This window comes from Astatotilapia calliptera, chromosome 19, assembly GCF_964374335.1.
Source record: "Astatotilapia calliptera chromosome 19, fAstCal68.1, whole genome shotgun sequence".
NCBI lineage: Eukaryota > Metazoa > Chordata > Actinopteri > Cichliformes > Cichlidae > Astatotilapia > Astatotilapia calliptera.
Genome location: NC_137440.1, coordinates 20348688 through 20891122, shown reverse-complemented (window position 1 = coordinate 20891122; position 542435 = coordinate 20348688). Strand labels below are relative to the sequence as shown.

General features: G+C 40.3%; 38 protein-coding genes, 4 long non-coding RNA genes and 1 other non-coding gene across 91 annotated transcripts in view; 21 read left to right on the top strand and 22 right to left on the bottom strand.

Annotated features, from left to right (window-relative positions):
* Nucleotides 1-5855, bottom strand: part of LOC113011934 (MFS-type transporter SLC18B1) — a 6908-nt gene extending 1053 nt beyond the window's left edge. The window contains exons 1-13 of one of the 2 annotated variants that reach the window (XM_026151808.2): nt 5637-5855; nt 5283-5434; nt 4651-4746; nt 4474-4547; nt 3368-3515; nt 3043-3199; nt 2784-2920; nt 2590-2691; nt 2411-2502; nt 1220-1315; nt 1028-1102; nt 852-945; nt 732-781 (exon numbers count right to left, since the gene is read on the bottom strand). In XM_026151808.2, the coding sequence (XP_026007593.2) occupies nt 732-781; nt 852-945; nt 1028-1102; nt 1220-1315; nt 2411-2502; nt 2590-2691; nt 2784-2920; nt 3043-3199; nt 3368-3515; nt 4474-4547; nt 4651-4746; nt 5283-5434; nt 5637-5667 (1304 nt within the window). In that variant the 5' untranslated portion in view covers nt 5668-5855. The remainder of the gene's footprint in view (nt 1-731; nt 782-851; nt 946-1027; nt 1103-1219; nt 1316-2410; nt 2503-2589; nt 2692-2783; nt 2921-3042; nt 3200-3367; nt 3516-4473; nt 4548-4650; nt 4747-5282; nt 5435-5636) is intronic. The other variant, XM_026151809.2, reaches the window with a different exon arrangement.
* LOC145422642 (uncharacterized) lies at nt 3474-6158 on the top strand. Its single transcript, XR_013903931.1, has 3 exons — nt 3474-3604; nt 5619-5754; nt 6041-6158. It is a non-coding gene; the product is annotated as an uncharacterized LOC145422642 (long non-coding RNA).
* A 3528-nt stretch (nt 6159-9686) lies between these two features.
* LOC113011935 (ubiquitin carboxyl-terminal hydrolase 29-like) lies at nt 9687-18569 on the top strand. 2 transcript variants are annotated; one of them, XM_080294201.1, is made up of 16 exons: nt 9687-10432; nt 10532-10709; nt 10804-10888; nt 13535-13615; nt 13814-13869; nt 14167-14239; nt 14350-14433; nt 14937-14992; nt 15237-15293; nt 15394-15525; nt 15617-15740; nt 15826-15977; nt 16083-16687; nt 17273-17330; nt 17500-17657; nt 17744-18569. In XM_080294201.1, exons 3-13 carry the CDS (start codon nt 10853-10855, stop codon nt 16225-16227), a joined length of 996 nt encoding a protein of 331 aa, XP_080150327.1. In that variant the 5' UTR covers nt 9687-10432; nt 10532-10709; nt 10804-10852; the 3' UTR covers nt 16228-16687; nt 17273-17330; nt 17500-17657; nt 17744-18569. The 2 variants fall into 2 exon arrangements, with proteins under 2 accessions (XP_080150327.1, XP_080150326.1); XM_080294200.1 differs by having other exon boundaries at nt 9687-10709.
* A 5116-nt stretch (nt 18570-23685) lies between these two features.
* Nucleotides 23686-30428, bottom strand: LOC113012577 (MFS-type transporter SLC18B1-like). 2 transcript variants are annotated; one of them, XM_026152862.2, is made up of 14 exons: nt 30216-30425; nt 29857-30017; nt 28942-29037; nt 28765-28838; nt 27638-27785; nt 27309-27465; nt 27056-27192; nt 26861-26962; nt 26690-26781; nt 25294-25389; nt 25099-25173; nt 24923-25016; nt 24803-24852; nt 23686-24674 (listed from the first exon to the last, which is right to left on the bottom strand). In XM_026152862.2, exons 1-14 carry the CDS (start codon nt 30382-30384, stop codon nt 24626-24628), a joined length of 1500 nt encoding a protein of 499 aa, XP_026008647.1. In that variant the 5' UTR covers nt 30385-30425; the 3' UTR covers nt 23686-24625. The 2 variants fall into 2 exon arrangements, with proteins under 2 accessions (XP_026008647.1, XP_026008648.1); XM_026152863.2 differs by lacking the exons at nt 23686-24674; nt 24803-24852; nt 25099-25173 and having other exon boundaries at nt 30216-30428.
* Nucleotides 30429-32972: 2544 nt separating this feature from the next.
* Nucleotides 32973-44379, bottom strand: tulp4b (TUB like protein 4b). Its single transcript, XM_026152575.2, has 15 exons — nt 44221-44379; nt 42135-42404; nt 41519-41647; nt 41195-41356; nt 40843-41023; nt 40642-40749; nt 40380-40546; nt 39796-40020; nt 39301-39535; nt 38730-38853; nt 38462-38606; nt 37234-37327; nt 36999-37142; nt 33464-36894; nt 32973-33237 (listed from the first exon to the last, which is right to left on the bottom strand). The coding sequence occupies exons 1-15, from the start codon at nt 44236-44238 to the stop codon at nt 33121-33123; spliced, it is 5550 nt and encodes a 1849-aa protein (XP_026008360.2). The 5' UTR covers nt 44239-44379; the 3' UTR covers nt 32973-33120.
* A 1259-nt stretch (nt 44380-45638) lies between these two features.
* On the bottom strand, nt 45639-47794 carry myct1b (myc target 1b). Its single transcript, XM_026152393.2, has 2 exons — nt 47602-47794; nt 45639-46741 (listed from the first exon to the last, which is right to left on the bottom strand). Exons 1-2 carry the CDS (start codon nt 47654-47656, stop codon nt 46245-46247), a joined length of 552 nt encoding a protein of 183 aa, XP_026008178.1. The 5' UTR covers nt 47657-47794; the 3' UTR covers nt 45639-46244.
* A 17524-nt stretch (nt 47795-65318) lies between these two features.
* syne1b (spectrin repeat containing, nuclear envelope 1b) lies at nt 65319-131173 on the top strand. The gene is made up of 145 exons (XM_080294180.1): nt 65319-65327; nt 67080-67163; nt 68066-68158; nt 68425-68603; nt 68706-68902; nt 69506-69615; nt 69998-70048; nt 70199-70231; nt 70502-70609; nt 70688-70825; nt 71275-71439; nt 71531-71643; nt 71744-71912; nt 71991-72087; nt 72202-72222; nt 72515-72717; nt 72872-73036; nt 73166-73318; nt 73402-73545; nt 73964-74131; nt 74253-74411; nt 74496-74660; nt 74821-74955; nt 75150-75308; nt 75494-75702; nt 76170-76278; nt 76448-76612; nt 77159-77326; nt 77442-77618; nt 79416-79556; nt 79704-79864; nt 80057-80207; nt 81109-81336; nt 81439-81537; nt 81652-81839; nt 82018-82141; nt 82235-82401; nt 82496-82649; nt 83556-84181; nt 84284-84463; nt 84610-84760; nt 84886-85044; nt 85312-85494; nt 85609-85710; nt 85816-86019; nt 86151-86358; nt 86513-86625; nt 87004-87209; nt 87292-87441; nt 87556-87847; nt 87965-88137; nt 88219-88528; nt 88687-88851; nt 89519-89875; nt 89958-90094; nt 90302-90479; nt 90565-90747; nt 90861-91004; nt 91498-91653; nt 91982-92146; nt 92244-92416; nt 92610-92763; nt 92894-93037; nt 93244-93408; nt 93515-93832; nt 94078-94233; nt 94412-94582; nt 94751-95077; nt 95196-95348; nt 95564-95731; nt 95857-96033; nt 96156-96302; nt 96382-96507; nt 96819-96995; nt 97273-97538; nt 97774-99934; nt 100049-100386; nt 100491-100635; nt 100722-100940; nt 101038-101306; nt 101420-101585; nt 101783-101938; nt 102047-102199; nt 102327-102509; nt 102606-102743; nt 102952-103137; nt 103297-103419; nt 103540-103722; nt 103972-104115; nt 104309-104497; nt 104739-104879; nt 105043-105156; nt 105365-105526; nt 105735-105929; nt 106056-106232; nt 107171-107362; nt 107598-107729; nt 108094-108194; nt 108340-108493; nt 108585-108713; nt 108826-108981; nt 109252-109461; nt 109681-109782; nt 109900-110019; nt 110148-110348; nt 110469-110642; nt 111080-111211; nt 111420-111616; nt 111715-111847; nt 112083-112265; nt 112415-112564; nt 112855-113031; nt 113146-113301; nt 113379-113534; nt 113688-113858; nt 114026-114159; nt 114266-114470; nt 114680-114862; nt 114949-115095; nt 115199-115353; nt 115563-115710; nt 115801-115895; nt 115990-116224; nt 116445-116639; nt 116864-116989; nt 117142-117297; nt 117891-118049; nt 118192-118358; nt 118447-118609; nt 118959-119146; nt 119246-119396; nt 119575-119757; nt 119973-120110; nt 120330-120521; nt 120609-120936; nt 121281-121349; nt 122032-122159; nt 122431-122557; nt 122709-122920; nt 123112-123312; nt 125258-125386; nt 125498-125710; nt 126379-126471; nt 127359-127417; nt 130065-131173. Exons 1-145 carry the CDS (start codon nt 65319-65321, stop codon nt 130306-130308), a joined length of 26214 nt encoding a protein of 8737 aa, XP_080150306.1. The 3' UTR covers nt 130309-131173.
* ccdc170 (coiled-coil domain containing 170) lies at nt 130825-134329 on the bottom strand. Its single transcript, XM_026152614.2, has 7 exons — nt 134096-134329; nt 133612-133893; nt 132913-133113; nt 132649-132822; nt 132255-132497; nt 131802-132005; nt 130825-131619 (listed from the first exon to the last, which is right to left on the bottom strand). The coding sequence occupies exons 1-7, from the start codon at nt 134243-134245 to the stop codon at nt 131368-131370; spliced, it is 1506 nt and encodes a 501-aa protein (XP_026008399.2). The 5' UTR covers nt 134246-134329; the 3' UTR covers nt 130825-131367.
* A 268-nt stretch (nt 134330-134597) lies between these two features.
* On the top strand, nt 134598-139583 carry rmnd1 (required for meiotic nuclear division 1 homolog). Of its 4 annotated transcripts, none has more exons than XM_026152617.2 (12): nt 134598-135069; nt 135411-135834; nt 135922-136027; nt 136106-136181; nt 137518-137557; nt 137656-137756; nt 137838-137944; nt 138035-138099; nt 138240-138316; nt 138491-138611; nt 138701-138817; nt 138941-139583. In XM_026152617.2, exons 2-12 carry the CDS (start codon nt 135439-135441, stop codon nt 138971-138973), a joined length of 1239 nt encoding a protein of 412 aa, XP_026008402.1. In that variant the 5' UTR covers nt 134598-135069; nt 135411-135438; the 3' UTR covers nt 138974-139583. The 4 variants fall into 4 exon arrangements, with proteins under 4 accessions (XP_026008402.1, XP_026008400.1, XP_026008403.1 ...); XM_026152615.2 differs by having other exon boundaries at nt 135408-135834; XM_026152618.2 differs by having other exon boundaries at nt 134598-135122.
* akap12a (A kinase (PRKA) anchor protein 12a) lies at nt 138854-151161 on the bottom strand. Its single transcript, XM_026152613.2, has 4 exons — nt 149909-151161; nt 148091-148190; nt 141040-147933; nt 138854-140960 (listed from the first exon to the last, which is right to left on the bottom strand). Exons 1-3 carry the CDS (start codon nt 150014-150016, stop codon nt 141068-141070), a joined length of 7074 nt encoding a protein of 2357 aa, XP_026008398.2. The 5' UTR covers nt 150017-151161; the 3' UTR covers nt 138854-140960; nt 141040-141067.
* A 5372-nt stretch (nt 151162-156533) lies between these two features.
* LOC113012597 (syntaxin-11-like) lies at nt 156534-162066 on the top strand. The gene is made up of 2 exons (XM_026152891.2): nt 156534-159004; nt 160571-162066. Exon 2 carries the CDS (start codon nt 160573-160575, stop codon nt 161422-161424), a length of 852 nt encoding a protein of 283 aa, XP_026008676.1. The 5' UTR covers nt 156534-159004; nt 160571-160572; the 3' UTR covers nt 161425-162066.
* Nucleotides 162067-162753: 687 nt separating this feature from the next.
* Nucleotides 162754-165450, top strand: stx11a (syntaxin 11a). Its single transcript, XM_026152643.2, has 2 exons — nt 162754-163029; nt 164184-165450. Exon 2 carries the CDS (start codon nt 164189-164191, stop codon nt 165068-165070), a length of 882 nt encoding a protein of 293 aa, XP_026008428.1. The 5' UTR covers nt 162754-163029; nt 164184-164188; the 3' UTR covers nt 165071-165450.
* An 842-nt stretch (nt 165451-166292) lies between these two features.
* On the top strand, nt 166293-166375 carry trnal-uaa (transfer RNA leucine (anticodon UAA)). The gene has a single exon. It is a non-coding gene; the product is annotated as a tRNA-Leu (tRNA).
* A 2616-nt stretch (nt 166376-168991) lies between these two features.
* On the bottom strand, nt 168992-173055 carry fbxo30a (F-box protein 30a). Its single transcript, XM_026152642.2, has 3 exons — nt 172889-173055; nt 169998-172047; nt 168992-169893 (listed from the first exon to the last, which is right to left on the bottom strand). The coding sequence occupies exons 2-3, from the start codon at nt 172008-172010 to the stop codon at nt 169690-169692; spliced, it is 2217 nt and encodes a 738-aa protein (XP_026008427.1). The 5' UTR covers nt 172011-172047; nt 172889-173055; the 3' UTR covers nt 168992-169689.
* A 3324-nt stretch (nt 173056-176379) lies between these two features.
* On the bottom strand, nt 176380-181612 carry LOC113011730 (pancreatic secretory granule membrane major glycoprotein GP2). The gene is made up of 9 exons (XM_026151423.2): nt 181283-181612; nt 180666-180754; nt 180457-180561; nt 178658-178818; nt 178429-178564; nt 177844-177938; nt 177152-177320; nt 176817-176931; nt 176380-176712 (listed from the first exon to the last, which is right to left on the bottom strand). The coding sequence occupies exons 1-9, from the start codon at nt 181368-181370 to the stop codon at nt 176537-176539; spliced, it is 1134 nt and encodes a 377-aa protein (XP_026007208.2). The 5' UTR covers nt 181371-181612; the 3' UTR covers nt 176380-176536.
* A 285-nt stretch (nt 181613-181897) lies between these two features.
* shprh (SNF2 histone linker PHD RING helicase) lies at nt 181898-196961 on the bottom strand. 2 transcript variants are annotated; one of them, XM_026151418.2, is made up of 30 exons: nt 196819-196961; nt 193414-194004; nt 193064-193193; nt 192753-192971; nt 192523-192601; nt 191951-192101; nt 191725-191827; nt 191382-191641; nt 190635-191288; nt 189904-190155; nt 189739-189817; nt 189312-189475; nt 188890-189146; nt 188551-188672; nt 188198-188286; nt 187962-188054; nt 187739-187846; nt 187196-187338; nt 186914-187087; nt 186680-186742; nt 186372-186597; nt 186047-186184; nt 185624-185725; nt 185453-185524; nt 184908-185096; nt 184734-184826; nt 184555-184641; nt 183670-183848; nt 182953-183033; nt 181898-182846 (listed from the first exon to the last, which is right to left on the bottom strand). In XM_026151418.2, exons 2-30 carry the CDS (start codon nt 193993-193995, stop codon nt 182750-182752), a joined length of 4986 nt encoding a protein of 1661 aa, XP_026007203.2. In that variant the 5' UTR covers nt 193996-194004; nt 196819-196961; the 3' UTR covers nt 181898-182749. The 2 variants fall into 2 exon arrangements, with proteins under 2 accessions (XP_026007203.2, XP_080150160.1); XM_080294034.1 differs by lacking the exons at nt 191725-191827; nt 192523-192601; nt 192753-192971; ... (1 more) ...; nt 193414-194004; nt 196819-196961 and having other exon boundaries at nt 191951-192067.
* A 1685-nt stretch (nt 196962-198646) lies between these two features.
* Nucleotides 198647-227940, top strand: grm1b (glutamate receptor, metabotropic 1b). 2 transcript variants are annotated; one of them, XM_080294035.1, is made up of 9 exons: nt 198647-199176; nt 200706-201529; nt 203589-203838; nt 210424-210659; nt 221117-221363; nt 222385-222553; nt 223160-223286; nt 224771-225698; nt 226204-226458. In XM_080294035.1, exons 2-9 carry the CDS (start codon nt 200815-200817, stop codon nt 226310-226312), a joined length of 2781 nt encoding a protein of 926 aa, XP_080150161.1. In that variant the 5' UTR covers nt 198647-199176; nt 200706-200814; the 3' UTR covers nt 226313-226458. The 2 variants fall into 2 exon arrangements, with proteins under 2 accessions (XP_080150161.1, XP_026007205.2); XM_026151420.2 differs by having other exon boundaries at nt 198657-199176; nt 226169-227940.
* A 388-nt stretch (nt 227941-228328) lies between these two features.
* rab32b (RAB32b, member RAS oncogene family) lies at nt 228329-231452 on the top strand. Its single transcript, XM_026151424.2, has 3 exons — nt 228329-228688; nt 230299-230576; nt 230948-231452. The coding sequence occupies exons 1-3, from the start codon at nt 228475-228477 to the stop codon at nt 231110-231112; spliced, it is 657 nt and encodes a 218-aa protein (XP_026007209.1). The 5' UTR covers nt 228329-228474; the 3' UTR covers nt 231113-231452.
* A 4467-nt stretch (nt 231453-235919) lies between these two features.
* Nucleotides 235920-264387, top strand: stxbp5b (syntaxin binding protein 5b (tomosyn)). 8 transcript variants are annotated; one of them, XM_026151707.2, is made up of 30 exons: nt 235920-236427; nt 237713-237810; nt 242463-242544; nt 242914-243014; nt 244217-244351; nt 247436-247499; nt 248731-248814; nt 249209-249332; nt 249583-249661; nt 250202-250356; nt 250449-250521; nt 250809-250956; nt 251053-251120; nt 251251-251291; nt 251923-252143; nt 252290-252474; nt 252706-252831; nt 253079-253227; nt 253995-254078; nt 254515-254577; nt 254658-254714; nt 254807-254854; nt 257025-257075; nt 257340-257468; nt 258297-258536; nt 259018-259375; nt 259499-259664; nt 260266-260377; nt 260748-260968; nt 261071-264387. In XM_026151707.2, exons 1-30 carry the CDS (start codon nt 236284-236286, stop codon nt 261110-261112), a joined length of 3648 nt encoding a protein of 1215 aa, XP_026007492.1. In that variant the 5' UTR covers nt 235920-236283; the 3' UTR covers nt 261113-264387. The 8 variants fall into 8 exon arrangements, with proteins under 8 accessions (XP_026007492.1, XP_026007494.1, XP_026007493.1 ...); XM_026151709.2 differs by lacking the exon at nt 257340-257468 and having other exon boundaries at nt 235921-236427; XM_026151708.2 differs by lacking the exons at nt 254658-254714; nt 254807-254854 and having other exon boundaries at nt 235921-236427.
* On the bottom strand, nt 252255-258373 carry LOC145422517 (uncharacterized). Its single transcript, XR_013903830.1, has 2 exons — nt 258236-258373; nt 252255-253509 (listed from the first exon to the last, which is right to left on the bottom strand). It is a non-coding gene; the product is annotated as an uncharacterized LOC145422517 (long non-coding RNA).
* Nucleotides 264388-265330: 943 nt separating the features above from the next.
* Nucleotides 265331-322211, top strand: sash1b (SAM and SH3 domain containing 1b). Of its 5 annotated transcripts, none has more exons than XM_026152353.2 (19): nt 265331-265569; nt 266309-266798; nt 309599-309727; nt 310224-310274; nt 310614-310663; nt 312994-313034; nt 313309-313395; nt 313505-313617; nt 313977-314075; nt 315089-315221; nt 315581-315972; nt 316570-316644; nt 316946-317089; nt 317194-317326; nt 317562-317731; nt 317819-318025; nt 318606-318756; nt 319266-319397; nt 320628-322211. In XM_026152353.2, the coding sequence occupies exons 2-19, from the start codon at nt 266316-266318 to the stop codon at nt 321314-321316; spliced, it is 3279 nt and encodes a 1092-aa protein (XP_026008138.2). In that variant the 5' UTR covers nt 265331-265569; nt 266309-266315; the 3' UTR covers nt 321317-322211. The 5 variants fall into 5 exon arrangements, with proteins under 5 accessions (XP_026008138.2, XP_080150111.1, XP_080150113.1 ...); XM_080293985.1 differs by having other exon boundaries at nt 265331-265587; XM_080293987.1 differs by lacking the exon at nt 320628-322211 and having other exon boundaries at nt 265331-265587; nt 319266-320423.
* Nucleotides 321842-326774, bottom strand: ddo (D-aspartate oxidase). Of its 6 annotated transcripts, none has more exons than XM_080293989.1 (5): nt 326669-326774; nt 323525-323712; nt 323300-323408; nt 323033-323209; nt 321842-322908 (listed from the first exon to the last, which is right to left on the bottom strand). In XM_080293989.1, coding segments are annotated over exons 1-5 (1035 nt in total). In that variant the 5' UTR covers nt 326671-326774; the 3' UTR covers nt 321842-322349. The 6 variants fall into 6 exon arrangements, with proteins under 6 accessions (XP_080150115.1, XP_026008134.1, XP_026008135.1 ...); XM_026152349.2 differs by lacking the exon at nt 326669-326774 and adding an exon at nt 325454-325974; XM_026152350.2 differs by lacking the exon at nt 326669-326774 and adding an exon at nt 325464-325973 and having other exon boundaries at nt 323525-323706.
* Nucleotides 326350-358311, bottom strand: ccdc162 (coiled-coil domain containing 162). The gene is given in 47 exon segments (XM_080294179.1): nt 326350-326774; nt 326893-333045; nt 333710-333866; nt 334064-334126; nt 334264-334384; nt 336313-336522; nt 336977-337129; nt 337418-337552; nt 337646-337798; nt 338406-338573; nt 338720-338767; nt 338868-339017; nt 341191-341300; nt 341403-341523; nt 341609-341747; nt 341918-342055; nt 342057-342130; nt 342236-342421; nt 342947-343042; nt 343172-343325; nt 343787-343925; nt 344423-344600; nt 344798-344903; nt 345080-345229; nt 345328-345377; nt 345461-345572; nt 345665-345780; nt 346371-346505; nt 346585-346675; nt 346920-347072; nt 349444-349649; nt 349735-349963; nt 350082-350203; nt 350320-350520; nt 350648-350980; nt 351068-351271; nt 353895-354030; nt 354167-354258; nt 354336-354494; nt 354902-355072; nt 355270-355422; nt 355502-355662; nt 355735-356092; nt 357091-357204; nt 357328-357438; nt 357580-357652; nt 358127-358311. Coding segments are annotated over 45 exon segments (6549 nt in total). The 5' UTR covers nt 358267-358311; the 3' UTR covers nt 326350-326774; nt 326893-333045; nt 333710-333729.
* zbtb24 (zinc finger and BTB domain containing 24) lies at nt 327408-333458 on the top strand. Of its 2 annotated transcripts, XR_013903829.1 has the most exons (7): nt 327408-328221; nt 328501-328668; nt 329835-329918; nt 330007-330090; nt 330184-330265; nt 330380-331357; nt 332998-333458. XR_013903829.1 is itself a non-coding variant. In XM_026152338.2 (6 exons), the coding sequence occupies exons 1-6, from the start codon at nt 327408-327410 to the stop codon at nt 331269-331271; spliced, it is 2124 nt and encodes a 707-aa protein (XP_026008123.1). In that variant the 3' UTR covers nt 331272-333458. The 2 variants fall into 2 exon arrangements, 1 of the variants encoding a protein (XP_026008123.1); XM_026152338.2 differs by having other exon boundaries at nt 330380-333458.
* A 1385-nt stretch (nt 358312-359696) lies between the features above and the next one.
* Nucleotides 359697-367227, bottom strand: foxo3a (forkhead box O3A). 2 transcript variants are annotated; one of them, XR_003270673.2, is made up of 3 exons: nt 366529-367227; nt 360807-362183; nt 360549-360735 (listed from the first exon to the last, which is right to left on the bottom strand). XR_003270673.2 is itself a non-coding variant. In XM_026152339.2 (2 exons), exons 1-2 carry the CDS (start codon nt 367081-367083, stop codon nt 360879-360881), a joined length of 1860 nt encoding a protein of 619 aa, XP_026008124.1. In that variant the 5' UTR covers nt 367084-367227; the 3' UTR covers nt 359697-360878. The 2 variants fall into 2 exon arrangements, 1 of the variants encoding a protein (XP_026008124.1); XM_026152339.2 differs by having other exon boundaries at nt 359697-362183.
* A 3913-nt stretch (nt 367228-371140) lies between these two features.
* Nucleotides 371141-381857, bottom strand: afg1la (AFG1 like ATPase a). The gene is made up of 13 exons (XM_026152340.2): nt 381684-381857; nt 381131-381336; nt 379385-379436; nt 379185-379286; nt 377817-377947; nt 377624-377723; nt 375031-375089; nt 374862-374944; nt 374690-374760; nt 374496-374596; nt 373615-373755; nt 373415-373525; nt 371141-371741 (listed from the first exon to the last, which is right to left on the bottom strand). Exons 1-13 carry the CDS (start codon nt 381808-381810, stop codon nt 371604-371606), a joined length of 1422 nt encoding a protein of 473 aa, XP_026008125.2. The 5' UTR covers nt 381811-381857; the 3' UTR covers nt 371141-371603.
* LOC113012255 (sex comb on midleg-like protein 4) lies at nt 381245-387589 on the top strand. Of its 7 annotated transcripts, XM_080293980.1 has the most exons (9): nt 381454-381526; nt 383241-383309; nt 384168-384404; nt 384770-384899; nt 385050-385274; nt 385425-385586; nt 385682-385900; nt 385998-386143; nt 386230-387589. In XM_080293980.1, the coding sequence occupies exons 2-9, from the start codon at nt 383307-383309 to the stop codon at nt 386353-386355; spliced, it is 1248 nt and encodes a 415-aa protein (XP_080150106.1). In that variant the 5' UTR covers nt 381454-381526; nt 383241-383306; the 3' UTR covers nt 386356-387589. The 7 variants fall into 7 exon arrangements, with proteins under 7 accessions (XP_026008131.1, XP_080150108.1, XP_080150106.1 ...); XM_026152346.2 differs by lacking the exon at nt 383241-383309 and having other exon boundaries at nt 381245-381526; nt 385050-385250; XM_080293982.1 differs by lacking the exon at nt 383241-383309 and having other exon boundaries at nt 381245-381526.
* Nucleotides 387590-390661: 3072 nt separating this feature from the next.
* vsnl1b (visinin-like 1b) lies at nt 390662-397241 on the top strand. Its single transcript, XM_026152693.2, has 4 exons — nt 390662-390971; nt 392647-392813; nt 392990-393205; nt 395346-397241. The coding sequence occupies exons 2-4, from the start codon at nt 392652-392654 to the stop codon at nt 395541-395543; spliced, it is 576 nt and encodes a 191-aa protein (XP_026008478.1). The 5' UTR covers nt 390662-390971; nt 392647-392651; the 3' UTR covers nt 395544-397241.
* A 5148-nt stretch (nt 397242-402389) lies between these two features.
* On the bottom strand, nt 402390-416475 carry smc6 (structural maintenance of chromosomes 6). Of its 2 annotated transcripts, none has more exons than XM_026151888.2 (27): nt 416336-416475; nt 415423-415583; nt 415212-415323; nt 413644-413749; nt 413378-413514; nt 412560-412621; nt 412368-412448; nt 412161-412262; nt 411767-411886; nt 411577-411672; nt 411204-411350; nt 411010-411098; nt 410766-410936; nt 410503-410681; nt 409222-409423; nt 409004-409118; nt 408748-408908; nt 408382-408517; nt 407539-407619; nt 407270-407440; nt 407050-407187; nt 406777-406922; nt 404016-404141; nt 403805-403910; nt 403551-403703; nt 403346-403443; nt 402390-403063 (listed from the first exon to the last, which is right to left on the bottom strand). In XM_026151888.2, the coding sequence occupies exons 2-27, from the start codon at nt 415567-415569 to the stop codon at nt 402976-402978; spliced, it is 3270 nt and encodes a 1089-aa protein (XP_026007673.1). In that variant the 5' UTR covers nt 415570-415583; nt 416336-416475; the 3' UTR covers nt 402390-402975. The 2 variants fall into 2 exon arrangements, with proteins under 2 accessions (XP_026007673.1, XP_026007676.1); XM_026151891.2 differs by having other exon boundaries at nt 416235-416368.
* Nucleotides 416476-416774: 299 nt separating this feature from the next.
* Nucleotides 416775-424671, top strand: tdrd6b (tudor domain containing 6b). The gene is made up of 4 exons (XM_026151887.2): nt 416775-416908; nt 419144-424242; nt 424331-424402; nt 424559-424671. Exons 2-3 carry the CDS (start codon nt 419169-419171, stop codon nt 424375-424377), a joined length of 5121 nt encoding a protein of 1706 aa, XP_026007672.2. The 5' UTR covers nt 416775-416908; nt 419144-419168; the 3' UTR covers nt 424378-424402; nt 424559-424671.
* Nucleotides 424672-426840: 2169 nt separating this feature from the next.
* On the top strand, nt 426841-430255 carry ankrd66 (ankyrin repeat domain 66). The gene is made up of 3 exons (XM_026153083.2): nt 426841-427058; nt 429252-429480; nt 429591-430255. The coding sequence occupies exons 1-3, from the start codon at nt 426920-426922 to the stop codon at nt 429736-429738; spliced, it is 516 nt and encodes a 171-aa protein (XP_026008868.2). The 5' UTR covers nt 426841-426919; the 3' UTR covers nt 429739-430255.
* LOC113012758 (adhesion G-protein coupled receptor F3-like) lies at nt 429499-439553 on the bottom strand. The gene is made up of 17 exons (XM_026153082.2): nt 439234-439553; nt 436748-436796; nt 436514-436643; nt 436262-436414; nt 436062-436168; nt 435894-435952; nt 435680-435804; nt 435092-435313; nt 434633-434890; nt 434399-434536; nt 432976-433084; nt 432694-432769; nt 432271-432456; nt 430627-431943; nt 430494-430535; nt 430184-430219; nt 429499-430103 (listed from the first exon to the last, which is right to left on the bottom strand). The coding sequence occupies exons 1-17, from the start codon at nt 439260-439262 to the stop codon at nt 430044-430046; spliced, it is 3096 nt and encodes a 1031-aa protein (XP_026008867.2). The 5' UTR covers nt 439263-439553; the 3' UTR covers nt 429499-430043.
* A 4952-nt stretch (nt 439554-444505) lies between these two features.
* On the bottom strand, nt 444506-445877 carry LOC145422526 (uncharacterized). Its single transcript, XR_013903838.1, has 2 exons — nt 445758-445877; nt 444506-445069 (listed from the first exon to the last, which is right to left on the bottom strand). It is a non-coding gene; the product is annotated as an uncharacterized LOC145422526 (long non-coding RNA).
* A 17636-nt stretch (nt 445878-463513) lies between these two features.
* LOC113012733 (adhesion G-protein coupled receptor F3-like) lies at nt 463514-473694 on the bottom strand. Its single transcript, XM_026153038.2, has 17 exons — nt 473584-473694; nt 472922-472970; nt 472701-472830; nt 472449-472601; nt 472216-472325; nt 472054-472112; nt 471844-471968; nt 470648-470872; nt 470031-470288; nt 469768-469905; nt 467180-467288; nt 466883-466958; nt 466489-466668; nt 464631-465947; nt 464498-464539; nt 464196-464231; nt 463514-464115 (listed from the first exon to the last, which is right to left on the bottom strand). The coding sequence occupies exons 1-17, from the start codon at nt 473610-473612 to the stop codon at nt 464056-464058; spliced, it is 3096 nt and encodes a 1031-aa protein (XP_026008823.2). The 5' UTR covers nt 473613-473694; the 3' UTR covers nt 463514-464055.
* A 4780-nt stretch (nt 473695-478474) lies between these two features.
* Nucleotides 478475-489345, bottom strand: slc5a6b (solute carrier family 5 member 6). 4 transcript variants are annotated; one of them, XM_026152100.2, is made up of 17 exons: nt 489229-489345; nt 489008-489064; nt 487204-487663; nt 487054-487119; nt 486075-486126; nt 485897-485964; nt 485465-485619; nt 484857-484997; nt 484389-484518; nt 483928-484016; nt 482445-482557; nt 482272-482342; nt 482107-482193; nt 481879-482030; nt 481694-481804; nt 481491-481612; nt 478475-479473 (listed from the first exon to the last, which is right to left on the bottom strand). In XM_026152100.2, the coding sequence occupies exons 3-16, from the start codon at nt 487549-487551 to the stop codon at nt 481537-481539; spliced, it is 1659 nt and encodes a 552-aa protein (XP_026007885.1). In that variant the 5' UTR covers nt 487552-487663; nt 489008-489064; nt 489229-489345; the 3' UTR covers nt 478475-479473; nt 481491-481536. The 4 variants fall into 4 exon arrangements, with proteins under 4 accessions (XP_026007885.1, XP_026007884.1, XP_080149758.1 ...); XM_026152099.2 differs by having other exon boundaries at nt 481698-481804; nt 489229-489339; XM_080293632.1 differs by having other exon boundaries at nt 481698-481804; nt 489008-489082; nt 489229-489272.
* cenpo (centromere protein O) lies at nt 488925-492335 on the top strand. Of its 5 annotated transcripts, none has more exons than XM_026152105.2 (7): nt 488925-488982; nt 489298-489432; nt 489612-489763; nt 490244-490394; nt 490550-490821; nt 491279-491438; nt 491849-492335. In XM_026152105.2, exons 1-7 carry the CDS (start codon nt 488940-488942, stop codon nt 491956-491958), a joined length of 1023 nt encoding a protein of 340 aa, XP_026007890.2. In that variant the 5' UTR covers nt 488925-488939; the 3' UTR covers nt 491959-492335. The 5 variants fall into 5 exon arrangements, with proteins under 5 accessions (XP_026007890.2, XP_026007889.2, XP_080149760.1 ...); XM_026152104.2 differs by having other exon boundaries at nt 488925-489036; nt 489301-489432; XM_080293634.1 differs by having other exon boundaries at nt 488925-489036.
* On the bottom strand, nt 492336-494774 carry LOC113012114 (uncharacterized). The gene is made up of 3 exons (XR_003270647.2): nt 494635-494774; nt 493326-493392; nt 492336-493254 (listed from the first exon to the last, which is right to left on the bottom strand). It is a non-coding gene; the product is annotated as an uncharacterized LOC113012114 (long non-coding RNA).
* On the top strand, nt 494643-498679 carry tp53i3 (tumor protein p53 inducible protein 3). Of its 2 annotated transcripts, none has more exons than XM_026152101.2 (7): nt 494643-494776; nt 495778-495856; nt 495985-496158; nt 496316-496583; nt 496768-496980; nt 497959-498155; nt 498351-498679. In XM_026152101.2, exons 2-7 carry the CDS (start codon nt 495803-495805, stop codon nt 498546-498548), a joined length of 1104 nt encoding a protein of 367 aa, XP_026007886.1. In that variant the 5' UTR covers nt 494643-494776; nt 495778-495802; the 3' UTR covers nt 498549-498679. The 2 variants fall into 2 exon arrangements, with proteins under 2 accessions (XP_026007886.1, XP_026007888.1); XM_026152103.2 differs by lacking the exon at nt 494643-494776 and adding an exon at nt 494790-494908.
* Nucleotides 498680-499764: 1085 nt separating this feature from the next.
* On the top strand, nt 499765-507062 carry dnajc5gb (DnaJ (Hsp40) homolog, subfamily C, member 5 gamma b). Of its 6 annotated transcripts, none has more exons than XM_080293638.1 (7): nt 499765-499951; nt 500971-501100; nt 501539-501752; nt 501915-502068; nt 503751-503804; nt 504836-504889; nt 505682-507062. In XM_080293638.1, the coding sequence occupies exons 2-7, from the start codon at nt 500988-500990 to the stop codon at nt 505744-505746; spliced, it is 654 nt and encodes a 217-aa protein (XP_080149764.1). In that variant the 5' UTR covers nt 499765-499951; nt 500971-500987; the 3' UTR covers nt 505747-507062. The 6 variants fall into 6 exon arrangements, with proteins under 6 accessions (XP_080149764.1, XP_080149763.1, XP_080149762.1 ...); XM_080293637.1 differs by having other exon boundaries at nt 504833-504889; XM_080293636.1 differs by having other exon boundaries at nt 503748-503804.
* Nucleotides 507063-507914: 852 nt separating this feature from the next.
* LOC113012312 (proton-coupled zinc antiporter SLC30A2-like) lies at nt 507915-512333 on the top strand. The gene is made up of 8 exons (XM_026152419.2): nt 507915-508073; nt 508191-508393; nt 508599-508745; nt 509300-509453; nt 509551-509749; nt 509882-509987; nt 510060-510194; nt 511913-512333. The coding sequence occupies exons 1-8, from the start codon at nt 508009-508011 to the stop codon at nt 512038-512040; spliced, it is 1137 nt and encodes a 378-aa protein (XP_026008204.2). The 5' UTR covers nt 507915-508008; the 3' UTR covers nt 512041-512333.
* A 2180-nt stretch (nt 512334-514513) lies between these two features.
* On the bottom strand, nt 514514-529427 carry coq8ab (coenzyme Q8A, genome duplicate b). The gene is made up of 15 exons (XM_026152360.2): nt 529132-529427; nt 528679-528831; nt 526875-527165; nt 526694-526760; nt 525518-525589; nt 524382-524507; nt 522713-522798; nt 522491-522631; nt 522313-522394; nt 522110-522203; nt 517853-517994; nt 517546-517653; nt 517385-517450; nt 516139-516225; nt 514514-515273 (listed from the first exon to the last, which is right to left on the bottom strand). Exons 2-15 carry the CDS (start codon nt 528811-528813, stop codon nt 514980-514982), a joined length of 1791 nt encoding a protein of 596 aa, XP_026008145.1. The 5' UTR covers nt 528814-528831; nt 529132-529427; the 3' UTR covers nt 514514-514979.
* A 2218-nt stretch (nt 529428-531645) lies between these two features.
* LOC113012488 (putative deoxyribonuclease TATDN3) lies at nt 531646-535855 on the bottom strand. 3 transcript variants are annotated; one of them, XR_013903641.1, is made up of 10 exons: nt 535586-535712; nt 535470-535502; nt 535310-535383; nt 535144-535228; nt 533485-533547; nt 533293-533402; nt 532689-532744; nt 532391-532592; nt 532194-532271; nt 531646-531938 (listed from the first exon to the last, which is right to left on the bottom strand). XR_013903641.1 is itself a non-coding variant. In XM_026152735.2 (10 exons), exons 1-10 carry the CDS (start codon nt 535637-535639, stop codon nt 531795-531797), a joined length of 810 nt encoding a protein of 269 aa, XP_026008520.1. In that variant the 5' UTR covers nt 535640-535855; the 3' UTR covers nt 531646-531794. The 3 variants fall into 3 exon arrangements, 2 of the variants coding, with proteins under 2 accessions (XP_026008520.1, XP_026008519.1); XM_026152735.2 differs by having other exon boundaries at nt 532480-532592; nt 535586-535855; XM_026152734.2 differs by having other exon boundaries at nt 532194-532274; nt 532480-532592.
* A 104-nt stretch (nt 535856-535959) lies between these two features.
* Nucleotides 535960-539816, top strand: fuca2 (alpha-L-fucosidase 2). Its single transcript, XM_026152733.2, has 7 exons — nt 535960-536150; nt 536409-536596; nt 536756-537095; nt 537179-537389; nt 538113-538303; nt 538426-538531; nt 538674-539816. The coding sequence occupies exons 1-7, from the start codon at nt 535960-535962 to the stop codon at nt 538809-538811; spliced, it is 1365 nt and encodes a 454-aa protein (XP_026008518.1). The 3' UTR covers nt 538812-539816.
* The last annotated feature ends 2619 nt before the right edge of the window (nt 539817-542435 follow it).

Sequence of the window (542435 nt, the reverse complement as noted above, 5' to 3'; positions counted from 1 at the left end):
CAGGGTTATATACATAACCTTAAGTTCTTTTTCAAAGCATTTGTTTGGTGAACAAAGAACCTGTACTGAGGACTGAATGCGCTAGGTTAGGCGCTGTCACATCTAGCTTATAAAACCTAACAAATGTGTGAGATGAGGCCCAGCATGGAGTTGCACACACCTCCTGGATAAAACTCCCTTAGAGCCTATAAGGTAGCCAGGCCCCTAGTGGAATGTGCATGGAGGCCAGCTGGTAAAAGTCAGGCAATACTATTGGGGAACATGTACTGATAACCTTTGGGATGAAGATGAGGTCAAGATGGGCTGGAAAGCAGCTAAAAAAATCTCAGCCAGTCAATGTTTCTCTTCCCAGCACAGGGCTGTCAGGAGGGCCACTGGTGGGAAAGTATAGCGGAGGGTTGAAGCCTCTAGTCTGCGTTCAGTGGGTTGCCCCTGGACAGAAAATCTGCTGCAAGGACAGTGGACAGTTTAGCTTAAACCCAACAGCACAGTTATCGACAGACTTCTGTAAGAAGTGAGAAGAGTTTTTGAATGACATCTGACACTATGTCAGTCTATTATATGGGGAGGCCCTAGCCCCTCCTGACATGAGCGTCACTTAAAAAGCCTGTAAGAGCTAACGTAATGGCATTTCAGCTTCTGATGAGGTCACATAGAAGGCGTTCCCATAGTGAGAAACGAAATGAATACTATGAAAGAACTTATTATGTTCATTTAAAGTTTAGGCCTACCTTTGTCGTTTTGTCCGTTGACAGAGAGAATACATGAAGATGAGAAATGCCTGAGGACAGAGTGATCATTAACATTGTATTGACATAAAATATCTAAACGCTGCAGCCACTGATACTTACACCCAAAAATGCCAACGCTCCTTGAACTACAGCAGCCCATTCAAAGCTGAGCTGTTGAACAATAATTCCTCCCACAATGGGGCCATAAAACGTCCTTAAAAACGAGCACAAAATTAGAGCAAAAATCACGGCACTAAAAAGCTAAATGCCAGAAAAGAGATAAATTAGGGACTCACCCAGTGCACCACACTGCTTCATATAACCCAGACACCATTCCAAGTGTACTTAGCCCCTCTTCAAATCCTATTTCACTATGAGGGAAAACTAAATTGTAGAATATTTGTTTCATCCAGCCATATTTATGAAAAAACCCCCACAAAAAACAAACTGTAGTTCATGAATGTTGAGCATTATGTGAAGCAACTCACTGTGCACATGAAATGAGCTCAGGGAATATGGGGATTACACTTATTGCCAGAGAAAGCCCAATTAGACCAAGCATGACGACCAGCAACCACAGCTGACTAAATGTAAAAAAACAAAACAAAAAAAGGATACAGAAGTTTGGCTTTTTAAGGCAAAGGGATTAATTCAGTATATGACTTGTCGAGGCAACATGTCCCACTCCCCTTGCAGCGGTGTAGATTTTAAATACCAGGGCTTAACCATCCAAAGTAACCGACCTATGTGTCAATGATAGGAAGACAGACATAATAGTGAAGTTGCCAAGAGCAGAGGCAGTGAAGGTGAATGAATTTAAATACCTGGATTCAACCATCCAAAGCAATGCACAATGAAGAAGAGAGTACAGACAGGAGGGAGTGGTGGAAAGGAGTTTTAGGGGGTGATTTGTGACAGAAGGAGAGCGGTGAGAAGCACTGACCAATACTCAGAACAATGGCAAGTCCAAGGAACTCAGTGACATCTAACAAGGAGAGTTGAAGATTTACACAAGGTGGAAAGGTCTCTTATCAAAATATGTCACCACTTTGCCAAGGTCTGGAAGAAGACCCAAACTGTCACCTTTAGTTGAGAGGAAATTGGTTAGGATGTTCATGAACAGCCCAGGAACCAAGGCTCAAACATGCCATTAACTAGAAACTCCTGAAACACCAGCATCTGCGGTGAAACAAGCTTTAAATCACCTAGAAAGAAGCTCGTGCTCCAAAATCAACGCCTTCAAAATATTGGTCAAATATGCAACTTGAAATATGCCTAAAGCTTGTTGATGGCTGCCAAAAGTGTCTGGTCGAGGTGCCAGTTACTCTGGGACATGTAACCAATATTAAACTTAAACCTGGAAATTGAGACCCTAAAGTAATTAGCACAATATTTAGTGTTATATAATAACATTTAAAGTAGAGTTTATTCCTCACAATGGGCTTTCTTTTTTGCTACCACAGGAGTCGCTCCCTGCTACCCGTGAAAAATATTAAGGGTTTAAGACACTTATTCACAGTGTGACTGTTACCTGGCAGGTGCAATTATTTCCTGGAATTAGACATTGTAAAAATGACGTTAGATATGACTCTTGGCTCAGAGGGGGATAGACATATTTCTTAAAATGTCCATCATTTTAAAATACAGAAGTGTTAGTTTTACCTGAATCCCACACTAACCTCTGGATGTGAAGAAAAGGGGCGGGACCAAGAAGACAGAAGCCAATTGTAGCAGCGATGCCGCCTGTCACCAAGAAAGTGATCCTAGTGGCCTGGTGCACAAGATCAAATTTTATTTAAAAAGAAAAGAAAAAAGATAATTATACACATTTAATGATTTTGATTTCTTGGATACATACAGGATATTTATCTGTGAAATACCCAATCAGCGGTGATGCCAGAATATACACTAAAGGCAAACCAAGCATTATTAGTCCCACGTAGCCATTTGAGAGACCAAACTAAGGATGATGGATAGGAAAAAAAGTTGTTCAAGGAATGCACAAAAACTCTAGGAAACGTAAGCTGACTTTATCATAAAGGATATCATTACCCTGTTAATAGCAAACAGTGACAAAGTGGCATCCAAAAAGCCCACACCTGCACTCAGAGTGAATACCACGTAGCAAACCAGGATTGTTTTCACGTGGGTGAGTAGTCGAAAGAATGAATCCTTCGATGGGACTGCCTCTGAGAGGAGGGAAGCACAAAATTACAGCTCAGTTATAATGTGAGAAAAATGAAAAAACACAAAATGGCAATTTTTAAATAATAAACCCAAACAATACACCTAAATCTCAAGTGTTACATACCAATGGACGGCAGGACGTAAATGTTGAAAGGAACCATAATCAACAGCAAGCATCCAAGACTTAAAAAAGGGACATTGTATCCAAAAGTCTGGTAGAGCCACCCTCCCAGTGGTGGTCCCAGGATAAGGCCGAGTCCTGCAAAAATCTCCAAAATACCCTAAAACAGTAGTGACCCAGATTACTATACTGTGGGAATTTCTTACATCATAGCCAAGAGCCAGTTGTTTTGTGAGAGATACATAACAACTTAAACCTATAGTTTCTGTTTTCTCGTGATTCTAATGTCTAAACAGCATGCCAGTCTGACAAGTTTGTCCACCCTCACCAAAACAGTTGCCACATTGTTTGGGAATATTTGTGCTGTGATGGCGAAAGCAGACATTGTAGCAGCGCCAAAGCCGACAGCATCAAGCGACCTCACAATAAAGCACAGACTGATGAATATAGGTCCTGCAGGAGCCCGATCAAGAAATCTGCAAAGAAGACAAGAGCCAGCCAAGATTAAAGGAAATGCAGATGAAATAAAGAAGCTCAGAGGAACTGCGTGTGATCTGAAACAAAGGTGATTGTGCCATGGTCTCTGGGCCTTGGCCCCAGAGGGGTTCTTTCTCGTTTTGTATTATGGGTTATGTTTGGATTAGGGTTCTGTATTCATGGAATCTAGCTTTCTATTCACATTGTGATTTCTTTGTTTTTATGTGTCCTGTTTATGTCCTGACGCTTCATATAAGTTCCTTTTTTATATACCTTCAGTTCTCCAAGTTCATTCATCTCCTTTTGATTCTGTTCCTCCAGTCTTGTCTTTCTTGTCTTATTCTTTCTGTGTTGTCGTATCATCTTTCCCCATGAACTTTGTTATATTTTCTGTCATGGTTTATCTTGAACCTTTTGTGTCCTTATGAGTGGGCAACATTAAAGCTATATTTTGAGTTTACGCCTTACTTCCCAAGTTTTGTATTTGTTTCCACAATCTGCCTGCTACACAGCTGTTTTAATTTTGTTTATTTAGCACAAAACATTATTTTTTACATGAATAAATTCATTGTTAGTTTGGTATTTTCAGGAAATTTGTGGGAGTGTGGCGGGGGTGTTGTTTGTTTTTCGGCTACTGAAGAGGGATAGAGCAGCAGGTTCAGGAGGCAGTGCCAGGGGAGGATGGCTGACAGCTGGTAACCACTGTTTAATCATGCCTCCCCTATTTAAGCAGCACGCTGTGTGGAGAGTCGGAGAGCAGAAGCAGCAGCAGCAACTCGCTGAGTCATGCTGAAAAGTGAACTCCAAAAGCACACTGAAAAGGTGTGTGTAAAACAAATAAAGTGACAGAACGTCAGCATGATCCTTGGAGTTGTTGGGTCCTTTTGTCACAATGAGATTCTGGATTTTTTCCAATTTTATCATTATCATAGTTAACACGAAACACAGATCACTTACCCAAATATAATAGTGCAGCACGATGATACAAAAAGTCCTGCAATAAGCATGAACTTTGCACCAATCTGGACAATCTGATACACAAAGAATGGGTCAGTTGCACTGTTACAGACTCTTTGGTTACACCTGTGCTCCAAATTGCCATGCATATGGCATGAAGTTAAAGTGTATACTTACATATTTTCCCAATATCAATGAACTAATTAAATTGGAGACAGCATAACACCCAAATATGAGACCAACTACAGTCTGACTGGCTCCTTTCTTCACTGCCTAAATATTAAAACAGGACAACAGATAAAGTTAGGGGATCTATATAACAACAACAAAAACAGCAAAGATAATATAATGTCTTTTTAACTAGCCAGCTTGTTGTGCCACTCTTTTCCAACATTTGCATTTCTAGCTCCTGACAGACCTTAAGTTGAACGGCTGATTACAAAAGAGCCAGTCTTCACTGGCCTTCAGGGAGGATGTCTGTTGGTAGCGCATGACTACTCATTCATTCCCTTCAGAAGACATTACTGAGTTCTTAAGGTGAACAATAGTCTAACCTGTGAACTGTACAACTACATGGGAGCACAAATACATTTTAGTAGAAGGAGATGCTTGTTCCCAGTTTCCTCTGGCTAGAAAAGATTTGTTTGCAGATATATGACTTGCATGTATGAGAGAACGTGTTTTATTTCTTCAGTCAAAAGCTGCATTCATAAGCTAAGTTTTTTAAAGTTTTTATTATCTTGAACCTTTAACCTCTTGTGCTGTAACATGTGATTTGTACCCTATGATGCTGGCTTCCTTGAGCTTACCTCGGTGGGAAAAAATGGGCCCAATATTGAGTAGCAAATCATAGAGCCAAAGTTGACAGATGCCACTGATATTAAGGTGAGAATCTCTTTTCTTGTGAACCTGTGAGGAGGATCTGTTGATTCAGCTGTGGTGTTGTTATCTGTGTTGTTATCTGAAGAGAAAACGGGAAGAGAAACATGAATAATGAGATTAGGCCACGCTGAGTTGAAAGAATATAAAGTTTGCGGTTAAACTTTTGACAGAGATAAGGAAAAAAGTCAAAAGGTCAGCTATGTTGAGCTGAGTATCTGCCAACACTTCTCAGTTTATTTTACACAGTAATTTAATTTCCACAGGGTACAAAGGTCACAAACCTCTCGTCGGAGGATCGGCATGTTGATCCATTTTCAATATTCAGGGGTCTGTATCCAGTGGCTGAGAAATACAGACGGTGACAGAACAACTGAAAGAGCAGAGGATAAATCCTGACAAGTAAATATTTTTGACAGCTTCCTCCGCTAGGTGAAAACAATCATGAGCATGGACTACCCAACACTTCCAGACTAACCCTCTTCTTCTTCTAAGTAATAACTAAGTTAGTCCCATCCCATTACTGCCCTCCGCAGTCTGGCAGATTAAAGTAAACCAGATATATGTAGAAATATGTAGTCTTTCTATGTTGACTTTAGCATGAGCAAATAATTCAATAATCTATTAAATTATTGCCATTTTGAATTATTATGCAAGTTACTTAAGTGTTGTTATATTTATTTTACAGACAGGATTAAATGCCTCACTCCCACCTCCATCTCTCCTGTCACCACTCTCCCGACTGAAGCTCACTGGTGCTCTGGCTGAGCAGCTTATCCCACAGGCTTCTCTGAGCACTCAGCCCCGTAAGTGGCTTTTTTCAGTTAATCACAGTTATTTGTATTTAACCAGTGAATGGCTTCAATGGAGCTGTGTAACTGACAGTGTTGGTCAAGTTACTTGAAAAAAGTAATCAGTAACTAATTACTGATTACTTCCCCAAAAAAGTAATCCCGTTACTTTGCTGATTACTTATAATTACTTAGTTACTTTTTAAAAACACGATTTACAACCTGAATAGGTGATAAAGCGATAGATCTTTCAGCCCAATTCTACTTTTTCTACAATCCATCATACAAAATGTAATCAAATGGAAAAGACTCTTTTTAAAACTTGTTTTATTAGTTTTAATCTTTTAACTTTATGCATCAAGCAAAAATGTAATTATATGCAACATTCTCTGACTGGAAGAAATTTGTTTTAAACCTATTTAAACCTATTTTCTGCACATTCCAGCACATAAAATATATATTTTTTGTGTGTTTACACTCAGTCTTTCAAATAAATGCAAGTAAAACACAGCAGAAAATAAATAAAGTCAAAGACTAGCGGTCCTTTTGCTCTATTTTCACCTGTAAAGCAGGAGTGGCGTAGGCGTAGGTTTACCCTGGTGCAGGTGTGCCGCAGCGGTCAGTGGAAGAATCCGCGAGTTTCTCTGTGAATTTCCCATTACGTCGTTGCGCACTCGGTGCTTGCTTGGAAGTTTAGGGGGTTTTTTCGCTGTAAAAAGAAGTTTTCTTCCCACGCACAGCGGACACTAATGTTTTTGTCACTTTTTATGGAATCAAACTTAAAGTAAGGTCAGTACTTCCAAGCTTTAAACGCTGCACGCTCATACTCTCTCCTGCAGTCCATCCATTGTTGATCTGCACACAGCTGTTGTCACGAACGTCGCACTTGCTTACGTCACTGTCATGAGACATTCTCGCAAAAAATCACGGTTTTAGTAATGTAGTAACGCAGCGTTCCTGCGGGAAGTAACGGTAATCTAATTACCGTTTTTGCAATGGTAATGCCTTACTTTACGCGTCACTTGAAAAGTAATCGGATTACAGTAACGCTTTACAAGTAACGCGTTACTGCCCATCTCTGTTTATTAGCATACCCTCTTAAACAGAAAGACAGTATGAACCATATCCCAGGCATACGACAATCAGATGGGGTTATTTTAACTTCTTTTAGACATATAAATGATGGATTCAGGGCCTTTTACAATAATCTTTATTCTACACAAGGGAGTTTAGATGAACAGAAATTCGAAGCATTCTTTACTGATTTAAACCTGCCACAGCTTTCTACTACTGACCAGCAGATTATAGATGCTCCAATTACAGTGGAGGAGATTACCCGTGCAATTAACAGTATGCCACTTAATAAAGCTCCAGGATTAGATGGGTTACCATTGGATTTCTATAGAGCATTTGAGGATATGTTAAGTCCCCTGTTGCTCGATGTTTATAATGAGGCGTTCAAAGTAGGCTCATTACCTCAGTCAATGCACTCTGGACTTATAACATTTATTCTTAAAACTGGGAAAGACCCTTTAGACCCAAGTGGTTACCGCGCCATATCTTTGCTGAATTCTGACCAAAAAATCTTGGCAAAGGTCTTAGCGGGTCGATTAAAAGTAGTAATGTGAAAATAATTCATGCAGACCAATCTGGTTTTGTTCCAAACCGCTATGGTTCAGATAATATTAGGCGGTTGGTTAATTTGCAAAATTATGTATATGATTCAGTATATCCAACAGTGGCCCTATCGCTGGATGCTGCAAAAGCTTTTGATTGTGTTGAGTGGGATTATCTGTTTAAGACATTATAAAAGTTTGGTTTTGGTGACAATTTTATTAGGTGGATAAAGATATTATATGATTCGCCTTCAACGCGAGTATTGACGAATGGGCTCATATCAGACCTATTCCTTTTACAGAGATCTACAAGACAGGGTTGTCCCCTTAGCCCCGGTCTTTTTGTAATTGCTATAGAGCCTTTGGCACAAAAACTGAGAAATAATGTAAATATATTTGAAATTTCGATGGGTAATAGTCAACATAAGCCTCTATTATATGCAGATGATATGTTGTTACTTATGACCCAGCCTGGGAAGTCAATTCCAGCCCTATTAGAATGTATAGAAAGCTTTACGCTGCTTTCAGGGTATCGCGTCAACTGGGATAAATCAGAGGCAATGCCTATGTCAGGACACTGCCCCCATACTTTATTTAAACAGTGGGAATTTCGGTGGTCCGTGAATGGTTTGAGGTATTTGGGGATAGCTCACCGCATCGTTTAAGTATTAAGAAACTTCAAGCGAGTGCAAAACAAGGAGGTTTTTCATTGCCTAATTTCCAATGGTATTATTGGGTGATGAACGCGAAACAACTTAGAGCTTGGTTACCTACTGCACCAGTTAAACCCATCTGGTCCCATATAGAGACGGAAGTTAATGGCGGTATTTCTCCTTGGAGGGAGCTGTTTGATACCAGTCATAAAACTACCCATCCTATAATTGCAAAGACATTGTGGTTTAAATTACATAGGGCAGGTCGCTGGGACTTTATTAAATCACCTTCGGCAACCTTATGGAGTAATAAAAGAATTTTAATTGGAGGGACATCGGTTGACTGGTTACAGTGGCGTAAAGCAGGCATCCTTAATGTATCAGATTTATTTGACTGTGGGACTAAATGTTTTTTAAGCTTTGATAAAATTGTAGAGTTATATAAGTTGGAGAGCCCAGTGGAGAGAGTGGACAGCTTCAAATACCTCGGAGTTCACATCACGCAGGACCTGTCATGGTCCTGTCACATCAACACTGTGGTGAAAAAGGCCCGACAGCGTCTCTACCACCTCAGACGCTTGAGAGACTTCCAACTGCCCTCCAAGGTGCTCAGGAACTTTTACTCGTGCACCATAGAGAGCATCCTGGTGGGAAACATCTTAACCTGGTTCGGGAACAGCACCATGCAGGACAGACGAGCTCTAGAGAGGGTTGTGCGGTCAGCTGAGCGCACCATCCGCTCCGAGCTCCCTGACCTGCACTCAATCTACAGCAGGCGGTGCTGGACCAAGGCCAGGAAGATCGTGAAGGACCTCAGCCATCCCAACAACAGACTGTTCTCTCTGCTGAGGTCAGGAAAGCGATTCCGCTCCCTGAAGACCAACACAGAGAGACTGAGGAGGAGCTTCTTCCCGCAGGCGATACGGTCTCTCAATCACACCACCACACAGTACTGACCCACATATACAGTTCTTACACACACACTGGACTTTCTGGACTTTGGTTTTGCACAACACTGGTCACTATATTCTTCATTTCCGGTTAATACTTGTACAGCTGCTGTTATTGTGTATATATTTATTTATATTTAGATTTCTTCATACATTCTTATATAGTTCTATATTGTGTATTTTGTTGTACAGTTATTTTATTTTCAACTTTAGGTTACTATGTATAAAGAAACAGGCAGTAGATTTATTCAACTTAAGATAATCCATAGGTGGCATCGAACACCGCAACAATTGTATAAATGGAACCTGGCCTCTACGGACGAATGTTGGAGATGTGATGGTCAAAATGCTTTGATTTTACATATCTTATGGAGCTGTTCGGCACTTCGGGATTGGTGGGAAAATATAATGGAGGTAATTTTCAGTGTTTTAAAAAGGAGATTTGGTATCTCACCAAAACTGTCCATACTTGGTATAACCACAGAACTTTCTGATGTAGATTTTTCCAGTTATACAAAAAGATGGATTATTTTGGCTCTTACTACGGCCAAATGGGTCCTGCTAAGACATTGGCGGAAAAAGAACCCCCCCTCCCTATGAAGAGTGGCTAAAGACAATGGCTAAGTTGGCGTCTTACGAAAAAGTGACTTATGGTTTATTAGACAAATTGCATCAGTATGATTGTATTTGGTCCCCCTTTACAAGCTGGCTTTCTGTAACTTGAAGAACAGAGCAGTAATGACAGAGTGGTGGTGTGGGAATTGGTGTGCGAAGAAAGAATAGGATAACTTCCCTTTGTTTTGTTTAGTTTTTTGTTGTTGTTTAGTTTTTGTTTGTTTGTTTTTAAACTATTTATTTATGTAGTTATCCTTAAGCTCTGTTATTGAAGTTTAAAATGAAATAAATAAAAATTGTTGATGATAAAAAAAAGTTTAAACTTCAAAGCTCATGCATACATGCACATCCAGTGCTCAGTGTCTAATTGTGTGTTTGTTTGTCTTTTTGCAGTAGCAACATTTGGGCGGTGGATAAATAATGGAAAATAAAATTCAGACTACAGACGGCTTCAGGTGAGTACACGTGGTGCACAAGGACCAAAGTTCACCTTCTCAACCTGGACAAAATGAATTATTTTACACTGATACTGTAAACTTTTGTTTGTGTGTTAGGTTTCCATACATCGGAAACAGCTGCTGCATCTGTAATTCTGTCCATCCCGAGGAGAGTCCACACTCTACATCAGATCCTTGGCTCACCTATAATGACGCACAGGTGCTGCACACAACTGGATCTGCAGCTTGTGAGGAAAAGCAGCACTCAGCCTACATCCTGTTTTACAAGATTAACGTAAGAAGACAGCATCTCATCCTGAAGTGAGAGAATGGCACGCCAGCTGCAGCCTAATCCAGTCTCTCTCTTTTTTTCTTTTTTCGGTGCCCAGACACCCTTCAGTTTCATCATGTCATCCCTAACAATAGCTGTAGAGTTGGATGGAGGATGAAGACAGCAGAGAGCAAAAGAAACTGGTAAGAGCAGACAGGTAGTCAGAGTTAACAAAAACTTTTAAAGCCAGTGTAGCTTCTGTTTTGAACACATTTATTGATGACAATTTTACATAAATAAGCAGTGTGTTATACTGTTATCAGATGTGGAGTCTCACTAACCACTTTAATAGTGACTTGTGTCCCAAATACTGTTTATTTGTCTTAGTTACAGATAGTGAAATAAAAATGGAAAATGATTGGTTCATAATTGTATACTCAGCTTGGTCAAGACAGTAATTCAAGAACGAGAAGCGTAGGATTTTGAATTGATACCATTGGTGCATCTACTAAAGTTCTGGGGTCAGTTTGAATATCAGTGACCTTGACCTTGAGTTCAAGTTTTCTGAAAATCTTGTGAATGCTACAACTCCGTGACGAGAAGTAAGTCTCCTAGGTCTTTAAATTTGTATATAGGTGAATCTCCTAGGAAGCTGAAGGGTTGCACTGCGGGCCATCTGTAGAGGTGTAGAGTAGGGCTGGGTATCGTCACTGATTTCTAGAATCGATTCAATTCCCATTCACAAGGTCCCAAATCGATTCGATCCACGATTCGATTTAATTCGATTCGATTCGATTTAAATCTGGGAAATTTTGACAGTCAGAAGTATAATTCAGATCAGAACATTTACATATTTTTGTATCTATAAAAAGGAAGCTGACACTCGCAAGACTTTATCCAAGGTGTGAGCATCACAGCAGATGCCTTTGTGTCAAAGTAGCTGAAGATAAAACACAAAAAAACATGAAGGTGATTTTCCTGGCCTGGGATTTTATAAAAATATTCTGCAGTACATCAAAAACGAAAGAAAACCATTAATTAATGAACATTACCTCTGACGTTACAGCGGTTTTATTAGACACACGGCTAAGCATTTTGCATTTTGAATAATATTAAAAAGTTTAAATTTGTTCAGTATTGAACAGCAGAAATGAGGTTTTCTTTTCGGAAGAATGTAAAAGGGAAAAAAACAGCGGCCGACAGCGCTGTAAACAACAGTAGACTTGTGCATAACAAGCAAGCGAATAATGAAGAAAGCGAAACTGTTCGAGAGAGAGAGAGAGGGGGGGGGGAGGGAGAGAGAGAGAGAGAGAGAGAGAGAGCTGCGCATCGCAATGGAAGCAAAACAGTAAAAGAGTGAATTCATGACGATGTTTATGTGAAGCGTTTGGATCTTCTTTTGCTGCTGGTTCGGTCAATATTGTTTGGAGAGAGATCAAACTAACAGCTTTAGAATCAGCGCATAAAGGGCGTGAACACAAAGCGCGGACCCGGATCAGCGAGCTGTCGGCTTTCAGCCCCGACTGTGAGAAAGGCGACATCTAACTGATTCTGATCCGCGGGTCGCGCTGTGTGTTTAAGTCTATGTGCAGAATCCCTGTACCTGCTCTCATTTACTGTTTGGTGGTTCTTGAAATTTTGTGAGATGTCACCAGAGATTCTGGCATTTCGGACAAAATAAATTTATATAAAAAAATCGATTCAGGATTTTAATGAATCGATTTTACGTTATCCAAGCCAGAATCGATTTTAATCGATGAATCGATTATAAAAACCCACCCCTAGTGTAGAGTCAACAACCTGTCTCTGAACGTGGACAAAACAAAAGAGATTGTTTACTTCAGCAGAGCACAGTGGGATCACTGCCCACTTAACATGAATGGATCCTCTGTGGAGGTCGTCAAGAGCACCAGATTTCTTGGTGTCCACCTGGCGGAGAACCTCTCCTGCTCCCTCAACACCAGCTCCATAACCAAGAAGGCCCAGCAGCGTCTCTACTTCAAGCAGAAGCTGAGGAAAGCCCATCTTCCACCATCCATTCTCACCACCTTTTACAGTGGGACTAACAAGAGCATCCTAAGTAGCTGCATCACTGTCTGGTATGGTAACTGCAGCGTATTAGATCGCAGTACCCTACAACGGATTGTGAGAGCAGCTGAGAAGATCATTGGAGTCCCTCTCCCCTCCTTATAACACCCGCTTGCTGGAGGACCCCACACAGCCTTCAAACACACTCTTCACCCTGCTGCCTTCTGGAAAGAGGTCCCAGAACATCCGGGCCCTCACTACCAAACTACGGAAAAGTTTCTTCCCACAAGCCATCAGACCCCTGAACACTCGTGACTGCACTGGCACACGCACACCTTCACACACGCCACTACCAAGCACTTATCTGCAGTATCTCACACTCATACACATACATACAGACACCAAGTTACTTTTGCAGCATTTTGCACATTTCCATTGTCTTGTGTCTGTATCGTCCTGTTCTGTCTAGTTTTGCTCTGTTTTGTCTTGTTTATTTTTGCAATTTATGCACACTGCACTTTATGTAGTCCTGGGTTTGTCCGTATATGTCATATATAGCACCAGGGTCTCGGAGGAACGCTGTCTCATTTCACTCTGTACAGTACCTCTGCACGTGGTTAAAATGACAATAAAAGCCACTTGACTTGACCTGTATTTTGTAGCAGTTGCTTGGAGACGAGTGCCATACAGTTCAAATGAGCATACATTCCAAAATATGCAAATTAGTCCCATACATCATAATGCTGATGTTTGCTGTTCAGGGTATGAACGTTCTATGCTGAAAGTTTATAAATATACAACCTTTGACTGCTTGTTTTCAGTTGAACTTTTGCAAAGCTGAGGAGATTTTCGCTCTGATCTCATCAAGTCCAAAGATGTTTAAACTTCTTTTTCACAGAAAGGTAAGTTTGAAGAGACTCTCAGCACATTTCTCTGAATATTTTCTTATGGTAAATAAGCATTTTTGAAACTTTTAAGGAAGCTTCTTGGATGATTTCTGTAAAAACTGAATTTTGAATCCAAATGAAGGATATTGTATTTTCTTACCATATACTTTGTTTTATGCCATTACTGATGTTGGTTTTCTTGTTTCTAAACAGAAATCGCACAAACAAAACGTGGCAGAGAAGGAAATTCCTTCTACGTCTCATCAGAGGTAAAGAAATGCGCCACTCTTTAATGCTGCTGGAGATATTTATAGCAGTGGTTTAGTTGGAGCTGTTTTATTTCCCTTTTATTGGTGTTTTGTATTTACATCTTTTTTACTACTTCTAGTCTTGTCTATAATTTATATTGATTCAGAGATTAGCGTTTGAAAATGTAGAGTGTAAATGTACAAAATACATGATTTTGTTCCATTACAGTTATTAATTTTTATCTGCAATCTCAGCATGTACTCCTTGTTAAAAATTTCCACTTTGAAAAATAACATTTACACTTTTGTCCTCATCAGCATCCCGGATGCTTGTGTTGCTGAAAATGGTCAAAAGAAGAAGAGAAAATGGAGACACCTCTGCTGTTCCTCGGTTTGCTTTTACACAAAACATATGAAATGCACATTCTCTTTAAATTGCACTTGTTAATTTAAAGTGACTTTACTGTTTTTAATAAACTTATGTTTGTTCGTCCTCTGCAGCAAACTGACAGCGATGCAGAGACAGAGAGCAACACTGTGAAGACACAAAAAAAGTGTCGCTGGTTTCTTTTTAAATTCTGGAAGGTATGTTTTATGGAAAGAGTCACTGTCATCAAGCATTTACTCATCACAGTTAAATGCGAAGAATTAAGAGCAATTTAGCACATCTATGTCCTCAAATTAAGTTCAAAGATGTTTAAACGTTTTTTTTTTTTCACAGAAAGGTAAGTTTGAAGAGACTTGCAGGATGTTTCTCTAAATATTTTTTATGGTAAATAAGCATTTTTGAATCTTTTAATGAAGCTTCATGGATGATTTCTGTAAAAACTGAATTTTGATCAGAACCAAATGAAGGATTTTGTATTTCATAGGACAAACTTTAAAACTCAATTTAAAGCATGAATAAATTGTTTTTATTTTATTTAAAGATATTCCTATATATCTGCTTCATGAGCTGACAGCTCACTAAAGTGATAAATAATATGAAATAATACCAAATTTTCTAACTGGACACTTTTCATGGAGAGACTCCCTTGGTATGTTTGTTTTATGCCATTACTGATGTTGCTTTTCTTGTTTCTAAACAGAAATTACACAAACAAAATGTGGCAGAGAAGGAAATTCCTTCTACGTCTCATCAGAGGTAAAGAAATGCGCCACTCTTTAATGCTGCTGGAGATATTTATAGCAGTGGTTTAGTTGGAGCTGTTTTATTTCCCTTTTATTGGCATTTTTCTTCCACCTTGTGTATTTACATCTTTTTTACTACTTTTGGACGTCCTCCAAAATGTTTCAACTTCAAAGCTCATGCATACATGCACATACACTGCTCAGAATCTTGACATCTTTCCTAATTTTGTGTTTGTGTTTTTACCTTTTTGGAGCAGTGTAGCACGCGGTGGGAAAAAAATAAAAAGTCAAACTGGGACTATAGACCGCTTCGGGTGAGTACACGTGGTGCACAAAGACCAAAGCTCACTTTGTCAAAGTGGAGAAAATGAATTATTTTACACTGATACTGTAAACGTTGCGCGTGTGTGTCAGGTTTCCAAACATCGGAAACACCTGCTACATGAACTCCTGCCTGCAGAGCCTCCTCAACATTGAGGAGTTCATAAGAGACATCAGACGTCAGGGGGTTTTGTGGAGCACAGATCCAGAAGCTCAGCTCTTAAGGTGTGCTACGTCAACCTTCTACTTTCTTCAAAAACCTGAAGAACAAAGAGATCTAACAGCAGAAATGTCTGTTTACCCTTCCTTTCTACAGAAGGCTTATTGATGTCAGGGACTGTCACGAGTCAACAGATTATGGCCTTAAAGATCACCACCTAAGAGCTTTTAAGAAGGCATTCAGCAGTCAAGCTCCTGAATACACCGGCAGTGCACAGAAAGTGCGTCAGCTATTTGGACATTTCGTTTTTTGCTTTACCTTCTGATTTTGATGTACTGTTTTAAATCTCTCTGCTTTTCTTTCAGGACGCTCATGAATTCCTAACATTGTTCCTCAATGAGGTCAAAAGGCTCACACCTCACCTGGAGAGGAACGCAGCTCTCCTGGGCCAAAGTTATACCTGCCCAGTAGAAGAGCATCACATTTTTAAAATGGAAAACATGAGGACATGCAAGAGGTAAGCCTGTCTTTCAGAAACGCAGAGCTGGTTGCAATATTTTCATATACCTCTTTTCCACGTACCTGATCTTTACTTTAACTACGTTACTCCTGAAATGTGTAGCTGCGGTCACCAATCAACACAGCAAGAGGAATTCACCAGCTTGTCTCTTGACCTTGTTCCAGAGGGGTCTATTATAAACATGTTAGAGACATACTTGAAGGTAAGATCACAAATTCCAATAGAGTTGTCGTATCAGCGATCTTAACACACCTTTTTTGTTAGTGTTTGTGTGTATGTGTGTGTGCATATGTTGAGATTTCTTTCTACCATAAAGCCTGTTTTCTCTGTGCTGTTGTTCAGGAACAAGAAATAGAATTTCGCTGTGATTGTGGAGGGACGGCCTCAGAACTGAAGTCGTCTTTTGATACACTGCCAAGGTGAGTAAGGTCACATCAGAATTGATCGACTGACCAGGTTTCCAAACTGTGGCGCATCAAATATCAGAGTTTTTCGAGACAATATTTGAGCAGTCGTTTTCTCCCATCTTCTGTTTGTGTTTGACACTCATTCTTCTTATTTTCTACCTTGTTTGTGTTTTTTTTTTCTTTTCTGCCAGAGTCCTGATCTTGCATCTGAAGAGGTTTGGCTTTACACAAACCTACAACATTAAGAAGGTGGATGACCCCGTCAGGCTGCAGAGGGACTTGGTGGTGTCATCCAATCAGGTAAAAACAGACTGCAGAACGTCTCAGGCTACGTCCACACTAGCCCGGATAGATTTGAAAACTCCGTGTCCACACTAGCGTTTTCAGTCATTTTCAAATAGTTGTGCGTCTGCATTGAAACGGCCGAAAACGCTTACGTTCCAGTCCTGCGCATGCGCAAAAGTGAGTGAGAATTACAGAATTTGAAGAAAAGCTATCCGGAGCATGTACAAACTGATATTAATCTTTTTTAGGGCTGTCAAAGTTGAGAGCAATCAAAACAACTGCTGTATAATGCACTCAGTTTATCTTTGTTTAATTGCTCACATGACTGCATCACATGACTAAAATGCGTCATCGTTTTAGAAAGTCTGCGTTTTCGAGTGTCCACACTGCGACGGGACAACTCCGTTTTGAAATGTATGCGTTTTCGAGAGCGTTTTCAAGATGCTGTGTTTTTCCTTGAGGAAAACGCCGTCTCAGTGTGGACGGGAGGTCAAAGTGGAGAGAAAACGAGTGTGGACATAGCCTCAGCAAATCAGCTTAATTATGGCACTGATGTGAGACTTTATGAAACTAACACTCTTTGAATTTGTTCCTTCTCAGGGTGGTGGCTGTTATAGTCTTGTCAGCAGCATCAGTCATTATGGAGGCACAGAGTCAGGTAAAACAACAGACTTGTGACAAACAGAAAATGAAAACTTGCTACTTTTCAGTGAAGGACTCACACACAAAAGCTTTTGATGTTCTAAGAAGCACTAAGTCAAAATCACTGTTTGCTTGAATCAGTTGACTTCCAGAAGTTGGATTCATTTGTCTTAATGTGATTTCAGGACACTACATCTGTAGTTCTGTCCATCCTGAGGAGAGTCAGCACTCTACATCAGATCGCTGGCTCACCTATAATGACGCACAGGTGCTCCACACAACTGGATCTGCAGTTTGTGAGGAACAGCAGCAATCGGCCTACATCCTGTTTTACAAGAGAAACGTAAGAAGACACAGTATCTCATCCTGAAGTGAGAGAATTTTTAAATGTCCTGTTACCTTGTTAACCAGTTTTGTCTTCGTTCTCAGTTCTGAAACCGGAAATGGAAGGAAGGAAGGAAGTTAAGGTCATCATCATGCTGAGAAGGAAAAGCAGTCGTCCCAGCCCACCATCGCACACTGGAGGACAAGTATAGGTAAGTATTGCCCTCAGGAGGAAGGGTCCTCCCAGAGAGCCTGGTCCTCCCAAGATTTCTTCCTCCAGGAGGGAGTTTTTTCTTGCCACCGTCGCCCCACATTCACTGGTCTCATCAGCAGGGACATTTTTAACCTCCTAAGACCTGAACTTTCATGGCATGCATTTTTAATTTCTCTGTGCCATTTGGGTTGATTGGGACCTGATGAATGTAAAAACAAAGACATCAGATTCGGACTATCTTTTTTTTGTTTCTCAAAAGAATGAGATCCACATATGAGGACATTCATTTTAAATTTCGATTGAACAGTGGCAGTGTAATGTCCTCCCTCATAAGTGGATATCAGGTTTTTGAAGAGCAAAATTTTGTATTTTGGTCTAGACAACCCAAAATGTTATGTCTACATATGTGGACACCAGGTCCTAGGAGGTTAAAACAAAATCTACTAGTAGTGCAGCACTACTAGAGATCGTCCTTTTCTGGACCAGTGTTTGGCTTGCTCTCTGGAAACAACAAATTAGTGCTGTCAGTGTTAACATCATTTTACCCAATGACGTTTACGCTGACAGCACTAATTTGTTGTTATTATTAATTTATTTGTAAAATAAATAAAATTAAAAAAAAACAAAGAAATGATTTAATTCTTTATTTTATTTTGTTTGATTAAAATCAAAATAACAACAAAAACAAAAATAACTAATAAAAAAATATTAAAAGTATTCAGCAGTGTTTTGTGAAATTTGTAATGAGCCTTAGTTAAGTTGATGTCACAGAAGTTTCTGAATCATTTAGATTGTTCAACAAACTGATTCACTCAGGTAAAGATGGTAAGCTGGAGCAATGGTACCCTTGGAGTTCAGTTTAAGTTTTCAGACAAATATTCCCTCGATCAGTTGCAGCTTCTGCTTTTAAATAAATGATTTAGCTGCAAATGTTTAGCTGCAGGTAGCAAAGTCCAAAAGTGACAACATTTCCACTGCAGTCTCTCCAGAAATGGCTTATAAAATGTTGACCAAATTAGACATTTATCCTTGGATCATTGACAACCCTGTAGAGTGAAAATCTTTAATTGTACCTTTTATAACATTTTAACAAGTTACTGTCTCCTGCTGCAAGTTTCCTGTTTTGGCTGAACTTCATCAGCTCAAAAAAACTCACCGTGCTGTGGTGTACTAAATGGCCTCATGTACAGGACACACTGAAGGTAGGTTTGCAATGTTTAATTAACAAAGTCAAGATCAGTTAACAACAGCTGAACTAAAGACTTTCTTTTTCTCATCGATAAAATGAGGTCCATGCCAAAGCGCTCAAATGGGACCTCCATTAATGGTGAGGGGCATAAAGGTGCTTTTTGAATGACCAGCTGGTTCACCAGCTGACACCACTGGACGCACACCATCGGCGCATATCCAAACATGCAAAAAATGCAAGATGGTGGTGCGCACAGATACAGCGGCTCTATGCTCTCCACTTACCCAATTTCACTGTGCAAGAAACTGCACAATGACAATAAAAAGCTCTAAGTCTTAAACAGTTTCCTGGCCAGTAAAATCAGGCAATTATTCGCTCCAGAGTTTTATCCTATTCCAGGTGACCAGCCATCGACTTGTAATGAGCCAGCTAAAACAATAATTTCTCAGTGGCTCTTCTGGCACCAACAAGTGGGTGTGTTCTTCCATCGTGCAAGTGTCACGACACACTGAACATGGTCTGAACATGGATTTTCCCTCGATATTTCTTTTCCACCAGTACTATGGGGTATTTGTGAATATCCATGACTGACCCGGCCAGGTGGCCAGCTGGTCTTTGGACAGGGTCACGGCAGTTTCAAGGTTCAACAAAATCCCTTTCACTGACAGACTGAAGGAAAGCTCCTCAAAAATAGAGGGTCTTCAAGCTCCTCAGTGGCAGGAAAAGGTTTCCCGGACCCAGTGTTGTATATTTGTTTCCCAAAAGATTGAAATAGTGGAGAGAAATCAGGTTCTGAAACCATCCAGAAGACAAAGTCTCCAACTGGTTTGTGGAAGTCCAGTTTCTCCAAATTAATCAGCAGGTGAAATGTCTCTTCATGGATGGTTTTGATTCTGTTGTTATTCACGAACAAAGCCCTCAAAGCAGCATATGAAAGAAAGTCATCTTTCATTGTTGTCTCCAGCGTGTTAAAAGAGAGATCGAGCTCAGTGATGAGTTTTGAAGCGGCTGCAGGGACTTCTCGAAGGTTTTGGCTCGAACAGTCGAAGGATGTTGTTCACAGTGGTGACACTGTTGACTGGTGATTGACAAGCACTGAGATACTAACATGACAAACACAAGAAACATCATGACTTATTCTCCTGAGTGCCTGCAAAACACAAACACAAAATCAAACTCAAAGCTTTTCTCTCAGGTGCTGGTGTGGCACAATCTAATGATAAAAAAGGTCATGCCCTCAGCTTTTGGAGCACAGCTGCACAAAATAACAGCTTTTGGAGCACAAAATGCATTACAGGTAAACCCAGTACCTAAACATGTTAACAAGGATAAAAAAAAATCTGAAACAAAAGCAGGTAGTGTGGTGATTTATGTTGTGAGGATGCTTTCACTCCCATCAAAGTCACCCAGTGTTGAGAACCCAAATGAGCCCAAAACCTCAAGTGGTTGCAACCAACAACGAACGTCAAGAAGTGGATACTTGCATGTAGAGCCAGAAACATGCAGAAAACCCAAAAGAGGCAAGACAGCATATCTTGGTCCCACTCAGGCAGTACGAACACCTGGAAAGAGGAGCCTACAGTTCAGACCCAAGGTCACTGGTAAGGACACCAGCCAGTTATAAGTCTAGTTTTCATTTTCATTTTAGTTAGTGTTATGGCCTTTCTAATATAAGGGTGATCCACCCCTGTCTGACCCCAAGCAGCACATCACACAACCAGTACAATTTTGATGGTGATTTTTTTTCACAGTGATTGAATTCTAACAAAGGAAAGGAGCGAACTATAGCTTCGGGGTGGACCCCAAAACAACAAACAAAAGGGACCGTATCTAAAGGATATACAAAACTTATTTATGAAAAGAATAAAACCAAATGACAATGTCTTATCTCCCTAACTAAGAAAAACATGAGAAAAGGGTAATCAAATAAAAAGGCAGTCCACCCCTACATGCTCCTGTATAAAGAAACAGGTAACACAAAGCCTGCCAGTCGAGGTCCATGGCGGTGTCATCTTATATGTTGTCTCCAGGTCATTAGCCAATCTGTATGGGCCGTCCCATGGATGCACCAATCACGGAAAGGCACCTGCACACTCAGATTTACATATGAGACAACATTATGACAACAGTCGTAACATTAACTAAAAATGTTTTTCACCATCTCGTTTTAACTTCTGGTTAACTAAAACTAAATGGACCTTGGAAATAATCACATCTTAATAGAGTGAACCATAGACTGTATAAAAGATAGGACCATTGCAACTTTACTGCAGCACTTCACCCTTTCGCATAGTCCCAGCTCTTCTCTGTCATGTTTTATGGTGCTGCAAATGTCTTCAGTTGGTGAAAGGTCTGGGCTGCTGGTGTCTTGTTGTGCTTGCTATGCATCCCTGACTCATTTCTTCTTTCTGCATCAAGTAAGGAATGTAGTGAAAGTTCCCAAGAGGTTAAAAACACCACTGAAAAAATGCTATCAGACCTGAGTTGGGACACTTGGATTATGGAGCTTCTGGACCAAGAGAGTGGATGGGAGCATGTGTTTAACAAGTAAGAGTATAATGTCCCCAAAATGTCCCTAACTAAGAAAAACATGAGAAAAGGGTAATCAAATAAAAAGGCAGTCCACCCCTACATGCTCCTGTATAAAGAAACAGGTAACACAAAGCCTGCTGGTTGAGGTCTATGGCGGTGTCATCTTATATGTTGTCTCCAGGTCAAGGAGACAACATATAACATGGATAGACAGACAGATTTCAAAATAGCCAGCTGTAATTTTAAGGGGTTGAATAACGGGATTAAGAGGAAGAAAATATTAACATATCTAAAGTTATCAAGAGTTGATATAGCCTTTATTCAAGTAATGCACATGTGTAAGTCAGAAGCCTTAAAACTTAAATGTTCCTGGGTAGGTAAAGTCTTTTCCAGTCCTGGAACTGGTAAAAGTAGAGGAGTGTCGGTTCTGATTCATAAAGCAGTTAGCTTTACTGAAACAAAAATAATAACAGATAAGGAAGGTAGATTTATATTGGTTTATGGACAACTACTAGACACACCAATAATTTCATGTAATATCTATGCACCTAATGCAGACATACTCGCCTTTTTTCAAAACCTGTCACAGTATCTTTTGGAATTAGAAGGTGCACAAATAGTGGTAGGAGGAGATTTTAATCAAATACTGGATCAAGACCTAGATAGATCACTTCCTAGGAGAGGCACAGAGAGTAAATCTGTAGTTGCCATAAGGCAGATGACCTCAGATTTAGGTCTGAATGATATTTGGCGGACAATGCATCCAGAAGGCAGGGAATATTCCTTTTACTCTCCGCCTCATAATGTTTATACTAGAATCGACTACTTTCTTATTTCTGAAGCCTTAGTGAATAACTCTATAGATTCAAGTATTGGTAATATAGTATTCTCGGACCATGTGCCAATTTTTCTATGTCTTGGAAATATTTGACAGATTCCTCAAAGCCGCAGATGGCATTTAAATGTGTCCTTAATTAAAGACTCTGGGTTTATTAAATTGATAAGAGATGAAATACAATTTTACAAACAGACAAATAATCGAGAGGACACTACATTGGCTACTTGGTGGGATGCTATGAAGGCATACTTAAGGGGGAGGACAATTTCTTACGCTTCCTTTAAAAAGAAGGCAGCTAACAAGAATATCATTACGTTAGAAGCCAAATTAAAGGCACTTGAGGCAGTACATTCCCATACAGAAGACGGAGTTACGTTGAATAAAATTGTTAAAGTTAAATATAAGTTGAATGTACTGTACAACAGAAAGGCAGAATACGCTTTATTTCGCATTAATCAAGCATATTGGGAAATGGGAGGAAAGCCGAGTCGTTTAATGAATGCAAAAAGTTATGAAGATTTTAACTGCGCCACGTACAACATGGGCCAAGTCCTTTCAGCACTGTGCAGCATGTATGCTATGAACAGAAACACAGATGGACTCCTGGCAATTGTAATAAAATATTACTGCAGTGTCAATTCTTGATGTTTTTTCTTATACTTTTAGGTGGTTTCAGTCCTGTCGGTTATCTTCTAAAAGGTGCTTCGTTTTTTAGGCTACAGACGGCAAGATTTTGTAATGTTTCCAATTAATTTTAATGTTGCTAAGATACGCAAGGATTGCAGTGGTGTCTGCTCTCTAAAATTGCTGCTACAAGAATTAAATAATGTCCTTTTTTCCTTGTCAGACTCTTCAGGGATCCACGTGGAAACAGATTCTGCCCCTGTTCAGCAAGTAGTAAGCATCCAGTGTAATTTAAAGCTCAGCCGCAGCCTTATTTCACACTTATTCAACGGTCCTACCTTTCTGTTCCATTCATAGGTTGTTTCTCTTTATGTCTCTGATGAATTGACCATTCACCGTGGTGCTGCTGTGATATTATTATTACTGTGATATATTTTTAGTACTGAAAAGTTAAAAAGCTGAATTGGGAAAAACAAAATTATTGTAATTATGTAAAGTTGATGAGCATATTTTTTGTAATTTAGTTTTTTTGAATAACTTATCCATGTAAGAAAACTTATGTCATATTGTAATTCTACTTGAATACCCTGTAAGAGAGCTAGAATTTATATATATATTCATTTCTCTACAACAAAAACAAAAACAATTAATTTATAGTTTTATTTCCATTTTTTATTCATAATCAGTCTTTGCAGTCCCTTAAATTGTCAGTGAGTGAAAAAAAATCTCAATATCAGTGTTAAATAAATCTATAATGCAGGCAGAAAAGAAGGCAAAACATTCAACATTTCTAACTGCAGTGAAATCTGCAATAAATTCCCTGTTTGAAGAATTAGTACAGTATGAAAGGTTCATTATGAGCAAAGATATCCTTATATCACATGGTTTTCTTCACATTTCTATGAATGAGGTAATCAGATGTTGATATTGGTTGATATTATGTTGATGTAGAAATCCTATGAATATCTCTACAAAAGGCACAATTGTGGTCGGCAATAGTTTGTGATTATTAGGTAAATTGCACTGTTTTAGTATAGTAAATAAAGTCATACTCACACACCCATATGAAACACTTACATTCAGATGCACCACCTTAAATCAGTACACTTGCACTGCTTTACAATTAAACCACTGTTTATAAAACTCACTCTTACTAACCAAGTGGCTGGTGTCATTGTGTGTGAGTCATCGTGGCAATGTTGAAGAAACTATTATCAGGCAGTTTTAAATACTTTGGCAGGAGTCTGTGTCTGTGGATTCCTACCTGCACAGGGCTCTAACTTAGATCACAATCAAGCTGGGTTCATGTAGTGAACTTCTGGTTTCATTTTTAATATCCGTGTTGCTCCCCAAATTATTTTTGGACCCACTCCATTTTACATTACACAGTGTTACTGCATTGATAAGAAGCAGGCTATAGAGTTATAAATACCTGCAAAAGTACTTAAAATACCTGTTTGGTAGTTCCTACTACAACGCATGCCCTAGAACCACATATAAATAACCAAAGGACTCACAACATTAACACAATATCAGCCTGATAACAAAAAATGGCTGATAAGATGTTTAACTTGGAGCTGGAGCACAGGATCATAGGAGAGGGGTTCTTTCATCTGCTTGTTGGCTGTTTTCTTGGACCCTTAAATTTAAACGTTAAAAAAAGAGTTACCATGTTTTTGTTGCTGCAGACAGCACAAAGGTTAAAAAAAATTTTCTATGTGGTTGAAATGACAAATATTATTATGTTAACTTAAAGTTTAGGCCTACCTTTGTCGTTTTGTCCGTTGACAGACAGAGTACATGAAGATGAGAAATGCCTGAGGACAGAGTGATCATTAACATTGTATTGACATAAAATATCTAAACGCTGCAGTCACTGATACTTACACCCAAAAATGCCAACGCTCCTTGAACTGTAGCAGCCCATTCAAAGCTGAGATGTTGAACAATAATTCCTCCCACAATGGGGCCATAAAACATCCTTAAAAACGAGCACAAAATTAGAACCAACATCAAGGCGCTAAAAAGAAAAATGCCGGGAAACAAATATATTAGGGACTCACCCAGTGCACCACACTGCACCAAATAACCCAGACACCATTCCAAGTGTACTTAGCCCCTCTTCAAATCCTATTTCACTATGAGGAAAAACAAAATTTGCAGAACATTTGTTTCATCCATCCGTATTTATGAAAAGAAGAAAAACCCCAAAACAATATACAGCTCATGAATGTTGAGCATTATGTGAAGCAACTCACTATGCACATGTGATGATCTCAGGGAACGTGGGGATTGCACTCATACCCAGAGAAAACCCAATTAGACCAAGCATGACGACCAGCAACCACAGGTGACTAAATCAAAACAGAAATACAGAAAAAGATACAGAAGTTAGACTTTTTAAGGCAAAGAGATGAAATAGTGTATAAGCTGTCAATATGTCCCACTGAATACCTCCCTAGTAGTGGTATAAAGTTTAAATATCTGGGCTTAATCATCGAAAGGAACACAGTGCACAAGAGAGGCGAAGAAAAGAATGCAGTCAGGAGGGAGTGGGTGGAGATGAGTTTCAGGGGTGATTTGTGACAGAAATAGTGAAAGGAATAGTGGATAAACTGGACAAAGGATGTTAAAAATAAAGCTGCCAGGCAGGAGGAAAGGAAGAAAACCACTGAAGAGGTTCATGGGTGTACTGCAGGAGGACTGGTGTGACAGAGGAAGATGTTACGGATAGGCTGAAATGGAAGCAGACGATTTGCTGTGGTGAACCCTAAAAGAAGCAGCCAAAAGAAGAAGAAAAAAAGAAGAAATGGTGTAAGATACTATGAAGTCTTATGAACATATAAGATTTACATTGGGATTTGACGTTTAACCACACTGAAGGGCATGAATGTCATGGCAATTTAGGGCTTTTAACTATCTTTTTCCAGGGCAGAATGATGGTACAGTATAGATATTTATATCTATAGATATATATAGTATAGATATATATTTATGACTTTGAAAAAATATAAATTGGGTGTACACGTTTGGATTTATTTAGGTTTTTTCCTCATTTACACAGAGCCAATTATGTACATATGCTATTTTAATAAGTGTGCCTCCAAATTCATTCATTAATTCAAATCAACAGCTGTATCGTTGAAACTTGGACACAATTGTGTGTTCCAGCAGGACAATGATGCTAAACTGGTTTTGGAATAGATAAAGAAGCTAACATTAAGCTTTTTTAAAGCCCTAAGCTCAACCCTATTGAACATTTGTTGACTACAACTGAAAGCCAGATCCATACCAGGAAACCAACCAGTTCAACGCTATAAACTGGTCAAGAATGCAACTAAAATGATCCCAGAAGCATGTTGATGGCAACCAGAAGTGTCTGGTTGAGGATATTTAACCACATATTATTGCTGGCCATTACAAAGAGTGCAGGTTTAAAACACCTTCAAATGGTAAGATCACATTTTTATTCAGAGTGGGACTGTTTCCTGGCAGGTGCGACTGTTTACATTACTGTAAAAATGAGATTGGGAAAATCTACTCCAATCTCTCCTCTGATATGACTCTTGGCTCAGAATGGGATACACATCTTTCTTAAAATGTCCATCATTTTTAAATACAGAAGTGTTAGTTTTACCTGAATCCCACACTAACCTCTGGATGTGAAGAAAAGGGGCGGGACCAAGAAGACAGAAGCCAATTGTAGCAGCGATTCCACCTGTCACCAAGACCGCCATCCTAGTGGCCTGGTGCACAAGATCAAATTTAATTTCAAAATCAACATATTCATTTATATTTTATCATTTTGATTGCTTGGATACATACAGGATATTTATCTGTGAAATACCCAATCAGCGGTGATGCCAGACAATATGGTAAAGATAAACCAAGCATTATTAGTCCCACGTAGCCATTTGAGAGACCGAACTAAGGATGATGGATAGGAAAAAAAGTTGTTCATGCAATCCACATAAAATTCTACCAAACGTAAGCTAATTTGATTATAAAGGATATCATTACCCTGTTAATAGCAAACAGTGACAAAGTGGCATCCAAAAAGCCCAGACCTGCACTCAGAGTGAATACCACGTAGCAAACCAGGATTGTTTTCACGTGGGTGAGTAGTCGAAAGAATGAATCCTTCGATGGGACTGCCTCTGAGAGGAGGGAAGCACAAAATACGGCTCAGTTATAATGTGAGAAAAATGAAAAAACACAAAATGGCAATTTTCAAATGGACAAATAATACACCCAAATCTTATGTTTTACATACCAATGGACGGCAGGACGTAAATGTTGAAAGGAACCATAATCAACAGCAAGCATCCAAGACTTAAAAAAGGGACTTCGTAACCAAAAGACTGGTAGAGCCACCCTCCCAGTGGTGGTCCCAGGATAAGGCCGAGTCCTGTGAAAATCTCCAAACTACCCTAAAACAGTAGTGACCCAGATTACTATGCTGTGGGAATTTCTTACATCATAGCCAAGAGCCAGTTGTTTTCTGGAGATACATAACAACTTAAACCTATAACGGTCGTTCTGTTTTCTCGTGATTCTAATGTCTAAACAGCATGCCAGTCTGACAAGTTTGTCCACCCTCACCAGAACAGTTGCCACATTGTTTGGGAATATTTTTGCAGTCATGGCGAAAGCAGATGTCATAGCAGCTCCAAAGCCGACAGCGTCAAGCGACCTCACAATAAAGCACAGACTGATGAATATAGGTCCTGCAGGAGCCCGATCAAGAAATCTGCAAAGAAGACAAGAGCCAGCCAAGATTAAAGGAAATGCAGATGAAATAAAGAAGCTCAGAGGAACTGCGTGTGATCTGAAACAAAGGTGATTGTGCCATGGTCTCTGGGTCTTAAACTCGTAGTTTTTAGTTTTTCACTTTACGGTTTTTCTCATTTTGTATTTTGGGCTATATTTGGATTAGGGTTCTGTATTCTTGCTATTTTTACTGTATTCTAGCTTTCTAGTCACATTGTTATTTTCTTTGTTTTTGTTTTTGTCCTATTTATTTCCTGATGTTCCTTATATTGTTATTATATGCCCTCGGTTCTTAGCTTAATCCACTTTTGATTCCGTTCCTCCGATCTTATTTCTGTATTTGTTTTTATTTTCTCCTGATTCAGTTATATCTCTTTCCTTGTTTTATTTTGGTGATTATTGTTGGTGATTGGTGATTAAATCTCTCTTTCCACCTGTTACTTCTCCCCTTGCTATCTTATGTCATTATCTTTCCCCTTGAACTTTGTTATATTGTCACAGTTTGTCTTAGTTTGTTATGCCTTGCTTCCTGAGTCTTAGATTTGGGTCCACAATCTGCCTGCTTGAGAGCTGCTATACTGGATTATAACTGTGTACTTTAATTATCGGTGAATTCCTGGACTCCTTCTTAAGCGGCGTGGCACAGTAGTTTTTAGAAAATTTGCCTACACAAGTTTGGATCTATTTTCTCCTGTGGATTAATAAAAACTTGTTACAGTGATGAATATTTACAGCAGCCCAACATGTATATGGGGATAACACTAAATACACAACTCTGTACTAAAACATTGTGGCTAATGTGTTTTCATTCTGTTCATTCAGCACAAAAAATATTGTTTGTTACATTAATAAACATCTGTGAGAAATAATAACGAGAAAATGTTTTTTCCAGCTTCATCTTTGTCATAGTTATTATTTTTAGCATAATATTATCATAATACGAAACACAGATCACTTACCCAAATATAATAGTGCAGCACGAAGATACAAAAAGTCCTGCAATAAGCATGAACTTTGCACCAATCTGGACAATCTGATACACAAAGAATGGGTCAGCTGCACTGTTACAGACTCTCTGGTTACACCTGTGCTCCAAATTGCCATGCATATGGCATGAAATCAAACACTATACTTACATATTTTCCCAGTACCAATGAACCAATTAGATTGGAGACAGCATAACACCCAAATATGAGGCCAACTACAGTCTGACTGGCTCCTTTCTTCACTGCCTAAATATCAAAACAGGACAACAGATAAAATTAGGGGATTTACATAACAGCAACAAAAACAACAAGGATAATGAAAAGTGAATCTCAAAAATAACGTATAAACTATAAATATATGAATAACCCTGACATGAAATTCAACTTTTTTTTAAACAATCGAGCGTTTATTGAACCTCCTGACAAATTAAATATGTTTAAATTTTTATTACATTTGCTACATCTGGTATTTTTATTTATTTAATGCATTTAATTTATTGCTTAAAACTGTATTGTGTAATTTATTTTAGATTTTTTGAGGAGGAAAAGAAAAGAAATCACACTGATGATGTATCAAATGTCCCCCCGCACATGTATCAAATATGATAAAGTAGGCATTATGATGTTAAGGTGACAAATGTCTTTTTAACTAGCCAGCTTGTTGTGCCACTCTTCAGACATTTGCATTTCTAGCTCCTGACAGACCTTAAGTTGAACGGCTGATTACAAAAGAGCCAGTCTTCACTGGCCTTCAGGGAGGATGTCTGTTGGTAGCGCATGACTACTCATTCATTCCCTTCAGAAGACATTACTGAGTTCTTAAGGTAAACAATAGCATAATCTGTGAACTGTACAACTACATGGGAGCACAAATACGTTTCCTACTGCAAGAAAAGATTTGTTTGCAGATATAGGACTTGCATGTATGAGAGAACGTGTTTTATTTCTTCAGTCAAAAGCTGCATTCATAAGCTAAGTTTTAAAACTTTTAATATCTTGAACCTTTAACCTCTTGTGCTGTAACATGTGATTTGTACCCTATGATGCTGGCTTCCTTGAGCTTACCTCGGTGGGAAAAAATGGGCCCAATATTGAGTAGCAAATCATAGAGCCAAAGTTGACAGACGCCATTGATATTAAGGTGAGAATCTCTTTCCTTGTGAACCTCTGAGGAGGATCTGTTGATTCAGCTGTGGTGTTGTTATCTGTGTTGTTATCTGACATCTCTGAAGAGAAAACGGGAGGAGAAACATGAATAATGCGATTAGGCCATGCTGAGTTGAAAGAACATAAAGTTCGTGGTTAAAATTATCGCAGTGGTAAGGGAATAAAGTCAAGAGAAGTCAGCTATATTGAGCTGAGTGACTGCCAACAGTTTTATTTTATTGATTAATTTTTTTACACAGCGTACAAAGGTCACAAACCTGTCGTCGGAAGATCGGGATTCTGGTCCATTTTTAACATCCGGTGGCTGAGAAATGCAGACGATGACAGAACAAGTGAAAAAGGATAGGGTAAATCCTGAAAGCACCAGCCGCGAAGTAAATGCCTCTGACAGCCTCCTCCGCTACAAGCGACTAGAGTCATGTGCATGGTCTACCCGGAGCATTTCCAGACTTCTTCTTCTTCTTAGTAATAACTTAGTCCCATCCCATCACTGCCCTCCGCAGTTTGACATATTAAACTGCTATTTTATTGGAAACTCGAATTGTAATAGTCGTCGCACAATTAAAGTAGAAACTCAATGAATGTTTTTTTTATGATGGCCAAACAAAGTTTTAACAAAAAATGAAAAAAAAAATCTATAAATGTAGTTTAAATATATACAAACAAACCTTTATGTTAAGCATCACTTAGGTTTATGCTAAAATCTCCGACTACAGTTGATCTCTGATGCTAATACTGATGAATCTGACAGCAAATTGCTTGTACCTTTTAACATTTTTAAAGACCCCTTTAAAACATAAATATGCGTACTTTTTTAATGCAAACTGTAGCTTAATGCTATTGCCTACAACAATGACTATAACCACAACTATAATGTATTTTAAAGGTAAGTTGTGTTTTTGTTTTAGGCTAGATCCCTATTTACTTAATTTGATGGAGCTTATCAAAGCACAACATGGAGGTTACTCCTTGGCCTCTCAGCAAGAACATCCTGGGTTTGAAGCCACTAGCCGGGAACCCTTCTGTGTGGAGTTTCCATATGCTCTATGTCTTTCTCCCTCAGTCCAGGTTTTTCCCTCAGTCCAAAGACATGCGTTTTAGATTAATTAGTGATTCTCTGCGAAATGTAATGTAAATGTAAAAGTAAATAAACAAATTTAAATGTTTTATATCTACAATTGCATTAATATTTCTCTCACATTTAATGGAAAGTGAAGAGGGGTCTTTTGCAATCACTTCCATTGCATTAGTTAGTAAAAGATCTAATATGAAAAGAAATAAAATAAAAACAACAAAAAACATTTTGGAACCATAGATTTTTATTCCATTTTGGCCAGCTTATAGGTCCCCAGAAAACCTACAGTCATATTTTTCTTTTCATCACAAAATAAGAGAAAAACAATCAGGCAGCAAACCATTCGGTTATTAGGCAGTATTGCTGATAATAACTGACACGCACTGTTGCTAAAATCTCTGAAGCTGCACTGAATAAAAAAAGCTGAAATGAAAACATCTGCACCAAATGTTCTGTAACTTTTTGCAAAATACTTTCCAGTTAAAATAAACTTCTAAAAACAAGTGACAGATTTCCAGATATGATCACATTTTTTTCTTTATACAATAGCACCAAATCTACATGAATCTGACTCCCACTAACGGGTCATCTCTAGCAACTTATGAGTATGTTGTAGTTAATAGCTCTGCATGTTTATGCTCTCATTCTTTTTTCTGTAACATCAACAAAAAAACCCAAAAAAAACCCCAACTCAAGGTGCAATGTTAAAGCAAAGGTGAAATACAAAATTATTCAAATTAGCAACATACACACATATTTTTCTAAGCACATAATAATGTTAGGTCACTAAATACACAGCGCAAGCAGCATTACATTTTCTTTTGCAGGTACGACATTAAGTTCTGTGTAGGTAGCATTATTGCACACAAGCTCTATCTAAAGCAGCACTGGTTTCCAAAATAGGCAAACTACTGTACTTCACATTCAAATGCAGAATTCAAGTAGCATCATAAACACCCAGTGGAAACAAAACAGAGCCAACCAAGTGAATTTGATTGAAAAGATCTTAATCGTTACTGTGTAGATTTATTCTGGGTGACATGAGATCTACATGACATCATTTTCTGCTAATTTTCTAGCAGGCATCCTTTCAGCCAAATGCCTTTGGCTAGATATGGCACCCATAGACTTACTGTACACGATTACTGACAACTGTATCCACAATAGTTGATTCTGAAATCAACAAGGAAATAGAGAATAATGTTTCTTCAATCGAAATGTGTTTCAATTTACAAGTGGAAAAATGAACACACCGTCAGGTGTTGAATGGGTTGAATGTACAGAGGCCAAAATAATACGATTAACTATGTTCATTGCAGCACTTCATGGAAGTAGCATGAAGAGAAAATATATAAACTATGGCAAACTGTACTCAACTTTTCATGTTGCAGCTACCAAATTTATATATCCCTCTATTGCATGTTCAGCAAATTGAACATAATGTTGAAGACATTCAACTGAAAAAAATTCCAAATGAGATTATAAATAAATGTAATTAAATACCTATAAGTGTGATATAATAAAACTGTATAATATATCTACTTATTTCTTAATACGGATTTAAAATAGTGCAGCCTTTATATAACACACGGTATGGCTTAGTGAACGTGTGTATAAATTTTGAATGCCACTTCAGACTTATATATTTGCTGTGCTTATTTCTTTATAAACACGACAAGGTTATTAATTTGCAGTTCGATAGCGAGATAATGTGTTTGATACTACAGATGGCACTAAACCTCCAGACAGCTTTTAAAAGTCACTGCAACATAAGTTAGTTAGGTTTGTTTTCTTTAATCTAATATATACCATATCATAATAATTATAATACTTTGACTACATGACTACATTTAATATATGAACTAGAAATTATGGATTCACTTAAATCTCTTTCATCAACACCAACCTGGAGTGACTTTGCCCTAAACACACTGATTGTAAATTGCCTCCATGTGCAAGACTAGCTTGTACATATATTAATCTCTTCTAAGTAAAACAGGACATTTTCTCCATCGTAGCCCCACACGTTGGAAGGTAAGACCACTCAGCTCTGTTGAGTTAGTGCACAGCAACACCAAATGACCTTTTCACTTCAGCCTCTGAGTCACATTTGCCAAGGCAACAGCAAATGCTTGCACGGCTGAGAAAGGATACTGGAAATCCAAGATATAAGCATTTCCATCTATCCGCCCAAACTGCATCACCTAAAAAATTGTAAAAGAAGAAGATATTTCAGAAAGAAAGCAGTAACCAAAACATAAGCATCGTGAAGCTGCTTTTTTTAAAGCTAAAGCCCAAAGATGTACAAGATGATGTCACACGTGTTTGGTGTTTTTGCTTTAAGGGCTGAAGCAAAAATAGAAAAATAGAAACCCCTGTGAGATGAAAAGACAAATCATTTTTAAATTCACTAATGTTGCTTATCATTACCTGTCTACCATCCAGTTCGATCTGAAAATTCTTTGCTGACTCCTGGGTGACTCGACCTCCAAAGTCAAGCTGGTACACCTGGGTGGCCTCATTCCACAGTGGCTGTTTGTTGGCCATAACGTACACAAACCCTTGGCTGCCTAAACTACGGTCCTCCCTTTCATTTGCCTTGCGACACTTTATCTCCTCCAGCTCACTTGCCATACGCATGCTGCGCTTGTTCTTCCAGCTCTTCTTACTACTCTGGTTCTGGTTCATTAGCTCATCACCGCTAATGAAGAGCTCTGGCTCACTCTCTGAGCTATCCTGAAACTCATTCGTGGTCCTGTTCATTTTCTTTGTTTTATTAAGTTGTTCTCTCTGCCCCTTTGGCTTCTTTTTCTCTCTGCTACCAAGCCTCGGGCTCGCAATGAGAGTGTTGAAATCAGACAGCGCACGCCCTTCCTTTCTGGATTTGCCCTCAGACACAGTGGGCATGTTGGCCTCCTCTGCCCGGCTGTCAAGCCTTTTGCGGCTCTTCTTGTTGAAGCGCTCTGACTCTTGTGGGACAGGGCTTTCATTTAAGGATGATGGCTCTGGAAAGTTATTGGCAGATTCTGCGAGATCTTCTGTGGCACTTTTGGATGGTGGCAACTCGGTAGGTGGGGGAGGAGGGGGAAGAGGAGGTGGGGGAGGTGGTGCAGTAGGAGGAGGCGGGGACAGTATTGGCTTCTCCAAAATCTGGTGAGTTTTGGTTGGGAGTGGAGGCGCGGGAGGATCTTGCATGGGCGGTGGGCAGGGGTAAGGGTTCCAAGGGTGGAGGCTGACCGGGTGCAGTTGGAGTCCGGCACATGAGCTTGCTCCTGGGTACAGAGGAGGGAGAGGACAGCAGGCCAAGTTGGCCAGATTTGGGGGGTAGCCCGGTGGCAAGACCAAATTGGGGTCCTGCTGAGCAAAAGGGACAGGAGCGACCACTTCATTTGGAGAACACTGTTGCGGAGGGTTTTGCAAAGTCTGAAGTGGGGGTCCACTGTGACCCACCCCTGGAGGAAAGGGTGACAGGGATATCTGGTAACCTGATGGAAAAGTAAGAGTGCTTGTGCTCGGACTGGTTGGAGGTTTAGTTGTGAGGACAAAGGGAAGCCGAGTCACATCAAGGTGCTGAGCTTGACTGATAATAAGGGGAGGCGGTTTATGAGGTGGGGGAGCTAACATTGTTTGATCCGGGGTGAGCCAGAAATCTTCTGTGGCGGAGGTGTCCCACTGGTAAGGCGGAGGGCGTTTTACTGTCAAACTGACATCACCAAGAGTCAGCTGACGTACTGATTTTTCAAGGTGACACTGCTGATTTAAAGTCTCGTCCTCAGTAAATGCAGAGTTAACATACACTGTTCTGTCCCGACTGTTGTCAACGCCACCCAGTAGACTGTAAGATGACTGAGATGCCATTGGAGAGGCATTTTTGGAGTGCACTATAATGGTACTGTGATGCGCACCTTTCCCTGATGGGAAGTCCTGCCTCACCACCGTTCCACCTGCAATACCACTACTGGTAGTTCCACCTCCACTGACACTAACACTGGTGCTGCTGCTGTTACTACTGCACTGTGTGCATGTGTATAAGGCAGTGGGCACCCTCTGCTGGTAGGAAAGGGCTAATGCACTGTTCATTTTAGCTTTAGTCGGTAGTGTCCTTGAGCTGTCCATCATCTGTGGCACTTTGAGGCCCACATCCCTTCGTTCACGACGTAGAGTGGCATGAATGAGGCTGCTATCAATTCTCTGGGGAGGAGGAAGTGTAGCTGTTACCTGATTGGCTGGATCAGGGTAAGGAGGGGGGTCTCCACTTGGTATTGTGTATCGAGGGACAGAAAGACGACTTAATGTTGCTGAACTGTATGGAAGCTGAATTTTTTTATTCTCTGAGGAAGTGACTTTGAGGGTAGCTGAGCCCCCAATGCTGTGCACAGCGTATGCATTCTGGTTGCGAATGAGGCGCCTTCGTGGCCGACACACCTCCTCCACATTGCCACTGCTGTCAAAGGTCGTGATCCTTTCATACCCAAGAGGTGTTGGGTACTGTAAGGTGACAGGATGAAGCAAAAATTCATCCTTTTTCAGGCAGGGGTCCGGTGCCAGGATACTTGGGCTGTCACAGTTTGTGATGAGAGTTTGAGGAGGAGCAGCAGCTGAAGCTGCTGCTGCAGACACTACAGTCCCAGGGTACGGAGGAGGGGGATTTATTTTCCTCATCTGAATCTCTACAGACCCATCTGTATCGTTAAAGGAGGGAGGTAATGTACGTGGCAGACTTGGCTTCAGAGTGTGTCCATGGTCTCCCCTGTCGAGCCCTGGCTCAGTGGTGGGAGGTGGCATCTGGGGAAGAAGATGAATCTGTTGCAAGGAAATGGTTGGATAGCCAGATGGAGGAGGGGGCAATGACATTTGGATCTTCAGTTGCTGCTGCATTTGTTGATGCTGCCTCTGCATTTGTTGATGCTGCTGCTGGATCTGCTGATGCTGCTGCTGGAGCTGCTGCTGCTGCTGCCTCATCTCTTGGATCTGTTGTCGGATTTGCTGCTGCTGCTGTTGCATCTGCTGCTGCTGCTGCTGCATTTGCTCGTGCTGCATCTGCATCTGCTGCTGCTGCTGTTGGATCTGCTGTTGCTGAAGCTGTTGGTTCGTCACTTGCTGTTGCGCTTGTTGCATTTGTTGATGTTGCTGAACTTGGTGTTGCTGATGTTGCTGTTGTTGATGTAGCGTCTGCTGGTGGTGCAGCTGCTGTAGTTGCTGATGCTGCTGCAGCTGCTGTGACTGGGATGGGTGATGGTGTTGCTGTTGCTGCTGTTGCCCCTGCTGGTGGTGCAGCTGCTGTAGCTGCTGGTGTTGCTGCTGCTGCAGCTGCTGGTGTTGCTGCAGCTGCTGCTGTGATTGGGACGGGTGATGGTGTTGCTGTTGCTGCAGTTGCCCTTGCTGCTGTTGATGATGGTGCATTTTCTGCTGCTGCTGTGTCTGTATTTGTTGTGACTGTTTAGATGGCTGCTGGCGAGGCTGCTGTGAATGAGAACGCTGTGAATGAGGCTGTGGTGGGAGATGGTGAGGTGGAGGTGGGGGAGGTAAAGTGCCAGGGAGAAGAGGACCCATCTCCAACCCGTTGAAGATCATCTGACCAGGGCTGGTGTATCTAGTTGGCACGGGATATGGTGACGCAACAGCATCCTGACCATGATCAGTGACAGGGACAGAGGCTGCAGCTGCTGCAGCTGCTGCTGCAGCAGTGGCGGTCGGGTTGGTCAGAACATCAAGCTGAATATTCTGATTGGCCAAAAGAGACTGAACCAGACCAATACTCTGAGTTGGGGACATGGCTTGAGCTGGGCTGTGGATGGGAGCAATGGGAATGTTGACTGTACATGGAGGATTGTCTCCAGCCACTCCAGACGGCCCCATCACTATATAAGAAGACAGAGAAGAAGAGTATAAGCGACTTAGGATGATAATAAACTGATGGGCATGCAAACTAATTTATTTGCATCTTTTTGGATTTCCTTTTTACCTGGTAAGTCATCCTCATCCTCGCTGAACACATTGGGGTTGAACACCGGCAGACTCATAAAGTCATGAGAAATCTTTCGCACTTCTGGAAGGTAGATTGTCATCTGTCTCGGTTGCAAATGAAGCAAACTGGTCTTATAGATGACTGAAAAAGAGGAAAATAGAGTTGACTCAAGAAGGAAAAAGAAAGTAACTTTTGAGTAAAGTCATGTATATGTGCTGCTTTTGTTTTTTACCTGCGCCAAGATTCGTGGGGAGGAACGAAGCAAGTCCCACAATTTTGAATTTTGTCCCCCAAATATTAGATGTCACTTGTGCAAGGTAATTGTGCTGTGAGGCAGAAAATTGAAGATAAAGGGGGAAAAGTGAATAATAAGTGTGAAAGCTTTGCTGCTAAGCACATGTGAACCTACTTCCAGCACACTATTGACTGTTATAGTCCATGATAAATAATTAAACTGATGACAGTGCCCCTTCGCTAGTTTTCCCTCCTGATTTTCCCCTGCCCTGCTGCCTGATCATGGAGCAAATGCACACCTACATGTAAGAGATAATCAAGTAAAGAGTGTAATCTGGGTTTAAAAAACTTAAATAGAAGCTAAAGCAGTTAATTATCTGCAGCTTCACAGAGTTAACTACAGCAGAGCAGAGTCCTTAAAGGCTGCACACATCTGCTCACTTGGCACATCAGCAGAAACTTAAATTTGTGTACCTTACTTTAAATGTTGCTGAAGTAGAGACAAGATTAATGTGGACCTAACAATAAATCACAGTCTGTATTTTTCTTTACCTCTGACAGGTGAGCATATATTCTACAGTCAAATCATTTGTTACACAGTGGCCATCATCCGTTTGAGTGCTGAACTTCATCATAGCAGTTGGCTGCCTAAACTAAATGCTTTTCTTCTACCCATGGATGGATGTATTGATAGTTCAGGGGGCTGGAGGCTATCCAAGCTGCCACAGGGCGAGAGGGTACACCCTGGACAGGTCACCAATCTGTTTCAGGGCTAACACAGAGAGACACACAACCATTTGTGCTCACATTCACCAGAATCACCAATTAATCTAACCCCGCTAAATGCATGTCTTTGGACTTCAGAAGGAAGCCAGAGTACCTGGAAAGAGCCCAGAGCATGCAAACACAGAAAGGCCATGGCCAGATGATGGATTTGTGCTGTAAGGCAACAGGGATAACTGGCCTATGCTGCCCTAGATAAACAAATATTTTTCTTTTTTTTAAAGCTTAAATTCAAAGTCAGTATTTCCACTATGGCAGTAACTGTGAGTTTGCCAATCATTAAAGGATCTTAAAGAAATATGGCAGCCCAGTAACAAAGAAAACATATTGTAACATAAGTTTCTGTGAATTACACAGTGATGATAATGCAGGTACTACAGTATTACTAGCTAATGAGCATGAGCTGTAATACTTGGCAGTACATATACTTGGCAGGTCATTACCTCCGTAATTCCATCCATAGAAAACTCACGCCGTGTCAGGCTGGGTGACCGAACGGGAGGCTTCTTTGTTGGTAGGCGTGGTGATCGCTGACCTTCTTGATTGGCACGTGAAAGTTTGGGAGATTTTCTTGATTCCATGTTCAACCTTTGAAACAAAGACACATTTTTACACCTCATAAAATCACTTGGAATGATGAAAAAACATTGCTGGAGAAAATGTGCAGAAAAATAAAAAACATTTATATAACTTCAGACGTGTTTTGGTGACCTGTTTCCACGAGATAACTTTGGTGACTTCTTCCCGACCCACTCATCGCTCAGCTCAATGTCACTGGAGTCAGAGCAGTTACAGCTGTCGGTGTATGAGATCATGGGATTGACGCAAACTTCCTCTGAAAGAAGCACAGCAAAGAAAAATAAGAAATAAAGTTGAGCTTGAACAAAATATCTACAATACACCAACTAACATGCCATTAGTGGGCAAGCTCTGCATGAATAACATTAAATGTAACACGAGTGCAGCCAGGTCACGATATACTCTATTCCTGTATCAGGCCCCAGACCATGTTGCATCAGAAAACAACACTCATCACCACACTCTGTACTTGTTCTTCCTCAAGGTGAATGACGAGCGCACAGCACAAATATGCACAAAAACAAGGTGCATACAGAATGACCCTGGGCAGGTCTATTTTCTGTTCCACCCCTAATGCATTTTGTGGTTACTTTGGTTCATGACCATTCCAAACTGTGCAGAGTTTTCACTGCAGCTAAAGACAAAATGAATAGTGACTTTTAAAAGATTTAGGTGAAGTGCTTTCTTTCAGGTCTAAACCCACCTGCCTTGCCATCAGTTTTTGGATCCATAATAACAAACTCGGGCCGAAGTTTACTGATGCGCCTTCCTTTGAGAATAGGCACCAGTCCTCCTAAATATTCTAGGTACAGCGTGTAGCAGGGTCCGCCTGCTTCAGGACTGTCCTCAGCTCGCTTCATGGTGCAGTGGAGCCTTTCGTTCCCTGCTGTGGGATAGCTGACAAAGTCGCGGATGTTGTTGGGGTCAGGAATTGGGGGCTAGAACAAAGAAAGGAAGGAGCTGTAAGACTGCTGGACACTCAAATGAAAACATGCCCCTGTCAGCAATTTTCCTTTACTCGCTGTGCAATAAAGTTGGTAAGAAACCTATCTCTGACAGTCACTGCACACTAATGAAACAGGGATCATTGCACCGCAACGGTGTATATGAAAAGCAGTGGTGAAAAGCATCACTAACACCTGACCATCTGCTGTACCAAAAAAGACCTGATGCAGGATTGCACATTAAACTTTAATACCTTGATGGTGGGGATAAAAGCAGTGGTGACATAAGAGCAGAGAAGCGAGGGCATGTTTAGTTTCCCGACATCTTTCTCCTCTCGCAGGGCGCTGGCAATGCCTTGCTGGCATAAAAGTTGGAGGCTGGCCACCCTGTGCTCCACACGGACCACATAGAGAGCTGGTCCACATGCGAGGAACAGACGGGAATCTCTGTGACCCCAACAAATGGTGGTGATGGGCCTCTGAAAAAGAACCACTGAGAATAAGAAACTTCCTGCAGGCGTCAATAGCAGAGCAGGTTCGCTAGTTTCTGTTTTATGCTACTTCCTATTGTTGACTTAGAGCTGGAACAAAGGTTAACACCCTTTAGGTTAGATTACAAAACAAACAATCTACACCCTTGTATCTGGCAAAGTGTCAATCCTAATCTTTGTTGTAGTTTGCTTTCAAGAATGTCTGAGAATGTTTAACAATTGAAAGACAATTTCTACTAATTGGTCCTCACTTGTGTGGATTTCATGAAATATGACACAAGGTTTATGTTTATTATTATAATTTTTTTTAAGCAAGACATCTATCCCTTAATTTATGAAGGACTAACCTGCGCCGGTGTCTCCAAAGTGTAGATGTGTTCACCTTGGACATTATAAAACTTAACAAGGGCATTCCTCATGATGGATGCACAAGCTGAGTCAGAAGGGAGCCCATGTCTCTCCATGCCAGCCACAGCCAGGAGGTCTCCCTGGGAGCACCACTGGGCCTCGACGTCTTTGGTGTAAAGAAAAAAGGGTATTTACTTCACATGATTAACAGTATATATCACTAAAGTTGCAAATTAACATACTTATGTTCAGAGTTCATACCTTTAAGCCCTGAGCGAATTATACTAGGAGAGAGGTCATCATAGTTATTCATCAAACTGATATCTCCTGATAAGAAGGTGACAGTCAACAGAGGCTTAACTCGCCGCACTTGGAGGAAGAAAGAAAAGTACACATGTGAGTCTTCCTCAGGCAACACTTTTAACTAAGTTACATGAGCCGAAGGGCAAACCGGTTTAGTACCTAAAGGCAGAATATTGTCATCGGAGTCTGTGTCGCTCTCCGTGCTGTCCTCGACTAGGAAATCGGGGCAATTCCAAGACATGCTCACAATCCCATCAGACTCGTGTAACAGAACATGGGCAAGCATCCTTCCGTGACAGTCCATCACAATTACCTGACCATCTGCTGTTCCAAACAACACCTGAGGGGACATTGCACATTAAACTTTAATAGTTGATTAGATAAACAAACAAACCCATTTCACTCACTCACTTCAAGATTATGACATTATTCCACAACACCTTTACATTTTTGAATTATACGTAATTGTAATTATCTTTTATGTAGTACAAATTCAGCCAAACATAGGTACCTGCTGATCGTCAGGGGTCCAGATGCCACAGGTGATCTGGCTCTCCAGATTAATCTCAGAGGACCAGTGTCTTTGACCGCTGACCGAGCCGACTAACACAAACCCATCTCTGTATGCAATGAGGGCTTGAGTGCCATCATGGGACCAAGTGAAGTCACTCACCTAATTTAAAGATTTGTATCATTAGTGTAATTACACAAGAGGTCAGCGCCAAGAAGATAGAGCCTTTCTGTTGCATCAGTTGGAGTACAAGCGTGTTAAATACCATAAAGATGGAAAACAAAGCAATTTTAGCTCATATTTGCAAAAAAAATTCATGTCTACCTGGGCTCCTCTGTCATTCACTAACTCCACAGACCATCTTCCTTCATACTGAATCCACACAAATATGCCTCCTTCCATATCGCAAGTGGCCAGCTTCTGGAAGGGTTCATTCCAGCGCACCAAGACAACCTGCAAATACCCCAAACACCATCAGCTTTTTTTCACTAGCAGAGGAACATTCATCGATATAAAAGCTAATGTAGTTCAAAGAAAAATCAACTTACAGAGAGGAAAAAAATAATGTAAATGTGTCTAAATATTAATGGCACACAATATTGAAAATGCACTCTGTTCATATAGCATTTTAATTTATTTAAATGTAATAAAAATTAGCATTTCAGCGAGATGAATCATTTTACAAAGTATGCTAATGCATAGTCTCTGTAAATATAGTGTGCATTTAACCCAATTTAGTTCTGTAATATGCAGGATTGTTTTGTTTTAATTTATTTATTCAAACAGTAATTTCTTGATTTTACTCTGCTGTTGCAAAAGTTCCTTTACGAGTGGGCTGGATCAGTAATAAGATCATTGTTTTAGTTGTGTAAAATGAAAGAGCAGAGGTCAAATTCTTATTTATACATTCAACTCATTGCAAAAAAAGAGAAAATCCCACCTCGCTGTTGTGTCCTCGCAGGTTAAAATTGATTCTCTGAGGTGTACTTCTATCCCTCCTGCAGTGACTCGATGTAAACGTCACCCCAACGACTCCTCTCCCATTCCCTGTGGCGAGCCAACCCTCCTCATAGTACCGTCTCCGGCACACTGGCTTGTCCTTCTCACTCTTGGGGACCCGGCCTTTCCACGAGAGGCAGAGGATGTTGGAGTCGCTGCAGAGGATGGGACCATGTTCCACGGCGGCCAACATCCCTACTGATTGACCAGGCTGGCAAGCGAAACAAAGAAAGAGAGTTTCAAATAACACCATGCTTTCAATTGTAATAAAGCTAGATAATGAACGTTTTCAGTTTATGTCAGTGTGTGACTCTGCATTTACTTAAAACTGCCTTTTCAGTGAAGCTCAGGGCATTCTGGTATGAACACTGTCATGGTCAACAGGAAGCTCGGCTGTGGTTACTAATGTAAAATATGAAATAGTTTAGATTAAAAGCTTATTGACCTTTGAAACACAAGATGACAGAACAATCTCAATACAAGATCCAAGCTTTCCTGATGCTTCCAGTCATATCATACAATCTTAATGGGCAGTTGCTGTTTGCCCGGTACAAATTTCCTTCTTTTCTGAGCACTTCTGGACCTTGGCAGTTCATTCAAAGGCCTTTTTAGGGTGGAGTTTAATCAAAGCAGCTACAAAGATTGAACTTTCAACATCAGCTTTAAGGGTGATTTTGGAAAGAAGTCTTTAATGTAAAGAGAGAAAAAACGGATTTTCAATATATACAAAGATAAACAAGGGGCTAGTGCAGGGGTGGGCAATCTCAGTCCACGAGGGCCGGTGTCCCTGCAGGTTTTAGATCTCACCTGAATCACATGATTAGTTCGTTACCAGGCCTCTGGGGAACTTCAGGACATGTTGAGGGGCTAATTTAGCCATTTAAATCAGCTGTGTTGGTTCGAGGACACATCTAAAACCTGCAGGGACACCGGCCCTCGTGGACTGAGATTGCCCACCCCTGGGCTAGTGATATAATCACAAATATGGTGAGACTTTTCTGTATAAAAATAAAAACACAGCTTTGTGTATGTTCCTTTTACACAGAGATCATCAAGATGAGTCACCTATGTTATCAAGTTATGAGCAGAGAGTTGGTTCAGCTTTAAAATGTTGCCTCCCAGAGGCGTAAATTTGCACGTTAAGAGAAAACCCCTGAAAAAACACCCAATTAACGAATTCATGGATATCAGTGGGCATCATCTTCCTGAGCTTATGTGCAGGTACCAGACTGGCGAGTGAAACCAGGCACTTACATCATTTACAGGTTCTTTGATAAATTCCATCCTAATGATTTTCATTTGTGAACAGACTTTACGCAAGTACACAAGTGAATCACCAAATGTGCTCTGACACCAGTAAAATCACGATGTCTGCTGCTCATAGTGTTCTAGCTGTTAATCTATTATTCACTGTCCGTGGAGTGGCTCCAGGATTTGTCTCTAGATTACATCATCACGACAGTCTGTGTTTTATTTCTTCATATTCACAAACTGAAAATGAGAGGAGGACTAGACGAAACATGTGAATTGCAATTTAGGGCACAAATATGTAAACCACAGTGTATTTTTAAATCCTGTCTCCACAACGTAGGTTAGACACATTTCATTTTTGGGTGCATTCATTTTGCAACCTTCCTACTCATTTGGATTTACATGAAAATGTCTGAAAGAGCTCACTCACATAGATATCGTAAAGATTTCCCACATTAGCCCTGGAGGACCTTTAAAATGCTATTTTAACTCTTTTAGGTCCCCGTAGTAGCTTTTAAACAATGCTATTCTATAATACTAATTTCACTGAACACAATGTTTTACAAGTACGACAGAAACAAATCTAGTCTGGTTTGCTTTTAGTTTTTGGGTGTCTCTTCTGCAATTTAAAATCAAGATCTGTTTATGAACGGTTTAGATCCTACGTGGTATTGTCTAGCACACTACATAATAGGTAATAGCATTTTATAATGTGGCTAATTAAAGTGAAAAATGACATTCAAGTTAGTCTGGCAGCACATAAATATAAAAAATACCTCATAGTTCCTGGACATGTTGAGTCAAAATTCCTCCATTGAAGGTGTCCATATTTCCATTCAGATGGTGCACTGGAGGGTAGTGGCTGCTCTGCTCTTGATACTTACAATAAAATCTACGGGGAAGTAAAATGCATCATACAGCCAAATGGTGTCCAGCTCTACATTCACCCAAATCAAGCAGCTCTACGCTCCAGAGTTTGCCATTAAATGACTTGAGGCTTCTGTGCCAGTAGCCCATCCCATGTCTTCCTGATGTGGCTCCAGAGAGTTGTGCAATCCTGTTGCAGTGAAGATGAAAAAAAGAGGAAAAGAGGAATTTTGTTATTCAACAAGTAAGGTAATCAGAGAGAGAAAGAGAGAGAGAGAGGTGGTTTTTGCTTTAAATAGCATCCTTGTCATTCAGTGCATCAACCTTGAAATTCACAGTGTTTCTCAGTCTCTATGCAACAGCAACACTGCATTGGAGACCAAGGCACTCGCAGTCTCCATGGGTACTGATACTGTCTGTTCCTTTCCACCACAGCAGCAGCAGCAGCAGCCAGGCAAGCATAAGAACTAAAATGCCCAATATTTTACACGAAGCAGACCCAAAACATATCATAGTGTAGCTAACAATAATATAATTGCATCTTATGACTCAAACTCAGGTTTGAGACTTTAGCACCCGATTACAGTCGAAATAAATTACCCATCCTTTCCTTTATAAAGGTCTCCCACTACATGACACATTACATCAAATGATTTTCCCATTCAAAGGCGTCTCACCGCATGCAGTAGTCTGAATGATTAAGCGCTTACGAGACAAAAACAAACTGCGGTGGTAAATGAATGTATTCATTTATAAAAGCGACTGTGGGGAGAAAAATATATCCTATATGTTGTACGTACCTGACACCGCTGTAATCACGTACTAATCCAGATGTAGTCGGCGCACAGTGCGGTAGTGTTGCCAGGCACTTTTCCGCTGGCGCACTTTGGGGTTGTGGCTTTAACGCGGGTTGCCATGAGGCAGGTAGCACGTAAAATAGACCAATGTTTTCAAGTTAGTACAAAATAAAAGCGTCAACACCCATGATAATCGTCTTAACAAGCGCTGGAGGTGACTATGTGCAGTTCATTTAGGTATCTTATGACATGGAGGCTCGTCCACCGGCTGTTAGCATATAATAAACATTAGATTCAACACTGCACTTCAAAAGCGTGTATCCTTCATGATGGCAACCCCACAAGGCGCACCCGATATTTGCGACGTAAGTTGAGGCGACATTCTTGACACAACACCTTGATTTTATGCGTGCGCTGGTAACCCACTGTCCCACCTTTCTGCCTCATGATCAGCATCACAAACAAGAGACACGAATTTCATTAAATTCACATGCGTGTGAATTCTATAACAACAGATTCAGACATTTAAAAATAATTATTTTTGTTCTTTATTGGCTCTCATGGACACACAATCAGGGGCAGAATCTGCTCTCAGACCCTTTAAAAACAAACAACAACAACAACAACAAAAAGAAAACAAACACAATTGGTAGTTTACAGGTTATGAGAGGTCATGTTACAATTAACCAGTTTAAAGAAAATCACCCACTGACTGTTTTTGATAATTAACTAATCAGTGAACCACTTCCAAGCTAAAGCGAAAACAGCTCCCCCAATCTTCCTCGGTGTGCAAATGTGCCTCTTGTGTCCGTTTATAGGTCATCACAAATGGATATGTAACATTTAGAGAAGACAAAATAAGATGGCCATTATTATTTTGTCATTTGCTGATATTTTATGAAAAAAAAGTGAATTACAGGGAAAATAATGTGCAAATGTATCAATTATGGAAACTGCAACACTTATTCGTGTCTTTAAACAAAAGCTGAGCTAACACTTCATGTCTCTAACCCCTTCACACTGCGTCAAAGTGAATCGTGCACAGACAGCTGTCCCTTTAAAAACAACGTAAAGCCAGAAAGTCTATTGTTATCCACCGAACTGCTTCAGTTCTTGTTGTATTTATGTGGAGTTTTTCAGGTGCAAGTCTCTTCAAAGGCATGGATAACAGTGTCATATGCAGGAGGGGGCGTCTGCGAGGGTAGAAAACCTTTAAGCCCATTGTTGCCCAGCCAGAAGGAATGCCTCTTGTTTGACACAAGCGATGCTGAATCAGATGAGTTTGAAGGCGCTGCATCCTCAGACACCTGGGTGTCATCTCCCATATCTAGGGCAGGCCTGCTCTTCTTGGGCAGTGGGCGAAACGTGGATGTCTCTGCACCTGGCTTACTCCCCAGGGGGCCAACTGGCTCGAGAGAGGGCTGTCTGTAGACGCTCAAAAAAGTGCTTCGGTACAGGCCCAGCTGGCTGCTCGTGGCATCGTTTGTTTGTGAAGCGCCAGATTTCTTTTTGGAGTGCCTGGTGATCCTGGCTGTAGCCCGGCGCCTGGATGCCCAGGTCAGCAGAACGTAGATCAAAGCACCCAGCAGCAGGCCCACAAGCACAGATAAACAGAAGGCTAGAATCATATCGCCTGGAAACAGAGAAATCATGCAAAGTCTCAGAAAAGGGACTGCAGAGGGATAAAAAAAAATGGCTGGAAATATTTAGTTTAGAGGGAGATAGGATGGATTGTGTTGTTCTCATAATGGGTAAATTATATATCCAAATGGTAGTTTCAGGAGAGGAACAGCTAAGATCTTAGAGTTGTTTTGAAATATTCCTCCGGTGTATTGATTTATTGTTTCTGGAAAACGCTATACTGGGCTACAATGTTACATAAAACCTTACATCATACCTGGTGTGTGGGTTTTTTAGTCTGTGTAGTGTCAGTGTGATGAAGTGCAAACAGACCATTTCATTTATGTCAAATGTATAAAAGATTTACTCAACATTTCCATCGTCATTCTTGTCCAGAAACAATGGAAACTTTTAAAATCACGTACTAAAATTGGACAGCCGCATAGAAAGCAATTCATATGTTATGTAAGACATCAAGACAGCTATGGCAAACAAAGCCTATCACAGATAAAAACATGTTCTACTATAGAAGAAAATATAAGAAACTCAAAGGGGGTATTTTAAGTGCTGTATACTTGCTGTTCTGACTCTGTCTGCAGTAAAGAATTGCATCCAAGATACTTGAATAGTACTGAAGTAGCAGCAGGACTCTATTTTGGCCCCAGACCATTCAGTACTTGTTTGACTGATCCAAAAATAATGTGCATTTTAGTATTTTCTAGTGATCTAATTTTGGATTGCAGGTTTTTTACTGTGAGACTGTATGTGTTGAATCAAGTGAAGAACTATCACATCTATATTTTAAAATACAAAACTTTGTACTTTTACACAGTGTAGGCTACAGCTTTGGGAAAGAAATGCAGATACACTCACCCAGATTGAATGATTTGTCTATTTCCAAAGAGGGATCCGTTTTATTTTGTGCCATTATTCCACTATGAGCCCAGTTCTAGATTCCACACAGACGGAGAAACACTGAGCTTTTTCCAAGACAGACTTTTTGCTTTTTCCCCCCTACAGTGTTTGCTGTGGCGGAAACTTTGCTGTCATGCTTCCTTCCCTCTCTGTCTTTAAAATTAGCAAATGCATTGCTTATCTGTGTGGGACATAACACAGGGAAACAAGCTCATTTCCTTTTACATCATTTCCTTACGATCAATACTTTTTAACGAGCCATTATTGACACTTTTTTTTACATTTAAAAAGCAGGCCATGTTTAAGAGATCTATTACTTATGTAACAATTTTATTCAGATCATTCAGTATCATATAGAAAGTTTTTCATGGATTTTCAGGCAAGTCAGAATAAATAGTCTTTCCTCATATGCCTGAGAAAGTTTTCAAGTGTCTTGACAAGGTTCTGGATAATGAAAACCTAACCATCCGCTTAAGAGTCTGCAGGGTATCAAGCTCTGAGTCTCTGTGGGGATTTCCTTCAATTGTTGCTGTGTTCCCACTTCATTCCTGCCCTAAGAGCTTTCAGGACAACAGCACAGCCTGAACCACAGCTCTCTGGAGCTCAGCACGTCTTTGTATTTTTGTGTTCCTCTGTTTTGTTTTCTAAGGTTTCGTTTCAAGCTTTCATTTAGTTAAAACGTGTTGTTTCTAGGTAAATGAGCTGATGCTCGTTTGTAAGACTGTCATGTCACAGAAAATTCCAGTAGGTGACGCCAGAGTAGTTGTAATGAGTTTTATTTCGAGCACTTGGTTTGCACATAGGGTTTGAAACATATTAAGGTATGATAGTGTACAGACTTGCTTTCCTTTAGGGGACAAACAACTTTGGCAAGCAATGGTTCGTGCAAGTCTCTAGAGAATAAAGATAAATTTAAATTTAGCACAAATGTGTGTTTGGTCGATTATTTCTTTGTAGTGACAATGATTCTTGGCTGTAGTGGGTGTCTGCTCTAAGCATGCCACGTTTAGGAAAACTTCAAGGTGGTGTTCCGCAAAATTTAGACATAAACACAAATTAATTTCTTTACTTTGATTGCTAAGTTTAAGTAATGAGCTCTGTGTGTGTTTGTATCATGAATTAAATGTAATACATGTAAACCAATACATGCTCATGCTTTAAGCTTGTAAATGTTAATAAGCAGCCCTTTTGTAGAGCAGAAGTGATTAAACAGTCTACTGAGGTCCCTCTAAAGGTTCACGCTGGAGGAGGATTTTTTTTAACAATCTGGCAACCTGAAAATAGCTCTAGTAGCATATAAAGCAAAGCACATTAAATATTAATAAAGTAATTAATTACAGATTACAGATGATCTTTAATAGCCTTGTTTATTGATGTGCATGCACTGTATTAAACCACCACAGTGTGTTTCTTTCATTTATGCCATTTACCATTTACCATATTTGCTAAACATTTTAAAATGTTATCACTTTGCCATCAAAAGTAATTTATATTTAAAGGGCTATATACCCGGGAATCATCTGTGTTCTGCAGAAAAACAAACCCATTGTTCCTATTAATTAACAAACAAACAAATAGATTAGAATAGAATAGGAATGACAGGAGCTTGACCACACTTTCCCGAACCCTCCTCCTGCAGCGTGTGGTGCAGCTTGTTGCCAGCAGTTTGCCGCTCAGCTTCTTGCGGTCGCGAACTTATTGGCGGCTGCAGCGCTTCACGCCACCATGTTTCATTTTCAGAGTTACCAATGGCAACTATGGAACGCCAGGACTGCCATAATGAATTAATTAAATACACCATTAAATAATTAATTAAATGTGGCAATAATTAATTAAAATTGGAATTAATTAATTAAATAAATAGTTATGATATATGTAATTAATTAATTATTGACACATTTAATTAATTATTTATGTATTTCACATTTTAATTAATTATTGACACATTTAATTAATTAATTATTGACATATTTAATTAATTATTTATGTATTTCACATTTTAATTAATTATTGACACATTTAATTAATTATTGACACATTTAATTAATTATTTAATGATATATTTATTTATTTCATTTTGGCAGTCCTGACGCCTGGCTCTCATCATGAAATAATTTTATCTGTCAGCCTCACCCATCAAACTCAGGGGGCGGGGTTAACGCTGATCGAGTCAAAACCATTGCTTTGGCCTGGTGGCCATTGTTTCTAGCACACAACAACCGGCATGTGGAAGCTAACAGAACTGAGCTTTGAAAAACCCTGTTTGTGTGTTACCAAATACCGTTTTAATATTTTTTTAGCCGAGAATGTAGTGGTTTAATCTTCATGTGTCTGGTCGGTTTGTCAAGATACAGCCTCTTTGCAAAAGTGTTTCGATGATTTCGGAGATGTCGTCCCAGTCTCACGGCAAAGCGTGGGATAGACCCGCTCGCCTCGCAAGCAATCCCACCGACAAAGCGCAGGCCCCGGTACACAGCTGTAGTAACCCCCGCTGACTTCTTTTACTGAGGTTATATTTATCGGTGTTTTATTTCCTGATGTTCTTATGTGTCCTACGTGTTTCAGTCGCCAATTCTGAATTATAACTAACATTAAAAACATGTTGTGGTGGGGCGTGGTCTGCGGGGCCGTGCGGACGCACCTGCACGGCATCCGCAATCACGCCCGCCGTGTTAAAACACGGGGACTCAGGGGTTGGTGGTGGTGTGGTGTGATGTGAATCAAATAAAGTTGGCTCTGAACGTCGCTCTGTGGTCCCGCCGTGCCTTATTCATGCCACATTGGTGCCGAAACCCAGGAGGCGGCATGGCGGGTACCTACCAGAGCCAGGAAAGGAAAGAGCTGGCCGAGATGGTGGCCGAAATAGCGGCCACCCAGCGGAAGCAGGCGGCGGAGGTGCGTCGCCAACAGGAGGAGCTGCGGCAGGAGAGCGAACGCCACCTGGGGAAGATGGCAGAGCTGGCAGCGCTGCTCTGGGCCTGGGCGCCACCCCCACAAGTGTGTCTCGAGGACAGTGGAGGAGCCGTGTGGGTCACCTCGGCAGCCGGAGGTGGTGGACGAGCCACGCGGGGGTCCGAGCCTGCCGGAGGAGGAGGAGCAGCAGCCGGGTGAAGGGCTGCTCCTGCCGGGAGCGGTGGAGGAGCCGCTCCAATCGGAGGCCGAGGACGAGGCGGGCGAGGGTCTACACCTGCCGGAGGCAGAGGAGTCGCTCCACCCGGAGGGGGGCGAGGGGCGGTGCCTGCTGGGGGCGGAGGCGCAGTGCGGGGAGCCGCTCCAAACGGGAGTGGCGGAGGCGGTGGCGGAGCAGCTGTGCGGGGAGACGGAGGTCCCTGCTCCAGGGCAGCCTGTGCAGCCGGAGTTGGAGGCAGAGGAGCGGGACAGCCCCGCTAGGCCGGGGATCGGCGGGCTGGCTAGTCCAGCCTCGCTGCCACCAGTCGATTCTGCGCGCCTGGCGTCTGCCCAGCCGCCTGTGTGCAGGAGCACACGGCCATGCCGGTGGGGCCGTGTCCGCTTGCTACGCGGCCGACCTCCGGACCAGCTTCGTCGTTGCCGCTGGATGCGCGGGCGGCCACCAGAACGGACGCTTCCCCGTCGCTTGGTCGGGGGCTGGGGCGCCGATGTGTAGGGGCCGAGTCTCGCCCCAGGTCGCGGGGGGGAGTAGGTTTGGCCGGATCACTCCCCGGCCTCAATCGGGCGATGGGGGTATGTGGTGGGGCGTGGTCTGCGGGGCCGTGCGGACGCACCTGCATGGCATCCGCAATCACGCCCGCCGTGTTAAAACACGGGGACTCAGGGGTTGGTGGTGGTGTGGTGTGATGTGAATCAAATAAAGTTGGCTCTGAACGTCGCTCTGTGGTCCCGCCGTGCCTTATTCATGCCACAATGTTTAAGGAGGAGAGAGAGCAAATCTGTTTAACATCTGATCTTTGGGTTTTTGTTCAGTAATCAGCGTGACCTGTGTATAAACACATAAAAGAGATAACGTTGGTGTTTCCGTCATGTAGTAACTGCTGGCTTTAACTGTACAAAGGTTGTTCGACACTATGAAACACATACAGACTTCATGATGTTCGGCTAATATTTTTATTGTGAATATTAATCATGCTGACCTCGCTCTGTACACCACGCAGCGAGGTCAGCATATCCACGATATCCTCAGCTCCATGAGTTTCCCAGCTGACTATCTAACTGCCAACTATTCCAGAGACGTGAAAATATACAGCATAAAGAAAAGTGTAAGAGACTCAGCAGCAGATTAGAATTACAGTTATACATTTAATAAATCACCAAATGAATCCAAGAAACGAGCAAACCTGTTCCGACAATTTGAATTTGTATTCCCTCAGCTGCAGACTCGCTGCTGTTTAAATGTTTGAAAAGGAAGATTAGATATAAACAAACGTCAAACATAGACTCAGTCTGCCTTCACATTTGATATGAGGCCAGCACGTATAGTGGCCTCAGCAGGCTATTACTGAAATACACGTGCTATATCATAAACTATGATATAAACAGGGAGGTCCTATTAACATGTTTAGTTTTAAAGGACACCTTCCTGCCTTTAGTCTCATTCATGAGCAGTATTCGTTTTTTTCTAACATCCAGAAGTCTGCACCATGTGTTTCATAGTTTGTAACAAGCCTTTGACAGGTAAACATAACATGACCGAAAAAGCAAAAAAAAAAAGAGAGAGAGAGAGAGAGAGTGTTGATATAAGAAGAGAAAATTCTCTCAATTATGGAGACAGGCAAATGGTTCATTTATGTTTGATGTGTGTTTATTCCTCCTTAAATATCGTCGGTGAAGTTCGCCATGCACGTCAGATTTTCCTGCGCATTTTTATACCTCTGCCAACAGAGAGAGAAAAAAAATCACATTCTAACAGACAGCTGGTGCTTAGAATACAGTTGAATAACTATTAAAAAACAGATGATATTTAGATGATAGTTCAGTCTAACACATGTGCCAGTGAACCATTAAACGTCTGTGAAACTATGCAGTTATGAAACGTAACTTTAACCTCAGCCAAACCGATTTGCTCAGTTGTAAATAAAACAGCGAAGTAAACGTGACCCGACAGACAGAACCTGAGTGAATGAAGTCCACTGAGAGCTAAAACTCAGCTGAGGTTTGAAAGCTGTGTGCCGGTGATTGGACATCAGCCGCTGATGAAGCTGTTCGCCTATAAAGTGCTCTGTAAGGAAACGAGCTCCAGCAGCTCTGCGCTCGGGGAAAACACTATATTTACTTATCTTGTGCAGAAAAATGCGCTGACATTGCTTTATATCGAGCACCGGCTGCCCAGTTAAACTGTGACTATCACCAGGTAACTAGGCTGTTTCTTGAATTAGCAGCAGGTGTTAAACAGCTGACATATGAGGAGGAGGATGCATGCAGGTAAACTGAGGGTCTGCTGAGCTGATCGCTGGTTTCGTGAGAAAAATGTCAGCTCGTTCTTTATGTTACAGAAGCACAGAGACACAAGACCAGGCGGAAAGAGACGATCGTTCGGTGAAAATGAGAATCTGCGAATGCAACATGTGGAACACGGAGAGTGGAATATGTAAACAAACCGGTTAATGTACCCCCTCGGTGCGCTCTGCATGCTAACTGTTAGCAGAGCTAGTGAAATCTCTGAAAACATCTGAGCACTTTTGCAAGCATGTTCTATGTTGACAACCTGACCAGACATACGGCGCGACATTCGCGGCTAAAACACTGTTAAAAGTGTAGCTGGTGACAGAAAAACGGGGTATTTTAAAACTACACCACCACCATTGCTGCCTGTGATTTGATCTGCATTCTGGGATAACTGGCTGCCCCAAGTCTACACAAGCAATCGATTATCTAGGATCGACCTGTTTTGACTTACTTTGCACGGCAACCAATCAAATGTTAGAGAAGCTGCATGGGCAGCGTTAACCCCGCCCCCTGAGTTTGATGGGTGAGGCTGACAGATAAAATTATTTCATGACGAGAGCCAGGCGCCGGGACTGCCAAAATGAAATAAATAAATATATCATTAAATAATTAATTAAATGTGTCAATAATTAATTAAATGTGTCAATAATTAATTAAAATGTGAAATACATAAATAATTAATTAAATGTGTCAATAATTAATTAATTAAATGTGTCAATAATTAATTAAAATGTGAAATACATAAATAATTAATTAAATGTGTCAATAATTAATTAATTACATGTGTCATAACTATTTATTTAATTAATTAATTCCAATTTTAATTAATTATTGACACATTTAATTAATTATTTAATGGTGTATTTAATTAATTCATTATGGCAGTCCTGGCGTTCCATAGGCAACGAGGCAACACACGCGCAGCACACAGGCACTTCCCCTGTGAAGTTACTGTGCTCTTCAGTGCTCAATGCGGTAAGATGAAATGTCAAGAAGCTGCTGCAGATTTCTTGATTGTTTTTGTTTCATTCATTTATCCTCCTGTTTAATTACCTGTATTTTGTGCGCTCGGGCGTTTTCGTGCTCGGTCTTGTGTGTGTTGCTTCTGTAATGTTAGTAACTTCCTCTCTTGTCGAACTCGCACATGCACATACATCAGATAGCTCTACAGCTCTGCTACTTTGATAGACACTAGTTAAGAGTAAAGTAACTTGCCTGTAGGATTAGTAACGCATGGGAGCTTTGGATCCAAAGCTTGGTGTCCAGCTAAATTCAGAATTTACTTGAGCTAATCTTAATTTACATTTCCTCAGTCGACAGTTTAACTTCCTTTTTTGTTTTAAAAAAACCTTTGCTTTAGATAAATGAAAGCATCAGCCAAGGAGAAACCGTTTTTAGCCGTTATATCTAAATCTGTATCTATGACTTCCTGCCAGTTTCTAAGTGCAGTCAAATTCAGTCAAATGTCTTCATAGTCTGTAGCTTACCTATCATGTAAGCAAATATTTGACTGTTAGACTGTGTCATCATCCCCCCCCCCCCCCCCCCCCCCATTTGTAACACCTGTAGTCTTATAGGATCCTATATATGCATTTTCTTGAGAGTCAGAAAAGCACAAGTGTCACTAATACCATAAACCATGGCTCTCTTGTCCTTATACGTGTGCCCTCCTGGCTGTGATGCAATAATATGTTTAGTTATCTGTGAAAACATAGGAAACTAAATGCAATCAAGTATTATTTTGAATGAATTTGCCTGTCTCAAAGGATACTTGAATGATATTAAGGAGTAAATAGCACTTAGAGATGAGTTACTGTTGATCACAATCATTTACTGACTGATCTGTTGCAAATATCTATCTTATTAAGACCACTAAGAACTTAAAAGTAACTAACTAACAGGCTCTTGTGAAAGAAATCTTTGGAGACGTTTCATCTTTTAGGTTTTAAGTAGAACAATACAGCAAAATAATTCTGTTCAGTCTCAAGTGATATACCTTTCTGTCCAAGGCGGTGAATGGAAGAAGTGCCTCTATTGGACAGTAGACCTGCTTGTCCCTTCATGAAACCTGAGATTCAATTGGGCCTTCTCCTGCAGTGAAATTAGAAAGAAGCAGAGAGGAGGAGGGAGGAGCAGAGGGGATGTCCCACACGGGACAGTTGTGAAGGATCTTTTGCTCTCAGCATCAGTGACACCACCTTGTCATTACAGCTGCAAGGAGACAACATGGCTTCTCCGAGGCAGCCAGGTCGATCGTCTGTGGACATAGCTAATGTGATGCAGAGACTGCAGGGTAAGTGGCACTCTTTTGCTCAGCTGGTTTACGGACACAACATCCTCTGCTCCTGCACTGCTGCACTGTAATATTGTGCTGATTCAAAGTCTGGCTGCACGCCCATCTGAAGTTTGCCAACATTTGCAATCCAGGATGCTCACACATGCAGGCTTACATTTATACATGCTCACACACTTACAAAGTAGTATGTGAGCATGTGTGCTTACAGTTAGTAAACCTACTCTTAAAATAAATTTCTTGGCACTCTGCAAACTGTGTTGCCGGTTGATTTAAATAGTTTTAAAATGCCCAAAGTTTGCACTATAACATATGTGTTTCAGTACAAAGTTACACTACACTGCAGCTGACTTGTTCTCAAGCATTTGTAGGTTTTGAAAGCATAACAGAATCACACATTTGGCTAATTTGATATAGTGTGCACATGGTCCCTTTTGTCCAAGGCTTTTTTTCCAGGTAGTACGTAATCACATTTAGAGCATCAAGAAAAAATAATGTTGATTCCTGCAAATCTTGTGACCACACTACAAGAAGACATAGTGCGTTGTTTGGTGACCCAGACTGGGTAATTAAGAAGTTATTTGGAGGAACACAATTTGATTTATTTTGTGAATACGGTGAAATAAAGCACATGATTCATTTTCTTTTATCAGTTTGTCTTCACATCTTCACGTTAGATTTCATGTGAGTATTAGTAGGTCAAACTCTTAGTAAAGAGGCACACATTTTGACATCATGTCATGTCAAGTAGCATCAAGTCTTGTCACCAGTGCAGAGAACGCTGTGCTTCTTAAGTGCTAGAATGCTATTTAGTCAGAAAAGTTCTTTCAGTGAACTGATTTTTGCTCTTTAGTTGTAGGTTATTTTGGTTGTTGTTTATTTTTTGAGACAAGATAATGATTGCAAGAAACATTTAATCTCCCTCGAGTCTTGATAGGAGATACTGAATCGTAACAACAGTGCCTACACAAGTGCACAGACAATGCACTGAACAAGACTAAAACCTGACACCCTTTCTGTCCTTGGTAAGAGAATAGGTCGATAACGCGAGTCTCTTTTTGTTGGCGTCCCCCTTTTGTTACAAGGGCATTAGGCCACAACCATCATTTCACAAGTCTGGTCAAGTCTGGCACAGGTTTAGTTGTATTTCAGATATACAGTATACTAGGAAATTTCACACCTTATGGCGTGTCGCCATAGATACTGTTATGAAAGGTTTGTCTGTGGTTGTGCCAGTGCTGCCCAGTTCCTGCTGCAGAGAAACCTCATTTCCTGTGCATTGCACAGCTATTTCACTTTGCTTAATGGTAAAGTATGTTAACTAAAAGAAGGTTATAAATGTGTGACAAAGAACACTTTTGTGTGGCTGTTTTGATATCTTCATATTGGCTGAGCTGTACCCTGATGAGGGACTACCAGCTCACCCAGAGTTAATTGAAGCATGCTTGGATTGTTTCTTCACATTGCAGTATTGCCGAGTGATAAATATATGCCAAATCTCTTAGGTCTTACAAAGAAAATGATAAAAATCCTGTTAAAGTTCACATGATCAGTGCACAGATGGCACGATCTGCACTGCAAAGTGCCAGCCGCTGTTGTGTTTCATGCCAGGAAGTGTATATTAGTCACATCTGGAAGACATTAGCGAGCCGGTGATTTTAGATGGCAATCGGCAAGGTGCTCTTGGTTTTTCCACTGGAAATCATATGCAGCTTCCTGTCAATTAAAGTATCCTACAGAGACAATTATTGCACACTCACTTTGAATGGAGCAACAGATGCATTATTGACAGCAAAGCCATTATGTAAAAAGGTAGATTAAGAACGTGTTGCTTCTATCATGGTTTCCCGCTGTTTGTCGCTTTCATTCAAAATCTTTATGATGGTTCACCTTGCAACCTTAAATGCCCTCGGGGTATAATTGATGCCTGTTAGTTGCCAGGTGGAGCATTCGTGACAGGCGTGTTCCTTTCATAATACGCTCACTGACTTCTTGTGGGTTTCACTCTAGTTGAGACCGTGTGTCAAACAGGATATGCGGAAACACAGCTGGTAAATTGTGTGCAGTGAATTGCGTGCGTAGGTTTCGGCCTTTCTGTGTAGTTTGCATGTACTGTGGGATTTCACAGGGTATTCTAGCTTCATCACAGTCTGAAGACATGCAGAAGAAGATGAAAATGGGTGGATGGATAAATGATCATTTAAAAAATGAAGAGCAAACACCGTTCAATCATGTTGTGGATATTGATGTTGCAAAGTTTGTTTACCAAGGAGCATTTTGCAACTTGGCATACATGTGTTTGTTGGCAACACATGTATGCCACAAACACAAATATCAAGAGTGGAAACAAAAACTTGTAACAAGCACGATCTGCATCACCATAATTATGTTGGTCCAGTATCGTCTTTGCAACTGACCAATCATGTTGTCTCAGCATTCTGTTAGCATTAGCCAATACGTTAGCTAATACTATTAGAACTGTCGCCAGCAAACCAACATGAGTAACTAATTTTGACTAACAGTAACACTAACTTGATAACATATTTGTTACATTCCAATAATCAATAAACAACATACTTGAAATGCCTGTTATTTGTTCCAGAAGAGAGTTTTACATTAAAAAAAAAAGGAAAATATTTCTTTTTTACTCCAAATTTCAAAGCTATGACATCACAACAGGGTGACTGGTCAGTTGCGATGTTGATCCTGGACCAACATTATGATGATTATGCAGGAACAACACCAACACATGTCTTCAAATTATTTTTCAGTCAGATCAGCAGCCCAAAATGTAGAGATATCCAGATTAAAAGATATAATTAGATATAAATGCTCACATGTAAAGGACTGCAACCAGTGAGTAACATTAGAGCAATAAATGTTTAGCGTGTGTCGCGTTCTTTGAGCTCTGAAAATCATACTTTTTGCTAAAACATATTCACAGCTTACATGTTGCCAGTGGTCACACTTTGATGTAAGAGTGCACCCGTTGTGTGCACCACAGTGGATTGTCGTTACATCATCAACAGAGTGACGGCAAGTAAATGAAAAAGAAAGAAAGAGAAGCATGCATGTCATCAGCCGTAAGAGATGCTTTTACTCTGCTGCGTCACTGACAGCTGGTGCAAACAGACAGCCATCAAACTCATTTTACCTCATGAACAAGGAGCCTAATTACTCTCCGCATCAGGCTGTTTTAGATTCCTAACATTGTAGAAGCTAGTTATTTCTCTGCAACAGCTTGTATTATGCTTATATGTCTTTGTTTTTGAAAATTAGATTACACCGTTGCCATATTACTATGAAGATAAGTAAGCCATTCTAAGTAACACATTCTCACTCATGCATTTCATATGGGGCTGGCTGGCTTGAGTCCAACTGCACATCATTTCTTGGCCTACTTGATTGTTGTTGGCCTGTTGGAGCTCAATTAGGGCTGCTGCCGACTAAATGGAACAAAAGTAAGCTTTTACAGTGCTCCCAGGTGACCACCGTTAGCCAGTGAAGCTGAGCACCGACTCTACAGTATTTCCAGTGGTATCATCTCTCCTAAGATCACCTTAAGTACCTCATTACTCACATGAATTGCAGGTGTTTTAGTGGTTTGATGTGTTGTGTGCTATTTCCAGTTGAGTGTATGCACTTTATTTGCCACTTATCTATTAGTATTATGTCATTGATGATTAAGTATGACACAAACATAACGACTCATGATTGCATGCTGTTTTAAATAGTCCTAGGCAGAGCTTTTAAATCCAGATAGTAAGGTGTGAGCTACCCGCTACCTGCATCTTTTTACAGGAAATGAGCCTTTTAAACAATTCAATTCAGTTCAATTCAATTTTATTTATATAGTGCCTAATCACAACAAAAATTGCCTCAAGGCGCTTCATAGGTACAGAGAAAAACCCAACAATCATATGACCCCCTATGAGCAAGCACTTTGGCGACAGTGGGAAGAAAAAACTCCCTTTTAACAGGAAGAAACCTCCGGCAGAACCAGGCTCAGGGAGGGGCGGCCATCTGCTGCGACCGGTTGGGGTGAGAGTTCAGGACTCTGGACAGCTCCTTAATACCATGCTGAGCATTGCACCAAACAGCTGGAACATCAGGAAAAGTTCAATAAGTCTTAAGTTTATTGTTTTGTTCATTTTGATGTTCTCATTGTTTTTTGGGGTGGGATATCGAACATCAGTACTTTTGTTTCCTTGCATAGAATAACAAGAACTTGCTACTGATTGCCAGATTTTTATTGTTTTAACTCACTGAAGATAATTTATCTGAATTTCTCCCAGGCTCCGCATCTGGTTATATGTTTTCGCAAACCTTCCTGCCCCACATGCCGGTTTGTTCACCTTCTCCGGTTGGTACTAGGGGTCTGCCCTTCCTGCGAGCTGCTGCCAGTCTCACTGATGCCTTTCCCAAACCCCAGTCTCAGGCCCAAGTCTTTTTCCACTCCATATGGCATTTTCTTTCCACAAATAATCATAATAATATTGGTCACACATGATTGGCTTCTTAACATGATACAGTTATTGTTTGACTCATACCTAAGCAGGAGTTTATCGAAAACAGTGCCTTTCATTTAAACAACACTTATAATTTGAGCGGCTTTAGACTGAAGAAAAAAGCAGAAAAAACATCTTTATATGTTAAGTTGTTCAACCACACCCATATTGGCACTAGTATCCAATATTTTTTTTACATGATTCCTGCCCTAGTTGCCTCTGATAGGAACAAAAACAGATCACTTCCTTTGCAGTTGAGATCTTTTCCTGGGTTGGACCTGTCTGATATGGAGAGTTTGGTATTTAGCTGAGCTGAGTAATAGTTTTAGTACCTCTAAAAGCTTATTGTTCTCAGTATGGGCAGCTTTACGCGTCATTTTAAGAGTACCGATAACCTTTTGATGTTTAGATAAAAAACAGAAAAACATTTTCACCCAAATAGCTTTTCTGGGCCAGTTTCACCAGCAGTCTATAGAGCGATAATAATAGAACGGCAACCTCAGGCCTATTTTTAACATATCAGAGAGGCTTTTAGCATGCTGGTGGTCTTGAAAGAATAAAGGGATTTTTCTGCAGGAGCTGAGAAGGTATCATGTGCCATACTTAGTAACTGTTGTATGTTATATACAGGAGAGTTGAGTGGTAGTCAGACTGGTCAGAGCTGAGGGGGTTCTTCGAGGTCTTAATAGAACAATACGGGCACGCTTGAGAGCTTTAACATGCTTCTTTTTGTACAAAGGGGATCCCGGCGTGGGTGTGTCTGCTTTGACGTCACAATAGCATTGACACTGAGAGAGCAGGTGGTAGACATCACTCACTAGACTGCATTAATTATTAAGATTAGTTGTAGCATAGAGAGCTTTGTGAAGAAGTCTAATTTTGCTCTTTAATAAATAAACCTAAATGTAATTTATTTATTTGTGCTGTGAAGAAAGTAACTTGTTGAAGTTTTAGTTTTAGTTTGTCTTGGCTTTTTAATGCTTTTAAATGTGTCAGTCTCATAGAGGATTAGGCAAATCTAAGAGGCAAATACAGCCAAACGCGCACACACACACACACACACACACACACACACACACACACACACACACACACACACACACACACACACACACACACAAACCAAGCTTAAATCGGGATAATGCATCCAGGGCTGTGACATCACCGCCTCCCGCATGCTGATTGGTGGAGCCATGCTTCAAGCTGAGCTCCCTCCAGCCTCAGATGGTACGATGATACAGCGAGGCAGTAGAGCGGGGGCTGTGCACATCCACACAGGCATGGCTCCTCTGGATGGGAAAAACACAGGAAGAAGGAAGGATGGGATTGTAAATCACCCTTTCTGTTAGGGTTTTCTGCTTTGCCGTTTGTGTGCGCGTGTGTATGTGTGTGTGCTTGTGTGAGTGTGTGTGTGTGTCAGGTTGAGGGTGTCAGGGAGGAGGGGACGTATTCATCACAGCCTCCAGCAGCTCTTTTGCTTTCACTGGGAAACCAGACAGCCAGATCTGTTTTGCTTCCTGCTGGAAAAAGGGTGCAAGGACATCTGGGTGTTTTTGTGTCAGTTTTTCCACTCTGGATTTTATTTTCTCGCGCACACATATATGCACACTGGAACTCATGAAATGCACAGGGCGAGAGCCGGAGAGTGGGGTGTAGAATGGCTCACTATAAGGATGTATCTGTCAGGAAGACTTCTTTAAATCTGGTGACTGGATTTTTTCAGTATCTTCGTGGTAAGTAGGGCATCATCTCTTGTCTGTGTGGTCGTATGTGGCTAATATGGGGCATAATATATCCTAATGCTTTGTAGGTGAATCCCTGCTTTGAGAACTAGTTAGCCTGCTGCCCAAACACAGCTCAGTGTTGCATCCTTGCATGTTCACATCTGTATGTACTTGCTATGCTTCAGTGGGCATCCCTAGTGCATCAGTGATGAAGCATTTGCCTGTGGGTTAACTTGATATCTTTGCTCCCTCTATAGTGTTCGCAATGCCTCCTTAAACACGTGACCACTGTCTATATCTCCAAGGGTGGATATTTGAAAATGGCCACTCTGTGTGGCATGCAGCATTAGCCAACTGGTATGTTTGACAGAGTGTTAGAAATCACTTCTCACCGTGTCAACAGCCAAAGCAAAGAAATGTGTTGTTTTTATTACACATCCTGAATAATGCATGAGGGATTTGGAATGAATATATTAATAGGCCACAAGAGAGGCTGAGGGTGACCTAAACAATCACACATGTTAACGCTGGACATGCAGGGTTTGCGGGGTGAGAAACTGCCTCTCTACTCATCCTCTAATCTCCTGGTGTGACCTCCTTTGGAGCGCACTTCCCAGGAGGATCCTTTATACTAGACCTGGTAATCAACCGCACACATCTAAATAGTCCACAAATTATGCATGCGGACATACACGGTGCAGGAGTGCTCCAATGCTACCAGACATTATATAGTGTAAGTTATGACAAAATATTATTCTGACCGTGGAAGTCCAAAAATGGTTTCAAGTCACAAAAGTTTAAACGAGATTATTATTTTATGTGTTTTATGATTTTTTTTTTAGTAGTTTACTATGTGTGTTCGTTTCATCTGGTGGTTTGTTCACTATAAATATCACCAGTTCTTCTGGTGAGCCTAACGTTGGAGCATAATGTATCGGAGCATGCGATTTAGCGATCATGTGTTGACATGGACTATGTTCCTTTAATTTCCAGATGAGCAAGAGGCAGTGCAGAAGAGAACCTTCACAAAATGGATCAATTCTCATTTAGCCAAGGTAAGTGTGAGTTTCCATCCATGCAGTTCACTGCTTTCTTTACTTAACTAACCTAAATCACTTATAAACTATCGGAAATGTAATTTACAGGCTGATCAAACTCACTTAAAGCAACCTGTCAAACTTGTCATATTTATGTAGCTTCTATTTTCAAGCTGCTGACCTGTCAGATCTGTAAAAGGAAATGATTTTTGCCACGTGACAACACCAGCCTTTATAACACTGCACAAGACAAATGAATTTATCCAGTTAGCTGTAAATAATGACATCGTTTACCAAGATGCTTAAGCACTCAAAACAAAATCCTGTTTAATGAGACTGGGCTGTTGTTTTACAATTGGTCTAATGAAGGGGAAGGGACAAACTCCACATACATACAAACCTGTGATTCTTCAGGTTAGATCAGACAAAGATCAGTTCAGTTTTAAAGAATCAAACTTGGAATATTTATAGTCAAAGTGAAATGGATTTAAGGATTAACTAAAAACTGGCGTTTGAGCTATGTGTTTGTAGTTTTTTTAGCGTTTGTGTGTCTTCTGTTTAAGAGTGCGTAAGTATGTGTGTTGGTGTTCGGCTATTCATGTACTCTGTGTGTGCGTCGGCGTGTGTGTGTGTTTGCGGAGAGGATTGGCAGGGACAGTGATGCAGTGTGCAGATGGAGAGCAAGAGGGTGAGGACTGTTCCCTGCAGGCCGTCGTCTGCTTATAAGGTTCATGCATGTAAATTACAAGGGCCTAATGCACAACAATAACACATGCCCACATGCTGTATTGCATCACAGTGGGACTGGAATGCGTCAGGAGCTAAATTAGATTGCGTCCGTTGATGTACTGCATACCAGAAATTACTCAAAATATAAATAACTAGCTGGGAATCTTTATGTAACTGCAGATGACACAGCAAAATGTGTAGCATGGGGCAACGCTGCTTGTTTTCAGTCTGGGATCTGGCAAAGGATTTGGTTTAGAGGGGGCCTTTTGTTGAGCCTGATCTGCCCACGATAGTTCAAAGCTTGGCTTCTAAAACTTTAGAAGAATCTGAGTAATGTGGTGGGCCAGAGTTGGGACGCGCTGTTGGTCTATTCATCATTATTCATGCACTGCGCTCAAGCTCACACACTGCGCATACCAATAGGACTAATGTAGCATAAGCCACATCATGAAAGCCATTTCACACAGTCAGGTTTGCACTGCAAGCAGCTCCTGAGCAACCGCCTGATTTACCAGAAGAATTAACAGTGGCGACTTTTCTTCTCAATTTTTTTTTTTGCTGTCATGAAAAAATTCTACATAAAGATTTGGTGCACTCGTGTATAAATATTTAAGAATCGCTTTGAATTAAATTAGCTTTTTATAGATGAGTGTTGAACAAAGTTTATCAAAGTTTGAACTTCCTCGAGTTGTCACACTTCCGTTCAGCCTTTGTGCCCATTTCCTCTGATATTGTGTTACTAAGCAACTTTCCAGTGATTCTCACTGTTTTTCCACTGCTAAGCGTTTGCTGATAGCGCAGTAATTTTTAAGTTTCCAGGGTACGTGCGATTTTCCAAACTACAAAGGCTGCTTTATGCTGAAGGGCTGCTTTTTCTTTTTATCTAACAGAAATAGAATAGATCACGACATATAGATAAAACTCTTTAAACTTACATTCCTAAAATTGGGTCTCATACTTCAATGTGGATATTAAGCTGCAGTGTTGAAGGAACAATGTGCATTTTAATTAGGTTGTATAAAGAGGTGAAAAATCACAGGAAAAACCCAAATGGTGATCCCACGCAGTGTTATACTGTCTGGGCATTTACTGAGATTTTTCATTTAGATCATACAGAGCTGAGCACAATAAGAGATTATCTAATGTTGTTTTGTGACAAAAAGACAAAACAGTACATGCAACCAGTAACAAGACAGTAGCTTGCTTCTTCATGCTGCTTTGCCCCAAATAGGCAGCCAACAGCATCCTGTCATGGAATATGTTGAGTTGTGAAATGGCCCGTATACAGTGCCAAATAAAGAATTCCCATGGTGAGCTTTGCTTTTAATTACAGCTTCACTGTGCTGAATAAATAAACATGTGTTCTGGTTATTTATTCTGTGCTGAACGTGTAAAACAGTACGTCATAACGCTGTCATTCATGTTGGAGAATCTGCAGTTCTGTAAAAGTGTGGATATGTTATCAGGAGACAGTAACCGGTTAGGGTTAAATGAGTACCATCGCCTCAGGACTGGGCACCAAGCCACTGCTGAGGAAAAGGCACCATCTTTTCAGCTGCAGGGAGGCTGTGTAGTTGTTGCTAACAAGCTTGTTTCTCACAAACAGCCTTTGGTTTCTCCTCTTTGCTGTAATGTGCTGGTATCCTTCGATATGCCAGACTTCATAGTGTAATGGTTTAGCTTCTAATTACTGCAGATTTTCATGACATTTTTGCTTCTGCACATTAAAACCGTCTTCTCTCCTCCAGCATAAACCACCACTGGAGGTAAATGACCTGTTTGAGGACATCAAAGATGGGGTGAAGCTCTTGGCACTGCTTGAGGTCCTGTCTGGCCAAAGACTTGTAAGTATTTATTTTTTTTCAGGATCTAGGCATAAATTATATGAATTTACATTCATGTGAAAAAGAAAGATTGCACAGGACTTTCAATTTACAGTCCTGTGAAAAGCTAATTACGCTCCATGATGCAGGTGCCTTGTAACACCTTTAGAAGCAATAACTTTGATTGCTTTCTCTATGATTTTATCATCTCTCACTTTGTTGTGAGAACATTTTGGCCCATTCTTTTAATCCTGCTTCAGTTCAGTGAGGGTTGCAGACATTCTGTCTGAAGGTACCACCACAGCATTTTAGTCACCTTGAGGTCAGGACCAGTGCAACACCTTGATGCTTTTATTTTTAAGCCCTTCAAGTTGTAGATTCGCAGATATGCTTGAGATCATTGTCCTATGATGGAACCCATTTTCGGTAAAGCTATAGCTGTTGGACAGATGGTTTCACATTTGACTCTAAAATACAGAGGAGTTCATGGCCACTGTACTTCAAAATTAAATACTGTGTTTGTTTTTATGTGATTGTGGGCAGAACTCTTCACTTTGGTCTTGTTTGTGTAAAGAACATTATTCTAAAAGTCTTTTAGGTTGTTCAGATCCAACTTTTCAAACCTAACCTGTGCTGCCATGTTCTCGTCTGACAACCATTCTGAACAAGCCTTATTTGTTTAGTCTTTCTTGAATTGGGCCTGTAGATTCTGAGTTGTAGCTCTTGGATGTTCTGGGATTTCTCAGAGGATTGCATGGTTTGACCTTGGGCTGAATTTGCAGGGAAGTCCACTTCTGGGAAGTTCTGCATGTTTTCCACTTGCAAAAAAACTTTCTCATTGTGTAATGATGGACTTCAAATTGCTTCAAAATAGCCTTATAACCCTTCTCAGACTAATGTTCAGCAACAATTGCTTCTCTTATGTAGTTATTAATGTTTTCCTCCTTGACATTGTATTAACACGCATCTGAATGCTCCAGACCTGCAACCTGCCAAAATATGTGCTTTTACTGGGGTGGTCACACTTGCTGATAATCAGTTAATAAAGTGGATTTGATTAGCAGCAATTGACTGCTACTTACCTTGTAATTAATATGGAACCACTAAGCGTGTACTTAGGATTTTACAGGACCATACAGTATGTGGGGTTTTAATGTTAATGTTCTATTCTGTTAAATGAAGATGCTAGCAAAACCTACGTAATGATTTATTTTGTCCTGTGTTTAAAGCAACAAGCAAATCTAGTAGTATATACTATACTGTAAACTTAGACAACTAAGTTTCATTGAAAAGGTAAACATTTAGTCGTGGATTACTGTACAAGGACTTAATTTTGATCTCAGCCTCCCCGCTGTGAGGAGCTGTTAGTACTACAGTGCCGCTATTTCACTCTCTCCTGACACAGAAATACAGAAACACACACACACGCGCTGACCCAGATTCTGTTTTGCAAGTTCTGATTAGACCTGTCTTGATACAGACTTCCATGTCATCTGTAAAGCTGTTGGTTGGCAAATGAGTCATTCACTCTTTTCATGGTGAACAGTGTTTGAGGATTTCACTTACCGCTTTGGTCGTATTAGATCAGCCAAGATTTTAATATAGACAGATATGATTGGTTCTAACTCATGCTTTAAAGCTTGGGATTGTACTTTTTTTTCTCAAAGCAACTTTGGCACTCTGCTGTTAATTTATATACGAAAAGTCCTGCTAATTCTCACAGACCACTCCCTGTGTGTTACAGTGAGTCAAGGGTAGCTGCAAACAAACACAGCTTTTGTGGGATTAATAAAGTTATCTGAATCTGAATTTTACAAATTAGATGGCAGATGGTTGGATGAAGATATCCTTAACTTTAATGAGCTAGCTAAATTTTGACTTTCTGTCCTTTCTGTCTTAAGCCTCGTGAGCAAGGCCGCCAGCTGAAGAGGATCCACTGGGTTTCCAACATCGGCACTGCACTCAAATTCCTCGAAGGCAGGAAGGTAAGCATGCAGTCATAATGACAATTTGACCTTTCACAGTAAATTTTGTCAAGTATTTTTCTTCCACAACTGAATATAATACTTGAAATATGTGACATGTCTTCAAGAAGTCAAGGTATGGCTAATAACCCCCGAGAAAAAGCTTTTGATTGGCTATTTGGTTAGTATGCATGAGGTAGCTGCCGGTAGAAAATGCACTACGTTTAGAGAAGCAGGAAACGGGACTTCTTGATTACATAAGCCATCTCTAAATCTCTTGGCTCTGTTGAAGCCTGTGTCCCACTTTCATTGGAGTTCCCTCAGGACTGAGACTTCTATTGTTGTGATCTCTCTCCCATCACGTGTGGCTTCAGTCTGTGTATCGAGGATCACCGGTCAGTCGCCAGTAAACGCCCTGTGTGATCATATGCTGTATGCATCCTTTTCTTTTGATGCACGATGTAGACTATGCAATGCTTGGATACAATCATTTGTTTTCTATAAATGTAGCCATTAAGCTTTTCTACTGATGTGTGTTTAAAGCATTTTGACTACACCACTGATTACTGGTATGTTTGGCTCCCTAAATTCCAAAAGCAGAGATGCGAACATGACAAATTGTAGCAGTTCTTCAATGCAGGGTTTGAAACGCTGTGTTGCATCTGCTTTCGCTTTAACCTTTAGTTGAATACTTTTCTTTTGTTCATCTGGTTGACTCTTCATTGTGGCTGTTTGTGCCTTCTGCCAGTGACAATACTTAACTGCATCAAAGACGTGGCTTTGATGACTTTGAACAAAAAAAGCTTGCAGATTTCTTTGGACTGTGTAACTGAAAGGGTTCCTTTGGGTTGAACGTCTCACTTCTAGACTGCCTAAATATGACTTAACTCTCATAATAACCTTTCGCTTGGCTTTTGTTTCAGATCAAACTTGTTAACATTCATGCAACTGACATCGCAGATGGCCGACCATCAATTGTCCTTGGGTTGATATGGACTATTATCCTCTACTTCCAGGTAATACTTAATCTCTCTTTAAATCCCAAAAGTTTTATTACATTGTCTCTCTCCAAGGTGAGTTGCTCTCCTGCAAGTAACACCCTCTGATCATTTTTTATGGTCAACATTTAATGTATTGCTAATCTTTATGCTGTCTAACCTTTACAAAGGACAAAGTATGTAAGTCAAGCAGCTTAAAGGTGATGTTAAAAATTACAGATGCAGGGAAATCTCAAGACATGCTGCCATGTTCTCCTTGTTTTCTCTTCTTTTCTCTCAACTAGATTGAAGAGCTAACCAGTAACCTGCCAGCCCTTCAGGCTCTATCCAACAGCAACTCTTCTGTGGAGAGTATTACCAGCTCTGGAACAGGAAGCCCTCCAATGAAGAGAAAGGTGGTCAACAAATTTAAGGGCAATGCCAAGAAGGCACTGCTCCAATGGGTGCAGTGTACAGCAGCCAAGTATGTCACTTTAAAAATCATCATCATGATATATATCATATCGGAAAGGTTCGTGTATGCAAAGTCTGCAAAATGAACATTTTCACATTTTTCTTTTTTAAGGAATTTTGGAATTGAGGTGAAGGACTTTGGTCCCAGTTGGCGTGATGGCGTTGCATTCCAGTCAGTGGTGCACGCCATCAGACCTGACCTGGTGGACATGGAGGTGGTACGGCGAAGAAGCAACAGGGAGAATTTGGAGGAGGCCTTTTCACTCGCAGAAAACGAGTTGGGCATTCCCCGTCTGCTGGATCCAGAAGGTGTCCTTGACCTTTTCAACAGCTCGCATTAATTATTCCAGAGTTGCAGGCTATTCTTGCAAAGTGGTATTGAGCATGCATGCTTAACTGTTGAGTGTATGTTTGCTAGTGTTTTAGCACAGGAAATTGTGCTGCTAAGTTGTGTGGTGGAAAATACCACCTTACAGAGGATTAATATTCTGTGCTATCTGTAGCTCTGAGTTTCAGTCTGTGTAGAAGCAGTCTGCAGCAGCTCTGCAGTCCTGTCTTCTGTAGCAGAGTCGTGATGCTTTATTGCAGCTACACATTGAAATGCCTTTGCTTTTACAGGAGCTTGACCCCGTTTTCTAGAAACATCAGGTCAAGGATGGAAATGAAAAAGACATGTATAATTAGCCGGCAGGCCTTGGGAGAGTTATCCTAAGGACACAAAGTATTTATGTGCCATACTGACTTAATACCAAAAGTAATGACTATGTCAGATATCCTCCTCATCAGAGCACATTTTACCTTTAATACTGACAGGATTATTAAACGTCTCAATATATTTGCATCCATTTTTAATATGATTCTTTTTGTATTCTTTCAACAAGTGCAGTGGACAATGTTTATGTTAATCTGCAGATGTGGACGTAGACAAGCCAGACGAGAAATCCATCATGACATACGTGGCGCAGTTTCTGAAGCACTATCCGAACCCCCATCATTCTGAGACTGACGGTCAGCAAGATGAGGTAGCTAACCCTAAATTTATCATTTATTTTTCAAGTGTATGTAGGCAGTGATAGTTTGGGGTAAAATGGGGATTAGAATGAATGTGTAACTACATACGTTACTACATTTAAATTTGTACTTAGTGCCTACAGTTTTTCCAAAAACTGCCGACATACAGAGAACAGTCCATACTTAATGAAAGTTGCTTCATCTGCTGCTGAGCAAAAGTTTTGAATAGCTGTGTCTGCTTATATGTGATTCTTGTCATTTTATCACATAAAGCTTAAGTGAGATAAAGCAATCATTGCATGATCACAGCATAAATATAATCATCAATATAGTTTTCCATCAACATGGGCTCATTTAATTTCGTTCTTTAATTTATTTTTTGTGCACATTAAGCTGCTTCTTGGCTCAATTCCAACTTTTGCACTGTCAGTGCCAGTGCTCCAGGTGAGCGTTCAGGTCACGGCGCTGCATGCTTCCTGTTTGGAGTGAATGTCCACTTCGATCTTGTTCCATTTTCTATCCACTTTATTTCTTTTTCCCTTGCTGTTCTAATGCTTTTATCACATATTTGCATCTCTCCGCTTTCCTGGATAGTTTGGTCCCCAAGATATAGAGCAAATGCTTGAGGTATGTTCAACTTAAAAGACTAAATCAGAGTTTCTAACAAGATACTGTCTGTACACCCTTTTCTTCTACCTTAACTTTTAAAACTATTTAGTCCTTAAATGTAGAGGTTGTGTTTGCGTGTGGGTCTCTTTGCAAGTTGAGTCTTGAGTCTAATCTTTAACTGTGTGTGTTCGGCATGTCATTTTTACTTGAGATTCCCATTGGCCTGCTTATAATGAAAGAGATTAGGTCTGTTCCCAATCTAAGCTGTATGTGTGCTGATTGTGACAGAGAGAGGAGCGGAAGATGCTGAGAGAACTAAAGGTGTTTTTAGATCAGCTGGAGAGAGATGTGCTCCGGGCCCAAGGAACAGAGGGAAGCCTTGCTGACAAGTACCAGGTTAGTGAGGTGTGGCAAATGGACTGTAGCATTCTTCTTTGGAAAACTCATTTAGCAATGTGTGTCTCCTTTTTTTAGGCATTTAAGAACTTCCGTGTCCAGTATGAAATGAAGAAAAAGCAGACAGATCCACTCTTACAGCCAGTCCAAAAGGATGGCAAGCTCTCTGTGGATCAAGCTCTGGTCAAGCAGGCCTGGGACCGTGTGTCTACCAGGGTAATTGTACTGCATGAATAATTCATTATGGGCCACATAGACAGCAGGAAAATTTGTGATAATTAACCACACATGAATTAAATAAAACCTGATGATTAGCAATAATCATTCTTTTTTAGTTGTTGTCCTTTTCTTGGCTAAAAAGATTGGATTGATGCACTGGAGGCTCTGAGAAACACCAGTCAGGGTTCATCTATTTACTCGTTGCCAATGAAAGTTCAGTGGGGTGCAAGCGGTTTGTTCAGAGGGGGAGGAGATGGGAACAGAGGCGATTTTGTTCACGGGGTGGTCTACTCCTCGAGACCTCCACAGCTTGTCTAGACTTGCATAACACTCTTTTGTGGCCTGATTGCTTGTGACCATGTGGAAATGTTATGCCCAGCATAGCCTCCTGTACGGTGGGATCTTGCTTTGGTAGAGTGGTTTTGTTTAATGAGTGTCAATTGCAGCTGCTCGACTGGCACATCCATCTGGACAAGTCCCTGCCTGGGCCTCTGGGAGTGATTGGCGCCTGGCTGCACAGAGCCGAGATGGCTCTGAGAGAGGACATTCCCATCCAACATGCTCATGAGGAGACAGCCAATGTTCTTCACAGAAAACTAGAGCAGCATAAGGTAGCATAGCTTACCTTTTAGCCTTTACGTGTTGTGGGGTTAACTTTGTTTTGGACGGTATGAAGAAACAGGCGCTTGTTTAATTTTGCAGGAGGTATTGAAAAGCTTGGAGTCCCACAGGCAAACCTTTCAGCAGATCCACAGGGACAGATCGGTGAATGGGGTACCTGTCCCACCTGAGCAGCTCCAGGATATGGCAGAACGGTAAGATCTTTGTCAGGATAAGTGCATTTTTCTTTACCGTTTCATGATTTCTTTTTTTGCACTTTTCAAAATAATAACAGACCATTTGTTTAATTTGCAGGTTCAACTTTGTGTCTACATCATCACACGCTCACTTGATTAAGCTGGAATTCTGGGAAATGAAGTATCGACTGATGGCATTTCTTATGTTGGCTGAATCAAAACTCAAGTCGTGGATCATTAAATACGGCCGACGGGATTCAGTTGAACTCCTCTTGCAAAGCTACCTTGTAAGTTGAAATCATAGGAATTGTAATCTGGGTTTTTAAAAGACATCAAACCAACGAGCGTTTCTCTTTCTGTTTCAGACATTCGTTGAAGGCCACAGATTTTTTGAGCAGTATGAGACAATCTTCACAGGTCTCAAGCAAGCTGCAGAGGTTTATGTTAAATCTGACAGTTCAAGTAAGTCTCTTTGCATTTTTATTTCTAAGCTGCTTTTTTATTTGTGCATACTATATGCAAGTGTTTTAATTTGGGCTTCTAGTAAACAGACTTACTGTTGATTTCACGTTACAGGGTCTAAGACCTGTAACAGAGGTAAGTCCAAAAACAGTCCAAACTTTGCCTGATCCTGAGCCATTTCTGTCTGCAAATAGGGGGCTGCACTTCTCGTTTCTCTCTCTTTAAAATCCCCAAACTATGAAATCATGCATAATGCATGCAGTAACAATAATTTGAATGCTTTTTTAGCATGATTTTTCTGACCTAACACACCAGCATCAACCATGAGGCCAAATCATCAGCGGACATAATCAAATGCTTTGTATACAGGTGGCAACCATGTAGATTTTGGTTTAACTGAACTACTGTTTCTATTCTCTGTTTTAAGTTGATGAAGCAGAGGGGGTGAGTAAATTCCTCAGTGATACCACAGCTCAGTGGAAGAACCTGGCTTTGGAGGTGCGCAGTGTACGGAGCATGCTGGAGGAGGTGATCGCTAACTGGGAGAAGTACAGCAGCACAGTGGCAGCTCTGCAGGCTTGGCTAGAGGATGCAGAGCAGATGCTCAGCCAGTCAGAGAATGCCAAACGTGTAAGTGCATTCAGATAATAGAAAAAACAATATTTTCTGTACAATTTATGTTGATTTTTTAAAAACATGAATAGAAAGAAAAGCATATTTTTCTCTTTGGCCAAGGAGTGTACAGTTAAAGTTGTGTTGCCTTTTGTATTTTTCTTTGTTACAGGACTTTTTCAGAAACTTCTCCCACTGGATCCAGCAGCACATGGACATGAACGATGCCGGGAACTTTCTCATTGAGACGTGTGACGATACGGTCTCACGGGATCTAAAGCAGCAACTTCTGCTGCTGAACGGGAGATGGAGGGAACTGTTTGTTAAAGTCAAACATGTAAATGCAACACACTTTGGAACAACACATTCACCACCAAAAAATATCGAATTGTACTTATTATCCAAACAGCTGCAAGTTTTAACGATTTGGACAAAAATATTGTGGTATCTTTTATTTCACTTGCAGTATGCAAGAGCGGATGAGGTGGATAAATTGAGGCAAGACTACCAAGACGGGATTAATACACTGAAGATGTTCATGGATGCAACCAATGAGAAGATGACAGCTCCTATCCAAGTATCTTTTCTAAATTGCAGAGCCTTTGTCCAAGATGTTGAGGTAAATCTGCTTTCTCAACTTAGATAAATCCTTATGTATTCTCTATTATATGATATATCATAATTTTTTTCAACTTCCTCTAGGAAATTAAGCACAAATTGCCAGCTATGGAAGCAGCTTGTAAGGCAGCAAGCCGCACAGCTCAGCTGTTAACCAAAGACACTCCACAAGAGGAAGTTTCACAGATGATGACTGTGATGGCTTCAATCAAAGAGCAGCTGAGTAACGTGTGTACAAGTCTATATAGATTACATGGCCTTACTTTAATGTGTGATTAAAATAGAAATCCTGCTGCTTAACACCACTGCATCTTACTTACTTTATTAGCTTTTTTGCACTACTTTGTATTCCTGAGCAAAGGAGGTCTTTAAATGAAATCCAAGCTGTGAGATTTAACCTCTTAGATTTTCTAGCCAATGGTTTATTAAAATTAAATCAAGAACTGCCACTTCCTACAACATCAAATGTACCATTTTTATTAAGAAAATAAAAGCTAAACTGCTTTTTTACTCTAATAGAACATTTTGTTTTTACATACTGACATTTTTTTAAAAAAATCATAATGGATGGATAACCTGTATTGAACTTAAGGATAATGAAGTTTCTTATGATGAAATATTATTACCATTTCTCTCCTCCAATCAGATACGGGAGAGATGTTTGCCTCTGCTTCGGGAGTCTCAATCGCTTTTACCTCCACTGGAGGAAATGGAGAAGAATATCACAGGCTTCTACCAAGCTCTGGAGAAGGCTAGTCATATCACCAGCACCACCGACTCGGAGGGACCAGTAGACTTTAAACAGAAATGCCAGGTGAGTAACTGTGAAATACACTGAGGCATTTTAGTAGTTCGGATTTCGAGCAGATTTATGTATGTTTTAGCCTAAACTAACTAACCTAAGCTAACACCCTACCTGTCATTTAATTCTACAGGAACTGGCAACCTTCACACATAGCTGTAAGAAGTGTCTGACAGTAATAGAGAAAGACCACCAGACCATCCAGAAAATAATGAACAGTAGTAAAACCCTCGAGCATATGGATATGGGTCTACTGCAGAAACGGGTAGCAGACCTGCAGACCTCATCACAGGTAAACATCAAGACCTGCTGTCTTCTCCACCGTAATCAGTGACTGAATTATTTTAGCACTAAAAATGATTTGTTTTGTGCCTAGAACTTGATTAAAGAGTCCACAGAGTGGAGAAAACATGTGGAGGCCAACAGCAGTCTAATGAAGAGATTTGATGAGTCACGGATAGAGCTGGAGAAGGTTCTTAAAATGGCACAGAACTTTCTGACAGAAAGAGGCAACCCAGAAGAGCTGCTGAAGAAACACACTGTGAGTGTACTTTGCCAGATTCAGATGTTTTAGATCGTTCATATCAGTTTATGACAGTATACACGGTATTGAATCCCAGTGCAGTAACATGTACAACAATGAAACAAAGTATAGTCTGTGCAAAGTGTTAAACATGATGAGCAGTTATGGGTTTTTTCAGGAGTTCTTTGGACAGCTCGACCAGCGGGTCTTGAACACTTTCCTGAAAGCTTGTGATGAGCTGACAGACATTTTGCCGGAGCAGGAGCAGCAGTCACTGCAGGAAACAGTTAGAAAGCTGCATAAACACTGGAAGGTTGGTGTCAAGGATGTTTAATCCATTAATTTAAAATGTTTTCAATCTCAATATGACTTTTATAAGATAGTAGGAAATTCTTAAAATGTACTGGAATGACTGAAACTCTCTCTGCAGCTTTTCAAAAAGTTGGTGCAAACAAACTGTGCTGCTCAGAGTCTGACAGCTTTGCTGTTGTCTTTCTCCTTTTTCAGGATATACAGACAGATGCTCCCTTTCATCTCCTGCATCTGAAGGTGGAGGTGGAAAGAAGCAAGCTGATGTTGTCACTGCAAGAGTGCCAGGCAGAGCTGACCAGGGAAAACCGCCACCTGGCTAGCATGGGGAGCGAAAGGCTCATTAAGGAGCACAGGGTAAGCACAGTGTAGATGGCTGGCTGGCCTGGTTACATGTATTGATTAACTCAGTGTGAATCAATTCACTGCCTCGCACAGTAAGTGTGTCAAGAGCTGAAGCTCTTTCCTGTCACCCAGCTTAGCAGCATTTTGTTTTGCCTTGGATTTACATGCATTTTCTGCTTTATATAAATGGCCTTCAGGCCTTCTTTAGGGAAAAGGGTCCACAGTCTATATGTGAGAAAAGGCTGCAGCTGATGGAGGAACTTTGTCAAAAACTCCCCGAGGGTGACCTGGCTCACCAGACCTTGGAGACGGCAAGAAAGGACTTTGCTGAGGTCCGGGAGGAGATTGAGAACACTCACCAGAAGCTAATGCAGCACCAAGATAAATGGAAGGAGTACAACAAAAGGTGCAATAATGTTATAAAATTAGTCATTATGATTCATTTCTTTCAGTGTAAACACTTTCTGTAAATGTCACATACGCACATACTTTAGAATTTAACCTCGTGTTTTGTGGCGCTGCAGCAATAAAACTGTGTGTTTGTCATTGCCGTGCAGTGCCACACATTCCTGGCATACCCGATGTAATCATGTTAACATTTTTTCATTCACTTGAGAAAAAGAACAGTAGTTGTAGCAGTTACGAGTGTATTCAGTTTTTGGTGCAAAGATCACAGATTCCAAATTATGTCCATCCATCCATTCTCCTCCACTTATCTTTATCAGGGTCACGGGGGGCTGGAGTCTATCCCAGCTTCCATAGTGCATCTGATATTTAATTATATATATATTTTTTTAGAGAAGTACTCATTTTCTGTATGAATTTAAAGTGCTGTTCAAGGTTTTCATGAGATTTGTTTTTGGTGTCAAACAGATACGCTGAACTTTCCTGTTGGCTTATATCTAAAGAAAGCCAACTAAGGATGCTGAGAAATCGAGCTAATGACCCCAATAAATATGGCACGGTGAAGGCTACCATAACGGTGAGTTAGTCCTCTTCCTAAAGTCCAAACTGTTTACTTCCTTTCCCACTTTCTTCTGTGGTGTGTCACATCTTCTCAGTGTCGTGTCTGAAGCTGTTACTGTATAAACACTCCGGGTCAGGTGACTCTTGTCCACACGGGTCGTATCACACTCTGTTGTTGTGTGCAGGAGCTGAGGAATGATGCAGAGCTACAGGAGGGGAATCTTGGCTGGCTGAAAAGCCGTATGGCTGTACTGATTGAAATCTGTGCTGACAGCGATGCCCAGAGGCAAGGAAGTGCACTGAGCAAGCTCTCCACTGATTTTAAGGGTCTTCTCGCTTCTCTGTTAGAGGTAAGTGATGTTCTCACATGTTTTTATCTTAAGGTGCCAAAAACAATTAAAATACCATACAGTAAAAATAAACTGTGAATACAGATATAGTATGAAGAGTGTGAAACTCATTTTAGTTAACTTGCCACATGCAACCCAGTTTGAGTTGGACCTACTAGTCTTTAACAAACCAGTAATTTATTCAAAAATTAGGCACAAATACTTCATATGTAGATCTAAATCACAGTCATATTTTACTTTTTAACAGAAAAACAGTTAAAATTGGGATTATAAATGATTTCCCTCCAATTTTAAGATATAAATTTTCATGCTGTGCAGTCATCCTCTTGACAGGATGGCTCTGGCCTGTGGACCATATAAGTGAGACCACTGAATTTTATCAAAATATCTCTCATCAGCTACAGTCTAAGATATGAGTTATTAAATATTGTTACAGTTGACATCATGAAACTGACATTTTCCAGCCAACAGAAGCAGACAATAGCAATATCCAAGCGTAAGTATTGTTTGTGACAGCGTTGCGTTTTCTCTGATGTCTTTAATCAGGCTGAGAAGATGGTGCTGGCTGTTGGGGATTGTGTACAATTCAGAGAAGAGGTACAAACTACACTGGAAGACCTGCTTCAGGGGCAGAAAGAGGCTCAGGCTGAGGTTACTAAAATACTGGACTGCTCAACTGCTAGAGAAGCCCAACAGATGCTGCTTGTTCATCAGGTATCCTTAGACCAAACAAATAATTCCACATTACCGTGCTTTGGATTTTGTTTTTGCTTGATTTTCTTATTGAATTTGACTCTGATAACCAAACAATTTTAATGTTTCCCAATAGCAACTATTAAAACGCCTGAAACTAAAGAGGAAGGATGTTCAGCACCTTTTCACCAGAGGCCAGCAACTCCAGGCTGAGGAAGGATTGGGGGAGACTCTGCAGCAGGACCTGCAGAGTTTAGAGAACACACTTAGCAAAATGGAACAGAATATGGATTCACAGGAGCAAAGCCTTGAGGTGAGCAGTGTTTAAGACTGATCTGAAAGCAACGAAAGCTATTGATACACTGATACACTGGCTAAAGTGATGAAACAGTGTTTTTGATGCATGCTTCTTCACCCACTAAAGTCATAAAGTTCTTTTTGTGACACTGTGCTCTGAATAATTCTGGTGAAATGAGCATATGGTGTGAAAAGTTATTCCCAGGATCTGAGCTTAATCCTGGTGTAGTGATCAATTTAGCAATTGTATTATTCAATTCAATTTAATTCAATTTAATTCGATTCAATTTGTATAACCTAGTATAAGTATAAGTAAGGGTTTTACGCCCATAAAACCATATTAAGAAATATTTGGGGGAGGAGAAGGAGGAAGTAAAAAAATGGATTTTATATGCAAGTAAGAGTATTTTAAAATTAACTCTGTAAGAAACTGGAAGCCAATGTAGCCCTGCTAAAACTGGAATGATTTGTTTTTGTTCATTACCTTCATATTTCATATAGTTCTAGATAAGTTGCAGTCTACTGAGAAGGTGTTTTTCAGAGTCATGGCAGGAAACTTCGTACTTTGGCGATAATCCTAAGATGGAAGAATGGTGGAACCAATAATGGTTCAAACCAGAATCTAAAATAAAGCCCAAGACTTTTAATTTGTGGCTGTACTACGTCAGGTGATGTCCCCAACTCATGAAAAGGCAGATCATGTTTGGTTTTAGGGCCAATTTAAAAAAGAAAATTCCAGTTTGTTTCTATTAAGTTTTAAGGCGTTTATAGTCATCAATTTGTTAATGTCAAGTGCTAATGAGATGAGTAGATCAAACATATATCTGTGTATCATCTGCGTAACTACGGTAATGAATGTTATCATATCACGTAAGGTTGCCAAGTGGAAGCACGCATTATCGCTCCACTGCTTTGCTCTCATATTATTTTGTTAAAGTGTGAGTCAAAGTCAAAGTAAACTTTATTGCGTAAGAAGTTTTTTCTGATGATAGTCAAATTGTTCATTTTCTCTCTGCTCTAACTGACTCTCTACTCTTGCGTAGTCCTCAGTATTGCTCAGTTCAGCATCTGTTGTTGTGAAGTTTGAGGCCTTTTTTATTTCTAAGCTTACTTTTATTCACAGTGCTTCCCCTTTATGTGTTTTTATATTGTTTTGCATGTTTACTCTCTCCAGGACTCTGACACAGTTACATTATACTATATATTATATAAGCTAATGTGTGTTGCTGCGTATAAATAAATGAATGAAGTAAGTAAAGGAAAATGTTATGTATAGAGGATTGAAAGGTCTGACTGATATTTTCTAATGGAGTACTGTTCTTTGAGAAGCATTACAGCTCTAAGGATGCCTCGCTGCAGTGAGTCAGATATGTTATTCTTAATGGTGCTGCTATTTGTGAGATGAGGGGTTAGTGTTGAAATGGAAATTTAAGTTCAGCCTTTTTTATGCTAGCGGTTATACTGATAATCAGTAATGTAAACACTGATGAATTTAATGTTTGTGCAGTTGCTGCCTTGTATGGTGTGGTTTTTGTCAAGTGTTAACAGTGCTGACTCATCACCCCTGCTAATAGGTGCAGACGCTATGGTGTCATTTGCATACATAATAGTCATACCGAGCAGGTTTGGTATAGTGCCGTGTCATTGTGTTCTGTTAGTGTGATCTTTACGTGTTTTTTCTGCCACTGGGGGATGATTATTATCTTGCAACAACATTTAAATATGAAGGTTTGATAACAGCACTAAACACAATGAATGGATCTAAAAATAATGCTGATCTGACCTTAATGAGTTTGACGATTGTCATTCCCAGGTCACACTGGCAGCCTGGCAGGAGTTTGACAGCCAACAGGAAGCAGTTCATGAGTTTGTTAACAAAGCACGCTCAACAATGGAGAGAGACCTGAACTTCAGCAGTCCAGAAAGTCTGGCAGTTGAACTTGATCAGGCCAGAGTAAGTCTTCTTTTTTAAGTTAAAAAACCAAACAAATAAACAAAACCAAAAAATATCTTTTGGTTGACTCTTAACATTTAAACTGAAAGGTATGGGTTAGATAAATACTGTAGAAAACTATACTAAATGTTGCCATTTTGTGAGCAGGTGCTGCTGAAGCAATGTGAAGCAAAGGCCTTACATATGAACACATTGCTGAAGAGATCAGCAGAAATCCAGCTGGGCCCCAAAAACAAGACTCTGCTTTTACAGCAAGCCCGCTCTCTCAGCGAACAAGTGGATAAAGTAGAGTCTGGGCTGAAAAAAGAGTAAGAAAATAGATTCATTGATTAAAGCTTTTATTTTGTTCGGAAACACACATACGCATACACACATTGGTGCATTTGAGAATGTGCTGACTGACATGTGCAGTAGTAAATTTAGCTGTCTTACACCTAACATGAATATCAGGCATTGCTTGCAGCTAAAAGTTATATAATTTATCATTTTTACTCCCCCAGTGTCAAAAATCTGGAAGAAATGAAAGACCAGTGGGATCAGTTTGGAGCTGGATTTGAAGCCTTTTCCTTATGGATATCTGAAAAGGAAAAACAGCTGGATGCAATGAAGTCTTCTACTTTGCCTCTGGAGGAACAGATCGACACAGTCAAGGTACAGTAGTGTGTATTATAACGCTCCAACCCATTAAAACCATAAAACCAAGTAATATTAGCCAGCAAACAATAACCACAAAGCCAAGACATTAAAGTTAAAATCGATAAGGTGTCTGAAGAGGCCATTGGAAGCAACAGTGCAATATTGCTTTGCCCATCAAGACTGTCTCTCTCGTTGACACCCACAGCAACCCCCTGTCTTTAATAAGATGAGAAAAAGAGCTACTCATGAAGTCTGTGGTTTGTATCTGACTTCCTCAAGCTGTCACAGTTTTGACAAATTTGCCTTGAGGGTGAAACTTATATTTCCTGAAAAACTGGAAGATGGCATTTAAGGCACAAAACCCCAGAGAAAATATTGGCCGTTAGGATATATTGGGCAACACTTGAACAGTTTAGTAATGGCAGAGGTTAAGTATCCTAACAACTTTAACAAGGGGCCAAATTGTGATGGCAAGATGGTGTCAGAAATCTTTATAAACTGTATGCTGGCTATCATATATGTGCATCAAATACACATTAGATAGAAGATTACTACATTTGAGGATACACACATCAGATCTGAATGATGAGACATTAGAAATAGATTGTGATCTGATGACTCACATTCGAGCATGTATCGCCATTAATTAGTCACTTATTACTTTTAATAAAAGGCACACATCGTCTATTTATTATTAATTTGGGATTATAAAAATGAATGCCTTATTCTGTCTGACTATGTTTAACAGCTACTAGCCCAACAAAGAGCTTCCTTGCTAATTAGTCCTTACTGAAAAAAACAGTAACTACTGGTGATTTAATTGTGGGCAGGACCTCTTTTTAGATGGAGGAACACTGATTGAGTCATAAAGATCTTATTTGGACTTTATTACAGTTTAATTGTCTTGCTTTTTCAGGCTGTTGCGGCAGGACTTCAGTCTCGAGCGGAGGTTCTTTCTCAGCTGGAGACAGACTCCCAAGCCCTGGCTCAGTTTGTGTCTTCGGGGGAGGCGGCTCGCATCAAGGCTCGTTTGACCCAAATCGGCAGGTACTGGGAGGAGCTGAAGGAGAGCGTTCAGCAGCTTGATGGACAGCTGGAGGAAAGCTCTTCTCACCAGCAGAAGTTCAAAATGAGCCTAGAGGAGGTATATATTCACTGACTGATACTGCTGCAGTAACAGTGGTATATAGAAAAGATTAGAGACATAATAATTAATGGAGTTAACCGGGTCTTAATTTTCTGTCAGGTACAAGCATCTCTTAGTGAACTGTATACAAACCTGGAGCATCCTATCAAATCCTGCACCTCCTCATCAGAGACCTACAAAGCCCTTCAAAACCACATGGTATTATTTCTTTCTACAATTGCTCATTTTGCGAGTTAACTTTAAATACCAGTAATGGTACTAGAGTGCAGGTTGAGGCTTTGTTGGTCACTGCCATGTGTTATTATTCTCCAGGATGCCTGTCAGTGTCTGGAACGGCTGAGAGGAACCTTGCTGTCGCTGTCGGCTGGCGCCCGTCGACTGAGTGACAAAGAGCAAGCAGAGCGGACTGTGACAGAGCTAAACACCACCTATGACCAGCATGTACAGGAAGCAAAGGACAAACAGAGCACTTTGGAAAACCTGCTCTCCCTTTGGCAAAAGTATGGATTACTGTATGTAGCATAGTAATTTTAAAAGCTTTAGGATAAAATTAAGAAATGCTGATAGTTACATTTGATATGGACAATAGACAAAACAGAGCCGTGTCTCCCTTTGAAGCAAAGTGCACCCAACTCTGTAAATAAATCTTACAATTCCAATGTTTCTGATGTCCTTCAGGTATGAGAAGCAGCATTCAAACTTTGTTTCCTGCTTGGAGAGAAGTGAATCTGCGTCCAAACCAGAAAGTCCGTTCCTGTCAGCAGATAAAGCCAAGCTCCACGGCGAGATACAGGATTTGCAGGTACAATTTATACAGACACAGTTTAACTATGAAACAGAATTCAATTAATAATATATTATTGTAACAACATGGATGAATACTTTTTCCTTGCAGGTCTTGCACTCTGAGGTTCAATCCCTTGAGAGGGCTCATGCTGAACTGGCATCTTTGGGGACATCATTGTATCCCACTGCAGAGGGAGAGAGAGTTAGTCAGCTGAAAGATGAGCTTGAAACCCTGCAGAGGAGATTGCATGTCCAAAATGAAGTTCTCCCTCGAAGGTACAATGAAATAGTCTGACTGCAAATTAAATTTTAAAGCTTGTCTTGCACTAACTAAATTGTGGAGTTACCATGGAGCCTTTTTCTACTCCAGAATCTCAGAGCTTCAGAGCCACCTTTCACTGGTAGAGCAGTTTGACCAGGCCTTGCTTAAATTCTGCCAATGGAGTGAGAACATGCTCTCAAATCTTCACTCATCTCCTCAAATCAATATCGGCAAACTGCAACCTGCTGCAACACAAGTAAAGGTAAGAACTGAAATGTTTTTCTTACATTTGCATCCCTAATACACCCGTGGCAAAGACATGCTGAAAAGACAGGTTTACCTAAACATTGTTAAGCCACCCTTTAAGACACAAAAATACATCACTTTATCTCTTAACTCTGGTTAATCAAAAGAAAAGGACTCAAGCTGTTCTTGCTGTGAGGCAACACTGCTGACCATTTTACCACCATGCCAACTTTTCCATTTACTGAATATCTATTGATGCTGCTATCTGTCTTTATTGAAGTATAAGATGCATACCTTTTCTGTGTAGCGCAGGGTGACATTGTATGTCTATTTGATCTTAAAGTCACAACCACACATACATATTAAAAAAAAAGGAAATCAAATCAGTCAAATATTTAAAAAAAAATACAAGGTGTAATCTTGAACACTATTAAAATTTTTCTTTTGAACCAAATTTAACCTGATTTTTTTTTCCCTTAATTTACTATTTAGATGTACTTCAGACATATTATGGAAAAAGTTGAATTCAAGTCTCTAAAATACCCAAATTTTGCTAAATTTAGATGTAAACCCCCAACCCCGAAACAGATGGCCACCCCTCCTTGAGCCTGGTTCTTCTGGAGGTTTCTTCCTGTTAAAAAGGGAGTTTTGCTTTCCCACTGTCGCCAAACAGTTTTCTCTGTTTTCTCTGTATTATTGTAGGGTCTTTACCATACAATATAAAGCACATTGAGGCGACTGTTGTTGTGATTTGGTGCTATTTAAATTAAATATGAATTGAACTGAATGTAACATTCAATGGCCTTTTTTTAAAGGCTATGACTGACAAAACCAACATGTTTTTCTCCAAGATAAAAGGAAATAGGCAGAGGAATTGAGCTTTCAGAGCAACAGCTGATTCTCTAAAACTTGCATCTTACAGGAGATGCAGGGGGCCCTGCAGAAGCAGTCCAGTGTGAGAGAGAGTTTGGAGCAGCAAACCGAGAAGCTCTGTCAGTTCTGTGAGCCTGGTGATGCACAGCTCCTACGTAGCAGAGCAGACAGCTGTCTGCAGCCCTACATGGAGGCCCACAATATAGCCGAGCTCCAGTTGGAGTGCCTGGAGAGGCTCGAGGCTTTTTTGCAGACCCACAGTGTGGTGACTGGAGTTTTGCGGGGTCTGAGACAGACTGTTGAAAGTGCTGGGAGCTGGGACCGTGGAAGAGTGGAGGAGCTGCAGCAAGAGCTGACAACTATTGTCCCAGACATTAGTCAGCTCGAGACTCTAGCCATCAGTCTGGACAGCAGTCTATGCAAAAGTCATCTTCACATTGGTGCTGATGAGGGTTCTCCTAAGTCATGTCGCATGCTGGCGGATTCACTTAGTGTTGAGCTGGATGCAGTGAGGAACTTGCTTGGTACTAAGCAGAGTGAAGCAGAAGCCCTGGGGGCTCTGTGGACTTCATTTAGACAGCGGAAAGAGCAGCTTCTGAAAGCCGTGGAAGATATTGAAGAAAAAGCAGACCGTCAGAGCCTTAAAGAGCCCAGCCTGCATGGCTTACAGCAACGGTAAAGTATTCCAGCAATATCTGATGTAATTCAAATGTGAAGTGGTGAAATTGACAACTGAACATAGTCAATAACTATACATATTATCCCCCTGTGTGTCAGACTTCGGTTCTTTAATCAGCTAGAGGATGAGCTCCAGTCACACCAGCATGAGGAGCAGTGGCTGAGGGACAAAGGCAACCAGCTGGCTCAGAGGGATGCAGAGTTGGCTGGAGAGGTACTGAGGGAAATCAGCTTGCTAGAGACTACATGGGAAGACACCAAGAGGCTCATTGCAGAGAGGTACAGAAGTAAAAGCAATGGGGATTCCTTCATTCTAACATGTTTTTAAGTGTGTTTGAGTGTCTTTAAACACATTTTTCTTCAATTTACTGTATTTTCCAGTTAATTTACAGTTAAAATGAAACGAACTCATTTCCGTTTGACAGACAGGAGCAGTGCAGTGTCCTTACTGAGCTTATGAGAGAATACCAAATCCTGAAAGCCTCCCTCAGCAGCACTATTGAGAGTGCTGAACCTTTGCTTGAGATAAGCTCTGTTCTGAAGGACCACGAGGAAACTAGGAGGTCACTAACCAAGGTTGGAACAAAATATATATATTTTATATCGCTTTTAGGAATTATGCTTCTATTCTTTTTCTTATATTGAGGTTCAAGACTACATTGTGTTACTTAAGTACTTTGCTGTCTTTACTTCATTTGTAGCATGAAGCAGTGAAGGTGGATCTGGCTGCCAAGCAGCATGAACTAGATCAGTTTTCCAGCAAAGGAAAACAGCTGGTGACTGAACTAAAGAAGGTCCCCGAGTGTGACTCTCAAATGATGAAAAAGGATATGGAGACACTTGTTGACCAGTGGTTGGATGTAAGCCTGACTTTAAGAGTTCATTTCTGAAGCATCAATGTTATGCCTTGTTGTTAACAATAAAGTTCTCTACTTGGGTTTTTTTTTTTTTAAATCGGAGAAAAAGACTGGACTTCTATCTGTGTTGTGTCTATGTGTTAACAGAGAGCTTTGCAAGCTATACTCTGTGTAAGATGTACAACAGAGCATAAATTTAATCTACTGTGGATTAAGGTTTACTGTCCACCCAGTTTAATCAACAATGGTAAAGTGTATTCCATTTCCCAGGTGTCTGAGAGGGTAGATGACAACATTGATCGACTAAACCAGTGTTTGGGCCTGTGGGATGATGTGCGTAAAATCAATGATGATATTGAGAGCTGGACTGGCACAAGTGTGATTGAGCTAAATGAAAGCCTGAACAACCTAAACAACAGCCAGAAGATATCAGCAAGGCTTACAGAGTTGAAGGTACAGTAAGATATATGATGTCTTGGAAAACTGGCAAGGATTTGTTTTACCTGGGTTTGGTTGTTGTAGGTGAGCTTGTGCGTGACATGCTTTTCTCATTCGACAACGCCACAGGTGGAACTTGGCGAGAAGGAGCAGAGACTTGAAGCCCTGCAAAGTAAAGTGGCAGAGTTGAAGAAGTGCAGTCAAAACCAAGAGACTCCAGCTAAACTACAGGTACTAAATACAACTCTGGTTTATGGTGGGTCTGAACAAACAAATATTAGCTCAAGCGCTGCAGATGAACTGGTCTTTCTTCAGTAAATACTGTGATTGTATTAGGTGTTGGAGAATGACCTGCGCAAAAAGATCTGCACTGTCCAGAAGCTACATGAGCAGGCTAAGGGAAATCTAATGGACTTCAGTTCCCAACGGAAACAGCTTGAAGACTACATCTCACAGATGTCTGCATGGCTAAAAAGTATGGAAGATTCTCTAGTTTCTTCTCCAACTGGATCAGATCCTGAGGACATATGCAGAGTGAAGGTACAGTCTAAATAATAAGCAATTTAAAATTATAGCCCTTACAAAAAATATTGATGGTGAATGCAATGTGTTTCTATAAATTTGAGAAGTTACAGTGATAATCAAAACTACATTTTTAACATGTTTTTTAGGATCTCCAGAAGGAGCTGCAAAATCAGCAAGGGAGTATTGACTCCACCAGAGAAAGCCTCAACACGTTGTGCAGAAAATATCCATCTGAGGAGCTGGCTGGTTTGGGTTCAGCTCTCACTGATCTTATCAAGACTTATGAGTCTGCAAACCAGCTTTCTGCAAGGACACTTGCCTCACTGCAGAACGGTCTTCAGCAGCAGTTCAATGGTAAGAAGGCTGGCTGGATAAAAATGTACAGGTATACTGCGTTTTAATGGGAATCCATGCTCGGTGTAAACTTTTATTATTTTATTAATTGTTTAGATTTCATTCTGTCTAAGTCTACACCTGATGTTAATTCTCTTTACCCCCAATTCCTCAGACCTAGTTCAGGAGTTTCATCGCTGGCTTTCAGAGCAGAGGGAGATAGTGAAAGAATGCTCTGACCGATCAGGAGACACTCAAATTGTGGAACGCAAACTGCAGAAACTGAAGGTACAGTGACTACTACCACTACAGTAAATAATCTTTAATCTTTCAATATATAGTAATAGTGAAGACTTTAAAGGTTTTGAATAGGTAAAAATCATAAGTAGGTGTCACTGATTCAAGATGTGATCAAATACAAAATTGCCACTTGTATTCATAAGTTTTGGCATTGACTAACAGCCAAAGAAGTGTTTTTAGAGGATGTTACAATGATGTTTTACTTGATCATTTAAATGATGTAGCATCCACAGGAAGGGGTTGTATGTGCAGTATCTGTGGTTAAAAGCATAATGTCTTTCCTCTGGCTCTGGATGCTGCTTGTGTAATGGTATGATTCACATGTGAAGGAGTTCGAAACTAAAAGTGATGTGGATTATCTATCAGGGTGCCATGGATCGTGTGGAGGAGGGTGAGGTACGTCTGACTCAGGTCTGTGAGGAAGGAGAGAAGCTCCTACTTCATCTTCCCAAAGCCAGCGCTGGGCAGGTCCAGCAGCATCTTTCATCCATCCAGCAGGACTGGGACAGCTTTGTGGAGCAGTGCAGACAGAACCAACAGATCCTGGTAGACAGTGCATCTCTTATGAAAGGGTGAGCACCTCTGCTGAACTGCATCTGTAAAGCCCTTTGTAAGCCCACTATTTATAAGCGAGGCATTTTGATTTCCTTGTAGATTTGAGGGTCGCCTTAAGAAGCTCAGATGGTGGTTGGAACACATGGAAAAGAAAATGACCACCGATCTGCTTGAAGCCCAGCAACGTGGTCCTGAAAAGGCTGTCCTGGAACAAGTGGAGGAATACCAGCAGGAAGTGCTCAAAGAAAGGTGCTAACTATACACGTTTATTTGCCAAGGAAAGACTGCTTAGTGCATTATCATTGTTTCTGAATGTGCCCAAAAGATTCAAAGCAATTAAACATCCTACCTTCCTACATGCAGGGATTCATTTGAGCGTCTCTGTCAAGAGGGGCAGGCACTTAATGAAGGTGGGCGAGGTGATGGAAGTGAGACAAGAGTTTCTGCTCAGCTTCAATCACAACACCAGGCCTTGCTGAGGCGTGTGAGAGAGAGGCTGCGCAGTTGCCAGCTCACTTTGCAAGAGCAACAGGCCTTTGAAGAGACACTGCAGGCTACCTGGACCTGGCTCAATGGTGTCCAGGAGCGCCTGGCTTCACTCAACAGCACAGTAGGAAATAAAGAGACTCTGGAAAAAAGACTAGGCCTTGTACAGGTCAGTAAATAATGTGTACCAGAAATGCAGTTATTTGGTTCACAGTGTTGTCTGGACACATTTTGAAGTGCATAAGCGATCTCATAGATCTTCCTTACTGTTTTCTCATATGTTCAGGATATCCTGCTAATGAAGGGTGAAGGTGAGGTGAAGCTCAACATGACAGTAGGAAAAGGTGAACAGGTTCTAAAGCACAACAGAATGGAAGGGCAAGAAGCTATTTGTCTGCAGCTCCAGAGCCTGAAGGATGCCTGGGCTAATATGTTAATGACATCTATGAGTTGTCACAGGTAGGAAACATGTCCTCTACACGGCATCTGATAAAAGTTACATTATCTACATTATGATGAAATTTTGTCATTTTTCTATAGTCGTCTGGAGTGGACAGTGGCTCAGTGGACCAGCTATCAGGAAAATAAAAGCCAGCTGCAGCAGTGGATGGAGTCAGTGGAGCAAGAGGTGGGGATGACTCTGCCTCAGCAGCCAGGCCTCAAAGAGAAGTCGGCTTTACTTGAGCGCCTCAGAGCCATCCAGGCTGACGTGGACACTCATGCAGCAGTCCTGTCACGCCTAACAGACAAAGCGGTGGAGTTGCATGAAAAAACTGGTGATCAGATTTTTGGACCAGAGTCAAGGGCAGAGCTCAATGCACACTTTGCTGATATCTCGGCTGTTGTCAAGGTGATTTAACTTCAGGCATAGGCTAAATGGTGCTTACAAATAATTACTGAATCGTTGATCATCAGTACAGGAAAACGGGACAGCTAAACAGAGTCTGGATCCAGGAAGCTGACTCATTCATAACTGACAGTGTTTTCATTGTCTTTTTTCCCCCAAAGGGTAAAGTACAGTCCATGCAAAACATCGTGTCTGAGCATGAGCAATATCTTGATGCTGTGAGAGACTTCAACGACTGGCTAATTTCAGCAAAAGAGGAACTCCAGCGCTGGTCTGACCTGTCAGGAGACTCAGTTTGCATTAAAAGAAAGCTCTCCAAAGTGCAGGTGAGGAAGCTTAATAACCATAATTGCTTATATTCAAGGCAAAAAGTATTTGAGGTTATTTAGTTTTTCCACTGTGATGCACGTCTCATATTCCAGCCTGAAAACTTCCCCAAGTAAGCACTAGGGAGACAACCATAAGGAATCAAGATGTTCTTCCTCCATGCTTCTTAGCATCAAATAAGGGCTGGACATGAATCCCAGTTTTTTGTGCCAGAGGTAGCAATAATTTTATGATTTTGGCCACAGTCAAGAGCTCAGTATAATTAAGTTACCCAGTCAGCTGTGCCATTTAAAACCTAAGAAATTGTTATTTTATATTTATTTATAAAAGTGTCTAAAATATGGAGTGGGATTGTCAACCTGATAAAAAGGTCCTACAGGCAGAAAAAAAATATTTAAAATTAGAATCAGATGGAAGGAATTAATACACTGTTTAATTTGTCAGACCATGAGTGTGACTGAGCAAACAACTGGTTCACTGAGCGCATGGATTTATCCCGAAAACAAATATTAAAAGCGGGCTACATTAACTACTGAGTTTACAGGTTTCTCAGTTGACAGATATCTTCTCGTTATATCCAGCGGGGGCACAGTTTGCTGCTGTTTACAGATTTAATTAGTAGAAATTTGCATTTAATTTGTTTGCCATTCCTTTGGATCTTTCCAGGAGTTGCTTGACTCTAAGCAGCGAGGCAGAGAGAGGCTGAACCGGGTTCAAAGATGCGGAGCAGTGGCAAGAGACTACACCGGATCGGGGGGATATGAGACTATAGAGCGAGAGGAAGCAGCCCTGTTGTCATCATGGGAACAGTGGGAGCGGGCAGCACTACAGACACGTGCAAGTCTAGAGACCACACTCTCACAGATAGCAAGCTCTGAACAAGAGTTCAACAGCCTGTCAGCACAGTTGGAGCAGGACCTGCAGGACTTCAACCGACAGCTGCAGGACTGGCGACTAAGGCTGACCCAAGCAGAGAGAAAAAATGATGGAGAAGAAGCTGTTAAGGGCTGGCAGATAGCAAAGGCAAGTCTTGGCTTTAGTTTGGTTCCAATGATAAGTTAATATTAATTGACGGTCCATAACTTCATATTTGTTTTCCATTTAGGACACTTTGGAGGAACTTGTCAAAGCTGAGCCCATGTCTGATAGTCTGAAGACTAAACTAAACGATCTGTGCCGATTCTCCAGAGAAATGGGAACACAGTCGGAGAGAGTGTCTGCTCTCATCAAGGAATACAATAGGTAAGTAAAAGTAATGATGTTTTATTCCAATGTAGACCATTATTTTATACACTATACTGTGTGATACATTTTTTCATGTATTTAAAAATGATTGATCAAGAAAGTTATAACAAAAAATAAGAAAATACAATCAACAATTTCAGATTTGACTGGAAATAATGACATTGACAGAAAGAAATTCTTAAATTCGTCATGATTTGTTTCTAGTCTGAGTCTCCAAGCCTCCAGGGAGTGCCAGGGCAAAGAGAAGCTGCTGGAACAAGGTTTCCGCTCCGCCTTCAGAGAGTTCCAACAGTGGTTGGTTAATGCTAAGATCAACACGGCGAAGTGCTTTGATGCACCTCAAAATCTCAGTGAGGCCTCGTCTAGCTTTCAGAAAATTCAGGTATAGAACTAACTAAAGACCTAGCATCTATATCAAATATTTCAGCCTAATAATTGATCTTCTCATCTCCTTTTTTCCTTAACAGGAGTTTCTAAGTGATAGGGAGCAAGGTCAGTCAAAGCTGAATGCTGTGGTTGTGAACGGTGAGCTTGTCTCTAGTGTCACAGCTAAAGATAAAGTTGATGCAGTTCGGGCTAAAATGAACACTGCCAGAGAGGACTGGAAAAACATGATGTCCAGTCTGCACAACAGAGAGACATGTCTGCAAGTGAGCATTCAAACACCCCTTGTCAGTAACTGGGGGCATCTTATTCCCTAAAACCATCAGTGTAGAAATCAGATTTATGCCAAGTGATGCATCAGTCTACCTGTGTGTTTCAGAATCTTGTGTCACAGATGAAGGACTTTGAGGCGAGTGCAGAACCTGTTCAGGACTTCCTAAACGCCACAGAGCTGGCTGTACAGGAGAGCAGCACAAGACTTCATGATCTCACAGCCAAGAAGTTGGAGCTTCACAAGCTACAGGTACTAATGTTCAAAATCAACCAGACTTGGAACACACATAAAGGCCAATTATGCCACTCAGTTTAAGTGTGAACCTAACTTCCATTGACAGAAGCTCTCCATTCCAGCTAAGTTACAGAGTTAAAGCATTGCTGCTCTTCACTTTAGATGCACTGCCAAGAGCTTATGCTAACTGCAAATACTTTCTGCTCCTTTGCTACTCATATGTCTTTTTAACAGTGTCCTTAATATGAGTTAATATATTTAACCTATGAAAAGACCTTTTATAACATTTTTCATTATTTAAACTTGTCCACTGACTATTTTCTGAGGGCTCGACTGCATGTCATGACCAAGAGCTTTATTGAGACTAGCGCTGGCACGATATCTCTTTCGCTTTCCTTTTTGTCATGTTCCCATCTCTAACTCCTTGTTGTTTGTCTGAATTTAACTGTCTTATATATCTGTGCGCCAGCTTGCATGTGTCTTTGATAACCTGCTTGTGCTTTTCCAGTCTGTGCTTGAGGAGTTAGCCTCTCAAGAGGTTCAGCTGAGCAGGCTGAAAGAGAAGGCCAAGCTGTTGTGGGACGAACATGCTGCCGGCAAGGGTTTTGTGCACCGTGTGTCACAGCTCTCTGCTCAGTACCTAGCTTTAACCAACCTGACAAAGGTAAAGTAATGCTTACCAAACTGCTTGAGCACTGGGGTATTTCTGGGGTAGGCGTGGAGAGAAGACAGAGGAACTAGACTGGACAGAGCTCTGACTTAATAATGTTTTACAGATCATAACTGTGATGGTACTAACTTACCTAACTAAACACTGATTCCTTTGTTTTGTTATTGCAGCTCTTTTAAATGAGGTTATACAAACTAATTTAAATGTATCTTTGCAAGATATCTAAATCTGCATGTGCACTTTGAAGTTTGAAAGTGTGAAGCGGCTGTGGATTCCATCTGTCTGGTAACTTGCTGGTTGTGTCTGCCTTATGGTTCTGCAGGAGAAGGCATCACGAATTGATCGGATAGTCACTGAGCACCAGCTTTTCTCCCAAGGTTTAAAAGAGCTGCAGAACTGGGTGGTTGACACCAGCCATATGTTGCAGACTTACTGTGCTCCCACAGCTGACAAAAATGTTCTTGACAGCAGGATGATCAAGCTGGAGGTATACCAAGTCACTATTGTTTTTCAAAAGTAAAACATACCATGTTTAATACCAGTATAGGATCTTAATAAATGCACATGGGTGGATTTTGCACCAGGCTTTGCTAACTGCACGTCAGGAGAAGGAAATTCAGCTGAAGATGCTGATCACAAGAGGAGAATCAGTTCAGAGGAACACCTCAGCTGAGGGAGTGCCTGCGGTTCAAAAACAAATACAGGAGCTAAAAGATTCTTGGGATGCTCTGCTCTCTGCTTCTATTCAATGCAAAAGGTTTGTGCATTACCAAAAGTAACAGCAAGTACTGTTTGGTTGCTTTATAGTGCATTCTTTAGTAAATGTATTTCCATGGAGAGTGTAAATGATTTACTTTGAGGCTGCATCTGTATTTTCAGTTTTTTCATGTCGTATTACCGCTGTTGCATCAAACACTGTCTCACGGTATATTAATCTTTAAATTTGATAGTCAATTGGAGGGCTCCCTGTCTCAGTGGACCAGTTACCAGGAAGATGTACGCCAGTTTGTTGCTTGGATTGAGCATGTTGAGGAGAGTCTCGATCCTGCTGATAAACAATGCCCAGAGATGAGAGATAAAACTGCAAATCTGAGCAAAGCTAAGGCACTGAAATCTTTTACTATTACAACTACTACATACTGTGTGCTAAATATACAATTTATTGTGTTAACCTTATGCTCTAATAGTCTTACAAGCATATTTTTTCAGTGGATTGTTAATTTTGGGGTTTCAGTTACTGTATGAGGAAGTGCTCACCCATAACACCCTACTGGACACCATAACAGCAAAGAGTGCCAGCATCACTGAGAACTATGTCACTCAGCTGGAACTCCAAGATCTGCAGGAGCGCTATAACACTGTCAAAGACAATGCAATGGTAATAACTCAACACATTTGACCAGTGCTAGAATCGTATGCAGAATTTCAGTTTCAGTGTTACAGCTTGATACAAAAAAATCAACCTAAAGATGTCTGCAAAAGAATGCTTTTTTAAATAAAAAACTACAAGTGAGACTCATCTGTGGGTTAATTTAAGAAAAATAATAGCTCACGCTGAATTTTTATCGCTCTCCACTTCTTCAGAGGGCTGTTGGCAAAGCTGAGGAGCTGGTGAAAGCCCACCAAGAGTATCAACGGGGCCTTCATGCATTTGAAGAGTGGCTAGAACAGGAACAAGAGAAGCTTGGCTGCTACACCCAGCTGGAGGGTGATGTTGATATGCTGGAAGAGACTCTCCAAAAGCTACAGGTCCAGCAATTATTGCTGTGGAAATTATCACTCAATAAGGATTGAATGGTTAGAAAACACTAGCATGGAGTATATTATGTGAAAGCAAGCGTTTATACAATTACAGGAACTACAGCTTCACTGCACAGAGGGCCAGGCTTTACTAAACACTCTACTGGTGAGTCGAGAGCTGGTCATTCCCTGGGGCTTGCCTCAGCTAGAAGACAGAGCTCTAGAGACCCTTCAGCAAGAGTGGCGGCTTTACCAGGCCCGGCTATCAGACACCCGAGCCCAGCTCAACAGTGCTCTAGCCAAACTTCGGCAGATGGAGCAGAAGTTCCAGCGTCTTGACAGCTGGCTAAAGGGCATGGAGACCAAAGCACAACTGCGTAGTCATCGGCGATCTGACCGTGCCACTAAAGATGCTCAGCTTCAGCTCATAAAGGTTAGTGTAGTATACACAAAAGGTAGACTTGTGACAATCTTACAGATCTGCAGTGTTATTTGTAAATAATTAGTTGCTCATATTATTGTGTCACTCATTGTCTCCTCTATCAGGTCATTTAGGTTTTCTAGTTTTCATGGCTGAATGTTGAAGAAATTAATTTGCTCTGCAGTCAAGTAATGAATATAATAAAATCGAATTATCCAAGTCTGGTCCTGACATTAATAGCATGCTTCTTTAATTAGAGCTGGCAGGAGGAAGTGCTGGTTTATCAAGAAGAAATGGAGGGCCTGAGTCTTTTGGCTCAGCAGGTTCTTGATGAGACACATATTAGCAGCAGGATCAGTACCAGAGCCACCCAGATCACAGCCCGCTACCACGCCCTGCTTCTGCATTTACTGGTAACGTGATTTTGAACACAACGTCACTGGAACTGCAAATATTACTATGCCTTTATTGACATTGTGAATTTATATTTAGACTGATAATCATAAGATTTGATTAGTTTAAGTTACCCTAAGCTTTTGCCTCCTCTTTAACTTTTTCTTTGTTATGTTTACTTCTTTTTTTACTTTGCAGGAGACTATCAAACAGCTCCAGGAAGAGGTGTCTTGCATCGAAGACGCACAGTGTGTTTTCACGACCTTCTCAGACTGGCTCAGCACAGCTCAGAATAACTTCAGCACTGTGGCTATAAGTGTTGATATAGTGGACCGCTTTGCCATGGAGAGAAAGATGAAGAAACTAGAGGTATAGTTTATTAAATAGCATCTCTTCTGCTTATACTATCTATAAAGACGTTCACAGGATTAGACCTAATACAGAAATGAATTTGTTTTTTTCTAAAGCCTGTTTACGCTGGAAGTATTATGTCACAATAGAGACATCGATCACTCATGCTAGCCCATGTCATTTCAGGCTCTTCAGGCTGACATGGAGCAGGGTCACATTTACTTAAAGGCAATGAGGGAGAAGACAGAGCGAGCAATGGCATTCTTGGAAGAGCCTGAAGCTGAGCAGCTCAAAGAGGAGGTGGGCACACGACTCTTCCAGCTTGAGGAACTTATGGCAGCTCTGCGCACAGAGCATAGCTCCCTTGAGAAGTGCATCTCCCTCTCCAAAGACTTTATGGATAAGTACAAGGCCCAGGCCCAGTGGGTGATGGAGACCAAGAACCTTTTAGCATCAAATGTAGAGCCTAAAGCTGAACTTTACCAGAAGAAGGCTCAGCTGGCAAAGTACAAGGTAACTTCATACCGCTAAATCCTTTTTAGCTTTGCACCAGTGAGAGAATGAACTTGAAAGAGAAAGAGACAACTGCTTGATTTACATGCAATATGTTTCTTCCTTGTTATGCACACAGACCATCCAGCAGACAGTCCAGTCTCATGAGTCAGCAGTGAAATCTGTCACTGAGAAAGGAGAGGCGCTGCTTGATACAGTAAACGATCCAACTATCAGCGAAAACATGAGAAGGTTGCAGGCTGATTATCAGGATCTGTGCCTGGCTGCTAAGGTATTTTTAACTGTTTCCTACTTAGATATAACTAATATAACTTGGAATGAAGGGTGTGAAATAGGTCCAATATCCTACATTTTAATCATTGCTTGTGCTATTTTTATTATAATATATGAGCAAACATTAAAAAAGTCAAACTTTGGTCCAAAGCCTATACTTTTTCAGGCGTAATTTAAAAAAAATACACAGAAATGGGTTTTTTTGTGTTTCAGGCTCAGGTCCAGAACCTTGTGGAGTGGGTGAAAGAACATGAGGATTACAACAGTGAGCTGCAGGAAGCTGAGAAGTGGCTTCTGCAGATGTCCAGTAGGCTGGTGACCTCAGACTCCATGCAGACCAGCAGTATGGAGATGGCCACTCAACAGCTTGCCAGACACAAAGTAATCAACTTCGTATTTCTTGTTCAAAGTTTCAAAGCATTGATGTTACAGTTTAAAGTAGTAGTCCAAAGTTAGCTCTGCTTTTCCTTAATTCAACAGCTTTGCTCTTGTGTCATCATTTTTAGGCTATAATGGAGGAAATAGCCAGTTTTGAGGAGCGTCTTGCCAGCTTGAAGCAGAAGGGAGAAGGTCTTGTTGCCAGTTGTACAGACCAAGTTCAAACCAAGATCAGTCAGCAGGTCCAGGCTCACATACAGGGAACCAGTGATAGCTACTCTGCAATCTGCAGTACTGCCCAACGTGTGAGTAATTGAAGACGAAGACCATACTCTTTTGTTTCTCGAGTGTTTTGTTTAAAAAAAAAAAAAAGGAAAGCAAATCAAAACTGAAGGATAAAGTATGTAATGCAAAACATATTCCACAGGTCTACCAGAGTCTGGATCGGGAACTGCAGAAACATGTTAATCACCAGGACACATTGCAGCAGTGTCAAACGTGGCTCTCTACTGTACAAGAGGAGCTTCAGCTCAATGATCAGGGACCATCTGGTCTGCAGGAAGCACTGAAGCAGGTATTTAGCACTGCACAGTTTTTCAGTCTTTCAGTTATTTTTCTATAACTTATTTTGATTATTACTTTTGCAAACACAGGTGAAGCACTACAGAGCACTTCAGGAGCAGGCCAGCACTTACCTAGACCTGGTTTGCTCTGTGTGTGACCTGTCCGATGACGCCGTAAGAGTGACAGCTGCGGAGGTCCAGCAAGTCAAACTCACGGTCGGTATCTTTTTTACCTCCTGTTGCAACATAAAAGTGGATATAAAGTGTGGATATATAATCATAATATAGGTAATAGTCACTCTATTTTGCAATAAGATCGACCAATTTTTTTGGTATGTTGAAGAACTTCAGACCAAGTGCAAAATATTGTAGCATACTAAAGCAACTTGGCTGTTAATTAAGCAATTACTCAGTATATGCTTTAATAAGGCATGCAGTGTGCTAGTGCAGACACATATACACTTTAAAATGAATCATCTTGCAAGTATTGTACTGACCATAGAAAGATTTACCATGTGTTTGTGCAGATAGAGGAACGGATGTCCAGTGCTCAAGAGCTTTCAGAGGGCTGGAGAGAGATCAAGGAACAGAAGCAAGACCTAACCAGCCTGTTCCAGGACATGGAGCAGCAGCTTCTCAGCCTCTCCAGAAGGCCAGCAGAGCTGGAGACCAAGATAGCACAAAACATGCTGTCACAAGCCAAGGTAGGATACACTATCATAATCATCAGTCCTTCATTAATGCACAGATAGGTTTACTCTTTTTCAATAATAACTATCAAGTATCCCTTGCTTCTGTACTTATATTTCTAAATTAGGTTTTACTGTATGTTTTCACTTGCTTTTTAACCATACAGCACAGTGAATCTTGATCTGTTCCCTTGTGATTGCAACATTTGTGGCCTGGGTTTTGATGGGATTAAAGTGAGATCTGCTTGGTATTTGGAAGTATTTCCGGTGACCATTCCCTATACTCACTCAGGAATGCAGCCAGCAACTTCAGTCTAAGCAGAGTATCCTGACCAAGATGACTGAAACCGTGAGCAGATTAACAGGCGCCCAAGAGTCTCCAGAGCATGCAGAGCTTGACCGTCTGAGCCATTCCTGGCTCGAGCTCTGTCACCAGGCCAACAAGCTCCAGAGCCAGAGAGAGGAAGATCTGCAGAGGTCTAAAGAATACCATGAGTGTATCGCTGCAGTGGAGGTGCTGTTTGAACAGGTGTCCAAAGAGTGGGACAATTTGGCCAGGTGTGTTTTTATATGAACTATACTTCAATTCAGGAATAACACAGCTTTTGAAAATTAAATTTACATTTAACTTGGGAGGTAAATATTGTCTTCTGGGCAGAAACTGTCGAGAATAATTGTTCATCAAAAATAGAGTTTTTTTCCTAGAGTTGAATTTCAGCTCCGTAATCAAGAAAATGTAATCTTTATGTGTCCACAAATTTAAGGAAATGTTTTTTTGTGTGTGTGTTCACAGAACGGATGCCGAAAGTTCATCTCAGCATTTGGAGGCCTTGAGGAAGCTTGCAATAACTCTTGAAGAGCAAAAAGGCACTCTTGAGGACCTCAAGGATCAGAAACAGAAAGTCATCCAGCATTTGAACTTGGATGACAAAGAGCTGGTTAAAGAGCAGATCAGCCACTTTGAGCAGCGGTGGTCTCAGATGCAAAACCTAATTGAAAGAAAAATCCAAGACTCAGTCGTGACCCTAGAGGATATGCATCAAGTGGAGGCCCGTCTGAAAGAGGCTCGAGATTGGGCTGAAGAGCAGCAGCCTGCCCTGTCTGAGGCCATGAAAATGAGTCCTCCTCCTGAGCTAGCTCAGAGCTTTCTCTTTGATCACCTGAGCATCTGCAGTGAGTTGGAGGTGAAGCAGCTCCTCCTGGCTCAGGCCATGGCCGACGCTGACAGGGTGTTAGCGCGGCTGGGCCTCAGTGAACGACAGCATCTGCAGCAGCTGATTTCCGACACACAATCTGAGGTAGAATCTTTGAGTGTGAAGGTGACGCAGCGCAGAAAACACCTCAGCAAAGCTTTTACTGAGAGGACACAGTTCCTGATGGCTGTAAGTCAGTCCATCTCCTGGGTCCAACAGAATGAGAAGAAGGCTCAGGCAGAAGAGTACATTGCTTTGTTACCTGATGACCTAGCCAAGCAGGTCAGAACCTGTCGCAACATCCAGAGCAGTCTGAAGGCCTATCAGAGCGAGCTGACATCCCTCTGGTCTCAGGGGAGAGACCTGATGAGGGATGCGAGTGAGGAAGAAAGGAATGAGATTCTCACAAAGCTGCAGGAGCTGCAAAGTATCTTTGACAAAACCCTTCATAGATGTGGCCAGAAACTTCAAGAACTTGAAAAAGTGCTTATCTCTAGGAAGTATTTCAAGGCTGATTTAGAGAAAATATGCCAGTGGTTGAAGCAAGCTGATATAGTCACCTTTCCTGAAATAAACTTGATGGTTGGAGATGCTGAACTGGAAGCACAGTTGCTGAAGTATCAACAAATAGTTGAGCAGGCAATTGAGTATGAGAACCTCCTCCTAATTGTCCAAAGAGCTGGCCAGGAAATATTGCCGACTCTGAATGAAGTTGACCACTGCTATTTAGATGAAAAACTTAACACCCTTCCTCAGCAGTATAACAGCATATTAGCACTAGCCAAAGAGAAACAGGAGAAAATCCAGCAGGCCATTATTACAAGGAACGAGTACAAGTCTTTCATAGATATCACTCACAAAGCACTGAAAGAACTTGAGGAACAGTATAATAATCTGGGGACTCAGCCGGTAGGCTTGCAAACAGAAGAAGTTGTCAGCCTGCAGAGTGATTACAAAGCAATTCAGAAAGATCTGAGCAACCTGGGTCTAGCAGTGAGTGAACTGAACCAGAAGAAAGAGGGATTTCGTAGCACTGGCCAGCCGTGGCGCCCGGAGGAAATGACCCAGCTCGTGAGCCTGTACAATGGACTGAAGAGGTTGGTGGAACAGAAAGTGGAGCATCTGGACGAAACCTTGGAGTCGTTTGAGGACCACAAGGCGATGGCTATGCAGGTTGACTCTGAGTTAAAGGCCACAAAAGAGCAGCTGGTTAAAGTGAATGCAGAAACGCAGTCTGCTGAGGAGAGGCTAAAGAACTACCATGCTCTGGCAGGGAGTCTCCAGAGCGCCAACTCTCATTTGTCAAGACTCATGGAGCAGATGGACACTCTTGCTCCTCGTGTGGACCAAGCAGCCCATGATGCCTCGAAAGAGCAAGTGGTGCTCTGGCAAGAGGAGCTGCAATCCTTACAAGCTGCAGTAGGGGAGCTGATCGAAGAATGTGAGAACAGGTTTATCCAAAGCAAAGACTTTGAGACGGAGATGAAAAGGACCCTGGACTGGCTGCAGCTAGTCAGGGATGATCTTGACTGTGCTGTGATTGTGGATGTCAGGGTGGAGAAGGTCCAGGAGGAGATCAGGAAGCAGCAAATCATGCAAGAAGAAGTGCAGTCCAGGCTGAGAATTGTGGCTGCTCTCAGCAGCAGGGAAAAGCAGGAGTTTATCAGTGCCAATGAGCTTGTCCCAGCCCACGTAGATACAAGTCTTGAAGAAATGGCAAAGCTACAGGCAGATGTTCAGAAGGCACTGACTGCCAAACAGGTGGGAACATCTTTAGTGAATGTAAATGTTTCATTTTTGAAGTTGTTAGCTGTTCAGTGAATTAGATCGACGTTTCCTTTTCATATTTTTCTCATTTGATTTTTTTTGATTAAGATTACTCTGGAGGAAGCCTTGGTGTTGTGTCAGAAATACCACTTCAGGATGCAAGCAGCGTGCGAGTGGCTCGAAGATGCCGTATCTTTCCTGCAGCAAGCTAGCTTGGGTGTGGATGTGGAGAACTATGAAGAGTGTCTGAGGCAGCAGGCAGATATCATGGCCACAGAACAGGAGTTTCTCAGCCACCTAGAGGAACTGCAAACCCTCCTTCCTCAGCTGGAGAAACTGGTCAACCCTACTGCTAAAGAGCAGCTACGGGTGAGTGTGGAGTCGGCAAAGCAGAGAGGCGTGGAGGTTCGAGATCAGCTCCAGTGTCACCAGGAAGTCCTTCACAGGTAATAAGAAAAGAGTCCGATCATGCAATCTGCCCTTTATCTGCAGTTTATTGTTGGTCTTTTATAGTGGTACTTTATACTTGAATATATTCTGTTTTTCTCAGCTGTGTGGCCCAGTGGAAGTCATACCAGGAAGCAAGGCAGACTGTCATTGAGCTTATGAATGAGGCTGAGAAGAAACTGACTGAATTTTCTACTGCAAAGGCAGCCACAAGCCAAGAGGCTGAAGACAAGCTAGGCAGTCACAGAGTATGATAGCCTATAATATTATTTTATTCAATAGGTGGTGCTTCTGTGAATGCTTCATGCTACTGACATTCTTTCAATTTTTTCAGTCCCTTGTATCTCTGGTGAATGGCTTCCAAGAGAAGCTGAGTGGTTTAGAGGAACAGGCAGCTCAGCTGGAGCTGGTGGGGAGTGACGCCAGCAAGGCCACCATCAGTCGCTCCATGACCACTGTGTGGCAGCGGTGGACACGATTACGCAGTGTAGCACGGGGACGGGAGAGAGTACTTGAGGACACCGCACAGGAATGGAGGACTTTCAGAGAGAAGGTACACTGCAGCCAATGGGGAGAAATAATATTTTGCTAAGTATGGAAAAATAAAGATTTGCAGTAGAAAACATCTATACTTATGTTTCTTTATATAGATGGTGAAGGTTAAAGCGGTCTGCGATGAGCTCCAAAGTCGTTTCCCTGACAGTGCTGTGGAGAAGGCTTCCAAAGCCACTCTGCAGTCTCTGTTAGACCAGCATGACTTGTTGAGCCAAGACTTGGAGCGGGAACTGTCATCCCTGATGCTGCTGCGCCAGTACGCACTCAGTCTGCTGCATGATGTGGAAGTGCCTTCACCAACAAATGGACAAGATGAGCTGCCCAGCCTGAAGGAGATCAGAGCTGTACAAGACCGAATGGAAAGGTAGGAGGATGAGAAACTTTAAACAAGTCCATCTGTAGCGATCAGAGATGAATAAGTGCGATCTATGTTGCTGTTCAGAATATAAGATGAATTAATTATCTATTTGTCTTCAGCCTTTTGACACAGTCCAGGACCAAAAGAGCTCAGGCAGCTCAGGAGCTGAGGGACAGAGAGGAAGTGGAGAAGGAACTTAGTGTTGTAAAAGCCTGGATACAGGAGACCAGGGAACTTCTTCTCAATCCCACTCCAGACATTGATTCTCTGTTGCAGGAGCTTGAGGTATATCTGCCATCTAAAATCTGTCGTCTACACAGAGAAATGTCCAATTTGTGAATTAAATATGTCTGAAAAGAACACTGTTGCTCACACTATACCTCGACTAAGTCTCCAAAATATTCTGTTCTCTAATGGCCAATATCAGTGAAAGTGTTTGATGCCAAAAAAGGCTAAATAGGTCTTCTCTTTATTGCGCATAGGTTGTGCATGGAGATGTGATCACTTATCGTCAGAATGTGGATAAATTAGCAGAGCAACAACAGAGCAAGTACCTGGACCTCTACACTATACTCCCTTCAGAAATCTCCATGCAACTAGCAGAGGTCTCACTTGCTCTGGGTGCTATTGAGGATCAGGTACTCTACAACACACACAGCCCTGAATATAAACTAGACATCAATGGGCATCGGTCATATTTGTAGCATTTGTCACTTCTGTCACTTCTTTTCTCATCTATTTTCCAGGTTCTTTCCAAGGAGAGAGAAAATCAGAAAACCAGAGAAATAAAGGAGGACTTCAGCTCCAGAATCCATGACATGTCAGAGAAACTCAAAGCCATCTCCACTAAATTTAAGGAAAAATCTCCTGATGTTGACCATGCCAAAGAAGAGGTCAAGGTAGAATGCTTACTTTGTGTTTGATCGTATTTTATGTGTTGTTGATAAAGGAAACTCTAAAATTACACTTTTTTTCATTGAGAACAATGATTGATATAAACTTTTATGCACCGATTTTTTTTCTCAGAGTCTTTTTGAAGACTTGGATACCTGCGGTCGCACTCTTGCAGAGCTCGATGCAGCTGTACAAGAGTTTGGCCGCAGAAACCCCCTGCTGGCCAAACAGCTAAGTGATGCCATCAGCAAGCTGTCAGAAATGCATCATCACACATCAAGACTAGCAGACTGTAGAAACAACTGGCTCAAAAAGGTTTGTTTGTAAACCTTTATATAACAATAAGTTATATAAGTCCAACATAGTAATAAAGGTAAAGAGAGTTTACATTTTCTTATTGTGGCTTTTCAGGCTGTCTGTTATTTAGATGAGTATAATGAGATGCTGGACTTCATTGTGAGGTGGTCAGAAAAAGCCAAAAGCCTGGTGAGGGCAAACATCATCTGGAACTCCTCTGTTCATCTGCAGGAACAGATACGGATGTACCAGGTGAGTTGGCGTGTTTTTTAAAGTGTTATTAGTCTCTCTAAAAAAGCAAAATCTAAATGGGTGGACATGGCTTGAGCTGGATTGATGCATATACACGTAAACGTGGTCACATTTAGTCATAAATGGGTTCTGTTTTTTTGTCTATGGCAAAGTTAGCTGTTGTACGAAACAATGCTGTGACCACTAACCTTTCTCTTTCTGTACTCAGGCTGTCCTGCGTGAGTCTCGAGAGCTCCACGGGGACCTTGAATCCATGGCAGAGAAAGTAGAGCTTCTATCTGAGGTGCTGCAGGTCGAGTCTATGAGCCAGCAGGTTTGTGAGCTCAGTCGACACACCGAGGAGCTTCAGCAAAGCATCAAGACACGACTGCAGAGTCTGCAGGATGCAGACAAGGTACAGAAAAATAAAAGATTTTGTTTTTGTTTCACTTGTTAAGATTTTTGATAATCTCTATTTTAGTTTAAAATCATGTTTTACTAGTAGAATTTACCCAAAGGAGCATTAATACTCGTAGCACTTTGTGAAAATTATCTTATGGACGTCTGTCTTCAGAGTATGGAAGCCCTGGAGTATGAAGTGAAGGCCCTCCATGTTGCTCTGGAGCAGGTCCAAGCTACACTGACTTCACCAGAGTTGGCACGCCAGAGCCTCAAAGAACAGCTGGCTCAGAGACAGGTAACCAACAAATATGAATGCCTTTTATTTATTTATTGTTAATAAAGAGCCTCAAATGTTCACTTTTCATCTTGTGTATTTTAAACATTTTCATACAATATTAACTTTACATTTTTACAGCGTCTGCTGGCGGATATGGAGAGCTTCAAGCAGCAGGTTCAGGCCGTGCAGCTGTGTCAGAGTGCACTGCAGGTCCCAGAGGAGGTGATGCCTAACCTTGCTATCTGTCGCACAGCTCTGCGCCTGCAGCAAGAAGCCAGTCACTTGCAGCATGTAGCCATTCAGCAGTGCAACATCTTACAGGTACAGGGGGACGCTGCTGCTGCAGCACAATAACGTCAACACTGTATTCACAGAAAATATGCAACAATGCTGGGTACTGATAGAAAGTTACTTGACACCTTTAAGGTGTGTTTTGAGTCCTTTCAAAGTTGTAACCAAAGTTTCTTTCAATTTTTAATACGCACTGGATTTGAAAAGTTTACTCTTTTTACATTCTGAGATTTAACGAATTATGTAATATTAAAACTTATTTCACTTCACTTTTTTCAGGAGGCAGTGGTGCAGTACGAGCAGTATGAACAGGAAGTCAGAGATCTACAGGGGCTGATAGAGGAAGCGCACCGGGTCATTCAGGACAGACCAATCCCCACCAACAACATCCAGGAACTGCAAGCCCAGATCCTACACCATGAAGTACAGTACTTTAACTCTTTCACTTTGCCCGTCTTTCTTCTTAAGAAAAACAGGAGCCTACTGTGTGAACATGTGCTGTATTCACTGCTGTATTTGTTATTTTGATTAAAAAAATCCTGATATCTGCTTGTCTTTCATACTGAGCTTTATATGTAACCCATAACTGCTGTGTGTATTTTGTATTTTTGACTAGGAACTTGCCCAAAAGATCAAAGGTTACCAGGAGCAAATCGCCTCACTCAACTCAAAATGCAAAATGCTGGCAGTGAAGGCCAAGCACGCCACCATGCTCCTGACAGTGACTGATGTAGAGGGTCTGCCTGAGGATCTCCAGGAGATGGATGGGGAGAAATCAAAGAAATCTGCAGCTCAAGCTGTCGTGGTAAGAGAACATCATGCACAACATAATGTGCTGATGGCTATAAAGTTTGTGCTGGATAATAAACAAATATGTTGACCTATTCTACTGTTTAAAGCTTTAGCATAGCCCGGATATTTTTCTTTAATTCGCTCCTGACAGGTCTATTGTGGAGCTTTTACTTTTATCTACGCCTTTCCTATGCATCATCTTTTCCGATTTACCTTGCATGTCTGCTCTTCTGTTTTCCTGCATGGTGTGCCAGATGACAGCTGGACGCTGTCACACCCTGCTGTCACCTGTAACTGAGGAGTCTGGTGAGGAGGGCACTAACAGCGAGATCTCTTCTCCTCCTGTGTGCCGTTCTCCTTCTCCCATAACTCACACTGAAGCAACTGTAACCAAGGTTTCAGCCTTCTCTCTTCTTTTTGTTCGAAGTTGCTGAGTAAAAAGATTCTCTTGTGTAGTGTAGATGACATTAGATTTGCATCTTCGTGCAAGTATTTCTGTCTGGTTACTATCCATTTAATAACATAACTTCTGATGACACCCTTTAAATTTCCCTTTAGATGGGACGAGGGACACTCACAAGAGCTCCCATTCAAGAACTGTATGACCCAACCTTTGAGTCTGTGGCCAACTTAGATGACCTGCAGCGCTCCTGGGAGAGTTTAAAGAATGTGGTATGTGAAAGTCTTCATCTTCATGCTTTTTTAATAAAAAATGTCGATTACGAGCACGTAGATTTGAACATTTTTTAATAAAACACTATTTTCAGCAACTAGAAACAATGTTATGAATTTGGTATTTGATTATTCCTTGTTAATGGTTATCATTACTAGTGTATGAATGGTATTTCAGACCTTTTTTATACTCTGTTTTGTCTTACAGATCAGTGAGAAGCAAAGATCTTTGTATGAAGCTCTCGAGAAGCAGCAGCATTACCAGGGTTCACTCCAATCAATCTCTTCCAAGATGGAGGCGTTAGAAGCCAAACTCAGTGAGCCTCTGGAGGGAGATAAAAGTCCGGATAGCCACATAAAGGCACATAAGGTTTGTCACATACAGAAAGGGCTTGCATATTGTGAAGATTAGAGAGCTGAGTTGAGGAAAGTCAGACTTGTCGAAGATGTATTTATCACCTTGTTTTGAATCTTTAATATTATTTTTATAGGATTATGGTATTTTGTGTAAACATTACATCACTATCTCAGTTCTTGCTCGTAAACTGAGTAGGCTAACTTTTGGTTGTTTTGTAAAGGGTCTGATAGAAGAGATTCAGAGTGCGCAGGAAGAAATAGACCGGCTGCAGACAAGCTTCACGGAAGATTTGGCCACTCATGCTGTGGACTCAGACATGGCTGACCAGCTGGCCATGCAGTCCTCCCTTGCTGTGTTAGCTGAGAGGATGGCCACCATCCACATGAAAGCCTCAGGGAAACAACAATTATTAGAGGTATTTTTTGCAAAAATCATATCAAATAGTAGAAATAGTTGTTTTATTAATTAATCAAACGTTATTTCTCGAATACCAACTTAGAAAGTTGTTATAATAACTCAAATTGGATGTGGCATCCTTCAGGAGCGTGTCAGTGACCGCCTGGAGGGTCAGCTTCAGGAACAGGCCGTACAGCTCTATCACACCCAGGCAGATGAACTGGACCAGTGGTTGGGCAAAATGCGCAGTGCTGTATTGTCCCTCCTTGAACCTAAACTTCCAGAGGAGACAGATATGGAGAATCAACTGGCTGAATGTCAAGTAAGAGTTCCCCCTGCTGTTCACCTGCAGTAATGCAGCCTCAAACACTGCTGTACTTGAGAATATTAATGGATTTGTGAATATAAATGTGGGGTTAATTAATAATGCATGTCACAGGAAATTTTCAGAAATGACAGGTGGATGTCTGGGATTACTTTTTAGATGCTCAGGGATTTTTTTCTGAGCACACTAGTGCAAATCAGATTTGTCAGTGGATTTTTACCTACGTCTCATCTTTCAGTATTTTGTCCTTATTACACATGGATCATTTCAGGGGGTCAGGGGCCTTTCAGTGAGTAAACAAGCGTATTAGAGGAGTAATAGGGACCTTCACATGGCTGGACCTAAGTGACTGTAGCACTAGTCTTAAGCAGATTATGCAGATTTCTCTGTGCGACAGGGGCATGTTAGAAGCCTAGGGCTGTGTAGTCAGAGCTCGCTACCTGGATTGGTGCTCGGGACAAAGCTGCTAGAATATCCAAGTAGGGGAATCCTAGAGTACAGGGAGTGTAGGATAGCAGGGTGGGAAGCGATTCTCTGCTGTAGAATAACATGCAGACTCTAACGATTGCAAAGGAATGTCAGTAATATCAAAAAACAAATGTTTCTTTAAACATCTGGATAGTCTTTACTGATGGGCACTGACAGCTGGTCTGGAATTAGAATGGTGTTCTACACAGACAAACTGGTTTGTAAGTTGAGGGGGAGCATGTATGCTGAAGAGCACGGAGCCTGAAGGATTAGCGGTAATATGTTGCACAGGAGGCAAGGCCGAAGAGGTGGGCCAAGGATGAGAGCCGTCCCTGTCCTTTGGACAGGGAAAGCTGCTGGTGAAGGGGGTTCATCCATAGCTGGAGAGTCTGTCGTGTAGATGGAGGAGCTCCTGTAGGCGGTGAAACACGATGTTTGATCTGGCGTCTCTCCTCCTACTGCTGCAGAACATGATGCTGGAGATTGAAGAGAAGGTGCTGGCCCTCTCAGAGCTGTCAGTTCACAGTGAGAACTTGCTGCGGGGAGGCCGCACAGACACTAGAGAGGAAGCTGAACATTTGGCGAGGAAGTTACGCACACTGAAGGGTGGTTTGTTGGAGCTGCAGAGGATGCTACAGGACAAACAGAGTAACATCCAGGTGAGGTTGCTGCATGGGCTAAATGTTGTCATCTGCTAATGTGTGTGCATGTAGTGCAGAATATTTGACTCTGTGTTTGGTCCTCACTGTGACTACCATATTTGCAAAGTTTGCACTGGTGTATTTATCAGCAATGGGTCTACAACAAATGCACATGTAAATTTTGAATTGTTGTATTTGATAATACTACTTTTTCTGAAGCATTTGTCTTATATCTAACTTTCTGATCCGACAGGGTTCTCTGCAGGAGCAGGAAGACAGTGAATCAGACTCCAGCCTCTCTCAGAGTCCCAGTGTACAAGATTGGCTGGCCCAGGCCCGAACCACACGAACCCAACAGCACCAAGACAGTCTTCAGAGACAGAAGGTGATTTTCTTTTTTTAACCTTCATTAAGTTCAGTATAGACTTAAATACACGTTCTTACATAGTTTGTCATTGGATTTCTTTGACTATTACCCAGGAATGCACAATAAATGTTCTTATCTTAATGTTGATGACAAACTTTAATTTGTCTTTTGGGTCAGTCCTCATCTGTGAGTTGAATGTAAAAAGGAGTGAGTGTGCAATAAATGACATGTCCCCACAGGAGCCAAAAATATGTGCTTCTCACCAAAACATGTGTATCCCTAAGGGTCTAACAAGCATTTGTATAAATAACTTCATAAATGTTTCTTTGTGATGCCACATACAGTCTAACACTGTTGTTTTGTTGCTTGTTTTCTACTGTAGGAACTGGAAGAGCAGCTTGCAGAGCAGAAAAAGCTTCTTCAGTCAGTTGCCAGCAGAGGAGAGGAGATCCTCATCCTGCAGGCTTCACCCAGCAGTGCCAGGTCTCTTAATAACAGTTATATTATACATGAATAATAATTAACTGAATAATAAAATATGAAGTATATGTATGAGGTTCATTCTTATGGCAGAATATAAATGTAAGTAATGTAACAGAGCACTAATTTATTCTCTGTCATCCTGCAGTATGACAGAACCATTTTCACCGGCAGCCTTGGCTGAAAGGGAAACGCAGGCTGGGCGGGAGCAGATGAGGCAGAGATGGGAGAGTCTGAGACTGGAGCTCAAAACTAAACTCCAGCTCCTGCAGAAAACCCTGGAGCAGGACCACAAGCAGCCAGTACATATCCCTGTGTTTTTAATTCCTGTTAGCATACACTCAATAGAAAAAAAAAAATCAGAGTGTTTAATATGTATTTTTTGTCCTTTAGGTTTTTTCGAGAGCTTCCCGTGTGTCCACATCTGGGCCGGTGTTTAAAGGAGACACCCAGGCTGACAGGTCCTCTCTGAAGACTCTGTACGATAGCTTCAGGCAAACAGTAGAAGACGTCACCCCGCAGGTTTAGCATATCTGTTATTATATTGTAATGCAATGTTGGAAATGCAACTTTTTATTTCAAGCATGTGGTCTCAATGAAAACGTACATTCTTCCCATGTACATGTGTATGTAGCCTGGTGGTGGTGAGACACAGGTGGCGCAGATGGAACAACAGCTCTACACAGCTGTGTCATCCACCTCCTCCTGGCTGGATAATGTGGAGAACAACGTCTTCTCTGGCTCAGTGCTGCTGGCTGAAAATGCAGAGACCCAGCTACAAAAGCAGGAGGTACAATTGGCCTTATTTGTGGAGCTTCAGTAAATATTGCAGGAAATCTGAAATGAATAAATCACATGATCAGAAGGGTTAAATGGTAACGTCTACACCAGCATGCGGCTAAAGTTCTGGGTGGGAAGCATGGTGCTGGTGCATAAAAATAAAGCTATGTCATTTTAACTGCAGTGTTACACCGTCAATCAAAATGCTTTCCCATATTACAGATTTCACCTTGTAATTATTTAGTATAAATCAAGCTGATGATTCTGACCTCTTCTGCAGACCTTGGAGAACGATGTGAGGCATATGACGGAGGAGGTGAAGCTCAGCCAAACTCTGCTCACTTCATCTTCAGCGTTAAGGCACGAAGAACGAGTACTTTTGGAAGACAACCTTAACTGCCTCAAAGAGAGATTAGGAGCTCTGGGTTGTGCTCTGGGACAACGCTGTGACCAAATGAGGAGCAGAGCACATGAACTCACATCCTATCAGGTTTGCCTCATATTGTGCTTTTTGTTTTTCAAGCCCTTTAATGTTTGACGATTTAAAGAGACAGCCGCTGGGGAAATGCTTCTTTTTATTAAGTTAAGCCACTGTTGCAGAAGACAAAGACAAGCCTATAGGAAACAACATTTATATCTTTATATTATGAAACCAGACATGCTTGCATTTTGTCTTAATTTCCTATAAATGACCTCGTGTCTTACACAGACTGAATTGCAGCTTCTTCAAACTGCTTTAATTGAGACCAAATGCCAGATACTGCAAGCCCTAGCTGGAGCAATGGATAGACCAGCGTCAAAACAACTGGAGGTAATGCAAGAGTTGACTAATATTCCTCCTGAAGCTTTAACCATCTTCCATTAAAGCTTGCAGAAAACAAGAACATTACTGTGAATGTCTTTAATACATCTAATCGGTTTCTCTCAGGTCATTGCCAGTGCAGAGGAGAGCCTGAAAGACTTTGAACAAAGAATCACAGAACTTAAAACCAGAGGATCAGCACTGCACGCGGATCAGATCTCAACAAACAAACTGCTCAAACTACAGGTAACATACATGATTGATGGCTCATGGAGAAATCATCAATTTGGTTTTACTTCTGAATGTACAGTGAAGAAATTACCGTCAAATTCAAAAGATGCACAACCGGAAACTGATTTTTTGTGTTTTTCCAGGATTCTTATGAGGAGCTGGTGATGACAGTGGGTTCCCGGCGCAGTGGGCTGAACCAGAACATGGCACTGAAGGAGCAGTATGAACGTGCTCTGCAGGACCTGAAAGACCTGGTGGACACAGCTAAAGACAAGATGGCTGCCGATCAGAGAATTATTGCCAGCTCTGTGGAGGAAGTCCAGAATCACCTGGACAAACATAAAGTATAGTCACCTGCTAAATCCTTTAGGCTTAAAGAATCAACAAGGTTACGTGTTGAACCCAATTTGTTGTGATGCAGGAGACAAATAGAGCTGATCGTCTTTGTTTCTGGCCTCTTTTAGGAGTTCTTCCAGGGTCTAGAGTCCCATATGATTCTAACGGAAACATACTTCAGGAAGATCAGTGGCCTGATGCTTCCCAAAGAAAACCAAGCCTTGGAAGAGACACTAGCTGAGGCTCAGAGAGTCCTCAAAGAGGCACACAGTAAAGGAGTTGAACTGGAGTGTATCCTAGAGGTAGGTGAAGGAGTATATATGCCATATTTGTGTAAAAGGAAGGTTAACATAGTCACAAAAATTCTGATAACGGATAATTTTGTGACCAGTTCCAAGTGTGGTTGGTTTAACTGTATCTTATTACATGTAGATATAATAGATATGACATGTTTAATGAAAGACATTTACTTAGTTTTTAAATGTTATATATTAGAACATCACTAGCTATATAAACACATTTTTAAAAGCCTTTTAATTACCTTGAAAAAAATTACATATTAAAGTTGGTAGCTATGAGAGTTGGAGTTGTACTGTAGGACAAAAAATCAAATTAATGGTAAAGTTAAAAAAATATTATTATAGTTACATAGTAACAAGTGTGCTGATTAAAAGAGCAAAGATGTACTTGTCAGACTACTGAATTTTAAATATTTATTTATAATAATGTTTATTTTCAGACTTGGTGCCGTTTGGTGCAGGACTACCAGAGTCTGAACCAACATCTGGAGGCTGTTGAAGAAAGTATTCCTTCTGTTGGTCTGGTTGAAGAAACTGAAGAAAGGCTTATTGACAGAATATCATTATACCAGGTACAATGTCACATGAGCTCAGGTGTAAATTTACTACATCGGGCTAATTGTTTAGCTGTGACAAAGGAAGAAGCCACTTAAATTCTCTTACATGCTGATTAAGCTTTAAAGAAAGGTTCAAGTCAAAATGGGCTTCCTGTCTTTGCTGCAAAGTAGAAAAATATATTTATCTAGCTGGAAACACATTTTCTTCTTCTTCTTTGCAAAGGGTCTGAAGGGGAGACTAGCGGAGCACCAGCACAAGCTCTACCAGGTGTTGGATGAAGGTAAACATCTGTTACTGTCAGTGTGCTGCCCCTCGCTGGAGAATCAGCTCGCACTCTTGGGGGAACACTGGCTCAACAACGCTGCCAAGGTCAACAAGGAGTTACAACGCCTCGAGGCTATTCTGAAACACTGGACCAGGTCAGAAAGACTTCAAAAATAAGGACTGTTTCTTAGGCTTTGGATATAAATATCCGGTAAATGAGTGCACGGTCTAATTTCAATTGTTTTTTCTTTAGGTATCAAAGGGAGTGTGGAGAGATGAGCGAATGGCTGCAGTCTGCTCTGGAGCGTCTGGAGTTTTGGAACACGCAGGCGGTGTTAGTGCCACAGGAGCTGGAAACAGTCAGAGATCATCTCTCTGCTTTCCTTGTGAGGCCAAAGACAATCAATTTGGTTGATTTGTTTTGTTTTTGCTGGCCAACCAGCTGCCTCACTTAATGGCAGTTGTAGGCATGAACATAACACCTCAGTTCAACTGTAGCATATACTACAAATTTACTTGTATTTGTTTAATATTGTTATTATCTTCTGCAGTAGCACTGTTTTGCTGCAGTCTGGTCCACATAGTTTTGATTGGATGATTTTCCACTTCTCTCTTTTTTAGGAATTTTCAAAAGAAGTTGAGGGAAAGTCTAGCCTTAAGAGCTCAGTGGTTAATGAGGGCAACCAGCTGCTGCGGCTGAAGAAAGTGGACACGGTGGTATTGCGCTCTGACCTGGCACGGATTGACACTCAGTGGGCTGAGCTACTCACACGCATCCCAGTGGTCCAGGAGAAGCTGCATCAGGTATCGTCACATGCAGCCAGACTAAAAAGGCTTACCTGCTTCAGGACAAATAGGATTACCTCTTTCTGCTTCTCCAGTTTGCATGCAAAAGTTTTCATTGCAGTTTGTTTTTAAACTACCAACATATCGGTTTCTTTTTTTTTTTCTAGATCCAAATGGAAAAACTGGCCTCCCGTCATGCCATTTGTGAGCTGTTTAACTGGATATCGCTGATGGAGAGTGTCATTGACGAGGATGAAGAAAACCTCAAGAGTTCTGTGGGATCAAGTGTGATTCAAGACTATTTGCAAAAATATAAGGTAGTGGAGCATTTTTTATTGATTCATGACAGTTTTTGTTTACATGTATGGTCTGAACTCTTATTAAATCAAAAATATAACTTTTGGTTTGAATGGTTTTGGTTTTTTTGTGGTTTGCCATTGCAAGTAAGGTTTTTTTCTAGATAAAATTCTTCTTCTTCTTGTGTTGAGAGCTAAAATTTTGATTTTTAAACATGGAGTTTTCCTAACCTGATCATAATGGTGATGCAACTACTGGTTCTAACTGTAGATCTTTTATTATAAAATCTCCTGTTGTTTCCTCACTTTAGGGATTCAGAGTAGATTTAAGCTGTAAGCAGCTGACTGTGGACTTTGTCAACCAGTCAGTGCTGCAGCTCAGTGGTCAGGATGTGGAGAGCAAGCGCAGTGATAAAACAGATTTTGCTGAGCGTCTGGGAGCGATGAACAGGCGCTGGCAGATCCTACAAGGCCGCATCAATGAGAGGGTGAGGACGTAATCATTGATAATGTTACAATAAAACCAACAGCATATTCACCCAATGTCCTTTATCAATGCAACATCCAAAGTTAACTTTTTTTTTTGCATGAAATTCTTAAAGATCCAGTTCCTTGAGAGCCTCTTGGAGATGTGGTTAGATTATGAGAGCAGCATTCAGGCCCTGAAGTCTTGGATGGCAACTCAAGAAGAAAGGCTGAAAAGGAAACACCGGATAGAGGATCTGACATCTGTGCAGAATGCTCTAAAAGACTGCCAGGTACTGTAGATCTGATTAAGATATTCTTGCCCTTCATCTTGTGTTTGTATTTGCTAAATAAAAACAATTTTTTAAAGGAAATGGAGGAACTGGTAAAAGAAAAAGAGAAAGAGCTGGAGCGAGTCGAAGAGCAAGGCTGTGCCCTTGTTCAAAATAAGACTGATGAGGCCTGTGCTATCGTCATGGAGACACTCCAAGGTGTCAATCACACCTGGGCTAACCTGGACCACTTGGTAATCTCCTTGTTCTTTTTTGTTTATTTTTTATTACCCGGGTTAGACCCATTTATTCTATGCTCGCTTGTCCATCCCTCTCGTGCTCTGACTTTGGCCTGATTTTGCAATTTACTGGATGTAGATGCATGTTTTTGATTTCACCTTCTACAGATTGGGCAGCTAAAGATCAGCTTGAAGTCAGTGCTGGACCAGTGGACTCTATACAAACACGCTTCAGAGGAGATCAATGGCTACCTGATGGAGGGAAGGTACTCTGTGTCTCGTTTCCGCCTCCTCACAGGCTCACTGGAGGCTGTTCATCTGCAAGTGCAAAGTCTGCAGGTATATTAAGATAAAGGGGCATTCAGTGTATTTTACATGTTTACTGACTAAAGCCTTTAACTGTATAGATATGAGTTTCTGAAATCTTGTAGCAATGTTAGGGGTATGTTTCTTAATGTGATCATTTAACTGCTGGTGAATTAACCACTGTATCTGTCACTGTGAAGGATTTGCAAGGGGAACTGGAAAAACAGGAGAGCAGTCTCAGAAAATTTGGTGCTGTTACCCACCAACTGCTGAGGGAGTGTCACCCTTCAGTGTCAGATTCTCTTAACAATGCCCTGAAAGATGTCAACGCAAGGTGAACCTAATTAGCATGGTGCTATGCTTATTACTATCATTACTACTGGTGTTTCTTTAACGAATTTAAGACATTTATTAGCGTATTACCATGTCATTGCACTTAGATGGACTGGCTTACTGGAGGAGATTGGAGAGCGTCTCAGAAGCAGCAAGGCACTGCTTCAGCTGTGGCAGCGCTACAATGAGCTTTATGAGCAGAGCTGCAACAGCATCCAGCTGCAGGAGGAAAAAGCAGATCAGCTCCTCAAGACCACCTGCAACAAGGACATTGCTGACGATGAGGTGTCTGATTGGATTCAAGAATGCAGCGTGAGTCAAGCCACAGCTTTGCAACTTGCAACAACAGAAAAACTCCTCAGTATTTTACTTCTAAAGCCTCATTGTGAAACCCACATGGATATGAAGGAAAAGTTTAATATATTAAACATCCCCTCACGTGTTTGGTGCAGTTGGATGTTATGATTAAGTTTTGATAATGAAGACATATTGCCCTGAATGTTATGGGTGTTTTATTTCAGGAGTTGCTCAGGTCCCAAGCTCCAGTCCAGGCCTCACTTCAAGTTCTCCAAGAACTGGGAGAGCAGCTGAAACAGCAGGTGGATACATCAGCAGCGTCTGCTATCCAGTCCGATCACCTTTCTCTCACCCAGCGGCTAGCTGCGGTGGAACAGGCTCTTACTAGACAGCTCACCGCTCTACAGGTAAAAAAAAAGATTTATGAAACATACTTTTTTTTTGTATAGGCAATCAGTTACCAAGCCAGTATTTTGGCATTCTTCTATACTAGACTGGAGTTCAAGACTATGAAACCTTTAACCATCAACTGGGATCACTGGGGTCCTGGGTAGTTGAAGCTGAAGAGGCTCTGAAAGCACAAGATCCTAATGGCTCTACTGACCTAACGGTCATCCAGGACCGCATGGAGGACCTCAAGGTTTGTTTTACTGTTTTCTTTTTTGAGTTTGGTGAACAAAATTACAGAATATCACGTACTGGTTCGACAGCTGAAATGTTTCTGTAATTTCTGGGCTTTACAGAGGCTCATGTTGAAATTCAGCAGTATGGCACCTGAGTTAGAGCGTCTTAATGAGCTTGGTTACCGGCTCCCTCTTAACGATTCTGAGATTAAGCGCGTGCAGAACCTCAACAGAAGCTGGTCCACCGCCTCAGCACAGACCACAGAGAGATTCAGGTAAGACAAGAAAATTACAAGCCAGTCTGAAAAGGTTTAAAGCCATCCTAATTCAAGATACTCTGTTAAATAACAAGGTTAGATAAATACAATAATGAATGAATGAAGGACTGGCACAAATACCATAAAAAACAGTACAAATGTTCGGTAAAGGCCACTCTCCCCATCTAACTGAGATATAAGATCACCTTTTGTTTGTTTCCTTGCAGCAAGCTTCAGTCATGCCTGCTGCAGCAGCAGACCTTCCTTGAAAAGTGTGAAACATGGATGGAGTTCTTGGTCCAAACAGAAGAGAATCTGGCTGTAGAAATTTCAGGGAACTACCAGAGTTTAATGGAACAGCAGAAAACCCATGAGGTTAGGGCCCATTTGAAGAAAAGGATCCTCAAGCAGTATATTTTAATTTTGTTAACACATATAACAAATTTAATATTTTTTATCTTACAGTTATTCCAAGCTGAGATGTTCAGTCGGCAGCAGATCCTCCACTCCATCATCAGTGATGGGCAGAGAATGTTAGAGCAGGGTCAGGTAGATGACAGGTAAACCTATTCGACTACTCTGTAGATCTTTGTTTACCACCATACTCCACTGCAAGCCTTTCTTTGTCTCCTGTCTTTCTGAAATCACCTACAGAGATGAGTTCAATCTGAAGTTGGCTCTGCTGAGTAACCAGTGGCAGGGCGTAGTGCGACGTGCTCAGCAAAGGCGCGGGATCATTGATGGTCTCATCCGCCAGTGGCAGCGGTATAGAGAAATGGTGGACAAGCTGCGCAAATGGCTCTTGGAAGTGTCCCATCGTACAGAGACCCTTCAGGCAGGGAATACAGTTCCTCTGCAACAAGCGCGTACTATGCTGGACGCGGTCCAGGTACATAGTGACAAACCTGACTGTAATACACATTAATACAGCAGTGACAGCAAAGGCTAGCTAACATTAAGAAGCTGTTGCAATGTGATGTTCTTCATGTAATAAACCAAAAATATAATATCTGATAACCTTAAACATGTAACTGCAATTGTGGGTTGGGTGTTACCTGTGTAAATTAACAGGCTTGTAGCTTGATAAGAATCCTTTCTTCCTTTTTCAGATGAAGGAAAAGGTGCTGCAGCATCAGCAGGGCAGCTATATCTTGACGGTGGAGGCTGGCAGGCAATTGCTTTTATCAGCTGATAGCCGAGCAGAGGCGACCCTGCAGGCAGAGCTCACTGATGTCCAGGAGCGATGGAAACAAACCAGCATACGGCTGGAACAACAGAAGAAAGAGCTTTCCACTCTGTTAAAGGTAAAAACGACAATACGCTAGCATGTTCTGAATTCCAGGCCACTTCAGAATACCTTGATGGCTCCTATAATTCTTGCATTTGTATGGACAATCTCCATTGTATGTATAAAGTTTTACATTGATTTCCTTATAATACACCAATCTCTTCTATTTGTAGTTTCAGTGAGGACAGCTTTCTAGAGCAACTCGTAATTTTGCCTGTGTTTGTAATCTGTTGAACGCAGGACTGGGAGAGGAGTGAAAAAGGGATTTGTGGATCACTGGAAAAGCTTCGAGCCTTCAAAAAGCAGCTTTCTCAACCTATTCCCGATCACAATGAGGATCTGCAAGCTGAACAGATCCGCTGCAAGGTAACAACTTGAACATTTTCAAAATTGACTTTTCTTTGTGCATCTAGGTGTAAGACATATATGTAGAGTTATTTAAGTGTATGTTGAGCTGATGTTTTACATTGTTCAGGTGCTTGTTTAGTGTTTTTATAGTGGCACTGTTGTTTTTCCAGGATTTGGAAAATACATTTGACGGCTGGACAGGCGATCTGGCCCATCTGACCTTACTGAGAGAGTCACTTTCTTGTTACATCAGTGCTGAGGACCTTTCTGTCCTACAAGAGCGTATTGAGCTGCTGCATAGACAGTGGGATGAAATCTGCCACCAGGTACAACTCTTGGCACAGTCGCTTACTATTTTGGATTCTCTGAATATACTGTGTGCTAAAAGTCTGATTCTCAAAAATTAGTTTATAGCTACATTCTACATATTACACAATATTTACTGTGTAACAGTTAAAAGTCCCAGGAGACAATGTTACTAATGTCAATCTTCACTATACGATACAAAGCATATATTTGTATATGTAGATGTTGCTCAGCATTTTTTTAAATGGTTGGAGCAGTAGTTCGATTTTGCTGAATGTGCCATTGTGCAACAATTTTGAGAAAGGAATACACTGAGAGGAACAGTTAGCGTGACAAGTTAATGTAATCAGTCAGTCAGTTAAGAAAAGCTGAAACCTCAAGGTGATTTCGTTTTTTCACAGTGGCATCCTGTGTGCAGCGGATAAACTGCACACACAGGAAATACAGCACTCGCTCACTGCGTGATGCAAATGAAAGCGTCTGAACGGCTTCCTTTTGAGCCTTCTTGATCTTTATTAGCTTTTGTTTTAAATTGCCATGCATTCGTTGGCACTTTTTATGTGCTTTGCAGAGAGGTGCAGTTAACTTGTCATGTATTGCTGTTCTTCCACAGCTGTCACTGCGGAGGCAGCAGGTAAGCGAGAAGCTAAATGAGTGGACTGTCTTCAACGAGAAGTATAAGGAGCTCTGCGAGTGGCTCACTAACATGGAGAACAAGGTGTCCCAGAATGGAGACGTCAGCATTGAGGAGATGATCGAGAAGCTTCGCAAGGTTTGCACACACCTCAGATATTTACAAAGTTTGACAGTGTTATTTAATTGTTGTATTTCAGTTACGTTGTGTTTTTCCTACTCTGCTTCTTTTACAAGTGCAGTTTTTTCAAATTTCCTGTTTGCATTGCGTTGTATGCCAGGACTACCAGGAGGAGATCACAGTAGCAGAGGAGAACAAGCTACATTTGCACCAGCTAGGAGAGCGCCTGGCCAGGGCCAGTCACCAGAGCAAAGCCACCGAAATCGAACAAAAACTCAACAAAGTCAGTGACCGCTGGCAGCATCTCCTCAATCTCATTGGAGCGCGGTGAGCAGACGTGCAGTCACAGCTGTGCAGCTGTGTTTTTATCCCATGCTGGGTTGTTTGTAACTAATCTGTTAAATTCTTTTAACAGAGTAAAGAAACTGAGAGAAACTCTAGTGGCTGTGCAGCAGCTAGATAAAAACATGAGCAGCCTGCGCTCTTGGCTCGCCCACATCGAAACAGAGCTGTCCAAACCTATCGCCTATGACTCCTGTGATGCCCAAGAGATTCAGAGGAAGCTCGATCTGCAGCAGGTGACATAATATACTAAACAGGACCTAAAATACATATGTGCAGCTTGCCAGGAATCATTCAGTCTGTGTCAAATGCAAGCTCTTTAATAGCAGACAGGCAACAGGGCTTTGTAATCATTTAGCTGAAATTTCTAAAAACATTCACATTTTTGTAATCATATAATGAAAATGTAACTATTAGTATCAATTCTATGCAAACAGGTTTTGTGATATAATACACTAGTAAAAGTTATTGTTGTACAGTTTGTAACCACTTTCAAAAAGTCATTCTCTAACTTTCTATCAAGCTTCTTCCTTCTTCTGTCTCTCATCTTATTACTTACTGTGTCACTCTTTTCTTGCCCGTCAGGAGCTTCAGCGTGACATAGAGAAGCACAGTACAGGAGTGGCGTCTGTGCTGAATCTATGTGAGGTGCTTCTGCATGACTGTGACGCCTGCGCCACCGATGCAGAGTGCGACTCCATCCAGCAGGCAACGCGGAGCCTTGATCGCCGCTGGAGGAGTATCTGTGCCTTGTCTATGGAGAGGAGATTAAAGTAAGACGTTACACACTAGATGAAAGCATCAAATGCATACGTTATTATGGATAACAGGTAACTGTTATAACTGTTTCCTGAAATTATTCCCTCTGTTAGGATTGAGGAGACATGGCGTTTATGGCAAAAGTTCCTGGACGACTTTGCACGTTTTGAGGAGTGGCTGGCCACTTCAGAAAATACAGCTGCTCTACCCAACTCCTCTGGTGTGCTGTATACTGTAGCCAAGGAGGAACTAAAGAAATTTGAGGTATTGCAGAATTATTTTGTGTACTCTGTACAAATGATCAAACTACCTACTGTTTTCACCTAGTAGGACAGCATTAAATAAGAAAATTCTATCTCTCAAATGCAAACATGTAAACGAAACACGAAGCTAAAACACAAAAGCAAATTTCTTGAGAAAATGTATGAATGTGTTTTTGTAGGCCTTCCAGAGACAAGTTCACGAGAGTCTGACTCAGTTGGAGTTAATCAATAAGCAATACCGCCGCCTGGCCAGAGAAAACCGCACTGACTCTTCCTGCCGGCTGAAGGAGATGGCACATGATGCCAACCAGCGATGGGACAACCTGCAGAAGAGGGTGGCATCCATCCTCCGCAGGCTTAAGGTACAATTGTTCTACTAGTACTTATATATTATTTCCATTTCATTTTTGTACATTTTAATTTAAATTTCTGTCATGCATTTCTGGATTCATTTCTTTTCATCTAACTTTTCTGTGACTGCTTATTATTCACTAATAAAGCCCGAACAAAGGTTTGTTCCATTTGCATGATGTGAAAGCATAGACTCTAACACCAGTGTCCCTCTTTACACGTGCAGCACTTTATTAGTCAGAGAGAGGAGTTTGAGACAGCCAGAGATGGCATTTTGGTTTGGCTGACAGAGATGGACCTTCAGCTGACCAACATCGAGCACTTCTCTGAATGTGACATTCAGGCCAAGATCAAACAACTCAGGGTAAGCCTGTCATGATATTTCAGACCAAGAAAATCCACTGTGCATTTTTCAAACACTGCTTTCTACTGACTCTTGCATATGTTCATTTTATCTTCATTTCTAGAGTCAGTTTGCACTTGTGAAGAGCAGCTAAATGGATATTTCATAATTAATGTGAGATACACATCACACACAACTTTGTGTTTAGTTTTAACAGCTTGTCTCTCTCCGGCTTCACAGTCATTCCAGCAGGAGATTTCTCTAACAACAGCCAAGATCGAGCACATCTTCCACCAGGGGGAAGCGCTGATAGAGAAGAGTGAGCCTCTGGATGCTGCTGTCATCGAGGAAGAGCTGGAGGAGCTGCAGCGCTACTGTCAGGAGGTGTTTGGTCGAGTGGAGCGCTACTACAAGAAACTCATTCGCCTTCCTGTAAGACCTCAAAATTGAGAGAATCTGACAGATCTGTGGCTTGGGTCCAAATGTAATCTTTCCCATACTAAAGTCCTTTATCTTTAGCTTGCAGATGACGACACTGAAGTGTCATTGTCCGATCGTGAGCTGGAGCTAGATGAGCATTGTGATTTGTCCAGTCTGCCGTGGAGTGAACGTTTGGGGGATGGCTTCCTGTCGCCTCTGCCGTCCTCCGGTCGCTCAGCTTCCTTGGCTGCCCAGCTCCGGACTGAGCGCTCGGGCAGAGACACCCCAGCAAGCGTGGACTCCATTCCCCTGGAATGGGACCACGACTACGACCTGAGCCGTGGGCTTGAGAGTGCAAGCAGGGCTCTCAGAGAGCAGCAGAGTGAAGAGGGAGACTTCCTTCAGCGTCCTGCCTCAGGCTTGTCAGGTAGGTTCCCATACCAGTGCAAAACTATGCTTGAAATTTAAGAGATTTTTCAGAATAATAACTTTTCTTTATCACTGTTAGCTGTTAAAAAAACGTTAGAAGAGCGATATCTTAAACGACTGTGCTTCTGCATCTTTTGAGAAGTCCAAAAAATGACATCAAAAGTTCCCATAGGGGACAGAAAAACACATAAGGAACACAAGAAAGTTAGTGAAGGGTTTATCTGTGACTGATTACATTATGGCGAGGATTTTCTTGGTGCCGTTGAATACCAGGATAATCAGTTCACTGAGTCATTCTGAAGCCCACTGCTAAATGTGTGTACTGTATAATGTTTCTTCCAGATGTAGTGATCCCAGAGAGCCCTGAGGCCTTTGTTAAACTAACAGAACAAACACTGAGGTCTTCCACTGGTAGGCAACAGCAGACCCCAGCATGCCACATGTGTTTGGGGCCAGAAATAACAGACACACTCTGAGTGATGAAACACTAGTAGTCTGTTCACCAGCTTGGAATTTGATTTGTGTTCATTTCTTCTCTTAAACACACTTTGGGCACAAATGGCAACACTTTCTAACCCTGGGGAATAGGGTCAATTCCATTTTTATTCCTTCTATTCACTTGTTCTGCTTTGGGCTCTAATTCAGCAGAACAGAAATGGAATTCAGCCTAACCCTTCTTTCTAACTAGCTTTATTCATTTTTTTAACTTGACTTGTTCTTTGTAGCTAACCTGTTTGGATTTGTTGATTTGCATGTTTTTTTTCTTTCTTTGAAAGAAATGTATTGATTCTTATAGAAGGGACTGCAGATTTGTTTAGACGTCTCACGAAAAGGCAAATCACATAAAAAACACGGGGTTTAAATGTATTATTTCAAATCAGGGATGCAGCTCCCGATGCAAAGGGCCACAAAGGGAGTGCTGTGATTTGTGACAAAAGGCCAGAACAAACAATCTGCATTCCTGTCTACTTCTCATTTTTCGCTCTCCACATTTTATTTTTCTTAAATCAGGGGGGCTTACCTTCTTTTCTGATGTTAAACATGTTTCATAAATATATTATGGAAATATAATCAGCTAATATTGTGTTAACAGGGGAGGTTGCTGCTGCAGACTCTCATATACACCCTCTGGATGTCAGCCGTTTCCACCTGCAACAAACGGACAGCAGCCGCAGCCGCACTTCTGCAAGCACAGAAACGGACTCTTCATACATGGGATATGTATGTGTTACTCATATTACGCTTAGAGCTCAGAACAATCTATTCTTTAAAGCTTTTCTGCTCTGGACTGTACATTTAACTGCAATTAATTCTGCTTTGTCTATTTGAATGCTGCTGTTGTTTATTTTTGCTCACATTTTTTTAATAATCTATTTTCTCCTCACAGAACTCACTTGGTTCTTCAGTTTAACAATATTTTTTCCAATTTTGAAATAGTCAGTATAATCCTGTTACACTGCCTGCAATAACCAGTCTTTTAACTGCTCTGTAGCTGCGACTGATGGGCGAGTGTCGTGGAAGTATTGACACAGTGAGGAGGATGGGCTCTGAGCTGAAGGAGGAAGAGGATACGGTGTCTGGACTGGCAGATCCCAGCAGCTCAGAGTCCCAGACTTCAGGTAATACCTATAACTATCCCCCATCTTAAATAAGCATTTAATTTATGTTAATTTATGCTTGTTAAAGAAAAAAATATGAATTATCCATTGGGCTACAGTGCTGGTAAATTCAGTTAACATAATCTTTTTGGTCTCACATCCATCAATCTAGGAGTGATTGAGCGCTGGGAGCTCCTGCAGGCTCAGGACCTCAGCAAGGAGATGAGAACAAAGCAGAACGAGCAGCAGTGGCAGCAGCTGAACTCTGACCTGAACAAAATCTTGACTTGGCTGGGAGAGACAGAGGAAGAGCTGGAGCAGCAGCGTAGACTGGAGCTTGGCACGGACATCCAGACGATTGAGCTGCGTATCAAAAAGCTCAAGGTACAGGTTTTTTTTAGTAGTAAATTCCCTATTTTTTACTTTTTTATTACTCTGCTTGTTATTTTCTTACTTGAATACTTATAAATATATACCTTATAGTCTTTATTCCTGCTGTTTCCTTGTTTTGTCATCAAATTGGGAATTTTTTGCATTTCTTGTACGTCACCATGGACATGCGTGTTTGTCTACAGGAGCTGCAGAAGGCGTATGACAAGCGCAAAGCTATAGTGCTTTCCATCAACTTGTGCAGTGCAGAGTTTCTGCATTCGGAGACAGACGAGTCCCGAGAGCTACAAGGCAAACTGAAAGACATGAACAACCACTGGGATAAACTCGGCAGCGCGCTGGAGGAATGGAGGTCTTCGTTACAGGAAGCTCTGATGCAGTGTCAAGTGAGTGCTGATCAAGTCGGACTGTTTGGACAGATCGACTTGCTCATGAGTATGAATATCCTTCTATGATATGCTAGTTGGGTCTTCACCTTCCCAAATTTCATCTGTTTTATTCCTAAACTATTTTTCAGATAAAACTATAGCACTAAGATCCACATATCTACCCATTGAGGACACATCTTTAACATCCGAACCCTCGTCGGTACTAGAACAGTTTGAATTTGTTTCCTTTCCGACCCTTAAGGAAATAATAGCTCAAACGAAAAATTCCAATTCCCGTCATGATGTGCTCCCTTCTCGCATTATCAAAAACGCCCTGAATATTGTAGGACCCTGGATTTTACTTATAATGAATTCATCACTACTATCAGGATGCGTCCCTGCTGTGTTCAAACATGCAGTTATCCAACCTGTAATCAAGAAAAGTAATCTTGATCCTAATGTCCTCTCAAACTATAGGCCGGTATCGAAACTCCCTTTTATGGCTAAAGTCTTAGAGAAAATTGTTCTCAAGCAATTGCAATCTTTCTTAGAGGCAAATGGAATCAATGAAAAATTCCAATCTGGTTTTAAACCTCACCACAGTACCGAGACAGCTTTACTGAGAGTTTTTAACGATCTCCTCGTAACTGTTGATACAGGGCGCCCTGTGGTTTTAGTTCTTTTAGACTTGTCCTCTGCTTTTGATACGGTCGACCATGATATTCTCCTTTCAAGACTTGAACATGTAGTTGGCCTTAAAGGCAAAGTACTCTCATGGTTTAAATCATACCTATCCGAGCGGTTTTTCTCTGTCTCTATGGGAAATCACTCCTCTTCCCCCGCACCCCTTCGCTGCGGTGTTCCCCAGGGGTCTGTGTTAAGTCCCACGTTGTTCTCTCTCTATCTGTTACCCCTGGGAAAAATCTTTAGAAATCACAATATCTCTTTTCACTGCTATGCGGATGATATCCAAATCTATTTCCCTTTGGATTTGGATCTTCAATCCCCGCTATTGCCGTTGCTTAATTGCCTGTGTGACGTCAGAGACTGGCTACTGCATAATTCGCTCACCCTCAATGAAAACAAAACAGAAATTATCGTCTTTGGTAGCCACATGCCGTTGAAACAGCTTTCGGAGACTTTAGGTTCCTATGCCAGCCACTTATCGCCCACTGTCAGAAATCTCGGAGTAATGCTGGACAGCTCCCTCAAATTAGATAAGCAAGTGGCTGCAGTGGTAAAAACCAGCTTCTACCAACTACGCCAAATTTCGAAGGCAATGCCTTACCTACGACATAAAGACCTTGAAAGGCTCATTCATGCTTTTATAACCTCTAGACTGGACTACTGTAATTCTCTTTACTTAGGCCTCCAACTCTCTCTTATTCAACGCCTACAATTAGTCCAGAATGCCGCAGCACGCCTTTTAAGCGGCGCTAGAAGACAGGATCATATTACTCCCATTCTAGCTGACCTCCACTGGCTTCCTGTCAAATACCGTATTGTTTTTAAAATTCTTTTATATACTTTTAAAATCTTAAATAACTTGGCACCCAGTTATTTGATTGACCTTCTTAATCTATATATCCCTACAAGGGCACTCAGATCCTCTAATCAGGGGCTTCTAATGCAACCAATGTCTCGATTAAAGACGAAGGGGGATCGGGCCTTTGCTTTCGCTGCACCAAAACTCTGGAACAGCCTACCGGTTGATGTCCGTGTGTCGGAAACTATCCAATCTTTTAAATCTCGGTTAAAAACCCATCTGTTTAAGCTCGCTTTTCAAACTACTTAGCTTAATTTTCCCTGATTCATGTCTGTTCTTATATTATTTTATAATTTTATTCTTTGTTAACTGTTTTCTCCTGTTGTAAATTGCAAGTATGGTTCGTTTGTGAAGCACTTTGTTGTACTTGTGACTTTTAAATGTGCTATAGAAATAAAATTGAAATCTGATCAATAGGAATTTCATGAGATGAGTCACGGTCTGCTGCTCTGGCTGGAAAACATCGATCGCAGGAGGAATGAGGTGGTTCCCATTGATCCCATCCAGGACAGTGATACTCTCCATGAGCATCACAAAACACTCACGGTACCAAACTGTCACACTCTTAAACTTAAGTGCGTCTTTCCGTGTTACTTCCATAAATCCACTCTGTAAAAGGTTTCTTTTTTGAATGTATCGCTTAAATTTTCTCTCCAGCAAATCCGCCAGGAGCTGCTAGACTCACAGCTTAAAGTTGCTTCACTACAAGACATGTCCCTCCAGTTGCTGGTCAACTCGCAGGGCAGTGATTGCTTGGAGGCTAAGGAGAAGGTTCACGTCATAGGAAACCGCCTAAAACTCCTGCTAAAGGAAGTAACCCGAGACCTCAGAGAGCTGGCCAAGATTCTGGACATCACAAGCAGTCAACAGGTAGAGCCTCAGTCACTTGTGTACCTGTCATGTGTTACCTGAACACCTTTCTTTTATATTCACCTGCATTTAAAAAGTCAAAAAGCATTTGACAGAAACATTTTCAATTTCTTCCATCGTCAGATTTTTTTAAAAACAGAATTTTCAAGTTTAAAGTGGTTTTTGTAAAAATAAAATAAAATAAAATGAATACATTTGGCTATAATCTAAAAAAAAAAGCTCAAAAAAGAAAGAACTGTGAAACGCAGACAGGCTGAAAATTCACAGGTTCATATTCAGTGATATTTCATTAGTCACAAATGTGTTACTCACACCGCTAATGTACAATATTAGCAAAGGTGGGGAGCAAACTTGTGATGGTGCAATTTGCCAGAATCTTGTAAGTGTGTAATCGTTTTACATTTTTAGCTCTCATGTGGAGGATATTTTTGCACTGAATAAAAAATATCATATTTGCAAATAAACGATTGTTTCAGCACAGGATACACTTAATTTTACTTGAGTGTATTATATTGTTTGGCTGTGTCCTTCAGTTAGATTTTTTTAAGTACTAATCACCTGCCAACCACTCTGTGTAGTCTGTGGCCACATTTAGAAAAGGGGTCACTATTTGCTTAACTCTCACCTGCTTTGTCTCTCTTTGTATCTGCGATTGTTTCCAACATCAGGATCTTTCCTCTTGGTCGTCTGCTGATGAGCTGGACACGTCTGGCTCCCTCAGTCCTGTATCAGGAAGGAGTACTCCCAGTCACAGACGATCGGTAATGTTTATCTCTACCTGTACATGCTGCTATATGAGAACCAGGTGTTTGGAAACCCCTAAGACACATAGAGTAAATGCCCCAAATGCCCCAGTGAAGGCCAGATTCACCCCTGTCATCCCAAGATCTCTCCTCACGCTCTTCAAATCTTTCTCCACCTCCACAACCAGCGTTACGCTCCCTCCCTCTGGATTTTGAACTTTTTTCCAGCCTTTTGCTCTTCTTGCATGTTGTCAATCTCCAGACAGTCTCCTGAGATGTCCTCCTTTCTAACTTTTCTACTTCTTCCTTCCTTTTCTTGGCAGGCTTTTTAGCTCTGCCCAGTTTGTTTCTTTTTCTCTTCCAGTATTTCTGAAACCCTTTTCTTTTTCTCAGACTTCCCTTAAATTTCTTCTCACTGTAGATACGTTTCGATCCTCGTAGTATTATAGCTAGGATTACTGGCTATTGTGCAGCTGCTTAATTTCAAGTGTAGCATAGAACTTGTTGCTGGTTTAATGAGCAAGCATGGCATCAACAACAGCAATGAGAAAGCATTATTTTCTCATTATTCAACTGTACATCAGTCCAAATAAGCATGTCCCTGCTTATACTATGTGTATGTTACTAAATGTCCTTGTTCCAAAGAGATTCATGCATCACATTGCATAATTGTAGCAGTCCCTTTATTGCACTCCCAAGCTGAAGCAATTCAAAGTAGTTGTGCTCTGTGAAGAGCCAGATTCCTTATTATAACAGGTTACAAAATCAGTCACTTTCACGTATGATTTTGTTGCTGCTCTTCTTTCATTTTGGGTTTTCTTTTCATCAATAGCTTTGTCTTGATTTGCCTGGACTTAAACATACTTTCTTTCTTTTACCTCCCCCCCCCTGTTCATTGCAAACAGCAACGGGGCAAATGTAGTCTGTCACAGCCTGGACCCTCTGTGAGCAGTCCACACCACAGGTACCTTTCTGTTGGTTTCTAGCACACCCAGAAGATAATGGAACTCAGCAGCCCATGATGCATTTGGAGATCAGTTGATTTCAGCTTTGAAATGAAACACTTAAGGAACAAATATTCAGAATTTCAGCTTTTAACGCTCGTGCCAGAATAGCAGCTCATGATAATGAATTCCATCATCTTCTGTAAGTCTAGATGCTCTGTGTAGGCTAGGCGATCAGGTGAGTGGTAGCCCACGCATCCGAGACAGGAGTTTCACAAGGAAAGGTGCAAGGCCTCCTCTCTGCCAATGTCCTTGGCTGCTTAATATTGCTAACCAGAGGGCGTTTCTTATGAATAACACAAATATTTCTCTATATCTAACTTCCTCGCTGATACTGAGCGCACACACACACCCTTTTGCTCTCAAATTGCCGAGCCAGTAAATGTCTGCAATGAACAATGCAAAGGCCGCTCTCTTCCTCTCTTGCGCTGATTCTCTCTCTTGTGTGTTACATTTCTTCTCCCTCTGCTGCTGCTATCTCACTGAGTATCCACCATCTCCCCCCCCTCAGTCTGTCATCTGTGAGTCTTGCCTCTCAGGTCTCCATTTGGGAAATGGTAAAGGGGCACTTTCGGTAAAAACACAGGGCAGCTCGAGTCACTTTGTTCATGCATTCTGGGATTGAGGGAAAAATACATTTAGAGAGCAAAGCAGCCTTGATTTTTCTTAATTGAAATACATTCTGAATACTTTATTTTTTACAATACATACATATGTAAACCCCTATATTACTGCTTTCAACTGACCGTGTCTTCTAACTTTTTGAGGCTATAAGAAGACAGTATTACTGAGGGTGATGGTGACAGAAAAATGACACATTACTACTCATAGTATGACATTTTGTGAATTTGCTTATTTCCTTATGTTTCTTTTTTGGACGTGGAAGCAGTTGGAAACAGCCAGCGTGTCTGGCTCTTTCCTCCTCCTCCCAGTGTCCATGCTAAACTAGGCTCTCTCCCAGCTTCATCTTAACATCTTAATTCACAAAGGGATTTCAGTCATCTCATCTAACTCTAAATCTAGAAAGTGAACTGGATTTCCCAAACTGTTGATTTAAGAAAACGCAGCTAACTACCAGGGTCAAAGATGCTGTTTCTAATTGCCGTGCTCTTCCCGCCTCCGTTTGCTTTGCATTTTTTAACAGGACACAAACTTTCAAAGACTCCATTGTTATATGAATAAAAAGAGTATTCTCAAATTCAGCTGTTACTTGCAGCATGCCGTTTGCCTTTTACTCTAACGCCTTTTGCAAAGAAATGCAAGCTCTCGTATTAAATGTCTTTGTCTGGCACAGGATTGCAGAATGTATGCCGTGAAAACTGTTTTGTGACCGTATTCGTACTTGTGTTGATCCACCCCAGTCTCAGTCAGCATGTAGATCACAATGTTAAACATTGTCTAACATTGCTTTACACTGTGTTGGCAATGTCTTTCAAACACAGCATGGTGCTTACATCCACTGTCGCTGGACTGAGATCTTATTTGGATTGAAACTATGCAGACAACATTAAAACAGTTAAGAGTGGGGAGAGAAGGATATTAAATTAGGATAATTTTTAAAGGGAAGTTTGTTTATTGGATTAGACTAATTTGATTTGTTTGTAATTTTTACTATTTCTGTAGCAAAGAGAAGCAGTTTTGTACATGTAAGATTGGTTTATTATATTGCCGTGGAAGTACAACAGTGTTTCCAACAAAGACGGGAGTATGTGCAAAATGTAAATAAAATAAAAATGCAATGATCATTTAAACTCAATTATATTTAATATAAAGAAATCAAATGATGAAATGCATGTAAATTGATTTTTAAAATTCGGTTCTATGTTTTTATATATGTTCAGTCAATTTTGAAAGCAGCCCCATGTTTCAAATTGGTGGTGCAGGGCATGTTTATAATTGTGATCAAGAGTTTTTAGTGAGTATCACCCAAACTGTCTCTACTACAGAGACTGTGGTTTTGCTAAAATAAACAAGGCTAGCTGATATCTAGATGGCAGCATGTGTTGCTTCAAAACCTGCATTTATCTTTTTTCATTTATCCTGTATCTTTCTTCACAGATGGTCAAGTTATAAAAGCTACATCTACTGTTATTATCATATAATAGATGTTGGCTCATGTTCTCTTTATGCCAAAGGACCAACTATCCATCATTTCCATGAAGAAATTCAGACTTTGATTGGTTAGACTATAGTATAAGTTACAATTTAAAGAACTCTGTTCCAGCATGTTACATGTTTTGGATGGAAGCTTGTTTCTGTCACTGAAAAAAATCATTTCAGAGTCAAAAGCTCGAGTTATTGTCTGAAACTTCGACTGATTAACGCAAGCTTGAAATTAAGAAAAGTAACTGGAAATTTAGACATAGGTCTGCCAATTCTTTTAATTAATAAAAAAAAAAACCTTTAATTGATAATTAATTTAGGTTGGGTTTAAATGATTTAAAATCCATTGCATTCTGCTTTTATATACATTCAGGCCACAGTCTTTTTGGAAACACATTTGCAGTAGTGCAGATGAGAAGGAGATTTTAAAAGTCTATAATCCATAGTTGTGTTTGACTAATCCTGTTTTTGCTGGGCTGTGAATGTTTGTGTTTGTGTGAGCAGGCCTCACAGCGACGCTGGATCCGCTTCCTTCCCTTCTGACTCGGAGACACGATCATCTCGTAGGTCCTCGTTTCTGTGGCGCGTCTTCTGGGTCGCACTGCCTCTCCAGCTCTTCCTGCTCCTGTTAGTGGTTTTTGCCTTTCTGCTGCCAATGTCTGAGGAGGACTACTGTGCTCAGTCCAACAACTTTGCTCATTCCTTCTACCCGATGCTGAGCTACACCAACGGACCGCCTCCAGTGTAGATGGACGTAAAAACCACTGATGTTTAGTATTCTTGAGCCAGAATGACCTTAGTGGGATTCATGTTGATATCCTTGAAACGGTTAATCACGTTGGGAGCAAAAACAAATCCTGCTCGTCCATTTTTACTGCAGAATAACAGCTGCCATCTACAGTTAATATCTTTGTGTGTAGCACATAGGATCAAGCATCTCACTATGTTACTCTGTGTAATGCTGTGTCAGTTAATTTGCATTTTTGGTGTAACGGATCTGGAGGTTTCTGCCCACAGTGGACATCTGCTGGATAAACGACGTGTCGACTCAGTGGTGTAAACATGACGTAACTTCTCTCAAGCCGATAGCACCAAAGTTAAACGCTGAAATATAGCCTGTGAATTTGCTTGTAACTAAAAGTTTGTAAACAGCAAAAACATTTAATATATCTTACATTGCAATTATTTTTTTACCTGTATTTTGGCATGCAGTTTTAATCTTTGCTTTTACTTACTTACATCCATCGTTGTGTCTGTGGTAATCGGTCCATTTTTAACTTGAACCACATGGATTCATGCAAGAGTCATTTAAGCCAAGTCAAGTGAATTTAATATCCAAGTCAGACGCAACGCAGGAGTTTAACCTTTAACAGTCATCCATGGTCTTTATACATTCTGCTGTTTTATTTTTTCAGGATATGAAATATGTCTTTAAGATTGAGAAATATGACCAATAGAATTATTGCATATTTTATAAGACTGTGAGTTCAGTATCAAATGTATAACAGTCGAGAGTTATTTAACATATGTATATAATGCAAAAAGAAATAATATGAGAAATGTATGTATATGCGACTCTCAAAAACAATGAATGCCAAACCTTCATTCTAAAAGTTGTCATTTTATTTGTGAGTTAGCATTTTTAATATTTCACCCTTTGTGCATCATACTTATATTGATCTTCCCATGAAAACACAAATATAAAAGAAAACTTTTAAATTGTTATTTTATGTTTCAAAAGTAATTAATATCTCTACTATTTCTCAACATTTCAACTTATTTTTGGTATGAATGGAGTGAATACATTTTAAGTTTCGTGAGATCTGCAGGTGGTAACATCCAGGTTGGAGCCATCGGATAGTTCTTGGACTTGTTGCAGGTGAGGTCTCTGGTGAGTCGAGTAGTGCCGAGGTATGTTAGCATGATGATGAAGGTGGTGACGGTGACAGTGGCCATGAAGAAGGGTTTCAAGTAATTTGATGATTTCATAATTTGGAAGAGCCAACGCTGTGGCATCCAGGCCCAACGTTTGAGAAACCAGCATGCGGAAATCCACCAACTGAAAAAAGAAACTTACCTGGTTCAAAAGTTTTCAGAAATCTTGTGACCTTTCCTTTATTTATATTAACAAACAACATTAAATGAGCTCTATGACCGCTAACAAACATCTGCTGTGCAAGGTCATGAGATGTGGATGAAAGCATGGTAAACAAGTTTTCCTATTTGTCGTTTGACTCTTACCTCTCTCTGCCTCTCAGACAGCTGAGCAAGGCTCTGTCTGAGGGTGAGGAGTTCCTGTAGGTCGTCTCTTGTCTTCTTCTCTTGGCTTTGCAGGTCTGAGCTAACTGCGCTCAGCTTTTTCTCCACCTTTGCCTTCTCATCCGCCACCAGATTCAGCTTCTTTTTCTGCTCCTGCATGGTCTGAGTCTGTTGCGCGACTTTCAGCTTGGCATTTTAGGCACAGCAGAGACTCGAGTGAGCGTCGGGTTTTAGTAAAACAAGAGTGACTTTATTTAATTATGTCAAATTATTAATCTAAGATACTCTGATACTTTGAAAGCATGCATTGATTGCATATGCATATGATTCAATGACCCACCAACCCATGCCCCAAAATTAACACAAATACACAAAACATTATGAAGTGAAAATCCCTCTGGAGTGAATTTGGGCCCAAACCCTTCTCCCCTCTACCTTGAGCTCGCTGGTATGGGAGAGCTGGGCCTTGAGCTCAGTGTTGGAAAGTTTGGTTGCTTTCAGTTCACTTTGAAGACACTCCAGTTTTTTCTGCAGCCTCGCAGCCTGCAGTTGTGCATCATTTTGTTCCGCAGCCAATGCTGATCGGGTCTTCTTCTCCTCCTCCAGCTCTGAAACCTTTTTCCTCAGTAGTTGGATGTGGAGTCCTTTGCTCTCTATTTGTTCCTTCTGTGATTTCAACTACAGGGAATGGGAATATTTTAAATCAACTGTATACATTTTTTTAAGCTGCATTTGTGCATTTAGAGGTAAATTATCTGCTTGTTCAGCACCACTCTCCACTTGTATAAACTTGTGAATGATAAAAACAAAAAACAAACAAAAAAACTACCTTCCGTTGTAAGCTGTAAGTCAGACTTTTGCTCTCAACTAAAGCAGTTCCCTCTTGTCTAACAAGTTGTTCGGCACGTGACAGAATGAATTTTAGCTTCATTTCGAAGTCAAGATCAATGTCAAAGTCCTCAACCTTCATCGTCTTGGACAGCTGCTCCAAGAATTCCTCATACTGTTAAAAAAAAGAGACAAATCATAGGAATGTGTCGCTATACCAACCTGTATCTGTAACTTATATGCTTAGTCACATGACTTTACTCACATCCTGTTTGCTGTGTTGCAATCGGTCACAATGCATGTCTGCTGTCAGCAGTTCGGCCTCCAGACATTGCAGTCTTCCCCTCAGGTCTTGGACTTGCTGCTCTGCAAGCTGAGCCCTCTGTTGTGCAATGTGATGAAGCTCTGTCTGCTCATTCAGCTTTTCAGAAACACAACACAGCCTCATTTCCACCTCTGGCAAGCTCTGAAAGACCAGCATAGTGAAAATGTGTGGTAACATAAACTATTGTGTGCACACTCCTTTTTATCTTACAGCTGGACTAAGTCCTTGACAGATGGAACAGGAAGAGTTAACATAAAGATACAAGTAACTGCATCAATTGCTGTGCTTTGGGACGTATTCTTCTACTTTACAGAGTTATCCAGTCGATGTAGTTATTAGTCTGCAAATTAAAATAAAAAAAATATTTAGCTGTATTGCAAGTATTGAGATTAAAGTGCTACCTGCATGCTTATTGGTAAAAAAAAAAATCAACCAGTATGTTTCATTTTACACAAGTAACTGATCATTCATGACATATAGCGATTAACAAAAAGTAATCCTAATAGCTAAAATACAATGTGATTTATAATTGTCAGCAAATGTGTTGTTTGGCTGGAGCCACATTTGCACCTTGGAGAACAAATTTAGCTTTAAAGCAGCTTTTAAGCATTTTTTGTTGGAAATCCCAACGTTCCTCACCTTATTGCAGAGGTTATCCAGTGTCTGTAGAACATCTCTCTCCGTGGGCAGGATGACGTCCTCACACCTCTTCTCCAGGAGGCCGACCAACGTTTCCAAGAATGCCTGCAGCTTGCTCTCAGCTTCTTGGATCCTTCTTTCAAGCTCCTCCACCTGGTTCTCCAGACAGTGTGACTCTCGCCTGGCTGCCTCTATTACTCTCTTACTGGCCTCAAGTCTTTCAGTTAGGGTCTGCTTCTCCATCTCGACACTTCTTCTCCCAACAGCCAGACCATCAAGCTCCTAAATGACATACAAACACCACAACAATAGGGCAATTTTAGCAGTTACTCCTAAAGTAATAAAATCTTTAAATTAACAATTTCGTACAGAAGTCAGTAGTTTTTACACAACGCTACTAAATCCTTTAGTTCGTGGGTTAAGCCGTCCAGACATGTGAAATCTTGTACTGTAAAGTAACTACTCTTTTAAGTTGTGTATATACCACTTTGAGTGAATCAAGTGCTGCTACACTGCTTGCAGCCTTCCTCCTCTCTTGGTCCAGCTCTGCCACCAGCCTCAGCACCGTCTCTCTGCTGGCTTTGCACTCCACCTCACTGGACTTCACACTCTCTTCTAAAACAGCAACCCTCATCTTCAGCCTCTCCTTCTCATTGCACTGTTAATTACAGAGGTTGAATAAAGGTACTAAATAGTTATTAAATGTTTTTTTTAAATCTATTTTTAAAAGTTGCCAACATAGGAATCAATTTAGTTTTTTCCTCCGCTATGACTGAATTCAGTAGACATTTAAAATATTTTAAGGCCTACCTCGTTAGAGTTTTCCATAACTCCAAATAAGAGAGGTGAGAAGTGAACTTTAAGTAGATGTTGCCTCTGTTTTAAGAAGTCTCCTGGCAACAGCAAACACAGGCTCAGTCAGAAGGGGGCGATGTAGCTGAGCCTGTCAGGCATCAACTCGTTTATCAAGTTGGTGGAATTTTATTTTATTTTATTTTATTTTATTTTATTTTATTTTATTTTATTTTATTTTAGTTTAGTTTAGTTTAGTAAAATTGATTTCTTAATTTATATAGTAACATAAAAAAAATCCAAAGTCACGCTGAACGTGCAACAATGTGAAGGTCATTCCATGAGCACCACGTTAGCCCTGAGTTTAGACTGTCAGGTAGCCCTTCTGCTCAATCCCAGTATTAGCTTCACTTACCGGACATTTTCCACTCATAAACTGATCGAGTTTGTCTAAATATAAACGACTGAGTATTTTTAAGGTACTTCCTGCTGTGTTTTGAAGTTTTAGTAAGTAATATAGTTCAGCTTAAAATGGAAACGCTCTACCTTCAAGTCAGAGCTGAGAGCTTAATGTGACTACTTGTATTGCGTCACTTCGAGCAGGAAACAAGCGACGAGGAACAAACACGCCGCCTTTGAATGTATGCAAGACTGTAAACACTGAAGGTAGCTGGAATTTGTGAATTAATTTAACACCGTATTTTGTTTTTTCTAACCTGGTAAGCGAAGAAACGGACGTTTTCTACTCACTGAATTGTCTGCGGCTGGCATGTATACAGAAGTTAGCTCCAGGCATGGAGCCGCAGTACTGCTGAATGTATTATCCTAATTAGTTTGCAGGATATACGAGTGTTTTGCTTGCTGATGCACTTTTGATTCCTGTTGTTGTCTATACTTTAGATTTAACGTGTAACAATATAACTATACGTCCATTAGCTAAGTTGATCTGTTTGTTTAACATAGTTCTGTGCTTCCAGTCACCTAAAGGCACTTTCCTTTGGCAGCAGGTTATTTGTAGGTGAGTGTGAATGGAAGATGCTTCTCCGGACGTTGTGGTCCAGACTGGGAGCCCAGCTGCATGCAGGGAGCAGATCAGGCTGCGTTTTAACTTCGGCCAGGACTCACTGTGCTCCGTGGAGCTTTTCCAGGACCTGCCATTTAAACTATATTCATCAGCAGCACGAGCAGAAAAGACATGTTTCTTTGCCTGCTTTGAGTGGATGTAAAAGTCTTAGCAGTGGGTTTTTGACTGACCCTGGGAGACTTTCAAACTGTGCAAGAGGACAAACAAGTTTGTATTCAACCAACCTCGTAAAGTCAGTGTTGAAACCAGGTTTGAAACCAGCCACAGTGCCTGGGAAGAGGGCACCCAAGGGACCACGGACGAAGCAGCCGTCCAGAGCCAACCAGCCTTCCCTCAGTGAAGACAAGGTGATTTACCCTTTAGTGTAGTGAAATGTTTTATTTAGCTGCGCCTGGTATTGTTTTATGTGTTGATTCAATTGTTTGTCTCCATAGGATATGATGCAGTGCATTGCTTTTGCAACAGCAGATCAGTATCATTTGCCAACACTTTCTCACGACTTGATAAACCACGGCTTCCATGAGATAGATTTGCCCAGAGGTATGAGTGAAAAGGTCATACAGCTGTGCATTAGATTATTAGTGATGGCTTTCATGATCGTCGTGTTTTTATTTTCAGATGCCTCGAATGTTCTGGTGATAAGCACAGACATGGCTGCAAAACCAGATGATAATGCACAAATCTTCTTCTTCAGGTAATGCTGATGCGCTTTGGTTTAGACTTTGTCTCCAATGGTATTATTTTGTTGTAGAAAGGTCAGTTCTGTTCAAACATTGTCAAAAATATGGCTTAATTTGAGGATTATTGATATTTGGTTTGGTCAGTACTCGGTGATACAGGCGTACCTTGGTTTGCCTGTATGCCTATATCAGTGATCTATTTCTCAGCATCAGATGCACACACAAATCTAAACATGCAATTGCTGAGATTGTCGATTGGATTACACAAGGCTAATCAGTGGTGCCTTTTAAAATTGTTGATGCTCTTGCCACGTGAGGCCAGGCCCCACTGCATTGTGTCTAAGCAGTCAGGGAGGGCTGTGAAGGTCTATGTAATCCTCCAAGGATATGCCTCCTCAGACAATCACTGACCTCCTGCTAAACCATTCATGCTGGATGTTGCATGCAGCATAACGTTCGCCACAGCATCTCCAGACTCTTACCTGCCACATATGCTCAGTGTGAATTTGCTCTCATCTGTAAAGAGAATGCAGCCCCACTGATGGACCTTTTGGTTTTGTTGATCACTAGTGAATGCTATTCGATCTGCATGTTGCTGGTATGTGAACACAGGTCCCACTGATGGATGTCAGCCCCTCATGCCGCCCTCATGGAGTCTGTTTCTGACAGTTTGATCTAAAACATGCACATGAGGTTTTGTAGGCCACCTCCCGTTCTTCCTCTCACAAAGGAGCAGATACTGGTCCTGCTGCTGTGGTATCTCCCTGTGGTATCTCCACCACACTCTTGAGATTGTGCTGAGAGGCACAAACTTTGTTGCCATGGCACGTGTGGATTTTCCATCCTGGAGGAGTTGGACTATTTGTGCAACCTGGCTGAGATGGTGATAGTGTCTCATGTTACTAGTGGTAGCAAGGACAAGGAGATAGAAACGGTCTGTGGCAACCATTCCCTTTTTGGGGGGTTGTCTTGTTGTTGTCTTCCCCTGCACCTGTTGTCCCTTTGATTTGCACCAGAGCAGGTGAAACTGAGTCTTAATAGTTTATGCTTTCTAACTTACAGGTTGCTATCCCTGAAGTTTAGCTGACTTTTTTGTTATACGCTGACAATCAAGCATTCCTTTAGCATTTTTCAGCAGTGTAGTTACTAATACTTCTTTAGTACAGCTGCTTTTTTCTTTGGCCCCATAATGCCTGATCTCAGTCTAAAGTTTCTAAGTTTAAAAGTTGTTTTGTTCAGCTAGAGTTTTTGTTTGACTGCTTGCCTCATGATTACCTTGAACTGATAGTTTGTTTTGTAACATGAGAGGAAGGGCTAAACACTGACTTGTTCCACTTTCTAAATTTTTAGAGAAGGCTCAGTAGTTTTCTGGAATGTCGAGGAGAAAACGGTAAGCAAACATCACCATTAATGCAGTTAATCTAATTTCCAGTTCACTTTTCTACTATACTATTGTTAAACTCTGTAATTTCCCCTCGGTCTTTACAGATGAAAAACATTTTGAGAATCCTGGAACACCATGAGATCCAGCCTTATGAAGTAGCGTTAGTCCACTGGGAAAATGAGGAGATTAACTACACTGTGGGAGAGTACGATGAGCCTCAAGCTTTGTTTTGTTAGTACTTTCAGACTCTGTAACGTTTCTAAACAGACACTTTTTTCCACCTCAGGGGAAATACAAAGCTTGAGCGTGGCAACTTTATTCTGAGTGACGATATGGATCAAGAGGAAGCTGTTTTGGAGAAATTTGCATTTTCAAATGCACTTTGTTTGTCTGGTGAGAAGCTGTATTTCCAGTCTGAATCATAAAAAATGTATTTGTTTCCTGTGAACACTGCTAACCTTTTCTCTTTGCTTTCTTTTCCAGTGAAGTTGGCAATATGGGAGGTAGCATTAGACAACTTTGTAGAGTCCATTCAATCAATTCCAGAGGTACAGTGGACAATTAACAGCAAGAATGAATAATTGATTATTTATAATGGTTGTTTGTGTGTTAGGAGATGCACGTGGCATTAGCATTTTTCTAAAATGCTAATGCCAGCATGCTAATTTTTTTTTCCTTTCCCACCCAGACACTCAAGTCTGGGAAAAGAGTCAAGTTGTCCTCTGCAGAGGTTATGCAGAAGATAGGAGAGCTTTTCACATTAAGGTAAATTCAGGAAAGTACATCCTTTCTATTTTTGTATTCACTATTTATGAGCAAGTAATACACCTTGAGTTTTGTGTAATTATACATGTTATTTCTAAATGCAAAAACTGCTGTTTGTTTGCTTTTCTAGTATTACCGTACTTTAGTATTTTTATTTACACTCTGCTTTGACAGACACTGTATAAACCTGAGATCTGACCTTCTCCTCACGCCTGATTTCTACTGGGACAGAGAAAACCTAGAAAAACTCTACGATAAGACGTGCCAGTTCCTCAGCATCAACCGCAGAGTCAATGTAAAGGATAAACTATCGCTGCTGGGTCTTTGTGTTAACGCTCAATCATTTTTTTTGCCCATGTAGCTTCATAATCTATCTCATTTTAGGTTGTGAATGAGAAGCTGGAACATTGCACGCAGCTGACAGACTTGATGAGGAGCCACCTGAGTGAGAAGCACAGCTTGAGGTTGGAGTGGATGATAGTCATCCTGATTACGATTGAGGTAAAAGAGGTCAAGCAAGAAGCCTCAAAGAATGCAGCATTTTTAAAACAAACCTTTATTCATGCTTTAAAAAAAACAGGGAGATGTTTAATAATGAGTGCATCTCATTTGTTTCTCTTGTAGGTTATGTTTGAACTCGCAAAAATGATCTTCTAAATTGCTGCTCTGAAGCTACAACAACTCTAAAAAGGGCACAAGCAGCTATGAAAGAAGAATGCTGCACTGTGCGAAGGCACTGAGTCATGAAGGGGACCTAGATCACGCTGAATGTATTTACTCTTCATGTGTTACATCAGCAACTTTCTGAAAACCATGAATTATTTTTAAATCAAGAATTTCACAAATTGTTACTGAGGATCTTGGCTGCGGGCGGGAGCAGTATTTTACACACATTTGTTCTTTATTACTGTGAAAAAAAACAAACAAAGAAAAATCAAAGTAGGCAAAAAAAGATTTTTAATCTTTTGTGATGATCTGACCTTTATGTTTTGGGACTTTTTTTGTCTTTATGTTCTTAATTTTCTTTTTACGTCATGAGAAAGCATCTATGTTTTCTTGTCAGTGTCAAAGATGCATTTTTAAAAGGTCTTATTTGCATGGGAAGGCAGGGACTCCCACACCTTGACACTGATCTTGCAGCTGATTTAAAAAAAAGGGGGGGTGGGGGGTGGGGGAGAGATGTAGAAATGCATCCAGATTTACTGAGTCCCAAACACCAACTGTAACTCTGTTATAAAAGATGGGAATAAAGTATTTATATACAATATTTCTGTGTTTGGATGTTAAACATTATTAACAGATTTCTTTTCTTTTGCAGTAAACAAATAATTACTGAAGTACTTTTAATTTATATGTATTAATTTATTCAAATAAAATAGTTTTTATTAATTAAACACTGGTAAATATATCAGAAAACATATAAATACACATAAATCAATATTAGTGACATCAGACAAGCAAGGATTGTCCATAACAGACAGTAATGGAAATGAGATTTCAAAGTAAAAGCATACAGCTAACATAAATACCTTTTCACAAGCTTATTTCTCTCACTGTTGCAGTTTGATTACTGAGCCTCAGGCATCAAGCTTAGTGAGGAGGCTTGTTTCTGGCACTTAGATTTTTTTTTTTCCTGTCTCTAAGTCTAAATTCAGGGTTAGTATCTCAAATTCTCAGCTTAACTTGAAATTTTGAGACAATCAAAATTTCCACTTTTTATTTTTTTCAGTGGTAGAAACAGCCTGTTAAAGAACAGGAGAACAGAAAAGTTTGAGTAAACATGGTTGCTTAAGGCACTGCTGATTAAAATTGGATTAACTGCGTATTTAATTAAGTTGAGCTTTAAATTAAACACTGTCGCACCTTGCTTCATGCCATGCTCTCACCATGCTTATATTTTCGAACTGCTCACAGTAAAAATTCTAATCACTAAAATATTCATTATGTACAAGATCACATATAATAATAATAATAATAATATATGTATATATATATATATATATATCCTCAGTATGTTCAGGTCTGACTTTTTAAATCATGTGGCATAAGTGAAATACTAATTGCAAATAAATGTGTTGTGGAAATATCTACATTTTGCTAATTTTTATAAAAAGGTGTTTCTATGTGCTGTAACTGGTAACATACATCATGATTTAATGTGGTCTGTGAATAACACCTGAACGTTTTTTAAGGTTTTTACCATAAAAGGTGAAAAGATTCAACAAATATATTATGATATTCTTATTGACTTACTGACATATACATTCTATTCAAAAACTTAGGCATAATAATGTATGAATTATGAGTGGAGAGACCTGACAAAATTAGCAATGAAGTTGCATTACATGACAAACAGGTAGTTAAATTTACTGAGGCCCCTGCGTGGTAAAATAGCTCATTGTCACACTTCTAAAATCATTCAAAAATCACAATTCAAGCCCCCTGAGAAGATTAACCTTTTTTTTCAATGCACACTTTCCAAAACACTCTCTTAAGTCATATACTGTATAATAATAAGATAATCTTAGCAATTAAGGCTAGTTTCGCTAATAAATATCAGAATATTTTGGTGCAACATAATGTGAAATAAAAGGCTTTGATGGCTTTATGAAGCTTTCTTCCTTTTACTTTTTGATTGTTCCACCTACAAAAAGAAATACAAAAAAGGGCATACGTTTAATTGAAATTGATTGTGGAAATATTTAGAATAAGATGTGGCTTACCACTTAGTAACACTTGAGCTGGGTTAGGTTAATCCCATTCTGCCTGAGTGACACATGTTGTGATTACTGGGTACTCCAGGGCAACAGCAAAATCTTCACCTTCACTCTCAATTTCACCTATTCCTCCTGTTTCATGCAATCTCTGATGATATTCCTCATCCTCACTCTTGGTATCAGGTGCCATTTCAAACTCAGATTCAGGATCTTCTTCCCTCCTTCTTCCCTCATGTGCACTTCCAGCTTGAGGCTCCGTGGGTTCTTCCACTTTGATGTGGGATGCCCCCTTTTCCTCTTGGGTGTAAATGTCTTCCTCAGCATCCAGCCACACGTCATCATTTTCCTCCTCTATTTGTTTAATGGGCTCCTCTGCTGTTTTTTCTTTGCTACGAGCCTTGAAGACTGCAGGATGACTGATCAACAGGCCTCGTTTCTCTTTTTGCATCACAGGTTCTGTCGTTTGTGTGGCCTGAATGTCTGGTATTATCGATTGCTTTGACTGAATTTGTTCCACTGGTTCTATTGTTTCTATTGTGTGGATGCTAACAGCCTGTAGTACTGGCTGTTTTGATATCTTAGCTCTTTCAGTTAAATCTAATTTTTCTGCTTGCTCTGTGATTTGCTTCAGCGGTTTGGTGGTTTCTGCTGCCTGGATTTTGGAGATTATTGGTTCCTCTGATTCAGCTTGTTCTGCTGGTTGTGTTGTTTCCATTTCTTGAACAGCAACGTCCTGAAGTTTAGGCTGATGGGAGACCACAGCTTCTGATTCAGTGATTTCTGTTGTCTGAATAGCGACTTCCATTAGCTCCATTTGTTTCTCGCTCTCAGCTCTTTGCATTGCATTTATCAGGTTTGTAGGTTCCACTGCTTCTACTGCCTGAACAGCAACTTCGGACACATTAAGCTGTTTCACAGGTTCTGCAGAAGGTGGTGGGGATGCTGGTGCCTTTAGCTGCCCAAACTGTATGTTAAGTTTGAATTCTAAGGACAGGCTTGAAGGAGACTCTACATTACCTATTGACGAGATCATACCTGTGTTCTGGGGGGCTACTAATCCTGTGTTATTTGGTGTAACAATCTGGCTTTGTGTACTTTGTAGTTTTTGTGCTTCTGTGGTGGTATCGCCATCTTTCTTCTTAGCTAATTCTTCAGATGTTGCATCCTCCGCTGTCACACATACCTCTGATTTTTGCTGCTCAGCTTGAGTTTCTTCCAGATCCTCTGTGTGATCATGGGTAGAGATATCTAAACCTAAATCAGAAATTCGCAATTGATCCTCAGACTCTTTCTGCTCAGCTGGGATCCCATGTCCTTCATCCTCTTCTTCTATGAGCTCCCCAGAACTGTCCATCATTTTTTCATCCTCTGGTTCACTTGGTGCACTTTGAACTGTCTCGCTAATATCTGGTTGTTTTATAACTTCTTGTTCCAACTTATCTGGCACAGATTCAGGAGTGGGCTCTGGTAAATTCCCCTTTACATATTGAATAACTTCTTGAACAGTTCGATTGTTTTCCTCGTTATTCACTTCCTCTTCGATTGCAGTAGAGGCAGATAGATTTTCTACTTTTTCAAGAGTTTCATGACAAACATCAATAACTTCTTTGGCTTCTGTAACCCCTACCTCAATCATTGTGTTGACGATATTCTCTGCTGAATTGATATCAACATCCACCACTTGCACTTGGAATCTGTGATTGTCGTCAAACTCTAGTGATGGAACATGCATCATAACAACCACACTGCCTTCTTCTGCTGTGTTAATGACATTGTTCTTCTCTAATGGTGTTGTGCTCTCAAAAGTGTCCTTTACCTCCATCACACTTGCTTTTCTTTCTATCAAGTGTTCTCGAATCTCAGTTGTTTCCTCAATCAAAACATCAGGTATTACTGCTGAAACATCTTTTAGATTACATGTTATTACTTGCATCACTACAGCGTGCTCAGTGGCAGCAGTGATTACCTCAGTGCCTTGAAGTTCACCAGCTTTTTCTCCATCAACACTTACTTGGGCTGTACTAACATCCTCGTCATATTTGGGTTCTTCTGAAGCTTCAGCACTGTCAACACAAGTCTCACAATGCACCTGATCATTACTTGCTTGTTCTTCTTCTTGTTCTGCAGAAGGCACATAAGCAGCTGGTACCATTTCTTCCAAAGCTTCACCTTTTCTATCTTCGTGTTCAGCTTGATCATTTTGTGGAATGCTTTCGGTTTTCTGATCTTTGTTTATTTCTAAATCCTGGCCTGGTTGTTTTTTCTCAGTTTCATCTGTAATGCGGTCAGTGTCTGGTTTCGGAACATCTTCTAGCAATGCTTCAGTTTCAAGCTCCTGAGTGCTAAACACCTCAACACTTGATGCAACTGCATTTGCAGACTTGGATGCTTCACGGTCAGTTGCAGGAACATTGTTTTCTGCATCAGGCAGTGATGCTTCTGGTTCCATTAGGTCAACTGCTTTCTGCTTGGGTTCACCTGTAACTGTTTCCATTGCCCCCATATCCTTGGATATCACCTCATCTTCAGTTCCTTGAGGTTGACCTTCCTCTGAATCTAATGTGACGACTTGTACCACTTGTAACACTGCTGGTTCTTGAACATCCTTGGTTATGGAATCATCCAGTGCTTCACCTTTATCTTCAGTGATTGGTAACATTTTAGCCTCTTGGGGCTGATCTTTTTCTGCATGTGGAACATCCTCTGATATTACTTCTTTCTCCCATGACTGACCACTCCCCTCTTCTAAATCTAATATGGCTGCTTGTACAGCTTCTACCTTTTCTGGAACTTCAGGCTGTGATTCTTTGTTTTGAATCTCATCGGCCACTTCAGTGTGATGTTGTGTTGTCTGTTTGTTTTCATCTGTTACTGGTTCAGAAGACTGAATGTCCTCTGAAGGTTGTATTTCTGTTTGAACACTATCTTCTTTTGAATGCAGTGATGTGGCTTGAAGAAGTTTTGGTACCTCTGGAACTTTGGAAACTTCAGGCTGTGGTTCTTTTTTTTTAATCTCATCAGTCACTTCAATGAGATTCTCTGCTAACTCTTTACATTCACCCGTTATTAGTTCAGCAGACCGAATGTCCTCTGAAGGTTGTATTTCTGTTCGAACACTGTCCTCTTTTGATTCCAATGTTGTGGCTTGAACGCTTTCTGACACCTCTGTAACTTCGGAAACCTCAGACTGTGGCTCTTTAGTTTCTGGCTCATTAGAAACTTCACCTTCAGTGAGATGCTCTGATGTCTGTTTGTTTTCATCTGTTACTGGTTCAGCAGGCTGAATGTCCTGTGAGGGTTGTATTTCTTCTTGAATGTTGTCCTCTTTTGATTCAAATGTTATGGCTTCAACATCTTCTGGCACCTCTGTAACTTCAGAAACTTCAGACTGTCGCTCTTTAGTTTCTGGCTCATCGGTCACTTCAATGAGATGTTCCCCTGTATGTTTGGATTCATCTGTTACTGGTTCAGCAGACTGAATGTCCTGTGAGCGCTGTATTTCTTCTTGAATACTATCCTCTTCTGATTGTAATGCTGTGGCTTGAATACCTTCTGGCACTTCTGTAACTTCAAAAATTTCAGACTGTGTCTCTTTAGTTTCTGGCTCAATGGAAACTTCATCTTCAGTGAGATGCTCTCCTATCGGTTTGGATTCAAATATACTTTCTGCTGGTGGAACATCTTCTGAGGCCGGTGCTTCTTCTTCAGGTGATTGAACTTTGTCCTCTTCTGCAGTTGCTGTGGCTTTTTGCTCAACTTCCACTACATCTTTCACTTCATCATCCTCTGTTTTTGGAGCTTCAGTCTGTTTGTGTCTATCTTCTGGCTCAACAGTCACTTCAGCAAGATGCTCTGTCTGCTTGGAATCGTCTGTAACTATTTCTGTTGCTGGTATGTCATCTAAGTGTGGTGCTTCGTCTTCAAGTGACTGAACAGTATCCTCTTCTGAAGCTTTTACATCTTTTTCTACATTTTCCAGTGCTTCCAACTCATCCACCACCACAGAAGGTTCAGCTTCAATTTGACTTTGCTCAGTAATATTTTGATTGATCTGATCCCCCATGGAGAACAAACTTTGGGCTTCTTGCTCGATGCTTCCATCTTTAGTTTCATCAGCCACAAAAAGAGCTGACTCTGCTTCTTGAGCCTCAGTTTTTGAGGCATCTTCTTCTACTTGATCTGCCACAACTAGAGAACCTTTATCTGGAGCAACTTCATCACTTTCAGGTAATGTCTCCTGAGGTAACTCTTCCTTTTCTTCAGAAATGCATTCTGGCACATGTTGGCTGTCATCAGTAACTTCTAATTCTTTCATGCTTTCTTGCACCTGTGTAACACTGACCTCATGAACTTCATCTTCAGTGACTTCTGCATTGTCAATCTCCTCAGATACAATCTCAGATACAATCTCTGTTGAAACAGCTTTGTTAACATCAGGTATGCTCTCTGTTTGGGCTGTTGCCTCAACTTCATTAATTGCATCAATTGGTTCAGCATTTAGCTCTGCGTTTACCACTGTTTCATCTGATCCTTTGTGTATTTCCAGGATTTTCGGCTGTTCTTTTTCAAATGTTTCAAGTAATTGAGGCGAGACAGAACTAACTATTCTTTCTGAACTTGGCTCCTCTAAAGTCACTGGGACTACATGTGTGCTTACAGAGATGGTTTCAGCAACTTGTTCTAGCAACAACTCTGTGTTGTTGACACTGTATTCAGCTGGGACAGGTGTTGCATTACCAGATGTTTTTGAAGAGTCTGATAACTGGGAAACTGCAGAGATCATCTCAGTTTCATCTGTCACAGTAACATCAGCAGCCTCTGGAGCTGTTATGGCTTCAGATGTGATCTCTACCAGGTCCTCTGCTATAGTGTCATCTCTTGCTGCTTCCTCAATGCCTGAAGCCGGAGTGGCCATGGTCTCTGTAAGTACTCCCTCCTCTGGAATATCACTGAGTTGTTGGTGTTTACTGATTGATTCTGTAAGGTCATCTGGTTCTTCAACTGGAGCAGGTGTAGCCAGTGTTTTAGGAACCTCATTTTCTAAAGCTTCCTCATTGTCTTGGGACGTTTGTGTTTCGAGTGGAAGACTATCACAAGGTGGAGTGGAGTCCTGCTGGACTTCATTGTCTGTTACTTCTGGTATGTAACTTTCTACATCTGCCTTGGTTTCTCCCATTTCATCTGCAAACTCTGACAGTGGAATCACAGCTGGAGTCTCAGAGTCTTCATCACCTGAAGCTTCCTTGTCAGCTTCATCTAAAGATACTTGTTCTAGCGTTTCAGCAGGCTTTCTCTTTTTTCTTCCAGGTAGGAGATTCTTAATAGAAAATGTGGACTCAGCTTGAGTAACATCATTGTCAGAAGGAATGATATCTTTGCTTTCATCCAGATCCTTGGCTTTTGTTTTGGGGGTGACAAGTTTTTTAAATGATTTCCATGTTGACTCCCCATCACTCTCTGGAGGACTTCCTTCTTTAATTTCTTGGGCCTCGTTAGATCTTTCTAGTGGTGATTCTGCACCTTGTTTAAGTCCACTGTCTTGCTTGCTATTTGGGGGTGTTTCTTCTTCTGAGTCTGATGATTTTCGGCTTTTTCTCCTTCCAGATCCACACAAAACAGCTTCCCATGACACAGATGAGTCTTTCCTTTTTTTCCCTTCTTCTGTGCTGTGATCTGATATTTCCCCCCCTTCACTTGGTTTAGCCTCATCTACTGAACCTGAGATTTGTGCCTGTTCATTGCTCAATGAAGGCGTCTTGTTACGTTTTTTTGGAGTCAGAAGTTTTTTGAAGGTTGCCCATGCACTGTCCTCTTCTTCTGCTGCCGGGGCAGAGGGCTGTGCAGGACTTTCGTCTTTCTGATTTTCAGCTGACTCTGTTGAAGACAGCAGCTGATCAGAGACTTGTTCTTGAGAGTCAGTGATCTTTGTGTCACTTGATTTCTTTGTTTTCTGTTTTTTGGAAAGACTCCTGAAACTAGAGCCTGACATTAGCTTCTTCAGTGGACTCGCCTGAACTTTTTCTTTTTCTTGAGAGTTTAGTATTTCACCCTCACCATCTGATCTCTTCATGGAAGGTGGTTTAACATCATCCTGAGTGGTTACTGCAGGCACGATCTTAGCTTCTCCAAGTCCTTTCTCAGTTGTAGCTGCCTCAGTATCAAGAGTAATCTCCTCCTTATCCTGTTCTTCCACTGCTTGCTCTGCTATTTCAGCAATCTCGTTTTCCCCCATATCCACCAGTTCTTTCTCGGTCACCTCATCTTCTGCAAGTTTCTTTTTCTTCCGTAGACTAGAAAAGATTCCTGTGGTAAAAAACCTTTTTAATGGAGATTCAACCACCTTTTCTTCAGTAATCATTGGTGATGCTGGATGCAGTTCCTGTGTGGTATCCTGGTGTCCATCTTCATTTACAGCAGGTGAAGTTGTTCTTGCATCATCATTATCACGCTCAGCTTCCTCTTTGATTTCTGTTTTCTTTATGTCTGCATTTTCTGCAATATTCTCTGATGTTCCATCTGTCAGACTGGGACATGTTGTTGAATCATATTCATTTGCTTCCTGTGCTGTGTTTACATCCACACTCTGTTCCTCATTTTCACTTTTGACCTCTTGTGCATTATCTTTGACCTCCTCTGGTATGTTTGGTAGTTCCTCGGGCACATCTGTTTCAGCCTCTTCACCAGAGCCTTTTTTAACTGTCAATTTCAAACCAATGTTGCTGAAAAAATTTCTAAAACTTTCATTGATGTCATTTTGCTTCTCTTCCATTTCGATAATTTCTACTTTTTCAACTTCATTTGCATCAGCTTCATCTGGTGATGTCTTTGCATTGATGTCAACACTTTCCACTGGAGTTTTTTCTTCTTTAGGGGACTTTTCTGTCTTTGCAACATCTTTGTCTGAGGAAAGGATAGTTAAATCAACAATTAAATTAATCATTAAAATACTTTTGAAAAATCGGCTTAGTGTGCTAACAGATTCTTTCACTTAGAACCCAACAACTTGCGCTTTTATTGAAACCATGCTGGCAGAAATACACAAATTATGAATACCCACCCTCTGCAGAAATCTCGTCTTTGCAGTGACCATTGAGTGCTGCTATAGAGCTGTCTGCTTTTCCATTTATCTCAGAGATCTGCCCATTGGTTTTGAGAGGCTGAAAAAAAGCACAAAACTGAATGTACAATAAATCTCTGCTCATGTGTGCATGGCACGAAAAAAATTTAACAAGTCTAGTTTGAACCTCTGAAGAATTTCCATCTGTAATTAACAGGGATGCCAAAGACCTATAGAAACAGTATAGACCAGTTACTATTGGCTAGGTTTTGTGGCAGCCTTAGAGTCAACGCTCCTGATTTTTCCAATCCTAAATCCATGAGTCAGATTAGTTGGGAATGTCTGAGCAGGGTTTAGGGAATAAGAAACTTAACTGCACCCAATAGTGTGCCGAAGAAACCTAAATAAACAACTGTAAATACATCAGACGGTAATATTATTTCCAAGTTAAGCTTATTTTTCAACTTTTTAAACCAATTTATTAGATGTACAGAGTTTTGCTTATCTTTTTACTCATGTTATAATGTTACCTTATTTTAAGTGCTTTATCTAATTTAAACTGAATTTAAACTGACTATCCGAGCTCTCCAAGAGCCCGAAAATAATAACAACTGAAGGCAAAACAACCTAGTTTTAGATAGTTAAAGGCCATAATCATCATCAACTCCCATTATCACAATTTAAATACAACTTATTGGGATTAGTGTTTTTTCTTTCTTTTTAACACCCCACTTCCAAGCTTAAGCACATGATTTCTTCCAGCAGTGTCATGTCTCCACCTTAATAACAATCAGCATGCTCGAATATAGCATCAAATCAACACAACATCGCCAAGAAAAAGCATCAATTTCTCTACTGATTCTTACAGGACAGTGCTAATTGACATCCTCATCGGCATGAGCTGTTATAATGTTGTACACTAATAATCAATGTTGTTTTCTGCTTAGTCCAGCAGGGGAGAAATTCCATCTCTCCCATGGGCTTTATTTGGTTCACTCCAAGAATGAAAGGTCATCATTCCTCCATGCTGTTTCCTCTTTCATCTACAGTAAATGAAAACCTCTGCGCCATCAATGAAATAGTGAAAAACGACTATTCAGAAGAGTAATACTATGTAAGTTATCAGGTAGCCTCAAGAGCCAAAAGCCAGCAGTCAAGGGCCATTAAATTTACTCACAATTGCAACATGAGGCACTGCACACAATCCATTTAACAACAACAACAACTTTTACAGTAAATGGTTTAAGTTTTGTGTTGTAAGACTCAGGCTATGATTTACAATTATTATTCTTTTTCCAATTTTGCAAATCTTGCTGTATAAGGAAAATGGGGCCAAAAAGAGTTTCAGTCAATGTGGGACATATATACATATGAAATGCATCACATATAAGACTTTTTCCCCTTTTATTTTCTTTGTCTTTATGTCTAAGGAGAAATGACACTAGGCTGTTGTGCACCCAGCACAATATATAAAGCAATCAATAATGCTTCCTGTTACAGAAAAGCTTAAAAATAATCACATTGCTCGTCAGTGTCCCAGTATTGCTGGATGCACTCATCCGCTTTGAAGGGACAAGGACTTTCCTTTTATTCTGACGTTAATTGATGTGTTGGCATGCAGCGTGTGCACCGTCCTGACAACAACAACAAAATCCAGCCTCAGCATTTTTTTAATCTTTCAAAGCGCCTACTGTTTGTTCTCTGTCACCATAATGAATCAAATGAAAACCACTGATTGGAAAAGAGGACAGGCTAAATCCTTGTTGCAAAGTTAATACAGCCATAAAGGAAGAATTTGGGGCTCTTGGGATATGTTACCTTGTCTTCAGTATCCTGCACAGTTTGAACATCATTCACTTTTGCGCTCTCCTCCTCCTCCTCTGCATCCTTCTTGCCCGCACGTTGCGCAGACTGAGTGTCTCCCATTATCTGAACTGCAGCGCGTCGCTATCCGGAATGAGCCACACGAGTGAAACGGATATCCCACAAGAAAAACAGGCCGGTAGCTCAGCTGAGCCACGGAAGGCGGTCAGCTCTCAAATGGTGTAGTCTGGATGCTGGAAAAACTCTTTCCTCTTAGATTAACACCTCCCTGCAGAATCACATGAAGCCATATGAGCCAGCTGACCCGGCCCGGCTCGGCCCGCCTCTCTCTGCATTGAAAAAAAGAACTGCAGAGAAAACAGCCTGCTCTCAGATTACTGAAGAGAATGTCCCAGCAACAAGCATAAACCTGCACTGGTGAGGATGCACTAGCCCGCAGATGCACTGAACGACGAGTGGCTATGTTAAAGATTTAAAGGATATTTTCATCGGAAACAGATGCTGCAAATGCATGCCGCATTAAATAAGAAAGTCTGTTGCTGTTTAACACTTTGGTTATTCGGAAAGTGGATTTTATAACTAGTTTTATTATTAAAAAAAAACAACAACAACAAAAAACCCCCCAAAACCTAAGAATTTTGAAACCAGGAATGTTCTTTAAAAAAAACAACTATTTAAATCTTTATAGAAATGGTTAACAGTTCAAAATAGTTAAAATTAACTACTGGCTGGCTATTATATATATAATAGTTATAGTATTCCTCCAATTACTCAATTGCTCATTGATTGGTTAATTACTGTTCACTCCACAAACCACTTTATTAGGAACACATGTTAATTGCTTGTAAAATGAAATATTTATCAGCCAAACAATGTAGGCCTGATCAAGATGACCTGCTGAAGCATCAAAATGGGGGAAGAAAGGTATTTAAAGCATATCTGACTGTGGCATGTTTCTTGGTACTAATTGGCTAGTCTGAATATTTCAGAAACTGCTGATCTGCTCAGATTTTCCTGTATAACTATCTTGAGGGTTTAAAGAGAATGGTCTAAAAATAGAAAATATCCAGTGAATGTCAGTTCTCTGAGTGAAAATGCCTTGTTGATGCTATAGGTCAGAGAAGGACTGATAGGGAGACAAATAACCACTCATTACAACTATAGTATGCATAAGAGCATCTCTGAATGCACAACATGTCATTCTGAGGGTTTCTTTTTTGGTATTTAGTGTTGATCAGCTGATCTGTTACCAGTCCAACACAAACAATATTTCATAACAGCATAGAGCGTATGGAAATGATCAAATATTTCAAAGCTGGCAAAAAAGTTTTCTTGAAAATGAAAATCAGCTGACTGGTCAAATGTACCTCTTGAGCAAAACAGACTTAATTCGATTTGGTGTTTAAACTGAGGCGTGTGGGCAGAATATCATGAGCAGGGCAGACAAACACAAAACAGTCTGCCTAAAATACAAGATTCGTTTTAGAAAAGGCTGCTTCAAAAGCTTGACCCCTTGCAGTCTGACTTCTGACTGTGAAAAAATAAAAGATAAACTAATAATGTGTTTATCTGTTAAGCTGCATTTCTTTCATTAAAGCGTTTTGCTGAAACTTCTTTTATGAGCACTAGCACTGCAGTGTTTGGGCTTACATGATAATGCCAGTTTAGGCAAGATAATGTGGTAGATGATTTTTTTGTTTGTTTAGTTTAGTTTTTGTTTTGTTTTTGGCCGGCGGGGGGGGGGGGGGGGGGGGGGGTGTCTTTGTTCCATAGCTTTTTTTTTTTCTTCAGTATTACACATATGCTTTATGCTGGTCATGGCAATTTTTTACTTAGATGCCAAAGTAATGAGTAAGGCCAAACTCAGAATTTTAGGCAACTATAAATAAAACACACCCTAATCACTGCTCACTTTCTTAGGAACACCTGTAAGTATCTAAGCAGCCAATCACATAGCCAACACCAACTCCGTGTATTTAGGCATGTAGACATGGTCACGATGACCTGCTGTAGTTCAAACTGGGCATCAGAAAAAGGACAAATGTGATTTAAATGACTGTGCTTGATGGTGCCAGACAGACTGGTCTGAGTATTTCAGAAACTGAAATAATCTTCTGCTTTCCCACAAAAGCAGAATGGGTCCAAAAAAGAGAAACTATCCAACGAGCAGCAGTTCTCTTGGAGAAAATGTCATGTTGATAGCAGATGTCAGAGAAGACTGAACAGACTGCTAGAAAGGCAACCGTAACTCAAATAACCAGTCGTAACACCCAAGGTATCCAGAAGAGCATCTCGGAATCACAACAAACCCTGAAGCAGATGGTCTACAGCAGCAGAAGACCACACCAGGTGCCACTCTTGTCACCCTAGAACAGGATAGATTCATCCTATTTTGTGTCAACATTTCAGACTATAATGATGTGGGGTTCATTTTCTGGGCACACTTTGAGCCCCTTAGTACCAAATGAGGACTGTTTAAACATCACAGTCTACCTAAATATTGTTGCAGATTATGTCCATCCCTTAATGACCACATCTTCAGAGAGCTGATTCCTGCTGGATAACACACCATGTCACAACACTCAGATCACCAAAAGCTGCTTTTTTGAATGTGACACTGAGTTCAGTGCAGTTAAGTGGCCTCCACAGTCACCAGATCGCAATCCAATAGAGCAGTTTTGCAATGTTGTAAGATTGCATGAAGGATGTAAGACTGTGTGATGCTATCATCTTGTTGATTTTGTGCCACAAAGACTTAAGGCCTTTCTGAAGGCAAAAGCAAGTCTAACCTAATGTTAGCAAGCTGTGCCTAATAAAGTGTCTGGTCAACATATATAGGAAGGTCTTCAGAAAAGCTGTAGTAGCCTTTGTTATATACTGTTATACACTCCACTCATTCAGGATTTCAATTTATTTCCTCACCAACCTGTAGCGTATGTGTTTGCTGAGCAGCTCTTGTTGGAGATGCAGCATTGTTCACTCAAAACAAAACATGTTTGTAAGTGCAATATAGCATAGGTATAATTGTTTCTGCCAGAAACTGCAGACATAAAACAAGATGAAAATCATTAGCTAATGCAAAAATAGATTTCAAGACACAGAGCATGCTAAAGGGGAATGAGGCCTTAAAGGAACCAGCTGAGTCACTTACACCTATAACAAGTGCATGAAATAATATATTCCAGCTCTAAACGGTTTGCTTATTTTGACTGAGGTGAGGTTTTATTGTTGTGGGACTTTAAACAGATTAGTCTCAGCCAATGCTGGAGATAGGAAGAAAAAAAACCCTGCCTTGTTTACCCCACATTTTAACTTTCATAAAAAGATTAAACTTGTTAATGCTCTTCTGAAAAAGAATTAGGACCAGACTGATTGGTCTGATTGGCCTACTGGACACTGAATCTCTCTGCTATTATTTGTTGTGGACTGACCTTTGTTACTGCCCGTGCTGGACAGACGGTTTAACACTGCTGCTGGCAAACAGTCCCGGCTGCATAGTTGTCCATCAGTTTTAAGATTTCAGCAAAACAATCCATCTTCAGTATTTACAGTTTATAATTGGTTCTCTAATGTTTTTACATTTTATTTAGAACTTTCCTTTCATAATTTCTTATTATGATGTGGTATCATAAATCCTTGTTTTTGTCTCTAGCTGATTATTTTAGGAAAATCCTATCATTTGTGTCTGTGGTTTTTTTGATCAGATCCAATTTTATTTTTATTAAATTTGTATCAATTTAAAAAGAAAACATCTTCATTCACAACAATGAAGTGAGATTTTTCCTCTTGCAAAGCTTTTTGATTATTAAACATATGCTCTAAATCTTCCTTTAAACTTCTAAACCTAAAAGGCATTAAATATGTGCACTAATTTTGCTTCATATTGTAATAGAAGCAGTGACGTCCTCTCTTCACCTCAGTGAAAAAGCAGTATGATATGTCACCAAGGTGGATAAAATGAGACCTAGGGAAAGCTTAGAGCAGAGAAACTTCTGCAAACCCATGACAGGCATTCATGTTGATTTGATCAAACTCTTTGAGACACTGGTGCTGTTATGTGAACCTTAGTACAAAGTTAATAAGCTCACTTAATTAGAGTCACAACTTTGGATAAGTGAAAACAGCTGATGTTTTCTCCACTGATTACAGCAGCCTAGCTGTTGAGGCCTAATGCTACATAATGTAATAAAAGTGCAGGGGGTCTCCGTGAGTCAGCTTGCATGTGTGTACATGTCCTCTTCATCTACCTGTGCATTTTGTGCTATCATGAAGGACTATGTATAAAATTCAGACCTAACAGATGACTCAAGTTTTATGTCTGAACGGAATTTATTGCACTGTATAAAATTTTTTTTTTTAACACAGCTATTTTTTTTAAATCTTTGCACTGCACAGTTGCACCGTATATGTTACAGAACTGCAGAAAATGTGATTAACTGTAAATCAGTATACTATAAACATGGCTGCAGCTTGCTTTTGGGGAAAACACACAGAGACAGCAACTGTAATATATCGCATTAAGCATGTTGTTCTACAGAGGTAATCATCTTATCACAATTAGTAAATATTTGATTAATTTGACACCAATTTTGTACTTTAAATAGGAATTTCAGATATATTTTAAGACGGTTATAGTTACTGGATCTTATCAGTAAAACCTAGAATTTAGAAGGCACTTTTTTATGCTCTGACCCATTACATTGCGATCCTGTTATGTAACAAAACGTTCTGTAGGTAAAACTCACATTTCCATTTAAAAAAAGGGAAATTTGCAGAGGAACGTGGCAAAGTGTTACAGTGTTATGGTTTGTTCAACTGTCCAAGTGCACAAAGTAGACCTTTGTCATTGAGTTTAGCAGATTTGCAGCTTTTCATTAAGAATAAGAAGTCTTGGCTAGTTCACAATGAACAGTTTCCCAGTGTTTCTTTAACTGAGCCTGGTAGGTCTGGACCTTTGAGAAACAGTGCAGAGAGTGTCAAAGTTAGAGTCTGATGTTAAGAGTTAGTTTGCTGATCACATGCCCAGATCACAACTTGTGACCAGGGAAATGTACATATGAATCTCATGCAACATGGTTTATTGATTAGTAGCTGCTTAAATTAGAACCAGCTGACTGAAAAAAACAGATTACATGAATTTAACTGGAACTTTCAATTTGTATTTTCTCTTTTTTCCCCCTTTTTTTTTGTTTATTAGCTGCATCTGGTGCTGGAAATAAGTTAAACACTGCAATCTATAAAAAGCCTGAACATCTTTGGGAAAATATCTAAAAATAAAAACTGTCCACAAAAATAAAGATCCATAAGTATAATGCACATGCTTTTTAATCTTATGTGATGTTTCTTAATATCACCATCTGTCTCAAAAGGTAATAACAGAAATTTGTTAAAACAATAATGTAAGCTGCATATGTTTACATATGACTTGGAGAAGTATAAAGCTTAGTCTTTAGTTAGTTGCTCGTTTTGTGCTGGTTGTGTGTATGTGTTTGTTTGTTTTTGTTTTTGTGTTTTTTGGAAACTTAATGAGCTTTGCTGGAGCAGATTAGTACTGTTGTATCTGTGGCCCTGAGACCTGATTGTTTTATCACTGACATCTGCTGGATATAATAAATACTTCAACATATTGCATAGACTTTGAGGCATGTTGCACAGACAATGTGGCAAAAGTGAATCTCTGGCAGAAGTTCACCTCTAATTGATATGTTTTTCCTTTGGTGTACATCATTCTTTCTACGTACTTGAACCAAAAGAAACGTGCAGCTCAGCCATCACTGTTTATACCACAGCGTTAGCAACACTAGCCTGTCCTCAGGCGCAGGGGGAAGAGTTCAATAGAAATAAAAGTAGTTCCTTCATGAAACTGCCCTCAAGGTTTCTAGAAAGAGATATTGCAGCTGGGGCTTTCAGAGCTTTTTTTTGTTTTTTGTTTTTTTTAGCTTTGAGCACCACCAAGTTAAGTGCCATTAGTATCACATTCAGTATTAGACTTCTCTCAAGGTTAGAGATCCAAAACAGAAAAATGTGTAAGAAGAAATGTGTTTCATGGGTGAAGTCGCCTTTTAAGTACAAACACAAGATATATAAAAAAGAACTTATTGTTATGCAGAAAAAACACATTTAAAAAAGTCAATACTTTTAATATTCCTTTTCCAGAGGGTTCCCAAGGTATTCCCAAGCTAGACAAGATTCTCTTCCCAGGTGGGCTTGCCTGGAGCACCTGCAAAGGAAGGCCTCCAGGAGGCATCCAAACCACCTCAAAGTGGCTCGTTTTAAGATGCAAGATGTCTGAGCAGCCAGTGGGTCTCAGGATTTATTCCAGGGGTTCTGTGATGGTTAAAGGGTGAGTAAAGCGGGCCAGAAAAATGTCACAAAAAAGCATAGGTCTCCAAGTCTCCGTATCACTGCTGAAGAGACTGTTATTCTTACGATAAATAATACAATTTCAGAAAAAAATTTCATAATAATAATACATTTTATTTAAAAGCACCTTTCAAGACACCCAAGGACACTTAACAATAGAATAAAACACATAATAGAACAATTACAATGAAGAACAATAAAAGCAAAAAGCACAAGATAAAATAAACAAACAATAAATTCACAGTGAATATGCAGATTTGAACAGATGGGTTTTGAGTTGATTTAAACTGGGGGAGAGAACCAGTGCTTCTAATATCTGGGGGGTGAGAGTTCCACAGCCTGGGAGCAGAGCAGCTGAAAGCTCTGCTTCCCGTGAGGGTGTGGCAGAAAGAAGGCACAGCAAGCTGGATAGAAGAAGAAGATTGAAGTGAGTGAGCAGAAGAGGTAGTGCTTAAAAGATCATCCCTTCCCTCTAACTGGACAAACTGAGCATAACCATGTCAGCAAAACCACTAGTAGAACCACTAAATCCTAAGCATTCTGGGGCTTTTTCATTAAAGTTGTGTTTAATCTTTGTTTTACTTGTTTTTTTATGTGTTTTTTTTTTTTTTTTTTACTTTCTTGGCTCTTCATGAAATATCGGATCATTTTACACTTATTGACTGTGAATTTTTGTCAAGTAAAAAACATTTGATCTGGTATATTGAAAATAGCTCTCTGCACCACCCAGATAGATGTTGCATGGCTCTCTAACTCTGTTTCCTGAGCCATCCCTCTGATGCACTCCTTTCTAATCCTGTCCATCCTGGTCTGTCTTCAGCTCTGCTCCTCCACCTCCAGCTCCACCTTCTGTCTTTTTGTTGGTGCCACCGTCACAAACCATACATCACAGCAGGTCTCACTAGCATCTTGTAAAACTTCCCTTTCACTCTTGTATAGAGATAACTGAAATAAAGTGGTCAATATTTCCGTTGCTCAAAGTTGTAGGTGACAGTTAAACTATAAAAACAAAGTTCAGGTTCTAATTTGAGATGTTCTGACTGAACGATTTATTTTTGTTGCCATCTAGGGGTCGATCCTTTGGTCTTTTGCTTTGTTGTGATTTGAACAGACAATTGAACAACAAATGCATGTGTTAGAATTTGCTTCTTGTCATCGACCACAAAAAATGAACCAGGTTTCTTAGTCTTTAAGGATTTTCTAGGATTTTGTGTGAAGGTTTAATTCTGGAATCCTGTTTTGGCATCTTCTTCTAACGATGTTGAGCTTTAGCTTCTTTTCTTTTATTTGAGTTCTGTTTCCTGTGTGGTTTTTGGAAGTTCTTCTTTTGGGGTTTTTAGTTCCCACAGTGTTTCCTTTGTCTATGTTTCCCCTCCATATTCTTCCACCTTCTGTGTTATCATGTTTAGTGTCTAGTATCAGCTGTCTTCTACTTAAATTTAACAGTTTGCTTTTTAATTTTCCTTCCCCCTTTGTGAAGTAAAGGATGTTGTGATTGTGTTTCACTTGTGTCTTTTTCCTCTTCTGTCTGTTATTCCCCATTTAGTCCACAGTCTATATATAGTCCAGTCTTCCTCTTTCTCCTTGTCTTTCTTTAATTGTCCTTCCTGTGCTGTGTTAGGGTAATCTTTTTGCCCTTTGTTTAGCTTTCTTTTATTCCTTTTTTAGTCAATACCCAGTTTCTCTTTATGTACTACATTTGTGTCCTCTCTCCATTAGCCCATGACACCAGGTCTTAAGAAGGCGAGTGAGAAATGTGCTAAAAACAGAAACGGTGAAAGAGAACACTACTGCTGGTTGTGGTTTAGTGGGGAATTTTTAACTTCACATGGTTTCATTTATGCTTTTGTCTTAAGAGTAAAGTGTCAGTTATGCTTATACAGCTATAGGGCACACGTTGGCCTTCAAAAAAAATCCCCCGTGAGAAACAATCCCAGTGACTCAGAAACTCAGTAGGCCGATGGAAATTACTGCTCATGCACATGCAGCCTATGCACCGAATGATCTATTCAGCTTGAGTTTCTTTTTCTGGCTGCATGACTGAAAATCACTTGATGGTTGGTGGCTTCACACTTAGATTGTGTTTCATGAAACAGGAAAGGATGTAGAAGTATTAACTAAAGAAGGCAGTGTTTCATGTCTTCTTCTTTTTCTTTTTTTTTAGACTTGAGTTTTTATCATATAAGAACATTTTGGTCCCACCCCTCTGGAAGATAAGCTATCTCAAATACTTCCTCTTTATTTTTTTTAACATGTCGTGTGTCCAAAGTCAGTGACCTCTATCCCTGATGTTATCTTATATGTGCTTTGTCAAGGCCTCAGCACAGCCATTTACCCCCTTCATTGCCATTTCTGTTGATAGAAAACAACCGCACTGCTTTTTTAAAAAAAAAGCAGTGCGGTAAAGGTGATGATAACAGAGGTGAAATGTAAGCACGAGTGTTTCATCTTTATGTTAAATCGTTAACAAGCATGGCTTTGTCCTACTGTACGTCACCTCACGTCTCCACGTGACACGAGAGGAATGCAGAAAGTTTTGTTTTTAAAAACCTTTCCTCATAAGCAGGTCTATCAGAGACGATGGTTAACAGTTTTAAAAAATCACTTGCTCTTAAAGCAGCCGTCGCTCTACTAACTGGACTGAACTCCCATTTTCATGATCGCCTTTAACTACAGAGGACAAGGAAGTATCTGAAACTCATCTACGGCTAACTAAGAACAATACAAGTAAGATATAATAATTCTATAATCATAGCTTCATAGGTTTTATATTCTTTAGGTTTGCTCAGGGGACCTTTTTAGTGCAAATGTTGTCAGCACAGCATCATGATACAAGACATTAAACTGTTAGTGAGTTTATACTGCATCTGATAGAAAGGGCGAATTTGTCTTGATGAATCATATGATGCGTGATTTACTACTGATTTAAAGAAAAGGGCCAGTACTGGCAAAATCATACAGCTATGTCCATGTACTTTACACTGTTAATGTTTACAGAAAGTATTCACATCCCAATAAGGCTTTTTCAGTGCTCAGAATAATAGATTATATGTTTCAATAATGTAAAATTTGTATTATCTATTGTAAAAATCATTTAAATCCAACCAGACTTCCTTGTGACTGAGTTCATGTCTGCTTTGTATGATGGTGATCAGTAACATGATTTGCTTTTCTTCTGTTGTTTTTGTTGAGTTAAGCTTAAAATAATTTTAATATTATTATTTTTGTTTTTGGGGGGTGGGGCTTTTCAGGAAAGTAGGAAATGAGAGTGTTAAAGTTCCTCAAGTCCAAATCAAACCTGGGCTGCTGCATTCAGCCTTGAGGCTCATGTTTACCTGATCTGCTTGGGAGCTAAACCGTCACCAAAGCTTAAAACACTTTAATTCAAAGTATTGCAACAAAGAAAAAATCCAACAGCTTCTCTGTTTGAGAACTTGTTTGGCAAGTCTTTGACAGACTACACGTCCTAGTGGATCAGGAGAATTCATCTAAGATTACTCGATACTGGAGATGTAGAAAATGTGCCACAGTGCTATGCACTGATTACAAGACCTTTGTGTTTTATTTTGTAAGATGAGCTTAACAGAATAAAAGCTTTACAGTCATTAGCTGGGAAACAGCTTTCTCTTGATGTTTTTCTGTTTTAGCTTGTAAAACAGAAAGCATTTATGTCTTCAGCAGGGATGTTACAGCCAATTCAGGGTAAAAAGGTCAGGCGGTGGCGGTCGGTTCAGCAGTAAGATGTTTAGTTGTAATCAATTAAACCAAGTTTGAGGAGTAAATATTTCTTTTAATTTCAATTTGAAATGTTTTTATTCATTTACTTTGGAAAAATAAAAACTAAAAGCAGCTGCAAAGCTTACTGTTTATTTATTTTAATTTACACAACGCACTGCACGTACTCACGAACCCACAGATGATAATAATCTCCTCAGCTTCATAACGCTGAGGGTTTTTTTTTTTTTCACTTTAAGACACTCACTTCTCCCATCGTCATCATTTTGAACTGCTGCAGACTGCTTTTTTCTGAAAAAGCAGTCTGCTCACACACACAGACACACACCTAGCTGTTCAACATAGTTTAATTTCAACTTTAGCAGCCAAAGAGCCAAATACCTCCCTTAGAAGCTGAAGACTGGCCTCAAACATGACTACAAATGAAGAATAAGGTTGCTCATTGCCTCTAAAAGTTGCTAAACACTAAATATATTGGATGTGATGCTTTTTTTTCAAGTCACGGATGAACCTTTTCTCCCAGATGAGTAAATCTACCTTTTTTCTGTTTCCTTCCAGCCATGAGAGACAGACTGGGACACCTGCATCAGGTACAGACTGACACGGAGGGTTTTAGTACAGTGCAGCTAGATAACCTATCAGATCATGAAGCAACAGCTGGAGATAATGAGCTGGATGATGTCCTGAAGGAGGCCCAGCTGATACGTCTGGAAATCCAGCAGATCCAAAATGACATCAGAGATCTGAAGGACGTAAACTATCAGGCTTTGAATAAGACTTCAGACTCCATTGTGATAAAACGGGACTCCAACGCAATTGGGGCAGATATTAAACGCAGAGGTGAAGCTGTGTTGCAGAGGCTGCATATGCTAAATAACCTCAGAGGTGAACTGGAGGTCCAACGCGGCAGTTTGGACCCCACAGTGCGCATTGCTCGAACACAGTACCACTGCCTGAGCAACGCTCTGCGGGAGGTGATGTTCAGCTACAATGACACAGAGATGAACCACAGGGAAGCCTGTAAAAAGCAGATCCAGAGACAGATGGAGATAGTGGGTAAGGAGGTTAGCATGGAGGAGCTGGAGGAGATGATGGAGGGTGAAGAATTGACTGTGTTCAGCATCCAGATACAAGGGAAATCTACCCGGTCTGCACTAATGCAGATAGAGAGCCGGCACCGTGAGTTGCAGGAGCTGGAGAAGAGAATCGCGGGGATCCAGGAACTGTTCCTAGATGTGGCTGTCCTCATGGAGGAGCAGGGAACAGGAGTGGAAAATATCCAGAAAAATGTTCAAAATGTTGGTGTGATCATTCTGGAAAGCAGGGTCTATTTGGATAATGCCATTAAATCTGATAAAAACAACCCCTTCAAGAAGCTGTTTTGCGCCTGCTTTCCATGTTATCACAATTAGGTCTTATGAAGCTTTTATTGATTCTGAAATATGGTGAAACTTTTAATGAATCGCACTGGCTTCCAGGATACACCCACAGATGGGAGCACAGTAGATGGCGCCACTAATAGAAAGGTTTGAACACTGATGGTGATGAAGCCAAGTTGCGCTGGTCATCATAAAACAAGACCCATCAATTGGCTGACTCTCCGTTTCTCTGGGAAGAGCTCCACTTCCTGCAAGCCTGAATTGTATAGGTGCTTAAAAATAGATCTATAGTAAAATATTTATTTAAGGCATTTATCTGTAAAAGCAAAGGGCAATTGCTAATGTAAAGACTCATAGAACTGTTAATATTTAACCTTAAATACTTAAGTTAGGTGATTTTAGATTGTTATTTTAGGTATATTTAGACTTTATGTGATTTTATGTGAAGTTGTAATGCGGCCTTTATTGATGGAAGTATAAAAGTTTAGCCATTAACAGGCTGGTATGACTGTAACAATTAATGATTTCTGTTCAAATGTTGATAAAGCCTTTGCTCCTGTAACTGTATGATACCAGCCAAAGGACAGTGTCAGCAGTCTGGATATCAGCCTATACTAAGTCTGTGTGACTTGTCCCCCTTAAGTAAAATAATAATTAAAAAAAACCCTTGTGTAACTATCGCTTCTTCATTTCAGCTTGATCTTTATCATCTGTAATTTGACATTGCGAGAACTTCAGCTTTTTAAATACTCTGATACATTTTCACTTTTTCAACACAGGACTGTTGCAGCTGACTAAATGGAGCAAATGGCCATAGCACTTTTTCTGTTCCTACATATAAAGCAATTATGAAGGCTTTTCCTTGCCCAACTACCAAAGAAAATTGCTTATTACAGGTTACAAGACTCCCAGTGTTGTAACGCCCCCCTCCCCCCTTCCCCTTTCTCTCAGAAATGTAAATTTTAATACTCGTTGTATATTTTTAGACCTGATCATTAAAACCACATGTAAAAATATTGGGGTTGCACTTTCCACTTGTGTCAAACACTTGTTCCTGAACACTAAATGTGTTTTATGTCGAGGCTTTCCTTCCGTTTTCAAGGTTAGTGTTGAACTTCTAATCGCGTTTTTATGTTAGTATAATAAGATGAATTTCTTTTTTCGTGCTTCTTGTATTCTTTTCTATCTTCACAGCGAAGAATTTAAACTAAAATGAAAATGACTGAGATTCGTGGTCGACTCGTGAATCTAAAAGGTTTTTACAACACAAAACCTTTATTGCGCAAATTCCAAATGCGCAGGATTTGACATAAAAACCACCATATATAATGACTGTGACTGACCTACACCTCCTTCCTGGAATCAAACCCGAGAAGCCGTGAAATGTGTAAAGGGGAAAAGGCGTTATCTTCCGCATTAATACCCGCTGCAGGGTATATGGGCAGTGTAATGTCAGCGTGTCACTTGTAATGTATAGGACGTGATGCAAGACCTCCTTCAAAAATACCAAGTTGACTCTGGTACATGTTGAAATTTGCATTTATAACCGAGACAAAAAAGAGGAAATGAGTCTTTCCGTACTCGCCCCTTCTGCTTTTGGGACTTTGATTCTCTAGTATCGGTGGAGGACACAAAAAGGTAGGCTGTTTGCGCCTTCTGTTGTACTCTCTATATAGATATAGGCTCAGTAATCGATACATAGGTGTATTGTATCATACAGGTCGATTTCTGTATCAAAAGATTGCTTTCGAGCTATTCTGTTTCCTCCCGATCTCACCTTATCACGGGAGAGGATGCTTTGCGCTTCTCTGATGTGGTTTTTTCCACTTTAGTGAGGATTTTTAACATTATCTACATCACAGTGCACCTCAGGAATGGATTGGTTTAGCAGGAAATAACCGCTTCCTGAAGGACAGGAACTTTTAAAATAACTTCTATCTCATGATGATGAGAGTGATACAGCTGAGGAAGTAACTCACCAGTTTGCTTTTGAGGACTTTTCACTGACCTACAGCCACCTTGGATTGTACATCAAAAGCTGTTATCGTTATCTAAAAGTGAGACTTAACATTTATTCCTTAATGTTAATAATAACATATCAAAAGAAGAACTCAGTGTGATACCAGCCCCTCCTTCTCTCTGTTAACAGGAGGTTTCAGTGCAACATTGAAAGGAAATGACCAAAGAACATGACCCATCTTATTTGCTATCCAATATCCAGTTTCATTCTGTAAGGGACCGGAGGTTTTCCACACATTAAAAAAAACTGTAACTTAACTTGTGTAGCTTTGCATGATTCACATTTCAGAATAATCTCAAACATTTAAGTTAACGTGTCAAATAAGTCATTGTAAGTCCTCTCTCTTTATGGCCACCGACCTTTACTCCAATTTTCTTCTGATTAGCTGAAAACAAAGGGCTTGAATACAGATGGGTGGGGCTTCTGTGCTCAAGGCCAGAGAGCTGTGTGCCTGAGATGACTATGTTAAGGATATATGTAAAAAGTAAATGTAAAAAGTGACATCATATAGAGCTGAAAGTAGAAACAACAGTCCAAAGCCTGGTTGTTTTCTTGCATGTGCTGACCTCACTATTTGAAACTTCTGCTATGTTTAATATGAACAGTATACATGTGACAGGAAATAAGATGAAGAGGAGCAAAGCCAGCAAAATAAAGTTGTGCCATTAGAATTTTTGATATTAGTTTTTTATCTAGTTCTTCACCACAGAGTAAAGAGTGCGTTTCCCACAATTCCATTAGCGAGGTGAATAAATGTCTATGACTCTTGCAGGTAAGATGAAGGACCGACTGACTGAGCTGCAGGCCTTCACGCCTGCAGAGCAGGAGTACAAGCCCACAGAGAACGAGAGACTCGCCGGTGAGGATGAGGAGCCTCTCGAGCAACACGCCATTGTGTTTGAGGGTGAGGACATGATGGATGGCATCTACAAGGATGCCCAAGCGATGAGGAAGGAGATCCAGTTGCTCAGAATGGATGTGAAACGTCTGGGGAAGCAGAACACCAGGTTCCTCACATCAGTCAGGAGGATCAGCAGCATCAAGCGGGACTCCAACGCACTGGGACGAGACATCAAGGCCAGAGGGGAGTCCATTTATAAAAAGCTGGAAAAAATGGGGAAGCTGAGCAAGGAGCTGGAGGAAGTCCACGGAGTTACATCAGCTTTGGCTCGCATGGTGCGCTCGCAGTATGTGTCTTTGACCAGTGCCTTCCACAGTGCCATGTCTGAATACAATGAGGCTGAAATGGCGCAAAGGGAGAATTGCAAAACCCGCATCCAGAGGCAAGCAGAGATCATGGGCAAGGAGGTAACCAGGGAGCAGATAGACGAGATGACTGAGACGGGCAAGTGGAACGTCTTCTCGGATAATCTCCTGCTGGAAGGGAGGACTGCCAGATCTGCTCTCAACGAGATTGAGAACAGGCACAAGGAGCTGCTGGAGCTGGAGGGCCGCATTAGGGACATTCATGACCTTTTTTTCCAGATGGCGATGCTGGTGGAGCAGCAGGGCTGCATGCTGGACAACATAGAAGCAAATGTAGGGGCAACAGAGGACTATGTAGCCAAAGCTTCAGCGCAGATCAAGCAGGCTAAGATATACAAGAAAAGCAATCCATGCAAGAAGCTGTTTTGTTGTTGTTTCCCATGCTGTAAATGAGGCGCCACCAGTTCCCGCCCCCTACCAGAACATTTGATTCAAATCCGCTTTCTCTGCAAATGTTTCCACATGAAAGCTTTTTGCTGCTCTAGATGTGTCCAGATATCACATTCTGGTATCATTTTCTTTATTGAGTTGATACCAACTAGTCAGAGTGATTCAAACCACATGCACATGTGCAAATATATACAGTGCGATGATGGTAGTTACATTTCCTGATTGCTACTGAGAACAGCTTGTGCATACATGACTGCTGTAAAAACATCGAAATTATTATTTCATGTGACTTGCAGCTTTGTTTAGCTTTTAGCTTTGTACAGTCTGCAATATTTAAGCCCATAAAGTATGATTTTATTTATAAATAAATGCCTTGGAGTGGCTATATTTGGACAACTTGAATGTGCATCTACAGCTAAGCTTGGAACCGGTACTTGCTATAGACGTGTTTCTTATTGCAACCATTGCTTCACAAGTGTGTAGAAACACTGATCACAGCTCAACCAGCAATTGTGGTTAGCTGGGGAGGCAAGTTAGATTTGTGAGGATTGTGCAACTATATGTTAGCCACCCCCATGTATATCATCACCAGCTACAAGCCAAGGCTGTGCTTTTCCTCCACGTGTTGCTTCACATAAAAAAACACAAACACACAAATATCTGTGTGTCAGCTCCACTTTAGAAAGTCAATGATTTTGTTTATCACTGCCAGACAACCAACGTCACCAAAGCCAGTGAAATCTCTTTAACAGGGCAGTTTGCCTGACTTAATGCGGTGTTTGCACAGGTAATGTTACAGGAGAAACAGAACAGAATGGCAAAATAAACAGGTCAGAGGACTTTCTGTTTGCACAGGAGGCCTATCTCACTGCCCTTTGTGATGGTAGTAAAATTTAAAAACCCTTATTTCCCCGTGCCTCTGGGCCAGCCCATCCCTCACTGGGGGAATCCCAGTCATCAGCTGGTAAACTGAGGGTGTTGTGACTCAGACTGCTGTGTACCTGTGGGAGTTTTCAGACTTAACTGCCTCTGCTCTGTGTTGAAATGAGTTTCAGGGCTGCAATGATTGCACTTCCTCAGCAGTGCTGTGCGGTTTCTACTGGGGGCATTTACCGACAAGAGCGCGTTTATTTGAACTGTGGCGTCACGCCTCTGGTAGCTGTGCGTGCTGGAGTCACACGGCTTTATCTGATGTGAGCCATGCGCTGATTGTGCACGTGCACTCACCAGGATGGCCGAGTGGTTAAGGCGTTGGACTTAAGATCCAATGGACAATAGTCCTCGTGGGTTCGAACCCCACTCCTGGTAAAAACGGAAGTTTTAACCGATGTTTGGAGGAAATGCGTGCAGTCTTATGCACTTCAGGACGACTTTACTCTTCATGGTCAGCCTTTCTGCGCTTAAGCTCCCACAGTAATAATTGTCACCTTCCTTTGAGATTCCTGTTGCGAAGCCATTGTTTGCCATTGCTTTGTCTGTTTTTTTCTTACCACGCATGTACTCTGGTTCAGCTAAGAAACTAAGAGAGATTTTGGATAATTACAAGGGGCACGCCTCACTGCCTCACTATAGATTTGAGACTTAACAGGTATTTGATTACACAGTGTGGTCCAAATGTAAACAAAACGGCAGTACAGTAGCAGATATTAATATTTAAATATTCAAAAGCCCCTAAAAAGCAGTAGTTGATGCTTTCTAACAGATTTACAAATGCTGTAACAAAAGGAGACGTAATTGCAAAGTAACATGCACGTGAAGAAGCTTTCATCATTGCCATTCTTCAGTGACGCTTTTATTCAAATATTTGAAACGAAGTCAATGATGAGGACTTTTATACTTTATTTTCTCTTCATTCTTATCTTGAATCAAAACCCACCAACCGGGGACCAACAGCTAAATCACATCCTGGCTCATCATCGCAGTGGAAGATGTTATGTACCAAGAGGCCTATTTATATTTCCTGTGTGGACGGTTTCGCACCCCTGATGGTGAAGGTCTGTTTATGTGGTGCCATCTAGCGGTGAGGGAAATATTATTTCACAAATGCTGTATTATTGTTTTCCCAGTTTAACAGACACTGTATTAAATCTCTCAAGACTTTGCTGGCACTAAAAGAAGACAATGTGTCCTATTTATATTCTTCTGCCTTTGCAATGGGTCAAAACGAAGGAATAAAACACAAAGATATTAGAGTACAGTTTGAAATGGCTTTTGAACCAATCATATGTAGACTAAGTGGGTCTGAAGAGAACATCTGTTAGTGTACACCTGATCTAAATATACAGACATACCTCTGATAGATACTGAAAAAGATTAAAAGTCGAAACATTTAAGAACTCAAGAGTCTCTTTATTAAAATGGACCAAAAGTCAAACAAATGAAGTTGGCATACTGTGGTGAAAAAAACAAAACAAAACAAACAAAACAAAAGAAAAAAAAAACCCCATCAGCAGTGATAATTTAACCCAAAATACTGATACACTCCAGGTGCAAAGACTGCAAAACAAAAAGTGATCTGGAGACCTCTTACATGCATGAACATCCACAGAATAAAAGCCTGATTTGCATGCTCAGTTCCTCATTCAACTCACTCAGACAACTTTAACGCCAAAGAGTTAGTGCATCTCATCAGGTTTTGTTGATTTCATTCTTTCTGTCTCTCTTTCTATAATATAAGAAAGGACATAAAATGTACTAATATTAATGCGTGGTGCCTGAGAAACAAACTGTATAAATTAGCCTGTAACTGGACTGATTACATGCAGAACAGGAAGGAGTAGCATTCTTGCTGCTTCAACAAAGACAACCTGTCAAATTTAGGATTTAAATTTTACAGTACATGCCGTCATGTGCAAATCAGTAATTCAAATCCAGACCTAACAGAGGCAGACTTGCATTTCTTAAAACAAAAAAAATAATAATAATAAATGTACCAGTACAAAAAAAACGAAGAAAAAAAAAAGAAATCACACAAACTGAAAAAGACAGTTTAGTTTTGACACAGCTTGGGCTTTCCTACATCCAAAAGAAAAAGAAACACACACCATACCCATATTTCATCACTAACTAATGACATGTCTGTCATTTTAAACCAGTTTCAAAAAGTTTTTGAAGATTTCTTTCTATATATGGGAACTACAAGTTTTGTTACATCAAATTTCTTAATTCAGACAAAAATAAATAAATAAATTGTTCAACAAGCCCAATCACGAAGATTTATAAGTTTAAAAAAACCAAACAAAACCTTACTGATAAACATGAAAACCATGTTATTTCAGCACTGCAACTCACACCACTATAATACTGAAACAGTTCCCCACGGATCCTGTAATAATAAAGCAGCTGACCAGCTGTCGTGGCATTTTCAGCAATTTTCTCAAATACACTACGGTGAGATGAAGCTTCATGATACGACCCTGAGACACCAACAATACGTGAAAATAGCGGACGTGTAGTGCCAAAAAGAAAAAAACAACTTGAAAACCATGATAAATAGTGAATATGAACATAGTTAATGGTGCTTATTAAAGGAGGGAAGTGTGTGCCCGTTATTTTTCCTAGAACCTGGCCTGCAGGATTTGTTGAGGTCTGACACTGAGGGGAAGGAAACCACGCTTCCTGCTAACCAGTCACTGATGATTCACCAGGTACAGTCATTATTTGACTTCGCTACATTTAGATTTTTGAAGAAAAGAACCTCTAAATAATTGCTGGTTACTTGTCAAAATAGCTGGTAAAAAAAAAAAAAACCCACAAGCCAACCGTGGCTTAAAAAACAAACAGGAAAAAAAAAAATAGTACTGACACTCAACTGGTAAATAGTGTTGCTTCATGTCTCTGTACCCTGACTAACAAAGCCGCCTCTTAGTCAGAAGTGTGAAAAAAAGTTGAGGGTGGACCACTGTTGTGACTGCTAAAACATGCCAAAAAAAAAAGAAAAAGGTGTGAGCATGCTCATGCTGGTGCAGTTCAATAATCCTGTAAAGTGGAGCACAGACGTTTGGTCAATGTGAAAATGTAGAATTAACGCTGTGAAATCTGAGTTCTAAGCAGTACACACATGGTCACTGTAGGTATCTAAAGAAGATGTCAAAGCGTTCTAGGTAGCAGTAACTGTTCTAGCGTGAAGCAGTGGAGAAATCTCACAGATGTTCTGAACGACCTCATGGCGAGAAAAATCAAGTGTATCTCAAGTTAAGGCTCTACTCTTACCAATGAAGCACGGTACTGACTTTTTGATATAAAAATTGTTTAAAAATTCTACACCAAAAACATTCGATATTTACACAGTGTCAGAGTAGGTAAAGATACAACTTCAGTACACCAGGATTAATATCAGAGAGGAAGATACAACGCTAGAACTTCAATTTGCTTTTTTATAGTCCTGATGTGTGACTGCAGCAGGTCAGCCTCAGCTGAAGTATATGCCAGCTCACTACTGGCTTTGTCTTATTTGAGGGATTGAAGACTGTTTCCACTGTGTAGCAGAGAACCACAGGTAAAGTTCAACCAGGAGTTGTCTTTCTGAGGCCGGAAGAGTCGTAATGTCTGTAAACACTGGAGGAAAAATGTGCATTTGAGTTCTATAGGACCCAGAGGAGTCTGAAGGATGACCTCACCGTTTATGCTACTGGTTTGAGAACTGAACGTAAACACCTCCCTTCCTTTGTGAGCTCTCTGGTGAAACACATGCATGGCAGAGGGATCGCCTCCTCCCTACGAGAAATTGTGTTAAATTTGCATTTCTTGAGGTGATCAGCCATGCTGGCGATGTTTGCAAATTTCCACTCGTTCACTGTACCAAAGGCTGTGCTGAATCGCCACACCTGAACAGAAATAGGAAAATTTGTTTATTTTCATGTGCTGAGCACAAGACAGACAAGTGAAATTTGCTCTCAGCTGTCTTTAAAGAGTGTGCAAGTGGACAAACCTTGTTTGTGATCTGCCATGAGGGAGACCCATCAGCACGCCGTTTCTTCTCCCACAGCAGAACAACCATGCCACGCATCTGCAGCAGGCTGGCACACACATCTCTCATGATGCGGGACACTCTGGAGAGCTGGCACAAGCTAAAGCTGTCCAGAAAACTTGCTATGTGCTGCAAAACTTCAAATGGAAGACTGCTGAACTGGTCACACTGAGAGCTAAACTGGCAGTTCTTTCTTAGGCGCGTGTCCCCAGTTTTCAACGGCAAACCAGGCTGCACCCCGAAAGAACCCAGATGCCTGTCGTGGATGATCCGGAAGCCCTGAACAGATGGACAAAATCGTCTTTGGGAGTAGGTGCAGCCGTAGTAGGCCAAGGGGCAGCGCTGCTCCATCCAGCCATTGAGTCCAGCATGAATATCTCCATGAACATTTTTGAAATGAGATGAGAATTCATCTCGTCGGAACAGCTGCCCACACACAAATGTGAACATGGAGCGCTGTTTGGTTTGGTATCGGGCCACACATTCAAGCACTAGGTCCAGTCTGAGAGTGTGGAAGGGGCTGGGGTTGGAAAGCTGTGGACTGGCGTGATCGCAGGCTGAAGCTGAAGCAATATCCCCCACCATGGTGTTGGTTGCAAGAATGGCAGAAGGGAAGGAGAATGTTTGCGTACCAAAATCAATGTGGTAGCCATCAACAAACCTGCTGTCTGAGATTCCTCTGCCTCCTGGAGAATCGCCAAGGCAAAAAAGCAAAGCTGCAGTGATAAGGTCAATGCCATGGAGGCCCATGGGGTCATCTGCTACCTCCAGGTCAGATGTGTCAACTGCCTTGTCCTCCATCTTCGCTCGAAACAAATAAGGATCTGACAGCAGGGCCCGACGTCCATTAAATGTAAACATACTTATTCCTCTAAGCACTTCTACATTCTGTAGCTTACGCTCCAGGCACCTGTACCTGAGTTCAGTGGGTAAGTGTTGCAAGAAGTTATTTCTCACATGATCAGACAGTAGGAATGGCATTGGAGGTGCAAGTGGTTCTTGTTGAGGCACAGGAGGTTCCAGTGCTACAACAGGCATGTAATTCTGAGGCATCTCTGGCCAGACAAGGTTGGAATCATTTATCGGTTCATCAATGTCGTCTTCCTTCTCATCAAAAAGCAACTCAACAAAATCATTTTCTTCAACCCAGTTGATACCATCTTCTTCTCCATCGTCTATAGCAGCGCTCTCCACTCCGCCCACCGCTCCCAGCTCGCACTCTGAATCAGAGTCACTTTCTTGCATATCTACATTCTTCCCGCCTTCAGCAACATAAATACCATGGCTATCACCATTTTCTCCATTATGGAGTGCTCCACTCTTATCAGTCTTTTCACCATTTAAGTTTCCAACAATTACATTAATGTCCTTGGAATTAGTGAGGATGTCCAAGGCAGCAGCTAAATTTCTCCTCGTCTCCACTGAAGCCCTGTACAGCTCATTAAAGGGCTCTTCCTCCATTTCCACTGTTGCATTACCTAACACTGTCTCTGGTAAACTTGATGCTGTGGCCATTTTATCACTTTCATCTAATTCTTTATCTCCATTCTTCGACACAGTGGTCGTGACCTTAAGGGACTCTAACAGCATCCTTTGATCCTGCAGAGCCAAAGCCATGTCTAACTGCTCCACCTCATCGAAGTCTTTGCTCAAGTTTTCATAGGACTTGCGATCAGCATAGCTGACAGGCCAGCGGTTCCACTCCATAGTACAACATACTATACTTGCAGGACACGTCTCAAGGTGTTGTGCCATCCTGACCCTTGCAATAGTGAAAGGGCAGCCAAACCCACTGTTGAGGCAAGGGAGGCGTTCATAGGGACACAGCAGACGATGTTCCTCTAGTTTGCACGAGTGAAAAACTGCCCCACAGACAAGAGGACAGCCAATGAGGTCACAGGAAACACCTGTCTCTGGTCTCACCATGCATCTTCTATTGATGCATTTAAGGCAGTGGGGGTGTAGAGTCTCCATTTTTTCCCCTAATGATAGCTGGAGAAGGTGTCCAACCCTGAAACAAAATGATAAATAGATTTCTTTTGTTGAGAAATCTCACACGTCATGGTAACACCCCTGTTTTTAGGTTTAACTGGAACAAAACATGTCTAGGGTTACATTATACCATCTATGCAACCATTTAATAGCACACGTGCCTTCAAAAAGCCCTGTCACCGATTCCCTCCACATGCACTGTAAACCTTTACGCTATTCAGTAACATTTCACAACACCCATCTTAGGTTTCATGGTCACACCAGGACCTTTAGGCCCTGTAACTTGCCCTTAGTTTTTCAAGGAATTCTGGTAACAAGTAAAACAAGAACAGCGAACAATTCAACCTGCCAACCGGGTGCAACACAGCCACCAAAATACTTCTGAATTATAACGCCGGGCTTATTTGGTCATGCTGCTTGTGTAGGGGATTTGTGGGATAATGAACGCAAGCTAAGAGGACAACAATCATATTAAAGACCCACAACAATGCTGCAAGCCCTAACAATGCAGTGCAACAAAGAAGAGCTATTATTCAAGTCTTTAATGCCTTGGCCGGCGACCGCTGTCTAAATTACGCAAGCACAACTGGCTAAAAACACAAACAAAAACACAGCAACAACTCCTAACACATCAATCCATCAACAGATTACATGTTAACAACACCCAATTGCAGCTTGGCAAGTATGCATTTACGTGTCAATGTATAAAGTTAAAGAATGACAAGCTAAGTCACAAAACTTTAAAAATCTTAATAAGTAAACAAAAGAACATCAACAACATGACTAGCCGGTTAGCGTTAGCGGCTACACTTTGTTAGCCTAATTAGTTAGCTAGCTCACAGCTTCTACAAACAACTTACCCGAGTCGCTGGGCTCTCCGAGTGTGCTTTATTTATATTGTCTAACTTTTAACAGCTCCGTCGATGCCTGCAGTACGGAAACTGTGACTACACAAACACCCCGCGGTATTAAATGTGTTTAAATCTTCTTATGAATTGAACAGGCTGCAGCTGCTTCCTCGCTGCTCGGGGTCAGTCGGAGTTATGTTGATCCTGATACTGCGGCGCAGTACTACGTCATCACGTAAACCGGCCGGTGTCCCGGTCATATTTAGGTTTATGGAGGCAGACCTGAGAGCACTGAAATAAACAGAGTGGGAAAACCCCCGAGGGCAGTTTTACATCTATAATCACTATTAGGGTGCTTATGATGCAGTCTGGGAAATTTAATGGGAATAGACTCCTGAGATAATATTAATTAGCTACCCTTAATTAATATTTTCCTTCCAAGGAGACAGTTTCCTGTCATTTTTTAAGTGGTCTCCAGCAATAGTTCTTCTGGCTTTCTAAAGGTCTTTCAAAGTATTTCTTTGGACATTTGTTGCCTTTTCACTAATTTTCAGAGGAATGTTTTTATTTTTGTTAAGCTACTTAACACTGACCTATGAATCATACCAGCATGACAAGGCACTTAACTCAAGGAGTGAACCATTGTTCTGACACACTTCGTTACTAGAAGCCTGTGGCAAAAACACATAATTTGTTCCAATTTCTTTTTTGAATCTACAGAAAGTCAAAGACAACATGATATAATGGGCATAAAATACTACTGTTGAACCAACAAGGTGATTCCCAAAGAGCCATTAACTGAAAACGTAGCTCATATCATAGCTCATATCTATCTAGACAGCATGGTGTGCGGTGTGTCCTTAAAAAAACTTAAGGAAACTGGACAAATGGAGGACAACAGAAGAAGTGTCAGGTATAAAATCTGTCTGCAGCTGGCACAGAATTGGCACAGAATCGGAAAGTTATGGCTTTAAGAAAGAGGAAAAAGCTTATTAAAGACCTGAGAGATGCATCTAACTCTACTATGCACCAAATCATCATTAGACATGGTCCTAGTGGAAGGGTGGCTGTGAAGAAACCATTCTTATGGAGGTAAACTGGAATAAAAGGCTGCAAACTTTCACAACAACTTGACTGAAAATCAGTGGCAACAAGTCTGATAGTGTGGTGAATCAAAATCAGTATGTGTGGGAGGAGGGCAGGAGAGGTACACTGCATACAGAATACTTATATGCTGCATTTCTATGTGTGTTTGTGCATGATTCATAATTAGTTTAATCTATTTCCCATTTTCACAGCAAAAACATAAAGAAATGAGTGGTGGCTCTAGACTTTTGCATGGTACTGTATGTAGGCATACAAGTAAAAATCAGAGGATGCTTAAAAAACTCAGAAAGACTAATTACATTTTTATGCATAAAGATAAAAAGACTGGGGTAAAATTATAACTTATCCTATCATAAATAAGTCTTTCCCCTCTGTTCGAGAAGGTAAAGCAAGATTTGGAGAGATGGAATTCCCTACCTGTTTCTTGGCTAGGACGTATAGCTTTGATTAAGATGAATATTTTACCTCGATTGTTATATCCTGTCCAAATGATTCCGGTTATATTTTCAAATAGAGTGATGAAGGATCTGAATAGTTGGCTAAGCTCTTTTATATGGAGCAAACGTAGACCAAAACTTAAGATGGCTACACTGCAGCTCCCAGGTTCAGTAGGAGGTCTAGATTTACCAAATATTAGAACATATCAATTGAGTACTCACATGAGTTATATTCATGACTGGGTCACAAATAATTCACACTCTATCTGGTTGGGGATTGAAACCTCTCTTTCAAAGTATCCATTAAGGGACCTATTGTTTTTCAAGAACTTTAAAGATATTAGATTGAGCTGTGATAATCCAGTCACACTTAATACACTTAAGGCCTGGCGGTCAGTATGTCGAATTGAGGGAAGGTTGAAGCTAACATCTATGTTTACTCCTATTGTGAATAATCTTGACTTTCAACCGGGGATGTTTGATATAGGTTTTAAGGAATGGAAGAACAAAGGAATTCAGAGACTGAGGGACTTATTCTCCGATAATGTAGTTATGCCATTTGACCAAATGGTTGAGAAATATTCTCTCCCCAAGCATGACTTTTTCCGTTACTTACAGATAAGGCATTATATTTTGCATAGTACTAACTTTAGTGAGAGTCATGAAGTCTCTCCTGTTGAAAAATTATTATTTTTAACAGACAAAGAGGTACCTGTGAAGATATTTTATAAGGCTTTATATTCTGTACTCTCAGGGACGTCACAGAGGCTTAAAGGCAAATGGGAAAAGGAATTAGGTATAGTAATTGATGATGAGGAGTGGGAAGATGTCTAGAGTTACGCCAAATCAATATCAGTTTGTAATCGTACCAAAGCAATACAGTTAAAAATTATACATAGAATGCACATATCTATGTTTCGCAGACATCAATATAATCCTACCCTTTCACCCATGTGCCTTAAATGTAAGACAGTAATTGGTACCCTAACTCACAGCTTCTGGTCATGTTTGAAATTGCAAGAATATTGGTCTAATGTGCTATTTGAAATGGAGAAGATTTTCGGTTGTGAATTGGAGATGGATCCTCTGTCTCTCATACTGGGCCTCCCCAGCCGGCGATTAATATCCAAGAATAATAGGAGATTGTACTGTGTTCTCACCTATGCGGCAAGGAAGAATATACTACTCCAATGGATTTATGAAAAAGTACCAACTATTAAAGGTTGGAAAAGAGTAGTGTTGGATTTAGTGCCACTGGAATATCTTACATGTATATTGCATTCAAAAACAGATCAATTCTTTAAGGTGTGGGAACCATACTTGAACTATGTGGAACCTGATGTTTCTAATATTATGTTACAAGGATTCTCTTGAGTGTTTAAACTGTAATGGAACTGAGCTGTTTTTTTTTTTCATTTTTTTTTAGTTATCAGTTTGTTTGTTTTATGTTTGTTTGTCTGTTTGTTTATTTTTTGGTTTTGAATTGTACACTGTATTATGTTATGTAATTATGTACTATTTGTGAAAAAAAAAAGGAAAAAAAAAAAAAAGTCTGATTACTGTTCATGTCGTATCCAGGAACCATTAACAGCAAATTCACATCCATTTTCATTAAACGTGAAACACGATTAAACATGATTAATTTAAGAACATTGTTTTATTTACATCTGCTATTTGGGTCACGTGTTAAAACTAAAACCATGTGACCCAAAACTGAGCAGCATATTTGTGTGTCATATAACATTAAAAAGTAAAACATTAAACGTTCGGGCATGTTTTTTGTTTTGTTGCTCTGGATCATATTCAATTGAAAAGGCACTACAGTTGCTTTTTGAGTAAAAGCCACACATGCAAGAAAGAATTTACTTCAGTGAAAATACAAATGGTATACAGCAGTTGAATTAAGTAGCACAAAATAAAAATAATGACATAAAGCACAAGTATCTTAATATCAGGAATGTGTTTAAGAGAAATGTTTATTACCCACAGCTTTTTACAAATCAAACAACATTTTTTTCTAATGAGCATAATACACAAAACATATAACATTATTATAAAAACGCGTGTACGTATGTTTTCCTGTGTCCATTTACTAATTCTATAAAGTCCATACAATTCATGAGGCCACTTCTGAGATGTGATGAATGTTGGACAGGGTAAGCTGTGCTTCCCGTGCTGGGTAGAAATGTCTGGAGCGAAGCCACAACCTCCCAAAGACTCCTGTTACCAGCAGCAAGACAAGCAGCAGTCCTCCAAGGACAAAGGTCTCCACAGCTGGGACTCCTCCTGCATCTACACACAGGTGGGTCTGCATGCTTATGAACTGCTTACAGTGTCTGGAATCTTTAAACTATGAAGTTAAACTATATTAACTGCAAAGACTGAATTAAACATACCTAGACTGGGATTTTCACTGTGGTTTAATAGTCGTCTTATGGGTCCGTAAGACACTGTATGGGACAGTGGTATTTCTCTCCGTGTTCTCAGTAATCCATCTTCACCGGAACAGTTCTGTTTGGCAAATACACGAGTGAAATGTGAAATTTAAAAACCAACATAAGCAGTCAAATATACAGTCATAAGCACTGTATATTTAAAATGATGGCAGCTCATATGGCTGAAAACCACTCCTAGGCTGACGGGTCTATATTGGTGACATATAGCAGGCTACTTGTCTGAACTGGCTCCTGACTATCAGTTTGAGGAATGGGTGCAGCATGAGGTCACTCACAGGCTGACACAGACCAGGACCACTGTGACAGATCTGGACGTTGCAGTGAAGGAAGACGTTGGTATAAGAGCTGCCGACAAACTTAAACATTTGTATCCTGAACGTGGCCTCTGGGCCCTGACCGTTCTTCAGCACGCTCAGAGTCTGGTCGTTGGTCAACACTGGACAGCTAGAGGGAAGGAGACAAGTCTAAGAGGCCTGCTGATAGCAATGAAACACGATGCTGCACTTTAAATATAACAAAAGGAGAAACAGCTAATAAAAAAAAATGCAAACATAACTTGAGGTGATACAACACAGAAGTGTTTGAGTGCTTTCATCTCTTCATCTCTTTAGCTCTGAGAAATCTTGGTGCATTTCATAACTCTGCTGTTGCCAACAGTACCAAATACTGCCTGGTTGTCAAGGGCATGCACAGCTGTTGAAGTGAAATGCATGTGGCCTCTCAGCCAGGAGTCACATGACCAGCCTGTGAGATTTGTTGTCTGGACAGCTCTCTATGCAACAAACTCTCTTATTTCAGATTTCAACAGTGCACCCATAGGAGGAGGTGGAACTGTTTGCTAATGTGGTGAAACAACACAGCCACGGAGAACGCCATAAACAAGCTTCCACACCTTCAAAGTATGTGGTGTAAACATGGCAATCATGCATTTTCATCTGCATTCAGTTTAAACAGTCCAGAGGCAGACCTGTCAGCGATGAAGGTGTAATGAATATTGCTGTATGGATCACTGGTCGGCGTAGCCCAACATCTCTCCATACGCAGCTGCAGATGAGAAGGTATCTGTGACACAGACAGAGTTCGGCAACGGTCAATTAATTCCTTAAACAGGACAAACAGTTTTCCATAACGCACAACAAAATGATGACTCATAGTAAGTAAACAACAGGTGTACCAAGAGATTATAACAGCATGAAAGAGGACTCAAATGACTGTCTAGTCATGGGTGGAGTGTTAGATTTCCAGCACTGGTTGGAAAACTACCCACAAAACATATTGCTTAACCTTGTGTAAGAGCACACCCAAACTAACTCAAAAATAGCTGTGAATATTAACAACACTTTGAATGCTTAACAGTCAGAGCCAAGTATATATAATCCCTGTTAGATATTAACAGATATACTTATCCTGCCAATCAAATGCAAATACAACATATTGCTTTTGTGCATCATTCCAATTTGCAAATATATAATACAGCTTGTTAAGGTGAGAACTACATCTTTACTATTTGGAGGTGAAAAATATACTAAACTGACATTTCACTGCGATTTACCATGAAAACTTTTACAAAGATGTTATCCTCCAGAGTCAGCGATGGCACAGTGGTCCACCTGTCCTCAAAGGCTTCGTCTTTGTACAGCAGCATTGACACTGAGAAATTCCCATCCTCAGTGTTCAGAGTGATAGGTCTACAGAGGCAATGGGTTTATTAAAATAGGCCAAATGTTGAGAACAAATCATTCTCCAGTTGGAGAAAAGTCAGAAAAGAAGAAAACATTTACCTGATGTCCACTCTGATCATGTTTTCTCCGTTGGGCTGTTGGACCATGTAGTTGATGGGGTAGCGGCACGCAAATGTTATGTTGATGTAGTTTCTTGTGATAATATCTGAGTAGTTGTTGTGTATGGTGTTTATGAACACCATGTGTGTGTCATCTGAGGCCTATGGAGAGAACATAGCATGTGTGATGGTCAGTGAGGGGAAATGTAGCTTGTTTACTTTACCGTTACTTTTTAGATTTTTATAGAAATAGGAATCAATAATGCTGTTTTAGGTAAGAACAACTGCAGAAACCTGGAATAGAAATTAAGTGATGGGCTGATTAAATAGTGGAGATCTTAAGAGAATGTCTTTTATGAAAGTTTAGAAGTTTAGTTAAGTTTGATGCCTTTGTCTAACTAATGTCTGGATTGCGACATCATAAAAGACATATACACACGAGTCTAACATAATGCAGGTTGGGCGGCCTTTAGTCTGCATGTTAAAGTATCCTTGGGAAAGATACTGAACCCTGAGTTGCCACCATGCCACCATATTCATCAGGGTGCAAGTGTGTGTGAATGTTAGAAAGCACTTAGGCATAGATAAAAGCACTGTGTGGATGTTTGTGTAACTGAGTGAAAGAGACTTGTATTAGAAAGTGCCTTAAGTGTTCAACTGAGTAGAAAGGTGCTATATAAGTACCAGTCCAACTTAACATTTAACAATACATAAACTCTACTGTGGTACATATGAATACTGGCAAAGTGGATTTGCTAGCATCACCACATTCATTTTTTAATTCAATTCAGTTTCATTCATAAGGTGCCAAATCACATAACAGTTAGATCAAGGTGCTTTATACTGTAATGTAAACAACCTATAATAATACAGAGATTAAGTTAAAGTTAGGTTGAGTAGTCACTGGGATTAAATACTCTTATTCAGCTGTCACCATCCTTTTAAAATAAACCATAAAATGGGAACAGGTGAAAAGCTGGTGTGTGAAGTTTCTGCAGGTCCCTGTTGAGATGCAGGGTGGTGACCATGGTTACAAAGCAGGACAAACTGTCTTTACCTCTAACAGTTCAACATTTTTTACTACTTCTTGGTAAACACTCAATCGCTCCCCCGGGGCAGCCTCAATGAGAGGACCACTGACAGATCTCGCAGCAAACTACATAACCCCCCACTGCTACGTGCACTTATCACGAAGGCTCTGAGTCTTATACATCCAGAAATGTCAGCGAGGAAACTGTAAACGTGGCGTCTCTGATGGCAGGGTGTAAAAGGTGCTACGGTCAAGGTGAAAGCATGACTGACAGCTGTGACATTCTTCTCCTTTAGCAACAGCCCTTTTTCCTTCAGAGCATACTTACTTTCCTCAGCTTCTGTGCAAAAACCTTGTAAATCGCAGAAATTGAGTACTGAGAGAACTGCTGAAAGCCGTGTTAACCTTTTAGGTGGTTTACAAGAAAATTTTTAAAGCATTCCAAGGATTTAAAGGACACTTATGTGTTAAGCAGTGGCTGACTTTCAGTGTAGAGCAGCTGGATTAAAATAACCGTGAGCCTCATTGCCCACGTGAATGCTGATAAATAAGAAATACAAGGCCATTCAGAGTCCCATTGATGCTTTAAATGAGGCCCTGTCCTGTTATAGGCAAAAAGAACAGCTCTGTCCGTCTTTCTTGAAGAAATGCCACTCCTCCCCTTCTTTTCTCTTCCTTCCCGTCTCTCTGGGTTCAGCGTTCACTCTTAAAAGATCACCTGAAGGAGCAATCCTCTATTTTTTTTAAGGCAAATCAAAGATGGATCATACCATTATAGTGCCGCAATCTGACAGATTTGTCTTAATGCTGAAAACATAGTCCTCTCCGACTACATCACCACGGCACTCCGGATCATTTAAATGCAAATCCCAAGCCTTAAAAGAGAAGACACAAAGCAAATAGAGACAAATATGTAATAATTACTCAAAATGACACAGTGCTCTTTGGCATTATTAATGACTGGTCAGTGATGACTTACGTAAACAGGAGGAACTTTGTTGAGAAAAAAAGCGCTTGGAATAACAAGCTCCATACGGTCGTTGATGCAAATGACAGTTTCATTAAGTTCTAACAGTAAAAAAAACAAAGTTATTTTATCAGTCACATTTTACACTCGGCACCTATAAACAGGTATATTACTATTTAACCAGTCAGCACATGTAGCGGACCAACAGTGTAGCCACCAATAAGTAAATCAACCAAACCAACAATATCCAAATATTAGCTTTAGAATGATTATTTTCCTCTTTTGTTGAAAGTTATACTATGACTCAGTACTTTTGAGCATTATGTATGTATATACAGGTCATTTTCTATATATTTTTCTTAAAAATTAGCCTCAATCATTTTCAGAGAGTCAAGACCTGAATGTGGTTGAAACCCGTCACTGCATTTAATGTCAAGGCATACAGCTTTTGCCAAAGGAGGCACCAGTTATACTCCAGCTTTCACTGGACTTGGACTAAATCCTCCTCTCTTGAGTTAGAACCTTTTTACAATTATTGCAGCCAGTAAAACAAAACAAAACATGCTAATCAATAATCAGTTTGTTTTTTGTTCATCCCCAGATTTGTGAGCTGTGAAACGTGTGCTCACCCTCCGCCTCAGACTCCAGATAGACTGCCGAGGTAACCATCCTCATGGTGAGCAGTAGCCAGACAAAAACCAAACTGGCAGATGCCATCTTCCCTCTGCTTTCTGGTAGCTCAGCCACTCCACTACCTTTTGGCTCCTTCTCTGACACTCTGTGAATCTTCTGGGAGCTATTCACCACAGTCTGACACCAGAAAATGTAGTACCCTTCTCTTACTCCAGCCCCTTGAAAACTAAAGAACTGCGGCCCTCCCTCAAGCCCTAAAAAACACCAGCTTGAATGATGCCCCCAACAACAATGAGATTCCACGCATGAATAGGGGGAACCGGGGGAGTCCAAGGTAACACGCATGTCACCGCCTACTGTGGCGACGTTCTCTTAGTAAACATCTTATGACCGTTTCTTACTACACAGACTAACAAGAAGTCTGGTAACCATGTAAAAAGGAACACCAGCACGAGGCTGTCCCTCTTTGTTGTCTGGACATCTTAAAATCTTTACAAGTACGGGAATCGCAGTCAGTCAGGTGAAAAGAAAACGCATTACAAGTCAAGGGCAATTCGCTAACAATGCCAAGTACCAGTGAGTGCATGTGTGTGGCAGAAGAGACCATAAAATACAAGAGAGGAATGATTATTTTAATCAGTTTAAGACAAGTAACATTTAATTAATCCACACGATTCTTAAGCTTGACCAGACGATTTTGAGGAATAGAAAAGAATGAGACAGTTGCTGTAAAGCACAAAACATCTTCACACAATTTTTACAAGTTTGATTTACAAGATTAGTTTCCAACAATCTGCACATTGTGCTTCTTTTTGTCTTGCAAATAAGATGGGCGCCATTGTTAGACCAAACTGTGTGGCTTTGTTTCAACAGTGAAATAACTTAAGGTCGATTGCCCGGCCGAAGAAATCCCGCGACAGTCTTTCACTTCAGTTGTAAAAGAGTAAAAGTGAGTTTATGTCAGAGGTGAGCACAAATCAATGGCGTTCTTCCTGCTTCATTTTTTTAACCACACAGTAAAAGGACGGCACAAAGAAATCTGGCAATAACAGGCGGACGACCCGTCACTCACAGACTTTTATTTCCTGAATGTTGTGAGAATGCCTCAAAGTGGTTCAGTCCATCTGGAGATACAGTGAAGTTGCACATAAATGAACACACCTGACTAAATGCGATAAACAAACACAGCTGAACAAGTTGGACCAGTAAGATACAACTATGACAAGTGATGCAAATGCATCAGCTCTAAATTGAGTTAAAATTCAACAAGTAAGAAATTTGTAGTCATCATCCATCAGCGATTTCTTAAAATAGTTTTTGGAAATTCGTTTCATAACATCAGGATGCTTATATAAAAAAAGTGGAATGTGCAAAATTTGTCACCGCTGTGTAAATCGTGAACTCCCTTTTTCTCCTGTTTGCTTTACTTGGTATGTACCAAGTGAGGAGCCCAGTGCTGAGATTCACTCCAGAGGTTCAGTGTCTTCAGTGAACAGATCAGCCAAGTCAGCGACTGTCAGTACCGCAGCCTCCGAGTGCTTCATGGCTGTGCTGGTGTGACTGGAATCAAAAAGACTTTTATTGGTACTTTGACAACAGCGTATCCCCTGACCTCTTAAACTTGTATTTAAATACAAAAATAGCATCATTAAGAACTGACACGCACCTTTTTTCTGCCGTCTTCAGCATTGCTTGCATTCTCTCTTCAATTGTAGATTTGATGAGGAATCTGTGAACAAATGTTGGCCTGGTGGAGAGAGGAAACAAAAATGAGCATTTGTTTAGTTTTTTGTTCAGTAGAGGGTGGATAATTTAATATAAATATTATTTGGATAAAAGGATTAACAAATTCTCCACATTGTCATTCCTTTGTCAGACTTTAACTGCTCCTAAATGAAAAAAAAAAAAAGTACTCTTAGTTGGATTTAATTTACATGCATTTGTGCATTCTGATGCAGATCTGTAACTAGAAGCAGTGAATAATGATGTGTGTACAGCACTGACAGAGGTGTGCATGCTATATAAGTGCACTTTGGTCAAGAACTGTGTATCCCTGAGCACAGTGGTGAGTAAAAACAAAAAACTAATGAAATCAATTTCAGTGTATCCTGCTGAACTCTAAGTGCTTTATTTTCTGACATATTATAAGCTGCATAGTTGTGGATTTATAGTTTTATTAAATAACTGGAGGTTGCACTCGTATTAAACATGAATCTAAGAAAAAAAAAAAAACTGCAGCTTTGAAGTCAATTCTCACAAGATGAGAAAAATGCAGAAGCTTCGTGTAGATGCAGCAACACATCTACACAAAGCTCTAAAGGACCCACAAAGTTATGCTGAAACTTCAGAGGTTTACTGACACACTTTACTGCCTGCTCCTTACTTGGTTTGGCCAATCCGGTGCACTCTGCCTATTGCCTGGAGCTCATGAGCAGGGTTGAGGATTGGTTCAACCAGCAGCACATGTGTTGCTTCGATGATATTCAGCCCATTGGAGCCCGTGTGGAGAGGTAGAAGAAGAATGTTGATCTTCTCTTCGTACTTGAAGGAACTTAGATTCTCCTGGAAAACCACAATGAACAGTGCAATAATGAACAAATTACAGTCATATCTGTATCAAGAGATGCTTCGGTAATTGATTTATTTTAAGAAAAAAATGAGGATTCCCTGAAAATTTATACTGCAATTTAAATACTGTGTATTTTCAAATTCAAACAATTATTTAACGTGCCGATTTTATCCAGTTTCTCCTTTGTATTACACAAAAACATAGACAATGAATGTATTCATTAGTCTTTATATTGTATTTTACTACAGAAAAACCTTAATTGTTATTAAGTTTCTGCATATGAGAGGCAAGAATTCATCTCCAATTGATTAACCTCTTTGTTTGTTGGCAGTATAGCTCACACACAAAAAACAAACAAACATGCGGCCCGGGGTAAAGGAAGAAATATTGAGTTTAGGGTTGGTGTGCTCTCAAGGGAGTGATCTCAGGTAAAAACAAAAAAACAAAAACAACCTCAAATGAAGAACAAGGTGTAGCAGCAAGCCGAACAGCTGTTTTAGCTGCTGGTGGTGGAGAATACACACCAAGGAAAACCTAGTAGGTAGGTATTTAGACAGTCCTTAGACAGGGGGTTTACTGTAAATGTTTAAATCTATCATACAGTCTGTGGTATTTCAACAAAAAACAAAACAATACAAAAGTTAAAAAGCAGGGGTGTGTATTAAAAATTGTGGCGTTCATTATGTGTCAAATTCAAACCTGAAATTTGTGAATCCCGTTGATTTGAGAAAACTCCATGTTATTGTCAAACAAGGCCTTGGCGATGATATCCAGGACACTCTGCCACTGTGCACAAGAGAAAAGGCAACAAAACAGGTCAGATCCAAACTCGATATCGCCAAAGTAAGTCTTGAAGAGTGCGGATAGTTAACTGTTACCGTGGAGAAGACGAGACATTTGGCCCCGGGGTTGGTCACTTGAATCTTCTTCAGAGTTCTCACAACTGCCTCCACTTTGGTAGAGTGACTTCCCTGACAACACAGGAAGAGGAACGTTGTCATGGCTGTGTTATACATTTATTTTTTTCTTTGAAAATGGGGTCGCTGGCTGACCTTGACTGGTATGTCTTGGTCCTGACTGGATGATTGGGTGGTGAACACGTAAGAGATTTCTGTGTGGGATGTAGTCTGCCTACAAATGGCACACTTGATGGCACGCCGCCTTGAGCCCACGCTGTACTGTTCCACAATGATAGCAATACACTCGTTACAGAAGCAGTGTCCACACGTCAGCACGGCCCACTGGAAAAGAGAGAAGAGCGAGATATTATTCTAAAGTATGACTAGCAGAGTATGGATAACTATTGACATTAATTACAAACACTCGCTAACCACTTCATTAGGTACACCAGTTGAGCTGCTTATTAATACAAATATCTAATTAGGCAATCATGTGACAGCAACCTATTCCATTTAGGCAAGTAGACACGGTCAAGATGACCTGCTGAGGTTCAAACTGAGCATCAGAATGGAGAAGAAAGCAGATTGTAAGTGGTTTGTTCGAAAATGCTAGACAGGCTGGTATGAATATTTCACAAACTGATGATCTACTGAGATGTTCCCACCAACCAAGATGTATAAGAAGTAGTGACTCTCACCTCCTGTCCCAGGGGCCGAGCACAAATGGGACACGGCTCTGGGTTCAGACCTCCAGTGGACTTGTCCTGCGACTGGATCAAGAAATGTATGTTGTTCAGAGTAAGCTCACATAATACATTTAGCTGGGGTAAATTTATGAATTGTGTAATTACTATCACCTATAAAATTACCTTTTCCAGATTTGTGAGATACAAAAACTGGCCGAGCTTCTTTTGGAGCTGAGATTTTGCCACAGCTTGGTCGTTCAGAAGTTTGACTCTGTTCTGCTCCACCTGGGAGCAAAACAATCGAGAGGAGGGGTCAGCTAATGAAAAATATCAGGACACTTTAAATTGCAAATATAAAGATCTATATTATATGTAGAAACCCACTGATCCAACAATAACATGAGAAAACTCGGGGACAGTGAAGAAACCCCCCTTAAATCTCTGCAGACAGTTAGTCTATGAAGCAAAGTAACTCTGCAAAGAGCCAATCCTTTAACAGTCCTAATAACAAGTCAGTCATGTTGTCACAACTTGTATAAATTATCTTTTACCAGACTGTCATAAGCGTGCAGCTATGCTAAATGAGTGTCACTGTCTTTAACTCGCCTCGTGGGGCTCTATGATGTGCGGCAGTTTGGGCTTTGGTTCATCAGGCAGACGCACACGTAGCCTCTCGGTGGCCATACCCAGCTCATCGATGGCTGACACATGATTACGCAGCACCATCCAGTACTCGTGCAGCACCTGAGGACAAACACCAACACCAAAACAAAGACTTAAAAAAAGAATTTTTGTTAAACTGACTCCTCATAATACATATAATAATACCAAATGCCTATTGGAGCCCTACTGGAAAAATGCAGCTTTTTAAAAAATAAAAGATGCTCTTGTTGTCGTTTGTCCTTGTAATGTTGTAAGTGTGCCTACAAACCTTGTACTCCTTCTTCCAATTCTCAAACAGTTCCATAAAAGTGTTTCCTTCCTCCACCAGGTCTGGGTCCATGCGTTTAAGTTTGGCAAAAGACAAGATGGCCTTCAAAGTGCGTTCTGTCTCACTGGCTGCCCACAGACCTCGGCTAGTGGTAGGGAGACGGTCGTCGACCAGCCCCTCTTCATCCTCGATCATTTCTTCAAAGATGGCTGTCTGACCTTTGACGCTGTGGAGGAATTTTACTGATTAACCACCGCTTGGTTATGTAATCTGATTAATGATGGATCTAAAAATACTGCTCTACTTACGTGTGAGAAAACAGCTTGGACTCGTAATCTATGAAAAGTTCATCCGCTTTGCAAAAAACACAGCTAGAAAATGACAAGACAGATATTAGGTAAAATAAGTTTCAGAGTATTTACAAAGAAGTGTTATGTAACACAAGGAAAAGCTGTCATTTAACCTCCACATAACTTTATAAACTGAACATTTTAAGGTTTCTAACAGTGCTTGTACGAAGCTGCAAAATGCTGACGACATACTTGTTGAGTGGCAGTCGCATTGGCCTGAGATGACAAACTGTGGCCTCCTCTATAACTTCTTTCGAGGCCGGACCCTCAAGACTTTTCACTGCATCTTGCACGGTCTTTTGAGATTTCATCAGGTCCTGCATTTGTGTGGTGAGCAGAAACTGCAGACCATAGCCATCACGGAACCTGCAGGACACCAGACACTTGAAGCATCCTGGTCTTTTGATAAGTTCAAGGTAACGGCTTGCAACCACTATGCAACTACTCGGAACTACTTGATAAAAAAGTGCTTACTTGTCTGCCATGGAGAGCTTGTGGGCTTGTTGTTTGTAGCTGGACGTCAGCTCATTCTTGATGCGGGACACCAGGTCGTCATCAGTGGAGCAGCGAACTGCCCTCTGAATAACATCCAGCCACCAGGGAGAGTTCAGCTTCACCTTGAGAAAGATAGATAATCATAGTGATATTCAACTACTTTAACTGTTTGTGTAAGTAACGAGTAGAATGCCAATTATAGTGCCATTAGCTACATTTACTATTTTCTTTTTATTAAAATAATTTGATCAGTAAGCTCCAATTTCCTGCTATGCAGTTTTCTTTTTGCTGTGCTAATTTGTTGGAGTTCATTAACAGATCCAAATAAATGTCATTTTAAATACATTTCAAGTAAGTTCATTTTAGGAGCTGCAGAGGATGTATATAAAAAGGCAATCAATGCAGAAATTTTATGATCTTAAGATATTGGTTTTGCACTCCTAAACATCACTTATGTCTCTCTTTATATATGTAATCTTTTCATAAAATATGTAATTTCCCCGAGTGTAAAGAAGTTCTCACTTTTCGCTTCAGCTCTTTTATGTTCTGCAGCACCGGCTGCAAAGCCTGCCGAGCATCCGCAACCTCAGAGTCGTATTTGGTCATGTAGTGCTGTCGCAGCTGCTCGGCCTACAGAGACAAGGAGAATGAAAAAACTGCAGTAGTAATTCTTAAAACACAGCTTTGATTTAAAAAGAAGAAAAATAGATACATTCTGACAGTATAATATATATTTGTGAATCACCTCTTCATCTAGTTTGTCATCTCTGAGGGTAGGAGGAATCCCACGATGCTTAGCGCTTAGCAGCTCCATCAAGTTATGGGTAGCATGAAGCCTCTGTTTTACCACAATGGCAAGAGTAATAGAAAATTAATTATGTCAATACATTCTAAGAGCCAGAAACAAAGATTTTAGCTTCTGGTTTTTAAGTCATGTGTTCCCTCAGTCTTTGTAGAGATGAAATGTATGAGGCCACATACCTGTAACGAATCAGTCTTCAGTCTGCCTTTGTGCTCTTCTGATGAACGGAGCACTTCTCTATACATCTCTGCTGCCTCTGCAAACTCACCTGCAGGTGGCAAAGGAAATAGTCATCCTTAGTGCCACTTAAAATGTCCACTACATGTCAAGCAAACAAAGTTGGCTGCACAAATCACCTCAGTGCAGTAACAATAAACATATCGCTTTACTGAGACCAGCCTTAACAAAACATCCCGGTGCAAAAAGTGTCGGGAGACACAAAGATGGGATCGTGGCCTCTGTTTTGTTTAAACTAATTCCCATGGGAAACTAAGAGCAAAGGGAGCAGATGTATAGAAGTGGGGATCTATACCTCTGATGATGTGGATTCCAGCCAAACCATTGAGTGCGCACACCAATTGTCTGTGAGCTTCTTCACACTCCACTCGACATTTCTTCTGCAGGGACTTCAGGAGCTCCTCCATTGTCATGGTGCTACAGAGAGGAAGGCAAACCTGCTTAACAAATCCTCCAGTGCAGATTACACAGAATGGGTCAGCTTTAAATAAACACACCCAGCAACAAAAAGGTTGCTGGGGGGGCTTCAATCATCCTAATGTTGTGATCTAGTCCAGCTGGACTGTTAATTAACTGCTGCAGCTGCCTTTAATAAGACCTCATCTCATGCATAAGCATCTTGAGAACACAATACCTTTTCTGCAGAGGCAGGAACTCCCCCCTGACAGCCTGTGGATGGCAGCAGGCTTGGCGCAGCCTGAGCAGCGGGCACAGGATGGTATTGACGGTACGGCGGTCGAGGCTGCCGAGTTTCAGGCTCCAGTCTGAGATCTTCCTGAGGTTAACCAAAGCGTCTTGGGAGCAGACCTCGTGCTGACGGTGGTAGAAGTGACCCTCGACGGGCGAGAAGTGCAACCAGTGCACTTCCTCTGTCTGAGGCGGGATCTGAATCTGGAGAAAGATTAACAGGACCATCTAAGATGAGTACAAACATTCAAAAGAGAAAGCTTTAAGGATGTGTTTCATATGAAAAAAAATGGGTCAAACAAAATAGTTCTTCAGACAGTCTCAATGAAATCCAGGCCAACGATCAGAAAAATACTTTTAAAATCCTACCTGATCAATGACGTCTTTTTTAGCCGATCGCCATAATATCTGAGCGATCACATGGTACAGAGGTTCCGTATTTCCACGTCGATAGGGACGATAAAGAAGCTGGTGCCACCAGTGCTTCACCCAGTATGGGTCAACTCCCAGGAAAAGCACAAGGCCATACAGATCTACAGCAAAAAACAAAAGTTTTAATTATTATTTTTTTTACTGCTGAAGAGACCAAAGACTGAAATCACAACCTTGACAGATTAATTACATCTGTGCATAGACTCAAAAACACTTTGCTTTATTATATTTTGGCAGGTAAAGGCAGTAAAAACCTACACTTATTTTTATCTTTATATCTTTATATGCTACATAAAAAATTCAATTTGCATTCATACTCATAGTATTTCTTTTTTCTTCTGTGGTAACAGCTTCTTCACTTTACCTTCTAAGCCTCTCTGGACTGGAGTGCCGCTGACACACCAGCGGTTAACAGACGCAAGACGTAGAGCCATCTCCGCAGCCTGATGGGATCAACGTCAGGTGGTCGCATAAACTACGTTTAAATAACAAAACAAAGTAAGATGCAACAAGAATTGAATGATCTCACCTTCGCAGTGGGGCATTCCACCATCTGAGCCTCATCCAGACAGATTCGCCACCACTCCACAGCTACCAGAGGACTGGGTATAGCCATGTAACGCTTCTGGTTGCGGAAGCGGCGGCCGTCTTTGCTGTTACTGTGGGGAATGTCAACGTAGTTGAGCTCAGAGCGCAGCACGTCGTAGGTGGTAATGACCACGTCCTGCTCGGCGAGCATGTGAGGCTGAATGAATCCATGTTTCTTCACACCCTGATAAACCTAAAGAGGAATGTGAAAGGCAAAATAATTAGGCATGCTTAAACACAGATGAGAGAGAGAAGAGTGCGTGCTTTAACAAATTATAAAAGATGTGTAGTGCTTGCACAATGTTGTGTTGTTCCTGCTCTGCGTCATCATTGCAACTGACGACTCGCACTGTTGTGATGGTACAGTAGTGTAACATGCAATGATTTAAGTGAGTGTATCATTTTCAGAGTACCTGAAAGTTGGAAGGTAGAGGGTGTATTTTAAACCAAACCCTGGTCTTTCTTAATCTTAACAAAACAGTTTTGTTACTTACATCTAACCAATCAGTTTTGTGCCTAAACTGAACCAAACAATAACTGTAAATAATCAAAACCACCTTTTGGTTTTACTCAGGAAGCACATTTAAGATTTATTTTATTTTTATTTTAGACTTTAAGCATATTATATATGAGATACTACCAAGAGACTGATGTATGAATCTACTCTCTCACCAGCACTCGTAAGGAGGAGGACCTGATATGCTTGTTGATCTCCTCGACCCACTGGTGGCAGATGGAGCTCGGGGAAATTATGAGGGTGGCTCCTGTGGACACGGGTTTCATGGCTACCAGGCAGTGAGGGCAGTAGAAAGGTGTAGTTTCAAGGCTCTCTTCTTTATAGTTCACACAGTCTGCGTGCTGCCACAGCTGACAGTTCATACACTGGACGCGGGCCTTGTAGTCAATGATGCCGAGTTCACCACAGATGCACTCGAATCTGTAGTCAGGGGTGTTAAACGGGACGACAGACGCTCTGGTGGGGGTTTCCGTCTCCTTGTCATCATCGAGCTGTGAAGCTTCTCCTCTTTCTTCGGGGAGATCAGCTATTCTGCACATGTCTCGTGTATCTGAGTCACTTTTATCCTGAGAAACCTGTAATGGTGCCGTGGAAGAATCCAGCATGTCATCTGGCTGATCTGCTTTCTCATTCAGACTTTCATCCCACTCTGTCTTTGTTTCTGCTTCCTCTGAGACAGGACAGTCAGATGTAGGGGTGCTCGGATCTCTCTGATCGTCTGAGAGAGAGTTTTGTAGAGCTGCCTCTGCCTTTTCTTTTGCTCGTCTCTGAAACATTTTCCTGGGCGTGCGCTCCGTGCTTTTCGAAGTCTTAAGAAAGACAAATGCAGACCAAACTCAGGCAACGCAATAAAGTCATATTTGTGGCATGAAACATTCATATTAGAAGTTCTTTATTCTTACAGACTTTGATGATCCTGCAAATGTTTTCTTTGTTTCTTTGTACTTCTTTCCCAGCTTGAACGACCCCGCCAAGCCCCGACCTTTGACCCGGTCAACCATGCCGTCATCTATGAGCTTTGTCAGCGTCTTCCTGATGTGGTTGCGGTTCTTGAGGAGGTCATAGCCATAAGTGGCTCGGATGTAGGTGAAGATGGCATTGACTGAGGCTCCCTTGCCAGATCTCATCTCCTTTATAGCAGTGAGTAGCATGACACGCACAGCTGGAGAAATATAAGTATCATTCAAAAAGGTGTGAAATTTCAGTGACTTATGCGGATTGCCTAAAAAGACTTGAGTGACATACTTGGGTAGGATATTTTAATTTTAGGCTGAGCTTCAGACTTGCAGCTGATAACTTTCTTTCTTTCTAGCGGAGGAGGAGGAACAAAGTAATTCACAGATTTTCCCTGCAAAGCCATGAGATTAAAAAAAGAAATAAATCATAAACCATTGTATGATACATAAGATTTGATTACAACGTTTAGGGAAGAAAACAAATGTGGCATTCATCACAGTAGAGGTCTACTAACCACAGGGAGTGTGAGGGCCTCTTGTTCGAGGTCCTGCCGGGTATGAAACAAGATTAGAGCCAGAACTTCCACCGTCTTTCCAAGCCCCATCTCATCAGCCAGGATCCCACCAGGCCACTCAATGCCAGCTAGTGGAAATTCTCGAATTAAGCTAAAAATAAAAAAAGAAACTAAATTCTAGTAGCTGCAGAACTATATCATACCTGAGAGTCACCTTAATGTGATAACAGCAAGTTTAAAGGTCAACTCATTCAAATTACACACGTTTTTTTCCACTGATGGTGTCCCTTCAGCCTGTTTTACTGTTGTGATTTTAAGATAACAATTCTCCCATCAAGTTTTATGCTAATGGTGCTTAACAAACAAAATAATAACACACACAACTTTTGTGGTTTCAACTTAAATAGTAGTCCCCATAAAAACTGCTGACAGTGAGGCCTGTGGATTATATTGAGTTTAAGTGTAAACTGTTTGCAGAAAGATAAGATTCCCATCATCTTTATAATATTGAAAAGGCAGAAAATATTTCCAAATGATCAGAACCTTTAACATGAGAATAACTATGTTCTTACCAGCCGATAAAAGGGTTGTAAAAGAGCTTTTTGCCGCACAAAGCGATCAACTCCCGCCAGAGGAAATGCAATGATTGTTCTGCAAAGAAACAGTAAATACTGAATATGATGCTTTTTGAGACAAACCACTGAGATCAAAAATTCTTAAATTCAAAGGGATCTAACTTAATTCAATTCAATTAAAATTCCAGTTAAAGGTGCATGAGCTGTAGGGGAATGAACAGAGGCACCTTTACTTGAGTTGGTCCTGTATTTCTCTCTTCTCAGCATCCAGTTGACTGCTTGACTCTGATAGGGCCTGAGTACAGGAATAAGAGCCTTATGCTGAACGTCATAGGTCACCTTCTGGCTTTCTTCCTGGTGCATATGCCTGACATAATCGTAGAGCTCCTCAACATTTTGCCTCTCCAGGTCGGTATCACATTCTTCCTCCTCATTATCTACGACCTCTTTATGGAGAATAAGCAACAAAAACAAGTCAAGGTGAATTGGAAACCCTGTGCTGCTATAGTATGGTGTAAAGAACTTGGAGTCTGCTTACCGGGAATAATGAAATCGTAGAAATACTCCATTAACTTCTGCATCAGTTGGTTTGCTTTTTTGAGCCGAGCATTTCCCTCACTGAGGAATTCTGGCTTCCCGAGCCCAGTTTCCAGCAAGCAAATCCCCACCTGCCAGACAGAGCCAGGAAAAAGATTAAATATAAAATAATGTTTAACAAAACTTGAACTGTTTGATGATTTGACTAAAGGAGCACAATTTTACTCCAGCCAAAGACAGCTGATTTAAAAAATATATGGTATTAAAAGCCAGGTAACTTCATGACCATTTATTAACAAAATCAAGCCTAAACATGGATCTTTGTGTCCCAGTAAAAGTACCTACATATACCTTGACTGAGTCGTCTTTTGCCTGGTGACAGAGCTGCACCACCCTCCTCTTCTGTAGCCAGTCGAGGTCCTCCAATGGGATCCTACGGAGGCTGCATTCTGCCGTACAAGTGTCTTCATCAGGACTGCACTGCACCCCTGAGCTCTCATCACAGCTGCTGTAACTGATGCAGAGTTGCTCACCCATCCTGTGAAACGTGAAAGCTCTCTGATCGCAGTCAGATGGGAGCCAGGCTGGCCTGACACTGAACTCCCCAATGAGTGCTTTCCAGATGTGGCTGAGCTTCAAAAGTGGAAACACAGTGAGCGCCAGAGAGGTAGAAGCAGCGGTGATGTCGGACGACGTGTTGGGAAGTTCTTCTGTAAACAGGACAGGGGTGCAGGCAGCCTCTGTGGCGCCCTCTGGAGGGGAGAGGAGGGTGCTACTAGGAGCTGGGTCCGCTGAAAGAATGGAACAAGTCGGTATCTCTTCATCTTCCTGGACTTCCTCATTCTTGCGGTCCTCCAACATGTTCCAGTTCAACCTCTTCTTAGCTTCTTCATCCACCCTCACAGGAGGGGCCCTCTTTCTTCGGCTACTCATGGTGAAGCTCTGCAAAGAGGGCAAATATTATGAAACGCTCACCAAAAAAAATAAACACAACGTCATTTATTTATTCATAACTACATCAGTAGCATATGCCAGATACTTATATTTATATTTGGTAGGCAGAGAGAAAATATCCTTCCTGAGTTTCCCTGAACAAGGTTGATTATTGCCTAATAATAAACAATAACTTAATCATAAAAACTTTCCGTCATACAGACCATGGCTCCACAGTAAAGTGGTTTACTCATTCACCTAATAAGTGAAAGATCTATGGTTCGGTCTCCAGAGGAAACACAAATCCCTTTGGGGCATCCGGTTCAAAAAATCTGTCAAATTAAATATGCAGAGCTACAGAGTATGGCAACACCTGGTGAATAAGGGAGCAGCTGGAATATGCTTTTCTTTTACACAAACAAAATTAAGTAAAATCCAATTTTCCACTAACCAAACATTTTGTTTATTTATGTTGCCTTCTAGCCTATATCCCTCCTTAAATCATTACATTTTTACATGCACTTATGCAGGACTTAATATACTCTACTAGTACTCATGCATAATTCACATTTCAACTAAATCCATATTTATGTATTACTGTGCCCTGGTACAACCTTTTTAAGCTGACTTTATCAGATGACTTTTTCGGAAACTGTCCAGCTCCTGAGTGTGCACAGCATTAATCAACTGCTGGTAGATCCACAGCAAAAATAATGTTTCTACAAAGACTTTTATATTAATACTGTAGTATGTTTGTACATGCATGAATGCTTCTGTTCTCACAGCTAGAGCTTTGTGTCTAAGATGATCCTTTTAGAAGTAATATGTTGACATCATATAGAGTCCATCTAGCCATCCTCTTCCACTTATCCTTGTCAGGGTCGCGAGGGGCTGGAGCCTCTCCCAGCTACCATAGGGCAAGAGGCATCATACAGAGTCAAAAGTAGGAAAAACTGGAGTTTTAAAAAGTTTAACCTCTTGCATCCTTGGGATTACTTGTACATAAGCTTTCTTCATTTTTTAAAAAAACTTTTTTGTTTAAGACGAGCACCCATAATTGCAACAGTTAATTATAATAAGACCACTTCAACGACATATTGTGGATATCCCTTGTGAGCAGTTATTATGAGAGTGGCAGCACCTGTGATGTTCAAGGCTGATCTCTTATTCAGCCACGCTATTTTGTTTGGGGAGAACTTGGGTCCTGTGCAACTTCAGCATACCCAAAATACTCTGACATTAAGACACAGGAGAATCTGATGGATTAGAATTAAGTAACAAAGCTACCTTTAGCTGCTTCCCTATTCATGACAGTATAATGCCACTTTTGGCAGCTTTTATGCTGATTGCCCTTCCTGACAAAACCCAAATGTATGTGTGTCTCTGACTGAGCCAGGAATCAATATTGATCATACGTAAGTATTTCATTAAATTGACGTTTAGTCCTCTGATGTAGGGTGGCATGATGGTGTGGTGGTTAGTGACATCACCTCACAGCAAGAACGTTCTGGGTTCAAATCCAGTCTGGATTCTGTGTGGAGTTTGTATTTACTCTGGCTTCCCCCCATTGTCCAAAGATCTCCCTTACGTTACTTGGTGAATGTGAGTCTGTCTCTGTGTTAACCCTAAAATAATGTGGCAATCTGTTATACCCTGCTTCTCACCATATGAATAGTATAGACAATCATTCTGTACAATACAATAATTATAGTTCTACAATTGTTTATTAATACTCACAATTGTATATCTACAATCTGTATAGTTTCATATTTTTAACCATATTTATATCCTTTTCATAGCCTGTACATAGCTTGTAAACTCACTATAGTCTGTACATACTTATAGTTATAGCATATTCATAACATACCTTCATACCGTGTACATTGTAACATACCTATAATAGTTCCATATTCTGTAATATATCTATATTATTGCTAAAGCACTTTCTGGATGGATGCAAACTGCTTTTCATTGCCTTGTACTTGTGACATTTGCAATGACAATAAAGTTGAATTCTATTCTAATTCTATTCTATTTCATGACAGCTGGGATAATCTCCAGAACTTGATAAGTTGAAGAAAGTGGATGGACAAATTGAATTCAAGGGCTGTTCCAATAATGGTGAGGCCGTTCTCCAGAGAACAATAGGTGGTGATACCATGTATGTTGATTTCTAATCCGGAAAATGACTTTAACGTGTCCACTTATTTAGGTTGGCACCATAAGCTACTATGTTGATGTTGATCCCAGGTAGAAGTGATCTGCCTTTGTAGTACAGAAAACTGAGGGTTGACCCTGAAGTTTCCTGGTTAAGATGAAACCCTGCTTCACGGTAAAGGCCTCTTATGGGATACAACAGACTTCTTATTTACCAACAGGTCAACAAGGCTCATACTGGAAGATAGCATATCAATGGAAGCAGCATGTGAGGTACTTACTGTGCTATTAAACTATCAAAGCGAATGAGACATATCCCACAAGACAACCTGTCAGAGTTTAAGTTTGCATCCACAGCTGGAGCCTGTCACTTCACCTACATTGTATCTGTGTTTACCTATGGCTCAGGCTACATGTATTGCTAGCTGGCTAACTTATACATCTTCTACACGACGGCTTACAAATAGCAGTTTTAAAATTAGCTCCTTCCCTGCGGGGAGAGTTTATCCTCTGAGAATTCAGTCAGCAGCGAAACCATCAGCACACAACAGTCTGTGGTATAAACAGTGTTACACAATGAGAGCACTTTCGCACAGCGCGCCACATTTCATCCCCTGACTGCAAACAAGCAAATTAAAAAGGTAAAAGGAAAAAAAGCATATTTACTTGTCGAGCCTGCCTCAAACTGCTCCTGTTAATACAGCACGACGAGAAACCGATTCATGTTGAAGCAGCTCCACACAATCCGGCTGAATCGCTGTACAGTTCATCTACGGACATCAATGTTGACGTCCGCCATTTTTAAATGCAGGAAATGACGTCAAAGCAGGGGAAACTGTCAGATTAAGTTTATCTAACACAAATTTGTATGACTCAAAACTTACAACAGATTAAATGATTTGCTCCAAATGATTGTTTTTTTGTCTTTCTTTTTGCATTTCTTTACATTTTTTCATGGTTATATATATATTGCCAATATCAGACAAAAACAGACAAAAACTGAGTTTGTTCGAGTCTAATGAGTTTAAAAGTCAATATTTGTATATGACCACTTTTATTCTTCAACTCAGCCTGAACTCTTTCTTCTTTTCAGTTTTCTTGTCATCTCTTCTACTACCACTACTTCATTAACGTTGATGTCCAGGGTCTTGGGAAGGCCAGTCCATGACTGATAGGCTCTATTGCATGTTTTTTTTTTCCAGCTGTGGTTATATTGCATTGGCAGTGTGTTTAAAAATAATTATCATGCTGAAAAATTAAGCAGTTGCCAATAAGATGCTTTCCAGAAGGCAGTGCGTGTTGCATTAAAATCTGGCTGTATGTGTTTTTTTAATGTGTTTATAGTTCCAGGAAATTTGAAAACTGGCTGGCTGAAATATGGTCCCAAACCAAATTTTGCAAAAGGCTGTAAACACTCACTGTTGTACCGCTCTCCTGACCTCTTCCAAACATACTGGTGCCGGTTAGAACCAAATTTCAAATCTTGATTCATCACCCAATTAGACTTGTTTCCACTGATTTTCAGGCCAGTTCTGGTGTAATTTGCCCTTTCCTCCCCGTTTCCCTTCCTTAAGAATGGCTTCATGAAAATTTTATTTTTATTGTCAGTAAGACTATTTAAAGGATGCATAAAAATAATTTTGCTTAAACTACGGCTTGTACTTTACTTTTTCTTTCTGGCTGAAAATGACTTAATATGAATGATAAGAAACATGTTTGATTATAGGTCAACAAGCATTTCGGAACAGGTTAAATACCGGTAATCCTTTTTTGGCAGATGATCATTTAAAGCACTGGCATCTGATGAAAAGACAGGGAACTGGTATGAGGGCTGAAGAAAATCAGAAGCTCTGCCAGCGAGAACAGCAGGTCCACAACTCCACCTGAGAGAGAGGGAGAGAGAGAGCAGCAGGCAAGAGAAAGGAAAAGAAAGAAGTGGGAAAAAGACTACCTGGACCAGGACACAAATTATACCTTTTTCTAACAAGCTGCTGGTAACAAACTGCTTAAAGATAGAATTAAATTTGATTCTTTGCTAAGTTTTCTCTTACATGTAGACACAACAGTGTTTCATCCTTTGAGTTGGGTGTTTGTTTGTTTTTTGTTGTTGTTATGCTTTAATGATTAATATGTCATTTTTATGTGGCTTAGCGTTACAAAAAACAGAGATTCCTCTGACAATTCTCAGGTAAAAACACTGATTTGTAAATGAGCCGAAAAGCAGTCAATGGCCAAAACTACAAGAAAATTGGAAGCAAAATATAAAAAAAAGAGAAAAAAAAGAAAAAAGAGTCAGTCAGCATTTTTGCACAAAGCTTTAGGTTTATAGAGAGTTCATGCAATGCCAAATTCTTTGCTGTACTGGTTGCTTATTTTGTGGTCTAATCGTTAGGATTACAAAGGTTAAGGTTGAGTAAACCTTTATTCAGTGAGGTTGCAGCAGTGGCATCACCCCCTTCACCACAAGGTGGCAGCAGAGCCCGCTCTCTTTTGACAGCTGCAGTAGTGAATAACAAGTACATCACATCTGTCCGTGTCAGACACAACGCAGGAGGGGAAAATTAAATTGAAGTTTGACGAGTCTCTTTGAAGTTTGCATAAAGTAAGCGACTGCCTATAAACAGTCTCTTACGTTGCGCTGATTTGGTCCAGGGGGTTTTAATGGAAGCTTGTCAAATCGTTATCTATCCCCGACTTATTTATTTATTTTAAAATATGCTTCTCAGGAGCCTCACTCTCACCCCGATCTCTTCCAAAATGTTATCAATCGACGCATCACTGACCCTCGTGATGTGCATGAACTCTGGTTTTAAATCAGGGACACTGCAGTGAGTTTGACCCGATTTAAAAATGCAGTGAGCAAGAGGAGAAGAAGGGAGCATCTTATCACCAGTGCAGAGAGAGAGAGGGAGAAAGGGAGGGAGGAAGAGTCCCACTGTGTTTCGGAGGCAGAAGAGTCCAGACCGGCGGCTTCAGAGGAGACACGGACCCACTATGTCCCGGTTATGTCCTTACCTGGTTCAGGTAGGTGAAATCACGTCTTTAAGACTGTTAAACATGCATGTGCATGCAGCTGATGATGTTGCATGTTATGACCTGTGAATGACACCGTTTTATAGCTGCAGCTGAGGACCTGGAGACAGCTGCTAAACGATAATAAAGAGTATTTAGGCAGAGTCATTATGTGTGCTGTTTGAGATGGCTCATTTCTGGCTCAAGCCATAGTGATTTTTGATTTTTATTTTTATTTATTTTTTGTCAAAATAGTCCAATACTTATTTCCAAAGGCTTCTTTTACTCACTTAACTTCGCTCAACTGTAGAAAACAGCCACATGTATCAAAGATTTTTTTTAAAATAATTACCATGTCCACATTGATCTTCGCTCAATTCAGTTACCCAAAAAAATATAAAATCAGAATACTTTAAATTTTTTCATTACCGTTGCATAGCTTTATTCATGATGGATATTAATAGATATTAATTCATTTTTAATACTTGAAGTCTTTGCATGAAGTTGATTCCCTGAATTGACTGAACACCCCCCTTCACTGGCCCTCTACTCACATGACTTAAAGAAAAATAATATACCGTATTTTGTGCAAGGTGCAGACATGACTCTTTCATCAGCAGTTCCGTGTTCCATGTTTTCAGTTGGTATAGTGAAACACAACACGGTGACTTGTTTACAGAGTGAACTGATATTTTCTTGTAATTTAGATCATACAGTTGTTAAACATATTAAAACTCCTTTTGTAACTAGCTTGTTGTCTGTGGCATGAGTAATGACTGACTTAAACATAAAACTGCCCTTACTTGTTACTGTAAAAAGCAGTAATGGAGTGCACACACAATAGCATGCACATTGTGATAGTTTTAAATGTTCATTCACTTCTTTTTTTGCATCTAAACCCACTAAATGTCAGAAAATCCAACCAACTATTCAGAAGAAAATGTAGAACGAATGGGCTTTAAATGTTAATAAGTTCAAAATATAGCACTCATTATTTCATTTTTTGATAATCATGATGGATTTTAAAGCTGTTGAGAGCATTAAGCAAGCATTTTGTCCTGAAACTGACACTAACTTGACACTTTTAATATGAAGTAAGAGAGCAGTAAGTGTGAAAAGGATATTTCATCATCCAAATGATCGCACAGGGGTCTTTATCAATGACTGAAGAGGTCTCTAGCTGAATTACAGGATTGTAACTTCGTAAACAGGTCAGTCAAAGGTATAAATGTAGAATCAGTTGAGATCCTCAACTAGGACAGTAGCAGCTGTCCGTGGTGCTAGAATTTGAGCATTCTCAGTTTTCAAATAGCTCTGTATCTTTAGATATGTACTTATTCCCTCCCAAAAAGTATTTGCCTGGTTGGATCTCCTGTATATTTTTACATTTTTAGCTATGGTGTGATTGGATGAAAGATGATTGATCTGCAAGTATTTTTTCTCCTACAGATTTCTGAAATACATGTGTTGAATTATTTAGATTTGTCAATGTAATAAATGTATTATAAAGCAAGAATTAACACTCCATGTCTCATTTGCAGGGTGGAAACACTGAAGAAGAAGCAGATGAGTTTAATTTGCTCGTAGAGGATTGATGGCCCTGTATTATGGCCAAGTGGACATGATTCTACATTCAGCACCTCTGGCACGATGTCGAATATGATTTACCTGACTGTCGTAAGCATTTTATATTTACCTTTTTTACTGTTCGAGGCATTCGGTTTGTCCAGAGGAAAGTATGAGAGGTCGGTGGTGCCAAGTTCTGCCTCTCGCCTGGTGGCGAGGATGGACGGGGATATTATAATTGGAGCCCTTTTCTCTGTCCACCACCAACCATCAGCTGAGAAGGTGGCGGAGAGGAAATGTGGAGAGGTCCGCGAGCAGTACGGCATCCAAAGGGTGGAGGCCATGTTCCACACTTTGGATCGGATTAACTCGGACCCAAATCTGTTACCCAACATTACCCTTGGATGTGAGATCAGAGACTCCTGCTGGCATTCCTCGGTGGCTCTGGAGCAGAGCATCGAATTCATACGAGACTCTCTCATCTCCATCCGGGATGAGAGCGACGGCTCCAGGTGGTGCATTGAAGGGGCGCCTTCCAGTCAGCCACCACCGACCAAGAAGCCCATCGTTGGAGTCATTGGGCCGGGCTCCAGTTCTGTTGCCATTCAGGTGCAAAACCTTCTGCAGCTATTCAACATCCCGCAGATCGCTTATTCTGCAACTAGTATTGACCTCAGTGACAAGACACTGTTCAAGTACTTCCTCAGGGTTGTACCCTCAGATACTCTTCAAGCCAGAGCTCTGGTGGACATTGTCAAACGATACAACTGGACCTATGTGTCAGCCGTTCACACAGAGGGTAAGACACTTTTCTTTATCAGCTGGGGGCTCACAACACAGCACTCTAAACTCAAACAGTACAGTAGTCTAATAAGAACCTAGCTTATTAGACTCCTACATTACCTATAATGCCACTCATTAGCTTTTTAAAAAAGCCCCTTCATGGCTTCCTGTGTTTGAAAATACACACTGTTGAAACCCTACATCTCCAGTGTGTGATACAGACCTTCTAATACACTGTTTCGAGTGCAGTTTCATGAAATCTAGATTCATCTAGACCTACAGAAGTTCTAGATTAAATCATTTGACATCATTTTGGCAGGTTTTGCAAGCTTGAAAACTCTCCAAAAATGTTTTTACTGACTAGCTGAGTACGATTCAATTTGACAGGTAAACTGACCTTCATTTGCAAAAATGCGGTTCTATATTAATAGTGTCTGTTGTTTCTGTTGACCTAATGTATTTTATAAGAAACTCATTTCATTAGGCACACCTATTCAACTACTCCTTAACACAAATGTCAATTCAGAGATGATCATGATGACATGCTAGAGCTCAAAAGAACCATCAGAATGGGTAAGAAAGCTGATTTAAAGGTGAAATAACCACTCATTACAACCAAGGTATGCAGAAGAGCATCCCTAAACCTTAAAGCAGATGGGCTGCAGCGGAAGGTCACACTGGGTGCTATTTGTGTTGCCTTTGAACAGGGATGGCTGTAGTTCCCCTAGACTTTCCAAAATTGGGTTATAGAAGATTGGAAAAATGTTGCCTGTTCTGATAAGTATTGACATGTGCTACTACGTTCAGATGGTAGGCTCAGAATTTGGCTAAACACCACAAAATCATGGATCCATCCTGCCTTGTATTAACAGTCCAGGCTGGTGGTATGGTATGGTATGCTATGGTATGGAGACGTTTCCCCCCTTAGCACCCACTGTGCATCATTTAAACACCATGACATGGTCCTGCAGCAGGGCGATGCCACAAAGCTCAGTTCATCAGTGGTTTCTTGAACATCACAGTGATTTTACTGTACTCAGATGGCCTCCATAGTCACCAGATCTCAAACCAGTAGTGTGTCTTTGGGATGTGGTGGAACGGCTCACATCGCAGATGTGTGGTCCACAAATCTGCAGCTATTTCATGACACTCTCAAGAAAACTAAAAGCAGTTCTGAAAGGAAAAAGGGGGTTCAATGGAATACTACCAAGGTGTAACTAATGAAGTGGCTGTGCTCAGTTTAAGTATGGCTTATGTACTGCTGTTCCAACAGCAGGTGGCTGCAGACATGATTAAAGCCTGTTTTGTGTGACTAATCCATATTCGTTCAAGTGGTGGGCAATTTCAGAGGAGAAGTGAGGTCTCTTTATGGTAATTATACAATTTGTTTTCATGCCTTAAAGATCATTTGAGGCATAAACTATCATTTTTGTACAACACTTGCTCAAAACACAACAGTCATCCCAAACTCATTTTTTCCAGGCATGTTTTTATAATCAGATTCTAATTACGTTTCCTCCCACAGTTTTTATACCCGAGACACGGTTACGGAAGCTGTTGCAAATCAGTTTTAACTGATGGAATATGAAAACAAGTTTAAAACCATCTGCTAAATCCAAACAAAAACCTGGCAAGCCTTCCTTGTTTACAGAAATGAATACCTGTTTGTCATTCTGTAATGAATTAAATATGAGCAGTAGGTGTTAAATGTTACAGAGGAAGCTAGATTACAGCCTGTTTATTGGATTTATGAGTGATGCTGCAGCTGAATGACTGCGAACATCTGGACGGACAACCTAAAAATGACAAGACTTATGTGAGTGCTCATCCTCTGATGCTACTCTTGAGGTCACGGTTGGCCCATTTGCTCTAGTTGCACTGCTCTTGATTCCACAGCAAGAGGTCTGGGGACACAGTGAACTTAAAAGAAGAGTTTTTCGATAATTTTCCCTCTGGATTATTTCCTTTAAAGAACATCTTATAGAATAAAACATGACAGAATGAACTTATGAATGAGAACCCTTTACATTTTCTTGTGAATGAGCCAAACTGACAGCTCCTTTTATCTTTCTCAGGTAACTATGGGGAGAGTGGGATGGAAGTATTCAAAGAGCTTGCCTCGCAGGAAGGCCTTTGCATCGCCCATTCTGACAAGATTTACAGCAATGCTGGGGAGAAGCACTTCGACAGGCTGCTGAGAAAGCTGCGGGAGCGTCTGCCTAAAGCCAGAGTTGTTGTCTGCTTCTGTGAAGGCATGACAGTCCGAGGGCTTCTCATGGCTATGAGACGGCTCGGAGTAGCCGGAGAGTTCCTCCTAATTGGCAGGTTTGTTGGAGAATGTTTTCCCACAGGGCTTTTAGGTTTGTCAGTCGCGGTGCTCTTTGGAATAAAAGAACAACAATGACGAGAAGAAAATCTTTCTTGCTGATGCTTTTCAAAAGTAGCTGTATTTTTATATATCCACAAAAATCAGTCAGTATATCAGTTTAAATAAATAAGAAGCATATTTGTATGTCAGATAGAGTAATGGCCTTTGTGTTAATAATGCTGATTTCAATCCCAAAAATGTTAGGATGCTGGATGATTAGGAAATCTCTTTAACTCATATTTAATCCAGAATTGAGTGTAGAAAATATTAACTGTTTAAAATGACAAAAATGTGGCATTTAAAGAAAAAAATTATGTCACTTTGAATTTGATGGCTGCAACATATCTCAGACAAGATGCACTCAGAGAAAGCAAACCTCCCCCAAGGCAGCTCATGCTCTGGGCAATATTTACATTTAAGGGACTACTACTATATTTTGTATATATTTATTTTGTTTTCCTTGTTTGTTTGTTTTTAAATATACTTTAAGACATTTGTGCTGCAGTTTACTTATTCAGAAACATTGTACATGTATTCAAATTGTTATTTAATTGGTTATAACCTGCTACTGTAATATACAAAATAGCGTGATGTATCGACTCCCTATACATCACTGTTGATATGTTGCCAATATAAACAATGGCAGTAAGAAACAGTTATAAATAGCTCTATATAACTATTATAGTAATGCCTTGACCTTCAGATACATCTACTGACCGTAAAGGAGGTGGTCAAAGGTCAAATTTGACATATTATTTGAAATCTTTATATATGGGACACTTTTACGAATCATAGTTTCAAAGTTATAAGGCTTTTGTCAAATCATTAATTGCTCATGCACACACACAAATATATTGTGTTATTTAATTTAGTTTCGTAATCACATAATTTCCTCAAGGATTAATAAAGCATTCTGATTCTGATGCTCCCACATACCATCAGAGACACAGGCCCCAAACTGAGCACTGATTATAATCCAGATGGTCTCATTCCTCTTTAGTCCAGAAGAAGAACACAGCAATTTCTCCAGATCCTCTGAATCATTTGATGATATTATGTACTGTAAATGTGGAAATATTCAAAGTCTTCATAATTCTATGTTGAGGAACATTACTCTTAAACTGTTCTCCAATTTGTATACCCAGTTTTGTTGCACACAGGTGGTTCTCTGCTAATCTTTGATATTAGGAAATGCCACCTCTCTGAGATGCTCTTTTTTAAATACCTTATTTTATTACTGATCTGATGCCAATTAACCCAATTAGTTGCCTTCAGCTGTTTTTTTAATTCCCTCTTACTTTTTCAGTGTTTTGTTGCCCCCATCCCAACATTTGACAATGCCTCAGTTTAAATGTTTAATGTTCCATGTTCGACGTGAGCAAAATATGGATTTATGAGCTCTGTAGATCATTGCATTCTGTTAATTACATTTTGCACAGCATCCCAACATTTCTAGAAATGGGTTTTTAATTTATCCTCCCAACAGGCATATTGAAACTAGCTGTGTTTTATATCTCAAAACTTGACATTTTTCAATAACCTGAGGTGCTTGTGCAAAATTATTGACCAAATATTATCAAACCAAGGTATATCTGCACACATGGACCTTTACAAAAGATGCCAGTATGTTTTAGCCATCAGTTTGTGGACTTGCTTTTGAAGCCGACGTGACCCATGACCATATTTGGAGGACAGGTCTAGGGAGCTATCAGCTACCATCAGTGCTGCCTAGTTACCTTGGTTATCAAGGAGTGCCCATAACTCACTATAAAATTTATATGAATGAAATATGGTACAACAAATGGCACCCATCTTTCACTCATAGTGGTTATGTCATAAATTATGCACAACTCCAAACCCTAATGCAATTTAAACGGGTGATTTCCATCTAAAAATAACACCTGTGCAGTGTGTACAAATGGGGAAATTTGTACTGCTGTAAATGCCATCTTGCTCCAGCTCTGCTTTTTTTTGGCACTTGGGATCAATTAGTAGCTCTTCTGCAGCATTCACACGCTGTCAGTCAAGATAAGGATTAGCAGTTTCCAAATATTTAACAACTATTCTTCCACAACACATTTAAAGATTAAATTTAGTGTTAATGTTTTACCTTTTAGAGAAAAGATGTTAGGCATCTTACTAGAAGATCCTTTCAGGAGCCCTTCGTCTTCTACTAAATGCTAAACATAGAAAAATGACACTCTGCTGACTGAAATATGAATGCTGAATTCCATGTTGTGACACTCAGTTGTACTCAGAATGGATTATATACAAAAAGCTCATATGAAGCAAAATATTCTTCCTTTCCTAACGGTAGCAGAGTTCCCCTGAAAGCAAGAAGATGCTTTGAGTCTGGCTCGGTAATGAATAATGCATTCACGCTCCCTGTCAGATCACAGGAGGGATGGGCTAATATGGGACAGCACCTCCAGCATAAGCTGGGGAAAGTGGAGTAGTGAACACCAAAGCTTATATCAGCACATATACCAGGCATTCCCTTTTTGTGGAGCCTCAGTTCACCTTAAGTCCAGTTAGCAGTTGTTGTAGAACCAACGCTAAAAGCCAGCTACGGCTGATTTGCCAAGAGTGGTTTATTAATGTTTAGATTCAAAGGAGTCAGCCCGATTTACTTGCGACCCAAATGATGGAATAGGTGCATAAAGTTAAAAAAAATAGGACACATTAAAGCCTAAACTTGCTCTCACCCCTTCTACTTAAATTTGCACTGCTGTGAAAGTCTACACTGAAGATAAGGAGGGCGTGAGTTTGGTAGAGCAGTGTGCGTGTCTGTGCACACGTGTGTGTTTTCTGGGTCAAGGAGACTACTGAAAAAGGAAAATGTTTTTTAGAGCAATGCAGTAAGTGAACACACGCAGGCCTGTGCAGTGGGCAAATCGAAATGCCTGAGGTGCTGGTCATCAGCCATCCATCTTCTGCTGTGTGGAGGATGAAAGAGATGGCTGTTCTCACACTGCAGAACCCACACATCACAAACAACAAACAACTCGTTTGATCAACTCTCCAGTGAAGCCCCCATTGTGTTGGAATTCATAGAAAATATCAGTTTTATGACTTTGATTGCAATGTTTGACTAGTGATCAAATAAATGATTTCATTAAAAAAAACTGTTTGGCTCTACATTCATAGTTTTTCTAATAACGCCACTGTGCCCCAAATTAAATGATTCACAGACGTGTGAGCTCAGACTTGTGTTAGAAGTCTGTACAGTATGTGCGTGTGTTGACGTCAGAGCTGTAGGTTTTTGGCACCCAGAGTGTTGGACTGGGGGTAGTGTGATGCTGAGAAGCAGATGGCCAGGTACTGTTGATACTGTCACGCTGGACAACCATTGTCAATTTATTTTTGAAGCACCAGCCAAGCCAAAGATGCTGCTGGCTTTCGCTTCTTAAACAAAATGTGGGTTGTAGAAGTCTGGAAAGTGCTATTTTTGTCCTGTGGATGGGTTTGTGTAATATATACAATATTTTTAAATATTCTGTTTTGAAGGGTATTTAATTGTTTTGGACCACATTTAAATGTTTGTTTAAATGTTAAAGCCCTCTTCTTATTGTTTCATCTTTTAAGGCCGTGTGTACAGGCACACAACACACGCAATGGTTGTGCTCACTATTTTCACTTTTATTAACAGTTGCACAACAAGAAAACAGTCTCAGTCCAGATCTCAGTCTCTCCCGCTCATCTCTTCCTTCACTATAAAAGAAACAGAGCCTGTCATCAGTCAAACGCCATTCCCTGTCACCTCACCTGCCTCCCAGCACTTCCCCCTTGAACTCACTGCTCCACTCCTCCCCTGCAGCTGAGCCAGGGACCACACCTCCACATGGTGTTACTCTCCAAAGCTGATGAGCTGACGACCTGCTGAAGTTCAAATTAAACATCAGAATGGGGGAAACGGGATTTAGTGATTGGTTTGTGGTGTCAGATGAAGTCTTCAGAAGAGCATCTCTGAATGCAGAATATGTATCTCCTTGAAGGAGATGGATTACAGCAGCAGAAAACCACGCAAGCTGGGCTAAGAGCAGGAAACAGAGGCTACGATTCTCATCAACAACAGAAAAGTGTTGCAGATATTTATCTTTTTATAACTTGCAAGAATATTGGAAATTTGCAACTTTGAGTTAGTACCAAACATATGTAAAGGCAGGTAATACTACTACTACTACTACTACTACTACTACTACTACTACTACTACTACTACTACTAATAATAATAATAATAATAATAATAATAATAATAATAATGATAATGATAAGACACCAAAATACATTTCTTAATAAGGTGTTGGACAAAACTGGAACAGCTTTGGCACACTTTAGCAGTGAATCTCAAAATCTGTAAGCCTGCTGGAGTTCTGTCTTTCCTCATTTACTGTTTTCATGATAGTCCAAAATCTCCCACAGGTGCTCAGCTGGATTTAAATGTGTTGATAGCACATTATTATTATCAAACTATCCAGTGACCCAAGCTTTGAGCCAATAGCTAAATGAATGAGAACAATAAATATGTCACTTGTTCCATATTTCCAGTTATATTTGTTGTATTGTGAGAAAGAGCTCCTGTATCTGTCCTTGTGCAGCAGAGCTGAATCAGTCTGTTAGAGAAGGTGCTTCTCTGCCTGTCCAGTAATGAATCCAGAGGCTGGAAATGATTCTCCATGATGAGCAACTGTTTGTTAGTGACTTTCTCCCCAGCACAGCTTCAAAAGTGTCCAGTTTGCAGCCAATCCCAGACCCAGCTCCGATGCTGCTCCCCCAGCAGACCACAGCAAAGCAAACTGCCTTCGTCACAGATCTCCAGCATTTCGCTGCACATGTCTCAGCTTCCTCAGGAAATAGAGCCTGTTCATCACCTTTTTGTTCACAGCCTGTATTGGTCTTCCAATTCAGCCCGCTGTAGATGTGGACACCCGGTTACTTGTTCTTCTCCACCACATCAAAATCCTGTCACAAGTTAGACACGGGTCATCGTTTTTTGATCACCACCTCTCTGATCTTATTCACATTTAGAAGCAGATGATTCCTCCAAGACTACTTCACAAATCATCGTCTCAGTAGAAGAAGAATTGGGTTAAATGCACTTGAGAAATCAGAGAAGGTGATCTTGACCTTGCAGCTGTTTCTCTGTGTATGGGAGGAAGCTGTCTGCAGCATGTAGATGAATATATCGCCCACTCCCCGGCTTGGTCTGTATTCAACCGCAGAGCGTCAAGAGATGTATTCACCTGTGGTCTTTTAGGTGGACCATCTTCAGTGCCATCATCACATGAGGTTGCTTTCATCATCAGGATAAACATGTTTCATCATAGGATACAGGTAATCTCTTAAAATAGCTGGATTGATTTACAAGCAAGTGGACCCAAACCATGACAGCAAAATGCTCTGTGCAGCTAATGTGCCACCAGATTCCCTTTCTTTGTGGCTAAAAGGACTGAAGGGTTGAAGTTTTTCTTCAGGTTGTCACTGATCTGTAATGTTTTGTTTTCCATTCAGTGTGTCGCTGCATTTTAAGAAGCTGTTTTTCTGTCAAATCATCACTGGAATATTCAGTTTAAAGTCTCTCATATTCCCTTTTCTCAGCTTTCATTTCACCCGCTGAGACGTACAATGCCACATGAATATATCAAGGATTTGATCCTACACTGCATAATGCTGCTATAAAACACATTTGAAACTGAAATGAATGAGAAATGGGGTTTTCATTTTTATTCTAATTTAAATCTGGAGCATCCAAAAGTCTCTTTTGTCTGCATGACCTTTTGTAACAGGATCAGATGCTGAACTGACTTTCAAAGTGTTGAGTATAAAGCTATAAATACAAGTTATGACCAGCTTTGACACTTAGGGTTCTAAAGTCTGCGTGTTGGGTGGGAGTTTGTTTCTCTCCGGGGCAGATTGCAGAGCCGCAGTACTAATCTGCGAATTCTCACCAGACTTGTGATTGTGTCTGTGGACTGAGGCTTTTTTTTCCTTCTTCTTCTTTCAGCAAGTACAGCGAGCACTCCACGCCCCTCAGCGGGGAGGCTGAAAGGGAAACAAAGTCAGGAAAACAAAAGGGAGATGTTGTTTTTCTTCAGGATTTAGTGTGCGCTGACTTTTGGAGCTCGGCAGCATAAAACAGTTTGTTATTTTTGTCTTGCCAGATGCTGACTAATATTGTGTGACTTGTTATTAAATTATAAAAATGCAGTAGCTGGAGATAACCTTTAGGGTTAGGTTTGAATGCTTGAGAGGTTTTGGGTTGTGTATTGATATTTTGTTGATTGCAAAAGATATTCCTTTGATAACAGAGCTTTAGCAAATACATCAATTTAACTGTCTCTGATTAGATCCTTCTCTTTCTCTTCTCTTTCCCACAAAAGAGATATAATTTATTATTTATTTATAATATTATGGGTTTTGAAAGGTCAGTAGGAAAGATTTTGCAATGCTTTAAGCTCTGACATAATTTTTAGACATACAATGCAGCAAGTGGGTGTCTAGTTTAAGTAGAAATGATTACAATGTCCTCCTTCTCTCCGCAGTGATGGATGGGCAGACCGAGTCGAGGTGGTGGAGGGGTACGAACAGGAGGCTGTGGGAGGCATCACCGTGAAGCTGCACTCTGAAGAGGTCTCCTCATTCGACGACTACTTCCTGAGGCTCAAGCTCAGCACCAACACCCGCAACCCATGGTTTCCAGAGTTCTGGCAGTACCGGTTTCAGTGCCGCCTTCCCGGACACCCGCAAGAGAACTTGAATTATGCACGGAACTGCTCAGGTAGCTAAACAACTCGTCAAGCAATTATGATGTTTTCCTGCTGTTTTTTTGCTTTGTTTAGGTTTTTTTTATTCCTGGTTTCCGTTTTTACGCCAGCGTGCACATCTGCTTGTCTTTTTCAACTGTTCTGATGCGTTCAATGCCCAAAGGATGATGCCAAAAGGGCCCCACAAACTGGAACACGCTATTTAAATATGAATTAGACTGCCAGAGGGTAAAATTCTCTCTAAGTCAATCCAGTAACACATATTTTTTTTATATTGTTCATTTCTGTGACACTTGGCTTTACAGAGGATGATGATCTAGGTAAACTAAATCCTTTCACGTATAACAGAGCTAATGCATTATTTGTTAATTTCTCGAAACAATGCTCAACAAGCATGTTTCCAAGACATAACTGTTTTATACACCACTCATATGTTTTTCTTTTTAAAATAAAAGCCTCTATATATTTACGTTTTCAATCTTAAGCTTTATGTTTTATGGGGATTAAGATGTTTCTCAAGCTCCCCAAATTTAAAATCAGTTATTTAAAAATGAGCCTATTTGAACATGTTGATAAACGTAAATATAAAATGTTGCATGCAGCAAAAATCAAAAAAACGTTTTTTGACTTTAGGCTATAAAGATACTTTTGGGAATTTATTTTTGCCATTGCATCTTTTTTTTCCTTTGCACATTATTTTCAAGGATTTCTTTGATATATGACGCATATTTCTGCTTTTATTCATTTTTATGAGGCATCATTATTTAATAGCAGTTATTCACATAGGCATAGGTGGAGATATAGTGATTTGTCCTGTCCTGCAAACATTTGTTTTTTTGTTGTTGTTTGTTTTATTTTATTTTTATTTATATGTGTATCTATTTATTTATTTTGGTGTAGAACTCCAAGATGGTGAGTGAATACTTTTTAATGGAACCATAATGCTCCTCACTTTGGAAATATACATAGAGGTTGACTGATATTAAGGTTTTATCACACGCTGGGAAAATGTAAATGCATTGCTGATAATCTTTTTTCTTTCTATTACATTTCCAATTAATCTCAGTTGACCTCTAATATATGAAGCTATTGGGATGTTTTTCTTCCTGTGCACTGAAAGCTCAACAATTGGGTCTTGTTTGCTCACACTTTGTGCTTTCACACCTTTTCTAGCCATAAGACAGTCGCATAAAACAGCCCAATAACATTTGAGTGAGATGGGAACTCGCTTAATTGCATGTAGCCACAGAAATAGCAGTTAACATGCAGGTAATGCATATGCTGGGATCCATTTTCTTCTTATCTCTGCACAGTTTAATCCATGAAATATACAGAGAAGGTTCACTTGTCATGCAGCCGACTAATCCCGACGTGCAGCAGTAGGTCCTCTGCTTGCATGCTCGCATCATGACATCATTGCATCATGACTGAAGCTCACACAGCTCAGAGGAGTGCGGCGAGCGTCAAAGCGAAGGAGCTGTTAAACTAGGTCATCACCAGCAGATCCCATCGGACGCTCACCCAGCTGCTACCCAACTAAATTTACTGTTGATGTGTTTGTTTGCAGAGGCAGTGAGTTTCCCAGCAGTCCTTTTTAGCGATCATTACGTGATTTAACACAAGTGGCAACAAACACGTCAGCAATGGATGACACTCGCGAAAGCCACCACGCTGTTATAAATGTTGCGGGATAGGACAGAATAAATTCTGTCTCACGGACTGCATAGACTGACAGTATGGCTGAGAAAACACGCAACAAATGAATGTATAAAATGCTAAAATCAGGGCAAACACCAATCATCTGCATTCCTGCTCCTTAAGAATAATAAGTTGTTTCCAAAAACTCTGACATACCTGATTTTTAGGTTAAATGTTCTGCAAGCCAGTAAGAGATGCTCACAGCCTGATGAGCCTGACTTATAACCTATAACTAGTAGAAGTACTGACATTAGCTGACTTGACCTAACCTATTCCTTCTGAATCTGTAAAAGACCCATAGGGATTGAACAATGACATACTTTCAACCAACAGTGTAACAGTAATGCTACTACTGCTACTATTAATTAGAGATGGCACGATACCACTTTTTTATGTCCGATACCGATACCGATATCATAAATTTGGATATCTGCCGATACCGATATGAATCCGATATAGTGTTTTTTAATCAACAAAACTGTTTTTTAAATATCTTGCTGCATTTTGTATAAGTTCATACTCAAGTTTAAAACAACAACTACACTAAAGCTATTCTGTTATACCTGTATGCAAAAAAAAAATATTTCATAGTTCAGCAATACTGATCAATCTAATAAACTTAAACCTACACCATCCTCCCTATTCTGGTATTTTAAAGAGTACTTAGCATAAATATTAAGCAACCTAACTAATAGGGTTCCAACTCCCAGCAACAACAAAAATAAATAAATAAAAAATAGGGAACCACCCCTCACGCGCCACCTCATGATGCTTAATCAACGTAATCAACCTTAATTTGATGCAGTGTGAAAAAAAATGCACAGAAATCAATTATTTTTCAAGAAATATTAAATAGATTCAACATCTTTCTTCAACAAAATTGCAGACTGCACAGATGGTACCTTCCCAAAGGAAAAAGTACTATAGCTTACTAGGGTATATATATTAGACTTAATAGTTACTATATACAGTAATTGACTTCTATTCATTTTACATCAAATTGAAACTTTGGGTGTCAGATAATTATTTATTAAAAGCTAGACATTTTAAATGAGAATAAGAAAGAAAAGTATGTCTTTGTGCCCCCTTTTCCCTGTTAATGCCCTATCGGCCCCCCTGGCTAAACTTTGCTAGATCCGCCCCTGCACAGTTACCAGCGTCAGCTAGGTAGAAAAAGATCCTCGAGTAGAAAGTAATATTAAATACATTCTAACAATAGCTGATCAAGCTTAAACGTACTGCTGTTGTTCAGCCCCTGGTTTCCTCTTTCTGGTGCAAAGTGGGCCAAAAGCAAACAAGAGACACGGACTCGCGACAGAAAAGCCGATCAGCTGATCGTTAAGCAGTTTCATGATTGAAGTAGCAGCAGGAGAAGCAGTCCTTGTTAAGCTTAACGCAGGAATGCTTTACAAACATTCAGAGATGGACTTACACACTTGCTGTACTTCTCTCGGGGATAACTTTGTCAGAGATGAAATGCCGGGTTGCTAGCGAAGCTCCACATGCTATCCAGACCACCGACAGGTCCCGCATGCCACAGCCTCTCTATCACGTGATGCATACTGCTCCGACGTGCTAACGTTCTGAGGTGAGTTACGGCGTGTTGCAAGTTTTGTGAGGTGCTTTCGTGATATTTAATGGATCGGATTACATTTTTTATTTTTCTCCGATATCCGATCCAGTAATTTAGGTCAGTATCGGACCGATACCGATACGTAATATCAGATCGGTCCATCTCTACTATTAATAATAGTGGACATTGTCAATTAACATTTTTTTTAACTGTACACATAATACATATATTATAGAGTGTGTTTCCATCCGAGGAGACATGCTGTAATTTTCCACCTTAAAGTGTCATAAAAAGGCATCTGGTGGCAGATATTCAGCATGGTGTGATTATAGTGGGATCTTTTTCAATTTACAATTTTAGTATATGTTTGCATTAGTATAAATTTTAACTCAAGGAAATGGGCGAAAAACGTTCAAGTTTAGCCCAAAAGTGTCAAGTTCCTACATAGCTGCAGATTAGAGAGACTTGCTTTTAGAAGGGCATAGGTATCTGTTAATACATTATTCCTAATAGATAAAATAAATAAAGACATCTTTTTCTCTACTGTACATTTCTATTGTCTAATTATCACAATCTCAGCTTCAATTATGACATATAGATGCGAAGATTAAAGCTTTTCAAGCTTGAAATCCTAATGAAAGATTAATGGCACTTAAAAACAAAGAATTCTGCAGTGCTTAAAATAAGGTTCAATTTTAATATATCCAAAAGCAAACCTTGATTTCTTTTTAGACTTGATTTCAGACTTCTAAATTACTCATTGGTCATTCGTGCACTTTTGGAAAAATGTTATATTATAGGAGTGGCAACTTTTCTTAGGTTCTGGATGTAGTTTTAAAGTTTTGCGTGCAGCAGGTTTTGGTGGTAGTGCTTCAGCGTCTCTTGCTGTCCTTAGTGTCACCCTGCATTCCTCCGTTGCTCATTACTGCCCTCGCTGCTGAGCCAGCCCTGGCCTGAAGAGTTAGGAGATAAGACCTGTTAACACCACAACTTCCTGTGGGTGTATATATATATATATGGCTTTGTCCTGGAAAAGATGGCGACCGAGGAATGCTTTGGGCAGCTGGACAGTATGACATTGATGGTCGGTGTAAATGCTTGAAGTTGTGGCGGACCACCAGGTGGCTCCACTCACACCCAAGTTGAACGGAAGTGTTGGGGTGGAGATTTTGGCGCTCAATATATGTGAAGTTCTGAGAGTCAGTTAATAAAGTTGGAGTGAGACACAGAGACCTCTCCTGTCGTTATTACATACCTCCACATTGGTGACCCCTGTAGCGAACATGCTAAGGCTCGACGACGAAGCCAGCTCCGGCCTGGAAGCATCGGCTGCCGCTGGACTTTCACCTCCGCCGATGGCTGCGTTTGCTGTGGCGCTTAAATTGCCGGATTTTTGGCTTCACGATCCTCCTTCATGGTTCGTGCACGTAGAAGCTCAGTTTGCTCTTCGTGGAGTTTCAGCCGACGATACTAAATACCACCATGTGGTGGCCTCACTTGACCCGCTGTCAACCCGCCGCGTGATGACTCTCCTCCGGGACCCCCCAGCCCAAGGCAAGTACGCCGCCCTCAAGGCGCTGCTGCTGCGGCGTTACTCCCTCTCTGATGCTGAGCGGGCCGAGAAACTCCTTTCCCTCGCGGGCCTGGGCGACGGTACCGCTCTCGAGCTCATGGAGAGCATGCTGTCCTTGCTGGGCGCGGATGACGGAGGATTTCTCTTCACCCACCTCTTTCTCCGACAGCTGCCGGCTCCAGTGCGTGCTGGCCTTGCCAACCCCCCGCTATTGGCCACGAAGGATTACCGCTCCCTTGCGGAAGAGGCGGATCGCATCCTCCTGGCTACCAGGACTTTCGGCGTTCAGGCGATTGTTCAGGACTCACCAGCGTTTTCCCCCGCCCCCTCACCGATGCTCCAGGGGCCCTCCGACTCGTCCGCAGTGGCCGGAATCGCTGCACGGCGGCACCGCGGAAAGGGGCTTTGTTTTTATCACCAGCGTTTTGGAGCGAAGGCACGGCGCTGTCTCCCGCCTTGCAGTTCCCAGACCCAGGGAAACGGGCATGTCAGCGCTCTGTAGCAGCCGCGACCGCTGGCAACAAGGAAAGGCTGCTTTTCTTAGAGGACTCACGCTCGGGGAGGCGTTTCCTGGTAGACTCCGGCTCACAGAAGAGCCTTCTTCCCCCGGCTGGCTCGGACAGGCTAGCTGAGGGCTGCGGGCCATTGCTAACAGCGGCTAATGGCTCTCCCATCAAAACCTTCGGTGAAAGGTTGGTGACTGTTTGCTTTCACGACCGTGACTTTCAGTGGAACTTTGTTGTTGCTGCTAGCTCTGTGCCTATAATAGGCGCTGATTTTCTTTGTGCTCACGGACTGCTGGTTGATGTTGCTAACAGACGTTTAATTGATGCTGTGTCATTTTCCTCATTACCCTGTTTGACTCAGGGTGCTCAGCCCGTGGTGCATGCTAACTCAGTAGATTCGGGTGACGTTTTTCAGTGTTTGCTTTCTGAGTTTCCCTCACTCTCTGTCCCCACTTTCTCGAGCACTGTGACGAAGCATGGGGTGGAGCATTACATAACTACAGTAGGGCCCCCGGTGTTCGCGCACGCGCGCCGCCTCGACCCTGCCAAACTGGCTGTTGCTCGGGAAGAGTTTGCCACCATGGAGCGTCTGGGCATCGTGCAGCGTTCGAACAGTGCCTGGCTTCTCCGTTACACATGGTGCCTAAATCTGATGGTCGGTGGTGACCTTGTGGGGATTTCCGCCGTCTTAATAATGTCACAGAGAACGATCGTTATCCCATTCCCCACATCCAAGATTTTTCCGCCCATCTTGCGGGGACCTCGGTTTTTTCGAAGATCGATTTGGTACGGGGATATCACCAGGTTCCCGTGCGCGCGGAGGATGTCCCCAAAACCGCCGTAATTACACCTTTCGGCCTTTTCGAGTTTCTGCGCATGCCGTTTGGCCTGAAAGGTGCCGCCCAAACCTTCCAGCGGTTGATGGACTCGGTCTTGCGCGGGCTGCCCTTTGTTTTTGTATATCTTGATGATATACTGGTGGCCAGCAGCTCAAAGGAGCAGCACATGTTCCATCTGCGGCAGGTTTTTCAGCGTTTGGCGGAGCATGGACTGATTATTAATCCGTCTAAATGCCAGTTTGGGTTGCCCGTTCTCGATTTTCTTGGGCACCGTATTTCCGCCGAGGGCGCGGTTCCGTTGCCTGACAAAGTCCGAGCTGTTTCGGAATTTCCGCGTCCCACGAATGTTAAGGCACTGCAGGAATTTTTGGGGATGGTGAATTTTTACAACCGTTTTCTCCCCAGAGCGGCACATCTGCTGAAGCCCCTTTATGGGGCGTTAAAAGGTAAGAAAGCTAATGACCCCGTTGACTGATTTCCGGAAAGCATCCAAGCGTTTTCTGATGCTAAGTCAGCGTTAGCTAATGCTGCCCTTCTGGCCCACCCTTCCCCCTCAGCGCCGATTGCGTTGACCACCGATGCGTCAGACATAGCGGTGGGTGCGGTGCTGGAACAGCGAATCTCGGGTGTCTGGCAACCGCTCGCCTTTTTCAGCCGTACGCTACGTGACAGCGAACGCAATTACAGCGTTTTTGACAGGGAGCTACTGGCGCTCCACCTGGCGACTCGTCATTTCCGGTTTTTTCTCGAGGGTCGTCACTTTACCGCATACGTGGACCACAAACCCTTGACGTTTGCCATGTCCAAGGTTTCTGATCCATGGAGTGCACGCCAGCAGCGCCAGTTGGCAGCCATTTCTGAGTTTACCACGGACATTCGGCACGTGGCTGGTAAATCCAATCATGTGGCTGACTGTTTGTCCCGTGCGCTGGTTTCTCCCGTCTTTCTCGGCATAGACTACTCCGCCATGGCTGCTGATCAGAGCGGTGACCCGGACATCCTCGCGCTTAAATCCACCCAGACGGGCCTCATACTAGAGGACAGACCCGTGCAGGACGGTGGTCCCCTCCTCGTCTGTGACGTTTCCACCGGCCGCCCTCGCCCAGTGGTTCCCGCTTCCTGGCGTCGTCAAGTTTTTGACTCGGTACATGCTCTCTCTCATCCAGGGGTCCGGGCCTCTGTTAAACTGGTCAGCTCTAAATTTGTTTGGCCAGGCCTTCGCAAATCTGTTAAGGAATGGGTGTCGGCATGCATTCCCTGCCAGCGTGCGAAGGTTCATAAACACACCAAGGCGCCCCTGGAGCCGTTCTTCATACCCGGCAAACGTTTCGATCATGTGCATGTCGATCTGGTGGGTCCTCTGCCGCAGTCACAAGGTTTTACGCACCTTTTGACTGTTGTTGACCGGACCACCAGGTGGCCGGAGGCGGTTCCCCTGGCGTCCACTACCGCAGCAGTGGTGGCCAAGGCGTTTTTGTCAAGCTGGGTCTCGCGTTTCGGCCCACCCGCGGACATTACGTCAGACAGAGGCCCCCAGTTCATATCCGAGCTTTGGTCGGCCAAGGCTGATGGACTGGGGGCTAAAGTCCACCGCACAACCGCATACAACCCGCAAGCTAATGGGATGTGTGAACGGTTCCACCGGTCGCTTAAGGCTGCTTTTCGCGCCTCCTTAAAGGATGGTAATTGGGTTGACCGCCTCCCGTGGGTTTTGCTTGGGCTGCGCTCTGCGGTTAAGGAGGATCTCGGCGCTTCCCCAGCTGAGCTAGTGTTTGGTCAGCCCCTCCGCGTGCCTGGAGAATTCTTGCCCGAAACTCCTCCTCCCTGCTTCGATCCATCAGTGCTATCTCTCAACCCGCTTTTGCACTCGCTTCGGGTTCCTGGTCCGGTGCACCATTGCGTGCCTGACACCTTTGTTCCAAAGACTTTGGAGACTGCTGAGTTTGTTTTTGTCAGGCACGATGCCCACAGGACACCGCTGCGGCCGCTGTATGACGGCCCATTCAGGGTTATTGAACCGGGCCGGAAATATTTTGTTTTGGATTTTGGGGGTCGAAGGGAGACTGTGTGTGTTGACAGACTTAAACCTGCACATGTTCTTCCGGACAGTAATGTAGTGCCGGCCCAGGCCCCTCGCCGTGGCCGCCCTCCTTCGATGGGGTTGACAGACTCTGGTTTTCCCCCCAGGACTACCCCCGGACCACCGACGTTTGAGCCTCCTCCTGCCTTTCCTGCTCGCCTTCACCAGCCTCGTTCACAGGATGGACCTTCCTCTGCCTGTTCTCTCCCTCCCAGGTTCAGTCGTTCGGGTCGTTTGCTTAGACCCAGGGTCCTGGACTGAATAGGGACCTAACTCTGTGTTCAGGGGGGGTATGTGTGGCGGACCACCAGGTGGCTCCACTCACACCCAAGTTGAACGGAAGTGTTGGGGTGGAGATTTTGGCGCTCAATATATGTGAAGTTCTGAGAGTCAGTTAATAAAGTTGGAGTGAGACACAGAGACCTCTCCTGTCGTTATTACATACCTCCACAAAGTAATCTTTAGACCTTTGCTTGGCTGTACAGATCAAAATGTTCTGGTGAACTGTTTGTACCATTGATGCTATCTGTGATTAGCACAGACTCTAAACATGTTGCTTTCTTTTGCTGTTTTCTTGTGATGATTTAGGGCATTGTTTTCCTTAGTCGCAGCACTAATTTTAATTGTCTCTGCATATAAGAAATTCAGTCTGACTATTGAGCCTCAAAGAATGACATGTGAGAGACTTCTGCCTCTGCTTTTTTTATTTGTTTCTTCCTTACTGGCATTTTTCTCAGGTAGAAATTATCCAGCAATGTGTCAGCCTATTGGTATCATCCGACCCTCGTGTCAGACTTACATGGATACAAAGTTTGGACTTTGTTTTCAACGGGCACATTACCTGCATTTCCTAACAGCTGCATTTCCATGAATGCTCAGGAGCAATCACAGGATATAATATAGATGTTCTTTGTCTGTAAATGGCCTGTATTTATATAGCGCTTTACTAGTCCCTAAGGACCCCAAAGCGCTTTACATATCCAGTCATCCACCCATTCACGCACACATTCACACACTGGTGATGGCAGCTACATTGTAGCCACAGCCACCCTGGGGCGCACTGACAGAGGCGAGGCTGCCGGACACTGGCGCCACCGGGCCCTCTGACCACCACCAGTAGGCAACGGGTGAAGTGTCTTGCCCAAGGACACAACAACCGAGACTGTCCAAGCCGGGGCTCGAACCGGCAACCTTCCGATTACAAGGCGAACTCCCAACTCTTGAGCCACGATCACCCTTATCCTCATTGTGTGGTTACGCTGGTTTTGTGTACACCTATGAAGGAAATGTAGTTCAGTAAGAGAAAATGCCATCACAAAAACAACCCCCAATGAACAAACACTTGGCAACAGTGGGAAGGAAAAGCTCCCTTTTAACAGAAAGAAATATTCAACAGAACCAGTCTCAGGGAGGACCATCTTGCTTTAAAATATACAAACACACGGGAATAACAAGTGACAGGACCGTAGGTTTCACAGATGCAACAAGACAATCGGTGTTTCTTTTACCTCACCTGCCAGTGCTCTAGCTCTATGACGGGTCTGTGCCTGGCTCCCAGTTTTACCAAAACACAGTGAATGCATGGTGTAGCTTGTTATACTTTAATACAATGCAACTGATAAACTGCTACTCTGCTTCTAGCTTGCATTACACTGAACTGATAGGGTGTGTCTGAACATCACACAGTGTTTGCTTCCAAATATTTTTTGTCTCATTCATTCATCCCGTTCGTTGGAGAAAAACCCCCAATAAGAACAGAAAAGATTCAAATACGTGTTGGTTTGTTTTTCTGCTTGAGGAGACTGATTCTCAGTGGTTTCTATCGTTTTAGGCCAACTCTAATTGAATCCTGACTCATGACTGCAGAAATGAACAGTCTTGCCATGGTAACAAGGATTATTTGAAGCCATCTTCCAAGGCTTCCAGTTCTTTTAAAGCAGTATCCCACAGAGGCAAAGATACATGTGGCTTGCTGGCTGAATTTAGAGAGCAGTTATAAGAATGAATCTGTGAGCACCCTATCACTCCTTTGTAATATGTTACATCATGCTAGACAAGATATTAGGTATACCTGAAATGTAGAAATGTAAACTTTAACCACATAAGATGCTTCTGCTTGCAGCAATAAAGCACCTCGTGTAAGTCTTTCCCTGTATGTTTGTCTTGAAGCTGAATCCTTACTGTTCTCTCATGTGTGGGCAGGTTATGAAAGTCTGGAGGACAACTACGTGCAAGACAGCAAGATGGGCTTCGTCATCAATGCCATCAATGCGATGGCCCACGGGCTGCACGATATGCACTCTCACCTTTGTCCCGGCCACGTGGGGCTCTGTGATGCCATGAAGCCTGTTGATGGAAGCCACTTACTGGAATTCCTTCTGAAGACATCCTTCACAGGCGTGTCCGGGGAGGACATATGGTTCGATGAGAACGGCGATTCTCCTGGAAGGTAAACCCACTTTTCTTATTGTTTTAGGTGAAAGGAATTTTTTTAGACATTTTTAGAAAAAGTAGTTTAATTAAGACAGCATTAACTGACCTTCGGTTTCACCCAGCGGAGGGCAGTGAACCACCAGTGCTTAAAGGGAAAAAATCCAATATATTCACTATTCAGTAACAGAGAACAACTAAATTAAAATTAAAGGTGATTAAAACCGGGATAAATGTAATGTTTTAAAAACTGCTGATAAATGTAAATTGAGGCACTACGCTTCCTGGATATTTTACCCACTAGCAAGACACACCATTAACCAGGGTACTGCTTGCTAGTGGGTTGGACCAGATTTTGGTCCATGTAGACACAATATTATCACACAGTTGCTGCAGATTTTCTGTACTTCTACAATGTGAATCTCCCATTCCAACACATCCCAAAGGTGGTATAGTGGACTGTTGGACTTTTTACTCACTGGGTATTTCTCTTTTTGGACCAGTCTCTGTAAACCCTAGACATGGTTGTGTGGGAAAATCCCAGTAGATCAGCAGTTTCTGAAATACTCAGACCAGCTCATCCGGCACCACAAGCCACACTAGGTTCAAAGTCACTTAAATCACTTTATTAAAAAAAACAGCAGGTTCTCTACACGACTAAATGCACTGAGTTGCTTCCATGTGATGCGGCTGATTAGATATATGTTTTTGTGAGCAGTTGAATAGGCATCTCTAGAAAAGTGGTTGCTGATTATTGGCTGATCTAAAGCACAATCGTGATCATAACAGCACAGAACTTCCAGTAAGTAAGCCACATACAGTATTCTCATGTAAGTCCGTTCATGTCATTAAATCACAAAGTTTATGGTTAAGCCGTTGAGATAAAGTTAAATATTCTCCAAATTATATGTAATAAAAGGGTCAGTGACTTCTTTTATGCTGAGTGAGTATGATCCACCTAAGAAATACCAGTAAACATAACATCTATCAGCAATGGTGAAAGATCTTCCTCTGAGCCATTTCTTTCTTTCCACAATCAGGTATGAGATCATGAACTTTCAGCATGTGGAGACGAGTGTTTATGATTACATCAACATCGGCTCCTGGCACGAGGGCATGCTGAGTATCGATGATGACATGATCCAGATGAACCGCAGTGAGATGGTCCGCTCTGTCTGCAGTGAGCCCTGCTCCAAAGGAGAAATCAAGGTTAAGCTCGGATCTTGTACATCTTGTGATCAAACATCCCTGTTACATCTTTGTTATTCAGTCTCTACGTCACACTTGTATGAGGTATTTGTATAAAGTTTTTACAAAACACAGTAGGCCCCACATTGTTCATCTCGCACATAAATAGTTAGCTTGGCAACATTGTACCTGAATGAATTGAAGTAACATTGTAAAGAAAAGTGGGTCAAACTTCTGCCACAATGATGTGAGGGAATTATAAAGCCATGCAAAGAATGATAACTTCAAGTTATTGCTTCATAAACACGGCTCTCCACACTATTAAACCATGGGGTTTACACAGTGCTTCTGCATTTTTGCTTAGTTTTCATCAAATAAATGATGACATGGTGTGACATATCATGTGGTGTTGTTAATCTGAGGTTGTGTTTATGTTTGGTGTTTTTTCTCATGTCTTTTTCCCTATGCTGAACCTTTCTATCTTTGTTTTTACTGTGTTGAAAACAAATATTTAAATATTTATGTAGATCTGGCCTTCCTTGGACATCAAAATACATCCATGATAAATATAGTTAATTTTAGAAGAGTCTTTTTATTTTTGATTACCTTGCATGTTTTATGAACCAGGTAATAAGGAAGGGAGAGGTGAGCTGCTGCTGGATCTGCACTGCCTGCAAAGACAATGAGTACGTCCAGGATGAGTTCACGTGCAAGGCCTGTGACCTGGGCTGGTGGCCTGACAAAGAACTGGAAGGTTTGCTTGCACTCTTCACTTATCCGCTTGTGTAAATCTTTAGCTGCTTTAAATACTGTGCAGGGCCTGGCACATGACCCTACTGGATTTTTTTTAGAGATTAGTTAAATAGGAAAAAGGGAAAAGGAAATTTAATCAACCTCCCAACACCTCTAAAGGTCAGTTTTTTACATGTTATACTTGGATGTTTCAAAGGGTCCTAATATACTATGACGTGTGTAACAGTCCTCACAAAAATTATACACACTATATTAGTAAATCAGTGAACAAAGGGGTGATTTTATAGCCTATTTCACAAAGGAATCTTAGTAAACACAATTTGAAGCTTAAACAAAAAAAACCCCAAACAAACAAACACCATCTTCTGGTCTCTCAATTAAAAAGTAAATAAATGCAATAAACGCATTTTAGATAATGTCGACCAGCTTCTTGAAATCACCAATGCTCCAGTCAGTATACAAAAAAGATCCTGGACAAAGTGATTCATCTGATCCACACAGCAAATTTTGCTGCTCTGCAGTTTTGTCATTTAAATTTAGATGAATTTAGGTTGCTTCAGTGGCCACAGGGTATGTTTCTGCTGCATGACTGATGCTTGCAGAGATAAGAAGAGTTTCTTCTGGCTTATCTGAGGCAGTTTTTTTTTTAAGTTAAGTTCCTCCAAGCTTTTACTTCTCCTCCTCTTACCTGCACCCTGTACAGCCTGTCCCGCTAAGATTTTTGCAGCGCTATTTCACAAACCTGTTCTGTCCTATTTTCATTGCTTTCCCATGACACCTGAGAGCCATTCATCATCTTCACCATTTCATCCGACAGCAGCCCTAGTTCACTTACCACTCTTCTGGCCCACTTTCAAAGGTCTTCTGTGGCTTTCAAAGACACTTCCTTAATAGGATCATCCTTCCTCCATGCTGTTTCATTTTTTATTTTTACAGCCACAGATGTTTGGATACACATGAAAACAGCATAATGCGTAGCACAAAGAAGGATATAAAAATATTATTGTGCACTTTTCTAACCCTACCTCTTGGCATTGTACAATAAATAAATAACACAACATGAATTAGACATTCAAAGTGTGTTCTCAGCATGAGGCAGAGAGGCGAGCTTATTTGGATCCATGAAAAAGCAGTTAGTTATTTTGTCCTGCTGCACCAGCACCCCTCCTCTGCTGGCTGCAGCCCAGCCTTGCCATGGCTGAGTAGAAAGAGGCTTATTTATAGTTGAACTAAAAACCTACTTTGAGACTTACTGTATTTTCTCAGGCAAAGATGGATTTTATTAATTTCTAATGTGTCCATACAGTACAACGTTAATATATTAGACTTTTCATTGAAAACAACCCTTTATTTAACTACGTTTCTCTAAATAATCATGAATATATCCCCAGAGCTGGTGCTAAAGGGATAAAAAATGTATAGAGTTGGCCAGCTTTTAGTATACTGTGGCTGTGTTTTTATAACTCATGTTTTTCCCCTTTACAGGCTGTGAGCCGATCACTCTACGCTATCTGGAGTGGAGAAATCCAGAGTCCATTATCCAGGTGGTCTTCTCCTGTCTGGGCATCCTGGTAACATCATTTGTTACCTTCATCTTTGTCTTATACCGCGACACACCAGTGGTCAAATCCTCCAGCCGGGAGCTCTGTTACATCATCCTTGCAGGGATCTTCCTGGGCTATCTGTGCCCTTTCACTCTCATCGCTCGACCCACCGTGGCCTCTTGCTACCTCCAGAGACTCCTCGTCGGACTCTCAGCTGCCATGTGCTACTCAGCCCTGGTAACCAAAACCAATCGCATCGCTCGCATCCTGGCGGGCAGCAAGAAGAAGATTTGCACGAGGAAGCCGAGGTTCATGAGCGCTTGGGCTCAGGTGGTCATCGCCTTCATCCTGATAAGTGTCCAGCTCACACTGGAAATTACCCTCATCATCATGGAGCCTCCTGAACCCGTCAAATCTTACCCCAGCATCAGAGAAGTCTTCCTGATCTGCAACACCAGTAACCTTGGTGTTGTAGCTCCACTGGGCTACAACGGCCTGCTGATCATGAGCTGTACCTATTACGCCTTTAAGACCCGCAACGTCCCTGCAAATTTCAATGAGGCCAAATATATTGCCTTCACCATGTACACCACATGTATAATCTGGCTGGCGTTTGTGCCAATCTACTTTGGCAGCAACTACAAAATCATCACTACGTCCTTTTCTGTGAGCCTCAGCGTGACTGTAGCTTTGGGGTGCATGTTCACTCCAAAGATGTACATCATTATCGCCAAACCTGAGAGGAACGTGCGCAGCGCATTCACCACCTCCGATGCGGTGCGCATGCATGTCGGCGACGGTAAAATTGCTTGCCGAAGCAACAGCCTGTTGAACATGTTCAAGAGGAAAAAGAACACTGGAAATGGCAGGTAGGTTCATTAATTGAGTCTGTGAGTCCTGCTCCTGAGGCACCTCAGGGATGCTGGTTTTACTGTAATTCCCTCTCAAAGGGAACGTGATGTCTTACTGTATTCACTTTCCTAGGGACACCTGTTGTAAACTGTGACGGATATAGGTCAGTACCCAATTCACACAGCCAGTTCAGCCCTTGATCTGTTATTAAAATTAAAACAAGCATCTCTGTGTGCTAAGGGATGGCAAATTAGATCCCTAATACAGAATGCAGGGTTTCTCCAGGGCTTCAATAGCATTTAAGGTGTTTCTTTTGAGATGTTATATTCAAAACCTGTAGATACCCTGTAATACTGACAATACTTTAAAAAAAATCAAATCAAATAAAAATAATGACATTAGTTTTTTACATGAAGCAGAAATGCTCTTTCTGTCTCCACTTTTCTGGGTTCCTATGAAGTAACAGCCGTCTTTATTTTGTTCATAGTTCTAATGGAAAGTCTGTGTCATGGTCTGAACCAGGTGCAAGACATCCTCCAAAAGGGGATCACATGTGGCACAGACTGTCAGTGCATGTGAAGAGACAGGAAGCAGGTTCCAATCAGATGGCTGTCATCAAACCCTTAACTAATACCTACCATAACACGGGCCTGGAATTCTCAGACCTCAGCACTAAGACTTTGTACAATGTGGCTGAGGAGGATGAGAGTGACCCTGTCCATTATAACTCCCCTGACACTCCCCCTATGGTGGCCCACGGGCAAATGCCTGCCAGTGGGCTGAAAAAAGATGTGCACGAGGAAGTGGAGCTCTATTCCCCCGAGCCTTTGCAGCAAAATAGCATTATCCCCCCCAAACATGTCGTGATGGACCGCCTGCAAGAGGAGGGGGTGGTGAGCAAGTTCAACAGTGACATGCCTGAGATCCGTGATATGATAAGCATGCCTGAGGCTGTCAGTGGTGGGATGCCAGTGTACCATCAGGCTCACCTCATCCAGCAGGAGCCTGTCCTGCCTATGCAGCTCGACCCATTTGATGAGGAACCTGTCTTCCCTTTAGAGGAGGAAGAAGAGGAGGAAATGAATGAGCAGTTTTGCCTTCTCCACGGCTACATGTACAACAACTCCCAGATTCATGACGAGGAGGACTTTGTTGAGGTCAAATTAGCAACAGAGGACTCTCTGGCTCTGATGCCCCCCTCGCCTTTCCGTGATTGCACCGGTGCTCTAGTAAGCCCCTTTCCCAACTCGCCAGTGTCCGAGTCGATTTTGTGCACACCTCCCAATGTCACATACGCCTCCGTCATCCTCAGAGACTACAAGCAAAGCTCCTCAACTCTGTGAGGGCACGCCCTAAATGTTGACGCTTGTACTATAAGTTTTTATGTGTTGTATATGATTTTACATAAGGAAAAAGTGATCCCGTGGTCTGTCAAGTCATTTTTCACTCCTAATAGCTTTTAAATGATAAGGGTGAGACATACTGTAAATTTCTAATATAAGCTTTTAGAGACAAAAATAACTGTATATATATATATATTTATGAAATATTGTTTGATAAATGTAGATTAGGTATCAATCTGATTAGTTTTTGGACTTTAAAGGTAACTTAATGAGCATAGCTAATATAAAATTATTCACTTTAATAATAAGGAAATTTGTTTTGTGTGACACATTGCGTGTCCTGACCTTTGTCGGGCAAATGTAGAGGTTTAAAGCAAGAGTTGTTTTTTTTTTTAAAAAACTCCCTCATTGACTTTCTTGGCGAGAAATAGAAAACTAGGTCAATGTCACTCTCGTATATGTTTCTAGCTGCTCATAGTAGCTTCGTATCTAGTATACGGACATAAAAGTGGCATCCATCTTCACAGCTAAGAAGAGTTACACCCCCAGAACTATAAAACTATCTACTTAAGCTTGAAGTGCAGGGTAAAATGTTAATAAATGCCAACTTTGTTGTGAAAAAAGATATTATATTGTGAATCTCTGATGGATACAGTACTGCCAAACAATTGCACTGTACCTTGAATGTAGCAGAGGACAAGTTCAAGTGCCACGTTTGTTTTTCTTTTGTACATTTATCTTATTTATATGGTCTTGAGAGGCGATTTGAACCAGTTTTAAACTTGTATGTTTTATAAATAGACATCCGCTTTCAGAACTCTATATTATTGTATTGTGAATGTATGAATTGTGTATCTTATTTTGGTATTCTATATGAATTGTTAGTATTAAAGAAGAGAGTAGCTGTTTATGCTTATATTGTGTGTGATTGGTTGTGTACAACAATCCATTTCCTAAATATTTAGACTTTAACTTCCTATCAAAATTGTATAGTGTAATAAAGTGATACTATTTGCATTAGTTATACATCGATATAAGCTATATGAAGTTCAGTGTAAAATATATCTACAGTTTTGAAATGGTAGTTGCTGTAGACGACAATTTTGAAGGGCACTTGTTTGATTTGAGTACATTAAATATTTTTTATGCTTTTGTCTTTCATGTTTTTCAAGTTGAAACATTAGGTGGCTCTGTGCTCTTGGCGTGGTTGCTAGTGATTTATAAATCAAAGGTCAGCTTTTTATTGCTCTGGTTTGAAGGAAGAATTTCAAAACAGGGACACCGTAGGAAGTAGTGAGTGACACAGGGAATAACGCAGAGTGTTGTAACACTGTTATTTCTACAAATTGTTATTTTACTTTAAAACTCTGTGTAAATGTGACCTAGTTTTACACAATTATTAGGAAAATATTTTATCTGTCTCGATGCCTGTCAGCTCGTGGACCGCAGCATGGGAAGGATTTCGGTGACATTATCTACAGAGAAGCTTTTTAAAGTTTTAGTCATTGGGGATCTGGGGGTTGGGAAAAGCAGCATTGTCATGCGTTATGTTAATAAACGCTTTGATGAAACATACAAAGCATCCATTGGAGTTGACTTTGCCCTAAAGACAATTGAATGGGATCCTAAGACAGTGGTGAGACTACAGCTTTGGGATATTGGAGGTGAGTTTCAAAACTACAAAGCAAATTCCTGTACAAAAATACTGGATGAACAGGCTAAATCTAATTTTATGGCATCTGTTATAAACTCTGTAGAAACTGTACTGCGACACTTCTGTGAAAACACGATTTAAAAAGTTTCTCCAAAGCTTTTATCTGTAAACGTTTTAAATGTAGTAAAGTAATATCTCGATACATTTATTTATATATAATGTATATTTGAATAGAGTATACCAGAGATACACTCCCTAGCCACTGCATTAGGTATACATGTTCTACATAATGTCTAATTGGCATTGCAGCAACTCAGTGCATTTAGGCATGTGAATGGTAAAGATGAACAGCTGAAGTTCAAACTGAGCATCAGAATTGGGAAGAAAGGTGATTTAAATGACTTTTAATGTAGTACGGGTGTTGGTGCCAGACAGGCTGGTCTGAGTATTTCAGAAACTGCTGATTTACTGGGATTTTTCCCCAAAAAACATCTATAGGGTTTAGGGAGAATGGTCCAAAAAAGAGAAAATGTCCAATGAGTGGCAGTTCTCTGGGTGAAAATGCCTTGTTGAGGACAGCAGAGAGGCCAGACTCCTCTGAGCTAAGACAACAGTAACTCAAATAACCACTTATTACAACCATGATATTCAATGAATGAGCAATACATCAAACCTTGAAGCAGGTGGGCTTTAGCAGCAGAAGACCAGAAGTGTAAAAACACTGAAGTTACAGTTTGCACTGGCGCACCAAAATTGGACATATTGGAAAAACATTTCCTGGTCTGATGACTTTTGATTTTTTTCAGCAACCTTTGGAAGGTAGGTACAGAATTTGGAAATCTGGCTCCATCCTGCCTTTTCATCAACAATTCAGACTGGTTGTGGTTACTGTGGGTTATTTTTTGGCACATTTTGGGCCTCTTCGTTCCATTTTTTAAACCCCACAGCCTACAGAGGATTGTTGTTGACCATGGCCACCCCTTTATGTCCACAGCGAACCCATCTTGTTACGACTGCTTCCAGTCACAAATGTCACAAATCCAGTAGCAAGGTGTACTTAATGAAGTGGGTGCTGAGTGTACATTTACATTTAAAATGATAGAAAGTACACTTATTTGCCTAAAATATATTTTAAATAAACAAGAACTCTGGAGGAAAGCATTTTATTTGCACATAATATTCCAAAATTGCACATTTTTAAAAATTCATCCAAATCCATTTTTTCCCCTGTGGAAATTATATTTTAGTTCTTTTTTGGTGACACAACTTTTATACACATTTTTAAATTTAAGTTTAAATTTGCTGAATGCTTTAGTGCCTGGAAACTCAAGTCAAACTGCAGTGTTGTTGTTTTTTTGATCCATTCTTTACTCAGAGCTAATTTTAATCCTAGCCAGTGTCCATGGAAACATATAATTTTATTTCAGAAAATTATCAGTAGTCTCTCAGTTCTTACATAACATTTAGGTTGCAGTCAGATTTGACATGATAATTCAGACCAAAAAGAAATAATAGCTGCCTATCCATGAGAAAAAAAAGACACATTCCTACTTGCAGCCAGGTTTTATTAGAAGTTGAGCAAAAGGATCCATTACACACATAATTTTATTATCCCTCAAGGCCAAGAGAGGTTTAAGAACATGTCCAGAGTGTACTACAAAGAGGCGATGGGAGCAGTAGTGGTCTTTGACATTACAAACAGCTGCACCCTGGAGGCTGCCTCTGAGTGGAAGCAAGACCTGGATACCAAAGTGCGTCTTGACAGTGGCCAACCGATCCCTGCTGTCCTGCTGGCCAACAAATGCGACCTGACGGGGAAGGATGGAGCCTTGGTGTCCTCTCTGGACAGCTTTTGTAAAGACAACAGCTTCCTGGGCTGGTTTGAGACTTCTGCTAAGGTTTGTGCAACCATAGAAGGGGAATATGTGCCTTCAGTAACAGTCAGTGTTGGGTGTTTAGAGGTAATAACGTTAGGATATTCAGCAGATCATTAACTGATTATCTCAGGGATTGGATTCTGTTTGACTAATTTAATAGATTTTATATCTAAAAATATTCATATTGCAAGTAAGCATACTGCATGAGATCATGCATTAGACTTGCATGAGGGTATGCTCTATTGCATGTGTGAACTTTATCACTGCAGCTACTGCATATAACCTGTTCATATAAATATGTTAAAATATTAAAACACGCAGCCAAAAACTTAACCCGGCGGATGCACGCACAATGTTCTAAATCGTGTTCTTCCCTGCTTTTTTTTTTTTAGGAAGATATAAATATTGAAGAGGCAGGTGCCTTCCTTGTCAAACAAATAATGCTGTGTGACACCAGCCTGTCCGCTGAAGAGCACCACTGGGATAGGATCAAAGTGAACCTGACTCCCACGGAGAGTCAGAGTCAGTCACTGTGCTGCGGGAGATCACTGTTCTGAGACAAAGAGCCAAACTAAAGCTACTGCTGGTTAAACAGAACCTGACCTGTTTGTGGTGCTGGGACATGAATCCACAGCCGCCTCAGTGAAGCTATGACAGAAAGCCACCAAGCTTCAGTAGCTTTATATTCATATTTCTGCTTTGCTGATTTTTCTCAATAATCTATGGACTGTGTGGGCTGCCTCATAAACACCTCTGTGGAGACAATGAGCTCATTCCTCTGATAAACCACTGATCCAGTCAGGATAATAAACAGATCAGCATGATACACATCCTGCTGGGAAAAGCCTGTGACACTCACTGCACAACCAAGACGTGCTAGTGAATGACCTACTATGATGAGGAGCCACAAGCTATCTAACGTTTATTCCCATGCAGAAAAACAGCGAAAATGTATATTTCATGAAATAGTCCTCATCAAATGACACTTTATTTGATTGCAGCTTCCACTGTGCCTTCATCTGTTATGCAACCCATGCATATAATTATCTCTTAATCACTTTTGCAGTAAGATGAGCTAAGACCCAAGCATAAGCAAGGCATCTCAGATTGATATGGCAAAAAGCAGAGAAAAGCTATCAACATGACCTGATTTTGGTGGAGAAAAGAGATTTGTGAAAATGCCCAGAGAGTACACAGTGTCCTATACTGGGAGCAGAGCATTTAGCATGTATCTAACAAATATCAGAAGAGTGAGTGTATGTGACTGTATGTGTCAATGAAGTAAAATATCAGCCACTAAATTCTGGCTGAGATTGAAATAAAATCATTTGGAAGTATTTAGAAAATGACAAGCTCATCCATTCATCGCACACCCTCGACAGGTTACCAGGCTTATAAGTTCATTATTAGTTTAGTTATTGCTACACTGCCTAAAGTAACTGGTTAATTCTACGTTGATCAACTTAACAAATATATTTCTTGCCTCTTTTTCATGGACAGTTTGTTCATTTAAATCATGTCACCATGACCTTTTTAAAGGCTTGTAAATTTTATGCTTTAATCAGTTACAAGGTGTTTTAACAGAATACGTTTGAAATAATAACTTTTAATTGAGTGGTTTGTTTTAATGCTATTAATGTGAAATTAAAGTGCCTTTAAAGTCGGACATTTAAACCAGTGCAATGTACGATACCTTGTCTTGCTCATTGACATGTTTTGTGTTGCTCAGGTTATTTTTGCACACCAATCTGTTCTTTGCTGTCCTGTAGTTTTACCTTTCGGTGTCCTTGCAGTGCAGCAAGGGAACTGTTCTACATCCTGCCGCTGGTTACCTTTTCAGAGTAGCATTTGTCCAAATTCAGCCACTCTCTCCATATGTGTCATGAGAATGGATTTAACCTTGGAGTATAATCACATAATGTTTTGTTATATCAGCAGTTGTTGACGTGGCATTAATTTGCATTACCATAAATTTCCCCCAAAATAGATTAAAAAGTTAAAAATGGGCACCATAATTTCCCATATTTATCCAAACCCCATCACAAATTCATCTGATCTCTACATGCTGATCAAAGGAGTTGCAGCATAAAAGCCAGCAAGGTAGTTTACCTCATGTGGCAATTGTGCCTGAGGCAAAACGATGGAAGAAGTAACACACAACTGCTAATTTTGGATGTATGTCCCAGTTTCTGGAGACCTACATTCAGAAGTCAAAGAGGGATGCTGGCCCCAATACTTTTTCACATCGGACACAAAAGCCCCGCTCCTTAACTTGTTTATAAATATGACAGTTTGAATGGATGGGAGCCTCACTCCCAGCAACAGATCCCATCACTTGTGCATTATTGATATTGCCCTGTTTTATCAGCCCTCCGGCGTGCATTTTCTCTGGCAGCTTCGTTCATATATTCATGACTGCATGACAATTTCAATTTAGTCAAACTTGTGAATAGGTTTATAAAGCGTAAAGCTTTGTGCATAGCTTTGCTGTGCCTCTCACTGTCTCCCATTGTGCCTTGTGTGACCCATTTTATGATGTCCTGTGTGGAAAAAGTCTTTGAATAGCAGACATTTGCAGACATTCTCCTGCACCTACATTATATATGTTGATGTGCCCGAGTCCATAAATGCAAGAAAAGAAATGCTAGAATATGAATGAACCTATACCCTTTAAACTGACCACGTCCTGAACCATCAAGGGGCTCCATGATGACGGTCTGGAATCCTTACGTTGCTGTCCATGGTTCTGAATTTTTGTCACAAGGCGAGTTCTCAAACACAACAAAATACAGATTTAGAGGTTAATAGTTTTGCTAGTAGATGACGCCATCTAGTGCACAAAATATACCTGTGCAAAGACACTTTGAGAAGGGACACAAAGTGTTTTTTTCTTTTGTGTTGCTGTCCACATCAACGCTGAGACAAACTGATTCTATCTGAAAATCCTGTTTCTGATTCTAAAGGGTTATTGGCAGTACTGAACCAGTCCTGTTTCCCCCATCAACCACCAACATGTTTTGCTTCATCGCATCATGTTTCTGAATCAGATTTTTAAATTTGTAGCTACATTTGCAGCATTTAAGTGTTATCTATAGCAGTTTAAAGGATAAGCTAATCAGATGTTTTGCATGTAATGATCTGCAAAATAACCAGTGCCAATGAAGCTACTACTTTTTTAAAAGCAATATTTAAAGTAGCATAAAATGCAAATACTCAACTTCTTCCACTTTGTGATCAGTGCTGTTTGTCAAATCCACACACTGCACTGAAAATGTTTTTATTTATATTATTTGGTATGCATTCTTTTTTTTTCCCCAGCAGTATGAATAATTGAAGTTCATACAGTTATGATAAAAATAAAGTACTCACTCTTTCAATTCTAAGGTTTTACATATCAGGACATTATAAATAATAATAATAATGTGGTCCTTCAAGTCGGGCAAGTACAACCTCAGATAAACAACACATGACATATTACACCATGCCCTTATTTAACAAGAATTAAGCCAAAATGCAGAAGTAGACATACATGCGAAGCACATTCTCACAGGTTTCATAGGAATTACCTCTATAAACACAGACGATTTGACAGAGACTACCTGAAAAACATGTAACATTAACATGTACTTTGGTGTAGTATGGATGGTAGTAGGAGGTGGGGGTCTTTATCAATACCAAACGCTGAAGCAGTATAAAAAAAGAAAATACTAAAACACTGAATATAATACAGCATATTAGTACAAATACCTCATGCCAACTGTCAGACACAGTGGTAGTGGGCTGATGATGGTCACTGAGTGAACTCCTCTTCATACTAAAGCATTTTGGAGTCAAATGTGAGACCATCTATCTGAAAGTCAAAGCTTTCTGAAATTAGGTAACGTAACAGGACAATGATCCAAAGCACAGCAGCACAGATTCTGAGTTAATAAATTAAGCTTAAGAAATGAGAATACAATATGTTTTGTTTTGTTTTTGCAACAGTCAACAGGTAAGAAAGTGTCTAGAAGTCTATTATGTGTAGACAAAACACTGTAATCTTGTGTTAGATGCTTTTTTTGTGCTTGAATGATTCATGAGTCTAAAATTACATCACTCTTAAAATGGCCAGGTACAAGAACTGGACTGGAAATGGACAAAAGAGCAGCAAAGCAAAGCTTTGACATTCAGAAAGTCTGAGCCATTGTAAAAATTTACAAGAAAATCTACTTGGAAGCAAAATATAGGAGCAGTTCAAGACTTTTTGCACAGTGTTGTATGTGATATATTATTGAAAGTCAATACAAAACTTTTGACAGAATTATATCCAGAAAAGAACCAAAACTAAACAATGTCTTAAATCGAATTTACAAAAAGGCTCTGACGTTTTAAACGTGTATTGCAAAGGCCATGGCTTTAATGTCTCATTAGGTTAACTCGACAATTTTCTGTCTTTTGTGTCTTCCACGTGACTTTGTCAGGTGTACCATTTAAGGGGAATCAGTTAAAATAAAACTATATGCCCACATGTGAAGTTTTTTAATGGGCTAATTAAAAGAATGACATATCACAAAGGTGAATATTTAACCAGGTTTTCCAGCTTTGTGTCCAATTCTCTGCAGAGCCAAAATAACCTCAATCTTCTTCCTTGGGGAACATAAGGAATGAGGAAATACGGCCTATTTTTCAGAAATGCACAATAGATTGGAATAGAATACCAGAGGAGTACCCTTATATCGCGTTTCAGTGGGAAAGGGCGTTAGTAAAAGATGCTTGTGGCTACATTGTCTCCCTGCGTTATTTGTTTGCACTTTTAAACCACTCTTCAAAGGATTGACAGGTGTCACTGGGGTAAGGTTTTGCTTCCCTCCCAGCCCTCGAGCATTGAGGCTGCTCGGGACTCTTCTTTAGCCAGCAGGGGGCCGCAGGGCTATCTGAATTCCTTGTGTTGCTATGTAAAAAAAATTATAACTAAAAATTGTTTGAAGAGCTCACAGCGCCAAAAACGTTAAGATTGTGGCAAAAATAAGGACTTTGTTTTTGAGGATTTTTTAAAATTCTAATTGAATTTTGAGCCACACAAAATGACCATACATAGGTGTTTAGAAATAATAACACTCCCTCTATTAAACTTACAATAATTTAAGGATATTGATGTCTTTTAAATTGGTTTAATTTGCTATGATAGCTATCAAAATGTATACTGTATATAATGTATATGTATATAAATGTAAACCTATTTATGCTCTTCTTTTTTCTCAGCAGGTGTCAACAACACAAGCAGTTTTAAAGCGTTTTGTCAGCTCACATTCCGATCGAGGTCACCTAATCTGACGGGTCACGGAATACACCGTAACACCGGTCCTGCATCCGGGTGACGGCAGAGCGCAGACTCAATCCCCGCTGCAGTTCACTGCGTTTCCGTAGCCACTTTGCTACCCGCTGAGCCCTGGTTGGGGAAGGAGCTGGCGGAAACGACTAATCCCGGTCGACTAAACGCCAAAGCTGGCAATATAAATGGCGCATTAGGGCTGCTATCGGAAGGGACTCTCTAAACCAATGTTCGTGACTCGGGCGCTTTTGGAGAATGCGTTGGCAACACCCTCCGTAACATGTGAGATGTATACAGAAAGGTATTAACTGTGCGTTATTTCGGCTAACTAGCTAGCAGCTACCCCCTTCTCTGTATCCAATTTATGGTAGCTCGCTTGATCTGTTTTCTGAACCGTCGCTTGTGTACCGGAGGAAAATGAAGAAGTTTAATATTCGGAAGGTGCTGGACGGCTTGACAGCGGCTTCTTCCTCCTCCTCCGCAACTGCTCAGCCGGGTACTCCCAGGGAAAACGATGTTGTCCAGGAGACTTTACAGTCGGAGCATTTTCAGCTTTGCAAGGTGGGTTTCCGTTAATAACAGCTAACATTAACGAACTGACAGTCAGATGACAGCAGCGTGACACAAAAAAAGAAAAGAAAAAACGCTGACTGCTTTTATTTTTGGATATTAATTTCATTATTTAGGATGGAAACCACTTGAATGTGCACACCAGATTTAAAGTCACACACTTGAACACTACAATGTGATTTATTTATATGTAATTATTTTTTTAGTCTATTTTAGCCAGCCCTGCCTTGATGTAGTCCATAGTGGGCTGTTTGCATTGCTCTGAATCTTTGAAACTGTATATTCGTCACTGTAAAATATCATAAAATTACAACACAACACTCACCCACCCCATTTGGACATTGCTCACTTCTATTCATGCTGGAGGTGCAGGTCTAACGTGGGTTTTAATGCGAGTTGTTGAGGGCAACATCTGCAGCCTGTATTTCGTTTATCATAATAATAGTGGATCCACTGCAAATTTCCCATGTTATGTTTCAAAGGTGGTGAGAAGAACACTTTTTATTGCAAAAACTCCAACTCTAGTAAATATCCAGCACCTCTCTTACCTTCAGCTAAACTTCTACTTGGATTTTTATACTAAGCCACCACCATCCACGAGTGCAGCAATCGCTTCAGAGCATAATCTTTGTGGGTACAGTGCATAAGAGCATGTGAGTGAACAGCTTTGGCAAAATAAATAAATAAAACTGATCATTTAAATCATAACCTCACAGGTCACTACACAAGAGCTCCCCAGCCTTGTTTTTTAATCATGCACGGTTTAGTAATGCAGACTGTTAGGGCTGCCTGGAAAGGTTTCGCCCACCAGCTTCAACTCCAGCTGGGAGCAGAACAGGTCAGGTCCCCGGGTTACAGGGCCATGGCATTACCTGTTATGTAATCCTGCTGCAGGCTGCAGAGAGCTTATGGATGATTGAGCAACGTTTCCAACCTGAAACAATTGGGTTATAGATGCCTGATGATGATAATAATTTGGAGGATAAGCTACTGCAAGATTCTGACAATAAAAGTCCAGCTCAAGGTTGTCATATTGAGTTTTACTGTTGTTTTCCAAAATTAATACTTCACAGATATCAAGTAGCCATGAGAAAGATATTTCAATAATGTTTATGCTTTATCTAATTTCTTTTGATAATAGAGCACATTTTCCACATTGATGGATTGCATTTCTTGGAGACTATAATTTTTTAATGTCAGCTTGACTGTGTAGGAGATGATCGAATAGCTGGCTTAAGGTCTAATGTAAATTCTGCTTCTTCTTTTTTTCCTGCAGACTGTGCGTCATGGCTTTCCATATCAACCATCCTCAATGGCTTTTGACCCCGTACAGAAAATCTTGGCCATTGGGACTCAGACTGGAGCTTTGAGGCTGTATCCTTTTTCCCATGTGAAGAGTCATGCAAGGAAAGTAAAGGTTTACTTTTTTAAAAAACCCCCAAAAAAACACTCTCACCCACACAGTCGTGGCACACATGTGTAAGGAAAGTAAATCCGTGTCCAAGTTCCTGGAATCATTTCCAGGAACATTTTTCCACTTAAGTTGCCATTCAGCATTCCACAAAGGCACGGGAGTTCAGAGTAAATGATCCTTTCTGTCTATTGTCATCCAACGCTACAAAAAAAAGAATCTCCAAAACAAGCTAAAGGAATCTGAGTTCTTAGGCTTAGGATGTGTTTCTGTGCAACCAGCAGCCTCCTTCTCCTGGAGCACCCAGGCTCATTAGTGGTATCTCTGCAGTAGCATGAACAGCTCCTCTGCCATATGCCGAGGAGCCAACCTCATCAACTGTGCTGCCCAGTCAGTGCCAGGATGCCACTTCATATGTGCTGTAAACATAACTGGACTTGCACGACATGCACACACAATCAAGCTGCCACAGTGCTGTGTGGCCCCTCAGGCAGTTGGAAGTCAGTTTCGTATTTCTTTGTTTTGAAGGATAAAAATTTGCTTTTACAGCTAACATCCGTGACTCACAGCAGCAGAACTGCCCCTGGATTCCAGGCTATTAAACACTGCATGTGATAGTCTACTCATATCCAGGTTACGCCTTCAGGGCTGACCTATTAGTGTATCAGCTCAGGGTTTCCCTTTGTGCTGGTATCCTGCTTAAGAAGCCCACCTGCCTTGTTTAGATTTTCATTAAGTGGCTTTGTCCTCATCATTATCCACTCTCTAGATTAAGAGGGCATGCTGTTTTTTCACAGGGCTACTCCCACAGAACATACACTGCTTCCATGTTGTCCTAATGTGCAAGGTGGAGCTGATGGGATTACTGTCATTCAGGCAATTGGTCCATTTATCAAAAGATGGTCTGTATCGATCCACCTCACTGCCCCTGGAGTTTGGAAATGCTGCCACAGCTCAGTAGACATAAGTTCAATGAGGTGTCTACAAGCAATAAATGTCTGCTTTTACAAGATCTGCCTCTACTACAGAGTTTTAATCAGTGTGTAACTCTAGACATTTCCGTGCTCTTTCCAGTGCAGTTTTGGCAATTATAAAACCATCATATCTCGTGTTTAAGCACATGCAGATAATCTTTGTGTGCGGTGACCGTACACATCTTGAACTTTTTTAAAAACTAGACATCATGGTTGATCCAATAGCTGAGTACTTGGGATATATTTTGTTTGGTTGCCGATGCTATAAGCATAAGAGGTCCCTGGTTTGATACCGGCTTTTTCATTTGATGTGTGTCATTAGTGTAAAAGCACACATGTATAGACAAGCCAGCTCTCCTCTGACTGGTTGCACTTGGCAAACAGAATGTTTGAACAGCAGGTGGGTGGTTCTTCTGTGCTGTGTAGACATGGATGACTTCCTTAGATGACCACATTAGGGATATACTCACTCACTAACATTATACAGGGTGATGAGCAGGAAAAACCTAACATTTGAAGCTGTGTTTTCTCCCTGCATACTTTAATTAGTGAACCCAATATAAATATATTAATTTTAACTTTTTGCAAAATCAATATTTTATTAGGTAAAGGCTGGTCTGATCGTGGTAGAAGCCAGAATTTGTTTTTGAAGGTTTTCAGAGTAGAAATGCTGTACCTGCTTCACTACGCTGTAGTTCCTTCTTTTTTGGTATTAATATCTGCACTTGTAGAAAGACTACTAAAGACATTATCAGTCTTCTATTGGTAAACTAGCATGAAAGAGAACTTCCTGTCATGCGTATCATCTGTTGACTTTGTGAGAAAACCTGCTGATGTTGAAATGCTGCGGTGAACCACAGTGGTTTACCGAACAGGGAAGTGTTGACGTTCATAGGGTATGACTGAAGTGTGTGATGTTTTTAGGGACATGGGGGGATATCCTTAAGAAGGTTACGAGAGCAAATTATTTGGCATCTGCTGTGATATGTCAAACTTTGTGACATTAGGACTAAAGTGTGCTTTCCTTTCATACATGGGTAAAAAAAATGCATCTGCAGGGTTTTCGTCAGAAAAGTTAACCCCAGTGGCTTTGAGTGAGACACCCATAGTTTTGTTTAAATTTAATGTTTGGTGCAGTTAGCAGCAACAGTAGTCTAAAAAGACACATTAGCTACCTTAATGGGTGTAGCTTATGTATTCAAAACTATTTCTCTTTTGTAGGCCCAGTGAGGGGTCAGTTTAGGTCAAGAGTGGGCCTTTAACTTTCCCAAGGGGCCACAATTTGAGCCTCATTGGAACATCTACTCTTACTAGCAGCAGCTTATAAAGAGATAAAATTAATATTGAGCAGAATTGCGTTCAGCTCCACACCATTCCCAGTTTCTCATGTGGTCTCTTGGGAAGATGAATTTCCCACTCGTGACTTGTGCTATCCTGTGATGTGCTTACGGCGCTGCTATTGATTTCATGATTGATTACCAGATAATGGTTTTCTAAATTCTCAAAATGTATTTGATTTAATAGTATGACTGGAAATCTTAAAGTGCAGGTCAATACAGTTGCTCAGAGAGTTGATCTATTCAGTAGGACGCACAAATAGAGACTTCCAATATTACCAATATTTTCTGTATATTTGTGTTGTTTGTGTGAATGATTTCCCCACTTTTGTGCCAAGGAAGTCGAAATCTTAATTACAAAATATAATGCTATTTAATAACGGGTAAAGCATTTTATTTAATCAGACAAAGCTAATATCCAGTCAGTTCATCGCTGTGTTGTCTTGCAGTCCAAAACGTTAATTAATTCAGGACAAGAAGCAGCAGGAACTCTTCACCTCTCAAAAACTGGAACCTTGCAATCAACTAACTGATTACTCAACTTAGGAAGTTACTTAATTTAAGAGAAAAGCAAATCATATGAAAGTTACCATATGACCAACAGTGTGAGACAGGAACTAGCATTTTGAGCTTTTTTGTTTTGTGGTGTGACCCATCTTCCTGTGTCCACACTGCCAATGAAATTAAGAAATAAAGAGAAACATGTATTGTTGTATAGATGGTCTATTACTATGTAGATTATACCTGTGGCCCCTAAGCTTTTGATCATGTAGTGTGGCAGGAAGTTAGAAAAGAATGCACTCGCTCCCCGCAGTGATAACATCTTGTTGTGAGGTTCGTGTTAGTAATTTCCTGCTAGCCTAGAAAGTAGCTTTGCTCAGCAGTACTATTAACCTATATTGCAGCTGAATCAGTTTTACAATACTTACAGCGAAAAGTTGATAATCACTGGAAAACAACACATACTTCGTGTTCACTGTTGCCTGGTTGCTTAAATGACCCCCACTGGATTACAGAAATATGATGAAAACACTGTTAAATATTACCATTCTTGGTTTTTCAGCTACCTCTCTGCTCTTATGCTCTTATTTATGCATCACCAGAGGGTATGCAATGGACTTAATGACTCTTCCTCCTCCTCCTCGTTCATTGTGGACCTATGGAAACATGATAACCATTAATAATTTTGACAAATGTTGTACACAACCTGCAATGCCAGGAGCTAAAACTGGACACAAAGGTCGTGGGTGAATGTGAGGTCAGTTGCACACAGCCTTCGACTGGCGCCAGCTAAAAAAGTCTTGACTCTAATAGTCTGAGTTTACCACTGTCATATAACGACCTGATGTCCACTGTTGAGCCCATCCTGAAACGGTGTCCTGAACCCCACCTTAGTTTGTTTAAGGAACTGAGGGATTGTTTGATCACTGCTTGCTTGTTTAATCCTGTACAGAATCATACTATTTGAGCCTTAAAATGGTTTAGTCGACATAGCTGCCAGTCTTTGGAGCATTTCTTTTGCATGCTAACATTAATAGTATGAGAAACACTGCACCTTTTTTTTGTCTCTGTGGTCTGTCTGTCTGTTCATAGACTGGCTGTATGATTAGTGCTCTTGTGGTTTCCTCCTCCTTTTGTGCTTGCATGCACAACTCAGTGCACATATGTCTCTGAGAGTGATTAGAGGCTAGTTGAAAGGATTTCCCCCAATTTCTCTTGTGATTATTCAGCTGCTTGTGAAAGTATTTTGGAGGTTTTTATCTGAGGCGTTACAGCCCCAATGCTTACGTGGCAATGCGTCTGACTTTTGCACTGTTCATAATTTGTGATGCCCCGTGTCTTTTATTAGCTGAACGAGCAGCCTGATTGCTTCTGAATGGACAAATTAAGCAGGCAGAGAATCTCTAAGTTAAACTTAACAGTCCAATAGAGAGAGGTGAGTGTGAAGTTAATCATGCTGCCGTCACACTGGCTGACGCATGTGAATATATGAGGGAGACAGGGCCCACTGATTTTATTTATAACTCATCAGTTTAGTGTGTTACATGCTTTTGCCTGTGCCTTTTTAGGAATGCAAGCGGAAAATGTCAACTTCCATTTAGTTCAGAAAAAACAAACAAAGAACTTAAGAACCTTTGATTAGAAAAAATCACAGAAGGCTGGAAATAGCAATTGTCACTTTCATCTTTTTGTATGAAATTATATTAGAAAAGTTGCAGCATTTTTAAAATAGGTTTTCCTCGATTTCTGCATGAACCTTCCTGGCACCTTTCCAGTTTTCTTTGACTGAGCAAACTTTTTTAGCTTTGGCCGTGCAGGGGTGGAGTGCTACTGTCAGCACGAGAGCAACGCTGCTGTCATCCAGCTCCAGTTCCTGATCAACGAGGTTTGTTGTCATTACCTGTTCCTTGTGTCCTTGTTTGATTTTCTCTCTCCTCCTCCTCACCACCTCTTCGCTCCCAGCCTGTTCACTCCTCTCCTCACACACCCAGCCATGAATCTATTGATGAATGTGCTTTTATACATCGATTAAAAGTAATGCTAGTGGTGTAACCTGTATTCATTTCAGTTCAATTCAGTTGACTTTACTTGAATATTGTCTCTTTGAGCTAATTTTACTTCAGCACACTTTATACTGTAGAGTCTACGAGCTTTATATCACATGCTTGTGATACAGCCATATAAAGTGTCAATGCCAAGCCACATGATGTTTTCTCAACGCAAATAACTGCTCTGTTTATCACCGTCACCACAGGGGGCGCTGGTGAGTGCCTTAGCTGATGACAGCATCCACCTGTGGAACCTGAGGCAAAAAATCCCTGCTATCCTGCATTCACTCAAGTTTAACAGGGAGAGGTACAGTAATGTGTTTGTTTGTCTGCTGCTGCATTTGCTGCAACACTGCATCTGATGTGAACAAAATTTGCCTTCACAGCTGGCCACATGCTGTGGGGCTGCACCAGCTGTTTTTAGCCAATAAGGAAAATCTGTGACTAATGGTTCAGTATTAACAATGCATCAAATTACTACATTTTAGAAGGAATGTGGCACCCACAGATTTTTATCACCCAGCTTTGCAATTTTTCTCAGCTCATTATTTGGATTTTTGGCCTGCAGATTTTCTTTCCCTCTCTCTGTTCAGACCCTCTTTCAAATGTAGCAGAAATTTTATGTTGGCCAGAAGGACATTATAATAATGCTATAGGAACACCGGAAACATAAGATGATCCCACCCAGGGGAGCGGCTATCTGCTGCTGACCCGGTGTTCACCGCAGTATATAAGGGATCATTTGTGCCAAGAGCCAATCGGTATACTGAATAATGAGATGCTGTGATGTGTTTTTATTGTTGTTATGTTGAAGTTTTATATGCGTGTATGTATGAATGTGGGTTGATGTGAAGGGATTTGATTCATTTTGTTTATTGCTTAGTGAACCGAAGACAATTTTCCATTGATGTTGATAATAAAGTTATTGTATTCTATAATCCAGTGGGACATATTTGCACTGAAATGGCAAGACAAAAATGAGCAGTAAACTGACTTAAATGGCAGTATATTTTGACTGTGTGCTACTTTTCCTTTCATTTAACAGTTGCTACAGATATTTTGCAGCATCTTGATGGTTTAAACCATCAGGTCTGTTAAAAGAAACTCCACACTTTTTGTTAAGTCAGTATTTCCAAGTTCATTTAAAAATGACTCCAGATTTCCTCTGGAAAAAAAAAATCACAATTAAGGTACAGACTAATAGCAAAAGACTAAACATTTTTGCAGGTTCATTCTATTTCAGATAGTAAATGTTGTGTATGACTGGATTCTTCTTTCACCCAGTTGAGAATAGGCAACAGTATTTACTCTGCTGTTCCCCCCAACTGATCTATATATAGTCTGGCTTCATTAGTGTGACACAGTGCAAGGCCTTTGTAATTAAATCTTACTCACTTGCTTCTTCTTCCAGTTGGACCAGCGTGATTAGGGACAAGGGTAACCGTCTGATGCCAACTGAGTCATGAGATAATAAAAAGCCTGGTTGTGATGGATCTTGATCTCTTCCAGAATCACATACTGCCACCTGCCCTTCCAGAGCAAATGGCTGTACATCGGCACAGAAAGAGGAAACATCCACATTGTCAACGTGGAGTCCTTCACTCTCTCAGGCTACGTTATTATGTGGAACAAAGCCATCGAACTGTGAGTCTGTATTTCACAACTACACCCCTCCTCCCATTACTCACTCACTATTTGCATATCTGCTTTGTGCAGCTGACACTCGACCAGGAAACTCAAAATTGCAAAGGAATGCGGTTGCCGGCACTTGCAGAAACAGTTAGTCCTGTAAGCTGAGAATACTGTAGCTCTGATCGGTATGAGGGCGGTATGGAGGTGGTGATTGTGCCATGCCAGGACTTGCAGTTGAGACTTCTGGAGGTGTTCTGTTAAATCTGGCAGCAAACATCTCTGATAGGAAGTGCCCACTTCATAACCCCAGTGACCCATCCTGTGTCACCCACTCCCTCGTGTAAACACCCACTGTAAAGTTTGCAAGGAATTTTACATCTTCTGAGGGGTTCCCATTTAATGTCACATGCAGGTGTATGATCGAGGTGGATAAAATCACTATCAGTATCTTTTCTGGTTATGATAGCATTTTCGTGTATCGAATACAGGTTTTCCCAGCACACAGGAATTTAAAGTGATCATTTTTAAACAGCTTTGCTAAATGGTGGATTATTTACTTGATACATAATTTAACAAGTGATAATAAAAATAATTTCTGGTCAAACAGGGCAGCACTGGCAGGTCGACGCGCTCTTCATACTTGCAATATCTAGCAAAGTTATTTTGCTAGATAAAGTTTAGGAATTCAGTCGTTTGGGTCATCCCTCCAGCATTCCCATTAGTACAGACTGAGCCATTATAACTGTGCAACATTTAACAGTTCTGTAAAAGACATTAAGTCTGTGTCTTTCAATGCCACCTACACTGTGTAGATGAAAGTACCAGACCACCTGCACATTATACCTACTGGAGCTGCTCCACTACGAAAAACCATGCCACGAAGATCCCAGCACACATGTTTAGTGCTGATGATAATTCAAGATGATGTTTGGAGCTTTGTGAATATTGACTCGGCAATCCATTGGACAATTTTACACTCTATGCGCCTCAACGCAACGCAGTTCTGTAACTTTGTGTGGTTTGCCTCTGCGTGGCTGAGTTACTGTGGTTCCTAAACACTTCCAATTTGCAATACCACTTACAGTTGATTGTGGAATATCCAGGAGGGAAGTAATTTCACAAAGTTGTTGCAACAGCGGCATCTTATTATAGTACCACATTGGTATTCAGAGAGCTCTTTGGAATTGGCCATTATTTGACAAATATTTGTAAAGGCAGACTGTATGGATAGATGCTTGATTTAATACACCTGTGGCAGTAGGAATACACCTGAAATTAAAGATTAGGCAGTGAATTATTACTTTTGTTCATATAGTGTGTTATATAGGTACTTTGATCATTTCATGGACCTCATTCATGCACGCCTCAGTAAAATGTATTGGGGACAATTCATTACAAGCAAATGATGAAATTACTGCTGTTGTGCTGTCTGACATTTCATGCATGTTAGGAACACAGAAGACAGACTTCTAGAAATGGCTGAAACGAAAAAAAACGAACTGTTAACCTCAAATCTCATTAGCAAGCAGTGTCATAAAACTGTTTTGTGTCGGGACAACATAAAGAAGTCGCTTTGAGGCTGTGAGATTAGTTTGAGCAAAGTGAGACTAAATGCAGGTGCCAGAAGTTTTTGTTTTTTTTAATATAATGTTAATATACCGTTGATACTCTTAAAGTAACTGAATGTATTCCGAATTGGGTGGTTTGCAAAGTGATACCAAAATGTTACTGGTACAATCTAGTAAGATTGCCGTCATGACTCGCTGTGAAGTGATCAAAGTACACATTGATACATGAACTCAGGTCATTCAGATTAACAGAAAGAAGTACATGTCTTAAAAGGACTGGTTACATGTCTACCACAAAATTTGCCCATTCTGAGCCCTTGATTGGGGCTTAAAAGGGGTAGTGAAATTACTATTTTTTTCTAAATGAAAACTTTAGTCAGAAGTTTTTCCAAGCAATTTTATTTTCCATGTGCCCACCAGCGAGCTAAAAAAGATTATTTTAGAAAGTGACTGGCAGCTAAAATTGGTTGCATAAAGGTGTGCGTGTGTATGAGGCTGCTGGTGAAATCGGATAAATTGCTCTTTTAGATCCTGGAGTTGAAAGTGTCAGAGCAAAGTATGCCGTCCTCTTAGATAAATGTGTCAGATGCAGGAAGTGGAGATGGGGAAATGATTTAGCTTGTCTTGATTTTGAAGATGAAAAGAAACGATGTGGTGTGAAATCTAAAGCGAAATATTCAGTTATGTCTTTGTAGAACCTCTGATAGAATCGTCTTTTCCACGCTCTGCTTCATAGCTTGTTGCCTTTGGAAACTCGTGGACTCCCCTACAGTGGATAGAAACGCTGTGTATGGCGCTAATGATCATATCTGGTGTTATGCTGGAAATGAAACTCAGTTTTAACTAGTTAATTTAAAGTAATGTTTACCGACGATTCCGTTAGTTAACAGTCTAGGTTAAAATAATCTTTATTACAATAAAATCCAGTTCACAAACATGAGAACTGGTTATTAAGCCTGGTGTTTGTGGTGCGGGTGTATCACAATGTGGTGATTACCGGCTGGAGTTCATATTCCGCTCCATCCCTTCCTTTTATTCACTGCGACATCACTGACTGTATCGACTCATCAGCAGCAGCAATGAGATCATTAGCCGCTGGAGCCAGACCACACTCAGAGGCAGCAACACTTTCTTTAGGCCAGACCTTCACTTCCTCCATGCCCCTTGCTCTGTTGCCACGGTGATCCTGTCTTGAAACACTATAATCTCTCATAGACCCTCATGTGACCCTACTCTCCCTCTCCCTCGCTGTTTGTCTCTCTCATATGTCATGGCTATTTTTTTTTTTTTTTTTCCTCCCCTCTGGTGCGCTGATGCACATTTTCATCTTATTATCTTGTCCTTTTTTTCTCTGTGCAAGACCAAAGATTGGGGCTTACATTTTGGATGTCTTTCCTAATTGCCTCTATCTTACCGCCCTCTAAAAGCTCCACTGTATCACTATATTTATCAGATACATTTTACTCATCAGTGGCAAATATACCTAAATTGACTTGGACTGTCTCCCATTTCTTTCTTTCTCTGACAGATCCACCAAGACACACCCAGGGCCTGTTGTGCACATCAGTGATAACCCCATGGATGAGGGCAAGGTAACTGATAGCTGAACATTACATTGCCTATAGAGAAGATAAACAATTGTACGTCATCTGATGATGTTATGTGGAGAAGCAGAGCTGGAAATGATTTTTAGTTGGATCTCAGAGACTGTTCAGTTATATAATGTAAAAGTTCATGTCTTTTAAAAGAAATATAGGCTTGCTTTTAATTCAAGAAAGTTAAAGTTCCACTTAAGTGATTAAGTGAACTGGAGATAATCAGTTAGATAAAGATGGATTGCAGGGGACATTCCTGCTTTGGATCATAGGTAATGATGTTTTACCTCAACTAGCAGTTACTGTTTTCCTAGAGCTAAAGATAGGACAGTCTGCAGTGATGGCGCAGAGTAGGCTACCACTGTGACTGTAAAAAAGGCAGCGACAACAACAACTAGGAGCATTTGGGTTGACTATTATAATTTGCTACTAGTTGCTGGTAGACAATTTGGCACAGGAATTCATGTTACTGCTATCACCAGTTGGGCATTTGCTGAAATTTAAGTTTGTTGTTAGAGTAGTGCTTTTCCGGGACACTGCAAATAAATTGCACTTTTGTTAAAAGAAATAAATACACAGAGTATTATAGCTCATACCTATGAAGCATATGAATTGGATTTTTATTTCTGGAATCTCACTGTTAAGTTCTTTTGGAGTAGCTCTGCGTTATTTAGAGGTGAAAATGATCATCTTGGTGCGCCCCCTCATTTCATTCACTGTCTTGAACAAGCCTCAATTTAAGCCAGCTGTCTTTCTATTGGCCTGCCCCCTGCAAACACAGTTTGAACAGCAGACAATATTCGTCTGAGGTGACCATATTAAGGATATCCTTTCTCACATCATATAGAGCCAAAAATGCAAAAACACCTACGCTCGTATGCAGACCCTTCTATTTGCCTCTTACAGGCCATTTCAAAGGGTTTATGCGTATCTTTTAGCCTGTTCTCACAAGGAAATTCCTAACTATTGAAAAAATAGTTATAAGCTACTCTAGTGTTTACATGATTGCATAGTAAGTGAAAACTTAGTTGCTTCTTACAGTGTGTAAATGTCAGAATATTGCATCTTATGCCATCTTAAGCAATGTCATAAAAGTCTACTAGGGAATGTAAAATAAATAACTGTCATACATTCATAAAGTGAATTCATTATGAACCAGTTTTGTGCAGAATGTAGTTTAACAGCAGTCAGCTGAGCCTTACTTGCTTTGCTTCTCTTGTTATTTCAGCTTCTGATTGGATTTGAGTCTGGGATAGTAGTGCTGTGGGATTTGAAGTGCAAAAAAGCTGACTACCGCTACAATTATGATGAGGTAAGGCATTGTTTTCCTTTGTTCCAGTTCTTGTGAGGAAACTAGTTTGTCTGGTGTTCCTCACTGTTGTCTGAGAAACATGTTTGGTCTTGTTGGGTTTCTTTGTAAATCAGTTAACACATGAAGTTTTATAATGACACATGAAATGGACGTTTAGGTTTCTTTCATTTTAAGAGAATGGAAAACAGCTCAAAATAACATTATCATGTATTTTGCTAGTTACTCATGAATTTTTGAAGGGACCCAAACTATCCGTGGACAAGTATCACCTTTGTTGAGACAAACCCTGATTTCCCCAATGATGTAGAGTTACTTTGCTATTCTGAACTGTCAAACATATGTTACTTGTACATTATGTATCACACTCTGTTAAACGGCTACCGTGGTTTCTCAGGCAATCCACTCAGTCGCCTGGCACCATGAGGGCAAACAGTTTGTTTGCAGCCACTCCGATGGCACTTTGACCACGTGGAATGTACGAACCCCAGCCAAGCCCGCACAGATCATCACACCACATGGTAGGAGCTGTTGTATACACACACTTGTATTGTTTATATTCACAGAGGCATGATTAATGGAAAAACTATATAGGCCTTTAAATAAAGTGTAGTCCCGCCAGTCTTTGACATGTGTAACAGATGGATGCCGACATGTCCATATGTTCACATATGCACCATATGTACTGTATTCCTGCAATGTAAAATATAATGAGTTTTTGTTTCGGGGATTTGTTTTGTTTTGTTTTTTTGGCATCTTGAAATCCAATAGGAAAGCAGCCTAAGGATGGAAAAAAGCCAGAACCATGCAAGCCTATCCTGAAAGTGGAATACAAAACAACAAGGGCTGGGTGAGTGTGATGGTAGTTCCCACCCATCCTGTGTCTTAACGGACGCTAGTTTGAAACCATATCCTGTACTCAAAATGTCCTTTCCTGTTATTCTGAATATGTAACAGGTTAGTCTTCTTGACAGCGTCCTTATGCTGATGAAAAAGCCCTGTCTAATAAGTAATTAGACAAGGCAACAGTCTCATGATACTTGTTAAATATAATGATTTTTGACACAGCTGGCAGCATCTGAAGAGATGCTCTTATGTCAAAGCCATTAACTAAATGGCCAACATTTCATTGAAAGTGATCTAATACATTTTTCTCAGGCGTTTGAGGACGGGGATTAATATAGTTTTAATAATGATTAAAAAGTAGGCTCCTCCCAGCACAGGTTCTATCAAAATCGGGCCAAAAAGTCCCCAGAGAAAGCACCACAGTAAAATTTGGTGTCCCTCTTTACCCATTTACCGCTGAGTACACCTGGTAATTTTTCATCTGCCACAACTAATTCAATTTTATTGAAGAAGCTATTAAAATATGTGTGTTTGTTAAACCCAGGGACCCATTCATGGTGCTGTCTGGAGGTCTGTCTTACGATACAGTGGGGAGGAGAGCCTGTCTTACTGTGATGCACGGAAAGAGCACTGCTGTTCTGGAGATGGACTACCCGATTGTGGATTTCCTAACGCTGTGTGAAACTCCATATCCAAATGGTGAGCTGTGACACTAGTCAGAACAGCATATGCAGTTACCAACTGAAACGATGCCATTATCCATGTAAATTTTCTGCCGATTTGTTTTCTAGACTTTCAGGAGCCTTATGCTGTGGTGGTCCTTCTTGAGAAAGATTTAGTTGTAATAGACCTCGGACAGATTGGGTAAATATTCAACTTTCTAGCTGTGGTTGTATTAATAATTATATTGCATCAAAAAACATGGATATTTTACATTGTGCATCTAGATTCTACACCAAATGGCCACATTGCCCACTCTAAAGTGTAATAAACTTTATTAAAATTTCAAACTTTGGTGAATACATTACACAAAATCTAGCATCTTTTGTTAACATTTATTATCGCAGCTATAAGTTTGACATACAGATCAGAACATGTAGCATAATGCTGTATAATATTTAGTGTAAACATGTGACTGATTATCGTGACAGGTATCCCATATTTGAAAACCCTTATCCTCTGACTATCCACGAGTCACCGGTGACCTGCTGTGAGTATTTTGCTGACTGTCCTGCTGAACTTATTCCTGCACTTTACTCTGTCGGCTGTCGGCAAAAGAGGCAAGGTTACAGTAAGAAGGTAAATGACTCAGTTGTGTTGTCTGTGTGAATTTTACATGAGCATTTGACTTCACCGCAGACAGAAGCTTCATTTTTGTTTATTTGTTTTTAACAGGAATGGCCCATTAGTGGGGGAAACTGGGGCCAAGGCACACAGAGTTACCCTGAGATTATAATCACAGGGTCTGTATTGATTGAATAAAGTAATAATATAATGAGTCGTGCTTACTTATTTTAAGATGTGCACAGGTCTTGTTCAGTAATAAATGTTTAATTGTTTTGTTTTTATTCTGTCTATCCCCTGCTATAATAGACATGCTGATGGGTCAATCAAATTCTGGGATGCTTCTGCACGTGAGTATTTTGTTGTTAAGAGCAGTATATTACTTACTACAAAAAGTTCATCCTTGCATGTCTTTATCTTTAATTTTCCTTCCAAGGAGATGTATTCATGCACTAAATTAAAAACTTTAAAAATCAAGTGGTCCTATTGGTTGATGGTTCCCATTGGTTATATGGTTACTGTTACTACGACATACTGAAGTGTGCACATATTTTAAGACTTTTTATGGCCATAGTTACGACTGACCCTGTAGTTATAATGCTACTGAACCCAGACACTTCTATTTGGTGTTGAACTACATTATTTTGTCCTAGAAATTACTGTTTGCAATTCTCATTAGTTTGTGCAATATAACACACCAATGACAAGAAAACTTATCACTTTCTTTCTGTACTTCACACATTACAATAACCTGTGAATTCTGATGGATTTCGAGCCGGATGAGCTGCTACGTCACTGATGTTCTGGGTTTCTTTGTTCACAAACTAATTCCCATCTCTAATTCTAGTTGCTTGGATTTTGAACGTAGTGCTCCTTGAAAGAACAATATTAATCACCACCACCTCGATTCCTGTTGTAACCTGTGCTATCGAGAGTGCACTGATCGCAGTGAATCATCATGTCCTTATTTTCCTTCCACAGTAATGCTTCAAGTGCTGTACAAGCTGAAGACTGCCAAGGTGTTTGAGAGGGCTCGTGGAAAGGAGGAGAAGCCAAACACAGATATAGTAGATGAGGACCCATTTGCCATCCAGACCTTGTCCTGGTGTCCCGAGAGCCGGATGCTGTGCGTGGCTGGAGTATCTGCTCATGTTATTGTCTATAGGTTCAGCAAACAAGAAATTACCACTGAAGTTGTTCAGGTAAATTGCTTGGGGCATAATAAATGGACAGAGTGAATGGGTAAATTATTCCTAAGGTCAGGATGGATAGATAATAGGATAATAGTCGATAAACATTTACAAGAACAAGCCTTTTTTTTTTTTTTGTCTTTTTATTTCTTGTTTAGCTCTTGGAGGTGCGAATGCAGTGTGAGTTTAGCGAAGTGGACTCTCCTGACCCAGGAGGAGAGCAGACCCCCACCCTGCCAACCCCGGGAGCTTCCTCCAGCCCTCAGGAGAGTGAGCTTCCCACTCAGCCATCAACAGGGAGCAACTCCTCTGATGGCCCCCGAGACAATATACCATGTCTACAGTATGGAATTTCTTTAATTTTGCCTTGGCTTCTGTTTTTGTGAAGCAGGCTGTCACAGAAGAGATGAAAAACACAAGAAAAAAAGAATCCTCTTAATAAAATGCTTTTAAAGTAATAATAATAGTAATAGCAATAAAAATGATGATCCAGAGTGTAGCTTGCCCATAGATGATAATTTATTCCAGTGTAAACTGCAGCCTGCTGTCGTATCCTGCTGTGTGTTTGATGCAGGGTGCGGAGCTCCCCACTGAAGCAGTCTCCGGGCAACCAGGTGGAACTGGTGATCCAGCTGGTGTGGGTGAGTGGGGAGCCACCTCAGCAGATCACCAGCCTGGCAATCAATTCTTCCTATGGCCTGTAAGTCTCTTATGTTCAATACAGCTGATGCTTTTGACATGAGGTCACATCACTTTGGGCTCTCACTAGTCTTCATAGCTCGGTATCCTTTTTTGTGCTCAATTTGTGTGGGTAAAGAAATCGTAATTATATCCTGTCTCAAAGCACACTGTAACCAAGCATTTTCAACCAAGTGCAAAAGTAAATAAAGCCTGCCTAAATCATAATTTGGAGTTCCACTGCATTCTTTGACCTTTCTGTCTTTCAGTGTGGTGTTTGGAAACAGTAACGGTCTGGCTGTGGTGGACTACCTCCAGAAAACCCTGCTTTTCAATATGGGCACATCAGAGCTGTACAGCCCATCTGACCCCTATCAGAGGCAGCCTCGCTCCCCACGTAAAGCAAAGCCTTCCGGAGGTGAGCTGCACTCAACCAATTAAACACTCTTTCTGTTGATTTCTCTCTGTGTTCTGCTGAACTTGTCACCCTGGATAACATTTATCTCACTGAAATACAGTAAATAATTTGCTACGCTCCTTGTATTCCTTTATTTTTTGCTGAACACTTTTGGAGGCTGTTGGAGGTGGGTTAGGGAGGCAGAGCTGACACTTGGCAGCTGCCCTGACTTCGCACTGTGAGCACCGCCCCCTGCAGTAGCTCCTCTCCCTCAACAGGGGGCATCGCTGGCGGATTCTCCATCTGTTCAGTTGGAAGGAGCAAAGACAGTGGAGCATGCATGTTAGAATGGATGCTGTAGCTGAGCAGAGCCGCTCTGCTGTAATAGCACTGCCTTTTGATTCTGTTTACTGACAAAACAATACATAAACCTTGTTTACTTGTTTCAGCCTTGCTGTTTCTGTCATGTCTTCTATTGTGTTTTTCTCTCTTTGCCTAATCATCCTGTCAGTCACTGTTTGTCTTCATTCTTTTTAGTCTCAGTCGCTTGATGCTAGATGCAGGACTCTTATCTGCATTTTGTTTGGTTGCCTTTTAAAAGCAGTCTTTAATTTATGCAAATTGCAAGAACACTATTGGAAACATATACTGTTTTAACAGTGAATCAAATAGAAATTCAGCAGCAAGCAGCTGAGACTTCACATTTTCTTCTGTTTTGCAGTTAGATTTTCAGGCATTTTTCTGTCTCTCTGTTTTTACTGTTGATCTCTCTCTGTGATTTGGTAAAGACATTCCAACTGTGACGTCTTGCATGTCCAGACTTTCTTTCTTGTATTCTGAGTCTATGAAAAAACTACGCTCATCTCACTTCAGTAAGTCCTGTTGTGTCAGATTTTTTTCTCTCCCCTACCCACAGTGTCATTGTTCTCCTCTAAGCCTTTTCTTTTATCACATAGAGATACATTCTCTGGTTTTATTATAGCACCCCAAATCTCCAAAGCTCAGTACAGACTTTTCTTTGACATTTCCAGTGAGGATGGAGTCAAATTTCAGACTTGAGAGAGAGAGTATCTTTAAAGTATACACCTATGATTTGACTACTAGACAGCCAATACTGATGCATTTAGTGAGCTCACTTGTGGTAGATTTGTAAACTGAAGCAGAGCTTACTTGCTAAATTGAATGATTACCTCGTTGTATGATTGCCTTTGTAATACTTGAGCTGTTATTGTTACTACATGTGCAATAGGAATTAACTGCAGCGTAATCCTGTCTGACTCTTAATTACAATTTCTGTGGCTCCTGCAGCGACTTGTGATTCCAACGATGGGTCCAATGCCTCAGAGGACCGCTGCAGATCACCTACTTCAGGTAAGTCTTGGCGTGAACTACCGACTGTATCATTTTCTTTTGAAATTCGTCTTTCATATCGGCTGCCATTTGTCATGTAGGCTCTACCTCACCCTGCAATTCAGATGATGACAAAAAGCAGAATTTCATAGAGAAGGGTATTGTATTTTCAAGTGTATGACCCTTTAAAAGTTAATATTTAGACAGTGACTAAAGTTCTCTGACTTGTATTTTTGAACCTTATTTCCAGTGAAGTTGAAAAGCAGGCGCTTTTCCAAGACGGTTGCCAATGACTTTGGTACTGTATCTTTCAGATGTATTCTTTGTGATTACTCACTCTTTCTCTCTGAATGACGGCGTTCTAACCACACTGTGCCTTAATCCTACGCAAGCCTGTGCATACTGTGCCAGTTAAAGGAATAATTGCATTAAAGAAATCGGTTTTCACTAATCACATAATGTAGGGGTTTTGTAGAAAATGAATCAGGGAGGTTGATCAAGTGCATGACAGGATGACTCTTCAATTTCAGGTGCAGATTTTCTATGCAGATTTTTACCAAAATACTGTAGACTGCTGTTACACAACTTAGAATATAGTATGGAAAAATGAAATTTTACTTGAGGATTATTTTTTGTGTGTGTTTTGTTTTTCTTGTTTTATTTTTTGAAACTAAAACAAAAGCATAGAAAATCTGCTTCTCGCCTCAGTCTCTACAGCACTAACATCAAAATGATTTCTCTTGGACTGTAGATACTTGCTCTGTGTGTTTGATTCCAGGGCTTCAGTTCAGTGTTAACTGTTTGGCTGTCCACTGATTCTTTTTATTTTTTTCCCCTCCTCCTCTCTCTCCACCTACTCTCTTTGCATAACTATGTTCACTGAATTGTAATTACCTTATTTCTCAACTGCCTCTTGCTTTGTTTGACATTACAGGCTCTATCGGTTGTCTGTGATGCTTCTCTACCTCATTTGTATTCTCATGGTTTCTCTCAGGGTGGTCACTGACTGCAACAGACAACTTTTAGGAATTTGTACAGAAAAGAAACTGGCAACAACCAAAAGCACCACCTTAAAATCAGCTTTTATTATGATGAATTGTAATGTTATTTCCAAAAGAGTTTAGCGTCTTATTACAAGTAGTCATTTACAAGATATACACCAGTGAGCTATAACATTAAAACTACCTCCATAATACTCTGTAGGTCTGCCTCGTTGTTTGACCCTTTGAGACGTGGGCTCTACGACACCTCCAGAGGTGTCCTGTGGTATCAGGCAGGACGACCTTAGCAGCAGATCCTTTAAGCTCTTTACCTCGATGGGGCTTGCACGCATTTGACTTCTTTTATTTCTACCACTTCCCACAGATGTTCACTTCAAGTGAGGTCTGGGAAGTTTGGAGGGCAAAATCAACAACTTTTCATATTCCTGGAAAAAATCATTTTTTTGGGGGTGGGGGTGCAATTCGGCATTGTTCTTCTTAAAAGAGCCAACTACTATTACAGTGAAGTGCTGTATGTGGACTGTAACCATGCTTAGGTTGGTTATGTGTCAAAGTAGCATCTTCATGAATGCCATAGCAACCTCAAAGCAGAACGTTACCCAGACCGTCCCACTGCTTCCACTGGCTTGCCGTCATGCATCCTGCTGTAATTTCTGACACATGTAAACAATGCAGACGCCCCGTTTCCATGATGTAAAAACATGGTTCTTTAGACACCTTTCTCTATTGGTCTGTGTTCCAGTTATGATACACATGCGCTCACTGTAGGTTTTTTCAGCTTCTAACAGGGATCAGCATACATCTCTGCAGCTGTCCAACCTCAAACTATGCAAACAATCCATTTATATCAAACAGTACTGTTTGATAGTACTATTTGATACTGTACTATCAAACAGTGCTGAAGTTTTCAGAAATTTGTTACATTAGCCCTTCTAGTGCAATTGGAGCTAGACCCTTCCCCAGTTGTCCCTTCTCGGGCCACTTTTGGCAGGAAGTAACCTCTACCTTCCAGGAACATTTATCACATAATGATCCATGTGAGAGGACTTTGGTCCATGCACTGCTCTTTTTTCTTTTTTACATTTTTCTCCTTTTAGCCCATCAGGTTCGTTTGAACCTAGCGCTAAATAGTCCCACCTGTTTATAGGTGCCATTCTAACAAAATAATCAGTATTACTCAATTCACTTGCCAAAGTTCTTAATGTTGTAGCTGATTGGTGTATGCACTGTGACCTCAACAGTTGTCTTACAGTTGGTATCACCATGTTTAAAAATCGTACTCAAAATTGTGTTCTATTCAGTGATTGCACACTGATGTGCACATTGAAAACAAGGCCACAAAATGGTAAAAATCATACTTATTGAATCGTTTGTTGTAATTCACAATCAAAGAAGTTTAAAAAAAATCTCAATCCTTTTAGGCATTATTGTTTCACCGTAAAACAGAGGTATTTGTTTCTGTTACAGCTAAGATGTCACGGAAAATTAGCTCGTCTAGTGAGCAAAAGACTGACCTGGGTAAGCCAAAACTAATAACTTACATTTTTCTAAGAACCTTTGTATTTTCTTACAGGTGTTCATCTTGTTATTTGAATCTTCTGCTTTGTATTAGGTTCTAGCTTTTAAGTAGGTCTGCAAAACTACTTCTTACTGTCCAGCAACATGTTGTTCTGAATGTCATGTTCCTGATGTCTTGGGGGTGTGTTTGTTTGTTTGTTTGTTTGTTTGTTTTTGTTTTTTTTACTGCAAGTTCAGACAAACACTCTCTTTTTAAACTCAAAGAAAAGGGTGGGTTCCAACGAAGGCGCATTCAGACATGTAAGAAGCAGTTGTGTTGTGTGAAAAGAACGGCAACAGCCAGGATGAACCTGAAGGAGGACCTCTGTAGAACTAAGTCAGACCCCATTTTCTGTGAGTGGACCAGCCTTGGTCTGACTTGGGCTGCAGTGGGATAACTGGTACTAACTCACTCCACTACTATGGCTCTTACTCTGCAGATTTGGCAGATAACACTAATCCTCTCACAGTGAGCGTTTCCTTCTTTTTGAGGAAGTTCCAGTGGCATGACTGCACTCGGTGTTAAAAATCTTGCTTTTCCTGTTTACAGTTTTTTCTTGTGAAGATCACACGTGATGGCCGATGTTTTAAGCCTTTCCCCCATGTTAAAAGGCCTTTTGTTTATGTTGGTGTCCCTCATTAGCTTTTTAAAGGGGGTTAAAACTTGTTCTTAAGTTGCCATCAGCACAAAAATAATGCATGAATAATTCTTACTTCTAAAACACCTGTTTTTTTTTTTTTTTGCTTTTTTTTGTGATCCTATAATAGGACATTCATTTTTATTTCTTTAAATAAACAACATTAAGTTTTCAGAATCAATTCCGGAAATCCACATTTGGAAAAAAGTAAACTGCCTCCTTGAATGTAAACTGAAAGAGCATCACAATGTCAAAAGCTTTTTTTTTTTCTTTTTTTTTCTTTCTTTTGTTGGACTTTGGGTTTATTTATCATGTTACTGTGGGTGTTTTTTCTTTTCCGCTGCATTTCCATTTCTATAAAGTACATAAATACGATGGAAGGCATTCTCTGCTAAACCTCTGACATCAGAATATATGTTTCTAACCAGGGTTTTGTTTTTCTCTGAGAACTAAAATGCTAAAGTGGAGAGTTTAACTACTAACCCCTTTCACTTTTACATGCGTTGTTTCCTCATTTCCTTTTGTTTGTCCTCCTGCTGTCCAGATGCCAGGGATAACTCATTCACCCGCTCACGCAGTTCAAGTGTAGCCAGCATAGACCGAGAATCTCGAGAGGCCATCTCCTCCTTTCACTTCTGTGAGAGTTTTCCAAGGAAGACAGACAGCCTGGTCAGCCCCTGTCTGCTGGTGGGGACCACCCACGGCTCGGTGATGATGGTGGCCCTCAGCCTGCCACCAAGTGGAGACCAGAGGTTACAGCAGCCAGTTGGCATTGCGTCTTGCGGTAAAAAAATACAAAAAACAAACTTAAAATAAAATTTGCATGAGGATACATAGTGACCTTTGTTGACAAGCATTAGAATATCAAGCATTAGAACTAGGATCAAGCAGCCTTCATTGCTGAAAAGGAGCGAGGGGGAAGCAAATGTTGATCAAGGTGTGGAAATGTGTGTGCAAGGAGTTGACAAGAATATAGACTAAAGCTACACAGATGGTTTCCAATATCATTTGGTGCTACAATAGTCACATGCTATCCACATGATGGGTATATCTTGTGGTTTATTTACTGAAGCCAAAGGGTAAACAGACCTGACCTTAACGTTTTGGTTTTAGGATTAGTTTAGTTATGAAAACAAAGCTTAAAGCTAAAATTGCACAAGTTTCAGAAGACAATTAAGAACTTAACATGCCACTTATAGCTGACCTTGAATTATGCTGTGACCAATTATTTTTTTATTTTAAGCTGAAAATATCTAATTTCTTAGGCACCCTGGTCAAGCTCAAAGGAGGCATTTTAACTATGGCCCTGCTGGATGCAACTGGAACTCTGCTGCCCCCTTTCTTTGAGCAGTGGTATGACCCAAATGCTTCAGATGAAGAAAAAGAGAAGAGTCGGAAGCGCAGGCCAGCCTCTCCTCCCTCGTCACAGGAGAGCCAGGATACTCACTTTGCCATACTGTGTTCGGAGAAACAGGCCAAGGTGGTGGCCCTGCCCTCCCAAACCCGCATCTACAAACACAGCATCACAGAGACCTCCTTCGTGCTGAGGGCTGATGTTGTGCAGATGGCCGGGGCTAACTGCATCGCCTGTTTCTGTGCTAATGGGCATATAATGACTCTGAGGTATCATCATTACTAGCGTCTGCTGTTATTTATATTTTGAAATCTCTGATCAAGCAGAGATACCAAGTGAGGAAAACATAAATAGATGTTAGCAACTTGGTGTGGTGTTTTGCGTGATTACAGTTTACCCAGTCTACGGCCTCTTCTGGATGTCAACTACCTGCCGCTCACAGACATGCGAATAGCAAGAACATTCTGCTTCTCCAACCTGGGTCAGGCTTTGTACCTCACCTCCCCTACTGAGATCCAGAGGATCACCTACAGCCAGGAGACGTGTGACAACTTGCAGGTCAGATAAATGATCAGATCACCATCAGCTCCATGCCAGTAGCTTTGCAGAGAGAAAAATGCATAAATGCCTCAGAGCCCAAGAAAACTCCCCAGCAGTAAAACTGTTTCTTTAAATTTGGAGTTTAATTTTGTCCAACATAGCAGACATTTCTTATTTGTAAGCATTTCAGAAATAACAAGGAGTTTGGCAGCGATTTCTGCCAAACATAGCAACACAGACTTGCTGTGTTTACTTTACATAAATCTTCTCACATGGGCTCAGTCTAAACCAGGAAAAGTAACTGGTGTGATGTTGGCACACATGCTTATGTAGGCCAGCTGTTTGAATCAGGTCTGCGGTCATTTTAACGTTAGACAACAGTATAATTCCTCATAGTTATCTTTATAGAAAATTACAGGTCAGTAGAAAGGTGAAGTGCTTGTCTGCTTACAGATAATTCAGTAGATGATCTGAAGGTGCGGGTTAATTTCCTTTTTCATTTTTCTCTTTCAGGGAGATACAGGCCTTAATCGGGTTGATTTAAAAAGTCTGGCTGAGTCTGCATATCTTCAGAGACAATATATTGAAATACATGTACTGATGTTTCTGTCTTTCACAGGAGATGCTCAGTGAGTTATTTACTCCAGTGGAGACACCAGAGGCTCCAAACAGAGGTTTCTTCAAAGGCCTTTTTGGGGGAGGAGCTCAGTCTCTGGACAGGGAGGACCTCTGTGAGTACAGAGTGCCTTCTAGTATTGCATAAAGAGTTCTCAAAACCTCAGAGTGCAATTAAATATATGTTTGCATTTGAATACTTAATGCAGTCGTGTTTTAAATGTGTAGTTTTCAGTCATCGGGCTTCTGAATTACTCTAGCTGTTTCATATATTATTGTATTGTTATTACATATATATCTATATATAAGTATTTCACAGTTTAAACTTTATTTAGCTATCACGTCAAATATGTAAAACAATTTGAACCTTTTTAGGGCTTTTATTCCACTGTCTTTGGTAAAATGATTGGTGACCTTTCATTTAGGGGAAAAATGAAAAAAGACTTGTAAACAAACCATCTGCATATCTATTTTTGTCTCTGCTAGTTGGAGAAACAGCTGCAGGTAAGGCATCTCGTAGCCTGGCGCAGCACATCCCTGGCCCAGGCAACATGGAAGGCATGAAGGGGGCCGCATCGGGAGTTGTGGGAGAACTTGCCCGTGCCAGAATAGCTCTGGATGAGAGAGGGCAGAAGCTGGGCGAGCTGGAGGAGAGAACAGCAGCCATGATGGCCAGCGCAGAGTCCTTTTCCAAACATGCGCATGATGTACGTGAACGGCATCTGTTTGAACGCTTGTATAATTTTTTTTCTTTTTCAGGTTATCACATTAATCCTGATTCACATTTTTCCCCACTTTACTTCCTTCAGATGATGCTGAAATACAAAGATAAAAAGTGGTACCAGCTCTGATGGCAGCGTGTGGAGCATCGGACTCTGTAATTTCACACACCAGTATCTCTGAGGAGCTGCAGGTCCCTCTACTTCTCTTCTCTATTTCTCTCCACGGGGGAGTTATGCGCAAAAGAATTGTGCTTTTTTTCCCGTTTTCTTTTTCCCTCAGCGTAATATTATCCCTCTGCATTACCTCAGTCACCCGAGGACCTCTGCAGCACAGACACTGTCCAGTGCAATGCAATGAGGATGGAAAGAGGAAAGAAATGGAAGAAGAGAAGCTCTTAGGAGACTCTCATTCCATTTTCACCTGAGAGTGATGACGTTCATTTAACATCAGTCCACACAGTAGGAGAAGAGGGGACCTTTCATATATCCATCAGGCATATATAAAAAGATATAAAGTGCTGTTCTTTTAGCCTGACTGCATTTGGTCATTCTCTGCCCTTTATGGTGTCTGCTAAACACAGTGGACTTAAATGAGGAGGAAAGTCTGATGACCCCTTGTCCTTCAATTCTAATCAACTCGATGAACGTGCAAGTTTCTGTAGTAATGATTAAATCACTGAAGGACTTGTTTGTTTTTCTGTCTAAATTATTTTTGGAGTTTGTCTTTTTGCATCTGTAAGTATGGCTTATCCTTCCTTTTTTTTAATATATTGTTTTTGTCTAGAAAGGGCCTTTGAAGTGGTTAAAAGAGTAAATAAATGGGCAGGGAGATTCTGAATCTATTGCCTCTCACCAAATAAGGGCTGGTAGTACACTAGTTCATCACCGACCATACCTTTTTACAGCTTTTACCAAGCAAATGGGTTTTGGGTGAGAAAGACGAATGGTGAATTTATGGAATCACTCTGTTTTATTTTTAAATGTAATTATTTATGGGGAGCGAATAATAGTTGGGGATTAAATGAAGCTGGGCATTAAGTTTTATTTTGTTTCTTCTGTCTATTAAATGCGAAAAAGAAAGTGCTGAAAATGTTTACCCCAATGACGAGTTTACATTGACCTATAATAAAAATGAATTGATAAGAGTGGATACACTGGAAAATCCATGAAGAGCTTATTTTCTTCAGGCTTTCAAGGGGCTATAGCAAAGTCATGTATGAGAAGGATGATGTGTTGATGGGCAAGGCTAAGATTGCCCTTAATATAATTACATATATATATATATTTTGGTTACAAATTTAAGTTTTACCTGTCTTAAAGATGTATCTATATATGATCATTCAAATTTTTATTGGCATACATTTGTAGCTGAATTTTTTTTTCTTTCTTTTTTTCAGTCTTGTTTCTCAATGTGTAGGAAAAAAAGCATGTGTCTCTTACAGCACAATGGAAGTGATAACGCTGTGTTTGTATCTGTAGCTGCCAGTAGAAATGACCAAGCACACATACGTGTTCCACGCAGTGCCGTTGGTCATCTCTCTCTGAACCATTAACTTAAACTGTTTCTGCCTTTGCCTCATGACGCATATATGCTAACCTCTACCTACGTGTATATCTGTGTCTTTGTAAACATACATATATTCAGGAATATGTGTATGGGCGCCAATGTCTATATAACAATATATTGACCTATGTATTACAATAGGTCTTTTGAGGTTTTTGTTTTTGCTTGACAGTGTTTTTCAATGTGATTAACCGGAATCCTATTGTAATTAGATTAGATTTCTTTTTCATGAGGTGTGAGGATATGCTGCTAGTTGTGTCAATATAGGAGCATTATCTGTCGGGCTTTTATTTTGAAAAGAGGGGACAAGACTTTGTCAGTTCAGTTTGCTGCCAAATGTTGTATATAGCGCAACAGCTGGACACAAATCTGACAGTGCGGGTTCAGGTAATGTGACATACCGTATGCTTGCGGCCATGTTTTTTTTTTTCTGACACCAAAGAGTTTCTTAATTTCACAAAGTTGTCTTGATTCATTTTTCCCCAGGCGTTAAGAGTCAGTCAGGATAGTTTGATGACACTCTTAAGAAATCTTCTGTGTGTAAGGGGGCGGGGTTTAGGGAGGCGATTGGCTTTGCTTCGTCTTATGGGCATGAAACCTTCATTACTGCCCCAAACTGCTGGACACGTATAAAGTAAACCCGAGGAGTTTCATTCCAAAATGGGATATCCAGCAATGGAAATGGAAATTGACTGAATACTTGATCCTAGAAACTGCTAGGAGGTTTGAAACCTCCTCTTTATTTCTGTGTATTATATCACTGAAATAAAGAAAACGTACCTAGAAAACATTGGATGAGCAGTTGCAATATGGAGATATGGCATTTTCGAATAAAACCCTTCACTTTTAGATGGCTGATTTTAAATCTACTGTATACTATTGAGATAAACCCATTTGGAAGAGCAGTTGTGTGGGTTTTGCACTATTTTTTTGTACTTCAAATGATTTTGTTAGTATGATTTTTAAAGTGTTGATTCCTCTGTCCCATTTTCTTATGTTTCAAAGGACCAAAACATGACAGAACCTATGCTTATTTATGTCATTTGCCAATTATGCTGATTTCTTCACTCTCAGATTTGTTTTCCATGTCAACATTAATGTCCAAGCTATGGCTGTGCATAAATATCCATCATCCAGACATGACAATGAACGTTTTCTGGTATATATATTTAACATGCTCATCTCAGATTTAAGCTTTTCTCCTGCAGAACGAACCATCCTCCTTTGAGTGGGCCGCTGAGTCCTTTTACAAAGTGTGGCCTCAACTTTAAAGTGCTTCAGTTTGCAACATATGTCCTAAATGGTCTCTTATTGCACATTGAAGGATGCATGATATTAAGTGTTTACAAACTTGAAACAACCATGTATTATCCCCTCTTAGAGATTGTCTGTTCTAGCATTTGTATTAACCACCATGCTGAACAAAACTGAAGTTCTCTTCACACATCCGGAGTGCGTCCCATTTTCATTTGATCATGCCAATTGTACACATGCGAGAGATTATATTTATTTTTTATTGGTACATCTGTTAATGTTGCTGTTTGCTTCATGAAAACTCTTGCTCTCCCTGCGCTGTAAAAATGCATTGAAGTTGGAAGCTAGGCTCACAGCACCGTGCAGGAGAGCTCGAGGTTTTCTCACTCGCCATACTTCCATCTGTCTGTCTTCTGGGATGAATATCTGTGGAGTTGCAGTATTTTCTCATAGTAGGCAATTTTTGTACAGTTTTATTAAAATAAATTTCACATGGATGTCTGACTTTATCTGCTGCCACAATTTAGACTGTAGATACAGTATATATAGATATTATTGTGCAATGGAAAATAAATGTAAAACCAACCGTAATGAGTTATGTGTTTTCCATTTTATTTTATTTTTATATATATATATTTTTTAATACCTGAATCTTTTGGCCTCCGCAGGTCAGAGTTCAGTGGCTGTTCTGGATCATTATGTCTTGCTCAAAGACTTTTGGGGCAGCTCTGACACTGACCTGATCGTTTTAATGGACAGCTTTAGAATACGCATGTTTAAGCGTGTGAGTTAAATCTGCCAGATTTAGACATTCAGGCAAATTTCCATCTGCACTTTCAACTTTCAGAGAAGAGTCTAATTTTTCACATTTTTGCACTTGCTCTTCCACTGTGAAAGACCTCTGGAAAGTCTTTGTTTACTTACTCTCATTTAGTATTAATCAACATTTTTTTGTTTTGGAAAGTTTATACATAGCAGGGTAGAGAATTTGTATAAATAATTTATGTAATAGATATTTATAGGTACTCGTGGTGTTTTAATCATATTGGTATACTAAATGCCTATAAAAGTATACTATTATGAGTGCCAGTGATCCACTTAGTTTGAAGACTTCCTGCTAATGCTAAACAACAAAAAAACAAAGAAAAGAATTTTTCCCTATCAAAAAGTTTTTCTTTGTTTGTTTGTTTTTGTTTTTTGAATGACACAACCAAGCATCCATACAGATACAGCAGCTGCTTTGTGTAATGTTTTGGTCAAGGGTCAGACCAACATAGCATCCGGGCACTGTCCATGATATAGATTAAGCCGATTTTTTTTTTGGTTTTTTTGGGGGGTGTTATCTAGTGGGTTTCTCCACTGATTTTTTTTTTCTCGCACGCAGTCTGTTTCAAACACTTTTAATATGTGTAAGTTTTAGTGATTTTTTTGAAAATTTGTTGTTGACTTTAGTATGTTTTTATTTTACTTATTAAAAGTTAAATTCAAAATTAAAATGATTAAATTAAAGGATGGAAATAAACACTTTTGGTAGTATTTTTTTATTGTAATGTTTTTGTGTGTGGATTTTATTTTATTTTATTTTATTTTATTTTCAGCGACCGTTCCTACATTTCCCAGCAGCCCCTGCAGGTGGCGCCGCCGCTCTAAGAACTCCCGTCGTCCAGCGGGATAGAAACTACAGCGGTGAGTAAAGATCAGGAGCAGCAGCATCCTCACTGTCTGACGAACCGGCGGATGGAGCGGAGGGACGGCAAACTTGAAAACGGTAAAAGCCGGGGACAAAGTAAGCCGCAACACGTGTTCTCTGAATAGCCATAGACGATTTCTGTGATTTATTTTGTAGCATTTGTATTTCAGGTTTTATATATTGCTGTGTTTGAAACGAGATCCTTTTAAGTCTGTGCTTCGGATGAATGTTTTTGATGGACCTCCGCGTGTTGCTCAGTTGCCGCCGCGATGAATGAAACAAAGACGATGGACGCACACTGACCAACACCAACTATTTGACGTCGATCGTTGTACTTTAATTTTAAAATCTAATAGAAACACAGCGGACTCACTTAGAGAGTTTTCCCCCCGCTAACGTTAACTTTACGCTTCCCTTGACTGCTCAGACTAGCTAAACAGCCTTGCATTTAGAAGTCTCGCTGACTGCATCCAAAGGGGAAATTGTTATGTGAAACCCTTGGCCCTTTCCCAAACTTTTAGCGACGTGACAGCAACAGAGTCTGAACCGGAAAACTTGGGAAGTGCAGGTGTCTCAGCGTGGGTGGGTGAGGTCAAAGGGCAGCTGACAGTACCCTGCTGTCTCCTGATATGCGTCTGCTTTGCTGTCTAATGCTCTATCCACAAGCAATACCTGTGTTTGCTTTGGAGAAGTGAACTGAAGACTGTGTAAAGTTTTACGGCCCGCAGTGCTGGATTGCCACCGCACAGGCCCAGCGCAACAGCACCAGTGTGAATGGAGATGATGATGTGCACTTAAATTTTTTCTCTATTTCCAGTCTTAAGATGAGCCAGGGGCCAAATCTCGTCCTCCAGTGGCTGTCTAAGCTACACCTGACCCACTATGTGGAGTCATTCTTTGACAATGGGTATGATGACTTGGAAGTTTGTAAGCAGATTGGAGAACCAGACCTGGATGCTATCGGGGTCCGCATTCAGTATCACAGACACAGGCTGCTCACAGCAGTGCAAGCGTTAAAAGAGGAGGACAAAAGGAAAGCACCTGGGTACTATTTCACCTTAGAGCCTCTGGATGCTTCTGCCTGCCACCACATCTCATACTCAGACAGACTGGGTGACTTGGAGACGCCGAGGTGTCACGCACAGACTGCAGGAGTGCACCAGGCCTCCTGTCCTGGGAACCATAACCCGAGGTTCACAGACTGTAATGACTTTGTGACTTATCCCAAACTGAAGCTCAAAGTACTCATACGGGATAAACTTGCAAAAGATGGCATTAACCTGGGACAAGCACCTTACACCCACAAGGTAGGATATTTTGACTTCATCTCTTGCAGTTAAGTTGATAAGAAATGCTGGGTCTTTAAGAGCTGTCTCATTGGATTTAATATGCTTACTTTACTGCGAATGTGATGAAGAGTGTGACAAATTTCTTTGATAGTGCTGACGTCAAGTGATTCTTCTTTGAGGATGTGTTGGAGTCTCTGGCAAAGGTTCACTGAGGTTCATTGTAGTGTTAGTTTACTCAAAACATTTCCATATTAGTGTTAAACTTAACTGGAATGAATCTAATTGAATTGACTGATTGGGTACTTGGTGAAACAGTAGTAAGACTTACAATGCCTTCTGATCCTCAGTGTACATCTTTTAAATTAAGTTAAGGTGATTTTATGTGGAAAAAATCCTAATTGTGTTCTCTTTTTCTGGATTTACTGTTCCGTAAGCAGCCTAAATGTGCCTAGATCGCTATTTCACGTATCTCGCAGAATGCCATGTCAGAAAATGTTGAGTTCAAGTGTTTAGAAGACATTATCCCACTCTGCCATAATCCTTTGCTGTAGCACCCTTCACACATCCAAACTGGGGCATTGAATCCACACTGGAATTGAATTTGAGCACATAAAATGAAAAATGTGGTATTTTATAATAAAAGATTTGCTGCAGCTCCAGCTGTTTGGCTCTGTAGCCATGGATTCCTGCTTAGAATACACCACAACACCTGCAGCTGTTTTAAATCTCCAAGAATTACTATACTGGCGAACAGTGAGTTGTTTTTAAGGTAGATGAACAAACAAAATACAAAAAAAACCAAATAATGTTACAGTGATGCTACTAGACTGTATGTAAGGCAAAAGAGGCTGTGACATCCAGAATGAAATGGTACATGATGGTATGTTTTTCCATCACGCTGACCCATTTGATCATTAGTCTTTTCTTTGATAACATTAAAACAGATTGAATAACGGCCGCATTTTCTTGAAGGGAGGCAGAAACCTTTCCAAGCATTTGAATTTTCACCCATTCCTGCAAATAATGAAATTTGGTGACTACACGATTTTTACATTTAGGACAGTGTGGTGGGGTTTCTGTTCTGTACTTATTATAGCTATATGGAGAAATGTGTATACATCATGCAAAATATTATAGTGTAATTCTTTTTTTTAAATGTTACAAATAAAATTTCTCAATGGTTAAGTCTCATCCCATCATCAATGACTATTACTATTAGCCAGTTTCAACATCTCAAAATACAATTTGGATACAAAGTGTTTTTGTTGCTGATACTTTACACAGAAAAAATCTAAGAGATGTGAGTAATTTGGGATTTCTAGCAAATTCTTATACACAAGTCTTCTGATCTATAAATATTTGTAGAAGTTATATATTGCAATTTTAAACTATAATAATATTTTAAATATTTTAAATTTCCCCTTCTCCAAGCGGTTGATGATTCTAACAATACTCACTCTTTGCCAGAAAATAACATTTGCTCAGTTTCACTTGTTAAGCAACAATCGCAAGAAAAACAATGAACAAGAGTTAAAAAGCTTCCGACCTCTGTGGACAGTGGATCAGTCTGCCGTGATGACTGACTGACAGCATTTCATTTTATTTCGAGGGATTTTTTTCCCATCCTGACAAACTGCTCTTTGTGTTGACTGCAGGGGCTGTTAGTTAATGTAATTGCAGAGGATAGCTGTTCTGCTCTGGCATTAACCAAATCCATTCAGTCCATAATACACTCAGCGAGCGGTCCAAGGCCGGCCAGATGAAAAGCTCAGCGATACGTTTGGCTTATTTTCAACAGCCTGTCTCCGAGAGGAAGGTGTGACTGATGGATTTGGGATTTGATTATAGTGAAGAAAACTGATGTTTACCGTTGATTAAATGGTAAACAGTCTGTATTGTAACAGAGTGTCAGAGTGAATCCTTGCTAGAAGCACTGATGCACACTGTCCCGGCATATTTTTACACTTTCAGTCCTAAGGCACAGTTGTTTTTCACAGCAGTGGTGCTTAGGCAAGAGAGTACTCGTGTTGATTATTTGTCTTTCCAAAGCTGATACAAGTTTAAAATGCTGCTCATCAACAATGAATGAATGTGTTCTGAGGGGGTAGTGAGCCAGATGCAGCTTTCCAGTTAGATTGAGCTCATATTTGGTCAGGATCGCAGTCCTTGTATTTGTGCTTCTTTGTATCAAGTGAGCCTTATGCAGTGTTTGGTGCTTTGTTATTTGCTTTATTATTGAAACTCTAATTAGGAAAGTTTTCTTTACCCATCTGCGTTGCAATTACCCATTAAAAGTTGTACTCTGCTTTTGGAGCCAGCACACGGCTCTCTCGCCAATGTCGCAGTGCCAGGCACTGCAGGACACCCCCTGAGGTCCTGTTTCCATGCCATGATGGGTCAGAGATTTACACATTATAGGGAAGGTGGTTTTACTGTTGTGGCCAATTCCTGAACGTTAAGCTGTGGTTCTCTTGCCATCCACTGTGTGTTTAACATTTTGAATGTTCTGTCATCCTGGTGCATTTCACTAGGAAGTCGGTCAAACTTTTTGGCTCATTAAATTTGGCCCATTGGATCCGTCTCGGTACTTGCACTGCAAAGACATGCACGATTATTTCATTCACTTATAATGTGAACGATGACTCTACTTCATTCGAAGCTCATTAGTAAAGAAAACTTGAAAGTAAAACAATCAGGTAAAATTGATTGTTATGGAAACTGATTTCGGAGCAGTTTGGCCTTTCAGCTTCATCAGATGGAGTCCATTAAATGCTTGCAGGATACAGGTATGTAGGCCAGTACGGCCCATTTTCTCACCAGGAATAGCATACAGCAGCTTAAGGGTAAACCCATCTCCTCCACCAGTTCTCCTCAGCTTAAATTTTGGACCATTTAGAACTATAATATTGTATACGCCCATTTAGAGATCAGTTCAATGTTTGTATTGTATTTTCCAGGCTTTATTAACCACAAGACAGGGATGTTTTAAAACCTAGGTTTGGGCTGTGTAGTGTACCATATATTACTTTATGCTTACATGATATTTTAGTAAAGCCTCTTCACACCATATCATTTTTTGTTCTTCTATTTTTAAAAAAACTTGGTCTCCCATTTGCTTTGTTTGATTTTTAACAGTACAGTATGTCCTCAGGCCCTATTCTGTCTGGTATTCATGAACCACAGCAGTTTGCATCTGTAACCACATAATGCCTTCTGCCCTCAGTCTCTAGCTCAATCAATTCCCACTGAGCAATGTGCTTTTCTGCCGATTCTATACGCACGACTTGTTCACACAGACCCAAAGGGCCTGTTGCTGACTTTGAGAGGGGGAAAAATAGTAAAGCTGATTAAGCTGTAAATGATCTAAGTGCTGGTGACACAACAAGCCATTTTCTAAAAATGTAACATGGAAAAAAAGCTTGATATATTTGCTCATGAAATTGCAGCTGCTGGAAATGGGAATCTGTGCTGCATAGATATAGTCTGAAACAGAAGTTTTGTTTCAGACAAGATGATAGAGGGGCTTTTTTTTTTTTTTTTAAAGATATGCACCAGATTATTCATCATTTGTCAGTAAGGCATACATCACATTTCATCAAGCCCAATCCCTCTTTGGAAAAGCTCCCTTTATAGCTGTCTTAACAATGGGCCTCAACTCCCCAGAAGGCCTCGCTGCAGTGCCTCACTTGAAAACTGTCCTGGAGAAGAAATCTTTATAAGATTTTTTTTTTTTTTTTTTCTGTGTTGCTTCTCCAGAGGATCAGAGGACAAACAAAACCAGCAGGCCCCTTTTGACAGAAGAAAAGACAGTTTGAATAGAGCCTGGCAAAATACAAGATCTACAGCAGCTGACAGCTGTCTCTGCCTTTGTCACAATAAAGTGGAGATTGAATAAAATGGCTTTTGTTGAACAAAGTTGGTTTTAAAACACCAGCACGGAGTTTAAAGCGAGCACAAGTGTAACAGTATGCTGGCCACCTGCACATGGACTGGTGACTTTAGTTTTTGTTCAGTTTCCTTCAGTGCTTCCCTTGAGTCGCCTTAAAAATAGTTCAATCTCCTCTGATGGCACGGTGATGCAGTGGTTAGCACCTATTAGCACCTTACTGGGCGAAAGTCCCAGGTTTCAGTTCTGGAGTCTGCTGGGACTTTACTGTGTTCGATGTTAAGTGTTTTCCTCTGAAGGTCCAAAGACATGTTGAATTAAATAGTATTTCTTCCAGTGTGAATTGCTGTGTTTGAGTTAGATAACGTGGGATGGGGTCTACCTATCCCAAGACTAACACAAACTACAAATCACACATAATTTCCTTAGGGATTAATAAAGTATTCTGATTCTGATTTATAGCTGTAGTGTATTAATTGTTAGACTTTAAGTCTAAATTTAAAGAAGTGACCTAAAGAGTCTTGCAGTTCATCCTGTGCTTTTATTGTCATTTTTGTGCCAGTAGATGGGCGCTACAAGGGAAAAGCAAAGAGACTTACTTCATTTTAATCAATCAAGAATATTATTGTTACTGTGAGCGGATATTTCAGCTTTGTTGAATTCAACCGATTAAGCTTTTGCTGAATGTGGGGTATAGGCAAAGTTGGTCTCGCTCTTCCATCACCCAGATTTTGGAATTATGTGCCGAGTGACTTTTAATCTCTGCAGGTGTTATGGCGCAGGAAAGGAAACTTTGTTTTCCCTCCAAAGGAAAATCGCCATGGTTGTAATTTTTATTTTTTGTATTTTGAGTTTATAAAACTTCTTTTAAATAAGGTAATCTGGACCAGAAGTCCAGACCCATCATGGTTGTGTAAAAGTCCTGACTCAAAGACCTATGTTGAGCAAGGAAAAACCCTGACATGCATAAATGGTTTGGTCATGCTGCAGTGTGATGCAGTTTTATCATGTCCTCTCTCCATTATCTTTCTCTTCCTGGTCGCCCTGTAGTGTACTGTAGGGAAGACCTACTATTGACTTTACTCATGTTATGTCAGTATAGATTAGCTCAAACCGCTGGGCATTTGCAGCAATGTGCCTGGAGTATTACCCTTATGGTGCCGAGGGCTAGTTGGGGGCAGGGTGATTGAATAGCATTGTACAGATCATTCAAAACCTAAACATGTCATGCTTATAGTTTGGGATTAAGTAAATTCTTGTCCGGCTGGCTGATCATCTCACTACTTCATTGTATAATGACAGCTGTCAGTACACCAGCACATATTCAATATTATGTGACTACTGAGAAATATAACTGATCCATGCTGCTAGCACAGATACTGTTCTATGTACAATGTAAAGCAGATGCACTGACCTGTATAAGTTTAATGTTGTCCAGGGTCACATGTTCTGTATATATACATCCATCTATCCCATTAAATCTTCTCTTTAATGGCCCTCTGCCTTCATGTTGCATTCAAGTAGGAATTATTCAGTAGAGCATCTGGAGGAGCTTTGCCCAGTGGAAGCAACAAAAATGCATAACACACTTAGTTTATGCAACACCGTGCTTATTTTGGATTTGACTCAAGAAGAGGCTGCTGTATTTTGTTTTCTATGAGTGAGTATTTTTTTGAGCAGTTGTTCTGTGTACAAATTTCTCTTAAGCAACCTCACTTATTTAAATGCTCCACAAAGCTCCTCCTTTTTTATTCTTTAGTGCTTTGGCTTGTGTTTCACAAGGCTAAATAGGTCTTTTAAACTATGAGGTGCTCTCAGAATTTAAATTGCTGTGTTAGCAAGAACCTCTCTTTTCTTTGTGCCAGGCACATGTAAGAGGAAGCTGAAGTAAAGGAGGAAGTTTTATTTAAGTTTGTATCAAAGCAAGCACCAAGTCCAACACTGAACTGCTTTGATCAGGAGTTGCTTCATTTGTTTTGGATGTTTTGAATTGTTTGAATTCAAAAACTGAGTTCTAATTACTTTTTTTGTGCATGGCTTCTCTTAACAGAATAAGCACTGGCATAGTGTGAAACCTATAACCTACACCACATAAAGTATGCAGTTAGAGTAGTAGAGCAGTTGCACTCTTTATTTCTATATTAAAAATTTAGCTTTCATTTTGCTGAGTGTTTGCAGACTTTTGAGAATAAAGATTAGCCACCATATCCCATTAAGACCCATCAAACATACAGGCATCAATTGACTTGACAAATTAACAGCTTTACTTCGGATCCAGTATAGATTTAATGGTGTTCTATCAACGTAGTACAAGCCAATCAGTCTACTGGGCAGAAATTCGAGTCAATCTTTTTAGACAAAAAGTAGAACTGTTAAGTTAGCGAAGGCTCCAGCCACACAGGCCAGTTGGCAAGTGGTTGCGGGAGGTTCCTTGCTGTTGCTAGGTTAAATTGGTCCTAGGAGGTATACGATGCTGCGCTAAAAGCCTCCTTGCTGGTAGTCGAAGCCACAGCCGCATGTAGTTTATATGGGACACCAACTCGTCAGCAAACACTTGAAAACCGCTCACCAAGTGATAGTGAAAGTGACACAAACTGGAAGCATCCACCCTTAAAGTAGAAGTTGAACCATTTGAAGCTAAATCATTGTGTCCAAAGAAAAGCCACAGCTTTCTAAAGTTGTTCATCATAGTGATGATGTTGAGTTATAATATCATTTCCTCTGAGACACTCATTGCTGATTACTAAACAGCCCCACCCCCACCTGAACTGCAGTGCACTACTGGTGGAAACATGATTAGTGCTATATTTCTTCTAAAATTTAGGTCATATATGGAAGCAGCTTATTATTTGTTTACGTGCTGAAACTCTGTATATTAGTGCTAATTCCACACGGCACATATTAATAATGTGAGTTACTTCACTGCATTAAGGGCAAGCATTATAAAGAGCATTGGTACATTTTGCATGGCTTTTCATAGGAAGGTAGTGAATGAATGGCACCATTTCTTCACTTAAGCCTCTGAACTTGTATTAAAGGTTTTCATCTTTGGTGCAGAGCTGCCTTTTAATGTAGTGCACATCTGTTGGGGACTTGAATTTTCATTATCTCTTCCACTATCCTGTCCCACATTATCCTCACAGAAAGCATGGCAATGGAAGGTGAACACATTTAAGAGGGATCTGATCAGTAGTTTGAAATCTGAGAAGTCTCAGTTTTATCTTGTGTTTCAAACAGAAGTTCCCCACAGCTCATTTAAAATCAAAAGCATAAAAATGAAAAAAGATTAAACACAATAACACCGACAAATCTTCCCATGTTTGGCAGCTAATTTTAGAATTGAATTCATGCTTCTTTTGCAGATCAGGGATTCAGTTCCATTCAGTTTTGCAAAAAAATGTGCTTTGTTGTGTATCTGACGGACAAACACCAAACCAGTTCCACATCATGGAAGTTGCACCATTTTTACAAACCAATTCTGGTTCCTCAACAATCGGCCATGTGCGTATGAAAACAAAGGCACTGCGCATGCGCGTTTTACTCCCATTCTATCGCGATATTTCATTTTCCTATCGTTGCCTAACATTATACCGGTATTACCGTGAACGGTATAATATGGCCCAGCCCTAGTTGGACCTTGAAGTTCAGTGCCAGCAGTGGCCCACAGCTCATTTAAGTTTGAGACCCCTGCCCTATAGTAATATGGATAAACACCTCACCAATCAAACGACCCCATTTGAGAAAACACTTGGCTACAGTGGGAAGGAAAAACCCCCTTTTAACAGGAAGAAACCTCCTCCAAAACCTAGAAAATAACTGTTGCGCTCCTTGATTTGTCAAAACAAAAAAGATGTGTTACATACTTGAATGTGGTGGAGAAAACGAGGGAAAATGTATATTTTAAAACAAGTAATAGTTGCATTAACTTTCCACTTGTTGACTTTAATATTTTAAACATGAAGGTCCCTTTTTATTAGTGGTGTCAGTGGGACTGCAGTGGCAAATTAAACACTGCAAGCAACAAAACTGAATTAAACATTTGTAATCTTTAGTGAGACTGAGTTTCTTTCTAATCATGCTGCTGTATCTGTACTGTAGATATGCCAAATATGGTTAGAAGGGGATCTGTGTGCTATTTAGGCTTCTGTGGCCCACAGTAAATCTCAAGCTTCCAATTCATCCAGTGCTTTGACCTATTAGTAACTTAACCTCAAGGTATGAGGTATGTTCTCCCAGTGAGAAAAGCAGAAAAGCTGCACAAAAGATGTTCCTGCAAAACTGTTAAACCAAAAGTGCGTTTTGGTCTTTTTATAGCATAAATCTTGTAGGGATGACAGTGGGAATACATCAAGATGCCACATCAGTTCCTGTTTGCTTGTTTACCCAGTGACTGGCAGTGTACTGTGGCAGCTTCCCCACGGAGTCTACTGCTGCTTCCATGCACTGGTAGTCTGCAGAACAAGAGTACAATCCAGCTGTGTAGTGTTGGTTGTCAGCATAAGGTCTGCTCATACAAGTGAGTTTTACACCACTAAAAATAACACCGTACGTGACGTTTCATGAAGGCTGTGGTTACCGATCAACCACAACATTAACCCACTGACTAAAATTGTTTCCTGGCATTAATGTGGTTAATTAAAAAGCACATTATTGCCAGGAAGTGCCATCGTGGCAATGGCACTCCCTGAGGGCAGTGGCCTCTCCCAGCAGAGTTGTATCTACAGTGGAACCACACTAAGCTCCTAATCAACCACTGTCCCTGCAAACACACATCCAGAGGTCTCTGTTCCAGTGAATTAGAGATGTCGCGAGCTTAAGGTAGACCTTCACAGTATTTGGCTGGTGGATTTAGTTGTTTCTGTTCATCGTATATAGAAGAAAAGCCAAGGGTTGCGCTCTTGTAATGCAGTGAACACTGTATGTTCAGAGTATGACCCACTTTCTGCTCCTCTTCCTCCCCATAGCAGCTAAGACCCCTCCTCCCTTATTAATTTCATATGATAAGTCTGCTGACACTATGGCATAGATCCAACAGCAACATACTATATAAGCTGAGCTACTTTCCTGGTGAGCCATTTGGGCCGAGGACTTCTTGAAATAGCTGTCATGTGAAATTAAGAGGATGAAATTCTTAAATGAATTCCTATTATCCTGCCTTTGGTTTCCTGAGAATATTTGATGTGTGGAATGCCACATTGGCAGCATAAATAATATATTCACTCCAAGAAATCCAAGTAAAATGGAGCAGCTGTAGTGCGTTTGTGTTTGCTTTGCCTCAGGTCCCCCTGCATTAACTTAGGTTAGGTCATCTTTTCTCTTATGTGGAAGAGAAATTGTGTAACCACCAGATATTTTTCTATTTTTCTGAAAAGCTATTTTAAATTTATTTTATTGTTTTATCAAACTGAAGTTTAAAAAAAGGTCCTAGTTGCTTTAAGTTGCAAAAATCTTTCAGCATTATTCTTCAGATACATATAAATACATTGTGCTACATGTTATTGGTTTATGACTTCTGTTTTATTGATTGTATTTGTTGTAATTGGACTGATTTACATCAGTGTTTCACATCATAACGCATACAGTGGGGCAAAAAAGTATTTAGTCAGCCACCGATTGTGCAAGTTCCCCCACTTAAAATGATGACAGAGGTCAGTAATTTGCACCAGAGGTACACTTCAACTGTGAGAGACAGAATGTGAAAAAAAAATCCATGAATTCACATGGTAGGATTTGTAAAGAATTTATTCGTAAATTAGGGTGGAAAATAAGTATTTGGTCACCTCAAACAAGGAAAATCTCTGGCTCTCACAGACCTGTAACGTCTTCTGTAAGAAGCTTTTCTGTCCCCCACTTGTTACCTGTATGAATGGCACCTGTTTGAACTCATCTGTATAAAAGACACCTGTCCACAGCCTCAAACAGTCAGACTCCAAACTCCGCCATGGCCAAGACCAAAGAGCTTTCGAAGGACACCAGGAAAAGTATTGTAGACCTGCACCAGACTGGGAAGAGTGAATCTACAATAGGCAAGCAGCTTGGTGTGAAAAAATCAACTGTGGGAGCAATCATCAGAAAATGGAAGACATACAAGACCACTGATAATCTCCCTCGATCTGGGGCTCCACGCAAGATCTCATCCCGTGGGGTCAAAATGATCATGAGAACGGTGAGCAAAGATCCCAGAACCACACGGGGGGACCTGGTGAATGACCTGCAGAGAGCTGGGACCAAAGTAACAAAGGTCACCATCAGTAACACACTACAACGGCAGGGAATCAAATCCCGCAGTGCCAGACGTGTTCCGCTGCTGAAGCCAGTGCATGTCCAGGCCCGTCTGAAGTTTGCCAGAGAGCACATGGATGATACAGCAGAGGATTGGGAGAATGTCATGTGGTCAGATGAAACCAAAGTAGAACTTTTTGGTATAAACTCAACTCGTCGTGTTTGGAGGAAGAAGAATACTGAGTTGCATCCCAAGAACACCATACCTACTGTGAAGCATGGGGGTGGAAACATCATGCTATGGGGCTGTTTTTCTGCCAAGGGGACAGGACGCCTGATCCGTGTTAAGGACAGAATGAATGGGGCCATGTATCGTGAGATTTTGAGCCAAAACCTCCTTCCATCAGTGAGAACTTTGAAGATGAAACGAGGCTGGGTCTTCCAACATGACAATGATCCAAAACACACCGCCCGGGCAACAAAGGAGTGGCTCCGTAAGAAGCATTTGAAAGTCCTGGAGTGGCCTAGCAAGTCTCCAGACCTCAACCCCATAGAAAATCTGCGGCGGGAGTTGAAAGTCCGTGTTGCTCGGCGACAGCCCCAAAACATCACTGCTCTCGAGAAGATCTGCATGGAGGAATGGGCCAAAATACCAGCTACTGTGTGTGCTAACCTGGTAAAGACCTATAGTAAACGTTTGACCTCTGTTATTGCCAACAAAGGTTATGTTACAAAGTATTGAGTTGTATTTTTGTTATTGACCAAATAATTATTTTCCACCCTGATTTACGAATAAATTCTTTACAAATCCTACCATGTGGATTCATGGATTTTTTTTTTTTTTTTCACATTCTGTCTCTCACAGTTGAAGTGTACCTCTGGTGCAAATTACTGACCTCTGTCATCATTTTAAGTGGTGGAACCTGCACAATCGGTGGCTGACTAAATACTTTTTTGCCCCACTGTACATCATTTCAACACTTTTTCACAGAGAAGGAGAAGAAACACAAATCAAAGTGAAAGGTTAAAAAATGATGGACTGAAACAGAAAAGAGAGCTCTGAAAGCACAGTCCCTACTAAGGCCAATGCCTAAGATTCCAATTTTAAAACATGTTTTCCTGGCTCTGCATCCAAATTGATTGCATTCTTCCTCTTCCCATACTTTAACTCTCGAGTGAGTTTAATAAAACTAACTTTTCCAACGCTTGAGGAATAAAAGGCACTAAAAACAGATCAGTCATACTGCTTTTCTGTACAGTTTCAGTATGCAGTTATTCTGATCATCGCTCAGTTTCAGTTGAATACAGGAAAATTAACCTGGAACCTTCAAACCCAATGTGCTCTTTCATCTTTGGATGATATCACCAACCTCTGTGGGCAAGTGGTCTATCAGAGGCTGCGAATATTGTATATCTTTAAGGCTATTGTCTTTATTTTTATTTTTTATTTTTTATTTTAATTTAAACTTGCCACTGAACCTCACAGTACCGGTACTAATTTTTTTTTTCTTTTGTTTGTTTGTTTTGGTTTGTTTATTTTTGTATATTTCGAATGATTTTCTTATCAGAAAAGAAGTTCATATTACTGATTCTGTTTTTAAGTGTCAGCCTTAATAGTAGAAACTGCCCCAGATCTTTACAGTTCTCTGTTGTAATATTTTATGGCTCTCTTCATTTATACATAAGCACAACTCAGATATTCTTGGACAATTTCAAAAGCAGCCTATGTAGGAGCTGAATTTCTATTCATTTATTACTGACAAGCAGCGGGTGGCCCGAATCCATCTCTTCCAAGTATCTTCTTCCAAAAGTCTCAGAATCATTTCACTGTTATGCCTTTTATTTTAAGTTATACGCATGCCAGCTGGGCAGATAGATTTGTGCTAATGACAAAAAGTCACAAAAAAAACTTAAAAATGTGCACAAAAAGTTTTGTTGTAGATGTGGGTTTTTGAATTTGTGTAAAAGACATAAAAACGTTCCTTTCTCTTTACCATTCTGTTGGGGACAGAAATGAATATTATTGTGCCAGGTGTTAAAGGTGTAAACCTTTCTACTTTGTAAATTCATTCATATCTGGACAGTTTTAAAGGTTTTGGTTGTCCCATCTTTCAATGGGATGTCATTTTGTCATATGTTCTCCCTAGGGCTGTTCGATATAACGATATATCGGATGACGATATAAAAATGTCTTTGTTTCATTTTACGCTATCGTTTGTGTCGTGGTGTCGCAAAATAAACAGTTTATGGCAATATTTTTTCATAGTTTTGATGGTCACTGTAGTGGCTATATTCATTTCTTAAAGTTCTCTCTTTCTCTTATATTTAATATAACCACACTACGGACTGACAAACGCCTGTTTTTTATGCGTTGTGGTTAGCAACAACGACGGTAACAGCATTGCGTCTCCGCTTGTTTATGTTCCATATAAACCTTTCACAATAAAGCTCAAGATCCTGTTGAGACTTTTCAAAATAAACTGAATCACGTGAAAGAGCAGATTATTTACGGATGAGAATTAAAAAAGAGCCGCCAGGTGCTAAAAATAAACCTTAGACTCAAATGTTATTGAGATTTTGGTCATATCGCACAGCCCTAGTTCTCCCAGTAATCCAACAGCAGCATATCCTCATGATAGTAATTTATACGTGTATCTATTATCCATCTCTCTTCATGTAGATGAAAGAAGGAGATGCAAGTGGTAACTGTCAGACTGACTGCATTATTGTTGATGTGAGTGTCAGAGACATCTGCAGAAGGCAAGTGTCAGGCCATTGAGATGGTTTCAGATCACTTCCCTTCAGGAGTCATTCAACACAGCCTGCTTCAGTATTTTACACTTTTTAATGCCTTTTATATGAAACCGGAACACTTTTAAATGGCTCACTTTGCATCGATTGTGTAAGTCTAAAAGCTATGTTGCTGTTATGAATTTGAGTTTACTGCTTAGATCACTTTGGAATAGTTTCACTTCTGCTGTGTGTTTTACAAACATTAAGGAGTGAAAGGGTCAAGTGAAATTGAATAATTTCATGCAATTTGGAGGAAAAAAACAACAACCCACAAACAAATTATACAAACGCCACACTCTCTGGATGACATTGATCAAACTGGATGGCCTTGATATTTTGTGTCAGCTTATGATTGCTGTCTTAAGCTGACAGCTTTACAAATGCATCAGCAGTTTTCCCCGTGATAGTGGTTGCTTGTACTGAACTAGTGCCCAAGGCGTCAACTCTGAAATCAGAGAGAGACAAGATTGGAAACAGGGAAAACCTTCAGGTTCCTTGGTTCCATCATGTCAGATGAAGGCTCAAGGATAGCACAGGCAACAAATGGAAAAACTTAAGCTCATCTGGGGAGACAAGAACATCTGTCTTTGCTCCAAAATCCATCTGATGCTCAAACGTCCTGTATGGCAGAACTCCAAAGAAGAATTCTGGCAGCAGAGAAGAGATGGTACAGGAACATTTTAGGCATTTCATACACCAAACATGAAGAGGTTCATAGAAAGATCCAGTAGGTAATTGGACCTCATGAGATAGCATAGCCTTGCTTCTCGTTCATCAGGCCTTGTGAAAATCATCTTGCAAGTAACCATTCCAAGAATCCTTAGACATGAAAGACACAGATGGAAGGACAGCATCTAGGCTGGCATGAACCAGAGCGCTGTTGACGACAGAGAAGAAGAGTCTTTACTGTTACTGTCTTTATTGTTCTCCCATTTGCTTCAACAGAAGACGAGGAATAAGTGAAGTAAGTGAAAAAATGTTGAACCGTAATTTACTCCAGCTTAAAATAAATATTCTAACCTTTTGAAAAACTGTATTTCTTATATTCATGAACTACCTGAAATATTTTACTTTAAAATGTATATAATAGTTTACCTATTTTGAATCAATTTTTTTTAAAAAGAGGACATTTTTAACAATATTCGCACTATTATATTATAGAAATTCATGAAAGCGTAGTCTGTTTTCATTATTTGGAGTCCATTCAACTTACTCTGCACTTGCAGCATCCTATCTGATAAAAACTGCACCATGCACTTGTATAAGATTTTTGCAGGAAACTATATGTGAAGGTTAGGACATGCAAATGTTGCCAGATTACAGGACCAATTTGGAGACACAGTATGTATGAGATGAACATAAAAAGCCTTGGTAGTATCCCCTTTTAGGTCATGTTCCATTTTATGCTCAATTAGATTTAAGTGCTATTAGTATTATCAATAAACTGGAGCACCGCGTTGCAGCCCCACAAAGACTCATAAAAAACCACCAGATTGTTATTTTATGGTTAATGAATCTAGCTGGGAAGTACTGGGGCTTAAGGCATTAGACACTTGTTTTGTAACTTCTAAGCACTGTCAGCTGGCCTTTGGGCTTGTGTGCCTGATGTTTTATGAGTTTTGTCTGGAAGTCTGATGCTGTAATCTTATAAACACCAGCTTTGTCATCAGAAAGCTGAATATTCTTGAATACATTCAAGAATATTCAACTTTCTGATGACAAAGTTAGGCAATGTTTAGGCAGCTTTTTGGGAAAAGGCTGTCTAAACTTTGTCTCTGATCCTTGTGCTGGCTCGGCAGTGATCCTTTACCTCTCATCTGTCTTCCCGTTCATCAGTTTCACCAAAATGATTCCAAGCTGCAAATCTTTTATATCTAACATGTAAACACGTCACAGATCTCGGGATAATATTTAGCAATGTTTTTCCTGCCTCACCGACAGTGTTTCTTTAAAAAAACAGGAGCAGGCTGTTCCTCCTGGGAAAGTTGATGGCAGTGAGCAAATGCCTTGAATAAACTACTTTGCGCGTACTGTAAGATTTTGAAGTTTCCGCTAGGTTTTCCCTGGGCAACTGAAAGAAAGTGATAGTGCTGGACGAGTATGATTTGGAAACCATTAGGGTGAGTGTTGTGTTATCAACTGAAAGAATCAGGGCAAACCAAATTGCTGCACTCTGTGCAGCTATGCGTATCTGCAAAAAAAAAGTAGTGCCTGTTGTGAAATATTGATTGTCACTTTTCTGTTCAACACACAGCTGCAGTTTGGATCTGCAGCCTTTGGTCAGTTTCCTCTAGACATTTTGTGAGAACTAGAAAAGTGGAGGATGGTTTCTTTTCTCCTGTGTAACAGTGTAGTCACGGCGTGGGTGGAGGACTTTATAGGTCTCTTGTGTGCTTACATTCTAATGTCTCACTGTTTATTGTAGAGTCTTTGTTGGGAGGGCTTAGTGAAAGGGTTAGGGTTGATGTTCATATGCTTAGTCTTTAATCTTTGTGTGTGTGTGTGTGTGTGTGTGTGTGTGTGTGTGTGTGTGTGTGTGTGTGTGTGTGTGTGTGTGTGTGTGTGTGTGTGTGTGTGTGTGTGTGTGTGTGTGTGTGTGTGTGTGTGTGTGTGTGTGTGTGTGTGTGTGTGTGTGTGTGTGTGTGTGTGTGTGTGTGTTTTCTAACTGTCAGTCTATATAACAGATCCAAATGTTAAGGGCTGAGAAGAAAATCTGCCTTACATGTGATGATATACAGAAAGGATTCTTTGGCCCTGCAGATATAAGAGGACATGAGCTGCGAATAGCATATCAGGTGACACGTTTAATCATTCGGGACTTTTGGAAAAAAGTTCTTACCAATAATTATTCAGTTAAATTCCTGGAATTAACATGAAGGGACTGGAGCTTAAAATCTTGGAAAATGTTCCATGCTGAGGGTATGAGTAACCGGTGTATCATTTTCCAGTATGACAGGCTGATATGCTGCAGTCATTACAATTAAGAACAATATTTATTTAAAGCCCACTTAAACATTTGAATATAAGCATTATATTCACCCCCTTCAGTAGAGAGTTGTTTCATATCTGTCACGTAGCACCTTAACCACACTACTTTTTTTTGGTGTGTGACTAGTCAGTTGTATTCTATACTGTATTTTCTTCTAGTTGTATTTATGGTTTTGTAGGCTTGTTTTACATTTTGTAAGATCTAATCATAATCTTCTGCGTGTCTTTGTTGAATGTGTGAAGGTAAATATAAATGCACTATTCTGTAAATGCTTCAGGTGTAGTTAGTGTTCTTGTACATACATAACAAAGAAGTTTTGAAGTCTTATATATTCAAGACTAAATCAGCTGACTGCCAGTCTAGAATATGCTCTCAGAGTAGGTGTAAGGTTGGGCTAAGACAAAACATTGTATTCAAACAAAAATTATATACGTGCTAAAATCTGGACTTTGGTAAATGTTGGTGAGTCCAACTCAAAATGCACACAAACTGGAGACAAGAAAACGGAAAAATGGTTAAATATGAACAGAAATCCTCCAAACCTGAGATTGTGTTGGACTCCCGACCGAATAAAATGCATTAAGCGATGCAACAACCTTTTGAAGAACACATTTTTTTTTTCCCGCCTCAGTGTGGCTAAGTTGTGTAAATTGTTTAGATCTGAAGAGGCTCCCAAGTGCACGGAAGTGTGCATTCTCTGTCGGCACGCTGTCAGCCTGACAGCCAAAAACAGAAAGTGACCACATCATCATTAAAAACACACAATAAATAAAACTAGATTCAAAGGGACAGTTGACTCCATTATAAAATGAAGTTTTTTGTTTGTTTGTTTGCTTTTACTCCAGGCTGTGGAGTCATTTATCAGTCTAGCTGCCTTTTTTTGTGAGCTGCCCACTTTTGGAAATATCAGCTGTGAAAATTTTCGCCTTTGGTTGAATATAATAGAACTAGACGGCACTTGCCTTCTGGTTCTTAAAGCACAAAACTTAGCAGTAATGTCTCCTTCTAGAAAGCACTATAGGCCAGAGGAAAGACATGGAAATTTTGGCTATAAGATTTTTATTCTGTTTAACTCCAGGTTTCAGATTTTTACCTTAGACGCATTATAGCCATAATAATGTGTTATGACTATTGTGATAAATGGCTGAACCATGAACTGTAGTGGAACCCTAGTTATCCTCTTCGTCTCAGCTTTGTGGTTGTGTTTTCTTCAGCGTATTGCATCCACAGAGGTCGTATGCTAGAGTTGTGTTTTATTGAAGATCAAAGCTGCCAGGCTGCCCAGCAACTCACCCAAAAATAACAGGTTGAATTATAGTTGAATCAGCGCATACTGCTTAGCGGTGAAGTAGGCTAAATAATGTAGGTTTGTTAAATCCCTGTTCCTCGCTACCAACATGGTGATATGATACAGCTCATGTCTGCAGAGCTTGTGGTTTACCTTACCCCAGAACAGATCAACAACTGCTGGAAATCTATTACTAGTTGATTTGATTTCTCCTGAAATCAAATCGTTTTGTTATTTGATACAAGAGTTTCCCCCTCGACACAGTTCTCAGTCATTTTCAGTTTGTTTATGATTTTAGCTAAAACAACTGTATATGTTTTACTGAAATCAGGAAATGGAGAACAGAAATGGAGACAAAATGTTCAGTATTGTGTTAGTGAGGTGCGCAGTACAACTCGTCCTCTTCCTTCTGAAGTCAGTCACCATCTCTCTGGTCTTCTCTCAGAAGCAGGTGATTCCTCCCAGACCACTCAGCAAAATCACTCACTAGTGCTCTGCATTCCTCTTCCCTCCCATCACGAGTGCATCCCATCACTGGAGAATTGTCAAAGAAGCTGTAGGTGGCATGACCCAGAGTTGCACTAAAGTCTGAGGTGACATGAAATGGAGACAGATACATTTTACATCTAACCATTACAGGCCATTTAAGTAAAGGACAACATGACCTTTATGTTATGTTAGTATGTTGTATGTATGTTGTAGTATGTATGTATGTAGGCATGTCCCACCAGGAGGAGGCCCCGGGGCAGACCCAGGACACGCTGGAGAGATTATATCTCTCGGCTGGCCTGGGAACGCCTTGGTGTTCCCCCGGATAGGCTAGAGGAGTTGGCTGGGGAGAGGGAGGTCTGGGCTTCTGGGCTTAGGCTGCTGCCCCCGCGACCCGGCCCCGGATAAAGCGAAAGAAGATGGATGGATGGATGTTAGTATGTTTTGGTGTATAAGCCCCACTGATAGTGCTTCTTGAGACCACCAACATTTCTTGTATATAGTTGTTGCAGAAGTTTCTAAAGTGTTTCATGTTTGTTCTTAGTCTATATATAATATAATAATTTACACATTTTCAAAATAAAACTCTAGATCTTATAAATAATTAGTAACTAAAGCTTTTAAAGTCCGTGCAGTTAAATAAAGTGCAAAATTTTACACAGAAATTAAATGTGAACTGTTTCATAAGAGTCTTTGGGCCATAAGCCGTGTGTCTCTGAGCCGTGTATGTTTTTATGAATAGATAGAAGTCTCTGTTATGGCAATCAGTTGCTATGGTGCTTTTATAATAAATCAGTAAATCTAGGGTGCTTGAAAATAGTAGGACACTACTGGATTGATAAAATATAATGAATATGTATTCATAATGCTGCAGTGATACACATTTACAGCAAAGGACTCTTTCATGTTTTAATGCTTTTGCTTTTGTCATCTTCTGTCCTCTTTAGTCCATAGTGAAAAATGTTTTTACCAGCCTCACAGGAAATCCGCCAGCGACAAAAAGATAAGAACTGAGACTAACAATAGCAACATAAATCTGAATGTGTTTTAAACGTAACTTGTCAAACAGCTGTTGAATAAGAACATAAACCAGTTTTCCAGTCTCCCTCACCCCCTCACTGCATCAACATTTAATTGATTAAGTATTTAACAAATGTACGACCTAATTTCTGGTTAAACAAACGATCAGAAATAACAAAGTTGATGTAATCTTAATTCATTTAGTTTATTCGTTAATCTTAATTCAAGGTATAGAACAGCTTCATTGCCTTTACTGTAAGTGAGCAAATCATGATTAATGTTGTGCATACTCATTACCTTAAAAGCTTATCGCGAACCAGGAAAAGAAACTGATTTATTTCTGTGGCATTTTCTATCCTCGCAGTGGAGCTGTCCTAAAACAGAGCCTGCAACAAAAGTGTCCCCGTGGTGGAGGGCTGGTATATCTCCTGGTTTCAGTGTAAACTAACACCAGTGGGGAAAGGCACAATGACAGATAAACTCTGATCATATGTTGAAAAGCAAACAACCTCAGGACTTAACCTTTGGAAGCAATGTGAGATTATTATCCTGATAGTAAATATATATCTTGGAATAATACTCCAAACTGGACGCTGGAACATTAAATACTCACTCCAATTAAGATGTAATTTTATTCACATTGAATTTTGTGTCCGTCTTGTTTAGAAAAGCTTTAATCAGAAAACTGTGGCTGATTTTCCCAAGTTCAGTTGCTCATATTGTAGCAACCATATGTTGCCAGGGATGTTTGGTGCACTACTCCACTACAATACGACTGACCTTGATGTGTGATCTAAAAATGTCAAAGAACCAGGGGATGAGCAGTGTTCCTTTCTTTATGGTCTGATGGGTAGGGCATAAGGTGCCTCAGCAGCGCAGCATCATGAAGTACTGAAGAACATTGAAGTGACATTTGCTCCTTACCTAGTATTGTCTAGACATGCGGACTGGTGAGGCTAAACGCAGTACAACATAGGTGAACAATGTCACAGTTATACAGAATTATCCACAGGCCTCACTGAACAGTTTAGATTGTGAAAACGCCTTCCTCTGAGATTAGGGGGAAAAAATGGAAACCTTTCAAACATGATAGCAAAACCTGCACTCAAAGCTGGTTAAATCCATCCTAACCTCTGCCTAACCCCTTTATGGAAGGTAGGGACGGAAGGGATTTGAATAAGCCTTGTGAAAAGTGATCGAGATCATACACCTATTTGGGTCAATAACAAATATGCTCTAAATGAATATGCAAAAAGAAGACCTGAGAAGGATAAGCGGGGATGGATGGTTGGGTTCAACATAACTAATGGCCTGATGGCCCAGGGTCAGTAACAAGTCTGTTGGGCAAGTTGACTGGCCAGCCACTGGTTCATTTCGACCAGTAATGGCATTTCCATTAATTCATTCCCTGGCAAAGCAAACTGCCTGAAACGGATCCTCACGACTGAGTCACTTTTTCAGTATTTTCACTTGAATTTAAATGTGAAGAAAAGTGATCTTTTTATCCGCTTCCATCCACATTAGATTTATTTCACAAAGCGATAACTAAAATAAAACCTGTCTGTATCGTGACAAACTGTTTAGCTTTACATTTGCCAGATTGTTAAAGTTTGCCGCAGCCATCCTCTCTCTTTCGACTAGAGATAACTGCTGCTGAGTTGGAGCACAGGGTGTCCTCCATTACATTTATTCTAAGTCTTTAGTTACTAATGATTTTTCTCAAATAGGTTTGCAGTATAAAATATGAGAAATGCGATATTTGATATGTCTGTCCTTTGATTCACTGAACTTTTGCTCGGGCAGAGTTACGGGGCTGCAGTCTGAGCAGAGAACCTAGACCTCTCTCCCCGAGGTCTGGGTCCCATGGGCCCATTGGACTAATGCACCTCCACCAAGCATTCTCCCTTGAGCCCCGTCCCCATGCCTGACTATAGGGTGGCTCCCCAGTAGCCCAGTCTCAGTCAGGTTGAGCTGGCCCCTCATTAACTTTTTTCTTTCATAAGGATTTCCTGAATTTGGCTCTGATTGACGCCTCACCCAACCTTAATTTGCCTTGGGAGAGGCATAGCTCCTGGGATACACAAACCCCTCCAGTGCGATAAGATGGCCATTCTCGTGGGTGGTTATTTATCCCATATTTGTGAAATTCCTATCACAACAGTGAAAATCTTATTATATGATCATAGCACAAAAATATATGTCTGAACTTACCCCATCTCCTCCTTAATGGGTGAGCCAGTCTGACCAAAACTGTGAAGGTTCACATATTGTGAATGCAATGTTGCGGTCTCCTGTTAGGTTTTGAAAAGGGTCACAGGCCTGGAAAAATTGCCCATAGGGTGGATTTATGATTATGTCTATATATGTGATACAGGTATTTTTATATTGTAATATTATAATGTACATGCTGGGTGCCATTGTAAACCAGAGCTTCCTTCTCAGTTGATTTATCACTGATCAAACAAAGGTGCCTGTCTTTGTAAAATACACTGTATTGTCTGATTGCTATTACTACTACTACTGCTACTATCCCACCACTGTTTGAGATTTGTATTCTGGACAGTAATTTTCTCAATTACACCCTCGGGGTGGAGTGGGTGAGTGTTGGTTTGGTACCTTCTAAGTCTGATCTGGCAGACTGACAGGAAGCCTATTAACTATTGCATTCATGACTAACTCTGGCCTGTCTTCCCACGCTGCTGCAGACTCCCGCAGTTATCCTCCCAAACATGACAGCTGTAGCAGATAGTGAAGCCTGGGTTTCACCTTTGCAACAGCAGGTTTCAGAAGTTGGCTCGACTTTCACTGGAATTGGTGCAGACAAGCTAAAATAATATTCCATATGCCACAATGAGGCCAGTGTGCTACACCAGGCCCTCTAGCCCCATGTCTGGCAGAACCTGGTCAGGGTGATTCATTACTGAGAGTGGTAGTCCCCCCAGCCATGCATCCAATGAATATTAAAATCATGTATTTGTAGATGGAGAAACCTGACTCATTAATGCCTGTTTTTTTTTTTGTTTTTTTTTCTCATTTTTTTTGTCTGCTCCATACTTCTTTTTGACTATTATCCAACAAGACAGTTTACATCTAGCAGAAAGTTCTTAAATGCCACATAGTTATTATGTCACTGTTATGAACCATGCCAAGCTTTTGTTGGCATTTAAATGTTAAGTTCAGTGAAAAGGTTGTGGTGTGGATGGTGGCATGGTTTGGAGGTCCTGTACATGACAGTGAAATGTCACTTTGATTTGTGTTGAATGGTGTTACTGTATGTTCTAAAGGCAAATGATACATATAAATCATATAAGATTTGCTTCATATGGATATATAAATTGGGTAGCATAGTTCTCATTAAAAGCAAATAATAGAAAAGCAAGATAATTACATCAAAAATGAACACACCCGAAACTCTGGCTGATTGGGACCCACACCCAGTTTCACACCTTGGCTCAGGCGATTAGAGGATCATCAGGGGGTCCTTTTGTCCCTCTGTGGGGGGTTACTCCCACTAGGTTTATATCTGGGACTCCCCACCATTTGACCTTAGAACTGAAGAAGCTTCTCGGATGAGAGGTGAAACGTCTTCAAGCAACTTAAAGAAGTCCAGACGCTTTTCTTTGCAAGCTCCTTTGACTACGATGACCTGGATGACTGAGAACCTTCACAGACATACATCAAAAATGGTACATACAGATGGTAGTACAGTAGTGTGACCTTTTATGTTGCATCTGCTGACTGAATTAAAATATGTGGATGCATTCTGCTGTTTGTGTTAACCTCCTAAGACCCGAACTCTTCCACGGCATGCATTTTTAATTTCTCTTTGATATTTTGGCTAATTGTGGCCTGATGAATGTAAAAACAAAGAATTACCAGATTTTCTTTTACCTTATTTTTGTTTTTAAGAAAAATGAGAGCCACATATGAGGATATTCGTTTAAAATTTTGATAGAACAGTAGCAGTATAATGTCCTCGTATGTAGATATGGAGCAAATTTGAGTATTTTGGTCTAAATAAACCAAAATGTGATGTCCACATATGTGGACGCCAGGTCCTAGGAGGTTAAAGTTTGAAAAATCAACCACTGTATCGCTCAAATCATATTCTGTAAAGGCCCATCTCTACTAAAAGCACAGATAGACAGGATTAAACAAAATCAGTTTAAAAAGAGCTCTTAAATACAAACTGAATGGAAAAGAAGTAGTTAAAAGTGTGTGTGTGTGTGTGTGTGTGTCACACTATGCTTAACTCAGGACATGACATCGGTTTGAGATAAATTGAACTTTGAGACATGGTCAGAAGACTGAGGTCATCAAAAGATGGATGTGTTCAGCAACAAGGCTCATTTGGTACTAAAGGGCCAAAAGTATGCTATACTGCCTTGTACCAATGTCTGAATCATGGATACAAGGCAGAATTGATTGATGCTTTCATGTTGCTTACATTAAATTCTGACTCTACCATCTGAATGTTACTGGAATTGTTTTTCCAAATGTCTGCTGTCCAATTTTTGGTGTGCCCCATGCAAATTGTAGCCTCAGTTTCCTGTTCTTGGTTTACAGAGTTGCACCTGGTGTGGTCTTGTGCTGCTGTAGCTCATCTGCTTCAAGGGTCAGTGTGTTGTGTGTTCAGAGATGTTTAGAGATTTACTGTTACTGTTAGATTACCTTCCTATGAGCTCAAAACAGTTTGGTCATTCTACTATGAAAGTTGGCATCCCTCTTTTGGATCCTTCATTGTAAACCCTAGAGATGGTTGTGTGGGAAAATCCCAAGAGAATTTTCACATTTTAATATTCTTGTTCAAATGTGGTTTTAATGAAAAATTGTACACTGATAACAGTAAAAATGGGTCATTGTGCTAAAGAGTCAGATATGATATAATTATGATGATTAGGGCTCCAAAAGTCTCTACAAACCCATACAAATTTTGTTTGGTTAGTACATATATCATTAACATCTAATGAAACAAATTAATTTTTTTCATCAGTTTCTTTGGCCAGTGGATCAAAATTGTATACACTGTATTGTATTAACCATAAAAAACAAAACATCAAACTTGTTTGTTAAAGGAATATTTAGACCATTGCAATATCACTGTGATAACAGCATCATACACTGCATATAAACTGAACATCCAATGTGTTTTTAGATACAATAACTGCATCACACCAGTTTACTTTTTACACAGGCACAGACACTATACTCCCATCTCATTATAAATGGAGAACAGGTGAAATCTGTATCCACCTTCACATTTCTGGGCACCAATATCTCCGCCAAACTCATCTGGACCCACAACACCGACGCCCTTGAAAAGAAGGCCCAGCAGCAGCTGCTAATCCTCCATGTCCTGAGGTAGCATAGCCTGGACCAGCAGCTGCTGCTGGACTTTTACATCTTCTCAGTGGACAGCGTGCTCTCCTACTGCCTGGGTGTTTGGTTTGCAGGGGCCACTATTGAGAACAGGAAGGCTGTGCAGAGGGTTAAGTAACACTGCCCCAGAAAATCATTGGCTGCCCTCTGCCACCCCTGGAGGCCATCGCCGGATCTTCCGGTCTCAGGAAAACCGGGGCACTCACAGGTGACCCCTGCATCCCGCCCACCACCTGTTAGACCCTCTGCCTTCCACACGGCACCTCATGGTGACTCACTGTTTGTGAGTCAGCCCTCCATGCACAGTTGGTGTGGAGCACCCACAACTTGTTGTACATGTACACTGACAAAACAAAAGGCTATTCTTTTCTATTCTGCATTACTGGATTTTGCATGAACATCTAATCTCATGCCTCAGTTTTTCTAGTTATATTGTTTGATTCAAATGCACTGCGCGGCACGGCTTTGCAGTGGTTTCTCGAGGAAGTCTTGTTTGTGCCAGTGTTTCTGCGCCTGCAGACAGGCTTCATCTCTTTGTGGGTCAGATCCACTGAGTGAATATTTATCATGCCTTGATGTTTCTCTTTAACGTGCGTCTGAACGTATCACTCAGCTGATGTTTATCAGTCGTCTCTCACTTGACGTTTTGAACTTTCAAATATGAGACTTCAAAGTGTTTGTTAATGAAACGTGCCCAAGATAGACCCGGCGAATTAGCATGTAGAAAGCATTTGAAGTGGAGTAAACTCGATAGAGCTCAGAGCCGCTGACATTTAGCTTTCGGCTTTTTAAAGTTCCTCTCTGGAGTCAGCCTGGCAGAAAAATTGATTCAAAGTGCAAGACAATTTACATGGTTGACATGAGACACAGACAGACCCGAGCAGGTTCAATCATGGATGTAAATCCATGAAGTAAAGGATAGCTTCTTGGCTTTTGGCTTAGTTTTTATTATTACAGCTTCCCACACTGGATTTTAGACATAAAGACTGACTTACTCTGCGTCTCGACATGTTGATATTTCTTTATTGTGCATGTGTGACCGTGGTTGAGAACAAATGGCTATTTAAGGCCTCAGAAGTCCAAGTGTGGTATATAATTTTCCTTTACCCAGAGGTTGATTCCTGTTGGTGGAGTTAAGATTAAATTGTGTCTTCAGGGTATGGAGATGGATTAGTGTCTTAAGTACATACTGTGTACAAAATGTGCCACATATAGAATCTCTTTCCTTCTTTGTCCCTAATATCTTTGTCAAGGTTGCAGCCATATCTGATGCACTGCGCCCTTTATTTAAGCACTTAATCACGTAATGGCTTCCGTAGGGGCCAATAACGTCGACATGAGAAACGTGACTGTGTTCATCTATTATCTTATTAACTTTGCGAAATGACATTTATGGTTTAAACTCACTGTATGTTGGAGTGTTTTTTTTCAACTGCTAACTTTAATGATCTGCATTCCTTTCTTATTTAATAAGATTAACTGCTCATCACGTATGAATGACAGTACAGCACACAGTCTCTCTTGCAGCTCAGTGCCCATAAAGCTTCCTTGCACCTACAGTGTGAGATGCATTAGCTGGCATAAACCTGGTTAATGTTAGTGGTTTTAGGTCTAAGACATCACATCTATGCAGAGCAGAAACCATTATGTCATAACAATCAAATCAAACACATTCAGTTTGGTTTATTTTCTCTTTTTTTGACATTTTGTTTCCATCTAATTGCACTTGAAATACTTCATATATGTTCTGTTTGTCTAAACATTAAAATCTTTGACTGAGGTTGACGAGATCTGTGGCGGGCGCAAAGAAACAAAACTACAAAGAAGCTCAAGTCATGCTGAAAGGAAGAAAGGTATCTCTATAACCACAGGAGCACCACAAACGTACACTGTAAACTTGCTGAAAGTTCGATTTATCATAGGACTGCTAGTTTTTGAGTCATTTGGTACAAATGTTATCAATTTTTATCTCTCAGCATTAAACACAACATGAAACTGAGGCTGGAGGAAATGAATGAAAGAATCAAATCGCAAACAAAATAGTAGATATTTAAAGTTTAAAGTGGATGATGGTGGTAGTTGTAAAGTAGCTTAAACCCCCATGTATTCATCAAAATTTCTAGACAATTCGTCCCGGAGCTGTCAAGCTGTTTTATCCTCTAGTGAAGCTCAGACCGACTGTGCAAACATATGTCATACCTGAAAGACATATTTGAATTCAGTTCAAACAAATAAAAGGTTGGGTTTTTTTAAGATTAAATAGAGCTGAGTGTTTGTACACTGCATACTTTGATAGAAATGAAGGCTTTTACCCACATTTTGACTTGAAGGCAGACCGTTTGTTCCATAGTTTTATGTGGATTCCTACTTTGGTTACATGTGCATTGCTTCTACTATACAGCCATTGCCCCATTTACCCTGAATGGTCCCACCACAGTGTTTGGACCTTTGCCATGAATGAAATTTGATCCAGTGGATGTCCTCTTACTTCCATGCAGTGCTGCGATTGTAATTACATTTGACTTTTATTAGTACTCCCATCCATACACAATCACGTTCAAACTGTCAGTCTAACAACAGCAGTTTGGTCTCCATCCTATGCCATCTTATGTTTAGTATTGTATCAAGATTAGCTGTCTCATTAGATGTCCATTTAAATGATGTATTCATATAACCTTCATGTAATCTTGATGTTAACATTTGAACAACATCTGTGGTCCTCAGTCACTACTCTGTATGAGCTAATGATGCCCAGTGGACAAAGTCCACTGCGAAATGGAGTTATTTTCCGCTTCGCTGGTTAATCTGGCGGCTGTGTCAGTGTCGCACACGCTGGCCAGATTTTAAAGAGTGATGGAAAGCTGTTCAGAGGAGGAGCCACAGAAACTGACCATTTGCCAAATTCTTTGATGTCATCTTTTAATAAAAATGAGAGCTGTATTTGGAAGCATAGTTTCTTTGTCTGCCTGAGAGTTTATTCCAAAAAATGTGACCATGTTTACTTTAGTTGAATGTATTCATTTTCACAATGAGTAAAGTAATAAACAAAGCAAATATTGACCAAGATCTGTCATTCTGACAATTGTATTTGCAAACCAGAGCCTGCCTAGAGTGATGCTGTTCAGTTTCTACATTAATTAGAGCTTGTTATGCTGCAACACTGACAGTGTGCCATATAAACAGCTGCTCCCTTGTACCTGTACAAGCTCCAGTCAGTCGCTGCAGAGATGTTTTGGCTCATTTTTTTGGCCACTCTCTCTGTTTGGTTTGAGCTAAACCAATAGTAAGCCAACCTTTCCTCACAGCTAGATAACCATGGCGTTATTATTTTAACGTGTTCCCAGCTGTCTGCATGGAAACTGTGTGGTCTAAACAACCTCTGCATGTTTCTAACTTATACCTATTTTTAAAAAGCAAACATAGAGAAAGGATGTGGGTGTTCCAGTGATAGTGGTGATAGCAAATCTACAAAGAAACGCAAACTGTGCATATCTGTGAGAAATGACAGGAAACTGTACGACAGGTATTGTATCTGCTGGGCCTGCAGGATGGACAGAGCAAATAAAAGAATTACCCTTCTAACCTTTGGTGAAGCAGAAGTTGACAGGTGACCTTCCTGTTTGATTTAATCTGTTAAATGTTTGCATAAAAGGAAAAATATGCACATGATAATAACAGACTGTAGTTGTTTTTCTTTGCAATAGTCCAAGTCATATTGGTTTGAAACATTTGATGTTATTCATGCAACAGTCTCCTTTTCGATCAACCTGAAAACTACAGGGGAAAATAAAATGCGAGCTGGTTGTGTTTCTGCGGGGTGTTTGCTAATCTATGCTTGTATCAGCAGGATCCAAAGGCTTGCAGCCAGTGCATGGCCAATTGCAGCAGTAAACAAGCTAACTCAAAAACCAGGGTCATTTAGATCTCTCCACACATAATTACACTGCCAAATGTGGCAGAGAGGATCAGAGGTCTGCAGCTGAGTCTGCATTTTAAAAATGCTTTTGTTCAAGCTGATTTGTGGTTCAAAATATGTCACTCGAAAATGGTCTCAATATTTATTAAAGAATTAATCAGCAGCTATTATTTATTTTAAAATGGTTAAACAGTAGGGGAAATACTAATGGCTGACAATCCTTACACCTAATACACTAAACTGGAGGGGTTTTTTTGCCCATTTTTCTCATTGTGTAATTTATGCATTTATATTCACAAACTTTCCATGTTGTTCCGTCTTTCCTTTCATTCTCCTAAAAACAAACCCATCTGAAAGCATTTCTGTGCGGACTTGTTGAACGTTATTCGCATGTGAGAATAGAGTTTCGCATAAATTGATTCATGCCCTGGCTTGGGAAATTGACAAATAGGTGAGGTCATGTTTTCTTGGCTCTGCCAGAATGTGCCATGCCTCTCTTCATGGAGATTTCTGCCTTGGCCTGTTTGTGTTGGATCAATCACACCCAGTTATCTAATATGGATCAGGTTTTGCATGCTAAACGAACAACTTTTTGCACTAAAATGTGTTTACATTTCTTGTCACGTATTGCAGTGCTACATCTTTTGCCGTTCTTGTTGTTGTAGTTCAATTAAATTGAGGTCAGGAACATTCAGCATCTGACAATGACGCCTTAAAATCTTCAGATTCTTTGTGCATACACTCACCTTCTTCATGGCACAAATTCAACAAGATTGCTGTAATACACTCAGAGATTTTGGTCGATATTAATGTGGTAGTATGACACAGTTGCTGCAGATTTGTCAGCCTCACATCTGTAAAGCAAATCTCCTTTTCTACCACATCTCAAAGGTGCTTTATTGGAGTACACTGAACTCATTCTCATGTTCAAGAAACCAGTTTGAGATTAATTGAACTTTGTAACATTCTCAGTTGGTACTCAGTGTTGATACAAGGCAGAATTAATGCCTGTGTGTTGTTTGTGCCAATTTCTGACCCTCCCATGTCAGAATTCGGCATAAGTCAAGACTCCTTGCAATAACCCACATTTTCCAATCATCTGTTGTCAAATTTTGGTGAGGCTGTTAGAACGGTAATCTCAGTTTCCTGTTCCTGATGACCATCCTGTCTGTCACCAGCACCCATGCTACATCCAAAGTCACTTAAATTACCTTTCTTACCCATTTAGACTTCAGCAGATGTTCTTGACCATGTCCAAATGCCATTTGGTTGCTGCAATATGATTGGCTGATTAGATATTTGAGTTAGCAAGCAGCTGAACCTTTAAAGTGGTTGACGAGTGCATGTCTGATGGTACTAGGCTTATAAATATGCAGGTATTGTCCTGAATTAGTAGTCAGGACTTTGGTTTTCACTGCACTATATTATTTCTTTATATTTAAATGATTCTACTACCAAGTTCCCATCTGTGTATGGCTGTAGGACTTTTCTGCATTCTAAAGAAATTTCTTCCCATCTTACTCACCTTTATTTCACCTCTAGGATTAAAGGTAAGTCCAAATGTACCTCTAGAGTCCACGCATGTAATAATCTTCTGTAATAACACTGTTTAAAACCACGGTCTTACATTGGAACCTCTGAGAATAGATGACATAATAGGCTAATTCCTCTTTTAATGTATCCTCTGACTGTAGTCTGAAGTGGCAGGCAGGCTGGGTGACATTTCTAAAGAAATAATGGAGAAAATTATTCCTTTTAGAAATGTTGAGCCCGAAGGAAGAAAGATAAAGACGAACAGTGGTGAGAAAAATGGGCCAAAAGCGATGAGAATAAGCAAAGCAGGAAGGAGAAAGTCATTTAAGAAAGGGGTTGCATGTAATGACGAAAGTGCTAGAGTGAGGGGTAGAGATAGTCGTTCTGTATGTATGATTAGTAGTTATCAATTGATGTAAAATGCATTTAGGAGCCACTTAAAGTATTATGTGGATTGTAGAGTCAGCTGTGCAGGTAGAGAGCTTACAGTGCATTCATTTGATTATTGAATTTCTTTTCCTGAGTGCTTTTGCTTGTTTTTGATACGGTTTAAGCATTTTGCATTGTTAAAGTTAATATAACACTTATACAACATGGCTCCTCAGATGCTCTCATGCAGGAGCTTATTTTTATGTGACATTTTAGTTAGTTGAGAGGGGACTGATAATATTTAAAGAAAAACAGAAAGAAGTAGAAATAGTTGTAGAATGATTAACATAGTGGCAGTTGTGTTTTTATCTAATGAAAGTTGTTGTAAAACCATTTAAGTTCGAAAATACAATTTGTAAAAGGTCATTTTATCTGAATCGTATACATTAGTTATAAAAGGTAAAGTTACAACATGCCTAGAGCTGCCTCTGAGAGTCTACAGTTAACATGTTAAATGCAAAAATTCATGACGGCACAATTAGAAAAAGACTGAAGTATGGCTTGTTTGAAAGGTCGTCTCATGCATTTTCATGTAACATTTTAGAGAAGCAGACGGGGAGAAAGCTTGTTCTCTCTTAAAGGACATGACAGCATGCATTTAGGGGGGGGGAACAATCACAGCACATCGGAACAAACACTTCATACCAGCTGTCAAACACGGAGATGAAGGGGTGATAATTTGGGTTTGTTTTGCAGCTGCAGGACCTGGACACTAAACAGTCATTGAGATGGCCATGAACTCCTCTGTAGACCAAAGTATTCTAGAGTCAAATGTGAAGCCATCTGTCTGACAGCTAAAGCTTGGCTGAAACTGGATCATCTTACAGGATCTTGATCTGAAGATCATCAAACAGGGGCTGAGAAGGAAAAGATTGGATTGACTGGTTGCAATGGCTCAGTCAGTCCAAGCCCAGACCGCAATTGAGATGCCTTTGCAGGACTTTGAGCTGTGCATAAACAAATGCCTGCAAACCTCAATGAATTGGAGCGACATTATAAAGACGAGTAGGCCAGAATTCCTGCACAATGATGCGAGGGACTGATAAGGTAATACAGAAAAGGATTTCTTAGTTATTTCTAGTGAAAGTAGTTCTGCAAGCTGTTGATTCATGGGGTCTACTTAGTTTTTCAAAACACTGCAGAGAATTCAGTGAAATTCTCTTTTTCACGACTGTTTAATGAAGCCATTTAAAGTTTTATCCTCACAGTATAGCTAGTTTCATATTTACCAAGGAGGTAATTATAAGTACAAGCTTATATTAGTGTTTATGTGCATGTCATTCGGTTTACAAACAAGATCACTTGAAGAGTTTTAAATGAAATTTGATAAGATTTGTAAGGGTATAGAGTGAGGAGATGTTAAGTTTATTAAGATTTGGCTTCCATCGAAGGTCAACTCGATGATTTATTAGCCAAAAATGGACAAAAACCAATATAACTTAACAATCATGGTTCTTACAAGTGTGGTGTGGTGTATATTTTCAACATATGAAGTTAAAGCATAGAGTTAAAATACCATGTGAGATTTGACATCTGATGTCTATTTCAAGGTCAAGCTTTTAAAAACTGTTTCTTGTTTGTTTTGACAACATAGGAATAATGGGAATACAATGACTTTTAAATGTCTTCATAAATGTATGTTATGTCTGAGTAAATGTAACAAACTGTTAAAACTGGCTTTAAAAGATTCCTTTGGCTCGAACTAAACCCTCATTGGGAAACAGCAGGAGGAAAAAAAACATCATTTTCACACTGTGCAACAGCCACTGTGGCATTTTACTATTAAATAAATATTTTTAAATTACATGAAACTTTAATAGGGTATATTGATTGAAGAGTGAGGCTGAGAAAATCTCAACACTTTACCTGATGTCATCTTGGGGAAAAGGGCAGATACTGAGCAAGCAATCAATTCTGGTGAGTGACTATGTATATTTACTCACTAAGCCAGAAATGTGAAGCATTTTGTCATGCATTTTTTTCCTTTACCATAACCCCCTTTGTTTTAGACATAAAAATAAGTGTAAGGAAAGTGCACTACGTTAGAGTTAAGTATGCTTTCACTGTAATATTTTTACAGTGTTGATGTGAATGTTTGAACGTAAGAAATCAAGTTTTAAAAGCTGCATTACAAGAAGAGCATCACAAGAACAACCACTGATGGAAATACCTTTCTTGAGTGTTTGTCTTGGAGTTTTTCATGACATCAGAGCATGTTTGACTAGCTGCGGTTTGCATCCATTAATGGCTGAAAGGTGGATGTCCTTGGAATGACAGTGGAGGAGACCAATCAACCACACTGAGAGTTTGGAGGAGGCAAATCGAGTTGGACAGGAATGGTTGTCAGCAGCTCTGTATGCTTCTGTCATAAGAGGCATGTGCAATCAGTGAGAACAGTTTTCTGAACATGGGAATCTCATCATTGAGGTTTGAAGATGCAGGTCCCTGACAAAAAGATCTCCCAGAGGAGAAAGCCATCTGGCGTGTGTAGAGGAAACACTGGATCTGGCTAGACAAAGAATGTCAGGAATATCTTACTCAGGAATTTCCACAGTGAGCTTTAGTTGCTTCCCAAGAAAATGTAGTTCAAATGCACGTCACTCTCCGTGAAGCATGGCTCATTGCAAGGTAAATAGTCTTCTGTTTGTGTCTAGAGTCAGGTCAGCCAAGTATGTCAACTGCCATCTGATATTATTAGCCTATTACAGAGTGTGGAATTACATGCATCTTGTTGCGTACTGCGTTTGACCTCCTTCCTTCAGAACTGCCTTCATTCCACAAGGTATTAGAAACATTCCTCAGATTTTGGTCCATATTGACATGATGGCATCACCCAGCTGCTGCAGATTTCTCAGCTGCACATTCATAAGAAACTCACTTTCCACCACATCCCAAAGGTGCTCTGCAGGATAGAGATCTGCTGACAGTGGAGGCCATTTGAGTACAGTGAGCTCATTCTCATTTTCCACTCATTTTAAGTGATGCTCATTTGGTACTAAGGACCCCAAAGTGTGTCACAAATGTATTCCCCACATCATTACACTACCATCGTCATCAGCCGGAGCTGTTGATACAAGGCAGGGTGGCTCCATGCTTTCATGTTGTTTGCACTAAATTCTGAGCTTATCTTAATATTGCAGCAGAAATCACGACTCGCCATACCAACAGCATCTTTGCACTCTTTTCCAAGCTTTTGATGAGCCAATTGAGTGATCAACATATTAAATATTTGCATTAACAAACAGTTGAACACGTGTACCTAATAAAGTGGTTGGTGATTATATGTATATTTTTAGCGGATCCTTGGGCTAATGTGGAAATCGTACCATCATAGGTGTTATAGCACAGTGGTCCCCAATCCCCGGGCTACGGACCAGTCATTTGGTACCAGGTCACGAGAGTTGAGGCTCGGGTGTGAAATTTATGGGTTTCTTGGTCTTTTCCTGTGTTGTAGTCGTGTGTCTTATTTTGAAAGAAATATTTACGCTTTACCTTAGCAACCAGAGAGCAGAAAGGGTGCAGAAAGGAGGATGTTACTCTCAATGTTGTTGGCGCGTTTCAGGAAGCTGCTGCTAATAAAGTTAAACAATTACACAGTGAATTCATTTTTAATTTTATATTTAGAAAATACCACAGTTTTTGTCTTGGTTGTATCATTTTATTTTGTTGAATTTATCCACGATACCGTGAAAAAATTGTCTGACATTAAACCGGTCCGTGGCGCAAAAAAGGTTTGGGATCGCTGTTATAGCATACTGCTTCAGCTCTATGGTTTACCGATCGTCTGTTGCAGCTGAGCATGGAGGTGGTATTATTATGTTGCTAACTAGTTTTTTAAATTCACTGCTAACAAATTATTTTTGTTTTTCTGTATAACCCAAGAATATCAACCTGTATCAATACTGGAGTTGTGTATTGCACTGGTGGCCTTTCTGGGATGTTCCCCATCTCTTAAGCTGTGTGAGCTTGGGCAGGCTGATGGCCACTCCCAACCTCTATGGTCCCTTATCTTGGGAAGCGGATTCTTGTTTGGACATGTACAGAGTGATTGGTGTAGACAGGCAGCAACCAGTTTGCATATTCAGAAAAAGGATCTATTTGGAAACATCACTATGAACAAAAACGGTTACTGTTATAGAAGTGTATTTATGTCGACATACTGCTTCGTCTGGATTGTTTGTGCATCAGTTGTCTTCCATCAGCTTCTGCTTGTTAGTAGAGTTCGACTCAAAACTTGGAAACATACTGTGCCGGTTTTATCAATATGTAACCGTTAACTCCCAGAAACTTTTAGCTTTAATTGGATTTTTGAATGTTATGGAAGAACCTTTCCGCCACAAAAAAAAGGATCCATTACTCGAAATTTCGAGTTATTTTCTCGTAATTTTGACTTATTAACTCGAAATTTCGAGTGCTGCTAATCAGTAATCTACATGAATGACGTCATTTCCTTGTTACCCGGAAGCTGAAGCCCTCAGCTACAAATGCTACAGCTAAGCTACCAGTATTACATCCAGTCATGAATCCACAGATTGCTGAGTATTTTCAGCGTGGCTTCAAAAATGATAAAATCATTGTGTTATTAGCTGAATCACATTGCGTTACTATCCGCAAACGTACTCGCGAAAGCGCCAATTTGTTGCGATCTGGTTTTGAGTGAGCATTAGTCTGCGCATATGCTTCCGGGTAACAAGAAAGTGACCTCATTCACGTAGATTACTGATTGGCAGAGCTAACTCTAAATTTCGAGTTATGTTTCTCCAAATTTTGAGTTAATAAGTCGAAGTTTTGAGTTAATAAACCGAAATTTTGAGTTATAACATGGATACATGGTTTTGTTTTGTTTTTTTGGGGGGGGGGGGGGGGGGGGTTGTGGCAGAAACGGCCTTCCATAGAATGTTTTAAATTGGTGATTTTTAAAAAAATTAAGTACATTTTTAAAAAGTTGTTAGGTTTCTCTCTTGTTCCAAAGCATATATTGATTTCAAAACTGAGCCTTCTCATATTCTTGGTATTTCTTATGCTCTTTTATTTGACTGGCAGATTAAATGTTAAAATAACAGAATTTTACCAGTCTGTGCTTACTCACTCATCCTAGGTTGCTCTAATCTGTTCTCTGGCCATAGGTCTAGTCTGCTGCTACTCTTCATATCACTTACTGCTGTGCACTGTGCTGTAATCCTCCTTTCCGTGTTTTTTCCCATGAAATGTTTAAAAGAGAAAAGCCCACCAGAGGGTTTTTTCTCTCTCCTGCTTTTAGGCCACTTTTCTTGCTTTCACACCATTAAGAATGACCTCATTCTGAGGCTTCGCGATCTTACGTTTCGTGATTGACAGCTACCCTTGACTCCTGCGTTGCGTCTCAGGAGGATCAGCGGGTGTCGGGCTCTCGTGAGGGGTGAGCGGAGCCCCTTACCCGATGCAGCCATAGACGTTGCGAGCTGACTCTCACATCTCGAGGGAGCGCAGCGCAGCCGCACAAGGGTAATTACCCGAGCACTGGGGTGAGGGGCAGATGAAGTGATTTCAGCACTTTTGAATTAAATATGGTCCAAGGAACATGAGTAATCCACAGCTACTTCATGACAAACCCAGAACCATTCACAGAGCCTTTTACGACGTATGAATACACATGGCGTTTCTTGGTATGAACTTTGTTGAATTTTAAAGGAGCGGTATGCACAGTTTTTGTTTTGTTTTTTCTTCTTTCTTTCTTGTTCTCAGCAGCCTTGAATTAAACATGCTCGAAGGAATGGGAACAATCTACATGCCACTCAGACCACAAACGCACTGCCATCCAGCAGGGATTAAATACACAGAGGATTTCCATCCATGTAATTTAACTGAAATTTAAAGGAGATAATTCGCCATTTAAACTTTGAATTAAACATGCTCCAAGGAGCAGCGACAATCCACAAGATACTTCAAAACAAGATCCAGAACAATCTACAAGATGCTTTTATAATTATACATGATACATATTTCCAGATGTGCATTGTGTTGCAGTTCATAGCCGGGTAGTTGTTGGAGTCTGTAGTTTCCTGCACTTAAATCTATCCTGTGTGATTTCAGCTAATGTTTAAAATCCCATTGGGATTTGCAAGAGTTAGTCTTGTAGACAAAAGGTTGGTTCTGTGCCTCCTGTCTGCCCTTTTAATCTTCTTAGGCGTTTCACATGCACCCTTTTTTTTTTTAATCAGGGTCCCTGGCTGCTTTCCCTTTGTGGCATGATCTTTATATTTGTCTCCATTGCCTGAAGACAACAGGGGTGGTTTTAATCGGCTTTTTTTTTCTTTTCTTTTTTTTCTCTTCGAAAAATCTGTCCATGCACCTTCTTGCAATGTGAGAAAACCTGCTTGCAGTCAATTCTGTTTTATTGCAGAAGGACCAAAAAGTCCTATGCAGTGAAGCTAGCCTTTTGTATCTGTAAGCAGTTGCTCAGTGACTGACAGCACGAGAAGTGGGAACAGAGCTGTGTGCCTGAGACCTCGCTAATGCAGTTCAAACAAGGCCAGGTATCCTCCTTTCCTTCTGTCTGTGTGTGACTGACAGCGTGTATGTCATAGTGTGACCCTTCTCATCAAACTCCCCTTTGGGACTTGTCAAAATCCACTTAACCACTCAGACCTGAATAGTTAAGCTCTTCCACTGATCCTCTTTTTTTTTTTTTTTCTCTTCCCCCCCGCCCTCTCTCTTTAGGGGACCCTTGGGCTGTCGATCTAGACGAGGCCTTTAGGTATTCTGGAATAATTGTCACACTCCACACACTAGTGTTTTAGGTTATAATAAATATTGCTGCTGTCATCTTGAAGCTTTAAAAATGTCTTTTATTTAAGTATAGATAATGTAAATTTAGGCATCTTTTAGCTTGTCAACAACACAAAATGTACAGACTGTATAGATAAAAGCAGCCGTAGCAGTTGAACCATTGGAGCAGAATAAAGTAACATCCTCAGGATATATTTTATGTATGTAGCATTATGTGAATACAATACAGACTGATAGGAAAAGATATATGCGCTGTAAATATAATGTTAAACGTGTTTACTAACACAATAACTGTACAGAAGTGTACATTTAAATGCAATCAGTGATTCACCTACAATTCAAGGAGGAGAGCATTTGAAATCCTTATGATTCCAGTTTTAATATTTAATCTCCTGTGTGGTCTGATTAAGACCTTTCCTGTACAAACAGAACTGGATAAACTCATCATTTCTACTGCTATGGTCACATTTTAGGTGCACCGTCTCAGCTAACTAATATTATATTCTGTATTTAATTTTTATATGCAGCTGATGAACAATGATAGGTGCGATGACATGATTTGCCTTTGAAAGATACGCAGATGAATGTGTCTCTCGCACGGAGCGATCTCCTCGGGGATCAAAGCTCAGAGGAGCGCTCGGGCACACAGAGCTGGCGCGCACACAGTCAGGAGACTTGACGGTGATAGAAAAGGAGATGGCGTCAATCTCTGGCTTCTCCTGTGCTCCGAGGTGACAAGCAGCCCGCCGCTGTGTAGCCAGGCGGAAAACTGCCCTTTCTGGCATCAGTTGCCTCGGCCCTTTGGCACCGCACGCTCAACGTAGCCCTCGAACATCTCCACCATCCATCTGCAGCTCGGCATAATCTGCAGCCTCCTGCCACTGATCTGACTCTGGTATTGGTACCTCCTGCTGCTGCTGCTGGTACTTGCTGCTCTGGAGTCACTGGTCAGTCACGCAGGATGAATAATACACATCCTGCGTGTAGGGTCACGATTAGACAAAGAGAGTCTGGGTTAATCTGACTGACTAATACTGCAAGCAAATGAGGTCACCGCCTTGATACCTATATTTAATGCTCAATGCACATTAATGCACATGTCTTTTTTTATGGAGATAAACTACAGCAGTGAGCACAGAGGAAACATTACTGCTTCTATTTTTTTTATTTTTATCTTTTATGGCACTTCAAACTAGTATGTCCAGTTTACTTGGCTCTTCGTCCCACTGTCATTACCTTCACCGCCCTTTTATGTGGCGGCCCAGTAACTAATAGTTGGGGAGACAGAGCTGCTATTTGCTGCCACCTGCTGGTAAATTAGGGCAAAAACTATGCTGGCTGACATCTGAGGACCATCCGGATTATTGATCTGTCATATGGATTGTTTCTTTGTACCTTTTCATTATGGTTCATGTTATTCCCTTTTCTGTAAGGTGATCATTAAAGAGGAAAAAGACTGCTGGGCTCTTCTTCAACACTTGTAATTTTTCAAAATAACTTTTCATCTAGTCCAGCTGTGAATGTTTGGATTAATTTTTCTATTCAATCGTAGCAAATACATTCAGCTAAATGAATGTCAGTAATAGCTGTTTTTGTACTGCTGTTAAATCTATTAGTAGTATAGATAAACTTGTGCTGTCCTTTTAACCAGCTATACCAATTACTACTAATCTCTTTTGACACTTACCGATTTATTTTAATCATTTATAGATGCACTCATTTAGTTGGTTTACTAATCTTTCCATTCATCCCATGCCTACAGCAGAAGTACCCCCTGGGGTGCACATCTGCTAAGGTGTGATCTGAAGAGCCTCCATATCAGCAGAGGGAGACATTCATGACCAGCAACCACACTTGAAAAAAATCCCCTGATGTATCACTCTCCCAACTCCACTGCAGACATAAACATGCAGCCACACTTTCATACACTGAGAGGTGGTGGTTTATTTGAACATGTGAGTCAGCCAGTCCCTGTGGGCTGCAGCTGGAGAGAGTACAGTGCCCCACCCAGCAGCAGCAGCAGCAGCGTCAAATGTGGTTGTAACTCCCCCCAACCTGCCCTCCCCCTCTCCCCCTCTAATTTATGCACGCTGGACTGCCCTCCCCTTTACTTCAGGATGTATTGTCCTCCACTCTTTAAACTGAGTTAAGTATTCAAAGGGAGCCATTCACTTACAGAACTGTGGTGGAACTAAAGAGCAACTACTGGATGGCTGCTGTTGGCACACAGATGTCTGTTTGCGGTGAGTGTATTTTTATGTATGTCCCGGAATGCGGCGCTATGGTCGGAGGTGGTAGTTTTCTGTAGATTAACAAGAGGATCTCTGAATTCGTGTTGCCTTTTTTCTGCTCTTGGTTTTTGCTTTTGAATCTTTCTGTGCTTTCAAATGCTTTTGTTAGTAAGTTATTAACCAAGTCGGTGCTTGTCCTCACATGATCCTTTGAAACATCACTCAGTGTAATGTGTTGAAGGCATGTAGTGATCTTTATTAGGTCCCCTGCTGAACTGTAACCATACAGTGTCATTTGGTTTGAATTAAGCTGTTCAAATCAAACACAAGGCTTTAGTAAATAAAAGGTTGTTAAAATAGATGCAGACATGGACTTTTTCACATTGTAGATCTGGTGATCAGAGCACAGAACTTAACTCAGATTTCACTAATTCACCTAAAAGAAGATCTTATGATCTTTAGAACTATGTCGACCTTCTCATACCCGACATATTGACCTCTGACATAACGTGACCTACATTTCTGTCTCAGAGCAGGATTAAAAAAAAAAAAACATTTGCTGATACTTTGTGACCCAGGTGTGGTTAAGGCAAGCCAGAGGAACTGTAAAAACACTCATTAGACACTCTTGGTCCTGGGGGCATGTGGATCTTTTGTCTGCCCATGAGATGCTTATTGCTCGAGAAACGTGACACCACGCTCTCCTTTTCCAGCCTCTGTGGTCGATGTCTCATGCTACAGTTTTGGCGCAGACTCTGCTAATTTGGAAACAGTTGAATTTCAAGCACGCTGCAGTATTTTTGTCAGTCATCTCCGAGGAAGAATGTGCGAGATTGTTTATTCGATTTAACGTTCAGCTCACTTTTCTGACTGTATACTTAAGTTGTGTTTAGATTTGTCTATAACAGGGAAGTATACACTAGACATCCACCATGCGTAATAAGCACTTAGGGCGCCGCAGTGTCATGTGGCTGCTTTACAATGGGCTGTTTATGTGAACCAGTGGCAGTCGGAGGCAGAAGAGCGACTGCAGCCAGGCACAGTGCAGAGCTTCTCAGTCGGCCTAAGCCTTGTTCCTCCTCTATATGAAAAGCAGCCAGATTTTCAAGCCTTCTTGGACTCGGGGGCATGTCATTTACCAAATGAATGGGCCTCTCTTCTGGACAGTTGAGGCAGTTAGAGTCCATCATGACACAAGACAAGTGGGCCCACAGTATTACTTTTCACTGCAGAGGGCTGTTTTCTGCAGGCCCATTTGCATGCCTTCAGGATATGGCATGAGTGAAGCAAGATAATAAACATGCGTGAAACAGCTTATGAACATTCTGGACGGCTATTACGAACACAGTTTGACTTAAATCATGACTAGACGTCATGACCAGCTGTCTTCCTACATCTTCTGTTTTTGCAGGTTTACCATCGCTGTTGATTTCTGACATTTTCATGCACAGTTGTTAATTACATGGGGAGAAATTAGTAGACTCACTTACTTTACTCACTAAATTTAATTAGATTTTGTCCACCTCGCTTTCCTTGTATTTGTTCACACGTATATTTTTTTTCTCCATCCCTTACTTAGTCACCCCACCCCCCATATAGACCACAAACTGTGTCTCGGAATGAGCCTTTCAGGATTGCAGCTGGTTGCAATGTCAAAACCTGATAAGCACAAACGACCACAACCCCAACCCCCTGCTGGTAAACAGTTCCCTGGGTATCACAGACCCACCCTCTTTAATTCCAAATGTGGAGCCAAAGTCTCCCATTGTTATTTATTTGCCAGTGTTTTCTTCTAACTATAAAATGTCCAAGTCATGAGAAAAGAAATGCAAATCATGTTATTGGCTCAAAGAGCAGACACAACAGACTTGCTTTATTACTAGTATTTCAGGAACTGAAGCTGCAATAGATTATTTTTATTTTTGTCAGCGAGCAGTAAATGCATCAACATTTACAGCTCATTGACTGAAAGTAAAACCTGTTGTCCCTTACAACTCTTTTTCCTTAGGCACTTGAAAAAAGGTGATCCGATTTCTTTAAGTTTTCTCGCTCCTCTTCTTCTTACCTACACAAACACACTGCTTTAACCCTGGTTTCTATAACCATGCCATTGTTTTAGAGAATCACCATTTAAATAACATAAAAACTATTTTAGCTATAATTACAAATAAATATTCAGTGAGAGAGAAATTTCGGAGCCATTTTCATGCATGAGCTCAATAAGAATCTGGAGAATCATGCTGCAACATCATCTGCAGTTTCTTTCTCAAAAAAAAAACAACTCCTGCAATAATTTCACATGGGTCAAATCAGACCTTTCACATGCTTTGTACTAAATGTTACTGGCAAGTTCAGACATTTAATGTCAAAACTGGCTGATGGGGTGATGCCTAGACAAGTTCAGGGTTGCAATGCATGTGTAATGTGTCTGTAATATATATTGTGTCGTCCAGGTCGTCTGATAGATTCCCCTAATTGAATGTGCTCCCTCACCAACCTGTGAAGTATCCTGAGTTGAAAATACACCGTCTGGGGACCTGTGAGACATGAATTAACTTGTTAGAAAGAACTGTAGGCACGGTTACAGGCAAGTCCACAAACAAATATCACCTCACTCTACAGTTTTCCCGTGAGACTACAGAGAATCTTATTGTTTACTTTCACCACTCTCACACCATCACTTCCTAGACATCACAGGCAGGCAGCTGTCTTCATTGAGAAACTTCTATAAAGTTACTGGACGCTTCCTGCTTAGCACCTCGCAGACAGAGTTGGCAACAAGCTGGGAACATGGTGGAGACTAGTAACGAGTCTCCACCCAAATAAAAGACAGAAACTGAGCTTAAAGCAGAATGCATGAGGATTTACACTCCCCAGGTGGGAAGAAACACCATTTCAAATGAATGCTAATGTTGCCCCGTGTCTGCTAGACCTATGTGACTCCAACAAGCTTAAAGGGTGATATGATAATGTTGTAGTGTTTTTAGCGTGTCTCCAAATGTTAAAGGCAAACAAAAACCATCACAATTTAGTTTTTTTGTTTTGTTTTGTTGTTTTTTTTTTGGTTTAGTGATCCTCTATCACAGGTGTTATATGAATTTTTTTTGTAAAAGAGGGAAGGTTGTTTTGTGAGCAGAAAGCTTATATGGGTTGGTCATGATAACAAACATTAACAGTATTTTTTGAGAGTTACTTTAAATTCTTCTGATTTAAAACTTCCTGTTTAGATCTAGAATCATTTCCATGAAAAGAAAATTCCCACAATGTGTTAATTCCTGATCCCAAGGGTCACTGAAGCACAAAGCTCAGCACAGATTCTGTGATTTATTATCTTCCCACACAACAAGAGGCACACAGCATCCAGCTTTTACAATTGAAGGAAACCAAAAAGGGGGTTACATGCAGGAGAACGAGCTGTGTGTCAGGGCAAAGACTCACGATCCCACTGAGTGATTCTGCTTCTCCTGATTTACGGAAGACTGAACCGTGGCCTCTTAAGTCAAGTCCCGATGACTGTGAGAGCAGAGTGAGTGTTGCAGTTGCGTCACACGCTGCCTCTTCTGGCCTTGAGGTCAGGTCTAAGGAGGGCTGAGGAGGTGGGATGGGGTCACCGGGCAGGAAGATGATAAGCTGGTGCAAACAGAGTTGGTATTGCAGCCGAGTGTCTTTGATGCGTTATCTTATGCCCTGGGGCTTTATCTCAGTGGTTCCTGGCTGTCTATGTTACTGGTGTCAGTGCTAAACTTTCAAACAATGGCTTCATGTTTACAGTGGTTGCCTGCTGTTCAGTATCTTGGTCAACCCTCACCGGGTGTCGCTTTCCTCTCCTGATCTGTGCTCGTATCTGAGTGCCAGTGTGAATCCCTCTCTTGCAGGATGGCACGGTGGGGAACCTAGATGACCTGGCTCAGGAGTACTCTCAGTATTACGGCACCTCCCTCAGTGACGTATGCGAAAGGATGGAGGAGCTACGGAAACGCAAAGTAGTGCAAGATGCAGAGATGGTAAATTGTCTTTTTCTTGTCCATTAAGATCAGGGTTTAAGGTTTAGTGTGGAACTATTGAGAAATGTATATTAGTGCATTCGTATCCATTAGTCAGCTGTTTATTCACTCTGAACTTAGCCCAGCTGTTTTCAGGCCTCATGCAAGCAGAAGGGGACAAAATCCGCCTACCTGCACTTTTTAAAAGTCACGTTACCACATTGTATTTTTGCTTATGTAAGTTAGCGGCTCTACAATAAATAGATCCCTTACTGATTTTCTCATCTTGCATGAAAGTGAGTAAGCATATTTTCTCACATGCAGAGCTGTCCCTGAGGTTGGGTCTTCACTGCAACTTGTTTTTAGTTTCTGATTCTGACTTTTGGTTTTTTACCTTAGGTTAACCTTTTGACTGAGTCACCTTTTGGGTGATTCAGTCAAATGAAAATTTTGTCTGTTCTTATGTTATGATGACACTATGATTTACTCCTCCACTTCCCGTGTATGTGTGTTTCAGGGAACGATTGACTCAGTGGCCACATCAGTGCAGCTGCGCTCACAGATCCAGGTGAGTGTCCAGCTCTGAGCGTGTCAGACCCCGGGAGAAGGCAACTTCCTTTTCCGTGTGTCAGCAGACAGGCTGATAAGAGGCAGAGGAATTGGCTAGTCATGATTTATCCCGAGTCAGTGTACTAGGCCACAAAGTAACATCCGAGTGACTGCCGGGAAAAGAACTGGCCTTGACACTGTTCTTGGAAGTAGATCCTAAAACATGATGACGTATGACAAGTTATATATGGAAGTTTTTAGGTTTGGTGAATGTCTGGACTTTGATCCAGCTGAGTAGAAAAAGATTTGCCATTCCCTGTATATATGTATATTTAACATGTGTTTTTCATCTCCTTAGGAATCTCTAGGACTCAGCAGCACCATGTCGACTCCGGAGACCGAAAGAAGGTATAAAGAATATATACATATAAAAATAACCCTATACATGAGTATAGCACAGCTTCCCTGACTTTGGGAAGTATTGTGAGGAAGTATCGAGGAAAAGATGATTTAAATTTAAAGTCCATGACTTCTGGAAGCTGCACTGCTATGACTCTTCCTGTGTGATCTCCACCGCCCCGTGGACACGTGCATTTCCTCTGTTTCCTGGTGTCACATTTATGAAGTATTTCTGTGTAACCTCTAAACGTCCTTCCTTCCTTTCATTGTTTCTTTGGAAACATTTTGAAGATTAGTCACGTTTTGTCATTGGAAAGCTGAATAAGATCGAATAATTTATATGACGAGTAATGAGAAAGCGACATATTGATTTTATTAGATTTGTTTGTGCAGATGTAAAAGTTTCCTGAAAGTTGAGTAATAGCTGTTCTCGTTTTTCAGGATTTAATTATCATTGCAAAGAGGCCTGTTTTATTCAGAACCTGGACGGGGATGGAACTGTGTAATTCCTGTTAGAACGGGATTAGCAGGAATCCTACTCTGCCCCCTAGTGGGATCACTCCATAGGAATTTCATGAATGCGACTATCAGCAAAATTAGGGCTCCTTTTTGGAAACAAGCATGTTTCTTTTACACTTTTTAAAAATGATTTCAATGATATCTTTTTAAAGTTCACAATCAAGGCACGGTCCTCTCATAATGCTTTCTTTCTCACAGTGCATGAGGAGTCTTTATGCTATTTCCTGTGGTAAATGGGAGCATTTAATAACATCTGCACAAAATAGTTGGAGCTTATCTTCAATATGTAATGTGCAAAAGTATTGAGCCACCAATTATTTCTTTATGTTTTGCTTTCAACAAGACAGACTTTCCTGTAATTTTTGAAGGTGTTTTTACAGAACTTACTGAAGTCTCATTAGAAATGGTCTCAGTAGGGTGGCTGTCAAGAAGCCATTATTAAGGAATGGAATATGAGCTTTGAGCGGTGCCAAATTACACAAGGACTGAACACATAATCAGTGGCAAGTGGTGTTATGAAGTGAGACACAGTAGAGAGACTGTCACCTTTTTAATCTGCATTTCAGCCAGTGATGTTGAAGACCTTTGTTCATGATTCCTTCAACTTTGAGAAGAAGTTTCTTTTTTTTTTTTTTTTAGACTAATAATGATCACAAGCGCACTGCCAATATTGTAAAAGCATACCTGGATAGAAAAACACACAATGGAACACATATCAGGACCTCAACTACTCAACAAGCAGTGTGGGATCATCTTGAAAGGCCAGCCAACATCCAGAGAAGAGCTGTCAATGTCCTTTAAGAACCACTGAGAACTATTTCTGAAGACTAGTTAAAGAGATTACAAGAAAGCTCACCTGAGAGAGTTCAGGCTTTTGAAGAATAAAGGTGGTCATACCAAATATCAGCTTTAAAGCTGAGTGGAATTGTACATACATCCATTCGCTTCTGCTAATCCAGTTCAGGGTTGCAGAGGGCTGGAGACGACCCCAGCTACTATAGGGCGAGAAGCGGGGTTCATACTGCACAGGTTGCCAGCCTGACACAGGCCTAAATAAACTCTGTTTGCACATCGTTCAGTTGCTGCACCCATTTTCCAATTTTCCTAGCAAAATATAAAGAAAGTTGAGAAGCATAAGACTTTTGCACAGTACCTGCGTACTCTGGATACAGTAACCTTAAACCAGGCTGACACACAACTAATACAAATCAATAACAAAACAAACAAAGCAGCATTTAAAATATTACTAAGCAACTCTATAATCAGGAATAAACCCATGACTTCCGATTTAAAAGCATAAACTTGATCTGGCTTCAAAGTGAATGACCACAAACAAGCGTGAACAGAGAGAGGCTGTGAGAAAGACGGACACAAACAAACAGTCCAGAGAGATGAAGAGAGAGGCAGAAAGAGAGAGTGAACGTGTGCAGGGAATGCAGAGGCCACGTTGGTGCCGCCGCTGCTGCAAAACCCCAAACGGACAAGAACAGTGCTCCATTGTTCCAGAGATGGACGCAGAGCACTGATCGGTGTTCATCGGCCAAGAGCGAGCCAGTCTGTTTGATTTGCCTCTAATGTGATGCTAGTGTCTTGAGGCACAGTGTGTTTTTTTTGTTTGTTTGTTTTTATTTTAGTTTATTTTAATTTAATTTTTTTTTTAAATCTGAAGTTGAGTTGTTAGGGGAAATGGTGGGATAGCAGTAAAAAAGATGAAGAAAATAACTTTGGACAGCAGGTAGTGTCGTGTTCTTTAGTTTGATGTTTGTTTGTTTTTTATTCGAGCTTTTCTGATTAACTGAATATTTTTTGTTAATTTTTAGGTTTCCTGTTCACAAATCCAGCTCGGACGATGGATCAGGAGGTAAGTCCAAACTTGACTGGTGTATTTTGTTTTCATTTTTTATTCTATATTAAATAAATATGAGTTTTCACATGTTCATTTACACACTTAATCTTTCCTAATCACCACTAAGATTTGTTCATTTATTTCTTCTGGAGAAATGGAAGGAATTCTTTCCCTTACCATACTACTTTATTGTTTACCTGTTTATCAATTTGGGGTGATTATACTTTGAATCTGTTTTGTTGTTGTGTTTTTAATTTCTCCTGTGCTAAAATTGGTTTATATGTAATAGGAAAATGGGATGGAAAACGAAAGAGCAAGTCTTTTTGGCAAAGTTTCAAGAAGTCCCAGAAGGGTGTCGTTCGTCAGATCTCAAAAGGTACCTCAAATAAACATGAAAAAAATGCTTTTGGTTTTTTTGACATTAAGAATTTTTCTTAAATTTCGTCGTGTTCCTTAATGTAAGGTGTCATTGCTAATTTTTGCAGGTGATGATGTTGGGTTTGTGGCCAGTGAAGTTACGATGAGTGATGAGGAGCGAATTCAGCTGATGATGATGGTGAAGGAAAACATGATCTCCATAGAGGAAGCCCTGGCACGGGTAGGATGTTCTGCATCCCAGAGAAACTCAACCTTAGATTATCCAGCTGCTGTGTTACTTTGACCTTGTGGGGGAAAAACACACATTTTTATGGATAAACTACAAGAAAGTCTTATCATATTGTCGGAAACTTTGTATCCATGCATCACAAAAAAAAGTCCTGGCACGATTTAATCTTATGCAGATATATGGTCAAACTAGGGTTTAATCTGCACAGTGAATATCATGTAATTTTTATAATTCATCATAAAATACTACATACTACATTTTCCAGGATTACTTCCTCTTTGACTGATTGGCTCCTCATAATAGACTCTAAATCTACATCATTAACTAACAGGCTCATTCTTTTTTTGCAGCTGAAGGAGTTTGAAATACAAAACAGACAGACATACAAGGCTGATCTCACAGAGTCCACTGATCCCTCCAGTACCCCAAATGAGTCGTTCAGCTGTAACGTAAGTCTCTAAGGGCATCTTATTTGCTTTTTAATGCTGAATCGCTACTTCAGACAGTGTGTTGTGCATGAGGACCTCCGATTTACCCGTGCCAACGCTGCTGAGGCGTTGACAGTGCCGTTTTCTTTTTCGCTCTGTCCCGATGATGAACCAGGGCCCCTCTAAAGCCCTGCAGCTCAGGGTCCTTTCCCAACTGCAGGGCATTGGACGAGCTTCTATTCATTGCTGTCAAAGCCCTAACCCCCTATTGTGCTGTGGTGAGCGGGTGGATTCAGCACAGGGCTCTGTTATGCAGGCTGCAGCTCTATTATGCGTGGGTGGGGTGATTAGGGGGCTCAGGTTCAGGGCACATTTTTCACATTAGTCTGTATGGCCTGACTGTTTCTCTTTACTATATGTATCAATCTCACTCTTCTCTTTTTTTTGTATTTATGTGACCTTTGTAAAATAAAAATCCTTCCTTCTAACTCTGAACTTCTATTGTATATTTCAAGCTGCTAATCAGCTTTCATTTGGTCTCACGATGTCTGTTCTGAGAGATGCATGCCGCTGATGTTTTGGTCAGCAGATAGTGCTCAGCATGCATGACCCAAGACTGCAAATGCACCACTGACATTTTCAGATAATGGTTAAGGTGATTTCCAAGCAGATAGCTATTTAATTTTCTGTACATAGAAGGCTTTTTTTAGTCTGCTGTGACCCACTGTGTATGTGTTAGCTCTCTGCACGGGGCCCCAGTGTCATCACTGTGGTTTCCTACCACATATATTTATATTAAGCTACAAGCTTCTACAACAGATAGTTGCAAAGCATCCACAGCAAGTACGCTGATGAGTTACTAGAAATGAGAGTAATTAAGATAGCTCACAGTTTTAGGCTTGCACACTGTAGTATACAAAAAGCAAAAGTGTTGCATAATATCTCCTGACCTACTGAGAATATTAGGCCTCAGAGCCAAAGTGTTGTTACAGATGTTGTCTATTAATACAGTTCTTAATATTCTTTTCCATCAGCCCTGCGACCTGTCAGACAACGAACAAGAGGAATCTGTCACATTCAGGAGGCTCCACAAGCTGGTCAACTCAACCCGGAAAACGAAGAAGAAGCTGATCAGGATTGATGAGTCTAAGAGGCCTGGAGCAGAGGGTACTAAAACTACTCTCAGATAGTATCTAATGTGGTAGAGGAAGCAGTGTGGCACACCGCGGTGCTGAATGTGGCATTTATGTGGCATATTTATAGCATGTTTTTACTTTTCCCCTGCTTTAAATAATGCTCAAAAACCACAATCTGGCAAGTTTCCAAAGATAAAAGTATCAAATACAGTTTTATTGGCAGATTGGAAAAGCTCTCTGAAGCAGTAGATGCTGTAACAATCGTATTTCTTTAGTATTGACCATGAATGGCTCACAAATTGCAGCTATTATCAAATAATTAATAAATGCAGTTGCTGATTTTATTAGATTTGTTAATAAACTCTCTTCTGTTCTCTTTTTACCCACCAGAGAGCCTGAATGCAGATGGCCTTCCCTGTGGAGATGCCAGCATCTCTCTATATTCAGGTTTGCAGAGGAAACCTTTAGTCTGTCCAGTGGACTCCCTGGCTTCAACCCTGCAGGAGCAACTCTCCTATAACCGAGACCCGGACAGCCTGACCACCTCGCCGTCATCCAGCAGTGTGGACACCTGCAGTAGCCAAAAGACCTTCCAGACCTTGAGCAAGTCTAGTGGTAGCCCTATTCACCAGGAGACCAACATAGCAGGGGAGGTGCGGGAGCCAGGCGAAGGCTCTTCTTTTTCTGAAACAGAGGGCTGCAGTGAGGAACCCAAAATTGCACGCTCGGTGACCGATGGCGCGCTGCGTCACCCGGTCCTCAACCCACTCAGTCACCACGGGGTGAGTACACAGGCACATTTAAATAAAGACTGCAGTCTAGATTGTTTAGTAACGAATCCTTTCACCTCCATTGTTAGTGAGTTTGCACCATTGGTACCATTATTTAAGCGTCTCAATGAGGCAACAACAAACTGCCCATTTAAACTGGCCTTTTAGTTTGAAAGAGAGTCTGGCTGGCTTAAAGGCACACTCACATAAAGTTCTAAATTCCTAAACATGTCACAGTTTGTAAATAATAGCCTCATTTATTCTTATCATCTTGTTGTCTTGTATTTGTACAGAAACTCAGGATTAATGCTTAACTAAACAAGACTGGTGCCTATCAGTGGTACCATACACCATCACTGATCCTGGTTAAACGTAAACATAGTTGAAGTCTATTTAAGAATGAATAATAAGCAACCTCAGGAACTAACAAACCACTAGACGTGTACATTTTCCATAACACTGTCTTTTTATTTATTCATTTCTCTATGTCAGCCTTATGTTGTTATTCTTGTGGCTTAAAAGCATAAATGGTGGGAACAATTGCACCTGCAGCAGAAGACAGACCGTGCTCTAAAATCTCATTTCTTGCTTTCTCTTGTGTTTTCACAGAGAGCTTCTAGCTTTGGAGGATTCGACCTGACCAACCGCTCAGTGACTGCAGTCAGCCCTGAGAACGATAACACTGTATGTGGCACTAAATGTGACCTGAATCAAAGTCAACTTTATTGTCTGTAATATGTAGAGAATATATGCAGTATTGTGTAGCCCTCTGTGTGCAACAAGAATGGATCAAAAACGATGAAATTAAATAGAGAGCCATAAAAATTTGTGACACAGATATGAAAGTAAATGTGAAGTACACAAGATTTATTAAAATATATAAGCTGTGCAAGGAATCCTAAAGCTATCTAAATAAATATGAATTATAAGTTTAATCTGATTTACTTATTTCCATCCTTTTTACTTCTCTGTGTTTGTAAATTAGATCAAAACTGGAGACGGGGATTTGAGAGATGGCGTTAAATTCCCACCAACACCTCGTATCTCTCTGGGTAAAAAAGTCAAGTCTGTGAGAGAGACGATGCGCAAACACATTTCCAAGCGATACCATAGTTCTCTCTCTGAGCAGGTATGTTTTTAGAAGCATTTATGTGTGTTATCATTGTAAAGTATGGGTGTGAGGATTTTTAAGCAAGTGTAATAAATGGGTTTTTTTGTCCTTATATCTTCCAGTCAAGTCCAGATCGCTCTTCCAGCTGCCCTCACTCGCCTCAGATAGACTCTGACTCTTTGGAGAAGCCCAAACTGAAGCCAGGAGGGTCCGTGGAAAGCCTGAGGAGTTCTCTCAGCGGACAGAGTTCCATGAGTATGTCTGTGTGTCGTGTATATTTTAATAACTCTCAGTATTTGTTTAAACTTGATGTTTGATGTTTATCGCTTTTTAAGTAGTCTAAACATTCTGATCTCGCTGTATTCATCTGTGGTTAAAAAAAAAACTAACTCCTGAAGTAAAGAAGAACATTTATAATATTTTTCAGATACTAACAGACCCATGATAACTTGTGGTCTTGATGTGACATCTTCTTTTCTGATTCGTGCAGGTGGTCAGACGGTGGGCACCACCGACTCCTCCAACAGCAACAGAGAGAGTGTGAAGTCTGAGGACGGAGAGGAAGACGAGCTGCCTTACCGTGGACCCTTCTGTGGACGTGCTCTGGTTCACACAGATTTCACTCCAAGTCCCTATGACACCGACTCCCTAAAGCTGAAGGTAGGCTATGTTATATTGCTCACTACTTAGATATGAGCTCGTACTGAAAAACAAAAAAACTCAAGCTCAGCTTATCTCGATTCGCAGAGCGGAGACATCATCGAAATCATTAGTAAGCCTCCGATGGGTACGTGGATGGGGATGCTCAACGGTAAAGTCGGAACCTTCAAGTTCATTTATGTGGATGTTCTGAACGAAGAGGAGGTGAAGCCCAAGAAAACACGCAGGAGGAGAAAGGCCCGGCAACCCAAACCCACCTCTGTGGAGGAACTGCTTGATCGCATCAACCTCAAAGTAAAGAAAGGCGTACATTTGTGATTAAAAGCAGTGACTAAAATACTTGCATGTGATTGGCTTTAGCTCTATTTAAAGGAACAGTTTGACATTCAGGGGAAGTACACTTACTTGCTTTCTTTTTGAGAGTTGATAACAGCAACCACCTTCAAATCTGTACAGACTAATATTATTCCCCCACCTCCTCACTAGTAAGGTGTTACATACTGTTTGTTAAATCAATGGGGAAATAAAGTGCAAAAGCAACTAGTTATATGTAAGTATATAAGTGATAGTTATATATTAAGAGTTTTAACATGTTAGTGAGATTTGCCTTTATTTTGTATGATGCTTCCCTCTCCTCTCAGTCTTAAGCTTCACCTTACTCACAGCAGGCCAATAGGAGTATTTTCTAAAATGTCAAACTTACAACTTTTACCTGTAGCTTAAATAGATTATTTTTCATTTTCATCTGTGTTGGGAAATTTTAAAATTAAGCTAACTTCATATTTGTTTTGCAAGATGTGCATGCTCAAATGGCATCCCTCTTACATATTTTAATGGATCTGTTTGTGCACCTTTTATTATCGCCTTTCTACAGGAGCACCTGCCCACCTTTCTTTTTAACGGTTACGAGGATCTAGACACATTTAAGTTGCTAGAGGAGGAGGACCTGGACGAACTCAACATCACAGACTCGCAACACAGAGCCGTGTTGCTCACCGCTGTGGAGCTGCTGCAAGAATATGATGGTGGGTCAGACAAACAATAGAAAGTCTCGCTCTATCATAGAAACGTTCTCAATCCAAGGGCCACATTTCAAATTAGAATATTTGAGGGTTTAGATGTACAGATCGGTATCTAAATACTGTCTGCAGTAGACACACAGTCCGAGTTTGGTTTCAGCTTCTGTAGACATTTTTTCTGTTGTTGCTGCATCTCATGGTTTAATAGTTAAATTTTGAAGAATAAATGAACAAATCCTGCATAATCCTCTTTAACTCAAATAGCCACAGTAATTTGCAAAATTTTACCATTTAATTCATGTATGGCTTGAAACTAGCAACTGGGATCATAACATCGGGAAATTGTTTGAGGTCACAAAGTAAAGAGACTGAGGGGCATTTTTTCTTCTAACAAAGTCTGAGTAGTTGCCCCCTGCTGGCCATCGGAAAGAATGCATGTTTAGACTTGGAAGTCACAGTTTTGCACGACTTTCTTTTGACTGTCATGCCCCTGGTGGCGGCGTTGTGCATTGCAGGAAGCAGCGACCCAGAGCGAAGCGGTCAGTCTGAAAGCTCACAGGAGAAGCTGCTGCCGGACAGGCGTGGCCTCTTGGGAGACTCCCCGCGAGACTCTGGCTGCTACGAGAGTAGTGAGAACCTGGAGAACGGTAATGACAGCCTGACCCGCCTGTGAACACTGTACGCTTCTTCAGCCCTCCTCTGCCTCATCCCTGTCTAGAAAGACTCTCCAGCTCAAGCATTCCAATCCACCAGATTCCGTTTCCATGCTCTTCTGGAAAGACTCAGCTGTCGTCGCATTTACTTCTAGCGCTTCATGTTTGTTTGTTTTTTTCTTCCCTCAAGCATCGTCATGCTTTTTTCTGTTTCTGCATCACTGAATCAAACTGTTTTGCGGTCACGTGTCTGTTCAGTGCTTCTGAAAGTTGGCATCACTTGCCTTCTCAACATAATACAGAGGACAGGTAACAAGGGACTAGCAAATTTACTTGATGTTGAGCTGAGCAGTGACATTTTTCAGGCCTTGGAAGAAGCTGCGTGCAGAGCAGCTTGCAGATCTACAAATAGATCCGCAGTGTTGACTTGTGTGGTGGTTTTTGCGTTTGCTGAAAGTGGTGGCTGTTGTGTGATGAGTGTTTAAACAAGCTTTAGGTCTACTTACATTAAAAACAGTACATTTTTGCAGTAAGTGCTCGCTTTATTCACAGCTGTATCATGCTTACAGTGGTTTTCTCTTTAGACTTAAGTCTACAAACTGTCGAAATGCAAAGAGCTGTGCTTTCTGAATGTTACGTGATTGGACTAAGATGTCAGATCAGCCTCACCTTAAAGTGTATTTCCTTTAAGATTCTGATGTTTGTGTGTGTATTTTTTTTTTTTTTTTTTTTTTTTTAGTCCAGTAAAACCTAATGTTGCACAATATTTTATCACGTGCCTGAAGACTGCATATTGCAGCAGAATTAAAATATTTACTTAACAGTGTAAGTGTTTAAAATAAGGCATTTTGTATCATTGTAAATGCACAAAAATGCAGAGGGCTTAGGGCTACTTTAAAATGTTTAACCAACTTCTCATTGAAGTGTGGCATGTTTGGGCCCTGAAGTCTCAGCATTTTCTGAAGTGTGCTTCTGTCGTGGTTGAGTGTGAGGAATAAATCGCTCCATGCTTTACCACAACTGACTGCTTGCTGCTTTTCTTTTACCCATCGTTCATTTTAGTGCACATTTAGCTGCTTGTTTTGACTTTTTTCTCTTTGGTGTCATTTCAAAGTAGACACTTTCCAAGACTCCCTGCTCTGCTGCTGTTGTGTTTAACCCAGATACATGTCACAACTGCCTGGCAGCTGTATGATCTGCGCACACTCCACTTGTTTATTTCAGGAAGGGGCAAAAAGACACGCTCGACCATCAGCAGATCTTCATCTGGCTTTGAGTCCAGCCACCTCCCATCCCCAGAGTACCCTGTCCTCCCCCTGCCCCTCGCCTCCATCCAGTCCAGCAAGTCTTCATCCCACAGTAAACCCAGATGCTTCCCCCATGTCCATCCTAACCTCCCAAAGCGCGGTTTGAGCTCAATAAAAGGTCGTATTCAGAGCAGATCGTTTGCTAGGAGCCACAGCTGCATGGAGCTAAGAAGAAACGCAGCACAGACTCCGCTACGCCGCTGCTTCTCCCTGACGATTCTCCACAAAGATCAGAAGAGAAGACTCCTCCTCCGCCCTAAAGACCTAAATCTGTACATAAAGAGCACAAAAAACCCACTGACAGTCGTGCGTCCATCCTCCCACGCTTTATGTAGGACATCATACACTGCTGCATGTACCAGCACAGCAACACAGCAGGCACACCCAGAGCCGCCACCCACAGCTCCACCCAAAAGGTCCAGCGACCATGTAGCTGCACCTTCCTTATTAAACCCAGAGCGAGAGCCCTTACCGACAGTAATGCCCGACAGAGAGCACATCTTTCTAGGAGAAAGGAAGGGTGCTTCAGTTTCAGCCACTTCTGAAGCTTGTCGGCTGAAACGAAAAGAACTTAGAAGTAAATCTGGCGGTGGAGCCGGTTTCTAACAAGGTCTGTACAGTAAGTGCAGTACAGAAAGGTGTCTTTACAGCTGTTGATTTCTGGTTTTCAGCTAAATGGAAATTCTGAAAATCTAACCACAGGTTTTCAAAGAAAATATAACAGTGTAAACTTGACATCTAAAGTGGAAACGTGAAGGTCTGTGCTTACGCTGTTAAACCACATTCATGTAGCTACTGACCCCCTCGGTCACAGTTTCAGTGATCTCCATTCAGCTGAATCTGGTTCGTCTCTGCAGTGGAGCTGTGCAGAGTCCAACAGTTACACGAGCAGTAGCGCTCGCTCAGAGTTGTCATTTTTCAACACAAAGCATTCATGAATAATTTACTCCTTCTGGGTTCACTGTAATGGAACGTTTTCAAACTGTTAATATGAACTGAGTGGTTTGTTCTTGTTGTGTGTATGTGTGTATATATATATAAATATAGAATATAATAATCACAGCTGGCCTATACAGACAATTTGGCCCCAGATGGCAAAGTACGGGCGCAAACTAGAAAAGCAATAAGCAGTTTCTTTTTCAGGGTTTATTGACACAATGTTTATATTATATTAGGAACACCCCAATCAAAACATCTGCTGTGAAAGGAACCTAAAATTATTAACAGGCAATCAGCTTTTATGATAACAAAATGTTTCCAGACAATGCAAAAACATTATCTCCACTGAAATAGTGATACAGAAAATGTTCTTATGTATTATAAGCATAAAAATAACAGCAGTAAATGCTTTTTTTTTCTTAAATCTGATGTTTTTACAGTACTGTTACAGAAAGATGTAATGATGATAATGATGTAATATCCTGAAAACTTATTAACGATTAGTTAAATTAAAACTCCACCAGTGTTAAATTAAATTATTAAATAATTATATTTCCATAAATCATGTTTCTTATAGTCTTTTTTTTTTTTTTAATGTAAAATCTACTCTAAATCTACTAAGTGTTCTGTCTGTGCTTAGCTTTGTCATTTTATAAAAAGGTTGTGTTAGCCCTGAGTAGAAGTGGGATGTAGAATGTGTTCACAGTTTAGGCTGTGGGGCCATTTCATGAAGGGACTGTTTGACCAGCCCCAGTGTGTCCAGAGCAGTACCCCAGGCGAGGGTAACTCCCCAACCCCCGTGGCCATAGTTGTGGACCACAGGCACCAGCCGGCCCTGCAGCTCCACCACTTCCCTCTCCACCCTTGGGTTCTTCCTGCTGGGCCTCAGGCCGACCCACTCGTTAAGAATTTTGGCTTTGTTGAGTGACGGCTCCAACCTACTGCAGCGCTCCAGGATGCCCTTAGTGTCTCTGTCGTCCACCTGCAGCCGCCAGTCTCCTTCTTGCCTCGTCCCACCTATAGTGACACTGCGTATGCCGGGGTAGATGTACGTCGTCCCATCTCCATCTCTAATGAAGTGCTGCACCCAGGGGGCCTCCACTTTGAGGACCTGGCCTCTGACAGGGTACACTTGTGTGTCTCCCACCAATACTTTGGAGCCGAGACCGGAGCAGTTGACAATGATATCAAAGTTGTTACTCAATTCTTGAAGATTGTTGACTTTCCTCTGTTCCACTTGACCTCCAGCTTTTCTGAACCTTTAGAGAAGAATTTATGATGTTAACATGACAAACTTTAAATTAAGTAGAGTTCATTTGTAATTAAAAGCTTGTGGATATAATAGTATGACGTGATAAAAGAAGTTTAATGTAGGGGATGAACCTCTTCTCGAGCCATGGCAGGTAGGTGGAGCATTCGCATTTTAAGGTGGTGAAAGCCTGACCAAACTTGTGATCTGGGAAGCGTTTCCGTTCAACATCAGTCATGAGTCGAAAGCCGATCACAAACTCTGACCAGAATGGTTTTTTAACTGCTGGAACCTCTTTAAAAATTTGCCAGCTGCAAGAAATTAGTAGAGAAATCAGTTGTTCGACAATGGATCGGGCTAAGTACTCAACTTTTACAGCATTGTATACAAGTAATTGCTACCCAGAGCTCAGCATTACTCCAGCTTCTGGTGCACATTGAGACTGAGCAATGGCCAACAGGTGATCAAAGCTGTCCTTGAACCAGTGTTTTTGTCTTTGCAAGGGAATATCTGATGGAGAAAGGCATCATGTAAAGCAAATGTGCACTGCGTTTTTATTTTTATATACATTGCATAATGTGGTGCAGCTGTAGTGTAAATCTCTGAGACAGATCCTGTTTTCTTACCTGGAAATTGTGCAGCAAACAAAATCCCAGCAGCTCCGTCACTTGTTGTGTCTGGGCTGAATTTGTCAGCCATCAAAGTAACAGAGCAGAAAGGTAGAGCTTCAACAATGCACACAGCGGTGGAGAATCCAATCACGCCAGCTCCAACAACCACAACCCTGACGCTTTTCATCATGGCAGCTCTGCACCTCAAACGACAAGAGAATTTTACTAAATGCCAAATAACCTTTGTTATGACTCCCTTTTAAAAGTTACTCAACGACAAATTGTCCATTACGAAACAGTCATTGTAAGAGCAGTGTACATGCAGTTATCCATAAAACAAAGGCTACTGGTGTACCAAATGTCCAAGTCTTGCATTTGCTGTAGCTGTTTAAAATATAACAGTTCTGATTGTCCTTTTAGGGTTATATACAAGAAGAAAGCACCCTGTATGTGCAGCAATGTCCTCTGCTGAACCTGAGACTTTCACTTCTAGCGAGCCTGAACAACTTCACAAGAAGTTGCAAAATCATTTTCTTAATTTCATTATTTAGTGTTTGTTTCAAAGACTTTGTTGTTAATGTTGCCTTAGGAGACCTCAAAAACTCACGGTGCCTCAATCCTGCCTTTTACAAATAAATAAAAAGCAGCTCTTACAAAACAGAGCTCTCTTTCTCACAGGCTCTCAAACACCCTGACATTTCTTAGAGTGTATTAAGGATTAGTGATTAGTATTACTGATACTAATTATGATACATTTCTATGACTAAAGCTCTTGAAGATGAACAACCAAATAGTGAACAATATATATAATTACACAATGTTTTAATTACTGCATTGTCACATAAGAGATACATGTGTATGTGTGTGCTTTTCTGGGGTCTGAAAAGTTCCAAATTCACCATTTAAAGAACTACTTGCAGACTTGCCCTCTGCACAGACCCAGCAGGTCAGGGTGGAACAGGAAGCTGAGGATAAAGCCACAGAAATGGCTAAAGAGGGGGTTGTTCTCCCCAGAAAGGTTTGGAGGGAATTGATGAATTGATGGTGGAATGAAAAGGGGGTCCACCAGCCAAACTTCAGTTAACAGGCTCTCCTCATTAATTCCTTTTTCACAATGCATAAATGTGTATTCTAGTTATTGCTGCAGCTGAAACTGTCTTACAGATTGTGGAAGTATATTTATTAAATGAATCATCACACAATAATTCAGTTATATATCTAGCTGTAAGTTGTAGCCGGTTGTAACAGCAACCATACAAAAATCCACTCCCAACTGTTGTTGGAAAGGTACGAATACCTTAGCCATTAGTGAAATATAGCTGATATGATGTTGGAAAATATATTCTATTTTCGTTATGCATTTCAAAATAAAAACTTTCTTTTGAAATTTATTTTTTATTAGAAGAAAGTTCGCTTAATATGGAAGTATAATCTAAACTAAATACATGTTGTATGGCTCACTTTAAAAACAAAGTCCCATTGACATTAAAAAAAAAATCCCTAGACCTACCCGAGAAGAGCAGAAATCGCAACAAATATAGCAGCACAGTTCTGTCAAAGTGTGTGGATATTAAATATGAATGCGCAACTTTGAATGGCTCTCCAGAGTGCAAACTAACAACTAATGAAATAAAGCACGTGGCAGTGCGTTGTAAGGAATCGAAAATGTCTATACAGATAAATAAGCCTTATACACACCGAAAGCTCGACAATCCAAATGTATCCACCCACCTAAAATAAAACTGTCTCCTTCTTCCCCCGCACAGAAAATGTCCCCAGAGACCGACAACAGGTGCTGTGTGTTTCTGTTTTTCTCTCGGGAACGTGCACTTCCTGAATCAAATTTCATTAGCTATGCTAATTTTAGTTATTTTAAAAGTCCCACTGAGTTATTAAAATAAAATAATTTCCCATAATGCCACCTATTTAACAATTTAAACAAACCTTTATTAACCTAGAAGAAAGGGTTGATCGACGGGGAAAAGTGCGACCCTCAGGGGTCGGCGGCTCGGCGTGGATCTCGTTAGAACCTCACATCTCGCGATAGGTGGCTCATATCACGCTCTGGTCCGTCCAGCGAGCGAAGGTAAGGTCCTAAAAGCTGACTACTTCAAATTAAACCGCAGTTTATACGTCCAAGTCCTGTCACCAGACCGAAAATTATTAGTTAACTTCTTTTGAAAGCTTTATTTCGGTCGCATTCTTCGCCATTTCTGCTTCTCGTGCCCCCCCTTTCAAGACAGCGGCGGTGCATTGTTTGCTTTGAGACAATTAGCTTGCTTGCTAACATCCATTCGTCTGTAAACATTATTTAAGCTGAATGTCAGTGAACTCTGCATGAACGTGATGAACAGTGCAAAATATCTGTAAGTTAATATATGAGGTGAATGTAAATACCAGTATGGGTTCAATTTTGATTTTGAAAACATGAGGATAAACTAAACAACGACCAACATTATAGACAGTTTATTATACTTCTATTATTTATTTTATTGTAATATGAAGAATATTTTTGTTAGTTTAGACTGGTCACTACAGATTAATCAGCTCTGTAATACAAATTCATTCTAGATCTATAATACCAAATGTATGCTTACACGACAGACTCGTATTTGGACAGTCCAACCATGTCTGGTGTCCTAAATGTGACAAATTCCTGAAAAACTGTTGTTAGTAATATTTGTCCTACATTTTTACAGACTGAACATTTACTAATGGATAAACGGATCATGTAGATTCCTCTGGTCATGTATGAGTAAGTAGTAATAGCAGTGGTAATACGAAAAAGATCATATATTTATGTAGCCTGGGAAATGGTTAGCCACACAGGACACAATTACTGGGGTTCTTAATGTGCAGTTTTATTGTCAATGACGACTGAATAAACCAAAGGTCCTTTGACCTTTACTTTTGTCAAACAGCGGCCATATGGACTTGTACTGAACATCTACAGCACGAGAGGTAACGTGGCAAAGTAACAGAATAACCGATTAAACAAAGATGCGCCAATACAATACGAGGAATAAAAGAAATGAAATACAAAACACAAAAATACGGCAGTGGCCTCTGTCTGTGCAGAACAAAATACAAAGAACTAAATCACACAAGGCTCCTTTAAAAAAATGTGGAAGTGTTACATACATGTTTACAAACACTTACATTCCACAGAAATCTCAGCTCACTTGCAATACTGGAGCACACAGACGATCTCGCAACTTATCCCTTGCATGGAGAAAATGGCCGCTCCACGCTGCACATACAGGTCCTTTGCATCATACATTTAAGAAATACATCATCTTGTTAAAATACTGACGTTTTGCCACTGCACTACAATTATAACAATATGTTTCAATGAGTTATGTGCATATTTAACAATTCCTTACCAATAATTTAACTCCTTCACAACATTCCCGTTCCACATCCACAACAAAAAGAAAAGTAAACAGGAAGTCCCAAGATGCATTTCTTGTTAAGTTTTTTTTTGGGAAAACTGCAGTTAACCCTTAAGCCTATAGCACAAGGAATACCATTAAATTACCCAATAACATTCTTGTCTTACCATACATGGAAACAAAGAAACAACATTTTAAGACCCCTTTTTGAACCTTAAATGGATATTTGGTTAACTGAAATGGAAAATATTATTATTAATTTACCACTCGGCTACATTTAAAAAACGCACTGAACCTCTGATATAAGCCAAACATATATACTGCTGAGGTCAGAAGTTTACATATATTCGTATCATAATGGGCATAAATGTCTTCTTTAAAAGCCCAAAATCACATGACCTTCATGCCCATGATGAATTCATATAAACTTTTAAACTAACTGTACACTCATTTTGTTTTCATATGTTTTCATTTAAGGGACAGATGTGGTTGTTTTTGCGGCAAAGATGTCTCAAAAATCAACCAGTCCACCTTCATCGCTTATGGCTCACCTTCATTCAGAGTCACATAAACAGAGCATCCTGAACAAATTCAACAAGCTCAGGAAAAGTGACCTGCTGTGTGACATTACTCTTGTCGTGGAGGATGTGCAGTTCAAGGCCCACAAAGCCCTGCTGGCAGCAAGCAGTGAGTACTTCTCCGTCATGTTCACAGCAGAAGATCAGATCCATCGGTCCACCCACCGGCTGGACGGTATGGCACCAAACATGTTTGCAGCAGTGCTGGAGTTCATCTACAGCGCCCAGGTGTCTGTGGAGGAGAGCGCCACAGAGCAGCTCCTGGCCACAGCTCATCGAATGGAAGTCGGTGACCTTGTCAAAGTGCTCACTGACCTAACTCGCTCTGCAGCAGGGGTCAAATGCAATGATGCTCAAGCAAACAAAGCTGAAGATGCAGAGCTGGTGAAGCGCAAAAGAGGGCGGCCGAGGAAAGATGTAGGTGCACCTGTGACAGAGCTGGTGGGGAGAAGAGAACCATGTGAGAGTTCAGAGGACCGACAGGCAGAAGATAATCCAAAAACTGAGTCTCAGCCTAGAAATGAGGACCCCGAAGAACACCAAAGCCGGCAGAGCAAACGCAAAATCAACCCACCGGTAAAATATAAGGGCTACAAAGTGGGCAATAACACAGCAGGACACAAGGAGCCTGGGAAGAGGGGCAGGAAAAGGAAATACCCTGACACTGAGGCACGATGTGAGGACTGTGGAAAAGTCTTCAAAAGCCACCTGTTTTTAAAGATTCACCAGCGCACTCATACAGGTAATTACACTCTGATTTAAAGAGAGGTCAGAATGGAGGTTTAATACAAATTTGGCCTTTTTTTCTAGAGTTTTTGGACATAGTTTAAAAAAAGGACTTCATTCCCTCAACTGTAATAAAAATAAATGTTTTAACTTTTCAAATGTTGTGCTGAAAAAAAAGAAAAGAAAAGAAAAATAGAAACGCATAGAAAGTACAGATGACTACGACTGACGAGAGTTTAGCAGTCACTAATCACATCTGCACCTGTAAAAGTACAACTACTTTCTTTAACTCCAGGTGAGAAGCCTTTCCACTGCATGGTGTGCGGGAAGAGTTTTACCCAGAAGCACACTCTGCTGGCTCACCAGCGCATGCACACTGGAGAAAAGCCATTTGTTTGTACCGTCTGCTCCAAAGCGCTTTCCACCAAACACTCCCTGCAAGAGCACATGAACCTCCATGAAGGTAGGACCCAATGAACTGACTTCTCAGTTTCTCATGTTTGATAAGTAGTAACTTTGTTTACAAGTAATTTCCAGGAATCCTCATAATTTCCTGAAAGTGATCTTTCCAACAAAGTTGATCTACAGTCTGATTTGAGAAATGTAGAAAGTGTTAGTTGTTGCAGTGATTACATCAGACCTACTATTCTTAGTTTCAGCTGTATTTTTTTTTTTTTAAATTCGAACAGAGTAGCTTTCAGGATGGCATACGACCCTCCTCACCAGCTTTTTCTTCTGATTGGCTACTTCATTTAAACTTTATATAACGCCTCAAGGCGCTTTATATTGTAAGGTAAAAAGAAATGAACACATTCAGCCGGTACTGAAAGGCTATGTTTCACCAATAGAATGCAAAGCCAAAGCAAATCAGGCACTCCTTAAAGCACCGTCTGACGAGCTGTTCACTGCATTGTGCAGATTGAAGTCCTGGATGTAGCCCAAAAGATTAACACTACACGAACAAGCAGATATAGAACAGATAACAGACCATCAAACCACATTCCAGTGTCTGGACTTGATTCCTAGAAATGGATAGTTATCCATTTCCAGTTATCCACTTTCGATTCAGTGCAAGGGATGTAAACCAGGAACAAATCGTATGCAAACGGTGCTGTACAGTTGTCTTCATTGCAAAGCAACACAGCTAACATATTTAGCCCCAAAAAATGCACAGTGGCAATAACTGTGCTGTATGCAAAAGTCTCATGTGTTATTATAATATAATGAAATACTACATTTTACTTCTATTAGATACACTTGGGCCCAGTAAATACATGCCTTCTTTAACATAAATGAAGCAATGTAGGGGAAAAGCTTTTTACAACTAAGGGGTAAAAAGATGCTCTAAGAAGAATTAAGGTGTTTTGTTTCTCTGGCTAGGAAAACCGGAAGGATTTTCAGTTTACTACCTATTACAACTCTTTTAAATGTGCCCAAAAATCAAATGCCCACATTTTGTGTCTTGCCTGTGCTTTTGATTTACCTAGCTTAATTTGGTGTGAGTTGCCTAGTTTTGGATGGATATTGGCTGTAGAGATGACTTCCTTCTCTTAATGGCACTAAAGCCGAAGTGCTCTAGCATATTGCGATGTTGATCTCTCATGAGCTCTGTTTTATTTGCTTCTTTAGAAGAGAAATCCTTTGACTGTGATAAATGTGGAAAGACCTTCACTCAGAAAAGGCAACTTAAAAGCCATTACAGAGTTCACACAGGTAAGTCATGGGGAAACTGCCAGAGATCTGGTCAGTGTATTCAATCAATCTGAAGGTAAAATTATTGAATCTTTATTTTTAAATAAAGGGAAATCATTGCCAGAATGTGCTCAGTGTCATCACAAGTTTATGGATGCAGCTCAACTGAAAAAGCACGTGAGAACTCATACAGGTAAGATCAGCTCTCCAAGTCATTCTTTTGCTATTGATATCTGCTTTATGGAAGCGTGTGCTGCAGCAGCTGATGGTGTTAACGTTTACACAGGTGAGAAGCCTTTCACTTGTGAAATCTGTGGAAAATGTTTCACAGCCAAGAGCACACTGCAGACTCACATCAGAATCCACAGGTCAGCTGTTATATTTGATTTTCACTCCACTTTTAACAGTTTTTGCTCCCTGCTGTATAATATACGACCCAGGAGGAGACGTGGTCATAACTGCCTCAATATCTGGTTTTGCAGAGGTGAGAAGCCTTATAACTGCAGCATCTGCAAGAAGTCCTTTTCAGACCCCAGTGCAAGACGACGACATGTTGCCTCCCACTCGGGGAAGAAACCCTTCACCTGCTCTTTCTGCAGCCTTTCTTTTACACGCCTGGACAATCTGAAAACACACACCAAATCCCACAACAAGGAGAGAGCTGCGGGTGGAGAGGCCTCATCGGATACTGCAGCAAAAGATGGCTCTGGAGCCCCGCAGGAAGAGGTGCAAAATATCCTTCACCTGCAGCAGTACCAGCTGCCTGCCACCTCTGAACAAGAGCTCCAGGTGGTGGTGACAGAGGATGTGGACCACATTAACTTTATCCCGGGTCAGGACCACGAGATCAGCCTCATCAGCACAGAGGGAGAGATGGCTCAGTCAGCCCCCTCTAAACTCACCCTCCTCGCCCGGCCATCAGGGCACGTGCACAATGTGGCGTTGGTCACTCAGGGTGATGTGGTGGATCAGACCTCTCAGATCCACACTATAAGTATGCTGCAGGGTCAGATGATGCACCAGGCTGAGCAGATGCATGTTATCACTTTGAGTAAAGAGGCTATGGAGCAGCTGCAGGCCCATCACGGTCCTGCGCAGCCCTTTCAAATAACACAGCGTCCCATTCAACAGCTGCAGGTGATGCGTCAGCCAATCCAGCAGCTGCCTGTTGTTCAGGAGCCCTTGGAGGGGCAGGTGAGCAGGGAACAACAACAAGGCCGGGCTATTCACGTCAGCAGCCAGAGCAGCCAACCGATCTCCATCAGTCAGACTAGCGAGCAGATCTCCAACCATCACATCCAAGGACAGACATTTCAGATCCAATCAGGAACTGTGTCCTACCTGTACACCACCGGACTGCCACAGGAGAGCTGAGAGTGATCTGGACCACCGGGAACTTAAATCTGATGGTGCTACTGTGGAGATCAACTATATACAGACAAAACTGACCATAGTCAAAGGTAGCAATATTAAAAGATGAAGTTTGCAGATCCTTGTTCTTTGCCATATTGCTTAAAAACTGTGGCATGATTAATAATGTGGAACATCTGTCTTAACTCATTCACTGCCATTGACGTCTATAGCCGTCAATTGCAGTGCATGAGTCAATGGGTTTAACTCATTCACTGCCAATGGCTGGCAGTGAATGAGTTAAGTATAGTTTTCCTTTAATTGGGCTCACCTGGTTAACTAATTACGACAGGTGTCTGAGATTGATATGAGTGATCCAAAGAGCCCCCAGACACAAAGGTGTTGAACCAAAAACCTTCTGGTTATTGCTTTGGTTGCAAGCAGATTGCCATGGTTACCTGGAGTTTTTCATGTCTGATGGCAAATACTTGCCAGCTACTGGCCAACTGATAGTACATCATGATAAAGTCGGACACAAACCAGAAAAGGAGAAGGTTCGACTTCAAAGTAGAAGTTTGCTTCAGTGCTGCAGCAATCATGTGTCAAAGGGCGCCACTTTTACTGGCATGTGTCTGTAGACAAATCTGTCACTTCCATTCGAATGCAGCACTATCTTACTCGCCAAAAGCAGTCACAAAGAGCCTTTTATCATCCAGCTGGGGAATACAGCGACAGTTGATCCTACATCATCAGCATCACTGTCAAACACCCAAAATGATGCTGAAGTTAATGACATGTTGTTAGTGGCCATGTGTGAAAACCCTTGAGGCCTTTGAGGACATCAGCTGGATGCAGCACTTAGATCTCAGTCCATGACACGAAAGGCAGGAATATCAGGAGCCATAATGGAGGAACTCCCAAACAAACAAATGTGATATTTTTTGGTTTCCAGGTTTGAAAAGTGTCTTAAACCTGAATTTGTATTTATTGGTATTTAATCATTTTATTAATTACTGTAAAATTGGTGATAATAAAGCGGGTAGCTTTTGCAGGTATGGCTGGTTCCAAGATCCTCACTTCCAAAACGCTCAATTCGAGTCTTTAAAAGGTTTGTTCACAATCAAATGGTTGATATAAACATGGCTATCTCCACCTTTTATGTACAGTCTGAACAGAAGACAGTTACTATGCAACAGATGCTAAACAGTTATTATTTTAATGATTTTTTTAGAGCTTATGACAAAACAGGTTTTGTTTTTGCCCACTTAAAAACGTCATCATTTGGTTTTATTTCATAAGATGTGACCAAACTCATTCTACAACTGAAAAATGAACTTTGAGATGATTCCTTTGATAAATTTGCAATAAGCTCAAATTGGTATATATCTAATATGAGTATTAGAAACCTTAAGTAGACACGATGTAATGCTATTAATTGACAAAAGTTAAGTACGGATAAAAATAAAGGCAAATTATAGAAATATCCAGAAAGTAAAATATCAGTGATAAGGGTTTTGTTAAGAGCTTTGAAAGTATTTATTTTGAATATTTAAAAAGTTACTGAAATATGGAGAGGGGCAACATCAAGATGCTGTGCTGTAGGTTAAAGGGAAGACATGCATGTCACAGCTTTGGGAATGGAATAGATAACATTCAGTTCACACAGAGCTATAAAACACTACAGGCAAGCCTACAGCAAGCTAATCTGCTAATCAAGTTTGTGTGTGTGACTGATTGCTGCACCTCACAGATCTGGGAACAAAGCCTCGGCTATCGGGAGGCGCAGGCGACACAGATCCTGAAAGAGAAACAAAGGCGGATTCAAGCTGAACATCTAAGAGATAAAACTGGGCACCCTGCTATACCCGTCTGACGAAACAGATCCAGATTGTCTTTAATGTGAAGAGGCAGTCCCTGCTGCTCAGAATTTCACACTTAAAGACACCTGCTAAAGTATTTATACCTACACTCTATATCCATACTGGTACTCAGGTTGTTGCACTCAACTTATCGTCTTATTTTATTACTTGTTATTCTGTTTGTTAAAAAACAAAACAAAAGACCAACAACTATTATTTATTACTTTAAAAAAAATCTGTTTCTTCATTATTATTATTATTTTTTTCACTCCAGGACCGTGTGTGCATAATTTCTTTCCACCTCATGTTAACTTGTGATGCGAATGACAATAAAGCTCCTTGAATCTTTGAAGATGGGTGACCACAAAAGCATTCACACATTCTTGACCTTGAAACCAGCAATGTACTGTCTCGCTTTACGTTCACCATTTAGTAGTTGTCCTATTATTATGTAGACGTAATCTTCATTAGTTGGGACACCAGTGAATTCAATATGCTTTAAAACTCCAAAATGTACCGTGCTGTAAAAAAGTATCTCCCCACCCACCTTCTTGTTTTTTACATTAGAGATGAAACAAGTTTTTAAATGATTATTTCACTCACTGCTTTAGATCTGTCTGTGCTCATGTTTGAAAGACCTCTGGCTGTTTCTGCTCTCTGCTGTCTTGGCTCTGTTGCAAAGTCCTGAGGTGTGGTGTAGTTTGTGAGGCTGCCAGGCTGCCAGGCTGCAGGGCTGAATGCAGCCTGTTCCGGTGCAGACCTGTGCACACAGAAATAGAACAGAGTGAGAGCTATGCTGCAGTGTGAAAATAACATCTATAAAGTAATTTAAAATGTCATCACAAAAAGATATGAGTGTCTGGATAATCTGATGGCTTTCGATTTCACTCATGAACCGCATGAGCAGCTTTACATTATTGCTTCACTGCTCTGAGATGAAGGTGGTGGGCTCAGTACCTGTCGAGGGACTTCTAGTACTCAGTCTGCTGACTGACAGCGTGGAATAAGTCCTGCTTTGACCTGTGATATAACGATACCGAGAAAGTAGGAGTGAAATGTCAAGTCAAGAATGTCTGAAGCAGACAAAATCTTACAGGCAAAGCGAGCTGTTGGTCTGTCATCCTGTTGAGTATCAGCAGAGCCTGGAAGGCTTTTACCTGCTGTCAAAGCTCCTCTGGAGAGAGCTGCCTCCACATCGTTCATCTGGTTCTGCAGTTTATCCAGCTGCTGAAAGGCCTCTTGTTTAAGGCTGCACTGCTGCTGTAGCTGCCCCCTCACCTGGACCCCAACAATGTGGTTAAAAGTTGTTGTTTTTTTTATTCCTGCTTAAATTTAAAATGAAAACACCATGTGCATTGATATTGACTTGACAGATCTATCACCAGAATGAGGCCAAGACTAACTCTGTATCTGTAAGTATCTCTACAGGATTTTTGCACCAAGGCACTGCAAAAATCCTTTAACCTCTCATCCAAGAGGCTTCTTCAGTTCTGCAAACTGATGAAGAGACTCAGGTATTCAACCCCTCGTGGATTTGTCCCATTGGAGGTGGTCCTGAGAGTCGTGTCATCACGCAATCCATTAAGGTCACGTGGTCAAAGTGTGACTGTTGAATCACATGGGATCTCAAGACTGCATTATACAGTTCTGTTAAAAATTGTCCCTTTCCTGTTTTTTTCCCCCCCATTTTTTTGTCACACATGTTTCAATATTAGACACAGATAACCCGTGTAAATACAAAATGCAGTTTTAAATGATTATTTAATTAACGGGGGGGGGGGGGGGGGGGGGGATCTAAAGCTACCTGGCCCTGTGTGAAAAATATAATTACCCCCTTTTTAAATCATGAAATGACTGTGAGCAACCTTTTTTTTTTTTTATCTTGCCCAATGATACTTGGCATGCAGACTGGAGGAGCCAGGGATCAAACTGCCAACCTGCCGATCAGTAGGTGACCTGCTCTACCTCCTGAGCTACAGCCACCCCTTTAATTTGCATTATATTAATATTAGACAAAGGTAACCCCAAGTATATACAAAAATATCACTTTTTAAATGATGAATTCATCTCAATTGGATTTAGGTCTGGACTTTTATCCTACATCACTCTGTCAGATTTTTGCCAGATTTTTGGCAGTGGCTAGTGAAAAACTTTAAAAGCAAATAGCTAACCCCAAGTTGCTCTCCGATGCAGCTATCGGAGTGTGAATGTTGTTAGAAAAGCACTCAGTTTAGAGTCAGTGCTTGTGAGAATGGGTGTGATTGGGTGAATGTGGCATGTTGTATACAGCGCTTTGAGTACGCCGGGAGAGTAGAAAAGCGCTATATAAGAATCGCTCCACTTACCATTTACAGATAGGAGATCAGGAGGGAGGTATTAATTGAGGTTTCTGATAGCTGGTTTTGGAGGGCATTGTGCCTTTTCAATGAGAGTCGTTCAGAGTGGACATTGATGGCTTCTCAGGCCAAAGTATGAACATTATCATCCTGAAAACAGTCTGTCCTGATGAGTTCTTCTCTGCTGAGCCATCAGTCTGTGGAGTGGTTGTCTGGTTTTCCCGTGTAACGTTATGAGCACTCCTTGCTGCACTGAGCAGCACACACTACGTTGCTTAGATTGTGTTTGTGCCTTTGGGATGAACCAGTGCTTTTCTAAAGGTGTTGCTGGATTTGACATACACTTGCATGTTATACTGAGTTGTTCCATCATAATTTCTTAGAAATGTAATTTCTGACAAGCCTGCCCAGCGATCAAGAACCACACCTTGATTCACAGTTTGGATCATATGACCATTAATAACTCAAGTGGTTGCGGGGTGGATCAGTGACTTTCTGCATAACCTCCATGGTGGGTAAATATCTGGGACTCTACACTGGAACTGAAGAAGCTTCTTGGATGAAGCGAAAAGTCTTCATGAATTGAAAAGAAGTCCAACTAGTGCTGAAGACTACCATGACCTGAAAGACTGAGAACCTACAGATATAGTCTGTTAATTGGTTTTATTTGACTCTCAGTTAAGATGTTCAGAGGTTGATTTACTTAAAATACCACGATCTTTTTAAAAATTGTATTTCTTTGGATGATCTATTTAAAATCCACTGACCACAGGTTTTTTTTTTAGCTCATGAAAAGTGGATTTTTTTTAGGGTTTGCACAGAAGACAGCCTGCAATCAGTGGTGCATAACACATTAATTAACGTACAGACCTGCCGGATCTCTTTGGCACTGCGCTCTCTTTGTAGCCTGTTTATCCTGCTGCCTCTGTCCAGCTGCTCACCGAGGGCCCTGAGCTGTCTGTCTCTATCCTCCATGTCGGCTCTCATTTGTTCCAAGGTCTGCACTAGATGAGCGTCCAGCTCCTGTCTGCTGCGGGCTTCCCGTGCAGACCGATGCCTGAACACCTGGAGCTCCTCTGTCTGTGAGCGAGAACCAGCAAACATTCAGTGAATATATCCAGGCTTCTTCTCCTGACAGCTCTTGCCACTGTCAAAACTGAAAATGCACAGCTTTACATGAATTAGGAAGTCTATGTGAGCGAAATGTGATTTAAACACTTCAAGATGTGCAGTGAGCCTCCAAAAACCCAGATCCTGTCCTCAGAGATCCAAAAAAGCCAACAAGAGAAACCTAGAGAAGCTGCAATATAATGTAAGTGTCTGTAGGATCAGCAACGAGGCAAAAAATGTAGTTAACTTTTAAAATCCTGGCATTTTAAAATAAACCTGCACTGCTTCTGAAAGCATTCAACAGCACCTTCACCAAGCTTAAGAAATACAAACCAAACATTTCATAGTTTTAATGAATTTCAGAGTATTTGCAGTTTCAGCTGATGTTAACTGATGTAGAAGGTGTGGATAGGAGTGCATGTACCTTCCTGCTGAGCTGCTTCTTGATGCTGCTGCATTCGGCCTGAGAGCAGGTCAGCGCCTGCTGTGCAAAGTCCAGCTCCCCCTGCAGGAGAGCCACCTTATCCTCTGATAACATTTTCACTCTGAGAGCCTCGGTGCGAGTGGTAACCTCCCTCTGCAAAATGACCAGTGATGTATGAGTTCATAAATGTATAAATATGGGCTTAGAAAAATAATGCAAAGCTGACAAAATTAGTGAGGATTAACCAGGTCAAGCAAAAGAAAACATTAAACTTTTAAATTGCAGTACATGAGTACATGTAACATTGTTACATTATTTGTTTAAATCCTACAACTAAGCATATTCATGCTTTTCCCTTTTACTTGATGGCCTCATGTTCCCTCCCTGCAAGAGGTAAAGCTAATTTCTGATTGCTGAATATTTCTTCATCCTGCTGCTAACCTGCTTGATTTGGAGCAGTTGCCTGTGACGTTTCTCCTGGTCGACCACCTTCCTCCAGCATCTCAGAGCCTTCAGTTTACAGAGCAGAGCAGTCAGCCGGCTGTTCTCCAGCTTCAACTCGTGGACTTCTTCCTTCTTAAGATAACAGGTATGAAAGTGGTACAATTCACAGATCATCTTCAATACTTCTGCTCTTTTTAACTGCCTACACATAAAAACTTTCCGTACCTTTAACTGTGTGAGGGCGAGTCCATCATTGTCTTTGGTGCAGCCGTACCTCTTCTTGAGCTTGATGATCTTGTCCACTCCTTCCCCCCGTGCTCTGTTCACTATCACACTTATGTCCCGCCTCATTTGTCGGGGATATTCATCAAGTCTGGCCTGAAAGCCAAACAAAATTACCAAACAAGTCTTTAACAAATCAAAATGTGAGATATGACAAAATAACACTTGTTTATGTATTTCAGGAATAAAGAACTAAAGAATAAACAACGTTTTACCACATAGTTTAAAGTTATTGTCCAATCAATTATATTTCTATAGCATCAACAACAGTCACAACAAGGTGCATTATATTGCATGGTAAAGATCTTACAATATTATAAAGAGAACACCAACAATCAGATGTTAGCAAATTATTATGGTACAGAGAAACTTCTGAGAAAGTGTCATTCAACCACTTTCTGCTCAAATATGATATATGAAAAGGGCAAGTATATATTCTAGTTATAAAGAAACAGTACACTTACCAGCCACTTTGTCGTTTTCACCACTTCAGCTACTTGCTAACACAAAACTGGTGGAAACTACAGAGTCACACCGTGTCACTTCTGCCAGCTAAGAACTCAAAACGGAGGCTAAAATTTGCATAATCTCACAGAAGAGTGAAAAAAACTCGTCTGATGGGTCTTAATTTCTACTACAACATTTGGATGTCGAGGGTGAAAGTTTTGTTGTAGCCCTTTAACAGGGGGCCTTGTTCTTTCACCTTTAACTGGATGCAGGTAGAGAAAAGGTGTCGGACCAGAGGGTGGTAGCGTTCTTTGAATGTGAGGCCGAGCTGTTCCTCTAAATTAATTTTCTCTTCTTCCAGGTGAGCAACTTGGGCCCACAGGGCTGAGACCTCCAACATCATCCCACGGCATAAATCTGCCACCTGTGGATTAATAGAGCTCAAAAGTAGTTTTGTTTGAAAGCTCTCGATCTCAAACATGACTTACATTCCTAAAGCAGCTCAAATCTGCTTTTCTGCTACTAACTCACAAAATCATAGAGGCTACAGATGGGAATCACTGTGTGTACCTCTTTGTGAGAATTACTTGTCTGAGCGTCCTTCAGACTTTTCAAATCCTGCAGTTAAAATGGTGAAAGATAATAGATTTCATTTTTTTAAAAATATAAACTGCCAATAATATATTTACTCCGATAAAAAGATATTCCACACATGTACCTGTTCTCTCTGGTACAGAAGCTGAGTGTGCTGCTGCAGGATTTGTTCATAAAACTGTGAGTAAAGCAGAAAGCATTGGCGCTCTCGCTCCATCACTGAGGAGCCGAGGTGAGTGAGACACTGCTGCAGATGATCCCGAGAGACCTTCAGCTAAAAAAAGAAAACCAAGAGTATTATTAATGAATATCTAAAGTTTAGCAATTTGCATTAATACTCTATTCCCCCCATTCTTTGGGATATAAGTTTTAATAGTCAACAAGCTGCACTGTTATATTCTCTATGTGTTGGCATTTCTTCACACAATACATGTGAAAGAGATACAAGAGTAGTCAGAAGGAAATTAATGTCATCGTAATTTTAGGCTTTTAATGATGTCTTTCAACTGCTCTTTTTCCGGGGTAGAATTATTGTAGAGCATAAAAACAAGAAGGGGTTTCTTTATCCATACAGAGTCAAATATATACAGAGACCCCCACTGATATTTGGTTAAATGTCATTTAGCAAAGTTACACTTCAACCAGACACTTTTAGAAGCCATCGATGAGTTTCTGGTGTAATTGTTGTATTTGTGTATTTGACCACCTCTCTTGGTAGAGTTCATTTAAATTTGTTGGTTTCCTGGCATGGACCTGGCTTTTAAGCGCAGCCCATGAGTAAAAGCGCTACACAAATACAAGCCATTTACCATTTTACCATAAGTTTTCAATAGTTGAAGAATTTGGAGTTAGCCCTCTTCCTTCATTATTGCATCCACTTTGTGTGATGTAGCAGTACCACTGGAAGCAAAACAGCCCCCAGACCATGATGCTACCACCACCGTGCTGGACAGCTGGCACTGTGTTCTTAGGTTAGAAAGCATCACAATCACTCCTACAAACACATCTCTTGTCATTTAGGCCAAATATATGGTGGCCCTGAGAGGCCAAATGGACTGCAACTTAAGAAAACACCAGCAATAAGAAAAATGCTGCAAAAGCACGCAAAACACAACGGAAATAGGAAAAACAAAAACAGAAATAGGAAAAAGTGTTGCGCTGGGAGACACCTAAAAGAAGTGGGGGATCTATCACTTTTGTGAGGAAAGAAAAGATGACAGGTAAGTGTGTTAGCCTAACTATTAGCCTAAAAATCCATCATCAGTATTACATGAATCATGATAAAACACACCTAGCATGTTTTGGGTTCCTGCAACTGGTTCGTTGGGTTATTGTCTCCCCAGAAACTTCCACACTTCCTCTGTGCTTTTAGAAATCTGTTTTCTTTTTTCCTATTTCAGTTTTTCCCTATTTCTGTTGTGTTTTGTGCGCTTTTGCAGCGTTTTTCTTATTGCTGGTGTTTTCTTAAGTTGCAGTCCATTTGGCCTCTCAGGGCCACCGTACAAATAGCTCAATCATTGTCACGTCTGTCATCACTGATGAGAAGTTTACATGTTGTGAAGTTAAAAGCTATTGAAGAGCCTTCAACACCACTTATAACTGCTGTAGGAACAGTTCAAAGAAATCAATAAAAGGCCTGAATAACCATAGCATTCATTACCTCAAGTGTGAAGACATTACTGGTCACAACAGCAGCTTGTAAACATTTAGTTGCATGTAAAAATGTTGCTTTTAGAGAAAACTTCCCCTTAATTTTTAACTTTTTAAAAAGAGTTTGTACATTACTCCACATACCCTCTGTGGGAAACGTGATTGCCACCTTTATTTTGCAGACTCGAGGAAGACGAAACCTGGTGGAAATGGACTGATTACCTTCTCTTTCTAAAATAAGACATAATTTCTCAAACACCTGTCAAATAAAACGTCTACCTAAAGCTGATACCAAGCAACACCTCATGTTCCCTGTCCCACATGTTTGCATAATTAACTGAGCATGTTCCCACTCCTTTCTCCTCTTCTTATGGACAGGAAAGCAGTTAACTAAACAACTTCACTTTCTTCCTGTGCACTGGAAATGATAGGAATAAGCAGCACATTTTGCATGTTTTTCCAAATACTTTGTGTACTTGGGGCTGTTAGAAATGATAATGATAGCGCTGGAGTGCAACCAGCTTGTATAATCAGCTCAGGAGAAATGGCAGCCTTTGTAGAGCAAGCATTTAAGGTATTTAGTGTGTTTTTGAAGGCATGCCTTAGCAGAGCAGGGTTTTAAGAGCATTATAAAGCCCACATTTGAAATAACAATGAATGCAAGTAGATAAAATACACAGGTTTGAGTTTCTTTTTCAGCAGAGATCCTACACAGTAATCAGAAGCCTGTCAACAGTAGCAGCACATTATTAAAAGACTTTAGGGGAGAACAAAGCATCAGTGGGTATTTTCCCTACCTCTCCCTCCGACTGCTCAGCTCCCTGCATCAGCTGTTGGATGAATGTTTCCACCATCTGTGGCTTCTCACGGGACAAACTGTACTTCATTTGACTTCTTTTCCACAGCTCTGCTTACATGTGGAAACATTATGTAACTGCAATCATATAGTTAATAGTAAAAATATTTTGAATGGGTATTTAAAGGTAGATTCAGTGGTGTTTATGCGCACCTGTGGGGAGCCGATTATCTTGTTGAGTTTTCTCTGAAAGCACTAGTGTGAGCTCTCTGCTCATCTTTCTCTGCACTGCTCTAATCATGTCACACTCTGTGCTCTCCATCAGCAGGTGGAGCTGGAAAAAGTAGATTTTGCAGCACTGTAAGTTCTTGTTATTATGACATGATGATTTAATTGTGCAGTTTTCATTGTGCTTGTACCTGCCAGGCTTTCACATCAACCTCTGAAGCTCCAGGAGGGGGCAGAAGAGACTGGGTGCCAGAGATTAAAACCTCATAGTGATGCTCTTTATCCATTTGTTTAGCCAGAGCTCTCATACTGGGGTAAAAGATTTCATCTCTAAAAACAAAGTGAATAATTGCTGTAAAACAATGATTGAATTAGAAAGACCTAAGCATACCTTACATTATCCTAAAACAACATTAACTTTGTTGTCACAAAAACAATTATTTTCTGATATGAGTAAATAACATTATTTGAGTGTCTGATTTTTGATATTCCTTAATTACCGGTAAAGTTTTACAAACTGTTGATACAAAGCAGGTGTACTGAAGACATCGGCGCCTAAACGTCTTAGAGCCCATCTCTCCTTGAAGACCTCCAGCTGCTTTGTCAGCAGGAGAAAACCTTTCAGCACAGACTGGACTGATTGGATCTTGAAGGTTTGAGGAATTGATCTTTATCTCCTCTTCTTCATCATCTTCACTGCAGCTTTTATTTCCCTGCAATAAAAAAGGAATAGTTACCAAATCAGCAATCTTAGTAATTTACTTACAATTTTATTCACTAATGTGTGAACCCTAATGTGGAAGCGTCACTGGTATGACCTTGTTAGAAACTGTCGCTACTTCATTAGGTGTGCCACTATGCTGAAGGTCATCTTTGTTGCCATGGAGACGAACAGGCTCTGCCTCTCTTCCACCGTTCAGGACGTCCTCCATGAGCAGGGACACCCCAAGGATTGCAGCATTGGCCTGCAGTCTGCTGCGACTGCTCAGGCTGCTCAAACAGAGCTGCAAATAACCATGAAATCTTTTTAACTATCACTGGGAGAGTTTAACGATGCATTAAAAAAACCAAAACAAACAAAGCTGTGTAGTTGGTTAAGGACAATACAAGAAAGACGTCCGCACCCATATTTGTATAAATAAAGATAGGAAATACAACGACTTTCTTTTTAGCAGATGATCATGAATTTACTTGAGCATTTTTCTCTTAATGATAACAATACTGAGGTCCCATCTGTTTAGTGTCACACCACAACAGCAGTCACCTCAGTGTGCTTCATATTTTAATGTAAAGTCTCCACAATAATCCAGAGAAGATCCAAACAATCACAAAACCCATATGAGCAAGCACTTGGTGAAAGTGGGAAGGAAAAACTCCTTTTAACAGGAAGAAACTTCCAGAATTATGACATATTGATGGCAAAATATATTTTTGGTTGGAAACATGATTCATACACAAGACCAAATCTACCAAGTCTCATCAGCACCATTAACAGGTGAAAAAAAAAAAAAGCATATGAGGTGGTGAACCTGCATGCAGTGTTCAGTAGGTGGGACATCCCAAACATGAAGAGGGAGCAGTCCATGACAGGCTATGAAACTCCTCCATGGATACATCCTCTGTGCCTGCAGCAGACAAAGGCACAGAAAGATGACGTGACAGAGCACATTTCCTCTCATCCTCTCAAGTGTTTTCATGTTTTTTGAAAACATACGTTAGGATGGTTTTCTAAAATGATTATATGAGGTCACCACCTGACAGCCTTGATTCTCCAAAGGTTGAGGAACGGGCAGCGTGAGACTGAAGACGTCAGTCTGGATGCAGCCAATCATTGGAGGGAGAGCGTTCGCCATGTTGTCATTTACACTCTGGCAGGAAGTAACATCACCAGAGGAGAGGAAAGCCTCCCTAGACATGATAAACATACTTTCATTATTAAGGTTTATTAAGCTGTGATAGAAGAGTGATGGAGGGAAACTTCAGGCGAGTAACTGGAAAAAACAAAAACTGATACCGCAAAAGCTTTGAGTTGTTGAAATATTTGAATTGGCCAAACACCTCACATCACCCAGCAGTGGAAAACGCATCAACATGAACTAATCACTAAATTTAAGCCATACTTTTCTTTATGTTTTTAAAATATTATACACTATTTTTTTAAAGCATGTTTCTTTTGCAAAATTTGAAAATGTTTTCTATTAAATGCTGGTATTTTTTTTTAAATCAATGAAAACTGCATCATAACAAAGGAAACCATAAAACCAAACACAGAAAAGAAAAAAGTAAAACAGCCTTTAAATATCTTTGTCATGGAGAAAGTGTCAGTATGGTAGCAGACAGCTGAGGGAAGTGACGATTTCACCGCTGACCTGACAAAGATTCTGACAGCAGTATCAAACTGCAGCAGGAGGACCTGCCTGCGCAGCTGCAGCAGGCGGCCGACAGACTCCAGGTTGCTGGGATCAGAGAGATGATCAAACTGCTGCTGGAGCTCCTGCAACTCTGTTCCTGTACAGCACCCAGAGAGGAAAAAACAAATGTGTGAATGGCTGTCCAAATCCAGGTTTTTCTTTCCTACTATATCACCTGGTCCCTGGTTATACCTGAAATGCAAAGATGGTTAAATGAATATGAAAGTTGTATGGCCAGTTCAGTCTGAACCGATAGGAAGGCAAAAGTAACTCTCTCTCCTCTTATCTAAGAATGGAAAAATAATATTTCATGCATCCGCAGTCACCAGATCTCAGTTCTATGGAGCACTTTTGGGATGTGGTGCATTGGGAGATTCACATCATGGACGTGCAGCCAATAAATCTGCAGCAACTGTGTGATGCTGTCATGTCAGAACAAACCAAATTTTTACATTAAAAAAAGATGTATTTATTCTGTCATGTGTCAATTTTGAGTCATTCCATCCTATTCACTCTCAGCATTGCATGAGAGATCCCTAAACATTACCATTACTACAATTCTTTTGGAACGCTTCATTTATAAAATAAACCTACCGATGCTTTCAGCGCCTCCCCAGTCAGCCGCCAGAAGTGACCCTGCTGCATCATGTCCTCTCCCCCATTTTAAAGAGTCTTGTCTGTTTCCTAGTTTGGAGAAGCTGATCAGGTAATGAATGATGCCATGAAGAGCTGACACGATCTGCAGAGTGTGACAGAGAGCCTCATCACATGCCTAATGAAATTAGACCAGAAGAGAGTTAAAGGCCAGAGAAAGAAAGTGTTAACATGCGTCTCTCCTCCACCAACACGGTGAAGAACAAAAACAGATCTGCTCTAAAATTAGTTCATGGCATGAGAAACTGAAAGCTAAAGTTATCACCCTGTGACCTGCTGTAATATTAGTCTCAGTGACAAGTTTAAGTGTCTCACCGAAACATTAAGTGTTTTGAACATGCGAAGCACTTCAGTGAAGTGGGGGATGTACCAGAGGTTGAGGAGAGTTCTTCCATCTGCACACAACAACTGCTGAAAAATCCTGTTTGGGAGACAGCTTGGTTTGAAAATCTTCCCCGGACACAACTGAAGAAACATCTGTACCAAAATGCACAAACTTGGCATTTTGGCTCAAATTCTTTAAACAAGTTTCACCGTACTATAACCAGGACACAAATAAAACGTGGATAATCACTCTTTAATGCTTAGAGGTTGTACCTGGGGTCAGAACAACGATCAGCAACCGGCTGTCCAATCATGAAGTAGGACTGACGAATGTAGGGAATGTCTTCCAAGAGAAAGGTCAGATTGTGGTAATATCCAACAATCTGAGCTCTCACACAGTGCATAGACATTTGTGTGCTGAATCTGAGAAAAAACATTTTGAAGAACCTTACTATCATAGAAAAAACTCAGTAAAGCTCAGGTTGTCTGTTTTAACAAAAAAAGGATGCCAGAGAACATACTTCCTGAGAAAGTCGATTATGAGCTCCCTTTTGATCTTTGCAGCCTCCTCCTGCACAGTGAGACAAATTAATTTTACTTCATGAACAGCCAATCACATTTATCATCCTGCTCAGCCACCTGCGTGCATCTCACCGGGGTTTTTAGGAACCCCCCAACGGCCTGTTTCTTCTTCACAAATGAATTCAGCATCTCGTCACACAGACCCACTTTTTCCAGCTGGATGGACACAAATGCGCCCATCACCCTGAAGGAACAAATGAGATTTTATATCATAAAGAGCAAAAAAAAAAAAAAGTGTTAATCACTACTGGTGTAGTTTGTCCTGTAAGTCAATACCGCTTTTTTGTGGAAGTTCCTGTGGAGGGTTTGGAGTGAAAAGATTTATATTGTTCCTGCAGGCCGCCTGTGTGGCTGCCAGAGCCAGAGTTGCATGTTACATCTTTGTCTTCCCTCTGAGATTAATAAAGAAGATAAGAAAAATATTTCAACAGCTGTGTGTTTATATAAAAGCATTAAAAAAATAACACCACAGTATTCAGACTCTTTTGTTCAGTACAAAGAGTCATAAATACATGCTATTACTAATAAATCAGCATGTAAACACTATTATTCTCAGATGTTGGACCTAACTAACCCTTAGGCAGTATTCATATTATTGTTACTCAGCCTGTGTTTTCCAGCCCAATGGATCCACCGTATTGTGCCGTTTTCAAATCAACAACCATAAAAATGTATGCCAAAACAAAACAGATGTTTATTTTATCCCAATTCCATCCACATACAGAGCACACATACAGTTAATATTTCACACACACATTGAGGCTTTTCTTTTTATTGCCTCTGGATCTAGAACATAATTTCGACCAGGGAACGTCTGATCAGGATGATTTCATTTGATGTCCTGCACAACAATGCCCATTCAGTCCCATCATGTATTTGAAGTCCAGTGTGAAGTCATTAAGACTGTTATTTTGACAGGTTCTTCACAGGAAAGGCAAATACTCCAAGTTGAAATTACTTTTCATCAGAGAGCAACACAAACCTCGGCTGAAGATGAGTCACTTTCTGCCCAAAGACAAAGTCGAGCCAGTTTGACCGCACTCGTCAAGGCGTTCTTCTGTGTAACCTGACAGGCCAACGCCACCTGGAGGTTCTTGATACTCTGTCTGTTCATAAGCTAGGAAAAGCAACACATGAAAGTATTTGTGTGTATTAATTTATTTTCTGATAAGCCTTAATGTTTACTTTAATCTCACATGGATAACTGCTTCCTCTGAGCTGAAGCTAAATCTGATCTGGTTCTCGTCCAGTTCCTGGATGCTCAGAGGCAGATGGGATGGGATGAGCCTGCAGCAGAAAGTCCTCTTTAATTTTCTTTCAAACACAGTTTACTGCTTTTGTAAAGAAGCTGAAATAATAGACATTGCTAGATTGCTTAAGAGAAGTCCTAACATCTTTTGGACAGCTTCTCTCAAACATGTCTGGTTTTTAATATACAGCAGACTTTTTAGTTAAAGAGAATAAAATTCCAGCTTTCAGCTATTATGAAAATGAAGATTTATTTGGAAAATCAGATGTAGTTATGTTTTACCTGTCCACACAGCTGTCGTCCTCCAGGATTTCTGTGATACAAAAAGGCCTCTGCTGGACTCTGACTTTCTGATCAGTACACTCAAACTGCAGCGGCCTCAGATACAGGTGGAACTCCTCAAAGCCGAACTCTAAGGCCACATTTCTGTACAGCCTGAGAAAAAATGTTACGTTACATTACTCATTTAATTCAAACTGGTTAATCCTGGCTGCACAGAAATGTTAACATATCAGCAAAGAGCCAGTATAACCTAACAACAGCTGTAGTTTAATAGAAACTGGATTCTTCTTATCCTGGGAGGGTTTAAAGTTTTAAACAACTTTAAAATTGTTCCAGAAACTTTTTTTTGCTAAAAGAAAAAGGTGCAGTGGGTGAAGACAAATGTCAGTGACAGGATAGCATCAAGAGTGAAAGGGAAAATTTACAAAATTAACAAGTGATGTATAGTTTGAGGATGTTGGCACTGACAAAAAAGACAGCAGGCAGAGCTGAAAATGTCAAGATTTCCATTGGGAGAGACCAGCATGGACAAGAATAAACATGACTACATCAGAGGGACAGCACCGGTTTGGAGAAAGAGTTAAAAAACAAAAGGACGAGATGGTTTGGAAATGTGCAGAATTGGTATAGTGGATATATTGGATAAAAGGTGTTGAACTTGGAGCTGCCAGACGGAAAGAGGAAGAGGAAGAAAAGCCGTGGATGTAGTGAAGGAGGTGCGACAGAGAAGTATGAAATGTAAAAATGTAGGAAATTAAAAGTGGAAAGTTGTTTGTGTTATCATGCTATATAAAACTTAAATGTGTTAGGTTGCAGCTGGATATGTTTGGGTGTAAATATAATAACTCTTTGAAGTAACCTTTGAAGCTCATTTCTGAACTGAGCAGTTTGTTATATGTCAGGTATGTTTATAGAACAAAACAACTGGGTTTTCATCAGAACTTGATGATTGGCTGAAAAACCTGCAAACTGTTTAATATTTAGCAAACCACCTCTTTATTGATGCATAGTGAGGTGTCAAAACTTGTTACTAAGGGTACAAAGGACTTTGTCAAATGTGATCTTCATGGGGGGAAAAGGAGTTAAATAAAAGGTCCAGAACCTATTGTAAATAGAGATGGCACGATACCACTTTTTTATGTCCGATACCGATACCGATATCATAAATTTGGATATCTGCCGATACCGATATGAATCCGATATGGTGTTTTTTTAATCAAAACTGTTTTTTAAATATCTTGCTGCATTTTGTATAAGTTCATACTCAAGTTTAAAACAACAACTACACTAAAGCTATTCTGTTATACCTGTATGCAAAAAAAAAAATTTCATAGTACAGCAATACTGATCAATCTAATAAACTTAAACCTACACCATCCTCCCTATTCTGGTATTTTAAAGAGTACTTAGCATAAATATTAAGCAACCTAACTAATAGGGTTCCAACTCCCAGCAACAACAAAAATAAATAAATAAAAAATAGGGAACCACCCCTCACGCTCCACCTCATGATGCTTAATCGACGTAATCAACCTTAATTTGATGCAGTGTGGAAAAAAAATGCACAGAAATCAATTATTTTTCAAGAAATATTAAATAGATTCAACATCTTTCTTCAACAAAATTGCAGACTGCACAGATGGTACCTTCCCAAAGGAAAAAGTAGTATAGCTTACTAGGGTATATTAGACTTAATAGTTACTATATACAGTAATGGACTTCTATTCATTTTGCATCAAATTAAAACTTTGGCTGTCAGATAATTATTTATTAAAAGCTAGACATTTTAAATGAGAATAAGAAAGAAAAGTATGTCTTTGTGCCCCCTTTTCCCTGTTAATGCCCTATCGGCCCCCCTGGCTAAACTTTGCTAGATCCGCCCCTGCACAGTTACCAGCGTCAGCTATGTAGAAAAAGATCCTGGTGTAGAAATTAATATTAAATACATTCTAACAATAGCTGATCAAGCTTAAACGTGCTGCTGTTGTTCAGCCGCTGGTTTCCTCTTTCTGGTGCAAAGTGGGCCAAAAGCAAACAAGAGACACAGACTCGTGACAGAAAAGCCGATCAGCTGATCGTTAAGCAGTTTCATGATTGAAGTAGCAGCAAGAAGAGGCAGTCGTTTGTTAAGCTTAACGCAGGAATGCTTTACAAACATTCAGAGATGGACTTACACACTTGCTTTACTTCTCTCGGGATAACTTTGTCGGAGATGAAATGCCGGGTTGCTAGCGAAGCTCCAAATGCTATCCAGACCACCGACAGGTCCCGCATGCCACAGCCTCTCTATCACGTGATGCATACTGCTCCAACGTGCTAATGTTCTGAGGTGAGTTACAGCGTGTTGCAAGTTTTGTGAGGTGCTTTCGTGATATTTAATGGATCGGATTACATTTTTTATTTTTCTCCGATATCCGATCCAGTAATTTAGGTCAGTATCGGACCGATACCGATACGTAATATCGGATCAGTCCATCTCTAATTGTAAATACCCCTGCCCCTCTGCTGTGAGTGTTTTCTTAACTGTGCCAGATGTGCCGTCTCTGAGGCAGATTCCAGCAGGCGATGGCGGATGCTCATAAGCTCCAGCAGCATGGACAATGTTTCTATAGCACAGTCTGTCAGCTTGTCTGGTCCTTGCTTCATGTCCCTCTCCTCTGCAGCTTTTACTAGTGACAGGCCCAACTTCTGGACCAAAATTGGATCCTCAATAAACACGTCTGAGAACAACTGAGAGCAACAGAAACTGGGATTTAGTGAAATGGCTTATTTTTTTGTACACAGTAATCTGAACATACGCTGAACAAGAATGTACATCTCTTTGTATTTGTGAGCTGTAGGAGGCTCCTGGTGAAGTCTGGTTGTTCCAGATTTTCAGTGCCTGCTCTAAAAGGTTGTGTTCGAGGTGGAGTTTGTCAGTGATGCTCGTGGCTCGGTGCAACTGACATAGTTCAGTGTGAGCCTGAACCAATCCGTGATAGACTGCAGAGGCCAGACAGAGTGATGGGTGAACTTCTAGCAGGAATACGTTCATCAGAGCAGGCCTGCAAAAAAAAACAAAAAAAAAAACAAAAGGACGCAAGGAGGGAAAGACATGAGCATTAAAAGAAGAAAATAATTATGTTTTATAGTATAAAGTCTTCCACAGCTGTTTTAACTTGCCTCGTGCCTCCAAGTGAGACCAAATATTGGGGAACATAGTTGGGTGGACGACCATAGCTGGTTATAAAGCCTTTGTGATCATTTCTCCAGATGCGCTGAAGGTACAGTCGCTGTCTCTCTATCTGTTCAGAGGAACAACATAACCACAACATATAACTGTGGTGTGTCTCATGTACAGACCACAGTCATTGCACAGCTTCACATGTAAATACAATCCAGTGCATCATTTAGTGTTTACCTGATTGTCCAGAATGTCTCGGATCAGCCGCTGGTGGCTCTGCATGCAGCTGATCTCAGTCCTGTAGGCCTGAAAATAGTTATCCTGGTTCAGGTCCAGCTGTGGTTTCCTGTGCATGATGTCAGTGATAACTTGGGCCAATGCAAACCTCTCCTCTGTGCCCACTGCATGCTGGTAGGCTTCATAGTAACAGTTTAAAAGCTGCAGAAACACAGAAGTGCACAGTTAGTCAGTTGTAACAGTATGTCAGTCGTAGTTCTATAAAGTTCAATGCTAACAGGAAATGACTGAGCCAAAAGAAATCAAATCCTCTTTTCCATCAATCTACCTGGACTTTGCTCTCCATGAACTCAGTCTCACATGCCCACAAATTGAGAAGCAAAGCAACGCGGTCAACATCTGTCCCAGCCCAGGAGTTGAAATCTACTGTCGAGGCTGACACTCCCTCAGTTTTTCCAATTTGTTTGATTGTGTTTCTGTGGATGAAGTGCAAGCCGATGAGGAGAAGCTCATTCATCAGCTCTACAAGGTCCTGCAGAGCAGCGTCGTACATGATGTAAAACCCTCTGGGGTCCTGAGTGTGGATGTAACGACCCTCAGAGGTGTAAAAATCATGAAGATTCTCCACCTCTGCAAACTCCATGAACTCTGAGCAGTGGACCTAGACAGTTGTAAGAAGCAATGTCTGGATTCTCAGTTAAACCAATTTTTTTAAATTCACTTGAAGCAAGAGGATATATGTTTTTACCTTGTAATCGACAGGAGTGCTGTGAATATACTGGACAGAGCCGAGACCTTCTGCCTCTCCTCTTCCTCCTCTGGCTACATTCATCCAACCCATCTCCTCTGCTGTGCTGCGCAGCACCTGTCCTTCTAGCTGCAAACCTGCCAGGTCAAAGGTCAAAGTCCTTTCCACAGAGCGCAGGTAGTTCAGCATCCCAAGTGACACACGCTGCAGATGGTAAAAATTAAAACGACATTCGAGAGCTCGCATACTATAGCAACAGACAGATATACTTAATATATTTTCTTTTTTTAATCAACAAGAAAACGATCATCAGCAAAAAACAGTTTAGAGACGAGAGAAAGAACAATTCAGTATCCGCAACTGCACCAAAGAATAAAACAGTGAAGTGTGGATTATTAAACTTCAGGTCTCTCTCTCCCATTTTATTAAAAATTGATCAACAAATTGATTTACTCTGCCTTATAGAAACCTGTTTACAGCAGGATGATTATATTAGTTTAAATAAATGGCAGCAATCTTCCACTCCAGTCGTTAATTAACCAAAGACCCTGTTTTTAATCTGATTTAGTGCTCAGATAAAATAATTATCGTGGGTGATTTTAACATCAGTGTAGATACTGACAGCCTCAACAAGGCATGTAATCGATCATTAGACTCGATTGACTTCTTTCAAAATGTAAAAGAACCCACCCACCACTCACACTCTAGATCTTGTTCTCACATATGGCACAGAAACGGAACATTTCCACATAACTTTACATTTACAATGGTGGATTACACAGCAGTGGGGAATAGATTTCATCTCAGTAGATGTCTTTCTAAAAGTGCTGTAACTAAGTTTAAGGATGTAATTCATCTACTGTTCTCTTCTTCTATGCCTGGTGCCAAACAGAGCAGAGCAGCTACCTGAACGCTACTCCCATAGAGGTTGATTATCTTGTTAATAATTTCACTTCTTCACTGCGAACACCTCTGGATACTGTAGCTCTTCTGAAAAAGAAAGGCTCAAACCAGAAGTACTTGACTCCCTGGTATAACTCGCAGACCTAAAGCAGACAACCCAGTAAGGACCAGGGGAAATGGTAAATGAACTGGTTCTTATATAGCACTTTTCTACTCTGAAAACTCTAAACTCTACTCTAAAACCACTTTAAAAAAAAAAAAAAAACAACCTCATTCACCCTCATTCGGTCAAGCACTTTTTTCTACTTCTTAAGTGCTTTCTATTTAACATTCATGCGCATTCATACTCCGATGGATGCATTGGAAAGCAACTTGAGGTCAGTATCTTGCACAAGGATATTTGGCATGCAGACTGGAGCAGATAGGGATTGAAGCACCAGTCTTCTGATTAGTAGGTGATCTGCTCTACCACCTGTAGCATTCCTTTAAGCAAAAGTTAACTAGTAAGAACTTCATGAATTTCTTCACAAATAAAATTTTAAACATTAGAGAAAAAGTCACTCGTAACCATCTCACAGACGTAACATTATGTCCAGCTGACTTCAGTTATTACTTCCTCCAAAGCATCAACATGTCTTTTAGACCCCATTCAAGACTGCTGAGAGAAGTCCCACCAATAATTAATGTTTCAGTCTTAAATATGGTCAACCTCTCTCTAATAATCGGCTATGTACCACTGGCCTTCAAGCTGGCAGGAGGTAATTTTAAAAAAACGCTTTAGTGAAGGTTACAAATGATCTTCTAATTGCCTTAGAAGTGGACTCATCTCTTAGCTTTTCCTGCTAGACCTCAGTGCAGCGTTTGATCCTGTCGACCCTAAAACTTTATTACAGCGATTAGAGCATGCAGTAGCAATTAAAGGTACCGTGCTGCAGTGGTTTGAATCGTACCTAATAGACTCCAGTTTGTTCATGTAAATGGAGAGTCCTCTTCACACACTAAGGTTAATTATGGAGTTTCACAGGGTTCAGTGCTAGGACCAATTCTGTTTAGATAAAACTGAGGTTATTGCACTTGGCCCTGAAAATCTTGGACTCATTCTTGACCAGGATATGCCATTCAATGTGCATATTAAAGAAATATGTAGGACTGAGTTCTTCCAATTGTGCAATATCTCTAAAATTAGAAACACCCTGTGTTAGAGCGATGCCAAAGAACTAGGTCATAGGCATTACTTAGTATTACTTCTAGGCTGGACTACTCTAATTCATTATTATCAACCTTCAGTTGATCCGAAGTACTGACAGGAACTAGAAAGAAAGCGCATTTCTCCCACATTGGCTTCCCTTCATTGGCTCCCTGTTACATCCAGAATCGAATTTAAAATCCTGCTCTTCACATATAAAGTATTGAATAATCAGGCCCCATCTTATTTCAATGACTTTATAGTACCATATCACCCCATTAGAGCTTTTCACCCTCAGAATGCAGGCTTACTTGTTGTTCCTAGAGTATTTAAAAGTAGAAAGGGAGGCAGAGCTTTCAGCTTTCAGGCCCCTCTTCTGTGAAAGAAGCTTCCAGTTTGAATTTGGGAGAAAGACACCCTCTCTACTTTTAAGATTAGGCTTAAAACTTTCCTTTTTGCTAAAGCATATAGTTAGGACTGGATCAGGTGACCCTGAATCCTCCCTTAGTTACACTGCAATAGTTGTAGGCTGCTGGGGGATTCCCATGATGCATTTGGTGTGTCTTCTTCAGTCACCTTTTTCACTCACTATGTGTTAAAAGACCTCCCTGCATTTAACTGCATTTCTCTTGCTCCTCTCACCCCAATGCCAATGAAATGTATCTATTATACTGCATACATCAACATGCACTTACATACCTGCCACATAAATACTAGTAGAAAATACTACTACTGTACCTGGAGCTCTCTGAGTTTCAAGTGGCGCAGAAAGATGAGGGACAGGTAAGCTCCTCTGGTTACTACTGGACCCGAGAAGCCTTCAGGTAAACTGTCATCCAGGCCCAGGACCTGCAGGTTGTCCTCCAAAGACTGACTGTGCCACGATAATATGAGTGAGTGGGAAAAGAGCTGATGTTTTCCTTAGTCTTAAAAGGCTTTCAGCCTCACAAGTGACCAAAGTAATGTGATGAATAAATTCTGCAAAGCAATTTTTCTTTGAATAAACACACCTTTCATGGTAAAAGCTTGAAGTCTGACTCTTTGAAATCTCTTTGTTGCTGCCTCTGCTCCCTCTGGATGCGGATGAGTGACTGTGGGTTTCCTATTAACATAAATGTCAGTGTTATTGCACTGACTGAATTTTTACATCTCCCAAGTCGAAAACTAGACGACACACACCTGAATGAGATTGGCAGCGTTGTAAACATTTTTCCAAATCTCAGAGATCATTTGTTTTTTTGTCTTGCGGCTGCTTGAGATGAACGATGTGGATTGTGAGTCGCCAACTTGTGCAGCATGTTCTTTGAGAGCTGCAGCCACGTGGAGCAAATTGCGGACCTGCTCAGATACACAGTGAGGACAGCATAACAAAACGTGACAAAAATCATTAAAATAAATAGGCATTATATACAGTCAGGACACTTCATTAGGTACACGTTGCTAGTACTGGCTTTTCTTCAGAACTGTGTTCATTCTTTGTGGCACAGATTCAAGAAAGTTCCGAAATCATTCCGGTACCAGCACCAGTCTGAGCTGCTGGTTCAAGGCAGGATGGATCCATGCTTATATGCTTGTCTCGACTATGTCCACATGCCTAAATACTCCGAGGTCACTGGCTCATATGACATTGCAGCTGAAAAGGTGTACCTAATAAAGTGGCATTAGTGTAATGCACTGTTAGCAAATTCTCACTTATGTTCTTTTCACCAGTTATCAGTTAGTCAGTTGTAACTATATATTTATTAATCATTTGCAATAATTTCACCCATTTTGAAGGATGCGTGACACTGATTCAGAGCAGACTCGCATTTTACCTGAAGAAACTTGCACTGCATCTGGAGCAGCTCATCAACTGAATTCTTTTCCTTGAGCTTTGTGAAGAGCTTCTGCTGCCACGGATCTCGCCTGGGTTTCACCTACAGAGCGGAAACCAAACAATCAGTTTCTAGCATCCTGCAAACGTCTGAAAGACTACAGAATCCATAAAAACACAAGTGCTTACAGAAAAAAAAAAAAAAATGTTTTGCCAGATACTGATGAACTCTAAAGCACCGAGCATCACAGGAAACAGTATTTGAAGAGATTTTACTATTTTATTTGTTTCCCCTCAAACCTGGATGAAAGGAATCCAGTTAGCCTCCTTGCATACAGCCATGTTTGCACTCTTCCTCCCCCACTGACTCTCTCTGACGTCCATACCGTCGTAAGGAGGAAACGTTTTCATCTGCTCTTGTTGTCGGAAGATTGTTTTAAACTCCCTCCACACCTGGACAGACAGCAGCTGCGATTCAGACCAATAATTTAAATGCATTTTAAATTTCACCACCTTTTGAGGACAAATATACCATGCTGAATAGCTCCATCTCATCTGCAGTGGTTTTCAGATTTCCTGTGTCATACGGCAGGCAGAAGTAGGCGAGCAGGGACTCCAGCTCGGGCATGAACTGCTCCAGGTGAACTGTGTGGAGTGGTAGTACTGAAATACAGTTAAATGTAAACTTTTTTACTATTTTTTTTTTATTTCCAAAAGATTACAAAAAACATGTATGAAGGGAAAAGCTCACCATCAGCCTGTTGCCTTTCATGCAAAATTTCCCCACAATCCTTTCCTGGTGCTTCATCTTTTCTTTCACACATAGGTACATAGTGGAGCACCTGTTAAAGCAAATTTTAATGTGAAATAAAGCACCACAGGCATCAGACAGGATGAACAGTGATAAAATCTGTCTGTGGCTTTTTACCCTGAGAAAGTGGTGGATGGGCTGAACAGAGTGCAGGTGGCAGACAAGCCACTGCAGATAAATGACGACATCGTCCTGAGTGAGCAGGCTGACGGGGTTTCCTCGGCCGGTCAGCATCTTCTCTCTGCTTGCTGACAGTCTGCGAGCTCTCTGAACGGCATCCTGATACTCACGGGTCATGTAGGACACCTGATCCTGAGACAAAACAAGTCTTATACGATGATGCATTTTTCAGTGCGACATCTGTACGATTCTTCTCGTTCTTTAGAAATAAAAGATTCAGCATTCTCAAGCCGTTTACACGAGGAGAACATTTTCCAGTGACGTTCAAAATAGTGTACAAGGAACCGTATGCTTCCTGAACTGACTGCATTCTGAATAATTATTAAATCACAGATGCTGTATAAAATCTAAATAACTGGATCCCAAGTATTTGTTATCATTTAAAGCTCATATATAAGAGAAAGTAACACAAAGATGGAAAACATGACTGCAGACACGATAATTTAGCCCTCTGTCTCTTTTACTATGCTGCTGTGAAACTTTGCAGCGTGATTTGTGATCTAAGATGATGTAAACAACAGCTGCCCTGAAAAAGAAATCCAAAAACCTGTAGTTACTCACACCTGTTCAACTGCTCATTAATGCAACCAGCCATTGTCAAGAAGACCTGCTGAAGTTCAAACCGCACTTCAGAATGAAGAAGAAAGGTCATTTGGAATTTGAATTTGGCATGAATGTTGCCATTTCAGAAACTTCTGATCTACTGGGGTTTCCCCACACATGACCACCTCTAGGATTTACAGAGAATGGTCCAAAAAAAGAAACAAAATATCCACAGATATCCAAGTCGTACCGACAGGAAGGCAACAGTAACAGAACTTGTACTAGCAAGCTAATGCTAATAAAGTGTCCAGTGAGTATATACACCTTTCAGAATTAATGCTACCTTAATTGTGTACTAGTTAAACATGTTTTTAAGTCACATTCACACTCGTGTAGAGCATCCTGTGTTTTTTGGGAAATGTATTCTGTGATATTTGCCATATTTTTAAACTCAGATTAAAGGTAGATACAGAATAAAATGCAGAAAATAACCACAAACCAGTACAAAAGTACAGTGAAAAGATGTACTTTTTTTAGAGTATTGTTAAAACACTGCTAGGTCATGCTGTTCGTTTACACATGGCAACCTTATAATGGGGATAAAGCTTCTCAATAATGCTGGCATGGTGGCAAAATCTCCTCCATCTCAGCATGAGCAGATATCTGATCTGAGCCAAATGATAAGATCTGTCTGTGAAGAACTGTGGTAAAAATACAAAAAGGAAACTGGTTTAAGTTTAAAAACTTTTCAAAAAAAAAAAAATCCTAAAATAATCTGTTTCTGCTTCTTGTTTCAGGCATAAATTTTCTGTCTCTGTCCTGACCTGGTGCAGCAGAAGAGGCAGACTGTCAGGAGTGTACTCCGAACTCAAGCAGCTCTCCAGCTCTCGCTGCATGATATCAGCCTGAGACCGAGTCGGCAAAATGTCAGCCACCTGAAACCAGCAGAAAACAAACTACACCTAAAAAAAAAAACAACCTAAAAATAATGCCTTCACTTAATATTGGATATAAATCAAAGATTTTAAAGTCTAACAATGCAAGACTAATAATGAACTTTCTGTAGAAAGCATCACCTGAAGCCCTCTCCTCAGTGCATGCTCCCTCTCCACACGAAAGAAGGAAATATCTTTAGGAGGTAGTACAGAACTGGAACAAAAACTTTTACAAACATCATGGGTTTAAAATGTAAATGCCCACAAATCAGTCACAGCTTAGATCTGTCACATTTTACCTAAAGTGACTACTATGCTGCTACACTACTTAGGCTTTTTAAAAAAAAAAAAAAAAAAAAGGATAAATATACAGGGAACATAACACTAACAAAAAAGTTCAGCTGCCTGTTAATGTGAATTTATCATCACTACTGGTAATACTTGTGTTGCATACTTTACAAGCCTTATGCATCTTAAACTTGGATTTAAGGTGGAAAACCGAAAGGCGTCCTGCTTCAGAACAGAAATCTGAAATGTGCAGGGTTATTTGAGCACATAAGTACATCGGTCTGCATTGTGAAGGGCAAACATTCAAGTTAAATAACAACCGGCCATATTTTGAGTTGAGGATAGCTTTCAGGTCTACCCTTTTGGCAATCTGAGCTTAAATAATACATCACAGACAAACCTGTAGGCATTAGAAGATCCTGCTCCTCTATTCTCTTCAATCTCTGCCTTGAGTGCAGAGAGGTGACTCCACAGCTCTGCCTCCATCTGCTTCACCTTCACAGAGGAGGAAACTTTGTACACTGCACACATGTCTGACATCTTCAATGATCAACACATTCAAATGACCCAAAAAAAAAAAAAAAAAAAAAAAAAAAAAAAAAAATTATATATATATATATATATATATATATATATATATATATATATATATATATATATATATATATATATATATATATATATATATATATATATATATATATATATATATATATATATATATATATATATATATATATATATATATATATATATATATATATATATATATATATATATATATATATATATATATATATATTAATAATAATAAATATATATCTATCTCTCTCTCTCTCTCCTTTAGCCCTGCTAAATCTCTGCCTCAACGCTGACTTGTTGTGGTGTGTCCATGGAGACAAATATCCATGGGCATCTGGACTCAGTGACTCCATTCAGGCTCTAGAGGGCTCCATCGTTTCAGTGCAGTCAACCAGTCTTTGGGCTGTCATGTCAGTCTCTTCAGTCAAATTTTTTGTTTTGTCCTCTAGTTTGTAATAAAAATCTCAAATACAAGTCATTGCATCACTGTACTATTACATCTTTGAGGAGCACCTGAATTCACCAATTATAGCTCCTTGCCTTCAAAAACCCTGATTTAGGCCCAAATAGTCTATTCCTCTTGGATACAGTGTGTGATTGGTTCTTCAATGATATGATTATCCAATAGCAAGTCACCTCCACAGCTGTGGAATTCCTCTAGGGACAGATTTAAAAACAAAAGACAACATCAAACTCCAGCTTTTCAGTAGTTTATGCTTTATTTACATGCACCAGCTCTGATAAAACCAAGTGTTTGCTTTACAAGTGGAAATGTCAACTTCATGTTTTGTTTTTGTAGGAGCAATAGGAATATATGAAATGTGGAGACTGGCAGTGAAATTTAAACCTTAACACAGACTGTAAAAATCAGTCAAGAAAAAAAATAATAATAATAATAATTTAAAAAAAAAAAAAAAGTGGAAGCACAGCTGTGCAGAAATGTATTAAAAGGTTAAGCCAATGAGAATTATTTAATCTGGTTAACACACTGTTAAACATTTCTCAAAAGGACCCTTTCATTTGTTGTGCAAGTGATCACCCAGTGAACAGAGCAATGAAAACATGATTTTACACAGCCCTAACCAAATGTGCATCGAGGAACAATGGCAACAAGTATCGCAATAAATAAACCAAATTTGTTTTTTACAATGATGCAACATGAGACAAGTTTACTAAAACACTCCTGATAATTAAAAAAAAAAAAAAAAAATTAAAAATGTAAACAATTTTAAAAAGCATCCTGCTGTTCCTACAAAATTGTGCTGATGTAGATTTTTTTGCCCTTATATCACACACACACACACTTCTGATTAGCTATGCACTGTGTAGCCTCTTTCCACTTATTTAAATGCAGATAAACTTTGGCAATATTTAAGATACTGTGGTCATTTCTTTCATTACAAAGAAAAAAGAAAAAACGCCAAGATACTACACACCCTCCCAGTGTTGAAAACATGTCACCCAGCACCTGCTATAGTGCTGATAACAAAGAAGAGGCTACTGACGGTGCTTCATCTGCAGCCACTCCCTGCTATCTTTAGATTTAGAGCACCAAGAACTCCATCAAATCAACGCCAAAACTGGTGTAGTTGTCGAGCGCTGTGAGTCACTGAATGTGGTTATTTCAACCCAAGTAGTCCCAAGTGTTTGACAACTAAAAAGTGGTAACTAGAACTAAATCGTGTCCTTAACTCAGTCCTAAGGTCTGTATACAGAGCAGTACTTCCAACAGTGCAGTGAGTGGAAGAGGAGGGACCTAAAAAGGGATCTGCAGCAGAAACATCATCAATACTTCAGTAATGGACCTCTTCAGAGGGAACAGAATTCACAGTAATGTCACTTAAAAATCACAGGGTAAAATTTGCTACAAAAAATAAAAATTGAAAAAACACTGCATACAAAAAACACATCATGTAGAGCAGTTCACATCTTGATAACATTACATACTGATATTTGGTGTGAATTGGTGCATCAACGGGGAGGGAAAGCTTTTAAAAAACTGTTTGTCCATTTAGGCTACGTCTCAAAGAAATCTTTAAAAAACAAAGGAAAAAAAAAAAGAAAAAGAAAAAAAAGCAGCTTGTCAAGTATCCTCCACTGGAACGTAGTAATGTAACATTCTCTGCAGTTTTTGTAAACAGGCCATCAGTCAGGCTGACAGCTGGTTTGGCAAAAAATGTTTTGGGTATGAAAGGGTGTGAAAGAGGAGAGAAAGCAGGATGAAAACACTTCATTTTCAGTTTTATGTATTACTTTGTGATATGAGTGAATCCCTGAGACTGATACAAGTTGATCCATGTAGTTTTAACTGAAGGTACTGTAGTTTCATTCCACTCAGTACAGTTTGTTCATACTGGCCAGGCATTGATCTTTTGAAACGATTATTTTTCCTTCACTGTGAAGACACTGTTGTTTTGTCTCAGACACCTACAATACAGTACTGAAGTTAATGCCGCAAATGAAAAATAGGAAGAAAGTCTACTGAAACTCTTACATACCTTCCTTCCCTCTAGTTGCACAACGCAGGACAATTAACCCAAATTTACACCTTCTTTACTTCTGACAGCTCCTCAGCTCGGCACCCAGCTCTGAGGGCTCTGTTTCGAGCTGGAGAAGCTTCCTGAATTCTTGTTGCTGTTCTGTGTGGAGGTGAGGCGAGAGTCAAAGCTGAGGTCCAGGCAATCTGCGTCCATCAGTTCATTGCGGATGATTGAGTCCATGTCGCAGTCCAGATTGCTGCTGAACACCTCAAGGTCCAGATCAGCGGAGAAACGGTCCTGACTGGTTAAACTGGAACTGAGCTGCATAGAGGCGTTCTTACTAGGAGACTTCAGGTGTAGCTGCTTTGTTTCAGGGAAGCCGTCGTCACTGTCAGAGGTTGACAAGCCCGCTTGCCAACCAGGCACTGAAGAGCTTTGGGCCTGGCCTGCACTGGTGTGGTTAACCAGAATGTGGTCTTTGCGGAGCAGCATGGCATTTCGGCGGGAGTTCTGCAAAGCGATGGCGGTGCTGGCCTGCGACATCAGAGGGTCTGACTGGGTCATCATGACATTGCTGGGGCTGTGGGAGTCCATCCCAAGCAGATCTAGGGCCTGGTGCTCACTGTAGTGAGACATGCAGGAGAAAGTGGTCTGCTTGTTCTCTTGGATGGTCTGCATGGGTGACTGTCGCAGGCTCGTGATGGACGGAGGGCTGAAGAGTGGGTTCGTCCCATAGCTGCTAGAGGGACTACCTAAACTGCTTCCTGAGCAGCTGAAGGTAAATACTGAACTCCCCTGACTGTTGGCCCCATCTTCCTCTCCAGGAGGAGGCTGCTGGGATGCTGTGAGGCTGATATTGTCTAAAAGATCATCCATCAGGTTGTCAGAGAGCCCGTCATTGAGGTTCATAGTGCCTGCCAGATCAGACAGTCCTGTTGGTCCAGTGGACGGAGACATGCTGCTGGGGCTGGAGTACAGCATTGGCGACAGGGGTGAGTCGTCATCAGGTACCTCATCCAGCTCCAGGTTAGCCAGGATTGGGGACAGACGACCGCTGAGCGTGCTGGCGTTGGAATTTGTCCGAGAGCGGAAGTCTGTCCAGGCATCGAGCTCGTCGCTGCTGCGGGAGGTGGGACTTCCTGTCCATTTGGAGAGGCTCGAGGAGCTCTCAGAGCTCCCATCTTGAGCAACCTGCAATGAGGCTTTTTTCTTTGTGGCACGTCCTCTGGCTCCTTTGATGTACTTGCTGTTATCCATCGACACAGCCCTACGTCTGGGAGCTTTACCTCCTTTCCCACCTTCTGGGTTGACCATCCACCAGGAGCTTTTCCCAGTTCCTTCATTCTGGACTTTCACAAAACGGCTATGGAGGGAAAGATTGTGTCGGATGGAATTCTGCAAAGACAAATGATTAAGAAAACTTAAGCATTAATACAACTTTCCCAGTATGAGCAATAATTCATAAAAAAAAAAATCTTGTGTACATGATACGATTAAGTATTAAATACTTTTAGGAGCTTCAAAAGCTTTAACGAGATGTGACCTACAAAGTGGACCAAGTCAGAATGTGTGTTCCTGCTGCATCTGTTAGTGTTGTTCTCAAACTTCAGTCAAGCTTAACTACAAAAGATTACAACATGTATTACAGTAATTGCAGAGCTCTATAACGGCCCAACAAAGGAACAATGAGCCAGATAATATAAATCACTACAACAGAATACAAAACTCAGTGCTGTAAGCAGACAGTGCTGTATTCTGTGTCCCCTACAAAACTTCTTAAGGTTTTGTTGTTCATCTACAGTACTATGTTTTCAGCATGGTGTGCAGTGTTCCTAAAATTTGAGGAAACTGGACAAATTGATGACAAAATAAAACACAGGACTGAAATTATCTGAATTTTGTGTTCTAAATAGAGACACTGCTGACTTTTCAGATGATTACAAAAGACTAAAAGTCAGTGGCAAAAGTTATTATGTAGCTTGAAAGTTATGGTTCAAGTTGCTGTCAATATGTACAGTCGAGTGGTACAAGAGTGACTGTCTATAGCCATCTAGAAAACATGGTTGAGGCTCTGTCATGTTCTGGGCTGTGTTTTAGCTAGAGGTGTTGAAATCTTGCCAAATTGATGGAATCATGAATGCAATCAAGTACAGTTTGACATCACCGTGCAATACAATCTGGAAGGTGCGATTAGCAGTAGTGTTTTTGGGACAATCCCAAATAGACTTCCAATGCCCCCCACACACACACACACACACACCCCCAAAGGGGAACACCATCGGTCATAGATTGGCCTCCCCAGTGCCCAGACCTCAACATTACTGAGGCGGTGTGGGATCATCTTGACAGATAACTGAGCAAAAAGGCAGCAAACAGCCAAAGAACTTCAGTCTCCTTCAAGAAGCCTGGAGACACATTCCCAAAGACTACTGAAATTCAAATTAAAGAAATGAGTGACTCAAGGATATTGCACAGGGTTAACTGTAATTTAACCCTTTAAGGCCAAGTGTATCAAAGATGATACATCTATATCAGTGTAAATATTCTGCAAAAAAAATATAGAAAGGAAAACAAAAGCCTGATGTAGCTAATATGATACAAATTTAAACTTATGCAAATTAATATTTATCGTTATTGCAAGACTCACTAAACAATCCATTAATAATAATAATTTAAAAAAAGTTTTTGGGCTTTTATTTCATGGTTCAGGCTTTAAAGGGTTAATACAAAAGGACTAATTACCAATGCTGCAGTGTCTTCATAGACATTTCTTTGCACTGTGACCCATTTCTGGCTGCTCACAAAGGTCTACAGGATTTCCCTGGAGATGTTCCTTACCACGTACAAAATTAAACAGCTGGAGCGTGCACGCCCAGCCTGTCACACTTCAGTAACAGAGGGAGAAACTCCGCAGTGATCTCCATAACCCAGAGGCCAGCTTCACAGGGAGAGGCTTCAACTCAATTCTCTAAAGCTTAAATTAACCTGATTTAACTCAAGGTCCCATTTAAACCCATCTCTAAGACGATTAAAGTTATCCGCTAAGCAAGCTCAACACAAAACAAACTACAGCAAGAGGAGACCAGAAATTGGTCTCATTAAGGCACTTGATCTGCGCTTTAATGACTGAGGGTTCTCAAACAAGCAGGTTTTTCCTCTTAATGCTTTGAGACAGAGTAAAGACCCACCAACAAGAAGCCATTCCTAAGAGAAGCAGTAAGAAAAGGCTGAGGTATGCTAAATTACATGAGAACTGGAATGATGACAGTGGCAACAGGTTTTATGGAGTGATGAACACAATTTTTTTTTGTACAAAAGAGGCTCTGTCATACCATTTGATATGGAAGATTTGATTCAACATCTGGAAAACATCCTTTTGGCAACAGCTTCATTTTTCAGCATATCAGCGATTCCAAACATACTGCAGTAAACACATACCTGATAAGTGTTTCACTGTTTTCTGCTGAAATCTTATGCAAGTGCATCTGGTCTTTGTGTTTACACAACAGATGAGCAGCCATTAGACCTTTTATTTCTGGTTAGAAATGCACTAATCCACTCATTTCCTGTCTATATCTATCTAGACAAAGTTAGAGTCTCTGCTACTACTGAATCAGTTTACATAAAAGCTATCTCACTGACAAGAACTCATTGGGTGAACAGACCACAGCGGTACCAAAAAAAGAGAAAAAGTTTGTCCATTAAAGCTAAATTTGATCAATTTAGAATTGCTTTCTGATATCGATCTATCCAGTGGGATTTATGTATCCCTTTTCAGCTACATATTCTAACTAATCAAAATGTTTACATGTAAATTTATCACTACCATGATATCCAATACCACACTTGTCGATGGGGCAAGTCAAATATTCCAACATGTTGCTTATCCCATGAGCTACAGGCAGAGAACACAATAACACCACCTGTCCCGTTCAATCTAATGCAATCCAATACAGTGGAGTTGCAACAAATAAGCCTGGGATACAGTGCGGTGTTGACACAGGAGGTTTTTCCATTCAAGTCTGTGATCATTTATTAGGCTTTAAGATGTACCGTTGTTGTATTCAATTATTGGAGCAGGCAGATTTACAACCTCAAAATGCCCAAGGCACTGATACAACAAAATCTGATGACTCAAAGGTGGTTTACTGCAGAAGTACTGAATTTTAAACATGCTTCTTTTATTGATTTCACTTCCTGTACACAACCAGTAAAAGACTGAAGCACCTTGTTAAAGATTTAAGGTAACCACATCCATATGAATAAAACCAATAGCAAACATACAGCAGCGTAACCTACCCGTCTGCCTCCTTAAGATGAAATTTTATTGGATATATGAAGGTATCCAATAAGCTTCACAGGCACGTACAGTACAAGCTGTACTGCATTTACAAGAGAAATCACAAAGAGTGAACTCCTGCCTTCCCCTCCCCCACACGCAGTCACAGTAGTGCTGCAGCACCCTTTGAGCAAAGCCTCGTTCTGAGCAGGGACTGGAGCAATGCCAGTTTAGCCAGAGCCAGATCCAAAGACAAACACTGAGCTTCTCTCATACTGCTACACATTGACCTACATAATTTATAGTCAGCTGATTGATTCTTGTGCCCAGGCATCATGAAAAGACAACAGCGGGGCTGAACCGCAGAGGGTTTGATGGGCGTCCATACAGGGGCTGAATATTTAGTTTGACTTACAGCACTGGAGACAAAGCTCAAAACTGAAGGTGGTGTACTTTCAGTGTGCTGAATGAGATGTGTGACGGGTCTGAATTTAAAACCCATCTGTTCAACCCTGAACCTGCTGGGGACACTTTTGCCAGGCTCAACCTGAATGTCACACAGCTCCAAAGCATCTCCTAGGAAATGCTGATGTCAGCACATGTGAAACCCTGTTATTAACCCTTTCCTTTTCCAGTCAACATCTGCCAAGCTCAAATATGCATCAGGCAGCTTAAACATGAATGAAAACTGACATCTAGCAGTTTTGAGCATAAAGTAACTGATTCTGTGCAGATTAATCAGTTTCACATGTTCAGGGTGATGTTTTTATTTCCCCTTCTGTAAATGCAGCAGTTTTAACCAGCACAATTTAACCAGTGTGATTCATTCAAAGAAGCTGCTCACTGGAATCAGCTTGCATTGCATATCCAGTTGTGCAGGATTACACACACACACACACACACACACACAAAATCCTGCAAAGCTCAAAGCTTTCATCAGACTACATTCCATGACAGATGAATTGGTTTGGTCCAGGCCAAACTAATCCTGAAAATCAAACACAAGCAAGGCCCGGCTGAAGCTTTGGTGAAGTCTGTGCTGCAGTCTGAGCAGTATGTCTGAAAGTGAAATCAACTTTGCATTGCACATCTTTTGGGTTTCAACTTTCAAGCAAGCCGCTTTGTTCTCAGAGGTTCGTCTGCATCCTTAATTTTAGAGGCATAATGAAGCGTGTAATGTGATACGCATTACTACAACTACACTGGTTTACATATAGTTACACCATGTGCCGTTAGACTGCCACACATCTTCAGATCCCCTGCTGATAGGAGGAGATGTTTGATAAATAAATGTGTATAGCCAGTAACTGATGAGACTACAGGTTTGTGATTGCACCTACTGCCTCCATCTCAGAATTAAAATGAGCTTTGTGCATTGCATGTCTTACAGGACAAGTTAAAAAAAATAAAAAATAACACTGGTCTTTGTTATGATGACAGCCCCAACACATCACCGCTCACCTTCCAGCCAGCAGAGCTGTTGCTATCGCCTTTGTCCTTGAAATATGGCACGGATCTCACCATCCACTCATAGATTTGGGACAAGGTCAACCTTTTCTCAGGGGAGCTCTCGATGGCTTGGGTAATGAGGTCTGCATAGGAGTAGTTGCCCCAGGCATTCCTGCGGGCGGAGGACTTCCTCAGCTGCTGGGTGGCAGAACCGCTCGGAGCTGCTGCGGGGGTTTGCGCCGAGGACGGCGAGCCGTCGGCGGTCTCCTCTTTGGAGGGGCCCCGCTGGACCTCCACCGGCTGGGAGATGGAGCTGCTGCTGCTCTGCTCTCGGGTTTTAATAGCGCCGCCGCTGGCTTTCTGAGCAGCGCCGCTCCCCGTGCTCCCACCCTCATCATCCTCCTCTTCGGGGATTACGTCAGTGTCATTTGCCCCGGGCTTGCCCGCACCAGATTCCGGACGGGGCAGGGGCCAAGTGCAGGACCGTGGCCGCTTCTGGGGCTCGAAATCCGGATCTATCTCAACGTTTAGAGGCGGCTCGTTGCCGTTGCGCGACGCCTCAGCCATGTTGGTCGTAATTTGTCGGGGGTTGCACAAAGGGTTATAAAATCACTCGGGTCGCATTCCATCAATGTCGCGTGCAGGCTTCGTGGACAGTTTATTTACTATGCAAGTGTCCCTTCCTGCAGCTCGGTCCCAGCACGTGTCAGTCTATCAGTCCTCCTGCACGGCGTCCGTCCGCAACACACGGAGCAGCTGGAGCTCACCACAATCACCAGAACATCGCCTTTTGTCGTGCTAAGCCCACACCCTGGCCAACATGCATTGCAATTTCGCGAACTGTGGAGTGAAAAGACGTGAAGCGTACGCGGAGCCTCGGAGGAATCCAAAACTGCGTTCCTTCACAAGCGTCCGCGTCCCGCACGGCGATCCTGCATGACAAAGGGAAAAATCTTAAATGTACACGCACGCTGCATCTAATGCCACCACATCAGTTTCATCACTCCACACAGCTGCCATCTTGACCATTTCACTTCCCCAAGTTCTTAATCAGCCGTGCTGTGGAGCTGCCAGTTGAGCGCTGCAGTCCAGATACCATCAAGGCGATTAGGGGACGGTTTCTTAAGGGCCTGCACCTTCTTAAAAATGTGGCTGCTGGGAAAATGCACAGAGCCTAAAAATCCGCCCAGTTAAGAGCTGAAAAATAATGATGCTGGCTGTAGTCTAGCATCCCGGACGAAGTAGCACGGTGTCCTCCGTGTGCCCAGCTGCCTGCAAACACTTCATTCAATTTGCTGCTGCGGTTGGCGCAAACGCTCAGAGCCCAGGAGAAGAGGGTTAAAAAAGGAAAAAAGCGATCCTGCCCCCTGGACTGCACTGAAATTAAAGCGACAGTGTAGAGATGTCCGCTCGCCAATGACATCACCTCTAATGTGACCATCGGAGAGTATCCAGTGCGCAAAAATTAACGGTAAAACTGGATTTTATTCACTTGAATATTAAACGAAAAAAAAAAAAAAAAAGGGAGCAACAATGTTTACATAAAAATCAGGAATGCAGGGGAAATAACTGGATGTCAGAATATATAGGTCATCTTTAAAAAATACAACCAACCCAAACTAACCTGAAAAACTGACTGTACCGTTTAAGTTGATAAATATGTGCATTTTACCCAAATATGCCTTTAAGTTCCTCCCACACTGCCAGGAATACAGTCCTAATATACTCGACTGGCATTAAAAACATTTAAGCCAAAGCAAAAACCTATACATTTCCACCAAAAAGGTAAAAGTATAGAATAAACAAACATGCTCCTCACAATAGGCTGTTGTTTTTGTCCCCTACTCAGATATGCAGTTTCTAAACATGTCATTTTCCTATCTGAAACCAGAGCTAGATATAGTCAGGTCCTGACAGCAACCGTTTACGGAAATTTGGTGGTTATACTGACCTGAAGAATGTCAGCTGCACACCTACCCACACAGCCTCTGATGTTTTTCCAGGTCAAAGATTGTTATTTGATACCCGATCTTTGATAGCCAATACAGATTTAAATCTGAGTTAACACAAAAAAACAAAAACACCCCACAACCAACCCCACACAGATTTTGAATGGACCCACTATTTAAAACAAAAACACCCCAGCAGTGTACAGAAAATGGAACTGAAGAGGTAAAAATATTTATAAATTCCTTTTCACTGGAGTACATTTCTAGATATCGACCTTGGTATTTGTTGCAGACACTTCACAATAGCAAAACCACCAAAATTATTTTTAAAACCTGCCTAAAGGGAGAGTTTCCCCAACATCAGAAACTATTCAACTCTTAAGCCATATTGCCAAAATGAATCTAAAAGCCAATAAAGTAATCAAACACTTGTGTTTGCATAAATATCTAGTCAGCTAATCACATGGCAGCAACTCAGTACATTTACACGTGTAGATATGATTAAGAAAACCTTAGGTAGTTCAAACCAAATATCTGGATGGAGTAGAAAGGTCATTTAGGTGACTTTGAACATGATATAGTTGATGGTACCAGATGTGGTGGTACCATTTCAGAAACTGCTGATCTAGATTTTCCCACACCACCATCTCAGGAGATTACAGAATGATGGTCCAAAAAGAGAATATCTGTAGTCCACAGCAGCTCTCTGGGTGATGGGATCTTGCTGGTGCTTAGAGTTGATAAAAGGCAACAGTAACTTAAATAACCACTCAAAGGTATACAAAAGAGCATCTATTCTGCACGTTGTCCTTCAAACTTTGAAGAAGACGGGGTATAGCAGCAGAAGAGCATACTGCTTGACACTCCTGTCAGAACAGAGAACTGAGGCTACACTTCCCATGGGCTCAGTAAAAGTGGACGACAGAAGATTGGAAAAAAGTGGGCGAGTACTTGAAACACTTTCAGATTCTCCGCTTATCTCTTACATTATACTGTGACAGAGCAGTATAATACAAATATAGATGATTATGATATTTATTTTTAAAACATGTTTATTTGTTGATTTGCAATTGCTAAAGCAACAGTAGTTCACTTGCTATCTAAGCTATGTGTTAGCATTCTGTGACAGTTTAAGTAATTAATGCAGTTAAAGCAAATTCACAATGATAAATTGCTAAATTATTTTATTATGTTGCAGGTTCAGGGTTTTGCTTTTCCTTACTTACCACAGTTTTCCTCTCCTTGCCCTCCATACCGGTCAAGTGTGTTAAAATTCGCCCCGTATGTCCTGACTTTTATAGTGCAGGTGATGTCATTTTGAACCTTGCTGGGCAAAACCAAGTGGAGGGCTTTTCTTGTGTGGGAATGTTTTCTGTTGTTTGTTTAATGGATTATGGAACAAATTGTTGAAAGAATTTGTCCATATAGGAAAGAGTTTATCAATGTTAATGCACTAATGCTGGGCTAGTGAGCGGTGTGTGATCTTCATATGTTCATGTTGGTTGCCATGTTTACCCGCCTGAGGTATTGGTACTGGCCAGACCAATTAGACGCGAAAACAGCCCTATATATAATCAGTCAACATTAGCTTTAGAAGAAGATAGGTGCTATTTCCTGCTTAGATTATGTAGCTTTTGTTAGAGTTAATTTGGGGCACCAAAAATTAAATTTAGGCCCAAGTTTCACATGTGACAGAGAGCTGTAAATTACTTGCTTCAGGGAACTCAAAATGTTTGCTGGTGGTGTAATGGTTCCATTTTGGCACACTTTGGTCCCTTGTAACAAATGAGCACAATGTACCCATCTTATGATGCTCAGATTATCTCAAACTGGTTTCTTGATCATGACAGTGATGTTCACTGCACTCCCCAGTCACCAGATCTCAATCCAATAGAGCACTTTGGGATGTGATGGAATTGCATATTCATATTATGAATGTGCACCCAAGAAATCAGCAACTGTGTGATTGTATCATGTCAAAATCTCTGAGGGACGTTTCCAGCACCTTGTTTAATTAATGTCACAGGGGGTCCAACCCAGTACTAGCAAGATGCACCGAATAAAGTTGTTTCCAGTATATTTAAACAGAATAACATGACACAATGAAACTGTGTTTGAATGACTCACTGTACAATACTTTTTCATATGAGCATTAAATCTTATCAGGAGTATTGCTATTGCTAACCTCACTGTCACGTTCAAAATGAATCAGTGAAATGCTGATTAAAAAAAGGACATGAGATCTAATTTATGCAGAAAAACTGTGCTTGCATTGGTAACGCTTATGTTTGTACAGGAGATATACTCATGTAGTTTTTTTTTCTTCTCACTTTCACTTCCCACACAGTGCAGTCTTTGTTTCTGTAAGGCTGTGTGCATTATTGTATTTAAATAAACGGAGGATGAATGCAAGCAGAAAGCAGTTAAATATCAGCCTACGCCAACACTGAAACGGTTTCATTTGTGGGGACAGATGTACAAAGCTATTGTGCCATATAAGTAATATTCAGCTGACATGGTTTGCTTTTCTTTTTCCGTCTGGCGAATGAAGACACTGATGAAGAGTCAGATGGTGCCATTCATTCTCTGCAGCATCTGCAAAGCTTTCTGAGATAAACATTTCACATGCACAGGCTAAATAAATCACAACTCGAATAAACACACGGCTGCAAATCTCCAAACCAGTCTGCTGCCATTGTATTTAGATGTGTTAAGATCATATACAATTCATTTCATTTTCAAACCGTAGTGTATCTTAAAATAGATCCAATTAAAATGTCCCTTAAATCTTCATCAAAGTCCTTTTGGATTACTTTTCCAAAAGTCGTCCAGCTGATTTCCCACACATCAAAAAAAAAGTGAAGTTGGACCTCAAAAATGTCACCAAGTTAAAAGCAATAACTCAAAGTTCATCTTATAAATCCTCCTTAAAGTGCAATGTCGCAATAAAATGATTAGATAAGAATAAATACTCTGCACTACAATTGCACACACGCACAGAGATGAGGAGTTCCACTGGGTTTGTGCTGCATAAGATGATGATGATGAGGAGGAGTGTTCAGTTCTGGGCTGTTACAGGCAGCGAGGAGTGCAGGTTAAGGCGCACCAAGTTTGGTAACACTGTTTCCTTTCTAAATGTTACGCCTGTGATTTCATGCTTCTGTCCCCCTCCAGCCAATATTCTTCTGTCTGCATCTCTGTGAGTCGGGACACGGTCCTCTGGAAGGCAAATTTTTCCTCTTCGCCGCTGAAGATGGACAGACTGCTGGCTTCTTCCTGTTAGACATTGGACATGTTACAGTTTACTTACACACGACTTTGGGGCAAAAAAAGCCATTAATCAAATGGTGGCAGTCTAATAAAACGATACAACCTCCTCACTCTCAGATCTTTCATCTTTACATGTTCAGACAGATTATTCTATTTTTACACTCGTTCAGTGTTGTATTTATGGGTTTAATAGTTTCCAAATTAGATGTTCCAAAAGTAAAAATTGGATTTTCATGAAGTGGAAAATAAAATCTGTGGAACCACTAACTTGAATAGATAAATTTTAAGTTAGTATTTCTATTTTGGTAAAAATTATTTCTATGGTAACATGCTTCATCTCTCTTCTGACACAGGAAACAAAACAACCTGTAGTCTTAAATGCTTTTAATTCTTGACTAAGCTACTTAACTTTTACAAACCTAAAGTTAAGTTTGCAAATCTCATAAACCAGCATTTTATTCACAATAGAGCAAACCAACCATATCAAAGGTTTAAACAATGAAAACGTTCAGTGTGAAGAAAAAAAGAACTCATTTTGAATCTGAAGCGACGGCACCATGTTTATCACTGTGTAGCAATCTCTCTTCTTTTAACAACAGTTTGCAAACATCTGGGAACCGAGGAGTCCAGCAGGCTTTTGGGAGAGATATGTTGTCTTATATGCGATGTGAGCCTTTGGTCCTTGTGGGCAAGCATTGTGTTGCTGAAATAGCCGAGACTTTGTTTAGATGGGAGCACATGCTTTTGGGCCCTGAAGATCACAAACATCCAACATTGATACAAAACTGTACCATCAACCCCCAAACGGTCATTGCACATGGCTGCCCCTCCCTCAGCCTGGTTTTTCCTTCCCACTGTCACCAAGGGGGTTCACTTGATTGTTGGGGTTTTCTATGTATTACGGTAGGGTCTTTACTCTATAATATAAAGCGCTTGGTGGCTGCTGTTGTGATTTGGTGCTATAAAAATAAAACTGAATTGAGCTGATTTTTAGCTTCGTCTCTTACACATGGACCTTCAATTTTACATTCAAGGTCATTATTCTGAATTTTTCTACAATTTGTGGGTTTTTTTGCAGATCTCTGCCCATCTTTACTTTTGAGAAACAGCCTTTCTAACACGCACTGTTTATACTCAGTCATGTTACTGACGTGTTGCTAATAAACATAATTAGCTGCAAATGTTCCTTCCAGCGTTCTTTTTAGTATCGCTCACTTTTACAGCCTTTTGTCATCCCCGTGGCAACCTGTTTGAGACATGCTGCTGCCATAAAATTCAACATGAGGTAATAATTTTAAGGAAATAATAAAATGTGTCAGTTTAAACATTTTAAAGTTTTATGTTTTACTGTGAATACGATTTGGGTTTATGAGATTCGCAAATTCTGTTTTAAATGGCCTTTCACACAAAAATGTACACATTAATTTCCACTATTTTATGTTACTAATACACTTCAAGGATGGACTTGTATTTTTTCTAATAAAAAAATGATTTAGGAACAAACTGATACTGGTTAAAATGATTCTTACAGTTTACACAGTATGTGCTGACTTACTTTTAGCTGTGTGCTCTGGGTTTCATTTACTGTCAGCCGCAGGCCACAGAGGCCTTAATCATCTGTGTTTACCACCAAAATTACCCAAATCTGGTTTCTCTGTGGAAACAGAGTCACCGCTTACCCTTTTCAGCCCCAGGTCATCCATCAGGATGTGGCCCTCGTCGTGGCTGTGATCCCCATCTTGTACAAAAATATCCTCCAGCGGGTGATCTGCGAGGATCACCACACGTACCTGAAACGAGACAAATTTAGTGTTAAATTCCCGTGTTTGGTGTTTTAGTGCAGATTTAATGTGCATACAAACAAATGAAGGAATCGTACCTTGTGTTCATAGAGGGCATCCACAAGCGTAATGAGCCGCCTGGCTTGAGTTTTTTTGTTCACGGTCAGCAAAGGAATGTGTCGAATGAAGACTGTGTCAAACAGCCTGGATATCTCTAGGTAGTCACTCGCTCCTAAAGGCTGGAACATTTATATTCAAACATATGTATGAGGTGTCCACAAGCAAGACTTCCCGCACTGGTTTGAGTCATTTTTTCATTTCCATAAGTTTTTCACCAAACTACACTTTGCATAAAATGTTTACTAGAAACTTCAGACTCTGCTGCTTTGTATTAGTCATTTTCTTTCTCTTGAGCATAAGCAGAACCAAAAGCGAGTCAGTCGTTTAAACAGACCCCTTTCATTTCCCATCATTGTGAAGGAAACCAACTAGATTAAAATGCAGGGAGAGGTACATAAAATAAAATACATCTGAATTTATTTGATGTGACGTTAAAGCAATAAAAACTGGTGCAGTAAACATCTGATAACAAGTGTTCGAGGGCTTTGCAGCAGGACTTTGTCATCAGTATGCAGAAAACCAGTCATACTGCAACTCTGAAAACACACACATCTGCACGTTTTTACTAGCAATGGGAAACTAGTAGCTCAAGATTGTGGCGAGTGGTTTGCAAATTTGAAGGAAAAAAACAAAACAAAAAATACTGCACTCTTGTGGTTGAGCATACCATTGATTTCCCTTTTTAATAATAGACTTCTGATACAAAGTCAAAACAAGCCCAATTTGTGCCATAAAATAAAGCAAACTACTTTTTCTCCCATATTAAACCTGTCATACCACATAATCTAAAAATAAAAGATGACAAACAGTAATTATAACATATGATCCATCACACAGTGTGTCTGTAAAAGAGACTCACTCTATCACAAAGCTCCTCAAATGTACAGTCTGCGATGGTCCCGCACGCTTTGTTCAGACGGACTTTTCTGTTGTGGACGTTCAGAACTCTTGGTCGTGTTACTGCAGAAAACATTATGTTCAGCACTTTATATAATGAGCAGGTCATCAGTAAAATGCTGCAGTGACAGAGTGCTATTTTGAAAGCAGACTTACTGTCATTCTGTTTAAAAGCCAGCTCGTCAAACATTTTATCGAGGGTCGTTTCTGCATCAGGTTCACTGGAACTGCAACAGATGTAACAGGGAAACATTAAATAGGAAAAACAGTGCAAATCACACAAAGCAAAATCATCCCCCTGTCTTGTTTTACAGTGAGCATTTCTTACAGGAAGTAGAGTTTTCCAGATGAGGGTCTATTCTGTTTGCGGTAGTCAATCCCAGAGTCCAGGCGAAGAGTATGGCAATATTTCTGCAGGAGGAAAACAAACATTTTACAGATAAATACTGCGATGCCACACGTGGTAGCCTCAGCAGCAGAAGATGACTTCACTTTACCTGCAACACTGCAATAAAAGGCACAAAGTTGACTCTCTGCAGGCCGTTTTTATACAAGTCTGAGGAAACAGAAAGAAAAAAAACCATTGTCACATTTGCTGTTATCTGGCATACATCTAAATGGCTTTCAAAGTGTTATAGCAGACCGATTACGCTTTCTTGTTTTCTGTAATTTGTAGCCTCAAATCACATTTAAGCTTGTAAACGTGGTCAAGATGACCTGATCATGTTCAAACCAAGCGTCAGAATGAAGAAGAGGGGGGACTTAAGCGACTATGAATGTGGTGTGGTTGTTGGTGCCAGATAGGCTAGTCTATTTAAGAAACTGCTGGTCTCCTGGGATGTTCCCACACAATCATCTCTAGGGTTTACAGAGAATGGTCCAAAAAATGAGAAAATATGGCATGCGCAAATTCAGTGGGTGAAAATGCCTCATTGACTCAGAGCTGACTCAGGTCACAGGAAAGTGGCCAGATTGCTTTAATGTGACAGGAAACTCAAATAACCACTTGTTACAATGAAGGTATGGAGAAGAGCATTTCTGAGTGTTTCTATCGCCTCTGAGGAATATTTCCAGCACCTTGTTGGATCTCTACCACGAAGAATTAAAGCAGTTCTTTCCAACCTCATACTACCAAGGTGTACCTAATAAAGTGCCTGGTGGGTGTATACTCTATACTGTTACAATTTAATTCGGATATCGAGGTCACTGGATGTAAAATTAACCCCTGTGGGTTAAAACGCTCTAAGTTTCCAACAGTTTCTTTTTACTCTTGGCTCTCTGTGGTGTCAGTGTGAGCAGATACTCGTAACATCATCGATTCAGGCTCCTAACATTATGGATTTAGCCACAAAACAGCTCAGCCCACTTGCTGTCCAAACCTTGTGCTTGAAAGGGTCAGCCAGTAAGAAGAAAGCTGGCTTAAAAGGAGGGCGAAGTGAGGTAAAATGACTCGTTTTAAACAAATGATGAATGAGTAAGACAAATAACAGTTTGACATAGCATAACTGTTACAAATTTTAAATACAGTGGTCCCTCGTTTGTCGTGGGAGTTACATTCTAAAATTAACCCGCAATCGGTGAAATCCGCAAAGAAGCCAGCTTCATATTTTACAATTATTCTAGATGTTTTAAGGCTGTAAAACCCCTCACTACACACTTTATACACTTTTCTCAGACAGGCATGAAGATTTTCACACTTTTCTCTCTTGTTTAAACACCCTCAAAGTTCAAACCTTCATAGAAAAATAAGTCCAGTATTGTAGAATGAAACCAAAGATCAAACCCTGTTTTCAGGTTCAGAACATGGGAATAGAGCAGCTGCGAGAGAATTCAACATTAATGAATCAGTGGTACGGAAGTGGAGGAAGCAAGAAGGATGAGTTGAGAAAAGTTTGACTTATCTGACTGTTTGGTTTTGCCTAATGTGCCTTATATTCCAAAAAATACGGTAACGTCTACGATGGATAGCATCTTCCTCTGCCTTTTGGGTGCTACCGCAGGCGCCTTTGACGGTGCAAAACGTTTTATCGACATTGTTGTGTTTGTTGGGGAGAAAACTTACAAACATACAGTGCAGCACTTCAGAGTCACACTGCTAGCGATCGAAGATTTATGTAAATTTGACAAGCTGAACGCATTCTGTACTGGACAGGAGACGCAGCACGAGTTTGATTGACAATAATAATAACTTTATTTATAAAGCGCTTTCAAACAAAGTGCTGTACAATTAAAGAGATAAATAAAATAAAAGTGATACATAGCAATACAGGTAAAAGACACAATACAAGTTAAAAACAGTAAACATTTAAAAACTAAAAGCCATAGAATTAAGACATTTAGGATAGGGTGAACAAATGTGTCTTCAACTTAGTTTTAAAAACCTCCACAGAGCATGCCTGCCAAATATCTTGAGGGAGGTTGGTCCACAGAAACAGGGCACGAAAAGAAAAAGCACGCTCTCCAATTGTCTGTTTTCTGGCTCTAGGAACTTTTAAAAAGGCCAGAGTCCTGAGATTGTAGAGCACGGGATGGGACATAAAGGTGTAAAAGGTCGGAGAGGTATGAAGGTGCCAGTCCGTTTAAAGCCTTGTAGGTGAGCAGCAGGACCTTAAAATCTGCTCGAACCTGACAAGGTAGCCAAAGCAGAGATCTAAGAACAGTGGTAATGTGCTCAAATTTCCCAGTTCTTGTTAAAATGCGAGCAGCTGCATTTTGCAATGGTCTACAGCCAATCAGGACGCAGAACACAATGTGCTGTAACAACAACAAAAATAAAAAGCATGCAAAATTGCACAAACAAAAAAAATAAAATCAGTGAAATAGCGAGGCCGCGAAAGGTGAACCGCGTTATAGCGAGGGACCACTGTAACACAATATTTATTATTGCAGTTGTTTTTGTCAAATGATGTATGCACGTTTTCTTTAATATGATGAATAATTTCCTGAATGTGATTATAGCTTATACATTTCTGATTACAATCCCATAGGATTGTGCTTTAAAGGCATTATTTGTTTTTTTATGTAAACCAAAGGAGTTTTAAGCCGTGTTAAGAACACATTTATAATCATATTACACTAGACATTACTTACCTACAGGCGGACGATTAGAAGTAGCCACAACAACAACACCGTTTAGAAACAGATTCTCAAAAAGCTGCTTGAGAATCATGGCGTCTGCAATATCAGTGACCTGAAATGTGGGTAAAGCACAACAACATGATTGTTACATGAGGTTACATGTTATAGAGACTAAATGTTTTTTTACAAGATGATTTAAAAGTACCTGAAACTCATCGAAGCACAACAGACAAGCCTCCTCACTGATTTCCTCTGCAACCGGAGCAATGGGATCATAAGACTTGGCCATTTTTCCTGCTTTCCTTTTTGGCATACTCTGTTTCAGCCGATGAATCCCTGTAGATTGAAAAGATAAATGCAGTTACTGTTAATCGTAAGTCTGTAAGAAGAGACAAATACAGATCCCAGAAAAACCAAGTGGAAAATGCAAACTACCACATTCTTACAATATTATAATATTAAATATTTTATGTATAATAAGCATGCAATAGGGTTAGGGTAACATATAGGGTAACATATATTGTTTTGCACAAGACTCTTTCTCTTCTATATGGCTTTCTGCACAGGATATTGGAAAAAGTTGCCATTATTAAATAATTGTTTCTGCACAACTTTCTCTCACATCGTTGTGCAGGAATTTTGCGCCCTCCTCTTTACAACATACGTTTCGTTCATTGAGGTTTGTGGGGTTTTTTGTTCATTCCCAACCCTCTTAATGTCCCACCACAATATTTCAGTTAGCGTGAGGTCTGGATCATTACAACACTGATTCTTGTCTTCTTCAGCTGTTCTGTTGTAGGTTTCCTGGTGTTCTTGGGATCGCTTGTTCTTGGTCCAGTTTGGACCGAGCTTTAGCTGTTGGACAGATGGCCTCACATTTGACTCTAAAAGGCTTTGTTATAAAGATGAATTCACGGTCAGCTCAATGAGCACAGTGCCCAGGTCCTGTGGCTGCAAAGCAAGCCCAAATAATCACCCCTCCACCGCTGTGTTTACAGTTGTTATGAGGTGTTTGTGCTCATATGCTGAGTTAAATTTGCTACTTACCCTCTTAATTGCTATGGAAGCAGTAAGGCTGTACTTAGAGTCCTCTTAAATCTTTCGTTTCACATGACTGTATGTGAAGTACTGCTTAAACTGGAGGAAATACTACAGTATTTCAAAGGTAAATGTTTTGAATCTCCACAAATCAAATCACAGAGAAATAAATTTAAAAAACAAAACTGTGTCTCATGCTAGAGCTTTTACCATTAGTGACAAGTGGATTTTCGTAAATACACAAAAATCCTTACACAGCTACGTTTAAGTGGCAGGAGTGGCACGATATATCCAAATGGATTATGTACTGATGTAGAAAAAAATATATATTTGCAATCTTCTTTAACGGCACAGATACAAGAGACTTGATTTATCTGGAACAAAACTCCAGTATTTCTTTTTGCCAATAAAACAAACACACCTTATCTTCCCCCACATGTTCACTAGAAGCAGAGAAAGTCCAAAGTTGCATTGATAAACACAGCTCACCCCCCCTTTTTCTCTTAAATGCAGCTTAACTAACAACTGTACTCACTTTTATGCACGTCTAACATAAAACCATGGAAATGAACCCTCTTTTTGTTCTCAGTCTCCACATATGAATAAAACATGTCCATGACCATCGTTTTCCCCGTGCCTGAAACAAACGAACAAAACAAAAAGATCTTCTGAGTTTGGAAAAAATCTTAATTTCATTACATTGAGATATGCAATTCTGTGAGTTCCATGGCTTACCAACATCACCGTAGATGTAGTAACCTTTGGGAGGCTTTGGTTTTGTGAAAAACTAAAAGATGCAGAGACAAGTAAAAATGAGCAAAAATCATCATTATAAACTAATATAGACAAATAGATGGCAAATTATTTAGGAATCTTTCACTAATTCCTTTTTTTAAAGTGTGATCTGAACAAAGCATGCCCAACACAAAGGCTTTTTTTTTGAAGGAATCACACCCAGTAAGAGCGCAAGTTATGTCAACAAAGCCTACAGCTGATGAGACTGAGTGAGAAGATAAGAGAAACACTGTAGAGTCAAATTTTAAAAAGGCATGCTGCTGAAATTATCAGCAAAGAAGATAAAGCATGAAAGAGAGCCGCTCTTACGTTCCTCAGATTTATGTCACACAGTGGTAACCTAACGAATGTGAAAAACAGAGCACAGGCAGGGTGGAGTGTGTTGACAGGATGGACAAGCTGGACTAGAAAGAGTACATCAGAGGGGCAGCTCAGGTTGAGCAGTTTGGAGACAAAGTTAGAGAGGAGAGGCTGAGATATTTTGGACATTTGCAGAGGAGGGACAGTGGATATATGGGATGAAGGATGTTGAATATGGAGTTTTAAGGCAGGGGGAAAAGAGGATGACCACAGAAAAGATTCATGGATGCAGAGGGTTGGTGTGACAGAAGAAGATACTAGGAGCAGGGTGAGATTTAGGCAGATGATCTGCTCTGGCAACCTCTAACTGGAGGAGCAACAGAAGAAGATGAAGACAAAGTAGTAAACTGAAAAACCACGTTTCACAAGTCATCATTAACACTGGACTTTCTGTGTTAATGTTTTTGAATGTGAAACGGTCACATGTAGAGCAGCACAGTGGTGTAACTGTTAGCACTGTTGTACCCTGGGGCCTTTTCAGTTTAATGCATAGTTATTTATATTGCACCAAATCAAAAGAGCAGTCACCTCAAGGCACATATTACATAGTAAGACACAGTTTTCATGTGCTCAAACATGCTTCTCTCCGGGTACACCAGTGTCAAGTGGGACTGGCTCCAGTGCCTGAATTGAATAAGCAGAAAATGGATGGATGGATGGACAGGAAATAGGGAAAATATATCAAATTTATGGTAGGTAACATGGCCAAAGGGACCCCTGTATATATAATCCATCCATCCTCTTTCACTTATCCAATTCAGGGTTGTGGCCAACCCCAGCTGCCATAGTTGAGCACAGGGCTAACACATGTGAGCTACCACTCACATGCACACCTATGAACAATTTAGAATTACTGGTTAACCTAACCCCGCTAGGAAGCCGAAGTACCCAGAGAAAAGATACACAGACACGGGGAGAACATGCAAACCCCACACAGAAACGCTCTGGCAAGATGGTGGATTCAAAGCCAGGACCTTCTTGCTGTGAGGCAACAGTGCTAACCCTCCCTCCACTACAGCCACCTACCTGAGTACCTTAGGTCTGAATACCTAAGTATCCTTATGCAAGATGCCCCATTCATTGGAGTGTGAATGCTACACAATAACAGCATTTTATTACTCCAAAACCTTTGTGATACTCTGTGATGCAAAAACACTTCATAATTTGGATAATGACTAAGTTAAAGGCTGAGTAAAGTTGGACAAATGTAAAGATTAATCTCTAATATTGCCAACATTGTAAACCACGTTGCTCTGCACTAATATTCACTTAATATTATTATATTAATAATAATAACAACATAAGTTGGGGCATGCTTCTACCTACCCTGGAGAAGACAGATGTCGGGGTGTTGCTGTATCCTCTCAGAGTTTTGTGCAGCTCGTCCAGTTTCTGCATCACCGCTTTCTGGTGCTCATCCTCCCGCAGCGTCCCATCTCTGATCAGCCCGGTGTAGTGATCCAGGGGGCCGCTGAAGCCGGCGGCGCTAACACCGCTCTCCTCCTCCGCCTGCCGGACTTTCACAGAGTAGCCTTAAAAACCGTAACAACACGCACGTTACCGATAAGTTAGCTCTCCGCAAAGCTTTTAGACCACTACGACAACGATTTTTGGGTGATTCGGACAGTAACGATAACGTTGCTCTGGTGGGCGAATAGGAAGAATTAGCGGGTAACGACTCTGACAGCTCAAAGGGCAGGAAAAACCGACAAGCATAACAAGGTAAGTTTGAACAAAACCTCAAAAATATGCATTATGCCAGGTTAACGTGGAAAAGCGTACACTAACTAATTATGTTAAGTAAAAGTAGGACAAGGTTATGATTAGAGCCGCGGACGGTTACTTTAAACAGTCTAAACTGACTGAAAACAAACCTCACCTCTTCTGTGGAACTCGCTGAGAGATTTCAGCAGCTTTCCGGAGGAATGTTGCTCTTTAAAAAGAAGCCTTAAGCCCAAAGAAGCTGAGGGTGACATCTTCATAGACAGCGGTACGCGCGCCGCCATCTTGGATTCAAATTCTGTCAATCAAACTTTATTAGCAATGACATTTTCAGTCGTTTTTCGGCCAACAGGAGGCGACAATTCACCATGCCAGATTATTTAACAGCACCTAATCTATCTAATCTTATCTAATCTAATCTAATCTAATCTAAATGTGCTATTGCATCCTAAAAATACATTTTCAAAGGCTATATTATTATTGCGTGTTGCCACTTCATAATGTTATACACTTAATACATCTCTGGGGTTTCGGCTAGTAGTCAGGCAAAAGAAGACCTCTAAAAGCATCACTTTCAGCTCTGGGAAATTGTGTGTTGTTCGGTATAATTACTTAATTTAAAAATGTATTGCTAGATAATTTCTTGAATAATTAAAAAAAACTAATTTGCCTAAATCTCACGCTGCACGCACACCTGATTTGTCCTCTGTGACTGTAATATCAAGTGCAGCAGTATCATTGACTTCACTGTATGACTGTAGGGGGTAAATTAATGCCAGATATAGTCTTTCTTCGCCCACCCGGAGTAAAAAAAAAAGGGAAAAAAAGCGTTTATTCAAATTAATGAGTAATACATTTGAAACACAAAATGATAAAACATGCGATCTTCACAGCAAAAATCCACATGGAATTCTTCATATTTTCACAGTAAGATTTTAATGTTAACATGATTATTTTGGACAGCAGCTATTTATTTTATTCACTGTAACATATCACAAAAAAATTTCCTGCAGCTCCAGCAGCTCCCTGGTGTTGTTTTTACAAACAGAAAGCCCAAATATATTCAGCGTGCTCTCATGCATAACAAAGAAAAGCCCTGATTCCTCTCATCTGGAAAGCTCGAAGCAGGAATTTTTAAAACATTTTTTTATAATCTGGGTCATTTTTACTTAAGAACATGACTAAGATGATCATTTTGATAGACGTTATAGGTTGATGAATTTATCAACAATTCACCAAAGATCTAAATATAATTTAAGTATAAACCATTTAAAAGCTCACAATAACGCTGAAACAAAAACAAAAAAAGAAAAAAAGAATCGTGTTAAAAATAAATAAATAAATAACAGATATTTAATTTTTATATCAACTGACAGATGCAAATCTGTCTTGGGTCTAATTGTGCCTCCGAAGCACTGAGCCTGAGTTGCAGACAAAACATGGCAGACAACTGTCAGGGCTTACAGGCTTGTTGCCATGACAACAGAGGAGCACTTCTCCCTCTCTCTCCGTCTCTCTGTCTCTTTAATGCACACACACACTGTCACTCGCTCTCTGTCTGTCTCTGTTGTACACACACACACACACACACACACACACACACACACACACACACACACACAAACACACACACACACACACAAGCACACAGACATATATACAGTATTACAGTGGAATCCGCCTTGCTCTGAGATCTGTGCTCTGCTACTGGTAGCAGAAGAAAATATAGGAACCACAGCACGGAGCGTAGGGATACTCCACATCTTCACATCTGCTTTGGATGGTGAGTGCCTGCTAACCGGTTATTGTTTGTTTACATGCTGCATCCTTTCACAAATCTCTTCAAAATACATTTGGAGGCATTGCAAATGGCTTCTTTCCGGTTAGTTGTGCTGCTGCTGGGGGGGTGGGGGGGGGTATTTCTTTTATTTAGTAGCTGCTTCTTGTTTCCTTTCTCTTATTTTAAGAATAGGCTGGAAGCTGTCATGATAATGGTAATTCATAGCTGGGTAGCCATGGTGAAGTCAATTTCCCCCCCTCCCTCTGCCACTGCTGAATGCATTAGTCTAATGAGATGTCTGCAGCCTGTGTGCCCAGGAGCAGCAGCACAGCAGCAGCAGCAGCAGCAGCAGCAGCGGTGTGTTAACCAAAGGGAGACTAAGGGGGGCAAAAAAGCAAGATGGCTTTTCCTGCACTGCATGGGATTTAACTTTGTAGTTGCCTTTAGGCTCCTGGGACTTAAAACAAAAGGTTGTGGGCTTTCACAATAGAAGATAGCAGGTAATAGTCACCCCTCCCTCTCTCAGGTTTATTAGTGTGTTACGAGTGCAGGATGGAGGTGCTGTTTCCACCACGGCACATGCATGGCTGCCTTTGTGTGTTGTTTGATTATTATGGTGCTCAGCCGAATGCTGTTTCTCTCAGCACATTGCTCGGCTGAGTTTTCTGCAGGCTCCTAGTGTTTGGATGTTACTGTTGGTACACCTTTGCCAATTGCGTCTGCTTCCTCTGAATTCATGCTAATGCTGCACTCTAGTATGCAGCGGCTACAGAGGAGTATTGATGTGCAACTAAAGTGCATGTTTTCAATGCGTTGCCCTTGCCCTTGTTTGAGCTCACTCATTGTTTCCTTTGTGTCCAGCTACAAATGAGCGTACCTGCAGTGACGGCACAGAAATCAGACGGCAACAACGGTGAGATGCAATCAGCTGCAGTGGCTCCCTCCTTCATTCCCAGCCAGGCGGGGAAGATACCGGGCAGGAAGAGAGGGAGACCTCCGCTCCGCAATGTCGCCAAGATGGATTTTCCTAATCGCTACCCTGAATCGCTCCCTCCACTCAAAGTGCCCAAGAAGAGGGGGAGAAAGCCGGGCTTCAAGGTCAGCCAGATGGGAAAGGGGAAGGGGGGCTGGTGGATGAGTTGTAGTGTGTGTGGGTGCAGTGTGTTTAAAAATACATGTGTATACAGACAGGGAGACTCCATGCCCTTCAGATTTTGTGGGATCCCAGCATAAACAGAGTTGGAGTTAACATCTGTGAGGCTTTGTTCTGTTGTGTTATGGAATTATTTTTTAGCCTAAAGAGGACATTATTATCAGCACATTTGTTTTCTTTTCATACAGGCCAAAGCATGAAAACTACAGTGTTAAACAATCCTAACCCTCCCTGCATGATTTAGTGTGCATAAATAAATGATATTTCCAAAACAGACATAGCAATACAAAACCCCCTTCTTCCTCTCCAGCTCAAACCCAGGATGGTGATGACACCACTGGCTATTTCTCCACCCAGCAGCACCCCAGAGCCCGATATGAGCTCCATTCCTCAGGATGCTGCCACCATCCCCCACTCTGCCACGCCCCAGGTGCTCACAGGTAAAATACAATACGCTGTTAATCCCACTTAAGAAGCTTTAAAGTGCTTCTCTGTTAGCTTAAAGACAAAAAAGCATATGATCTCTTTTTTCCCCTTATGTTTTTCTGCTATTTCTCCTTTCCTTCATTTTCCTCATTTGTGTTTTCCAGTCTGTATCTACATCAACAAGCAGGCGAACACTGGGCCCAACCTGGACAGGAAGAAGATCCAACAGCTTCCCGATCACTTTGGGCCCGACAGACCCTCTGTGGTGCTTCAGCAGGCCGTTCAGGGCTGCATTGACAGTGCTTTCCAGCAGAAAACGGTGTTCACTCTCCTCACGCAAGGCTACGGAGGAGAAAAAATATCAGGTGTTGTACAAAGACCCCCTTCAGGTGTTGTTATCTGTTTGTTTAATAGCTTCTTTAGCACACTCCCTAAGGTGTTACTGGGAGAGAAAAAAATATTAAAGGTTTCATTGTCTGACTTATAAGAAACTTTTGTCTAAGCTGCATTTCAAGTGGTCTTCTGTTTTGCTCTTCCAGCCACATTTGATGGGAAGCAGCATCTTCTGAGCCTCCCCGTGGTGAACAGCATCGACTATGTGCTTCGTTTTCTGAAGAAGCTCTGTCGCAGCTTGCACTGTGAAAACCTTTTCAGTGATCAGCCCATTACACAGCACAGCGGTGGCTCCTACCAGTCAGATGGTACTTCCAAATTAAGTTCTTGAACTAATATAAACAAATACTTTGAATCTGTGGGGGATTTTTATCACTAACAGAAGTCTCCATCATTTCTTTAGCTGAAACATCAATGGCTGATGACTACCATTTAGACCAGTCAGATGGCAAACGCTACTCCGTTGACCCTGGCGATTCCGCTTTCAGCTCCATAAGTTCGTCCTACTCACCAAAGTCCACCTACGGGTTTCGCTCTTCACAGCAGTTCTCTAATGGCTCAGCCTCCATGTGCAGGCAGTCATCCACCAGCCCAAACGCGTTCCCGGAGAGCAACAGGACAGGTATGACACCATCAAGAGATAAATCAAGCATTGATGCGGCCTTTATTTTTCTGAGATACAAAAGTAACTCTCCATCTTTCATTTGTTCTTTCTTGAGGTTATAATGTGTCTTCAGAATCGCAGGAGTCCAAGGCTCCGCCCAATAAAGACCCATCCACCTGGTCTGTGGAAGATGTTGTATGGTTCATCAGGGATGCAGATCCCCAGGCTCTAGGTCCTCACGCAGATGTCTTTAGGAAACATGTAAGTGTTATGCTGCTGATTTACCTGGCTAGACTAAACCTCAGGTCCTCACTGAGTTTCACACCATCTTCCTCTGCCTTTCACAGGAGATAGATGGAAATGCTTTGTTACTCTTAAAGAGCGACATGATCATGAAGTACCTCGGACTCAAGCTGGGGCCGGCCTTGAAGCTTTGCTACCACATCGACAAGCTTAAGCAGACTAAGTTCTGAAAACTGACTACAGTTTGTTAACCTCTTAAATCCAGCAGGATATTTGAGGAAGGTCACATCTGGGGAAGGCAGGTCTGTTAGCCAATGGGAAGAAAGTAGAGTCATGAGGTGTGCCACTTCATTTAGAGTTCCCGGAAGTCAGGTGCATCTGTTCCTTATCTGCCCCAAAAGTACAAAAGCAAATCAGTTATATGAACTACTGAATAACTATATTGTTTCAGTCTTTCATTTATCTCTATCATAAAGGTATTTGTTGGTAACTTTAGCACTTTAACATTAGCAAGGTCACATCACAAGACCATATCCATCTAAATTCTGTACATGTTAGGTTAACTAGTATCACAGATTAGTTTGGTTCTTACATCGTAAAAATCTGCACATATTGATTTTTTCTTTAAAGTTTCTATATCAAACATGATAATGAGCATCATTTAATAAACTTATTATTCATTTGGAGTTATTTTTATGGTCACCATATTCAGCTCAACTTAAATCTTTTAACTCCAGTTTTGGTCTCCACCACCTCCTAAAATGCTAGATGCTCCTTTTTTGTTCACTGTTGGGCTCCTAATTCTGACTGTCAGCCCTTTAGTGCTGAGCAGATGAAGTATAAATGGGTTGTTGAGAGACTCTTCACTCAAATCTGTAGTGGCAAAAAATGACGGTATGAAAAGAAGAAGCTACTTTCAGCTACTCCCTTATTCACAAAGGGTCTCCACGTGTTTGTTTTTTTACACCAGATTCCCTTCCTGACATCCTAAGGCACCTAAGGGATTTGTGTCTCCTTCCAGGATTAAACTGGGGATCTTTAAGTTGTTAGGTGACTGCGTAAACCACTGGACTATGCTATGAGATTGACCCAAAATAGCCAGACAACTAAACAATAAGCAAACACCGTGTAACGGTAAATAAAGCCAAGAGGAGCTGACGATTCAGTCGCTGCATCCATTGTGCACTACAGCCAACCACCTCATACTGATTATAAAACACGCGGGGGCAGAGAGACTCGAACATTTTGACTTTGAACTGGTGCACCTCAGACCTGGACAGCTTACTCCCTCATTGGCTTACAGAGCAGAAATTTTGCTAAGTTTCCCAGAGCTACGATTCATCCCTTCCTCTTGTCTTGTGTCTGGCATAAAGTTTGATCTAAACCCATCATATTGTGGAATACATCCTTCATACGCATTATATAACATATTTGTAATCATTAAAATCTCTTTTGTCTCACAAACCTTCATTGGCAGAACATCTGTCTGCTGCAGATTATATATACAGTATATCCGTCATCAGACAAACAATGTATAACAGAAAACACTTTATACCTTAAGAAAGTCTCATTTTGTCAAATGTCACTATCAGATCTCGTTTTCTCGTTTACCAAGCTGAAAAAACATATCCACGAGTGTATTTAAAAAAAACGGTGCATTAAAGACTACGTCGCTTTTTGATTGAGAGATTTAGAAAATCATTTTTGATACTATTTTTTCACATTACTGTATGACGAAAAAGTAATGTTCCCATTGAATTTGCCTTTCTTTTTTAATTATAATTTTCATATTAAAAACAGTACAGCCTAACAAAAACAGAACAATAGCCTACACAGAAGGACAGCAGCTCTCTTGTACATACACATATAAAGAAAAGCGAGAGCTTTGTGAACGTGATATATTAATGTTTTAATATGCAAGATTGTTACACGCCGCCTATCTCCATAGCCTCTTTATGTACAGTCATAAGAACATTTTTTTTAAATTATATGTTTCTATGTTTTTATTGAGCATCAGTGTTAATACACAAGTTGTCAGAACACACGAAACACTTAAATGTTATACTGAGAAAACCCAAAAGGCCATGTAAATGGGTATATAAGATAATATTGCTTTTGTATACCACTTTTGGTGTACAGTATGCATCCTTTTTTAATCAATTAACCTTTGTAAGTGAATGCTGCTGTAAAGATATTCCATGTAAGCCATGCCTAGTGAGATCAAACTAAGCTGTTTTATTTTGAAAGTCACTATGAATAAGACTTTTAGAGAAAGCTGAGTGGATCAGTGCTCTATACCGGTGCTAAAAGTTATCAACGTATTCAACTGTTTGCTTTTGTGTTTGTGAGATGTAAAGGAAAACATATGTGTATGCTGTATTGTATGTGAGCATTAAATTAAGAAGTCAAATAACCGGAGGTGATGTTAGAGTTATTGTAACACAATATTCGAAGGGCCTGGTTGCCTTTGGCTTGTAGAACAACAGTTAGCACTATTTTTTTTTTTTACAGCACCCAATCATCCTGAATAGGTGGCGGTTTAAATCTGGGTCCACACATCTGAGAATTATTTTGGCTGGAAGCCTCGTCTGCTCTTCGACACACATGATTTAACAAAGGTGACCTATATCTGTGCCTCTCAAACCGGTGTACAGGGAGCTTCCAGGTTTCTCTGCAGGGCTCTCAAGGGGTCTCCGTGAATCATAAATAGGTTTACCAACTGCAGAATAGAATATTTAAAAAATATATCAGTATATAGTATATCATGTAATTCTGGTCAAATTTATACCTTATAGTTCAAAGGATTTTTCAGGTCTTTGAGACTTATATCACAGCTAATTTGGAATGAAATGACTTTTACTGTATGTAAAAGAAAATGATTTTATGGAGGGCTTTAATAATTCACTGAAGACTTTTTGACATCACAGCAGAAAAAGTAGATGTTAATAATGCAGGTAACAATGACTAAACTCCATTCAGCTGGGTCAGTTTCAAGGCCCTGGTTTTGTGCACACTGCTGGTTCTCTCTCAAGCGGTCATTACGTTCAGCGATATTATAATAAATCAAAATAAATGCTAAAAAATATTAATCCTCATTTTCTCCTCTGCTCTGTGCATTGTAGCTATTTTTCCCTGACTTATTATCTGGTCTAAAATCTTCTAAGTAAAGACACATTTGCTCTGGAACTTGCACCATGTTTATGTCACAGGCTGTTGTAATCAGGTAAGAAGGGCCTAGATATTAAAGTGGACCTCTTATGCTAATTTCCTGCTCCATTTAAAAAAATACAAATCTCGGGCTCTGGTAGAGTAGCTTTGCATTACTCACATTTGAGAATAACCCTTCTTTGCCTGGGTACACCCACTGTCTGAAACCAGCCAGCTCCTCTCCCTTTAAGGCAACTTTCCCCCGACAGAAGGTTTGTACAGCAGCTTTGTGCTCGCATCTAGAGGGATACCTCCTGTCTTTTACACGATACACATCCAAGAATAGAAAAAAAAAGTACATGGAGAACTCTGAAGCCTAAGCTTCTAGTGCACAGGGATTATTTGAACATACACTGACCCCATTATTTAAAACTTTGGCCACATTCATGGTCAACTGAATTTGTGCTGTGTGTGAGTGGATGTGTGTCTGTGTGTGTGAGGATGTGCATAATCCCCCGCAACTCTAAAAGGAAGAAATTAAATGCCAAACCTAGACTTTTTAATCACCATGGAGACGTGAAAGGTTAGATTCACACTCACTAGCTTACATGGATGGAAGCCCCCCCCCCCCCCCCCCCCCCCCCACCACCACCACCACCACCACCTTAAGAGATGGGGCAGTTTTTCACAGAAAGAGGACTGTGAGAAATTTGGAGTCGCTTCAGACTTAAAGCCACAGTCAGTATGGACAAGATGTGTTGGTTCTTTTCATACTTTTAAGACAAGCTTGACATTATTTTTGAGGAAAAGGGGAAAGAAAATGGTAATAATCGGTCTTTAATTGAATACTTCAGGATTTTGTCTCCCAAAGGTTATGAGGAAGCTTTAAAACTAAACCAAATGTCACCTTGGGGACGCATTTGAACGTACCCAAGGGAAACAGCTAGTAAGTATAGGGTAGATCGTGTGTTTAGGATCAACGTGAAGGGCTTTAAACAACAAAAGTACAAAAATATTAAAAATAATTTGTAAAAAATAATGAATTTTACACTTTAACTTGGCTTGTGGTCAAATTTTTGAAGGTGGATTTGGGGTTGGGGTGACAGGTCTTCTACAGCCTATCTATAAACTCTAAATTTTTTAATAAATGTATTTATTCTTCTCACAGATTTGTCTAAAACCATAAAAGTGAAATATTTCACAGTCGGGTTTATTTAATCCAATTTCAGATTAGTGAATAATTTCATCAGGGCCAAAAATGAATAGGCGATGAATCTTCCATTCTTGTGCCACGGAAACATCCAACATGTTAATTTCCTGATGATGAAATTTCAAGCTGACCATCCTCATCACGATGAAGATCCGGTAATAACGTGACAGGATCAGGCTGAACCCAAACCGAGCAGCAGCAGCAGCAACAGTGAACTTATGATCAGGCTGTGATGCACACGGGTGACGCCGCGCTCCTGTAGTCGCATAACCAAAGACTGGCGTGGGATCGGTGCCTGCTGCGCCTCATCTGGAATAACGTCGGGAAAATCCAGAAATTTCATTAGCGGGTGATTTTTTTTCTCTGAAAGAGGGCGAGCCTTGTTGAGAATAATCCCTTTTGGGCAAACGTTTTCATCGGCAGGGGGTTTTCTGTACTTTGCAGAAGCCAGAGCAGATTTATTCCGATAGAGAATCGCTAAATAATAAGGTAAGAAGTGCGTGCACTTTGAGCTATGTGCCATGTCTTAGATGTATCTCAGATTATACATGCAGGGATGGGTTCGTGTTGATATGTCGCGCATTATGTTTCATATTTTCCTTTGGTGTGAATGAATGGGGATTGAGGAGAGGGCTGGCTCTCTGGCACCTGCGCATCCTTTGAAATAAAGCATCTGCGTTCTGCCTGGAAAGAGCCAGAAAAACAGAAATAAGGCAGAGAGCGATTATTTGGTGAATTTACAAAATGTCACCAAAATTTCTGCACTTAATGGGCTTTTTTCTCTCTCGCTTTTCTCCCACCCCTCCAATGTGGCTCTGCGGCGGCACCGAGGAGGGCTGTGTTGTGTTTTAAAAATAGCTGTTTGCTTTTTGCATTTTGATATGTTTGCTGGCCCGATGCGCACGGAAAGATGTCATTAGGAGCAGGATGGGGGGGATCTAATCTGAAAATACTCTCACTGCGTCGTTTCCATCGGAATGCAGCAGCGTCTCCCTCTCCAGCTCTCACAGGAGGCGGTTAGCTTTAATAGCATTAACACGGATGTCATTGCCTAAAGCGTGATATAAAACAGCATCCGATGGCAGAACGAGTCGTTCATACCTGTGGCCTGTGCGCAATGTGGCTGATATTTCTATTAAACGCCGCAGTTGCAGCGCGTCGAGCCGTTTCTCTCAGCTCAACGCTCCGTGAAACAGTTTTGTCATCTTCCTGCAAAATGTTGCTCCTCAAGGTCATTCGCTGTAGCCTATTTTAGAGATAATACCCAACATCTGTTACTGTAATTACTAATCACGCTCGCCAAGCTTGGTTCTATGACATGCAGGGGATGGACGTTAAAAGCTGTGGTTTGCAGTGATTTGGGCTGTAGCGCACATTTCTGCCGTTTGTTGTGGAAGGCCCAAGCCAATGCAGTGCTGCCTGTGGTGGAGCTGTCCAGCCTGCTGTCATGCTGCAGAGATGTGGACCATATGTTGGTCTCAAGTTGTGGACACTCCCACAACGGCCTGTATTTGGAATACAAATAATATTCTGCTCTCTCATTTGTTCAATTATGCAATGGAAGTTGACGCATCCTTGGCCACTTATGTCATTCGCCACATGATGAGTAAATAATTAATGAATGTGGGGCTTCTGATGGACTGCCCTGGTGTGGTTGGCTTAAGTTGTCAAAGATAACAAACTAACCCAGGCTGATTGTTGTGCAGCTTTCCCACGGCTTCTTTAAACACTGGATTACATGCAGGCCACTCATGTGTTTTCCATTGATCCAGTGCTGTGTGCTCCTGCACGCTGCTCTTACTCGTGTCTGTGGACTTACTGCAGCAGCCTCTCTTTTACAAGCAAGCACAGCCTTTGTTGTCATTGTCAGGTTATAGGACAGCGTTTGCAGTGGAAACTTGATAGCAGCGATCGAACATTTGATGAACTGGATCTGCTCTGATGGTGTTGATCCAGGTCAGTGCTACCCAGGCCACTGGCTGGCACAAACAGGCTGAAGGGACCGAAATAGAACATAAGCACCGGGGCAATATTTGCTGCCATCCCAGAAGAAAAAGAGCACATTTTTTACACTCTGTGCTCATTTTTTCGAAGTGGGAATCTGACAAATATTTTCGAGCCGAAGCAAAAGCAAATGCATTATTCACGTGTTCTTGCACCACAGGAAACATGGGTAAGCAGAACAGCAAGCTGACTCCTGAGGTGATGGAGGATCTGGTGAAGAACACAGAGTTTAATGAACATGAGCTGAAGCAGTGGTACAAAGGCTTCCTGAAGGATTGCCCCAGTGGCAGGCTGAATCTGGAGGAGTTCCAGCAGCTTTATGTGAAGGTTTGTGTCCAGAAGCTCCCGCTCTTCTTTATCAACTGCCTCTTTTGCATCTGTTGGAGTTATTTGTTGTACAAACTAATCATGCAGCAGTAGAGGACTTATTTTCCCTTTTAAAAAGCTGTGCTTATCCTGTAACAATAAGGCACCAGTTGACCTCTCTCTACTGTTTTGTGCAGTTCTTCCCTTACGGTGATGCGTCAAAATTTGCACAACACGCCTTCAGAACCTTTGACAAAAACGGAGACGGGACCATTGATTTCCGAGAGTTCATCTGCGCTCTGTCCATCACATCCCGTGGCAGCTTTGAGCAGAAACTCAACTGGGCCTTCAACATGTATGACCTGGATGGTGATGGCAAAATAACCAGAGTGGAAATGCTGGAGATAATCGAGGTGAGGGATTATGGAGTCATTAAGCTTTTGCTCATCAGGAGAGGGGTTTTTTTCTCCATTGGTTTTTGGTGTTATCAGTCTCCCACACACCTGCAGAGCCTTGAGTACAGATACAGTTTCGTAATGGCAAAACTGCAGTTGTATTGAATTGCATTTGGCTATTTGTGGAAACACAATCTATAAAATAAATCCGATATGTGTCAGTGATATCAGAGCATATTGACAGCCCCTACTGAGACTGTCAATATGCTCTGAAGTGTGCAACAGTGCAAAAACAGTCAGACAAAACCCCATTATTTTATGACCTGAGAGTTTTTAACATTAGTAAGAAGTTATTTTTCACATAATTGACTTATGGTTTTCAAATAAATCACCTCAGAGCAAAGAGCCCAGATTTCAGCTTGTTAAATGTGGGAATTAGCTGTTTTTGTTTTTGTTTTTCCAGTAATTTTGACTTTTGGAGATTTGAGCATTGTAACTGTGTTCAAATCACAGTTTGGGTCTTTATAAAACTTTTCGTTAGCAAACCCAAAAGCAGCCAAACAGTTTGAAGAATAAACAAATACATTGGCATCATACTATTGCACTCAAAAAAGAATTATTATGCTTAAACACAGGACTACAACTGACCCATGTGGCTGTTATTATTGTTATTATAGAGCTACCCAACAATATTTAAGTATTTAACATCATGGACACCTGCGATGATCCAATGAAATGGTAAAATGGTAAATGGTCTGTATTTGTATAGCGCTTTACTAGTCCCTAAGGACCCCAAAGCACTTTACATATCCAGTCATCCACACATTCACACACTGGTGATGGCAAGCTACATTGTAGCCACAGCCACCCTGGGTCGCACTGACAGAGGCGAGGCTGCCGGACACTGGCGCCACCGGGCCCTCTGACCACCACCAGTAGGCAACGGGTGAAGTGTCTTGTCCAAGGACACAATGACCGAGACTGTCCAAGCCGGGGCTCGAACCGGCAACCTTCCGATTACATGGCGAACTCTTGAGGCACTTTGGAATATATGTTATTCCAAAAGTGGCATTCGATATATATTTGGACACACGACTTGTGCACTACTGCATAAAGGAGTATTAGGGCCACATTAAGAAAGAAAAGGCAAATATATTTTTATATTAATATTGTTCATATTGAGACTAAAGCTGAAATGTTGTTGTTTCAAGTCAGACAAATGCCATGGCTGCTTTGCCCTCTACAAAATAGCTTGCGTAGAGTTAGCGCAAGTGTATTTAAGAGTTGGTTTTAATAACAAGGAAATTATTTCTCTTTTATTACATAAACACGATGTGGTGATAAGTGCAATGATGTTGAAGAGATGGTGCAAAAAGCTGCATCTGTTCAGAAGGAAAAAACACAAACTTCGAGGGGTTGGCTTCATTTGTGCAAAATGAAATAGCTGGCAATGGATGATCACAAAACACAATCAGAACGCTGATGAAGTTGTTGTGTCAACTCATCAAGTCCACATTTCAACTTTAGCTAATATTTCGACATGATTCTCAAAAATAGCATTTCAAGTTTAATCTGAAGATTTGGGTTTATTCTTAAATTGAACAATAATAATGAAAAAATCTGTTCTTTTGGTGTTTTTTTTGGTAAAACTCTGTCACACTTATTGGGTACTCGAGTAGAATTATAACTTTTACTTAAATAAAAAGTCAAAATGATTTTCACACTTTTACAAAGGATTTTCCAACTCGACTCTTGTTTGCACTGTTGTGCAACACTGCTTTTGAAATAATTCAATAAATCAGTAAAGGCCCAGTGTTTCCTGCACATTTGATATATATTAATGAAATATTCAGAGTTCTTGGTCTTCTGTGTGCAACCAAATTTCAGCCTGCTGACAGAAAATAGCAGCATGCATACATTATTCAACCACTGGTACTATTTCCATCCACGGATTACTTTTGCTTAATAATTGTATGTAGCTTGTTGTTGTTTACTTGTAGCCATTTCAGCAATTTAATCATGAATCTCCACAAAAATGATATTATTTCAACATTTGACTTTTATCTGTTTATTCACTGCTTCATCCATCCATTCATCTTTTATTCTTGCACAGCAAACCACAGTTCTCAGCTAATTTCTCGCCACACCTCGCCCACAGGCTATCTACAAAATGGTGGGCACGGTGATCATGATGAAAATGAACGAGGACGGTTTGACACCAGAGCAGAGGGTGGACAAGATCTTCAGTAAAATGGATAAAAACAACGACGACCAGATCTCGCTGGAGGAGTTCAAAGAGGCGGCAAAGAGCGACCCGTCCATCGTGCTCCTGTTGCAGTGTGACATGCAGAAGTGAGCCGTCGCTGCTCCCTCCTCTTCCTGTCTGTATCCACACACTCTGGACAGCAGCACACGTTTTAATGTCTCATTAGGTTCTCTGCCATTTCCACAGGAAAAAAAATAACAAAAAACAATGCTTGGACTATTTTTCAATGGACTCGCTTCTTGTGGTTGTATGCATGAGAATGTCAAATGCTGAATAATTTTGAACATAGCTATAAGATATCATACATTTCTATCTGACAACATGCCAATGTGATTTGTGCACAGTAACTCCTCTACATTCTCATTCAACCTTAGCTTGTATATCAGTGGAGCACTGCATTAAATTATGTTTCTGCAGTATTTAGGATCCCCAGTGTTCACTGCTGCAACTACTGTACGCTTTACATGATAGTAACTAAATAATAATTCCTATGATAATTGTAACTGTCTCTACTGTACAGACTTATTGAGCTCTTGGAGGGTAGAAAGGCTCCTGTCTGTTCCAGATGTTTTCACACAGTGGAACCAAGAAGAGTAGGTTCTTTGCATGCATATATTATGTGTCAAAAAAAAATCTCTTACCTTTTTCATCTTTAGGTGGTTATGAAAAGAGAAACCGTCACTCTAAATTCATTTAGTATTGTTGCATGGGATGTACAGTATGTGACTCATTAGACCATTAGTTCACCTCCTGTAATGTGGGAGCATGCTTCCTTCCATTCGATACACGTGTATGTGTGACACTTTTCGAAAGGTTTTTGGGTTGCAGTTGAGGGCTAATCTCCAAGGAAGAGCTTTCACGTGAACATATTATATTTTGCTTAAGTGACTTACAGAATGAGCAGAAATATATTTATGCAACATGCGTCCCTTAATGTTATTATTGTACTGCTGCCGCTTAATCTAGAGACGAGGCCAGACTTACAGCATTAGGCGCATTATTCCCCACGGCGATCCCAGATTGGCTTCTTTTTAGGCTTCTTCTTTGATTTATGGTTTACTCGAGTTAACGTTAAAGTAACTAAACTTTACTCAGTACATATCAACTTGTTTACAGAAATGAAGAGCACTGCAAAATTAATAGTCTTGGCTTTTGACCTTATTGCTGGGAGCTCACTCTTAAAGCTAGGGCCCTCGTGAGAGGGGCTCCACTTTCCAGTGCAGCAAAAGGAGGGAAAAAGCCTTACATATATGTTTACCGAACACACTGCATTCCTTCGTATAAAACTTTTTTGTAAGGAGAAACTTTTTATCGAAAGGTCTCATCTTCTAATCTATTCCGTTCGCCGCAGTCATTAAAGATGCAGGACCCTCGAGAGAGGTGCTCGATAAAGCTTTTGAGAGAGCGTTTCAGAGCGAGACAGCAACGAGTTGGCGAAGGTTGAAACTATTGCAGAAATTCTCGTTCAGCGGTTTTGCTTCCCCATTTCCAGGCTATGCAAGCAAGGACTGAGTGTCTGCTTGTAGTCCACTTATAGTAGTGGAAGGTGCAGAAGCTTGTCATTGTTCTGTCTCAAATCAAGCATTACATTATCAGTGTCTATATAATTTATAAATTTCAGGCCAGTCACCATGTCAGATTCTTTGTCTAGTAAATGTTTATATCAAATATGAAAAAGCATAATACAAGTGACTGTATTCTTTTATACATGTGGCATGTGTTGCACCCAAAAATAATTCTGTAGTGATTAAAACAAATAAACCATGAACAGGCTTTTTTCAAAAGGCACGGGCTGCCAGGTGGACTTAATGGGCACAAAATAAAATCATCTCTGAACACAGTGCTCTGTATGGATGGACAAAGGGATGAATGGATGGACAGCCTTGTGTGCATAAATCATATGATCCGCATAAAACCTGCTCAGAATTACAGTTTTATTTGTGACAGTGCTTTCAATTATCCACAAAAATGACTATTAACAACTACCGCAAGATAATCAATGAAGACTTTTGATAAAGAAAACAGGAACAGTGACAACAAGTAGCTAAAAAAAGAGCACTAATATTGTGGCAATATTTGCAAACTGAGTAAAGAGCTGGGTTGATTGACTAAAAGTCTCAAGGTATCACATTGGTGAGGTAAATTTAAATCGTATCTTTACAAAAGGATAAAAAGAGCTTCCCACTGGACACACCACCCACTTTGGGACTTAGTAGCTCAGTATGGGTATCACCACGAGTATAATAGTACTACAACCCTTTCCAGTACTGCTTATTTATGCAGCACTTTAACACTACTCTTGTCAGCCCCGTAAAAACAGAAAAATGACATCACAATTTGATTTTTCATCAAAAACTATCCAGCAATATAGAAGAAAATCTATATCAGAATAAAAGCAAGTACCTGATACTACCTCTCTTTTACCCTAAACGTTATACTCTTTTCCAGCTCCCTATTTGTCTTCACGATTCACAGTTCAAAATAATCCACACTATAATTCATCCACTACCTGAAACAACCAGTTTTTAACCCAGGAAGTAGAGGCCTCCACCAAACAAATTCACTCAAGTGGCTTAAAACAAATGTTCACCAGGGAGGACAGCAGGATCCTTGACTGTGTTGTTGGGTTGGAAGTCCACACACATACAGACCAGTACCTACTCTCTGACTCCCACCACCCTGTGAAACACAACGTTGAGGTGATAAGGAGCCTACAACACCAGGCAGAAAATATTTCCTCTAAGGAAAAAGGGAAAGAAAAGGAACACACACTTAAAGAAAGCTCTTAATAAAACATGGTTATCGCAACTGGGCCTCCATTAAATCAGCAAATATGTACACGAAAGAAGGTCAGACACCAGCAGACCCAGCAAGACCCTCAGACAAAATTGATTCATCCATGGGACAAAACTCTAAAACACAAGCTAAACAGGACAGAGTATGCTCTGCAGTGACAAATGCTTGGACCTCCACAAAGGAGAAACCAAACAGGCACCCCATTAACCCAACACAACACAGAAGACCCACCTTTACAGGACAAGACTCAGCTATGCATCTGCACTGGAACTTTCTTGATGATGCCAGTGTTCACATTGTGGACCAAGAGCATCTAAGCCCCCTGTGAACGACCATCACTGAACAGAGGTGGTGGCTTACAACACCAGCTATCAACCACCTGCAATGCCGTCATGAGATCCCTTCCCGAGTGCTTCAATCCCAACTCACACCTGGCCTCATGTGATCCCAATAAGTCACATGATGCAGTGGGGCAAGGTTACAAGGTGGTTTCACCATTAACCCCCAGTGTTGGTAATGACCCATACTTTTTTTTTAAATACACCTTTGTTCATGTGATGACTCACATGATCGATAGTGGGTTGATGACCCTCACAACCACCTGGGAGGGGACAACCAACCACTAAGAGTAAAATATCTGGGACTCTTTTATTTTTAGAACTGAAGAAGTCTCTTGGATGAGAGGTGGAACACCCACAAATGACACATGGCTGTCCAACTGGTCTGTCATTTCACTGCCTTCATCTCAGTTTCTGCAAACAAAGACAAACTTCTTATTTCAGTCGCATAAGCCAAATTGTTTCTCCATTGTGTTGGCTTTCAAGAAAACTCAATCATCAAAATTTCTGTCTAAGGTCTTTGTGTCTGTGAAGGTTCTCAGTCATCCAGGTCATCGTAGTCAAAGGAGCTTACAAAGAAAAGCGTCTGGACTTCTTTAAGTTGCTTGAAGACGTTTCACCTCTCATCCGAGAAGCTTCTTCAGTTCTAAGGTCAAATGGTGGGGAGTCCCAGATTTAAAACCTAGTGGGAGTATCCCCCCACAGACAAAAGGACCCCCTGATGATCCTCTAATCGCCTGAGCCAAGGTGTGAAGCCAGGGTTTCGGGTGAGCTCATTGTGAAACCTGGCCCCACCTTATCATGCTAATTCCTGAGTTTTGTCAAAACTCCTAAACACAAACTTAACAACGTGGTGTATGCTGTACAGTGCAGCGAGGAATGCCCAGACCTCTACATTGGAGAGACCAAACAGCCACTTCACAAGCGCATGGCACAACACAGAAGAGTCACCTCCACGGGACAAGACTCAGCAGTCCATCTGCATCTTAAGGATAAAGGACACTCTTTCGAGGATGCCAGTGTTCACATTTTGGACAGAGAGGACAGATGGTTTGAAAGAAGAGTGAAAGAAGCCATCTATGTCCACTGTGAGCGACCATCTTTGAACAGAGGCGGTGGTTTACGACACCAACTGTCTGCCATCTATAATCAAGTTTTGAGTTCCCTCCCCAGACGCCTTAACGCCCACTCACATCCTGAGGCCATCTGATCTCAGGAAATCACATGATAGGGTGGGGCTAGGTTTCACAATGAGCCCATGCGAAACTCTGGCTGATTGGGACCCACACCCAGTTTCACACCTTGGCTCAGGCGATTAGAGGATCATCAGGGGGTCCTTTTGTCCCTCTGTGGGGGGTCACTCCCACTAGGTTTTAAATCTGGGACTCCCCACCATTTGACCTTAGAACTGAAGAAGCTTCTCGGATGAGAGGTGAAATGTCTTCAAGCAACTTAAAGAAGTCCAGACGCTTTTCTTTGCAAGCTCCTTTGACTGTCTAAGGTCTTTCACTGGACGGGATCAAAACATTTCCCTCATAAAGAATCCAAGTGGACAAGAGGGGCTCATCTCTTTCATGTATTTTTAGTCTTCTTTGATGTCTAAACATTTGTGCACAAGCATTAGACCTGAACGGTTTCTCCCCAGCGCTGACTTTCTTGGGTTTTTCTTCTATCTAAGCCGCTGTGTTTCAACTACACTGTAATCATCTGTGATGTTGTGTTTGCCCATCACTCCAGCGGATGCCACCTCTGATGTGTGTTACTGCTTGCCACATGATGTAATCAAGGGCAACCTGAAAGAAGAACAGCGACCGGATGCAGCCCTGCCAGATGTTGATGACAATTTTAAAGAAGATACCGTGGCTGGATTCCATCTTTACGTGGCAGCTTGAACACAGGCATTAGCTCTTGAAAACTGGAATAAAAGCTGCTAGAAAACGTTAATAGTGCAGGACACTTCTGGTAGATCTGTGAAATTTTTCACGTTAATGACTAAATCTGAGAACGTGTATGTAAAGTCAAATAATGAACAGAGGAAATCATCATCAGCCACTCGGTGTTTCATTAAAACATTAAAATTACACTCAGACATCTTATCTATTATGGACAAAACATTAACTTTGTACAGTGCATGATTTTTGGCACACAACCTCCTGTGTTGTTTTAAAAGCCTGCATTCATTTGCCATAAAATGATAAAAACATTACATAAAATAAAAAGTTCTCCGAAAACACACAGTAATACTGACATACAGCTGCAACTACGGCTTCATTTAGTCCTCGTTAAAAACGTGGCGTGATCTTCATCTAAGTAACGATAATAGAGAAACACAAAACTAATTATAAAAACAGCCTTTAGTGAACACACTGAGCAATCGCTCAAAGCGCTCGTAGGCTAAAAACGAGCCTTCACATGAGCAACAACAACAGCTGCTTCGACACAGCTGTAAAAATTACAGATTGTTCATAGAAATGAAAGAAAAGAAAGAAGAATCTCAAGAAAGATTGGTTTGTGTGAGCCTTCATGGAGATCAGTGCAACAAAAGAAACAAAAAACACTCCACACAAACATACTGTGGTACATTTCAAGCTTGCAAACGATCACCTGGATGTTTGTCTGTCAGTTTTAAGGTTTTATTATCAGGACACAAAGTAGTTGTGGCTTTAGCAAGTCTTTAAAATCAGGTAAATACAACCTAATCTGACCTACAAAACATGACATATTACACTTTGCCATTAATAATTAAACCAAAACGCAATCTAAGTACACCCTTAATGTTTCCAATGGAATTCAGGGGGTGGGTACGAGCCAGGTGCTGCTAATCAAATGCACTTGACTAAATGATCATCAGCAATTGTGAGCACCTCTATAAAAGCAGACGTTTTATTCGTTTGGAGGTCTGGAGCAGTTAAAACAATGCCAACGAGCACAGATATCAGCAGCTGTCTTAGAAAAGCGGTTGTTGCTGGTCATCTGGAAAAGGTTACGAGGCCATTTCCAAACAACTTGAAGGACACCGTGCTGTAACGACAAAGATTAATGTGGAAAACATTTTACACAGTGCTTAGTCTTGCTAGTAGTGGACTTCCCAGCAAATTCAATTCAATTTTATTTATGTAGTGCCAAATCGCAACAACGGTTGATCAAGGTGCTTAATTCACCCCGGAGCCAGAGCGTTGAGCGTTGCTCAGAGCAAGTGTAAAAAGGAGCTACATCTCAGACTCTACGGGCTTCAGTTAGCGTGTTAAAAGTTAAAGTTCATGACAGCACAATTAGAAAAAGCCTGAACAAGTATGGTTTGTTTCAAATTGTTGCCAGGAGAAAGCCTTTCTCTCTATAAACAACATGGCAGTACGGCTTGGGTTCAAAAAGATGGATCTGACGAAATGCCTTTGAAAGACGAAAACGGAGATGTCTGCCCATAATGCATTGCGCCACGTTTAGTGTAAAGCAAACACAGTATATCAGCACAATGTCAAACATGGCGGCGGAGGGGTGATAACCTGGGCTTGCTTTGCAGCCACAGCGTCGACCACAAACTCCTCTGTATTCCAAAGTATTCTAGAGTCAAATGTGAGGGCATCTGTCCGACAGCTTGGCCTAAACTGGGCCATAAAATAGGACAATGATCCCAAGCACAGCAGCAAATCTACATCAGATGGCTGAAAAAGAAAAAAAATATCAAGGTGTTGCAATGACTCAGTCAAAGTCCAGACCTGAAGGGTGCTGCTTCAGCTATTAGGCGAGCAGGCGCACGTAGGTCTTGCGGTTGAAATGTAGCGGCCGACCTGCGGGCGCTGCATTTTTCTTAAATGAATAATGGCACGGTGTAATATATCATATGTTGCTATTGATCTAATTTTAAAACCATGGACTGATGTTGCTTTGATACCTCAGAGCCTGGCGCCGTATCAAGCACTTCTAAGCAAGCCAACAACAGAACAGCTGATAAAGAAAACTGGGTTTTGTAATGATAAAGGCAGAGTCTCTGTCTTAATCCAAGTGAGATGTTGCGCCTTATCCATAAATGTTAATGCACTGAAACTATTTTGTAGGAAGCAGGGGTCCAAAATGCCTCATCACTCTACAAGTTTCAAGACCAGCTACAGGAAGTGTCTGATGGGAGTTGTTGCTACCCGAGGAGGATCTACAAGTCACAAAATAAATTCAAAAGCACACGTACTCTTTCCGGCTAAAGTAAACAGCTCTTGAGATAGCCTGTTTACTCTAGCCAGCATACCACTGGGGACTTAGGTGAAGCTCACACCACATTTAGAGCAATTAAATGAAGACATCCTGGTAATTCAAAAGGGTTCATAAATGTTTTTTTCTAACTGTATACAGTAATGCCCATTAACATTCATCCACTGATGTCACTGAAGCTCAGTTTAAACATCTTCATCTTCTGTTTGACCCCGGTGTCTTTCTGGAGCCCGCAGCTGGTGGATTTTGATGAGGTCCGACTTGGGTAGATTGCTGAAAAATACGAACCTTTTGATCAGTTGTCAATCATTTTTCACACAGCACAGGTCATTTTTAGAGATTAAAAGGTAAAGATGGATAGCGGGAGGTTTAAAAAGAAGAATATAGGATCTTGAAAAACAGTGAAATCAAAAATACTTACCTGACAAACTGACATAAAATGATTTCAGGAACAATAACAACAACAAAAATCTACAATTGGTCTGCTTGCGCACATCAGCCTCCACAGAGAAAACGTCAAAGGTTATCAAGGCTAACATCACACAAATACATTACCTGGTGTTCAGAGGTGTAATGAAGATAAATTGTCGAAGATGCTGCCGCTCTGACAACTCCAGAAGCAGATCCAGACAGATTCTTCGATTGTGCATATCCTGCCGCAGCAAAAGAAAGGGAACTGTTAACTCAAGTGAGTAAAAGCCAAATCCCGTAAGCATTTTCTACTGGTTACGTGCGACTAATGTGTTTTCTGTGCACTCACCATGTAGACGTCAAACTCGTCGAGGCATCTGAAGGGTGACTCGGTGATCTCCCACAGTGAGAGCATGAAACAAACAGTGGAGAAGGAGCGCTCACCACCGGACAGCGACCTCATGTCACTCACACCATCCTCCTCCCTGCCTGGAGGCTTTACCTTCAGTGCCAACAAACTTGAGTGTTACTTATATTAACTGTGCTCCTGGTTTGCTGTAATGTAACAAACTTTTCTGGCAAACTAGAGAGATAAGCACGTACCATGATAGAGAGCGTCTCGTTGTTGTGGTCAAAAATCATAGATCCACAGCAGTTCATCTTTATTAGGAAGTTATTGAAGTATAACTTACATCTGACAGACAGGGACCTTCAGGAAAAAGAGAAGAAGAAAAGTTTTAGCCAAAAGTACAATTTTTCCCACGTCAATGAATCCTTATATTATATTTTTCTACCGTGCAAGATCGTTACTTACCTACGCATTATTTTGTATCTGTTCTGCCTGTCTGACATGATGTTATCCAGACGATCGATGAACCTCCGCAAATCTCTTACTTGGTTGGTTTTCTCTCTGTAGAGAGCGAGGGCCTCGGCGTACTCCCTAATGAGGTCAGAGGGAAGAAATTGGCATAGCCTAAATTCTTCTCAATTCAGCTTTCAGTGTGCACATGTAAAATGAGGGCAGGAGATGATTTAGTGATGGCCAGCAGGCAGATCTGATTAATCCGTACAGGGGAAGAGACAGTCCGAAGGAGATGAGCTGAAACTTAGTGAGCAGGAGCACCTTTTTTATTTCTTGGGAGATGAAATCCAGGGAAAATGATAGGTTAGAATAAAGATGGAAGATGTCTTTGAAGAAGCGTTTAAGTAAATACGTTTTTGAAAAAATACAGTTGGTCTACAGCAAACTAAGTTAGCTTTTAAATCTGTATGAGTCATGTTTGCTGTGTGAGTAAATTCTACCTTTAAACACTTCAATTTTAAATGTCCAAAACATGTCAGCTTTGCCTCTCCAACTTTCCTGATCGCTCCCATTAAAGATCTTAACATCTTTCAGCTCTGCCGCCCGTCATTTGAATAGTGCAACCCCCTCCAAACTAGATCGCAGGCCTCCTGTAAACACTCCCTTTCACCATTGCTGCCATCCTTCTGTCACAAATCACCCCTGACACTCATCTCCACCCACTCCACTGTGTCTGCACTTTCCTCTTTACCTTGTTTGTGCACTAAACATTGCTTTGGATGATCTCGAGGTATTTAAACAGATCCACCTTCACTACCTTTACTCCCAGCGTCATCTCCATTTCATTCACACACACACATGTATTCTGTCTTGCTTCCTTACTTCCATTCCTCTTCTCTCCAGAGCACACCTCCACTTTTCCAGGATCTCTTCCTCCTGCTCCTTACTCTATAGATCACAGTGTCATCTGCTATCATCATAGTCCGCAGAGACTTCTGCCCGGTCTCATCTGTCAACCCCCACCTTGAATCCATCCGTTACTCCTACTTGAAGTTTATATCTCTATAGTTGCTACAGCTCTGCACATCAACTTTGCTAATGAGTCCTATAAGGGTAATACTACTATACATAATTAAATTAATATTTTTACTGATGCATAAGTGTCTGAGAAGGATTTAACTGTTGCAGCCGGTTGAGACAGAGCTTTCTAAAATATTATCTATATGATAAGGTTGATTTTGATTACAAAAAAACAATATATTCCTTTATCCAGTACAACAGCTAAGTTCCACCAGGTCTAGGTTTTCGATGCCAATAGCGTTCCACTTGTCATAGGTGTCAATAAAACAATTAACACCCATGACACATTCAGAAGTGCTTCTAACACTGCACCCTCTATAAATATGTAAATAAAGGCAAGATAGTGAATACAAAAACACTGTTCGATCTAAAGTAAGACACCACCTTTAAGTGTGGTGACAACAATTATTAGATAACAATAATTATTCAATGTAACGTTGCACCCGATTAATGCAGAGTTATTTTTGCACCATGTGTGTCACAGACGTCGATGCGTCTGTGGTGGTGCGCCTACGGTCTTTAACACCGGAGGTCGAGAGCGCATGCAGGCGACCGAGGAGTCTATTGTTTACTTCAACAACCTGACTCATATGTAGCAATCTATGATAGTCATCTTTGATTAGCAGAAGCATAAGGGCAAGGAAAACAATAGCAAATCATAACAGTTGCCTGTTTCATACGTCTGGGTTGTTTTCAGCTGTTGTTTTATGTGTAAAAAGGGGTTAAAGTGGATTTGTCAGGTGTAGCACTGCGAAGAAAAAACGCTTAAAAATAAGATAAAAACTTGTACTTTGAGCTCCAATAGATTTGTTTTCTTTGCATACGGCTGTGATCAGCTAACATGTGCCATTGCTGCTCTTTTTGGATTTATCTGAATTCAACAAGATAACAGAGCAGCTTAAATTTGATGTCTGCTACTCTGGATGTAACCGGACATTGACCATGAACAACACAGGCTGCTGTGCACTGCTCCAACATTGCTGCTTTACTGTAAACTTCACCACACTGCTGCAAACTAACCTGAAATGATGTATTAAACGTAATTAATCTTGCGTCTTCCTTACATCTTTCATCATCTCTCATTTCTATTCAGTAAAATTTTCACACGTGAATGTTTCTTTTCTCCCTGGGAGACGCAGCGTCTTTATTTCTCGTGCTGTTTGAAACATTTGAATGTCAACAGCGATAAATGCTACTCTGTTTATATCCTGAACAAATACAAGTAAGCACAGACAGAGCAGGCAGCTAAATACTCAATTGCAGTAACAACAACTTTATTGACATCTGCAGCATGAAGGCATCACACCGATGAGAAGGAAAAAAGGTGGTGCTGAGAGGATATGCTGGCTCAATTAAAGTTCCTGGACCATCGTTCTGGATGGTTCTGGTCTACTTTAACCATGCCTAAGAGTCTATTTAGGTTAGCTAATAAAACAAGTCAGCTCAGGTGAAAATCCTTGGCTGAGTGGAGTGCCAGTTTAGGTCTAGGGGGAAACTGGGATTAATATATATTATAAGTACCTTAAGTCTGTACACAGGTACAGTACCTGATTAGATTACCTACATTCCACCAGTTTTATACATACAGTTTACACATGCACTAACATGATTGATGAATTAGCTCAATAAATATTTGAGTTTTAACTGTTAAAATAATTTCTGCCTCTGTTGCTGAAAGCCTTCAGTTTCTCACCTGACCACCTGCTGCTGCTCGCCGTGGTCGCTTTCATACACTTTGATCTTCTTATTCAGTCGAGTGATTTCTGTGTCGATGCTCTTGGTGTTGCCGACCACGTGCTGCCGTTCCGGACTGATCTCTATAGCCTTTGCCACGTATTCCTGTCGTAACATCACGAGACTTCTGCTTACTTTCTTTGATTGAATTCACCGAATACCGGCTGGCGTGAATAGCTAAACTACAGCTTAACTACACCGTATCATGCTGAAAAAAAAAACAACTTCCTACCTGTAGCTCCTCTTCTCTTTGGGCAAGTTCATTTTTCATGCCTTCAATGTTGTCGTCATGAGCCTTCACTTTGTTTTCTAAGATTTTCAGGTTTCGTTCATGCTTGGCACACTCCGTCTCCAGTTTCAGCTGTTCATCCTGTAGATCAAGAGCACAAAGGTTTGGAAACCTGCACAAAACAACAAGTTGTAGACCTGAAACTGTAAAACCTCTACTGCACCTTAAGGGGCTCTATTTCCTCTAGAAGCTGATCAATCCGGTCTCTGACAGATGAGTACTTGGAATCTGAGTCTTCGGCCATTTTTCGCTGCTTGTCGAGTTCTGCCTTTGCTTCTTGAACACTTTGCTTCTCTGCCTCGATTTTCTGCTGATTCTCTTGGGCAACTTCTTCCTGCACAGTTTAAAACATTCAGAAACACTTAACCTGCATAATTCATGGCAGCATTTAGTTTATTACGCAACAGATAAAAATAAAAACTGAAGTATCACCAGTGAGCTGATGTCATTAATTTGCTCCTCACTAGCAGTCACGAGATCAGTTATTGCTGCTTTGACATGATTCACAGAAGCCTGCAACGAAGAGAAAATAAATGTTATCTAATGTTAATTAAAAATCACATTAATCACATCTTTCAGCACTGATTTGCCAGCATTAAACAGCAACTGGAACATAGACTTTACATAAAAGATGGATACATAGTAACTTATGGATTACTGTTTGCAAGACTGGTTTTTCTGTTGTCACCATCTTGAGGTTTTGTTTTTTTTATACTAAACACGCTCAATGCTAACACTGAGCAACTATCTTGGTTAGCAAGGTACATTAGTAAATCACTGTAAAACTGAAAGGGATGCTAACTTGATTTTTAGTGAGGGGAGTAAATAGCCACAATCTTTTTACCTGTTCATGCCTCCAGGGGCTTTCTGAGCTTCTTGCTCGAAAATGACATGCCCAAACTGAATATTGTATTTCTCAGCAATTACAAACTCTGTGTAAACAATCCTGGCATCAAAATAAAGCTAACACTTGTGAGATTTCATCAGAGGTGTAAATATTACAGCAGATGTTACTGTGTCAAAGCTACTGAGGCTGGAACACTAAGAAACTACTTTTTTTTTTTAGCATATAACCCCTTTAAAAATATGCTTTGGTTCACATTTGACTCCAGAAAATCAGTAATCAACATATTCAGCCCAAACACTGAATTCACTTGTCAGCTCTTTAGCTTTCTGCTTTAATTGGAAGCCAGAAACCACAAAAAGAGGAGACAGACTGCAAATGCAGAAAATGAAAGGAAACCCAAACAGCTTCAGGTGTATCTTTTTACTGACCAGTGTTGTCTTCATGGTCAGGATGGTGTTGTTAAGATTGCTCTCCATATTCACAATGTCTTCGGTGACAGAGTTTACTTGGAGCTGAAACCTGGACAGCTGAGCCTGGTAATTCTCCAGGTCTGAGTCCAGCATACTGGAACAGACAGGATACCACAAACATAACATACCACATCTATGAAGTCACATGAAATTGGGTTTGTTTTTGTTTGTTTGGTTTTTTTTTTTTTTTGGGGGGGGGACTGTACTCAGGCACAATTTATACTGCTGTCATTTCCATGTGACATAAAGATCCAGTTTGAGCATTCAACTGGGTGTAAATGTGAAAGACAGTCACTCAAACCTTGAATAGTTTCCAGTGGTTACCTTATTTCAGTCTCAATGTCCCCACCGAGATATCTTGCCATGCTGAAATCAGACGTGTAATAACGGTTTGGATACACCTGATCCCCCTCAACAGTGAAGGCTTCACGGCAGTTTTTAGGTGGACGGCAGTGCTGCATGACCCTCCTCGCTTTATCTTTTTCCTGAGATCAAACAACAACAACAAAATGCAACATCAATCCTAAAGCACCACTCTAGGCAATATCCAGGCATAAGCAGGTCTTAGTAAGACACTTACTTTGATTATAAGGATTGATTCTATCCCTCGCATATCAATCAGACAGTTGATAATCACTGGGCTTGTTGCTGTGATTATGTCCATTACCGATGGGTACTCCGGATGATATGCTTTCCTGTGAAACAGCACAGAGTGAAAACAAAACATGCTTAAAAAAAACCAAAAGTTTCAGAAAAACGTAATAAGAAAAAGAAAAGAAAATCTCACATAATGCCGACCTTCCATGAATGTTGTACGGTTTATCAGAGAAGGGGCTGACGATAATCTGTGGCCTGTTGCCCTTTGGATAAAAGCGAGTCATCAGCTCCTGGAGGACCGCCTCGTCTTTGTAGTTGTCGCAACAGAACGCCTTCACGAAGCTCCGCAGACAGCACTCCACAGCCACAGCTAACGAGGGATCCTTTAAACTGATACATGCCCCTGGGAATAAACACAGACTGTCAGCTTCAATATATCAAAAGTAGAAAGCTTTGAATTATTTAAATGTTAAAGATGTTTATAAAAAAAAAAAATTTAAAAAAAAAGGTACAGCGTTTGCTTTTTTGCGTGAAAGAAAAGAACATTAGACATATGTCTGTACAGTAAATACGCAGCTGCAGCTAGAAACTCGTTAGCTTAGTTAGCGTCAAGATGAAAACATGACAAAAACCAATGCACGATAGTGAAAAACTATGATGAAATGTATTGACGCTTTTGTCCGCCAATAAAATGAGATGAAAATGGACGGATCAATCAGAACAAACTAAGTTGTTCAGAAAGGTGGGACAAGTTGGGGAGTGATCCAATCAGAAGTAATCTCCTTGTGCAGTTAGGTCAGATTTGATCTGCCCAGGGGAAACATACAAGTTCTCGCGCTCTCAGTTTCTCATGAAAAAGCAACAAAATGTCAACACTTGTGAAGAAGAGAGAAGCAGGACTCGTTTCACATTTGATGTCAAGGAAAATAAGATGCTTCTTAAACCATGTGGGGCAACTCCCTGTCTTTGTGATGTGCTCCATTTAAAGTCTGAAGTCAGAGTTTCCAACTTGTTATCTGTACTGCCACTGTTGTGTGCTTGTGACTTGCCATACAGAGATAATCGAGCACACTATCCATGACTTTTCTTCAGTCATGCTTTCAAGCACAGAAAAACGACCCCTGCACTGTATTATGACTACTAGTGAATGGCTCTACCTCGCTACAAGTTGTCTAAGGAATGCAGGACCTCGTTGCTGTGAGGCAATGACGCTAACAGGGCATGTTTTCTTGATCAGAGAGCTTTAGATGTGATAGCTGACAGATGACTCACTTCTTCCTGTTTCCAGTTTTCAGTCTCTGTTCTAGTCAAACTGGTTATTGGCACTTGTTTTTAATTTAGTATGCAAACATTAGAGTTTTATCAATCTTCTCATCAAGAACGTTAACAAGCAGATCGTATTGAATTGAAAAGTAAAAAAAAAAACAAGTCTGAAAATATTTTTATCCAAAAAAAAAACAAAAACCTAAAAATGAGTGTTACCTATTGGACCAACAGGTCTCTTGAGGAAGCGTCCCGTGGCATAAGCCTCGCTAATTGCACTCATCATGTCAGGCACCTGGTCTCCAAAGCGCTTTAGTTTGTTCGATCGACTGGCGAGCAGCTGATTCTTCCTCTTTAGTTTGGACTCATATGAAGCCTGTACGTTCCTTTCCTCCAGTCTGGTAAATACAAAGAGAGCAAGATCATAAACTTTCACTTCCCTGACAATATGTTTACACCAGAGCTGATTTACTTTGTTATACCTCAGCTTGTCCAGTTCTTCCTTCCCTTTGAGAAGCGCCTGATGTTTGTTCTTGATGTCTTGATTCAGGTGCGTGCACTTATTCTCGAGCTCTGCAAGCTGCTCTTTCAGATTACTTAAACTCTTCTGCCGTTTCGTGTATTCCGAGTCTCCCTCACTGTTCAGACTCTTACTGAAACAGAGTAAAAAAAAAAAATTGAAAACAAATACATCAGCTGTATTAACATGAACTCTTACTCCCCTACCTTGCTTTTGCCTTGTTAAGCTTCTCCTGGAGAAGGTTTTGCTCTTGTTCCGACTGTTTCAGCTTGTTTAGAGCTCGAAAATAAACGACCTATTGGAAAAGATTGTGACATTAACATGACGTCAAATATTTCTCTATGCATACAGTAAATAAGTAAATGTGCAGATTAACACAGCGCCGTTTGTCAGCGACTACCTCCTGGTCCTTGTGTGCTTTGCTAATGATCTTCACTTGTTCTTTCAACTTAACATTGTCCTCTGATAGAGACTCTTGCTCTTCTCTCAGAGTGTCAATTTTGCTTTTGATGCATTGAAGCTTCTTCTCTAGCTGTATGATCTTCGTCTGAAGATGAGAGAGACAGAAACAGGTTTTTAAAGACAATGCCTGAAAATAATTACCAGCAGGATAGAGCCACTCCACCCCACAACCTCAGGATATCTACTGTAAACACAACCATGCATTATGTGAAGGAAGGACTTTGAGTTTATGCAGAGATGAAGGTCTGAAGTGGTCTGACATTTATAAATAGGGTTGTATATTTAACAGAAAAGAAACACTTGTGACTCACCTGACAGAGCTGAAGGTTATCCTTGGGTTTGTAATTATTTTCTTCCTTTTCAATGTCTTCCTTCAACTGCTTTAAGAGCTGCTCCTTCTCACTCACCTGAAAGAGATAAAAAAAAAAACACATTTATTAAAAATTGCAAGCTCTATCCAACCAGCAAATGTTGCGTTCAAGCCTCAAGATCAAGTCTTACCAAACACCATACCATCGCCTTCTTCAGATTCTCTAAAACAACCTTCATGTCACTGAAGGATGCAACATTTTCATATCGTTCCTTCTTCTGCAGGAACTCTTGCTTCAGGTCCTTGAGACACTGGACACAAAAGCATTTTAAAATATGTTTGATTTATGTAAAAATCAAACGCTACTCATAGATAAACATATAAGCTGCAACTGGATACAATTAGGGTTCCCAAATAAAAGGCAGAAAATCAAGAGAAACCCCAAAGAAGAAGATGCTTTTAAAACTGTCAGTGTTTAACCAAAAATAAACAATGTAAATAACATTTCTCCAACGTGTATTTGCTTTATAATCTCGCTTGATGTGCAACATCAACGTTCAGCGGTTTGTGTGAGGAATGCCATACCTCCTCTTGCCTCTCAACCTGCTCCCGCGTGACCATTTTAGTGTGTTTAATGTGGATGTAATCTCTCTTCATCTGCTCGAGCAGAGTTGCTTTCATGAAGAACTACAAACGAAAAAAAGCAGAAAAGAAAGCACTTATCAAAGTGAGCTTCATTGCAGGTGTAACCTTTAAATCTTAACGCTTTTAGCGAACGTGGCGTTACGCTACCTTATACTTGTCTGTTTCACTTTTTGAATGCAGGAACTGCTTGCTCATTTCTTGGCTGAGAATGGATACTGGGTTATCCAGCTGGAATACACAAGCAAATATCCTGTTAAGTCCTTTAATGTGTATGATTGTGCAGGAAGCAGTACAACCTCGGGGCATCTACAGGAAAAAAATTTAAAAAGTAGCAAGTACCTGGATGTTAAAGTGGTCCAAAATGCCCGTTAATTCCTCCTTTTTGTTTGAGACGAGATGTCCTAAAAGAGATAAAATGCAAGTAAAGTGGTTTGAACCTCTGTTGCCCTTTAAAAGAGGTTATAACTTACATGCCACTCATTGGAAAATAATAAGATGGTACTGTACTGTGTTCATAATTCCTTAAATTTGGACAAGATCTCCTACACCACTGGCCGATATCTAGCCCAAAACACGACGGAGCCTCCAGTGTGTTTTCCAGGCTGTAGACACTCATTGTCTACACTCACTTCACTGTGACAGGTTTTTAGCTAATAGCTCTTTGTGAATCTTGTTGGTGCATAAATACTAATTTATGCCTGTTAAACTTGGTTACTTTGGTAAATTTTTGGGTAGATTCAACAGAAGAAATGTGAATAAATTCTGTGATTTTGTGTGAGAATGTAATAATAGTGTTATAATAATGTTAGTGGCTTAACATACAGAAGAACATTCTTCTGAAAATGGTCAGGTACAAGAGTGAACATGCATACTGGCACATGCAATTTAAGTTCCTTTTATTTATAAAATGACATTTACAACATAGGAAAACCAGCGGCTGAAAGCAGTGCCATGCAAATAAAATATATACAAGTTTATAGAGAAAATTCCAGACTGAGAGTAAAGAATGTATACAGCATTAGGAGGTGACAGTGTGGCTGAAGTGTTTGGTCTCCACTCCCAACTGTGTCTGGTTAATCTAAGATTTCCAGAAGGTTTCACAAGACTTGGACCGACTCACAGAAAGTTTTCCAGTCACAGCATCTGTGGAAAGTCACCTGATTTGCTTTTCAGCCTGCAGGTCCGGCATCCATCACTCGAGAGCCGATGTTCAATGGTGATACTGTCGCCGTAAACATCCTTTTTGTAAGCATCTGGCCCTCTGTTTCTCAGCTTTACTGTTATATCTGCAGTACTAGAAACCAGAGTGTATTTTTAACATTGTTTTAGTGACGTGCTAGTAAAGAAATCTGAAGCATTTTTAACACTAAAATAAAGACACACAATTTATTACTGAGGGACGATATTAGGATCTATTACTTACTTTTCATTGGTCTTCACAAAGTCTTTCAGTGACATTCCTCTGTTCGTCACAGTGGCCTTTCCCCCGAGGCCTACAATCAAAGCGGTCAGGATAGCGCTTTTTCCACCTGAGGGATAAAGCAGTTACAAGACAACAAATTAAATCGGTGCATGTAAAGCATCTTACAGACATGCGGTGCTCGGCAGTGCTAGAAAACTATGCAAATGATTGTAAATGATGCATCAACTGAAAAAAAAGAAAAAAAAAAAGAAATCAGGGAGCCATCTTTGAATAAACAAATTTTCAGTGAGCTCAGCATTAAACAGTTCCTTACATAAGCTGATACTTCACCTAAAATGATTCAGCCAAGTGAGCAATAAATGATAATCTTGTGAATCCTGCAAAGTATTTTTTCCAGTGAAAGAAATCTAAATGTTTAAAATGTTTTACAGGGGAGTTTGTGTGGCGTTAAGTGACAAAATAACAAAGCTGGAGAGGGATGGATCAAATGTTCTTCTGTAGATAACAAAATTGGGTGTTGTTCATTCACTCTGTATTGTTGATCCACAAAGGGTGACAAGGTTTTGTTCTGGATTTAGGCCTGAAGTCTAAAGATGCCATTCCTTCCTGATATATTAGAAGTCTGTTATATCATTTTAAAAACAAACTCTCGATTTAAGTACGACTGTTCATCATTAACGCAATGCAGAGATGGTCGCGATGATCTGCTGAATTTCAAACCAAGCATCAGAGTGGGGAAGAAAGGTGATTTAAGTGCAACATGAATGTAACGTGGTTGTTGATGTGAGTATTTGAGAAGCTGTTCATCTACTGGGACTTTCCCCACACAATCATCTCTAGAGTTTACTAGAGAAATATCGAGCGAGCGGCAGTTCTCGCGTTGATGTCAGAGGTCAGAGAAGAATAACTGCACTGCTTAAGGCAACAATAACTCAAATAACCACTTGTTACAACCACGGCGTGCAGAAACACATCTCTAAATGCAGAGCATAGCAAGTCTTGTAACTTACAGTAGCAGAAGACCAGACTGGGTCAGCTGAGAACAGGAAACCAAGGCTGGATGGTAGCATCAAAATTTGAATTCAGGCTCTTGGTGGTGTAATGTTGTGGGGACTACTTTTTTTGGCACACTTTGCTTAACTGAGCATTGTTTAAACACCTCAGGCAACCCGAGTTTTGTCGCTAACCATGCCGATCCTTGTATGACCACAGTGTACTCATCTTCAAAAAGCTGCTTCCAGCAAGATAACACAGGATGACAAAAATCCCAAATCCTCTCAGTTGGGTTTCTTGAACATGACGGTGAGTTCGAGGTACTCAAATAGCTTGTACAATCCAAAAGCACCTTTGGAATGTGGTGTAATGAGAGATTCATATCATGGACCTGCAGCAACTGTGCTATCATGTCAACATGGACCAAAGGTGAGAGAAGGTCCAACCCCAAACTAGCATGCTGTAGCTAATAAAGTGGCCAGCAAGTGTTTCTATAGGGAAAAGAAAGCTATACCCAATTAAAATGTCAGACATGACAACATCCAGGTACAATCAAGTGAAGGGAAAGCTCTTACTTCCATTGTGGCCAACTATGAAATTCACGTTTGGCCCAAACTGGAACGGACCAAAAGAATGATGGCACATGAAATTCTTCACAGTGATGCTTTCAATGAGTCCAATGTCACCCTAAGAACACAAGCAGAAAACGATATTTAACCTTTAACGAGCCGGGAGGAGCAAAGACAAAACTTTGTGTGGGTTTTAATGTTGGGGCGAAATACTCACTGTAGAAAACTGAGCGAAGGCCTTGGAACAGATCCCCTGATGACTTGGGTTTGCATCATCTGGCGTATTTTCGATACTCGCAGCTGCGACTTTGCGGCTCTTGAAAGTTGTTGCTTCAGTGATCACTTTGCCTTTTCTCTTACTCATTTTGGAACAAGTCACTGTCCACAGAGTTAACATGACAAAGCAAATGAGATACCATTATTTTTAACTCCCCCTATAGCTCAGCACTGTCAGCTTAAATGAAACTTTCACTCATTTTGCAAACTGATAAGTTTTTAATTCTACTAATGCACAACCAGAACAACTTTTCTCGTTCAGTCTTAATCTATTAAACTGGGCAGATTTGAATGCTTCTATTAATAAGTGTGTCCACCTGCAAAAGCCCTAAATAAGCCATCAGTATTAGTAGTAGTTCCTTGTTTAAATTTGCAATCAGAAGTGTAAATATGTCAGCGAGACATGCAGCAGTTTGGAGACGGCACCAAAAATGTATAGGGAAGCTTACACAGTGGTGAAAACTAATTTCTCATAGAGTCAGCATGTAAAAATAAAGAAATATGCATTTTGACTTGAAGTCAGGAAGCCGCCACCTAAACTAGCAGATTCAGCGGCGATACAAATAGATGATCAGCAGTGCAACATGTAGCTAAGCGTTTTGCTTCCACATGCAACTCTACATAACTACAGGCACCAGCAAGCCGAGCTACGCTGCATCTATAGGTCACAATGAGCTGGATCTGCTATGCCAGCTGCACCAACATGTAAGAGCCTCTGAGCTCAGTGAGAAAACAGTTTCCAAAAGTCCACACCAAAGTCCAGCTCTTTGTCTCACAACCCCCCTGCAGACCTCCGCTAGAGCTCAGCTCTCGTGGATCACGAACAATATAGCACCTTGTTAGAAGTCGCCTACCATCGCTCGATCTCGTGGGAAGCCTTCAAAAATATTATGATCACGGGAAGAGTGTGCGTCGCTTTACGACTTCCTGGTCGTACGGTGTGACTGCGTGGAAAACGAGCCGCTGCCGTGACAGTTGTGGGTGTGATTTCGGTTCTAAACACGGAACACGAAGCGTGCAGCGTGATTGGCTCGGCATCATTGCTCGGCACCCACCTGTGTGCGTGCGTGGCCGTGTGTGCGCGCGCGCGCGTTCAAAACAAATGTAACAGTTTTTCCCGTTTTGTTTTTGTTTTGGCTGAAAATAGAAAAGCCGGGGGAGTGAGAGAGGAAGTGGAGGGAGGGACCGGGGCTTTAAATGGTGCTGCATGTGGAGTTAGACTCTATATTTTATTTTATTTTATTAAAAAAACGAAAAGAAAACAACAACAAAAATGCAAACACATTGATCTCCGGGAGGATTTTGTGTCATGGCTCATCGAAGCCTTTAAAAGGCGTGAGTGCACGCCCCCATGTCCTCCTCCTACCGGATCCCAGTTCAGTTTAACGACAGGAACAAGATGAGACGTGTTGCCTGCAGCAGACGTGGTGAGAAAAAAAAATTAAGTTGAAGATCCGTGTAACACATGTGAAAAAGAACGCAAACTAAACTGTGAAGCGACGGGCACTTTTGGTGACAAAAGTCTTAAACTACCCTTAATTTTATTTTGCTTGCAATACGCCAGGAAAAAAAAAACAGACCTGAGCAATTTATCTTCAGACTTTCTGAAGATTTTTCAAACGTTTTCTTTGGTCACCTCATGTTTTCTTTTCTTTTTTTCTTGATCTATGAGTCATTCAAGCATTAAAAATAGTCCCGTAACTCAAGCTTTGAATCAGTGTTGGTGACACATCATAGACAGCTTAGTAAATAACCAATACTGAATTGTATCTTTAGGCACTTGAGGCTAGTAGACTGTTTATTTTTGCACCAACAAGGTGATTCCCAAAGACCTATTCCCCGAAAACTTAGCATATCTATGCAAAGTCTGCAGTATTTGTTAAAAGATGTTTGTGGTGGCCAAAAACGTTTCAGGCCTAAAACTATCAACAGCAGACAAACAGTGAAGGTTACACATCTAAGCTTTAAGAAAAGAGTGAGGAATCCAAGTTTGACATTTTTGGTTCCAGTGGTTGTACAAAGGAGGTCCAGAGAGAGAGGTACAACAGTGAGTGTCTACAGCCATCTGTAAAACATGTTAAAGCTGCATTTCAGCCAGTGGTGCTGGTGGTCTCTTAGCATCAGATTTTGATCCACAATACAACACCATCTGCGTCTGATTGGCAGCAGCTTTATTTTTAAGCATGACAATGACCCCAAACACAGTGCCAGTGCAGGAAAAGCATACCTGGATAGACATCTTTCACCTGAATAAACTTAAAGTTATATCTTTTAAAAATGTTGGCATGTTCTGCAGATGGACAGTAGATGGCACCGAATGCCAGTGTTGTGAAATTTAAATGATCTGCTTTCTCACCTGATCCTGATTGTGTCTCTCCTCATCAGGCTGCCTGAGCTGTCTTTATGTGTAGTTTTTAATGTGCTAATAATGAGATGGGTCATTAAGTCCTGTGTATGACTGGTGGCGCCAGTGTTCGGCAGCCTCACCTCTGTCAGTGCGCCCCAGGGTGGCTGTGGCTACAATGTAGCTTGCCATCACCAGTGTGTGAATGTGTGTGCGAATGGGTGGATGACTGGTTGTTTAAAGCACTTTGGGGTCCTTAGGGACTAAGTAAAGCTCTATATAAATACAGGCCATTTACCATATAGCTTGTTTGTTTTGTAAATGAACACCACCAGTCTCACTGCAATTCTGTGGCCTGATTGAAGTTAGATTAAATTGCACATTAGTTGTTAGTAGATCACAGTAGGTCAAAAAGAACTCAAACAGCTGCTGCATTTTTTTTGAGTGGTTTAAATGGCACAAATGTGTTTCTCTCTATCATCATATTTGTTTTTGTTCATCTGCTGTTGTCAGTTAAGTGAGCGGTTAAACAGTCCAACAAGTGAATGTTTTTAAGAAACCTGAGACTCCTCTGCAGCCCAAGACATACAGACCTGAATAATAATCCTCTTCTTATAAGAATAAGCAATGAGATAAATGCATAAGTAAAATAGTTGAATGCACATGTGGCCAAATAATCATCTGGTGTGTTTAACAACTTTTCCAGTTACATTAGAAATTACTGCAAAGTCAGTTCAGATTATATACGTTTTGGTTGGTTAATGGTTAGAAAATAACAAAAATTGCTATCTCATGGAAATTATGCAAAGTGTTACTTTGTTTCTCTGCTAACAGTTCTGACATAGATGACTATAACACAAAAATGCATGCACCATCATCAAAATGTAAAAGTTGCATTTTAAAAATAAGGAACTATATCGATCCCACAGTACATGGCGTTGCAGCAGTTGTGAAGTCAGTTCAGTCTTATTTGTATAAAACTGAATATAATTCAAATCTGTATGCTGTTGAACTCACAATAGCATCGCCTTTTCAGTTATTTATATTGGAAGTTTAAGATCCTACAATAATACAGAGAAAACCCCAACAATCAGATGACCGCCTGTGAACAAGCACTTGGCAACAATGGGAAGAAGAACCTTCCACCATAACCAGGCTCGGGGAGGGGCTGCTATCATTAAATGCAGAGTGGTAGTAACCTAGGCCACACTACAGTTTAGTACAATTTAAGTGCCTTTAAAAAAAATAATGGACTGAAGTTTTTTTTTTTTTTTTTTTTTTCTTAAGTCGTAACACATTTGTCTTTACTATTTTGCAGATATATTTGATGTCTAAGCTTCACGATGTGTTCAATTCCCGGGCTTCCAGCACCAGGAACAGAAATCTCTGTTCTCATCACCAGGGTGAACCTGAAACCCAACTGTGGTCTTGTGGAATTATGGGTAAACATGGATGATGAGAAGAAACACATTTACGAGCAGATGAGAGAGGAAATTCAGACTCCTCACAGGAAGTTTTCTGGATTAGAAGGGAAACCAGGGGATCTCTGTCTGGTCTGCATCAACGAAACCTGGCACAGAGCTCGGATCGTATCGATTGAAAGTCAAACATACAGTCTTTTTCTAATTGATCAGGGGCAGCCCCACATTGCCACAAGTGCAGTTTTAGCATGGGCTCAAAATGACAGCTTTCTCCTGCCTCCTGAAATCGAATGTTGCATACTTGCAAATATCTTGTCCCTTGAGAAAAATTTCCCTCATAGAGCTACAAAGTTTTTGATGTCTCTGCCTGGGAAGAAGTTTAGGGGACTCGTTCAATATGTACTGATGCCGGATAGGACAATTCTCCTTGACATACCAGTTGTTTCGAAGCACATGTGCAAGTCTAGAGTTGCAAAGAAGATCCCAGTGGAGGAATTTAAAAATATTGTACTGAAATGTCTAAATTTGCCCAATGATGAGTCTTCTGAGGCCTTTGATGTAACACAGGAACAGAGCCTGAATGTTAGCAGCCAATTTGCTAAACATAACCAATACTTTTACCCAGAGCTGCTTACTGACATTTTGGAAACGGTTTATGTGACTGAGGTAATTGATCCAGAAAATGTTTTTTGCCAGCTTGTTATTCTTTCAAAAGCAGTGAAGATATTGTCTGAACAGATCCATCAACACTATGAAGAGAGCTCTAGTTTTGGAGAGGAACTTCCGCAGAGCTGTGGGGATCCATGTGCTGCTAAAGGGACAGATGGCAGATGGTACCGCTCATTACTAAAGCAAAACATTGAGACCTGTGATGGTGCTGTAAAAGTTTTTCATGTGGATGAAGGAAAAAATGACTTGGTGCCTGTTGAAGACATCAGGCCACTGGCTGGCAAATTCCTGAGAATGCCAGTTATCACATATCGTTGTTCTCTAAATGGAATAAAAGAAAATGGCAGAGAGTGGACTGCAGTGCAGACAGATTTGTTGAAATCACTCCTGCTGAACAAGACTGTGGTGGTAACGTTTGACCACTATGATGCGACTCAAGATGTCTATAATGTTACACTCTATGCAGCTAATGCTACCTGTGTCAACAGTTCTTTTCTGGAGAAGGCAGACTTTATTCCCCTCTCTAAGCTTGAGCAGGATTTAATTGTCCAGAATGAATCTCTTAACTCATCCATTCTCAGTTTACTTGAAGATGAACAATGCATGAATTTACAGAACAAAGTCCATGTCATTCCTGATGGTATACCGGAGGGAACTGCGCCAAGCTCCAAAAACAAAACGGTCAATGGTGGACAAGAGTGTGCATCTCCTTCTTGTAACGGTGACATTTATACGAAAGCAAGCTCTGAACCTGCAGTAGATTGCAATGGGAATACTGCATCAAGTTTCTGCTCTGAGTTGCAAAGTGCTTGTCATGACAGTGCATTCACTGTAGGAAGTAGTGTCACTGTAAAGGTGTCTTGCATTGAAAGCCTACAGAAGTTCTGGTGTCAAATAACAGAAGATGACGACTCCCTCAGATGCCTTATGCAAGATCTGCAAAATCACTATTCATCCGCCCGCTCTCAGCCACTTATTCAGTCCATCTGCGTTGCCCGTAATCCAGATGATAACATGTGGTACAGAGCAAGGATCGTTGCTAATAGCAATTCACCTGTTGTAGACGTGAGATTTATAGACTATGGTCAAATTCAAAAGGTCCCTCTGCAAGATGTGCACCCCATTGATCCAGCTTTCTTGCGGCTAAGTACTCAGGCTTTCCCATGTTGCTTATTCAGTCTGAAGAGTCCTACTTATCCCGTTACCACTACTTGGAATAGCGATGCCTTAGCAGAGTTTCACAAGTTTGTGGATTTAAGTGCGTCAACAGACAGTAGTTTGAAATGCGTTGTAAAGGCAGTGGAATCTGATGAAGAAGGTCTGCTGCTTAATATGGTAGACATTCAGACTGCATCTGGTAGTGCACGCGAGCTTCTGGATAAGAAATGTGCACAGTCTGAGGCACATCTGCAATCTCCTCCACAAGTCACATCTGATGTGTACAATTACTCCACATATAATATTGAGGTGGGTGGTAAAGAAAATGTGTGGATAACGTCTTCAGAGACTGTCAATCACTTCTACTGCCAACTGGACAGGAATGCTAAATTGTTTGACAAATTGATGGAAAGTGTTGCACAACTCCTTAGTGAGCCACAGCGCTCAGATCAGACTCTTGGACTCAGTAGCTTGTGCTTTGCAAGGTACACTGATAATGAGTGGAACAGAGGTCAAGTAGTAGAAATAACTCCAAAGCACAAAGTGCACTTTGTGGACTATGGGGATACTCTTGTAGTCAGTGAAACTGATATCTGTCCCTTTCCCACTGAAGCGAGCGTGGCCAGGTCATGTCCAGTGCAAGCTATTCCCCTCGGACTGTTTGATGTCCCTGCAGAATTACCCCAGGAGGTCAACCAGTGGTTTGCAGATCGTGCTGTTGGCCGTAGTTTCACCATTTCCGTGGCAAAAGTGGAAAATGGAAAGCTAATTGTTGAACTGTATGATGGCTCAGTGAGTGTGAATATGAAAGTCAGAGAGAGGATGGCTAAAACTAAACAAAACAAAATGACCGATGTCAATCAGCAGACTGACCAGCACCACTTTAACAGCTTGAACAAAGGCTGTTCAGCACAAGAATCAGTATTGGTGGAGACAGCAGGACAAAATGGAGTCCATGGTAACGATAGGATGTCTGCTGCAGATGATTTAAAGGGGAGTTCAAAAACCACAGCTAATGTCGCTTCACCACGGATTGAGCATGCAACGGTTTTGGATGAAGGAACAAAACCCATAATGCTTGTCACTCTTGAAGACAAAACTGTGGCAGAGACTTCTGCTCAGATTTGCCACAGTGACTCAGACACACAGCACTCCAATTCTTGCCTTGAGAAAAACTTGACCATCTGCATGTACAATTGGCCAAATATTTCTCAAAAACGGATTGAGGACGTGTACGCTTCCTGCATTGTTGGACCACATTATTTCTGGTGTCAGTACAACACTGAAGAGCTCAACATGATATCAAAGCTTGCTCAGGAAACTGGGCAAATTCAAGACGCAGTTTTTCCTGAGGTACTGGTGCCTGGAAGTCCATGCCTTGCTCTCTTTTCCAGTGACAACCAGTGGTACAGAGCTCAAGTAATTCAAAAGACTAACAGTACTCTCGATGTTCTATTTATTGACTATGGAAATGAGTCTGAAGTTAGCATTAAAGATGTGAGGTCAATACCCCAGCATCTGCTGGAGATTCCTCCTCAGGCATTTCTTTGCTTTCTAGATGGCTTTGAGTGTGAAGGCTCCTGGGACGATGACGTGTATGATGACTTCTACAATCTTGTGGTTGATAAGCCGCTCAAATTGACAGTCATTAATAAGGAAAAGTATTCAGAGATGGCGGTTCCTCAATATGCAGTGAATATTGAATGTGTTAAGATGTTCATCAGTAGCTTAGTGCAGGAAAACAGGAAATCACTGTCAGGAGAAAATTCAGAGAACCAGACTGATCAAGCAGAAAGTTTCTCCCAAGGCATTCAAACTGAGAACAACACAACTCATTTTGATGCTCCCAAAGGAAATGACAATCTTTGCATGTACAAAGAGCCACAGCTTTCCCAAATCGATGCAGAGACTGTATATGCTTCTTGCATTGGGGATCCCTTTTACTTCTGGTGCCAGTATGCCAACACAGAAGGTCTCCGTGAAGTGTCACAGCTTGTTCAGGAAGCAGGAGAGGCACAGAAGGACACGATGCTCCATGAGACTCCCCATCCAGGGAGTCCATGCCTCGCTCTATATTCCAGTGACAACCAATGGTACAGAGCCCAAGTAATTGAGAAAGCGGACAGCACACTGCATGTTTTGTTCATTGACTATGGAAGCGAGTCCGAGATTGACATCAGGAACATCAGATCATTATCCCAGCCTCTGCTGGAAAAGGCTCCTCAGGCCTTTTTGTGCTGCTTAAATGGATTTAAGGAGTCCGAGGGCTCCTGGAATGACTCAGTTTACGATGACTTTTACACTCTTTTGATTAATAAACCACTTAATCTCAGAGTAATCAGCATAGGAAACCACTCAAAGGTTGGTGTTCCTCAGTATCATGTTGAAATTGAGTGTGAAGGAGTGGCTGTGAACACACTAATGCAGAAATACTGGAATCCGGTTACAGAAGAATGTGTTGATGCTGAAAGCCATCAAACAGAAAACCTCCCACAGGGTGGTCAGACTGAACCTGATGTGAAACAAATTTGCGTTGCAGAAGAAAATGTTTTTAAATGCATGTACAAAGAGCCGCGACTTTCCCCCAACGATACAGAGATGGTATATGCATCTTGTATTGTGGGACCACATTTCTTCTGGTGTCAATATGCCAACACAGAGGACCTCTGCAAAGTGTCGCAGCTTGCTCAGGAAGCAGGAGAGGCACAGCAGAAACTGTTCCCTGAGACTCCTGGTCCAGGCAGTCCATGCCTCGCTCTGTATTCCGATGACAACCAATGGTACAGAGCCCAGGTTATTGAGAACGCTGAAACTTCACTGCATGTTGTGTTCATTGACTATGGAAATGAGTCTCAAGTTGACATCGGTGATATAAGATCACTGCCTCAGACTCTGTTGGAGAAGGCTCCTCAGGCCTTTTTGTGCTGCTTAAATGGATTTAAGGAGTCTGAGGAGTCTTGGGATGACACAGTTTATGATGACTTTTTCAACCTTGTGATTAATAAACCACTCAGACTGACAGTAATCAGCATCGGAGACCACTCGGACATCACTGTTCCTCAGTATCACGTTAAAATTGAGTGTGAGGGAGTGAATGTGAACAAACAAATGCACAAATACTGGAAAGGAGTGGCCAGAGATGGTGCCTTGGCAGAAAGTGTGGAATCAGGTTAGTAGACTGCTAGTTGGTGTTACTGAAATGACTGAAAGGTCCTTTGCTAGTTTAGTTTATCTTGACTTTTTTTTTTTTTTTTCAGTATACAAGGATGAAACCAGTGCCAAGGACGAGATTGACGAGGCTTAAAAGCTGTCAAGTGATACGGCAATCGGTACGTTTAATACATAAAGGTCTCTTTTTGATAAATGCTTCTTTTTTTTATGTATTATTAATAGCAACTCACAGATGAATTATCTATCAAAAGTAAATTTCCAGAAATGGAGAATTAATGACAGCACTAAAAAAAATCTTTCTTTGTTTCTTCCAGCTCTGGGGAGCCAAAATGTGTCTGATACGTTGTTTCAATATGAAGTAACAATTTGTCTTATTACATTTTTTATTTTTATATTTGTCCCAATAAAGTGTTTACATAGATTAAAACTGGTTTGTTTATTTATTTTCATGGTTTCTAAACATTTGAACAGATAGTTTTGCAGACTGCATTGGCTGGCAGATTTGCAGCTGCTTAGCATTTGTACTCTGATTAAAAGAACAGTAATGCAGACTTGGAATAAATCTCTACAACCAAATCATCAAGATGAATGTATAAATAAAAGGGATTTAGTCTTAGCTTTTATAGCTTTTAGATTTGTTTGGATTTATTGTTATAACAGGTTATAATATTCTTTACCAGGTCAAGTCTCTAGAAACGCGTACAGAGTCATATTTTTGTTTTTTGACAATCCTTAAAGATGGTTTGATTCCTAGAGCAGTTTTCACTTTTAATCCAAAATGACTTGCATTTGCTTATAATAAAGATTTGAGCATTAACAATTGGTGCTGTTTAATTTTAATTTTTTTTTTCTATGGATATTTATTTGGCATTTCATTTATGAAACAACGGTCACTTTAAGGCACTTTATGTCTTAACGTAGAATCTCTGAGTGGAAAACTCAAACTATCAGTGCTGGCTCATGGGGTATTATCTAAGTAATTTTTGAGATTGAAAAAAAAAAACTCCTTACAGTTTAGAAACTTCTAATGGGAAGAAACGTTGAGCAGAACCAGGCTCAGGGAGGGGGAAGCCATCTGCTGCAACTGTCTGGGGCAGAAAGGAAAGAGAAAAAGGGCACACACAGAGAGATGAGACAAAAATCGACTGTGGCATGAAAATTAACATTAATGACATGCTGCAGTGGTGTATAAACACCTGGGGAAGAAATGCTTGGTGCATTTAGGAAGCCCCTCCACAAGCCCGAGCCTTTAATGGCGAGATGTTCAGGCTGAACCAGCCCTAACTATAAGCTTTATCAGAAAGGAAAGATTTAAGCGTAATCTTAAAAGTAGAGAGCATGTCTTCAAAGTCTTGAATCTAGATGAAGGGATCAGTGTTGGTCAAGTTACTTGAAAAAAGTAATCAGTAACTAATTACTGATTACTTCCCCCCAAAAGTATTCCCGTTACTTTACTGATTACTTATTTTCAAAAGTAATTAATTACTTAGTTACTTTTTAAAAACACGATTTACAACCTGAATAGGTAATAAAGCAATAGATCTTTCAGCCCACTTTTTCTGCATAATCCATCATACAAAAGGTAATCAAATGGAAAAGTCTTTTTTTAAAACTTGTTTTATTAGTTTTAATCTTTTAACTTTATGCATCAAGCAAAAATTAAATTATATGCACCATTCTCTGACTGGAAGAAATTTGTTTAACATTTAAACCTATTTTCTGCACATTCCAGCGCATAATTAATTTTTTATTTTTTTGTGTTTACACTCAGTCTTTCAAATAGATGCAAGTAAAACACAGCAGAAAATAAATAACATCAAAGACTAGCGGTCCTGTTGCTCTATTTTCACCTGTAAAGCAGGAGTGGCGTAGGCAGAGGTTTGCCCCGGTGCAGGTGAGCCGCAGCGGTCAGTGGAAGAATCCGTGAGTTTCCCATTACGTGGTAGCGCACTCCCGGTGCTTGCTTGGAAGTTTAGGTGGTTTTTTTCACTGTAAAAAGAAGTTTTACACTTGCAAGAAAATCAGGGTTTTAGTAATGCAGTAACGCAGCGTTCCTACGGGAAAGTAACGGTAATCTAATTACCGTTTTTGCAATAGTAATCCCTTACTTTACTCGTTACTTGGAAAAAAGTAATCAGATTACAGTAACTCGTTACTGCCCATCTCTGGAAGGGATACATGTGTGGCAGGTTCAAAATGACTAAAGTCAAGAAAAAATGTACTGGGGTAATAAATGTGCTTCATGTAGGCCCATTAGATCTGGGAATTGTTTGTCAGCAGATGTGGAAAACCAGTATAGAGTCATGAATGTGAATAAAATAATGTTGTAACTAATAAAGCAATTAATTAAGAATCTGGCTATATCTGTGAAGCACAGGACACTTAAAATGTTAGCCTGATTTATTTCCACACTAAAAACAGACACAATGTGGATTGTGTTACCTTTTTTTTACTTGTTATAGCACATAAAATGAGTTTTCACTTCCTAAGACAGGCTAGCCTTACTTAAATCGCGTCCTTGCTGTTTTTGAATAATAATAATATATTTTTATTAATATATTATTATTATTGATAACGATCTAGACACGCCCTGGTTTCCTTTCCGCGTTTTTACCTTCAGGTTAGGAGCCATCTAGTGTTGATCCGTTGCTAGGATCCACTGTTGCTAGGTTAAAATGTCAGAGTTGCACCAAGCTGCAGCAGCAGGCGACTGTGATCAAGTTGAGGAGCTTCTGAGGGAAAATAAGTGCAATCCCAACCAGAAAGACATCGACTGGTACAGCAAGACACCTCTCCACTGGGCAGCGGCTAAAGGTAGTTCGTTAAATACGTGAAAATGAGGCGTATCCGTGTCCCCTGGTGACTGCGCAAGTCTTGGGCTCAAATTACCTGTTCGCATTCACTGGAAAATGAAAAATGTGATTAGACCACGTGTACGCTGTTTATGCAACATAAATGTTAGTGTCAGTACACTAAACTGCGCTTTATACCGTGCGTAAAAACGATTTAGGCACAAAGTCGGAATTCATGAATATTTGTTAGAGCTGCCTTTTCACTAAATATTTAATACAGTAGACAGCATTCATTAAAAAATACTTTGGAAACAGTTTCTCCTTTAATAGCCATAAAGATGACGATTTTTCCGTAAAAGCTTGACAAAAAAAAGCCCTTTCCTCAATTCTATTGATTCAACATTGAAATCTGACATTACATCAAATTTTTAAACTACATTAATATTGAAACAATATCAGAGTCGGATAAAATACATTTTAAAGTTCAACATTGATGTTGAACATTTATTTTATATCAATTTTTCACCCTCTGTTAAAAGTGAATCAGTGTTGAATTCTGATGTTGATTTTTCCATCACTTTTGCATGCTCCGTTAATAGTGAAGCAACAATGAAATAATCCTTTAAAAATCAACAGGACTAATACTAAACCACTGCAAATTATCATCAGCATTTAAACCTGTGCATAAGACAGTTGTGTATGATCTAAAAACAGGATAACCATTATCTGTTAAACATTATGTTACAATTTAACATGTCCATAATAATATCCCAATATTATTAAGCATTACGTTTTATCTTTGCATCAATTAAGAACAGTTTATTATATAAAAACTTTTTTTTTTGTTCAGTGTATTATTTTGAATTCATTGATTCTAATTTACTCTGGAATGGGGCTGGATATTGGGTGTCCTGCACCACCCATCTGATCTGGAGCATATAGGAGCCATTCCTGCACTTGTTGGGCAAAGGCAAATTCAGAAACTGCATTTACCCTCAGCTGCTGAGTCAGGCCATCTGAGACAAAAAACAAAATGTGAGCCAACATGGGAGCTACAGGCCAACCTTGTAGTTTGCTAAGAATCAGAGTTTTGAGTTGCTGCGTCCAGACCAGTCTCTAAATATTCAACAATGTCTTTTTTGTGCTTGTATGTTAAAACTGTGATTACACACTATAGCCAATTTTTTAGGTACACCTTTTCAACATCTCGTTTATTGTCATTTCTAATGAGCCAATCAGATTGCAGAAACGCAGTACTTTTAGGCATGTGCGGCACTGTACAAAAGCCTTGCACTACACCTCATTTCTTTATATTTTGCTTCCAAGGTGCCAGACTTGTTCGTAAATTTTTACCGAAACCACTACCTTGACCTCAGCAATAGTTTTCCAGTCTTTCAACATTATTTGGACATGCTTGGCCTGCTTTTTTACTCATTTTCAGTCCGGTCCTTGTACCTGACCATTTTTTTAGAGGAATCAAGGAAAAAACGTGACTGGACTTTTCTTGAAGATGTTTCGCCTCTCATCCGAGAAGCTTGTTCAGTTCTAAGACCAAATGGTGGAGAGTCCCAAGTGTGAGTTGTCCCTTAAGAGGGTCATTGACCCACTATTGATGAAAGGTGGCTTTTTCACACACACACAATAGACAAAGACAACATCTCCCAAGATTTCAAACATAGAGAGGTCTCTTTTCAGGTTTTCTGGCTATTTAGGGCGAGGCAAGGTCTCACAATGGTTTCACCCAAAACCTCTGCTATGGCCCACACCCTTTTTCACACCTTGAAAAAGGGTGTGGGCCATTATTAGCAAAGGTTTTGGGTGAAGCCATTGTGAGATTCTCCACACTGCTGGAGTAAATATACTTTGTTACTGTACTTAAATAGAATTTTCCGTTCTCTGCACTTTACTTGAGTATTTATGACTACCTTTTTACTTTTTCTCCCTACATTTTTAGAGAAAAATCTGTACTTCATCAGCACTACAGGAGAGGAGACGCATGAAAAGAGTGGCTTTTTGTGTGTCAGGCATGCTCCTAGCTAAAGGTCCAGCTGCTGTTTTTTACAGGGAGAGAAATGAGTGAGCCAAAACCTTAAGGAGGGTCCCTGAAAACGTTTATAAAACACTCTGCACAATATTGTTTAATTTCCCCAATAGCCCTAATTCATCAAAATAAGTATTCTTAACTTGCTCACAAACTAATTATATCTTTCCATAGGACACACAGAAATGGTGAGGATACTTATAAAGCATGGAGCCAGACCATGCCTGAGGACAGAGTATGGGTGGACCCCTGCCCATTTTGCTGCAGAGTCTGGTCGGCTGGCAGTGCTGCGGTTGCTGCACTCACTCCATGCACCTATTGATAAGGAGGACTGCTGTAGAGACAAGCCAGCGCGTATAGCCGAGATATACGGACACCAAGACTGTGTTAGATTCCTTAAAAAGTATGACATGAAGCCCGGTTCTCAAATTGTTGTAATTTTAATAACAATAAACTATATATAATATAATGCTTGTACATGATTAATATATGGTCTTGTTTTGTGTGTTACAGAGCAGAGATAGAGTGCGAGGTTTATCGCAAGCTATCAGCGCGAGAAGGGGTTTCAGTGGATGACACAGATGAGGAGTGGGCAGAACAGGACAAAGAAAACTTAAAAACTGAAGCAAGATGTGAGCCCAAATCCCATTTACAGAAATAAAATCCTCACGCAGGTTTTCTTCTATCCTTTCAGCTGAGAGTTTTCCTTCAGCTCTTCACTGCTAAGTGCTATTTAAAACATGCAATGTACAGTATTATTAAATCACATTTCATATGAATATGTATATTGAACAAAGAAAGACAGATAAGTGTAATAATTATTAAAACTTCTGATTTGTATTACTGCAAGTAAAACAAAATAAACAACAAAGAAACAGTCACATCAAAGAGTAAATGTAGCTCATGAATCGAATATATTTGATTTAAATGTAGTGTTTTGTGAGTATACATGTGTGCAGGTGTTGTTTAGGACTTTTTAGTTGTTGTTTCCAAATTTGTGGAGCTTTCGCTGATGGTTGGTGGAGCCTGCAGAACAGAGGAAACAGATGTGCGTCATTCATTATGAGTTACCACGGTTATTTACGAACAAGCTGTGGTTCACTTACTTTTTTCCTGAAAGAATTCAGCAGTGCTTCACGGGTCTGTGAAAATCAGAATAAAAACATTTGATGAAAAGATTTCCAAGGATATTTTTGATGATTGTTGATAATAATTTCATTAAAATAATTGAAATAACACAGAATAAACCTGAGAACAACTACAACAATAATGACATTGATTCAGCTGTGGATTTTACATCATGCGTTCCTGCCATTGGCTTCAAACTTTAAATATATTCAAATGTTATCACAGTGATACAGCAGCATCTAACTAAAACTAGGTAGGCCTCTTATCTCTAGAAGTAAATGACTTTACCATTCTGTCCCCCAGGCACGTGGTCAACAAAATAAACAAACCCTAGAAAAGAAAAACAAGCATTTAAAAAAAACAGTAATACTTTTAACAGAACAGATATTGAGTCTGATCAGTTTAATAATTGTGACCATACCTGGAATGCATTGAGCACAACAAAAGCGTAGTTCACAGCTAAAGTCACAGCTCCAGCTGTGAGGTCCATAATAAATGTTGCAAATCCAAAAATCCATGGCAAACCAAAGATTGGAGTCAGAAGAATAACTGATCTCAGGACAGTTTTGGCAGCCTGTATTTCTTTCTCATGAGACTTTTCTCTGCTCCTATGGTCCAGAAGCTTCATGATTACCACTATCATGGCAAACAAGTTGATGAAAACAATTATACCAACTGGGAGAATGAATGTATAGATGGTTCCTTTCAGAAGTCCAGAATAAACCAGCCAACATGTTTCCAAACTGAAATACGTGCCTGGAGCGCCGCCGTTGTTGGTGAGAAATGTGATGAAAACAATGAGAAAAGGACAAACGTAGCCCAGGATCAACGAGAACCTCAGATAGGTTTTCTTGCCCACTTTGTGAAACAGGAAAACTGCCTGATGAAGGAGCATGGTGCTCAGGCTCAACATCCAAAAGAACATGGCCAGGTAGCAGAAATGCTTCAGAAGAGCTGCAATTCTACACCAGATTTCTGAAATGATCTCTGGTTGAGAAGATGCCAGAAAACAGCAATCTGCCACCAGCAAACAAAGAGAAATGTTCACGTGGGCGGTATGGCGCAAATGTAGAGTATTTGTCTTGACTACTTTGCTCCAGACGATCAGTTCTATCAGGAGGCTGATAACGAGTGACACCACTGATGCAGAAAGTCCAGCGTACGTTATCTTGGTCATGTAAGGGATTTCAATGGGATACCGAGACATCAGAATGGCAAATGAAGTCAGATGATTGCAAGTGCACTCGTCAGGTTTAGAAGCGCCCCCCCATACACATCCTTCATCTGTCCAATTGCTCTGGTTGTAGTTCCATGAGACACATTGTAGTTTATAATGGCGAGGCCTTGGTGTGAGCAATGGGAACTTTAGTGTAATCTCAAGGTTTTCTTTTCCCCGTTGAGTGGTTGACACAACAATGCTGTTGATGTTAAATGTATGTGTTGTATTGGGCAAATAGTCCTGCAGGTATTTGAATCCAGCTGTTTTTACGATGCCATTTCCTGAGTTTTTAACAGTGACTGTGGCATTGAACACCGTATTGGTGCATTCATCTCCGCTGCATGTCTGTACATGCAAGTTAGTTAGATTTGAATCATTACTTATGTTTGATATCGCAATTAAATCCTCTACTGACTGCAGATATTTCTCAGCCAGGGTTTTGTTGCTTTCAGGATTCGGATTATTCCACGAGTTTCCAAGAGACCCATCCAGCAGATTACTAGATGAGGCCAGGAAATTCTGAAAAGAAAGACAAAGGTTTGCAGCTCATATAGCTGTGATGTTCCCATTAAAGATTAATCATAAAAAATGAGTTAGTTGTCACTCGTCAGCAGCTGTTTTATGGTATATGGTTTAAATGAGCAATGAACTTGGTGTAAAAGTTAAATAGTGATACTGTACTACTAATGTATGTAAATAGCAATAAATACATTGACCAATACTGGAGATTTTTTTTCATTGTAACTCTTAAGGTTTGTAACTTTAAATACAAGTATTTATACTTATCGATCTTAATGTTTTAAATGTTTTTAAATAGTAATAACAAAGATATTCTTTGGTGCTTACGTTACTTGTGGTTGTGTCATTTACACCATGGTTTGTCAGAATGATAGACATGGTGCTGATCACTTGAACTGATGCATTCAAATTGGGAAACGTGTTAATAGTCTGTGGATTTTGAGTGGCATTGGTAAGACTAAAAAATATTGACTCTGCATTTTTTTCTAATGCCCCAAGTCCAGTGCCAGAAATCTGTAACAAGAGCACATATGTATTAGGCAAGCTTAACTGTGTCAGATGTAACTGTGTCAGCGACTTTAACAAAAACACTAGAGTACTTTCCATTTTCCTGTCCTGTAAAAATAGCAAAACAGTTGGATAATTTGTTGCTTTATATTAATACGATTACTTTCCTTTCATGTGTAAAAAACAAAATCAAAAAATAAAAAGTGAAAAGATGATAACCTCAGTTATAAAATTTAGGCTTACCACTGCATTTTGCAGTATATTGTCGAGGTCGAAGTTCACACATTTTGATTCTTCCTTTCTCCATATCCCCTCCAAGCTGAAAATATTAATTAAAAAAATTTAATGTTACACATAAATTCTAATATATATACTGCTTAAATAATTTCCTTAATCAAAATGCAAACAATTATAGTTTTTGGACAGTAAAAGAAACAGAACTTTTAATCCAAATAAATAAATAAAAATAAATTATTATTATTATTTACATTATTACATACTACACATGATTGGTTATATTCTTACTCGCATATCCTTGTTCTTTGCCCAGCAGAGTTTTTGCATTTTAAAACTGCAGTAAAAGTAGCTTTTGTGGCTTCCCAGTCACCTTCAGCTGGACAGTACTTATCATTTACTGTTTTAGGGAAGAAAATTTCATATAGTTACAAAGACAATATTCTAAAACTGTTAAAACTGAATTTGTCACAAAAATTTTTTCCTGTAAAGCATACAAATATATAAATATTTGATCCTTCAATGAAGTAATAAGTATTTCCAGAATTTAGTCATGACTGCACAATCCTTGCCAGATTTTACCCAAATGTATTTTACAATGTAGTATAATTCAGTATGTCACAATTACTATATTATTATACACTAATATCATGCACCCTCTTTCAATTGCAAGGTTTTATATATCAGGATGTAATTTAAAAAACTTGTCTGGACTATAGAAAGTTCTGAAATTATATAATTGCAACCTCAGATAAACAAATGGCCTCACATGCAACTCTAGAAACTAATACAGTACAGATTCGTTCATGGTTGACTCAGTGACTGAAAGGTGCCCGGGTCCTGTCCCATCACAGGACCTGGACATCAACCCTTCAATGTGCTGACAGTTGGCATGAGCTGTTTGTGATGATATGCTGTGTTTGTTTTTTGCCAGAACTTCTCCCCTCTGGTCTTGACCTTTCAAAGGACATTGTTCCTGAAGTCTTGTAGTTTGTTCAGTTGCAGTTTTTCAAACCTAAGCTGTGCTGCCATGTTCATTTTTTAGAGACGAAGATCACTCCTGACAGCCTTTACAAAACAAGCCATACTTATTCTTCTTTTTCCAATTGTATTCTGATTAACTTCAACATTTAACATGCTAACTGAGGCTCATAGAGTCTAAGATTGACTTCTAAAATTGTTTGTAAATGGCCTTATCACCCAGCCCAAGATGGGGAGTAACAGTTGTTGATGTCTTTTTGCTTCTTTTTTTTTGCATTAACACATTACTGAATTCTCCAGACCAGCAAAGTGACAAAACATCTGCTTTTATTGAGGCGCTCACACTTACTGACAGCCTGTTAATCTATACAAAATACAAATATAAACAAAACCCATAATAACATATGTGTGTCTTAAAGATACATATGTGACTTCTTTTTAAACTTGTATATCTTTTATTTTTCTTGAAATGAATTAGGAATCGTTTTGGGGCATTTAAAATGATTCATTTGACTGTTGTCTTTAAGGTAAGTAATCATTTAAAAATGTTTCAGGCAGTTTATGTTAAAATATCAGAACCTGTTGTTGTGAACTGGCACAAATGAATGAAATCAGATTCATTTGTTTGTTGAAAGTTTTATAGTTACTTAGTTCTTTTTTTTTACTTCATTGTGGGATCATTTGTGGGTAATTATGCCTTCAATAATTCCCATTGCAAAATACAAAGACATACCGGAAATGATATTGAAGCGCACTGTAGCCTGTCTTACATTCCCAAGTCTGTTGGTAAATGTACACACTGTTGTATCTACACTTGTGCTATGAGCACAGATGATTATTTTACTAGTTGTATAAACTAGTATGTTGCCGCCTGCAAGAATTGAATATTCATGTCATGTATTTTCAGAACAATTTTGCATAATAAATATTTTAATTGAAATTAAATGAGACCAAATAAATTACTTACTCTGAGTTTCTAATTGGCCTTTGAGACCTCCATCCCATGTGACATTATAAGGTTCAGTACTATTGCTTATCTCACATTTGGCTTTTGCTTGGAGAATATCATTTTCGGTTTTACAGCGTGGAAATGATGGCTCCGTGAAGACGTCAATGTCCGGTAATAGTGCTACATCCAGTTGAGCACTGGCTTTGTGTAACATGTTGACTGTACAGCCTGATGTGGTGCAATTACCCGTTTGGTGATAGATACATGAGAACTGTCCTAAGAAGCAAACACAAGTGGGGTTAAAGCCAGCAGATTTTGATTCTTTTCATTCTGTTTGTTTCTGGTCCATAGAGGGGTGGTTGGGGGGGGGGGCTTTCACATGTGTGTTAAAAGTGCATTTCTTCTGTTTTGCCATCATTGTATCATCTTTAATTATTAACAGTACCAATAATAATATAATGGAACATTCATACATACCATTCCAGAGTTCTGTGACGTTACTGAGGTTGACTATACTGTTAGTTCGTGATGATGTATAAACTGTTGAAACTGTTCCAGTAGTTATGTCATATTGCCCTTTGCTATTTATTATACTCCATTGTGGGTAAATTTTCAGGTCCTCTTTGGTTGTGCATCTGATCACTTGGTTGGTGGCACCATAAGGCACAGGCATTGGTGGCATCTTTAAGTTGACAAGACCTGTGGAGGAAAAAATAATAATAATGAAATTTCAGTCCCTGAAACTTAAAAACCTATCCAGTGCTGTGAACACCGCAGATTGAAGGTACTGTTTTGGAGCAACAGAATAAATCTTAAAATTATTATAAACTAAAACTAGATGCATAAAGATCTGTGACTTTCATTTTATCTTCATCAGAGTAATGATTGCATCCATAACAAATCTGATTTCACTTTGGGTTTTTTTTTTTTTTTTTTGGTGGACAGAAAATGATGATCATGGAGAACTAAGAAGAGAACAGAATTTACAGAATTTTTAAACTCACATGTTGGAAAGAATTTCTTGCATACAGTACAATGCACCCCTCTGCAGCAAGATTACATTACCTGAAGTCTCCATAATAAGTGAGGCGGACAGACTTTGGCCAATCTTTACTGAATTACTTATCAGAGCTTGTGAATCGATGCTGGAGGCGATGATTATTTTAAAGTCTGCAATGACGCTACCAATCCTTCAAACAAACAAAAAAAAGAGTGATTTTACATTTTTATTAGATAAATGTAAAAACATAATATTTTATTTGTAATTGCACGAATATACCTGAATCTTGTAATGTTTAAAAAGTCAAATCCCCACAGAGTGCTGTACACTGTTTTCATCTAAGAGGTAACAAAGGATGGAAATAAAGTGAATAACAGTAATTTCTATTTTCAAGGTTAAAAATTATGCTGTATACACTTAAATGCATTTTGAGAAAAACATTATTACCTTTGTCAACAACCCATCACTGCATTTTGCATATTTAGGGTTTGTTATATCTTCCAAACAATCTGTATATGTAGACCCCTGCAGTCTAAGAGACCCTGTGATGGTAACTGTGAGCAAGAAAATGTCATTTTGGGGGATGCTTTTAACCTTGATGCTCACAAATAACCAGATGTGCAAAAACAGTTAAATTGACTTAATACCTGTGGTGTTTAGGACACATTTTGCATCTGCACTTTTATCCAAAGTGCATGTTGCATTGCCACAACATTTTGGATTAGACTGACAGAAAGTATCGCTCCATCTGTGGTCTGGTTTGCATTCACATTCTTTGCTGCCGGTACCATTTGTGCACACTTATGAGGACAAGAGTTATGCAGGGTTAGAGCTAGAGGTTATATAAGTATTTTCTTCATAAATCACAGCATGATGTGGAAGATTGGAAATTAGTTTACCTGTTGTCATTACAGGTGCTACAACAAATGTATTGTTACACGTAAAATTCTTCAGTATGCTCGTGATATTTGCAATTGCACTTTTGTCTATTATCAGTTTGGCATAAAGCATTTGTGTTGAATTATCAGCCTGTGAAAGAAAAGTGATTCCATTTTTTTCTTCTTTTTTTTTTTAATTTCATGATACAGTTGAACTTTAAGATCAAAATGTGTAATTGTGTGTAATCAACAAACCTGACAGAAGTTTATGCCCAAGATGTAAAGAAATAAAAAGGTCCACATCCTGTTTTGGGAAAAATAAATGATATTTTTAAAAAGCATTTGGAGTACACAGCATGCTATAATTAAAATGTTCCGCTTCAAAACAAATGAAGGTGATGCATGAAAAAGATTTTCTGTCGCTTTATCTTTCCCGTTTTGCACACATGAGAGAGGAAAAAAAACACATTTGAATATGATGCAGTACAAAGAAATCCGCTTATCTCGAAAGAACAGTTAAACTGTGCAGGTGTATCTGATAAAGTGTGTGTCTAGCTTGTATTACAGCACTAGCTCTGTAAACAAGTAAGTTCCCAAAAAATTGGATGATGTGTAAAAAGGCGGTGCAATGATTGGTAATCATTTGACTAAATATAGTTCAAGTACAACATAAACACCTTTTTTGGGGAGAAAAATATATCCGCAGCAAGCTACAAAATACTCTAAGAATGAAAAAGAAATGTAGATTCTATGTTGTATGATAGACATTAAATAGTAAAAACAAATCCACACACAAGAGACAAAGCTGAACTCTAATATAGAACGGCCATTACTGTTGAGCCTGGAATTACAAACCGTTCCATCCATCCTGCCAGGCTATCACACAGAGGAACTATTCATGCCCACATTCACACCTCCCTCCAGTTTAGAGTATGTTAACCTAACTTGGCTGTCTTTTGAATGTAGGGTGTGGCGAACCCTGTGGCAACTCACGGCATCACGGGGAACTCACGCAAACTCCAGGCAGAAAGCTCCAACAGGCTGGTGACTTAAAACCCAGGACCTTCATGCTTTTAATTAACAGAGCTAACCACTCCATCACTGTGCAATCCAATTTAAAAAGAGATGTGATATAATACTATGTATGGAAATCACTGCTTGGGCTTAAGAACACTTCTGAAAGACTCATTACAGCAAGACCATGTCAGACCATATTTTATGTGGTCGTGTACAGTATGGCTCCTAAACTGGCCTGTCCAATGTCCAAATCTTTCACACACTGCAAACATGTGGACCACAAAAGCAAAAAAGGTGATGCGGCACAGCCTTCTTTAACCCTCTCAGGCTCAAATTAAGTTTTAGTTGCTAATGGACAACCAAGTCCTGCAGTGGTACTTCTGAGTAAAAAAAAAAAATGTATGTGGGGTAATCAGGTTGTTAGTTTTTAACCGTTGCAAATCGGCAACGCCTGCCTGGAGAGGGTTAAAAATATTTTTTAAAAAGGTTTTAGATTTTTTTATGTTTTAGGTTATATCATTTATACTCAAGCAAACCAAGCGATTCAGAATCTGAAAACTTTATTAATCCCAGAGGAAGTTTTGCAGTCTCAGTTTCTCCAAGATAGTAAGGACATGATCGAAAACTGCCAATATTAATAGTGTAAAAATGCTCTAATATAAATATCCTGATATATTACACAAAAAAAATTACATTTAAAGCTGACACTGAGGCGCTTATCAGACCGACAGCCAGAAATCATACCCACAAATCAGCATCAAACTTCAAATACATTTACAAACAATTCCGGCGGAGCTCACGGGCGCGTCACTGCAACCCCCCCTGGCTTCTGCTCCGCGGCTGCTGAGTGAGCCCTCATCTGGGACTCTCCTCAGCTCTTTCTGGGACAGTGGCGCGGCTGCCCATCTGTTGGTCTTCCTTGGTCTCTTGTGTTCTGGGGGCCTCTGGATGTCTGGAGTTTTGATCTCCTCCATACCTGCTTCATGCCCTGGAGGACGGGGCTGTGGCCCCCCCCACACCCTCTAGCAGATCATTACATGAAGGAACCTTTTAAAAAAAAACAAGCGCGTCCATGCTCACAGGTGTACACACGGGTGATCACACCCACAAACTACACCCTTTTTGGCTCCTACCTCAAAGCACACTGTGTTCTGTTGATCTTATGTGCTGCACAATAATGTTTAACATTTAGTATTTACTGTCATATTCCCATATATCATTGTGATGTTGTTTATTCTATTACTCTTGTTCTCTTCTGCTTGTTTTCTTTTTTCTTTCTCAACAGGTGATCCAGGTGATCGATAGATGCATTTTCTTTTTCTTTTTCTTTGTCTGCCCATTCTGTTGGTTTTTGTTTTTTTGCCCTTTTCCCCCGTCCCTCTTCTCAGCTGTTTCTCTTTCTTTCTCCCCTTCTTTCCCCCAGTCAAGTCTGTCCCGTATTCAGCAAGTGAAAATAAAATAAACAATAAAAGGTGACACAAATGGACCATTATGGCAAGGCTGGGATGGTCAATTTGGTAAAGTAAATCTGTTGGGCATCTTTCTTTGCCTTTAGACAATAATTCTGATGGCAAAAGAGCCAAACGGGACAGGCAAAAGAAAAGAAAAAAAAACAACAACAAAAAAACAAAAAAACAATCCCAAGTTTCAAAACACTATTTTCAATTCGTTTTAAATGATACTTTACACACATATCCAAACATTTTTGTGAAAGCGTCACTAACCTGCTGTACAAGATGGTAGACGGACCCATCGGTGCTCAGAAATGATGAACTATCAACTGATGGAGCTCTCCCTACAGCAACTTACAAGGTCGGCAGAAGACTAAAACCTGGTGTCTAGTAATAGGAGTATATGATGAGTTACTGTAAGAGGTTACTGCAGATACATATGCAAATTAAAAAGACTTATGAAGGACTAATTTGACTTTCAAAAATAGAATGAATGATGTTGGTGTCCATAGTATTAGCATATATTTTCACTTCGAAATTATGCGCACAGAAAAACATGCAATGGCATGCTCACTTTAAAGTCTGTTCAAGTTTTCATCTTTGCTTTGTGCTGTTTGCTTAGCGTTCTGATAGAATGCTCTTATCTATGCATAAAATGTATAATTTACATGAATCTAATGTCTTTGATATACTGTTTGTTGATAAGGGATTGATAACGTTGACATTTTCATATATGAAATAATTTTTTATGATTTAATATATGAAAACCACTTTATTTTTTTACATCTGTCACGTTTGCCTTCAGTTGGGATTGGCATGCAATCCCTCGATAACCTGTATTATATTTATTCAACATCCAACTTGCTGCTTCACACTAGTGTAGGCGTGTGTTAATGTGATGTTTGTTTACATGCTTTTGACTGTATGTAGGAAATTCTTTTGGATTTCTTGGAGTATTTGGAGTATCCCCCACATTGGACAATCGGACCATCTCTCCCTGTTCCTCACACCTCGGTATTCACCACTCATCCAACGTGTGAAACCTGCTGTGAGGACAATTAAAGTGTGGCCAGAGGGGACAGACGCAGTGCTCCAGGACAGATTTAAAAACACAGACTGGAATATGTTCACCCACACAGACCTGGACCAGTACGCCTCATCTGTACTGGATTACATCTCCAAAACCACAGACAGTGTCACCACCCAGAAACGGATCACCATGTACCCCAACCAGAAGCCTTGGATGAACCGGGATGTTCGTCTCCTCCTGAAGGCCCGCAACACTGCCTTTAGGTCAGGAGATGCACACGCCTACAGTACAGCCAGGGCTAATCTAAAGAAGGGCATCAAAAAAGCCAAACACCATTACAAAAAGAAGGTAGAAGAACACTTCTCCAACTCCAACCCCCGACGCATGTGGCAAGGACTCCAGACCATCACAGACTACAGGACCACCAAACCCTCCCCCGCATCCTCTGATGTCTCCTTCCTCAACGAGCTCAACAACTTTTATGCTCGTTTTGAGCGAGGGAACCCCACAACCACAACCAAAGCAGACATGACGCCAGACCACCAACCTATGACTCTCTCCCCCACCGATGTAGGAGCGGTGCTGAGCAGGATCAATGTCCACAAGGCTGCAGGCCCTGATGGCATCCCCGGGCGTGTTCTCAGAGCGTGTTCTGGGGAGCTTGCAGGAGTGCTCACAGACATATTCAATCTGTCCTTGGCCCACGCTGTGGTACCGGCCTGCTTCAAATCCACCTCCATCGTCCCGATACCCAAAAACTCCAACCCATCTTGCCTCAATGATTACCGCCCGGTAGCACTCACCCCCATCATCACTAAGTGCTTAGAGCGACTGGTCCTAGCACACTTCAAATCCTGTCTCCCCCCCACCCTGGACCCCCACCAATTCGCATACCGCCGGAACAGGAGCACAGAGGATGCAGTCTCCATCGCAATGCACTCTGTCCTCTCACACCTGGACAACAACAACACCTACGCCAGAATGCTGTTTATAGACTTCAATTCAGCATTCAATACAATCCACCCCTCACAACTCATCAGGAAACTGACAGACCTGGGTATCAGTTCCCTCATCTGCAAATGGTTACTGGACTTCCTGACCAACCGCCCCCAACATGTCCGGCTGGATAACCGCTGCTCATCTACCATCACAATGAACACCGGTGTACCACAAGGCTGTGTGATGAGCCCTTTCCTCTACTCCCTCTTCACCCACGACTGCAGACCTGCTGATGGTTCCAACACCATCATTAAGTTTGCAGATGACACCACGGTGATTGGCCTCATCAGTGACAACGATGAGGCCGCCTACAGGGAGGAGGTGGATCGTCTGGCTGAGTGGTGCGACAGAAACAACCTGCTTCTTAACACCGAGAAGACCAAGGAGCTCATCGTGGACTACAGGAAGAATGCTGACCCACATCCACCCATCCACATTAAGGGGACGGCTGTGGAGCGTGTGAGCAGCTTCAAGTTCCTGGGAGTCCACATCTCCGAGGATCTCACCTGGACGACATTATAACATACCATAATAGACCCATTTCTGTAATATACTCACATATCTATATTATTGCTAATATATATTGTAATATATCTATATCACTAAAGCACTTCTGGATGGATGCAAACTGCATTTCGTTGCCCTGTACCTGTGCATGTGCAATGACAATAAAGTTGAATTCTATTCTATTCTATTCTATTTCATCGTGGACTGGGAGAATATACAAATGATAAACGGTGAATTACAAGAGTTTGTCTGAAAATTTAGCAGGAGATAAAATGTGGCCTATGGTTAGCCACACGTAGAAACTAGCCAATTTAATGTTTCACGGGGATGTACTTTTGATGTTACTTTAGTGGCAAATCAGCACACTACCAAGCATCTATATTTATTTTTACATTATTTACATTATTATATAACCTTTTTGTTGAGGACCTAGAGCTCTGTAATGCAGGGCTCCTAGTTTTTGGGTCCAATTTGCACAATCATTAGAGGCCTGAGCTTAAAACAAGGACCTTATTCACTCCAAGCATACAAATCTTCAGTCAAATTATATGTATCAGGAACTGACTGTTCATACGCTGGTAGGAATATGTGAATTGTACCCACATTACAGGAAATGTATTTGGAGAGTCAGGTATCTAACTCTTATTTTATTTTATTTTTTAAATAAAAACTTTACGCATCTCTAATTACTGAACTCCTCACCCTGTATCTAAGGGAGGTGCTGAACTCCTCCACTTGGGGCAGCAATTTGGTCCTGACCCACAGTAAGCACTCTACCATTTTCCAGCTAAGACCTCAAATTTGATTCTCATTCTCACTCACATTCGTGTTGATTCTCATTCCCTCCACTTCACACTCAGATGCAAACCACTACAGTGAGAGCCAGAGGCCACCACCCGATAAAGCCGACAGAACCACATCATCTGAAAAAAGCACAGATGAAATTCTGCACATAAAATTTATAAACAGAATCAAAGGGCAGCCCTGGTGGATGAAAACCACATTGTTCCTCCTGTATCTGAGGTTTGACTAAAGGGTCAACTCTCCTTTCCAGCACCCTGGCATAGACCTTCCTGGGGAGGCTATGGAGTGTGATCTCCCTGTAGTTGAAGCACAACCTCCAGTTGCACTTCTTAAAGATTGGACCCCGGTCTGCCAATCCAGAGGGACCGCCCCGCATAGCTGGACTGGCATACCGGGCATTTGCCCGGTGGCAAGGCTGGACTGGGACAAAAAATCGGCCCGGGCATTTTGACTAGAGACCGGCCCACCAGGATAAAGATTGAAAATGTGACGTCATTCAGGGGTAAAACCGCAAAGGATTCTGGGAACTTGTGGCAAGAGGTACTAGCGCACGCAGGCTTTCAATTGAACTCAGTTACACAGCGATAAAAAGAAACCCAAAAAATGGCAAGAAACTGTTGTATTATTAACTGCAATAGCCGGCCGCATGACAGCCACGGGAAGCCGACGGGTAAAGAGATCGTTTTTTTTTTTATCGGATTAAGTCGTTGAGGAGAAATTTTTTAAGCCATGTTTCCGAAGTAAGAGCCGACGGATGGTCTGGATATACCAAATATAACGTCTCAGAACACTCCAGCTCACAGGTTAGTCTGCTCCAAGCATTCCCACAAAGGTCAGAGTTTTGTAGTAGTTAATACGTCATTTTTCTTAACATAATTGGTGATATAGGTTACAAGCAAGTCTGGCGCCGAACAGAAATTGTTGCGCTATGCTCCTTTGTTTATTGTGTTTATTGTGCATAAATAGTGAATTGTCCTGACACAATATTGCGTTTCGCTTCTGTTATTACCATGGTACATTGACAAAAACATATACTTTTATTCACAGGATAAAACAGTTGTTTTGTATCACTAATTGTCCAGTACGATTACAGCATACAATATTATTGTCACTGCTACATTTCTGTAATGCTACCAGAAATTATTTCCACTACTAATTAATTACCATTGAGCTCAAAGGTTATTTTAATAAACGGTTAACGAATGTGTATTTATGACGACGATTTGTGAGACTGGTAAACTTACCTTTGTTCGTACGATGGTCTTTCGTTCTACACGGTGCGTTTCAAGGTCCTGTACCCATCCGTCGGTAAACTGTACCTGGGCTTGTTGCAGTGACCTGAAGTTACTAAACTTCATGAGTGTATGCACTCACTCCAAGAACCGTATAATTATAAATATGAGCGTGGTGAAAGTTGGGCAGCACGCTAACGTCTTTTGTCCACTCTGTGTACTCGTAAGGGTCTAACCCTTTCACTCCTTTGATTTTTTCCTCGTATCTTTTCTTTGTCTTTTCGTCGAATCTGTCTTTGTACGGACCGGCATTGTTCTCCTTTTGTTTTTGTACATTCCTTTTTGTGCGTCAAAGAAAAAACAAGAAGGCATTGGAACCGGAGAATGAACGTTTTGCGGTGCTGCAAATGCTTGCATTTGATGCGGTACTTGGATTGTTTTGCCACGAGTTCCCGGCATGCAATGCGCGAAAATCACGTGATTGCTAAACAAGGCAGCCACCAGCTTCCTCCCAGCTTCTATTTATAGAGTTGCTAATTATTTGGCATTATTGCAGCAAACCAGCCTATGAAATGGATGAAACATCGTGACTGGGTTCCAGCGCTACACAAGGGACCTGCTGCAAACATACCACCATGCCAATCAGATTACTTCTTCCATGTGAGGGTGAAGAGGGGACCCTTCTGGATAAGATGGTGAAGGTTTGCTGCGTTTTGGTGAACAGTGTGATAATAAAACCAGGGAAGAATGAAACCTGCTCCTGTTAAATATTCTTAAGTCTTGTGCTGTTAAAATTGCTGTATTTTTTCAAAAGATACAGTAAATAATGTTAGTAGTGGGTGATGTCATGTAAACACTCATGATTTTGTGTAAACATTTTGTCATTTGTAAACTATAAATGACATGGATTCTACATTGTAACTGATGTGATGTTCTATAAGGTGGTTTCAATAAAAAAAAAAAGAGGCAAAAATTAGTTTGTTTCTTTATTCAACTTTTGAACAGTGGTACTCAGTGAGTATATATTCAGTAAATGCAAATTATTTACACGGCAGTGCACTACAGGCATAAATCTAGACCCCTAGATAAAACATTATGGGTCATTCCCACAACCCACAGCTTTACTGTGTTCCAGCAAAGTATCCAATAGCAGTGACAACTCCTCCACAGTAGCAGGTGGGATTTTTCTGTTTTGAGGACAGCTCCTTTTACCTGTCACTACAGATGGTCTGTTTAGGTTTTGATCAAGAGCCTTTTTTTGGGCAGCTGAAGAGGAGAAGTCTATCTTATGGCCAACCTCTGGCTGTATCTTGGTCATATTACCCAGCAAAACCCAGTATGCAGGTTCATCTGTAACAGTCCTTGTGCCACGGATCAACACTGTTGCTTCTACATTAAACAGAAGAGCAGCGACATGGCTGCAGGTCTCTGCGACTCCGGCCATACAGGTGCAGTGGGCGGCTTCAACCTTCCCTGTGATGCTCACAGTGACCCATGGCTGCAATGCTGGTTCATTCAGTCTTTGAGAGTGCAGGACCTGAAACACACACAGACAAAGTTCATTTAAAGACAAGAACTAATGAGCCAAGGCCGACGTAAATGTTCAAATTCAAATTTTATTTGTCACGTACACAGTCATACACAGTACGATATGTAGTGAAATGCTTGGTGAAATGTGTTTTATCTACTTTATCATAAATGTAACAAAGTGTTTAGAAAGTTAGCACATACATGTAATTTTTCATTTCTTTATGTGTCCATCTATAGAACGCTGCATGTTATAGTGTAAATCTGCCTGCAGAAAATGAACCTAAAGTATGTACCGGTAATGCAAGGATGTCATCACTTTAGAGATGGAGAAAGCATAAAGTGACAATTATGAATCCCTTAATATGATAAGGAGATTCTGCAGGTCATTGATCAATATATAAAATTAAAATAAATTGTATTTTTAGTGACACAAGATACAAACATGGAAGCAAGATGTTTAATTAGGATTATTTATAATAAATATGAATAAATTAGTGCAATTTCTTTAACCATAAAGAATAACAATCCTTCAGGAGAATGTCACATCAATGCACTGAACTCGCTATGTTATCCACCTAACAGCCTCCACATGTTCTCACTGTAATTTCCCCTCATGAATGAATTTATGCTGCACTAATCTGAATGTTTGCAAGGAAATCAAACGCATTTCACTCGCAGTACTCGAGCTGACTTACCTTTGCTTGAATGACGACTTGTACGCGCTGACTCCACAGACAAGGTACGAAAATATGTTAGCCGTCTTTTGTGAGCCGCGGTCAAGCCAGCCGCCTCCTATCAGCCGCATAAATTTCCTTGCGCGTTTACACCAGTCTTTACGGTAGCGCCTTTTCGCTTTATATCCTGATTGAAAGCCTAGACTCGCGCACACGTGCACGCGCGTGAAAAGTCACACGCACACGCGCACACAAATTACAATGGAACAGCCCAATACAGCCATCGTGACAGTCTGGTTGCATATTCAAAAATTCATTAAATATCATTCTTAAAAGTTGATGCCAAGCTTTCAACACAATCCTCTTCTCGGACACCTACTTTACCTCTGGGCCAGGTTTTACCCAGATTTACTGTAATATTACTCAGAAATCACAGTAAACTCATATTCAGTGCAGTACAGTCAATGCACTACAATTATGTTTATTTCAAAAATTCATTAAAAGTCATCCTGAGTAGTTGAGGTCCAACTTTCAACACATCCCTCCTCTGGGACACCTACTGTACCTGTGTGCCAGGTTTCATCCAGATTTACTGTAGAATTCCTCAGAAATTAACGGGTACTTGTATCCAATGCAGTCGGCCAATACAGTAGAATTATGTCAATTTTCGAAAATTCATTAAAAATCATCCTGAGTAGTTGATGTCCAACTTTCAACACATCCCCCCTCTGGGACACCTACTGTACCTGTGTGCCAGGTTTCAGCCAGATTTACTGTAGAATTCCTCAGAAATTAAAGTGTACTTGTATTCAATGCAATACAGTCAGTACAATAGAATTATGTCAATTTTCAAAAATTCATGAAAAATCATCCTGAGTAGTTGATGTCCAACTTTCAACAGATTCCTTCTCTGGGACACCTACTGTACCTGTGTGCCAGGTTTCATCCAGATTTACTGTAGAATTCCTCAGAAATTAAAGGAAACTTGTGTTCAATGCAATACAGCCAATACACTACAATTATGGCAATTTTCAAAAATTCATTAAAAATCATCCTGAGTAGTTGATGTCCAACTTTCAACACATCCCCCCTCTGGGACACCTACTGTACCTGTGTGCCAGGTTTCATCCAGATTTACTGTAGAATTCCTCAGAAATTAATGGAAACATTTATTCAATCTAATACAGTCAGTACAATAGAATTATGTCAATTTTCGAAAATTCATTAAAAATCATCCTGAGTAGTTGATGTCCAACTTTCAACACATCCCCCCTCTGGGACACCTACTGTACCTGTGTACCAGGTTTCATCCAGATTTACTGTAGAATTCCTCAGAAATTAAAGGAAACTTGTGTTCAATGCAATACAGCCAATACACTACAATTATGTCAATTTTCAAAAATTCATTAAAAATCATCCTGAGTAGTTGATGTCCAACTTTCAACAGATTCCTTCTCTAGGACACCTACTGTACCTGTGTGCCAAGTTTCATCCAGATTTACTGTAGAATTCCTCTGAAATTAAAGGGTACTTGTATCCAATGCAGTCGGCCAATACAGTAGAATTATGTCAATTTTCGAAAATTCATTAAAAATCATCCTGAGTAGTTGATGTCCAACTTTCAACACATCCCCCCTCTGGGACACCTACTGTACCTGTGTGCCAGGTTTCATCCAGATTTACTGTAGAATTCCTCAGAAATTAAAGGAAACTTGTGTTCAATGCAATACAGCCAATACACTACAATTATGGCAATTTTCAAAAATTCATTAAAAATCATCCTGAGTAGTTGATGTCCAACTTTCAACACATCCCCCCTCTGGGACACCTACTGTACCTGTGTGCCAGGTTTCATCCAGATTTACTGTAGAATTCCTCAGAAATTAATGGAAACATTTATTCAATCTAATACAGTCAGTACAATAGAATTATGTCAATTTTCGAAAATTCATTAAAAATCATCCTGAGTAGTTGATGTCCAACTTTCAACACATCCCCCCTCTGGGACACCTACTGTACCTGTGTGCCAGGTTTCATCCAGATTTACTGTAGAATTCCTCAGAAATTAAAGGAAACTTGTGTTCAATGCAATACAGCCAATACACTACAATTATGGCAATTTTCAAAAATTCATTAAAAATCATCCTGAGTAGTTGATGTCCAACTTTCAACACATCCCCCCTCTGGGACACCTACTGTACCTGTGTGCCAAGTTTCATCCAGATTTACTGTAGAATTCCTCAGAAATTAATGGAAACATTTATTCAATCTAATACAGTCAGTACAATAGAATTATGTCAATTTTCGAAAATTCATTAAAAATCATCCTGAGTAGTTGATGTCCAACTTTCAACACATCCCCCCTCTGGGACACCTACTGTACCTGTGTGCCAGGTTTCATCCAGATTTACTGTAGAATTCCTCAGAAATTAAAGGAAACTTGTGTTCAATGCAATACAGCCAATACACTACAATTATGGCAATTTTCAAAAATTCATTAAAAATCATCCTGAGTAGTTGATGTCCAACTTTCAACACATCCCCCCTCTGGGACACCTACTGTACCTGTGTGCCAAGTTTCATCCAGATTTACTGTAGAATTCCTCAGAAATTAATGGAAACATTTATTCAATCTAATACAGTCAGTACAATAGAATTATGTCAATTTTCGAAAATTCATTAAAAATCATCCTGAGTAGTTGATGTCCAACTTTCAACACATCCCCCCTCTGGGACACCTACTGTACCTGTGTACCAGGTTTCATCCAGATTTACTGTAGAATTCCTCAGAAATTAAAGGAAACTTGTGTTCAATGCAATACAGCCAATACACTACAATTATGTCAATTTTCAAAAATTCATGAAAAATCATCCTGAGTAGTTGATGTCCAACTTTCAACAGATTCCTTCTCTAGGACACCTACTGTACCTGTGTGCCAAGTTTCATCCAGATTTACTGTAGAATTCCTCTGAAATTAAAGGGTACTTGTATCCAATGCAGTCGGCCAATACAGTAGAATTATGTCAATTTTCGAAAATTCATTAAAAATCATCCTGAGTAGTTGATGTCCAACTTTCAACACATTTCTCTTCTGGAACACCTACTGTACCTGTGGGCTAGGTTTCATCTCAATCCGATGCATCAATAATTGTTTAATATTGATGGATCAAAAGTGCTGCGGAGAGAGTCATGACAGGGACTATAAAGAGACAGCATATTTGCTTGTCTTCACTGACTAGCTTTGAAATCCAGATTTTAATTTTAGAATATTAGGTGTACTTGTGGTTTGTATAGAATTTTAATGTTGAACAGGAATCAGAGTCTTCATCTCTTAGACCTCTCTTCTGTGGATGCAGCTCACATCATTCTGTACAAAACGATAATTTTTAATTCTGCAACGGTTTATAACCTGCATAGTTCACATTTCTGTATAGCTGTATATCTCATACTTCTGTATAGTTTTTTTTTATTTCATATTCTGTATAGTTTTTCATATTTATATCCTGTTCATAGCTTGTACTCACTACAGCCTGTACATACTTATAGTTATAGCATATTCATAACTTACTTCATACTGTGTACATTGTAACATACCATAATAGACCCATTTCTGTAATATACTTACATACCTATATTATTGCTAATATATATTGTAATACATCTATTACAATATATACTTCTTGATGGATGCAAACTGCATTTCGTTGCCTTGTACCTGTGACATGTGCAATGACAATAAAGTTGAATTCTATTCTATTCTATTCTATTCTAAATTAATTCAGAAGACAAACACCCGTCTCTGCTTTTGAGATTAGCATTAAAACCCTCAGTTTTGACAAATAATACAGTTATAGTGGATCAGGTGACCCTGAATCTTCCCTTATTTGTGCTGCAATAAGCCTAGGCTCTTGCTGACTTCCCATCATGTATGAATTCTTTCCTTCTTTGCTCGTTCTGTGTTTATACACCTCTCTGCATTTAATCATTAGTTAGTATGTATCTCTTGCACAGTGTATATGTTGTCCTATGGGTGTCTCTCCTTGAGCCTGTTTCTGCCAGATGTTTCTACCTCTTCAAATGGAGTTTTTCCTTCCCACTCACACTAAATGTTAGCTCATATGGGGTACTTAAATTGTTGGGGTTTTCTTTGTATTATTGTTGCGTTTTTACCCAGCAACATAAAGTGTCTTTAGGTGACTGTTGTTGCGATTTGGTGCTGTATAAATAGAATAGAATAGAATAGAATAGAATAGAATAGAATAGAATAGAATAGAATAATGTACTTCAGACCGGGAGATTGGCAAAATGTATAAATAGGATGGCGATTAGGGGAATTGGAGACGGCTGTGTAACACAGCAGGGATACATTGGGAATAAGAAGACAGTGGAAGTAAGACTCAACACAAGAAAGAGACAAGAGGCCACCAAACTAAAACACAGACTAAGACACACGAGCTTGACACAGACAAAAGCATAAACAGACATGAAGACAAGACTGGCTTTAACACTAGAGTGTTTTCACAAGTGTTCCATCCGCTTGTGGAACGCTGAAGAAGAACTACACTTAAAAGCAACATGGAACTGAAAACAAAAGAATACATAATGTAAACATATCATCAAATAATCCAGGACTCACAAGCAATGATATGATGAACAGAACTATAAAGAACAAAACTGAGAAATGCTTGTTAAACTGACCAAGAACTATGTCATCATGTCATTTTTTAATATCATAGTTAATGTGTCCTGATTTGTAGATAGTGCCATCTTACAAATACCAGGAAATCCAACTCGGTGACAAGCCAGAGTTGTCTGCCCACACACCCACTGACTAGAAAAAGGGTCCAAGACTCTTCAAGCTGGGATACAGGCATCAAAGAAAAAGATGTAAACAGATAGAAAGTCATTAGGAAGGCATAGTCTGTTGTTGCTGCTGCTGTCAGACTTTTAAATTCATCCACTTGTGTCAGACACATACTGAACAGGAATAAACATGACTCACTGCACTATCACTTTGTATGCCACAATGTTTGCTTAGACACCTGTATGCTTATATTGTTTATTATATCCCAGAAACATTAATGTTAAAACTTGTGCTCCTATGTCTATATATAAGTTTATTTTCATATATCTATATTAATCTATTTATAGCTCCATTCCCTCACTTCATTTTATACAATTGCTTTGTTCCTGCATGAGAGCTATTTAAAGTGGTTTCACACACAGTGCCTCCAGATGAATACAGAGTAGTTTTGGACAGCAGAGGCTGGAGAATGGTATTGCTCTCTGTGTGAAAAATAACTACTTATTTGAAATGAAGATGAATGTATGTTGTCAAGGCAAAAAAAAAGTTTTTTCTTTTAAACAGTACATTGCATAATGAGAGTTGGCAATTCGTCTTGTAATTGGAAGGTTGCCGGTTTGAGCCCCGGCTCCCACAGTCTCGGTCGTTGTGTCCTTGGGCAAGACACTTCATCTAAAACCTACTGGTGTTGGCCACAGGGGCCGATGGCGCGATATGGCAGCCTCACTTCTGTCAGTCTGCCCCAGGGCAGCTGTGGCTACAACTGTAGCTACCTCCACCCGTGTGTAAATGAATAGTGGATTTGTAAAGCGCTCTGAGGGTCTCGAAAAGCACTATATAAATGGAATCCATTATTATTATTATTATTATTATTATAAGATTAGGGAAACCTGCAGTCAGCTGAGACTGCAGAAGTCACTTGGATGAGTGACAAAACTTTTCTCCCATTGAAAACGCTACGTCCAGATGAACAGAATCAACCTTTAGGGATTTAATTACCTGGATGATTGAGCATGCATCAAGACATTCTCCATGTTGTTTCTGAATTCTTTGTCACATTATGAATAATGTATATAATTTTGAATAATTTCATGTAAATTTAAGTCTTATTAATAGAAACTGAGGAAAGAATGTAATTTGTTTTTACACGTCAAGATACTTGGATATGGGGATTAATAGGTAGTTATTTATATATTTTCATTATCTTCTGTATTTCAAACTGTAAATTAAGCTTGTTTGGTTATATTTTTTTATTGCACTCTTGTAATTTTTCATGCTTATACTTTTAATACATTTTTGATAACATAAACGGGGCGATCGTGGCTCAAGAGTTGGGAGTTCGACTTGTAATTGGAAGGTTGCCGGTTCGAGCCCCGCCTCGGACAGTCTCGGTAGTTGTGTCCTTGGGCAAGACACTTCACCCGTTGCCTACTGGTGGTGGTCAGAGGGCCCGGTGGCGCCAGTGTCCGGCAGCCTCGCCTCTGTCAGTGCGCCCCAGGGTGGCTGTGGCTACAATGTAGCTGCCATCACCTGTGTGTGAATGGGTGGATGACTGGACGTGTAAAGCGCTTTGGGGTCCTTAGGGACTAGTAAAGCGCTATATAAATACAGGCCATTTACCATAAAAATAAACCTGAAAGATACCTGCATTTTTCAATACAAAATTCACAGATATTTTCAAAATTGATTTGGCATGCAGCATTACATTGGTAAAGTATAATATATTGCATTATAAACTTTCACAGGATCAGTACTGGACTATATCAAGTTCTGTATTGCAAATGTGACTGTGGACAAAAGCATTCGGGTTTTCCCAAACCAAAAACACCGGATGACCAGCGACGTCTGCACACTCCTCAAACCCCACAATGCTGACTTTACAGGGAGTGCAGAATTATTAGGCAAATGAGTATTTTGTCCACATCATCCTCTTCATGCATGGTGTCTTACTCCAAGCTGTATAGGCTCAAAAGCCTACTACCAATTAAGCATATTAGGTGATGTGCATCTCAAAAAATGAGAAGGGGTGTGGTCTAATGACATCAACACCCTATATCAGGTGTGCATAATTATTAGGCAACGTCCTTTCCTTTGGCAAAATGGGTCAAAAGAAGGACTTGACAGGCTCAGAAAAGTCAAAAATAGTGAGATATCTTGCAGAGGGATGCAGCAGTCTCAAAATTGCAAAGCTTCTGAAGCGTGATCATCGAACAATCAAGCATTTCATTCAAAATAGTCAACAGGGTTGCAAGAAGCGTGTGGAAAAACCAAGGCACAAAATAACTGCCCATGAACTGAGAAAAGTCAAGCGTGCAGCTGCCAAGATGCCACTTGCCACCAGTTTGGCCATATTTCAGAGCTGCAACATCACTGGAGTGCCCAAAAGCACAAGGTGTGCAATACTCAGAGACATGGCCAAGGTAAGAAAGGCTGAAAGACGACCACCACTGAACAAGACACACAAGCTGAAACGTCAAGACTGGGCCAAGAAATATCTCAAGACTGATTTTTCTAAGGTTTTATGGACTGATGTAATGAGAGTGAGTCTTGATGGGCCAGATGGATGGGCCCGTGGCTGGATTGGTAAAGGGCAGAGAGCTCCAGTCCCACTCAGACGCCGGAAAGGTGGAGGTGGAGTACTGGTTTGGGCTGGTATCATCAAAGATGAGCTTGTGGGGCCTTTTCGGGTTGAGGATGGAGTCAAGCTCAACTCCCAGTCCTACTGCCAGTTTCTGGAAGACACCTTCTTCAAGCAGTGGTACAGGAAGAAGTCTGCATCCTTCAAGAAAAACATGATTTTCATGCAGGACAATGCTCCATCACACACGTCCAAGTACTCCACAGCGTGGGTGGCAAGAAAGGGTATAAAAGAAGAAAAACTAATGACATGGCCTCCTTGTTCACCTGATCTGAACCCCATTGAGAACCTGTGGTCCATCATCAAATGTGAGATTTACAAGGAGACAAAACAGTACACCTCTCTGAACAGTGTCTGGGAGGCTGTGGTTGCTGCTGCACGCAATGTTGATGGTGAACAGATCAAAACACTGACAGAATCCATGGATGGCAGGCTTTTGAGTGTCCTTGCAAAGAAAGGTGGCTATATTGGTCGCTGATTTGTTTTTGAATGTCAGAAATGTATATTTGTGAATGTGGAGATGTTATATTGGTGTCACTGGTAAAAAAAATAATTGAAATGGGTATATATCTGTTTTTTGTTAAGTTGCCTAATAATTATGCACAGTAATAGTCACCTGCACACACAGATATCCCCCTAAAATAGCTAAAACTAAAAACAAACTAAAAACTACTTCCAAAAACATTCATCTTTGATATAAATGAGTTTTTTGGGTTCATTGAGAACATGGTTGTTGTTCAATAATAAAATTATTCCTCAAAAATACAACTTGCCTAATAATTCTGCACTCCCTGTAGGTCTGTTGACAGATCTCTGTACAGGTCTGCTCGAGCTGACCTGAAAAGGGGTCCCACCTGTCCAGCAACAACACACGAGAGGTGTGGCATGGAATAATAGACATCATAAACCACAGAGGCAGAACTGTGAAAACAGAAAACCTGAGTGTGCAGATAGCAGAGGAAATAAACAGCTTCTTCGCCCGCTTTGAAACACCACAACAGCAGCATTCATCTGCCTCAGCCCTGCTCCCATCCTCATCCTCACCTGGTTCCTGCACCGCTCCTTTCACTGTAACGGAGCACGATGTCAGATGTGTGTTCCTAGCAGTGAACCCCAGGAAGGCGTCCAGACGGAATACGTGGTAAAGTGCTAAGACCATGTGCCCACCAGCTCACCCTCATCTCCACCAGAATCTTCAACCTCTCACTAGATGAAGCAGCCATCCCATCCTGTCTAAAATCAGCCACAATCATCCCAGTGCCAAAGAAGTCTCCCATCACCAGCCTGAACTATTATTGCCCTGTGGCCCTCACACCGGTAATCATGAAATGCTTTGAGAGACTAGTCCTTCAGCACCACCAAGGATTACCTCCCCCCAGAATTCGACCACCACCAGTTTGCATACCGTGCAAACAGATTCACAGAAGATGCCATCACCCTCCACTCGGTGCTGAGTCACCTAGAACAGCGGCAGAGCTACGCCAGAATGCTCTTTGTGGACTACAGCTCACTTGCCCATTGAGAGCCTACTAACTTGCTGCATCACAGTAGGGTACGGCAGCTGCACTAAGTGCCTGAGTTCTGTTATTTAGTGTCACTTTGAAAGGACACACATCCAGCATTGACATATAATTGTTCTTTCAATTTTTGATAAAGATTACAGTGAATTGAGATGTAACTTGGCCCAGAGGTACGGTAGGACGCCCAGAGTAAGAAAGTGTTGAAAGTTGGACATCAACTATTATGTATGATTTTTAATGAATTTTTGAAAATTGACATAATTCTATTGTACTGACTGTATTAGATTGAATAAATGTTTCCATTAATTTCAGAGGAATTCTACAGTAAATCTGGCTGAAACTTGGCACACAGGTACAGTAGGTGTCCCAGAGGGGGGATGTGTTGAAAGTTGGACATCAACTACTCAGGATGATTTTTAATGAATTTTCGAAAATTGACATAATTCTACTGTATTGGCCGACTGCATTGGATACAAGTACCCTTTAATTTCTGAGGAATTCTACAGTAAATCTGGCTGAAACCTGGCACACAGGTACAGTAGGTGTCCCAGAGGGGGGATGTGTTGAAAGTTGGACATCAACTACTCAGGATGATTTTTAATGAATTTTCGAAAATTGACATAATTCTACTGTATTGGCCGACTGCATTGGATACAAGTACCCTTTAATTTCTGAGGAATTCTACAGTAAAGCTGGATGAAACTTGGCACACAGGTACAGTAGGTGTCCTAGAGAAGGAATCTGTTGAAAGTTGGACATCAACTACTCAGGATGATTTTTCATGAATTTTTGAAAATTGACATAATTGTAGTGTATTGGCTGTATTGCATTGAACACAAGTTTCCTTTAATTTCTGAGGAATTCTACAGTAAATCTGGATGAAACCTGGTACACAGGTACAGTAGGTGTCCCAGAGGGGGGATGTGTTGAAAGTTGCACATCAACTACTCAGGATGATTTTTAATGAATTTTCGAAAATTGACATAATTCTATTGTACTGACTGTATTAGATTGAATAAATGTTTCCATTAATTTCTGAGGAATTCTACAGTAAATCTGGATGAAACCTGGCACACAGGTACAGTAGGTGTCCCAGAGGGGGGATGTGTTGAAAGTTGCACATCAACTACTCAGGATGATTTTTAATGAATTTTTGAAAATTGACATAATTGTAGTGTATTGGCTGTATTGCATTGAACACAAGTTTCCTTTAATTTCTGAGGAATTCTACAGTAAATCTGGATGAAACCTGGCACACAGGTACAGTAGGTGTCCCAGAGAAGGAATCTGTTGAAAGTTGGACATCAACTACTCAGGATGATATTTAATGAATTTTTGAAAATTGACATAATTCTATTGTACTGACTGTATTAGATTGAATAAATGTTTCCATTAATTTCTGAGGAATTCTACAGTAAATCTGGATGAAACCTGGCACACAGGTACAGTAGGTGTCCCAGAGGGGGGATGTGTTGAAAGTTGCACATCAACTACTCAGGATGATTTTTAATGAATTTTTGAAAATTGACATAATTGTAGTGTATTGGCTGTATTGCATTGAACACAAGTTTCCTTTAATTTCTGAGGAATTCTACAGTAAATCTGGATGAAACCTGGCACACAGGTACAGTAGGTGTCCCAGAGAAGGAATCTGTTGAAAGTTGGACATCAACTACTCAGGACGATTTTTAATGAATTTTCGAAAATTGACATAATTCTATTGTACTGACTGTATTAGATTGAATAAATGTTTCCATTAATTTCAGAGGAATTCTACAGTAAATCTGGATGAAACCTGGCACACAGGTACAGTAGGTGTCCTAGAGAAGGAATCTGTTGAAAGTTGGACATCAACTACTCAGGACGATTTTTAATGAATTTTTGAAAATTGCCATAATTGTAGTGTATTGGCTGTATTGCATTGAATACAAGTTTCCTTTAATTTCTGAGGAATTCTACAGTAAATCTGGCTGAAACCTGGCACACAGGTACAGTAGGTGTCCCAGAGGAGGGATGTGTTGAAAGTTGGACATCAACTACTCAGGATGATTTTTAATGAATTTTTGAAAATTGACATAATTCTATTGTACTGACTAGAGCAGGGCGATATGGCCAAAAATATTTATCACGATATATATTTGAAAATTTGCGATAACGATATAACCGACGATATAATTGATGCGAGACAAAATACAACTCCACAACATTACTAGCGCAAAAAGACAACCTTCCATTTATTTTCACTTAAACAAGAAGCTGGTTTTTATGTACATTAAAGCTTTATAAAAATGTAACAGTGCAAATGCAAATTCCTTGCTGAAAGTTTAACCAAAAGGCATTTCCAGTAGAAATGGGCTGACATATCCTGAGCATAACCATGTATAATATCCACTGAAGTTAAAAAGAGGTGCTTTGCAACATTAAACTGCAGTGTGCAGTACGCATTTTTCGGACCATAAGGTGCACGGGATTATAAGGCACATTAAGCGAAACAAAGCAGTCAGATAAATCAAACTTTATTAAACTCATTCTTCTTGCTTCCTCCACTTCTGTACCATTGATTCATTAATGTTGAATTCTCTGGCAGCTGCTCTATTCCCATGTTGTTGCAGTATATTAATGACTAACCTCGTATTGTGGATGGATTATCTCAGTTGTTCTCCTGACTGAAGTTTGGTCCGTTTACAGCATCCTGCCATGCGATTGCATTTGTTTCTAACCATGAAGAACCTTCACGTTAACTTTTATAAGTGGAAAAGTGTTAGTGTTCGTCCTCCAGCTTCACTGTTTATGTTATGCTAACATAGCTGTGTCGCTAGCGATCACGTAGCACATCATTATATACCAGCTAGCCCAACTTCAGTAACCCTACAAACGTCACTGCTGTTTAGTTTCCTGTCTTCATTTATGTTGGAAGTGATAGCAGAGCTGTACGTTTGATTTTTTTCAGAAATCTCTCAGTCAGAACATGCTATATCATGCTTAGGTAACTAGCGAAACTAGCGAGCTAACTTCCGCTAGCTTCCTGCTAACTTCTAACTCCGTTAAATGTAATAACTTTTGTTTTCATGGATGCCTGGAAGTTAAACTTTATAGTTACACCTGGTAAAGCAGCAATGCTGATCGTTTTATTAAAGATGAAAGAAGTTAGACAGTTTTTAACTCTAAGTGATGCTACAGTGTTGTTTGACCTGAAGAATACGGAGTTTAGGACCCAGATTAGTCCCAGATTTAAGAGCATCTTAGTCCGACAAATACGACAATAACAACGGCCGCTTGCATGTTCTGCAAAAAAATGTGCTTTGTTGTGTATCTGACGGACAAACACCAAACCAGTTCCACATCACTGAAGTTGCACCATTTTTACAAACCAATTCTGGTTCATCTGTTTCACTCAACAATCGGCCATGTGCGTATGAAAACAAAGGCACTGCGCATGCGCGTTTTACTCCCATTCTATCGCGATATTTCATTTTCCTATCGTTGCCTAACATTATACCGGTATTACCGTGAACGGTATAATATGGCCCAGCCCTAGTACTGACTGTATTAGATTGAATAAATGTTTCCATTAATTTCAGAGGAATTCTATAGTAAATCTGGCTGAAACCTGGCACACAGGTACAGTAGGTGTCCCAGAGGGGGGATGTGTTGAAAGTTGGACATCAACTACTCAGGATGATTTTTAATGAATTTTTGAAAATTGACATAATTCTATTGTACTGACTGTATTAGATTGAATAAATGTTTCCATTAATTTCAGAGGAATTCTACAGTAAATCTGGCTGAAACTTGGCACACAGGTACAGTAGGTGTCCTACAGAAGGAATCTGTTGAAAGTTGGACATCAACTACTCAGGATGATTTTTCATGAATTTTTGAAAATTGCCATAATTGTAGTGTATTGGCTGTATTGCATTGAATACAAGTACACTTTAATTTCTGAGGAATTCTACAGTAAATCTGGATGAAACTTGGCACACAGGTACAGTAGGTGTCCCAGAGGGGGGATGTGTTGAAAGTTGGACCTCAACTACTCAGGATGATTTTTAATGAATTTCTGACATTTCCATAATTGTATTGACTGTATCGGGCTGTTACATTGTAATTTGTGCTCGCGCATGCGCGTGCGACTGTTGGCGCGCGTGCACGTTTGCGCGGGTATAGGCTTTCAATCGGTACGTAAAGCGAAAAGGCGCTACCGTAAAGACTGGTGTAAAAGCGCAAGGAAATTTATGCGGCGGATAGGAGGCGGCTGGCTTGACCGCGGCTCACAAATGACGGCTCACTTTACCGCGGTGTCAGTAGCGGTTGGTCTTCAGGGTTTCTACTCCACGGCCGTATTTCATACGGGTCCACATTTCCAATGCACGCTATTTTCTGCAAGTACCGCTGCTTCGCCTCTGAATGAAATCGGTCTCTATACAGTTCATTCTCTTTTGAGCTGCTTTTAAGCATCTTTCTTGTAGTCGTCGTTCCAACACAGTGTGTTTGGTTTGATTCGTAGACCCCGAAAATGGCGCTGCGCTCCCATAATGCATTGCGGCGTGACGTCAACTCCAAAGCCCTATTAAGCCTTCTATAGTCAATTGTGTTTTTCCAGGAGCTTTCGTCACATTTCTGATACAACAAATGTATCCTGTGTATTGATTTTATGTTTATTATCTTCCCTCGCTGCTTTCTTTTTCTGCCCTTAGAATGAATATTTTGGTCCAAATTTCACAATGATGCAAATGGATTTCAGTAGAAGTCAGTGAAACGCTGAGAAACTGGTTTCTGAAATTGCAAGGTAAAGAAATTAAATCAGTTTCTTAACTTCTTGACATGTTTAATCTTGGCAAGTTACTCATTGAGTTTTCTAAATCAGGACCTGCACTGAAATCGTTACTATTACCCCTTTCATTCCTCCTCTTTCTGTCTCTTAACACAAACACACACCACTTAAGCTCATTGTTTAGCCTCGACATGCTTGACCTGTTCACTCTGCTTTGCTCTGTTGGGATGTCTGGTCTTAGCTCGATGCTAGGAATTTCAAACTTGAAGAGTATGTTGTGCTTTGTGTGTGTGTGTGTGTTTGGGGAAATTATTTCAGGATCATTACTATGGTGATTAAATAAATGTTAAACCAGCCAAGTAGATGGGAATAAATCAAACTCGCAAGCAATGCTGGCCCTGGAGTATGAAAACAAGTTTCCCTGGATGTCTTGCACAAATAGTGTTACCAGGCCTCATGTGTAAATGCCAAACGGAAAAAAAACATGTTTATATAACAATTTAATTTTCATAATTCCACTCAGTTCTCACATCACTGGCTCCAGGTGTGTCAGGCCTTTTTACTGCATGTATGAATAGCCTTGTCTAGTTGTTTCAGCAGCCACCCAAGGGTGTGTGTTTTATTTGTGTGTGTGTGTGTGTGTGTGTGTGTGTGTGTGTGTGTGTGTGTGTGTGTGTGTGTGTGTGTGTGTGTGTGTGTGTGTGTGGAAAGGGACGTAGCCTAATTGTGGCAATTGTGCTGAGCAAGCTTGTTGTCCTCAGCCCTCTCATGCTTTACATTTTCCGTTGTTAAAGCCAGCAACCCTTAAACCCTAAATGCCAACATAATCATGCACAAACACTCTTGGATTGCTTAAATGCAACTTCTGCCACTTTGATTGGTGCCATGAGACCGGGCATAGCTGGACTGGCCATCGGGCATACCCGGTGGGCCGCTGGCGATTTTTTGTTTTTATGGGCTGATGGATTTTTTTTTTTTTTTAGGAAGGGTATATATAATGAAAGGTGTTGGATTGGCCAATTGGTCATGATCGACTCTGGGCTGGACTAATTACAGCCGAGGAGGCCGGATGCACCCTCTCCCTTGTTTAGCAATCACGTGATTTTCGCGCATTGCATGCCGGGAACTCGTGGCAAAACAATCCAAGTACCGCATCAAATGCAAGCATTTGCAGCACTGCAAAACGTTCATTCTCCGGTTCCAATGCCTTCTTGTTTTTTCTTTGATGCACAAAAAGGAATGTACAAAAACAAAAGGAGAACAATGCCGGTCCGTACAAAGACAGACTCGACGAAAAGACAAAGAAAAGATACGAGGAAAAAATCAAAGGAGTGAAAGGGTTAGACCCTTACGAGTACACAGAGTGGACAAAAGACGTTAGCGTGCTGCCCAACTTTCACCACGCTCATATTTATAATTATACGGTTCTTGGAGTGAGTGCATACACTCATGAAGTTTAGTAACTTCCGGTCACTGCAACAAGCCCAGGTACAGTTTACCGACGGATGGGTACAGGACCTTGAAACGCACCGTATAGAACGAAAGACCATCGTACGAACAAAGGTAAGTTTACCAGTCTCACAAATCGTCGTCATAGATACACATTCGTTAACCGTTTATTAATATAACCTTTGAGCTCAACGGTAATTAATTAGTAGTGGAAATAATTTCTGGTAGCATCACAGAAATGTAGCAGTGACAATAATATTGTATGCTGTAATCGTACTGGACAATTAGTGATACAAAACAACTGTTTTATCCTGTGAATAAAAGTATATGTTTTTGTCAATGTACCATGGTAATAACAGAAGCGAAACGCAATATTGTGTCAGGACAATTCACTATTTATGCACAATAAACACAATAAACAAAGGAGCATAGCGCAACAATTTCTGTTCGGCGCCAGACTTGCTTGTAACCTATATCACCAATTATGTTAAGAAAAATGACGTATTAACTACTACAAAACTCTGACCTTTGTGGGAATGCTTGGAGCAGACTAACCTGTGAGCTGGAGTGTTCTGAGACGTTATATTTGGTATATCCAGACCATCCGTCGGCTCTTACTTCGGAAACATGGCTTAAAAAATTTCTCCTCAACGACTTAATCCGATAAAAAAAAAAACGATCTCTTTACCCGTCGGCTTCCCGTGGCTGTCATGCGACCGGCTATTGCAGTTAATAATACAACAGCTTCTTGCCATTTTTTGGGTTTCTTTTTATCGCTGTGTAACTGAGTTCAATTGAAAGCCTGCATGCGCTAGTACCTCTTGCCACAAGTTCCCAGAATCCTTTGCGGTTTTACCCCTGAATGACGTCACATTTTCAATCTTTATCCTGGTGGGCCGGTCTCTAGTCAAAATGCCCGGGCCGATTTTTTGTCCCAGTCCAGCCTTGCCTTGAGCAGGATTCAAACCTGGCCCTTCTGTTCTAAAGGCAGTTACTCATTTCACTGAGCCAAACTGATTCCCAGCCTTGCCACCCTGTATCATCTCCACACCATGTTGCAGAGGTGTGTCAACCAAGACAGCCCACCAACATCCAGAGCCTTTAGGAACTCAGGACAAACATCCAAGGGACAAACCTGACATTATCAGTGAAGTAATAAACATACATTCTTAAAAGTCAAGGCAATATCTTCTCAAAGGACATTTTTTACAACCAAACTAGTACTAAAAAAAATCATCAAGTACAGAGAAAATATCACCATAAAATATTATTACTTTTCTTCCAATGTCAAAGCTCCTGAATATCACTTTTATATTAGCATAGTTCACCTGGAGAAACCTTCAAGGAAGGAACTAACCATTTAAATTAGGTGTTTTATAATGTTAGAATACATGTTGCTCTATTTAACATGGCCAAAGTTTAAAATAATGAGGTCAGCAAATGTGCAGGTCATTTTTATGATCCAAATGCTTAAGTGTCAGACAGCTTGAAAACAACCAGTTCATGAGTTTGTTTTTGGGAGGGTGCTTTTGTCCTTCTATTTGCTCTGTGGTGTCAAGGTGAAGGCAGATATTAATAAAATAATCACTCAAGGACTCAGCTCTAACTATATGCAGTTGACTCACTCACCTGCTGTTTGGGGGGGGGGGGGGGGGGGGGGGGTCTCCAGTCAGAAGAAAACTTGCTTAAAGCAGTAAACACCCAAACTGAGGATTAACTGAAGAGGCCTAGTAAGTAAGGTTTATTTTAAAATGTGAATCGAGTTCTATTATAATTGAATAATATAATGACATTGAGCTGGAACTGCCCATCAGTGATCATTAAATGAAGCCATCCTCCTATCTTTATCAGAGTTGCAGGGGTGCTGGGGCATAACCCTGAAGTGATAGATTTAAGAGGCAGGGTACATATACACCGAAAGAAGGACAGGCGGCTGCTCGACTTGACTGAGATGGATGCCTTCCTCAAACCATGATCCGAAGCCGTCGAGATGAAATCACATGCAGTGTTGCGAGATTTAACATTGCTATATTATTGACTTACTTCACTCGAACATGATATGAACAACTTAATATACCCTCTCTGCATATCATGTAGTTTCTACACTATATAGTTACACTTAACTTTAAAGCATGAAGCAGTTGTGTTGAATACATGCAAGATGCTTACATAAACCCAAGAGATGGCCAATCCCTTTTTTCAGTGTGCTTCTTCCACCCTGAATGTGCCCATCCTCCTCTTAGTCACAAGTTCAGTATTAGAAATCATCATTAGCTCGCAGTAGATTAATTGGATGAGTAAACAAGGTAAAAGCCTGTGTATTATTATAAAATCTCTCAAAGGGTTATTACAGGTTACTCTATCCTGGAAAAGTGAAAGATCCAGAGCCTATTTTTCAGGCTACTAAATTTTAACACAGTTAGTTACCAAGTGCACTGATTACAGTGGAGAACTGCTGCTAACGATATGGCCGAGGTTTGTATTTCATCTGCAAGGCCACACAAGCAAGGACGCCGTCAGAGGGCGCAGGATCGGCATGGCAAGGACTACAAAGCAGTTGGAGCAGTATGACATAAAGCCCAGTTCACACCTCAGATTCTTGTAATTTTATTAACAATAACCAAGAGTATAATCTTTATACATGACGAGTATACATTCTTGTTTTTGTGTGTTACAGAGAAGAGACAGGGTGACATGTTTATTGTACACAAGCAGCCCGTGAAGGGGTTTCAGTGGATGACACAGATGAGGAGTGGGCAGAACGGGACAAAGAAAACTTAAAAACTGAAGCAAGATGTGAGCCCAAATCCCATTTACAGAAATAAAATCCTCACGCAGGTTTTCTTCTATCCTTTCAGCTGAGAGTTTTTCTTCAGCTCTTTACTGCTAAGTGCTATTTAAAACATATTTAAAACATGCAATGTACAGTATTATTAAATCACATTTCATATGAATATGTATATTGAACAAAGAAACACAGATATGCATATAACAATTATGACAATTTCTGACTTGTATTACTCAAAATAAACAACAAAGAAACAGTCACATCAAAGAGTAAATGTAGCTCATGAATCGAATATATTTGATTTAAATGTAGTGTTTTGTGAGTATACATGTGTGCAGGTGTTGTTTAGGACTTTTTAGTTGTTGTTTCCAACTTTGTGGAGCTTTCGCTGATGGTTGGTGGAGCCTGCAGAACAGAGGAAACAGATGTGTGTCATTCATTATGAGTTACCACGGTTATTTACAAACAAGCTGTGGTTCACTTACTTTTTTCCTGAAAGAATTCAGCAGTGCTTCACGGGTCTGTGAAAATCAGAATAAAAACATTTGATGAAAACATTTTCAAGGATATTTTTGATGACTGTTGATAATAATTTCATTACAATAATTGAAATAACACAGAATAAACCTGAGAACAACTACAACAATAATGACATCGATTCAGCTGTGGATTTTAGATCATGCCATTGGCTTCAAACTTTAAATATATTCGAATATTATCACAGTGATACAGCAGCATCCTAACTAAACTAGGTAGGCCTCTTATCTCTAGAAGTAAATGACTTTACCATTCTGTCCCCCAGGCACGTGGTCAACAAAATAAACAAACCCTAGAAATGAAAAACAAGCATTTTTTAAAAAAAGTAATGCTTTTAGCAGAACAGATATTGAGTCTGATCAGTTTAATAATTGTGACCATACCTGGAATGCATTGAGCACAACAAAAGCGTAGTTCACAGCTAAAGTCACAGCTCCAGCTGTGAGGTCCATAATAAATGTTGCAAATCCAAAAATCCATGGCAAACCAAAGATTGGAGTCAGAAGAATAACTGATCTCAGGACAGTTTTGGCAGCCTGTATTTCTTTCTCATGAGACTTTTCTGTGATCTTATGGTCCAGAAGCTTCATGATTACCACTATCATGGCAAACAAGTTGATGAAAACAATTATACCAACTGGGAGAATGAATGTATAGATGGTTCCTTTCAGAAGTCCAGAATAAACCAGCCAACATGTTTCCAAACTGAAATACGCGTCTTGAGCGCCGCCGTTGTTGGTGAGAAATGTGATGAAAACAATGAGAAAAGGACAAACGTAGCCCAGGATCAACGAGAACCTCAGATAGGTTTTCTTGCCCACTTTGTGAAACAGGAAAACTGCCTGATGAAGGAGCATGGTGCTCAGGCTCAACATCCAAAAGAACATGGCCAGGTAGCAGAAATGCTTCAGAAGAGCTGCAATTCTACACCAGATTTCTGAAATGATCTCTGGTTGAGAAGATGCCAGAAAACAGCAATCTGCCACCAGCAAACAAAGAGAAATGTTCACGTGGGCGGTATGGCGCAAGTGTAGAGTATTTGTCTTGACTACTTTGCTCCAGACGATCAGTTCTATCAGGAGGCTGATAACGAGTGACACCACTGATGCAGAAAGTCCAGCGTACGTTATCTCGCTCATGTAAGGGATGTCAATGGGATACCGAGACATCAGAATGGCAAATGAAGTCAGATGATTGCAAATGCACTCGTCAGGTTTAGAAGCGCCCCCCCATACACATCCTCCATCTGTCCAATTGCTCTGGTTGTAGTTCCATGAGACACATTGCAGTTCAACATGGCGAGGCCTTGGTTTGAGCAATGGGAACTTTAGTGTAATCTCAAGGTCTTTTCCCCGTTGAGTGGTTGTTGACACAACAATGCTGTTGATGTTAAATGTTTGTGTTGTATTGGGCAAATAGTCCTGCAGGTATTTGAATCCAGCTGTTTTTACAGTGCCATTTCCTGAGCTTCTAACAGTGACTGTGGCATTGAACACCGTATTGGTGCATTCATCTCCGCTGCATGTGTCTATATGTATATTTTTTTGATCAGAATCATTACTTATGTTTGATTTCTTAATTAAATCCTCAACTGACTGCAGATATTTCTCAGCCAGGCTCTTGTTGCTTTCAGGATCTGGTTTGTTCCATGAGTTTTCAAGAGACCCATCCAGCAGATTACTAGATGAGGCCAGGAAATTCTGAAAAGAACAACAAAGTTTTGAGGGTGGTATAACTACGATGCTTAAAATGAATCACAAAAGACTGAACTAGTCAAAGTTTAACACATGCAGCTTCTTAACTGCTTCCCTAGTTGGTCATTAATTGACCCTCGATTTCTTTGAGTAAACCACTGTCAAAACGAATAACTTGAGGTGACTGTTGTTGTGATTTGGCGCTATATTAATATAACTGATTTGAATTGAATTGAACAATGGCTAAGGTGGTGACGTGTGGCTTCCTGTGGCTTCTTCACAATAAAAGGAACAGGGTTATTCAGCACTTGAACTCTTTTAATATGAAGTAACAGCAGCAGGAAATTCTTGATTTGCATTAGCAATGAACTAATTGTAAATAGTAAAACTGTTAATGTATTCAAAAAAGTGAATAAATAGATTGGAAATTTGTTTCCTTGTAACTCTTAAAGATTCCAACTTTACGTACAAGTATTTATACTTACTCATTTTAATATTTGTTAAAGAATTTAAATAATAATAAAAATAAAGCTTCTTTGATACTTACTTTAGTTGTGGTTACATTGTCTACTACTTTCAGTTTGTTACTCATGGTGCTGAGTACATCAACTGATGCGTTCACATTAGCAAAAGTGTTAATACGCCCTGAATTTTGAGTGACATTGTTAAGGTTAGAAAATATTGTTTCTGCATTTTTATCTAATGCCCCAAGTCCAGTGTCAGAAATCTGTAACAAGAGCACATATGAATTAGTCAAGCCTAATTGTATCAGCTACAGTGAGTTTGACAAAAAGATGAACAACTTTCCATTTTTCTGTTGCGTAAAAATCTTGTTACAGTTGGAGAATTTGTTGCTATATTAAGTTTGAGATTATTAAGTTACTTTCCCATCATATGGAAACAATTTCTTAACATCAATTATGAAACATAAGCTTACTTACTTTTGCATTTTGCAGTACGTTGTAGAGGTCTGAGTTCACACATCCTGACACCTCATCTTCCCATTGTTCATTTAAGCTGAAAATATGAATTTTAATATTGAATATCTTAATATCTTAAGTGTCACAAATAAATGTTCACTTATGAACTGGTCAAATGATGTCCCCAGTCACAAATGCAAACAATCATTGTTGGTGGACTCTTGGAGCCATTTCAATACAAATAAATAAATAAAAATAGTCAAACAAATAACTGATACATTATTACATAATAAATATGATCAGCAGTTGGATTCTTACTTGCATTTCCTTGTTCTTTGCCCAGCAGAGTTTGTGCATTTTAAGACTGAAGTGAAACCAGCTTTGGTGTCTCCCCATACACCTTGAGCCCGACAGTACAGGTCACCTTCTGTTTTGGCGAAGAAACTTTCATACATTAACTAAGACAATATCAAAAGTTAATTTAGAGAATGGTGAGTTCAAATCAATTTCTGTTGCAGAAATTATATCCTATAATGTCTCATAAAAATTTGGTCTCTCCAGAAACACTCTCTCATCTTTGAAGTAATCAATATAGCCTGCATTCATTCATGATTCTAAAACACTCTCCTATTTTTTATATAATAAGTATAAGAAGCAATTTAATACTTTACCCCATTTTATTTTACACTGTACATATCACTATTACTATATCTATTATTACAAACTACTACTGTCATGGTAAAAAGAAAGTGCACCCTCTTTCACTTCAAAGGTTTTATATATCACAACAATATAAAATAAATCCTCTGGACCTTAACAGATTCACAAACTATTTAACTACAACCTCAGATACACAACATTTTTAATACATTTATATTCTGTGTCAAGTTACATGCAGAAGCACTGTGTCCACCCTCATTAAGTACACCCCATGATTCAGTAGCTTGTAGAACAACCTTTATTGTGGACAAACCTCTCCACGTTGGTCCTGTCTTTTCAAAGGACAGTGTTCCAGAAGTCCTGTGGTTTGTTCAGATGCAACTTTGCAAACCTAAGCCATGCTGTCAATTTGTTTTTAAAGAGAAGAGTTGACTCCTGACAGCCCTTCCAAACAAGTAACACTCATTCTGCCTTTTTGTAATTATATTGTGTTTAACATTAACATTTAACATGCTAACTGCGTCTGAGATGTAGCTCTTGGGTTTTTATGTAATTTGTCTGCACAGTCTGACCTTGGGTTGCTAGGATGTGCACTCCTGAGAAGATTTACGGCTGTCTTGAACATCTTCCACTTGTGAGTAATATTTCGTATTGCTGAATGATGGACGTTCACTTGTTTGGTCTTAAAACCCCACCCAGGATGGTGAGTAACAGTTGTTCCTTTAAGATCATTGTTGGTGTCTTTCTTATGTGTTAACACACTACTGAATGCTCCAGATCAGCAAACTGATCTGCTTTTACAGAGGTGCTCAAACTTACTGACTTACTCCCAAACATACTCATGGCAGGGTACGCCGGTGATTAGGAAGTAGACCCAAAAGCAGGACACGGAGGAGGACAAAACTGTGGTAAACTATAAGCGAGCTGTTTATTGTGGCTGATGAAAACCAGGAACATACAACAAGACATTATCAACAGTGGCAAGAACTAAAACTAAACCTAAACTGGGCGAGACTGCCAACTATGAATGAACTATGACACTATGACAAAACTGTGATACCAGACCTGAACATGATAGTGAGCATGATAGAAACTGTGAGGAAAAACCAAGAGTTAAAACAATGAACATGCCCTGAACACAATCATGCAAAACACCAGAAACCCTGACATGACATGGGGGAAGTATAACAGATGACCTGACGATGACTAAACGGAAACACACGGACTAAATACACTCAACGGGTGATCAGGAGTGGAAAAATATGAGGGAACAGCTGACTAGAATGAACATAATGACGCCACAGTGGAAGTAAAACTAAAACAATGAACAAAAGTACCCTTCAAAGTAAAACAGGAAACATAATAAGACGCAGACCTGACATGAGCTAAACAACATGAAACACAAGACAGACAACGACGTGGACATGGTGGACTGACGTGGAGAATGAACACTGTAGAAACATACAGAGGGAAAAGGGATACTGGAGATGAGGCAAGGACATAAGTAAGCACCTGAAGGGCGACGAGTGACACTTAACACAGGGGTTAAAACACAAGGGGAACTTAATCAACAAAATAACTAACATGGCAACCTAAAATGAGCTTTGGACAAATAAATGACAGCCAAACATAAACAATGAATATCAAAATACCAAAAAACTCAAAACACTGAGCCACACGACCCAGGACCATGACACTGACGGTCAGTTAATCAGCAGGAAGTGTGTATTTAGTTTTTCACACACTGCTTCTGTATTTTTGCTTAGTTTTTTGTTAAATAAATAATGACACAGTGTAATATTCCATGTTTTGTAGTTTATCTGAGGCTGTATTTACCAAACCTTTAGACCTGCAAAATATTAATTAATTACATACTCTAAAGCGGGATAAAAAAAAGAAAAGTATAAACAAAACCCATAATAAAATATGTGTGTCTTACAGCTACAAATATCACTTCTTTTTATTTCTATTTTTTTTAATTTAATTGTAATTAATTATGAATACATTTTTGGGCATTTAAAATGGCAAATCTTTTGACTGTCCTTATTAAGGTAAGTAATTATTTATAAATATTTTAGTTGGTTTATCTTAAAATATCAGCAACTTCAGACAACTTTAGTGAAGTGGCACTTTTTGAATAAAACTAAATCAGATTAAAAAAAAATTCATTTATTTCTGCCAAAGACAAGTAAGATTGTTTTTTTAAGCTATGTGTTTAATTTTTATTACAAAATGCAATAACTTACCGGCAATGATGTTGAAGGGCACCGTAGCACTTTTATTTTGCTCATTTCTGTTTTGAAATATACACGATGCTGTAGTTTGATTGTTATTGTCACCACAGTTGATAATTTTTTGAGCCGAATAAATTTGTGTTTTGTCAGCTGCAAGAATGATACATTCATGTCATGGATTTTCATAACAGTTCTTGCAAAATAACTATTTTGAAATAAAATTATTTGGCAAATAAGAAAAGAAAAGAAAAGAAAAGAAAAGGAAATATCCATACCCGAAGTTTCTGAATAATCTTTGAGGCCGTCACCATTCCATGAGACAATATAAGGTTCAGTGCTATTATTTATCTCACACTGGGCTGCTACTTGGAGAACATCAGTTTTAGTTTTGCAGCGTGGAAATGATGGCACAGTGAAAACAGCAATGTCTGGCAATAGAGCTACATCCAGTACATCACTGCCTTTGTGTAATATGTTGATTGTACTGTCATTGCCAAACTTTTTGGTTTGTTGGTAGAGACACAAGTATGTTCCTAGAAAAAAAAAAACGTGGTTAAAGCTGGTACAAGTAGGAATTAGATTTAATCCAGATAGTGATACTGAGTTTTTCAGCTCATAGTGCCAAACTAGTTAACCATTTAAAGCCTGAAACATTCCCAGAAAAAAAGTGAATGAAATATTTATTTAACATTCTGACATAAAGAAAAAAAAGAAAGAAAGAAATATCAAATTGCATATACAAGTTTTAATTTGTATCACAGTCGAGATGTAAAGAAAAATCTTTATTTCTTTATTTTTTAATTGCTTAAACATGTATTGTACAATTTATTTAGTTTTTTTCTGGGTTTACACTAATTATATAAAAGTCTCACATACATACAAACAAACATACCTTTCCAGAGTTCTGTCACTTCATTAAGCTGGATTTGACTCTCTGTTTTTGATAATGTTGTGACAGTTGAAACTGTTCCATTAGTTATGTCATATTGCCCATTGATGTTTGTTATACTCCACTGTGGTGTAGTTCCAAGGTCCTCCGTTGCTATGCAAGTGATGATTTTGTCAGTGTCCCCATAAGAGACCGGCATGTAGTTTGGCATTATTAAGCGGACAACACCTACAGAGAACAAACAAATGATAATCAGTTGCCATGGAAACCACATACATCTAGATGGTATGGCATATGGAAATACTGCCACCTTGGGGCCAGTCATTGAAACTTGAAAACCTTTACAGTTCCATGAACACCATAGGTTGAATAGCACTGCAGCTGCAGATAAACCATCTGTTTTAGAGGAAGGTCCAGAGGAGGTTGGAGATAGTTACCATCACGGGCTCATCCGGCCAGGATGAGACTGAACAGTCAGTACTCACTTGCAGGTTTTTTGTTTTATTGAATAATGAGCAAAGGAAAGACACACATGGACTGCTATCTCTCAGCTGCCGCCCCATGTGGGAGTGAAGAAAGAGTGAGCTGTAGGTGAGTGCAGTCCTTATATAACGGGTGACAAGTGAGTGCAATTAATGGAAAGCGCCACACCCAATCAAAGGTGAGGAAAAGAAAAAAGGTGCATCCGGTGAAGTGAATGTGCTAAAAGAGCCTTTACAACACCACCTTTAGAGCACATTATGATAAACTAAAACAAGATGCATGAGGTTCAGAGAGATTTTTGTCTCTCACTCATATTTTCTTGATCTTTATCAGAGTAATATGACTGCATCCAAAGCATTGTTGACCTCAGGTTATCATTTTATAATAGAAACAAAGAAATAAAATTGGGATTTTAGCGGGCAGCAATTTGTCAACGATTGAAAGGTTATTTAGCTGAACTGTTCCTTTAAATAAGAGCGTTAATAACAATTTACACAGTGAAAAACGTATTTATAATATGCATAAAATTTCATGGTAGTCCCTCCAGTAGCTGTCGAGATATTTCAGTCTGATATGTTGGTGGAGAATGATACTCAAGGAGCGCTAAAATGATATCTAAAACACAATCTAACAGAATTTATATAAAATTTAAGAAAAAAAAAACCCTTCCGTCCAGGTTGGAATTAACTGCGCCCTCCACAGGTAGTTTACATTACCTGCAGTCTCCATATCAAGCGAGGCTGACAGATTTCGGCTGATGGCTTCTGAAATGTTAATCAGAGTTTGTGAATTGACAGTGGAAGCGACGCTCATTGTAAAATCTATGAAGAGGCTTCCGAGCCTTCAATAAAAAACAAAGACAGATTTTAGTCACATATCTAAAATAAATTTAATAAAACATTTAATTTGTGATTGCACGAATATACCTGAATCTTGTAATGTTTAAAAAGTCAAATCCCCTCAGAGTGCTGTACGCTGTTTTCATCTAAGAGGTAACAAAGGATGGAAAAAAGAGTTAATAATAGTATTCTTTATTTATTATTGCGGTGATAAAGACATTATATATTTTTTAAATGACTGTTTATTACCTGTTTCATCAAGTCATTTCTGCAGTCTTTATAGTCCGTGGTTTCTGTGCCTTTCAGACACTTTTCATATTTGTTTGCCTGTGCAATTTTCAAAGATCCTGTAATGGTAACTGTGAGCAAGAAAATGTCAGTATATATATATATATGTGTGTGTATATATATATGTATATATATATATATATATATATATATATATATATATATATATATATATAATAAATATATATAAATACCTGTGGTGTTTAGGACACACTTTGCGTCTGCACTTTTATCCAAAGTGCATGTTTTATTGCTGCAACATTTTCGATTAGACTGACAGAAAGTATCGCTCCATCTGTGGTCTGGTTTGCATTCACATTCTTTGCTGCCGGTACCATTTGTGCACACTTATAAGGACAAGAGTTATGCAGGGTTAGAGTTAGAGGTTATAAAAGTATTTTCTTCAGAAATCACAGCATGATGTGGAAGATTGGAAATTAGTTTACCTGTTGTCATTACAGGTGCTTCAACAAATGTATTGTTATACGTAAAATTCTTCAGTATGCTCGTGATATTTGCAATTGCACTTTTGTCTATTATCAGTTTGGCATAAAGCATTTGGGTTGAGTTATCAGCCTGTGAAAGAAAAGTGTTTCCATTTTTTATTTTATTTCATGATACAGTTGATATTTAAGATCAAAATGTTTAATTGATGTAATCAACAAACCTGGCAGAAATTTATGCCCAAGATGTAAAGAAATAAAAAGGTCCACATCCTGTTTTTGGAAAAATAAATGATATTTTTAAAAAGCATTTGGCAAACAATAGCATTTATTAATTATAAATACTATAATTAAAATGTTGCACTTCCATGCAACACCAGCAAAAAAAATCTGCCTTTGCAAAGCTTAAAATGGCGATATGATTAAAGAGATGATAGAGCTCATTAATAAAGGAAAGAGAGAGGCCATTTTTGCATGCAGAGTGAAGCAGAGTCAGAATCAGAATACTTAACTTATCCCAGAGGAAACTTTGTGGTCACAATTGCTCCAAGACAGCAAGGACAGTAGTGAAAATTACCAACATTAAAAAATACAATATATTAAAAGCTAGCTCTAATACAAATTACTCTAACATATAAAAATCCTGATGTATTACACAAAAGAAATATAAAATAAGTTGAAATTGAGGTGCCCGTCTTATACTGACTGCCAGGGTTCATACTTCCAAAATTCTAATACCTCTTGAGCCATAGCCATCCACAATTCAGGGTCAAATTTCAAATACATATTTAAGAAATTCCAAGTTTCTTAAAAACACTATTTTCAGCCAAATTATTTTTAAATGGTCACATTGAGGAAAATCATAAATACTTAAATTTTTACTAACCTGGTGTACAGGATGGTAGAAGGACCCATTAGAGCCCCAAAATGATGAAGGTGCACCAGGTATCCCTACTGCTGCTCACAAGGAAATGGTCAACAGAAGACTGAAGTATTTTTTAACGTGACAGCAGTAGATGACCTGTAGAGGTTACTGCAGATAGACATGCAAAGTAAAAAGGCTGTCATGTACCACTAATTTGACTATCAAAAACAGAGACTGAATGGTGTTTGTGTGTAATATGGTTTTCATTTTTGAAACTATGTGTACAGAAAGTGCAGTGTCACCTGAATAACTCCACACTACAGCAAAAGTGAAGTTTATTTATTAGATATGAGGCATAGTTTTTATGATGTCATATATGAAAAGGAGAGTTTTTATATCACTGATGTTTGCCTTCAAACAGTATTATATTGTTTATTCAGTGTTCAACTTGGTGCTTCAGAGTAACTTAAGCATGTGTTAATGTGAGGTTTATATACATGCTTTTGACTATAAGTGGGAATTTGTTTGGGTTTCTTGGAGTATTTCGTCTTGGACTGGGAAAATACACAAAGGATAAAAGCTGGATTTATAGGAGATAAACTGTTGCATTTACTTAGTTGCATGTAGCAACTAGCCAGTAGATAGCCATTCATTTTATTAGTGTGAATGCTTGAAAAGCATTCACAGTATTGTTCTTCTAATCTTTATTATTCCATTTTATCTATTCCGTACGTTTTTTGTACTCCTACTCCTTCAAAACCGTTCAACTTAGAAAAACCATTCAAACACCATTAGATTCCTCTTCTTTTGGACATGACTGCTTCTACTTTTCTCATTTTTAACATTTATATTTTTAATTTTATTCAACTTTATTCAACAAAAATTTCCCATGTATTTCAATGGGGAGACCCTTCAAATTCTCATTCAACTTACTTATTTTTAAACTCCTACTACTTCCACATACGTTGACATAGAGCCACCATTCAAACTTTAAAACGAAGACAAGACATTCAACTATTCAACTTGTATTTATCTTTTCAATATCTATTATACTTTTTCTTCAGTTCCAGTTTAAGTTTCATGATGTTTTTTCACCCGTTTCAGAGTTTATAATGGGTGTGTATGGGACGGAATGTTGGGGCTAGAGTGAGACAGCTCAACTGCTAGAGTGAGAGGAGCAAAAAAATGAATCTTAAAATCTTTTTTAAAACTGCTGCTGTGTCCACAGCGTTTGCTCTACAGCCATCATTTTACCCTCAAAACGTAGCCATCGTTGTCCTCTTTCATCCAATGTGTTTACTATTGTAATATGTGTTATGGTTCTTTCGTAAATGTCACCAATGCACAGCCTCCTCCCTCCAACTCTTCCATAGACTCTAATGTTAAAACGGCTCAGAAGGTTCGTTTGAAAATCAGAAGAGCATGGTGTCTTTCCACTGTCACCACGTCCATATAATAAGCTCCACAGGCATGAAAACTGAGAATTAGGTAGACTAGACATTGCTGTCGCTCACGGTGAAAGAATTTTGTCAATACGACTTTTACTTTTCATTTGGGAGCGATTTGTTTCGGCCTGACTTTTCTGTTCATTTTAAGCAGCAAAAGTGAGGCGCATGTCTGTGTACGTGTGTATGGAGCCATTGGGTGCGGTCACTATAGCAACCAGGCTCACACCTGCCTGCTTAACGAGCTCTGCCTGCCACTGTACCAAGATTCATCTTAAGCACTTCTCTTTCAACTGCTGCTGTGTCCACAGTGTTACAGCCATCATTTTACCCTCAAATTGTCGCCATTATTGTTCTCTTTCCAACACCGTGTCTTTCAAAGCTCAGGCATTTAAACTTTTTAAACTGTGTGGATCAAAGTGGAGGGATCACATTTGAGTCATTCAGTGATTCAAAGAATATGACCTTTTAATATTCATTCAGATGTTTTCTGACTCTAAATGTTCTTTTCTCATTTCTTAGGGTTTTCTAATTTACATTTAAAACATTTTCAGTTTTTTTCCAACTCCTTCTTCTGTGTAACCTTCAGCTTTTAGCAGTTCAGCACCTTTGTTTTCAGGTTAAATTCGTTTTTTTTTTTGTTTTTTTTTATCTCATTCAATATTTTTAACTCAAAATTCAGCAATTAATTCATTTCAGTGCATACATTCAGATTCAAGCATTCACACTGCAGTTTCTTCAGAAAATGCACTTTCTAGTTACACATTAATGTTTCACCCTAATGATTTTTCCCCTTAAATTCTTTTTGTTTGAACTTTGAACTCCTCCACAGGTCCTTATATGTCAATATCAGGTTGGTTGCCATCTCCTGTTTACCAGTGATATGTCCTTATTTGACACAAATCTCAACTCTCAAAGTAAAAACATCTTTGAGCGTAAACTGATGATCTTAAGTACATTTTAGTAAATTAACGGTCCAATCCCTTCTTAATGTATTATTGCATGTATTATGTGTTGAATAATTGATTGAATTGTTAATTTTCCTTCTGAATTTGTTGTACACCACCTTATCATTGAAGACCAGTGAGTACTGCATATATCTTAAAGCAAACTCTTTTCACATGACTGCAATGGCAAATCACCTCTATACCAAGTATCTATATTTACCCTTTACAGTTTTTACATAGCCTTTATGTGCTAACAGACCTTATAATACAGACCGAGTGTATAGAGAAGCTCTGTAATGCAGAACTTTTATGGGTCCCTTTTGGATAATCATTAGTGGTCTGACCTTAAAATAAAGAACTCATTTGCTCTAAGTATATTACGAATACAAATGTTTAGTCAAATGAGATTTAGGAGCAACTGACAACTCTTTCTAGGCAGGGTGAACTGATAAAGAGTTCACCGCTAAACACATATTACACAAAATCTATTTGGAGAGTTATGGTATCTAACTCTTATTATTTGTTTTTAAATAATTAGCCTCAAATTTGATTTTTAGATTAAACATATGCAGTGACTTGACATCGCATTCAATTATATTTTCACAGGTGATTTAATATAGAGGAGTTCAACTGAGTTCAATTCCACCATCAGGCCGGGGTCTTTCTGTGTGGTGTTTGAGTGGGTTCTCCGCGGTACTTCGGCTTCCTCCCAAAGACATGCAGGTGGGGTTAGTTTAATTGGAAACACTAAATTGCCCATAGGTGTGAATACAGGAGTGAATGTGAGTGAGATTGGTTGTCTCTGTCTATGTGTTAGCCCTGCAACAGACTGGCGACCTGTCCAGGGTGTACCCTGCCTCTCCCCCTAATACAGCTGGGATAGGCTGCAGTGCTCCCCACGACCCTGAAAAGTGGATGAATGTGTTACATACAAATAACTCATGTTTGATGAAAATTACTTATTAAACAGAATGAATGAAAAAAAAAATTACTTTTAGCTTTCAGTCGTTCCTATTCTGATAACACTGTAGTAGTAGTGTAATAATATATTTCTAAAATAATATTTTCATTCATCATCTTAACAATCTGGATATTATTTAAACCGATGACTTATCAGTTGGTTAAAAGAAAAAAGATAGTATTGGCAAACTTCCTTGTTTATCTTAAAAAAAAAAAAAAAAGGACATCCAGAATAAAAGCTGCTTTCTCCCAAACTTGATGTGAACATGCAAAACATTTCTTTTAGTTTGAATGTTGCAGAGAAGTCTAAATCTAACCAGCCACAACCGAAAACATGTGCATGAAGGGAGACTAAGTTGAAAAAAAAAAATAGCGCATTCAAAATGTACAAGAGTAAAAAGTGTCTAAAAGCATAAATGATAATATTTTGTGACTTGAATACATGATTGGAATGTAGATCTTTATATTAACAACATTTTAATGATGTAACTAGCTGGAAAATAGCTCATATATTTAAATCCTAATACTGTTGGTGTTTTTCTGTCCAGTTACTTATTATATACATTGTACGGTACAGGCAAGTTAAGAAAAAAATCAAATTGCTTTAAGGAAAGTACAATATTATATTAATACAACTAACTCAGTACGATGTTTGAGTAAGTTTGAAAAATGTCTAATCATTTAAACACCAAGCCTGTATTTTTAATGCAAGCTAATTATAAATAGCACTAGTTGTAAATTTGGACAGGGACTCAATTTTTGTCATTTTGCCTCTATACACCACCCCAGTGGATTTTAAATCAAACAATCAATATGCAATTGAAGTGTCGACTTCCAACTTTAATTCAGGAAGTTTAACAAAAGTAATCAACTGTTTTCGAATTAAATACAATTTAAAAACAGTCCTCCAGCTACATTATACTGATCTTCATGTGTGAAACTTGTACAGGGCCCGCTGAAATTTGCAACTGCAAAAATAAAATAAAAACTTAGGAAAACAAAACAAAACCCAAAAGGTTGATTCTGTTCATCTGGATGTCGTAGCGTTTTCAGTGGGAGAAACGTTTCGTCACTCATCCAAATGACTTCTTCAGCCTCAGCTGACTGCAGGTTTCCCCAATCTTATAAACAGTACGTTGCATAACGACTGAAACTAGCACCACTGAATGAACAGTGGGATGACATTGTTCATTCAGTGGTGCTAGTTTCAGTCATATCGACCAGTTTCACTGACTTTTTGAACATGTCAAACATAAGGAATCATTTGCGCTTCCTAACACTGAGACTGAGATGATTGTGTAGCTCTGGGTCAATTCCTTTTACAAAGTGTTGTGTTTACTTTAATATTTACTCTAAACTTCTTAAAGATGTGAAATTACCCCAGTATTAGAGGATAAAAATCAAATAAACAATTTCAATAATATAAAAAACTAAACTTTAAACATTTTCTTAAAACTTACAGAAACAAATCTATTCAAAACTACAGACAAAAAAAATGAATAAAAAAGTCAAAACATAAAACTACAAAAACTAATGAAAACAACACAAAAGACAACAACGTAACTATAAAATCTTTAATTCTCTTTAGAAAGTTTTGTACTTTTTCGGTCAAGTAATAATCAAACATTCTTAACAGACAAGGCTGTATCTTTTCACAGGACCATTTTTAAAGCAGCCACAGTAATGCTAAACAGTCATCAAGTACAAAGAAAATATCACCATAAAATATGTTTACTTCTTTTCCTCTTATGTCAAGCTCCCAACGTATCAATTTTGACATATATCAGCATAGTTCAGCTTTTTAACATGTACTCAGGAAAAACCTTCCAGAAAGCAGCTAACAATCTGAAGTGAGTCTGTTATTCTTCACCCTACTTGCTGCAGTTTTTTATACTGTTTCAATAGGAGATGCTCAAATTTAACATGGCCAAAATATAATGAGGTTGGCATATGTGCAAAGTTTAGGTGTGAAAGTTGCCTCTATAGTCTTTGCTCATTTATGTCAAGGTGAGAGTGGATATTCCTAAGATAATCATCTCAGGGACTCAGCTTTGGCTCTGCTGTTTGCGAGGGGCCCTCAATCCGAATAAACCTGCTTAATGGAAGAAAAGCTAAAACGGATGTTTAACCGAGGAGCTGCCTCAGGGCCTAGTACAAGGTCAATTTGTCAGCTGCATTCACATAAAGCTGAGTAGAGTAGAGTATGTAAGTAAGACATAACTGACTCAGACACTGACAGGTTCAGCTGAGTCTTTTGACATAAATAGAAAAGCAAACAAACAAAAAATTCTGATGTTAAATGTTGAAAAATTTGTAGCTTTGAATGCTGCAGGCATCAATCTAATGTGGACGATATTCACAACTTCTACATGTAAATTTTTAGAGGGAGCTGAATAGAGCCTCTTGTGACAGACGTCGACGTCACACTGCGGTTTCATACTCTACGAAAGTCTCGGGAAGAAAATTTTCCCTCTCTTCCAGTGATGATCTATCTTCTTGTGGGAATGCCAGTCCATTACCTTCTTTGTGTTGTGAAGGTTGCCTCTGCGGCGCTGCAAGCTATATGTAGATATTTTTTTAATTTAAAAAGATAAAAACACACATAAGGAAACTGATTTTATCAAATATTCATACCTGTGAAAAAGCAGCAAATATTTAACAGTGATCATTTTGATTATAAAAACCATGTTAGTTAGCATGCTGACATTATGCTAAATGCTACTGGTAGGCACTCTCTTATTCACAAGGGGTCTCCACAGAAGGTAGCTTTACATGTTCAATTTGGTATTTTATGCCAGAGATCATTTCTGATAAAGCCCCAAAGGGGATCAAACCAGGGATGCTTCACATACTGCTACTGCTGTATTTTGTGCTACACATTTCCATAAACTGTTAGAATGACTGACTGCTGCCAACTTCTGAATTTTGACTCTAAATGATGCAGAGTAAATACGAACGAAATGCAAGCAAGCATACATAATATTTAGTCTAATTTTGGGGAAAAAAAAGGGGAAGCAGCATTATATTCAGTGGTGCCTGAAGATGTTTACAGATAATCCCTCCCACCATCTCCAACATAATAAAAAAATGTCTCTGAGACCAGATTTTTACTCCTGCAAGAATACAACCTTTGACGAATCAGTTAGGATAAATTACTTATAATAAAGATGAAGGAAGTCACCCAGTCCTGAATCCTTTTAAGTCCTTGGAAATAGGTGAATGCACCTCTTTCAGTTTTAGTCTAAAAAGAACTATGAGTTTCTCACATAGCCCTGACTGATATGAGGATTCCTTACACAAGACTGAAATATTCTTCATTAGAGTCTCTCTGATTATCTGATTAGTCTAACTGTTCCAATTCTTACTTTAAAACCAGAGGCTTTTCAGGTTGTAGCACCTACATTTTGCAATAGCCTTCATCAACCTGTCAGGTCAGCTCAATAAAAATTACTTTTAAATTTGCACGACTGAACAATCTGCAATTTGCAGTGTTAATCCTGGTGATTAGCAGTCAGTTAATAAATAAATCTAATCCGCAGGTTCATACATATCACTACTGGATGAGTTAATTTTTCATGTACTGCAGCCTGGCATTGCTTCTAGTGACGGCATATAGATATTTGCTCAATAATAAGAAAATAATTACATCCATGGCCTGCAAGCACTGCAAACTCATCCTTTTTCGCTTTCAACTCTGCAATGGGTTCATGATGCAGATGTGAAGTTTGTATGTGGACACTTTCTGTATTTTACAGGGTTAGAATAAAATGTTAATATGTGGCACTATCAGAGATGGAAAAAGATGCAAGAAAGACAGGACAAGAAAGGAAGGATGATTATTTTCAAAGGCGAGCACTGCTTAGAAAGTGAAATTTACATGCTTGGAATTTTAAAGTGTATATATATAATGTTGTAATTAACTTTAAAAAAATTTGAGTCAGATATTTATAAATAAATGATGTGTTGCTGAATTACAATTTCTTGCACAATGAACTGAAGTACACTAATTCTGTGTTATACAAAGACTGGATGAAAATATCAGGAAATTTAGGACAGGCTAAACTGGTTAGTTTGGAGTAATGTGTTAAAGTTTACAGTGCTGGACTGTTTACATCTAGGTAGCTGACACGAATGTATATTCAAAGTGACGATGCTGATTAGATTCACTGAATTGTACCTTTCTTATTGGAAAGGTTTAGGTGTTGGAAATTAGTTATAAAGCTTGTGTAACAGTTACTAATATCATGCAGAATTCGGTTGGCTAAAAAGGGCAGAAAGAGCAAAACAAATTATTCTGATTTATTTAAAGTGATTTAGTTTCCCATGCTGCACCACTACGCCCAAGCTGCCAAATCCCACTTTAGCCGCCTGCAAATCATGATCCTGAAAAGAGGCTCTTGAAAAAAGTCCCGCGCTTCCAAATTCTAGTAAACATTTCAAAACATCATCTCTGTCTCACCGGGGTTACACGGTTGTACCACCATCTTTACTTAATGCTTTACTATTATTCTACTGCAAATACATCATATATAAATGTTGCAAGGTTCTTTGCTATTAAATCGATCCTTTCACTCACCGTTTGTCCCAGTGGAGTCACACAGCAGAGCTTCTTCTTCAGGTGTTCAGGTAGAAAACAAAAAAGTTTTCCTAACAGGGGATAGAGTGTTCCTGGCATCACATCTTCTTCCTTTGTTGGGCCTAAGAAACATAATTAAGAATTTCTAATAAAAATTTTATAAAGAAAAGTTATGGACAATAAAGATATGCATAAGAACTCACCTACCTGTGAGAAAGCTGATAATCAGGCCTATTAAAATGACTGTAGTGCAGTTAAAGCCACTGTACCACATGTAGGACAGGGAGTAAAATCTCTTGAGTCCAGACGGTTGGCTGAAGAACAAAGAGATGCTTAAGGAGATGATCAATGAGGAGAGGTCACAGTGTGCAGCCGGAGTGATCTGTACCTCAGAGTGGTATTGTTGAACGCTGTCTGAATAGCAATAGTCGCATTGGTGCCGCATTCGAGTGGTAGTGGTCTTGTGCTACGATTGAGGATGCTTCCAATGCCGAGCCAGAAAGCCACAACCAGTCCTGCACACAGACCTACCAGAGCTCCCTGGAAACAATTACCAAAATAAGTTAATAAATAAATAAACAGCATTATTGTGAATTTACGTTAGAAGTCAACTTACGATGGAGTTGGCCCACGGGAAGAACATCCCGAGACAAAACAGACCAAGAATAGGACCACCAACCATGCCGAAGATTTTCAAAGCCACCTAACGTTAAATATGATAAACAATCGGTCCAAACATAGAAGTATGTTGATTATAAAGTTATAACCGGTGCGAGCTTACCTGTAAAACCGAATCACCCATGAGGTGAGTGAGATATGCCATGGCCAGGCAGAGCAGTCCATAGGACATAGCTTATTAAGGAGACACAAGTATAAACTTTAGGGTCAAAGCATCATTTTCAATTCACTGCTTTAATTCACAAATTGCAACATTTAAAGCTTCAGAGAGCAGACCTAAAACTTTGGACAGCAGGGTTGCTCTCGCCTCAGTCATGGCAGGATATTGCGGTTTGATGAGGTCTTCCATTGTTACAGTAGCTAATGAGTTGAAGGCCGACGATATGGTGCTAAACAAGAAAAGGGAAAAAGGGCGTGTAACTTTAAAATGCAAATTAAAGGCATGTTTCACCTCTTGGATTCTAGTTACTAAATCATTACAGTAATAAGAGTTGATGTAAAAGATAAACAACCACAGTTACCACCTTGTATTATAGGTCTGTACCAAGTCTTATCTTTGAGTCCAGGTGAACTTTGGTAACAAATTTGAGGAAATTCTCCTATTAATTATCTTCAAGAGATAAAGAGAATGGAACAGTGTTTCAACTCCACAACAGAGCTATAAAGCAAGCTCCACATAAACAGTCAGGTTCTCTTTATGTTTACTCGCTTGAGAAAACCTACAATTCCTATCAGAGATAGACACAAATATGTGACATCTGCGCGTTAGAGCTCTGAAACTTTCAAACTTGCATTTAAAAGATCAAAATTATGCAGTGTGTTCAGTTCTGAGTCAGTAAAATGGACGCCAGGAGAGTTTGTCACAAGATCAAAGTAAAAGTCACTAAAAGTCACATCTGTAGATAAAATGACCTACAAATGAAACACAAACATTTACATATTTTCTGTATCACCAACTTCATAAATGTAAATTCCAGTGGCAATGAGACTAGCAGCTGTAAAATTATAGCAACGGTTTGTGCTGCTGTAACTTTATAGCTGGGCTTAAACTGGTGGCGTTACTAAGCTACATCTCTACAGGTAAAACTGGTTCCTTAAGCAGTGAATCTGTACAACACTTAAAGATTCTGTAAATAATAGAAATAGTGAAAATGAGTCACTTCCAATTGTGAACATAACCTGTTCCAGCCCAGGTTAGCTGTTCAGCAGAAGTTGCTATGGTGATCTAACCTGAAAAGAGGGCCACCTTTATGGTATTCTTCATGACAAATAGCCTACAAATGCAGCAGGTTATTCACACTGTAATGTATGACTTTAGACTCAGCATAGCACACTATTCCATTAATCTTGGTTCGTAGTACACCCCCCAGGTTCACTCTGTGTGTGTGTAGGAGCAGTACCTGTGCCCCACTGACAGTGAAACTGCATCACAAAGATCAGCACAGCCACAAATTACAGCAAAAAAAAAAAAAAAAAAAGAATTTTTTTTTTTTTTTGTCTCTTCACTTTTAATGAGAGTGAAAAACCTGTTTTCCTTTTGGAAATGTGAGTTAAAATGTTTCCTATTTTAACAAAGATGCATGTAAACATCATGCAACGTTGGGGTCATGGACAATTATTGAAAATGTGTCCATACGTGACGATGAGTAGATAATGCAGGTATCATGACAAGCCTAAAGCTGAGGGATGAAATACTGTGGAAAGAGGATTGGTAGTAAAAATTATTCTGTCTCTGCAGAAACTGTGGAAAGTCCCGTACCTGAGGGCTGCACTGAATAAACAAGCAATGAAGAGTCCAGGCAGCCCAGGCAGACCGTGCAGCATATCCATCACAAAATATATCACCATCTGTGGGAAACAAACTATAAACATATCTTCCTGGTACCTTCAGTTCGATTTGCATAAATGTACAATTTGCCAGGAACAAAACACATATTGTATCATCTCTGATGTCCAAAACACACTAGAGAGACATGAGTCGAATGTAATGAAAGGTATCACTATAAAATATGCAAATACCAATGCTGGGTTTTTTTGTGCTCTCAGGGGTACTTTGTTTAATTCGGCACGAATATTTTTGATCATCCTTCATATTTCACTTCAGATTTTGTTTACTCCAGAGAAGAGTATGACAGTTATGCAATATTCATCCTGGATGGATGGATGGATGGATGGATGGATGGGAACACTAAAAACATTACACAGCACAGTGCAACTCACTGCATCCCGTGAAGAACTGGCCAGCTTGTCAGAGTGGTCCTCTCCACAGTAACGTGCAAACATGACCAGCCCCATCACACAACTTAGAGCCAGAGCCAGCTGCAGGGAGGGAAAAACCATGTAGCAAGACCTGCAGGAGGTTGGGAACATAATAAGGTGCTAACTTTGAAGTCAGCTTCTTGTCATTTTCTTTTTATTTCACTCATCCTTTTTGCAGATGTTTTTTTCATGTTTTTTTGGAGCACCCTCCTTTAAACTTGCAGAGCAGAGTGGCTAACACATATAGCTAATCTAACAGCCACGGGATTTAATAAAGCACATGAATACATACAAGCTAGCTTGAAATAAAATATTGAGAGGCTCATCTACCGTCTCCTTCCATCTCTGTTGTGTCATGAATAACTGTAGAACATATTATCAGTATGAATTCACAAGAATCTTTGCTTTAATATCAAAGCCACTGCTTACCTGACAGCCTCTTTCTCTGTGCGTGAGCTGAGGTATCTTTGGACCTGAGCCTGGTTCACACCATACAGGGACAGCATGAGGAAGACCCCACCGACCCCAAGAGTCCAGAAGGTGTGTCTCTCTGTCGGATCTGGGTTTAGACTGTATCACAGGCGAGAGAAAGAGAGAGAGAGATGCGGTTTAAAGACTATATCTTATGAAATCAAATGCATGGTAAATTTTAATAACCAAATGCAAACCTAATTTCTCACCAGAAAAACCGCACTGTGGTTTTTAAATGTACGAGCTACAACAAAACAAAGCATTAGATTTCAGAGTGCTTTAATTCTGCAGCTGTTTGAAAGACTGTTAGAAAGAAGGAAGTTTCGTGTGGTTGCCGGTACGAAAAATAATGACAGCTTTATTGGAGTGTGCGATGTATTTGACTATCATCTGGATATATATGCCGTGTATTTTATTTCCCCCCCCCCATCTTCATCTGCATGCAACTAATGTGTGCTCAGTGTTGTACACCCCAGAAAGCTTTCAGTATCAAATATCATGCCCCTTGCCTGCATATTTCACATATTCATATAGAGTCGTTTCCATTAAGCAAACTTCAAACGCACTCGAGGCCAGAGATGCGGTTTCCCTCCCAGACTTTCCTCCAAACATCAGCCACTCCTCCAGTCTTCTGCACTCCCACCACAATGACAGCCAGCTGCCCTGCAAACATCACAACAGTCTGAAAGACGTCTGTCCAGATGACGGCCTTCAAACCACCCTGAGACAAAAAGGCACCGAAAGCATTAAAAGGCTACATATGTGAATCAAGAAGTATTCAACTGCTACTCAAAAATAAAGACCCTACTAAAAAATATTTATGGGTATTTTTTGCAGGTTTTTTGTCAGTTCTTGCAAGTTATTTTTATAGAGTAGCAAAGGCAGTGTTGACAGAAGAGCAAGTCATTCCTATCAGGTTAAGCTCAATAAAATCACTCTCAATTTATTCAAAGCCCTTGTAGATGGCTGATTCAAACTGAGCCTGTGATGTAACTCACCAGTGTTGTGTACAATGTGCACACGAGTCCAGTGGCCAGCACTGTTCCCCATAGTTCAAACCCAGTGACTGCAAAAACAGAGACAGAGAGCAACCCACTGAACTACAAGAATTATTTAGTTAAGTTCAATGAGAAAGTAAAAAATAAATAAATAAATAAATAAATGACCTCTTCTTACCTGCATTTAGTGCAAAGGCAGGAGTATACACACAAACTCCCATATAGATAACCTGCAGTCGGGCAAAAAGAAAATGTCAGCTTCATAGAAAAACCTTTGAACTTTAAGGCCTTTATATTATTGAATGCACTAAAGCGGTCCACTAAATGTGCAAAGTGACATTAAGTTTATTATCCTTATAGCTGAGAGTAAAAAAAAAAAAGAATATTTACACCGCTTTATTATATCTGCTTAAAATAAAACTAGAGCTGGTACAACATGACATAGCTACTGGGTATCAGTCTTCCTCTTCTCCTGCCTGCTCTCTTTAAAGGTCGCCACAGTGGATCATCTGCCTCCATCTCACACTATCTCTAACATCCTCCTCTGTCACACCAACCCTGTGTATGTCCTCCTTCAGTACATCCATAATCTTTTCTGTGGTCTTCCTCCTTTCTTCCTGCCTGGCAGCTCCACCATCAACATCTTTTGTCCAGCATATATCGCTTCTCTGCACACGTCCAAACCATCTCAGCCTTATCTTAACTTTGTCTCCAAACTGCTCAATCTAACCTGTCCCTCTGATGTAGTTATTTCTAATCTTGCCAATTTTGGCCCCTCTCAGTGAAAATATTAACATCTTCAACTCTACCATCTCCAGCTCCATTAAACTTGTCCACCTTCTCTAACCCTGTCATTTACACTTATTCTGTCTTTATTTTTACCAGTTGTAAATTTAAAAAATTTTTTAAAAAAAAAAACTGTAAGCCTAAACTTATTTTTTGGCACCATCCCTACAGAATCCGATTATTATAAAATGTTATGTTACATTTAAAAAAAATTCTTAATAGGTTACACAAGGGAGGTTATTTATATTTTACTCCTGTGAGAAAGACAGCAGTTATGTTATATTTGTAGCTGTGGTATTTGAATATCAAATATTGGGAAAAAACCTTGCATCAGCACATCCTGTGTTATTGCACTGCAGTGCTGCACTCACCATTTGAAAGATGAAGGTGAAAGTTCCACATATGCGTACTGCTTTGCTGAAGCGCAGCTCAAGATACTGTGAAACAAAGCAGCATAAGAAATCTAAAGATAAGCTTGCTTTAAATGAGTACTGGTGAAAAATGAAAATGCTTCGGCAAACCTGGTAAGCGCTTGAGACGCGCAGTCTGTAAAACACTGGAATGAAAATGTGAGCTGGAATGAAGAGGCCCAGGATGTAGGCGCAGCCGATGAACCAGTACTGAGTGCCGTGCGTGTAGATCTCTGCTGGTACGCCAATGATAGCCACGGCCGACTGGAACGAGGCAATGAGCGAGAGGGAAACGGGGAGGCAGCCCATGCTTCTGTCTGCCATTAAGAACTCTTGAGTCGTGCGCTGACGCCCACCAGACAGAGCGTAGTACAGCCCGATGCCCATAGAGGCAGCGAGTAAGACGGCAAATATCACATAGTCTATAACCGTGAAGAACTTCTGGTCGGACGGGTCCATCTTGATTGTCTCCTGGCTGCAGTTTGAGAAGATTGTGTGCTTCTTCACACACACGGTCAGAAAAATAGGAAACGTCCTTGTTCACACCCATCAGTCATAACAGTCCAAAAACCTTGAAGGAAACAAAAAAAGCTGAATAAATATGCATGTGGGCTGGCTGTTAAAGGTTGGTGCTTTGAATCCTGGGCAAGATACTAAACTCAAGTTGCTCTCTGATACATCCATTCGAGTATAAATGTCAGACAGAAAGCATTTAAGCATTAAAAAGTGCTTGTATGAAAGGGTGTGAATGAGTGAGTGCTCAGATTAGAAAAGTGCTATTTAAGAACCTGTCTATTTATCATTTGCATGTGAGGTGATCTGCTCAGATATCCAGAGTTATTATTTATATTATGTAATATTATTCTATTCAGCCCTTTTCTGCTTATAAAATTTAAAAAAACAACAACAACTTTGCAAAAGTTGGAGAAGAAACACATCTGCACACAGCTGATTTCCTTGTGCTTTTCTTAGACATTTGTGCTCCTGCTCAGACAAACAGATTCAGCACTGAGTCTGCTGTCACTAAACTGTAATGCTTGCATCAAAGCACCACTGCTACATGAGAATATCACCAATCTGTGCAATGTAAAGCAGACAAACTGAAGTCACGTAACCTCTCACTATGTCAACTTTTCCCTGCTTGTGCTGATCCAAAAATAATGTCAGCTGTTTTGGAAAGGGGGAGGTTCCTTGCTCCTGAGCTACAGCAGGAACCAGTCACTGTGAGTTTTCAAGGTCAATGACATCAAACGTTTAAACAAGCGCTTCCAGCTGTGGCGAAGAGGGGTTAAAAGGTCATTTTAAAACGTGTTTTCCTATCAGAATATACAGCCAATAAAAAATATTTCAGTGGAATGTACTATAAATTGCAGTATTTTTAAATTGACTGCTTAACTACATCAAGAAAAATTACCTAGAAGATTGTTTTCAAAACATTTTGGGGTTTTTTGCATTACAAATAGGTGTCACTCAAGAGTCCAGGGTGGCATCCTCATGTATCTTGTTTTGATTTCCTTCCACATTAAAACAGACTGAAGGTTGAAATCCTTTCATCTGGCCGGGAGCCAGATTAGGTATTAATATACTGTAAAAATCTCTGCTGATCAATTAATTGATCATTTTGCCTCAAACCCCACAAAGGAGGTGCACAAAATACAAGGTCACAAAAGCCTCGTTGTACTATAGCAAAGCATGATGCAGGATTTTAAAAGTGACTTTAATTTGACTTGGAGACACTGTTGCTGTAGCTTTGATATTTTAGTTATAAATAACTGTGCCGTGACCGTCTGTAACGTTATCTGCATAACTTGACTGGGTATGAAGGAAATGGCCCTAATCAAGACAGCATGGTGTGTGAGAGGAAACAGTGTGCTAGCGGAGACAGAACAGGTACAACAGCATTGAGCAGGGTTACCTTTACAGGGCAGCACTGTGGGTATCCGGGTGAGTGTAACCGTCACCATGCCTTTCACTGAGACGTTCAAGAGCACTGCGTTAGTTAAAGCTTGATGAGGAAGGTATTTCCATGAATGAAATCACGACTTTATGAAAATCAAGGGTTGTATTTTCAAATAAACGTGTGTCTTGTGTGTTTAAACTTATGCTATGTTGAAAAAAGGACTTGAACACACTTACCATGCTAATCTGTCGCTCCATTGCTCCATGTGATCGCAAACTGTTTTTAATTTTCTTCCGGGGTTGGAGAAGTGGGCGGTGTGGTGACGCAACAGCCGCCAAAATCAAAAACTTGCAAGAGGAGTGGATGTTTACATCGGATCAAGTACGTACAGAAAAATAAAGAAAAAGACTCGGGAAACATGGAGGGAGCACCTGCGAAAGGTACCTCGGAGCGAGAGCTTTTAACTAGCTTAGCGACACCGCAAGCTAGCTTATAAAGAACATTGTTGTGATGCAAAGTTCGTTAGCCTGCTAATGCTATGAGCTAATGTCTATTAGCCCAACAGTAAAACATTCGTTTGTGTCCTTTAGAAGTTAGTAAATGTGTGCTTTATCCTCAGGTGTTTTGAGTCACCTGAGTCTGCTGGAAGTTAAAGCCAGGAGTCGTAAAACTCAGCTTCAGCAGCACAGTCGTGTGATGGAGCTGAAGGCTAAAGTTGAAGCACTGAAGACCCAGAGAGAGCAGCTGAAGGCACAGATACAGACGCACCAGGTTTGGGGGCTCATGATGGTAGAAGCTAACTTAGCGGACAAATATTTACGCAAAACACGTGATAAATTTATAAAATTATAAGCCGTATTTATATTCATAAAATATACAGTTTATAGTACGATTACATTGAAATATTTATCAAGATATAGTAGTTTATGTTAGTGTTTTACTTATATACTACAGTAGAGTACTCATCCTTACCTGACCATTTTCAGAAGAATATTGTATTTCTTTGTTAAGCCATTTAACACCGATCTATAAATCATTCAAGCATAAAGAAGGTACACAACTCGAGAGATGAACCACTGTTTGACAGGCATATAATAGTATTTTTGATTGGGATTCCGATCCTGATTGTTTACTTAGGTGTGAGAAAGCAGTGATAAACCAACTGATTTCATGTTAATATGATGCTCACATTTGAACTGGGTCTGAAACGTTACATCACTTTCACATGCTGGTTGCACTTCCCTGTTACAGGACCTCCAGAAACTGAGGTTGGCTATGGACAAACAGTGTGCAGATGAAGAAGAGGAGAACATGGAGGAAGAGTCGGAGAACTCAAAACTTTTGCGGCTCATGGCCAGACACACTCAGCTGAAAGATCTTCTACATGCTCATCACCTCATTGGTATCAGCCTAACTGCAGTATTATTTCCTCTGGTTCAGTGTCACCTGGAGATGTTTTCACTGACTTTTTCCAGTGTGTCTCATATTTCAGATCTTTATTGGTCTGTTTTAATCCTCTCTTTTTTCCTGCTCTGTTTTATTTGCTGATATCATCAGGTGGGTATGACATCATAAAGACTCGCAAGGGGAAAGGAGCGTGCGTATCTATCGCAACGGCCTATGAGGACGTCTTCTTAGACACCTTTAACCTGGAGATTGATCTGAAGCCAACTGTAAAGATTAGTCGCCACAACATCCCTCCCTTTATTCCCCTAAACAACCTTGCTGAGCAGAACAACATGCAGACAGACCTGAGGGTGTTTCTGGACACCCTCAGCAAACATCTCAACGCCTTTGCTGGTCGCAAGCAGCAGCTGAAGCTTGTTAAGGTGCCAGATTTCACTTTTTTAAATTATATTTCACCATATCCCTCAGTAGCTGATGTTGACTCCATCATGTCAGCATTCTGGGAGGGCAAAGCCATCTGTTGCAGGACTCCATGTTTAGGTGGCTGAAGATTTTTTTTTTTTTAAACATATCTCTGGCTGGACGTTTGGGCTTGTTCTACTACAGAATTAATTTACACTTTGATTAAATTATGAATAAGAATATAACAATCAAAAGTACCCTAAACAGTTGCACAGTTCTTTTTATGAAACCTGTAGTTTTGTTGGTGAACAGTAGAAACCGTGGAGTTTTGTTCCATTCGTAAATTTTGAAAGCCAAGAACCCATTAATGTTAAGCACAAACTATTTATGGCCTTTAAAGCACAAAACCGTTTTGTATTCATTGCTATTTGTTTTAAAACAATATCAAATTGACCCTGTTTTGCTTTTTGTTTATAGGAGAAACATAAGTCTGTTGAGGTGATGGAGAGTAATGTTTTATGTTCACTACTGGTGCTGTTATTCACTGTGCCGAGAGAAAAGACAGCTGTGCTCTGCACACTGGACTACACGGACCACACCAGATGTCTCCCCACACGAGTCCATCTGGAAAGTGAAGGTAGGAGTTTCACATTCATTTTTGTTTTAAATGCAAACTCAGTCCCATTCCCACAGGCGTATGATGCAACATGCTTTTACGAACATTTGTGGAAGTAATGGTCATTGTAAAGCGGTCACTGAATTGCAAAAAGGAAGCTTGTGAAATCCTAGATATTCAACCATCAGCTTCAAGTATATTAAAAGTGGAAGTGTTCAGGAGCCACAAGAGGTCAGCCACAAACGGTTCATGAAGTGACAGGACTGTTTCAGTGGCTGAGCAGACTTTTGCTGTAATGCGACCCGATACTTTTGTCCATTTAATAGATGTAGAAAGTCTGTTTACAAACATGTGATGTTGTTGTTAAAGACACCCATAAAACTTAAATTTGGTAATGTTGTTTAATGTTGATTTCCTTTTGTTTGTTGCAGACAAACAGCTTCCCGATTCTCCACAGTGGAAGAAAAACTGCACCTTACTTATGGAGACTCCTGTGCACAAAGCTTTAATAACCATGAAGAAAATGGGAAGCATTGCTTAATTTATTCACTAATATGTATTAAATGAGTTTTGCTGTTGCATTTTGCTAAAAGAGTAATGTACTTACTCATTTTTCATTTTTGTTTTTAAGGTATTAAATTGTAAGAAAGTGAAGTTTCCAAATGTTCAAGCAAAAAGTCTTAAAATTCAGGCAATAAAAGTCATATTTGTGATGCGATCGCTGTTTTTTTTGTCCCTGTCTCTATATACATGGTCTGTAAATACTGTCTCTGATGTTGCTATTAACTTGTGTGTAACGTCAACCTGCCAGAGGGTCTACAGATGGAAATTAGGCTATAATCTGGCATAGTTACATTTGTTAAAATGTTCAATAATATGTATTGTCCCTCTTTCTAATAAAGAAAGGAAAAACATCAATTTTATTTATTTTTTATTATTTTGCACACTGTTGCGCTGAGTACAGTCATACAGGTATGCTTGTTGCCATGGCAGTCTCAGCACATGTAATACAATAGCCCATTGTAAAGCGTGTCTAGTGCAAGCGGTTGTTGGTAAGTGCAGTAATTTTTCAGCAGCACATTCCTTAGAGATTCAGTTTCAGCATAATCAAGGAGTTTGTTTCACATCAAACAACTAATAAGAAATAGTTTCGTTTTTAAGATATTGAGTTGTGTAAAAGTAAAAGTGCCCAAACTTTCAAATTCCTCTACGAAAGTTTCGTAATAACCTCCACGTCTTTTTTATCTTTCAGCTTCTCTATAAATTCCATCACCTTCTTGTGTAACATTTCTCTCTGAAGCAGTCTCAGCCTTTCCATTTCCTCTTGGGCTTTCTGCTGTTGCCTGGCCAGCTCTTTTTCTGATATTGAGTCAATCGTTGCAATCTGTTTCATCTGCATAAGTGACAAGTTGCTCTGGACTTTCCCTTTGTGTCTCACAGAGCTTGTAGATTTAGTCGATGGTGGTGGTGCTGATATGGATCGACCCTGTTCCACGAGTTTAGATCCTTCATAGCTGGATTTGCTAGGACGCAATCGTCCAGCAGATGTGTATATCGCCCTGGAGAAGTTTGCGTCTGCATTTCTTTCATACTCGGCGATTTCTTTCATAGCGATGCTGACTGTAGCTTTTGGTTCACAGACTTGTACCATCACCATCCGTCTTGCTTCATTTATCAGTTTGTCCCTTCGCTGTTGAAGCATTTTCTGGGTGTATCGGTGCTGTTTATCCAACATGATTAGCTTACGTTGCAGATCTCGGTCCTCCTTTTGGTTTAGCACTCTTAACACTCTTTGTAGTTCAGGTCTTCTGTAGATGTGATCCATTATGTCCAAGAACTAGGGGGAGGAAAGCATTTTCTGAGCTTTTTTGTTTTTTAGATTAAAACCAAAAATATCAGTTTTATTACCTGATTTTTGTGCACTACTCTGAGCGCAGTCGTACAGGTGTGTTTGGTCTCATGGCAGTCTCACCATCTGTAATATAATAGCCTATTGTAAAGCATGTCTAATGGAGGTTTTGTTAGTGATTTGCAAGTGTGCAGTAATTGTTCATCAGCGCATTCCTTAGAGATTCAGTTTCAGCACAGTAGCAGGGCTTCTTGCACGTTACACTGTGACTGTGAAAAATACTTCGATTTTGTGCAGTTTTCGCCCTCCTGCTTCATATAATTCACTATTTGGGGTTATGATAAAAAAATGAATTGTAAATGTACATTTTGGGAGAAAATTACATTATGAGTAACCATTTGTTTTACTGTAAATGCTGTGCAAATAAATACAATCAGAGACTGTTATTCGAATATCCTAAACTGTTGCTTTTATATAAATATTGGTAATTAAAGATGTGGTGGTTTTAGAAACACTGAGCTCATGAATCCTCGCTATTCTGACTGAGAAAGATTTGCTTTGACACAAGTCTTCAGTTGTTACTTTAGCCATTGGATCATCTGCAAACGTGTCATCCTTCTCCAACCTTCTTTCTCATCTCCTCTTTCACTATATCTGTGAATCTTACCTGGTCTTCCTCTGACCCTCCTGCCTGGCAGCTCAATGTTATCTTCGGCCGGATGTATCCACTAACCCTCCTGCCAGTTATTCATTTGGCAAAGATTTAATGCTGAATTCACTTCCCGGTGAAACCCTCACTATTTAACTGGGCTTGGGACTGACACTAGGAGTACTCTGGGTTGAGCCATAAAATAAATATATATTGGTCATGATCTCCACTAGCTTTCTATATTTATTGATTGGGTTTTCCTAATATTTTGATCATCTATTAACTCCTTCAGCCATTTTAAGCAAAAACATTTTTTTTTATCATTACTTTAAGTTTTTTAGCATCTTATTTCACAGTAAACTCTGAGTCTTTAGAGGGGTTTTTTCCTGTGATTGATTGATTTGGGATTTGTCATCTTCTTGTGGGTGTTTTCAATCTACTTTTTAGTAGACTCATTTATATCATCAGATCCACATTAACATGAACATAAGGCAAACTATGCTTACGAGAAAATCGCTGTGCTACAGCAGGCAGAAAACGAAAAAGTTGAATAAATATTACAAAAACATGACTCTAGTTTGTTAGATTTCTCAGTTTACTTTTATTTGTCTCTGTTCCCCATAAAATATTAACTGCATATATTAAGTTATTATATAAATGAAAATAATACGAAGTGTCCTGATCATATTTACAAAAAATGGTGTAAAATTGCAGTATACCTTTAACAAGCAAAGCCAGCCCCTCTGGAGTTTGGCCCTCCTGCGCCAAAACTGAAAACCAGGCTTGAAGATGGCACAACAAAACTTCCCAAAATGTCACACAGTTACTCCAAAGTTGATCAGCTGTTGACATCGCTGCTTGGTAAGTTTATTCTCTGCAGTGATTTGGCTTCATTTACATTTGCAGGAGAGCTGTTCGCTCGTTTTCAGCTGCTTATCTTCACTGCTGCTTCGCTGGTTTTAGTCGCTCAGGTCAAACAGCGTAATCAATCAGGTTTGTCGATTTACATTGTTTAATGAAACAGATAATGATTCGGACATAATGTAAAATACAGCCGTCTAAAGCGCGAGAGAATGTTGCGCATGCGCATTACGGAAAGGGGAGATTACAGTATAATGTAAAAGCAGAAAAACGCATACGTTTACAATAAGGGGTTTCTCTTTTCCGCTTTTTCACGGTCTCTTCTCCATGTTTTTTCCCTTTGTTCTGCTAAATAGTTCTGATATGTCTTCAACCCTTGAGTTCCTGGCTTGTATTCAGCATTTTCAAACTTTGCGGTTTAAACGGTTTTGGTCCCATGTAATTGTTTAGAGATGTAAAACTGTGTTAACCGGAGAGTCTAACTGTTTCTGCTACTTCAGGTGCTGACTTTGGCATAAATAACTGCAGATGAGTTGGCTGTTACCAAATACGAACAGTTAATTTTGATCTCACAGAGGTTTATGCTTGGATATTATTTAAAACAATTAACGGCAACAATCCATAGCCAGATAACCTAAACCACTAAACACTGAGGCATTTTTTAATACATTTGGGCACACTGGGTGGAGAAGATCACTGAGATAATCAATCCGCAAAAGATATTATATGCAAATAAACCAAGTTGGAGGCTTTATTTAGTATAAACCACAACATTAATTTACTCTTAAGGTTTTACACCAGACAGGAGCTGAAGCACATTGCTGTTTTAAATATGGAGCACCTAAACAAATCTATGGAAATGCAGATATCAACAAATAACACTCATTTTGTAAAATTCTGCTTTGTTGTTATTATTAGAAATTATGACATACTTTATGTTCTGTAACTTGTAACTTGTGCTTTAACAGCTTAATTTCCTCTTTTGTTTTCCACTCAAATAGCAATTGCCCCTGCAGAGGTTATCTAATGCATCCAATCCTGCAACCTGGAAGATTTTTACTCAGAAATACGTGCCACACGGTAAGTGTTTAAGCACTAAATTAAAGCCTACATAAAGTTGCTGCAGTTTTACATGCTGCAGTTTTTCTTGTTGCACTACTTGCAGGTCAGAAAGAAAAATGTAGGCCTACTCTACTTTTGTTTTCAAGGTGTGGTCCAAGCATTACGTTAGTGTTGCCAAGATGATGCGGGCAGTGTGTGTTGATGTACCCGGAGGACCGGAGAATTTGCTGCTGCAGTCTGTTCCCAGACCTAATCCCAAAGCAGGAGAAGTCCTGATTAAAGTTCATGCAGCTGCCCTCAACAGAGCAGACCTGTTACAGGTAGATTATTATTGTAGCCAAAAGAGCATAACACAGTGCTATTATCTCCTGTAAATCTCATAACCTGCTTTCAGTCTTCTTTGACTCACTGTATTCTGAATTATATCTAAATTTGCATAAAACAGGCCTGAAAATAATTATCTTGTGTTTTCCACAGAGACGAGGCCTGTACCCTCCTCCTGCTGGTGAGAGTGACATCATAGGCCTGGAGGTAGCTGGTACTATCCACACCCTGGGTCCAGGGGTGAAAAAGCAATGGAAACCAGATGACCGGGTCATGGCTTTGCTCTGTGGAGGAGGATATGCAGAATATGTTTCTGTGCCCGAGGAGCTTCTCATGCCCGTTCCCTCTAATCTCACAATGTGTCAGGCTGCTGCAATCCCAGAGGCCTGGCTCACTGCTTTCCAACTGCTGGATTTTGTTGGTATAGCAAACATTTCTGTGTCTCTTTGTTTTTCTTCATATTCATATGTTTTTTGGATAAAGATTAGACAACTGAGTTATTAAATGAGTCACATTTATTTCTATTTGACTTTTTTTAATTAACAAGAGGCCAAAGTCAGATTTGGTTCAAATTCTATACTTGCCATCGGTCTTCTCTGCTCCAGCTCAGGTGAAAGAGGGTGAGGTGGTGCTGGTTCACGCTGGAGGCAGCGGAGTCGGAACAGCGGCCGTTCAGCTTGTTCGTCTGTTTCGGGGTGTGCCGGTTGTCACTGCCGGGAGCCCAGAAAAATTGAAGCTGGCTGAGAAACTGGGCGCTGTAGTTGGATTCAACTACAAAGAGGAGAGCTTTGCACAGGGAGTGCATGACTTCACTGGAGGTGAATTATGGAAATCAACGTGCATTTAATTTTGCTGCAGGCGACGGTGCAGTGTCTCTGCTGATAATTCCTAATGATAGCATTGTTTTTGCATACTTCAGATTGCTATCAAATGTTTTGTCTTTGTTTCACAGGCATTATATTAGAGTTAAATGTTTCCAACCACTGTAGCAATCAGAGCTTAATGCTACATAGCTCTTCTGTAGCTTTCTAATAAATGCACATCAAAGAGCTTTGGTAACCAACTCCAAAAAAATCCTCCGTCAATACTTAAGAACCAAGTCAAAACACATGATTTCATTTTCAAGGATAAAAGAAAAATTAGTTGTTTTGTCATTTTAGTTCAAAAAATTTTTTTATTCAATCTGTCGCAGTGTATTTGTTTAGAAGAGGGGTCAAGCATAAGACCGGGGGGGAGAATTGGCCTGCCAAAGAGTCCAATCAGGCCCACTGGAAAATGTAAAGGAGGGCATAAAGATTGGAGTTCTCGGTGTATTTTGATTACATTTACAACTTTTCCTACTGATACAAACCTCCCACATGGTCATTCATACTGCACTAATGTAGTAAAGTAGCATTAAAAACAGCGGAAGGATAGAATAGTTCCTGTATTTTCACTCTCCACTGCAGAAATGTAGTCTTCATTGGTCTTGTTTAGCCTAGCTAACCTACACCACAAAACACTGAAATAATTTTGAATATATTTGAACACAATGGGTGGAAAAGGTCACCGAAATAATAAATCTGCATAAGAGGATATGATATGCAAATAAACTGAGTTAAAGGCTTTATTCAGTATAGACCACAGCATTAGTTTACTCCTAAACTTTCACACTAAACATGCAGTCAAAGTGGGCTGTGGTGGGCCATGATGTAAAATAAGATTAGCATCTCTGGTTTGGAGCTATTTTGAATCAAGAACGTGATTGTATTGGAGAAGGGCAGTTACCTGTAATTGTAAAATCTCTAATTTCACAGGCAAGGGAGCAAATGTGATCCTTGATTGCATTGGTGGGCGCAACTGGGAGTCAAATGTGAGCTCTTTGGCCATCGATGGCAGGTGGGTGCTGTACGGCACCATGGGAGGGAGGGCGGTAGAGGGAGATCTGCTGGGCAAACTGCTGTCCAAGCGAGGCCACTTGCTCACTAGTCTCCTCCGCTCTCGCAGCCTGCAGGTAAGAATTGAAAACAGAAGTGACACAACAGCTGTGTTTCGTCATCTCTGCGCTGACTCATGTCAGTGTCGCTTTCCTCTCCTGGGTCTGGTTTGCCAAAATGAGGCAACTTGCTTGGGTTACTTTTCAGACATCTCTTGTAATATATATGTTTGCAACTGGACCTGATATGTACTTTGCATTTTCCTTTCACAGTACAAAGCTGACCTGGTGAAAGCTTTTACAGGCAGGGTGTTGCCATATTTCTCAGACCAGCCTGCCACCCTGAGGCCAGTGATTGACCGCACATTTAGCCTGGATGACATTGCAGAGGCTCATAAGCACATGGAAGCTAACAGAAACATGGGGAAGATTGTCATCAATGTGATTCCACAGATTGAGCAAACACAGTGATGAATTCATACTGTAATAGAAACGCACTGGCTTTGAAATTTCCCAAAATACTGAAACCCACTGTCATTGTAAAACTTTTCTTTTGTTAGGAATATTCATAATTTACTAATAAAATAGACCAAATCACTGTTTTTCATTTTCTGTTCTAGTATTGTTACGATTACGTCCCGTGTTACTGTTCTTTTTCTATCCCCTATTCATTGAGGTGAGTTTTCTCCTGTGGTGGTATTACTCACAATTTTCTACTAGCAGCATAGAAATGACAGAAATGTGCATTTCAATGCATGATCAATGTTTACAATAGTTAACTAAAAAGCTAATTTGGGAAAAAAGGAAAACTAACTCACAAAACTAGAAATACATAGATAGTAAATGTTATAAGTTTTAATCTTTGGCAGTTTAGATACTTTTTTTTTTATCACAGCCTGCCTGATTAAATTTTGTTGCATTTGCTTATTGAGACTTGGGATGTCTGTCTACATGATTGTGAGTCAGCTGACATTTGTACTGTAACAATACCTGTTTTGATTTTCCTAAATTTCGCCCCTGATAATAATCCTCAGAGGTCACCACAGCAGATCATCTCCCTTCATCTCACCCTATCTATTCTCATCTGCCACACCAACCCTCTGCATATCCTCCCACAGTACATCCACGTACCTCCTCTGTGGTCTTCCACTTTTTCTCCTTTTTAATCCTCGTCTCTCCAGGGCATATCGCCACCTTTCTTAACTCTTCTTCATCTGCTCCCTACTTTCACTAAAGATCACAATGTTGTTTGCAAACATTATATACTCCATGAAGATTCCTGGCTGACCTCATCAGATCACAGATCCAAACTAGAAGGGGTGAGATGTTTCTTGATGCAATCCCACGCCCACTTTCAACACATCTATCACTACTACCTCAGTGTTATCATACATTCCGTGCACCACCCTCACACACTTCTCTACCTCGCTATAATTATAAGAATAAAACGTCATTTGAAACTGTATTGGAAAGAAAAAAATCGAATAAATAATAAATAAATAAATAAAAATAAATAGAAAATAGCAAACTATAATAACTGTCAAGGTCTTCAAATTTTATGTGAGCTGAATCTTATATTAATAAATTAAAAAAAAAAATCGGAAAGGATTTAGAGACGACTCTCTAGACGATGCTGATTGGTTGTGTACTTGTTTAAATAAAGTTCTTTAAATTGAAAAAAAAAAATGTTCTCAAACTTCCGGCTTCTGTGTTGCGGCTCCTTTCACAACTTCCCTCCAGGTCCCGAGGAGGCAAAGTTAACATAAAAAGGTCGTGTAACTGAGTTATTTTAATGAATAAATATTAAATTAGTCAACGGACAACATTCGGACTCTATGATTCGACGGAAAACAGAGAATATCTTTATTTATCTGGTAAGTAAGAGTGAGCATGTTCCTCAAGCCGCCCTGCTAAACGTATCTGCGTCAGCTAGCAGTCTGAACCCGCAGGTGTTCACGTGAAATAAAGCAAAACAAGTTGAATGTAAGAGCTAAACTAATGTTTTTATGAGTGAGCTGTAGTTATGCAGCCAGTCGTGTTAAAAGCTGATTCATGTGAATGAATTGTTGACTTATAATCGGTCAAACATCTCTCATGACTATCAAGCCATTTTGAACCAGAAGTAACATTTCTGTCACAAGTTAGAAGCTGCAGTCAGTGTTTGGGTAAAGTGCCGCCTATGTCCTTTATTTATCAAGGTAACAAGTTTTGTTGACGTTACAAATGTCAAATTCAAGACAAATTTAGCCAGTAGGGTAGCAGAATTTGCCACAACTATAACATAACAGCTCTACAACATGTAAGTTAAGGAGTGCTGAAATGCATTTGTTGTTCTTGAAAGAGACTGGCTGACCTTTTTAAGTGAAAAGGTAAATGTGAAGGAGTATGATGTCCTTTTAAGGAAAACAAACATCCCCAGCAAATAGGCCTATTTAGGTTTATTAGCAATAAACAAGAGTTGTAAACCAGTGTAATTACACGTGTTAAAGCACTTTACCTAACTGCTGGTATGAGGAACTTTTGTATTTAAACTTGATCCTACTTTCTGTTTTGAGCTTTATTTGGATATATGACTGTATGTGGGATTTGCATGTAGGATTATCCCAGAGAACCCCAGCTTTCACCCACAGTCCAAAGACGTGCAGGTTAGGCTAAATTAGGTTAATTGTACAAATGTGTGCAAGTAATGCGCCTACTTCAATGCAGATTAATGATATACTGAATGATGTCCTTGGTGAGCGTGCTGTCCATCAGAACTTCCAGATATGTTCTTTTTTCCCCTCAAACTTCTTTATTTCAACTAAACTTTTGAGCCCTTGAAGTTACTTTCCTGATCTGTCTGCATTGTGCCTGTCAGAAAAGGGTGGAATTGTTTACATTTTTTATGTCACAGAAAACACATCCTGAAACATGGAGGATCCAAACAGACCACAGAGGAAAATGTCAACAGCAGGAGAGAGTTTGTACAAGTTGCTGGGAGTGGAGAAGGGAGCGTCTCCTGACGAATTGAAAAGAGCCTACAGGTGTGACTATCTCTTTCAGTTCTGAGCTACAAGAACTAATAAATAAAATGTTACTCTCGCTTGTTAATTGTGCTGTTCTTACAATAGCACAATTAACTAGTGAGAGTAACATCATTGTTTCAGAGATTTATGGCGACATTAGTGAAATCTTAGGCTACATCCACACTAGACCGGATAGATTTGAAAACTGCATTTTCGTTTGAAAACGCTCCGTGTCTCTTCTAGCATATTTAGTAATTTTCACAGAGTTGTGCATCCACATTGAAACGGCCGAAAACGCTTACGTTCCAGTACTGTGCATGCGTGAAACGCAAGAAGATTTGACCTGCCTCATTTCTTTCTGCCGCTTTGAAACGTCGCAGCAAAATTTCAAAGAAAAGCACCGACTTTTTTAAACCCTCACTTGTTTGTATATGTTTTAATTTCTCTTTTGACCAGGAAAATGGCATTAAGGTATCACCCTGATAAGAACCCAGACAACCCCGAAGCAGCTGAGAAGTTCAAGGAGATCAATAATGCCCACTCCATCCTCACTGATCTGGACAAGCGTGGTATCTACGACCAATATGGATCCATGGGCCTCTCGGTGGCCGAGCAGTTTGGGGAGGAGGGAGTCAAATATTACTTTCTCATGTCCAAGTGCTGGTTCAAGGTGAGAGGCAAGGGGATGTAGTTTTAAAGGTGAAAACAGAACATGAAGTTGTTTGTTCTGGTAGTAGGTGAATTATGCAGAAATTTAAATGCCAAAATGTGACCAGAGCATGCTGCAAAGTGTCCAAAAACTCTCCTAATACTCACATTGGTTTTCTTTTAGACCCTGTTTGTGTGCTGCACTATTTTCACCTGCTGCTGCTGTTGCCTCTGCTGCTGTTGCTGCTGCGGAAAGTGCAAACCACAAGATGAAGAGGACAATTTCGTCTACATGGACCCTGAGGACCTGGAGGCTCAGATTAGAGAACAAGATGCAGGTGAGGAACTGTTTTATATTCACTTAAGAATGTATACAGTTGAGCAAGGCAGCAGCTTGCATAGAAACAAAGAGCTGGAGTTGGAAACCCAAATGGTGTAGTGTCCAGTTTCTGATTGTCAGCATTTTTAAGATGAAAATGTTTCCTCTAGAAATCTAGGATTAATGATATGGAAATATTATTTTTCACAGCTTAATCTGCCTTTTTTTCACAGATATAGTTAATTATGTGTTTTCCTGTGGAAAGTCTGCACAGGAAGGCGTTAACTGGGTTCTCTTAGATACAGTCGACAGCCTCTTGAAGTGTTTACTGCCCAGTTTTGCTGTACTGATAACACGGGTGTTACTTTATGCTGAGCAGTTGTAACCCTGCCGGTAATCTTGATCTTAACTGTGCATGTGCAGTAAATCCAGCAGGAAGTTAACTTTGCCAAGAAGGGGGGTACATCTTCATTCAGTATAGGGCATGTTTAGAAAATAGTCTATAAAAATGAAGTAAACATCTCAGATGAACAACAGCTGATGACATATTACACTGCCATTGTTTCTTTAATATACACTAAGCTAAAATGCAGAAGCAGTGTGTGGGTAAACGAAGTACACCCCATGACTCAGTAGCTTGAAGAACCACGGATGGATGGATGACTTCATCAGTGTTTCACAGGGATGCAGGGACTTTGGCCCACTCTTCTTTATAACGTTGCTTTGGTTCATTGAAGTGGAGGCATTTGTTTATGCACAGCTCTCTTAAGGTCCCACCGCAGCATTTTAATCGTGACTTTGGGTGTCCCATTGCAACTCGTTGATTTGTTTCTTTTCAGTGGGGTGTGTGGGGGTATTTACCAAAGCACAGCTCTGAGCATGTTAACTGGGTTGTGGTCTGAACTTTTACTGGGCCTCTGCAGCACTTTTTCTCTCTTTTTTTTTTTTTTTTTTTTAGCTGGTGTGTATTTGCTGCTGTGCTTGCGATCATTGTCCAATTTCATTACCTAATTTGGGCCAAACTTTTAGCTGTCAGACACATGGCCTAACAGTTGACTCTAGAATAATTTGATATACAAAGGAGTTCATGTTTGACTCAATGGCTGCAAAACGAGCCTAGATCATCACCCCTTCAAGGTTTTGTTCAGATGCAACTTTCCAAACCTAAACCATACTGTCACTTTTAATTTTTTTTTCTTTATTAAACAAGCCATACTTGTTTGGTCTGTTTTTAATTGTTTTCTCTCGAACTTTAACATTTAACATGATAACTGTAGCCTAAAGAATCTCAGATACAGACCTCTTGGAGTTTTTTTTCGTTTTTCTGATCTCTGGGTAAATTTGCTAGGAAGATTGGCAGCTGTCTTGAATGCTTTCGACTTGTGAATAATCTTTCTCATTGCAGAATGATGGACTTTACATTTTTATCGAAATAGCCTTAATATCCCCCCCACCTCCATCTAATTTTAAGACGTGCTAAATGGCAAAATATTTTTTACTTTTATCCTCATGAAACCTGCGCGTCGAGTGGAAATTAATGAAATGTCACTCTAATCCATTACATCTTGCCCTGATCTTGATCCGTGTAACTGGTGATACTTCACCTCTAAACTCTGTCGTCTTTGTACATTTCAAGCCGAGACCAAAGCAGGTGAAGAGATGTCGTTAAGAAGCTGTGTGTTGAATTTTGTTTTACAGCAGACCATCCCGTAATAGTTATTCAGCCGAACTCTAGCGATGCTGCTAGCCATTCAGGTAAGGTGTTATTCCGTCTTCAGGTAACGTTCACCTGTTGTCAGCTTCCTGCTGCTCTGCGCTGCTTGACTCGCCTGCTAGATTTTACAGCAGTGATTCACTGTGGAAGATTTTTTTTTGTCCATGTATTAAATCCTTAATGTGAAGGACACATGGGAAATCCAAAGCTTTTTTTGTTGTTTTTTTTGTTGTTGTTTTTTTGTTGTTGTTTTTTTTTTTTTTTTTTTTTTTTTTAAGTGATTTATGTCCCTTATCACATACCGAGGACTTTTTGATGATGTGCTGTGTTTGGTTTTTCTCCAAACGTGGTCCTGCGGATTGTGGACAGATGTCTCCACTTTGGTCTCATCTGTCTAGTGGACATTGTTCCAGATGTTTTGTGGTTTGTTCAGATGCGATTTTGCAAACCCAATAGCCCCCCCCCCCCCCCCCCCCCCCCAGTCTAATTTTCAGACGTGCTAAAGGGGAGATCGTTTTTGTTTTACTCTGACAAAACCTGCATGTAGAGTCGTATTAATGAAAATCACTAATGCTGATTCTGTTGCCTAACAAAATGTCACTCTAATCCTTTAAATTCTGCCCTGATCTTGATCTCTGTAATTGATGATCCTTTGACACCCCCCCCCCCCCCCCCAAACCCCTGAATGCTTGTTACGCTGTTAATTGCAATCGAAGCTGTAAGTTTGTTCGTATACTTTAAACACTGCTTCTGCATTCTGGCTTATTTCTGTTAAATAAATAATGACACATGTCATAGGTCAAGTGAAGTTATATTTCTGTCATTTTAAGACGTGCTGAAGGTCAGATTACTGTTATTCTAATACATGAGACTTGCATGTAGAGTGGCAGTTATTAAATTCGCTGGTGCTGTTGCCTAATAAAATGTCATGCTAATCCTTTAAATTCTGCGCTGATCTTGATCTCTGTATTCTCTCGTCTTTGTACATTTCAAGCCGAGACAAAAGCAAGCGAGGAGATGTTGTTAAGAAGCCGTGTTGATTTACCCAGTGTTGAATTTTGTTTTACAGCAGACCATCCCGTAATAGTTATTCAGCCGAACTCTAGCAATGCCGCTATGCATTCAGGTAAGGTGTTATTCCTCCTCCAAATACATTCACCTGTTGCCGGCTTCCTGCTGCTCTGTGCTGCTTAACTTGCTGCTAGATCTTGCAGCAAAGAATTGATTTAAAGGTTTTTGTGCTGCTTATGTTTTCTGTTGTTGTTGTTAATGAGAAAAGCTTCATTAAGTGTTTTTCAGTGTTTCTATCTTAAAGGATTTTGGAAGGATGTTTGTTTTGTTTTTATGGCGTTATACTATTTATATGGTTTATTCCCTGCTATAAAAGATCATGGCTCAAACTGTAATAGTAGCGGTTTTCTTTTTAAGCTCTTTGGGTTTTATTTAATAATGGTTATAGAAATTTAGACTGTAAGTGTTGTCCATTTCCCACATTATATTAAAAAAAAAAAAAGGACACAGAACAGAGTCATCAAAGTCTCCTTTTGCATGTATGAGCAGATTGCACAGATTGATCTTGACACATAATAATTCGTACAGATTTATAGTTCTGGAGTTTTGGCTGAAAGATTTGTACAAATATGGAGTGACATGAAATTTGGTACCGATAGTGTTCACTTAACTTGTTTTCTGGGGCCATCATCTGGTCAAATACCTTGCTTTTGTGCGCTAACATGCTAAACTAAGGCAGTGAACCCAGGCAGTAATATTATTTATGTATTTATTTTTAAATGACGAGACGTACTTTCCTTCATGTTTCATTTTCTGTGAGACGTAAGTGGTTTTGATAGCTTGTCTGATTTAAGAACACTCCCACACCACACACCTGTTCATCACCTGTTCTCGTTACCTTCTGCAGGGGAGAACACACCGATTGTGATTCAGACTCACGCAGCCAAGGGGGGCTCAGGACCTGGAGAATGAACGACTGTATCAAACACTGAAGTGCAGAAAATGTTTTCATCTCAGAGATTTGTTTGTTTACATGAGTCAAACTGCAATTTATTTGATTGTGCCATAGTTATTTTTTTTTAAATGTGCTTTTTCTTTGATCCAGTCTTGTATTTATTCTTTTAAAATGTTAAATTTCTGAATTTGGGGCGGAGACTAATAACAAAGCCATGCAGATCAAAGCCTCTGAGCTCGGGGATAATTATTTTTTTCCTGCGCACTTTAAACTCACACATTCATATTGAATGTTTGGAATATTCTGAAGCTGCCATGATCAGAGCACGTTTTGGCCCAAGATTCAGAAATTTTCAGATTTTTATTTTTAATATGCCGATTCAGGGGTTTCTGTGGAAGCTTGCTTCCAGCACTGGAAAGGGGGAAAAAAAAAAAAAAAGCCAAGCGTAAATCAGAATTTTGGTGTCAGATCTCAAAATTTCGACTCAATGACTCAGGATCTCAAGTCGAGTCTCACTTAAAGTTTCACCTAATCAGACGTGTGAGCCGGCAAGTGGAAATTTTGAGATGGTGACTTGAAATTTTGACTTAACTTTGCCTCGCAGTTTAAAAAAACAAAACAAAACAAAAAACGCTTGTTCGGTCGCACTGCACATAGAAACAGACTCTATGTTAAACGGTTTACTGATGTGGCCACAGATCACACACAGATTTATCAAACAAAGGTTTAGTTTTAAAATTTTAGCGCTGCCTTATGTGACACATTCAGTTGCCAGCTTGTAAATGACTCTTTGAAGTTTAGTCCTGTGATGCTTGCAGAGATTTTAAGGAATTACTAAATCGCCTAATTCTGAGAGTTGGATGAAGACTGTTGATCACATTTGTGTTTGTCCACTTGAAATCTGTAAATGGATCAAATACCCCCCAAAATGATTTGAGTCTTCCTATAAATGCCATAATTGTAAAACCAGATTTATATACCTGCTTTTAATTAACACAAAAAGATTGGATTTACTTCAATGGTACGTTTAGAAATTAGTCTAAACGCACCATTGAGTTACATTTGGCACACCCCTTTAGGGCGAGTGCAGCAATGTGTAGAAACCAAAGAAATCACACGGAGGCTTCTGCTGTAGCGCCCTCTTTGTGTGTGATTTCACCTAACAACAACCAGCAAGCCCCAGGAACCACTCGCCGACCAGCTGGGGGAGCACACCTTTTTCCAAGCCGCCTCCTCCCTCACTACCTGAAGCAAAGAACCGGCTGGACCAGTGGACCACTGTTTATTCTGTTTGTGCAAAGATTAAACAAAAGACATGTTTTGGACATGTTGATTGATGTTTCCACTTGTGATGTTTTCAACCTTTATGCTTAAGTCCCTTTGGCTCCTGCTCAAGCTTACTTAATTATACACACAGGCACAGTGACAATAATCTGTTTTAACTCCTGGAAAGTGAGCCAGTGTTTCAGAAGAGGTACAGTTGGTCATTTTTGTCATTGCACATAAGTAAAAAAATATGCAGGGAGGTGAATAGAGTTGTGTGAATTTTTCTACACTTGACACTAAAACCATCGTTTGTTTCTTTAGAAAATAAGATCGCAGCTTTCTGATTTATTGCCATTTTTGACTTTTTTGTGTATGTCGTGATTGTCTTGTAAAGTCAGAGATGTATATTTATGATTAGAGGATTTATTACAAATTGAGTATTAAGGTAAAGATTCTTTTGTTTAAATGATATTTTTCTATCTTCTCTCGGGGTAAAAATGTTGAGGTTGTGCTTCATTTTGATTTCATTTTATACAAATCTGGCTATAATAATAATAATAATAATAATAATTTGGATGCTGATTTTCTGACGATCCTTGACTGCGGTGTATTTAAAAGCCTGCTTGTATACTTTTGTATGCCAATGATTATACTTGACGCAAAAGTGCCTGAATGCAGTTTTTGAATAATTTTACAGAAGTGTATTTTATGTCATTATCTAAACATTTCCATGCTGAGTTTGTTCTGTCCACTTTGACAGATTTCCAACTGTTGGTGTAAATTTGAGTTTCTTCTAAAGCATTTCATGAAATAAAGTTGAATAATTCAGAAAATGTCATGCGGTTGTCTTATAATTTCACTGGAGTTGGCGCAGTAACCTGCCATTGGCTCCTGCAGTGCTCCACCCCTGAGAGATAGCGTAGGTTAGAGCAGGTGGTAAGTTGCCAGGCTTCCCTCTAGCTCCAGGTCAACCTTAAATACGGGAGTGTCTCAGCTGTCAATAACATGAGGATATGGAGTCATCAACAGATCCAGAGAAGCAACATTTGATTGAGACTCATTCGGAGCCTCTTGTGTGGTACGTCTTCATTTTTCATTTGACCTCCTGAAACACCAAAGTTCAACACAGATGGCTTTAAAACTGTTGACTTCCACATTGAGCCAGCCTAAGTGTAGATCTTCCGTCTTGTGTCAGGGTGAGCGGTCCAGAGAAAAAGTGCTCAGACTCAGAATTCAGTGAAGACACCCTCAGTGTGGAGGGGCTGTGGCAGCACGAATGGCTCTGCCAAGAGGCCAATTGGAGGTCGGTGACTGAAAGGGACTCGAGATGTTTGGCCAGAAAGAAGCTTTTCACTGCATGTGCCGTCAGCCTTGTGTTCATGACAGGAGAGGCCATTGGTGAGACAAAAGACTCATCACAAATTTCCATGCCAGCAACTCTGATTCTGCCAAAAAAAAATGAAGTTTACCTATATTCGTTTTTTACTGTGTCATGCATAAATATGTAAAGCTTGCTGAGTTTGAATCGCTCCATACAAACTTGATCTTAAAGTGACACACTCAGGCTTCCTCTGCCCAAACACACATACGGTTTCCTCTGCAGGTGGATACGCCGCCGGCAGTCTGGCCATCATGACGGACGCAGCTCACCTTCTGACTGATTTTGTCAGCATTGTAATCAGCATCTTCTCTCTGTGGATCGCATCAAGGCCTCAGACAGGAACCATGACTTTTGGATGGTATCGAGCTGGTAGGAACAAGGTTCTCACGAGTAGCTCTCAAGAATACACTCACCAGCCACTTTGTTAGGTACACAGGTTAAGATTCATTAACCGAAGTAGCAGTACAACATAGAAGGGTCAGAATTTGGAATAAACAAGTCAAAAGAATGAATCTGTCCTGCCTTGTATCGACAGTTTAGGCTGGTGGAGGTGCTGATGTTATGGTGGGATATTTTCTTGGCACACTTTGGATCCCTTAACTGAGCATCATTTAAATGTCACTTTTGATGGCAGCATCCTGCAGGAGAACAAACAAAGCTCACATCATGTCAAGCTGGTTTCTCGAACATGACAGCATGTGGACTGTGTGCCATAATCATGTGAATATGGACCAAAAGCTTTCAGCTCATTGTTAAATTTGTACCATGAAGAATTCAGGCAGTTCTGAAAGCAAAAGGGCGTCCAACCCGATACTAGCAAACTGCCCATTGAATTTATGTGCACATTAGTCCATATGAGTTGCACGTACTCATATCCTTCATATTTTCGGGGCCATTTCTGACTCTGTTACTGTTTCACGCAGAGATTCTGGCCATGTTTCTATCAGTCGTGTCGATCTGGGCCGTGACAGTAGTGCTCGTCTTATCAGCCGTGCAGAGGATCTCCGACGGGGAATACGAGATTGACAGTGAGATCATGCTCATAACATCAGGCTGTGCTGTGGGGGTCAATGTCCTGTAAGTGTGCCGAGCTTACTTTATGGATTATTTCTGCTTGGTTTAGGGGGGCAGTCAGCAGCGATGAGTGATGACGTCTATGCTTTGTTTTACCCAGGATGATCCTGATCTTGCATCAGCCTGGCAACTCACATGGCCACAGCCATGGGTTTGCCACCAACCTGACCCAGAGGGACAAGCATGGGCAGAGGAACGGCCACGGTAATGCAAGTGTGAAGGCAGCTTTCGTTCATGTGGTGGGAGATCTGGTGCAGAGTGTCGGTGTCATGCTGGCTGCCACCATCATCCACTTCTGGGTCAGTGTAAGATTAAAAATAACAGTTAAATAACAAAAATAATCAGGATGGGCTTGATACAGCGCTGTACTCTCCAAGTACTCAATATCACTCCATCAATTGTTTCTGATCATATTTCTGTCTTCTTCACAGCCTGAATATAAAGTAGCAGATCCAATTTGCACCTTCCTGTTCTCTCTTCTCGTTATTGGGACAACGCTTCCTGTCACAAAGGATGTTTTCAGGATACTGCTGGAAGGTAAACACACTTCCCTCCGCCTGTGGTGACGTTCAGATTTTAGCGACAGTTTAACGTGTGTATTTTCTGAAGGCGCTCCTCGGGACGTGAGTTTCGGCGCCGTGAGAGAGCTGCTGCTGTCTGTAGGAGGAGTCACCGCCATTCACAGTTTACACATGTGGAGCCTCAACACGACTCATTCTCTGCTTTCCGTGCACCTTGCCACAGGTAAGAGGCGAAGACGGTACTGTTATGTGGAGAGGAAGCAGAACCTGCGCTAAAGCCCAGTAAAAAACAGAATTTCCAGTTTTATTATGCTGTTGCCAAATATAAGTTACTTGAAAAATATGGCAAAAAACAGAAATTTTTTTTAGTTATTTTCTGCTTTTGAAGTTGATATCACTGAAAATAGATACATATAAAAATCAAATAAGACTTGGAAATCCATAATAGTCTATTGCAAATCTGTCTGCAGATTTTTGGGAGTGCCCACTGCCCCCTTGCCCCTCCCTTGGTGGTGCCCCTGCTAAAACTATGGAGGTTTAATTAGAAATGAAACACCACACGCCCATCCTGCGCCTTTTATCCTGGTCCTGTAAACATTTGTTTATTGTTTGATCAGAGTGTTTGTATTCTAAGTAAATAGGATGGAAAACCCTTTGGCAAATATTGATCTATTACAGCAGTAATGTAAGGTGCCAGTCAACTGAAAAAGAAAGTTCTTATTGCTTCCACAAGAATTAGGAGGGTAAGAAGCAGCCAGGTGCTGCTAATCAGATGCACGTGATTAAATGATCATCAGCAAATGATTAATTCATTGATGAACTCTATAGAAGTAAAGGTTTTTGGCAATTTTCTGGAGCATTCTAGTTCTTTCTAGGAGGGAAGGTCCCAGAAAACTAAAAAAAAAACAAAAACTAAAGAACCCCCAAGATCTAACTCTCAAATTCTACAGGCCTTAGTTAACATGTGAAATATTCAAGTCCATTGGTAGCACGTTTAAAAAAAAGACTAAGTATGACTTCTCTGCAAACATAACATGGCGGCACAGGTTTGCAAAGTTGCATCTGAACAAACCACAACACAGGAAGTAATGAAGAATATGGACACAAACACCTCAAAACAACCCCCAAAAGGTTGATTGTGTTCATCTGGATGTAGCGTTTTCAGTGGGAGAAACGTTTCGTCGCTCATCCAAGTGACTTCTTCAGTCTCAGCTGACTGCAGGTTTCCCCAATCTTATAAACAGTACATTTGCCCAATGACTGAAACTAGCACCACTGAATGAACAATGGGCTGTGAGGTCAGTTCATTGATCATTAATATGCAAATTCTCATGACCATTGATCAACAACCACTGATCCATGGCCATGAGTACCATTCATAGAGAGTTGGGGAATGGCTGCAATCACAGCATTGTAAGATGGCGAAAGATGGCCCCTTAGGCCCCCTCCTTGATTCAGAGATGGTCTTTCCCTTTTCACGTAAGTGGCCTCCTTGACTCTGCGCTGCAACCAGCGTTCCTCCCCGTCCAAGATGTGTACATCCTCATCATCAAAGAGTGTCCACTGGCCTGTAGGTGTAAAGAGTCTGCAGAGTCCTGGCCTGGCGAGTTAGCTCTTCTGCGTTGCGCAATCCACTTCACCAGAGGTTGTTTGGTTTCCCTGATGTTGAAATCACGGCAGCCATTCCCCAACTCTCTATGAATATAATCTGATTTATATAGAACACAAAAAACCCACAAGTTCAGCATACACGATAAACAGGTAAAATATTGTCATTTTGGGCTGAAGTTTTATTTACTTCCATGAACTTCTGAGTACAAGCAAAATTCTAGCATCCACAATAAAATGAAGAGGAAGAGTTGAGCCAAAGTTGTAGAAGAAGAGCACTGATGATTAAATCATGTCATTGTCTGTATTTATTTGTTTGTTTGTTTTTTCCAGAGGAAGATGCTGATTCGCAGATCATCCTCAGGAAGGCAACAAGGGTCCTGTGCTCCAAGTTTGGTTTTTCCAGCATCACAATTCAAGTGGAGAGCTGCAGGATTTCGGGCAGCAGTGTAGAGGTTTAAAGTTGACTGAACTGTGACTGCAAAAGTAAAGGCACTGGGTGCTCCCATTTAACAGCTTCATATTTGGGACTGAGGCGGCACGGTGGTTAGCACTGTTGCCGCACAGCAAGAAGGTCCTGAGTTCAATTCCACCATTGGGGTCTTTCTGTGTGGAGTTTGCATGTTCTCCCCGTGTTTGCGTGGGTTCCCTCCGGGTACTCCAGCTTCCTCACACTGTCCGAAGACATGCAGCTTGTAAAGCTTATAAATATGCACAGTATAATGCCATCACTACAATATACATGTTTTACACACTCCTTTTGTTGTTGACATTTACAGGCTGTGTGCAAAATGCCACACTCTTCAAATTCATGCCAACTAATATTTTTACGTCCAGTAGGTGTCCTACTAGAGCAAATGAAGCTTCAAGACGCTTTGCGCTGGGGTGAACCAACTGGATGAAAAGCTTCAGTGCTTCATGAAGCTTCATCTGCCCATCACTACATACTGCAACAACATGGGAATAGAGCAGCAGATACTTGTTTTTGAGTGAAGATATAAGGTGATAGGTAATACAAATAACTGCAACTTGAATCTTTACTGAAGCTCAGTATTTGACACAGAGTTCAAGTCCACTGCTAATAACTAATAATGATAAATATTATAACTTTAATATTGGCCAATAAAAAATATACTACTATATAGGAACATAGTGAAGACTAATTATTTAAGAGAATAAAGAGAGGTTAGTTTATTTTGGAGACAAGCTCCGTTTATTAAGAAAATTTTAAAAAGGCAGGAACGCTATTTAGAGATTTGTGGGTGGCTCTTAAAAGAGCCGTTGTGGGGAAGTCACTGGGACTTCAAATAGGCTATTCTTTTGGTTGTCAAGACACTGCTCCCTCCACCGAGAAGTGGGCCATGAACTTCTCCCTCACCAGGACAGCCTCTCTGGAGAAGTTGTTGGCTGCCACATGACCCAGGCCTTGCAACGGCCAGAATTAAACCAGGTCTAAATAAAACAAATAAGGACTTTATAAGCCAGACCTTCTGAGTATCACTACAAAGATTACAAACAGTGGTCCTCATACCACAGTTTGATATCAGCAAACACCGAGAGCATACATTGATATGACACCACAGCCATGCTATCATTGCAAACACTGATAACACAGCATAAATCGAATTAATTTAATTTGATGTTCATTTTATGGAATACTATGTTAGCTTTATGATTTCACTACCAAAAATAACAGAAATCCAACTATCCACAAACTGTCTCATGACTCCACAGAATATTTTCCCTAAGGTCTTGGGGATCATCAAGACGGGGTTTTTTTTGGAAAACTTAAGAGGTGTTACGACCCGGCTCGAGGCCGCAACATAAAAAAGGAGGCGAATATCAGAGTGTAAGTGAGAAGAGGTTTTAGCTTAAAATAGCATCGCAGGTTGGCTCAAATGGCTGGTGCCACAAAGGCAAAGACTGGTGAGCTTCCTGAAAAGCCTGCCTCAGGTATGCTTTTATTTACACCTTATTGGTGTGGCCAATTAGCAACAGCTGAACACACTGAGATTAGGGGCTGCAGAGGAGCGTAACACCACCTCCCTCAAAAGGGTTCCTCTAGAACCCCTAAATTTATTAAGCCAAAGCCAAAACTTGAGCACTTTATCACCTGCTCTCCTGACACAAAACTAAATACTCGCATTTCTTTAGTTGGTATCTTTAAGCATGGATGCCCCTGCATGAGGATTTAAAGTTGCCACACTGAATGCACAGAGTAACATGTGACCAACATGAGTACAGCAGTCAAACCCAAAAGGATTATTCAACCTACTACAACACAAAATGAGAGCAGCCACGAATAATCACATTCACAAGTGATCTGTGGTCTCCACCACACAAACGGTCACTTACAAGTGGCCTCATACCACAAAAAGTTACTGTAATATACAAAATTCAGTAAAGCAAGCATACTAGTGAACAACCACAAAATGGAGAGCTATAGCCACACAACGATCACATCAAGGGTGGCTCAGCACCCCGCAGTGTTATTGCCATCACCTGGCCAACAACACTCACAAGTGATCCAACTAAAGTGGCCATATTCCCCACAACACTAAAGGTCACTGATACATTAACGGAACAGACATGGTGTACTCTCTATGCCAACTAAAAAACTGCTCACCTGCCTCAGCTATAAGACCATAATGGATTCACTTGGCACAATAATTGGCTTTTGAAGTAACACCCTTTCAGATTTGTAACATTTGCAGTATCAACACCACCGCTGTGTGACGTTTGAATCGCCTTTCATCACACACACGTCTGTCACTAAGACATTTTGCAGTTATAAAATTCTAAACTTGAATTTTTTTCTCGTGAATTAAAATATTTTTTCATATGAACCTTCTTTTTTTCCCCACCCTTTTCTTTACTTCTGTCTGCACCTTGCTTCACTCAATAGCTCTCCAGTGCTCGCTAGAACAGATTTGGTTTGTTTTTTGCAGCATCAGTTTCAATTTATTTCAACTGACAATCCAGGTCAAATGAAGGACGCTCCCTCAGATCATACAGGCACATAATTATGAGGTACAAAGTTTTTCAAACAATACATACAAAAGAGTCTTAGCACATTATTAAGGACGGTATAGTAAGAGTTAGTCTGGATTGAAACCAGGTCAAAGCAAGCAATGAAATGTTAAACATAGATATGAAATTCCTAATAGGTAGAGATTATTCCGATATGCATTTTTTAAGGTTTTTCTTTTTTTTTTTTTGGGATGTACTGTAACAGTTTAGTTTAACAAACAGTAAAAAAAAACCCAACAAATCTAGGTAGTTATTAGTATATCACGTAACAAAACACTTTCTGGCGTGATGAGCCCAAAAATTTGCAGATAAGAATTGTTCAGCATGACAAAAATTCCTGGTTTCAACACACTTTCTGGAAAAGCAGTCTTCAATGTGCGGACTTGGGGTCTCCATCTTTCCAGTAGTTTCTGTGGGCCTCCTGGAACATGTCCTTGCATGCGATTTTAGCTTTGAGTTTCGAGCAAATGAGAAAGGAGCCGCCCATTTTTCTGTGGAGGGAGTAGGTTTCCTCTGGCGGTGGCGTGAGACGCTCTTTCAGCATCACTGGGATGAGGTTGTGGATGCGCTCAGTTGTGCTCTGCATTCCAAAGTCAAAGGGCTTTTCTGAGTTGAAGGCCTCTCCGAGGATCATCACCGCATCCACGTGGGCGTTCTCCATCGCCTTAATGCAGAAGACAAGAAAAATGATCAAGAGGCTTTCAAGTAAAAGTTCAGCATGTACAGAAACCTGCTCCTCTGCTTTTAGACGAAGAGATCAATATTAATTTTATTTGTGTTGAATAGGACGCTGCACCCAGCATCTTGCAACAGAGACTGGAAACAAGCTGAAATAATCCCCTCCATCAGCACTTCTAAAGCTAACACTTCATTCATCGTTGGTCCCATATTTATTTTGCAGGAGGACATGCAGCCAGACTCAATAAATATTTCCTCTACCACAAGAGCTGCAAATGTGATTAAAGACACACAGGCCTGCTCTCAGCCTCAGGGAATAACTGTGGAGTTATGTGAAGAGACAGACTGAACAACACTGGAACACACTAAACCCACACAAGAACTGTAGTAAGACGAGAGAGCAATGTGATCTTCAGGCACCATATAATAAAGAGAACAAAAAAAAAAAAAAATTGTCCACAGTATATACTCTAAGTCATTTTTACTATCATCTCATAACAGTTCCTGTATAATAAAAACCAAGATAGCGAGACTGTTCACAAAATATGAGTGCTGTTGTAGTTCCTGTTGGGTGCCACTAGAGGTCGCTAAAGAACACCTAGTAAATACTTTGAGTGACTGAATATTTCAAAACATTTTCAATAAAAATATGGTGCATTTCAGAAGCTCCTCTCAATCTTACTTTGAACACAGTAAAATTGCTGTTTGACTGCATGAACCTTTCATGTCTTTCACGCTACATTCAAAAATACAACAACAGACAAATCATAAACATAAACTCACAGCTACTGTTGAACTGAATCACAGTGTGGTGCGGTTCATTAGTAAAATTTACAATGTCCGTTTCTCACCTTTGACTCGTATCCTGTGAGGAACTTCATTTCTCTGGATTTCAGTAGGACGCCTTCTCTGTCCTGATCTGCAGCTGCTTTTATAATCTGAGTGAGAGAAATCGCACCAGACGGTTTCACATGACGAAAAGATATTTCTCAACTGAAACTTATTGAAATTCTTGTCTGCACAACAATAAAGCACATCATCTGTCTTAACCTGTGTGGTTAACAGATATTCTCACAGCAAAATGACAAAAACAGAGTAACTTGAAAAGGACTGCAGTCCTGTCCCACGATTCAACAGCTTGTAGAACCACCTTTAGCAGCATTAACCTGAAGAACTCGTTTTCTGCACGGCTTTATGAGTCTCTCACAACATTGTGGAGGACTTTGGCCCACTCTTCTTTATAGTGTTGCTTCAATTCAGTTTCTGGGACCACAGCATTTCAATCAGCTTGAGATCTGGACATTGGGCTTTTGCTGCACCTCGATTCTTCTCTTTTTTCAGCCATTTTGTTCTAGACTGGCTGCTGTGCTTTGGATCATCGTACTATTGCATTTAGCTGCAAACCAAACCAAATCATCACCCCTACACCACCACGGTGTTTCACAGCTGATACGAGGTGTTTGTGCTGATATGCTGTGTTTGGTTTTCTCCAAACATGGAGCTGTGCTTTCGTCTCATCGGTCAAAATGACTTTAACATGTTAACTGAGGTCTGCAGAGTGTGAGATGTAGCTATTGGGTTTTTTTGGGTGACTTTACAGGGAAACGCCTAAATGCTCCAGACCAGAAAACTCCAAAAACCTCTGTTCTCTATAGAGGTGCTCACACTTGCCGATGTTCATTCAATCAAGCACATTTCATTAGCAGTCTTGCCTGCTTAATTCTGTCAATCGAAGCAGTGTGCTAAGTTTTTCACATCCTTTTTTCATATTTGTATGTGTGTTTAGTTTCTTGATAGTCTTCATGAACACTATTTTCCAAATACAAAACAAAATGTTGTAATTACAAGTAATAATCTAAGTGTACTTCATGTGACCAGAATTATCTGGACCTAGAATGGGTTAAGGAGCAGCCAATGTTCAAGAAACATTAGAAGAATATTTATAAAGAAATGACATAACATTTGCACATCACTGTTTGAGAACTAGATAAACTAAATTCTCAGGCAGGTGTATGCATCTTTTTGTTTTTAAATTCATGTAGCATAATAGCCAGTGGGGGCAACACAGTGTACAACAACAATGAGAACACTTCTCACCTCAATGTAGGTATCAGTAAAATGCTTGTTAAATCCTCGAGTAGCTCCAAAATCCAGCAGCGCAACCTGACGTGAAGTCATAAAAAACAGAAAACACGCATCAGTGAAAAGGAGAAAGATTAAATCCACGCGTGTCGCTGGTATAACTTGGGCAAACTGACCTTATGAGTTTGTGGATCAAAGAAGAAGTTGGACCAGTTCGGATCGGTTTGCATGTATCTGAACTCAAAAAGCTCCCTCAGGCATAAAATAAGGATCTGCTCACAAATCTGGCAGAAGGAGAGACAACTGGAAGTGACATGAGTGGGTGCTGATACTTAAATAGTTATCTCTGCTACATGCTGCCATGTCTCAGGGTTTTTTATTTTATTTTAAGGTGGCATGTACCTCATCTTGGCAGAGCACAGGTGTTAACTATACTGTAAATAGTGTAGAGTTCAGAGCAGAGTGAAGCTCTTAAAGGCATACCTCATTCCTGAGTTCCTGAGGGAGATGTGTGGCCTTGTCCAGCGGGAAACCAGGCACCAGTGTTGTGGTGAGAACCTGCTTATTGCTTAGCTCGTCTATCACATCAGGCACACAGAAGAAGGGGTGATCCTCCAGCAGCTCGCTACCAAACACACAGCAACAAAGTCAGAAGAAGCGTGCAGATAACCCTTATCTGGCCCTTCAGGTGCTCTGTTACAGCACAGTGCAAATGTCTTGAGCCACCTATTTCTTTACATTTTGCTTCCAAGGGGCCAGATGTTTTTGTCTGGTCTTGAGCAATAATTCTCCGACCTTTCTGAAGGGCTTTCAAAGTTTTTTCTTTGGAAAACCTGGAGAACTGAAACGATCCCAACAGAAGGGTGGCTGTCAAGAAACCGTTTTTAAGGACAGGCTGAGGTACACACAGTTATACAAGAACTGGATTGAAAATTGCTGGCGACAGATCTCATTGAGTGCTGCATTTTAGCCAGTGGAAATTCAGAAAAGTACTGTTGGATGTTGATTTTAATTTTTGCCGTATTGTTGCAATGGCGGACTGTCAAACTGGATTGCCCAATGTGGGATAAATAAAGTTATCTGAATGTGAGCCACCATGCAAGACCGTCTGAAAAAACATCTGATTGGCAGTTGCTTCATTTTTCAGCATGATAATGACGGCAAACACACTGTCGGTACAGTAAAAGCACACCTAGACACACACACATAATATGAAAGCTTGCCTAAGAGAGTTCAGGCTGTATTGAAGAATAATGATGGCCATAACAAATATGGAATTTCAAGCTTGTTAGATTTTTTTATTTTTATGCATTTCCATTTATGTTGGAACGTGTTTCAATAAATACTGCACTCATTTCGTGAGCAAAATGGAAAGAAATGAGGGGTGGGGCTCAAGGCTTTTGCACAGTACTAGTTGCTGTTTGTTGCCAAATGGCTCCTTTGTCAAAGCCGCCTGCTGCTGAAAATGTCAAGGGCATGAACCCAAATCAAAAATATCTTTAGGACTCATTGTGACACAACAAGAGCTGTGAAGGTGTTACTATGGGAACTATATGGGAACAGTAATGTTTGTGTATACTGTATATCATTCATTATGCAGCAGCTATTATTGTAAGTTGTTGCCTGGTAGGACTTTCCAGGAAAAACTGGCAGAGACCAAAGGTTAAAATAAGTTTGTATGTCGTTAAACAAAATCAGAAGGTTCAAAACACTACAAAGTATTTTCTTGTGGATAAGAAATACAGTACAGTAGCTAAAATAGCCAAAAATACCAAAAATAGAGGCACCAATGGTGAAACAACCTGAATGTCTAAGGAGGCGGGAACACAACTGAATTCTGGGAAGTTGACGCAAAAGCCACAGACTATATGAGGAATATTTTTTAAAACTCAAAATCTGAAACCTAACAATGCATTTATACACAAACTGCTAAATAATACAAAAATATTAAAAAATAACAGATAAAGGCCACAAGCCAGACTGTCAATGATGCAGCAGCTCATCTGTCTCACCATGTCATCACAATTCACAGGTGACTGCTCGTAAAACAACAAACGTGATCGTGACCTTGAGCAGTTTTAGTGAAGACCAAGTAGGTGATCACTGTGTTTTACTGAAATCTGAACAGTATTGTGTGAGAAGTAGCGATTGTGGCTAACTGTAGCTAGATGGAAGTTCTGGTGCAAAGCACGCTTCTAGCAAAGACAAATAAAACATTACCCAAGTAGAGCTGGGCGATATGAGATTTTTTCATATCACGATATGTTTTTTTCATTTCAGGCGATAACGATATCTATCACGATATAAGCCAAATAACTATATTTGTAAGATTTAAATGTGCCGTTGCTCACAAGTAAAATGTGAAATAATCAGCAGCTTGTTTTTATTTAAATATTTATTTCCCATAATAAGTTCAACAGGGTAGATGTACTTAAGGAACATGAGACTTTTTCAGATAAATAAAGGCAAATATTGCAAACTACACAAAAGGCAGCCGCTAAAGCGTTTAAGTTTCAAAATAGAACAAACGAAACAGACTAAATTGTCAATTCCACTTAGAAACAAAATATTAATTCTAAAAATAAATCTTAGTTTGTTTTACAGAAGAACAGACAAAACTGACTAACTTTTGTCAATATCAAATAAACTGAGAACTAAAAGGAAATTCTCAATCTGTCCTTGTTGTATAGCTTAGCTTTTCAAACAGTTTTAACAGTTACTTTAGTCTGACAAAAGCCGAATGACGAATTAGCGCTTCCAGTCAGAGACTGAGGCTACGTCCACACGTACACGGGTGTTTTTGAAAACGGAGATTTTCCGTTTTCGTTTTAAAAAATAATCCCGTCCACACATAAAGGCAGAAATGAAGGAAAACGCTGCTATGAACATGCCAAAGCAGCAGGTGGCGCTAGATTCCTAACCGTGCAGAAATGTTGGCCAATCAGAAGTCTAGAAGCCTCGGTGGGAAAAAGTAAACAAAGCTGCGGCATAGAAGCAGATAGTGATGTGCGATACCACTGATTTCCTTTCCGATCCGATACCAAGTAATATTCAGGGTGGTATCGACGATACTGATCCGATACCGATACTTTGTACAAAAACGTATTTTATTTATTGTATCTCAAATTATAGCATCATAATGATTACAGGACATCAGATTACTTGTTCTTATCACTTAATAATGCAGAGTTCATCATATAGAAATAAAAAACCTGAAGTTGTGCTATTTGAACACGTTGCCTGCCTGCAGCACTAAAGGACTCCGTGAGAGACGTCTGTCTCGCCCTAGCAGCACCTGTCCCTCTCCTTCTCTTCAGTTCGTCTCAACATACGCTCGTCATATTCTGTGATATGATTTACTCTGAGGTGTTTGACAAGGTTAGTGATGTTGCCACAACCATACATGCCAACCCTCCCGATTTTTCCGGGAGAATCCCGAATTTCAGTGCCCCTCCCGAAAATCTCCCGGAGCCACCATTCTCCCGAATTTCTCCCAGCTTTCTTTAGACCGCAAAGGCCTCAGGTGGAAGCAGCCTCTGAATTTGGACACCCCCGCTGTTTCCGGGCCAGCCAATAATAACGGTGACATTTAACGTATTTTGTCCGATAAATAAACCCTGTAAAATGTATTTATCCCCCCCCCCACAACAGCCCTTTTGAATGTCTCCCAAATTCTGAGGTCTCAAGGTTGGGAAAGTATGGCCACAACACCTCACTCTTGGAGCACTTTTTTGCCACATGTATCGCAAACCACGTCTCAGCTGTTTGTGGAGGTAAAATACGTCCGCACATGACGCTCAGCCATTGTTGTGAGTGCGCACGCCAAGGGGCTGCGAGACATTTATACAGCTGTATTTCACACATGACTATGAAAGACAGAAGAGGAAGTAGTTCCTTTGAATGTAGACAATCCGAATGTTATAGTTTCTTTCCACTGTGTTCCTGTTAATGATAAACTACAAATTTACTCTAAATTACAAAAATATCGATATTTTAATGTGAGAATCGATTCTAGAACATAAATGATTGGTATCGGAGGAATCGATATTTCAGGATCGATCCGCACATCACTAGAAGCAGAACCGAGTCGTCTGTGTGGAGGGACAGTAACTGTGTGTATATGTAAGCATTTAAACACTGCAGAGAGTAGAATTAACAGTATTGTAGAAATTCATTTCACCGAAACAATAACGTGGCGCACAGTGTGACGCATGCACCAGTTTATTGTATTTCCAGACTTGCTTTCGGCACAATTTACAGTGCACGCTACTCTGTTTTTTGTCAGACTTGAAATAGCCGAAATACCTTCACACTACGGAACTTCTTTGGCTCTTCTGTTCGACAATCTCTCCGGCATTGGAACCATCATCTGTTTTCTCTTCGGTCACGCTCGGTTGATTTTTCTAGTCGGCACACTCATTTCCTCCATTACGCGCTGGCTCCATTACCCGCTGGCTGCTTCCCAAACAAACACACGTGCGGCTTGGCACTTGTGCTGTACGTAACAAGTCACGCGATGTGACGCTGCAGCTGTGATTGGTTCGGCTCTGCACTACCTAATTTGGATTGGCTGACCTTTTTTTTTTTTTTTTAAGAGGACAAGAGCGGCGAGGTCTATCGCGATAGCTTAATTTCTCTATCGAGTAAAAGTTATATCGCGATACATATCGTTATCGTTCTATCGCCCAGCTCTATACCCAAGCTTAGTCAATTTAGTAAGAATAAATGCAAACAACTCACTGAAATTTTCTGGCACAATTTGCTTCCCTTATATAATCACATTCCAGCGCCAGCTCTCGACTCATGACCTCAATGAGATGCTCAGGAAATAAACCTGGAAAAAGAGGTCAAATGGAGGGGGGTTGAAAATCATTGCGGTCGAGCTGCAGGTTTACAAAGATCAGACAATAGCAGCTGTTATCCCTAAATGATAAGAAAAATACCTTCAGGCAGTGCGTTGCTTAACCTCAGGGCAGTCATGATATTATTCACGTCACTCTCGATACTCTTTGCTATTCCAGGGTACTGAAGGGAAAGATTTGATTGAGTTATTTTATTCTATTTGCTGACTTATGACCCACTTAACATCTGCATTTATCTCAGCACAAACACTTCTCTCACCTGAATCTTCATGGCTACCTCCCGGCCATCCTTCATTTTTGCTAAATGGACTTGACCAATGGACGCGGCTGCGAATGGCCTCTCCTCGAAGTATTCCAGTTTGTCCCTCCAGTTTGGGCCGAGATCATTGTAAATGACTTTCTGTAGAGAGAAAAAGGAAAAAAATTAACTGGAGAAATGTAACTTTATTTGTATAGTTTGCCAGCGTTCTCCATACTGTACCATCATCTGCTTAGTAGGCATGAAGTCTGCACTCTGTCGAACACGCTCAAAGATTTTAGCCAGCTGAGGGTTGATAAAGGCGTCATCTGACAAACAAAAACGAAAAGTACAGAGCGAATGAAACACATGATGATGCCTATAGGGTAAGAACAGTTTAAAAAAAATAATAATCCAGGTGTTATTGAAAAGACAGGAGGCAGAGCTGAAATTTAGGATTAAAAATGAATTGAAAATGCTCAGGGTGAGACTTGCAGATGTGCAGAGGATGTGGATATACTGGATAAAGGATGGAGCTGCCAGGAGGGGGAAAAGAGGAAGATCACAGATGATTCATCGATGTTGTGAAGGGGGACATGCAGAAAGTTGGTGTCACAAAGGAGGATGACAGGGATAGAGTGAGGTGACCCCTAATGGGAGCAGGTAAATGATGAAGAAGTAGTAAAAACAATCTTCTGGTACTGTACGTTTTCAAGTGTGCAAAACCAATAGTCTTAATTAAATCCTTGCTTTTAAATGAAAAAATACCTCAAAGCTTAAATTTGGCTAGCTGGTATCATGAAGTAAGTTAGACTACAGCTTAAATGGTGCCTTAAAGGAGAGATGAGAATGAACCAAAACAGGGTCCAGACCATAGCCGAGTTAGGTTTAACACTATAGGTCCATCACTAAGATCAATCTCTTTCACATAAATTAAGCTGTAAAATACATACATTTAAAATATAAATATAACCATTTAATGCAGCTTTACTGTAGTAGAGACAAGCGTTTCCCTATAAATTATTTTATTATCTAATAATATATTCAAAATGTAAATAAGTTTACTGTCATATGGGAAGAAAAACAACAGATCTTCTTGCTGAAAAACTGGAAATAGTTGTTCTGTATTTTTAACGTGAAAACTAATAACGCTAATAATCACAAACGGTTTCACTTCTACTCTCCTTGCAGATAAGGATCGTTTGAAAGCTGAAGAGATACTAAACGGACCTTGAAGTGACACCGTTTTGTCAACAGCTTCTTTTTCCCCTCAAGGTCAGTATTAAGATAAAGTTAACGAAGTTAGCTGATGATAACGCTGAAACTGTGTCATGGCTGGCTACCATGTCAGTTTGGATAAGGGAAAATAAAGCTTCTACAAACATCTTTAAAACAAGTGTTGTTGAACAATCTTGTGATTTCTTTTAAAAGTTTGCCAAGGATTAATGTTTCAAAAAATGCTTGGCTGAAGGATTTTATCGCAGGGATCATACATGACTGCACAGGCCAGAGCTGAAAAACACGTCTGCGCTGTAAACATGCTTTTTAAAGCCAACAGTCAGGCTAGACTCTGCCACCTACAATAACTCCACGGGAATTGCACGTATTGTGTACAGCTGGCCCAGTGTTTATTTTTGGGGATGACATTTTAAAGTTGGTGAAGTGATCTCAGCAGACAGTAGGCATGTTTAGTCTGTGATGGAAGTTGAACCTTTATTTGTACACAGACACATGTGGGTTTCCTGCTTATAATATGCCTCAGCAGTTTGTCCAGATCCTCATGTCCTTGTATCACGCGAGATCAGTTAATACGGTATCACTAAAGATTAACTTCTGCTTGTGTTTACAGTGATTAAAACAGCTAAGATCCATTAAGGTGCATCACTCAGGTGTATGTGTATCTGTACCTCACCTTGAATACTGAGCATCTGTCCAATTTTTAGAGCAGCACCTCGAACTTTGCAAAGCGTCCGGACAATTCTTTGAGCGTTGGCTTCAGAGAGGAAAGCATTCGAATCCATTATGGCCTTTTTGTTACCTAGAAAACACAAAAACTGTTTATAACATGTGCCAAGACAACTCGCAACGGAACACGTGTCTTTGAAAAATGCATCAATCCACAACAAATCCCACCATTTTTCTTATATTCCAAAATGTGCAAATCCTTTTTATCCCAGCACATTTTGCTTTCTCTGTCTTAAAGTGTCCCCACTTCCTAGATGTTTAGTGGGGTTCAGGTCAGGTGAGTGGGGAGGAAAGACTAAAAGCTTTAAGATAATCTGCTTGATCGTGCTTTGTGTGTACAGCTCACTGAGGCCCAGCTATATTTATAAGAGGTGAAAAATGTCTCCAAGATGATTTTCTTGAACAAGATTCTGATGAGTGGATCGACTGAACACAAGCTTCAGTGGAAGGTTACATCCAGAGGAAATGTGACCTGCTGCTCAAAGCAAGCAACATAATCAATACCACTAATCTGCTTAAGTTCGACTCCTGACCTAGAGCCAATGAAGCATCTACAATATCGCTTTCTAACTTTTAGTCACAACATTACACATTTTTTTAACATCAATTTAAATCCACAGACTTTCCATTTTTATTTCCATATTTTTGTGAAATGCAGAAGTTTTTTTTGGTAGGATCAGGCTTTTTGATGCCAGCGTTTTTAGCGGGATGTTACATAGCTGATTGTTTCTTCTGTACAAAATCTCAGAGCCCCTTATTTACAAACAAAACATTACAATAGTGTCCTGCATTTCCCCGAACATTAAACTAGTCACTGATATTCTGTGCTTGCGTAAGCTTTCTGCTTCCACATAAAAAAATATTGAACTCCAATATCCAAAATTAGACTACCTGGACATTCTGACGATAAACCGGCAGGTATGTAGTTTACTCACGATTGCTTATCTTAACAGTCTCAGTTAAATGACAGGTCAGCTGTGCAGGTTTAGAGGAGCAGCTATAGCTTTCCTGGCATCATTAGCAAAGCCCAAACATGAGGATCAATCTCAGCAGACTCGTAAAGCAAAAGTCTCCTGCTGTCACCTCGTTCTTTGGGTTTTAAACTCTTCTTGACCACTTCTGCGATTGCTCCGATGCCAAGTCCAACTGCCAGACCTGCAAAAGGAAGTGATTTTTTTTTTTTAAACCAAACAATTCACTGAATAAACTGCTGCAAAGATGAAGTTAACATTACCAGTGTTGGTAACTGCTTGCAAGAGCAGTGTTGCCCTTACAAACAACCTACCTGCATATGATAACTACTGCATAAAAAAAAGAACGTGATAACAACAATCAGCAACCAGACTTGGGTATAATTTCTTAAAGCAGCACCAAGGGAGGCTCAGGGACAAATGGAGGCCAAGAATTAGTGAGAGAAACATTTGATACTTCCACGAGAAGGCAGCTGATGGTTGATTGCACGTTTTCCTATTAGCTGGATTCTCAGGCATGTTCCAGTAACGTTTTTTCTGCTACTGATACTCTGTAATTTAAGTCTTGTGAGGGAGCACGTCAGCATTTTCCACAATCTCGCCCCACCTCTTGAAAACTGCTGACCAAGGTCATGAGGTCAGACTCTTTCCACTAAATCCAAAATTAAACTTTGATACCCAAACACTTTACAATATGAGGAATACAAGCAACAGTGGCTATTCCACTTACAAAAAACAGATGTCTGTATAAATGGCATGTTCAGGCTTTGTGAGGGAGTTTCTACTCAAGTGCATTTTGACGTCTCGCTGAGTTAGACTTGGAGGAAGTGCCAGCACTGCCAAACACAAATTGCAGAACTAGTTTGCAGAACTTCTATCGCAAAAAGTCGTTAGTTACAGACTCCATCCAGGATCATGATTTTTAAAAAGGTCAGATTCTCATTTAATATATAAAAATTAAAGTGAGCTCAACATTAAATTGGTTAACGATTTTTGCAGATGTTCTCTCAGTTTAAAGAGCTGCAACTGATTATTTTAAAACACAATTTTGGGGGGAGTGTGATAGGTTTTCAACACTGCTGCTGCTTCACATTCATGCAGATCACACTTTGACAGCACCTGGCAGCAGCCCAGTATTCCCACACAAGCTGGCGTTGTCCAGTACTTGCCCAGTGGAGCAACTCAGGGTCAAATGCCTTACTGAGAGTCACACTTTGTTTTGAGATTTACAGACATTTTTTAATTCAGGTTTTAATGTGACAAATACCATGGTAAAGAAATCACCTACCTCCAAAGTTTACCAGCCTTCCTATCCGTGTGACGGGTACCTTCTTCTCTCGAGCTTTTTCACTAAGCTGAAATCAAAGGAAATAAAATGTAAACACTTCACTGCAGCTGTGAAATACACACTTGCATTTATCATTATCATTAAAACACTCATTTACAGAAAAAAGAGAGAGAGTAGATACCACTTGCGTATGCTGCTTAAAGTCCCTTTTCTTGTTACTCCTTGCTTTATCGATATCCTCCGATGTCAGCCGCCCCACTGTGGTGTTGTCCTGGTTAAAGAGCCTCGTATGTCCAGAGAACAGCCGACTTGACCAGTCTTTGTAGTACCTAAGACCTTTATCACATCTTCCACTGCAGGTCCTCTGATGCCCATTTGCACTTCCTGTTAAGCTTGTACTGAAGCAAGCAGCCATAGTGGAGTATCTGTGAAATGTTGTGCCTCTGTATACGCAGACATCTTTCTGGTTCTCCTAAAAGAACAAAACATGACATTCAGCAACATTTATTTATGCAGCTGTTAAGTAAGGATGGGACAAAATGTTTTTTCGCTTTCTCTTGTGATATGTTACCGAAACGCTGGCGCCAAATATCAATATTTTTATTAAAACAAAGATGATAACTAAACTTCAGGGAAGAAGAGAAGAATCTTGCAGCAGAAAAATGGCAAGAAAGCTAACAAATGTGAATTTAAATATTATAATATTCTTAAATAATAATGATAACACACACAGGCACAGCAATGCTGTTTATAAAAGCATAGTTCCTGTTTTTACCCTTTTAAGTGGTATTATACTATGGTGATATGATGTTGCAGTGATGTGTTGTAGGTGACCACCTTGCAATATACACATTTATCAGTTCAGCAGGATTGCTGTATCATGATATTGTTATTATCGAGGTAAAGGTATTGTGAGAGTACTGTATCATGAGTAGAGATGCTGGGACCAGCCGACAAACTGCAGTCGGGGCATCTCTAATCATGAATAGTGTTCAATGCAATGCAATACAATATAAGTTGTTGATGATGTGTTTAATGGGCACATGCATGTGGAAAAAGCAATATAAAGAGTGGGATAACATGTTACTCATTACATCAAGTAAATAAGAAAAGAAACAATAACTCATAACGTGTAAAACATTACTTTTGGAGTAATGTGAGCTGTTCCCACCCGTGAGGTTTGCAGGTTTGTAGTATCTACAGCACATAAAACCCTTACAGGAAAACCTGCTAACAAATTAGTTCTGTTAAAGTAGAAAATAAACATTACAGCTGTATTCCTCCTGATGCACAGAGCTCTGTATGAAACTCCTATTAAAGTGGAACCGAAGATGGGCTGGCATTTACAGAAATTGGCCCATGCAGAGGCGTTATACTAATGAAAGTGTATTATAATAAATACACTGTAAACTGCTATTAGATACAACATCAGTGTTTGGTCTCAATTAACAGGTTACAAAAATACAGTACAAGTTCATGCAGTCGCCTTCAGATCCTTCAGCTTGGTGCAAAAGAGAACCCCTGGTGTAAGGCGTTATAAATACTAAAACCAGGTGTATACAAATCCAGCTTCTACCTGCTTAGTTCAGAGGCTGTTATTTTAGTCCCAAGAGACTATTATTGATTAATTATTAAATATCCAAAGTACAAATCCTTTAATTTTAACTATGAACCTTTATTCCCAACAGCGAATAAATAACAGAAGCAGTGCAGTACACTTGGCAGGCTACTATTTTTTTTTCTTTTTCTTTTTTAAATACCCCTATCAGGCTTTAGGAAATGTGTATCCTTCACAGCCTGCTTCACAAACCATCCCCTCTCACTTCTGCTTCTGTACTACCTGCCTCCAGAAGCCTCGATCTACTGCTGCTGATGAGGTCATCGTGACCAAAAAGCAAAAACAGAAGATATCTGCGCTGCATGCAATGTGAAACTTGATCCTAGTCTACAACTGCACAACACCCAAATCACAGCTGACTGCTCACCCTTGCCGTTCCAGTGGTGTGATGAAAGTTTACCAGCCTCTGGTTCCCGGTGACAGTTAGGCCGCCTGGTGGGGCTCTGTGGGCCGCCTGCTTTACCCACTTAAGACTCCTCCAGACCACGGTGTCGCCTGCCATGCTGCAACTGTTAGAAACCTGCAGGGGAGTAAGGTCTTTGAAACAGGTGCTGGGGTGTCATGCAGAGATGTGTGAAGTGGTGTAGCTCTTCTGGGTGAATATCCGTTTATGTTCTCACACTTGAAGAGTACAACAAGACCACGTATAGCACGCTTAAGCAAAACAACGCAAAAGTGTGATATTGACGTTGCTAACAGCCTGGACAAGAAAGGAAAATAATAAAAAAAAACCCTCAAAAACAACAACAACAACACAAAGAGAAGCTTTCAAAACAAACCCGAGACAAAAGGCATGGACAAAGAAACAACTTCCACTCACCACTAATAAAAACTTCGCAACACACGTCCTCCCCGCTCAGTGAGCGTGCACACCAGCAAGCATTGTGCTACTGTAGCATGAGCCACGTTCACCTTGATTTAACTCGACACAATTCCCTTAAAAAACCTCCAGCGGGACGAAGGAAAAAGGCGGGCGACGCGCTGGAGTACGTGCCGATTCTGGCCGAGGCTCCCTCGGAGGAAGTTTAACAAACACGGGCCAATGAGGCAACTTCAGCCGCGGGGTCCAGACATCAACATACACCCTTACTGGCTGGACAAACTGTCAGTCGCCCCTCACACGTCAGCACGCGACCGATTGACGTGTCCTCCAATGGGGCGGTGCGAGATGCGAACATGTGAGGCGTTCAAGAGCAACTAGCAAGAAAGAAAAAATAGGACACATATGGAGGAAAAGGCTTTCTGCTAGACCATGTGCTGGACATGCGCTCTCTAACGTTCGATGTAAGGTTACTGTGGCCACGAGAAGTAGTACAACGCTCAAAGTAAATGGTTATTTATTTATTTATTTAGATAAGGTAGATCCGTATTTGCCCCAAAGGTGTACCAGAGGCTACTCAGAAATTTCCACAATTTACAAGAACAACAACAACAACAACAACAACAACAACAACAACAACAATAGTAGTAGTAGTAGTACAACAGAGAAAAATAATAGACAATGTACTACTGTAATACTAGATATATTTATAAATTTCTTTCTTTCTTTTTAAAGTTCACAAAATTGTTTCAGTTAGTTTTCTTTTTTTTAAAGGTCAATTTTTTTAATTAGCCAGCTGACACTTGTTTTCCAGGTCTAGGTTTATTTTTTTGTTTAGTTTTAGTTAACTCTGATAACCTTGCTTACAAGCAGGGGTGTGTCTAGAAGGTGGGGGGGGGGGGGGGGGGGATTGTAGATCACTTAGCGGTTTACACATTCGTCTAACAAGTGAAATACTTCCAGTTCAATAACAAGAATACGCATAATTCACTTTGGAGTTGCTATAGGAAGAGGATGCAGCGGGAAATACAGCTAGATCAAACATGCAGAGCAATCCGTTGTGGCGCCACTTGGGAAAAAGGGAGTAGCTGAAAGCAGCTTTTATTATTAATCGAGCTACTGAGAATTAGATAAGCAATTAAAAGTAGGAGCACCCCTGACATTAAAGAGATATACATATAAACAAGTCAATAATTATGATACAATAACATCATGCTTGGTTATATGATTCTGAAAAGTTTCATCCCACATGATGTGTACATTTACTGTAGATGCTTTAAATATATTTTAAATATACAACCTGTCAGCAGTTAAGCTGCTTAAGTAGAAAAGGTATAAATGCCTTTTCTACTTTCCCAAAATAAGTGTCTCGAAATTCTTGTCCAACACCACTTTTTACCCAAAAAAATCTGTGATAGGACACATGATATGCACATGAGCCTGAAATTGTATTTCAGAACACAGGGGAACACAATGCACATCTGCCTCTGCACTTCGTGGTCCCCCGTGACCACGCCCCCTTTTTAAAAAAAATCTGGAAATGCCTCTAATATCTACATAGACAAAAGGGATGTTTTTTTTATATCATTTAATCATGATGCAATGCAATGTTTTCTTAAAGTTTGATAGAAGGTAAAGAAACTTTACTTAAAAGGTATTCAGTTTCATTTTAGAGTAACTCAGAATCTGCCAGTCTGAGATCAGCATATCTACAATATACTGTGGGTAAAAGTTTATGAATAAGCAATAATATTTTTAGAATGTATTCTCTGGCAGACAAAATGAACCTGTGCAGTAATCTGAGAACTGCTTGGCTGGATTACATTCAGCTCTTTTAGTCTTTAAGACTCTAGCAGCTGCGTTCTGGATAAGTTGAAGCTTTTTTTATCACTGTCTTAGAAAGACTGGACAAAAGTCCATTACAGAGGTCTAATCTGCTAGAGATGGCCCTGAACTAGTTTCTCCAGATGGCATGTCAGTACAACTCAGCTGAATCTTATCTATCTCACAACTCAAACAAATCAAATCAATTCACTGATTTTCTAAATCTAAGATGTGCAAACACAAAAGCAGCAGACATAATTCTATTATTTAGTCTGAAAGCAGAATTGATTACAGTCTTGTGGTATTAAACTAGCTTAGTGTACCACTAGTGTAAACTGACCACTGAGTTCAATTTGTTCTTTTGTAAAAAAAAAAAAAAAAACCAAGAATGAAATTTAGTTTCATAATTGGTTTTAAAAAAAAGCAACTTCAGAGCTCAAAAGTGAAAATGCAGAAAATTATGAGGTGCACGTGAAGGCAACACTACCCCCATGCAGCTGTGAAGTTTGCCATCAGAGTGTGGTAGCATCAGCTGTCATGAAGTTACAATGAATTGCCTTTTAATTTGAAAAAGTGATCAAGGAAATAACTGCTACTGCTCTGCTTACGCTAGGATATAAAACTGGCATGCAGGATGTCAGTGGCAGGAATTTCAGATGTGTCAAATGCACAAAAAAAGCACAACTTGGATGCGAGTTTGTAAACTTGTCTTTATTTTCTCATGTTTTTGTTTTGCTTTTTACACCGTAGGGCATTTTGTTTCCATCATATATATAATTTTTCCTTGGCAAATCCTTCAAGGCATTTTTTGATAGATAAAATATTCTTTGTGCTCTCCGTCAAGGTCTGATGGCAGCCTTCAGCTTCGGAAAGAGTTGGAGAGCGTTTTGTGTCGTCACCTCCATCACCTTCTCCAGCGACACCCCTTTGATCTTACTGATGTACTCGGCAGAGACACAAATGTTTTTTGGCTCATTTCTCACCTGCAGTCAGGACAAGGGACAATTGTTGTATCGATTCTTATAGTTATCATATTATCAACTATTAATTAAAACAAACTAGTTGTAATTAAGGGGAAATTTCATGAAATTTCCCCTTGTGGGACTAATAAAGGTATCGTATCTATCTTATCTAGAAACTAGAACATTTATTATACAATTTTCTTTGTAATACATAAAGAAAATATTAAATTACTCCTCCCAAACAAAGATAATATAAGACATTTTTAAATACTCAACCTGTTTTTCTGGGCCGAGAGCTGGAGAATCAGTTTCTAGACAGATGTTCTCTAACGGCAGCTGTTTCACAAGTTTCTGCTTCTTAGTGGAAAATACACACACAGATCACCATAAATCATTAATGCTCAATGTGATAAAGTCAACCAATGAAAACAAAGTCAACATGCCAGTGCTGTGTGGGGAGTGTAAATACTCACATACAACTGTTACCTGTGTCAATTAAATAAACTAGTTTGGTCTGTTTACACACGAATGACAGATAAGCTGACTGCATGCTCGGCTGTACCTGCTCACTCCTTATTATGGATGGAGGGATAGAAAAGAAATAGCCGGCCTTCACTCCCTCCATAGCAACAGACGGTTTCCCATCAAAAGCATGAAGAAGGACTTTTCTGACACCTAGTGGCAATACAGAGGAACTGCAGTTTATTTCTCATACACTCAAGAAAACTGTTCACTCACATGCAAACAGACAGAATAAACTTAGGTGTTCACCTTGCTCCTTCAGGAGCTGAATGGTGGGTCTTCCTGCAGACCTTGAATGAACATTTCTAAAGCCAAAAAAAAAAAGAAAACAAATAAACAAACACAATGTATTATAGAAGGATTCTGTAATATACTGTGTCGGTCATTGTCTCATAAACCTTAGATTTTGATCGCTTTAATTTCTGCAAATGTAAATGTTTGTTTTCTTATGGAGTTCTTCTCTGTCTTATTTAGGTTTTTACACTTTAATTGTAGTTTACACATTTGCCGAATGTATGGATCGTCCCTGGTTTGATACCAAGAGGTGACACAGATCCCTTTAGGGTTGTGTTGCGAAGGGAATCTGGCATTAATATCTACCAAATCAAATATGCAAAGCTATCTACTGTGCAGACCCCTTCTGAATAAGGGAGTGGCTGAAAGACTCTTCTTCTATTAAAAACAAAACAAAAAAAAACCCCAACCCAAAAACAATACACATTAATATTTGTACTGTATATATTGCTACACCTCCCAGGAAAGCTCTTAATTAGTCTTTGCTTAAAAAAATGCTAATAAATGTACCACATGAATTTCAGAGAATAGCTTTAATAATAAATATCTCAAGACTCACAGCGGGAGGTCCAGCTCCTTGGCTATCTGTGCTTGACGAATCAGGACCAGCCTTTGATTCTCCTTATCGGTGTCGCTTCTGACATATCGGGGTGTAAAATCCAAACCAACCTACAACGGCAAACAAGCTGTAATATCATTGTAGTTAATAAAGAAAACCAACGAAGGTGAATCAAAGATGCTCAATCTTTACCTCCCCAATGGCAACAAGTTGGTCTTTGTATTTCTCTATGATAGGCAAAGCAGCATCCAGATCCTGCAAAACACACAGAACACACTCCTGAATCTAACTGCATAAACCAGAAATAACTCATCCAATTTTTTAAATTTACAAGCAGTCAAAATTACAATGTTTTTACTGTTTCCTGAGAAAACTACAGCTGTGGTGGAGGAAGAGAAACACAGGAAAATTAACTGTCAGAGGGCCCGGTGGTGCCAGTGTCTGGCAGCCTCACCTCTGTCAGTGCGCCCCAGGGTGGCTGTGGCTACAATGTAGCTTGCCATCACCAGTGTGTGTGAATGGGTGGATTAGGGACTAGTAAAGCGCTATACAAATACAGGCTATTTACCATTTTACTGCAAAATTGCAGAAAGAATGAATCATCCACACTATTTCAGGAAAGAAGCGCTGCTGTTTTTTTCCACCACTGAGTACCACAATTGATTTTTTTAAGATCAGACTGAAACACTAATAATGAGACACACTGGTGACCTGTCAGAGTGTACCCCATCCACCCCTTTCACCCTAAAATAGCTGGAATACAGTCCAGCACATCGTGACCCTCAATTTGATAAGCAGATGAAGATGGGTGGCTAGATGGATGTTATATTTTCATAAAGCCACAATACAACAATACTTGTTTACGCTCTACATGGCTGTTCGGATCAGCTGGCTGTTGGGTTTGTGGCCTTCTGGTGAATAAAGAAATATGAGCCATCTTTCTCATCCCCCATTAGTACTCTTGCTGCAGTGTTTTGTATCAAATGAAGGCTTTTCAGGGAAGTTCAAGAACAGCCTGATAATAACTTACAATAGTTCACCCTTGCAGTAATAAAGTCATGAACTATTTTTTCAGCATCACTCTGAGACAGGATGTTCCTACTTTTAGACACTACACAGATAAAAGGAAACAATCTTACATATTTGTAAGGCACTTCAAGATTCCTCGTAGTGCTACTGGAGGCCAAAGTAATTCTATCCATACTAGGAATTTGGTTAGACCCCATGTTTCTCTGATTTTTACAGCTGAATATAATAACCTCAGTTTTATCTGAATTTAGAAGCAGGATATTAGAGCTCATTCAGGCCTTTATGTCTTGAAATCATTCCTGTAGTTTAACTAATTAATTTTTGTCATCTGGCTTCATAGATAAATATAGCAGGGTATCAGCTACAAAATAATGAAAATGCATGCAGCGTTTTTTAATATAACTGCCTAAGCGAAGCATTTACAATGTAAAAAGTATTGGTCCCAGCACAGAACTCTGTGGAACTCCATGACTAACGTTTGCGTGTAAAGACTCCCTGTTTACATGAACAAACAGATACAATTTAAACTTGGGCAGTGTATTTCCTTTAATGACCACAGCTGTATTCTTATCTCTGAAGTAAAATGTTTCGATCAGTGGTACTGAATGCTGCACTGAGTACCAGGACAAGCACAAGGACTGGGTCCACTCTCAGAGGCCATGAGAAGGTCATTCGTAACCTTCACTGGTGTCGTTTCTATGATATGATGCACTATAAATTCTCAAATCCAAGGAGATTTCTGTTTTCCGGAGGTAGTTGTGACACCACTAGCTTATGTTAACAGCATGGGTGGAAAAAGATTTTAAACTGCAGCAATCCTACCTGAAGGCAAGCACCCCTCTGCTGCTCGGGGGATACTTCTTGAACAGGGTGAACTCCTAAGCAGGGGAAAATGAAACCTGGAAACCTGGAGAAAATTACAGCAGGAAATTACAAAACCGCGACCTACACAGTACAGATACATCATCATTTAAACAGTGCTGGGTACCTCTGTGACAACTCTATAATCTTCTCAAATTCCCTTGAATGCTCGGCCACAGCTAATAACGCCAACAAGCCAGCCTGGACAAGAGTAAAAACAACCAGAAATTATCTTTAAAACAACAAATATCTGACTAACTTACAGCTTTTACTCACGAGGATCTCACCTTTTTTGAATTTTCGATCACCTCTTCTACATCCTGGCCAAAAAAACGTGGAAAGGTTAAATTAAGGTTGCTAAAGATAAAAAATTAATTTTCAGTCCGTAAACAAGCGTTAATACCTTGTCAAAATCCCCCGCAGAGATGTGACAGTGGCAGTCAACGTAGCCGTGCATGTGGACGTTGTTTAGCCCTCAAAATCAAAACAAACCCGCTTCCTCCAATAAAATCCGACTGCGCATGTGCACGTGTGGGCTCGTCAGTGCGCGAGATCGATGACACTGCGCAGCTCGAGAGGGCGGTGCTCTCTTAGAAATTATTGGTTGAACTATGGCGGGAAGTAAACGGAAAGAAATCAAACGTACCTGGTTCTTCAGGTTAAACCAGCCGTTTTCACTTCCTTGTTTGTTTTTCTCCTGCCAGTGTCAGTTCCGCAACTTTACTCACAGTCATATGACGTCTAAAGAGTGAAGTCGGATCTGTGTGCGACACTGAAATGGGAGCTTTAGCAGTCTTTCCTTTGCTTTTATTGATCCTGCAGATCGGGGCCAATAATGCCAAATACGAACCCAACTGGAAGTCCATCGACTCCAGACCGCTGCCAGAATGGTATGACCAGGCAAAGTTCGGCATCTTCATACACTGGGGTGTCTTTTCTGTCCCGAGCTTTGGCAGCGAATGGTTCTGGTGAGTTCTTCTTTTGACATTACCAGATCATTTAAACTTTTGCAGACAATCAGTGAGGGCAAGAGGGTCTGTGAAATCTAGGGAACAACTCATTCATTGGAAATTCCGACTTCGGACTTATCCAGGAACCCACCATCTATCCTGTCGGAGATCCCATATATTTTACATCATGGCAACAGTGGCAGTACAGCTTAAAAGTTTTACAGTTTTACAAGTTTTTACAGTGATGACACATTTTACATTTTATTTGTTACACAGGTGGTACTGGCAAAACCAAAAGCAAAAGCCATATGTGGACTTCATGCAGAGGAATTATCCTCCAGACTTCAAGTATCAGGACTTTGCACCGCTGTTCACTGCTGAGTTCTTTGATGCCAAAGAATGGACCGACATCTTCGCCTCATCGGGAGCAAAGTACATCGTTCTGACCACAAAACACCATGAAGGTACACCACATTTTTGTGCATCGCTGTGTTTATATATGCCAGCTACAGTGTTCTTTTTTTTTTCTGAAGAAGTAGTCTGATGTCAGTATTGGTGTCAGCGATGTATGACTGTCCTTCAACCACACAAGAGATGTTCTGTTTTGTTGGTGTATTTCTCAGGTTTCACACTCTGGGGCTCAAAGAACTCCTGGAACTGGAATGCGGTGGATATTGGACCAAAGAGAGACCTGGTGGATGAAGTGGTGACAGCTCTTCGCAATAACGGGGATATTCGTGTAGGGTTGTATCACTCCCTCTTCGAATGGTTTAACCCGCTCTTTGAGCTGGACGCTGCCAATGTCTTCACTACAAACTACTTTCCTACCAGTAAAACTCTGCCTGAGCTTTACGAGCTTGTTGTCAAGTACAAACCAGAGGTGCTGTGGTCTGATGGAGATGGAGACGCGCCTGACAAGTACTGGAACAGCACTGGTTTCTTAGCTTGGCTCTATAATGACAGGTAAACTTGCAAAATGTGCATTATTTTTAGCTTTTTTCCCATCATGGATATAAAAACTGAGCTGACTGAAATCTTCTCAACAGTCCAGTACGTGACACGGTGGTAACGAATGATCGGTGGGGCTATGGCTCCATCTGCACACACGGTGGATATTACACCTGTTCTGATCGCTACCAGCCAGGACACCTGCTCAAGCACAAATGGGAAAACTGCATGACCATTGACAAAAAGTCCTGGGGTTACAGACGTAACGCTCCTCTCAGCGATTACCTCACCGTCGATCAGCTTGTGTCGGTGAGAGCTGAAAATCGTATTTGCCTCTAAACTAAAACAGATTCACTGTGATTAAATGAGTCATTGGGAAATTTACCTAATGCTTCTTTACTCTTTTCAACACATTTCCTATGACTCTGCAATTTTAAATTGTATCTTTAGGCATTTTGTTACTAGCAGCCATCACTTACAAAAAACATACCATGACTACACTTAAAAATGTAAACCCACGAGAGTTAAATCAACAAGTTAAAAAGATGCAAAAATGCAAGACTTGTCTGTGTAATTTACAAAAAGATAAAATAATTAAAACAGTAAAATCAATAAAAAAAATCAACAAGAAGAATGACAAAATATCATCACATGAGTGAGTGTCATTAAAGAGGAAAGAAAATGGGATAGAGATAAATATATGGGAGTTCAACCTGAGTCAGCGGCACTAGAGAATTAAGTTAGAAACTATAGCCCGAGGGTCGCTCTGCAAGCCAAGGTGAGCCAGCTGAGCAGTGATGCCATTCTGTGGTTAAAATGTTAGGAGTCCCCCCTTGTTTTACTTTAAAACACGCCTCCAGACCCAGACAAGGGAGCAGTCACGTTAGATTGAAGTTCGTTTGGCTCGAGGGTCAAACGCTGATCTGGAGCCCTTCTTGTGGCTTTGTTTGTTCATGTTTATGTGTCAAAAATCGCTTGTAATAATTTCCAGTCATGTCCACTTTAATGTGTGTCCGTGTGTGTGTGTTTCAGACACTGGTGGAGACTGTGTCCTGTGGAGGAAACCTGCTGATGAATATCGGCCCCACACACGATGGAAGAATCGCTCCGATCTTTGAGGAGCGTCTGAGGCAGATTGGTCAGTGGCTGAAGGTCAATGGGGAGGCCATCTATAACACGACAGCGTGGCGAGCTCAGAATGACAGCCTCACTCCAGATCTGTGGTGGGTCCACAACTTTTTTTTTTTTTATAAGGCTACATTGATATTTATCTATAGAAAGTTATAGAAAAAAAATATATAGATTGATAAAATCAGAGGTAATTAATGGGTCTGATCTTCAACAGGTACACGTTCAGACCCCAGGAAAAAAACATATTTTCCATCTTACTCAAGTGGCCAAATAATGGATCAGTGATTCTGAATGAGCCAGTGGTTACTGGGCAAACTCAGGTAAGACTGACTCAATACCTAATAATGTTGCGATGCCAGCTTCTTATATTTAAACTGATATTAGTGTACATGGCAATAAAATGCAGAACCTTGTGTGAGATCTGAACTTTATTTTATAACTTCCTTTTGTTTAACAAAAAAGGTGGTGCTTCTTGGTTATGGCCCTCTGAAGTGGGAGCCTGTAAAGCCCAGTGGGCTGCAGGTTTACCTGCCCCAGCTCTCCTTTAGCCAGATGCCATGCCAGTGGGCCTGGACACTGAAGCTGACTGGTGCCACTTAAAGGAAAATCACATCACTTGAAGAGGAACTGATGGAGCAGAAAGGAAGGATTATACAGTGGCTTGCAAAAGTATTCGGCCCCCTTGAACTTTTCCACATTTTGTCACATTACAGCCACAAACGTGAATCAATTTTATTGGAATTCCACGTGAAAGATTAATACAAAGTGGTGTACACGTGAGAAGTGGAACGAAAATCATACATGATTCCAAACATTTTTTACAAATAAATAACTGCAAAGTGGGGTGTGCGTAATTATTCAGCCCCCTGAGTCAATACTTTGTAGAACCACTTTTTGCACATCTAGAGACTGAAATCCTTGCCCATTCTTATTTGCAAACAGCTCCAGCTCAGTCAGATTAGATGGACAGCGTTTGTGAACAGCAGTTTTCAGAGCTTGCCACAGATTGTCTCGAAACACCCCTTGCTCTGAAATGTGCAATCATCTTTGTAATACTGGGGCTATGCCCTGCAGCTCTAGTGTAACATCCCTCTTCATGTAATTGCTGACCGACTGTTGCTGCGGGGTGAGACGATGCCCTGCACTGACATCCTCAGTAGCCCGAGGAAGAGTTCCTCCTCTGTTTATGCCGTACAAATCGCACTAATGCACAAGCATCAGAGTCAACAAATGTGCGGTGTTGACCACAGTTTCCAATTCCATTTAGTAAACTTTTCCCTATCTGTAAATGCCAATATTGCTTTACTCATTGTTCCTAATGAATCCCTTTTCACTTGTAACGCCTTTTTTTTTTTCTTGCTATCTTGATAGAGTTTCAGCTGGGCCTGCTTGACATTTTTACACAGAACACCGTGGTTTTCCTTTAGTTTCTCACCCAGAAACCCAGGCCACTTTCTGTAATTTTGGGAGCAGTGACATTAAACACTGTGAATTGCACCTTTTCTTTGAGATGTGCTTTGTGGGAAGTTTGATAAGCCTGTTGCACTGATCGGTTTGATTCATTTTTAATAAATGTTTCAATAAAATCAACCTTTATTACACTGACTTGTTCTCATTTGTTGCCTCCCTTTGGCGCCCCCTTGTGTCAACATGGGTAACGCCCTAGCCGCCTGGGACATTTTAAGCAGTCTGACGGTGCAAAACAGATCTATGCACCCCCGCTGTGCACAGATGAACCGGGAAAACAACACATCCTCTTCTGGCTCTGAAAAATGCAGCAGCGGTGAAGTTATTTTCATGTTGCACACTGACCGGTAAGCCTCTGCAGAATTTCTTTCAAAGCTGGTCTTTGCTCTTTTTCTGCACTGAAACCACAGCAGCTGCAGGAGTATTTGTCAACTGAGATAGAGAGTCCGGTGCAGGGCAGATCTCACTGTTGTGTCTGCTCTCTGTTGCACGCCTTTAAGGTGGGAGGTTCCTGTTCTGCAAATGTTCCATGACGTGCTGATGGGGGGTTTGCAAGGGGTTCTTCTCACGTCTGTGCAACCCCCCCACCCCACACACATACCCTAATTTCAGCAGGCTATCCCCAGCCTGGTACACGCACATCGCAGCTGATCACCTAAACACAACAAACAGAGATGTAAGGATGCAAAACGCGTGCACAGATAGACGCTCAATAATAGTGAAATACACATATTCTGCATTCTGGGAGAACCCGGGCTTTAAACCTTTAAAGTTTGTAGCAAAAATGTTGAGATGTCAAAAAAATTAACTTAGACATTTAAAGGCAGGACTGCAGTGCAGATTATTTTCTCGGTTTGGTCAGTTGGAACAGAACTTACTTGTTTAAAATGATGTATTTGTTCTGTTTGACTGCATATTGTAGAGTTTATTTGCCTATACAGTAGTGTGACAAAGAAAGAGTCCACAGGCCTCAGTTAGCATGTTAAAGGCCATCACAGTTAGAAAAAGCCTCTACTCTCTAAAAAGAACAAAGCAGCACACCTTAGGATTGCAACACTGGATACGAACAAACCACAAGACCTCCTGAACAGTTTTCTTTGGAAATACAAGACCAAAGTGGAGATGTTTGGCTGTAATGCATGCACATGGTGCCATGTTTGGAGAAAATCAAACACAATATATAAGCACAAATGGTGGTGACAGGAGATGATTTGAGCTTGTTTTGCAGCCCAGGTTCTGAGACTGTGTGGTCATTTAGTGGATCTTGAATTCCTCCCAAAGGATTCTGGAGTCCAGTGTGAGGCCACATGTCCTAAAAACTCAACAATGATCCCAGGCAAAGCAGCAATAAAATGATGTAGAGCACTGACTTGAGCATAGTACATTAGGTTTATGTGACTTATTTGTTGTTAGTGGTGTCAGAGACATTAAAAGGACTTTTCTTGTAATACTGAATAATGACACTCAGTTAACTGAAAACAGACGTGTTACTGTACTTTGCCATCTTGACTTTCTCCCACTTGTTTTCCATTTCCGGCAGCAATGAATTTGCATATTACTTTGAAGTAAAGGCAAGACTTCAACAAAGCCAAATCTTTGCCGTTTCTCAAACTATTATTTTTCATGTTCACTGGGACTGCGTGTACATTTTATTATCAATCAGCACAGAAAACTGCGTGATTCGCTGTGCGGTCGACACACTGCCGGCTCATTTCTGCAGTCTTGCTTCTGTAATCTGCAGGCAGTAATTATATATGTAGACAGGAACTGGGAAACTGTTACAGACGTTGGCATGGTTGCCATGGAAACACACAATCATGTTAGATTATTTTCAGGTACTGCTGTGATAATGGCATAAGCATGCCTGCTCGAGAGGCTGACTTGAAGAGACGGACAAAGGAGCGGTCGACGGCCGATGAAAAAAGTGAATCGGTTGAAGTTTTCTGAATGGCTTCTGTGAGAAGGTTTTTAGTTTAATGTTGTTGTGTTTGTTCAACCTGCTGGGTTCAGTCCCCCCCCTTATCTCAGGCTGCCATATGACTGCCACTACAGTGAGCCAAGAGGAAAACCTCATTCCTTCCATTCATAAACCCCCCTCCCTGCCCTTCTAATTTAGGACTAATATAATTAAAGGCCCACTAGTAGTCAGGTGCATGTGTGGCATTCAATCACATGCAGATTTGTGGCAGATTTGAGCTGGTCAGTAGAGCCACGGCGTAGCTTTAGATGATGGAAATGCCAAGCAGTGTGTGGAACATCCTGAGGGACAGACCATTATATTTATAGAGGCTCACGACTTGACCTTCACTGCACATTGAGTATCAGCCATTTTAGTGCCGCTCCTGTAGATACTGAATACAGCATAATGGATCTCAGCTGCACTGCAGTTAGTTAGCTTCAACTTCATCTTTGGCTTGTTAGAGGCTATATCTAATAATAGCTCTCTGCAATTCCATACTGTGGAGGGACTCTGTCAATACACAGACTCTGCATTCACTGCTTTTCTAGCGCACAGCGAGTTGCTGCTTTTCTGAAGGAAATGCTCTGTGACATTACAGTTTTGCAGAGAAATAAAATGCTTGCCATTTGGATAAGATTTTGAACTGTGAGGTGAAATTCAACAGCGAGTCATTACATAAATTGCTCTGTTGTGTAAGCTTTGCATTAAGGGGAGGACCTCTGTGAAACATGTCTTAGCCACAGCAAGCACAGCTGGTGCAAGCCCAAAGCCAAGGACTCCTATTCATAGAAGCCTCC

Excerpts from the sequence above, each read along its gene's own strand:
- sash1b (XM_026152353.2), top strand. The coding sequence starts at position 266,316 with ATGAGCCAGGGGCCAAATCTCGTCCTCCAGTGGCTGTCTAAGCTACAC. Across the intron at positions 310,664-312,993 it reads ACTCCGGAGACCGAAAGAAG|GTTTCCTGTTCACAAATCCA; the intron begins GTATAAAGAATA and ends GTTAATTTTTAG. Across the intron at positions 314,076-315,088 it reads ATGAGTCGTTCAGCTGTAAC|CCCTGCGACCTGTCAGACAA; the intron begins GTAAGTCTCTAA and ends CTTTTCCATCAG.
- akap12a (XM_026152613.2), bottom strand. The coding sequence starts at position 150,016 with ATGGGAGACACTCAGTCTGCGCAACGTGCGGGCAAGAAGGATGCAGAG. Across the intron at positions 148,191-149,908 it reads TGCAGGATACTGAAGACAAG|CCTCTCAAAACCAATGGGCA; the intron begins GTAACATATCCC and ends GCTTTTTTTCAG. Across the intron at positions 147,934-148,090 it reads AGACGAGATTTCTGCAGAGG|ACAAAGATGTTGCAAAGACA; the intron begins GTGGGTATTCAT and ends TCCTTTCCTCAG.
- fuca2 (XM_026152733.2), top strand. The coding sequence starts at position 535,960 with ATGGGAGCTTTAGCAGTCTTTCCTTTGCTTTTATTGATCCTGCAGATC. Across the intron at positions 536,597-536,755 it reads GACCACAAAACACCATGAAG|GTTTCACACTCTGGGGCTCA; the intron begins GTACACCACATT and ends TGTATTTCTCAG. Across the intron at positions 537,096-537,178 it reads GCTTGGCTCTATAATGACAG|TCCAGTACGTGACACGGTGG; the intron begins GTAAACTTGCAA and ends TCTTCTCAACAG.
- grm1b (XM_026151420.2), top strand. The coding sequence starts at position 200,815 with ATGTCGAATATGATTTACCTGACTGTCGTAAGCATTTTATATTTACCT. Across the intron at positions 223,287-224,770 it reads GCCTGACAAAGAACTGGAAG|GCTGTGAGCCGATCACTCTA; the intron begins GTTTGCTTGCAC and ends TCCCCTTTACAG. Across the intron at positions 225,699-226,168 it reads AAGAACACTGGAAATGGCAG|TTCTAATGGAAAGTCTGTGT; the intron begins GTAGGTTCATTA and ends TTTTGTTCATAG.
- fbxo30a (XM_026152642.2), bottom strand. The coding sequence starts at position 172,010 with ATGGAGACTCTACACCCCCACTGCCTTAAATGCATCAATAGAAGATGC. Across the intron at positions 169,894-169,997 it reads CATGGCAGATCACAAACAAG|GTGTGGCGATTCAGCACAGC; the intron begins GTTTGTCCACTT and ends ATTTCTGTTCAG.
- ankrd66 (XM_026153083.2), top strand. The coding sequence starts at position 426,920 with ATGTCAGAGTTGCACCAAGCTGCAGCAGCAGGCGACTGTGATCAAGTT. Across the intron at positions 427,059-429,251 it reads CCACTGGGCAGCGGCTAAAG|GACACACAGAAATGGTGAGG; the intron begins GTAGTTCGTTAA and ends ATCTTTCCATAG. Across the intron at positions 429,481-429,590 it reads TGTGTTAGATTCCTTAAAAA|AGCAGAGATAGAGTGCGAGG; the intron begins GTATGACATGAA and ends TGTGTGTTACAG.
- coq8ab (XM_026152360.2), bottom strand. The coding sequence starts at position 528,813 with ATGGCAGGCGACACCGTGGTCTGGAGGAGTCTTAAGTGGGTAAAGCAG. Across the intron at positions 527,166-528,678 it reads ACACCACTGGAACGGCAAGG|GAGAACCAGAAAGATGTCTG; the intron begins GTGAGCAGTCAG and ends TTGTTCTTTTAG. Across the intron at positions 522,395-522,490 it reads AGGTAGCCATGAAGATTCAG|TACCCTGGAATAGCAAAGAG; the intron begins GTGAGAGAAGTG and ends CTTTCCCTTCAG.
- rab32b (XM_026151424.2), top strand. The coding sequence starts at position 228,475 with ATGGGAAGGATTTCGGTGACATTATCTACAGAGAAGCTTTTTAAAGTT. Across the intron at positions 228,689-230,298 it reads ACAGCTTTGGGATATTGGAG|GCCAAGAGAGGTTTAAGAAC; the intron begins GTGAGTTTCAAA and ends TTATCCCTCAAG. Across the intron at positions 230,577-230,947 it reads GGTTTGAGACTTCTGCTAAG|GAAGATATAAATATTGAAGA; the intron begins GTTTGTGCAACC and ends TTTTTTTTTTAG.
- vsnl1b (XM_026152693.2), top strand. The coding sequence starts at position 392,652 with ATGGGTAAGCAGAACAGCAAGCTGACTCCTGAGGTGATGGAGGATCTG. Across the intron at positions 392,814-392,989 it reads TCCAGCAGCTTTATGTGAAG|TTCTTCCCTTACGGTGATGC; the intron begins GTTTGTGTCCAG and ends TGTTTTGTGCAG. Across the intron at positions 393,206-395,345 it reads AAATGCTGGAGATAATCGAG|GCTATCTACAAAATGGTGGG; the intron begins GTGAGGGATTAT and ends CCTCGCCCACAG.
- LOC113012733 (XM_026153038.2), bottom strand. The coding sequence starts at position 473,612 with ATGGGTCCTTCTACCATCCTGTACACCAG. Across the intron at positions 472,602-472,700 it reads AGCACCTGTAATGACAACAG|TGTGCACAAATGGTACCGGC; the intron begins GTAAACTAATTT and ends TGTCCTTATAAG. Across the intron at positions 470,873-471,843 it reads GCTTGATATGGAGACTGCAG|GTGTTGTCCGCTTAATAATG; the intron begins GTAATGTAAACT and ends TGTTCTCTGTAG.
- LOC113011730 (XM_026151423.2), bottom strand. The coding sequence starts at position 181,370 with ATGGCATCTGCCAGTTTGGTTTTTGTCTGGCTACTGCTCACCATGAGG. Across the intron at positions 177,939-178,428 it reads TCTTTGTAAAAGTTTTCATG|ATACCTTCTCATCTGCAGCT; the intron begins GTAAATCGCAGT and ends TCTGTGTCACAG. Across the intron at positions 176,713-176,816 it reads CAGTGAAAATCCCAGTCTAG|ATGCAGGAGGAGTCCCAGCT; the intron begins GTATGTTTAATT and ends ACCTGTGTGTAG.
- dnajc5gb (XM_026152511.2), top strand. The coding sequence starts at position 500,988 with ATGGAGGATCCAAACAGACCACAGAGGAAAATGTCAACAGCAGGAGAG. Across the intron at positions 501,101-501,538 it reads GAATTGAAAAGAGCCTACAG|GAAAATGGCATTAAGGTATC; the intron begins GTGTGACTATCT and ends TCTTTTGACCAG. Across the intron at positions 501,753-501,914 it reads TGTCCAAGTGCTGGTTCAAG|ACCCTGTTTGTGTGCTGCAC; the intron begins GTGAGAGGCAAG and ends GTTTTCTTTTAG.
- foxo3a (XM_026152339.2), bottom strand. The coding sequence starts at position 367,083 with ATGGCTGAGGCGTCGCGCAACGGCAACGAGCCGCCTCTAAACGTTGAG. Across the intron at positions 362,184-366,528 it reads ACAGCTCTGCTGGCTGGAAG|AATTCCATCCGACACAATCT; the intron begins GTGAGCGGTGAT and ends TTGTCTTTGCAG.
- tulp4b (XM_026152575.2), bottom strand. Across the intron at positions 38,854-39,300 it reads AAAAACTGATGGCAAGGCAG|AGGAAGTTTGCGTCAATCCC; the intron begins GTGGGTTTAGAC and ends TGCTTCTTTCAG. Across the intron at positions 36,895-36,998 it reads GGATGAGGATGACTTACCAG|TGATGGGGCCGTCTGGAGTG; the intron begins GTAAAAAGGAAA and ends CTTCTTATATAG.
- smc6 (XM_026151888.2), bottom strand. The coding sequence starts at position 415,569 with ATGAGTAAGAGAAAAGGCAAAGTGATCACTGAAGCAACAACTTTCAAG. Across the intron at positions 412,263-412,367 it reads GTGAAACAGACAAGTATAAG|TTCTTCATGAAAGCAACTCT; the intron begins GTAGCGTAACGC and ends TTTCGTTTGTAG. Across the intron at positions 407,441-407,538 it reads TTAATGACATCAGCTCACTG|GAAGAAGTTGCCCAAGAGAA; the intron begins GTGATACTTCAG and ends TAAACTGTGCAG.
- cenpo (XM_080293634.1), top strand. The coding sequence starts at position 488,940 with ATGGTGTGTGAGAGGAAACAGTGTGCTAGCGGAGACAGAACAGGTACA. Across the intron at positions 489,037-489,297 it reads GCAGCACTGTGGGTATCCGG|AAGTGGGCGGTGTGGTGACG; the intron begins GTGAGTGTAACC and ends CCGGGGTTGGAG. Across the intron at positions 490,822-491,278 it reads AGCAGCTGAAGCTTGTTAAG|GAGAAACATAAGTCTGTTGA; the intron begins GTGCCAGATTTC and ends TTTTGTTTATAG.
- LOC113012577 (XM_026152862.2), bottom strand. The coding sequence starts at position 30,384 with ATGCACATGACTCTAGTCGCTTGTAGCGGAGGAGGCTGTCAGAGGCAT. Across the intron at positions 25,174-25,293 it reads GAGATCATCACATGTGCATA|TGAAATAGGATTTGAAGAGG; the intron begins GTGAGTTGCTTC and ends TTTTCCTCATAG. Across the intron at positions 24,675-24,802 it reads CAACGGACAAAACGACAAAG|GGTCCAAGAAAACAGCCAAC; the intron begins GTAGGCCTAAAC and ends TTTAAATTTAAG.
- LOC113012758 (XM_026153082.2), bottom strand. The coding sequence starts at position 439,262 with ATGGGTCCGTCTACCATCTTGTACAGCAG. Across the intron at positions 435,953-436,061 it reads GTGATGGGTTGTTGACAAAG|ATGAAAACAGTGTACAGCAC; the intron begins GTAATAATGTTT and ends GTTACCTCTTAG. Across the intron at positions 435,805-435,893 it reads TTAAACATTACAAGATTCAG|GATTGGTAGCGTCATTGCAG; the intron begins GTATATTCGTGC and ends GTTTGTTTGAAG.
- stx11a (XM_026152643.2), top strand. The coding sequence starts at position 164,189 with ATGAAGGACCGACTGACTGAGCTGCAGGCCTTCACGCCTGCAGAGCAG.
- tp53i3 (XM_026152101.2), top strand. The coding sequence starts at position 495,803 with ATGCATCCAATCCTGCAACCTGGAAGATTTTTACTCAGAAATACGTGC. Across the intron at positions 495,857-495,984 it reads TCAGAAATACGTGCCACACG|GTGTGGTCCAAGCATTACGT; the intron begins GTAAGTGTTTAA and ends TTTGTTTTCAAG. Across the intron at positions 498,156-498,350 it reads TCCGCTCTCGCAGCCTGCAG|TACAAAGCTGACCTGGTGAA; the intron begins GTAAGAATTGAA and ends TTCCTTTCACAG.
- afg1la (XM_026152340.2), bottom strand. The coding sequence starts at position 381,810 with ATGGCGGCGCGCGTACCGCTGTCTATGAAGATGTCACCCTCAGCTTCT. Across the intron at positions 381,337-381,683 it reads CAGCGAGTTCCACAGAAGAG|GCTACTCTGTGAAAGTCCGG; the intron begins GTGAGGTTTGTT and ends ACGGTTTTTAAG. Across the intron at positions 374,597-374,689 it reads GGCTTTTAAACAGAATGACA|TAACACGACCAAGAGTTCTG; the intron begins GTAAGTCTGCTT and ends TGTTTTCTGCAG.
- ccdc170 (XM_026152614.2), bottom strand. The coding sequence starts at position 134,245 with ATGAGGGTTGCTGTTTTAGAAGAGAGTGTGAAGTCCAGTGAGGTGGAG. Across the intron at positions 133,894-134,095 it reads CACTTGATTCACTCAAAGTG|GAGCTTGATGGTCTGGCTGT; the intron begins GTATATACACAA and ends TATGTCATTTAG. Across the intron at positions 132,823-132,912 it reads TGCAACACAGCAAACAGGAT|TATGAGGAATTCTTGGAGCA; the intron begins GTGAGTAAAGTC and ends TTTTTTTAACAG.
- LOC113012255 (XM_080293980.1), top strand. Across the intron at positions 385,275-385,424 it reads TGTACAAAGACCCCCTTCAG|CCACATTTGATGGGAAGCAG; the intron begins GTGTTGTTATCT and ends TTGCTCTTCCAG. Across the intron at positions 385,587-385,681 it reads TGGCTCCTACCAGTCAGATG|CTGAAACATCAATGGCTGAT; the intron begins GTACTTCCAAAT and ends TCATTTCTTTAG.
- LOC113011935 (XM_080294201.1), top strand. The coding sequence starts at position 10,853 with ATGGAGGATGAAGACAGCAGAGAGCAAAAGAAACTG. Across the intron at positions 15,526-15,616 it reads CCAGAAGCTCAGCTCTTAAG|AAGGCTTATTGATGTCAGGG; the intron begins GTGTGCTACGTC and ends TCCTTTCTACAG. Across the intron at positions 15,741-15,825 it reads ACACCGGCAGTGCACAGAAA|GACGCTCATGAATTCCTAAC; the intron begins GTGCGTCAGCTA and ends CTTTTCTTTCAG.
- LOC113012312 (XM_026152419.2), top strand. The coding sequence starts at position 508,009 with ATGGAGTCATCAACAGATCCAGAGAAGCAACATTTGATTGAGACTCAT. Across the intron at positions 509,454-509,550 it reads GCTGTGGGGGTCAATGTCCT|GATGATCCTGATCTTGCATC; the intron begins GTAAGTGTGCCG and ends TGTTTTACCCAG. Across the intron at positions 509,750-509,881 it reads CCACCATCATCCACTTCTGG|CCTGAATATAAAGTAGCAGA; the intron begins GTCAGTGTAAGA and ends TCTTCTTCACAG.
- rmnd1 (XM_026152617.2), top strand. The coding sequence starts at position 135,439 with ATGCTTCTCCGGACGTTGTGGTCCAGACTGGGAGCCCAGCTGCATGCA. Across the intron at positions 135,835-135,921 it reads CTTCCCTCAGTGAAGACAAG|GATATGATGCAGTGCATTGC; the intron begins GTGATTTACCCT and ends TTGTCTCCATAG. Across the intron at positions 136,028-136,105 it reads TGAGATAGATTTGCCCAGAG|ATGCCTCGAATGTTCTGGTG; the intron begins GTATGAGTGAAA and ends TTTTATTTTCAG.
- LOC113012488 (XM_026152734.2), bottom strand. The coding sequence starts at position 535,639 with ATGCACGGCTACGTTGACTGCCACTGTCACATCTCTGCGGGGGATTTT. Across the intron at positions 533,548-535,143 it reads AGAGGGGTGCTTGCCTTCAG|GATCTGGATGCTGCTTTGCC; the intron begins GTAGGATTGCTG and ends TGTGTTTTGCAG. Across the intron at positions 532,275-532,479 it reads CCATAATAAGGAGTGAGCAG|AAGCAGAAACTTGTGAAACA; the intron begins GTACAGCCGAGC and ends TTTTCCACTAAG.
- tdrd6b (XM_026151887.2), top strand. The coding sequence starts at position 419,169 with ATGTGTTCAATTCCCGGGCTTCCAGCACCAGGAACAGAAATCTCTGTT. Across the intron at positions 424,243-424,330 it reads GGCAGAAAGTGTGGAATCAG|TATACAAGGATGAAACCAGT; the intron begins GTTAGTAGACTG and ends TTTTTTTTTCAG.
- LOC113012597 (XM_026152891.2), top strand. The coding sequence starts at position 160,573 with ATGAGAGACAGACTGGGACACCTGCATCAGGTACAGACTGACACGGAG.
- shprh (XM_026151418.2), bottom strand. The coding sequence starts at position 193,995 with ATGAGTAGCCGAAGAAAGAGGGCCCCTCCTGTGAGGGTGGATGAAGAA. Across the intron at positions 192,602-192,752 it reads CAGGACCAACTCAAGTAAAG|AACAATCATTGCATTTCCTC; the intron begins GTGCCTCTGTTC and ends GTTTCTTTGCAG. Across the intron at positions 189,476-189,738 it reads AGTCCAGAGAGGCTTAGAAG|ATCTGTATGGCCTTGTGCTT; the intron begins GTAAAGTGAAGA and ends TTTTTGCTGTAG.
- ddo (XM_080293989.1), bottom strand. Across the intron at positions 323,210-323,299 it reads GGAGTAATGCTGAGCTCTGG|CTGGCAAATTTTTAAAGAGG; the intron begins GTAGCAATTACT and ends AATTTCTTGCAG. Across the intron at positions 322,909-323,032 it reads CTGCCATGGCTCGAGAAGAG|GTTCAGAAAAGCTGGAGGTC; the intron begins GTTCATCCCCTA and ends TCTTCTCTAAAG.
- myct1b (XM_026152393.2), bottom strand. The coding sequence starts at position 47,656 with ATGGCACAAAATAAAACGGATCCCTCTTTGGAAATAGACAAATCATTC. Across the intron at positions 46,742-47,601 it reads AGACAAATCATTCAATCTGG|GCGATATGATTCTAGCCTTC; the intron begins GTGAGTGTATCT and ends CTCTGTTTCCAG.
- slc5a6b (XM_026152099.2), bottom strand. The coding sequence starts at position 487,551 with ATGGACCCGTCCGACCAGAAGTTCTTCACGGTTATAGACTATGTGATA. Across the intron at positions 485,965-486,074 it reads TGCCTTTGCACTAAATGCAG|TCACTGGGTTTGAACTATGG; the intron begins GTAAGAAGAGGT and ends CTGTTTTTGCAG. Across the intron at positions 481,613-481,697 it reads GATTATCAGCTTTCTCACAG|GCCCAACAAAGGAAGAAGAT; the intron begins GTAGGTGAGTTC and ends TATGTTTCTTAG.
- zbtb24 (XM_026152338.2), top strand. The coding sequence starts at position 327,408 with ATGTCTCAAAAATCAACCAGTCCACCTTCATCGCTTATGGCTCACCTT. Across the intron at positions 328,222-328,500 it reads TCACCAGCGCACTCATACAG|GTGAGAAGCCTTTCCACTGC; the intron begins GTAATTACACTC and ends CTTTAACTCCAG. Across the intron at positions 330,091-330,183 it reads GCACGTGAGAACTCATACAG|GTGAGAAGCCTTTCACTTGT; the intron begins GTAAGATCAGCT and ends ACGTTTACACAG.
- syne1b (XM_080294180.1), top strand. Across the intron at positions 70,826-71,274 it reads GGGACCGTGTGTCTACCAGG|CTGCTCGACTGGCACATCCA; the intron begins GTAATTGTACTG and ends TGTCAATTGCAG. Across the intron at positions 104,498-104,738 it reads CTGCAGCTCAAGCTGTCGTG|ATGACAGCTGGACGCTGTCA; the intron begins GTAAGAGAACAT and ends ATGGTGTGCCAG.
- stxbp5b (XM_026151707.2), top strand. The coding sequence starts at position 236,284 with ATGAAGAAGTTTAATATTCGGAAGGTGCTGGACGGCTTGACAGCGGCT. Across the intron at positions 252,475-252,705 it reads GACAATATACCATGTCTACA|GGTGCGGAGCTCCCCACTGA; the intron begins GTATGGAATTTC and ends TGTTTGATGCAG. Across the intron at positions 252,832-253,078 it reads ATCAATTCTTCCTATGGCCT|TGTGGTGTTTGGAAACAGTA; the intron begins GTAAGTCTCTTA and ends TCTGTCTTTCAG.